Source organism: Myotis myotis, unplaced genomic scaffold (assembly GCF_014108235.1).
Source record: "Myotis myotis isolate mMyoMyo1 unplaced genomic scaffold, mMyoMyo1.p scaffold_m19_p_9, whole genome shotgun sequence".
NCBI lineage: Eukaryota > Metazoa > Chordata > Mammalia > Chiroptera > Vespertilionidae > Myotis > Myotis myotis.
In genome coordinates, this window is record NW_023416401.1 from 52,697,241 (window position 1) to 53,218,674 (window position 521,434).

The 521,434-nt window shown below is 43.8% G+C and overlaps 2 protein-coding genes and 1 long non-coding RNA gene across 25 annotated transcripts; 1 reads left to right on the forward strand and 2 right to left on the reverse strand.

Moving 5' to 3' along the window:
- Window positions 1-20,623: 20,623 nt before the first annotated feature.
- On the forward strand, window positions 20,624-122,942 carry ALPK2 (alpha kinase 2). The gene is made up of 13 exons (XM_036322817.1): window positions 20,624-21,185; window positions 39,214-39,341; window positions 42,655-42,772; window positions 63,119-64,577; window positions 94,108-97,474; window positions 100,277-100,424; window positions 101,622-101,749; window positions 101,853-101,888; window positions 103,873-104,147; window positions 105,567-105,655; window positions 108,546-108,763; window positions 113,031-113,079; window positions 121,106-122,942. Exons 2-13 carry the CDS (start codon window positions 39,233-39,235, stop codon window positions 121,320-121,322), a joined length of 6,213 nt encoding a protein of 2,070 aa, XP_036178710.1. The 5' UTR covers window positions 20,624-21,185; window positions 39,214-39,232; the 3' UTR covers window positions 121,323-122,942.
- A 13,008-nt stretch (window positions 122,943-135,950) lies between these two features.
- LOC118663581 lies at window positions 135,951-142,261 on the reverse strand. The gene is made up of 3 exons (XR_004970089.1): window positions 142,125-142,261; window positions 138,268-138,337; window positions 135,951-136,249 (listed from the first exon to the last, which is right to left on the reverse strand). It is a non-coding gene; the product is annotated as an uncharacterized LOC118663581 (long non-coding RNA).
- Window positions 142,262-162,173: 19,912 nt separating this feature from the next.
- Window positions 162,174-459,300, reverse strand: NEDD4L (NEDD4 like E3 ubiquitin protein ligase). Of its 23 annotated transcripts, none has more exons than XM_036322034.1 (33): window positions 458,951-459,300; window positions 362,179-362,252; window positions 288,776-288,857; window positions 286,295-286,333; window positions 282,927-282,980; window positions 231,095-231,145; window positions 228,708-228,769; window positions 228,446-228,548; window positions 226,318-226,481; window positions 219,975-220,107; window positions 218,760-218,939; window positions 216,431-216,505; window positions 214,593-214,652; window positions 209,553-209,684; window positions 208,920-209,039; window positions 207,640-207,837; window positions 201,594-201,671; window positions 200,091-200,145; window positions 199,936-199,989; window positions 195,871-195,929; window positions 191,725-191,727; window positions 188,181-188,246; window positions 186,273-186,502; window positions 184,645-184,766; window positions 182,108-182,178; window positions 180,302-180,397; window positions 177,316-177,389; window positions 176,111-176,171; window positions 173,330-173,389; window positions 171,522-171,629; window positions 170,159-170,255; window positions 169,601-169,673; window positions 162,174-167,096 (listed from the first exon to the last, which is right to left on the reverse strand). In XM_036322034.1, the coding sequence occupies exons 1-33, from the start codon at window positions 458,996-458,998 to the stop codon at window positions 166,994-166,996; spliced, it is 2,985 nt and encodes a 994-aa protein (XP_036177927.1). In that variant the 5' UTR covers window positions 458,999-459,300; the 3' UTR covers window positions 162,174-166,993. The 23 variants fall into 23 exon arrangements, 21 of the variants coding, with proteins under 21 accessions (XP_036177927.1, XP_036177930.1, XP_036177932.1 ...); XM_036322037.1 differs by lacking the exons at window positions 362,179-362,252; window positions 458,951-459,300 and adding exons at window positions 306,790-306,875; window positions 310,159-310,433; XM_036322039.1 differs by lacking the exons at window positions 362,179-362,252; window positions 458,951-459,300 and adding an exon at window positions 310,159-310,218.
- Window positions 459,301-521,434: the final 62,134 nt, after the last annotated feature.

Consider the following 521,434-nt stretch of genomic DNA (forward strand, 5'->3'; position numbering starts at 1 on the left):
AAATTCTCAGTACCTGTTGGCGAGGTAGTTGCTTCATGTACAGTCTCCACCACATTTTAGCACAAGCAGTCGCTATACTTTTTCATCACTGTAAGTTCAAAGTTCAGATGCAGTATAATGGCCAAGTGCACGACCTTTGGATCCAGAAACATCTGCTTGATTCTAGTTTTAAGACCCGGAATAAGTTAGTTAATCCTTTGCCTCATCTGTTAAAATGAGACTGGACATATGGTATATATAGAGTTGTAACCATAATTAAAGAAGTTGCTGTATGTAAAACACTAACCTCTGCTTGGAATAAAGTAGATAATAAACGATAGCTATTATCCTTGCAAATGCAAAAGCTTGTTTCATACTCATTTTGCCTTGGTCTGGGAAAAGTAATTCAGCGTGTATTATTAATACTCTGAAAATGCTATGTTAATTTTGGGAACAACATAATAAAGAACAATTCAGCTTCCTCTTCTATGTACCAATCATTATCTATAGGAATAATAGAGGAATATGCAAATTGTCCAGGACGCCATCACATAAAGACCAATCAGGATGGGGGGCAGGGCCATGGCGGAGAGCTCTCAACATGCCTGCACCCGGTGGAAGGGCTGGAGAGGAAGGGAGAGCAGATAGGCAGTTAGGGGAATCAGGCCAGGAGGGGAGTGCAAATAGGCAGTTAGGGAGATCAGGCCAGGAGGGGAGTGCAGATAGGCAGTTAGGGCATTCAGGCCAGGAGGGGAGGGCATCAGGCAGGCAGGCAGGTGAGCAGTTAGGGGCCAGTGGTTCCGGATTGTGAGAGGGATCCCAATTGAAGAGGGTGCAGGCCAGGCTGAATTTCATGCACCGGGCCTCTAGTATTTATATAAAGATAGGAGAAAAACAGACTGACTATCTGGCTTTTAAATGCCCCTTAAAAGTCCATGCATGTCTCTAGATAATATACTTGGAAGTCCTCCCTCATTAGTTGAAAGTGACAAATCTTTGGGAATCCAGACAATTGGCAGGAAGCTTGTGGTTTCATTCTATGGAAATCCATTGATGTAACCTTCAAAACACTCACAAAACTGGAAGCTGACTCATAGGTGTTTTTCCTTTATACAATTTGCCTGTAGGTAGCACTCTAATAAAAATGCCAAAACAACATATCAACTCATATCTGGATAGGTGTTCAACAGCCCAGCTTGGGAGAAAACCTGCAGGTCTTGGGCTCCATCTACAACAGAGGGGAAGGAAACGGGAGTCTTGTGACTTGAATGGCATTCTTTACCTCTCACCCTTATTCCATGCTCTGCACCCTTCGTGACCTCTGACTCAGCCTCTGTGTGGAGGCCACTGAGTCACCTCTCAGTATAAGGGTCTCCACATCCCTTACTGCCCCTCTTGCTGGAATCTAAAGGATTAGGGGCATTTTCCCATTTTGATTTCAACTTTGGAAGAGTACCTAAGCTTTGCACTAGTATTTCACACTCTTCCTTCACAATAAATCATGCATGGCAAGGACTACATTTACTTATCTACATTCATTCCTTCATTGTGCCAGGCTCTGTGCCAAAATGTTAAACTACGGTTTTAATTTTTTTTTTGCTTTTATTAAGGCTTTTCTTTTTCAGAGAAGTTTTAGGTTCACAGCAAAATTGAGGGGTAGGTATAGAGATTTCCATTATACCCTCTACCCTCACATGTACACAGCCTCCTCCATTATCAACATCCCCCATTAGAGTGGTATGGTACATTTGTTACAACTAATGAACCTACACGGATACTTCATTATACCCTAAGTCCATATTTACATTAGGGTTCACTTATGGCGCTGTACATTCTCATCTCATGGCACACATAAACTAATTACTAAACTTCTGTGTCACACCAAAATATACATTATATTTTTTTGCCCATCTGACAGAAAAAAAATAGGTATAATTTTGATGCAATCACACTGGACAGCTGTTGTTGTGTTGGCTGCTGTCATTTTTTCTTTTGACAGTCTAAGGGAAAAGAGGTTAGTAACCTTAACTAAATACTCAAGTAGCACATTTTTTAAAAATTTCTGCAGCACACCAGTTGAAAATTGTTGATTGAGACAAATGAATAATGACATGTACCCAACATTACAATATTATGCTGAGTATCTTCACTGCTCTAAAAATTCTCAGTGCCCTGTCTAATTCATACCTCCTCCCTCCCAATTCTTCGCAACTACTGATCTTTTTACTGTCTCCATGTTTTTGCATTTTTCAGAATGTCATATCTTTGGAATCATACAGCCTTTGCTGATTGGCTTCTCTCGCTTAGTAACATGCATTTAAGTTTCTTCCAGGTCTTTTTATGATTTGACAGCTCATTTCTTTTTAGCACTGAAGAATATTCCATTGTCTGGACGTACCACAATTTATCCATTCACCCACTGAAGGACATCTTGATTACTTCCAAGATTTGGCAATTGTGAATAAAGCTGCTGTAAATAGCGTCGTGCATGTTTTTGTGTGGGCATACCGTTTTCACCTCCTTTGGATAAATACTAAGGAGTGCAATGGCTAGATTGTATGGTAAGAGTATCTTTAGTTTAGTAAGAAACTGACAAGCTGTTTTTCAAAGGGGCTGTACCATTTTGCATCCCACCAGCAATGAATGAGAGTCCTGTTGCTCTACAACTAGGCCAGCATTTAGTATTGTCAGTGTTTCAGATTTTGGATAGGATAGTGTTTTGTTTTGTTTTAAAGGAAAGTTAAAAATCATGACTCTCAACAAATGTGTCAAAGATTTTATTTAACACAGTAGTGAACAAGAGACCCAGAAGGGTGTTACAACCACTTCAAAGGAGAACCTAAAGACAAAGTAAATATGTAAGCCCAGGAGGATGCTGAAATGAATTAGCTTAATAGATGCAAAACTGGCTTCTTCCACACTGGGAGAGGGATATTAATTGAACCTCTACTGAAAGAATTTCCTACTTGTAATTAAGTATTATTTGCATTACTATCAGTTTTCTACACTTTCTATTTCTCAGAGTTTCATAGTAGCCAGGTCAAAGGCAATGTAAGGCATAAGTTAACCCAGATAGATGAGCTAGTTAAGATACCCAACTACATTTCAGTCTTGGTCAGTTTTCCTTACAATGCTTACAAATACAAGGTGGACTAAATCAACTCTCTGCCTCTGGCAAGGAAAAAGAATGGCAAGTAATCTGTTGACAGCAGAAAGGAAGGGTGAAAATACTGAGGAGAAAGTATTTCTGTGGAGCAGCAAGAGAAAAATAATTCCTCACATACAAAGGAACTCCTGCGGGCCATCAGTGGGCAGTTTAGCAATGCTTTCTAAGAGGGAAGACATTCATATGTGCACCACACTCTCTTTCCTATTCAAGAAGACATAGCTGAGCACTAGTGTTATGATAAAATAATATGAGGTATCATGACAGATGTGGGAATAGTCCTGAACCAGGTCTAATTTATTAACAACAAAGCAAATCATTCGGTAACTCGGATACTTAAGTGATCAGTACTAATAAATCACTGGGGACACATTTCAACAGAAGGGAGGAGCTCAGTTGGGGAGATATTGCTCATGGCCATGAGACACTTTGTGGAGGTTTTCAAAGAAACCACATTAATCCACCCAATGGTCTTTTGACTTTGTGACAATAACAACTGCATTGGGCTATAATGCAAATGATGAAGAAAGTCGTTCAATAATAACTAACAACTAAAAATAATAATAATCATACCTAACAACTACCAGACAGTACTCTCTTTGGATGTGAGAGGGATGCTGGCTACACCAGTGTTCCTCATCTTTGGTGACACATAAAAATCACATGAGTGTATGACAGTTCCTCAAAAAGTTAAACATAGAATGACCATGTGATCCAGCAATCCCATTTAAGGGTATGTACCCAAAAGAATTAAAAGCAGAGACTCAAACAGATCCTTGTATACCAAAGCAGCATTATTCCTAAGAGCTAAAAGTGGAAATAGTCCAAACGTCCATTAACAGATAAATGGATAAGCAAAAGGTGGTGTATACATACAATGGCATATTATTCAGCCTTAAAAAGGAAGGAAATTCTGACACGTGCTAAAATATGGATAAACCTAGAAATCATTATGGTAAAGAAATAAGCCAGTCACAAAAGGACAAATACTATATGATTCCACTTATGAGTATTACTTAAAAGAAGCAGATTTATAGAGACAGAAAGTGGAACAGAAATTACCAGGGGCTGGTAGAAGAGAGGAATGGCAGTTAGTGCTTAATGCATATAAAGTTTCTGTTTGGAGCGATAGAAAAGGTCTGGAAATGACCTCTTTCCCCTTAGTAATTAGTTTATGTGTGCCGTGAGGAAAAAGGGTTGAAAGTCACTGCTCTAGGGAGAGCTTAGGATCTCTGCCTCCCCCTGCCCCTTTTTTTAACAGCAAGTGCTTTAAAAAATACTTTTATTGATTTCAAAGAGAAAAGGAGAGGGAGAGAGAGATAGAAACATCAATGATGAGAAAGAATCATTGATTGGCTGTTTCCTGCATGCCCCCTACTGGGGATAGAGCCCGCAACCCGGCCATGTGCCTTTGACCAGATTCAAACCTGGGAGCCTTCAGTCCACAGGCCGACACTCTATCCATTGAGCCAAACCAGCTAGGGCAGATCCCTGCCTTTCATTCCACCTTTGGAGAACAAGAACTTCTGTATGTCCATGATGAAACCAGAGCGTAGAGGAAAAGGACAGTCTGATGATAGTCAAAGGCCAAATTTTTATTCCCTTCACAGAGTCAGAATGTTAACAGTGGGAGACATAAATAAGACCAGTAGAGGGCCCAGGAGAAAGGGGTGAAGGTCCATTTCTTAGGCTCACTCTTAAGGGAGAAAGGCTCTTAATTCTTCTAGGCATTCAGCTCCTACCAGCTTTCTAACATGGGCACTGCTCTTCACTCCATTCCTAATCCCCACTTGAATTCCTCTCCCTCCCCAGGAAGCGCTCAGAAATGACTTGGTTAGCCAGGATTCCAAAGAGCCAGGGCTGTTAAGAGGGACCATAGAACTGGTGCATGAAAAACTAGCCAATTTACCTTTACAAAATCATCGAGAAGGTGGCCATACGCCATCCTCCGATTGCTCCCGACTTAACTTCAGCCAGTATTTTGGCACTTTTATCTTCCTTGGTATTCATATGTCTATTCTTCTGTAAAAGCACTGGCTCAGTCTGCTTATTAGGTCCTGCTGCATCCTGCTGTCCTATTTGGGGCACCAGTTCTAGGTACTTGGGACCAAGGCCAACTAGACCAGGGCTGGGGTGGGGATTTAGACATGCAGCTGAAAGCCAATGTGGGTCAGGCGGCACCTGAAAGACAGGAAGTATGGGAGAGCAGATGAGGCCACCTCTGCTCTAGGCCTTGAGGTACAGTGGTGGTTCCTACTAGTCTATGCCATTTCATCAAGGCAGAATTCTCCCATAAGGATTTTGACTGATGACTTCCTCAGTGGTAAAGAGAGTGTGTGCGTCTATATTGTCCTCTATATAACACGTCCCTCTTCCATAGATACATCCCTAGGAACCAAGCACACACTGGCAGGAGACTCAGGATTCCAGGTCCTGGCCATCCCTTCAGACTTCTACTTCATGCCTTCAAGGATGACCTATTCTCGGTTGCCTGGGGTTTCTGATGGAGGGATCTTAGCAGACTCTTCACAAAGTGTTATGTGCCAAGAATTGATTCAAAAGTCATGATCCCTGGCTGTCCATTCAGAGTCCGGGAATTCCTTGGCATAGTCCCCTGAGGTCACATTTGGTAGGTCAGATTGGGGATGTGGACTAGGTGGTTTCTAAGTCTTCTTCAATCCTGAGGTTCTGAGTGGAAGGGCATTAGGTCCCAGAGGAGAACACATGATCAAGGACAGCCAGGAAGGATGGTTGCTGCTCCAGGATTGTGGAGTGCTTCAAATTAAGCACATTGACATGTCAATAAGGTTTATTTGTGTGGGCAGAAGGGCAATATTTAAACGACCTACAGTTCAAATGGTAACATAGTAGTTATATGCTAAAATTAGATGTCAAGAACAAGCATAGTTATTTCAGGAGGATGGGCACATTATTCTGTCAAAATGCAAGTAACATGTATTTGTTGGGGGAAAGGAAAGAGGAAGGTGCATGTGTAGTTGACCCAACAGTTTAAAGTATACTTAAGCCCAGCTGGCGTGTCTCAGTGGTTGAGCGTCGACCTATGAGGTCACGGTTCAATTCCTAGTCATTGCATATGCCCAGGTGTGGGCCCTGCAGGAGGCAGCCAATCAATGATTCTCTCTCATCATTGAAGTTTCCATCTCTCTCCCCTTCTCCCTCCCTCTTTGAAATCAATAAAAGAAAAAGAAGTATACATTAGTTATTGCTAATCCTTATGTGCTAATTATTAATTAAATTTGTTTGTAAAGCAACCTCAATGAAAACTTCCTTTTGAAACATTTTTGTAGAAGGCTAGTTGAAATTATGAGCAAAAGGACATTTATTTAAAATATTCTATAATTTAAGTTTTTCACTAAGTGACCTTAATGAGTCTTATTTAAAGTATATAAATCAGAATTCTGATGCTATTGGGAGTTTTTTATGGTGTCTTACTAAAGTAAGCAATTGATAAGTATTTAATAATAACAAGAATAGCTCAACACAAGTACATATGTAGTCACCTGTTTAACACTATCATCATGGTATGTCAGCCCAAAGAGCTCCTTAGCCGACTTAGCCCAACACCTACAACTTCAGATGAGAGCCCTGTGGCCTAGAGAGGTTTTCTGTCTCTTCTTTTAAAAAATCTTTTAAATATATTTTTACTGATTTCAGAGAGGAAGGGAGAGAGAGAGATAGAAACATCAATGATGAGAGAGAATAATTGATCAGCTGCCTCCTGCATGCCCCACACTGGGGATTGAGCCCATAACCTAGGCATGTGCCCTGACTAGGAATTGAACCGTGACCTCCTGATTCATAGTTCGATGCTCAACCACTGAGCCATACTCGCTGGACTTCTGTCTCTTCTTGAACCTCTACCATAGTAGCTCTCAAAGTGTGGACCCTGGACCAACAGCATCCGTTTTTTATTGAAATTCAGATTCTCAGGCCCCATCACAACCTTCTGAGCCAGAAGCTCTGGAGATGGGCCCAACAATATGGGCAGAACAAGCCCTCTAGGTGATTCTGATCCATGCTAATGTGTGAGACCTGCTCCCCCACACTTCAGCTTTCAAATATCTTGGGGCACTAACTTCTCTTAGATCACTCACAGCCACATAGAGAATTACTTCCTGTTTTATGTCTAAATTTATCTCCCTAAAGCTTTGAAGGGCGTGGCACACAGACTTCAAGTGTAGAGACACTTCTCTCACCTCCTTTATGGGTAACAGTGCCGGTTGGGTCTCAGCAGAAGGGAAACCAGCCTGAGGGGGGAGGTGAAGACACAGCTGGCAAGGGCTGATCTTTGCCGGCTCCTCACTACTATTATTTGATAATTTGATAATCCAAGGTCCACTTTAAAGAGGACTAGGGCACAATTTAGTTTGAGGTCTGTGTGTTTTTTATTTTTTGTTTTATCCTCATGATTTTTAGAGAGAGTGAGAGGGAGGGAGGGAGGCAGGAGAGAGAGAGAGAGAGAGAGAGAAACATTGATGTAAGAGACACATTGATTGGTTGCCTCCTGCATGCATCCGAACAAGCAATCCAAGTACCCACCCTTGACCGGAAATCGAACCTGTGACCCTTTGGTGCATAGACTGACACTCTACCACTGAAAACACCAGTCAGGGTTGAGGTATAGTTGTTTAAGACACATCACATTGAAGCACAGAGTGGGGAGAGAACCTTAGCCACTATGTAGTAAGACTACAGGAATCTCGAATACTGGCCAATGTTGTTCCAGAAATTGTCTGAATACAGCAACATTGAATAAAGAAGGGTCTAGCCCTCTGGGAGGTGAGCACCGACAGGCTAAAAAAAGGCTCCAGATAACTGGCTATGTTTCAGGGCAGGATTCTACTGCTGCTCACCCACTCCTGTCAACCCAGTGTTAGCAGAGAAATCCGGGGATGCAGGACATCTGAGAGATGAGGATGCATGATGCCAAGGGAGCCATGTAGGGGACCTGACTGTGTTTCTGAGGCCTTCACTATGCTGTTTAGGAGGACTGTGCAGTGCATGGGTGCCATTCTGTCTGCCTAGAGTGCCTAGCCCTCTTTTTAGAAATACTGCTTCAACTGCAACCTAGTGATTGGAGGTAGGCATGTTCCCCAAGCTTGGCCAGTCCTGGGGGTTTCTGACCTTCAACCAGATAAAGAGGATCTCAGGCGATCTCAGGTGGCAAATCTATGAGGTCTGAGTCTGAGCTGTTTGGTGGCCAGATCTCTACTGGCTGTGTGGAAGAAGCAGTCTGTGGTGGGAGAAAATGATTGGTGCACTGAGAGAAGCAAAAATGAGAGATGGAGAAAGAAAGGGTTGGGGTATTCCAGTCCCCAGCTGTGGTCATCCATGAGGATCACATCCATCTTTCTTATAGTTCAGTTGGCTGAGACAACAAATTCTCCTTTTTTTTTTTTTTTTTTAAAGTATATTTTATTGATTTTTTTACAGAGAAGAGGGAGAGGGATAGAAAGTTAGAAACATTGATCAGCTGCCTCCTGCACACCCCCTACTGGGAATGTGCCCACAATCAAGGTACATGCCCTTGACTTGAATCGAACCTGGGTCCCTTCAGTCCACAGGCCGACGCTCTATCGGCTGAGCCAAACCAGTTAGGGCTCTCCTTTTTGCTGTAGAAACTTTTCCTCTACCCTTCTAGGTTCAGCACCTGGGGCCTTCCAATTACACTGACTAAGGCAAAGAAAGCTTAAATGTCCCAATTGTTGTAAGTGTGCAGAATATGACTACACACTTACACTGTGTTTATCTGGTATGGAATGAAATAACATGGATTCTAATTTTGACTATAAACTTTTGGTTTCACCCTGTTATGTTTCCTCCCTTTGTGGTTAGCTACTTGGGAGGGGATTTCCGGAGATGCAGGTTATATAGTTTGTTTCCCAAAATATTTTGCATTGTTTTGGGTAAGAGTGTATTGTCTACTCTGTAATACCTAGGTCTCAGAGAGCTAATACACTTATAACCATAATCACATGATCATAATTGGTCTTAGTGGTGAGGCAGGTGCTTCTGTCATGACACATTCTTTTGTAAGAAAACTTTTAAAAATATACTTTTTAAATTTGGTAAAATAGACATAACATAAAATTTGCCTTTTTAAACTATTTTATGTGTACAGTCCAGTGGCTTTAAGTTCTCATTGTTGTGTGCAATCACCACCACTATCTATTCCCAGAACTTTTTCATCACCCCAAACAGAAACTATCCTATCTAATAAAAGAGAAACATGGTAATTAGCGTACGACCGCTACCCTTCCCATTGGCTAATCAGGGTGATATGCAAATTAACTGCCAGCCAAGATGGCGGCCGGCAGCCAGGCAGCTTAAACTGAACATGAGGCTTGCTTGCTTCAGTGACGGAGGACTCCAATGTTCCCCGCCTGCCTTGCCGGCCTCTGAGCTTGCAGTTTAAGAAACATTGTAACAAATATAGGAGCTAAACAAAATCCCAGAAACCTGCTTTCAGTCGGCTGGGATCTCAGAGCTGGAGTTGATACAGAGTTTTGATTATAGAACCTAAACAAACCAGATACCAGCTTTCAGCAGCTGAGGCCTCAGAGCTGGAGCCTCAGAGCTAAAGCTGGCCCAGAATAAAAAAAAAGAAAAAAAGGAGCAGTTGGGAGCTTCAGCCCTCAGCCCCTCACCCAGACTGGCCAGGCACCCCAGTGGGGACCCCCACCCTGAAGGGTGTGTGACCAGCTGCAAACAGCCATCATCCCCTCATCCAGGCTGGCCAGGCACCCCAGTGGGGACCCCCACCCTGATCCAGGACACCCTTCAGGGCAAACCAGCCAGCCCCCACCCATGCACCAGGCCTCTATTCTATATAGTAAAAGGGTAATATGCCTCCCAGCACCAGGATCAGCGGAGCTGCGAGGCCTTCCGGCACTGGGATCAGCATGACAGGGGGCAGTGCCCAAACCCCCTGATCGCCCTGCGGCTCTGTGTGTGACAGGGTGCGTCGCCCAACCCCCTGATCGGCCCTGCTCTGTGTGTGACAGGGTGCGGCGCCCCAATCCCCCCACCCCACGGGCCCTGCTCTGTGTGTGACAGGGTAGAGCCATAACCCCCCCATCAGCCCTGCCCTGAGTGTGAGAGTGGCGGCGCCCCAACCCCCCTGATGGGCCCTGCTCTGTGCGTGACAGGGGGCAGCGCCCCAAACCCCCTGATTTGCCCTGCTCTGTGCGTGACAGGGGGTGGCGCTGCAACCTCCCCATCGACCCTGCCTTGAGTGTGACAGGGGGCGGTCCCCAACCCCCCAATCGGCCCTGCTCTGAGCCCGACCAGGGGCTGCACCTAGGGATTAGGCCTGCCCTCTGCCACCCGGGAGCAGGCCTAAGCCAGCAGGTCGTTATCTCCCGAGGGGTCCCAGACTGCGAGAGGGCACAGGCCGGGCTGAGGGACCCCACCCCTCCCCCCCGAGTGCACAAATTTTTGTGCACTGGGCCTCTAGTATAATTAATAAATAATAATTCCCCATTTCTCTCTACCCCAGCTACTGGTTATTGCTATTCTACTTTCTGTTTCTATGGATTTGCCTATTCTACCTTATATAAGTGGAGTCATAGAGTATTTGTCCTTTTGTGACTGGCTTATATCACTTAGTATAATGCTTTCTAGGTTCAACCATGTTGTAGCGCGTGCCAGAATTTCCTTCTGTTTTTTGTTTTGTTTTATTTTTTCTTAATCCCTTTACCCATTTCACCCAGCCCCACAACCCCTTACCCCATGACAACTGTCAATCTGTTCTCTATCTATGAATCTGTTTCTATTTTGTTTGTTAACTTATTTTGTTCATTAGATTCCACATTTGAGTGAAATCATATGGTACTTGTCTTTTTTTCTCTGACTGGTTTATTTCATTTAGTATAATCTTCTCCAGGTCCATCCATGCTGTTGCAAAGGGTAAGATTTCCTTTTTTAAAGGCTGAGTAATATTCCACTGTATGCACAAAGCATATTTTGTTTATCCATTCACCTGATGATGAACATTTGGATTGCTTCCACCTTTAGGCTATTGTGAACAATGCTGCTATGAACATTGGTATGCAAGAATCTCTTTGAATTCCCACTTTCAATTCTTTTGGTACTTCTTATGGTAAATCTTATGGTATTTCTGTTTGAGGAGCTTTTTGAGGAACTGAAGAAAGAAAAACTGGAGTGTCATAGTTTTTCTTCATTAACCACAAGTTGGCTCTACAGGCCCCAAATGTGATGTGATAGAATTTAGAACCATGACGTTTGAGGTCATGGGTGCATCCCCACAGCCTATGAAGTGCTTTAGAAGTTGGTTTTGTCTTCCTGGTATAGGGCATAGGGGTGGTGGTAATTCACTTTGGGGGATCTTGTCTGAACCCATGGTATCTCTTTACAGAAGAGCTCCAATCTCTTCCCAAGAGGAACCTGATTTTTTAGGGCAACTCCCAAAGTAACTCTGCATCCTTGGATTGATCCAGATTGGAGCCTTTACAGAACTGAACCAAATCCAAGGGTTGCTCCAGGCAAGACTAGAAAACCACCATCTCTTTTGAAACTGACAAATCACGTTTATCACCAAGTCCTGCAATTTTTATTTCTCCATACCACTTGATCCTATTTCCTTTCCATTTCTACTGCCACCATCCTAGTCCAAGTTACCCGCATCTCTTTTATGAACTCCTGGAATAGCATTTCTCATTGGTCTTCCCTCATGCACGCTTATTCTTCACATAGTAGTTCAAATGATCTTTCTCAAATCCAGATCTGATCATGTCACCAATTGAAATTTGCTGGAGAGGAACCAGAAAAGATGATTATAAAGTTCAGCTGGGAAAGAAACCAGAAAACAACCAAGACGGTATGAAAAACAAGAGTGATGAGAAGAGACCAGCCCTATAAAAATAACATTTAAAAGCCATTACTACTAAAATGGTTTTACATCAACACATGGATAGGCATATCAGTGGAAAAGAATACAGAACTATAAAAGAACCCAAAATAGAAGAGAATTTAGACTTATAACGAAGGTGGCATTTTGAATAAATGAGGAAATATTTATTTTGAATAATTGGTTATTGAGACAAATGGGGAAAATTTGTTTCCTTAACTTGTGCATCACATCAAAACAATTTCCAAGTGTATCAAAGGTTTAGATAATATTTTTAAAAATGAAACTGTAAAAATACAAGAAGAGAATTAGGTGAATGTCTTCATATTCAGAGTAGTGAGGGCTTCCTGAAAATGAAAAAATTTCAGAAGACTTAAAAGAAAATGTTGGTAAATTTATCTACATACAAATTAAGATTTTCCTCATGGAAAAAATATCACATGTAAAATAAAAATGCAAGTGACAAACTGGTAACTGTAGTAAAGGCAAAGGGTCTTATTCTTAAATATAAAGTACTCTTATAAGTCAATAAAAAACTATCAATAAAAAGATGAGTAAAAAACATGAACAGGCAGTTCACAGACAAAAATCATTCAAATGCTTTGAATATATGAAAAGGTACTTGACCTATTTTTAAATAACAGAAATGCAGTTAAGTAATAGTGATTTCACCTATTTAATTGGCAAATAAAAAAATTCTATTTCAACAATCTTATGAGGTAGTTAGTAAGTGAAGGAGCTTAATTAAAAAAAAGGCCAAATGACCTTCAATAGTTACAACAACCTATAAGAGATATTATTGGTAAAGGTAGGCATTCTTTAGAAATTGTGCAAAGACAAGAGGGGAAGGAGAGTGTTAAGTGCCAGAGACACATTTAATTGATTTTATAATTTGCCTGTGGCTTGTCCAATCTTCAAAAAAGAAAAATCAATAAAGAACATAGGGAAATATGTTTTAATAAGAAATATGTGTTTAATTTGCAATGTGTGGTACAGTAACAGGGTAAATGTCTACTATATACCAGTACATAAAGCTCTTTCAAATCAATAAGAATTAGAAATCAATAGAAAAATGGTAAAGTTCAAGAATAGCCAACTTAGAAAGGAACACATATAGCCTGAAAGGTCATGGTTTTATTATAAAAACCTGAACTACTTATATAAATAAACAAAAACAAGTTTTAAGATAAAAGTAGAATCATGGTTAAGAGGATGAGCTCTGGAGTCAGACAAGCCCAGATGACAGGTGATCTTACACACATTCCTTAAACTTCTTAACCTTGGTTTCCTCACCTATAAAACAGTGATAATAGCAGTGCCTACATTAGTGGGTTTTTGTGAAGATTAAATTAAATAACTGATGTAACTTACCAGGTGTATTTAGCAATCAATCAAGTAATTACAGAGTTCCTACTCCTAAGTTACAAGGTAGTACAAGGTATTTGAGGGAGGGCATGAAGCTTGGACAGGACTTCAGAATTCGAGAGAAGGAAAGAGGGTAGCTGGGAATCGACTGTGCTCCAGAAAGCTGTGAGTTAGTTTTGCTCCAGCAAGGAGCTTACACTTTTCCTGATAATTTACCAAGTAGGCAGAATTGATTGGTCTCTTAATTGACCAAGGAACTATAAAAGTAAGTGGTAAGAACAAGAAACATGTAATTTGCCAAAAATCCTGATTTAATATCAGGTAATCTTAACTATGCTTTTAAAATGAATGCTATTAATGTAGAATCTTGGGCAATGAAGTCTTCAAGGCTGCCTGACCAGCAGGCAACACATGGTAAAGGAGTTCAGGAGCTCCGTCTCCTGACCTTTGCTGAGCTCCTGGGCCACCTTTACATTTGCCGGAGGATGGGCTCATATGCTGTCTGTTATATAAGGGAGCAGCATAATAACACTGTCAAAGGAGCAAGTGTCACACGAGGTGGCTAGTGATAATTCTGTCTTAGACTTTTGGCTCTCTGGGCATCTGTCACGAGGAATATCATGTTCAGGAGGATTTATTTACTAGGCCACAAGGGAATTGAAATTCGAAGTAATCATTCAAAGTCACAGGTTTACAAGTAGGTCTTATTCTTTTTAACGTGACTCAAGATAAAGGTCAGATAAAAGGCACCCAAATATCAAAGGAAGAAGTAAAATTGCCTCTGTTTGAAGATGACATGATCTTATATGTAGAAAACCCTAAATACTACACACACACACACACACACACACACACACACTTAGAACTAATAAATAAATTTAGTAAAGTTGCAGGATATGAAATCAACATACAAAGTTGAGTTTCCATAGACCAAAAATGAACTACCCAAAAAGGAATTTCAGAAAACAATACTATTTACACTAGCACCAAAGAGAATAAAATACTTAGGAATAAACTTAACCAAGGAGGTGAAAGACTTGTACACTTTCTATGAAACACTGGTGAAAATATTAAAGCAGACACAAATATTGGAAAGTCATCCTGTGTTCATGGGTTAGAATTAATACTTTTAAAATGTCCATCCCACCCAAAGCAATCTAAAAATTCAATGTATTCCCCACCAAAATGACAAAGACTTTTTTTTTCAGAAACAGAAAAGCAATCCTAAAATTCATATGGAACCTCAAAAGACTCCAAATAGCCAAAGTAATCTTCAGAAAGAAGAACAAGGCTGGAGGCATAACACTTCCTAATTTTAAACTATATTACAAAGCTATAGTAATAAAAACAAGATGGTATTGGCATAAAAACCAACACATGGAAGAGATTAGAGAGTCCAATGGAACAGACTAAAGAGTCTGGAAAGAAACCCATGCATATATGGTCAATTAATCTTTGACAAGTTTGCCAAGAACATGCAATGGAGACAGGATAGTCTCTTCAATAAATTTTTTGGAAAAAACTGGATATCCACATGCAAAAGAATGAAATCCACTTGCCTAACAAACCCTTATCTTTCACCACATACAAAAAGTAACTAAAAATGGGTTAAATTCTAACATAAGATTTGAAAACAAACATAAAGCTCTTAGAAGAAAAAATGGGGGAAAACCTTCTTGACATTGATCTTGGCAATGATTTCTTAGATCTGACACCAAAAGCACAGGCAACAAAAACAAAAATTCACAAGTGAGACAACATGAAACTAAAAAGCTTCTGCACAGCCAAGGAAACAACAGAGTGAAAAGGCAGCCTGTGGAATAGGAGGGAATATTTGCAAACCATATATCTGCCAAGAGGTTAATTAAAAAATATATAAAGAACCTCTAAAACTCAATAGCAAAAAAAAGTGATAAAATATAGGCAAAGGGCTTGAACAGACATTGCTCCAAAGAAGATAAACAAGTGGCCAACAGGTACTTGAAAAGATGCTCAACATTGCTAGTCATCGGGGAAGGCAAATAAAAACCACAGTGAGATATCATTTCACACCTCTTAGGCTTGCTCTCATCAGTAAAACAAAAGATAACAAGTGTTGGAAAACTTGTAAAGAAATTGGAATCCTTGTACACTGTTGGAAATGTAAAATGGTGCAGCCACTATGAAAAACAGTATGAAGGTTCTCCAATAAGTTAAAAATAGAACTACTGTATGATCTAAGCAATCCCACATCTGGATATATATCCAAAATAACTTTAAAAATCATATTTTTTCCTGTGTTTTCTTCTAGAAGTGATTCATTATAGTATTTATAGTTAGGTCTCTCATCAATTTTGAGTTGATTTTGAGTATGAGGCATAGGTCAGGGTGTTTTTTGCAAATGGATATCCAATTGCCCCCCAAATAAAATGTCAATTTATTGAAAAGACAATCCTTTCCTTTGTTGAATTATCTTGGTACCTTTGCTAAAAATTAATTGATATATCTCAATACAAAATGACATAAATGTAAGGGTGTAGTTCTGGATTCTCAATTCTGATACATTTAGATAGACTATGCCAGCATATGACAGTGTGCCAATATCTCACTGTTTTATTATTGTGGCTTTTTATTAAGTTTAAAAATCAGGTAGTATAAGTCTTTCAACAATTTTGTCCTTTTTCAAAATTGTTTTGACTATTCTAAATCCGTTGCATTTTCATATGAATTATAGGATCAGCTTGTTAATTTTTACAAAAACTCCGTTGGGATTTTGATAGGGATTCTGTTGCATATATAGATCAATTTGGGGATAATTGCCACTTGACAATCCTGAGTCTTCCAACCCCAAAACATGAATGTCTCTCTATTTATTTAAATTTCTTTAATTTTTAAACTGTAGTAAAATTAACACAAAATTACCATGTTAACTATTCTTAAGTGTACAGTCCAGTAATGTTAAGTATGTACACATCGTTGTGAACAGATCTCCAAAACTTTTTCATCTTGTAAAACTGAAACTCTGTACCCAAGAAACAACAACTTCCCCTTCTCCCCTCGAGAGTTTTTATTAAATAAAAATTCATAAATTACTATATTTCAAAACTTCACAAATAAAAGGGCAAACCACAAACTGAAAGATAGAGCCTATTTGCAGCCAATTATATATGAAATGCTTTCACATGTGCAAAAGAAAGTCACTCAAATAGCAAAATGGACCCCCAAAATTGAAAAGATGATTCATAAAAGCAAAAGGGCCAATCAACTTATAAAATATTTAGCCTCATTAGTAATCAAAGAAATGTGCATTAAAATGCCAATTTTGCTTCTCAAGGTGGCAAAAGCATTTTAGGTGATAGTGCTCAGTGCCAAGTTACTCCCAGTGAGGTGGGCGGGCTCACACCTGCTGGTGGACACACAACGCAGTACAGCCGCTAGAGTTTTGTTTGGCAATTACTTCAAAACCTTAAAATATTCATAACCTTTTACCCACTAATGCCACTTTAACATCCTGTCCTTAGACGAGAGCAACGTGCCCAAATACTTATTTACAAGACTGTTTTGCACATCATTATTTATAAAAACAAAACATATAAGCAACCCAAATATCTGACGGAACACTGGTCACATAAAGTATAACGCAGTCAAATGACAGGCCAGTATGGAGACCTTCTAAGAAAAGTGTATGTATCAGCATGCACAAAGGGAAAATAGAAAGAAATATACCCAAATGGTGGCTAGCTATGCATGGTGGGAGATTTAAAAAATTTTAAATCAAAATATTAAACATTTTCAGTAACAAGTATGTAATATTCAGTAATAAGTGTGCATTGCTTTTTTTGCATTCAGTTTCCTACTGTGATCCTTGATCATTCTTTTTTAAAAAATTTGTATTGTTGAAAGTATTGCAGATGTCTCCGATTTTCTCCCTTTTTGCCTCCCTCCACCCCACCCCAGGCCTCCCCATACTTCAATCAGAAGAAAAGCCTTAAAAAGGAGACTTTTATAAAAAGACTTAACATATAGAATATATACAGATCTTAAAAAAATTTAAATATCCATACACTGTTCAACTAGTTAATTTGACTTAGTATCTGTGAACCCTTAGTATCTACTTAAGGTTCAACATATATAGTTGTGAAAATAGGAATTTTGCTTCTATTCTGAAAGTTGTAATGGTGTGTGTGTGTGTGTGTGTGTGTGTGTGTGTGTGTGTGTTAATGAAACTGAATAAACTGGCAGAATTTTATCATGGATGTTTAGATTTTTCTCCCCAGGTATGTAGCCTGTCCTATGTAGTTAAGTTGGATTTTAACCTGGTTTTGACACTTGTAGTTGTAGGGAGCTGAAATACGGCACCTCCGGAACATGTGGGATTAAATACTTCTATACAGTGTGCTCTGAACCTAAATACCATTTACAGTTGTGATACCATGGAGGGAAATCCAAATTCCAAACAACATTCCTATGTTTGGAAAAATTCCTCTGACAAAATTAAAATTTTAATTGTTATTTTGAAAATATTTAAAAACTTCATGATCTCATGAAAAACTTTATAGAAATCTGTTACCTGGAATGAAAAGCACCATGAAAGAACATTAATTTACACTAATTTAGCTATGCATGGTGGGAGGTTTAAAAAAATTTTAAATCAAAATATTAAACACTTTCAGTAATGAGTATGTAATGTTCTTATTTAATAATCTTATTTACATTAATATATATTTTTTTGCCACTGTACTTGAGGCCAAAATGTGCCTGTTGAGTCGACCTACCTGAGTGTCTGGGAGCCCTTTATAGTACAGGGAACTGAATGAAGGTTGCAGATGCCTAAGTCAGATCATGTCCAGTGAGCCAGGTACCACACATAGTGCAAAAAATATGAGAACCCCAGGACCCTGGGTGGGGATGAATTGTTGAGAGAGGGAGAGGGAGTCGATGCTGGGAGACCCTCCCGAAACGTTGACTGCTCCCCGAAGCAGGAGAGACTTGCCCAGTTCCAGCTTGGCCCAGGGATCCTGGCAGAAAATCTGATCTGACCTGACATGTGATTGGTACTCATTCTCAGCCAAGAATGTGCTCTACTGGGAAGGGCATTTATCACTCGTACCATTAATCGCGAATGTTCGAGGACCTTCTCTGCCAAGAGGAATAAAATGAGCAGATAAACTCCTCATGTACCAAACCAAACCGAAGTTTTGGAAGCAAAGAGCAGCTGAAGAACCTAATGAATCTGCTTTGAATATTCAGATTAACTGGAAACTGATGAAGATGCCAGTTCTTTGCATGCTAGAGTGGCCTGTGGATGGAGCGGCACCCATTCATTCGAGAGGCCAAGAAAATAAAGCCCAAATGCCTCTCTAGAGAAGCAATTAAAAAACATCTGATACATACATTTCCAACTCTGCACAAATGAAGGTTTTTTTCTTTCTTCTATAGCTTCAGAAAAGGAGATTGCTTAAACATGTATTTCATACTACTTACTGGGAATGATGCTAAACATTTTTAGGTCATTACTTTTAATCACAAACTTGTGGTTTTTTGGTTTTTTAGTGCTACTAGAGGGACACAAATATATGTCTCCTTTCTCTCTTCATTGTCTCCCCTTCTATCTCCTTCTATCCTCTCCTTCCAATCGTCACAGAAAATTCAGAACAGCATCGTGGCCTAACTGAGTTTAATCCTAAGGTCTCTGTTTCTGCTCCTCTTCCATTCCTGCTCCCCTAAACCTAAAATTAAAACAAAAATTCTATGACTGCAGACTAGTGACATGAATAATAAAACAAATACAGGCAAATCCATTTTGTGTATATAAAAATTCCCCTCTCCTTAGCTTTATTTTACAAGGAGATGTATGCTAGGAGTGGAGGGAGTTTTGTTTTTCAAATTGTTTGAGAACAAAATGAAGTTTCATATTGAGTGTCCACTTTTCTATGTAGGCACTCCCAGGTAGGGCGTCACTCCAGAGCACCTCACGTTCGTCACTGCGGTGGATGTCGGTTCCCTTGTGTCTGTATCCTATCCTGCTGCTGTGCCATATATTTTTATGTTTTATCATCTCACCTTCCTTCCCTCTTCACTCTCAACGTAAAGTTATCTCCTCTTATCTGGAAAGATCTCTGGCCCTAGCTGGTTTGGCTCAGTGGATAGAGCGTCAGCCTGTGGATTGAAGGATCCCGGGTTCGATTCCAAGGGCACATGCCCAGGTTGCAGGTTCGATCCCCAGTGAGGGGGCATGCAGGAGGCAGCCAATCAATGATTCTCTCTCATCATTGATGTTTCTATTTCTCTCTCTCCCTATCCCTTCCTCTCTGAAATCAATAAAACTACATGTAAAAAAAAAAAAATCTCTGAAGAGGCTCCAACTTTATGTTTTTTTTTGTTTTTTTTTTTAAGAGGCTCCAACTTTAAATAAAACCAACTGTTCGCCGTAGTCCCCAAGGTCCAGTCATTTCTGCATTCTGTTGCATCTCAGAGATGTGTCCCCAAAGAGGCAGTCGTTATTTTAGTCTCTCAGCTTTCCATACCTTTCTTCTCATGTGAAGATAAAATTGAAAAACAGATCATACGAACCATACCCTTGCTGCTATTCAGTTTTTGATGCTTTTTTGTTTCGTGAAACATTTTATTCCATCAAGTGTCAGCGATGCATGCACTGTGCTGTGGAAAAATAATGTGCTTTTGAGGATTGTAGTGCACAGTTACAGCTGTGTCCCTTTCAAGGTCACCCACTCAGAGCTGCTAATTTTAGCCCTCGCCCCGAGTTCCATAAGAGGTTTCTTTCTAAGCTGTCAGTTTCCAGGTGCCGTAGGCTGAAACACATTTGTAGAGAGGCAAAGTAGTGACAGAATACTACTTCTGGATTTTCTGTGTTCTTTCTTGGATTTGGACAAAATTGAGTAACAGAAATGCCCACGTTACAAAATCTACTTTGCCAACAGGAACACTTCCTGACAATTTCAAGGAACAGGGCTCATGGTATTTCTTCTATGGATTTCTGCTCTTGCTCTATTCTCTTCTTACTACTGTAGTTATAATAGGAAGAGAGAGAATGTGTGTGGAGGGGGGGAGGACCGCTGGGGGAGGAGGGGGGAGGAGGGTGGATCCTGCCTTGCTGTGGCTTCTGCTTTTTTCAGAGAACTTCAGAGAACGAAGGTAATACCAGTTCTAAATGAACAACATATGACTCTTGTTTGCGCCTCCCTCCCCACCCCCCCTCGGATTTCCTATGCGCACTTCAGATGCCTGATACCCTTGATAGGACTGCTGGTGTTACTCCGGCCTTAATCACTTTATCAGGCAGCGAGATTCTGCTTTTCTGAGAGGCCAGCCACTAACCCTGAGGTCCCGCATGGCCCTGCAGAGCACTGCTTGGTCTCCCGAGACATCAGTGACAGCTCATCTGCGTTTCATCAGCTCGCTGGGCCCCGGTGCCAGGGCCTCCCCGGCGTCAACAACAAGTGTCGCACCTACTGCAGGAACAGCCCTCAAGTTTCATCACAGTGATGCTAAAAAACATTCTCCAGCTTCAGCAATGACCTAGTTCATTCGAGGGCAGGGAAAAATGCTCTCCTTCCAGAACTTCCCTGGGCACAGAATTCTCCCTCTTAGGAAGAGAGGAGCTTTTCTGGAAACAGACCCAACTGTGCTTTGACCCGATCGTGGACAAGACCCTGAGCCCCGTAGCTCCTCTGAATCCCCAGGCCCAGGAACAGGGACGCCCAATCAATGCCTCCCACGCAGCCCGGGGAGCCCACTGCCGAGCCAGCTCTCCTATCACGTCTCTGGGACAAAAAGTATTGAAAAGTAAGTATCTAGACTTTGGCTTTTATATAAGGAACAGCAGTGCTTTCAATATGCAGTCGTTTACATTTTCTACAACAGGGAACAGAGCAGACTGTGTCCTTGTGAAATAGAGCAAAGTGAAGTAAGGGCTGGGTGGCATGTGTGGGTCTCTAGGGTTTTTAAGTAGCCAAAGGTTCACTTTCGGTTTAGGTTCCTCTCGGGAAATTATGACTTTTTAATGTCTGCTTATTTTGGCTTGACAATAGTTTTAAAAGATTCTTTCACATCATGGCTATCAAGACATTTAGGAAAAAGTCCACCAAAACTTAGCAAAACAAACATAGAGGAAGACTCAAAGGGGCAATTTTAAAGGCTTTGCACAGGCACATGAACTCAGGCCCCAGATACCTCTGCCTGGAATATTTGGGTGTTTTAGTCAAAGGTGATCATGATGATTGGAAACGCCGTGTTCTGAGTGGACACAGAGGAGTCACGTTACTGAGAAGCTATCGGGCATTTCAAAATGGCTGCTGTCAACATCCATCCAGGCGTTAAAATAGCTCTTTTTATTTTCTTTTTCTTTTTAAATTATAGTGAGAGCACTTAACATGAGGTCTTTGCTCTGAATACAGTGTTAAGTGTACAGTGCAGTATTGTTAACTAGAGGCATGACGTGGGACTCGAGTTGTTACATTGATCTTTAAAAAAAAATTTAAGACAAAAAGTCAACCCAAAAAAGCCACCGGTAAAATAGCACCACGGTCACGTTACACGTTGATGAACACATCCAAGCTTTAAAACCACTGATTAAGGGTGTCAGTTACAGATGTCGAGCAATCATTTAAAAATAGATAAAAGCAAGACCAGCATGTAGAGCTGTTTCTGCTCTAATTATTTTCTTTCCACACCTTTTCCTTGAGTAAAGGTTGGCTTCAGTTTTTAAGATGAATTAACCAGGAATGGGAAGAGATGTTCTATAACAGCCCCCCAGCAAAGGGAAACCTGAATGCATGTCTTTGCTATGAGGCTCTTGGGCTGAAACCCAGGGCCTTGTAGGCCACCGTCTGAAACGACAGATTGACAGGTCCTGCATTAAAAGCCATCCGTGGTTAGTAAACACATTCAGATCTTGGAAATCCGGATTGAAAACAAATAAATGTATTTGAAAGGTTTTTAATTTTTAAATCCTTATGTGAGGATATGTTTAGAGAGAGGAAGGAAGAGAGAAAGAGAAACATTGATGTGAGAGAGAAACATCCATTGGTTGCCTCCGTGCAAGCCCTGACCAGGGATTTAACCTGAAACTTAGATATGTGCCCTGACTGGGAATCAAACCCACCACTTTTTGGTGTGCAGGATGACGCTCCAACCAACTGAGCTACCTGCCCAGGACCAAACTAAATGCATTTTAGCTTCCAAATTACATTGCCCTTTTGAAGTTTTTGCAAAACATCCGATCACAGTTTGGGGAAGATTTTTAGGTACAGTGGCATTCCTATTTTCATCATCTGTAAAGATCACCCCTCCCCCACTTATAATTCCTTTTTAACTGCCTCATGCACACTTACCTGTAGGTATCATTCTATGCAAGGAGGATGTCATGAGCATCCTAATCTGGGTGGAGAGGGAGAGAAGCTGGTGGTGTGGAGGAATAAATCCCAGGCTCTGGGGTCACAGTTGGAAGCAAACTCCGACTCTAGACTAATTTCTCAGCCTGTCTGAACTCCAGTGTTCTCCTCTGTAAAAGGAAGATAACAATATCTGCGTTCACAGGGGGTGATGGGGTATAAGCTGAGTAAACACCTCTACAGTATCTGTCACATTGTAGTTTTTCCAAAGGCTAGTTCTTTTTTAAAAAATTTATCTTTATTGTTGAAAGTATTACAAATGTCTCCTTTTTCTCCCTTTGATCCCCTCCACCCTGATCCCTTCCCCTCCCCAGGCCTTTCCCATACTATTATCTGTCCATGGGCTATGCATATGTGCAAATAAGTTCATTGGTTAATCCCTTCCTGCTCCCTCACCCCCTTTCCTCTGAGATTCAGCAGTCTGTTGCATGCTTCTATGTCTCTGGATCTTTTGGTTCGTCAGTTTATTTTGTTCACTAGATTCCACATGTGATAAATGAGATCATGTGATACTTGTCTGTCTCTGACTGGCTCATTTCGCTTAGCATAATACTCTCCAGGTCCTCCCCATGTTGTCTCAAAGGGTAAGAGATCTTTCTTTTTTATAGCTGCATGGTATTCCACTGTGTAAATGTACCATAGCCTTTTAAATCCATTTATAATCCATCTACTGATGGGTACTTGGGCTGTTTCCAGAATTTAGCTATTGTAAATAATGCTGCTCTGAACATAAGGGTGCATATATTCTTTCTGATTGGTGTTTCTGGCTTCTTAGGATATATTCCTAGAAGTGGGACCATTGGATCAAATGACAGTTCCCTTTTTTATTTTTTGAGGAAACTCCACACTGTTTTCCATAGTGGCTGCACCAGTCTGCAGTCCCACCAGCAGTGTACTAGGGTTCCTTTTTCTCCACATCCTCACCAGCATCTGTTGTTTGTTTATTTATTGATGATAGCCATTCTGGTAGGTGTGAGGTGGTAGGTACCTCATTATCATTTTAAATTGCATCTCTCTGATGACTAGTGACACTGAGCATTTTTTCATATGTCTCTTGGCCACTTATATGTCCTCTTTGGAGAAATGTCTATTCAGATCTTCTGCCCATTTTTTAATTGGGTTGTTTGTCTTCCAAAGGCTAGTTCTTCCTCTCAGCTAATTAAAACTCTTCTCTCTCTCTCTCTCTCTCTCTCTCTCTCTCTCTCTCTCTCCCCACCCCCTAAAATTTCAGAATGCTTTCATAATTCAAATTATAAAGTAATAGAAACTACACATTTTTGACATTAGTGCAATGGTTAAACAAAAATAATATAGAAGATTAAATTGTTTTGAAGGAAATCCTGTACTTGAAAACAGTGTTTGAGAGCAAAAATTTTAAAAAGATTATATTTTAGAATGCATCTACAATAAATAAGAAAAACTATTTTTGTCTGAAAATGGTTGATGATGTATTCATTATCTAAAAAGAGAGGTAGAGACTTATCAACACCACCTGGAAATGCTTTTTAGTACATATCAGTACCATATTTAAATAAGAGTTTTCATGAATCCACAGGAATGGAAGGCAAAAGCAAATCTCTGTCATTATTATGAAAACTAAGGCATAAGCCCGGCCTTTCCCAAAGGTTAGAGTGGAGCCCTGCATTGATTCCCTTTCTGCTGAGACACAGGCACTGCAGGGTGAGTGGGGTGAGAATGCTCTGAAATGGACCAGCCATTGGGTGGCTGAGCAGAGACAGTAGCTGAGTGAGCCATCTCAGGAGTCATGGCGGAATTTGGAGGTCCGTGATGAAGGTTCATAATGAATAGGATACACCCTTGTTCTGGGTGAGGGCGAGTCAGGCACAGAGGGATGTAGCAGACAAGAATCACAAGCAGGGCTCACAGGATAGCTCTGAAGAATTTTACCAACATCTTTGTTATCTCCCTTATGGTCTTTATCAAGATGCCCCATAGCTTTCCCCCAGGCACATCAGGGTATCTTGATAAGTTCTTTGCTTGAGTTACCGACAGGTTCACAAGGACCCTGTTATTCTGGGGTTCATTTTGCCAAGAGAGGAAGTCTGAAAATTCACAAATGTAAAAAAGCTTGCGAGGAGAATATATCTATTATGATCTAGGGAGAAAGTGATCATGTCGTCTCAGGGATGGCAAAAATAAAAGTAAATGCCCGACTTTACATGACTGAAAAGAACATTTTAAATTGAGATTTTTGCCAATGCACACCTGCCTGGGACAGCCCCAAAGGACCGGGAGACTTTGGACAGTAGGTCAAAAGGATGGACACAGGTTAAAGAGACAACAGTTCTGAATCGCTCCCTTCTGCGCACATGGCACTCTACGCCTCCCAGGGCAAGCCCTTCTGTGGCTGCTGCCGCATGTCCAGGGTCACAGAACTCACCTGGTCTTCACTTGGTCTTCAGTCCTGCTGTGACATAGCCAGGCTCATTCGCTCCTCAGTCAGTCGTTTAACAGCATCCTGTAGCCCAGTGGTTCTCAAACTTTAAAGTGCAACAGAATCTAGAGAGCTTGTGAAACACAGGTGACTGGGTCCCACCCACAGAGTTTCTGGTTCTGAAGGTCCCAAGAATTTGCATATCTGACAATTTCCTGGTTAATGCTGATGGTGTGATCCAGGGACCACTCTCTTGAGAACCACGGCTTGAACCATTTCTTAGGCCTATAATTCCTGAAGAAAACCTATTCACCCTTGTCCTTTTCAATGACTAAACTTGCCAACTTCTCAGAGATGCAGCCACTATATGCTAGAGCTGTGGAGAAGATGAACCCATCAGTGTCCTGTGGGCAAGCAGCTGACAGAGGAGTGTGTCTGTGGGGAATAGAGCGAGGGGAGGACACACAGAGGTGAGCGGTCAGTCATTTGGGAGGGGGCTGTTTTTTTTTTTTCCAGCTGAAGCCATCAGGGTAGGTTTCAAGGGCAAGGTAGCATGTGAGCTGGGGTTTGAAAACTTGTGGGATTTGAACATATCGAGATGGAAAGTGGTCTTTCTGTAAAAAGGAAAAAACAAAGGAAAACACAAAAGGCAGAAAGAGATAAGGTGTGAATAGAACTCAGAAATTCGTTTGGTTAGGCTAGGCTTTCTACAGTTGTCCCCAGAACTTCCTTGGGGAATTCTTTGATTAAGCCATCTAACCTTAACTCCTTTACTTCCATCTATATTCTATAACTTGGTGAGGGCATGTCCAGGGTAGAGCTCTGGAATGGAGGTAGGGATTTCAGGCACCACAGGACAGGAGAAGGTATGGATGCATTAGTATGCTTCCTAGAAGTAACAATCGAAAGTCAGCTCGAACTAGCCTAAAGGGAAATGGGGATTTATTGCTCACACTAAACTGAACAGTCCAGGAGTTTGGTGAGGCCCCAGCTCTGGCTCCCTGTGGTTCCGGAGACTGCTCTTCTCTGTGCTTTGGTTTCACCCTCAGGCCGGCTTTCTCAGTCTCAAATGGTTATCCCCTCCCCTGGGTTCTGCATGCTTTCTTTTTCTGCCTAACCGACCCAGTGAAAGACCTAAGCTTTGCACTGATTGGATCACCTCTGAATTACTTTCTGGAGAGATCCATGTGCTGATTGGTTCAGACTTATTAATAAACCAATCACAGAGCAAGAGCACTTGATCAGTTTAGACCAATCAGCACGCACAAAGCAGGAAGGGCAAGGACCAGCCCACCCATCACCAGGCTTGACCGATGGGAGAGGCAGGGGATGGAGTTAGCTGGACAAGCAAAATGGCCCCTGTAGGCGCTTTGGGGCATTTTAGAGAAAGGCCAAACCATCTCTTTCCTTAATCATCAGGTTAGCCCTGGGCAGCTTCTTACTGTGAAGATTAACAGCCCAGGCATGTTAAGACAGGCCTGCCTTTGGAAGGAAGGGAGCCTTGAATGCAGTATCCCCCTCCTCTCCAGGTGCTTACCATTGGGTGTGGTGTGCTAATCTCGAAGGCACACTTTACTAAAGAAAATTAGATAAAGAAAGGTAAAAAAAAAAAAAAGTTCAGAAAACAGGGAAAGTGGAGGCAAAAATAAAAAGTTTTCTCCTAACCCGCTGACTGGGTTGAAGATGATGGTAGAAGGTGAGACTGACATTCTCCGCAAAGTCCCCAAAGCTGACTTCCTCTAAGCCAGTGGTTCTCAACCTTCCTATTGCCGTGACCCTTTAATACAGTTCCTCATGTTGTGGTGCCCCCCAACCATAAAATTATCTTCGTTGCTACTTCATAACTGTAATTTTGCTACTGTTATGAATCATCATGTAAATATCTGATATGCAGGATGTATTTTCATTGTTACAAATTGAACATAATTAAAGCATAGTGATTAATCACAAAAACAATATGTAATTATATATGTGTTTTCCGATGGTCTTAGGCGACCCCTGTGAAAGGGTCGTTCGGCCCCCAAAGGGGTCGCGACCCACAGGTTGAGAACCGATGCTCTAAGCAGACTCACTGAGAGGTGGCATGTTCAGCATAATAAATCCAGACTCAGTTCTCACACCAGGGACAGGCTTAGTATTATTGCCCACTACAGGGCAGGGAGTGGGACAGGAGAACAGGACCTTTCCCAGGCTCCCTATACTGGCCAAGCCTGAAATTCCACAGGGAGATTCTCCACTTCTTGGTCCCATTTAAAGTTACCATTCTCCAAATGAGTTGCTCCTGGTTTTGTTGTGGATGGTGAGGAGGGAGCATGCGGATACAGGGAGCCTGGGAGGATGGTGGTGGGACTGGGGGGACCGAGAAGAGGAGGAGGAACCAGAGAGAGGGTTGGTGAATACCCTGATGGCACAGGCCTACATTGGTCACAACTCTTAGCCCACTACATTCAACCCCAAACCACAGTGATTTTTACCAATTAATTCACAGAAGTTGGTCTCATTAACAACATTGTCATGCGCTGTATTTGTATAGTATCTTGGTCTTGTCTCTGTTGCCTGTCTTTACCCTGAGAGAGGACAAGGTTAAAATAGACAGAGGAATATATCCCATCAACATAATAAATTGAAAATCAGAGTCAAGAATCATGGACTCTGCTGCCAACAAGCTGTGTGTCCTTGGGAAACATCGCTTAACCGGTGTTTCCCAATTGTAAAATCAGGGGAGATACTAAACCAGTGGTTCTCAGCCTTCTGGCCCTTTAAATACAGTTCCTCATGTTGTGACCCAACCATAAAATTATTTTCGTTGCTACTTCATAACTGTCATGTTGCTACTGTTATGAATCGTAATGTAAATATCTGATATGCAGGATGGTCTTAGGCGACCCCTGTGAAAGGGTCGTTCGACCGCCAAAGGGGTCGCGACCCACAGGTTGAGAACCGCTGTACTAAACCCTCTCACAGGTTTCATTTAACCCTGAGCGATTTTTTAAAAGCTCTCTGTAAAGAACTGGAAACTGCCACAGATTTTAAGTAGCAGAGCACAGGAGTATCAATGGGAAGACTTTCTTTTTCATCTTTAAACAAAAAGTTCAAAACGAATCCTGGGCGCAGAGCAGCAGCTACATGTGTGTTCACAGTCCCCTGTATCTGTGTGCCAGGCACACTGTGGGCACATGGAGTTGCTCACTATTCATATTTAAAAGTCAAATTGTACCTGTGTATTGGGTAACATTTATACATTAAAAAGCATCCAAAAGGACATGCAGAGAAAATCGCTGTCCTCAACTGGCATCCCTCCCTTCCTCAGTTAGTTGGCCTGGGGCAACCAGCTTCCCAGTTCCCTGTGTATTTCTAGAATCATTATGTGTATACACAAGCATATTGGAATATTCTTTTTTTTTCTTATACAAGTGTTAGCATACTCTACACTTTCTTTTTTACTTTGTTTATTTCATTTAATAATATATCTTGGAGATTATTCCATATCAGTGCATACAGAACTGCCTTATTTTGTAATAATGTGTTTTTATTTATTTTAGAGAGAGAGTGGAAAAGAGAAAGAGAGAGAGAGAGAGATCAGTTGGCTGCCTCCTGCAGGCCCCTTACTGGCGATTGAGCCCACAACCCAGGCATGTGCCTGTGCCCTGACTGAGAATCGAACCAGTGACCTCTTGGTGCATGGGATGATGCTCAACCAACTGAGCCACACTGGCCAGAGAGAACCGCTCTATTTTTTAGTGCCTATTGCTATTAAAAATTTCATTGTATAGATACACTATAACTAGATTTTTATTATTTTATTTTATTTTATTTAGATTCTGATTGATGGGTATTTATGTGACTTCCAGTCTTTTGCTATCACAAGCAATGCTGCAAGGAATATAATAGGTGCTTACTAAATGTCTGTCTTCTTCATTCTCTATTTTAAAAAGTAACTTTATTGAGGTATATTTTACACAGTGTGTAAGTGTTCAATGATGTTTTTAGTAATTTTATCAAGGTGCACAATCATCACCATAGATCAGTTTTAGAACATTTTCATCACCCCAAAAATGTCCCTCATATTTATTGATTGCTAATTAATGTTCTGTCCACTGCTGCCACCTACAGCAACCACTAATCTACTTTGTGGCTCTATAGCTTTTTTGGACATCCTATATAATAAAAGCCTAATATGTTAAGTGTCCATTCAACTGTTCGACCAGTTGCTATGACATGCACTAACCACCAGGGGGCAGACACTCTGACCAGTAGGTTAGCTTTCTGCTGGGGTCCGGCCAATCGGGACTGGGCAAGATGGGCTGGACACGCCCTGGAACCCTCCTGTGATCCCTCCTGGCCCCCATCGTGCACCGGTGGGGTGTGGTCCCTCAGCCTGGCCTGTGCCCTCTCACAATCCGGGACCCCTCAGGGGATGTCAGAGAGCCAGTTTTGGCCCGATCCCCAAAGGCCAGGCCAAGGGATCCCACCGGGGCCTCTAGTTTTATATAAATGGAGTCATATAACATGTGGCATCTTGTGTCTGACTTCTTTCACTGACCATAGTAATGACAATGTTTTTGAGGTTTGTCCATGTTGGACCATGCATCCTAGTTTGTTTTCTTTTATTATTCCATGGCATTCCATTGTAGGGCTATACCATATTTTGTCTATTCACTAGTTAGGCATTCAGATGGTTTCCAATGGACCTTTAGGTTATTTCCAATTTTTGGTAATTATGAATAATCCTGCTAAGAACATTTGCATGAAAGTCTTTGTGTGGTTAAATGGTTTCATTTCTCTTGGGTGGATGCCTAGGAATGGAATTTCTGGGTCTTTTGGTAAATTTATATTTAACATTTTAAGAATCTGCCAAACTGTTTTCCAAAGTGTCTGTGCCATTTTACATTCCCACCAGCCACGTTTGAGGGTCGTTTTATCCATGTCCTCACCCGTTTGGCTGTTTGGCTGTCTATGTTATTATAGTCATGCTGAATGCTCTCTCCTTGTGGTTTAATTTGCTTTTCCATAATGACTAGTGATGGTGAGCATTGTTTGCTTGCCTCTGTTTCTCATATGCAACCCTAAAATCATACCCAAGATGAGCACAACGCTTGAGCTGCAATAGCTGACTCTTCGCCCAGCCCTGGAACTTGCAGGCAGTGAGGAATTAGATTTGTTACATCAACCTACTGAAGTTCCCTTACGCTTCCAAGTCACTGTCTGTGAAATGGGAAAGAACACCCAGCTGTTCATTTAGTAGTAGCTGTAAGGACTAAATGCCATGTTTCCCAAGTGCCTAGCCTGGGGGCTGACACATAGAAGACACCCCAAAAACCTTAGTTGTCTCTCCCCACCTGGTCTGCCTCCCTCCACCTCACCCCCTAACATTTCCAGAACCCATCTCAAGAGGGTACTTTCCCCTAACTAATATGGGACTGGTATTAAGTGGCCGTGGGTGTGGCACCCCAATCTATGGTAACTCAGATGGCAAAATCAGGAACCCAGATGCCATTGGATTAGGCTGGGTAATCAGACCTAATCCCTCCTGTCCCCAGTGAGATCACTTGACAGCTGGCTTTCCTGTCCCTCCAGGAGGGCTGGTTAGGTTATCTGTGTGGCCGAGGGCTCTTCCCTGGCTCCTTCAGTTGACAGCAGCCACGCTATCTGCGTGGAGCAGATTAGCCAAAATAAAACCTGGCTTCAGTGGAGAGTTTTAAAAATTCAAAGACTTCTCCCATAACCTCTTACCTGTTCTCCCCCAGTTTGAGGCGAGGATATTTTTGTAATTTTGCTCATGTTAAACCCTAATCCCCTGATAGCTAATGCATTTAGTGCTTACTATGCTATTTGGAAGAGCTTTATACTCACCTGATTTTCCTAACAGCCAAATGAAGTCATTACTGCCACTATCTTAGTTTTGTAGATGAAGAAACTGAGGCAGAGAGGAGATAAGCTAGTAAGGGGCAGAGCTGAACCTGGGAATTTGGGTGCTTGGTCACCACAGCCTTCTGCTATTCTGTGAAGGGCCCCGCCCATGTTGGAGTATCTATCCAAATGTAATATGTGAATGCTACCCATGAGTAATTGCTATCCAGCAATTCCATTTCCTGGCATTTAGACCAGAGAACCACTTCTGTGCCCAAGATTGCATGGACCACAGTGTTCTTTGAGACACAGTTGTCAGTCTACAAAACTCCAGCCAAGATACACGTCATCAACACAAGAACAGACAGGTTATGCGTGGTATTGCCGTGCCACGCAGCACTGAGATCATCGAGCAGTTTTTACAAAATGATGCAACCTTTCTGGGTTGGCTTGACCTTGTAAGACTTCCAGAAAATACTATTAAGTAAGATAAGCCGACTGCATGGCAAGAATATGCAGGTTAATGCCATACATACAACAACATTATAAATATATACACTGAGTGGCCAGATTATTATGACCGGCCAGATTATTATGACCACCCCATCAGTACAATGAAGTGAATTAGTTATGCAAATACTAAAACCTTGAGAGTATTTGCTTAGGAAGTTTTCAGTATTCAGTATTTTTGGAAGTGTCAATGAAGTACTGATGGGGTGGTCATAATAATCTGGCCACTCAGTGTATTTAAAGGACTAGATATGTCCGTGGAGAGAAAGATGCCCGAAAGGACAGCCAGCACCTCCTCTTGGGAAAGTCCTGCGATGAGGGTTAATGCTTATGGGAGGCTTTACCTTTTATGTATTTTAAAGAATAGGAATGTACGCATTTAGGCTTTGTAAGATTCAAGATAAAACATTTTTAAAAGAAAGCAAACAGCTCAAAAACGCAAATCTTGTCTTCTTTGCGGTTAACGTGTTCTTTCGCCAAGGTTGTCTGTGAACCCCACCGCGGCCCCTTCTCTGAATGTCAGTAATCCTATACTGTTATCCAGCTCTAGCACAGAATGATAAATCTGTCTTCAAGGGTTCTCGCCTTCAGAGGAGCCACGAAACATGAAACACGCCTGACTTAACTGTTCTTTCCTTCATAGTCAGTGCCCCGCGCCTGTGGTGACTGAACCAACTATGTGAGTCAACCGGTGTGTTCGTCAGTGTGGTCACCTGTGGGACATCGCTGTCAGGAAGCAGTCACCTGGGGAGGAGTCATAGATGCCGCATGAGGTCCTCGGTGTCACCTCAACTCTGGGCTGCCTGATTTGCCCTTTCTTCCCTCCATCCTTAGCGGTGGACCCTGAGAATGGGGATATGAGGAGTCATGTCTTGTAAATTATGATGACAGATGGCTGGTATACCAGGAGAGATTTTTAGACATTAATTGGTATATCACTTAAAAAAAAAATCACTGTGGTAACCCACAGCCGAAAAGGCTGAAACAAATGAAGTCTTTCCTTGCAGCCTAATGATTGCCATCTTGAAAACCTATTATATGACAGGTTTTTCCTAGGCCACTGACCTACATTATTCTAAGTCTTAGAACAGTATCATTATCTCTTTCTACAGATGAGGACACAGGCTCGGTACCTGGGCTAGGTAAGTGGCAGAGCTGCAGGTAGATTTGGCCACAGCAAGTGACAAAGCCTGGGTGTGGTCCTATGCTGCTTGCCGGTCAGGAGAGTTTTCCAGCCAGGAGAGCCCCTTCTCTGCCTCACCACCCACCTTGTCTGGGTAAGACTCCTAGAAGTGTGGAGAGCAGGGGGTCATCCCTTTGCCACAATGGCTATTTCTAAGGAAGCTGCAGATCAGCCACAGAAGGACTGAAGTACTGGCACCTGCTACATCACAGATGAACCTTGACAAGATGCTCAAGGACAGAAGCCAGCCACACAGGATCACATTTTATATGATTCTGTTAGTATAAAATGTCCAGGATAGGTGGGTCCATAGAGACATAAAGTAGATCAGTGGTTGCCCAGGGCTGGATGTGTGTTCCAGGGGAGGACGAGAAGATGAAGAGGGGAAAACTAAGGGGTGTAGGATTCCTTTTGAAGTGCTAAGAATGTTCTAAAATTGATTGTGGTGGTGGTTGCACAACTCTGAATACACTGAAAGCCATTGAATTGTACACTTCCAAGTGGGTGAATTGTATGTGAATTACATCTCTTTAAAGTTGTTAAAAAAGACATTTTACAGAGATATCAGCATCACTGCCCGTCAACAAGTCAGATGAACTGGTGCCCAACTTGAAGCTGCACTTTAAAAAAGATGAGTGCTAACATTTACTGAGCCTGTGTTTTTGTGCCAGGCACTGTACTAAGTGCTTTATAGGCGACAACTCATTTAATTTTCATAGCAACCTATGAAGCATCTACAACTAGCACGCCTCCGTTTTACAGTGGAGGAGCCTGAGGCACAGAGAGGTTGCGACATGTCTATTGAGCTAAGTCAGGAGAAGAATCTGAACCGAGGGAGGCTGGCTCCGGACCGTTCACCAATTGTGCTAAGTCACCATTCAAACTGATAAATGGAAGTGTTTGAGGATGACAACTTCTGACTCCTGGTCCACTGCCCTTCTTGGATAATGAAGCCTGACTATGTGCCTTGTCCAAATCAATATACTAACTTGTGGATTCAAAATATATAAATTGCATATCCCTCATCTTTGGGAAATTTACTAGACTGGCAATAAATGCACAAAGTATCTTTATTTAGGGGATGATTCTAAATCTAACCCTCTCTGTCTCTTTATATTCTCTCTCTCTCTCTCTCTCTCTCTCTCTCTCTCTCTCTCTCTCTCTCTCTCTCTCTCTCTCATTCTCTCTCTCCAGATTCCCCAACCCTTGTTCATATTTTATAGTGATTCAAGGACAGTAGATGAGATCGTGAATACAAATTGCCTTCTAGTTGTGAAATACCATAAAAAATTTGAAATTGGATTTAGATTCCCTTCTTCCTCTCTTATGCTTATATTGAGCCCTGGAAGTTATTTGTTCAATAATCCGGAGAAATATCAACTTTTATCTCAAATCACACCCAGAGCTCCAGCTCAGACCTCAGAATGGGCTGAGTAAATGCATGGTGGTAACAGGCGGCTTCCCTCTGCACGTGCTGTGCAGGGATGGACCCAGTTTCCTCAGCAGCGGGAGGACAGCATGTCACCACCCATTTTCCTGGTTCTCTCTGCACTTAGACCCACACCTGCTCTGGCTTATTCCTTGATTCAACAATAACTCAATAACACTCACCAAGTTTAAACATTTTCATTCTTGTGCAAGATGGCTAGCACGAACATTGCCCTTTTGAATTGTCTTTAGATACTTCTTTCAACCTTGTTAAGAACAACTTTCCCATTAGATATCCCTATGACTTTTAACTAAATACAAATACATGTCAACTGTGACCTGTTCATACTCAGTAGAACCTTCCAATCCTCAACCATCAAGCATACCTGTCACTTAATCTGGGATGGAGGGGTCTACTTGCCACCCTGCAGATGGATTTCTTCCTCCTCTGTGCAACCAATTTATCGTCTACACCGAGAGGGGCCTATGATGCTTTTAAATATAACACATGTTAGCCAGGGACCCCCCCTGTGGTCCAATCTCAGCATGGTTGCATTTAAAATGTCCTATAACAACAAATAACTGGAAATGCAATTCACGTCTTTATTAAAGAATGTCAAAAGGATCCAATTCATCACCACAGACCAAAATGTCTCAAAATTCTCCCTTTAATCTCACTGGCTCCATCTTCCCCACATATCCCTGCAGCCCTCAAACTTCCCTTGCAGCCCACGGGTCCCACACCCAAGTGGTTTTTTCCTTTTTGATGCTAATATACAACTTCTTCAACTTACAGGTTTTCTACCCTTTTCATGGGTTGGTTAAACCTCAGCTCCTGCACACCCTCTTCCTGAGAAAGGGAAGTGTATTCTCCTAAATTAAAAATTTTAACCCTGATGTTCAGAGGCCTTTCGGGTTTCACATAGGGAACGCTTTTTTGTTTTCAAAGTCTGAAAACAGAACATCTAAACAGAACATCTTGAGATTAAGTAAATGCTATGGGGACACCAGAAGCAGCAGGTGTGGCCTTAGGGGGCAGGACTAGCAGGCGTTTGTGAGCAGAATGTTCCACGGGAGGCTCTACCAGGCAGGGCTGGCCTCCTGGGCCCACAGTCCATGCCTTCACACAGGGCCCTGTGCCCAGAAGGTTCCCAGTGCTCAGTTTAATGGGTTGCTATTGCCCTCTTAAATATCTTAATCATGTTTGAACAAGAAATCCCTCATTTGCATCTTGCACCAGGCCTGCAAATGACACAGCCAGTCCTGAGCAGAGGCCAAGGCCCTCGGACATGTTTACCTCCCACCCCAAGTCCCTCTCTGACTACTCACTTCCCGCTCATCTGGCGGTGTTCAGGTGCTGGTGAAACCTTGACCTGTTGTCAGGGGATGTGTCTTTGGCAAGCCGTCTCTTGGGGTATCTGGAACAACCTGGAAAAGTGACAGGAAAGAGGGAGGATTGGTTCTGAATGTTAAAGGGGCGGTTACACCCATATGGAGAGGGGTTTCTCTTCCACGATACAGCTGTGGTGTTTAGTTCCAGCCTCTTCCACCCAGAACTCAGCTCAGGCTTGTTTTAGGACCCTCAGCATCCCTGGAGTCACCATTTGCAGCGTTTGAGTGCCCCTCTCCTGCTCTTTTTCATTTTTATTTTTTTTATTTTTAGATTCTTAATTAAATCTTTATTGTTCAGATTATTACATTTGTTCCTCTTTTTCCCCCCCATAACTCCCCTCCTCCCAGTTCCCGCCCCACCATCCGCCCTCACTCCCCACCCACTGTCCTCATCCATAGGTGCACGATTTTTGTCCAGTCTCTTCCCGCATCTCCCACACCCCTTTCCCCCCCAAGAATAGTCAGTCCATTCCCTTTCTATGTCCCTGATTCTATTATGATCACCAGATTATTTATTCACTTGATTCTTAGATTCACTTGTTGATAGATGCATGTTTGTTGTTCCTAATTTGTATCTTTACCTTTTTCTTCTTCTTCCTCTTCTTAAAGGATACCTTTCAGCATTTCATATAATCCTGGTTTGGTGGTGATGAACTCCTTTAGCTTTTCCTTATCTGTGAAGCTCTTTATCTGACCTTCAGTTCTGAATGATAGCTTTGCTGGATAAAGTAATCTTGGTTGTAGGTTCTTGGCATTCATCACTTTGAATATTTCTTGCCACTCTCTTCTGGCCTGCAAAGTTTCTGTTGAGAAATCAGCTGACAGTCGTATGGGTACTCCCTTGTAGGTAACTGAGTTTCTTTCTCTTGCTGTTTTTAAGATTCTCTCTTTGTCTTTTGCTCTTGGCATTTTGATTATGATGTGTCTTGGTGTGGTCCTCTTTGGATTCCTTTTGTTTGGGGTTCTCCGTGCTTCCTGGACTTGTAAGTCTATTTCTTTCACCAGGTAGGGGAAGTTTTCTGTCATTATTTCTTCAAATAGGTTTTCAATATCTTGCTCTCTCTCATCTTCTGGCACCCCTATAATTCTGATGTTGGTACGCTTGAAGCTGTCCCAGAGGCTCCTTATACTATCTCCGTATTTTCAGATTCTTTTTTCATTTTGCTTTTCCAGTTGGGTGTTTTTAGCTTCTTCGCATTTCAAATCTTTGCCTTGATTGATTCTTGCGGTCCTCTGGTCTGCTGTTGGGAGTCTGTATAATATTCGTTATTTCAGTCCATGTATGTTTAATTTCTAGTTGGTTCTTTATCATAACATCGAGGGTCTCATTAGATTTGTTGAGGATCTCATTAAGTTTATCAGCAGCTTCTAGACAGTTCTTGAGAGACCTTAAAAGTGTGGTTCTGAACTGAATATCCTCCATTGACAGTTTTGTCCTGTTTCTTTGTCTCCGCATTTTTTATGCTTTCTTGGTGCACCCCCTAGTGGTCTTTGTGCGCAGTCTTGTTGTAGTTAAGCCTTGATTGTTGTAGTTAATACTAGGGGGATTTGACCTCCAGGCCAGCTGGCTGTGAGAATCAGCTGTGTCTGCAGTGGGAAAACTTCTGTCCTCTAGGGAGGTGCTAATCTAGCCTTTGCCTGAGGCTATCTGGCAAATGGCTCTGCGCAGGGCTTGGGCGGGGCGGGTGGGTCGCTCGGGCTCTGGATCAACAGGGTGGGCCGGAGAGAGCAGTTATGGCGGCTCTCAGTTCCATCCCTAGGGGCTCTGCCTCACAGAGTCCCAGCAACCGCTGCAAACCTCAGAGAGAAAGCTGCCTTCGAGTTCCGACTGAAGCCAGACAGTCCCGCTTCTCCCGTTTGAGTCTGGGTCCCTAGAGACTCGCCCGGATCTGGAGCTCAGAATCTGAGACTCCCTCCCCATTGAAAGCACCAACCACGCTCTCCGCCACCAGCCCGCTCCGCGCGCACTCCGTACCTGAGTATTTCACTTCAGCACTGCGTCTCCTCTGAGTCTGAGTATGATATTCTCTTTCCTCCTAGTTGTAGAATTTCCACTCAGCCAGCCTTCCTGTGGTTCTGGATGATGTCCGTTCCGTCTTTTAGGTGTGTTTTGATTTGGTTGTTCAAGGCAGCAATCTTCCTCTCCTGCTCTTGCTAAATGCATCTACTGTGCAGTGGGCGTTCCTTTTCCTGAGCTCCATGGTGTGTGAGGACCCAACTCTGGACAGAGCAAAATTTCTCCAAGCTCAGGGCACCACAAAGGCTAGATTGGGCAGAGTGGTGCTAGCACTGTGCCCGGAGGATGGGGTGCCAAGGGTCCCCTGGGTTCAGACAGAACTGGTTCTCAGGGCTGCCCCAGATCTGTGTGAGTTGTGCACAGCACAGCCATGAAGGGCAGCCTAGGGCAGCAGTCACTTGAGCTTCATGATGGTGAACAAGGGTTGAACCTCTCGAAGCCTCACTGTCCTCATCTGTAAGATGCAGAAGGGGCTGAAACCACTAGGTAGTTTAAAGAGATGGAATGAATAACACACCTGGCGACCAATCAGATGTTAAGGTCGACTTGTAGCAATGAAAGCATGTTTGTGGGAAAACACTGTCATCACCCTCCGGGGATACCTGTCTAATGCTCTTGCGGGCAGTACTTTCCCAATTTCAGAACACCTCCCACCTGGAGATTCCTTTGCATTTAATCAGCTCTTCTTTTTGGAGGCAAATATGCACTTTTTGAGTCTAATATGGAGAGACTTGGAGGAGAGAAAGAGAAATGAGAGGAGGTGGCCCCAGCTGTGGCTCATGAGTGTCTTTCCTGTCCATCTGGGCTCTGGCTGTCCTGCCATCCTCTAGGACTGGGGGTTCTCAACCAGGGCTGCCCTTCCCCAGGGACATTGACAATGTCTGCGGACATTTTTGATTGTCACCACTTCGGGGAGGGTTGCAACTGGCATCCAGTGGGTTGAAGCCAGGGATTTGGCTATATATCCTACAACGCACAGGACAGACCCCACAACAAAGTGCCGGGCCCACATGCCAACAGTGCTGTGGTGAGAAAGCCTGTCTGAGTGTCACCAGTGAAGGGGGCTCTTGCCCCCTCCCCGCAAGATAGCAATCAAGAGAGGAGGCGAAACAGATTTAAAAATAGAGGTTTACTGCCCAGCCGGCGTGGCTCAGTGGTTGACCTATGAACCAGGAGGTCGCGGTTGGATTCCTGGTCAGGGCACATGCCTGGGTTGTGGGCTTGATCCCCAGTATAGGGCATGCAGGAGGCAGCCGATCAATAATTCTCATTGTTGATGTTTCTCTCTCTCTCACTCTCTCTTCCTCTCTGAAATCAATAAAAATATATTTAAAAAAATAAGAGGTTTACTGAAAACAAGGTGGGAGGACAGGAGGAAGGGAGGAGCTTGATGAATCAAGAGAGCGCACTCTAACGAAAGCCTGGCTTCCAGAACTGGGCCTGTACTGGCTTGTATAGGGCTGGCTTCACACAGGCGCAGAGGGCGCTCTTTGCTTTCCAGGTTCCACTGGTGTGAGCGCCAATCCCAGCCTTGGATAAGCCCGGGAGCAGCACCACACTCCTTCTCCTTCTCCATTTCTCTAACTCCTGGGAAAGTCAGACGAGTCCCCAAACAAATGGTGATGCTGGGCACCTTTATTTTTCAGATCCACGTGGCATGAGAGGATGACGGACACAGGAGGGCCTCAGAGGCGCACACTGTGTTTCTTATCCATGCTGCTCTCCCAGAAGGTTCCTGAGAAGTCAGACACCGTGCTTCGCTGCATAATATCTGGTAACAATCACTAGCCGATCGCCCCCTGACATCTATCTCCCTGCCGATCAGGTTCTTTGGCCCACAAAGGCATGACTAAAACATTACCTGGGAAAATTACCTGGGAAGTTTATTCCAAGTAGCCAGTTGAGCAATTAAACCTATGATTTTTTTTCCCCCTAAAAGATTTCACTTCCTGGACACATTTACTGATCATCACTTCATGTTGTGGTTCTTGGTTAGGCAACTTCCACACTGGTTGTTTTTCCAGATAATCCTCCCTTAATTTCCTGTGGCCCATGGGAGTGTGTGAATAACCTCACCTCAGACCATTTATTGACCCCTTCTTCCATTGTCCTTTTATTGCTATCCCCAAACTGGCTAAATTCATGTCCCCACTGCTTACCTTCTTCGGGTGTGCTAGTCAGCAGTGAAAAGGTTAACACCAGGCAGAGGTGCCCAGTGGAGGAAAAGGAGGGGCCTGGAATTCCTCCTGGGCCAGAGAATAAATCGCCCAGAGCTGACTCAGAATTTGTACAACCCGCGCCCCCCCCCCCCCGGCCCCCCAACCGCCCCCCCCCCCCACACACACATGTGGAAAGGATTGATGAAAAGAAAGTAGAAGAATAATTGGGTAGGAAAGTGGAATCTTGTACCTGGTGCACTGTTTTCTTTCTTTCTTGGATTATGGCTCTACCCTCAAAAACACGGAGGCCCCAGTGGTGTTTTGTGAGGACAGACAGAAAACTCTTCTCTCCCTGATCCCTTCTTCTAAGTCTGGAGAGTGGGGCCAGCCTCTGAAATGGTGGCACTTCCTTAGCCAGAGTCCTAGCAGAGTCTGGTCTGTCTGGACGCTGGAGTGTAGGATGTGCCCTCAGCCTCTCCAAGCCCAGAGCTAGACCCCTTTCTTTCTTGGGGTATGTCCATAGCCATTCAGATAGAGGGACAGGCACAGCTCCACTCCTGAGCTTCAGAACGGGGCCCTGTTATCTCCCCAGAAAGCCCCAGTGTTTGGACATACCCTATATTCCCGCCCCCGCCCCCTAACCACCACCCCCCTCCACCCTTCGCCGCCACACACACATATTAGCTAAGTTCTTGTGAAAAGTTGGAGGTGGGTCTCAATCTGTGGCCTGCAGGTAGGTTTTAAAAACAAAGGTAGGATTTTGGGGAGGTTTCCAGCAAACAGAGGGAGAAAAGAGAACCACCCACAAGGTACAATTCACTGTGCAAGTCTCATTTCTGGCTGATTGCTCAGATCTGTATCGCACAAAGGGAAACAAACCGTCAGCCACGGAGCAGCTGGAGGATCACTGAGCTCTGGTCAGGCTGAATGGAACACCGGAGCCCCAGGGAGCACAACGAGGGCCCCGGAACCAGCTCATGCATACTTTGCTTACTTTCTTCGAAAAAGTCACGCACACACACAAAAAGAGCAATTCAATGCTCCCTAAAAAGGAATAGAATAAAACAGACTCAAAGGGAGATGCAGACTGATGGGAACAGGTGGAAATGAATTATGGCCAGCAACCTCTTTGATGGCTTCTCAGGGAAGCTCATTTTTGGTGGTTTAGTCATTTGTCTGAAAGAGATTCAGCCACACACTGCGGATGAAGGACGAGTCCTTGCATGCAGGTCTGTCTGCTCCTGGCTCCAGAGACTGATTATTCAGGCGCCTGCCTGGAGGGGGAGGCAAAGAGAAACACCCGCAGTTGCCACTCAGCACATTCATGGTGTTGGCACAGAGGTAGTCCTGCCGGGAGACCCCAAGTTAGATGAGACATGGACAGGGAGAGAGGGTGGGCTCTGAGCAGTCCCAGGTATCTCCAAGGTTCGGATCTCAGAAGAACATAGAGTCCTTCTCTTAGTGGTGTCTGGAGTTGCTTGCCAAAAATCATGAGATAAATAAGACAGAAAATGTAAGACTGTTCCTAGGATGGACTGAGAAAGGTGTATTTTTCCGAATACCAGACTTTCCTCCTGTGCCTATAGCACATTCCAATTCATTTTCTTCTTTTTTTAATTTAAAGTGTTTATTCTTTAAAGTATTACATGAGTCTCCTTTTCCCTCATTGACCTCTTCTTCTCTGCTCCCAGCCCCCAGCACATGCCTCCCCCCCTACTGTCTGTGTCCATTGCTTATGCTCATATGCATGCATACAAGTCCTTCAGTTGATCTCTTACATCTATGTTCATAGCAGCACAATTTACAATAGCTAGGATTTGGAAACAGCCTTAGTGCTGCCCATCAGCAGATGAGTGGATTAAGAACGTGGTACAGTTACACAATGGAATACTACGCTGCTGTAAAAAAGAAGGAATTCTTACCATTTCCAACTCCTTTTCAATGACATGGAGGCTACTGAGAAAGCTCTTTGGGACACACTAGAACTTCCTGCCCCATCACAAGGGGGCGGGGGGGAAATCCCAAGGTGTGAATGGAATACCTGGGGCTTTACCAGATTAACCTACTCACATGACCTCCAGTTAATGATCACCAGTAAGATGAAAGTCTTCTGAGGGAGAAAGCGTAGGTCACTTTCTGTGGTGACGTCAGTCACACATGCACAGTACTGGCCTGGGACACCTACATTCCAGACTCCTTCACCCTCAGAAAGACACGGCACTTGCTAATCCACTTCATTCTTCTCTCTTCTGTACCATAACTTACAATCAGCTCTAAGTACTGTTAATGTATAACTTTGAGAAAGATAAAGTAACTCCTAAGCAAATATGAAATTAACATTTCAAAGATTTTTTTAAACTCTTTAAATAAAAAGGGAACCAGAAAGTATTGGGGCCTGATCAGAGAACATTTGAAGAATTAGGTATTAGTAGACAATTTAATAAAGGAACATTAGGCTAGGATTGCTGGGTTAGGTAAAACAGTGGCTAACGTCCTATCGGGGCAATAAGCCATAACTTAGGGAGTTAACTTTTCTGCCAGACACAGAGACTATTTGCAGGTCTATTGGACAAAAATCCACAAGTTTACATGTAAATTCACTAAAGGGGGAATTTTAATCAATAGTGATCATTGAGTGGAACTAAGTACATTTCCCTAGATAATTCTTTGATGGACCTCTGCTCCCATATGACATTGAAAGAAGATATTATCCATGGTTTGCCTTATTTCTAAGTTTTAGATAATTTTTCATAATAGTTTCTTGAGATTAGAGACAGCATTTTCCATTCTGTATGCCCCATCCCCACCTCAGCACAGCCCCAGGGTAGGCAGATAACATGCTTATTACCCATTCTTGTTCATAGCTTTATGAGGATTTTTTTTTTTGTAAAATTACTTAATAAGAATGTTCTTTTTCTGTATCATCAGGTCAGCCCAAGCCAGAGGTAACTTGGTATAAAAATGGTCAAACCATAGAAGAGGGCGACATTATTTCCAGTTATGAATTCTTCGAGAATCAGTATATCCATGTGTTACATCTCTATGGGTAAGTGGATGAGCCTCTGTGGACTGTCTACTAAGATCCCGGTATCCTGTCATGTGCTGGTTACGAAAAGACTGGCTCCTGTTTGCTCTTTGAGTCTCAGTTAGATGCTATTGGCAGGCATCAGCCTAGGCATCTGGCAACGAGTCAATGAGGATCCACCTGGTAATTGATCATATCCCCCTATTTGCTGCCATTGATGGAATCACAACTTCATCTAGAATTTTATTCAAGGTGGTCCAGCCATTTTCATTCATTAAATGAGCTTTTCATTTAATCTTCTCTCTGGACAGTTAAGAAGCACAATAGGATTTCAGCATTGTCATCCAGTCTTTCTTGTGTAAGAACGGAAGGAAGAAGTGACTGACCAGGATCCCACAGAATTATTCTAGGAAGTAGCATGGTCCAGCACAGTGGTTCCTAATTCTTTTTTGTTCCCCCTAGTAAAAGTTGGATGAAATCAGGAAGGCCCACATGTGAAGTAGAGAAAATGAGAACTTCTCTGCTTGAAGCTGGGTGGGTGTCTGTGTTCTCGGTCCCCATTGCTACCGAATTGGTCTCGATGTCCCCTATGGGGGCTGAGGAGCCTGAGGTTCTGCAGAGCATGCTACGACAATGACTGGCAGGCACGGTCACATGCCAGTAGCCTCCGATCTGAGAATAACAAAGTAAGGCTTGGGTCTGAATTCTGGCTCCACCATTTTCTGGCTGTGTGATGTTGGCTGGGCTGAGCCAGCTCAGCCAAGGGTTCGCAAGCCTGAGGGAGGGTGGTGAAGGATGAAGAAATGACAAAGAGAATAATCTGGGTGGATCTTCCTGTGCCTGGCTGCGGCCACAGAGAGAGATCCAGAGGCAAGCTGAGCCTTTATTTTATAGCCAGAGGTAAACAAGGTAGTGGTCACCATAGTTACAATGTTCTTGTGAGTTTCACTTGTTTTGGCAGCCCTTGCTACACCTCCCACAGCCCCTTAGCTACCTAGGAAGGATCTAAGGAGCGTCATAAGGTCAAGCCTAATTATGCTAAGAGGACTGTGCCCTCTAAGCTGGGACTTGTTTGTGGCTTTGCCAACAGGTCAGTCTGAGGCTTAACCCTATAACCACGCTCTACAGTTGGCCAGTTATTTACCCTCTCCAAGTCTCAATTTCTCCAAATAAAAGGGTGGCTAAGAAAATGAAATGATTTAATGCTCATAAAAGGCTTGTTACATAGTAGTAGTTCAATCAACACTAGCTTTCTTATCTCCCTATCCACTCTTTTGTTTCAAAGTAAGATCAGAGGTCATGGTTGAAATGCTTGACTCAACTGGCTTACAGTGTATCTGACCTTATATCCAATACATCCATTTATTCATCTAATATTTAATTTTAATAATATTCATAAAGCAGTTACTCTATGGCAGGCATGTTGCTTAATTTTAGGGGTAGAGATGAACAACAACAACATTGTCCACACTCTCATACAACTTCAAGTTCAGCATGGAAGACAAGTGGTGAACAAATCACGCCACCTTCTCCTCTCACTTCAATATACCAGGAGGCAGCCAACTGCCATGAGCTGCCCTTTCATCCATAGATTGGATTTTCCTGCTTCTTTCCAATTTTGCCAAGGCCTTCCCCTCCCTCTTCACCCCCCTCAACTTGGAGTCCACCTCCATGGTTCACAGGCAATTTTAGTCACCCACGGATCTGTCCAGCCTCAAGCATCTCCTCTCCTTTCCACAGGCCTCCTTTTGGGTGCTTATTTGTTGTCAGGAATGATGGACAGTTCAGTAGACTGTGGGCCTCTTAGGGGCAGGAATCCTCTCTGTTTCACACTAATGCACAGTGCTCGTAAAAGGCTTGTTGTGTAGAAGTAGTTCAATAAACACTAGCTTTTTCATCTCTTAAAGTTAGTCTTTGGGTCATTAAATGTGTTCCTAGATACTTCAAAGCTGTGTCTGTATTCCTCAAGGGCTTTTTTCTGGTTTAACAATTAATCTGCAGTCCTGCTCAGAGGCCAAGAACCCGTTGCCTTATTTTTGGACCTGCTGATCCTCACTCCTCATACCACTCCCATCTTGTGAAACTGTGTACTTGAGCCAATGAACGGCTTGGAGATGGATCAGTGCTGTTGGGACCTCTGCGTTTCCACAGGTCAGGTGTGCTGCGCAGGCAAGAGGAATGGAAAGCCAAGAAAACATTCCAAGGGAGGGAAACATCAATAACAGCGTGTTTTGCCCTGTAGAGTGAAAAAATTTTTTTTCCGAAAGTTGTGGGTGTTGGGAGGAAGGGAGGAAAATGCAAATAGATGTTTTCTACCTCATAGTGAAAGCAGGCTGTGAGACGCACATACAAATGGGGAACTGTGTTCTTGATGAACACAATTTAAAGAAAGGCAGCAGAGTGACAGATAAAAATCTGTCCAGGAACCCACACCTAGAGAGAGAGACTCCTCTCCGCAGCCTCTTCTGACAGTCACAATCGAGTCCCGCTGTGCTGAGAGGAGCACAGATTACCAGTGGTGCCGCAGGGAGGGTGAAGCAGCCCCTGGCTCTCCTTCAGCTCGGCCCTGGTGGGGACGAAGGCCAGGAGCAATGCCTGGTCCTGCAGGACAGTCAGTCCCTGGCTGGGTACAGGGAGGGCTCCTGGGGGCTGAGCAGCCTGAAGGAGAGAGAGGAGATGGAGGGCAGGTGGGGCTGGGCCCCGAGGGCCCCATGTGCCACAGTTAAGGACCCTGTTCCTTTCTCCTGAAAACATGCCGAGCCTGTGGAGGGGTTTGGGAGCAGCAGTGAGTCATGGATGGGAAGGTTTGCCTTTTTAGACCATTCCTCTGATGGTAGTTTGAGGTCAGATTGAAGGGTGATCCTGAACAAAGGCAGCAGGAGGAGGGGTCGAGGTCAAGCACAAGAGACGTTAGGCGGTAGAAGACCTTCCCTTCTCCAGCATTTCCCACAATTCCAAATTCCTCTCCCTTCCCTCCTGCTCACGTGGTGTGTGGTGGTCAGATGGAGCAGCTGACCACTCTCACCAGCATCAGGCCCAGTCCTGCGTGCCCATTCCGATTCCTTCGCCTGAAACATGCCCCCTCTCCCACTCCATTCTCCAACCCTCCTGAGCACAGGCACACAGATCCCAGGGCTTCGTGGACCAATCCCTGGCCCCTGAAAATGTTACTTACTGTCTCACTACTATTACCGCCTCAGAGGAATAGTCCCAAAGCATCTTCTATGAAATACTTCAGCATTTATCTCATATAATTTTTCTTTATAATTCTTTTTTGTTTGTTTGTTTCTGTCTGTGTTCCCAATAAACTGAAAGCTCCCTGAGGCCACTGTCTCCCCAGTACCTAGAGCAACTGGCACATAGCATGTGTTCAATAAACATTGGTTGCATTAAGTTAGTGACTTCTGTTTCGTTTATGTCCTCTCTTTGTTAGAATGTCAACTTGTGGGGGCAGGGACGGGGATTTCTATTATTTTGTATCCCCACAGCCTCATGTGTTTGGAAATAATAAAATTCCTCAAAGGCCACACTCTTCATGTCTTCCACTTATTAGCTGAGTGGTTGTAAGCAACTCAATTAACTTCTCTATGCTTCAGTTTCTTCCTCAGTAAAATAAGTTTTTGTGATTTAAATGAGATTATTCATGCATAATGGTTGGCAAAGTGTGCATGTTAGCCTGTGACAAATATTGTTATTGGTTAGTAGTTAATATCATTAAAAATATATTTTTATTGAGAGGAAGGGAGAGGGAAAAGGAGGGAGAGAAACATCAATGATGAGAGAGAATCATCAATTAGATGCCTCCTGCATGCACCCCACTGGGGATCAAGCCTGCAACCGGGGCATGTGCCCTGACCAGGAATCGAACTGTGACCTCCTGGTTCATAGGTTGATGCTCAACCACTGAGCCACACCAGCCGGCGGTAGTTAATATCATTTTACTGCCCACTCCCTGAAAGCATTTTGTTCCCAGAATTACTCAGAAAGAATTACTGTGTCCCAGTGTATAATACCAGCTGTATTTAGAGCCAGAATGTTTTTATGTGGCTAGTGTTGAAAAGTGTCAGTATCAGTGGAGAACTTTCAAAGGCAAGAAGGAAATGGATATTCAATAGGACAGCTGTAACCCAGACACAAGTATGGAAGCTGTTCAGTCACATGCCTTTGTACCTGAAACCCTGTTTGGATGGCTTTTGGAAGGTGGAACCCGTGACTTTAGTGAAGTCTTGGCCTTCTCAGTTATTCCTCACATCTGGGTGGATAGACCCCAGGAGTCTGTCTTACATACCCGAGGCCACTCTGGTTTGTGGTGGGCAAAGAGTGCCTAAGTGCCTATTGTCTGAGCCAAAGACCTTGGCCCCTGGGCCATCATCCTCTTTCTATACCCGATCACCCAGGTATCTAAAAAACATGAGTAGTTGGTGGTGAGTGAGGCTGGGCAAATGAGTGTAGATGAATCAGTTAAAAATACCTCTAATTCTTGCTAAAGGTAGAACTGTCACCATCAAGTTCACTTAAAGGACAGGAGATTATTTCTGCCAGTGAGAGCGAGGATCTGAAGCCAAGTTGTCTGGATTTAAATCCCTAATTTACCTCTTATGTGCTGTATCATCTTGGTGATAGATCATTCTCTCTCATCATTAATGTTTCTATCTCTCCTTTTCCCTCTCCCTTCCTCTCTGAAATCAATAAAAAATATATTTTTTAAAATGATATTAACTACTAACCAATAACAAGTCACTTAACCTCTCTGTGTCTCAGTTTCCTCATCTGCAAAATGGGGATAATGATAGGATCCACTTTATAGGGATGGTGTGGGGATTAAGCTAACACAGGCAAAGGATTTAGAATACTCTATTAATAATATTGTTTTGCACTTAACTGATTAGAAATAGGACTATTTGGAGGTAAGAAAGGTAGTTTAGTTTGGCAACATTCTCCTTCTTTGCTATTTCCCTCTTGGAAGATAAAATATAATTAACATGTTGGATCAAGGAATCATTGGGTAGAAATAAAGATGACTGAATCTTGCTGTGTGTTGGCATTTCATCCAAGGCTGGAAAGCATTTTGTGAACTCGGTGTTCCTGTGAGCTTAAGTAGGTGTAATGAGCCTTAAGGATGAGTGGTAGAGCTTCCCAGCACAGAGCCTAGGAGGCATCATTTTTCCTGAATGGACTCCACAGGCTGCTCCTGGCCGCTCCTCAGACCAGCTCATAGCGTTTCTTGAATGGTCCTGGAGGGTCTGACAGGAGATTGCCATTTCTTTCTTGGGGCAACAAGTCCCTGCCAGAATCCACCATCTGTCATCACATTCCTGTTCTAACTTTGGTAGTAAGTATCCCAGAGGAGTGACTGGTTCCCGAGACGCCGTGGGATGATCAGCTTTTCCTCCCTCAGCCTTTTCTAGCGATGGGACTGAGGGGGTTACTCCCACTGGTTGCTAACACTCAGGGCAAATCAATGTGAGTTTGGGGGCAGGTGACAGGTTGATCTGGGAGCCCCTCCCAAGGCTGTGGGAAAGGTGAATGGACCATTGAAAAAACTGGACATGCACTGAATGTCACTGAAAATGCCACTCCATCGACACCCTCTGAGGACTCAGGGCAGACCGGTTTTGGGGCCAACTGGGGTTCAGTCTTTGGAATCACGGCACCATGGGCCGACATTTCTGAGGACTGACAGATGGGGGTCTCGCTGACGCAGTCATCTCAGCGTTGACATTAGTGATCATTTGGCCTCCTCCCTCGTAAAGGTGAATATCATAAAGAGGTTACTTGACAAAGGCAGATACTAGGTAAGGGGCAGAGCTGGAACCAAATCAGGCCTGTGAGTCCGGGAAGGGCTTTGCTCTAACTCGGAGGAGAGGGGGCAGGGGACGCAGGACCAAGAACAAGGTTTGGTTTGGGAACATGTGTCTTTGTCCTGGCCAGCCAGCCCTATTTTCTGCATGTCGTGTACTTAGCTGAGGGCCTCGCATGAAATTTTCTTCCATCTTTGCCCCATCGCCCGCAGGCCCTCCTGCCCCTGCCTCTCCTCTCCATCCTCCCATTGCTCTATAGCAGAGTTCTCTGCGAATTGCTGTTTGTCTTGGACCCCGTGCCTCCTCTCCACCTGCCTCCAGACTCTATCCCTTCTGATTGCCTGGCTTACCCTCTCCAAAATGCAGGTACAGTTGCCTTTTTCAGAAAACTACAAGGTTGAGCCAGTCTTAGCACCTTCAACCCCCCAGCTCCTGAGACATCAATCCCATACATGGGTGGGGACGGCCAATGCTGTGGATCCAGCCCAGACCTCCTGCGGACCACACCTGAGCCCCAGATGAACCCAAGAATGGGCTCAACCCCTGACCTAGACCCTGCCTGTATTAGTCAGATCACAAATACCACAGACTTGAGGGCTTAAAGAACAGACCTCTATTTTTCATAGTTCTCGAGGCTGGAAGTCGGAGATCAGGGTACCAGCATGGTGGGGTTCTGGAAAGAGCCCTCTTTCAGGCTTGCAGACAACTGTCTTCTTGCTGTATCCTCACATGACAGAGAGAGAGGGAGGAAGGGAAGGAGGGAGGGAGACAGGGTGAGACCGAGCCAGCCAGTTCTGGTATCTCTTTTTATAAAAGGCCACTAATCCCATTATGAGGACCCCACCCTCATGACTTCACCTAAACCAGTGGTTGGCAAACTGCCGCTCTCGAGCCACATGTGGCTCTTTGGCCCCTTGAGTGTGGCCACGAAGTTTCAATTGCACTGTACGTGCACGCCCGCACGTGGTATTTTGTGGAAGAGCCACACTCAAGGGGCTGCAGTTTGCCAACCACTGACCTAAACCCAATTCTTCTCAAAGTCCCCATTTCCAGATACCATCACATTGGGGGTTATGGCTTCAACATACAAATTTTAGGTGAACACAATTCAGTCCATAGGATTGCCTCAACTATGGAAGGTGTTCAGAGAGCCCCATTGGTTAAGAATCAGAGATGTTGCAGCTCTCTGTGGGGTTATATGTGGATAGTTAAGAGGGCTGGCTTTAGAGTCATACTGCCTGGGTTCAAGTCTTGGCCCTACTTCTTATTCAGGCATGTTTTTTATCCTCTATCAGCCTCTGTTCTATATCTATAAACTTGGAATAATAATAGTATCTACTTGGCAGGTTTGGGCGAAGATTAAATACACAGAAGGTTTTTGAACAGAGCCTAGCAAATGCTAAGTAAATGTCAACTCTTTTTACAGAGGTCTTCTGTGTTTTGTTAGATACAGTCACTCTTGGTCATAAGAGTTTGAAAGTGGAATCAGGCTGCCTGCCCATTTCAGAGAAGATAGGGACAAATAGATCTTCAAATTCTTGAATGAGAATCTTTGTGTGGATTCCAGAGCTGAGTTAGTGTGACTGCTCCTTTTATAAGTGCTGAGAAGCCAGGCTCAGGCCAAAGACCTGGACTCTACCTGGTAGTCAGGACAGATGCAAGACTGTACCTGAAGCTTGGGGCAATTATTTAGAACAGATCTTGAATCATTAGCTCAGCTCTGAGCCATTACAGAGCTCAAAGGTCTTACTAGTAATCAGGCCTAGAAGTGTGCTGCCACAGGGCCTTTGCCCATGCCCTTCCTGCTACCTGGAATGTTCTTTCTCTAGATCAGCGGTTGTCAACTGGTGGTCCGCGGACCACTGATGGTCTGTGAGGTCCGAAAGGTTGGCAATCACTGCTCCAGATAGTCCATAGCTCGTTCTCTTACTTCCTTCAGGTTTCTGCTCAAAATCACCTGATAACTGAACCCTTTTTGACCAGCCATCTAAAATAGCCCCACCTGCCCCCAGCATGTCCTTCCCTCTTTATCTTGCTATATTTTTTACATAGCACATGACATAGTGTGTATGTGTGTATATATGCACATATTTAACAGCTTCATGTAGGAATAAATGACATGCAATGAACTGTACACATTTAAAGTGCTCAGTTTGGTTAAGCTTTGACACATGGGCACGCCCATGAAGCCATCACCACTGTCAAGATAGAGAACATAAATATTACCCTCAATGCCCCTTTGCAATTTGCTTTCCTACCCCTGTCTCCCCACCATCCTCACACAATAGCCACTTTGCTTTTGGTCCCTGGAGACTAATTTCTAGATTTTTCTAGTCTTTTCTAGACTTTTATATAAATGCAACCAAAGAGAATGTGCTGCTTTGTAGCTGGCTTCTTTCACACCACTCAATTATCTCAAGAATCATGCGTGTTGTTTGTTGTAGTAGTGTTGTTGAGCAGTGTTTCAGTGTTTCATCGTTTGGACCTGCCAACAATTTGTTACTCCATTCATCTGTTGATGGACACTTGGGTTGTTCCCAGTCATGATGTGTATTTATTGTTGCTTATTGTGAATCTCCCCCAACTGGAATGTAAGTTCCATTGAAGCAGAGACTTGTCTGATCTGTTCCCTGTTGTGCGTCCAGCGCCCAGCTCAGGGCCTGTCTCTCAGCAGGCATTCACTAGAGATTTGTGGGAAGAATTAATTATACAGCGTTCAGTGCTTTCATTACATTCTTCACTGAGTCCTGCCCTGCGGGGAGGGGAAAGGCTGGTAGGGTTCAGGCATATTAAATACCATTGGTTGAAGATTCTTTAAAAAATCGCCGAAGCAGGCAGCTCACTCTGCCCTCCCCACCTTGGCCTTTCTTCCCTGAAACAGGCCATGAATCTCCCAGGGAGGGAAGACATTATTTTCACCAGAGACGAGGAATTTGGGACAATAAATCCATACACACAAACTTTGTTAAACCAATCCTTTTCTTCCTAGTTATGTCTTCACCATTTACTTCCTCCAACCCAAACCCTATTGTCAGTTCTCTACACATTGATTGTTTCTTTGTCTAAAAGGTATAAAAATAAAAGCTACCTGCTCTTGCCACTTCTTTGTGTCTTCGTTCTCTTGTGAAGGCTCCCATGGACATGGACAAAGTCAATAAAGTGTGTCAGCTTTTCTCCTGTTAATCTGTCCTTGTCAGTTTACTTTTCAGACCCAGCAGGGACCCTAAGAGGGCCACAGACAACTTTCTCCTGCAGAGTCGTTCCATGGGCAGCCCTCTGAGCCTGGGGACATGATCTGAATGACAGTGGTCAGCTAGTGGCACTTCAGAGGCTACCCCATTGGAGGGGCTTGTGAAGTCAGGAAATGTTAAATAGCCCCTCACAGGAGCTATGGGAGAAGGCCACAGGGTCACCCACTGAGCTCCAGGGAGTGTGAGCTTCTAGTCACTATGCCCCCCCCCCCCCTTTCTGTCCTTGTCATTCCCACTCTCTGGGCGGCTGCTCCAGCACAGGGGACTCTTCCTCCTTGCCAGCCCTGAGCAGCTTCCCCCCAACGTGGGGCTGCTCCTCCCAGTCACTGGGCTGGCTCCCTGCTTTCCAGTCACATTGCTAGTGACTGTGCCCACTCACCCAGGGGGCACCAGGAGATGGGAGCTGGGCGGAGGCAGAATGAGGTGGCCCGGTGAAGATGACACAGAGGGACACAGCCAGCACAAGGCTCTGAGGACAGAGCAGCAGGCAGAGAGAAGCATTCAATTGTGACAGGCTCTTCCTGGACCTATCTCCCAGATGACTTTGGAGAGAGAAAACCTTGGGTCTGGTTTTGTGCATTTTCCCTGCCTGGTCCAGGCATTCGTGTTTTTTTTTTAAAAAAGCAAAGCCAACTCAAGTACCTGCAGAGCTGCATGCGGGGTGAGTGTGTCAGGCATGGACTGGGAACTCAGCTCAGAATGAGCAGCAAGTCAAGTGACAGCTGATGTTTTTCTGAGAATTTAACAACGGGTCTTTCCCTCTTCGGAGACCCTTGGAGTCGAAGATCTGGAAGCAACGCTGTCTCACCATTGGAAGTTGATGTAGACCAGCAGCAGCCCTTCCCCGCAGGGCACTTATTAGAATGCCAGACTCCCCACCCCCGGTCTGACCTAGCCAATCAGATTCTCAGTTTTAACGAGATCCCAAGTGATTCTTGAGCACATTAATGCATGAGAAGCTCTGCTCCTAGGATTTTTTGAGAGAAGAAACAGGTTTAAATAGGAAAATTTGGTTTGGTTTGATTTGGTTTGGGGCATGCTGGGTGTTTGATGAATTAGCAATATCAGTCCTTCAGAATTCTAAGCAAACTTGCTTTCACAAGAGAGCACTGGGTCCTCTGGGACAGTGTCTATTGGTACATTGTTCTCTGTCCCACTTTCCAGATGCCATGTCTGTCACAGATACTTTACAATTTAATCCAGGAGCTTTTCCACTGTTACAATGTCCCTGGACGTTCTGGGACACTCTGCTAGCTTGGTGGCCTATTGGGAGGAGGGTGCAGGTGACGACTGTTTCCAGCTACCCTTGAGTTTTCTTTTGATAAGAGGGGTCAGTTGTCTGTCTGTTGAACTAAGCCTGATGGTAGTAATGCCAAAGAATTTTTTTCCTTTCTGAAGTCAATTTGCTCATTTCTTGTTTAAAAAAATGTCTGGTCAGCCTGCATTGCGCCCAGAGGCTCAAAAAGCTGTCAAAAGCTCCGTGCTTTTGTACCAAAATAGAATCAGGAAACCACTTCCCATATATGCCCAGGCAAAGATCTCTCCTCTAGCATCATGTCCCCAGTGCCTACCTCCTTCCCTGCACACAGGAGCTGACATTCATTTAGCTCAGAGCTTCAAGCTCTGGCTGGCCATTAGAAAATACCCCTGGCGAAGCCCTTCACCCCAACATGCTGCTTAATTGCTTTTTTGGGGGGGTTGGGCCCTAGCACTGGTATTTTCCCCTTTTTAAAATAGACCTTATTTTTTAGAAGTTTTAGGTTCTCAACAAAATTGAGCAGAAAGTACAGAGTTTCCGTACAACCCCTATCTTCCCCCCAACACCCACAGACTCTCCCACTATCAACATCCCCCACCAGACTGGGACATGGTTACACGGGTGAACCTCCATTGACACATCAGGATCACCCAAAGTCAATGGTTTACACCAAGTTCACTCTTGGTGGTGTCCATCTATGGGTTTGGACCAATGTATCATGATATGGATCCACCATGTAGTCCCACACAAAGCAGTTCCACTGCCCTGAAAACCCTCCGGCAATTTTTAAAAGCACACCAGTGAGTCTAATGCTCAGACAGGGCTGAGAACTACTGATTTTGTGCCAGGCCCTGCTTTAAGCACTTTATAGGAATTGACTCCCCTAATCCTCATGTCACCTCTGGTGTAGGTACAGTCCTTGTCCCGAGCCGTTTAGTAGGTTGCCCCGTGTCACATAGTGGATAGGCAGCAAGTGAACCCAGGTTAGCTTGCTGCTACCTCTGTTCCTTAACCATTAGATAACACTGGCTTTGAAATCTGCCTCTCCGAGCTTCTCAGAATTGCACTTGGGTCAAGAAGAAAAGTAGACTGTCTCCTGTCGTTGGCTCACTTGCCAAGCTCCTGAGCAGAACTCTGTGCCTTGCAGCCCAAGAGCGCCCGTCCTCCAGGGCCCTCACCTACCAGCTCTACCTTCTGTGATTCCATATGCCAGCTCATTTCTTGACTGTTCCTCACACATGACCTGCTGGTTCCAGCTCTGGTACATCAGCCCTGGACGGCCTCCCCTTCTCCCCACCCGGCCAGAGTTTAATCCTTCCCTGCTGGGCTCAAGTTCCAAGCGCCTGGCTTCATTCCCGGAAGGTCCAGGCCACCTTAACCTCCCCTGCTTGCCAGAGAAGCGCTCACTGCCTCAAATGTGCCTTTTGGAATCCAATGGCCAAATCAGCAGTCCCCCTAGGGAAAGAACCAGATCTTACACCACCAATTTCTTGTCTCCCTTCCCAAGCCCCACACAGTGTGCTGTAGGTCCCATAGGATGTGTGGGAGAATGGGGTATTCCTGCTCCACCAGTGGCTACAGGCCATGTCAGCTGTCCCGTACACTGTGCACATGTGGCCGGCATCTCACAGAAGGATTTCTATTCCTCCCTCCATGGCTGCTCTGACCTGCTTCCCAGTGGCCTGAGGTCCAACCCCCCAACTCTGGGGTGGAAAATTTTCCACCATCTGAGCCCTGCCCACCTCCTGGTGGGTGACCAGCCTCAGTTTTCCTGGCGTGGCCACAGTTTTGGCCTGTGGTCTTGGTGTAAGAATTAATTACATCTCTTCTCACTCTCTAGTGTCTGGTGTAGACAGTAAATCATAAAGTTGGCCTATCTTTCAGCTCACCACTCCCCCAGGTCCCAAAAAATAGTGGTCTATCATTTCTTGTGAGGGCCTAGCTATTGCTTCTGCTGGGAATGAGCAGCCCCATCTCCAACCCAGGCACATGCCATCTTTCCTGCCCAAATCCCACTGCGGATTTCCTAGGCCGGCTTCAGCTTCTCCGGTCCCAGGAAACCTTCCCTCACGCCTGGCATTCCATCCTCTGAATCTCCGATACGGGTCTGACTTTACCAGCACTGAGCACATACTGCCCTGTATTGAAGCTGTTTGTACACTGATACGTTTCCCTTATTGGGTGGGGATTTTCTGAGGAAGGGCCCTGAAATTTCACATCTTTCTCCTCTACACAGTGGCTAACACAGCGCCTTCCTTGTGGTAGACCTTTCTTGTAATATTTTTTAGCCATATAACAAGACGGTCATATCTTCTTGGGGCCTCAGTTCCAACCTCTGTAAAATAAATCCTCTCCCTATCAGTCAGGGTTTCACCAGGAAGACAAAAGCCCCTTTCAAGCATTGAACGCAGGGTTAGACAGGTGACTGAACCAAACGGGTGGGGGGCAGTGAGATCTCCCCGAGATTAGCATCAGTAGGGATACCACCTCCTGGGCTGCAGGGATCAAGGGCACAGCAAGACCACTAGTTCTGGGTCACGGGTCATGGGGCAGAAGCTAGAACCCTGGAGGGCCTGTCCTGTGGAACCTCAAGCTACTGTAGAGGCGGAGCCTATTAGAAATGCCACCTGAGGCTGGTTTCCCCTTCTTCCACCCTCCCATGCCTGCATCTCTTTGATCAAATGCAGCAGGAAGCCAGTGGTCCTGGGAGCCACGGAGACGTGGCATGAAGGAGCCAGCCCCCTGATACAGAGCAGAACAGGGAAGGGTCCAGGGAAGGGCACAGAGAGGGTGAGAGGCAGACAGGCCCAGGAGTGGCACAGCTCAGGGACCTTCTCAGCTCTTCAGATGTGCGGGTCAATAAATCTGTTTTATTGATTAACCAATTGAATACATTGATAAATGTACGAGGAATCTTCTTACCAGTTTTGAAATGTATCTAGCTGTTTATAGACAATGTGATCAAGAAATTCTGTGTTTCTAGTATTAGAAATCTTCCATCTTTGTACCCAACAAAGCGTTGGGGCCTGAAAAACCTAAGTCTTTCTTATTCTTTTAGTTATTCTCAACAATTCAATTAATAAAGTTGATAGCAGTTGGGCAAATAATAAAATACAGACACTTAGTGTAAGAAGAGATTGACCTTCACTTGGTGCTATGGCTGCGGCAAGGACATGGATGTCATCACATAAGCATTTATTGAGCCAAGCCCTCTCCCCTCTCCCTGCTGCCAGGCTCAGAAAATTCACAGCCACATGGGGGTGGGGAGGACTGGGGGGGACTCCAGAGTCCTCCTCATCCCTGCATTCCTGGCTGCATGGATGAAGACTGCAGACATTCCCTACCCAGATATTGCTTTCCCCACTGGGAAGTGGAATACATAATAAAATCGAATACTATCTGAAATCCAGAGATGATTCCAAGTCTTACCTCTAGCCAATAGTTTCAACTTCCTCTCCTATGAACTCCATTTTCAGGGAACCTGGTCACATTGCAGGTTGAGTTTCAGCAATTTTAATATTGTTGGAAGAGTTTTCTGAGGGTAGAGAAATGGCCTTCAGGAGACAAAAGGAAGAACAGAAACATGAGCTGGGGAATCCACCTTTCAATTCACGTAGGAGTAACTGATTTTATTTTACTCATGCCAGTGGAATTGTGAATAAGTAGATAGATGAAATAATGCATCTGAAAACATAACACTGTTAGTGTACTATAATGATGATGATAATGATCCTATATAATAAAGAGTTAATATGCTAATTAGACTGAACAGCAGAATGACCCTCTGGACGACCTTCCGGACAAAACCAGGGCTGCGAGGGCTGAGCCCCTTGCACAAATTTTGTGTACCAGGCCTCTAGTAATTGAAATAAATAAATGGATGAAATAACGCATGTGACAACACAATACTGTAGGGTACTATAATGACGATGATGATGACGATGATGATGATGATGACTGAATTGTAGAGATTTAGAAGTCTATCCATTTTCATAGGTCTATTGCTCTGGTAGCTAGAGGCAATAAATGATTCCTTACCTTCTTTTTGTACTTGTTACATTCTGTTCCCCAACCCCTTGTCTTCTTATTCCTATTCTATAGGGTTATTAGTCCTGTGGATATTTCCCCTGTGTTCTTCATTCTCACCCACATTTGTAACCCTTGTTCCCACGGCACAAAAGCATCCTAAGTTGGCAGGATCCTGAGGGACTTCTAGGATCAGTGCTCCCCTCCCCGCCTTCACCCTCAGCATTGATGAAACCAGCCTCCTCCTGCCCACAGTTAAGTCACATAAGCTCATATATTGAGCATCAAATCAGAATCTCTGGAGGGTGGAACCCAGATATAGGTCTTTTTATTTCTAAATCCTGAAATTAAAGCCCAGAGAGATTAAGTCATCTGCCTAAGAGAGCACATAAATGTCTGAGCAAAATACTCAGCCCTCCCTGCTAGTGCCCATCTTCCACAGTCCAGTTTGGGGATGTAGTGTACAGCATGGTGACTGTTTTTACAATACTCTATTGAATATCTAAAAGTTGCTAAGAGGGTGATGGGGCTTTGGAATTGCTCCAACCCTATTCTGCCCCTTCTTGAATAAATGCTCTTCAGATTACCTGTGGTTAATTTTCAGAGCTTTTTGAAAATATATGTTTTTATTGATTCCAGAGAGGAAGAGAGAGAGATAGAAACATCAATGATGAGAGAGAATCATTGATTGGCTGCCTCTTGCATGCCCCACACTGGGGACTGAGCCTGCAACCTGGGCATGTACCCTGACCAGGAATTGAACCGCAACCTCCTGGTTCACAGGTCAATGCTCAAACACTGAGCCATGCCAGCAGGGCAATTTTCAGAGTTTTGAAAAAGTTGACTCAGACAGTGTTCTTGTTGCCTTTATGGAGGAGAATAATTCCAGAAGTCCTTACTCTGCCATTTTGCTGATGTCCTCACCCTTCTGCTTCTACCATGCAACTTAACACAGAATTGACTGCATCATTGTGATAAATTAATATTTGCATTATTCACCTAACTAGACATTTGGAATATTTGCATCCTCCATCAGAAGTACGTGTCCTTGATCAGAATCAAACCTGAGACCCTTCAGTCTGCAGGCTGATGCTCTATCCAAACCAGCCAAGGCCTAATTTTGTTATTTTTAAGTGAATAAATAAATGTTTTCAATTTTTCTCAGTTTTAATATGGGAAATATTGATAGATATAACGCCTATAAACAAATATTCTGTGGAGTCCTCAATGATTTTTGAAAGTATAATGGGTCCTTCTGCCAAAATGTTTGAGAACCTGTGGTTTAGACCAATCCAGGAGGTTCAAGTTCAGAAGCCCCACCCACTTAAGGTCGCAGGGGGCTCTTTTCCTTTAATATGGAAGTGATTACTTTGGAAAGAACCTAGAGCAGTGGTTCTCAACCTTCTGGCCCTTTAAATACACTTCCTCATGTTGTGACCCAACCATAAAATTATTTTCTTTACTACTTCATAACTGTAATTTTGCTACTGTTATGAATCGTAATGTAAATAGCTGATATGCAGGATGGTCTTAGGCGACCCCTGTGAAAGGGTCGTTCAACACCAAAGGGGTCACGACCACTGACCTAGAGAATTCAAGCCAGACTTTCACTGCAAGCTGGAGGAATGCTGCTGCTTCCTTCAGCCAAAAGGAAAGACACTAAGGAGGGAGCTCGTTTAATTGTTCAGGGAATTTCTTCCTGGATGGTTCTGCATTCCTGTCAAATCACTGTGGGTCACGCAGGTCACTTTGCCAGCTTCGTGCAAAGATTCTAAACCCCAGCCCTATTCACACCATTTCAGCTGCTACCTCTGAAGTCTCTTCTTTGGACTCCCTGGCTCTTTCAGTTTATATCACTCAGCTTAGCACAGGACCGACCTGCAAGGTTCTCTAAGAAATCCATTGTGGCGAGCCGGCATGGCCATGGCATACTCAGCCCCAGGGCACCTTGTGTGCCGCGCCAGCTCAGCCTGGTTCAGTGACCCTGAGAGGGGATGTTGAAGGATTGAGAAAAGACAGACAAGAGAATGAGCTGAGGCTGGGTGGGATGCTGCCCTCTCTGATGGAGAGACAGTGCCACAGACTACAATCCGTGTTTTTAATTTATAGCCAGATTCCATGAGGCAAAGAAAGGGCTTGGTCAAGATGTTTACAACATTCTCGTGAGTTTCAATCCTATTCAACTACATGCACCTGAACTCTATCAAGCCCACATCACTCAGACACGTGGGGCCACGTGTTCAGACCATAGGTTCACGCTTACAACTACAGCTGTTTGTTATAATTGTGCCGGGAAGGCCCTGCCCTCCAAGCTGGGACTTGCATGTGGCAATGAGAGGACTGTGCCCTCTCATTAGTCCAAGGCTTGAACCTGTCCAAACACTGTAGCCGCTCTCCACAATCCATATTATCTCCCCCAGCGGAGTCGTAGTGTTTTAGGGCTGGACCTGATGCCTCACGCATCTCCTTGACTCTTCCCCGGCTCTTAACATATCAGGCACCAGGACATAGTTTGACACAAGTTTGTCAGTTGACCAATCAAGATAAAAACTTAGGACAGGAACACTATATTTGCAAAAACAATCTCTCTACACTGTCATTTCCCCTCTCTGATGTTAGTTTTCTAACAGGACACACAGCGCCACGCTCCAGGGTCGGAAGGCTCCAGTTTCCTATGCTGGCGCCACCGCTTACTAGCTTTGTCCATTTGGGGGAATTACTCAGCTCCCTGAGCCTGCATTTTGCAGCCAGGGAGCATCCAGAACACTGCAGAACAGAGAGGAGGCTTCCAAGGAATGCTGGTTCCCCGCCCGATTTCCTCCCCCTCCTCTTTAAGGTACTTAGAGATCATTATCCAGGACACGTCAACCACAAACCATAACTCTTAGGAAGGCATTCATTAACCAGTGAGAAGTTAATTACACTTAATCCAGTTCCCTTTCCTCTTTACCGTACTTAGGATGACTTGTAAGTCTTATATCAGCTAAACACATGTTCCATAAAATCATTCATTACTAAATCATAACATTCTTCCATCCATTTAGTCATTCAGAAGTTAAATATAGTTAACCAAATTATTTCTCTAAAATTCCTTTTATTTTCCCTTCTTAATTCTTGAGAGCCATCTCTGTTCCCTTCCTTTACTGATTTCTTACTTGGCCCATTGTGCCTCTTGGCCTTATTTTCTTCTCTTCTGTCTCTTTTTTTCCACGCAAGTCATGGTAGTACCTTCAGGGAAGATGGTTTTTCTGGCAGAGGGATCATGGCCTGGATAAATCAGGAAATCAGAATTACTTGGGATTTTCCAGAAGCCCATGGTGCTGTTTTGTGCTCCTTATGAGCTCTTAACTGAGGCCAAATCTCCAAGAACTCACTGAAAAGAGACATGAAGGGAATGGTGTGGGCAATGTGAAACAAGTAGAAGTCACTTTCTCTCCATTCCTCCTTCAGCTTTAATTGAGGAGACCTACACCTAATTAATGATGATGAGGATAAGGCTATCTCTGAGGGTGGGCCAAGGAGATTTGTAGAAGAATGTTTTGAGATCTTTTTAAAAATTTTTTTTTAGAGATCTTTTTTTTCAAACTGTATTTTTACTGATTTTGAGAGAGAGAGGAAGGGAGAAGGATAGAGATGGAAACATCCATGAGAGAGAAACATCATCTCCTGAAGGTCCCCTCCTGGGGATTGAGCCCATAACACAGGCATGTGCCCTGACCAGGAATTGAATCGGTGACCTCTTGGTTTCTGGATCAACGCTCAACCACTGAGCTACACCAGCTGGGCTGTGTAAAGTTCTTTAAAAGCAGATTCGCAGGTCTTTTAACCACAGATTCTGATTCAAGAATTTTAAATAAAGTCCCTGATGATTATTTCGTAAACTTCTTGAGAATCAGAAGTAGCCTTGTCTTAGCACTTACCCATCCTTTTCTTTTTTTTATTGAGTTATATTTGACATACAACATTGTGTAAGTTTAAGGTTTACAACATATTGATTTGATATATTTATACTAGAGGCCCAGTGCACGAATTCATGCACATTGAAGGGAAATTAATTAGAAGAGATATTTTAGAGGCTGGGGAGGGACCATGGCAGGTTGGTTGGCCAGGGAGAGACCTCGGGAGGGCTCCAGGGCATGTCCAGCTCCTCTCATCCAGTCCCGATTGGCCAGACCCCAGCAGCAAGCTAACCTATTGGTCAGAGCGTCTTCCCCCTGGTGGTCAGTGTGTGTCATAGAGACTGGTGGAGCAGTCGACTGAATGGTCCACTGATTGGGTGGACACTTAGCATATTAGGCATATATATATATATATATTGCAATATGATTACCATAGTTGGGTTAGCTAATAACTCTATCCACATCCTTATAGAATACATTTTGCATAAAGTTTCTGCTATGCAAAGCCCCTTCGCATTGATTTTCTCTCTCTTTTTGGTTAATTGTTACCTGAGGATATTTTTTTCCATCAATTTTTAGAGAGTGGAAGGTCAGGGGAGAGAGAGAGAGGGAAACACCAATGTGAGAGAGACATATTGATTGGTTCCTGCATGTGCTCTGACCAGGGCTGGGGGATAGAACCTGAAACCCAAGTATGTGCCCTTGACTGGAATCGAACCTGTGACCTTTTGGTGCATGGGTGGTGCTCTCACCACTGAACAACATGGGCCAGGGCTGATTTTCTCTTTTGAACCTCAGAATAATCTTATAAAATAGACAGAAGCAGGTACTGTTTTCCCCAGAAAGTTGCCCTAAATTTCAGTCTCCCCGAGCAAAGTCAGATATTAGCTATGGGTCAGGGGTGGCCAATTCCAGCCACCCCTGAGTGGCTTCTACTTGGGAACCAGCTTATCAACAAAACAACCTGTGAACAAGAGTGGAATTAGTCTGTGATTTCCAAAAATGAGGACTTTGTGAGCTGGCACCCAACATTTGAGGGCTTATGAGCACATGTGAGCTCAGGGAGACAAAGGGGCCCCTCCAACGAGGAAGAAGGATAAGAAAGACGATGGGCCATAGCTGTGCATGTCTAACACTGACCTTCCGGGTTAGACGTTTGTGCACATTTTACACAGATCAGTCAGTAAAGGTCTAAGCACCACCTCTAAGGCCCAGCCAGGCTCCCAGCTCCTGCCTTCTGAATGTGGTTGACTTCTTAGCTGGATAATACACAGAGTGAGATCAGCAATGTTACAATTACCCTAATGTCAAACAAGATCAATGAGAATGCAAATTATAGAGCAAGTGAAACAAGTTTTTATTGGGACTGCAGAGCCTGGAGGAGGATTCTAGCGGAAAAGGTCAGCAAAGCATGTCAGACTCTAGGCTCCACGTGACTCCAGTCAATAAAGGGGAGCAAGCTTGGCACAATCCAGGACTCAGTCCCTTCCCTGCTGGGCCAAAGCAGAACACTGGGCTTGGATTATGTAAGTTAAGTGGCATATGGACGGGGGTTTCCACCCAGAGAGTCTCCCTGGCTGTGGTTTGGATCTAATAATCAGGTTAATTAAAGAGAAATAGCACTATTCCTCATGCACACGATCCTACTATGGTGTTATCTTTATAGTCTCCTGGTAAGAAGCAGGCCTTCTTAGCATGGTCTTAAAGAGTCATTGCTTACATGGATCAACTGTATGAGGTAGAAGACTTCAGTTACTTATATATAATGTCTCACTCCAGAAAGTATTGCTTTTACAAAGTCCCATAGCATAAGCATGGCTTAAAATAAAAGGAGAAGAGACTAGAATATACAGCATCTCCCCATTCATCTAAGTAATTCTCAGCCTTTTCAATTTGGGGTAAGGCTGTGGGAAGTCTTCAGGCAAAACGCTGAGCTTTGCAGGGTTCTTAGCAGAACTGGGGCAGATGGAGCTCAGAAGCCAGCTGCCTCTGACCACAAACCCTTTTCCAGGGAGACCACAGACGTCCCTGAGTGTGCAGTAAAAATCATGTCTATATCCTGTGTGCCACAACGGGAGAAATGCTGGCATGCACGTGCACCCGTGGTAACTGACCTGTCCTCTTCATTCTAGCTGCACCCAAAATGACGCTGCTACTTACCAGATTTCTGCTAAAAACAGTTATGGAATGATCTGCTGTTCTGCTTCCATTGAAGTTGAGTGTGCATCAAAGAACACACAACTCACCCCTAACCCACAAGATGATGGGGATACGGCTTGGAAACGTGAGACACAAACACATGAGCAGAAAAGCACAAGTCGAATTGATGAGGATGTCTACCGTCGTGGGACAGTGCAGTCCAAATTATCAAAGTTAACGGATGGCGCCTTAAACCATGATGAAGACCTACACTCTAGCCATCAAAATCCCAAGGCACAGAAGTACATTAGCGCCAGCCTATCGCTGTCAGAGGCAGCCACATCCATCTACTCAGGTGACAGGGCCACTGTTGATGAGCAGGTCAGCCCACAGGTTTCCAGCACAGACTCTGACAGCGACTATGAACTTTGCCCAGAGATAACCCTAACCTACACCGAGGAGTTTTCAGATGATGACCTGGAGTATCTGGAATGTTCCGACGTTATGACGGATTACTCTAATGCAGTTTGGCAAAGGCACCTGGAGGGGACTGAGTGCATTTTTTTATTAGAAAGCGATGACGAAGAGGTGGAATTCAGCAAGTATTGCCTGGGGGAGTGTGAGCCTTTCTTCAGTGAAATGGGTTGTGGGCCGCCGGTGTCAGATAACACTGGGCAGATGTTGGCCTCCGCAGGCTTCTGTGGTGATCACTCCCGATCCCAAGGAGTGAGGGTAAGGCGTCTCGGAGCCTCCACCCCCAGCCCCCCAGCCCCACACACAGGGATGACTCTGACTCTGGGATCTCACGAGGATGAGACGTCTACGGTGACAGAGCAGGGGAGATATAAGCGACCCACCACTTCTGCCGAAAATGATTATCCAGGAATTCAAGGCGAAACCAGAGACAGCCACCAAGCAGGAGCGGAACCCGCCGGCGACAATCTGCTAACCATGGATAAAGCAGTGACACCGGGAGAGGTGCAGCGCTTGTCTGGAGAGTTAGAAAAGCCAGGGATGAACCAGAGTTTGGAGACTGTGCCCGAGGACAAAGTAGGGGAAAAGGATTTACAGAGCAAGAGGAGCTCAGAGAAACCTGCCCGGGCACGGCGACCAGGCCTGAAGGGAAAACCCAAGAAGCGGAGTCCCAGCCTGAAAGACAGCGCAGCAGAAGGCGCCCTCAATCACCTCCCTCCCCAGGAGTCTGCTAAGCACCCCCGAACCCAGAGCGATAAAAAGGAGAGTTCGCATGCCACAGGGGAAGCTCCGGATCTGAAGTCTCAGGTCCATGCAGAAGGGGCTCTTCTACCCCAAGCAGAGCAAGATGCAAAAAGGCTGCAAACCCCCCCAGGCGCTCCCCCCCAGGAAGGGAGCCCGCACTTGGAGGGCGAAGGGGTGCAGGTTAATGACTTCTGTGAAACAAGCTGGGCTCCAGACCAGAGCGATCACCCTCAGGTAAGGTTCCTCTTTTTAAAAAATCACAAGATAAAGATGTGTGTGTGTGTATGTGTGTGTCCCTTCACTTCCATTCCCGATTGCTGTGCAAGTACCGGCAGGGCACTTGTGAATGACAGCTGCTGCTGCTGCTAGGAAGGAAATCTGGTTTTGAAAAAAGGCCCAGATAAACCCTAAGCCATCCTAATTATAGCAAAAGAAGAGAGAAGTCAGAGGCACTAATGGGATTCTGGACAGCTGGACAAAGAAACCTGATAGTTCGTCTAGCTGCATGTGTTTTATCAGCAATATCACTATTCAGAAAGTTTTTCAAACACATGTTTTGGGTGTAGCCTTTAAAGAAAAAAAAAACATTCTTTTTAGTCATTTGGGAGGGGGCACTTTGAAAATGGTAAATGCTGGCTTTCATCAGAATTCATAGTATAAATGAAAGATTTCGGTGTGTCTGAAGGACTTGAAGAATTCACTCGGGGATGCTGGGCAGAGTAGACAATGCAGATTTTTGCTGTGCTGGTGGGATGTTTGGATCGGATGTGTGTTTTACTTTGTTTTGCTTAGACCACTAAGTATAAAAGAGTCTAAGAAAATACTGCCAGGAAGTATATTTATTTCCCCCTGCTACTGATTTGGGGGTATATTTTAAAGAGATGGAATTAAATTCATGGGGATAATTAATGCACAGATGATGTTGTACTTGATATATGAATTTATTATATCTTTAATTTTAAAGGCTTCCAATGGGCTTTGAGTCAATGCTATACTGTTACCAAGATTTCATTTAGTAAATAAGTACCTAAGAAGAGTTATCAATTGTTTTTACTATATCTTGCATTCTCCCTTCCCCCAACTTTATATAGGAGCCTAGTCTTGTTTTTATAGAAGACTTGACATACTCCAAAAAATAAAATAAAATATTCTCAAATGCATTCCAAATTATTAAACTGACTGTGAAAAAGTAAAAGTTTAATACATTGATTTCTAACAGTCTAGTCATAAGATAGGCAATCTAAAAACCTCCATCTCTGAGGCAGCTTTTTTACTGAGCAAATTGTTCTGTTCCACTGGGCAAACTGACATACAAAAGCCCCATTTCTACTTTACTTTTTGCACGAGAGCCGATTTATCCTATTTGGTTGTTTAATACCCACCACTTTGCTGGACACGTGCCCATGACCACAGATTCATGCCCAAGATAAGTTTATGGAAGTGGTTGGGCCAAATATCAATGCAAAATTTAGTTATATTAATTTTTGCATGTCAATAAATATAGCATTTCCTTTTCTATTCGTAAAATGCTCTTCGTGGCTCAGCGAAGTGCTTTTATACAGTTGTTTACCCACATTGAGTCTTTCTTTGGACAAATTAATTATTACAGTTTTCGGGGGGAGATGTGAAATAGCCAGGAAGTGGACAGGAGGGAGCTATTGACACTGTTAGTTTTAGACCCTCACTGTGGGGGGCAATTTCTAGCTCTTCAATTGCCCAAAATTGAGAGGAGCTAAGGGAAGGAGCCCCCCTGGTCATCCTCAGCTTGTGCCTGAACTGAATTCTGAGATCTAGACTCGTGTTGACCAGCCTGCTCACTTGTTTACTGGCAGTGCAGCTAACACAATGGGCCATCTTTGGGGCCAGGGTTGTCTGTCTTGTGCACATTCTTGTCTCTATCAAAGTTCTTTTTTTAAAAACAAAATTATTTTATTATTTTTTGACTTTGAGAGAGAGAGAGAGAAACATCAATTTGTTACTCCACCCATTTATGCTTCATTGGTTGACTCTTGTATGTGCCTGGACCAGGGGTCGAACCTGCAACCTTGGCATGTCAAGATGATGCTCTAACCAACTGAGCTACCCGGCCAGAGTCTATTGAAGTTGTTATGGGCCTTTTGCTTACACATTCACACGTACATACTCACACATTCATGATGCACACCCAGCTCACCAGCTATATGCCCAACGTCCCCCTGTGTTTTGTGGCATGACTATTATCTCAGAACCAGGAACGTGACTTCTGAGAAAGCTTGCCCTTTCTCACTACGCTGTGCCCAGTAGCAGAGCTGGGCTCTCACTCAAGGGACAACCAGAAATGTGAATGAAAGCTGTATATTCAAGAGCAGTTCTGTGCAACTTGGAATTCGAAATAGGATTTCTTTATCTCTGGCAAGTATTTCGCCTTGACAAAAGCAAGAACATTTTGCCACAGGAAAAGTGGCATAGTGAGTACAGATTCTTTTACCCATGCAAAAAGTTACTGAAGAATTACAGGAAATGTCTGTGTTTCTAACACACATATGCAGTAGAGCCAGGTTTATAGCAAATGACTAAATATTCTTTTAAATGTGACACAAAAGCATGGGAGGGGGTCAATGGGAATGAAATCAAACTTTAAAATACTGTCCCCCCAAAAGATTAATGAATCTTTTCATAATGAAGTCAAAGGACATTTTAAATATGTATTCTCAGACCTTTGAGGCTTGTGGGAAACTAAAAATTTGCAATGATCAAAGATCCCTGGTTGGGAGTAACATTTAGTAAATTTGCCCACTCTTGGCTCTTGCCTTATTCACTTACCTTAGGTGTCTTTTGTAGAGACAGTGACCAGCAGCTTATCTTTCAGTATTTTCTCTTCATCTGAATGTTGCTCTTAGCATTCTGGGAAAAATTCCATATCTCTAATTCTACGTTATAAACACAAGCCTATTTTGTAGACTAAAATACTATCTCCTGCCCACACTTAGGTCTCCAGGTATACTTACTTCCTATCTTCTTTCCTGCTTTTACAATGCAAGGCCATCTTGTTCTGCTTTGTCTTGAAATAATACTTCCCCAGGCTAGGATTGGAAAGCCCCCAGTTTCTCTACTTTTATGGAAGATGCCAAAGTTAATCCCAGTTTGGGAGTGGAAAACAGAGAGGGTACCCCAGGTTAACTTGAATCATCTTCAAGGGTACACCGCCAATCCTTCACCTTGGGTTTGATCTCACTTTTCTGATCCAACTCAGAGGCAAGACCTGACAAGCTGCCCATCTTAAGTTTCCCTGTAGCCACACTGGGGGTAAGATCATCCTCACTCCTAAATCCGAAGTGCTGTGCCTGTCCTTTGGCGGAGCTGCACAGCCTCACCCCAGAGGGTCTTGCATTTCTCTCTGGGGTCATGGGGTCTCAAGTGTACAGTATGGAAATGTCTTCTTAGGTTCTGATAAGAGTCTTTCCGATCAGAAATAAGCACTAAGCCTAGAAGGTGAGCTCTCTGGTGGCAGGGAGTTTGGTCACTACCTTTTGTTTACTGATATACCCTAAGCCCTTAGACTAGTGCTAACCGCAAAATAGGCACTCAGAAATTAGTAAGTAGCTACATGATACTAGGTTAAATTTCAGGTATAGTCAAGTATGATTCTATGATGATCAGTCTCAACCACTTCATGGCTTTCATTGTCATAAGTATAGTCTGTGGCTCCCTTCACATACCAACTTTCCAAGAGGAAATTGCTTCCCATTGTTTGGTCCTGGGAATGGATTGGTTTGTGCTAGAGCTTCTATATATTGTACTTGGGTTCCCTTGTGAATTTTGGTGATTCACATACAACCATGGCCTTATCAGGAAGATCTTATCATATTGCCTTAGCATTCAAGACCTTCCAGAATACTGCTTCCATCTACTTCTGAGAGGCAAAACAGGCATACCCATTGGTTTCCTCATCATTAAAATGAAGCATTTTCTCAAATGGTGTGTTTTCCATCTTCTTGTCTGAAATGCCCTAGCATGGCTTGTTGCTAGCTTGGCTCTTCTGGTCCTTCAAGGCCAAGATCCTGCAGGGTCCTTCAAGTTGCACCTCCCCTGAAATGCTTTCCTCATTCCTACCTATGATTTCTCCCTCCAGAGAAACAAAGTTTCCTGGCCCCATGTTTTGTATAGTGTAGCAGGCTTCAGACCTGAGTTTGGTTCCTACCCAGCTGCTTTTTGACTCTGTGACCCTGGGAAAAAATACTTAAGCTCTCTCAGTTCCTGTTTCCTCATCAAAACCAGAAATAACACTAATACTAATATTAATACCAATACTAATTCTAATACTACTAATAATACCTCATAGTGTTGTGAGGATTGAAGCCTTGCATAGAAAATGCTCAGCACAGTCCCTATTAGTAAGTATTATTCTCATTATTTTGTTTATTTACCTTCTTTTTTGTTATTGTTGTTGTTAATCCTCATCTGAGGATGTTTTTCCATTGATTTTTAGAGAAAGTGAAAGGGAAGGGGAGAGACAGAGAGAAAAATCAATGTGAGAGAGACACATCAATTGAATGCTTCCCGAATATGCCCGGACCAGGGCCGGGGATTGAGCCTGCAACCGCAGTACGTGCCCTTGACTGGAATTGAACCTGGGACCCTTCAATCTTCTGGCTGACACTCTATCCACTCAGCCAAACCGGCTAGGGCTATTTACCTTCTTAATACATATGTTCTTTCTCCACATATTGAAGACATATTGACGGCTGGCTACCAGTAGCTTTATACCTCTTTTTGGTTGAAATTTTTATGAAATAATTGTCCATGCTCATGCAGCTGTAAGAAATAATATGGAGCACTCACTGTACACTTTGCCCAGGTTCCCCCGATTAGTAGCATTGTGCAAAGCTCTAGTATAATATCACAACCAATAAGATCAGTAGATGCTCTGACAATTACAGTTTCTACTGATCTTATTCAGATTTCCCCAGTTTTACTTGTATTGATGCACATGTGTATTAAATCTATGCAAACATATCACCTGTGTAGGTTCATGTGATAACTGTGGTAGGAAACTTCAGTTTAATCAAAGTTCAGCCTAGTAGCTAGGCAGACAGAGCAAGACCAGGGCATCCAGCAACTTGAAAATTTGCATGGACAGGTAGCTAGTGACAGGCAGGGTGCATAGGTCTCCAGCAAAAATCTTTTAAGCCTAGAAGATATAAGCAGACAATCCAACCTTCTTACAATATAGTCTTTATATCTGGGCCAGCACAATCTGAAATTTTTGATTCATTTGCATAATAAAATGTGTCCCCACCAAAATAACAACTGTTAAAACTGTCTCCAGGGGGCCGATAAGCCAGCTCTCTACTGATGATGGGAAGGGCAGAAGTTTATAAGTGCTTATCTCTCAGCACCTGGCAGTCGCGTCTCCTGTCAGCACCGCTCATGGCTGACCCAGGGAGTAGGCCAACCATTTGTTTGTTTTTAATCACAAAGCCTGATGCACCACTCCTGCCAATACCGTCATTGCCCTGGACCTGCGAGATGATTGGATGTCCTGGTTCACTGCAGTAACAGTACTCAGTTCATGTTAAATAATCAAGGGAACATCATTAGTTCACAGCCTTGCTATTCAGTGTGGTCTGCAGACAGTTTGTCAAAATGCAGAATCTCAGGCCCTGCCTCAGTCCCACTGACCCAGAATCTGCATTTTAACCCGATTCCTAGGAGACACGTATGCACACTGATGTTCCAGTCGCCCTGGTCTAGAGGTAAGATCTTTCCCAGATTAGAAAAGTCCCAAACAGTGGCCTCAACCCAGGCTACATGTGGGACCACCTGGGACCTTAAAACATTCTGTTTTTTAAAAATATATTTTATTGATTTTTTTACAGAGAGGAAGGGAGAGAGATAGAGAGTTAGAAACATCAATGAGAGAGAAACATTGATCAGCTGCCTCCTGCACATCTCCCACTGGGGATGTGCCTGTAACTCAGGTACACGCCCTTGACCGGAATCGAACCTGGGACCTTTCAGTCTGCAGGCCGACGCTCTATCCACTGAGCCAAACCGGTTTCGGCCCTTAAAACATTCTGATGCCCAAGTTCCGCTCCCAGACATTCTGCTCACATTCTGTCCGTGGTGCGGCTTGGGCATTGGGGGTTTTAAATGCTCCCAGGTGATTCTCTGTACCTCCAATGTGGAGAATCCTCGTTGTGCTTTAAAATCACCTGTGGTCTTTCTACCTCCAGAAGCCAGAAGTCTTGATTTAGGTGGTTCTAGGGTGGGCCGGGAATGCAGGGGTCGCCCTGGGGGGCTCCAGGTCCCCCACCCCACCCCCCCACCCCCCGCCGCAAGGGCTGCAGAGAGCTTAAAGTTGTTACCATGTGAAAGCATTCTCAGGCATTTTGGGACCCCTTCCCCCTGGTTTCCCCCAGTCTTAGCCAAGGAACAAAGCACAGCAATGGGTATCCTCCACACACACGGGTTCCTGCTTCAGTGCAGTATATGCATTTCTGAAACACCTCACATTCTGCAAAATCACACACTTAAAATATCAGGACTCCTGGGAAACAGCATTCTCACAGGCCACTTCATGAACAGGCCCTTTTAATACCAGAGACAAAAGCAAAAAGGTTCCCAGGAAGCTCTCTTGGACCAGTGAGGGCGGTGGCTCGGGTGGGCCAGTGGTTAAAAATACACAAGATAATTGAGTGGAAATGCTAAATACCTTTAGACAGAGCAAGCTGGCGGGTGCTGAGGCAGAGTGGATCTCCAGCAGCCAGCGGGGCTGCTGTGAAGGTGGGCCTGGGAGATGTCACCTGCCCTCAATCACACAGGCCTGGAGTGTGCTTCTTAGGAGAGAGGACCGCTGGGCCAGGATGTGGTTTCCAATTGTATTAAAATTGACTTGAAAGGGTCCCTGCTGCTAGTGCAAAAGCTGAGTTATAGGCTATTTCATTTCCTGCTCAAGATTCTGTCATTTACTCCAGGGATTCAGAGCCCCTTAGCCTAGGAAAATCTCATATAAACCAGTGCAGCATCTGCATTATATTGACATCGTTCCCCTATTAACTCATCTCATAAGGCCATTCCCCTATTCATCCATCTCATAGGGCAGTGGTTCTCAACCTTCCTAATGCCGAGACCCTTTAATACAGTTCCTCATGTTGTGGTGATCCCCAACCATAAAATTATTTTTGTTGCTACTTCGTAACTGTAATTTCGCTACTGTAAACAATATGTAATTATATATGTGTTTTCCGATGGTCTTAGGCGACCCCTGTGAAAGGGTCGTTTGACCCCCCAAAGGGGTTGCGACCCACAGGTTGAGAACCACTGTCATAGGGCCATTCCCCTATTGACCCATCTCATAGGGCCACCCCCCTATTCACCCATCTCATAGGGCTAAGTCATTACAGCACATGTGTTGTAGCACAGAGATCTCACGGAGCACAAAGGTCTCCTCCTGCTCAGGTGCTCTGAGTCCTCAGGGCAACGCATCAAAAGTGAGGGCCTGGATTTATTTGCATTGTATCACCTACTAAGGTGCATGTTTAAAAATACAGATCTCTAAAATTTCCCTCAGATGTGTTGAATCTGCACTTTTAATAAGGTCTCTAGGTGATTCTCATGGGCAGTAGAATTTAAATCATTAGCTTAATAAGACTGAGACCTAGAGAGAAAACTACAATTTGAGGCATTCCTGTAAAGGATCACAGGGTTTAGGAAACAACAGGAAGTTTAGGGCTTGGCTAGTATAACCACTTCGCCCAAAGAGGGAAAAAACCTCATGATTTGGATTTTTCTCTGCTTCCTAGTGGCTTATTCTTCACCTGCCCGGCAACTGAAATAAATACAGATCCTGATTTATTGTAACTAATCCAAAACAGGTGTGTCATGTCCAGCTGAGTTTTATTTTGAGGAGCAGTTCAGTGACAGGAATTTGGGTGGCAGCAGTCGAGGCTGGAGAGGAGGGTCACTTGGCTGCTAGGGTGGGTGGTAGTCCCTGTAGCAAATGTCTCATCCCTGCCTCGGGTGGGAGCTGAGTGCCATAGACATACCTTAGTGGTCCTTTTGCCATGATTAAAAATGAACTTTCTTTGCTGAAATGGGATAGAATAAACGTGGGACTGGCTAACTAACCATCTATCAGTACAAATGACAAAGCTATGGTCATGAAAACAGTATGGCAGTAGCCCCAAATAGAGAAGCAGATAAACCAAACTGAGAGTACAGAATCAGACCCAAGAATATATTGGAAATTGGCTTATGATAGAACTAGCCTCTCAAGTTTTAGAGAAGAAACAAAATTTTCAATGGTGACACAGTCAACCATATGAGAAAAAACAACAAGACCAGTACCTGACACTGGATCCCAAATAAACTCCAGAGGGGTCTCTGAGTTAAATATTAAAAAACAAAACAAAATTATAGGCTACTGGAGAAAGTATTGGAAACTATTTTTATGACCTTGAAAGCCATAAGTTCTTCTTAGGACCCAAAGAACAACAATAACAACAACAAAATAAAGCAAAGAATAAAATGGATAATTTTGATTACATAAAATTAAAAGTATCTATATAACAAAAAATATATACATTATTAAAATGTAAATGAAATTGACACACCAGGAGAAATTGGTAGAATATATAATAGAGAAAGATTAATTTCCAAAGTATATAAAAAAACAAATAGATAAGAAAAACACTCCTAACAACTGAATTTTAAAAAAGGTAAAATTAGCCTGGCCAGTTTGGCTCAGTGGATGGAGTGTCTGCCTGCGGACTGAAGGGTCCCAGGTTCGATTCCAGTCAAGGGCACCTGCCCAGGTGGGGGGCGTGCAGGAGGCAGCCAATCAATGATTCTCTCTCATCATTGATGTTTCTATCTCTCCCTCTTCCTTCCTCTCTGAAGTCAAAAAAATATATTTTAAAAAGGTAAAATTAAATAAATGTGAAGTTCATAGAAGAGGGAATACAAATGGTTAAAAAAAACATAGGAAGATGTATAACAAGGATGACTAATATCAAGTTGTTGAGATGATGAAGAAATGGGTACATTGATTGCCAGCAAGAGTACGATGCTATCTCTTAAAATTAAAAACAGCATTACCCATTATGTAGTAGTTTTATTTTTCAGTATCTACTCTTGGGGAATCTTGTTTACAGGCCTAAGGAGACTTGTACCATAATATGTGCTGCAGAATTATTTGTCTAAGGAAACATTTATGTGGAAATGGCTAAATAAAATGTAGCCTGTTTAAATGATAGCCATTGAGAAACATTATGTATAGTGTGAATAAGGTATATTACAGAATGATACTCTATGGTACTCTATGATATCATTCATGCCCCAAATCCATCCCATAATAGTTTATGTTATTTGTGTATACACCCCCCCACACACACATATAGTTGTTTTTTTTAAGTCTGGAAGAATCCACACCAAAATGATAATGGCGACTAACTTTGGGGAGGGAAATAAGAATCTTGCACTCAGAGGGGTGTTTAGTGATATCATGTTTTTATTTATTTATTTATTTATTTATTTAAATATATTTTATTGATTTTTTACAGAGAGGAAGGGAGAGAGATAGAGAGTTAGAAACATCGATGAGAGAGAAACATCGATCAGCTGCCTCCTGCACATCTCCTACTGGGGATATGCCCGCAACCCAGGTACATGCCCTTGACCGGAATCGAACCTGGGACCTTTCAGTCCGCAGGCCGACGCTCTATCCACTGAGCCAAACCGGTTTCGGCGATATCATGTTTTTAATGCAAACTATTGGATTATTACCGGTATTATTAAAAACTAATTTTTTTAAAAAAGGAAAAACAAACTGGGGCCAAGAATCCTTGATTTAGTCCCAGTTCTGCCATTAAACAGCGGTATGTCTTAAGTAATTTCTCCTCCTCTTTGGGCTTCTTTGCTTAGTGCAAGCTGAAGGGGTGAAACATGAAGATCTCTGTTTTCTAGGCACTAAAGTCCCTTGAACCCCTAATTTCACATCAGCTAACAAAATATATATCAAATAAAGTGGGAGAAAATGTGGATCTTAAGGGGAGGAAAGCCTTTTTAAACATAAAGGGGGGAAAATGGATAAATCAGATAATGTAAGAATCTTGCACATAAAAGACACCACAATAGAATTTAAAGACAAATAAAAACTTAGAAAGACACTTGTAATGAGTAGGTAAAGAAAAAAGTGTACAAAAAGATGAACAGCTTAATCAAAAATAGGCAAAGGAATCAAATAGGCAATTCATTAAAAATGTATAATTACACCATAAACTTAGCAACTCACTTCCTCCCTTTCTCCTTCCTTCCTTCCTTCCTTCCTTCCTTCCTTCCTTCCTTCCTTCCTTCCTTCCTTCCTTCCTTCCTTCCTTTCCAATTTTCAGAGAATATTCTGGCAACCAAAAATATCTCCAGACATTGCCAAATGTCCCCTGAGGGGAGGGGGCAGCAAAAATCACCCTATATTGATTAGCTGTGGCTAAATTCTATACCAAATCAGCTCTGTCCAATAGGAATTTTATGCAAACCACATATGTAATTTTGTATATATTCACAAGTTATGCAACCATCACCACTATTTAAATCCAGAATATTTTTATCATCCCCCAGAGAAACTCATTAATAGTGACTTTCTATTTTGCTATTTTCCTATCTTTTTGCAAACCCTAATTTTTGTCTCTGTAGATATGCCTATTCTGGATATCTATATATATAAAAGCCTAAGTGACTGAATGACCGGTCGACCAGTCACTATGTCGCTCACTGACCACCAGGGGGCTGATGCTCAATGCAGGAGCTTCCCCCTGGTGGTCAGTGCAATCCCACAGCAGGAGTGCTGCTCAGCTGGTGCTGATGCTGGGCTCACAGCTGGCAAGCGCAGCTGCGGTGGTGTGAGCCTCTCCCGCCTCCACAGCAGCGCTACCTAGCAGCAGTGGCGGCAGGCACAGTGGGGCCAGGATGAGTGGAGTGGTGCGGCGCCCGGCTAGGGCTTGGGCTCCTCCCTGGCCGCCTGCCGCTTCGCGCACTACTACATCCCTTGAGGGATGTCGGACTGCCGGTTAATTGGGGATTGGGCAGAAACAGGCAGTCTGACATCCCCCTGAGGGGTTCCAGGTTGCGAGAGGGTACAGTCCAGGCTGAGGGACCCCACCAGTGCACAAATCCATGCACTGGGCCTCTAGTTTCATATAAAAGGAATCATACAATAAGTGGCTTTTGTCTTTCTGCTTTTGTTCACTTAACATAATATTTTCAAGGGTCATCCATGTTGGAGCATCTATCAGTTCTTCATTCCTTTTATGGCTGGGTAATATTACACTGTATGGAGATATCACATTTATTTTTATCCATTCATCAGTTGATGGGCATTTGGGCTCTTTCCATTTGGTAGCTACTATGGATAATGCCTGTATAAACATTCATGTACAAGTTTTTGTGTGGACACATGTTTTCAGTTCTCTTGGGTAGATACCCAGGAGTGGAATTGCTGGGTACTCTATATGTAACCTTTTGAGGAAGTACCAGTCTGCACCATTTTACATTCTAACCAGCAGTATATAAGAGTAAGCTAGATATGTAATTTTAATGTTTTGGAAGCCACATTAAAAAAAGTTTAAAAATACAAGCAAAGTAAACTTAAACATCTTATTAATATATTCAACATAACCAAAATATTATTTCAATGTGTAATCTATATTAATGAGATATTTTACTTTTTTTTTTGGCTGCCAGCATATCTCAGTTTGGGTGCTAACTTTGCATTGGAAATGCTTGATCTGTATTGCGATTTTATGAAATTAACAGTTGAAAGAGTAGATTCACATGCCCAAATTGTTCCAAATCTACTTAAAATAGTCTCTCACTGAATCACACATGTCCATTTTTCATTTACATGTAAATTAATTAAAATTCAATAAAATTTAAATTTCAATTCCTTAGTTGCACCAGATAGTCACTAGCCTCATATGGCTAATGGCTACTGGGTTGGACAGCCCAGCTTAGTAATTTCTGTTGCAATTGTGATTTTTAAAAAACATACTGCCGTAAGGCCTCAACCTTGTTTTTCCCCTCTTCTACAGCTGATCCAGTGAAAAAAATGTAATTTTCTCTCTCTCTCATTCTCTCTCTCTTTTATTTTTTTTTAAATAGACTTTCTGTTCTAGTGCAGTTTTAGGTTCACAGAAAAATTGAGTGGAACATACACAGATTTTTTATATGACAACTACCCCCACTTACAAAGCACATCCCCTACCAGAGTGGTCCATTTCTTATAATCAATGAACCTACACTGACACATCATCATTACTCAGAGTCCATAATCTACAGTCGTGTTTCACTTTTGGTGGTGTACGTTCTATGGGTCTTGACAAATATATAATGATATGCATTCACCATTAGAGTATGTAATTCTATTTTAGAAGAAAGGGCTCCTTCCTGTATGCCATACATTCCTCACCCAGGTCTACTGGTTTGGAACAAGTGGCAAACAGCAGTAATGGTCACCGTAGGGCCCCCTTTGCCTCCAAGCCCTCACCCATGCAACGCTTATTTCTAACGACAAGCTCTAACTAAGCCCCCCACTTCCAGGGCCTGAGTGTCCCAGTTGGCATCCCGGCAGCCCTGCTGCTTGTTGGGCAGGCTCCACTGTGTCTCTTGTATCACTTTAAAAACAACATGCCACCCTGCCCCCAAGCCATCTATCGGGTTACTGTCAAGCTACAGGACAAAACAGGACACATTCCAGTGGTCTTGGAGGTCATAGGTTACTGGGCTGGGGAAATCAGATGTAAGTTGACATCTGGGGAGTGAGTGGGGGATGGCTTTTCCCTTCAAAGTGTTTTTGTCATGGGTTTTCATCTGAGATGTCTAAGGGCTCAAGAACAGCATGGCCATCTTCCCAGAAGCCAGGAGTCGATGCCTGGGCTCCTACAGAATTGTGCTCCTCAAACTCCTCCTTGCCTGCAGATCACTGGGGAGCTCAGCAGATCATCTGGTTCAGCGTGTCTGGGGTGGGGCCTAGGAACCTGTATTTCTAACAAACTCCCAGGGATTTCCAGGGACCACACTGTAACAAAGGCATAGGGTTTTTCCCTGGGAGTATTCAACTCGCCCCACCCCACCCTCCTACTCTCCTGCACCACTCCCAATTGCCCAATAGCTAATAATAGCTTCTGGTTATTGAGTAGAGATGTGTGCCAGGGACTGTGCTATGACTTCAGTGCGTGAGCTTAATTATCTCAACAACCCAGCGAGATAAGTCCTGCTGCTGTCCGGGCTCTGGTCAGGCAGTGGTGCGGCCTGGCTTTGAACAGCCTGCCTGACTTCAGGCCCTAGAGCCCCAACCATGACATTACCTAACTTCTAATTCCATTTTAGGTCTGAGTTCCTTGACCCTCTTTAGAACGAAAATAAACTCTGATAACTGTGGCTGCCTCTGGTGAAAGGGACAGAGAGGGTGGCTGGGGTTGGAGGGACACTTGTCATTCTATTGCCTTTCACTGTGTACCTTGTGAATTTTGTACTGTGTGTGTGTGTGTATGTGTGTGTGTGTGTTATTTGTGTGTGTATTATCTACTCAAATAAACGAAGGTTTTGTGTGGGTTTTTTTTTTTTTAAATAAGTAGTTAAAAAATATGTCCATGACCTTGCTAGTTAGAACCATAAACCAACAGCTGGACCAGTATCAGACCAGTTCTCAGGGCAAGGGGATCAGATAACTTCCTCCAAAATGGGCATTCAGCATCGCTGCTGAGACTGCGAAGGTCCCTAAGGCTCCAGCCATCTCCTTCCCATGCTCTGGGACTCTACCTAACAAGGCTGGTCTACAGCTTCCCACCAGAGGATAAAAGATATTCTTACCCCCTGGTTGGTGAGGGCTTTTCCAGAACTGGTGGCTTCTGTAGTAATAATTTGATGAGTACACAATCTTGGTAAAAATGGGGCTTTTCAAAGTCCTATGTAAGAATTCTTTCCCTTTGGACAACTTGACATGGTCTGAATTCCACGGGTGCTTATTTTTGCTCTTTTGTGACATCACACACGAACAGAGAGGAGGAAACGATGACGGTAACCAAAAACTGGGTGGACTCAGCATGTGGATCCCAGATGTGATTCGCATTTTAGTGCTATCTTGCTAACTTAAACTAATTGCCGCGATCATGAAAATATGAACTTTAACATGCATTTTAAAGGAATGTAGGTTAATCACTTCCAAATCCACACTGTGAGTCAATCTAATTGCTAAGAAGAGTTTACCAGAAGAGGCTCCGACCTAACCCATTTTTACTGAACATATAAACTTCTGATGTAATTAGCCATCATTAAGTGGCCACATTGGAGCATTAATTGACTCAGGGGACATATTAAGAGAAACCAAAGTCCAGTTTGGGTGGAACCAGGTGAGTATAGATGATGATATTAGGGAGGTTTGGGCCAGAGCCTGCGGGGCATTATGACTCGAAGTTGAGGGAAGAAACTCAGCCAAGGGCCAGGCAAGCAACAGAATGTTCCTGCTATGCTCAAAATACCTTTGGACATCTCCACCTGTCCCTCCAAAAAAAACCTGTCCCTCCTAAATTCATTAGCTTCACACACATGTACAGTAATGACATGGCCCTCGCACTGCCCCTCTGACTGCTCTTCCTATCACTAACAGAAGGGACATAGGCTCATGCACAACAAATCCCGGCTCTTCACAGACAGAGACACTGGGACAAAGCCAGTCCAACACTTGGGCGCAGGAAACATGGCAAGAACTCACCGTTTTGAGCAACATTTGCAGACTGCAGGAAACATTCACCTGAGTCTTCATAGGTCCTCACGTGCAGTCCTGGTGCTGTAGGTCACAGAGGTCACCACTGAGAGGTGGCCATTACCCTGGCCCAGATGGCCTCAGGTCCAGTGGTTCCTGCTCTGTGTCCCCCAGGAGCCTGATGACCCATCTTGCAGGTGCCACACAGCCATGTCCCCCAGGCTCTTGCTGACTCCCTGGCATCAGCATTGTCCTGGAAGCTGGGAGCAGAGACACTCCAGGTCCTCTGTCCTGCCTTCATTCTTAGGCCAGAAAATCCCTCTCCCCAGGGCAGGTCAGTCTCTGATCAAAATACTCTTTCCATGTCCATGTTCTTCATTCATCCAACAAATATTCACTGAACACCGCCATGTGTCAGACCCATTTCTGTGTGCCAGGGACATCACAGCGAGCAAAGCACAGTCCTGCCCTCAGGTGACTCACCTTGCCGTGGGGGACAGGCAGTGAACAGACCTACCTGGGACATCTGCAGTGGTAAGTGCTATAAAAGGGGGTGCTGCTCCAGGAAGGGTGCCAGGCTTCGGAACCTTCTAACTTCTGAAAATCCTCTAAACTCCCAGGATTTTAGGCCTTTGATGCCAGTGAGCTGAGAGTCGAATGCAGCCCCTTGAGGCAGTGAAGAACCACCTCCCCATCTCCTTGACTACAGAGCGAACGGGAAGGAAATCCCAGGAGAGGCACTGGGGTGGGGGGCGGGTAACAGTCCTTCAACAACAAGGTGAGGGAACAGGAGTGTCTCATTTAGGATCCCTCCACGTCCCCATCTCCAGTTTCTGAATGGCAGTTCTACCCCCCAGAGCACTCCTGGGGTTGGAGTGGGCAGAACTAAGATGGAAGGAGGTGGGAAGTTGGAGCCACTGGACATGCTAATTCATGTCCAGACCTGGCCTCACGACCACTGTGACCATGCTACACTTTTCAGAGGACCCGGAAACTCTGAGGATTGGCCTGAAAAGACACTGATGGATATGAACTTGGAGAAAGCCAACCATACAAAACAGGAGTGGCCCCATCAGCTGCTCCCTTTCACCCCAGTTTCTCTTCTGAGTTACCTTCATGGAGAGGGACAAGGATAGGAAGAAGCAGAGGGAAGGCAACAGCCAGCTTCTCCTGGACTCCTCTGGAGTCACCTTCCTTCCTAGATTTTGACTATCTTCTCTGCAAAAGGCCCAGATCAGCTCAGGTCTCCAGCTTCCTGTGTGCTCCAAAGTCCCTGTCCCCTTGGTAAGGCCCATGCTCAGGCCACACCCTGCAGGCCTGCACTGTGCATGTTGACCTGGTGATGTTCCGTCCACCAATGGGGGTGGTCCAGGCTAGTTAACCCCTGGCCAGACCCCTGGAGTCTCCACACTGCCAGGAAAGGGAGGGCGGAGAAGCCTCTTAGCCTGTGATTGATTTTAAGGATCCTCTGAGGATCCTCAAGAGAAGTGGAGGTGGGGGCACTTGGCAGGCTGCTGGGGAGGAAGAGGGTCCCACATCACGTCCTCCAAGCTGGTGCACTCAGTGATGTTGCTGTTTGTCTTATAATTGGGGCTGAGGACAGAGTTCAGGATGTGGCCTGTGGTGACAGAGAGAGATGAACCTCGGCACCCACCGCACTGCACTCCATCATGATGTCTAGCGTTCCTCCCAGGTGCCTGCAATCAGACACAGGAACGGCAGACGTGTACTGCCACGATTCTGAACCCACTCTGGCCCTCCTGGCAGCCCTGGCATACAGCCTTCACCTTTCCCCCAGGTCCCCCCAGAACTCTGACACAAATAGCTAAGTTTACAGTGGCTCTGTTACAGCCCAAAGACAACAGCTGAGCCAGCATGTGTTTATTAAGCATCTACTGAGTGTACCAAGTATTACAGCAAGCAGGTGTCTCAACCTCTCAAGGAGCTTGTAGTGGAATTCCCCGAGCTGGAAACCTGAGAGTGGTCCTTATGTCCTCTTGTCCCCAGTCCCCAAACCCTGTCAATTCTTCCTCCACGGTGTCTCCTGAGTCAGGAGCGTCCTCTCTCTATTGCAGTGATGGCGAATCTATGACACACATGTCAGAGGTGACTCACAAACTCATTTTTTTGGTTGATTTTTCTTTGTTAAATGGCATTTAAATATATAAAATAAATATCAAAAGTATAAGTCTTTGTTTTAATATGGTTGCAAATATCAAAAAATTTCTATATGTGACACGGCACCAGAGTTAAGTTAGGGTTTTTCAAAATGCTGACACGCCAAGCTCAAAAGGTTCACCATCACTGCTCTATTGGTTCTGAAGGCTGGCATAACGAATTGTCTCATTGGGTAGCTTAAAACAACAGCGATGGATTCTCCCACAGCTCTGAAGGGCAGAAATCTGAAATAAAGGTGTCGGCAGGGCTGGTTGTCTGGAGGCACAGAGGAAAAAGCCGTTCCATGCCTCTCTCCCATAGCTTCTGTGGTTGCCAGCCATCCTGGTAGCCTCATATCTCCAACTTCTGCCTCTCTGGTCACATGGTGTTTTCCCTGAGTGTCCCTGCATTCAGATTTCCCTCTTCTTATAAAGACACCAGCCACCTAATCCAGGGTGGACTTGATTAGGTCACACACACAGGTGCCACAGGTTAGGATTTGAACATATCTTTTTGAGGGACATGAGTCATCTGTCAACACTCTACATCCCTTCAGCCACCACTATCATCCAGGCTTCATCATTTTATCTGGACCATTGCAATACATTGCTTTCCATTGGCTTCTTCTAAGACGCTGTCCAAAGGCTACTGAGACAGTCTTCCTGAAGCCTACATCTGGGAATGTCATTCCCTTGTTTAAAACAACACCTTCCCAGCCCCTGTCAAACTGTGGTGGACCTTCTCACTGCAGGAATCAATCTGAATGCTCTGTGCCAGGCATTAGGCGTAGCCCCTTTCCACACCATCTCCCTGCTCCCACCCTTCCCCTTCCAGGCTCCCCACATCCTAGTCATTCTGGATAACTGAGCACTTGCCTGCCCCAGTGCCTTTGTGCGTGCTGTTTCCTCTACCTTCTCTTGAGCATCTGCTGACCTCTTTGACCTTGTCTACCTCCTTACACACAGAATATGTTTCAAGAAGACAGAATCTTTCACTGGGAGGGTCTTCCTCTCCCTGAAAGAGAATGAATTTCTCCTCTAGCGTTTCATTCCTCTCTGCTGGCATTCACTGTCTGTGATAGCTGTTGGTCTGCCCAGCTGGGCTGTTACTCCAGGAGCTTTGTGGGGATAGAGCTGGCTTTGATTCATGTGTGAACACCCAGATCCACTGCCTGTCATTATTATTTGTTAAACTGAATTAAATACAGCTAAATAGGCAAGACAGAAACAGGAACAACCGTGTTCTCCCACCCCCTCCAATTCATGGCCGCCACGAATTTGCAGAGCTGAGGTGGGGGTGGGGCTGGGGCAGGAGGTAAGATGGCAAATTCTGCAAGTTCCCCTTTCTGCTGATGCTCAAAAAATTATCTTTCTGAGTCAGCACAGGTATTTTGATACTGCCTTGAGATTTTTGGGCATTTTTTTTTCAAGTGATGTTTTAAAAACAAGTGCTTTCACATTTACTATCAAACTGATGGTGTTGGGTGGAAATTAACCATTACGAGAACCGTTTACCCCTTTGTCGTTAAAATTTCTAGTTCGGGGTCGAAATCTGGCAACAAACACAAGGAACTCCCCAGTCACTGCCTTTCCTTCAGCAGGCGGGGGGGGGGGGGGGGGGGGGGCATTAGCTCCAGCCTGGGCAGGTCCCTTAAGAACATTCTGAAGTGGTCCACGCTGCTTCAGGTCTGGAGGCTGGGCTCCAGGATGCTGCTTCATAAGAGCAGGGTGGTGACACGGAACAGCCCCCAGGGGGTACCGAATTCCACTCTCCCGACAGACTGCTTAGCACAGAAGCAAACATCAGTCCCAGAAGAGCACCAGCATCCCTAGAACTGCAGCTGGAATCCCATTCTAACCCCCTCTCTTCTTCTGAAGCCCATGCCACCCAGCGACGCGGAGCGGGGCCAGCTGGGGAAGAATGGGCTGCTATAGAGGGTTGAATCATATCCCCCCTTCCCCCCGCCCCCCAACAATTTATGTCCATCTGGAACCTCATGCGGAACTAGGGTCCTTGCAGCTGTAATTGGTTAAGATGAGGTCATTAGTTAAGATGAGGTGAACAAGACAAAGAAGGATTGCTTCTTCCCTGGGGCTCTCAGAGGGAGCCCGCCCTGGGACCTTGGTCTCAGACTCTCGGCCTTTAGAGCTGAGAGAGTAAATGTGTGCTGTTAGAGTTTGTGGTAATTTGTTTCCTTGACCCTAGGAAAAGAACGCAGTTGCCAGTGGTGTGTGCAGGGAGGGATCAGAAAAAAATGTTTGTTTTTCCGTTTCTGCCTCCAGGGTTTTCTTCCAAAGCCGCTGGGGAGTGGGGTGGCCTGGGGTGAGGTGCAGATGGTTGGTAGGTTGTGCTGAGGGAGTCAAACAGATGAAAAGAAACCGGCATGTTTTTTTTTTTTTTTTTTTTTTTTTTTTTTTTTAAGCAGGACAATGCGTTTTAAAGTCTGGCTTTATTGAGAGAGGAGGTTTCTAAATTCCTCTCTTATTAGAATTTTATCTGCGCAGTCAGAAAGCGGGAGCGTGCGAGGGTGTAGACAAGGGTACCCAACCCTTGAAGACACTGGGACAAAAATGATCACAGAGATAGAGTCAGGGCCAGGGGGGCAACCATCCTGACCTCATCCTGACTTTAGGATTGTGTTAGAAGAAGCCAAAGAAACCGTGAGGACAGGAGATCTTTCTCTGCCTCCCTCTTGGGACACGGGGACAAGTCCCCACCCATCTCCCAGGGTAGGCAGCTCAGACACCAGTTTCTGAGGAGCAGGGTCAGGGTGCGCAGAACTAAGGGCCTGAACACTCCCTGAAGGACTGTTTGAGTTATTGGACCCGAGGCTCAGTCCGAGAGAAGACTTATTCTCCAAGTCCCTACCTGTGATTGGGAGCTCATGAGAAAGACAAGCTCAGTTCCAGAGAGAGAACAGAGAGATTGTGTTAACTCACGCATACCAGCAGTACTGTATGTGAATTTTCAAATCATAAGTGCGTATGTCAGCTCAGCATTTCTATTTGTTTTTTGCTTTCCTACCTCAAATCACTGCATTGACTCTCAGATACTTTCTTTTTTTCCTCGGTTCTCAAAGCATTTCCCCAACAACTTCAGCTTCCCAGAAGCTTCTTTGTGAATCATTCTTTTTCCTTCCGTCTATAAGGGGAAAGTTGATTTTGAGGGCTCCATCAAAAGAGGTCCCTGAATTTCCAGTCTCCTCTGCACATGCTCCTCCCCACTTCCTGCCTTTGATCCCGCATCTTTCAAGTATAGGTGTCTGAAACTTAACCCTTCAGCTGCACTTTGTGATTGCACAACTCTGGGCCCATGGTCAATGGGACATCGCCACTGTCAGTGCCTGGTGTCCACGGGTACAGCTATGCTGATGTCTTAGCATGTATTAAAGGGTAGTATATATTGAAAACCTCAATTGTTCATGATGGAAACAAGAGCTGCTTCTCTCTCTGCTCAAAAGAAAACAGATGGCTTCCGTTTAGATCTAAAGAAGACCAAGGCCAACCAAGCATCAAATTATTAGTGATGTAGAAGAGTTAAAGTTTACTAGAAAATTCTTATTAACCAAAGCACAGGACAGTCGGGCAATTGTTTCAGGTAGGAGGTCAATGTCTCAGCAGACAAACTGACAGAGAATCAGATGAGAACCAGACTTGGAAGGGGCAAAGCCTTCCTGTCTATGCTGACACTGGACCAAGAACAGACTGGATGAATATTCACTCATTTGACCTATTTTTTGAGCAGGTACTATGTGCCTTGCTCCAGGTTAAACAAGACTAACCCAGTCCTTCCTGCATGGATCTCACTATTCCAGGAACTTTTGTTTCTTCTGCTGAATGAAGCCTTCTCTGATTCTCATCGAGTCACTGTTACTGCCGGCTGGTAACTGTACCCGCTTAGACCTGTACGCATTGAGGGGAGAGTTCTGCTTAAGCAGAAGCCAAACCCCAGGACATATAACTGCCCTCCTCTGTACTAGAAGAGACATATGGCATGTCAGGGGCTCTTCAAGCCCCAAGTCTGCACTTTCTCATTTTTGGTAATGACCATCTGAGACAGGTGACCTGCCTATATTTATATTCAGGTTTTCCAAGTGCTGATTGCCATCATTACTGTACACTTTGAAGTCATGCTGAATAAGCGAAGCTGTAGTGTAGTAACTGTGACAAGTACTTCCTGTTTCTAAAGTTTACAAGAACTTTCTGCGTACAAGGTATTATTGTCAATGCAGTACGGTAATTGCTACTGCTTTGGTTTTGATTTTGCTCACAAATTCTAAAAACAGGTGAAGAGATATATTGATTTGAAAACACTGTCCGAGAACCTGACTAAGATTTCAGTTTCCCTCCTGTTGTCCAGTCTGAAATCTGCAGAGGAGTTTTGAGCTGTGGGAACTGAACAATACCATGCCACTGCCCCCAAACCCCACCCCTGCTCACGACCGACAGCAGGGATTCATACTTGTGGGCCTGGGGCCCTGAAATGGGGATTGGTGGGCTCAAGGGGGTCTGGAGACCCCTGAAATTATGCATAAAATTGTGTGGGTAAAACAAGATTTCCTGGGAAAAAGAAGTCGTAACATTCGTCAACCCCCAAATGGTTAGCAAAGTTGGGGGCCAATGGCCACTGGTCATCTGTTCTGTGGCTGGGATGATTTTATTGACTTGGACTAGGTCTGTGAGGTTCCAGAACTCCATGGGATCAGCTTGAGGGCCCACAGTGCAGTCTACTTACTGCAGAGAGGAGAGAGAAGCAGAGATGAGAGAGGCAGGACAAGAGACAACTCCAGGGAGTGCCGTGCCCCATGGTGACCTGCTCTCCAGAACTCAGTCTCTTCCCCGGCCCTCTCTGGGGCCCCGCTGCCTCATTCTGGATCGGTCTACCTATGGTGACATGCTGTATCCCTTCCCCTAACAACTCCCCTAGTTACAGAGTTAGACCTAGAAGCCTTAGGAGTCAAAGGAAAACCTAGTTCCAAATGGAAGGTGAGGTTTAAGCCCAGTTCAGTGTTTGTGCTGTTTACATGGCAGCAGGTCATAGAGCACCAAACTCTCCACCCTCTCACGTTACTGTGCAAGAAGCAACCCCAGAGAGATCCGATGACTTATCCAAAGCTACTTTCCACGTCACAGCGCATCCAGGACCAAACCCGGATTTTCCGAGGCCCAACCCTCTTTCCACTCCCGCTCCCCTTTCTTTGCACTCCTCATCCAAGTCCAGACTCTTTGAGACACAGCAAAAAACCAAAGACTGATCAGAAAAGCCTGGTGGGATTCAATAAACGTCCCTGGCCTTCCCAACTTCATTTTTCTTATGTTTGCATATCTCCCATATGAAAATCAAGGCTCCTCTCCTCTCCCAAATGCAGGAAAATAAAGACACCTGCGGGAAAGGAAGACAGCTGCTTTCCTGACCATGTACTTGGGGGCTTATCACCAAGTGATAAGCCCTCTTGTGTGTGGGAGTAGCTGGTATATTGCTTCCTAACATGACACAACCCGAAGTCCCAAAGGCATCCATTTCTATGCCATTTTACAGAGATTAACTGCATTGATGTATGTGAGGCACAGAACAGCGCCTGCCATGTGTTAAAACTTCTGTGGGGCTTAATGATTGTTACTGTTGGGGACAGTTCTGCTACTTGCCCACATCACCTGAGATAGGCAATGGCCACATAAAGCTCATGGTCCAGTGCTCTTTCTCTCACAGCCTGTCACCAGGCAGGTTCCACTGAATGCCCTGAGCCCTGAGCTCTGGGAAAGGAAACCCTGTCCACTCCCAGTAAGAGATCAAACTGGTCTTTTTACAAACTCCATGTCTTTCCCAAGAAATCAGGAAAGGATTGTAACAGCAACTGGTTAGAGATTTCTTGTCTCCCAAGAGGAAATGGAATGAAGATGAGCTGGTCAAATGAGCTGACAGGGGTTCAGGATCCGGTTTCAGGATTGGGGACCTTAGATGAGTGTCCTTTACTTTATTATGTGTTATTTCAACATTCAAAGTCTTTAAAGCAAAGGTCCTTTCTGGGCAACCTGGCAACTCCTAAAAATAAACTCAAGTTCCTGAAATATTTTGGGTTGCCTTGAAGCTTTCTTTGGCTGGGGACCGAGCTGTTTTCATTTCTGCAGGCCCAGGTGGTATGGATTCAATCTATCAAATGACGAATGACATGGGCCCATAGTGAGAGCTCAGCAGAAATTTAGGAAAGGTTAGCCGTGCTCGAAGCTACAGCAGCCCAGGAGGTAAGGGAGTGGGGAAGTTCCCAGATCAAGATTCCTGGAACCACAGAGGGAAATTAATGATGTGTAGACAACTGTTGACGGACATGATGCAATTTGTATCTAGTCCAGATAAGGAGGAAAGAAGTTTTAAAAAGTACCAGGATTTAGAAAAGTTGTCCCATAGGAGGACATGTGGAGGTGCTGCTGGCCAGCAGAAGTGAGTGAGGAGCTAAGCGCTTGACCCTCCTGGCCCTGGGGGGCTGTGCTTGCCTTTAGAACCATGGCCTCGGCTTTGATGATCCAATTTCTCACATTTCCCCATTCTCCCTCCCCCACTGGACTCCAAGTTCATCTTGCCTCAGGCCCTTTGATCCCTTGGAATACTGACCAGCCCTTTGCCCTTAGTGATACTGTCCTTCAAATTAATCCCTACTCCCATTCACCCAGCACCTCCAGAAGGGCTCCCGGGTGAACCTCACATGCCTTTTCCCTCATCTTCAGCAATATACTGTCCTCTGGTGTTAATTAGGACTGCTGTTAGCTGCAGTCAACAAAATAACCAACTGATTGTGGCCTCAAATATAAGCACCTTTGGTGTTCACGTCACAAGAAGTCTGGAGGGTCTCAGTATTATTCCAGTGGCTCAAAGACGCCTGCAGGCTCCCATGTTCTTTCTCTCTTTCTGCCCCACAGCCATGGTGTGTTAGCTCTTCAGTCTCCTGCTAGTTGCCTTCTGACTGGGAGCTGACAGCTGCAGCATCAGGCATTGCATCCTCATTGCAGGAAGAAGACAGAGGGTAGACAAGGTGTTCCCCATATCTGTGCCCTACAGAAGCAAAGCAAAGTTTCCCCAGAAGCCCCTCCTTAGAATTCCCCATACATTCACTGGCCAGAACTGACCCCTTGGCTCCATCTTGCTATGCAGGGGGCGTTGAGAGTACGGTTTTCCAGTTACTTTAGTTGGAGCCAGCAAGGGCAGGGGGCTTGGAGATGTTGTTGAGTTAGTCAACCAACAGCACCTACCACATCTACTGCCCATTCTACTCAGTTGAGAAGTTCCCTGAGACTGCACTTGTCAAGAATTGTGATTGATTTATCTTTTCCATGTGCACCTTCTCTCTTCAGCTGGATTATAAGCTATTTGAGAAGGCAGATCTCATCTCATACCACCTTCTATTGTTAGTGACTCAAATTAGTGGCATGCACTTTTGTTGGCATCCAGGACACTCTCATTAATGAAGCGGCGTGTAACCCTGACTGTCACAGAGTGGACAACAGGGCAACACACCTGTCCGTGGGATCCATGGCAGACACACTTAGGAGGCAGAATCTTTGGAAAGGCCAACAAATGAACACAATGTGTTTGTAGAATGGGAGGCATGTTGAATAGAGGTGGTGTTGCAAAATGCTGTGTGAGTAGAGTGTAAGTTTTCAAGCTTAATGCTGCTTTCAAAACTAGGTTGGGAAGTGTTACTAAATTTGCTTCCCCCTGCTTGTGTTCATTCATATGCTTATTCATTCAGCAAAAATAACCCAGCTCCTACTATGCTCATGGTTTTGGAAATTCAGAAATGAGTAGCATAGTGTTCCTGCCCTTAGAGGCCAACAAATAAACATGTTGTCACCTTGCATGTAATAAGGATTATACTCTTACTAGTGGCCCGGTGCACGAAATTCATGCATGATGGGGGGGGGGGGCGTTCCTCAGGCCGGCCTGCACCCTCTCCAATCTGGGAATCCCTCTCACAATCCAGGACCACTGGCTCCTAACCACTCACCTGCCTGCCTGCCTGATCGCCCCTAATCACTCTGCCTGCTGGACTGCTCGCCCCTAACTGCCCCCCTGCCAGCCTTCTTGCCCCCAGCTGTCCCCCCTTGCCAGCCTGATCATCCCCAACTGCCCTCCCCTCCTGGCCTGATTGCCCCTAACTGTCTCCTGCCTCGGCCCCGCCACCCTGGCTTTGTCTGGAAGGATGTCCGGAAGGGCTCCCGGAAGGTCTCCTGGTTTAATTAGCATATTCCCTTTTGTTAGTATAGATACCCCGTGTCTCTGACCCTCAGAAGTTCTGAGTTTAAATGAGGGGAGTTTCTGGACCATTGGTGGAGTTTTTCTTAACTTCTTGTGTTAGAAAAGCTGGGTTTGTAAAGGGCTTTATGGCCAACAGACTTGGCTGTAAATCCTGGTTCTGCCATTGACTGTGGGACCCTGGGCAGTTTCCAACCCTGGTCATCAGTGACCTCATGTTTCCAATTTACTGCTTCTCAGCCCTAAATGCACCCATCAGCAATGCTCAGTGATGGAATTCTGTTACCCAAGCCACTTAAAATAAGCTCGATGTGAAGCATGCTCAGCAGAGGGTGCTGGTCGGACACTGCAGGAGGAAGGTCATTCCTGTCATTTTCAGCATTGCTGGGAATCAGTGGTATGGGTTTGTGGCCATCCCATAGGTCTGTCCCAGCCACAGAGCCCAGAACATGGTCCACCTGTGACCTTGTTACCTTGGCCTTGTGGTGACCTTCCTGTAGCCCTCTACTCAGAATCGAGAGCTCGGCATGGCCTGCCCACTCTGAAGGCCTCCTGCCAATACCAACATCCAAATTCTCTCTGGAGGCCCCTGCAGGACCGAGACACAGTCCCCCATGGCGCCAAACACCCAGGACTGTTGCTCCCTCTCTCTACCCCACCGCATGTAGCCCACTCACTCTGAAGGCCTTGGCCTCTCCCCTGCCAGTGACCTGGAGACTGCCTGCTCCCCGCCTGCCCAAGGAAGGGTGGTCTAGTGTTCACCCAGCAATTCCAGACCCGCTGTGGCCTGGAGCTTCTCTGCTATCCGGTGGCCTGCTTGGACCTTCTCCAACTAGGGTTGAGCCCCTTACACATTGCTCCTCCTTGGTGCTGTCCCTCACCAAGGAAATCCCATAGGGGTTCCCTATGTCTTACAGTTATTCTTTCATTGAAGTTAACTACCCTTTATATTCAACTGCCCTTATTTAACCAGTGTGTGGTTTCTGTTTTTTGATTGGACCCTGGCTATGCACCTAAAGAAGAGATGAAAGCATCAGTATTTCAGATTTATGCTACCAATTAAACGAAAAAGCCCTTGCAAAGCCCAAAGCACACTCCCCTGCTTGTCAGGGTCACACAGTTTTCTTTTTGCCTTAATTTTCACAGAGAACAAGGGAAACTACTGTCAGTAAATGCCAGGACCTTGACAGGATGGTGCTGATGTGCATGTGGTTAGCCCTAGAAGAGGAGACAAGAGGGTCAGAGAGGCCAAAGAGATTGCTTGGGGTCATGCATACAGTATTGGACAGAACTGAACCCAGGTGGCCAGTCCTCCAAGTCCACACTCTACCCATCACACTAGGCTTCCTGCCAGAGCCCCAAACCTTCCTTCTTTTCACCAGAATGAGAACAATTTTCCTGCATAACAAAACCTCCTGATGAGAACAGCTGAGCAGCAGGAGAAGCATTTGGAGTCCTTTCAGAGGGACTTAACTAAGAGGTCTCCTCCTAAAGAAAGGTTTGAATTGCTTGAAAGGTGCAGGTCAGTGGTTTCTCTTTCTCTATGAGTCAGCCTCTGCGTGAGCCCCAAGGAGCTTGTGCTTGGAACTGAAGCTGTGAGCCTTGACAGGTATATACTGGGCTGTTAAAGCTCCACTTTTGAGAAAACCCCATTGGTTGGTTCAAATTAAATTTATGGAATATCCCATTATCAGTGAACCAATGATATGGTTTGTGGCTTGAACATATCTTCCAAAGGCTAGAAGTCTTTGTTATGTTTTCCCTGATGCTTCCCCGGTACTAAGAACAGAGCTTGGTATCCAGTAGGTGCTCAGTAAGTGTTTGCCAAGTGAATGAATTTACACAGTCAAGGATTCCCCATATTTTTTTCTTTTTACCTGTGGGACTTCACCAGGCTATTTGGAAATAGGATTTTATTTTAAAAGCAAGAAAGGAGGAGCAAGTATACCTTAACAGGAGGTCACTGAGTGACTATTTTGTAAATCCAGGCACAATACCATGGCTAAGATGATATATATCAATGACCAAACTCACCCTAATCAAAGCCTACTTGTCCAGTGTTTTACCCTTTCTAGGTGTCCCTCTCTTCCCCACATCAGGCAGTAACTTTGTTCATATGGCAGCAGGCAATAATGAGTGGGTAAGATCCCAGCAAGTGACATACTGGCTTTTAACTTGAGCCCTTTGGAAGAATTTGTCCAGGGCCTGGCAGAGAATTCATACATAGCAGCTACTCCATAAATGTCTATTGGCACTGTTGATATAGTAATGATGGCAAGATCTTAAAATAAAGGGCTGACATAGGTAGTGGAGATTCAGGCAGGAGAGGAAGGCTAGAGAGAGCGCCATGGTGGTTTAGATTAGACTGTGTCCTTGCACGTCTCAAATCACAACCAGGAAGACACCCACACTTTCTGTGCTTAATAGTTCAGTATAGTTGTGTCATAGTTCATATAAGAAATCTGAACCAAAATAGCAAACGAAAAGAACATCCTACACGTGTGTTGCAGATATAGAGATGAGACCATGTACACCTTTAACTCCTTCGTACTCTTTAAAAACTTTGCTTCTTATTTCCCAGAGATTATCTTTCTTGTTTTCCCTTTTAATATGATGAGAAAGAAAAAAAAGGATCTAGAAAAAGAGCAATCCATTTTTCTTTTTAGCAACATGAGGATGTGGACGAGTACCTGCCCCTGCATACAGTTGAGTCTCCTTTAAAATAGAGTTGTCCCAAATTGGGAATGGATGAGTCCAAACCTTCCAAATGTTGAGTTTTAATGGGTAAAGTTGGGCAAAGCTATCTCACCTGGTACAGGGCTCGTTCCCTTCCTCCTTCTTTCAACAAGCACTTATAGAGCACCTGCTCAGTGCTAATCGTGTCACCTCTGCTCAGTGCTAGCATGTGACACTTGCTCAGTGCTAACATGTCACATCTGCTTCATGCTAACCCTGTGACAGGCCTTGAATACAACACAGAATGGGAACATCCTGCAGATGGGCATTTTGCCCATGTTGTACCCTCATCACCTGGGATGCTCCCTAGTACACTGGAGCATTAAATAAACACTTGCTGAATCGATGCACACTCATGGAGTTAATAGTCCAAGAAATTATACTAAATTTCTTCAGTTAGCACTTTCATGCCAATAAAATCTGAGTTAGATGAACATCAGGGCAGCTTTAAGGAGGAAATGAGAGGTGAATCCCTGCTGGCAACAGCAGCACTAGGGCAGTATGGAAGGAGGTGTGTCACATTGCTAGCCTGTATCCCACTGGCTGTGGGTCTCACCTGTGTTGATGGACATACGCCTCAGGACTCTAGAGCCACATGTGCACGGGAACATTGCAGCTCCACTTTGTCCAGCGCCGGGGAGACTTCTCCTTCCCTCTTTGAGCCCAGCCATCGGTTCCTACTTATTTGAACGGGGCTGCTGCAGAGCAGGAGTCCTAGGGCAAAGGAGGGACACTTGCTGAAAATTAGTAGCAATTCCATTCTTCTTAGCTGGGCGTAATTTTCATATGCATTGAAATACTCAATGAGCTAAACGTTTCAAGAGACAAGAGTTTAGTCAAAGAATTTGTTGCTTCCTTGAACAATAGCCAATATCACAGAACATTCAAATAGTACCATGATGGGCCTGGTTGGCGTGGCTCAGTGGTTGAGTGTCACTTATGAACCAAGAGGTTATAGTTGGATTCGGGCACATGCCTGGGTTGTGGGCTCAATTCCCAGTGTGGGGCATGCAGGAGGCAGCTGATCAATGATTCTCCTTCATCATTGATGTTTCTATCTCTCACTCCCTCTCCCTTCTTCTCTGAAATCAATAAAAAATGTTTTGTAAAAAATAGTACCATAATGGGTTCCCTCCTCATAATGTGAGATAGGTTCACTGATTCATTCCTTTTTCTCTCCTGCCTCCCTCCCTCTTTCCCTTCCTCTCTGACTCTCTCTCTGTCTCTCTTTCTCTTCACAAAAACCTAAGCAGTCCTGGGCACCCTATTTCTTGTGAATTTGGTTTGTGGCATAAAGTGAGGGAGACTTTCCAAGATTTTACAACCTGCCTGGGCAGAAATGATTGGCAGTGCTGATGGCCAATCACAATCCTTTTACTTCATTAGAGGTGGGCTCAAAGGATGGGCTCTCTGTTCTTTATTAACATCATTAACCCTCATATCTGGGGACGAAGATTGCTCATTGCTACTTTACAAACACTGCATTTTTCATTTGTTATGCTCATGTGAAATTTATCTTTCTGGAAAGGTACACACAAGCTCTTAGGACTTACTTGAACACACTAGTTAACATTCAATTTATTTTCATCTTCTTTTTTCTGAGAGAGAAAAAAATCATTAACTAATGATTGTCAGGAAGTTTTCTGCCTATGATAGGCATTTGACCACGGGTCCCCTGGAACATACAGTTGTTTAAATTTGCATTTCTCCAGGAAGGATCTAATAGCTAGAGAGTTTGGGGATTAACATTCAGATTTCTGTCACTCCTCCTGCTCCTCGTGTCCATGATCACAGTCCTCAAGGACTAACACTCTTGTGACTGTGGTTATACCCTAACGTGGGCTCTCCCAGGAGCAATTCCATTAATATCACTTTTCATCTTCCTAGGTGCAAACTCAGGAACCAGTCAGGGAGAGACTCTCTCTCAGCCCGATGCCAGCTTTCTCAGAGCCTGCTGGGGAGGAGTCTGCATTTACTGGGACCACAACAGATGCTTTCCCCAACTTAGGAGGGGCTGATGAGGACAATACATCATTGACCCAATACCTGGAGATAGAAAGCTGTACTCAAGGCCCACAGCGTGAAGAAAACCAAGACAGAGAAGACAACACACCTGGACGTTCCTGGGAAGACCCAGGACATGAGCTGAATCTCCCAGAAGCCAATCATGCAGCTATGTCCCCCTGTGAGCTGTCAGTGCATCTCCCTCGGGAGGGCAGTGATGGCCCCAGGGAGCCCCAGGCTCTCTCTGTTGCTTCCCCTGCACCTGCAGATACTGCCCCCACCCTGGAAGCTGTGTGCCGTGGGCCAGGGGGCAGAGAAGCAGAGTGTTTGATGGAGCGTCTTGAAGCAGGCGACCAAGGAACAGGTGACACGATGGATGCTCCTGCCAGAGCCCCAGTTCATAAATATTCACCCCAAGAAATTTGCTCCATGGACTTAGAGCTGGCAGAGGGTCAAAGCCAAATACCTGATTTATGTGTTCCTGATGACCAGACACTGGATGTTGTTCTTCAAACACAAGGTTCTGAGCCTCCACACTCCACAGATAAAAGCAACAAGGCTGAAGACTCAGTCGTGTTTCCTGCACCTAGTGATGCCCTCGCCTGGGACATTTCACAGAGAGCCAGTGAAGGATCCACAGGGCAACATCTGGCCACGGTGGAGCATTCCGCCTCCACGCCGGCCTCCACAGGGCAGGAGAGGCCGAGCCCCAGCATCTCGGGAGGGCTTGAGGAGAGACAGCCTGTATCTCCTGAGAAGTCTTTGGTGTGGTGCAAAGAAGGTGATGAGAGCTCCAGCACCAGTGCCTCGGACACCGCAGACACACCAGCCAGTCCCAGCTCAATTGTGACCTTTCCTCAGGAGAAGCCCACAACATTAACTGCTACTCCTGAGCGCCTTCAGGTGACCAGGGAGAATGGGAACACACCAGCTGGTACCATTGCCACCAAAGTCCACTCAGCCAAATACCTCCCTGTATCCATTGCTGAGAACAGCCATGTAGATGGCCCTGAGGAGAGCTCAGCTCAGGTACCAGAAGGAAATATTTTTCAACTTCCTTCCAGTGTACAGCAGGGTCATGTTTTAAATGGCTCCACCACCAAATCTCCCAAAGAACTTGGCATGGCTCCCAGTGGACCAGGGGTCCATGTCTGTGCTCCCCCGCCCCCCGAGGGAGATTCCTGCAGCACTTCCCCTCTTCAGATTGGGAACCAGGCTGGAGATAAGAGCCAGACCGTGGACAGAGCAGACCATAGGAGCCTTGGAGAGCATTTCCAAGAAAAGGGAAGTGAAACACAGAGGACTCAGCTGGAGAGCCTGACCCACCAGGGTTCCCTTTCTGAAGATAATTTCCAAGAAAGTTGGCCTATGACATCTGCTGCACAAGGGGAGACAGACCTGTTGCCCATGGACCAGTCATTAGCAAACTCCATGGAGAAAAGAAGTCAGAGCTCAGGCCTGGGGACTAGTGGGTCTGTGGTGGCCAAAGCAGCCGTGGAAGATGACAGTCAGGCTGTGAGTAGTGCTCCGCCTCTCTCTCAGAGCCCCCTGGAGGGGTCTAAAGAGAGTGGACCAGCACATTGGGAAGCAGGCAATAAGCCCAAGACTATGACTGTAGAGGCCCCTGTCTCCGAGGTCTGGCCACCAAGTCAACTGACAGCTTCTGAGTGCGAGGAGTCAGAAGCTGGTGCCAAGACAACTGTCAGGGTCTGGGCTGTGGCTGCCTCGCTAAAGGAAGGTGCTGCTGGGCCTGAACTGGACCCCTCTGAACCCGTAGCATTGGCTGCCAGTCCCCAGGCTGAGGCGGGCTCAGCCCTTGCTAAGGACGGAGAGATCTACGAAGGCAGAAAACCAGCCAGGCGTGCACAATGGAGCTACCTTTCTTCCCGGTACTTGAGCCAACCCCGGTTCCTGGGGTCGTCTGTGGACCCTGTAGATGAAGGTGTCAGAGATGGGCCATCAGAGGCTTCCAAAACGGGACAGCAGGAAAATGTTAGCAACGTGAGTCAAAGCCAAGAGGAAAACCAACCCGGCGTGGACCCCCCTGCCTTCTTTAAACAGTTTCTGCCCCGCCCTGAAATCCTCGAGTCCTCAGTAGATCCCATTGATGAGATGAGTGTGGTGGAGTGGGCCAGGGTGGAAACCCAGGAGCCATCTGACTCCACTCTGGGAGTTGTCAGAAAGGAGAGTCAATTGGATGCTGGAAGCTTGGGCCAGAGAGTGGAAGTCCAACCCATCATCTCTCCAGGTCCTTGCCCCCAGCAAAGTGGGGAAACCATTCCGAGCGAAAATAGCACCAACAGAAGCCAAGACGCCAGTGAGAGAGGGGAGGCTGAACACAGTCAGCATGACAAAGCCAAAGGCGAAGTCCAGCCTGCCGTTTTGCAAGCCCCGTGTCTTGATGAAGGTGGGGTGACAGTTCCAGGGGGATGCAGCGGAAGCCAGGCACAAGAAGGCCTTGAGAGGACCCTGGGGGAGGCCGAGCAAAGTAAAAAGGACGTGGCAGGTGTTGTTTCCCCCACTTTACCTCTTTCCAGTGCTCCTGCAGTCCTGGCGCAGGCTTCTGTTGGAGTTGACACAGACAACACCGCAGGTCAAATTCATGCTGCCCCTGAGAACCATTTAGTGGAGCCCAGAAACCATCAACATGCATTTTCTGACTCAGAGAAGGGAGAGAGAGAAAGTGAGTGTGGGAAACATTTGCCCTCTCCCAGTGGTCTTACTCAGCTGCCTTTTACTTCATCCCCTGAAGGAAACATAACAGACTTTTCAATAAGCCACAAAATTGAGGAACCTGAAATAGAGGCGCCCCAAAGTGGGGAAACCAAACCCACAAGGGCATCCAGCTCGCCAGCAGTGACTTTGGCATTGGTTTCGGGAGAACGTGCGTCAAAGACAGCTCCTAACACGCTGCAGGACCCATGGCACCTGGGTCCCACCCCGGGCCGTGGGAGAAAGCCAGGGGAGGGGAGGCCCCGTGGCATGGCAGCCCAGACGGGAAGGTCCCCAGTACCTGCTTGGGAGGAAGTCAAGAAGAAGCAAGAAATGACAGGAAGTGCACATTTAACTGAGGGAGTGAAGAGGAAGATTCTGTCCAAGGTGGCTGCCCTGAGGCTGAGATTGGAAGAAAGGGAAAACACCAGAAAGAACGGGAGCTTTCCTAAAAAGATTCCTAAACTCGAAACATCGGTGTCACGCACGGATGAGAACAAAGACCCCCAAAAGCCACCTTGCAAAAGGGAAGGGAAAGGTGAGGCTCCGTTGCTCTCTATCCCTGTTAAAGTTTGGGTTTGTTGGCCCCAAGTCAGATTCCTGGGTCCTCCTGAGTCCTTGGTAGTTCAGGTGAGTTTCGACCAGGGGGCAGGGACCCCGTGGCTGTGACCAAATGGCTCAGCATATAGACCCCGGTTCTCAAACTTGAGTGGCTGCAGAATGACCTGCAGGGCTCCACCCCAGGGTTTCCGATTCCACGCATGGGCCCGAGAAATCGCATTTCTAACAGGTTCCCGGGGGACCTGTGGGGAGAGCCTCGCCTATAGGTGCCTGTACGTATGTTTAGTGGAGGGAGTGTGATGAGGATACCCTTTTGTATAATTACCCGTTAAAACATATGTGTAAAAGATAAGCTGACGCATGAATCAGTATAGCTAATTAGTATAATTAAATAAACCACATGCTGAGCAGGATTTCCAGAAATAAACATTTAGGTACAATTTGGGAGTCTTCTTTCATCATTGATTTTCATTTAAAATGGCTTCATTGAACATTGGGTTTCCTTCCAAATTTGAGTCTAAAAATTTCTTTCCAACTCACTCTTCACTTTCTGAGTCTAAAGGCCCCAAGGGTATGTGTTCCAGGTTCCAGACCCCTGGAGGCTCAGAGCCCCTGTAACTCCTGTGACTTCTGCTTGGCCCGGGGAATCACTTTAACCCCACATTTCATCCTATAAGCCGACTTTTAGCCTCTTTTACATCAGAACTCTTCTTTCCTTTGCCGTGCAACCTGGCAGAAGTCAGAAGAGGAGATATTGCAGCAGGCAAGGTCCTCTGTGGACTGAAGCAGAGCCCTATGGCCCCCTCAGCTCAGGGGAGGGGTTCCCCTCTTTCCCTGCCGAGTCCTCAGACTTCTAGGCGGTGCTTGTCGTTCTCCATCCAGATTCATGGGCCCTTGGCCCTGTTTCAGAGAGAATTAAATATAAAACTACCTTCTGATGAGTTTGGAGGGATCCATCCAGGTTGCTAGTATATGTGTTTTTATTAAGCACATTTTAAGAGAATGAAGTGATATTTTCAAAGATCTCTAAAGTGGGTTTACCCCAGAGGGAAACAATCTATTTGGAATGCTTGTCCAGGTTATTTAAGTTACCCACAGGGAAAAGGACATTCCAGTAACCACATGCTGTTGGGGACTTTGATCTCTCTCAGCTGCCACAAGCCTCCCCGAGCTCAAAGGGCGGCAAAGATGAGGTACAGCATTTGGGGAGGGGTGGTGCTCTCCCTCCCTGACCTGGTGAGGTAGACTTGGGGGTGGGGATAACTCAGATGATTCTGAAAGAAATTAAACAAACTGAGTAACCTTTTTACTTTGGACAACTACTCTCCCAGGGCTCCTCTTAGCTGCTTCCACACAGACAGGGCTCCTTTCCAAGCCCTGAGGCCTCTTGTCCAAGCCAGCTTTGCATCTCTCCAAGATCCTCCTGTAATCCCACTGCTCATTTTATGCCCTTTCTTCTGTCCCCCAATTTTCTCTGCGTTCAGAATTTACAACAGGTGGTGGAGGGGTTGGCAACTTAGGAACCTTTCGGTCTCCACAGATCACCTGTGAAAACTGCCATGATGTTGGAAGGGCCCTTAGGAAATGTGTCCCAGATGAGGTGGGCTTGGTCAGGACTCTGGACCAAGAATTTGAGACTGTGTGCCTGAACACCCAGCACAGTCTGTAAATATGAAACAGCCTGCAGCTATGCCCCCCGTGTCTGTTATCCAAGTGTCTGTTGGCATCAAGGAGAGATGGGAAGCAACCTTAATGCATCGAGTATTACACAGCAGTAGAATTTGTGGGAACAGAGCAAACAGCAACAGTATTGATGACTTTCATCTTGGCTGTGGATTATGTATTTTACATCACAAAGCTGCGGAGTTGTGGAACTTGGTCTCCAACCAACAGACACCACATTTCCAGCAACCCTACTGCTTACCAAAGGATTGCCACCACCTGGCTGGGTCAGCTATACTTGTCTTCTTTAATCTAATGGTTATGCTGCCCCCCAGTGGCTGCCATGAATAATTACACATCTGCCCCACTTGAGATCTCATTCCTGATGTTAAAAGATGATATTCAAAGGTCTCAACTCTGGGAATCATTTCCTTATTGCTCCTATTTCGTTCACATCAGACATAACAGAAATCTTCAGCAAAGACAACGGTAATTAGAGGAAAGATGAATGTGTTACTTTCCAGCAAATCGCTATGAGTTGCCGTCTGAGGGCTTAACCACAATTATTGGGATGATCCAGATTTTATTTTACTCCCTAATCCCCAGCTCTGATTTTAATGTGGACCATCCATCCAGTAAGCATCTTTATTTGAACCAGGTCCTATAGACTAGGTATCCGAAATCCTCCTCTCCCTACTCCTCCCCCCGCCCCGGAAGGAGGCTTTCTGCTTATGCTGGGCACTTTGACCAAGGGTCCCCTGGAACACACCGTTGTTTAAATTTGCATGTCTCCAGGAAGGCTCTAATAGCTAGAGAGAATTTGAAAAAAATGCCTCTCAAGTTATATTTCACATCTGTGCATTACAGACCTGACTCAAGGACCATTAAGTAGTGAAAAGTAATTAGGTTGACTTATTCATTTTCTTAGTGTTTAGGCAAGCCACATCTCCTCCCAGACACTGTTTTCTCATCCACAAATTGAGGGTCCTACCTATTAACCTTGTCTCTGGATATTGTTGTAAGAATTAAGTGAGATGAGATGAGAAAGTCTTTTGCTCACTGTAGAGCTCTTTGCAACTGTTATAAGAATGTTGACCTGCCGATCTCTCACTTCTAGCTCCAGTATTACTGAGAAAGATCCAAGCCGAGATGTTTCCTGACCACTCTGGAGATGTAAGATTAAGCTGCCAGTTTGCAGAAATTCATGAAGATTCTACCATCTGGTGGACAAAAGATTCAAAGTCAATTGCCCAAGTGCAGAGAAGGTGCGGTATTTGCTCTTGGATACTTTTCATAGTTGCTGCTTATATCACAACATAGTTCTAAAATACAATAATAATATGATGAAATAATACATTATAGGAAGTAAAAAGGGAAATTGGAGTAAAAATTCCACACTCAAAGTATCCAAGAAATGTAAGTAATGGAAGACAGGTGTCTGGACAGGGAAAATGGTGGTGGGTTCTTCCCCTGGCTCTTCTACCATTGAGTTCCATGGCCTTAGGAAATCATGAAACCTTTCATTATGTTTAAAAGTGTAATTTAAAATTTTTTAATTAAAATTTTAAATTCTAGTTTTTAGAATCATTACATTTAGGGAACTACGTCAAATTATCTCCTAGTCTAAGGCTCTGTGATCTGAAGATTTATGAGCTGTCTTCTGTTTGTCTGTGAATTTTGCTGTTTTCTGTTTCACAAATTCCCATTAACCTGACAAAGGTCAAACAAAGTGAAGAAGGTGAAGCAAACGGAAAAGACAATCAATGCAGTTGCAGAAAAGTAGCTGCGCTTGAGGGGTCTTTGCTGTTTATAAGTGACTCATGGCTGAGAGCTCTTTCAAATAGCGTACTTCCCTAGTGAATACCTTCCTTCCATCCTTCCATCCAGCCATCCAGCCATCCATCCAACTGCCCATCTACCAGCCAACATTAGACTGTTCTGAAGATGACATGAAATAGACCGTTAAGTGATTAGCACAATACCTGGTACATACCAAGTGCTCAATACACATTAGCTATTATCTTCCTCCTCACCATCTTCATGAGTTTTTCTTCTCCCTTATTGTATCGGGGTTTATATTTGGGTTTAAAGTTTTCAGGTTTCCTTCGAGCACAAGTCATATGGATTAGTAACATAACTGAGGTGAATTCTAATCTGAAGTTCTGATGAGCTCCCAGAATTCAGAATTCTAGTTCTTTGCTTTATTAATAATAGCCCACCCCCCATATGTTTCTGTGCATTAATATTGCATATGGGAGTGAGAGTGTTAAACCAAAGTTGTACTGATCATCCCCTACAGGTGAATAAATGATTTAAATGGCATATCACAATCTTGTCCTTCAGCCAGCTCATAGGCTGAAATCATTAGGCCTGAGAAACATTAGTTTCTATTGCATTAAGTGTATCAGAAAATGCAACCTCAGAGTGATGACAGGTGCCAATGTTAATGTGCCCCACTTCAGTGCAGGAGACAACTCCATTGTGTCCTTGACCATCGTCCAAGCCAGTCAGAAGGACCAGGGCCTCTATTACTGCTGCATCAAGAACAGTTATGGAAAAGTGACAGCTGAATTTAACCTCACCACTGAAGGTAAACCCCAGCTTTTCGGGTTCAAATAAATGAGAACCGCTAGCATCTACCAGTTAAGAGTGTTCATTTGTACTGAAGGCATTCTGTTCTTATCTTCTTCCAGTTCTCAAACAACTTTCCAGTCACCAGGACATTACAGGTAAGCTGATCTGAGTGGGATGTCAGGGTAGCGGGCCCACCAGAAAGCAAGAAGTAGCTCCTGGAGTCAATGGTAGAGGCATATTCCTATGGACCCTTCTAACCACGCAAGAGAGAACTCAGGAATGACAGAAAATGAATGAAAATTCATGAGCCATTTCAACCTGGCTGTAAGGCCAATGATAAGTTCTCTGGGTTACGAATATCCAGAAGTGTATCAGTTATGACAAGAGATCAGATTGTAGGGGGTGGTTGCTGGGAACATGTGGAGGGGGAGTTTGGGTTAGACTTTTCCCTTTAAGCATCAGACTAGCTGGTCAGCCATCTGCATGGGGTTGTTCAGCCTCTGGCACTATGTGACACGTTTTGTTGCTTTAATTTACTTTTCACTTTGACTAGCTGAGCAGATTCCCAAAGGGAGCCAGGTGTCTAGGAGAAAACTCCATTCATTTGCATCATAATGAGAATGAAAGATGGTGGTCAGCTCTCCTTTGGCACGTGTGCTCACCTGGTGTAGCCACAGCCCAGCAGCTCTCCTGAACACTCACACTGCCCCTGGGCTACCCACTGAGTACAGTTTGGTGGAGCCCATGCTTGTTGTAATTTTCCCTAATTCCTTTTAGGGAAAATTGCCCATTCCCACACACGTGCCCACCCCCACCCAGTAGTGTGCTGGTAAATTGTTAATGACATGCCTTGTCGGGAGCGGGGGCAGGGGAACCTAAAATACATAGTTTTCCAATTTCTGTGGTGTAAATACTCTCACCATGGCCAATTTTAAACTGACAGTGTGATATCACGAGAACGTGGAGCCCATAGTCAGCTCTCGGGGAGCAGGTTGAGCACACCTCTCAGTCCCCCTCACCCTATGTTACACGGCTCTTGGCACAATGTAAGACCCTTGGTCACACTTAGGAGAAATAGGAATGAAACTCTGATCATTAAATTGATTTTACATCTTAAAGATTTGCCTCATGTGCTGATTTGTAAAGCAAATACCTGAAATCTTTGTGAAAACAAGACAGTAAAGACAATCAAGATACAGTGATATTCAGTACGTAAAAGGCAAGGAGCTGGGATCTCGACTTCAAAATGCTCTAGAAAATATTGTGATATTTATCCAAGATAGCAAACTTCGATACAAACTCTTCGAAAACCCACTCAAATGCTAACTACCCATCTTTACTATGTGCTGTACTTGTGGTGTAATTTTAAATTCTGCTTCAGCTCCTATCTCTCCAAGAGTCAAAATTCACAAGAGAATGCCCTTCCTTCTGATCGGTCGGAAAACAGAATGACCTTTAGAAGAAAGCTGTTTCATCAGCTTCTCAACATTGGTTGGCTCTTACACACTAGATAATTGCTATGATCTCAATATTTAAGGTTTGCAGAAACTCATTTCTCAAGGTCTGCACCAGCCAGGGATGGACCCCAGTGGGGATGAGCTGCTGGCCACCTGGTGGAAATAGCGCACCTGTTGTAGCCCTTTGATTCCAACCACAGGTTTTGGTCCAGACCCCAATGACATCACCTTCACCAGCTTCTCCCTGAGACTGTCGGTTCCAGTTTCAGTGACTCATCGGGCTGTGAGCCATACTTGTCCTCTCCCTCTCCTTGCACTTTCTGATGAAGACACTTCAAATGACTGTCACATTATTTTTATTTGGAGGGATATCTCTCAATAAACATTTCACTAATTTAATTCTCTAGAGAAAGAACAAATAACATTTTACAAGTTTATTAATTAGAGTAATAAACTAATTAATAAACTAGTAAAGCTAAGCTGGGATGTCCTGGCCTATGTAGCTCAATTGGAAGGAGCGTCGTCTTGTACACCACAGAGGGACAATGACAAGTGTGACCAATAGAACCTAGAAGGGGAACCACACTTAACTCCCAACAGAGGCATAGCTCAAAGCTGAGATGATGGGGAGATGGGCATTGAGGAGGATGTTGTGGATGACTAAATTTGAGCTACGTTTTAGGATGCGAAGAGATTGAATTCAGCCAACTTATCTTCAGAGAAGACTTCCTCCAGGACAGCTACTTTGGGGACCGCCTGCGAGGTCAGATCGCCACAGAGGAGCTGCACTTCGGAGAAGGTGTCCACCGAAAAGCCTTCCGCAGCAAAGTGATGCAGGGCCTCATGCCCGTCTTCCAGCCCGGCCACGCCTGCGTGCTCAAGGTGCACAATGCCGTTGCCTATGGGACCAGAAACAACGATGAGCTCGTCCAGAGGAACTACAACCTCGCTGCCCAGGTAGGTCCGCCTGCCCTAATGATGTCACTTAGGTGTGAGAGGGACCCCTAATAATCAGACTCAGAATTGATGGGAGTCTCCAAGAGGGTGTTTTGCTCCCTTGGGGTATGGTGTAAGGGAACTGCTGGATTAAGGCTGCCTGCTGGGAATCATGTCTCAGTTCCCAGGAGTATTTCTTGGCCTCGTGCTAGATGGGACTCAGCCTATGTTTGGAGGCACCTCCCCAGTTCTGACCTGGGCTGAGGTCATTTCCTGGGAAGCTCCATGAGTTCCCTAAGGACTTGAATCTACTTGGACACAAGATGATATGGAAATGGGGGTCCTATGCTGTACTGGACACAAGGATCCCAAAAAAAAGCTAAAATTAGAAGTTGCTCCTGAGGGCTTTGTTTTAGATGGAGGTGGGATATATTTAGAAGGATAGGGCAGAATCGGTTGTCCTGTTTCCTGCCTTCCTAAGTTTGGTTTAATGTCAGCCCATAAGCTATGAAGGGAGAGCGACCCGAGTCTCTAGCTAAGTCTCCTCCTCTCTGTGCTTGAGAGTCACAGAGCTCCTGTTGGTTTCTCTCCTTGCCTCCCCCTCCCACTTTGGTCCATGTATTTCACTCTTGGCACCAACTGGCCAAGCCTCTGGTAGTGCTGGGTCTAGCACTTCTACAAACTAGGTGCCCTTTAAAAAGTTTGACCTTCAAAAGGATTAGATTAGACTTAGATCAATGTTTTGGGTGCTGTCAAGCACTAACCATCCATGATTCTCTCAGATGTGGCTCTGTCATGTGGACTTGGTGCTCACGAAGGGCAGCCCCTCTTCTGTGGAGATAGGACTTTGTTAATAGTATTTAATTCTCCAAACCCACCCTTCTTTCTTCTTTTCTTTCACTGAGCATTCCTTCCAACTTAGCGATCATCTCACCCCGTCATGGAAAATGCCCCAGAACCCAGACTCCCACTCAGAAATGCCATACGGAGTGGAAAGCAGAACCCAATATGCTTTTCCTATGCCAACAATCTTGTCAAGGTTTTCACTTTTTACAACTCCAATTATACCTTTGAAGAAGAACCTCAGATGGGGGAGCTTATGGGAAATCAACCAGCAAGCCCCAAGGTTTATCTGACATCCTTCCAAGGGGCCAGTCCTCTTAGTTCAAGGATGGACTTCAGCCTTGCAGTTTATAAATTTTATAACTCAGGGACATCTGGCTCCAGAGACCACGTGACCTTCACCTGGATCATTCCTTCAGGTCTCAGAGCTCCTCTGCCAGCTCTAAGTTGCAATCATTGTTGCTTCTGTGCCCCTAACCAGGGGGTGGGTTTGGGAATCATTGGCCTGACTACATTAGGAAATCTGATTAGCTTTACCAAGCAACTGTCTGAATTTCCTCTAATCGCTTGGATTTCCCATGTGTTTGGGTGATATAGGAATGCTATGTCCAAAATACTGCCAGACACTATGCCAAGATCTACGCTGCGGAAGCACAGCCTCTGGAAGGCTTTGGAGAAGTGCCAGAGTAAGTGTTTCCTCTCTTGAATTTCCACCCCTGGCTTGTTGGGGACTTGGGGGGAACCTGAGGGGACAAGAGGATGAGAAAGACCAGGAGGACAAGCATTTCAATTGGTCACTATCTGTAAGCTGTGAGGGCACCTATGGTTGCGATCCTGTTCTTCACTGGGTCACCAGAAGCTTCCAGAAAGATACTTGATATTCTTTAAATAAATGTATGTGTGGATGGATGGATGGATGGAGAGATGAATGAATGCAATACATGTATCTATCATGTTAAGTAGAAAAGAAAGGATATGTACTCTCATGAATATTACATTGCCTAAACAATAAACAAATATAAGAGACCATATGAATATTACAAAATGACTAGTCCTATGAAGAAAATAAAATATGGTGCTGTGTCCAGAAAGAGTGAATTGGGTGATCAGGATTATAGGAACATAGTACCCACTTCCTGGAATTCTACAGAGATAAATTAAGCTGATTGCTTTTATCCACTCACCGACTATTTGTTCACCCAAGCAAATTTTGGTATCCACTGCTCTGAAGATGGATTGGGATATTTCAATATCCAAGCCCCCTATCCTTCCTTACCATGGGAGAATTTGTGAACATGTGAATGGTGATAGTATATGGAGGGCAAAGTCCCTACAAAGGAAAGTGTTGATGGTTGTTTAGGATGGGGAAACAAAAACATGTTCTTGGCTTTGGGGCAGAGGGAGTAAATCAAGAGTAAGAGGATAGTAACTAATAAACAGAAGATAAAACTTGAGACCAGGGATTGGCAAACTTTTCCTGTAAAGGGGCAGATAGGCTATTATATAGATACTTATGTAACAAATCCTTGTTGATGAATTTTAAAATATAATAACAATTAAATATAATTTTTGATATATAGGTTTACTATTGAGAAGAATTAAATTATTTTTTTAAGTAAAATTTTGCTTAATTGGGGTTCAGGCTTAGTGTTTCCTATGACCAAATTGATGGGGAATGTTCATCTGTAAAACTCATTCTTAGCTTGTGGACTGGATTGGGCCCATAGGCAACGGCTTGTCAACCCCACTGTCCACATAGAGAGAAGAGTTATGTTGGGGCATGCTGGAATTTCAGGGTTAGGAAGAAACGAGGAACCAGCAAAGGAGACAGACAAGAAGTAGCTGGGGAAGCAGGAGGAAACCAAGAGGAAGTGAGTTTCTGGAAGGCATGGGAAGGTGTTTCAAAAAGAAGTGAGTCAAGTGCCACTGAGAGCAAATAAGATGAGGGCAAGTAAGTGACCATTAGACTCAGCAACATGGTGCTCCTGGGGCCCGTGACTGAAGCTTCTTCAGTGGGAAAGCCTCTTAGAGTGGGTTCAAGAGACATGGAAGGGAAGGGACTGGAGACAGTGCATCCAAAATGGATTTGAGCTTTGATGTAAGCTCTGAGTCAGTAGTTGTAGACCGTGGGGCCTACATGCTCTGTAGAGATTCTGCAGCATGTTGCTATGCCATTGAGAGTGATGCTGTCAAACAATATCTTTGAGCATTTGAGAGAGGTTGGGATCTAGGCACCAGAGGGGGAGATGCTTCATGCAGGAGCAAGAGGGCTCATGTCTAAGAGGGGCGGGGCAGCAGAGGATATGGGCGCAGACCTTGGGAAATGGGAATACGTGGGGTGGCAACTTCAGATGTTCTGTTCTTATTGATTGAGGTTTCACAATGGAATGGAAGTAAGGCCATCAGCTGAGAGTGAGATTGGGGGGTGGGGGGAGTTGTAGGCGGTTAGAGGTGAGAGGAGCTGGTATGAAATAATCATCCAGGATGGAGTGACAGTAGAAGGACTAGTGCTGGAAGATGCATTCAGGATCTGATCTCTCTCCAATCCCAGCTGTCATCACTCCTGCACAGCCTCTTCTCTGGTCTCCCTGTTTCTGCCCTTGTCCTTACACAGTCCATTTCACACAGAGTGGCAGAGTGATCCCTGTAACATAGGCTCATGTCACTCCTCTGCCCAAAACTCTTCAATGGTACAAAGAGCAGAGTTTTTCAAATGGCCAACCAGACCCCCCAAAGGGTCCTCCCTCATCTACCACAGCCTCCCTCCCTGTTCACTGCACTGCAGCCACGCTGGCTCCTCACTATTCTTTGAACACATCAGGAATGCTCCCACCCCAGAGCCTTTTCCATTTGTTGTTCCTTCTACCTGGAAGGTTCTTTCCATGGATATCCGCATGCCCCTCCACCCCCACTTCCTGCAGATCTCTGCTCACATGTCCTTTATTAGCAAGGCCTTCTCTGACCTCCCCAAATAAAATAGCAGCTCCTTCCCCACCCCTGGATCTCCTAGCTCACCTCCACTGCTTCGTTTTTTCTCCTAGCACATAGCAACATGCATTTACTTACTGTCTCCTCCATTTAAATGTAAGATCCATGAGAGCAGAGCCTGTTTTCTTTGCCGCTGTTTTCTGGAAGAGAGTCTGGGAGTGTCTGACACCTAGAAGCCACTGAATGAGTATTTGTTGATTTGTGGATTGGAAGGATGGATGGAAGGAAGGAAGGAAGGAAGGAAGGAAGGAAGGAAGGAAGGAAGGGAGGGAGACAGGGAGGAAGGGAGGGAGGGAGGAAGGAAGGTCAGAGGAAGGATGGAAGACTGGATATACGATGGATGGATAGATGGATTCTAATCATATGATCAATGGGGCCGTTGAGATATGGCTATAGTGAGACATTCATTTCTACCTGAGCAATTAAACTCAATCCCAGGAGGAGTTTCTGACCAACTCTAGGGACAAATGACAAACAGAAACTCACCCTTTTACTCATTGAATAATCATTGGGGGCGGGGGGTAGTTAATCTAAATCTAGTGGAACCCAGGCATTTATTTTGTGTGCCCATGTTCTCATCCTTTCCAGAATCATTCCTATTTTTCTCATCCACCGGCCTGAGAACAACATCCCATATGCAACAGTGGAGGAGGAGCTGATTGGAGAATTTGTGAAGTATTCCATCAGGGATGGGAAGGAAATCAACTTCTTGAGGAGAGACTCAGAGGCGGGTCAGAAGTGCTGCACCTTCCAGCACTGGGTGTACCAGAAAACAGGTGGCTGCCTCCTGGTCACTGACATGCAGGGTGAGGAAGCAGCATGATCCGGGCCCAGGGGTGTGGTGGGCCTGGGTGCTGCTGGGGATGGGGAGGAAAGGAGAAGGACAGGTGTGCTGGGTGCCTTTTAGCCTCTCCAGCAGCAGAAGGTGTTACTAACATCTCCTCAGAAACAAGGTGGGACAAAGGAGCCTGAGGTGACCAGCCAAATGGAGTCAGACAGCGCATTTTAATAATTCATGCCGATAATGCCTCCCCATTACAACAGGCAGCCAACGATTGGCAGCAGCTCCCAGCTGTCCTATCCTGGTGGAGCCATGTGCCGGTGCTCGCTTCTCCAGCCTTTATTGTTCTATCCTCCACAGGCACAGGTTCAGAAGTATATGTGCAAATCCAGATGTGCCAAAAGTTAAATTCAGATGTAATCATTCATTCTTACTAGGTGAAAGGGTCTCTCATAGTTACTTTAGGTTTTAAGCTCCCCCGATGAAGCTACAGCATGTCTTCCATTTCTACACACATTTTTGGGAATGCATTTATGGTATGAAGTGGGGATGTCACACTTCGTCTTCCCACAGAAGCAGCCCCGAGACAAGTGGCAGTTTGGGGGTCCGCGAGACCATCGTCAGATTCATTAATTTGCTGGAAGGACCCACAGAACTCAGAAAAGCCGTTATACTCATGGTTACGGTATATTACAGCCAGAGGACACAGACTCGGATCAGCAAAGGGAAGAGGTGCATGGGCAGAGCCCAGGGCCAGCAGGCAGCAGCTCCCAGCTGTCCTATCCTGGCGGAGCCATGTGCCGGAGCTCACTTCTCCAGCCATGGTGCCAACCAGGGATGTTCACATGAGCCTTGGTGCTCAGAGGTTTTATTGGGGGTCCATCGAGTAGGCATGGCTGACTGCCCATGAAATTGACCTTAGTCGCTAGCCTCTCCGGAGGTCAAGTGATACCACACGACCCAAGGTACCAGGCAGGACATGCCAAGGGCTTAGAATTTACCCCATAGGAGTTGGATGAGGATTGAACCTTTAGTGCAATTATCCAGGAGCAGATCCCGGTATACACGGGTAGGAAAGTGAAGTGTGACAGGGAAAGGGAAGGCAAGCAGTTACCATGGTGATCACCTGAAATTCACGTCTCCCAGGGGGAACTCTGGGAGCCTGTGCAGAACACACATGTCAGAATCATCGCCCCCAGGCAGTGACCCCTGTAGTTACCAGCGAAGGCTGCACCCACACATGGGCAAGCCACGCTGAGCAGAGCAGGGTCCTGTGATCAGAGGAAGTTCTCAGGCAAAGCAATGCTGGTGGTGGCACCGGAGGTGGGGCCAGTGCGTGGAAGCGGTTAGTGTGAGGGCAGTGGGTGGGCACCGAGCCCTGCCACAGGGGTTTCCTATTTCTTCTTTGCTTTCCCAATAATCGTGCTAAGAAAAATCCCAACTATAATTGCATGCCCACTCAATGTCAGACATGGTTCTGTACAGGATCCTGAGGTCTAGCACCAGCCTGGTGGTGGAAAGCAAGGCTGCCCCTGGGTCCTGCCCCTCTCCTCCACTTGCTGGCTGTCAGCCTTGGGCAAACTGCTCACCCCTCTGTGCCTCAGTCCTTTCACATGGAGCTGCCGTGAAGATTAAATGAGAGCAAAACATTTAGTGAAGCAAGTGTTTCCTTCTTTTTAAAAATTTTTTTGGGGAATAACCATAGACACAAGAAATTGCAAAAATGTCCAGAGAGGTCCCATGTACCCTTCATCCAGCTTTGCCCAGGGCGAACATCGTACATGACTGTGGTGCAGATCGAAACCAGGAGATTGACATTGAAACAACCTGAGTAACAGACTACAGACCTTCCTTGGATGTCACTAGTTTTTGTATGCACTCATTCTCTCCTATTATTTTTGTTTAATCTTTGAAATAACTCTGCAAAGAAGATCGTGTAATCCCCATTTTACAGATGAGAAAACAGAGGCCCAGAGGCAGTGATTTAATTGCCTGCTGTCACTCAGCTAATAACCAGAGAGGTCCAAGACTTGAACTCATAATTTCTGACTCCAGACCCCAAGTTCTTTGCACTTGGGGTTAGTACTCACAAATTTGCAAATTGGCAAGAGATTTCTAAGTGTCAAAGGCTCCCCTGAGGGACACTGGGAAGTACAACCTTACAGTCTTGCAGATGGGGCTGATCTGCAGATTGAAGGCAGCCATCCCCGCTGCCTTTCAGAGACTTCCTGGCCACACACTCACAGATGCGGTCTCAGCAGTCAGCCATCGATCCTAATTAGACACTGCTGTGCCATCATTGATGCCCCCCTCCTCTTCTCCTTCAGAGTTCATTTCGCAGTAGATACAGTTCTTCTACTGAAGAGCAACACCCCAGAGCTTCATGCACAGCTTGTTTCGTTTCCAGGCGCCAGTAGACAGCTCTAGTGGATATTACCTCTCCCGGTAAATGAGGTGTGCGGTTTAATGTGGTGTTTCTACGGCGTTTATTTACCCTCTGCTGCTGCTAGGAACAGTTTTTATTTTTTTATTGCTATCATCTTTATGGCACAAGATAGCCCATTCTCTAAACAATATCCATATTTTATAAATGTAGTGAGGCACTGGAATTAGCACAAAATAAACAAACAAACCCGAACTCAACCATTACCTTCTGAGACTCTTAAAAGCTAACCCCTCCCAGTTTGCCTTTGCTTGTTGATGGGATTGAGGCGGGTCCTGCAGGTTTGAGGCATGAATGTGGAGTCTGGGATCTGGCCCCAGGATATGCACAGTGGGAGGCCCCTAGAGCCCCTACGAAGCTGCCACTCCCAAGGCCCAAGAACTCAACTTCTGGAGGACGAACTTGCATTGCTGCTGACTCCTTTCCTTCCGTCAGAGACAAACTGCAGATGACGATTATCCCCAGCACAGTTTAAGAGCTGCATGCTAGAATTTAAATTATCCTGCAGAGGCCTCCATAACTTTGATCGAATTGCTGGCAAAATATTAAAATGATAGAGAGAGAGAGATTTCCAAAATCATATTATATTTTTCTAAACTGTAAGTGACAGTAACTGTGAGAAGCAAGAAAAGGCAATTCTTAAGTTCAAGGACCTTCTGCCAAATGACTTTAAAAATTTTATTTATTGAATTTTAGAGAGAGAGAGGGAGAGAGAGAGAGAAACGTTAATTTGTCATTCCACTTCTTTATGCACTCACTGGTTCTTTCTTGTATGTGCCCTGATGGGGGATCGAACCTGCAACCTTGGCCTATCACAGTGATGGTGAACCTTTTGAGCTCGGCGTGACAGCATTTTGAAAAACCCTAACTTAACTCTGGTGCCATGTCACATATAGAAATTTTTTGATATTTGCAACCATAGTAAAACAAAGATTTATATTTTTGATATTTATTTTATATATTTAAATGCCATTTAACACAGAAAAATCAACCAAAAAAATGAGTTCATGTGTCACCTCTGACACGCATGACATAGGTTCGCCATCACTGGCCTATCAGGACAACGCTGCAATCAACTGAGCTACCTGGCCAGGGCCACATGGCTTTTAAAATTGGACTCTGTGCAACTCAGAGCTGTGATTTTTCACTACAACGTTCCGCACAAAAAAGTGTCTGAAAAGGGCTTTTGCAGTTTGGTGTCTTTTTTTTTTAAAGAATAGATCCTGTAATAAAAGCTATGTGAAGTATTTATACATACGTTCTAGTTGTTAGCAGCTTTCAAAGAACAAGATGGATTCATTGTCAACTGTGAAAGGGGCTTTTAAAACACTCACTGACTCACCCCAAGTGCCCTGTCGAAGTCAGCTCACCGGTGCCCTGCAGAAAGGCAGGGCTGACAAGTTTGCCATCAGCTCGAACCTCAGGGTTGGCTTTGGCAGGATGCAGGTTCCTTTGTCCACAGCCCAGACCGGCATCTGTGCTGCCAGCCTCCTCTGTGAGCAGTCGCCTGCTGGTGGTGGAGGAGACACCATCCCAGCCTGGCTCACACAGAACCAGGCTCGGGCAGAGGCTCATCGCTAGGCTGCAGTGGTGAGATTGAAGCAGAGGTCCACTGAGCTGGAACAGGTGCCCCTAGCCACCGCCCTAGAGAGCCAGGCTCCCCGAAACTGCTGCGTCAGAGGCCTGCCTTCTGGTCTCGGTCCCATGCAGCTGGATGCATGTCTGAGTGGCCCCTGCTGATGGGACCGGGGCGGTGTGTGTTTATGCAGGAAAGGGCTGTCACTACCTCCCTGTCCTTTCAGAGCAGCCCGGGTAATACCAATTCTGTCTTTGCTCACCCTTCCTGTAGGTGTAGGAATGAAGTTAACCGACGTTGGCATAGCAACATTGGCTAAAGGGTGAGTAGAAAAAAAAAAATCGAGTGCATCTTATCCATCCCAAACTCTGGGCTTCCAAACACCTCCTGCGCAGACAGAGAAGGCAGATTCTTTGTGGTTCTTGGTGAAAAAAGAGTTCTGGGTTGGAGCTGCTATTGCCTGGGCCACTGCTGATGTTCCCAGGAACTAAGACCCTTTGTAAGGAGGAGGAAATAGAGGGCAAACGACTTTCAGAAGGGATGGCTTCTGTTTTAAAATGTAAGTGTTATTACTGTTCAGGTATGATCAGGAGATGATTGCCATTGAAAAGGCAGTTATTACTCACAGCTCCATTACTCATAGGTCCCCAGAGAAGGGGGCAGGCCATGCCACAGGGCGGGGGGGGGGGGGGGGGGGGGGGGGGGGTGGAGGTACAGAGGCGAAGCACCAGCCTCAGTCAAGGGGCAGGAGTCAGGGGAAAATGTGGGCAAGACCTCTTATTGTGGTTTCTGTGGGAAGGAGTCGAGGAGCGGGCTTACAGTTGTCTAGTTTGAACATTCTCAGTGAGCTCTGGGGTGTGGGGCTGTCCCTAGTTGTCTGCTACCTGCCCTGTGGAGACAGTGGCCCTGCCTGTGAAACCCCAATAGAGGAGGAGGTGGGCTTGGAATGGTTAGTTTGCATATGAAAGGCATTCTAGAAGGCCAGTCATTTATTCTCTCTAGGAATTGGCCAGCCCCAGGGAGGGGCAGTCTCTCCAGGGCCAGTGAGGCTCCAGATGTCCAAGCATCAGAAACAGACAATAATACCCTATGGTGAATAGAGCTTTCTCTCCCAAGCTGGTAACGACTTCTCCGCTTGAGCTCCCTGGCATTTCAGCTCCTGGGCATCAGCAATGCTTTCGCAGATAAACTAATTTCCAACCTTAATGAAGGATGAAGAAAAGTAGAGGGGTTTGGGGGGAAAGTGGACAGGGGACCACTCTTTCTTTTAACCTCCAGATCAGTAAGTCTGAGCCATAGGTTCTCACTGACCACACAGAGGGTCTGATTTGCTTTTATTTTTTTTTTAATTTTTATTTTTAAATATATTTTTATTGATTTCAGAGTGGAAGGGAGAGGGAGAGAGATAAAAACAGCAATGGTGATACCTCAACATAATAAAAGCCTTATATGACATATCTACAGCCAACATCATACTCAATGGGCAAAAACTAAAACCATTTCCCTAAGAACAGGAACAAGACAGGAATGCCCACTTTTACCACTTCTGTTTGACATAGTACTAGAAGTGGTAGCCATAGCAATTAGACAAGAAGAAGAAATAAAAGGCATCCATATTGGAAAAGAAGACATAAAACTGTCATTATTCGCAGATGACATGATATTGTACATAGAAAACCCTAAAGCCTCCATCAAAAAACTACTAGACTTAATAAATGAATTCAGCAATGTAGCAGGATACAAAATTAACACCCAGAAATCTATGGCTTTTTTTATACACCGATAATGAACTCACAGAAAGAGAAACTAAAACAAACAATCCCATTTATCATTGCAACAACAAAAAAATTAGATACCTAGGAATAAACAACTAAGGAAGTAAAAGACATGTACTCAGAAAACTATAGGACACTGAAAAAAGAGACAGAGGAATTCATAAACAAATGGAAGAATATATTGTGTTCATGGATTGGTAGAATCAACATCATTAAAATGTCCATATACCCAAAGCAATCTATAGATTCAATGCAATCCCCATTAAAATACCAATGGCATATTTCAAAGACCTAGAACAAACTCTCCAAAAATTCATATGGAAAAAGAAAGACCCCAAACAGCTGGAGCAATCCTGAGAAAGAAGAACAAAGTTGGAGGGATCACAATACCAGATATCAAGCTGTATTACAAAGCCGCTGTTCTCAGAACTACTTGGTACTGGCACAAGAACAGACATATAGACCAATGGAACAAAACAGAGAACCCAGAAATCAACACAAGACATTATGCTCAATTAATATTTGACAAAGGAGACAAGAGCATACAATGGAGTCAAGACAGTCTCTTCAGTAAATGGTGTTGGGAAAATTAGACCAATGCATGCAAAAAAAGAAACTAGACCACCAACTTACACCATACACAAAAATAAACTCAAAATGGATAAAGGACTTAAACGTAAAATGGGAAACCATAAGAATCTTAGAAGAATCCATAGGCAGCAAAATATCAGACACGTTGTAGCAATATCTTTACTGATACAGCTCCTAGGACAATGGAAACTAAGGAGAAAATAAACAAATGGGACTACATCAAAATAAAAAGCTTCTGCACAGCAAAAGAAACCATCAACAAAACAACAAGAAAGCCCACTGCATGGGAGAGCATATTTGCCAATGTTATCTTCGATAAGGGTTTAATCTCCAAAATTTACAGTGAACTCATATAACTTAACAAAAGGAAGATAAACAACCCAATCAGAAAATGGGCAAAGCACTTAAATGGACACTTTTCAAAAGAGGACATACAGAAGGCCAAGAAACATATGAAAACATGCTCAAAGTCACTAATCATCCAAAAGATACAAATCAAAACGACAATGAGGTACCATCTCACACCTGTCAGAATGACTATCATCAAACCAACAAACAAGTGCTGGCAAGGAGAAAAAGGAACCCTCATGCACTGCTGATGGGAATGCAGACTGGTACAGCCACTGTAGAAAAAAGTTTGGAGTTTCCTCAAAAAATTAAAAGTGAAACTGCCATTTGACCCAGTGATCCCACTTCTCGAAATACATCCCAAGAAAACAGAAATGCCGATTAGAAAGGACATATGCACCCCTATGTTCATAGCAGCACAATTTATAATAATTAAGATTTGGAAACAGCCTAAATGCCCATCAGCAGATGAGTGGATTAAAAGCTGTGGTACATCCACACAAAGGAATACTATGCCACTGTAAAAAAGAAGGAACTCTTACCATTTGCAACAGCATGGATGTGGGCACGTGACTTGCAGTCTTGCAGCCACCGATCTACAGAACCATGACCCAGGGGGCTGCCTCGAGGATTCCCCCCGTGATCCACATCTTGTCCCCGACGCTCAGTGCGTACTTGATCAGCATCGGTTTCCATTCCCTGCCATGCCTCCCCGCCAATGACATCAGAGTAGTTGAACTTCATACTATTATTTAGAACAACTCTCTACCAAAACAAAGCAGAAACTTGCCCAAGAAGCTTCAAAAAAACAGCTGAAGAGCATGATTAAGACATCTTTTAAAAGCATCTCAATAGCTTCTGGGAACCCTAGTCATCTTTTTCTCCTAATTTAAAAAGAAATCCAATCCCTTGGTTTTGTTCTCAGCTATAATGTGACTTGTCCGGACTGGGACAGCTGCCCAAGACCCATTAGATTAAGAACTGATGGCTGGAGCCCCGTGCAAAATGCTGTCTGTAAAGTGTTACCGCCTTCCCTCCCAAGGCGTGGGCAGGGGCAGGAGCGGGAGGGAAGGGCATTCTGAAGAGTCTGAGAGCTTTATTGTTTCCTTTAACTTTTCCTTTTAAGTCACAGTTTCCCCCCAAAGAAACATACCTTAGAAGCCCAGTTTAAAACACGGATAGAAGGGGAACTCCAATGGTAGTGAAAGGGGTGGCTGGGAGATCTCCTTGGAAGCCCCTGGGAAGCCCTCTGCTCTGGGATGAAACCAACCACCATGTCCAACCTTCTTACTTCCCACATGAGGAGCAGGGGGTGCCGGAGAAGGGGGCAGCCTGCCCGCAGGCAGGCCCTGCAGGAGGTCAGGTGCCTAAGGAAAAGGGCCGATCCTCCATGTTCAAGGCAAGATTCAATTGAAGAAACTCTCCAGAGGAAGCCACAGCTGCCAAGTGGAGCTCAAACAATGAGCGGAGACTTGGGGAAGGCTCAGCTTCAAAGGCAGCTTACAGACAGGCAGACAGAGAGAGAGAGAGAGAGAGAGAGAGAGAGAGAGAGAGAGAGAGAGAGAGGGGTCTGGGGGGACGCAATGGAGATGGGGGGAGAGAGCAGGAGAGAAGACGGATGACGTGGCATCGATGAAGCACATTCTCTTAATTCTTAGTAAACACCCTCCCGTGCTCTGCGCACCCGCACCAGAAGGGAGAGTTGCCTGGGGGATGGGTGCAGTCCTGAGAAGCACTGCTCCTTGGAGGCGGCAGGACATAGGTCTTTTAACTGCATTAGGAAGATCACGAGGCATGGGCGGGAGAAGCAATCAGGAGGCAAATCTGACTTACTTTAATGATAGTAGTAATAATAGTAATAATAATAATAATAATAAATATTCTGAGTTATTTAAAAATAAAAATATGCTCTTAAATGTAGGGCCTGCCCTCTTTTGGCCAGCAGCAGTCAGGACCTTTTTGCAGGAAGTAGAGCCATTGGGTCATTTAAAGAAAACATCCCCTGTGCCTCAATCCCCATGGCTGCTGACACCCCCATCAATGCCACCCATCTTGTTCTCTGACGTTAGAGGGTGTGTACTATTTTGAAGGTAAACAGTTACTTATCTCATAAAATAAAATAGGGAACTGTTATGACATTCATTTTAATGCACCTTTACCTGGTAGCTTGACCCTTAAACAGAAGTATGTCATATTTCTCCTGGGAGCCAGCAGTATGAATATGTCTGCATACGCATCGCCGGTACCTCAGTACCCATAATCTTTCGGCAATGTTGAGTACAACACGTCAAGTTGCAAAGTTTGACAAATAGGATTGTTTCGCCATCTAAGAATCCATTTTCTAGGCAGACCCAACAAGATACTGTTGAACAGATTTCTGGTTTGAAATTGCTCAGCTATTTAAAGCTCGCTGAAGGGGAGAAGGGAAAATGCCTAATTGTGTCACTGAGGATTTGGAATTTTAACCGAGCCAAACCCAAACCAGCGCAAACCGACTCCTGCAGGGAGCGACCTGCACCAGTCACAGTGGGTCCTGCCAGCACACGCCCCTCCCCAGCCAGCAGCTGTTTCTGGAGAGAGTGCGAGACTGCGATTCAACCACCAGAGGGCAGCAGAGCCAACACTTTTCTCTCTTTAGGCTCCAAACGGCCATTTCATGCTGCTGATGGAAGTAAAACAAAGAGATGTGCCCTTCTTCCCAGTCAGTAGGCACTGGACGAAAACAGGACGGGTCTGAAGAGCCACAAAGGACGCCCTGCAGTGTGGCCCCAGCCAGCATCGCGCCTGTCTACCTTTGGAAGAGAGGACTATGAGGTGATGAGGCGGAAGGATGCGTGGAAACCAAATTCGGAGAACCCTGACGGCCCACAAATGGCTTGTTCCCCACGGAGGGCCAAACATGAGGTGATAAAGACCAAATACCAAGGCAGACGCATGCTGAGGACAGTGGCCTCGAGAAGGCAGGCTCTACTGGCATCAATGTGGCCAGCTCTAGTCCTGCAAGCCATGCAGAGGAGGAAAGATTAAAATAAACTTCCACGTTCAGTCAAGCCCAGGCTTTATCTTACACACACCTCACATGCGTGCACACGCATGCAGATGCACACACACGCACACTGCACGAGGGGTTTATTTAAATTCCATGTCCTTGTAGCCATTCCCTGTAAATTAAAAATTTCTTTAGAAAGGATATCAAATGAAAACGTGGGTGATCGATAGCTTCTGGCTTGCGTCTCAAAGGGTTATGCAAATGTGGGAATGCTCTAGGTTTTCCTGGCATCACCTAGTTTTCTTTAAACGAGCCCTTTATGAAGCCAGACAAGAACTTTGATTTCTGGAGCACAACCAGAGCTGGAAGTTCCTGCAGCTTTTCTCCGTCCCTCCCCGCCCACCGCCCCCTCAGGGTGTGTTTAGAAACTGAATTGCAGGTGATAAGCCAAGAGAGAAGCCAGCCATGCTGTCAACTGGCGATTTTTGTCCGAATCTGAAAGGCTCATCCATTATCAAGACGAGAGGAAAGAAAGAGGGGGTGGTTTTTAAGCAAGAAATCGGCCTCGCACAGTTTCAGCCCGTGGGAAGTCCAGGCTTACCTCGGCGATGCTGTGGGCCTGGAGCCAGACCACCGCCATCCAGCCAGTCACCACCTTTCTGCTGGTGGAAGGTCTTGCCTTAATTTGCAAAAAACGCAGCACCTGTGAAGCGCAGTAAAGCGAGGCGTGCCTGTATTGAAGAAGTCTGTGTCGAGCGAGGGCAGGGGGAGGGGACTGTGGAAATTGCTTTCTAGCTCCCCCCAAGTGAACGTTACAGTGCGATTTTACGATGTTGTGTAACACACATTGCAAGAAGAAAAGGCATACCTCTGCCCCAATTTCAGTATAAAGATGTTCCCAGTTCAGATGGGGATGGTCTGAGGTCATTCACACTGTGGTCTGCTTCCTTCTGCTCCCAGTGGCATCAGACCCCCTTAAGCAGGCAGAAGCTCAGACCCTGCCCCAGACCTGCCCAATGCAAACCCGCCTTTAACAAGAGCCCCTCCCCCGTCCAACAGAACAGCTATTTAAGAAAAGATTCCACTGGGTGATGCTCAGTGGAATAGATTTATTGTTCCACCTCCAGAGTGAGGATGTGTAGATTAACATCAAGTGAGGGGCTAGAAAATTATGCTGAATTGAGGTTAAGGACAAAGAGATCCAGTTAGTCAGATCCCACAGAGTGAATGTTTCTTAAAAATGGGAATGTGTGAAAAAGTTCTCAAGTGCAAGGTTGCTTGTTCCATTGCATTAGATTCTTAGGGCTGCCCTAACAAATGCCCACAAGCTGGGGGCTTACAACAACGGAAATGTATCACCTGACCGCTCTGGGGGTCAGAAGTCCAGAATCGAGGCGTCGGTTACGTGTGAGCAGGGCTGGCTCCTTCTGGAGGTTGTGAGGGAGACTGTGCTACAAGCCTTTTCCCGGCTTCCGGACGTTGCTGCCACTCCCGGTGTCCTTGGCTTGTGGACGCATCGCTCCAATCGCTGCCTCCTTCGTCAGGAGGCCTTCTGCCCGCATCTCTCTCTCTCCTCCTCCTCTTACGTAGCCACCAGCAGTGTGGGATTAAGGACCCACTCTTCTCTAGTATGACCTCATCTTAATTACACTTGCAATGTCTATTTCCAAATAAGACCACATTCTGAGGTTCTGGGAATGACAGCCTTTTGGAGGGAACACTATTCAAGCCGTTATGTCCATCCAACAGAACAAATGGCGAGTGTCCCCAGGGGGGATCATGCTGGAGAGCTGTCATGATACCTCACACCTGTGGTCTCCTCCGATCCTGAGGGTGACAGGTGGGCCACAGGCAGGAACGTGTATATCCCCCTGCTCAGTGTTACACCAGAGCTTGGCGTAAGGGAGCTCCAGGTTACTTGATCTAGAAACACAAAGGACGCTGCCCTGTTTTCTTCTTAGGCCATGACAATGGCAGTGAGTGTGAGTGTGAGAGGACAAAGGTCAAAACAGAAGCCAGGCTGAGACGGGGACCCAACTGAGAAAGGAAAAAGACTCTTAATTCTGTAGACACTGACAAACACACACCTGAGATGGGGAGGGGAGGGAAGTCCAATATTGCATGCAATGCCAGGTTGAAAGTCCAACATTAGACCAAGAAAAAGAAGTTGAGAAATGTGGCTGGAGACCCCTGGGCCAAAGGGCGGTAGCTCTGAGGCTGGGGCTGGTATTCATGCGTTTGTTCCCTAGGCCTTTATTGGAAAACCTTCCCTGGACAGGCATTTGGGGCATGAAGTAGTGCCGGGGAGAGAGCACAGTGTGTGCAGGGAAGGTGAGAAGTGCACGCAGGGAAGGGGCTGGAGAGCCATGTTGGCGTGGAGGTCAGGAGGGCCCCACGGACACGCACGTGAGCTTAAGAAGACAACTCGCATTTATCACAGGCCTCGACCAACGGCGCGTTGCCTTTACTTAATTCCACGGGACTTGTTTTCTCCAACAATACTTGTGTCAACCATTTGGCCATTCTTGCCTAAAGTAGGAGTAAATATATCTCCATGCACCATTAGTTTCTCCTTTAAAGACTCTTTTAAAACTGGTGAAGTGTCCGTTTTCAAAAATTATGTTTCCTCCCACCCAAACTCACAGGTACAAAGGATTTAAAGGCAATTGTTCCATGGCCTTCATCGATCAGTTCAAAGCGCTGCACCAGTGTAACAAGTATTGTAAAATGCTGGGGCTGAAATCGCTTCAGAACAGCAACCAGAAACAGAAGAAGCCAAGCGCCACGAAGGGCAAAAGTCAGTCGAACTCCACCACGGCGAAGAAGACGGCGTCCGGGGCCCCGGCAGACAAGAAGACCTAGCATCGCGTCGGGACTAAAGCCGCGCCTGGGCGCCGGGGGGACCTGGAAGCACCCAGGAGAGAGCACGGAGCCTGCAGAGGGGCCGTGACCACCCTTGTTCCCAGCTGCTTCTGAAGCCGGCACCTGCTGTCTTCTTTGACATGATTTTGGAGCCGGGTTTGTGACCAGACTTACAGAAACGGTCCACCTTTGTATGTACCTGTAGCATTTTTACCAACCTCGAGTTCATGTCGATTTGTGTATTGTCCGGGACTTGGTGCTGAGCAGGGTCTGTCCACAGCCCAAATCCTCCCCACTCCCATTCCTGACCTCGAGATTTCTAGACACTCCCAGCTGCTATTTAAACAGAAAGCGTGAATGCCTTTATAAGGCCAAGTGGTCGCACTCGTGTCGCATATGCTGTTCTGGCTGGAGGTGGCTTTTCGAAACATGAGGCCATTTCCCAGCATTAGTCACACATCCAGTTATATTGTTCTGTTTCATTAAACGCATACTTAAACGAGAAGTGTGAGATGCATATATGAGCGCAGAAACTCCATCCAGAGAATCAGCGCCCAATTCCACATTCCCCCAGGATTAGGAACTTAGTAGTTTGCTAAGAAGTTTACTGGGGCACAGAGCATTTGCATCTGTGTCTTTTGATGAATCGAAGTCCATAGCTTACATTAGGGGTCGCTGTGCTGCACGCTGAGTTTTGACACATACAATGACATATGTTGACTGTAACAGTATCATACAGAATGTTTTCACTGCCCTAAAAATCATTCCCTAGGCTCCTCCGATTCATCCCTCCCCCTAAAGCCAGACTGTTATGTAGTTGGAATCCCAGAGTATGTAGCCTTTGCAGATAGTCGGCTGTTTTTTAAGATGGTTTCAACGACTCCCTGATCATATCGGGAAGAATGACGAGGCCGCTCTGAGCAGCGAGATCGATGCTTGTCAGGTTGGAAGTGCCTGCGAGTCACCTGTGACCTTGGGACAGTGCAGGTTCTGGCCTGGCAGGGCTGGTGGAGGCCTGAGATGCTGTTTCCAGCACGCCCCATGCTGGCCATGGACCCCACCTAGAGACTGCGGGGAGGAGGGGCCTGGGATGCTGTGGGGAGTGGTCAGGCCTAGCTTCAGATGAGGGGCTGCTGGAGGATGCAACCAGCTATGTCCCGACTCTGATCTGTGACACCGGCCCGGCCCGGTGAGAGAGCCGGCCTTCCCGGGGCGTGGGCTTTGCAGAGGACTCCTGACTTCTGCTCTGAAACACTTTTCTCCGCAGGCATGGGGTTTTGATAAAGTGAGAACATACATGGGATTTTTGTTGGTTTGTTTTGAAAGGAGATTCGAAGGAGGAAACACTTTACTAGTCACAGCTCACATGCTCAGGAAATCTGCCACCGCCAGCCTTTCTTTTGAAGTGATTTCCCCCGGCTATGAATTGCAAAATGCTCATTTTTCTATGAGGCAGCCTGCAGCCTGCTTTCCCCATACCAAAGGTCCTACAGATGTATGTAGCAGTGGAATTCTAGAAAGTTCACACTAGCGAAAAGGTGCAGGGCACATTTTGATTAGAATTAGTATATATATATATATGTAGTTGTTCAAATGGAAAATAAAACAATAATTAATAAATAATAACATAAGAATAAACTGTGTTTTGTGTATTCACAACTGCAAGCCTACTGTTGCCCCACCCTATAAATACACATACATATATAATATGCATTTTATTCATATACTAGAGGCCCGGTGGATGAAATTTGTGCCCCGGGGGCGGGGGGGAGCTCCCTCAGCCTGGCCTGGGCCCTCTCACAGTCCAGGAGCCCTTGGGGGATGTCTGACTGCTGGCTTAGGCCTGCTCCCCACGGAGGTGGGAGAGGCTTTCACCACCACTGCTGCGCTCACCAGCTGTGAGCCCAGCTTCTGCCTGAGCGGCACTCCCCTGTGGGAGCGCACTGACCACCAGGGGACAGCTCCTGCATTGAGCATCTGCCCCCTGGTGGTCAGTACGCGTCATAGCGAGCAGTTGAGCGGCCTTAGCATATCATTAGCATATTATGCTTTGATTGGTTGAATGGCCACTTAGCATATTAGCACAGGCACTTCACATATTAGGCTTTTATTATATAGGATATTTGACCAGAGCCCTCTCAACAGACCACGGTATTTTCCTTAGTAATAATTTGCAGCTATAAAAAAAATATTGACACAAGTGATTAGAAATTAGAAAATTATAGAAGGGTACAGAATGAAGAGTCAAAGCCATCCTATGACTCTCCCCATCTAACTCTCATTTGTCCTGAGAGACAGTTGAAGGGGAGGAGTTTGACTCTGATCTTGTGATTTGTGGTTAGCTCATGGGCAGCCCTCTTGGATGGAGCTGTCCCTCCCTCCTTTCACAGATGCTTAGATTTTTTCCCTAAATGCCCTTATTGTTTGTTGTAATCTGATTTTATCTGTTTAAAAACATTCGGAGGACCAGACACAGAGGGCCACTGGCAGTGGGATGTGGCCCAGCCATGGCTCCCCGGGTTGGCCTTTGTAGGCTTGTGTGGCCATCTGTCCGGCCACCTGAACCTTGACCTTCTATTCTGAGATGAATTGCTGTTTTTCTTGCAGCAAATTAACAATGAGTGTGTGGTGAGTTCTCTTACCACAGAGGTGGTCTGCTGGGGTCTCAGGAATGCCCACACTCATCGCCATTGGTTGAGCTCACGTCCGCTTTCTATTGCTTTTCCTGCTGGTCTGGTGAGTCTGCAGTGTCTGGAGTTTATAAACACAATGCCTGCTCCACCCAGGCTCCCAGTGAGGATGGCCTGGGAGGGTCCAGCTGGAGATTTTCTACCTGATGCCTGCAGAGTGGTCATATGCTAGTACATGTGTGTCTCCATTTCCTAAAGGGCTCAACAGCGGAGCTCTATGATGGGCAGGTGGTAACAATAAATGAACGGCTCATTAAAAAGAGCCTGTGCTTTCAACAGCAGCTTTATCACTAATGAGAATGGCAGCGGCCTGGTGATTTATTGCCAGTGGGCATCGAGCTCTGGTGAGATCTAGTTCTGGATGCAGGGATGGCTGGCTTATGCTAACATTTCCCGTGACCTTATTGTACCAGTGCCTCCCCGGCCCTGCTTCTGATAAGCTTCACAGTAGCTAAGGGTGGCAATAGATTCTTAATCAAAAGAATGTCCAAAGAAGTAACAATTACTTCTAATTATGAAGTGTTCTATTTTCTAAGTATATATACAGTTTTGTTGGGGTGGGGGCGGGGGGCATGTGTTCAACTGGCTGCAGAGGGGAGGAGCTTGTCACACCCGGTTCTGGCTGGTGTCCTGTGTGTGTGTGTTTTGTGCTGCTGGACCACCTGTGCGGAGGCAAACAGCCTGGCATTTCTCCCCCGTTTTGATCTTCAGATGCCACTTTGGCTTAAATAGTTAAATTTAAAATCAAAGAGACACATGTGCCTCTGGCACAGGGTGCTCCAGCAGCTCCGAGGCCCTCTGAGAGCTGGCTTGTTCTAAAACATGCTTAAAGGTTGAAAGGCAAGATGATGCCAGTTTCCTGTGTAGTCACATGAGCACAGGTTTCAACTTTATGATGCGACAAACAAATATTTACAGGTTCTAATTACCATGTGATATAATATACATTTTACTCTTTAAATTTGTCCCATCCACATCAGAAAAATCACTCCCTGAAGGCAGCATTTTTTGGTATATGCACGGCTTTATCCAATACCTAGAAGATGCCTGCACATAGAAGACCTTGTGATAAGCATTCGTTCATGGAATGACTCTCTGACCCACCCTGACAAAGAGGAAAGGCATCCTTACTTCTGTCAATTTGGTATGCCTGAAGTCTCTAGCGTCCCTCAATACCTAGGCGTGAGATTATTGGTATTTAATCTGCAGGAAGTCAGCATGGTGAGCAGGAAGGCATCTAGTCTCTGGGTCAAACAAACTGGGGCTCCTGTCTTCATTCTAACATTCACCAGCTGTGTGAGCTTGGGGAGTAACTTCATCTCTCAGAACCTCAATGTTCTCATCTGATAAATGGGTATATTGATACCTGTCTTGAAAGGTGAAAATTATGTACAAAAAAATAACTGACCTAGAGTGGCTTTTAATAACTATAAATTGTTATTATAACTACTAAACTTCTATATATTTTTTAGCTTGCAGAAGCTATTTACCTATAAATATCTGTATCTCATTCAAAACAGAGGAGTGAGTTTCATAAATCATTTTACTATTCACTAGGGAAAGTAGTAGGATAAAATATCATTGAAAATTACCTACAGCTATAAATGAACTATATTTTCTCCTATTATTGACATTAAAAAGAGAAAATCGTGTCATACCATAGATTTACAGAATACATTTTTTTTTTTCAGAATTCAGGTTCCAAAAGTCATTTCACACCGTTTTATGGGTTCCTTGCTAAATAGCTTCTCTATTACCACCACTCCCTCCACTCCCTTAAGGGGGCTAGCCTATCAAAGTTTTAATAATCTTGCCACACATCTCTTAAAAACTCTCTTTCAAGCATCAAGGAGCCCTCCCTGATGAAAACGAACCCCATATTGCTGACAAGCCTGTCTTCATTTTGGTTTTAGCTCACTGTAGCTTTGATCAGTCGCCCTCCCAGCTTCCAGTTTCTCTTTCACCTCCCATCTTTCTGAAAGGAGTGGATTTTGAGAAGGACATAAAGGAGGTGACGGGTCAGCAGAGAGAAGAAAGAAAGGCAGCCCCCATGGGGAGAATCTCAAGACTGGGGGGTCAGAGCGGGCAGAAGACCATCCTTGGGCGCCAAGCAAACTCGCCCGGAAGCGCGGGAGGTGTATTGAATTAAGAGAAAGCAGGGGCAGGCGGGAGCATGGCTGAGGCAGGGTCTTTGCTGGTTGGTCAGAGACTGGGCTTGCTTTTGTGGCTTCTGACTGTGCTGGAGGCTTAGCCCTGGAGAAAGCCTGAGCAGCTAGAACCGGGGTACAGTGCTTGTCCGGGAAGGAGGCAGGATGGAGGAGCAGAGAGCAGGGCACCTTCGCACATGAGACATCTCTGGGCCAGCAAGCAGGAGAGGCCCCGGGAGACCAGAAAGACACCAAGGCCAAGGGCTCGGAAGCCAGTCCTGGGAAGCCTGGAGTGGCCCACAGTGGAAAGCAGAAGCGAGAGCAAGGCAGACACCTTGCTAGGTCCTTCCCTTCCTCTCCGGGCAGCTTCCCCAGAGCTCAGGGGGGCAGGGCCCACCCTGCACACAGGCCACCCCAGCCCGGGGGGCAGCAGGAATGGCTGAGGGGGGACATCCCGCCGTCACTGGCAGCAGTGGAGTCGCTGCTCCTTTGCCCTGGATCACTGAGGCCCTTGGTACCGCTGGGGCTTCCAGGAGGTCGTCTGCTTTGTCATCATTTATGTCTGTATGTAGGACCACATCTGGAAGGTCGATATGGTCTTTACTATTGTTTTCACGTCTGTGTCACAGGAAACCAATAAATCAAACAACCCCCTCACTCCCCAGCCTGAGGGTTTAAATGAGATGTGGTCCTGCACCCATGAATCATCTTCCCCCTCTCCCTCCCAGTGACGGCTGGAGACAAGGGAGGAAAACCACTCCCGCTCCTCTAAAAGGCAAAGAAGGCATTTTCTCTGAATTATTGGAATAATCCCCTCAGTTTTTACTTTTCATAGTGTATTTTTCCAGAAACTCCTTTTCTTGGCTCTCTCCGTCTTATCTTTCAGGTCTCTACTCAAGTCACTGAGACCCTCCCGAACCTACCCACCCACTGGCTCCTGACCTTGGCCGAAGGTCAAGGAGCTGCAGAGAATGCCATGCAGGGTCCCGCCCCTTCCCCAGGCTCCGTCAGCCACCTGACCCTCCTCTTTCATCCTCCCTGGATGGGAAAACTATGCCCTGCTTCGCCTTTGATTCTGAAAAGCCCTTCTTTTCTGGGGAGAAAGAATAAAAACCTGTACTTTGTTTTGTGCTCTTTTCCCCATTCTTACTACAACACCATAGCTCTGCCTCCCACTACCAGAACAGTCCATTTGAGGAGAGGAAAAAGATGCTCTATCCATCTCCCTCCCCAGTATCCACTCGCCTTCTTCCTTAGAAACAGCCCAGCTTCGTTCACGAAGGGATTCTTAAAGCTCGAGGGTGATTCCAATGTGCAGCTGAGGCTGGGAGTGGGAAGGTGCCCAGTTGAAAGGCTGCATTTGCCAGGCTCCCTTGCAGCCCAGGGTAGTTCTATGTGGCAGTGCTGACCAATGAGATCGAAGCTGAACCTCCAGGTGGAGCTTACGGTGTGTTCTTTAAAGGGGATGGCGCGAGAGGTCAACTACCCTAAATTGCTGACAACCCAGTCCTTGGCTCTTTACCATTCAATTTTTTAAAATTTTATTAAAGGAGAGAAAAATAAAACTTTATTTTGTCTCAAACACCTGTAACTTGATATATTATTTTATGTAAGTTGTTCCTTAAAAACAACGCTCTCAAAGGCGTTCATAATCGAGCATCTTGCAGATGCTAGTGCCTTCGTTTACTGCACGGCGCTCAGTTTTGGCTGCACATGCGAGTGGCCTACTGTGCTTTTAAAAAGTCAATGCCCAGGTCCCCCTCTGAGAGTCTATGCAATTGGCCTGGGGCACGGCCTGGGTGGAGGGGTTTTTAAAGCTCTCAGATGGTGCTAATGTGCAGCTGAGGCTGTGAGTCTCTGGTTGATCGATTCTCTCAGTGGCTCTCTCATCAAACACTAATGAGCAGCACAGTGGGCCAGGCCTGTAGCCCAATGGCTCATCAGCAGCACCCTGAGGGCTTGTTAAAGCACAGGGTGTCCCCACCCCCAGTGGAAGCTTTAATGGGTCTGGAGTGGGCAGAGGATTTGCAGGTCTAACAAGCTCCCAGCTGGTGATGCTCAGGGGGCATGTTTTCTTTTGCCTCCGGCCTCTTCCTCTTGGGCCCTTTCCTTCGCAGAGAAACGCATTTCCAGCCCTTCTGCCACCACCGGCCGGGCTCTTCCCAGAGCGTTTCTCTGGCCCCAGCATCACTTGCCTTGCGGGAGGCTCAGCCCAGATCTTTTCACCGCCTGCAAGAAAAAAGCCCCTTTGGGGCAGCCACTGGGGAGCCCACGAAGAGACTGGTGGTGTGTTTACAATCTCAGAACGTGGCAGAGGGAAGGAACCTTCCAGAGAGGCCCAGAGAGCATCCCAGTGGTACCAGCTGAATCCCAGGAACTCGAGTCCCTATGAAAACACACTGGAGAGCAGAGGGCACCCCGTGGGAGGGCCTGTCATCTCACCAGAGAGTTTGGCACGTGTTTAGGCAATTGGACTGTTGCTTAACATCAGAGCTGCTCAGCCTTCTTGAGTATTGGATGACAGCTCTGGGCCCTCCCCCTAGAAAAACGCATCTAAGTATGAAATGTCATGGTTGGTTTTAGGGGGTGGAAGAATTGCCCCGATTCCACCCCTGGGCGTGCGAGTAATGCATCCATCCTTAGGACAAGAGACGTGGCAGCATTTCAGGCTCACATCTGGCACAAATATCCACAGCACTTTTTTCTTGCAGGCGGTCAGATGATTAAAGACAAGGTGTTTGGTAGGAAAAGCGGCCAGCGGATGACAGGGACTGTCGGCTACATAATTGTCACAGGACAGATATTGGATAAAATGAAATATTGATGAGCAGTAATAGGGCCCAGTGAGTGGAGACTTACCCCAGAGACACACATAAAATTCTTGACTTTACCAACCATTTACTTACCCAACAAGTATTTATCGCAAACCCACCATGTGATCAGGACTGTTTGGTGAGCTGGGGACATAGCAAGGCCCCTGTTCTTGCATGTCTGGTCTTGTAGTGTGGACACAGAAATAAACAAATGAATAAGTGGTGTCAGGAGGCAAAGAGTGCTGCAATGCGGGGAAGGCTTCCGTTAAAAGACAACTTCAAAGGAACAAGAATGAGGTGAAGGAGCAAGGTGTGCATACATCTGGGGAGAAGGGTCTGGCTAGATGGAACAGTAAGTGCAAAGGTCCTGAGGCAGGTTGCACTTGACATGCTTGAGGAGGAGTGAGAGAGTGGGTGTGGTGTGGAGTGAGCAAGGGGAAGAACAGGAAAAATATGAGGTTTGTCCGAGGGGGATGTAGGGAATCCTTGAATTTTAGGCTCAGTGGGAGACATGACCTAATTTAAGTTTTAAACATAAATCAGCTTCCAGTGAAGAAAATAAATAGGCTTGCCCAAGACTCTCATGATAGTAGCGATCAGTTATATCCTTTTGCCTTATCAGATTAATTATCTACTCTCCCTTGGTCTTAATCAGGGGTCAGCACGCTTTTCCTATAAATATGCGAGGCAGTACATAGTTTGGGTTTTGCGGGCCATATGGCCGCTGCCATAAGCACTCTGCCATCGGAGCGTGAAGGCAGCCGCAGACAACGTGTAAAGAAATGAGCCTGGCTGCGTCCCAGGTGGCCAGCCTTCCCAATTCGCCCAGGACTGAGGGGGGCTTCCAGGATCTAAGATGTTCCATGCTAACCTGGGCTAGTCTGGGCGAATGAGGCCCATTGGTAAATTGCAATTAAACTTCATGTGTGGACACTGAGATGTGAATTCCATAGGTATTTCCCACGGCGTGAAACAGTATTCATCTTCTGATTTTTTTTTCAACAACTGGAAAATAGAAAAACCTTGCTCAGTTCATGAAAAACCAGCCTGGATTTGGCCCACAGGCTCTAGGTTGTCACCTCTTGGTTTTACTGACCCTTCAGGAAAGTGCATGACCATGAACTAGCAGTGCCATTAGGCCTGCCCTCCTTGCTGCTCCTCCTCCATCCTGCTCCCAGGGATGCCAGCCCCGCCCGCCTCTCTAGCCTCATCACCGGCGAGTGCATGATGTTCCTGCATCACCAGTTGGCTTCGAGTTCTTTGGCTGTTCCAAACCCCATCCCACTTGAAGATTTTACACAGCTGCCCCCTGGGAATTCTTTCCCTACCGCTCCATTCGGAGAATAAACAGCTCCTGCTCTGAGTAAGTTCACATAGTCTGCTATTCCTGCATCAGACTTCCTTATACACAGATGCCCTCTTTGTTTACCCTCCCCAGGGTTGACCAGCAGCCTGTGACGCAGCCTGGACGGAAAGCTCTGCTCCAATGGGAACACACAGCTTAAGGGAGACAATCCGTTCTCTGGCGTAGGGATCCAAGCCGGAGATGCAGGGAGCGAGGAAGTCCCTTGGGAGCGACGAAGTCCCTTGGGAGCGACGTGAAGAATCGGAAAGACACCCAAAGGAGGCAGCAAGCAGAGGCCACTAAGCAGCAGGGGCCACGAGACCCCAGACTTGGCAGAAGATTGGAGAAAGCAGTGGTTATACTTGAGCAGAAATTGTGGGTAAGTGTGGTGACAAGACAGCTGAAAGAGCAGAAAAGGGAGCAAATGATCTATGGAGCGCTCACGAATCCTGGCTACCTACCGCTTTCCACGAGGCCTTACCTCACGACGGTTTGGGAACTCTTACGTGATTCCCATCCCTGCACTGCGTGCGGCCTCTTCTAAAAAGCTGTCCCCAGCTCAGTGTTTTGCATAGAGTAGATGCTTAATAAAGATTGCTGCAAAAATGATTACTCGAGATAATCTAGGAAAAAAATGCTTTTTGCCATCAAAATTTCCTACCACACCGCCTACATTTGGGGGGGGGGGGAGGGGGTCAGCCACTTCTTGGACCCCCTGGGGGCCCTTTCCTTACTTTATTCAATTAATGCATCACTAATTGCTGAGCAAAGGATTTGAGATGACCTGAGACCATGCAGACACGGGAGCCAGAGCAGTCTTGGGCACCGCTGTTACGCTCAGTGAGAGGGGCTGTAAACACAGCAGCCGGCACATCCAAATCGCAGGAGATAATCTCTGATCTCTTCGTATCCAGCTGCAACTGGACACCACGCAGAAAAGCAAGACAGGATGTGCTGCGCGGAAGACAGGCAGCCTTAAAAATGAGATGGGCTTGAACGAGCTCTTTATTGGGCTAAAGGAGCCAGAAAGGTGAAAAGGAAGGGACTTGCTCTCTAGATAGAACAAGATTAGTTCTTGTCTGGTGTATTGACTGGGTCAACTGACATTCAATAGAACGACCTCTCTCACTCCTCCCCCTCTGCCTCTCAAGCCTTTGAAAACTTACCTTATCCAAAAAGCCGATTCTGCTGCCGGGGAAGTTCTCAATGCCATCAGTTTGGAACACCGAGGCAGCAAAGGTGAAATCCTTTGGAACCACTGAGGTATGACATGCAGGGACATAGCCTACCACTTGGGGGCAGTATGATACATAGAGCGTGCGGGCTGGGATTACCAGGATGTTCATTTCAGCCTAAATTGGAAATCACAGGCCTGGCTTTTCCCTGGTTAAAAAAAAAAAAAAAAAGTGTCTCAGTTGAATGAGAATTTAAAGGCATGTTACCCAGCTCCTTTGAGAAATTAATATTCTTTACATGTGCACTACAGACACACAGACACAGAGGCCACTGCGCTAGTCACCTGCCAAAAGTGCAATGTGCTTCTTTTATTTAAAAGGCGATGTTTTCTGTGGATGTTTGAGAGGAAAATCCCTACCAAGTAAACTCCAGGCTCAGTTCAGTTGCTCCAGGGAGGAAATCGTGGGGAGATGCTTTGGGAACTTGAGGCGAACTTGAGCTCTGTCAAGGTGGACACTTCTATGCTTCACTTGCCGGGTCACGGATTTCTCTTTAACTGGGTGGCTGCCTGCAGCACCAGAGTGCGTCCTCCCTGGAGTGCTTGTCCCTTATACCTCTCATGCCTTTCTCCCACACCACAGATGGCGTTTCCTTCCTTTCAGCCCACCATCCCCCGTACCTGCTTTAAAAATCTGTGACTAAACACTGCTGTGACGCACTTTGCCTGTGTCCTCATTAGACTGTCAGCCCTATATTCTGGAAAGGGCATCTTTTTTGTTTAATTCTCAGTGACTAGCACAATGCCTGACACATAGTAGGAACACATGTTTGGATCTTGGTTGAATGAGTGAATGAATTATTCATCTTTGCATCCTATGCACAGTGTTCAAATATTCTAGGTACACAATAGACTTGCATCACATAACTCTTATTGCAGAGCATATAGGTGACCCAGCTTTCTAAGTTAGGCCCTTTGAAGTCACTTACAGTGTCTTACCTTTGCATGTGTTTGAAACCCTTCCTTTCCTTTTAGAAAACTTAGAAGGGAACTTGGATAGTAAAGAGTAGAAAGTGGATGCCCCATTCCTTTAACTCCCCACAGGCCCTAGGGCTCCTGCGGTGGGTTTGTCTCCAACAGCCTCCCTGAGCCTGTCCCCAGGCAGGGGGAGCTGAGTGGCAGTGAGACATGCAACTGGTGGCTGTGGCGTAGGGCTTCTGTGATTGGGGAGGAGGCCACAGTGGAAGAGCTGGGCTCATGACCTGGCATGGGGAGCGGAAACCAGCCTGCATCATAAAGGCAGCCAGCTCACTCCTTACCCAGCTCCTGCGAGACAAAAATTCCTCCCACACAGCCTGACATGTTCTAATCCATTCTGTGCCCCCTACCAAGTCCCCCTCTGCAGATCCTGTCTGCTTATGATGCAGGAACTGGCGAAGTAAGAGCAGCAAGACCATCACTTCCCGCACTGACACCCAGTACGACCACGGTCTTTTGCCTATAACCTCTTGGCAATGGAATCATCCACATAAACAAGAGCAATTATTTCCCCACAGTAACAAAGCAGAGGGTAAAATCTGACTCAGTGCTTCTTCATCTGGGAAGAAGTCAAGGCCATAATTCAAGTCCCTGGGCACCTGTCAGGGCTCTGTGATGGCATCTCGTCCTTGGAAGTCTTAATGTCTTTGTGTGGGCAACTATCTAACTCCCAGGTTGAGAGCAGCTCAGAGAAGGGGCCAGGCCTCCTTCTTCTTTGTGTCCCCGAACCCAGGACAATAGGAGGCGCATGTCTGTCCTCTGCGGCCAGCTGGGCCACAGACTAACTGAGCTACCCGGGGCACGTGCCTCAGCCGCTCTGGGCTTTGGCTTTCTCATCAGAACAGAGGAAACTGGTGGAAAGCAAAGGTTTAAGAAGAGTCCAGAAAAAAGTATAGATGAGCCATCTATCTGTGACAACTGCTGCACTATCTCCCAGCCCCAGAGGGCTGGCTGGTGCATTGGACAGGCCTCAAGTGGCAATTGTCACGTTTGGGGCACACATCGTCCTACGATGAAAGGACCATAGGGCCTCACTGGTGTGATTCTCAGAGCGAAGTAAGGCCAGCTCCGGGGGAAGAAACCCTCACCGTGTGGCTGCCTGGTTCTCTGCTGCCTCCCACCTCCGCTATGACTTTAACTGCACTTCCAAGTGGACCCGTTCATCTTGCTAACTACCTTGGAAGTCAGCGTGTCCCCGGGGCGCTTCATGGGAGAGGACCGGCAACAATCATCGAGGGGATGGTGGAAACGATGAAGCTGGGCCGGGAAGGAGCAGCAGGACTGTACCAGTCATGGCTTCAAAGTGGAGGGCGGAAGCGCTGCCTTCCACGTGCGTCCCTTAGCATTCTACACAAAGAACAAGGCCCATCTTGGATGTAGAACTGACGCAGGCAGGAATCATAAGAAGCTGCGAGATGAGCCAACCCAGTAGAAATGACACAGAATGCCCTTCCTTTGTTCCCTGTTTAATTCCACCGGAGCAAAGCCTCATGGAAAGAGGAGGCGTGTATGAGGCCGCTTCGCTTGGTCCCCACTCGCATGGTCCCCACTCGCATGGTCGTGGGGACTTTTGGGACCTGAAGGCTCTGGGTCAGGCACTGTCACATCAGTCGGCTGGTCCCTAAGTTGGCTGATCCATGTCTTGGTCACCCCCTTCCTAACTCCTAAACTACCATTGAGATGTTCTTCCCTTCTCCTCCCCTTCTCTTCATGATTACAGCTCACAGCACTTGGCCTTCTCTGCATGGTGAACACTCATAAGGAAAGCTTGTCATGTGACGCATCTCTCTCTCATTCTACAGGCTTCCCCACAGGATTTCTTCGCAAAGCAGACAGCGTTGTTGGGGGGCTGAGGATATTGATCCAGTCCTGCTGTGATTAACCCAGCTCCTACATGGCCCCAGCTGTGGAACAGGAAGTTGTGTGGAATAATCAGGCCGAGGAGGGTGACACGCAGAGGACATTAGATTCAGGACACCCATGTTGAGCTGTAGTTGCACGACCAGACGATTCCATAACCATTCTGTCTCAGGTCACTGCCTGGGGAAAGAGCCCCAAACCTGTCACCTTTGCCATGTGTTGTGTGGATCAAGTGAAATCGTGTGGTTGGGAGTGAGGGGAATGACAGCAGAAACCTCTCCCAATGCTTGTTCAGTCAGTGCTTTCTCAAATTAAACACAAAAATTAATGATTTCAGGGGCATCCGGTTCTCCTGTTGATATTGGCTGAGGTGGGAGGGGATGCGGGGCAGTCGGGAGTGGACCTCTTTGATGGGAGCTTCTCTAACCTTGACAGTGAGTGCCTCGTAGATGTGTGCACTGCACTCCAGTGGTGCTTTCCAGCACGGGACTTGGGATAATTTTACAAAATTTTGCTCATTTGCTAATAAACATGACCAATCAGAATGATCCCAAACTGAATGTGAGCCAGTGAGCGCCATGTCTGGAAATGATGTCAGACACATATAATTCATCCCTCATGCCTAGGTCAGTGCCAGACACATGGGAGCCACTCAGGGCATATTTATTTGATAAATGAAGAGCTGATGAGTGACTGAATGGTTTCTGGTGGTTGCTCCAATCCTTTCAATTTGATTAAACATATCCTGGTTCATTTTAGCAAGTCACGAGAGAAGCTTTAGCCACACACCAACAGAACTCACTCCTTACTTTAAATGCCTTTCAGAGAAAGGAGGTGCTTCACACTAGACCACCCAGCTGGTCCAATTGTGCCAGAAGCTGCTTGGGTTTAAAGTGTTCAGATTTGCTAAGGAAACTCACACACAGCTCATATATAATTTCCTGATCGTAACTGATTGAAACATAAGGAAGATGAACCTAGGATTCAAATTCAGTAATCAGCCTGGAAATTGATTAAAATCAGTAGAAATAAAACCAATCAATGTTTCTCTCTTATCATTGATGTTTCTATCTCTTTTATTATTCACCCAGTTTCTTTATTCTTTTATTATTCTTTATTCCCCATTGGCTCCTCCACTCCCTCACCCCCCACCCCAGGCCTTCACTGCACTATTGTCTGTGTCCATGGGTTATGCATATATGCAGGCCCATTCTTTTATTATTCTAGAATTTCTGATAGGTCAGTTATTAGAAAAGTTACGTTTTTTAATGATGAAAAGTAAAATACCTTAATATTGTACTGATAAACCTGTGGTTTGCATAACTTACTAGTAGGTCTAACCTGGTTTTAGTTTTCTGTGTCTAACACTTGCTTAACTATTCATTTCAACTCAATAAGTGTGGGTTGAACAATTACCATGTGCCTAGCCTCAGGCTGGGTGCTTTGGGGGGGTGGGAGGCGGGCACTGTGATCCTTTTATTGGCTCAGGAAAACAAGAACATTCATCATCAACTCAAGTATTTAACAGCATGCGAGAGGCACAGTTCAGATGACATATTGGTTATGAGCATAAAGGGACCGGAATTTATTCAGTAACCACACATAACTGGCAACACTGCTCTAAGCGGAACCTTCTTGCTCATTCCAAACAGATGCCAAAGCATTTATTGAGCGGAAGGATTGCCTAACAGTAGCTATTTAGTGTGATAATGGCGTTTGATAGTTTGGACACAAACACCATTGTCACACTCCACAGCTCTGCTAAGGAACGTCTGTGGCTGTGACGGTGTTAACTTCACCCGCACATCCGTCCACCCTGGCCACCAATCGCCAGGCACCTCGCCAGCTTCGCGCAGTAACCTGAGCGGAGAAAAGAGGGATCAAGGATGGGGAGCATCTCGAACACCGGGAAGAGATGAAGACTCACGGATGTCAGGCTTATGTGTTCAAGTTGATAAAGGGATCCACATCCTTTTGTTCTATTACCACCCCCAGAGCCTCCCGCCAACAGGAAGAAAGACTCCCCATGGAAATGGGTGAGAAACCTGTGTGCATCAGTTTCCTAAAAGGGCTAAGAGAGAAAGAATCCCCAGAGGGCATCGATTTTAGCAAATGAATACTTAGTGGGTCGCCATTATAATCCGTAATCATATGACGGAGTCCTCCCCAACCCTCACCTCACCACGTATCTCAACCCGTCATCAGTAAATGTGGTACATTCTGCAGTCTAAGAAGATTAACATTATTTTGCCTGGGGATATGTCTTTTAGAGGGGCTGTTGCCTACTCTCGCTAGTGTCTATTGGATGCAGAGACATCCTGATTTTAAATCTTATTCACCACAGTTGTTCTCCACCATCGTAGTGGGTGAGGGATGAGGGAAGGGAATGAGGAAAATGGAGAGAGAGGGGGGAACTATTCAATTTTTCATGAAAAATAGTCATTTTCTTGCAAATGGGAGCCTCCAATGAATAAATCCCTCTGGTTTCCTGGGTTTCCTGTTAAAAATGGTTTCTAACTGATATATGCACTCCTGCCCACAATGGAGAATGAGAGGCAATAAAGCATTTCACCTAATATTTTATTTTCTCCCGAATGCTGGAAAAGGAGGGAGAAGGGGGCCAGTTTATTTTTATCCCAGGAGAACCGAGTGTTAACATTTGATCGGAGCCTCGCTTGGGCCCAAAACTGGCCCATTCTCTTTTTCTTTTTTAAATTTATCTTTATTGTTGGGAATATCACAGATGTCCCCCTTTGTTCCCCATTGGCCCCTCCACTCCCTCACCCCCACCCCAGGCCTTCACTGCACTATTGTCTGTGTCCGTGGGTTATGCATATATGCAGGCCCATTCTTTTATTATTATTATTATTATTATTATTATTATTTCAGAGAGGAAAGGAGAGGGAGAGAGATAAGAGAGAAGCATTGATTGGCTGCCTTCTGTATGCCCCTTACTGGGGATTGAGCCTGCAATCCTGACATATGCCCTTCAGAATCAGACCCAGGACCCTTCAGTCTGCAGGCCAACGCTCTATCCACTGAGCAAAACCAGCTAGGGCTGCAGGCTCATTCCTAACAATGGAAAGTGAACCCTCTGCGTTTTTCAGTAAAAATGGTTATTCACACGCAGACCATAAATCACCCTTTTCAACCCAGACTAAGCACTGATAGCACACTACGCAAGTCACTCAGCTCCCAGGACTGGAGGATTGGAGCCTTTATTTATTTATTATTTATTTTTTGCTTTTCAGTTTTATGGTGATATCATTGATATAAAATATTATATTTGTTTCAGAGGTAGCACCCAGCCTCTTTTCTTTCCTTTCTGACAGTGTCGATTTGCTTTTCTTCCTATTACGTGGCTGACTTCCTTTGGCTTCTGTCTGTGCCCTGACTTGCCTTTACGGGGTGCAGCCATTGGCTGGGCCGCGGGATAGTGCCGCCTGGCCCACCGTTAGACCTTCTCTCTGTAGGTGGAATGCTTCACCTGGCACTTTGGTCACGACTGACACCAAATAGAACTCTAGAGTTCCAGCTGGCCCCCAACACCACCAACGACCCTTAGATGGCCCCTGGGGTGCAGTCATGGTGGACATACTTGTGTGGTTAACTGTCTCTGGTTCTTGCCTTCCTTACTGTTCCTTCTAACAAGTTAGCCAAGCTCATCCGCTTTGTCTTTGACTGAGGGCCCTAGAACAGAAACCCCCAATTCCTGGCCACTCAAGGGACATTGTTGACCATGACCATAGGCTTCAGAAATCTCTTTGTTCATTTGGGAAAAGTCCATGGGAGGTGGACAATTTGCTAGTTGAAATGGTCCTGGTAGGACACGCTTGGAGAGCCCTGTAAGGGGTAAGGGCTTGGGCCATTTCACTTACAGTGTCCCATAGCAGCATCCGGCCCCTCCACTTCCCCCGGTGAGCTCTGTGTGCTCTGGCTTTCAATAATCTGCAAAAGACAGAAACCGGGAGGAAGAGTAAACAGGGAAGAAGAGAGGAAGTTAATGTGTTACAGGTAGAACTTACCAACTCCTCCCCAAATAAACCTCTATTTCTTTGGTCTAAGAAAAATATCTCAAGGAAAAAGTCCTTGAATTTGGAGAAAAATTATTTTTTCCTACAAATTTATAGAAAGGTTTATCTATAAGGTTGTCCACGGAGGCATTGTTTATAATAGTAAAAATTGCAAACAACCTACATGTCCAGTGATAGAAGGTTAATGTATTTATGATACACTCTAGTCATTTAAGTTGATGTTAAAAAAAAAAAGGTTGTTGACTTGGAAAGAGATTCAAGATATGTTATTGAATGAAGAGGTACTTTACAACATAATATACACAGCATGAGCTCCTTTTCATGAAAAATGCATACATGCCAGGGGCCAAAACATCAAATAATAACTATGGTTATATCTGAATGGTAGAATTAGGGTTTCCTTTTCCCCTTCCTTTTGTTTCTTGGCATTTATTAATTTTTACAAGTCATGTAGTACTTTTGGACTGAGATAAGTAATTAGAATTTAAACAATTTGTAAGCAGGGTGTGTGTGTGTGTGTGTGTGTGTGTGTGCATTCCTAATAAAAATTCCTTCTTGCACAGGCTCTTCTGAAATTGGGTGGGTAGAGCTTACCTATGTCTGTGCTGCTTGTCAACAAGCTTGACAAGTTAGTGCTGTGCTGAGAGATGGGCCTCAGGCTAATTTCCTAGCAAATTATTAGTGAAATACTTTATTATGCAGTACAATAATTTTATGGTATGATTGATGCATAAACACATTTATTGCATGCCTGTTATGTTCTCAGCCTTGTGCACAAATTTCAAACATAGCTCTAATGGCCATCATATTTTATTACTTTTTTGATTGTTTCTGCAGGCTAAACTCAGCCAACCTGCAATGCGGTTGAAACAGCAAGCAGAATGTTTTTGCTTTTTCCAAATGCCATCCAATAATATGTCACTAACAAGAAAATGAGAAGTGGTTAATGCCAGGATCTACTTGGGGATATATATATATATATATATATATATATATATATATATATAGTGATTTCTCATTCTGCAGATATAAAAAATAGTTTGATCTAGTATTTTCAAATGTAACAACTTAAATAGTACTAGTTCATAAAAACTAGAAAGTTGATAAGGTGGTTGAGACATAATTATACCTGTTATTTCCTAAAAAAAAAAAAAAAAAGGAATGCTTAAGGCAAAGATGTTGGACATTAATCAAGGTGATGGTCCCAATGCCAGCACATTTTTCTGCAGCTTAGAAAAGGCCTTGAGGGGTCCTGCTAGGTCTCTCCTCTGATCTCAGCCACATCCCGCTCTCCCCATCTCTCCTTGTGCCTTGTTTCCTGGGATTTCCTGAGAGAGGTCAGTGCTAGGCAATCCTAAACGGCTATTACCACATTTCTGTGCGGTGTTTCGGTGTAACCTTCCCTCCCCTTCCCAACCTGGACCGAATCTCTAGACACTTCTAGCTGTGCTCAATTCCGAATGCAGTTTTCCCATTGAGCCCATGGGTATGAGAAACAGGCAAGACCGAGCTTGCCCCTTTTTATATGTCATGGGCTTTTTTTTTCCATTAATGGGGAGAGGGGGGTTCATCACAGAGGAAGCCTTTAAAAGCCTAGCCCTCTAGCAATTACTTCCATCTGTAACTATTTTGTGTGCATCACAGCTTTGTGCAAGGTGCCTTTGATTCACAAGTACCAGGAATGTCACAAAACTCCTTATTCTCTCTTAAGTCAGATCCGGGCATGAGCAGCTCGCCTTTGCCTGCACAGTTTGTTTCCCAGGGGCAGAGGACATTCTGGGGCCAACCCCCGAGAACTGAGAAAAGAGTGCTTTGGGGATCATGAAGTGTTGCTACCTTGCAGAAAACCTGATCCGTCAGGACCAAAAAATAAATATAGTTTTCTTTAAAAGCAAAAGCTAAATGGGGATGCTTTTTCTTAATTCCAAACCCACATTCACTAATCAGTTCAAATAGATGTGTGAAATGCATCCATTTGATTCTTTTGGGCTTTGTTAGAGTTTAGAGTTTAGATGAAGTCAAAGAGAGTCCCTATCACAAGTCTGAGTCCTGTCACTTGGAAAGTTCATGGACATTTTAAAAAAAAAGCCTCCTTGTCATTCGGGAGCAACGCAGCATTTCTTTTCTCCTTGAAGTTGTCCTGAGGGAAGACCGGATGCTCCTGACCATGCTTATCGCCACCCAGGGGTGAGGAGGGGGTCACTGGGCAACTTCTCAGCTGAGTCGGCGTCTCAACAGCCTCTTTGTAAGAGAATTGCTGAGGCTGGGGGGCTCCTGGGCACCATTTCCCTGCAGGTGCCCAGCTACTTCCAGCGCTGTGGATGGACCAGCCCGAGGCGGACGCATGAACAGCTCTGACGCTGGCATTTTAGAAGCTGAAGAACAAAACCGTGAGCTTTGCCATGTGCTTGCCCAGAAGCTTGGGCAGAGGAGGGATTCCTGGTCGGATAAACCTCCTAGTTCCAGTCAGACTCCTGGTGGGACCTTCAAGGCCTTGGTGCCATCGTTAAATCAGACCACCATCGAGCAGGGTGCAGCTTCATGACCGCCACGCCAAGGGCAGAAAAAAGCCCACGCCGCCTCTGAGCCCTCAGCTCCTCCCCAGCCTCCTCCTTTCCCTCTGCGGGGCGAGAAGAACACCTAGAAAAACCTCGAGGCTTTCTGAAGAAGCAATAAACATGGCAGACACATTCAAGAATGCCGTGTTCCCCCTATGTTCATAGCAGCACAATTCACCATAGCTAAGATTTGGAAACAGCCTAAGTGCCCATCAGCAGATGAGTGGACTAGAAAACTGTGGTACATCTACACAATGGAATACTATGCTGCGGTAAAAAAAAAAAAAAGAACTCTTGCCTTTTGCAACAGCATGGATGGAACTGGAGAGCATTATGCTAAGTGAAATAAGCCAGTCTGAGAAAGATAAATACCACATGATCTCACTCATTTGTGGATTATAGAGAACAACATAGACTGATGAAAAGGGACAGATCCAAAGACAGAAACAGCGATCAGGCTATCAATCCCCAGAAGGAAAGTAGGGGAGGGCGGGGGTAAGGGGAAGAGATCAACCGAAGGACTTGTATACATGTATATAAGCCAAACCAATGGACATGGACAACAGGGGGATGGGAGCATGAGTGTGCGGGGCGGGGTGGGGGGGGTGGGGGTGGGGGTTAATGGGGGGGATGAGGACACATTTGTAATACCTTAACTAATAAAAAAAATAAATAAATAAAAAATAAAAATAAAAAAAAGAAGTCAGATACCTCTAGGATATCCTCCCTCCTCCGCCCCTGCAGACAAAGAGCCAAGGAACTTGGAGTCTCAGGCAACTGGTGAAGCCCTAAATGGCATGCACGACTTCGGTGCACGTAAGGGTGCTTCTGTGAGAGGAGTCTACTTCCCTCAGCGTCTCAGAGAATTACTTCACCTCACAGAGGTTGCGAGTCCTGAGCCTGTCTAAAATCTGTTATATAAATAAATGAAAATTAATAAACGAATAAAATGGTATTCTGTCTGGCAAAAAAAAAAAAAAAAAGAATGCCGTGTTTGCCGCTGCACCTTGCTCAGGTGTCGTGTGGGGTCTTTTTAAACACCTGGTCACAGCTCACCCCCACTTTTGAAAATCGGTGAGCCTCCAGAAGAACAGCCTAACTCACACAGGGAGTTGGAGGGCTCATGGGAAGAGCGGACCTTACCTTTCAGTTGCTCAAGTCCTCAGCCCAGGGCCCCTTCTCTGGTCCAGGCTCCCTGTTCTGCTTGGGGGCGGCCGTGGGCGCGAGCCCCGGGCTTCTGTGGGTTTTAGGCCCTGTCCCTCTCCCTTTATGGGATCCAGGCTTTTAAAGTAAACAGTTCTTTCCCTTTCTGATAAGTCACATTAAATTATCGATTCAGAAGGGGGGAGGGCACGACCTTAGATCATGAAGTCACCTTTGGTCAAGCACACTAAGCAAGACCGGAAAGCCCAGCATCCCCCCTCTGCGGTGTGGGGGGTGGTGCGGGCAGAGATGGAGGCGACAGCCCCACAGGCAGGTGCACTGGTGAGCATACCACCCCCGCAGGCTCCCAGGCTTAGCCGTGTTTAACTCTTTCCTTTCAGGAAGACTGCAGACGGCGACCTTGTCACCTCCCCAGAATTCTAGACCCAGAAAGTGCCCTGGTCCGATGAGAGCATAGTCCTTAAAGATCCTTGGCTCGTCCCACTTAAAGCTCTTGACCAATATTTGGAAGCCAATGTCATTCTCCTCTTGCACTCATCACTTCTGACGCGGTTGCAATCCACTTATTTGTTCTTGCCAACAATTATTAAGCTCCTCCTTATCGGCTAAGCTCTGGGGATGCAGCTGAGCCAGGCGAGCGGAGAGTAAGCTTGGTAGGAAAGGCGGATGCGGACAAAACCCGTAACAAACAACCCCGGAAGTCTGCCCTGGCCCTAAATGGAGTCTGTTAGCTGCCATTGTTTTTGAGGTCTCTGGTCATTAATTTTCCTCCTCGGGCCACTTTGTGATTTTGCTTTCTGAAGCTTTGAAAGGAATCTGTCTGCTATATGACCATCTAAAGCGAGGGCTGGTTACCCTGGGCAAAGCTCACGATGGTCTGAGGAGGTGGGCAGCCTTCACCAGCAGGTATTGTTTGTCGTTGTGCCCTACGCTGGCTTAGTTATATTTCTTTTCAGTTGAAAGTGGAAAGCAAAATATGCCGGCTTTTTCTGTTTCCTTCCTGAGACCTGCTGGCTGGTCTTAAGCAATGAGCCCACACGGTTGCTGCTGCTATGCGGTCTCTCAATGCCTGTGGGAGACCCCTTTGCGGGTCGCCTCCGACCTCCGGGGGTCATCCTGACAACTGGTTTCTAGAAGAGAGCAGGGGACGCTCGGGCTCAGCGGTTGAGCATCGACTTATGAACCAGGAGGTCACAGTTTGATTCCCAGTCAGGGCACATGTCCGGGTTGCAGGCTCGATCCCCCATGTGGGGGACCTGCAGGAGGCAGCTGATCAATGATTCTCTCTCATTAATGGTGTTTCTATGTCGCTCTCCCTCTCCCTTCCTCTCTGAAATTTAAAAAAAAAAAAGGAAGAAAGAAAAGAGCAGGGGCTTCCGTGAGGGCTGAGGGATTAGCTGTGGCCTCCCAAAGATGGGACAGTCACATGGCAACAGCCCAGATGTTCATGGTGAAATGGGAAAAACATACTGAGAAACCACCACGTCCTGCTCACTCCAGCTTTGTTCAAAGAATATGGTGCCAACGTGATTTTGTTAAAGGTCATGTTACTGGCACTGCCTGGAGTGCCTTCCTGTGTACTTCTTAAGTTGCTTCTTGGTGACTTCAGAGTTACTTTTGGTTTTTCTCCTTTAAAGTGAAGTAGATTCCTGAGACACCCCCAACCTCCCTGCTACCATGTAGCTAGTTTTTCCAAGGGCAGGACAAGCACTTCCCTCCACCCCGACCCAGGCCCCGCCACTTGGACATCCGGGTCGCTCTCATCACCTCTCTCAGTCTGTGACAGTTTATACATTTTTGAAGAGACAGTTTTCCGTTTTGGAAAACCACAATGAAGACAAATGTTCAACTTTTAGATGATTTCCTTTAAATTCCCAGCCATGGTACTTGCCAGGATTCTGGATTTCAGAGAAAGGCTCCATCTTGTCCTATTTATAATCCTTAACAAACTTTCTCCTGCCAACCCTCACTTTAGCTGTCTTTAAAATGATTTTTCTTGTATTTTTTTATTTTTAATCATAAGGGGTGCATTCTTTTAAGAAAAGATAGATTTGAATCCTGCAAGGCTGAAGTTCAGTTTGGAACAGGTCAGTCCCTAATGTTTGTACTCAGAGACAGGCTGCAAAACTGGGCTTTGAAACAGTGAAAAACAAAATCAGGTAACTTTCCACCCGGTGCAGCTGGAAGCAGGCCCCACCCCCTGGGAGGTGGGTGCCTGACTGTGGTTTTCTCATCTTCCTGCCTGGCTGCAAGCTTTCTGAAATGGAAAAAAAGTGGTCAGTTCCAATGAAAAATGCCCAACTTCTGCCAGGAGGGAGGCGGAAGTTGGGAACTGGGAATCCTGGGTCTCCTTTGAATTCTTTTCCATTCGGATTTTTGCCTTTGGACACACGCTTTATATTTGAGTCTTTTTTTTTTTTTTTTTTTTTGTTAATCTCCAACTGAGGATATTCCCATTGACTTTTTATTTTATTTATCTATTTATTTTTAAAATATATTTTTATTAATTTCAGAGAGAAACATCAATGATGAGAGAGAATCATTGATTGGCTGCCTCCTGCACGCCCCCTAATGGGGATTGAGCCTGCAACCTGGGCATGTGCCCTTGACTGGAATCAAATACACAATTGAACCCCCTTCAGTCCGAGGGACAACTTTCTAACCACTGAGTCAAACAGACTAGGGCTGTATTTCTGAGTCTTTGGGTTCCTCTCTCTGTGCAGCAAAGCTGAGATTGCTTGCTTGCCATTTCCTATGAAACTTCAGGTGAAACAGAGGATGAATTTGTTCTCATTAATGAATAGAGAAAATCAATGATGCACATAGAAACATTACAAAGGTCACGAGTTGCATGGACTAATTGGTTCTTTATTGGACTGGTAAAGGAAGAGACCAAACGATTCAAATTTAGCACATGAGGGAGGAGCCAAGCACAGGGGGCTGGAGGGATGCGGAACCGCCCCAGCTTTGATCTGCTATCAAGGGAATAAAAGTCACTTTCAAACCAATGTCCCAATCCAGGACCAAGTGAAAACAGAATGTTGACCTCGAGTCCTGGTTTCATCAGAGTCACACATGAATCACCTTCTTCCAGTGAAGGTCCTGGCTCTTATCGGTGGAAAACAGGCTCGGAACACCGCCGCATGGGGGCAATGGCCTGCCTGCCGGGGACAAAGCTGGGTCATTGCATGAATGAGTGGGCACCCTCTCCATTGAGGCAGTTGAAACAAGTCGAAGACATTATGATACTTCTTCCCTGAAAGCTTCAGTGCGTATCACCGAAGAGTGAGAGTATAGTCACTTAACCTGAGTACCAGTATCAGAGCTAAGTTAACAGCAATTCCCCCAAAGCATCTAATGTTTAGCTCATTTTCAAATTTCGCAGCTATCTCCAAAATCTCTTTTAGAGTTGTTTTTCTTTCATTCTCTTTTTGAAACTATGACCAGTCAAGATTAATGCCTTGCATTTGGTTCTTCCTTTCTCCTTTTTAAAATGGCATTAATCTACATACTTTCCCAGCACTCGGTTGGAACGTTATGTTTCCATCATGGTTTTCCCAGGGACTGGCCACTCCTCAGGCCTCTCATGAGAGAGGCCCAGAAGTCAGGCCCCTTAAACCTTCTGCCTGGCTTCCTACTCCCTTCTGAAGATGAGCAAAAACTATCTGAGTAAACATTTTTAAAATATCAAACAAAAATCTCTAATGAATCCTCATTCATTCATTTATTCATTCAAGAAATATTTCTTGAAGGCCACAATGTCCTCAGCGATATTCTATATAGTGTGTATATGATAATAAAACTCAGCCAACCAACCAACCCACCCACCCTTCCACCCACCCAAACCAGGGCAAAACATCTTCCCTCATGAAGCTTACATCCAGAAGGAGGCAAGCAATAAACAAAATAAAGGAAGGCAGAGAAAGGGGTAGTGAGTTTGGGGGAAGGACTCAAGTTAAAATAGTGTGATAGGCAGGGCCCCACTACGGCGGGCTTTGAGCAGAGAGAGAAGGAGGTTAAAGAGTGAACCACAAGGATACCAGGAGGAAGAGCACTTAATGACCCCACTGTCTCTCTGGGCCCAGGGTTAGGCTGAGAAGTTCAGGTGCAAATCCTGATGCATGCTCCTCGTATGCAGTGGGCTTTTGTGCCCATCCTTGAGCGCATTTGTCATAGACCCCACTTAGATGGAGAGTTCTCTAAGGAATCCCCCCTCTTTAAATGAGTTATCTTCAGTTGCTTTACTTGGCCTGTGATAGGCAGTCCCAGCTTTATACTGCTGTGGTCTCCCCAATAGTCACCTGTGCACTGCCCCACAGCCCCCTCCCGCACACATACAAAGCTACTCTGCAGGCTGTCAGAAAAATCCCAACTACTCCTTGGATGGTTCAAACGGAGGTGCTGCACAGAGAAGACCAAAGCCAACCGGGGAAGTTCTTTCTCCAAATGTAGGCACAGCATTCACATAGATTCTTCTGTGTTAAGAGCAGGGTTTTAATTAGACCCAAGTTTATGGGATGTCTTCTTCAATCCAGGTTGTGCAAAGGGCATTCAAAAGTAAGCAATAGCCCACACAAGAGTTTGGAACCAGGGAAAAAATCAATTGAGTTAACCTCAAGACTATTATTGGCTATTTTGGCTGCATTTGTGAGTATCGGGATATCCCAGCCAGGATGGTCAAAAGGAAGGTCAGCCTTCAGCATTTTGTTAAGGCTCCCATATCTCAAGGGGACTGAGGAGAGACGGGCACCAGGGGAATCTTTAAAAAGACAGCCCATGGCCATAACCGGTTTGGCTCAGTGGATAGAGCGTCAGCCTGCGGACTGAAGGGTCCCAGGTTCGATTCCGGTCAAGGGCATGTACCTTGGTTATGGGCACATCCCCAGTGGGAGGTGTGCAGGAGGCAGCTGATCAATGTTTCTCTCTCGTCGATGTTTCTAACTCTCTATCTCTCTCTCCCTTCCTCTCTGTAAAAAATCAATAAAATATATTAAAAAAAAAAAAGACAGCCCATGGCCATGTCTAGCTCTTTGTAACTGATAAAAATTTACTTAATTTTGGGGCAGGGAATGCATTCTTCAGCAGCACACAAAGCCTAAGATCAAGAATTTTTAACATCACATGATTCAAATAATAAAGTCAAATGACAAAAAATAGAAATGGAAAAATATTAGCAATACAGTCACATTTCTTTATCTCAAAAATGATTCATGTAAGTCAAGATGAGGAACTCAGGAAAGGAAAGGGTGTAAACATGATTGTACAGAAAACTGAACACATGGCAACATGGTTAACTTCACTCATGATTATAGAAATACAGATGAGATGTCAATTCTCCGTGAGCAGATAAATGGGAATGAAAAAGCTGGTCAATATCCATGCTGTGAGCAACCTGCCACTCCCAAACCTGTTTCTGGACGTGTCAATGGTCTGCTTTTTTGAGGATAATCTGAAAATATCTGTTAAAATTGGAAGCACATCCCTCTTGGTCCAATAATTTTATTACTGGGAACTTACTGTATAGATATACTCACAAAAGTACACTAGACATGAATAAAAAACTATTCATTTCAGCATTGTTCGTGACAACAAAAAACTAACAAAGACAAAATATCTGTATGGCAGATTGGTTGAGTAAATAATACAGCCATACAGTGTAATAATGTAATAATATAGCCATTCAACATAGTACTGTAATAATATAGCCATACAACATAATACTGTAATAATATAGCCATACAACATAATACTGTAATAATACAGCCACACAATGTAGTATTATGCAGACATTTAAACAGAGAAATCAAAAGACCAGGAATTGGGGTAATAAAGATGATTAATCCCATGATTCCTAAATCCAAAATATATAGGAATACTCTTGGTATAAATAAAAGGGAAATGAATAAATTCACTTATGTGCATTTGTGTAGGTATTTCTTTGGTGGTAATAGCATACTTTTCCTTTTCTTCCTTGAAGGCTACAAACAATATAATTGATGGTGGTCCCTTGGGAAGTGACTTAGCGGTTGGGGGTGGTGGCTTTATGTTTAGGCTTTTACCTGGTTGGTCTTTAAGTGCTTGGAAGCATGATCACAAGCAGAGCTCCAAGGCCCTGATCCTGGCAGCAGATGCAGGAAGACATGGTCTCTCATCCAAAAGCTGAGAACAGGTGCAGTGAGACATCAAAGGACAGACAAAGCCAGGCTGGGTTGACATTGGAGGTCACGGTGAAGCTGCAAGACCAACAGAAGTGACCTCCAATCGGAAGCACAGGGTTCAGACACTCGTCTGCCCAGGGGCCAGTCAGGTTAGAGTTAGGGGAGCTTTACCGGATCCTAGAAGGGAGGCAGACTGCTCAGAGTGCTTGCTCACAGGTGTCTGGGTGTGAGGTGGCTATATGAGGGCCCTGACCTGGTAGTGGAGTCATGGTTTCCTGGTTTCCTCCAGGAATCCAAGTCTGGCCCGAGTTCTGAAGGAGGGAACAAAATTGGGGAGGCAAAGGGATGGGGCTAGAAAGACATTAGGTAAAGGGAACATCATGTATGATGGTCTGAGACGGGGACTGGTTGGAGCAGATACAGAGGAGGTAGCCACAATGTAGGCAGAGCGCTCTCCTGTGGGACTTGGGGGTAATGGGCTGGGTTTCCTTTTTATCCCAAGAGCGCTGAGAAACTATTGAAGGGTGTTAATATCTAGATAGGATTTCTTAGTTGGCAGTGAGAGGAGGGGGATGAAGAAGTTAAGAGAGGAAGTTGAAAGGCTTTGGTGAAGTTCATGTGAGGGATGGTGACAGTGGGGAGAACAGAGCTGGTGTTAACGTGGAATAGAAGTTTGTGGGTGCATTTTGTGATCTCTGCTTCAAAAGGCCCACACCAGTTAGCACAACTTCCATTCTGAGCTGCCTAGCAATGAGGTGGTGGGCATGGGGACCAAAAGTGGGGAAAAATGAAAAAGATCTGAACACCAGTCATGGCAGCTCCAGACTCCATGAGACATTGTCTGCAGCCCACATTTCCACCCAGGAGTGGGGTACACAGATGTCCATTATTTCCATGCATCAGCATCAGACCTTATTATTGGCCAGCTACTACGTAAGACCTGCTGTGTCCTGGGGGAATTCATCGACTTTCTAGATATTGACTCCGTAGTGATGCCCCCTTCTTCAGCATCATTCTTACTCTTCACTCATCGTTAGGGACAGGACCATCTCTTAGCAAAGTTGTGAATTAGGAGGTGCCGAGGCCCAGGCCTTTTCAAGGTTCTTTCCTGTCTTAAGTACTTCATCTCCTGTAGGCTTCATACATGGACAAGAGGCACCTCAGACAGGCCATAAAAGGCTGAAAATCTGCATGGGCAGCAAGCCTTTGAATATACGTGGGTACAATTGTGATTGATGAAATAGAAAGTTTCTTCCATGCTCTACTGAATTCAATATAATTTTTGGTCATTATGCATTTTCTTAATAGATCTTAAAAGTTTAACCAGCTATTGTGGGTGGGGAGGGGGAGGGGAAGTGTGTGGATTTTTTTAAAAAGGGGGTCATTTTACTTGAGAACTACTAGTCTAGGGCAGAAGATCTGGCATAGTAGGCTGATGTGTTATTAATTCAATAAATAGTTTTTGCATGCCTACTACGTGCAAGGCACCATTCCAAGGCCTGGAGATACTCATGAATGAATAGACACAGTTCCTGGCCCCCAAAAGGTATGGTCTGTGGGGAGATAGACACCAGTAAACAGGTAGTTAGTGACCGGACCATGGGAGAAAAGCCGATCTTAGGTAAAGATAAGCAGTTTGGTTGGAGATAACTCGAGTGTTAGGACTTAGGATCATGATGTGCCTCCTTTCTCAGGGCCTTGCCCAGGAGTGGGTAAACTTTTTGACTCGAGGGCCACAATGGGTTCTTAAACTGGACCGGAGGGCCGGAACAAAAGCATGGATGGAGTGTTTGTGTGAACTAATATAAATTAAAAGTAAACATCATTACATAAAAGGGTACGGTCTTTTTTTTTTTTTTTTTTTTTTTTTTTTTTAGTTTTATTCATTTCAAACGGGCCGGATCCGGCCTGAGGGCCGTAGTTTGCCCACGGCTGGCCTTGCCTTTTGAAAGAGGAGCCTCTGGAGGGGTAAACACTAATACCACAGACTGAATTTCTACTGGTGGGTTTTCAGGAAATATTTGGGCAGAAAGCCATTTAAATAGCTGGATTGGAAGACAAATTATAACCTCTTCTAAAATAATAAAACACGTATGCATGTTAAAAACCAATAGCATCAGTATGTTAACCCCTTGAAGTCTGACATCGATTTACAGGCTGTGTCTGTGATAATTCTAATACCCTCAGGATGTCAGAATAATATATATTGAGTCTGCAAAGGTGCTGCTGCTTGCTGGCCATTAGCACCAGTTGTTGGGATTCGGGCCTGTGCACAGTGGAGAAAGCCAATGAGAATGTTGCCGAGAATAGAAATAGAAACCCACACATAACAAAATGAAATATTTGGGACCCGGCTGGCTGGCAAGAGGTGGCACGTGGAGATGAACCCTCGCCCAGAGGTGGAGGGGTAACAGGCCGATGGGCTCAGCAGACAGGCTGGCTTACAGAAGCACACACCCTGGCTGGAAAGGAAGGGGGAAATGGAAGAGAGGCCAGCATAGTTGGCACCAAAGGATCATCCTTACTTTCCTAGACTATCAAGATCCTTTCGAAAATATTGAGATCAGTCTGATCTCAAGGCACGTGTTTCTGAGGGCAGGTCCTCTGGGTGTCGCCAAGTTTGGTTTGGTTGGGAAATGAGGAAAGCTTCCAGATCTTCCACGAACCTTCTGTGCCTGTACTCATGCGTTGGGTCGGGGTCATAGCAAACGTTAAGGTGAAAGAGATGGTTCAGCCATTCATTGTGAGGCCAAAAGATCAATTTCCATGACATTCCTACGACCTCCTAAAGAGGCGTCCGACCTCAGAGGGGTTTGGCTCTGGATGATGGTGACTTTGCTCTGTGATGAGCTCCCCCACGTGCTTGGTGCCCGTTTGGGTAAAACTGAGAGTGGTTGACATAACCCCCTGAACTTCTGACTCTGGGGTTTTCTGACTCAGTTTCTCCTTAGCAAGCATATTTGGTTTCCTGCCTTCTGCTTCCTGGCCTCCTTTTCTCCTCTTCTCCCCCCCGAATGTCAGCCACTTGGCCGTGGGTTCCAGCTCAGTCCGTGGGGAGCACTTATCCAGAGAAGACCAAGAGGCACCAGGATCCCACGACAGACACTTTGGTCATGTCCTGCAGGGAAGACAGAGTGTGTCACCTCCTGTCCCTAGGAGAGACCAACAGCATAATGCAGGGAAGGGGGACACCTTCCCTGACACCTCGCACAGGTCTCTAAGCCCCAAAGAAGTGCGGTGAACTTCGGTCAAAGATTGCCTGATACTGGGCAAGGGTGGCCGCCAGCCTTGTCCCCAGAAAGCTAAGGGGGGAGGAGGGGAGCTGTCTTCTGCTGGTCATTTATATGTGAGTGTGAGTGTGAGTGTGAGACAAACCCGTGCCCATAGTTCTGGACACAGTCGTTCCTCCAGCGCCTCACTTTCCAGGGTCCTTGTTCTTTTCCTCCCCTGGTTTTAAAGACAGCAAGTCACTGGCACCTCCTACTATAAGCTGCCTGTCCTTCTCGTTAGAAGCCGGTGACGCATGACTAGCAAGTTCATTTGCATGGAAGTAACATGTGCTTTCCCTTTGCTGGTGCCAACGCCCCTTTCTCTTTGGCATGCACCCACGTGTTGGTGATGGCCCCCTCTTCACTACTTTGTTCCTTGCTTTTGCTAAATGGATGGAAGCTGTGTCCTCACCTGTAACGTGGGCAAGGACACAGCTCGCCATGCCTTCCGGCAGCCTGTGAACACAGAGGCTGGGTGGCCCTGGCGCCGGCGCAGCAGAGCTGGGGGCCTGTGGGGTGTGGGCACTATGCCTGGGAAGAAGAGGACAGTCCCACCATCCCAGCTGCCCGGGCCTCCGCGGGGACCAAGAAGTCTCAGCGAGCTTTCCCTGACCCGCATGGTAAGGCACAGAACAGGTGAAGGTGCGGGGCCGAGGAGTGCCCAGAGGGAGGCTGGGGGCTTGGACCTACCAGCTTGGACCACCAGGAGATGAGGCGCCCTCCTCTGGCAGGGCCCCCAGGACAGAGGACCTGGGGTGAAGCTGAACGCCACTCCCATGACAGTGTCATGCTTCACCCCCCAGGGACCTCCAGGGTCTCCCTCGTGGGGGTGGAGGCCAAGGACCCCTTCCTGCTGATGAGCCACCAGCAAATGAGGGGACTCGCTGCCTGGCTTCTCCTCCTGCCCCCACAGAGGGAGGGAGAGGAGAGATCTCAGAACTGGGCCACACTGGTGGGGCGTGGGAATCGTTAAAGGGGTCGGGGCAGGCTAAGGGCAGGCTCCCAACCAGGCACTCGGCCCTCCATTGCCAAGTGACTTGACTTGGTGAGGCTCAGCGAGCCCACCGGAGCCTCCCTGGGCCTGTGTGCGTCCGGAAGCCCGAAATACCCAGCCGCAGAGGCAGCTCGTGGCGGTGACCTTTAGAACACCCCGTTTCCAGGCGCGTGTGACCAAGTGACTAAGAGCTGGAGACGTCATGCTGAATATTTTTAGCCTCCCTCCCTTATCACAGGTGCGTGCGTGTGTCATGGGAATGACAGACTGCGCTCAGGAGAGGGCAAGATCTTTCCAGAACCTCCTTCTTCTTGGCTCCTGGGAAGCCTCTCCGTGCTGGTGCAGGAAGCGCCCTTTCTGAGAGCGCGTCACCAGGGACCGGGCCGCTCCTGCCTCGGGTCCCTGAAGGAAAAGCAGTTTCCATTCACCTGGCACAGCCGTCTCTGCCCCGCAAGTGTTTTAAATTCCAGCCACTTTCCCAGCCCGTTTGTTTGTTTTCCTTTAGAGTTGCTTGTGGTGGGAAGTCGTCCTTTTGATTTCAGTGGCCTCAGAGCCCGGAGGCTTTGGCGGGGAGGCTGCCTGGGCCTCCTGCACAGGTGACAGGTGAGGTGGTGTGACAGTGTGACAGTGCTGACACCTCCACGCTTCCCTCTGCGGCCAGGAGACACGCTCAGAGGAGCCACGTCGGGTAGAATCGGGGCCCATGACTCCCCGAAAGCTGTGCTCTTGAGCATGCTTCTCAGTTTTGGCTGCATAATTGGATTCCCGTGGGGAGAGCTTAAAACTATGAATGTCTGGACCGCAGTCCCAGAGACTCTGGGTTTTTTTGTTTGTTTGTTTTTAATATTTTTTTTTTTATTGATTTTAGAGAGGGAGAGGGAGAGAGAGATAGAAACATCAATGATGAGAGAGAATCATTGATCAGCTGCCTCCTGCATGCCTTACACTGGGGATCAAGCCAGAAACCCAGGCATGTGCCCTGACTGGGAATGGAACCATGACCTCCTGGTTCCTAGGTCAACGCTCACCCACTGTGCCATGCCGGCTGGGCCCAGAGGCTCTGTTAATTGGCTGGGGGTGAAGGAACACTCAGAACCACTTCTGAAGGGAAGAGGGAGCAAAGAGGGCGACACCATCAGGGATTCTTATGGGAGCCCCTTGAAGGAAGGAACAGGCCTTGTCACTGGTTTGTCCCAGGTTCTGTCCATCCCTGGGCTTATAGAAGATGCTCCCGGAAGAATAAATAAAAGGCAGGATGGATAATTGAGACATTGAACTGGAAAGTTTTGAAGACAAATGATAGGAGGCCAAATAGGAGGGTAGGAGAATCCAGCCCCCTGGGTGGTGGTGGGGGCGGGGCGTGAGCGGGCTGGTATAGCCCCACCGTGTGCTAATGGGGTCATTTGGGCAAGAAGCCTCCCTTCTCTGAGCCTTAGATCCTCATCTGTAAAGCAAGGGGCTTGGAGCAAACATTTTGCTAATGTTCCCTCGCTGTTTTTAAAATCCGCCTGGGAGATGGTTGCTATGCCTACCCCTGGCATTTGGCCACTTTTCTAGCCTCGTATGTGAGTCCGGTGCTTTGGAAATTGGCTTCAGCTGGAGAGCACTTGTCCTCGAGCAAGAACACTGGGCCACCAAGAAAGGGTTGCTTAGTGACAGTTTGCGCAGCAATGACAGACACCCAGTGTGAGGGGAGGAGGCAGAATGTTCCACAACATTCTCTTGCGCCCACGATAATTCTGTGGTGGTAGATGAGGTGGGGAGGGGGTCAATTTCTTTTTGATGAGGGCTGTGGGAGTGCTGATAGAAGCATGGAAACCGAAGCCAGCTGCTGAGACTTACAAATCAAAGTTGACTTTCCCCCTGACCCCCTCGTCCCAGGATTGCCCAACTCTCTCCAAACACTGCGGACGGCAGTTCGTGTAGAGATGAAGACAGCCTCTCTGTTGACTTTATTTCCAAACCCTGCCTTTTGGAATTGACACAGAACAGGGCAAGCCGCTGGACAGGCTTGACCATCCGGTCAGCCAACTCCAACCCCGTTCCTGCTCCATCTGCTCAAACAGAAGCTACTGAAGAGATCTCAATAACACAGATAAAAAGTAGAGCAACATGGGCTTTGGACCCCAAGGCCAACAGGCTTATCTCGAACCGGTCAACTTTTCTCTGTGGCTTCCAGTCCCCGGGAGGCAGGGGGGCAGGGAGAGACCAAAGCTCCCCTCGTCCCATAAGACCTGCTCTGCACAGGTCCCTGTGGGTGGGGGCAGAGGCTGTGATGGGCACCTTCCTTAGCACTCCAGGTACCCAAAGCCCCAGGTCTGCTGTGGCTGCAGGTGGAGGGAGGCTCTGGTTTGGGAGGGAAGCCTAGGGCCAATGTAAAGGCAGCATTTGGGTTCAAGCACAAACTCTGAAAGCAGAACACCTGGTCTACCTCTTACACGCTCTGTGACTTTGGATGACTTTTAAAAATCCTCTCAGTACCTTGATCTCCCCATCTGCAAAATGGGAACACGAATGCACCTGCCTAGCTCATTAGATTTAGGGCACTAAATCAGTGGTTCTCAAACATCTGCCTGAGTAGAGTCTCCTGCAGAACTTATGTAAATGAAGTTTCTGGGGCTTCATTTCCTGAGAGGCGCTAGGTGAGGGCCTGGGCTTCTTGGTTTTCATCACGTGTCTTCAGGTGGATCTGACGCAGGTGGTCAGCACTGCCTGGACCCTGCGTGTGCCGCCTGGGCAGCAGGACTGGCTTCCCCTGGGACTGGCCCTGGTTGCCGCCTGGGCAGCAGGACTGGCTTCCCCTGGGACTGGCCCTGGTTGCCCCCTGGGGTGCGGGAATCTTTGCGGATGGCTTGTCTCCCTCTTCCTGACCCGTCGATCTTACAAGTTTCAGCTCCAGCGACAGCTCCTCCAGGAGAAATTCTTTACGGGACTTTTTGATGGACTTGGACCTCGGGGCAGGACGTATGCCCTACCTGCCATTCCAAAACCCACTTTTTATAGACGCGAGGCAATCTCATTCGGGGCAACAGCTCATCTGATGGCAAAAACCTCACCTGAGCTGACATGTTATTTATAACCTTTCTTTATTCCACTAAGTGTGAACGTTAATATGCTTTGCTGTAGAGATATGAATGGGTTCCATGATAGTGTGCTGGCCCAGACTCTACTGGCAGTGTGACATAGGTTTGGGATACGTAACATGGCATTTTTCTAAAATGAAAACAAAAATCTGCATTCCAAAATGCCCACCTTGGGCCAGGAGTCTGGGACTGTGGATCTGTAGCCCATTTTGCGCTGATGATCGGTTTTCTTGTCTTTTCACTCAATGAGAATCCTGGGGTCCAAGACCCTGGTTTTCATGTGGCATCCTCAGCATCCAGCACAATGCCCAGTGCAAAAACCATCAACCAGTGTTTCGTGAATGAATGAATGGATGCTTTCTCGTGGAGGAAACTACCTGTCTTTCTCACTGTCTGGGACATCCCCTGCCACTCCCTGATATTTGCGGTAGGGTTTGTAGAATTACTAGTAATTTCCTATGGCTCTTTGGTGTCTCTTCCTTGAGACCAGGCTGTCCCTAAATTGGGGTGGGGAGGGGCTATGAAGGTTATGCTTGAAAAGCTAGACTCTTCCACTCTTTTCATTTGAGCAGGGCTTTGAAAAAGAGGGCGCATTTCTGGGGCATTAGAATGTCTTTATAAAAGAGATTTCCAAAATTTGGGGGATGGGTTGAAGCCTTCACCCCCAAGATCCTCTTTCCCCGAGATAAAGCTCTACCCACGCAATACCAACGGGGGGCGGGGGGGATGCAATTCCCTCCTCTCCCAGGCTTGAAACAGCAAGGACTCCAGGGCAGGAGGCAGGGAAAGACACAGCTTCCAATCCAGCTGAGGAGGGGATGACAAGACACACAGAAACAGAATTATGAGAGATTGGGCTCCCAATATACATGATTAATAGCCTCCAGGCTCTTGGAGTGTATCGTGACAACGATATTAGACAATGCAAGTCAAATATTACACTAATCCAAGTTGCCTGTTACCACGTGTAGAGGTTGCAAACTCAAATGCCTACATGGTCTGGGCAGATAAATGAGTGACGTGGGCCCAGTGTGACGGAGGGAGTGGAGGGGAGTGTGGCAAACTGGAAGGTTTGTGCCTCATCTAAAGAAGGCAGCCCCTATTCAGCTCCCGCTGATGGAAGCCAGGTCTTCTAAATTTTCAAGAGAAATTGCAAATCTTGATTTTAGGTAAAATTGTCTTATTAAAAAGTTCTAGGCAGGCCAAATAAAGTTCATGGGCCGTCAAGTTATGGTCCACTGACCACTATCTTGCAACTTTTGTTTCCACATATCCTAGGTGATGCCCCCTTTTAAAAACTTAGGGAAGTTAATTTGAAAGTGCCTGAAAGTTTCCCATCATTGTGAGCTGGGACCATCCCAAGTGGAGGTGACGGTCATTTGCAACTTCTCACCCCCACATCAAAAGGCAGGGCAGGCTCACCTCCTCTGGGACCATCTCCTGTTCCAAACACAGAGGCCTCTTCCCCTCGCCCCTGGTCGGCACCCACCGAGATCACCAAGCAGCAACCAGAAATCTTGTGCCAAGTGCCTCTTCTTAGGCAGCCAGGCAGCCTCGAGCACCAGGCATGAGTGCAGAGGGCAGTCAGGGGGTGGGGGTTGCTAGTAGCAGAGTGACCTGAGCAGAGGTTGGCTGGAGTTGTCCAGACCAAGGGAGTTCTGGAAGCTAACTTTAGGGCTGGTGGCTTCAGTGTTCAACTTGCAGAGCAAGAAGGTGACTGGCCCAAGGTCACAGGGTCCTCGGGGTTCTTGGACCCTCAAGATAGGTATGACCATTGCTCCTTTTATGTCACCAGCAATAGGTGTTTCCCAATGCTGTGTCTCTCCAGCCCTCACAGCTAATATTTGTCTCCTGTCGATCCAGTCTCCAGCCGGTTACTTTTTAACTGGAATCAGGGTTCAAAGGCCTGAGTTTTGTTTAAACACTCATTACATCGGGGAGGGCATGTCCCCCTGATAATCTCAACTGATGAATAAGCAAGGATCCTCTAAGTAAATACAGACTGTAGAGAAGGTATGGCGGGGGTGGGGGTGGGGGGGAGGAAGGGCGGACGAGGGGGTAGTGACAGGAAGTGGGAAGACTCCACTGCCAAAAGAGGTCTTAGACTTTGTAAGGAAGGTAAATCAAAAAACAAACCCCAAATCTAAACTTTCTGCCCACAAATAATATTAAATATAATATCTAGGACCCTTTATAACAGCAGTTCTCAACCTGTGGGTTGCAACCCCTTTGGGGGTTGAACAACCCTTTCACAGGGGTTGCCTAAGACCATCGGAAAACACATATATAATTACATATTGTTTTTTTGATTAATAACTATGCTTTAATTATGTTCAATTTGTAACAATGAAAATACATCCTGCATATCAGATATTTACATGATGATTCATAACAGTAGCAAAATTATAGTTATGAAGTAGCAACAAAAATAATTTTATGGTTGGGGGTCACGGCATTAGGAAGGTTGAGAACCACTGCTTTATAAGAATACAACAATGTCCATCAGTTAGTTCCTGGGGGTAGAGAACCCACCCCTCAGCCTGGTCCTTACTGCCCTTTAACTCTACTAGACAAAGACAGGTTTGTACTGCGCTGGAGGCACCTGGAGAAAAGGAGGCCCTGGCTTGCAAGGTGGAGAGTCTGCCCCGCAGCAGAGGTGGGGTGGCCCCTGGGAGGCCCTGGGCTGGGGCTGTCCCTGAGAAAAGCTGTCTCTTCAGGCGGGCATCCCTTATGCACAATGGATTTTGTTGTCTGAAGCAAAAACCCTTCCTTCCATGGTTTGCTGGTACCTAAATACCCCCCTTTATCCCTTTTGGCTCAAGCCAAGCTTCACCTTTGGAGTTTGCTAAAATAAAAATACTTCCGGAAGGAGGCATATGTTTAGTGTAATCAGGCATTACATCTTAGTGTGAACGACTGTATTGGGTCTTTCCACTGAGAGAGGCTTTGGTGGAGTGGGTGGGGGGTGCGCAGGAAAGTGCAATGTCTGAAGGGAATGGTGGCTGAGCCAGAAAACCTGGGCTCAAGTCTCCACTCTGCAAGGGATCGCCACCCACAGGCTCATCTCGGTTCCCAGAATCCCATAGTGTACCGTTGAGACAAGCAAGCACTGCCAAGCACAGCATGGACTGTGATGGGGAGCCCCGATACCCAGGAATTGCTTCCTCATGCCAGCGTTTTGGGGCCCTTACTCTGGCTCAGGGGCTTCTCCTGGACTTTGAGGAAGACAAGGGGAAAGGCAGAGGAGTGGCGGGCTCTGGCCCGACCAGGAAGAGACAGAATTTCCTGCAGGTGGTTGCCAAGGCTGATCCCCCTAGGAGGATGTGTTTCTTGAGGTCAATGTGAACTCTTTAAATTGTCCTGCTGTCATCTCCGCGGAGATCTCCAAGATGCTGAGCAGCTGCCAGCACCCCTGTGCTCAGGCTCCACCCCCTGCCCCCCACCACTCCAGGGCCCACCTGCGTGCTGCCCCACCCTGAGGCTGAGGGGGCCAGGCTGCCTCCCTCCATGAGATGATTTAGGGAATGAGACCAGCTTGCAGGGTTTTCGGCCAGAATTGGAGGCAGAAAAGTCTGGCCTTACCGGCCCTGCCCCCATCCCTGGCTCCGCCAGTGGCGGCAGAGAAGCCATCTGTCGCTGTCCCAAGCTGGGCTGCCAGTGCCCCTCCTTTCTCTCCTGGCTCAGTGACAAGCAGCCCCTCTCCCTCAGACCTGCCACTGGAGAGAGAAGGTAGGGTGCCCAGAGTCCCACAGGGGCAGAGTGAGAAGCCGACCACCCCTCCCTGCGGGCCTCCCAGTTCCCAGGAACGAGACACACCCATGGTCATTGCCATTCCGGTCACTGCAGGGGAGGGAGGGTTGCCCTGGGAGTCACCGAAGGAAGGTGGCAGGTGAGGACAACAGCGCTGGGCACATGCAGAGTGATCCAGGGCAAGCACCCAGCCTCTCATGGCTGAGGCCCTATGTTGTCAAACGTACTCAATTGTGTGATTCGAGCCTGAGGAGCCCTGAGCACACACAAGGCGGAATCTTCACTGTCAACTTGTCCCGCCATTCAGCCCGGACAGGGCCAGGCAGGACTGAAAACTGTTCACTTCCTCGTTCTGGGAACTGCAGGCAGAACTCCCGCAGCAGGATATTAGAAGCTGCCCAAATGTGTAATTTTCCTTTAATAACAGTCACCTATGGGGCGCGGCTACAGGGTTTTGGCCAGGTCCAAGCCTCGGACTAATGAAAGGACAGGGTCCTCTCATTGCCACGTGCAAGTCCCAGCTGGAAGGCAGGGCCCTCCCAGCACAATTATAGCCAACGGCTTTGGTTGTAAACTTGAACCTATAACCTGAACACGTGGCCCCACGTGCCTTGTTGTAGAGTTCAGGTGCATGTAGTTGAGGTTGGAACTCACGAGAATGCTGTAAACAACGTGATCACGCCCCTACTTTGCCTCGTGGCATCTGCTATAAAGACACGGCTTGTGGGCGCTGGCGCTGTCTCCTCATCAGGGAGCAGTGTCCCACCGAGACCCAGCTTTCATTCTCTTATTTGTCTTTCCTTAATCCTTTCCCCCCGCCACCCCACTCAGTTTACCTTTGGCTGCAACAGTCACCTTCAGCGGCCAGCCTGTCCCTTTGGGTGGGGTGTGCACGGCCCTTCCAAGCTAACGTGTCCGTAAGTTAGCCCTCCCTCAGGGAAGAATAAGGCTTTCCCAAGCACTGGGGTGCGGGGAGGTGAGCAGAAAGCTTTGGGAGAAAACCTGTGCCCTCCCCTCCCGCCCTCTGGGCCCTGTCAACAGCGAGCCATGCATGCGAGCTGCAGACCTGCCAGTGATGTGTCCCCTGGATGCGCTGAAAGGCACCCTTGAAGTGGCAAGTTTGCGGAGCACCTGCCTACAATGGGTTAAGTTAGAACAGCCAGTTCAGACTTTAAGACGAAGTCCTTTAGGTGGACACAGAGGAGCTGTGTCCCACTCTGGGCTCTGCCGTCGAGGGGCCTGGGCAAGGCTGAGACTCAAGGGCCGTCTCTGACCTCCCCCCCTGACGCCCTGGGCGCTGGGGAGGCCTTTTCCGAGAAGGCCCAGCCGGGGTGAGGTGGCACTCCACCTCCAGGCAAGGGGAGGAGCTCCCCACGCATCCTGCCAGCAGTTTATCCTCTGTCACCTGGGACTTGTAGCCCAGTGGGGAACATGGCCAGGACCAACGTGGGGGAGAGGACAGGGCACTGCAGAGGGGCTGGGTTGGGAGGGACAGAGAGACTGGGGCTGACTTACCTTTCCCCCAGTCTAGTCTGAGGTCAGCCTTACAAAGGAAGGGGGGGGGTCTTCGGTCTCACCCCCGAGTCCCCACCAGTGGGCAGCCCCCAGACTGTGACAGGGTCTGCAATGCATGTTTGAAGGAGTCTGTGTTGGGTCTGAAGTCAATTCCCGATTCATGTGTTTTCCTGTCCAACTCAAGTCCTACAAATACTTGCTTCGAGATCCCACAGCCCGAGCTCTCTGGAAATGCATGCTTTTGAGAAGGTTCTCTGGCAGGCGAGAGGGCACCAAAGGGCCAGCAAGTGGCTTTTGCACCCATAGGTTCAGGACCCCTATGAATGGGTCCCAGGGCCAACCATGGGAGCTAGAATTCCTGGAGACCCAACACTCACTTTTATAAGGGGCTTTAAAATTTCCAAAGTGCCTACATCACTCTTGGACTCCAGAAAAGGCCAAGAGCTGGTGGACCTAGCAATGTGTTCTGAGGTATAATCTATTCCTCTACTCTTTTTACTTCACGTTATGTTTTTCTCTAAGGAGGAGCATAAAAAAGTTCAGAGCAGTTCTGTCCATTGGCCAGTCCCTTGTGTTTGTGTGAGGCTGGATGAGGCAGCAAGGGCTCAGAATCTGACACCTTTCCAGTGAGATACCATGCCCGCTAACACGCTAACTGAGAAACACGTCACAAGAAACCAAGGATGGAGTTATGTCCTGCTTGGATGCTCCCTCCTGGCAGTCTCTGCGGGGATTAGGTTAGGGCCATCATAAGGATGCTTAGTCCTAAAGAAAAAAGGAAACATTTTGAGGAATCTGCGAATTTTAACCAAGGATAGAGAAGAGATCTGGGTTCTGATAGCCTCTTTCTTCCGAGACCCACTTTGGGTTTTGTGACTGAGTCTTGTTAAGTCACATAAATTGAGCACTGGTTGGACAAAGACCAGAACTGTCTTTGCAGGGATGGACTGGCATGGATTATAGAGTGTTAGATAGTCATCAATTCTCAAGTTTAATAAAATGACAGATGGATAAGATCAGATGTGCATCTCATTAAGCTGAAGCCAGGAGTTTTGGGCAGACTTTAGTGATGTTTCTAAAGAAAGGACAGCTAGCACAGTAGGTAGGTGATCGAGAATTGTTTCTAAAGGTGTGGAATCTTAGGGAGATTAAGGAAATGAACTTGCTCTGAATCTGCAGGCATTTAACCTGCGGCAGCCCGACGATACATTCACGAAGAAGCTTTAAACAGATAAGCCATAATACTGGATGTAGAAATGTTCCAGCTTCCATAATTCTTTATTAAATATTTGACAAGTTGCATCACTTCTTTACAATGACTTCACTTTGTCACATGACTGTTTTTCTGTCAGGAAAACAATCTACAAGTTCTCATTCGATTGCTCGAGTAAAATGAAAAGCCCGAAGGACTCTGCTCTTAAACAAAAGTTTTCCTGTGTGTATCAAATGCAACCATATCTGAGAGCTACTTTGATTGTGAAAATGAGCACTGTCTGTAAGTTGTCTTAAAAAATGTCAAAGTAGTTTGGTATTTAATCACTGTATCAAATAGTACTTGGCTTTTTCAGGTGGTGGGTTTATCAGACAAAGTTATGAAACACTGAGAATTCATTTGGAATGCTTGAAACTCTTTTCACCTTCAATGTCACTGTGTTTTTTTCATGTTTCATTTGATAATCGATCCTGAATAAATGACAGCATATTAACATCATCTTCGGGGGCGGGGGGGTTCTCTCTGGTTCCGAGGGTCAGAATTCTCAGGGTACAGCTTGGAGAAAACCAGAAGGAACTAAGCTCTCACTCCCTTTCAAAGCCAGGCTGCTCAAGAAAGGTGTAAAAATGCTATACAAATATATACATATATATTTGGACAGCATATGTACGCATATTTGTATATAAATATTTTACATACATAGTAGAGAAAGAACAAAGTTACGCAGAACTATTACATGAAGGAAACCGTGACAAGCTAGGTGAAATCGGTCTCAGTAGGAGCTGCAAACTGGCTTCTATGGGAACACAGATGTCTGCAGACACAGGGTCACGGTCACGAGAAAGGCTGGCGATGCACAGGTACAAGGCTGAGAATGCAATTCACAGAGGTCGGTGGCCAATGTCGTTGGGGAGTCCTATTGTGACTCCTTACAAACAGACTAACCAACAGAAAGACATGCATTTTAAACATGCATTGCCGCACGTTACACCTTTAAAGATGGAGAGATGTCTGATGAGAGGTTTTCTTGGAAAAGTTCACACAGAAAGCTCTCCTTTTCTATAAAACATTATACAGCTCACGTCCTAATGCTACGGCATTTTCTGACACACTGAAAACTCTCGTGTGTGTGTGTGTGTAGACATATGCAAGGGTATATACACTGTTCATTAAGGCTTAGATAAATTAAAAAAAAAAAGTGGTCCAAAGTATATCACATTTTCTTCCCAGTTTTAAAATCTAAAGTACAAAGTGAAGTTTGTAAGGATTTTTAAAAACACTTCTCAGACCTGAAATTGGCAGTTTTGACTTATCAGGATGTATCCCAAAGCCTGGATGCCAGAGAGGTAGTGATCTCCTGGGGTCAGGAAGGGAGCAGACCAGGCAGTTACCCTGCGCAGTAGCACCCCCTATTGGCAAGGCGGAAAATGACACCGGACTGCACGTCCCTCCCCTCCCTGTCAGTACAGGGGTGCAGACTCTGGGTGAGGAGGAAAGAGGCAAAGAAAGGACAGCTAGCACAGTAGGCAGGAGATCGAGAATTGTTTAACCCAGGCTCATTTTATAGGTTTTAAAATTTCAGAGCTGAGAGATAAGACTTAGGAAAATGCTAGTCAAGTGTTCAGCAATTAGCAACTGTTAGAACAATTAGTAATTTGTTGCATATGAACTTGGCTTTTAAGGGAGCCAATTTGGACCTGGCAAGATCAAACAGCAATAGTACATGCTGTCTATTTTTATCTTAACAATGTGAGATGGAGAAAGTGTTTCAAATGTTTTGCAAACCACTTTTCAGAAGGCGGGAGGAATAATCCGTGTCAGGTCTCTTGATAGCATTGGTCACCTGACCCTTAGGGAATAACTGATGTTAGCTACAACATCTCTGCAACAAACAGTCAAAGAAGCATCTCACACTGTGACCTGGCAGAGGCCTGGCTGCAGGAAGGTAAATAATGGAAATGTTTGGGGAGCTAGAGAGGAGTGCTGACTGGGAACACAACTTCCAAACAGACAAAGGCTCGTTGTTTCCTTTTCTCCAGGCAGCACAGCCCCTGAAGCTAATCCCACCGACAGGACCTTCCTAATTGATCTCCAGGTCAACAAGAGGCAGGAAGAGAAATAGCCAGAACAGACGGTTGTGATAACTGATGTTCAAAGACCTTCAACATGTAGTATGTAAACGCGGGAACTTACCTCCTAAACTCAAGGCAAGCCGGCCCATGATAACCATGCCTTCTTCTAGGAACTAAAACACACACACGTGGATTCAAGTGATTTCTAAGGAAACAGAGGCTCCCTGGACTCCGGAGCAGGGTCACTGCTGGGGACACCTAGAAAGGGTGACGCAGGCTGCTGACCAAAGCGGTGGAGGCCCATGGAATGACCCATCCTTCTGCTCCTCACCTGACATGCTTTCTTTACTGCCTGCTGTCATTACGTCCCGAAGATGACGCAGAGTGGTCAAGATTTAGAGGAAACAAGAGATATGACTACTTTCAACAAAGAGTGAAACATGGAGAATTGTTGAGAACTAGGAAACCTTATTTGGATTACAAACAAGCAAAAATGAATCTCAAACCCAGCACTATTGAGCTGTTATTGAAATTAGATATTAAGGAATAGATGAACTGAACTGTCATTCACAATCACTGCTATTGAAATATTTATAGGGGCAATATGTGGATAATTCTCATCTGTTCCTGGTATACGGATTATCTTAGAGTGATTTTTTCTTTCATATTTTTAAGACTTTGTCTAATTTGCATTTAACAAATACTCTGATTTTGAATATATAATTTAAAAGTGATAGAAGACCCCCAGTCTTTATGCCAGAATTGCTGGATTTCTTCCCCTCCAGTCACATGATCATTCTCAGAACCCACCCAGCACGCTGCTCACCCAGGCTCTGGCACAAGTCTGACAAAGAAAGCTGACCCTGGAACAAGGAGGGACTGTACTAACGGGTTTTGCCACTGAGACATTTGTTGGGGGCGGGGGGAGATTCCACCAACAGATAAAAATACTGAGCAACACTGTGGTTTTTTCTCCCTAATTACTCAGGATCTACTTTTTCTGGTCACTATTAGGTACTTTAAAGTCAATATGCAAAGGGAGCCAGTCCTCAGCTTGGCAGAAACCCACCTTCTTTAGACACCGTGGACTTTAGCTCATTTACAACCACAAACACACAGCTTCTCACAAGCCACAAAACAGAATTTCTTCCACCAAAAGGTCCTTCTTGCATAACAAACAGAGGCCCTAAAGCCACCATTTTTGTCTTATTTATGACTGGCGAGAGATAGATCTCTAGTGTTCCCTGGTAACCACCGCAGGGTCTAGGACAACACAGAGTAAGAAGCCCGCAGGGCTGAACTCCCACACTGCCTCGGGTGATCTCTCAAAACAGAATTCTGCACCAGGAGTTACAGCAGCAAAGGATCACACTGTGCACACATCCTCCCCCTGCCCCCCAACCAGCTCGACAGCCTGGCCGCAGAGGGGCAAGTCCCCCTGCTCCCTTTTCATCTGGCACATGACAGACACAGGCAGCCCAGAGCACGGAAGCAGCATGCAACACGTCACAGGGAACAAAGCTGGTTCAACCGCGTGCGTATTAAACTCATCTCTGAGCAGAAATCAAAAAATGATCGGCGAGGACAGGTCTGTCAGCTGAGCTTCACAGCCAGGTTCTATACACCAGCAGCCAGATTCACTGTTGACAGGTATGGCACCAGAAAGATGTGTGCAGGGAGAGAAATAATCATCAGATTTAATGTCCACAAGAAACAAAACACAAACCAAACCAGGTATGACCTCCACGTAGTACATAAAGTGCCTTCGGAATTGGTGCAGTTAGAACAACTGTGATCTAGCAATTATCAGCAAACACGTACAACAGGAGACTAGACAGATCTGGTTTCCAGTTTCAGATCAGGCAGTGCCGAGTTTCATTCAAATAAATGTCTCTACCCCGAACAGCAAAGAGGGAAATATAATAAAAGATAAAGTACAGCATCAGAAAGGGTTAAGTAATTTCTCCTATAAGAAATGACCGCCCAACCCCGTCTCAAATGTGTTAGAACACGTGTGAGTACTTTAGGGAATAATGGTGTGATTCCTTCCAGTCAACACAAAATTTGTCATGCTATGGTACAATTCTCCCAGCCTGTAGCGATTATGCTAAATTTGTACAAAAAAAATCTAATATCCACTTTGTTTTCATTTTGAGTATGGAAAAAATTATCATTATGCCTAATGTTATACTTTAAATGCTCTCGAAGTACTTGTCTGTAAGAACGATTTGGACATAAACCAGTCTTCCAGTTCTAATAAAGTCGAGTGCAGGGGTGTCAAAGTACTTCAAAAGCAAAAATGTCACAGACATTAAACCTGGCATCAAAGTCAAATACAAAAAAAAATATATGCTCACTTTTCCAAGTACATGAGACATCTTTAATTGTAATGAAATGAAATCGGAAAATCGGTCTAAATCATTTTCAAAAAGTAAACATGAGTTGTAATACTATACCTGTAGAGTGATTAATTCCATTCATTGTCATTATAAAGTATGCAAAATATTTATTAAGGGCTTTGCCTATAGAGGCACAACATAAATAGAATTAAGTCCTCCTGAAATGTAATTAGTGTACACATCAACCAGTTGATAATTCACGGTGGAAAATGCAGAAACGGGACCTGGGACTGGGTTCCCACGTCTGGACTTGGGCAAGTCACGGGCGAAGGCTCTGCTCCAGGAGCCTGCTGTGCAATGCTCCCTGCCATCCATCGTCTCTGCAAAGTCCGTTAGGCAAACGCAAAAGTGCAAGCAGGACTTGCTGGACGAACCACCACCCGAGGCAGGGGCGCTTAATCCACTCCCTCAAATCCTTGAGCGTTTTCCACAGCCATGAGAAGTTTCTCTCGTAAATCTTCAAAGGTTTCGTATGGAGGTAAGTCAAGGCGGTTAAAGCTGCAACAGCAACAAAAGTGTAGGTGACAAGCCATCCTCAGTATCCTTCAGTTGTAGCAGCATTTCCTAGATTTGGCTAAGGGGCATTTGGTGTTGGAGCAAGAGTATGCAAATGTCTTAAGTGAAGTCTGATGATCAGAATATAAATGCTAGCGAGGAGACTGTCCACACCCAATAGGCTATATAACCTGCCGAGGAGAGAAAAGACTTTTCTAATAGTCCATGAAACCTCTCTACTCCAGTTCCATAGGAGACACTGACATACACTCTAAGATTTCAAAACCCTATAAACACAGAAGGTTTTATGCATTAGGTGTTCTGGATGCATGGAGCCGTGTCATTCCCGAATGCTCTCACTTTGACATCAGGCCCTGAGCCAACCGCTTGGTTTCACAGGCCATGGTTTTCATCACAGGGTAGTGATTTCTCTGTTCTGCAGATGAGGGTCCTGCCTCACAGAGAGGTCACATCACTGTGTCCGAGCTCTCGCCCCTGGCAGTGCGGCAGACTCAAGACCAGCACCAGGCTGCCTGGGCTCCAGAACCAGAGCTAAGCTGCCTCCACCAATTAACGTCAGGCAAGCAATAGACATGTGAAGTGAAAAGCTGTATTTATAAAAAGCCCTGATTTACCCTGACGTTTCGTTTGGGGTGTACAAATCCCCCCGCTGGTAGCAAGGCACACTTGTCTAAGAGACCAAGTTCAAAGTCTGGCTCAGCCACTTGCCAGATGTGTGACCTGGGCGGGCCACCATCCTCTCTGAGTCTGTCTGCTCTTTGGCAAAATGGAGAAAATGCTTGCAGGGTGCTGGAAGGGTCAAAACCGAGCATATATAAGTGTCCTGGCACACAGCAAGTGCCCAGAGATGGTGAGCATTGTGATCATTCGCTCACCATTCACTGAGTGCCCACATGGGACATGAGGAGTGAGAGCTCAGTCACAGGATTCATGCCTTGGGGGTTGGACTGCTGACGTGTACCTGTCATGAAAATGGCCACCCACCCGTGCCACAGATAATGATGGTTTACTCTGTGAAGTCAGCACTGCTAAGTACTTTTCATTTATGACTTCAGTGAATCCTAGTAATTACCCTATAAGGTAGGTCTTGCTTCATCCCTAGTTGAGGCACAGAGAGGTTAGGTAACTTACTCAAGGTCACACAGTAAGCATTAGAGCTGGGATTCATACCTATGTTGGCTCCAAAGCCCAGTTCTAACCACTGTTTGTGCTGTCTCAGTGTATAAGATTGCTCCCTCCTGGCAATGACATATGATTCCAAGTTTGAGAAGCTAATGATTATCAGCAGCGGTAAAAAACACACATCCACAGTAGTTCCTTTACCAACCCCTGAAGTGTTTAATAAGACACACTAAGCTCTCGAATTTTTTAACAGTCCCTAAAGATTGTAAGACATAGCAGAGAATACCACTGCTTCTCAGAGTGGAGTTCTCAGAAACCCAGGAACCCTAAAACAGTAAGTCTAAAAGAAGTTTTTAATTTTGGTTTTCATTCTGATGACAACCTCGAGTATTATTTTACGTTATAAAGACAGAACTCCATGCCTGCAGACCCCACTTAAAGGAGCTGATCACAGAAGGTAGCTTTAGTATTAATTTAAGTTGGTATTTCCATTGAGGGCCTGCGTTCCTTAGGGATCTGGAGATGCATTCTTGAAGGTCTGTGACCACTGTTTCCCCTCTAATATGACCCACTTCTTAGCATTGCAGTGACGATACCGGTGGGTACACACGGAGCGCCGAGGACAGTGCCAGGAACACACTAAGTGCTTAATGGGTGCAGTTACCACTACCACCGAGGTCAGGGGGCCGGGGCAGTCTAACTAACCGTGGACGTCCCTATCCTCGTGGGCTTCAGTGTCCTCGTGGGTAAGATGGTGGGCCGAAGGGGATTGTTTTTAGAGCTGACAACAAAGAGCAGGTATTCTTAGTAAAGTGTAATGTGTGACCTTGGACAGGGCAATGAAATGAAGCCCTTTAAATATCGGACACCCAATAATTACATCTGAGAGAGTGATGGAAAGTGCCAGAAAGAACCAGACCTACCAGCCCTTGCTCTCCTGGTAAATCAGGTTTGCATTTTGAAGCTTAATTGTGTGTTTTATAGGAAACATGGAAGACATTAAACACACACATGGCTAAATCGGACTGTATAAGGAACTCTTGCTGTGAGGCAGCCAGCAAAGCTGGTTTCCTGCGTGACAGTCAGGTCCAGGCGAGCTTGCGAGACAGCCACACCCACAGAGAACAGAGTCCCGCCCTGCCAGCCAGTGTGGCTGCACTTAGCACTCCCCTGGGCCAGGCTCAGTTGTTCTGGGGAGAAGACCATCATTAGGAAGCCAGTCAAGGCATGTACCTGGGTTGCAGGTTTGACCTCCTCCCGCCTCCCCCGCTCCCTTCATGCTCTCTAAATATCAATGAAAAAAAAATCCTTACCCCTTGGGTGAGAATATGGCTTGTTGACATGGGTACATTTTTGTCACTTACCATGTGTGAGCTCTGGGCAGTTTGTCAGGACTCCCCCATTGCTCTATTGTAAACAGTTGAGGACCATTGGAACCTAGACAAAAAGAGAAAAGGACAGTGAATGCTAGCAGTGCTCTAGGGAAGTATGTGACTAAGAAAGAGAGGGTGAGCCCAGACACTCTCTAGGACTGCAGCGTAATGTTTACTATTTAGCTGCAGGAAGCAAGAGGTTTGCACAACCTCACAGCACATGCTCTGTGTCACCTTCAGATGGAACTGAGCTGAAGAGACATCGCAACAATGAAAGTGTGGGATGCTACTGCCTTTCAGCAGAGGCTTGGGAGTTTAAATTTAAAACTACATTTTGGGGAAAAAGGAAACATAACCTTTAATACGCAGAGCAGAAAGTGTTACTTTTTTAATCTATAGTAAGCACTGTGGAATCCTGCTCCCTGGAGGTGAGGTGTCCTGTCAACATTCAGTTTACAGCCATGTGGATGATTCTGCAGAATCTAGTTTTTAAAGATAGACCAAAAACCAAAATAAACAAACAAAAAATACAAATAGTCTCCTGCTCACCATAAAGTTCAGCAAATCCATTCATAGGTACTCGGGACGTCCCCGTGACAAACTGCAGCAACCGGATACGCTTCTCAGCGTCCATCAGCAGCACAGCCTGGAAACAGAGGCAGAAAGTCACTATATCCCCACATGACAGTTGGCACACCTTACTTCTACGGCAATGTAAGACCTAGGTGGCTGACTCTGAAAACGGTCCTTTTATTCTTAATGGCCATCGCAACGCTGGCCTCTCTACTTTAGAGAGCAAGAGATCACAGTGTCTCTTCTGCAATGAGTCAAAATAAGAGATATAAAAAGCAAAGTCTTTTTGATGGCACCAAGCTCAGTTTCTGTTGTGTGAGACCTGCCAGTTCCCTGAAAGCCAATGATAATATACAGAATTTGAGACGTGTCGACACTGGGGGAACCTAGTTTATGAGGTGGGATTTCAGACTGTAGACAGATTCTTGAAAGATGACACTTAAAAAAGAAAAACAGCAAGGATAGGCCTCTGAAATAATCTGTGTATCTTACATAATTGGGTTATTACAAGAATTGAGTTGGTAATGTTACTTGAACTGCTGTAAAAAACCAAACAAACAAAAAATCCAAAAATCAAAACTAAACGAGACTTGGACTAGGGTAGGGTTTGAAGAATCTACTTTTTTCTTTTTATCTCTATTTCTGCTGGCACCTGAAATATTAAAATTAGCCATTTAGATATTAAAACAAGTGATGTGATTTCTTATCTTTGTAAAGCAAAAAATCATTTTTTTTTCTGTAACTGGTTTTTTAAAGTCACTTGACCATCTCTCCCTTAGACCCACTCATTCCCACTTCACTTCTCTCCTAAGCTAAACAGAATGCAAACATTAGCCCTAAGATACTAAATAAAATTTCATTTGTAGCCTGAAAGATATAAAAGATCAAAATGTGTGTTGGAAATAACAAAACAAAAAAATTGGGAAAATTATTTTTTAACCGAAAATAGTATCTTGGAAAAGCCAGCTTCCAAAGCAGGTTTTTGCCCAGAGGCCTCCCATTCTTATTCACACATTGGAGGACTCCTGCAACTCTTGAATCCAATTACCTCCTTTTCAGAATCATCTACTCAATGGGTTCCTCAAACAGAAGCCACTTGAATCTGGGGGTTAAGGAAGGGCAGTGTGCTACGGTAAGGATCAAGGACAGCTGTCCCTGGAGTTACACAAGGGCTGCTTCTAGCTCAGGTTTGCCTCTTCTCTCCGCCAGGAGCCCACGTACTGACAGATCCCCAACTTGCGCAGCTAAACTAAAGCAAGACCGTGGGGAGGGCAGCAGAGCCCTCAGGCCTGACCCAGGTGGAGGAGCTGAGTGTGGGCCCAGGAGGCCCTGGCCTTACCTTCCAGAACCACTGAATGACAGGGTGGTTTGGGCAGTAGCCGTTCTTGTAGATAGTATGTTGTCTCCAGTCATTCACGTCCACATCGCCGAGGCCACACATCAGCAACTAGGAAAGAGAGAGAGCAGAATTGTAAATGGGGCACAACGTGAATCCCAAAGAAATCACACTCGGAGAGGTGGCCTTCCTCAGGGCCAGCATGCTGACCTGAGTTCACAGAAACAAATGCAGGGAATGTGTTCCACATTTTACCTGCCACTGCAGACCAGAGACAGTGTTGGTAACAAGGGGCCCAAGTCTAATGCCTGTACAGACCACACTTCCTGATGGAAATGGAAACTCCAGATTGATCATCTTTCCTCCCTCCCTCTCTAATCTGAGCACAGTGCTCATAGATTTTCTTATGCTCCATTTGTATCTCATTACCCTAGCTGTTTCCCCTTCTGAGAGGTTATTTGTCTCAATATTTGACACTACCTCTCCACCCACAAAAGAATTTGTGTGTTATGACAGCAAGACCTCATCTTGCCCCAATCAATCTATCCCGGGGAAGGGCAAATTACCCATCTGCCCAGTGACCCCAAAGCATGTTCTATGGAGGCAGACCTATTCTAATGTGGTGACCGGCTCACTGACTTAGCAGCTAGCCTTAAGTCTGCTTTTTTTATCATCTAACCCTCCAGTAGGGACGGTTTCCTGTGGGCAAATGAACATGACATTCCTGCAGAGGCACTAAATGAAAAAGAAAGAGAACTGAGCCAGATGCCTGAGAACGGGATGCCCAGGCCTAACTGTGCCAAAACCTTGTTGGGTAAACCTGTGAGGTCACTGACTTCTCCCTGCCTTAGTTTCCCCCACTCCCCGCCCACCTCCCCCTTCCCCAGGCAAATGAAGGGCTTACACTATATGATGTCTATGACATCATCTATTTGAAGTTTCCATTTTAAGATAAAAGCACAAAAAGCCAGTCTACAAGACATGCTTCTCTGGATGTGGTTTGGACAAATGACTAATTGAATCCCATCAACAGCTTCTGAGCACACACAACCTTTCTCTCAACATCAAAAGAGAGAGTCGTTTGCCTTTTTAAAAAAAACATATTTATATTGATTTCTGAGAGGAAGAGAGAGGGAGGGAGAGAGAGAAACATCAATGATGAGAATCATTGATTGGCTGCCTCCTGCACACCCCCACTGGGAATCTAGCCTGCAACCTGGGCATGTGCCCTGACCAGGTACTAAACCGTGACATCCTGGTTCATAGGTGGACATTCAACCACTGAGCCACACTGGCTGGGCTCCTTTGCTTTATAAATTGATAGTTCTCATCTACCTCAACACAAAGAAGCTGAGACAATTGAATATCAAACTACCTGTTGTTGACTTCTGACGTTTCTCCTCCCTTAACACAGACCACTTCAAGTTCACTGACAGGGTGGGTGGGTGGAGGGGGTGCAGCTGGGCCTTGGGAGAAGGGTGCTGCTACCCCAACTGGTGCTGCAACCCTGGCTCTACTAGAAGCAGTTTTCCTCACCTGGGGCAGTGGGCCATGCACCGAACCAGCTCAGGGGGCCTCTGCTTGTCTCGCCTGTCCCAGAACTGCCCTCTCCTGGACAAGGAATCTGCAGGTGACGACTCCTGCTGTTTCCTTACTCCCTGACTGGCAAACAAGCCCCTTACGAGACCTGTAGTAGATTCACTTGCGCTGACGCCCCAGGACATTATGGATCAGAGAACGTTAAGATATCATTTATGAAGTTATAAGAAACTTAAAAAATCTACTTTACACAAAATGTTTACAATACAAACCTCCAGCTCATTTTCATCAAAAATTTTAATCAAATCGATAGGAAGCAGTTCTGTGAATCCCTGAAAGAAAAAAAAAAATCACCCTAAACACCTTTTTCCATAAAAGAGGCAAATTTTTCAGAAAAAAACAAACTTTCTTGATTATCCAGGAAAAAACACATTCTTTACTAATGATTTATAGATCAGCAATAGCATCCATAGTTTCAATTCTAATAAAAACAGCCTAGTCATGATATAAAAATTTTGAAAAAGAATAGAATCTAGAACAGTGATGGCGAACCTATGACATGCATGTCAGAGGTGACACGCAAACTCATTTTTTGGGTTGATTTTTCTTTGTTCAATGGCATTTAAATATATAAAATATCAAAAATATAAATCTTTGTTTTACTATGGTTGCAAATATCAAAAAATTTCTTTATGTGACACAGCACCTAAAGTTAAGTTAGGGTTTTTCAAAATGCTGACACACCGAGCTCAAAAGGTTTGCCATCACTGATCTAGAAGGTTCAGATACTTGAGTAGTTTTTGAAGCCCTCTGAAATACCGGCAGATTCCAGAAGTCACTTATGAGGCAGCCTGTGAGCCAGCGTGTCCTAAAATACACGTGCTATAGACACGCAAGAGGACACAGTTAAGAATCAGGTCCTGACGGCACTAGAATTCAGTGATGGCAAACCTATGACACGCATGTCAGAGGTGACATGCGAACTCATTTTTTTGGTTGATTTTTCTTTGTTAAATGGCATTTAAATATATAAAATATATAAAATAAATATAAGTCTTTGTTTTACTAGGGTTTCAAATATCAAAAAATTTCTATATGTGACACGGCACCAGAGTTAAGTTAGGGTTTTCAAAATGCTGTCATGCCGAGCTCAAAAGGTTCGCCATCACTGCACTAGATGAAACACACAAGGAGGCAGTGGGCTCGGTACAGGAGAGACCGGGGTGCCCAGCATCCACAGAAAGCCTGCTCTAGCTCACAGATAATGTCACTGCCAAGTGGAGGTGCCATGCCTTGGGCCTTGGTAGGGGCTGGGTTTTTTTTAGAGAGAGATTTGTTGTTCCACGTATTGGTTGGTTCTTATATGTGCCCTGACCAGAGATCTAACCCCATTGGCATATTGGGACGATGCTCTAACCAACTGAGCTACCTGGCCAGGGCGGGGCCAGATTTTTAAAAGTATAGAGCAGTGGTTCTCAATCTTCTGGCCCTTTAAATACAGTTCCTCATGTTGTGACCCAACTATAAAATTATTTTCATTGCTACTTCATAACTGTAATGTTGCTACTGTTATGAATCATAATGTAAATATCTGATATGCAGGATGGTCTTAGGCGACCCCTGTGAAAGGGTCGTTCGACCACCAAAGAGGTCGCGACCCACAGGTTGAGAACCGCTGGTATAGAGGGATCAGGTGGAGTGGGGCCCAGGAATGTGCTTCTGGGTTTCTTATATAAAGTAAGAAACCTGTTGTTCTCAAGTGTATCTAACTCATACTTATGCCCCCAAGTCCCTGAAGTCTGGGGTTGGGGATTCTTAATCACCAGGAGCTGGGGTAAATTTCGCATCAGTTCACTGGGAATTTATAATGTACTAGAGGCTGGGTGCATGAAAATTCATGCACTGGGGAGTGGGGGGTCCCCTCAGCCCAGCCTGCCCCCTCTCACAGCCTGGGAGTCCTCACGGGATGTCCTACTGATGGCTTAGGCCTGCTCCCTGCAATCTGGCCTCCCTCTGCAGGAGGTGACCGGGCTAATCAGGGGAAGGTGCCGCCCCTATCGCCGCAGTGGCTGCAAGGCCTGAGCCCTGGGCCTCACAGCTGCCAGGGCTCACTGCTGCCTGAGCTCATGGCTGCCTGAGCCCTGGGCCTCGCAGACCCCAGGGCTAATGGCTGCCATGAGCCCTGGGCCTCGCAGCCGCTGTGGCTTTGTCCGGATGGATGTCCAGAAGACATCTGCCCTAATTAGCATATTACCCTTTTATTAGTATAGATAGTTGGGGCTTGTTTCTAGGTTTGCTTTGAGTAACTAATACCCATTATCAAGATTTAAGAAAGCATTTCACTTTGGGTCAAAGCGAAGCATTTTTAAAAACGATGAATCCATCCCTCCCCTCCAGGCCTCTCACAAGGGATCCGGGGGCACCACTGACATCAAATCCTTGGATCTGAGAGGTGCCTGCGCCCCATGTCATCCAGTGGAAGTTGGCACAAGGTGGTTGGCACTTTGCTCTAAGATAAAATTCAGCCTAAGAAAATACGTTTCCACGTGCTGCACAGGAGCAAAGTCTGTGAGGAGCCATGAAGACAGCATGAAGGGAACGGCTTTGCTACTGAGGAGGTTTGGTATGTTCAGTCCGAGTTCTCAGGCTTCGGACCCATCAAGCACTGCCAAAGACAGAGATGCATCTCCCAGCCTTCCCTTGGGCACCACCCAGAAATGTAGGCCAGTGGGTCTGGCTTCCGTGGGGGCCTACCTCTGGTTCAAGTTTGTAAAAAGTTATCTTTAAAAACAGTTAGGGAACATTAAGACATAAGAAGCAAAGACGAGAGCACTAAACTAACAATATGAAAGGGTGGCCACGTGATGGCTGACACTCCTGCCCTGGGGACTGGTCCATGGTGCAGGCTGTGTGGCCCTGACCTTTGGGCCGTGTGTCCCCAGCCTGTGCCCATTATGTGGTGGGTGATCGTGCCCACCACACCGCCCTCAGGATTGCCCTCTCTCCAGCTCTGACTACAGACACAGGTGGACAATCCCGGCCGCGCAGCTTACCTCCAAGAAGGCGTTCATTTGCTTCTGGACCCTGTTCACAAACCTCCACTGGATGACTAAGCTGCGGGAGAAAACGGAACAGTGTTTAAGCACCTTTGTCATCACAGCGCTCACGTCTTTCTTCACAGCTTCAATCGAGGTTCATCAGACAAAGGAGAGAAACCCCTACATCGGCAAAGGAAATCGGGGCTCCAGGGCTGTGGCATGCACTGTTTATTCATTAATTCTTTTGAGAGTAACTAGAACACATGTGAAAAACCTAAAATTCCACTCAGGAGTTCAAAGGAACAGTTGATTTCTTTTTCTCCAGATTAAGGCTTAGTTTATATAAATTGCTTTATAAATGTGACTAAAGGTCATGGAATGTGAATACATATGCATATGTGAAGAACATGCATACACATATAAACTCATGTATGTACACGCCCACTTATGTATACATATGTACTTACATTTTTAAAGGGAGTACCAGCACAACATATTTTATCAAATGATATTTCACTCTAATAGACATTGTACCGATTTTCAACAATGACCTACAGTTTATAAGCAAAATGATGTACACTAATACTTTAATACTACAATATAGAGGATTAACGATAAGACCTCTTTATGTAACAAATCCACTGAAACCATCTCCCCCGTGACAATGTCTAGTGACAGCAGAGTTTACTGCTGGGTGAATCAACTTCGGATACCTTCTAAGGTGTTTCGTTGTGAAACAGCACAAGGACCTTGTCATCACTGCTCTCACCTTTGAGGGGGCACATGGCAACGGCCCTCGAGGACCAGCCCCCCTCACAGCCACTGCTCAGCCCCACCAGTCTTTTCTGTGCTGAGCTGCGGCCAGCAGCCCAAAGGCCTTCCTGCACCAGAGGCTTGCAGGTGTCAGGGAGCAAGTGGAGATTTCTATCATCCTTTTCTCAGCTAAGATAGCTGCGACTCTGCCTAACCCCACACCCACCAAATCTGAAACCTCAAGGAATCCACTGCAAGGAATGATGCACAACACATGTCACAATGTCTGAATCCCCAGACTTTCCACCCTAGTCACCTGGGTGGAGTGTTCTAAAAAAAGTCTGAACTTTCTGAATGAAGACAGCCTTGCTGGCCAGGGTGCTATCTGCTTGCTGAGATGGTCCAAGTTCAGGCCACCTGACATACTGTTCAATGTAATAAAAAATTGTAAATGTGCATATACGTACTCAATATATTCCCTTTTGTTTTCATTTGTAACCATTATTTCAGACCCATTGGGCTTCAGATCCACTTGATATGTCTGTAATTACAAAGACAAAATAATGGTCACCATTATGAAGTTATTCTGTGGATTATTACTGGGTAATAATGTCTCACTATAAGAGGAAGATAAGCAAAATTGATTCAGAAATATTTTCCAGGAAATAGGCATTGTGTACAAGAGGATGCTTAACAAGGTTTTTATGATGTTAAAACACAGTTAAAGATGTTACCATTAAAGGCAAACTATTTTATGGTTGTGAGTTTTCATTATTCTTCAGACATTAGCAACAATGGAGAAGGAATTAATTGTTTACAGAAAAGACAGGGTATGTCCACTGAAACTACAGACCCAAGTCCTAATGTATCTTATTTGTTTTGGAAAATTAAATTTTATAGTCATAAAAAAGATGTGTGGGATTATTTTTAAACAGGCAAAACTCAGGAACTTAAAGAAAGAAGCTTAAGACATGAGGCTGCAGAGAGGGATCTACCTGATCATAAAGAGCAAAGCAATTGAGGTTGAGCCATGGCCCTTTCCTGCGCGTGGGGCCAGCTAATACCAATGTGTACTGAGCAGTGGCCAGCAGGAGGGGAAGGAGGGCGAAGCCGACTGTTTTACAAACAATATGTGTCTTCTCATAGAAACTTTGGGGGAGCACATGGGTGTACAGTTTATTCTGTCTGGCATACAATGGCTGTGCAAACACACTGAAATTTGTTCATTTGAAACACTCCTAGTCGGTCCCAGAAACCAGCACTCCAGATTCTCATCAATCAGGATGAAAACAAATCAAAAAATAATGACAGCAGCTGCAGTTTCATTACAGGAAGCAATGGCTCCCACCACTTCATGGTCTGATTTTTTCTAATTGTAGAAAAACCCAAAACACCGAGGAGGACCAAGGACACGGACACTTCACACCGTGGTAGCTGCACTCCACTGAAGAAATGACCTGGTGTTGTGGCACGAGGGACACTTGGGCTTCCTCTTGGGTCAGAATAAACTGCACTGTCCAGTCACCAGCTCTGCTGAGGCTGAAAGCAGTGAGAGGCTTGCACAGGTGTCTCTCTGATGCCCACAGTGTGGGTTCAATGACTCTATTTTGAGTGCCTACCTAATACCAGGCGGTATGCCAAGTAGTATGGGCACAAAGGTAAGCGAAAAGCAGAACCCGTGCTGCCATCACCAAGGCTGAGCCTGGTGCGAGAGGCAGATGCTAAACGCATAGTCATACAAATACATGCCACATCACCCACGGTACACGCCCCAGGGAGACATGGGAGATATGTCCTGAAGCATATGGCCTGGGTCTGATCTGAAGATGGGAGGCAGTGTGTTCCCAACAGAAGGAACAGCATGAGCGAAGATCCCAAGGCTCTGAGAAGGAACCTGGGACCAGACCCAGAATGCATGCGGGACAGCTGTACCTTCCCCAGAGATGGGCAGGCGGGGCCACGCCATGCAGGACACCATGGGGCAAGTTAATCTCAAGGTCAGTGGGCAGCCTAACTGTTTCTGGCAGAGGAATGACATGACACTTCGACATTCTGAAAAGACCACTATGGGAGGCCAAAGTGATATAAAGAGATCAGTTAGGAGCTCTGAGACAAGACGGTACACCTTAGACTTGGGTGTTGGTGGTGAACAGTCAGGGAAAAAACACAGATCTGAGAAAGACATGGAAGCTAAAAATGAACAGGCTTGGTGATGGATTGGATATGGAAGATGCGATCAGTACGTGGGTGCTTAATTCACTCTACATTTCTTCCCAGAATGAAGAATAGATACATTTGTACCCTGTTAATCAGGTTAGCTCTCTAAAAAAGCAAGGCAGTAATTTAACAAGTAGGGTACCTGATCATTAGCTTACTCATCTTGTGTGTCTGTTCTGATTACTGCGTTACTCTACCTTGTTCAGCTCAAAAGTCAGAAGAATCTACAGTATTAAACCAAGAGATCTGAGAACTGTCTTTAATGAATAATTAACATGAACTATAATAATAATCAAAATCTTTATTAGAAGCTACTTAATAATCCAAATATCTTGTGTTTGGTTTTATTAGGTGGAAATAGTGACATTTCACTGTAACTAAAGTTTTTCCAGATCACCCGCTCATGCCTTTGGCATTGCTAATGTCTGCTGAACTGTGAGCAAACTTTAATAATCTCTGAAGCAGTAAGGAATCAATCTATTTCATTTCCCATATGGCAATCTTTAAAATCGGCTCCATGATCTCATTCATTTCAAGGCCCTGAGACCTGGTCTGGGAGATGAGCTCTCTCTCTGTGCTTCTGTGGAAGGATGGGTACCAGGGTTGGACATCCCTGAAAAGACCTCCCAAGATGCACTGTTATCAAAGGTTATCACAAATGAATCAGAGGTCCCAGGTTTAAGACAAACACATCCTACAGAACGTTCAGGTGGTGATGAAAATTCCTAGCAGGTGACTTTTTCTTTGACATTAACCTTTCTGATTAATCTAGCTTTAATGACAGTATGGGCACAAAGCAAGAAGGGATGGGAGAGAAACCTGAGCCTGCTGGGCCCCAGAAGACAAATGACAACAGAACCATTAAGGAGAGAAAAAAAGCCCAAGTTCCCCAAAACATCACCTACTCCCGATCATGTAATTATATCACTGAGAACACACTATTTTTCGAAGTACCTAAATTCTAAAACCAAGGCACAAACGTTTACGTTTTGCACTTTGCTTTAGATTAGAAGTAGGTACCCGTTCAGTCCCAGGGGCCTCAGAATTTCTGTCACTTTGCTGGAATTGGGGCTTTGCTTTCTGGCTTAACAATACAATGCTGATACAATGATGATGACTAACAGCTAATGCTCCTGGTGGTGGTTTTTAACTGTCCAGAAAAGTTGTGTTACAACCTGTGCAAAAGCAAGACTTTCTAAAAGTTGGAGAGGAGCTCCTGGGGCTCCCCGGACATACCTGCCCAAAGTTTTCTTCATCGATACAGAACATGAGGTCCAGTTCAGTGGGATCATTCTCTAGGATCCATTTCAAAGAGTTGTAGTATTCACTATCCTAGAGAAGTGACACAGACACTAAAATTAAGCTTCTTTTTCCCCCCCAAAATACAAACTTATTTGACTCTAAATAACTCAGTCCTTCTAATGTAATTCCTCACACATTGCTCAAGAATTATATTAGTCTCTAATATGTTTTCTGCTCTACTTCAAACCTACTTAAAATACAAACTAAAAATGTGTTTTAGTAGCAGCAGGGTTTGTAGTTGAATCCTGTCCTCGGTGAAGTGGAGAGGAAGCAATCTGCTCTGGATCGCGGTCATCAAATTATACAATTGAACATGGAAGATGCATATACTTCCTGTCTCTGAAGAGTGAAAATATCAAAGGACAATAGGAAGGATGAGAACATTCTAAGTAAATATCAATGGTTTAACCCTTTGAGTGCCAACCAATATCCTAGGAACTATGCTAAAATTGCCAAGGCATTTTTGTTCATTTTACAGCAGTTTAGGAAAAAAAATTATGAATCGCAAGTAAATGAAGTTATATATTCAAAAACTTAAGGAAACCTTTACTACATTGACATATTTAGCAATATCGCCATCACTAATAAAAGCAGACTTAGAACTGGACACCATTTGGAAGCTTTGATAGTGCTCCCGGCACTTTTGGCAAAAGACAGGAGGGGTGCGATTGCGCTCCCCGGCACTCTAGGGGTTAAGTCCCACCTCTTTCTGTGCTTGCACTGCTCTCTGCAAGTCAGTGTAAGTGGGACCCAGATCACAAGCCACAAGGGCCTGGCCTCCCCTCTCTCAGGGATTCCAGTGCTGGGATTGGAGCCAGGTTCAAACCTGCAACTCTGATCTGTGCCCTTGATTGGAAATCCAACCCTTGAAACTTAGGTGTGGGGGCCAATGCTCTAACCACTGAGCTGGGCCCAAATCGCTTTTCAGAAAACTTCTCAAAGCACTCATTTCCTAATTTGTTTATTACTCCCCTAGTCACTCCCCTACTCTCCTAGTCACTCACCCTCTCCACGTCTAGAACGACTGTATGTATTCTTCCCTTTATCTACTGCTTTGGCCTGTGCCCTTGCCATTTTCTGACTTCAGAAAACAGGAATAGCAGATGAGTCTCTAAACATTCAGTATTAGCAGTTTCCGATGGAAAATAAGAGCTGCCATGAGGTCTCCAGGTGACCCTGGGATTTAACCCCTTGAGTGCCGGGGAGCGCAATCACGCTCCTCCTGTCTTTTGCCAAAAGTGCCGGGAGCGCTATCAAAGCTTCCAAATGGTGTCCAGTTCTAAGTCTGCTTTTATTAGTGATGATGATATTGCTAAATATGTCAATGTAGTAAAGGTTTCCTTAAGTTTTTGAATATGTAACTTCATTTACTTGCGATTCATAATTTTTTTTCCTAAACTGCTGTAAAATGAGCAAAAATGCCTTGGCAATTTTAGCATAGTTCCTAGGATATTGGTTGGCACTCAAAGGGTTAAGCTGGTCACACCAGTCCCAGGTAAGCAGAGGTAACTGAGGTTTGCCTTATCCAACTCAAGAACCATGCTTCTAGTTAATGGGAACCATGATTTGCTTATTAGAAAAATTAGGGAGATCAATTAAACTCTTGAACAATTAAATGGTCCCTATTATTGACACTGAATGGAGAAACCCATAGAAAGCGCTGTGACAATATGTCACCGCTGCCTTCCACAGGACACAGGTGGCCCACGACCCCCAGTGGGAGGATCTGCCTTCACTCACCACAGATTCCATGTCATTCAGAGTTATCTGCTTTCCCAGCATCATTTTGTAAAACGGTCTAATGAAGAAACCTAAAACAGGATGAAAACTGGATTAGTTTCAAGTTGTTGATATTACTGTGCAACAGAAATGAAATACAAGCTGAACCTGCCTTCAATTTGAATGAGAGGCCAGGACAGGACAATCAAAGACCTTCTGTAGTATCTGTGACCCACTAGACCAGGGCTTGGTGGTTGTTGTGTTCTTTTTTTGTTTGTTTATTTGTTTGTTTTTTTGAGGGATGGTGGGTAGTAAGGAGGATAGTTATACTTGTAGAGGTCAGCAGAAAGGGGTCAAAAAGGCTCCTGGGGGTGACAAACAAGCCTCAAGGCCTGGCTAGAATTTTCAGTGTAAACAAGGCACATGAATAGGGGACAGAAGGCACTCTAAGTGAGGGACAAGATCGGGACTTGTGAGTGGTCTGTCAGGGAGGAAGCACAAGGTGTCCTGGGGAGGACAGGCTAGAGAAGGGACTGGGGAGTGGGCAGCTTGCGTGGGGTCTGGGACGTTTGGGCTGCTGCCTGAATGAGGGCCCCGGGCAGCCCCTGGAAGGCCAGGTGATTTCATCTGCATATCAGGACCAGTCCTGGGGCAGGCATGGGGAAAAAGCAGGAAGGGGACAAGAGGACATGAGGGAGACCACTTAGGAGGCTTTGCAATCTTCCAGGGCAGGGATGATGAAGGCCTGAGTGAGGCAATGGCAGTGAGGACACCATCACCCAGGTGTTCCGCAAGGCCCCCCAATCCACCTGTCCACAGGCAGGTCAGCATCACATGCCTCCTCATTGGGGTGTTGGAACCTCAGCCCCCACCCCATCTAATCAGTCACCAACCCTCTGCGGCGTATTCCTATTCACACTGGCTCAGGTGGCCCTAGGCTGCAGACTCAAACACCTTCGGTGTCTTGGGAGGCAGAGGATGAAGCCGATACAAGGGAGTGTGGGCTGGCTGTGGCATATGTGTGCTCTGCCTACAGGGGCATTCGCATTTTTAAGGGCATTCTGGTCCTCAATTCTGCAATTCCTGACATACCTGGCATCACCTTTGGCAGTAGTGTCCTAGATTCCCCCACTTGTTCCTGCTGCTTTCCATTACTCCCTCCATGAGCCTTGACTCAGCCAATCCTTGCTCTTCTGAAATGGTTCCAGCTTCTAATGTTCAACTCCCCCCCGCCCCCCCCAACCCCTCGAAAGCTGGGCCTAATCCTGTTGAAGTGCTCTGGGCCCTCCAGGCAAATCAGGGTTTCCTCATCTCCTCGTTAGATCCCCTATGGCCCTTCCGATTGGACTCTGTCACTGTGAGTCTTGTGATTTTTGTTTGCCCACTAGGTTTTAAGTTCACTGAGTCAGGATCATATCTGACACTTCTATTTCCCCACAGCCACTAAGGATGTGTTCTCACTTGGCAGAAGGTGTGCAGACTGACCTTCTAAGAAAAGGATGAAGTGAATTTGAACAGCTGAAATAATCTATGGCACGACGCCAGTGTAGCAAATTAAAATATATTCACACAGCGTACATATACAGAAAGAGTGCAGTTTCTTTCCCATGAAAAAAATTGCTTATTTCCCCCAAGTAAAAATAACGCATTGAAATCAGAGGATCAAAATCAGCCAGCAAGTCCCAGTAAAAATATACTAAAGGATGAAGTACAGAGGGTACATCAATTATTTACTGAATAGCTAAGGTTCCACAGACACAATTAACATTACTTCCCTGCACCTCTCTCTATAGTAGCTGTATTGCCAACCTCAAATCTTATTCTCTCTTCTATCCTCAACAATTTTATCCCCAAATCTTTCAAAAATATTTTTAATTCCCCTTCAATGATTTAAATAGTGTCCTTTCTCAAGGGCAATACTTTGGAAATGACCAAATCCAGAAGAACTCTCTATTACAAGCCTAATAGAGATGGCTAGGGGAAGGGTCTGACTTCTAACTTCCAAGGGACCCCGAGATTCTTCCATGGCTTACATGTTTTAAATAAGAACGAGATTACTTTGTGCCATTTGTGGGTCAAGGTCTTAGCTCTGCATAACATTACTGACAGTCTCTTACCATTCAAATAAAAATAATAAATATTTACAGTCTCTTCACATTCAAATAAAATAACAATTTGAAACAACAGCAGAATAACGATGAATCTGATCATTTATATTGTTTTCAATTAGCTTTTCCATCTGTCACCAAATCTAGCTCTCCCTAAAAATATGAGAAGTTGTTCTTAAAAGCAAAAAAACAATCACAGAATGTTCTGTGCTTCTCACTTGTTTTGTAAAAAATGTTTAAACTGTGTAGACACTATACTGTTGGTGCTCAAATTAAGATGACTCCAGTGAAAAACACCTCCATTACAGGCAAAACATAAAAATAATTGAATTACACAGAACCAGTGGAGCTTTTGCTTAACATCTATGATGGGAAAGATGAGTCACCTAATAAGGAACCATAAATAACACTGTCCTATTTTGATGACTTCAAAACTTTTTAATAACTTACCATCTAAAAGTTTCCCATGAAATACTGCCAGACCAGCCACTCTTCCAATAAAAGTGAAATAGGACAAATGGTCTTCATTACAGAGGCCTGAATTGGGGTTGATCTGAAGTGTGTAGTTGTCCCTTGGGGGAGGAAGAGAGAGAAAAAGCCCAATCGTATTTTTAAAGAAGAAACACAAAAATTTGCATCTTTCTTTGCTGCCTGTCATTAGCTTTTATGGTGCTAATGTTTTTTTTTGCAGATACTCTGTTCCTGATGGGGAAAGGCATGAGCTAGAGAATGGGACTTACCATTTAGTTAGCCTCTTTCTGTCACCAACGACTGAGGTCCCATGGAGCACATGCCCTTTGTAAGTTAAACCGTAAGAGAGTGTTGATATTTGACTATTTTTGATTTACAAAAATGTCAGTTGCATATGGTTCAGCCAAGAATCTTGGGAAGGTGCGAATCACCACATAATAAAGGGACTGTGCACGGACTGCAATGATGTGAGTACTTACTTCAGGTTTTCTGAGGAGAAAGGAGGATTTGTTCCTTTGAGAGGCATTTGGTTTGGAGATGAACATGTTTCCTCCGGGCCCAATGTTTGGGCTGATCACTGCTGGGCCCTGACAGCCCCAAGGGCATTGGTAACAGCATATGGCTGTCTTAACACCATAAACTACAAAAATGTTTACATGTCCGTCTCTGGTCTCAAAATCATGAGGATCACTAGTTTTCCAATTGGGCTCCATAGACAGATTCTTTTAGGGGATCTGAGAGGTGAGGATCCTGCCCCCTTCTCCCTTCTTGCCCTGACTGCCACTTCAATGGTTGTGATCAATTTTACATAGTGATCTTTCTCATGAGACAATAAACAAGCTGGGTGATTCTTGGCTAGAACAACTGGGCAGGATCCTGAGTCTGCCTTCCAACAGAGCCCCAGGAGAGAGTGGGAGATGTGGAAGAGTGGAAGAGTCCCTTAGACTCTAGCAAGGCTGCCTTTTGGCAAGGCCCACAACTCCTCTACAGGCACTTGGGTTCACAGCCTGCAGGAGGAGCGGTGGCCTGGTAAGCAGGCCATGTTGGAGTCCTGAGAAAGCAGCTGCGTCTGTTTTAGTTTCCATGCCGGGCAATGATGAAGTCCTAATGCCCAGGGAACCTGGTTCTTCTCTTACAGGACCAGGGCGCCGTCCTTTGGAGCCTGAAGAATAGGTCCTCCTCAAAGTCATCATAATTTGCCTTTAACTAGTGTTCCTTCAGAAACTATTTTTGTCCATGAGATGACAATGACTATCTGAATTCTGACATTGACAAATTCTCCTGAATTAACATAACATTACGAATGAAAATTGCCTCTTGTTCCTTACCATAAGTACTCAGCACACTTTTAATTTCAATTAAGTGAACCCAACAGACAAGAGAAAAATCGTTTTTTGGCGTTCAGAGTACATTATCTCATCAGGTAGAGTCAGAACCTGTTCTAGACTTATGGGGTGTGTGGGCTGGTGGTGAAGGGGAGTGGGGACTGAAAACAGCAGTGTTAATTCATTTCAAATGAGTGAGCCACTTACTCTTTCACAAGCTGAAACTATCAAGAATAAAACTGTTTCAGTGGGACACATTCTGAATTTGCTCCATCTACTTACGTTGCGGAGTATTCGAAGAGACCATAGTAGGGGTTGAACATCTCTTTGGACAGTAAGAAGAACCATTCTCTGGCCACACCCCCATAGTCGAGACCTTTCTCTGATTCAAATTCAATCCACAGTCTAGCTTTTAGGACATCTGGTCTTTTCACAGACATGATCCTCCGATAGGACTCTTCAAAAATGTTATTTCTGTGAAGTTTCATTTCAAACCTATTTGGAATATCAGCCTACACAAAAGAAAAAAAAAAGCACATAATCATACACTAAATATGCACTTTACTTCACAGGAGAGAAACGATGGCAGTCTTCAAATAAACCAGCAGGGAAGGATGGTTCCAACTGAGCGTCCCTCCCTTATGGAGGTTTCCTTGCACAGTCAGAAAGCCTGAGACACGCAGCGGCCACCAGCAGCCATCAGCCTGAGCCGGCAGCATGTGCTGCAGAAGAAAGTGTGCTGAGCAGTCATCCTCCCCGTTTATGAACAACTGTGGGGTGCTTATCCGCCCAGCAGCAACTGAAACATGGTTAACTGTATATACTGTTTCTGTCAAAGGAAGTGACTTCAGTCCAAGCAATCAAAACCCACAGCAGTCCCCACCTGGCCAGGATGGGAGCATGCTAAACTCCAGCTGGTAGGCACGGTCCACACGCTGATTCTGCTACCATGGGGAGTGGGACGCTGATGATTGTGCCAAATTGTGGGAAAGCATCTAACAGTCCATAGTTAATAAATATGAAAACAAAAAAGCACTTGACAGGTTGTAACTGCTTCTTGGAAAAATGAGGGATACGGCAGCTTTGCCATAAAACGGATTTGCAGAGTCAGTGAAAGTGCCACCCTGAGTGACACAGAGTCAAGTCCCTAAAGTCACCCCTTATGACTAGGGGAATGCAGGTGGCTCACTGAGAAACTGGGGATTTTATGTGTTTAAATTTGAGTCATTTCAAAAGCAGTCACCAAGAGCTAGTTGCATGAGGATGTTGGAAGGGAGGACAGAACTCCTAAGCGGGAGCTCCCGAGGCAGAGGCTGTCTCTCTTGCATCTCTATCCCCAGTGCCGCACCCAGAGCAGATGCCTCAAAAGTGAGGCTCCGACCGAGGATTGGAGCAGGAGAGACAGTAATGGAGCACAGGCAAACTGGGGAGACCTGAGTGAGGGTCTTTTCCCAGTGGGAAGAAGCCGAGAAATGGTGACACCAAACAACACAAAACATCCTAGACCCCAAACAGTGAATGCACAAACGGAGAAGAAAACTGGTAAAACCTGTATCACAGAAGTGAAATAAAGTAAAACGGAAAACCTATATTGAAATATTTGGGATGATGTGTCAGTAGAAAATACTGTGATTTAAATCACCGCCTGTAAAAACCTTACTGGGTTTCTCAGTTTTGTAGAAATTGTATAGGGTTTCCCATTGAGAATTTTCATTTGAAAATTACACTTGGTCTTAATATACCAAATATAATCAAATATTATAAATTGTACTGTAGTAAGTATAATTAAAATTATACTTCTGAATTTAAAGGGACAGGCTTGAACATTTTTCTAACTAGGATCTAGGTTTTATTAAATAGGATAACCATAACAACTGCATAGACTTCTCCAAATTTTTTGACTAGATCCTAAATTATTCTATTTCCCATAAAATCATTTCTATCTTTTTACATATTACATAAGAAATTACCCTTCAGGTGATTTGATATGTAATACCAGCCAATCTTCACTTACCATTTCTGTTAAAAAGAAAATTCAGGTGGAAGATCCAGGCGGATCAAAGTGCAGTAAAAAAGGAAGTTTATATTCTTAGTACACACAGAAAAATAACAAACAAGTCGCTTGCACTGAAGTAACTCTGGTAACTTACAAAGGACTGAAATAGCATTTTTGGAAGACATGTTACTCACAGGTTTCTTTAATTTCTTCCTAAAGTAGTCATATTTCTGCTTAAATTCTCTGGAGTAAGGAACCGCCTAGAAGATAAATTTATAAATGTAAATGAGGGGAAATAACACTTGCAACTTTATGTAAACTGAGCCAACATTCAGAGAACTTCATTAATCATACACCTTAAAATTCTCATTCTCCATATTATCATTGAAATTAATATGTCTATGTACATAGCACATGGGAAAGTTCTAGAAATGATTAAGGCAAATCAGCATTGAGTAGGGCGGCTTTCACCCCTGAAAACAACTATGTTGATATTCAATAAGTCATTTAGGGATATGCTACATAAAATACACTTTCCAATGTGACTTTTGTCTGGATATGAGTCAGGTATAATCTTTATTTTTCTCCTGTCATTGAGATAAGAGTTGGCTATGACATTTTAACATACAACCCCAATGACCAATGACTAATCCTGCTTTTAAAAATCTTTGGGAGGAAATATAATGAGCAGAAAAGCAACTAGACTGGCATTCTGATCAAGGACTGTAAGACCAGGTAGAGAGCACTCAGGAAAAGTCTCCCATTTGGGGGTCAGAAGGTTTGCCTCTAACTATCTAGTAAGTAGTCTTGGGTGAGGGTTTCTCTACATCTTAATGCCTTATCTGTGAAGCAGAGTTATGGTATCACAGGAGTGGGCTCGGTAACTGAGCTATCATTACTCAAAAATTCTGGAATCTCTTTAGGCAAATAACATTTTAATATAGTCATTTAAATAGTCTCTATTTGCTATGTTATAAAGTAGCTTACAATAGCCAGAGTCCTGACTTCAGGCTATTGAAAAGGCTTACTTTTTTTTTTTTTTTTTTTTTTAATGAAGCAGAGAGGACTGGCTTTTGCATATACATGGACATAACTATGGCAGCCTCAAACTCAGAATGACTCATTGCTTTTTTGGCAAATAGTGTGCATTCGGGCAAGCATATTTCTGTGGATATAATTTGGGGCTAAGTTAATAAAATATACTGATCCTTAGAAAAGTGTCTCCAGACTCCAAACCTTCTACCTTCACCTTCTTATTCTTGTCCAGAAAGAGGAGAAATGAAAAACATAAGCCTCCCTCCTTTCTACTGTTTTTAAGACGATCACACAAATAACTCAGCCAAAACAAAAACATATAACCAGTCATAGCAAACACTGATCATGCCAGTGTTTTGCTTTGTAATTCAAGAGCAACAGACATCATATTGATATATCTTAAGACAATTTATACTACGAATGGTTTTAGTTTTCAACCCACTCTTTATTTGCTTTTCCACTGAACACTGGATTTGACCACATATCATATTTATTCTGGACAGTGTTTAGTCTGATGAAACCGTGTGTGAATTTTTATTCTAGGAAAGGTAGAGACTTTGTCACTATCTGGACAACTAACTACTGGTATAAGAAAAAGGAGACAATATTGTGAAATAAGCCAATAAAGACATTATGATGTTGTTTGCTCTACCAATACTATATCGCATAACAAAAGCTTTTCTATCCAGTTTATTTATTCATTCTTTGGTGGTTCATTTGCTAATTCATTCAACAGGTATTTCTTGAGTACTTAGTCTGTGCCAGGCATTTTAGGTGCTAGAAATAATGGTACATCAACCAAAGAATTCTTGCCCTATTCTCTCCTGGAGATTACAAGCAATTGGGAGCAATAGGTAATAAGAAATAAGTGAGTAAGTAGTGATAAACACTATAAGAAAAAAATGATAGAGTTCCTGGGAGGCTATTTTATATGAGGTGGTTAGGAAAGGCAGTTCTGAGAAAGGGATACCTGAGCAGAAACAAGTGACCAGAGGGAACAAATTTTGACAGGGACAGTGGGTGCAAAGCCTTGAGAAGGCAAAGTGTTTGGCTGATGTTCTATGATTAACTGTAATAGAGGGGAAATAACCTAAAAATGGATTTCCTGTCATTATCCCTTGCCAGCTTTAGAAAACCTGACTTCTAGGACAGACTCCTGCCAGCTAGCTCCATGACAACCTCTCTTTGATGGCACTACTTCCCAGTTACGCAGAAGGATTTGAAGAGATGAACTTCAAGGTCCTTCCATTTCTACAAATCTACGATTCCCAGCAATTATTCTTTGTTTTGGTTCCCCCCTTGAAAATGTTAAAAAAAAAAAGGCTTAAACATTCATCCTTATAAAGTTCAATAGTCTTAAAGGACAAATTTCCCATGAAATTTACTGCAAACTGCCCCCAGCCCGTGATATCTGACTTATCATTCCCTTGTCTGACTTATAACGTGGTAGGTGCTGACTACATGTGGGTGGAAGTGAGATACTGGGATATTTCTGGCCTTTCTTCTTAAGTGGAATGATGCATGAAGGTTGAAAAATCATTATCCTCCTCCATCTAGAGGTAGTTCTGATAATGGAATAAGGAGAGGAGGTTTTTAACTCCTCCTCCTGAAAAGACCCAAATAATGTCACAGGACAAAGATGTCCCTATGTGCAGCCTCTGAACACAATTATGTATGTCATGTATTTCTTGTTTTGGCCAAATTATTTATTCTCTTTTGAAAATATGACACCTTATTTTTTTACATATACAGTGGGGCCTTGACATATGACTGTCCCGACTAACGAGTTTTTTGAGATACCAGCTGTCCCTCGGCGGATTTTTTGCATTGAGTTGATAGAGTAATTTGAGTTAATGAGCTCCTTAACGAGCTTGGTCTCGGAACGAATTAAACTCGTAATTCAAGGCCCCACTGTAATTTAATTTGTAAGATAAGCCTATTTAAAAATAATCACAGCCCCTTTTGTTCAGCATCACATATTCTTTCTCTCTTGAGCAAAATGAGAACCTGACTTAGTGTGTAAGACAGTTCTACATGTTTTCATGTCATTACTGTCCAGTTGGTTCTGGAGTCTTCTGTAGAGAAAGGCTCATGTCTGGCCTGGGGACAATGGTGAGGTTAGCACAACTGGGGCTCTAGTCCCAAGTCTGACATTTGCTGTAAGTTTTGGCAACACAATTCGCTTTCTGATCTTTTGACAAACTGGGAATAACAACATCTTCCCTATCATTCCGAGAGGATGGTTGAGAGTGTCAAAGCAGCTGATTATAAAGTTCTCAGAAAAGTACAAAGTGTCACACAAGCACAAGATAGTACTCATAAGAGCAGCAAGCATGGGGAGCACTTTACAAATGCTTTCAATGGTGATGTTTGCTATACAGACAGCGTATTGACGTACAATAATGTGTGCTGGGCGGACACAGAAAGGGTCCCCTCCCCCATAATATATATTTTTAAAATTTGGGAAAAAGAGAAACTCTAGGTACCAGATAAACAGAAAGACTCAAAATAGAGAACTAAGTGGGCACTGGACCTAGACACAGGTGCTGGGGCTTGGGTTTTAACCCTCATGGGGGCACAGAACTTGGCCAACAGTCTGCATGGCTAGGCAGTCAGAACAGAGTTCCCTGCTAAAAACTTACACCTGAAAAGGGGACAAGAAAACTCTACCCACTGGCCCAGGAAAGTTGCAAGGAAGCTTACCTTCTGTCCAGGACCATAAATGGAAGAAAAAGAAAAAGAAACAGACCTGTAATAAATTCATACTCCAAGGCTACACCAAAGTGGGTATGAAATCCATAGTTATGGTAATTGGGGGTGAATGAACCCAAGGTAAGTAGTTAACAGAAAATACAGGTCAGAACTTATAAAAGCCCCATGTGGAAAAAAAAAAATGAAGATGAGCATACACACAAATTCTAAATGGAAGTAGGTAATAAACTACCATTGAGGAGAGTCTACAGATATAACATCTGGGCATAGTTTATATTCCTGGGACCAGAGTTAGTAGGATAATTTGAAAAAGGCTATAAAGAGGCTATTTTAAGAATGCTTAAAGAGTTGGAAGTATCAATAAAAATAAAAAAATAAAGAACAGGACAGAAAAATAGCTAAAAAGACTAAGCAAATTTAAAAAGAGCAAATAGAACTTTGAGCAATTAAACAGTCACTGAAATAAGAGAGAAAATGAACTGATAAAGAGATTATATAAAGAGCTTAAGAAAGACTTAACTGGAAGAGCTGAGCCCATTATATACAGCAATAAAGAGAGGCAGACATGTGAAAGCTAAGAGATGATAGTTGTGAAAGTGAATCAATTACCCAAAGTTACTAATACAGATAGTTTGAAAGAATGTGAAAGATGCAACAAGTAAAGACATAACCACTGAGAATTTTCCAGAATGAAGAAAAGACATGGTCCCCATACTGAAGAATTACAATGAGTTCAAGGCAGAATAAATTTTTAAAAGCCCACACTTACAATACAGTAAACTTGCAGAACATCAAAGACACAGATAAAAATTCAAAATCATCAAAGAGAGTTACCTATACAAAAAGATAATTGATTGGCAACTTCTCATAATTAGTTAAAAAGATCAGAAGATATTAAAAAATATCTCCGAAGATCTGAAGAAAAGTAACTGTTAACCAAGAATTTTATAAGGAATGAGCTAAACTATCATTTCACAGAGAGGTCAAGTAAGTCTTCTCAGACTAAGCGAGTTGACCACTCAGGCTCCCACTGAATTTGCTGTTAGAGCAGAGGTTCTCAAACTTGGGTGAACATCAAAATCCCTGGGAGGGTTTGTTAAAAGACAGATTGCTGGACCTACTCCCAAAGTTGCTAGTTTTCAGTAGGTCTGGGATGGGGCCCCAAATCTGCATCTCTAACAAGTTTCTGGATGATAGTGATCTGTAGACCACACTTTGAGAATTATGAGCTAGAGGTTATATGTCATTAAGAACAAAACTTAACCTAGAAAAAAGGGGATGTAAAGATTAGTGGTGGGCAAAGAAATCTGTTTACATCTAAGTAAAATTAAGTAAGTATTGACTGCTAAAAAAAAAGAAAATATAAAATACTAATGAGAATTTGGAAAGTTTAAAGACAAGATAGTTGTTTTTTAAATCCTGGATTTTTAGAGGGAGTAAGGGAAGGAGGCAGGGGGAGAGGGAGAGAAGAGCGAGGGGAGAGAGAGGAGCCAGGGAGAGGGAGAGGAGAGGGGCAGAGGTGGAGGGAGAGGGAGAAGGAGAGAAACATCGATTGGTTGCCTACCGTAGGCGCCCTGACTGGAGATTGAACTGGCAATCTTTTGGTGTACAGGATGACATTCCAACCAACTGAGCCATCCAGCCAGGACTAAACACAAGGTAGTTTTAAAACTCCACTGAACAATGAGAAATAGGAGTGGGAAGAATGGCACTAACGTTCCCTCAAGTCCTATATTATCCAGGAGGAGAGTAGAGACTGATTAATTTCAACACGAAGTCAATTATGTCAGATAAAAATTTTAATGTGAGCACTAAGAGCACTGAAATAGAAAATACAACTTCTGAGCAAGTATTAAAAAATGAAAGAAAATAAAGTGTACTCTATCAATCTAATAGAAGGTAAGAAGAGAAAAAACACAGCAAGAGACAGAAAATATGTCCTAGACAAATACTAAAGAGAGAAAATGAATGTAATGATTGATGAAGCCAGTCACCGTGGGAGTTTGACACAGCTATCTTGGTTAGATAAAACAGCCAGGAAAACAGTAGAAATCGAAATGGATAATTTGAACACGACAGGCTTGATCTAATGGTATACATATAAAGAACTGTTCTATACCCAAGAAAGACAGAACACACATTCTTTTCAAACTCAAAGGAACATTTACAAAAACTGGCCAAGCCTCCAAAGACGTTTTGCATATCTGATAATCAATATTCCATAGTCAATATTCTCTGACCATATGCAATACAATTAGAAAGCAGTAAGAAACAGGCAAAAATTCTCCCATAGTCTTAAAACTAAAAAGCACATTCTAAATAACTTAAAAGCCAAGGAGAAAAATCATATGGAAATGACCAAATATTTAGAATTAAATGATGACGAAAGCCAAATGTCTACACTAAGTTGATAATTACCTAAATAAACATACTCTTCTTATTGAAAGAAATGACACTAATAATGATAAGAGTAAACCAACCTCTTTAAGTCAAGATCACTTTTGGGGCCAAATCTATCTGGATTTATGCTAGATAATTTTCAACAGTAGACTACGTGCTTGACTGAATGTAGATGATCAATAAACCATAAAAAAGATTTGAAAAAGACTGAGAAATATCATGTCAAAAGTCCTCTGCTAATTGAAAACAGCTCTGTTTACTGAATTTACCTGTTGCTCATGATGGAGAAGAGAAAATGCTATTCTAACAACTTATTGTGATTACGAATAAATAAAAATGAAAGCCATGGTAGAATGGCAGGCATTTATTAAGCTCCATGGAAAAAAAGTAATTGACTGTTTTAACCCAGGCATTACTAGGCATGTTGTAAAATGCAGAAAGCAGCAGAGTAAACAAAATGAATAGATCCAACAGGTAATTAAAAGATGACAGGGATCAAGTGCACTTGCATTCTAATATCATTTAAATTTTCAAATGGACTTACCTTTATAATCAAAACATAATTTGAACTGAATCAGATCAAAGCCATGACATTAGTATTTTAAAAATACCCATTGGCCTCTTAGCTCAGTGCTCAAAATACAATAAATGTAATTTCCTCCAGTTTTTAAAAGAACCCCACATTTGCCATCTTCTGTGATTCCAGTATCTTTCCTGAAATTCCAAATCATCTCCTTGCACTCTTGTAACCACCGACCCGAGGTGCTAGTACATTCCCCGCCGATGAGATGAGCGTGGCCCCCACTCTACAAACTCCACCCAGGAGCTGGATACCAAGTGTCCATTACTGCCGAGTGACCAGGGGTTCTCACTCTTCCTTACGAACAGTGTGTGGCAGCATTTCAAGGGGGCAGCACCATACCTAAGGCAGAACTCGTTCTTTTCCCACCTGGTACACACGAAGGGGCTATGAGAAAGTTAGTGGGTCAGCGGAGATAAAGATTCTTATCTTATCTGCCAGCTCCAGAGGTTAGCGACAACCTCCCCCAAACCTTTACAGAGTTTCAGCGCTGGAAGAGATTCAGAATACAGCTTAGATTTGGTTAGCATGCATGAACTGCCCTTGGCCTAGAGAAATGACAAAACTCTGCAAACATAGGGCTGGCTTTGCCTCATAGAGAAAGGAAGAGAGGACAATTTGATTGTTTCACTTATATTTTATTATTTTTAAAATACTTATTATTTATTTATTTGTAATCCTCACCTGAGGATATGTTTTACTGATTTTTAGAGAGAGGGGAAGGGAGAGAGAGAGAAATAGAAACAGAGAGACAGACAGAGAGAGACATGGATGAGAGAAACAGCAAGTAGGTGTCTTTCCGTACACGCCCCACCGGGGATCGAACCCACAACCTTTCAGTGTACAGGATGATGCTCCAACCAACTGAGCCACACCGGCCAGGGTTGATTGTTACACTTATAATCCATCCTTTTATAATGGAGAAAAGAAAATGTTTAGTTTAGCTACCACGATCACATCATTTTCTTTTCCTTTATAATGAAAGCCACATGAAAAGGCAAATGTAGTTGTACCTCACCAGGAAATTCCCATCAGGAGGAGATGGGAGTAATGTTACATTACTCAATTACACCAAGGTGAGCAGAAATATACAAGAAATGTGTGTTTTGATACAACCAAAATATTACACTGAAGATTCAGAACTTGAGAATACTGACCGGGCCAGTAATAGCTGGATTCTGCAGTCTTGGGTCTTCCCACTGAGTTATTTTGCTATCTGAAAATTAATATTAAAAAAATCAGCATATTAGTTGAAATCTATTCTATGTAAAAAATGTTTTAGAAATAATTATTCCTGGTTTTTCAAAAGCTGTCTAGTCCCCCAACCTGGCCCCCGAAGATAATATCTTAGTATTTCAGGGTTAGAAGAGAACGATACTCTGTATGGCAGACCTCCTATGTAATGTTTAGTTAAAAACACTCAATCAAAAATGCACAGCTAAAGTAAAACCATCTATTTACACTGTTTTTGGCAAGCAATCTGCTGAAAGTTCAATTATAAACCCCTGTTCTTTCAAGGATTTATAACTTGATCTTGATATTCATTTAATTGAAAAAAGGCACAAAAAGTCTTAGTCCGCCAAAAGTTAACACACACACATTACTTTTTCTCATTTCAAATACTTTTGCTTATGCTTATGGTCTTGAAAAACTGCTTTCAATTAAGAGTCCTATACTGAACAAATGAATAATCCATTGCATGTGTCACTCATATGCACACAACAATGGAAGCAGCCAATAAGTAAGGCAGTCCAAAAAAGGAGAATTACATACTGCAGAGGAAGATTCTAGAGAAAGGCTTCCCTTTTGGCCATGTTGGCGAGAAGCGGTTTTCTTTCTTCCAAAAGAGTCAATGTTAACAAAATTGTTCAAAGCCACCTACACCACTACTTCAGTGGTGCAGGTGATAATGAACAAGAGCTGCCCTGCATCACTTGGGATTTGTGACTCTGCATAATCAAAAAGACTTTATGGATTACTGTGTGTGTGTGTGTGTGTGTGTGTGTGTGTGTGTGTGTGTGTATGTGTGTGTGTTGGGGAGGCGGGCAGAGATGAACGCACATGAAAGATAATGTGGTGGAGGATAGACTGGGGAAGAATGAGTTCTTTCTGGAGTTTTAGGAAATCTAAGTTGATTTAAAAAAATGGGAAATTATTTGAGAAAAATACTGATTCTAATTATTTCCTGTAAACTCAAGAATAACTAATACATTTGGTTTAAATGACCATACCAGGGATTTTTCAGAGTCTGGTATTACAATTATTTCAATAGAAGCAGAGTAAAGTCTTAAAATAAAGTTACCAAAGCACATGATGATTCTAGATTTGTGTATGCTGGAAGACAATTTACATGAAGTGCTTCAACTGTTCTAGAGAACCTTGATGGGTCCCTTACCTTGAAAATGGAAGATTTGGAAAGTAAAAGTTGCTACTGTGATGGAGAACAATAGAAAAGAAAACCAAATAATGGAAACATAAAGAGCTGAGCAATAACTGCCTTGGACTATCACTGTAAGGACTGGGTATTGTCATTAAAGCAGAAAATAAGTTAATAACTACCTGTACACAACTCCCAAATCTTCAGTCCAAACCTCAATTTCAAGCGCCACCCTTGACATCTGCATCTAGATTCCCCATAGGTACCTTCAACCCAACTCTTTAAAAATTGAACCTATAATCTTCCAACACCAAAACCGTTTATGGAATCCTGTATTCTCGATTAACAATATCACAATCCATTGTGACAGAATCTTGACACATTGCAGAGAATCTTGACACATCCCTTTTCTTCCCTCGCCATTTACCTCTGATGGTGACCAAACTGTCCCTACTTCTTTCTGGGTGCTCATCTTTTCCCTGGATCATTCTCTAGGTTTCCCTGGTCTCAGTCTTATCCCTGTTCGAAACTCTCTATATAGCTCTGCCAAAAGGATCTTTCTAAAGAACAAATCTGACCACTGTCACCTCCTCTGGAAAACCCCTCAGGAGCTCCCTCTTGCCTATAGAAGGGACCGAGTTCCCACACGTGGCAGACTGCCTTTAACTTGATGGGTGTGCCACCCCCGCTTTCTCTGCACACTGGCCACGGGCAACCTTGCCGCACTTCTCTGCATAGCCTCGTACACCTGCACGCCTTCTCCCTGCGGGAACCACTTTTCACTGCGTGTGCGTGACTAGTCTTATTCATCATTTGGAATATGTCTGAAGAGTGATCCATTCCATAAGGCCTTCCTGCAGTCTCCCCCATCCCTGGTGCCCTGTGCCACTTGGCAAGCAGGTACACTCTTTGCTTTCACATTAACAAGGGGTTCTTTCCTCTAATACAGCATTTAATACTCCCTGGTACTCCCTGCTAGAATCTAAGTCCCTCGATGACGGGGTGTATGTTATTCCCCTCTGCAGCTTCCTCTCCACCACTTACCACATTTCCTAGCCTAATATGTAACAGGAGTCCAATATGTTATTATTTTTAATGACCAAATGGAGCTGATGGTGATAACAAAGTTCCTTTACGGTTGGCTAAGCTCTCAGTAATATACAAGTTTCTGCGTGGTTACCATAAAGATCAATTTTGCAAGTATTGTCAATTTTTGAATATATGGTGGCCAGTTATCCATTTTTTCCCTCTGGAATTTTAAAAATTTAAACTTGCTTTGTCTTCAAGACATTTTTTCAAATAAAGGGAGAAGAATGAAGTAGAAGAATGAGAAACTCAGTCAATTTAGCTACTGTTTACTGGTTTGGTAAAGGCTATGAGCAGAATAGACTCAAATAGGATTTTACAGCATCGCTAGAATTTAATTTTCTCTTCTAGTTTAGTATATAAGATATCTGTGGTCAATTCCTCAGCTGCTGGGCATGTCCGGTCTTTAAGAAGAATCACACAATTCCTAAGAGAGGCAGAGATTCAGTTCAAGATCTTCCCTTAACCTTTTGCACCAGGCTTGAGACATAGGAGCCATTTGATAAATGTCAACCAAATAAATCAAGGCGTCTAAAGAGAAGATTAGTACTGAGCATTATCTCTTCTGAGATTAAATCTTTAAGGTTGTTGAAATTATAAATCTTAAAAATGTCTAATGTCTTAAGAATTTATGAAGCAGAAAATAAATAGAGTAATTATTTAAAAGAGAAGGGCATTGTTGTCCCTGTCATTCAGAGTGCAGCCACCTGTCCCAGTGATGCTGGCAGACAGGGTGGCTGAGTAACTCGCAAGGTGATCACTTTCACAGTAAATGGCACATATAAGGATGACCTGGTTTCTATCCCAAGACAGCAAAATGAGATGCTGAATTTTGGCAGAAATCAGATGTGGGAAAACTATTTAGAAAAAGAGGTTCATTTGGAAGGTAAGGAAATTCCTCAATGTCACCACCAGGTAACTAGACCCATTTTGGAGTGTACCTATTAGGCTGATAAAGCCTCTTAAAAAGATAAGAATTCTGCATTTTTTATAAACTGGATTTTGGGGAAAAGGCAGATGAATTAAACTCTGTTTCACAAAAGCCTAAAAGATGGTGATAAGCCCCGCCCTCATGGCCAGAGTCCCCAGCAATTGGCTTATCTAATCAGTGTGATGAGTTAAGACAATGTGAGGCTGGGGAAACCTGGTTCAGACTTACTGTTTATGAATCAAATTACAACAAGGAGCAAAATACTACCACACTGCATGTGTGATTTGAACTTTAAATCTATTTAAAGACTTCTTTTTCCTATACATTTTCAGACGTTGTAAGGGATGTGCAAATATGGAGAACGTGTTACTTCAAGAAAGAAAAAAACTGGCTAAAAGCAAACCTTTATTAGTTTTAGTTGAAATGAGAAATCACACAGTTTTCATAGGTGCTGGAGCAAATGTCTACAGCAAATATATCACAATTTCAAGAAAAGAACTGCATATATATTAGTGTGTTGGGTGCAAGGAAACATGCTATGAATAGAAAATAAGTCAGAATGGGCAGCTGGCCCTGAGACCGTGAAGGTGGTGTTTAAAACACACGTGTGCTGCATCAAGCACCGCACACACCCAGATTTTGGACTCAATCATCACTTCTAATCTTATTTTCTATTACCAGAGTGTATTTATTGAAAGCGCAAAAGTCAAGGGGTCATCAACCAAAAAATAGTTCTTAAATAAAAAAAAAGTTAATAGGTCACAAGATCAAATTGGGTGAAAGCTTGCTGGGCTACTTTATAGCAAACGTGGGGGGAATGCACAGTACCGTACGAGGGCACTGATTCTCTGGTACCATTCTCTCCACATAACACCTGGCTGCCTAGACAAAGAGTAAAATGACAAAGCTTTCACTTTAATATTTGAAATACCCTTCCCCTCCCTTTACCTGCAATCCCTGTGTCCATAACAGTGCCTACTTACTATGATCGATATAAAATGTTCGGCCATCCAAGTGGATTCTTTCTTCCCACCCGGGCTAGTATAGAGAGAGAGAGAGAGAGAGAGAGAGAGAGAGAGAGAGAGAGAGAGAGAGAGAGAGAGGACAAAAATTAGCTAGCTGTTCCAAAATCAAAGGCAAAATTATGACACCTTACTCTTCCCTCCTAGGGTACAGTTTTACATTAAGAATAAACCACAAACATTTCAAGTTAACCCTCAACAACATCTAGGAACACACTTGAAGCACACGTCCACAGTCTTGGATGCGTTCACCACTTGAGCAGGAAACAGGGATCGCTATTTCAAAAGCTTCAAATGGGAACTTTGGCATCCCATGGAACAGTTGAGTTTGGGGATGAACAGCTCATTTAATTAAACAAATATGTACTAAGTACTAAAAGCAGGAGGAGGAGGGATAATACAAAAATGTTGGAGACAGATGCTTTACTCATGTCATCACTGGTTGAAGAATCGAATACTTGCACTTCACTGTTGTGAACTCTCACTGTTCAAACTCGGGAACCAAAAAGACTTGGATAATCTTTTCAAGGGAGGGCTGGTATGCTCTCATTGACTGAACTGCACCTACTTGCTACTTGAAACTCAGGAACCTAACAGGTCCAGACCACAGGCAATGATTTCCTTTTGAAACTCACTCTCTAGACACAGTTTGGGCTCTCTCATCTAAACCCAGAACCAGTCAGATTTGCAGAGGGATATTTGTATAACCTAATGAATAAAGATGGAATCACAACCTCCCTAGCTTCAAATTTTGCCATAATATACCACACACCAGGCAACAGAAAAGGTTATTATGTTTGGAAAAAAGCAATAAAAAAATTCCCAGTGCTCTTCATTTAAAAATAGTATTAGAATCTTCCCTCCCCTTCCTGCCCCTGTAAGGTTATTTATTTTTAATTGGGGGTGGGTCGAGGAGGATGCATGGCGAAATTTTCATTCAAAATCTAGGTTTGTAGTAAATTGCTCAATCCCATTCAGGCTCCCAAAAAGAACTGATAAAAAATTAGCTTTATAAACAGCCATCAACCAGGGAAGAAAGCTTAAAATATCTGCAGACTAAATGACTTACAAAACTTTCTGTGATTACCTATGTCTTTCTCTCCCACCATTTTTAATATTTTTGTTCCTATTCATTAAATCAGATTATGGGTTGAACTTATGGTTGCTATGTTACAAAATAAATGTGTGCTGTTTAAATTGCCATCAGTAAAGAATGCCTCCTACATCCTAGTTACAAGGTCTACCTTCCACTGACAGTTACCAATTCAGAAACCTCTTTCATATGTACTAGCTGGTTGTATGTATGATTAGAATTCAGCCATACACCTGATTCTATTAAGAAATTATAGACCAATGGGCCAAAAGTCTGGAGAAAGAGGTCACAGGGCCTCTCCATCAACACTGGGCAGATAAATGAATAAACATATTCAGACTTGTCCATGTGTCTCCAGTACGTATACTCACAGGCAGAGGGCCAAGGTCATTGGGGTTTAAAGGTGCCTTCGATCGCAAATGTACTGGAAATTTCAGGCGTGGATCTTCCTGCAAAAAAAATGTAAAAGGCAGAACGTGTTAAGAGTGACGTCTGTGTGCTGTTACTGGCTCCTCCCCTTCTGGAGCTGTATGTTCCAAGGCAACCAGGAGGCATGTGCATGAGCCACACTCCTGCCTCACGGCGGAAGGAGGGTCCCATCTTTGAACAGGAAGCCTGGCTGACCATCTCTCAGAAGAGACTCCATTCTTCCTCCTTGTCCTTGGTGAAAGAAGGAGAGTTAGGACATTTAAATAAAAGGTTAACATTTTCCCAAGATCTTGAGCAGGTGAAGAGAAGAAGGACCCAGCAGTGATGTTGCTATGGAAACCAGAATAAAGGGTGCCAGCGAAGAGGAGGCTCTCCTCCACAGAAGAGGGAGCGAAAGCCTGGTCTGTAAATCTCCCTATGGATCCAGGGCTGCGGGTGCGGGTGGCGAGCCTCACACACTGGAACAGCCTCTCCATGAGCACTGGAGTCCCCTGCTTCCCTCTCCCGCCCCTCCCTGAACCAGAGCAGGGAATCGGAAGCGGGTCTGCCTGGCAGGTCAGGAGCGATCCCAGAGAGCGCTGGCTGGCTTCGTCATACAGTCACATCCCTATTAGACAACTGGACTGAGGCTCTCCAGTTCTACAGATTAGGTTCTCATGTATGTCTTAATATTTACAAGTTTGCAAAATATTTTTCTTAAGGAATGTGCTTAAGATACCACCGAAAATCAACAAAAGAGAAATACATAGTTGGCCATTTTGGTTCATGATTTATAATTGACAAAGTAATCAGACATACGATCTTGCAACCACGTTCTTAGGAGGTGGGGTACATGATCTCTGTTTCTTTAGATGGGGAAACTGAGTTTCAGAAAGAACGAGACCTTGTCCAGAGGTTCTGACCCTGAATCTGGGAGCTGCCTCTTATATAGGCTCTGTGAAAATGCAAGGCATTTTCATATTTTAAACTCAAAAGGTTAGAAAACAAATGATAAAACTCAGAATAATAAAATGTTAATAAGATAAGCCTAAGATTTTAAAAAATCCTGTAATAAAACTTATTTTGTGACTATTAGTGGGAATGGGGTATCCTTTGGGAGTGACAAAAAATGTTCTAAAATTGATTATGGTGATGGCTGCACATCTTTGTCCAATGTTTGTCCAAAACCCATTCAATTGTACAATTTAAATGGGTGAATTGCTTGGTATGTGAATCATATCTCAATAAAGCCATTAAGTTTTTTCCCGGTCAACAGTCTTAAAGCACTAGAATTACTGGATTATAACAAAGTGACAGAATTTTGGAATTGGCAAGAATAAAAAAATAAAACCAAGCTTTGCTTTCTGTTAGCTATAGCAAACTTTTAATTGAAAAAAATAATCATGTTAGTGGTTTATGATGGATATTGACCCTGAACCTCACTAATATGCTTTTAAAAAGGATGAGTAAAAACATAAAATAGGCCCAGTATTCTGTAGATTACTGGAACACATACAGTGCGTAGATACATTACACAGATTTGGGATTTATAAAGTCTGAACAGCTGATAATCTGGGAAACATTTGTGATAGGTTCATTGTGACCAAGGAGAAACTTACAGAGCACAGAACGCCACAAAAGCTACCCACTCACGGCTAACTGTGAGCTGGCCCAGCTAATGGCACAACCACGGGGACCCTTGGGAACACATCCCTGACCACACAGGTTTAGAGAAAGCCCAAGGCCACTATGATATGAAAAAGGACAGGGCTTCCGCTGCTACATGCCAAGCTAGCCACACCTTCGAATCCCACACACAGGCTACTGAGAAAGACAACATGTTAAAAGGTGGTGATTTAAAGGGGGGGGGATGAAGCTGAAATTAAAGTGCCAGTGGGGCTGGGGGCAGGGAAGTATAAAGTATAAAATAAATCCGATTTCACAGGTCTGCTATAATGGCCTCTCATGGAAACTTAGAATTCATAGAATGTGAGGACTAGAAGGCCTTAAGGGTCATATTTGATTATATCACCAAAAATAAAAATGACAGCAGCTGTACACTCTTTAGCTCTGAAGGCTAAGTTTAGGGGCAACACTGAACCCCCTTTCTCCACTGACTCCCCTGAACAACCAAGGAGGGGACACCCCAAGCCGATGGCGCAGGTGGAGGGCAGCCAGGGCTCCACATGAGTTATGACAACTTCAGGGATGCCAATAGTTGGGACACTAATGAGATCTCAAATGATATAAATACAAATGAATGAAACCATGAAGAGGGACACTGAATTGTTTCTCCCTTTCCTCAGCACAGTGAGAATGCTCACTATTTCCCAGTTATTTCAGTATTCCCCATTTGCTTCCCTCAATATAGCACAAAGGGGTTTTAAAAAGAATGGAAAGATCAACACCTCTTTAAAAACCAAAATCATTTACAAATATATTTATAGTACATAAAACAAGGGAATGCTCCTGGTTCAAAAAACAACAGCTTGCCCTAACCGGTTTGGCTCAGTGGCTAGAGTGTCAGCCTGCGGACTGAAAGGTCCCAGGTTCGATTCTGGCCAAGGGCATGTACCTTGGTTACGGGCACATCCCCAGTAGGAGGTGTACAGGAGGCAGCTGATCGATGTTTCTCTCTCATTGATGTTTCTAACTCTCTGTCCCTCTCCTTTCCTCTCTGTGAAAAATCAATAAAATATATTTTAAAAAAACCCCAAAAAACAAAACAACAGCTTTTCCCCCCATCCTGGAAGAGATAAACAACCAGGCCTCGGCTACAATGAGTTTTCTTAGTTTGGACCCAGTAGAAAACAAACCTGAAACTTCATTAAGGCATACCCTGTCTTGCTACAAAAACAAGGCAATGCTTTGTTCTGTAAGAGACATAAACATACTCTTACATACATGCTTCGAGCTGCTTCCTTAACAGAAGGAAGGAACAGACAAACCGAAGGCCTCTTGTAACCTTTCCTCTGTCACCTGGTGGCCCCCAGCAGGCATCCATGGCCCACCCCAGGTAGGGACAAGTGAACCCATGGCTGGAAGTCTGGTCACAGGAATCCTCACATGGCCAGGGCTTAGTGCCTCTTCTAGGTGTTACTAAGGATAAGAGCATGGTGGACAGACCTTCGCTTTCAGGCTGAGGCCTCAGACGTTATTCCAGATGGACGGCGGGCACATTACTTTAATATGAGATCATGCTTTGTAAGCAGACTTCAACAGGAACTTTTCTCCGTGCGTGTACACAGGGGAAATGTTGGCCTGATCTTTTCATGCTCTGGTTTAGTGCAAGAATCAAGAGCGCACAGGCTGAGGGGGGCAGGAGTACTGTTTTCATTATTCTCCACCTGTTCTACCAGCTTTTCACCATAGGGCTCAAATCTAAGAAGAGCTATGCTGGCCTCTCATTTGTTCTCTCTTTTAAAAAACGAAGCAAGCCTAGCCACTGAGGCTCAGTGGTTGAGTGTCAACCCATGAATCAGAAGATCACAGTTTGATTCCCAGTCAGGGCACATGCCCAGGTTGCAGGCTTGACCCCCGTAGGGGGTGTGTAGAAGGCAACCAATAGATGAGTTTTATCACTGATGTTTCTAACTTTCTCTCCCTCTCCCTTCCTATCTCTGCAATCAATAAAAAATTTTTTTTAAAAACAACAACAACAAAAAACCACACGAAGCAAACCCCAAACCAACTCAAGATAAATTTTAAGCTGAAAATGATCTTTACAGTTCCCTCTATTCCTCCATTTTTGGTCCAAATCAACAGGAAATTTAGAGCAATCCTTCGACAGTCAGCGTTCTGTACAGGCCTTTGTTTAGAAGGAGAGACAGCAGCTGGGCCAGTCTGTCTGAGTTTAGAGAAGAAGGGGAGTAACCGGAGGGGGCGGGGGGGATGTCCAGTTGTTACTTTAAGGATTTTCAACAATGGCAGCAGCAACAAAATGTTGTTTTAACAAATTAAAATTTTAAACCAGTAAATCAGTCAATAACAAGCATGTGGGTAGAAAGGGGCAACTGGAAATTCAAACTGGGTTTCATTCAGCAAGGATGCAGGCAGTAAACAAAGCTGGGGCTGTTTAAAATCAAACCTGCCCAGCTGCAATTACTCTGCAGTTGTGGCGTGAAAGGCTGTGAGAAGGTTAGGGGATTTGATTACTAAGCTAGTTCAGATTTCTAAAACCATAGCTTATGTTGGCAGGCCACCGTGGCTCCATACGCTAATCCATCTCCTTTTATACTATTTACCCCCTATTTCTGGAGTGCCATTCCTGGCTGAGGATTTTGTAGAATCGCGTACGCTTAGCAGGACAGCCATGTTCTATGTCAACGAGGAAAAAAAAAGACTTAAAAACCAATCTCCCTTAGCTGGTTTTCCCCAAAGCTGCCTATCTCTTACTCTCGTCTTGGCCACAAACCTATAATATGATATGAGACTCAAAGGTGAGTCAAACAAAGCTACATGTTATTATATGCCTTTGAGGTAGTTATGAGTTTAATGAATGTCACCAGGATCTAAATGATAAATTCCCCTGGAAGGCTAATTCCTTTACTTTAAAATAGAACTTTTAGAGTGGTTCTCACTAAGGGGTTCTTGCAAGCATGTGGTAACATTTTTGGTCATCACTGTGGTGGGGGAGGGAGAGGAATGGTGGTTATTCAGTGACAGGAACCAAGGATATTAAGCATCCTACAACAATAGGCACAGTCACAGTCCTGCCCCAAATACCGAGAACGTCCTCATGGAGATGTGCTTACCACCATCCATCCACAGGACTTGAGAGAAAGAGAGAGGGAGAGGGAGAGAGGGAGAGAGAGAGAGAGAGCGATATCTAGGCCCTCTAGTCCAGTCTCAAGGGACTGATTTAACATTAGGCCACGGGCAAAGTATAAATGACAGTCCAGGACATTTTGGTCCAGGCCCCTTCATTAACACAGTACTGCTGTTCTAACAATGGACACACTCGTGTCTTCACTGAAAATGGGGATTTAAAGGACGTGTTCACCTCTGACCCAAGACCAGAGAGCTAGGGCCACTGACAATCCCCAAACTCAGACAGCTTTCCAGTCACATTGATTCTAAGCAAGCAGCAGAGAAGCCAGAAGGACTGAGTCAAACTCTGAACCCAGGCCATTAGTTGGGGACATAGGGACAGGAAGGAAAACAAACCTTCTGCAGCTTTGGAAACAGTCAGAAACAACAGAACTAATTTCAGTTCAGTCATAGGTCTACAGGTATTAATAGAAAAATACCCCTGACTCTTTAAAAGACAATGTGCTACATTAAAGAAGCCCACCACTGATTCAGCTAAAACCCGAACAGAGGAGTATAAAGATATGCACATTCACTTGTAATTAATCTCATATTGTATAAATTCATACAACACACGGATTCTTTCTCAGGCACGACTCCTGAGTCAAATTTGACAAAATGTTCACAAAAAAGAACTATCACATTTACAACCAAAATCCTCAATACATTTCCTATTCCACAGTTAAAGGTGTGAAATGGAGCACAGAAACGTAAAACACTAAAATAAAATACTAAACTGAGGTGGATGGTGCAAACGAAAGGGATAAATCAAACAAGGATGGGTGATGTTAATAAAAATGTAGAAAGAAACTGACAAGGAAAAATTATTTTCAGAAAGATCAGAATTCCTATTACACCATCTTGAGAGGTGAAGCAGTATCATCAACATCCTAGCAATATAGAGCACCGCTTTTTCCCCAAATACGGCCAACTGTCAAAACTATAGCTGTCCAGGAATGTTCTGGAGAAAAGGCATCCAACCTGGCACCAGCAGCTGGCCCTGACCCTGCACCCATCCATCACCCCTCCCAAAAGCCCCTGCGTGCCAGATCTTGAAGCAGGCTGAGAAGACCCTCTAGGGACAAGCTGCGGTGTCAGTGAAATTTCTCTACAAGAATCATGAGTACGGAGTGAGGAAATGAGGGAATGAATGTCAGACCTCATGATGGAAATGGAGCCAAATAAAAGCAGCGACCTTACCCACGTTGTAGTCTTTGTGTTATGGTCAATGAAGAAGGGCCGGCCGTTCGGCGCGATCCTCATTTCCCAGCCCGGTGGCAGGAAGCTCTGTGTGACTTTGTGTTGTGGTTTGGGGGAGTTGTAAGGTGATGGCTGTGGGGACTGTGGATTGGAAAGGGTATCTTTCACAGCCCGACGTATGGGTGAATCCTTGGCACCCTAAGGAATAATAATGAGCATTAGAACTCTTACAGGTGCTAGTCCAGTGTGTCAAAATGTACCTGGGTATCACGAATGTTCCATTTGGAAAGGGACAAGGGGAAGCTTCTAAGAAATCTGTTTCTGTCATTTGTTTACTTTTAAATCAATTGAATTTTAAAGTTTTTCTATTGATTAAACACACATTAATTACTTAAAATCACCATCCTTTGATAGCTATTGGTTATATGCCAAAAATATTATGCTCCCCTGAGAATTATGGATGGAGACTTTACAGAGGGTGGAGAAAGACGTGCCCCTGCTCTTAATGAGCTCACAGTCTAATGAAGAATGGATTGGCAATTGCAGAGCATAAGAAGCCCCTATATCATCAAAGACAACCACCTGGACTCGTATGGTTACCAGGACATTTGTATCACAGTTTGGAAGAGAGCTATCATTCATTCCCACTCATTAGCATTTAAGCCTAGGGCACAGAGAGTACCACAGCTACCTCTAGGCCATCGTCAAGTTTAGAACTTGAACGTTTGTGCTCTGGCTTCTCCAACTCTCTGACGCGGTGATGCTAAGGCATGGTATTCAGACCACACAAACAGGAGAGCAACGCAGATGCACAGCAATGACTTAGGGATGCAGATATGCATCAGAAACATGTATGCCCATACAATGACAGACCCTACAGTCCAACGGAAAAGAAATGGTCAAAGCCACAGCTATCGTTTAAAACTTAATATAAGCACTGCTATCTGAAAGAGTTATTATGCATGTCTAATGAGGTAACAGGCAAGAAGGGGCAAAACAACAAGAATGGAGAAAGTTGTGAAGAGAGGAACCCACATGTACAGCACAAGTCACTATGGCCTCAGCCCCATGAGAATGAGAATCAGGTGAGAGTTCAAGGATGTGATTGAGCGCAACAGAGAAGCATATACTGAGGCTGTACAAGAACACCCTTCACCATGAACACACACAATGATCAGATAGGAAGGTGGCTGCGAAACTGAAGTCCAAGTTAAGAGAAAAGAGAGAATGAGAAGTCACAGGACAGACGTGACCCCAATAACACTGAGTAGCCTTCTCACCTCCAGTGGGGCAGATAAAGTTACTGTTGGCGAACTGAGGCTACGAGGCCGGCGGATCTGAGGCTCGATTAGATGGTTGTTACTGTTTGTGGCAGATCCAGATGCACCATCTTCTGCAAGCTATGTTGGAGCAAAAACAAGTTAGCTTTATGTGAGGATCTCCCTTTGTGTGTGGTTGGGAGTGTGGACCCAAACAACAACACAGCCAGCAGTAATGAGAGGTCTGGCCTATTTAAAGCATGGAGGAATGATTAAACATAATAATGGGGGAGGGGAAGGTTGGGGAAACACATTCAAGGGAAATAAAAATGAATCACTAGCCAGGCATGAAAACGAGCCTCAGGAAAAAAGGGGGTGGGAGTTGGGAGAGACACTACACACTGCTATAGGCTCTTACTTTGAAAATATCTTTCACATTACATTTAAAAAATATATATCTGGGGATAGAGTGATTTGGGGACCAAATTCTTCCATAGGCATATAGTATACTTAAAATAACACATGTTCTTTGTGGAAAAAATTTTTTCTAAAACATGGGTTCTCAGGACAATACATAAACAATAGCAGCGTGGAGCTCTTGTACATTTCGGCTTCACCTGCCTGCAATTTTCAGTTGTGTGGCGATCTGCATACCTGCATGATAGGCCGAGTCCAAGTGGTGGTTCGATTGTTATGATTGACATAGTATGTGCGTCCCTTAGCATCCTTCCTTTCTTCCCAGCCTGAAGGTAGGCCCGGCGTGGTGTGCACGTAGGCCACTGATGGCTGTTTGTGTAAGAAATCATCATTATTTAGTGCAGTTGTTTTCTGATCACTTTAATAAAGTAATGTACACTTAGAGAATTATTTTTTTCTAGACAAAGTAAGTTAACTCTATTTGTACCCAAAACACTAGTGTCCAGAAAACAGAAGTAGATTTCCAGTAGCTTCAAGTTTACTGCGAAATGAATCTCTGTGGAGTCCAAAATCTTACAGAACGCGTTCTTAAATGTCCAAAGTCTTAAATGCAATGGCTGCTGCTAATGTGCTAAGAGAAAAAAACAGCAACCTGTTTCAGATACTAAATTTTACCAAATTATGTAGAACTTAAAGGTATTTCAAATTGTCAAATGTCACTGTCTATGAGAGGAATGTCTGAATAGTTTCCTCTCGATATAGTTGCCACAGGGATACTCTCCTAGCTTATTCCTAAATTCTTCATCAGCTTAGGGCCCTTACATTGTATCTTTTAGGGGGAAAAGTACACAGAGGGCCTTCTCCAGGAGGTCTGCATTCACACCAATGGCATATAACCAAGAGGACCGACTAGGACACCCCAACTGCCCCAGCTTAGGAAGCCTCCTGGCGAGCTGAGGCTGTATTATCCTGTCTGCCCATGCAGAGCTTGTCTCTTTAAAGGGTGAAGGAAGCACAGGCAGTTTCTGGGTTTAGAAACATGTCCAGTATAGAGTGACTATATTTAGATAGTCCAGATTAGATCGAAAAGGATTCCTGAGACACTTCTGCTGGTAAGCAGCAGCCTGAGAAATGTAGCCGGGTGGAGAACTCTGGAATAGCAAGGATGTTTCAGTGACTCAAGGAGGCACCGAGATGGACATCTGAGGTCAGTGCTGTCTCAGGAGGAAGTCCTGGATGTATGGTGGCTGCATATCAGATCTGTCACTGGGAAAGGGGTGTTACTCTAAGGAGTGGGGGCGGATCAGATACAAGAAGCCAACCATGGCTATCCAGGCTCCCAGGAGAACGTAAAAGAAACAAGAGGCTAAACATTATTTGGGATATAAAAGGAAGCCACGTCTTTCTGGGTACCATCTCCCCTAATTAGGATCTTCTCACCCTCCAGATGTTTTACCAGTTGTCATTTTCTTGATATTAGGCTGAAAATGTAAATCTCTTGGCCCAGCTTCTCCCTGTGCTCATCCCATCTTTCGTGTCTCCTACCAACAATATGCTGTGGAAGAGAGGGTCACATCAGAGGATCCCCAGTCCACTGCATGACCCTGAGTTAGCATGATCAAGGATGCTACCACGTCATTGGGGACTTTAGTTAATGAGGCTCCATATTCTACTTCCTGAGCTCAACTGCACATTCCAGAGAAAAACTAACTGAGGCCATGGAACAGCTGCCTCAATGGTTATTTCTAAAACATGTTGAACAGGCAAGGCAACATTACTGGCAACGAAACTTTCTTCTAAAATTATAGCAATTACTCCCTTGACATTTTCCCAGATAAAAACTGAAATACCTCATCATGGTTAATTCCAAGACTCTGATCTTAGAGCATCCTGGGCCTACGTGTGTGGATTCAACAAGCGTGGAAGAAACACCAACAGGTAGACTTGATCCATCCATGGGTACTTAAGTCAGATGAATTTATACAGCCTGAAGCTCTTTCCGCCTTCCTCCTCTAGCACCAACAGAAAAGAACTTTTGCCGGTCTATTTTTTATCTATAAAAGACCGACTCTGCCAAACCAAGTTAGAACCCAAGTTGTATCCTAAGTTAGTGGTCAATTGGACTGTGTGGCAAAGTTCGTGCTATCAACAAGCTTTGACCTACTACTGCTCACATGAGGACCAAAAATGCTTGGGCTAAATGAAGTACTGAATGGAATTTGTTGCTTTTCTTGCTCCCTGTTATTTTTGGGGAGAGGCAATGAGATAGGCCCTGAGAAAACTCCGTTCTGGAAACCTTAAGGATAGTTTTGCAGTTATAACATCCCTGGAAAGGATATTTGTGAGGGGTCTGATAACTAGTATAGCTTGGCTGTGTCCTGGATAATCTCAGGATTACTTCTAAGACTGTATGACTTCCAGCACAGTATTCCAGCAATGAGGTTATTTTCGTAGATCTACAGTGAACAGGACTTATCAGATAACGGGAAATTAGGAGTGTAGTAGAGAACACTGAATTTGATTAAAATGTTCATTGTCCCTTCTACTGAGAACTGAACTGGTAATCCTTAATTTAGTTCCATTAAAAAGAGATGGTGCCATAAAAATATTCTCCTTATAGATTTCTTGACCATGGAGAACAGCCTGTGATGGTGATTCCACTTGTGACTCAAAACCTCTCACTCAGAGCTAGGGAGGGGCAGGACACAGTTTCCATGGACAGACCACAGAAGGGGCTAGCCCTGAGCCAAAATCAGACTTCCACTGTCGTGGAAGAAACAGTTAATTAGTCAAGAGACACGTTAAAACTGCTAGTAAGCTTAATTTAACATTTCACAGCTTTTCATCTGAATATACTATTGTGTTTCATAACGCCAAACAGCCGTTGTGCTACAGCTGCATAGAAGCTCCAATTATTTCATTAAAAGGAGAATCGATCATGTTTAAACCATCAAAGTTCAAATAGGCTTTTCCAGATGATAAATGTTTGGCACTATCACCGATGCCCCAAGATTCCCTCAAACCCTGCCATTCCCGTCATTTGTTTATTTTAGGGTCTACACAGCAAAGAGCAAAAAGACTGTGCTGTCCCTCTTGCTTCATCTCAGAGAGGGCTCCTGCTTAGCTCCCTGGAAAGTGTACTTATTTGTGGTAAATGAAAGGACTGTAGTTCTGCAGGTGAGAATCAGGATCTGTTTTTATACTACAGAAATAAAAGCTCTGCCAAGGAAAGACCAGGATGATTCAAGCAACATGGTGTGCAGGACGAATACGGGTGGGGCAAGGGGCTGAATGCTCACCAATGTGGGAAGATTATATAAACTGGTGCATTTGCATGACTGAAAATTATGTAATCATTAACATGTCCCAGAAGAATGACCGTAAGTGAAAAATACCAAGTTGCTAGGTGAAATGTACATGAGATCCTATTTGCGCACACACATGTATTTGTGAGAGCGGAACACAGCTCCAGTGTAAGCATGTACACTTCCGTGTGGGGCTGACAGGGAGAGGGTTGGGAGAAGGTGTAAGAGGGAATGAAACATGCTAGGAGATGGAACTGGAAAAGAGAAAGTAAAGGGCACTGGTGACAAGGGATAATGATGATGGAAAAGAAACAAATGTGACACTGTCAAACCTACTGAAACTTCGAATGTGGCCATAAAATTAGCTGGCTTATTGCAACAAAAAGATGACCAGGTACATAGAAAGCATGAGAGTAGGTAAAACATTTAGGAACTACTTCTATGGCCCAATTCTTCCAAATAAAAAACAAACTTTTATTTTTTACTCATTGGTGGGGGAAGGGAGAGTACTGGCAAGAAGAGGGCCGTGGTAATGGCCACAGGAACCACTCTGACCACGGAGCCCAGCGCTCTCACAACTAGTCTATCCTACCATTTAATATCACAGTGACCACACACTCCAATACGAACAGCAGTTTTTAAGACCGATAAAATGCAAATGTGGATGGAAGAGGATACTCATTAGCACTAAATTCTACTAAAATTATTTCATGAAATGTTCTCATCCCCCTTGCAGCTCTACTGCCATAGAAATTTCCAGTACACAGTAGGCAATGTGCCACTTCATTTGAAGGTTCATGTCTTCTACTGGAAGCTGAGCCTGGCCTACCCAACACATGACTTTCACAACACTTGACTTTTTGCAGCTCAATAGGTTAAATGAGGCTGATTTTTTGCTGATTGCAAATTTGATTTTCCTGTGTACAATGCTGAGCATTAAATTCTAACAACATAACTAAATTGTTCATTAAAAATCATCAACATTCTTCAGAAAACCTGCAATTGTATATGTATTTAAAGGTGTTCTCAAGTAATAAGCAGTTATAACAAACATAAGAAAGGTGAAACAATAAGGAAAATCCTTTAAATAGCCATAGCAGCTCTAGACATATACTATAAGCTAGCCTGTCTTCAGGGATCAAATAGAAAACAGACAATTAAAGTACATAGTCAAATCCATTATTTAAAATAACGAATAATAACAACAGATACTTGGCTTAGAGAAACACCATTATTTCTAAATCTTTCAAATTTATTAAACATGCCCCCCTCCCTCCTATCCCCCAAGTAGTATATAAACATCTGTTTATTCCTGTGAGGAGAGTCACTGGTTCAAGCTCATGATACGGAAAATCTAACTCAGTGTTTAAAATGTGGGGCAGAAAACACACAGGAGATAGCTACTGTGCCCAACTGAAAATCCACTTGTGCAACTGCTCCTCAGGCTTGAATCACACAACTGAGTATGTTTATTGATTTCAGAGAGGAAGGGAGAGGGAGAGATAGAAACATCAATGATGAGAGAGGGGCCAAAAATATATTCTTAATGGTCAAATTAAATGCACTTAAAGCTTGACAGTCTTCCTGATAAAACTATATGAGACTAGCTGGACTGGTGTTGTTCAGTGGTTGGGTATCGATCCAGGAACTAGGACGTCAGAGTTCGATTCCTGGTCAGGGCACATGCCAGGGTTACAGGCTTGATCCCCATTAGGGGGTGTGCAGGAGACAGCCGATCAATGATTCTCTTTCATCACTGATGTTTCTCTCTCTCTCTCCCTCTCCTTTCCTCTCTGAAATCAATAAAAATATATTAAAAATAAAAGAACCATGTGCATCTCTGCAACACAAAAAAGTCAATATCCGCCCCCTCCAAAAAAAAAGAAGAAAAAAGGAGCATATTCACCATTATACAAAATATTAAAACGAACCCACAGTTTTGCTGTTAAAGTCTGATCAAGGGTATCATTACCGTTGGCTCCTCACCACCTGTGACAGTTGACGAACGCGCTCTCCTAGTTGGGGCACTGGGCTGTTAAATGATAATTTATATCAGTGAAAGGCACTTAGGGAGACCACCCGTTGTTTACTGAATCAGGAATCACTGCTGTGGCAGCCAGTGAGGCAGGTGACATGAATCAGAATCCTTGAAACCCTTTCTGTCCAAGTAAAGCTGAGCGGTCACTGATGACCAGAGGAGCAAGGACCCAGTCAACCTCCCATCCACAGAAGCCTCAGGCTGCAGACTCGATTTGGCCGAACAATGAATTGACAACCTCAATAACAATGATGAGATGTCTTGTTCGGAAAAGAAATTGAACACCACTGTAGTTTTGCCCCCACTGTTAAATAATGAGCAGGTTCTTAAATCTGCCACTCAAAATCAAGAGGCCACTGGTGATCAGTGAGTTTTCAGCTTTGGAGAGTGTAAGGGAGGAGTCATCTGTTTCCAGGAAAAGAGACTCTTTGGCAAATAAAATTAACATTGATTGTGAAAAGGAGAGGAAGTGCCATTAATTCATCAAGGAAAATCACAGAATCATTAGGCGGAGGATCCCATCACAGCTGATTGTTGTTTTGGGGGAGATCTGAACTGAAACCATCCCAGAAAGGACGCTCTTGTCAAGCTTATCAACCAGCACATTGGATACAAGGCACAAATGAATCCCTTATTTTGACCACTCAGTTGACTAGTGTACTCATTCATTCATTTTGCAGCATAAAAGATAAAAGCTAGGCAAAAAAAAAATCCTTCTGACTTGTGCAAAGGTGTACACAATAGGGAAGACACTGAGCTTTCAAAATCTGTAAGTGCACTTTCCCCCCACCACACATAATAAAGTATTAGTGCTAAAAATGATTGAGGATTCGTGGTCATAAAAAAACTGGTTATGGTCAAACATCACATTGGACATGCTAAAATAAAAGCACATAGTTTCTCCCCCCAAAAGAAGAAACAAAGTCGCATCACGTTTCTTTCGTTGACATGTACACCAAACATCTCCCTAGGCAGTTCTGGTCGGCCTTCCAATTGGAATATTCATTTTCATTTATGTCCTATATTATTAAACATTGCCACTCTTCCCTATTTGCTGCTAACTATAGAAACTGTGGGAGAGTAGGAGCTAGTTCAGCCGTGGGCAAACTTCGGCCCGCGTTTGAAATGAATAAAACTATTGAAAAAAAAGACCATACCCTTTTATGTAATGATGTTTACTTTGAATTTATATTAGTTCACACAAACACTCCATCCATGCTTTTGTTCCGGCCCTCCGGTCCAGTTTAAGAACCCATTGTGGCCCTCAAGTCAAAAAGTTTGCCCACCCCTGATACTAGTTGTAGCTAATTCTTTAGCCAGTAGAGCTGCCTTTAAGGAGAAGGTACAGACGCTGTGTGGGGTTAATTAGGTCGTCATGGAAGCCTACTTCGCTCACACCTGGAAGAGTTCTTCCTGTTTAAAAGGATTCAGTATGTTCTTAAATACAATCACCAGAGCACAGCTTGAGGGACTAAATTCAATCTTTTTAAAAATTACTTAACGTATGCTTTTAGTTAAGTGAGCACATCAGAGTTGGTATTAATTTGGGTGAAAAACTAAGCAATGGAGTTTTTACCATTTTAGAGACTTTGGTGGCAAAAACAACTCTTTGTATTGGAAATCCATTCTCTTTGGGCAATTTGCTAGGAAATTTGAGTGTCTCATTTATATTGTAAATGGATTTGCACAGGAAAAACTCTTCCTCAGTGCCCCAATGATTTTAAATAAAAGCTGAAAGAGCCAGCTGGGGAAGGGAAATGCGCGTGGGTTACCGGTGGTAGGTGAGCCTGCTCCGCGACCGCATCGGTGACACTGCACGACCTCAACCTCGAGGAGGGCTCCCTCTGCTGAGGGGAGGAAAGGACACGGAGCGTCAAGAAAACATTCTTAGAAAAAGTTCCATTGGCTCACAAAATATACCATTGGTGCTATTCACAGCCCTATGATAATGGAAGGCAATTAAATGAAACATCTTTTCAGGGTAATGAGAGTAGTCCTTTCAGGAGTCAAGTTGTCTGCAGTTGTTTTCATTCTCAGTGAATTAAGCAGACTGGGTTTTGATCAGTCCTTAGAAATAACAGCAAAAAATAAGGGAACAAGGTCAAAGCATGAAAGGGGACTTAACAGGCCACCATAACACTCTAGGGTTGCTTGAAAAATAGAAATTGGAAGCTGGAAGTCTTATCATTTGTTTTGGGATGCATCCTATAGAAAGGAATATTGAGATATGATTATGAAACATTTATTGACTATTATTATCATTGATAAAGAACCAATTGGATTCTATATCCAAGGAAACTCAAATATAACTTCGTGCTACTTCTGAAGGGTCAGGTATTTACAATTTTGGCTTCTCAATGGAGTTAAAGTCACACAGATAAGGAATGAAGGGAAATAGTGAGGCTAACCTAGTAAATCAAATGTGTAATGTATAACGTTCCTCTCACTTGTTTGCTTCACCTATGTAGTTTTAAAAAGAGCCTAACAAATCCAATCAGAGAACACAGCAGGTGACGCATACAAAATCCAGGGTCTAATCAGCAACAGGTTCATCCAGGGGACACGTTTGATATTTTGCAATAACTAAAATGCGATAAGGACAAAGAAAGACTTTGGGGCAGGGAAGAGAGTGGGGGACTATCCACGTCTTTCTACAGTAGCTGCTGTTATTGTTCTGGATACAGTGACCCTGAGAAGAACTGGAGAAGAGTCCCATGTTCTTCTCTTTCTTAGGCACCTTTATTTAATACTTGAACCAGACTCAACAATCTTAAAATAATTCTGACATGTGCACTTGGATGTTAAAGGTATTTTATATAGCTTTAATAAGTAAATGCAGGAGCTCCTTATACAAATAATTAGAGATGTTAACGTAATATTAATGCTGAAGAATATTATGATTTTTCACTTGGTAGACCAAAGGTATTTAATTGCTATAATTATTGCAATACTTCCTTTAATATGTTTTAAATATATGGCTTCATTGCTTATATTGTTTCCATAGCAACAGTTTTACCAATTCAAATGTCCTATATATGTAAACTCTTTTTTCCCCTGCCCCCTTAGTACTAAATTTTCATCTCATTGATATTTCTTTGTGAAAACCATTAACAGACTTTTAATATAAAACCACATTAAATAATCACTGCATCTCACACAAATTGGTCAATGGTGTCTGTTAAAATAAAAACACCGTAACTGAATAAGGAGCAATTTTGTGAGTATTTGCTTTTACATATCATGCAGTCCTACCCATTTACATTTTATATGATCCCAATAATGCCTATTTTTTTTTTTTAGGTGCCATTTTCAGTGACATCACTCCCATCTTTACTACAGAACAGCTTTAAGTTCAATTTCCCCATCTTTACTACAGAACAGCTTTAAGTTCAAGTTCTCACTTTAAGAAAGTGAGACTGCATTTATTCTCAGTTTAAAGCTCAAGCAGGAATTTTCTATGGGCTTTTTTTGCAGTTTTATACTGTCAAACACAGAGTTCTTCATGGCTGATTCTGCTGCTTACCAGGGCTCAGCTGAAGCTTCTAGAAAGAGTGTCCTTAATTGTTGAGAACACCAATTCAAATGTTACTACCCTGACGTCAGTATCCCAATTCCACAACCCTTCTTAAGGACTGGTTTTCTGGGACGTAAATGTTTTCTATCTCCTATTCGAACTTTGTCTTGGATGGGTCCCTTAAAGACTATGCTTACATCTCTGAAATGAGTATGATTTAAGAGGACTGATTGGGAGGCCCAATATCTCCTCCATGTCCCCAGTGCAAAAAGCCACCTTTGTGGTGAGAGCACTATGAGCCTTCGGCTGGGAGGAGAAATTCTACATGGTTAAAGCTGAGAATTATAGAAGTCATGAACTCTTATTTTCTTGCATTCTTTTTAAATCAAGAAAGATTCTCACCTGCGTGGCCAATTTTGGTATAGTCCTGCTTCTCCTAGGTTAGGAGGAACTTAGGAAAATGTCAGAATTATCTGGGAGCTAGAAGACCCTTGGTCATTATTTGCATACAAGACTCTCTTAAAGCAACAATAAAAAAATGATAAAATATTTGTTTAACTTCTCATTCAAACAGGACGATTACTCACAATCAAAGAACCAAACTGCTCCCCATTGGAGTCCGTAGTGAACTGAAGCCTTCTGCTTAGTTCTTCAGACAGCTCTTGAGGGCTGGTCCGAGAGGATGGGGAGGAAGGTGGTGGGGGCAGCGGCAGACTGAGGGAGGAGTCTCCAGTGATAGCTGCTTCTTCTGAAATGGTCTCCCAAGGCTACCAATGGATGAGATGCAGAGGTAAATGCTGGGAAGGAGGAATCCCCAACAATAACCATTATCATAACTATAATTAACATTTACTAAGCATGTAGGAGGCAAATAATCTTCTCAAGGACCACGAGAAAGATATGACTACAACCCTAATTAGCAGGTGAGGAAACTGAGGCATAGAGGGGGACTTGCCCAAGGTAATAGAGCTATGAAGTGGCAGGACCAGGTCTTGAACCAAGGAGGCCAGATTCCATGGGCTGTGCTCTTAACCACTTTATAATACCACCTCTCTGAGCTGTGACTGACCTCTAGCTCTCATTACTAAATGCATGGGTTAAAAAATAATCTCAGGAATTCATTGATAACTTCCATGGAGTTCCTTTCACTCTAACTTCTCAGGATTCAGAATGAAAACAGCATAGATGCTATAATCTGTAATTAAACAATGTTGTAAAGTACCTTTCAGTAAATTTTTTATGGAATCAATTTGGCTTTTCAATTTTTGATCACTGGAGCATTTTGTAAATGATCTTCCTGAGGTAATACCTTTAATGGATTTCTAGTAAGTAAACAGAGCTATTAAGGCAGCATGGAAGTTATGATAATTGTTCATTTGTTCTTCAATTCATAACTTCCCCCACCCCAGTAATTTACCATAAATATTTCAGGGGCAAATTATAAACAGTGCCATTCACCCAAATTTGTATTTCCTTGGTAATACATCTCTTTTGTGATGTCAAAAGTACTAGTATTCAGTAATAGCTTGTACTTGGTACCCAAACAAGTTATAGGGCTCACTCAATTGCAATTATGGAGTAAAAAAATCTTAAGATCCCCAAAACGCCATTCTTTTGTAATAATATAGATACATGCATTCATCAAACATGATTTTTATGAGCACTTTCTAAATATCTCGATGGTTGTCAATTAGCTATGAGACCATTAGATAGCTTTTATGGAGAAAGGAAATCACAGAATAGAATCAAGCTGGGAACACAGAGAGGAGGGGGTGCAGAGTCTGGGGCAGCGGACGCAGTACCTCGGGGCCCTCTCCGCCCTCGGAGGGCTCGGGCTCCAGGTCCTCGCTGATGTGCCGGCGGGAGCGGAAGCGCCGGTGGGCTGCCTCCTGGTTGATCTGCCGGATGTTGCTGTCCGCCTCGGAGGACACATCCCTGAGGGCAGGGGGTGGAGACAGCAGACCCCATATTGATAAGTGGCCCCTCAACAAGAGTCCAACACTCACCAAGGGCCTGGCACCTACTAAAATGACAGTGCACTTATGTTCAACAAGCTGACAATGAGAATTCTTCCACCATATTTTGGGGGCGTTTAGAGTAGAAGTTAAAACGTCAAAATGTTTCTCAGAGAAAACTCACACAGACTCCTTTGATAAGACACCATATTCAGTTGACAAAAATGATGTCACAAGTTAATATTTCAAAATATTTGAAAACATTATTTAAACTAATTGAAATATAGTATTAATCCAGGGCCCTTGTTACAGATTTTCCTAAAACATAGGTTTTAAACATTCAAACAAACAAATACTGCATTCCAATAAAGAGCCTGTGGGGCTCCTGAATAGTAAAGAGCTTGCAACTAACAGTCTTGTATGCAAATAAATAGGTAACTCTTGAAATGGTTTAAGTCCTTCAAATAGACATCTTTACACAATTAGTTTTACTGGTAAAGGGGGTAAGATGAAGGTTAGCTTTCATTTAATCCATATTAAAATGATAATTTATTATGAAAATCTGAATTAAGTTTTACTGTATCTGCACATCCAATATACAAACTTTTGAACTCTAACAGAAATATATCCTGCATATTTTATAGTAATACTAGAGGCCTGCTGCATGATATTCGTGCTCTGGGGGGGGGGGGGGGGTTCCTTCAGCCTGGCCTGCGCCCTCTCGCAGTCTGGGACCCCTCGCTTCTTACCATCTGCCTGCTCACTGCTCCTTGCCACTCGGCTTACTGCTCCTTAGTGCTGCCCCGGGGGCAGGAAAGGCTCCTGCCACCGCCCGCTGCTCTTGCCAGCCTTGAGCGCGGCTTCTGGCTGAGCAATGCTCCCCCTGTGGGAGAGCACTGACCACCAGGGGGCAGCTCCTGCATTGAGCGTCTGCCCCCTGGTGGTAAGTGCGCATCATAGTGACTGGTCATTTTGGTCGTTCCGCTGCAATGGTCGCTCAGGCTTTTATTATATAGATTAAAGAATAACTAAACTAAAAACAGGACACTAAATGGAGATACCTTCTGAAAAACGGACAATTATGGCCATAAATAAAATAATTACAATCAAGGGATACCCAAGTATTCTAATAACATTTCTGAAACCACCAAAACAGAATGATAAAAATAACACTATGGGATATATTAGAAAATGTAATATTGCTTTTTGTGATTTCATATTGCTACAGTCATTTTTATACGGCATTCATTTCTTAAGCAAACAATGCTTATCGAAAGTAATTATAAGGCATTACAAAGCTCACAAAAAGTAGGTCAGAATGATCAAAATACCTTAATAAAATGTGTAAAATATTTCAGTAGTGTCTAAGAAAGCAAAGGAAATTTTACATTGTCCTCTTTCACTTTTTATTGAAGATGAAAGCAATATCACTGTATAATGACTGGATTTCCTTAAAAATATTTTACAAATAAGAGTTTCATTAAAATTTGAAATCTTCACTTGAAATATCAGTCATCATTTATTCAGTCAACAGAGAGACTAATGTTTGCATGCTACATGTGCCAGACCCTAACACATACCTGAATTGTTACAGGAACTTCTGAGAGGTTGAAAAGAATAAGGTTTTCATTACTCTCTCTGCATTTTGTATCTCTCAGAAGTATATACAAAAGTCCATTATTTGGAAAAACTGGTGTGTTGTTTTTTTTTTTAAAAGGGCATTTAAAATCAATTATGCCAATCTTCCTTACCCAACATGCTCAAATAATTAGTAATCTGTGTGAACCAGAAACAACTAAATAGCATAAAGAAGCCAGATACCTCTGATTTTGAAATTCCAAACACGGGCTTTTATGGTCTTTTAGTGCCAAAATGAAAATGTTCACACCATGGTATTTAATTAACTGAATGAGAGGGTTTGGAACAGAAGTTGTTGAAACTGACTGTAAGTATAAATGGTCACTAATGGCCAGATAAACATGTAAAATATTCCTAATCTGACAAACTAAAACAGAAAAATGGTTTTACCTGGGGCCAGAAAAAATTTAAGGAATGGCTATTTCAATTTTCATCAGTCATTAATTTCACATATGCATTGTTCAATTAACTTTCATGGAAAATGTACAAATGAATAAAGACAAGTTCAGTGCCAATTAGGATCAGTGTGCCAGATCATTTACATTCACATACATTAGTGACTATATGACTGCACTACTGCTAAGACAGGGAAAGATGTACAAAGTATTTTAGAGAGCTAAAATAAGTGCAAATTAGGTGAGTTTAACAAGTTCATCTTCATTTATCATCTTCATGTAATTCCCCACCTTTTTTAAAAAACTGTAGTTTTTACAGTAAAAAGTCTATAGTTTATGCTAAAATAGGAAAAGGACAAATTTAAAATTAGGGGTGTTTTAAAAGCCACCATCAAACTTGAGGGGGCTGGGATGTCTTCTCTGGTCACCTTCTGTTCTAAAGTATGCATCCAGATCTAAACCTGTCCTAGACAGTGCAGGAAACCATGTGTATGATCACTTTCAGAAGTGACTCATCTGTAGTCAGTCATTCAGTTAAAGGCACTGGCTGAGCGCCGACTTTGTGCCAGGTGCAAAGGATAGATTTGCTCCAACAGGGAATTAGAATATTCTATGCTCCGAGCCAGGACTGCGAAAGCCCAAGGTTTTTGCAGGGACGCCTGCCTAAGGGGGTCTGGCTCCCCAGAGGAAGGTGCATTAGGCTGGCGGTAGCCGGGGAAGGGCATGTTCTAGTTTCTCCCCGTCTTTTTGGAGGGTAGGGGAGGGAAGCAGCACAGCCATGGAGCCAAAAAGAAGATGAAGTAATGAGGAAGCAGCTTGCATGATTGGGCCACTTGGGTGCCTGCATGTTTATGATTGCGGTGGCGAGTCTGAAGGAGACAGGATGGAAACCGACCTTGTAAAAACAGTCTGAGGGCACCGATATTTTTTCAGGGTGAACAATTTTTAGAGGGTTTGAAGTTTGAGGCACAAGGTAAGAAATGAGAATCACCAGGAGTGTCACAATTCTCGATTAGCACATGGTAATCGGTAATCACTATGTGATTTTCTCAGATACAGCTGATTAATACAGACTTCTCATTATCAATTTTCCTGCAAAGAGTACTGACTTCTGAAAACAATTATTTCTGAATTAAAACAATCCCTTAATTCTGGAAGGCCTGAGGGTTTCAGGCCAAGCCAAATAAAGTTAAGGAGAAAGAACCCCGGGTTCTCAAACAGCACAGATGGGATCAAGAGGTCACTATGGAAACCCACTCTCCTTATCTAACTCTTCTTGGCTTTCTAGACGTCAACCGGAAAGGAGCCGTTCCACGAGCTCCACCCCGAGTCCTGCTGTGTCCTTCCTGGCTCCGCCTCTCATTGGAGCTCAGCTGCCTCAGGGATGGATGGGGATGGTCATGTCACTGACTTCTCCCTAAACTACATGCGGACCTGTACTTGGATGAAGAACTGCATCTTCCCATGTTGCTTCTGGGCTCCTGCTTTGCCAGCATTATACAAGCTACATCATCTGTTTTGGTTTAATTCTTTGGTACATTGACACCAAAGATGGTATGTTTAGAAAACCACATAAAGTGTTTTCTCAGTGATTCCCTCATTAGTTTCACAACTCTGGGAGGAAGCTAAAGTTGCAATTATCACCATTTATCCTCCAAATATAGATTTCAGTTTACCAGTACATGGTAATTATTAATAAAGGTGAAAAATTTCCATAGATGTATTGGCCATAAGTATTTCTTCCTTTGTGAGTTGCTAGTGGTCACTTTCCTACAGAGGTCACATGACATACTGGTCCCAACAGAGTGCTATGTTTTAAGGTACTTTCTTACAATGTTTAGCAAAGGTAGGTTATGGTGTTTTGCTTAGGGTTATCACTACCAAGATTCTTCTGATCACTACATATTACCAAGTCCAAGGTGAGTCCGTTTTTGAAAAAAACTACAAATAGCTAGCGTAATCAAATGACTTACAACAGTTTTAACAGCTATGGCCATTAACCAGAGGAAAATAGTAAAATATTTAATTTAATATAAAAGATCACCAAATCATTTCCATGGGAAAAAAATTACAATAAAAAAGAGTTTAGCATCACCCCAATGTTCTGATATTTCTGTTGTCCTGGGGGCAATGAGCTGATGTCCATGCTAGGCAGTCCAAAGCTGACCAAGGACAGCTGATATTCACAAGAACCCATCTGGAGGCGTAGGAAGGCCTGGCTATTTGTTGCTGAAGATTCTGCAAACTCTAGTTCTAAATCAACAAAACCCAGACCAAACTTCTTGGCTACCTTCCCCACCCAGGATATCTTTGAAATTTCTAAAGAGAAGAGTTATCAACAACACCATCCATCCATCATACTGCTAATACCCCTTGTTTCAAAATATCATTAGCAAATTTCCTTCAGAGTCTGGGTTAAGGAGAAAATTATCTCACCTGATATACTTGGCCTTTGGCACCTGTTGCAATTATATAACTCATTGATAATTACCTCCTTATCTTGGCTGCTAGTGAACTCATGATTGCTAGAATAATTTTTTCTTTTCCTTCTTTTAATACTTTTTTTTAACCGTTTATTGCATATTAACAGTTTTAGATCTTGAGGTATACTGTGATTTAAAAACAAGCTAAGTGAAATAAGTCAGTCAGAGAAAGACAAGTATCACATGATCTCACTCATATGTGGAATCTAAAGAACAAAATAAACCCAGAGACATAGAAGCATAAAACAGACTGATGTATTTCAGAGAGAAGGTGGGGGTGAGTGGGAAGGGATTAACCAAAGAACTTACATGCATACCCCATGGACACAGACAATAGTGTGGTGAAGGCCTGGGGTTGCGGGGGAGGGAGGTGTGGGGTAGAAAGGGTCAATGGGAGGGAAAAAAGGGACATCTGTAATACTCTCAACAATAAAAATAAATTAAGAAATAGGTAAATAGAAACAAGCTACTTCGAATCCTTTTTTATAGTAGCTGAGGTTTAACTAGTATTTATTTGGTATCATCAAACCAAAAATTGCCAAGTAAACAAAAACAGTAATCAGTGCAATGCCTCCATGAGGTTGGGGAGAGATCAGAATTAGCAGTAATTACTAATTCTGAGTTCGCAACAATCCCATGTGTTCCTAATTATTTATATCAAAGGGGTGATATAGAAATTTCTCAAAAAAGGGAAAACAAAAAATTTTAAGAGGGTTTCTAAATCAAGTAATTAAAGGGAATAAAAATCCCAAATCTTAAGGGGGAAAAGAACACTGCAAGGCCAATTTGCTTGTTGTTTTCCATCCTGGGTTAGTGAGAAGAGGAAGCTGAAGAAGAGGGAAATGATATCACCAAAGAAAAGACAAATCTAAGAAATGTAACCTCTGCTTTGTATTTCACAAATCTATATAAAGAAGACAGACAGCCCTGGCCCGGTAGCTCAGTTGGTTAAAGCACTGTCCCAATACACCAAGGTTGTGGGTTTGATCCCTGGTCAGGGCACATACAAAAATCAACTAATGAATGCATAAATAAGTGGAGCCAACAAATCAGTATTGCTCTCTCTCCCCCTTCCTCTCTCTAAAAATCAATAAATATTTTTTTTAAAAAAGACAAAATCAATCCTATATTAATGCAAATCGACCAAATGGCAGAACAACCTTTCACTATAATACACACTGACCACCAGGGGGCAGATGCTTAACACAGGAGCTGTTTCTTGGTGGTTAGTGCGCTCAGCCAGAAGCCAGGCTCACAGCTGGTGAGCGCAGTGGCGGTGGCGGGAGCCTCTCCTGCTCTGTGGCAGTGTTAAGGATGTCCGACTGCGGCTTAGGCCCGCTCCACGGACATCCTCCTGGACTGCAAGAGGGCACAAGCTGGGCTGAGGGAGCCCCCCCCCCCCCCCCCGGGCCAGTGCAGAAATTTCATGCACTGGGCCTCTAGTTAGTTCATAAAATAGCAGAATGCGATCAAAGGCAAGGGCTTCCTCATCATATGCAAATTCTGACAGGCTGCCATGCTCTTGAACTCAATGAAGGGGAACCCTGACGTACCATACCACCACATGCTTTTACAGACATGAGATATATTTCCCAGGCCCGGCTCAAAGAGCTGCCACGTTTGGCCCTACCTGCAGACGATGACGTGTGTTCCTAACCATCCTACAGTACTCACATCAGTGTCGGTCGGTGCCACTGAGTGGATCGGTTGTTGTGGTTGACGTAGTAGGTCCGACCTAAATTGTCCACTTTCTCTTCCCAGCCAGGGGGCAGAGGAGGAGGAAGCTCCTCCTGGTGCTGAGAAGCTGAGTCATTTGAGTCCACGACTTCCCACCCGTGCTGTGGAGTAAGATCACAGGGAAGGTCATGAGGCTGGATCTTCAGGCGAGGAAAAGACACTCACAGTGCCCACTGTGTCCTTGCTCCGCTGCTCTCTGGCTCCTGCAGTGGCTTCATGTGCCATATCTGAAGAAATTCCCCCAAAGAGGCAAAAAACCCCAAATTCCAGGAGAGTAGTATGAAAATATTTTGAGCAATAGTCAACTAAGTGTGGCCATTTTGCCTTAAGATGACTACTAGGAGGAGCCACAGAGAGTTGGTAATGTATTGTCTGCTGTGTTCCTAAGTCACATTCTACTCCTTCCACATTGAATATTCATTATTTTGACCCAAAGGCCTCCAAGGCTGTACAAAGCCAGGGCACCAACGCGGGTCCTGTTACACCTGCCATCTTTTCAACACCTCCCAAAGGCAAAGGGGAGCTGGGAGATAAGCTGCACTGCGTGTGTTCTAACAAAAATTGCAGCACCAGTGACCAGGAGGGAGGGTGGCCCTGAAGCTGGCTTTGGGGGTGAAACTCACACTCCCCATCCAGTACAATCCCGGGAGCCAGAGATGTCTGAATGCTGTGGCATTCTACTTACACCCCCTACTCGCTGGGACCACATAAACAGGTTTCATGGTACCAGTTACATTTTTGCAACACATATTTTAGGCATTAAGTATTCCTTCCTAACATCCCCTAGTAAAGTCACTGGAAAATGAAGTAATTCACGGGTTACTACGGTTGGGAGGTTAGAAGAGTATAAAAAAAATTCCTTGGATTTGAGATAAGAATCTGTTGATGTGCTTGTGAAATCTTAACATTCATGACTGTCTACCTCCCACTTCACTCCTCCTCACAGATGAAAGCTCACAGATGAAATACTGCCTGGAAATCTGACCTCTGGGTCTGAGGGAGGCTCAGTTGACTTGCCCACATAGTCACATATCACATATATGCAACAGCTGCAAACAGATGTGTAAAACAAGCCATAGAGAGGCCTTGTTTAGTGGACATTTTCAGGACAAGATGAGACTCTAACAAAACAGCACTATCTGAAGGACGTGCTGAGAAGGTACAATAGGACCCACGGATTAGGCATGTGACTAGCAAGTTAACACATTTCGTACGCTCAGGAGTTTTCTTGTGTTTCGCGCGCCATCTGTTAAGGACCACTCATGAGTGTTCTCGTTTTTCACGCCCATGGAAAAAGGAGCGAATCTAGATACTTATGTAAATTTTGTTTGGTCCCTTTTCATAGAGGAAAATGTTTTACGCAGTACCATACGTTAAAAAAGTACTAGGAACTTTAACTGTTTAATTGTTTTTGTAAATAAAAATGTTATAATTATTGAAAAACAACACCTAAAGTGCATTATGATGATTTAAATAACGTGCAGTTTGCCCAAAAACGTGCGGTCCCTGGCGTATGTCTTAGAGATTTCTATGTGGTACACAATGTGTTAAAAGGCAGCGAGGCCAGGAGGGAAAGAAAGAAAATTCCCCTGACAGCTCATTCCAAAATGGTATTTCTAGAGGAAAGCTTGCCTGATTCACACTGTCACCTGTGGGCCAAACGAGTGAGAGACCTGGCAAAGATTTTCTAAATCACTTGATCCACTTTGAAGCAATTCCACTTGCTAAAGGAATTTACAAAGAGCTGAGAGTCCAAAGTAATAACAGAATTAAATATATGAGGAGAATTCACATAGGGGTGGGGCTATTAATAAAATATGAGTTTAGCATTTTATAAAGAGAAATCTTTTCAATTATTAGTGTTGTAATGTAAGATGAAAAGTTAATCTTTTTTACTAAAAACAAACATACTGGTAGATGATCAAAGACAGATTCCCGGGCACTTTTAAGTTTTTTCGTATTTAAAAGCTTTATAAACTTTTATTTCTTTAAATAATAAAATCTTACAATGAAATAGTCGTATGATCTTAGGCAAGGAAGAGAAACCAAGGCCTGACGCTCTTACCTCCATGTCTTCCCTCTGCTCACTGTTTTCTTCATCTTGGCCTCCGTTTTTTGGCATATAGGCCATTTTCAATCGCAAGAATCCCTTAACTCGAGATTTATGACTGTATGATAGAAGAACATTGGTTACAAAGGATATGGCTTGGTTATATCTTTCATATTTATGATGACTTTTAAAAAAGGTAAAACAGGAAAAGTTGCTAAATCTTCCTCAGAGAAACCAATAACCAAGGCATAATGGACCCCTGCCCCTAAGGCCTCACCTTCTTGGTCTGAGGAGAAAGTCCTTAAACGTGTAGGGTCGCTCCATGGTTGGGTCTTCTGTCTGCAGGAAGAAAAAGTAAGTTTCAATACCCCTGAGATATTGTATTGTTAGGTACACCAGACTGGATTACAGAGAGTACATTTTCATTTTAGAATGTGGGAACAGCAAAGACAGAGTCGGTTCCTCAATCAGTTACTTGGACAATTATTTAACATTTTATAGGTCCCAGACTTTAGTCACTCCAGATCCACTAGATGTCACTATCAACATCTGTTTTTAGGAGCCAACCCGGCCTTAGACAAATGACAAAATGATAGTGGTCAATGCCAAGCATAATTCCTAACTGCAGGGTGGAGGCCTCAATCTCACATACAGGTTAACGTAGAGAACCAGTGGTCATCCAAGAAACCTAAAGATGGAGTTAACAGGAAAGTATGCAAGATCTAATCTGTGAAGGGAATAATTTTACTTTAACATTGTCATCAGCCTAGACAAATGAAAGGTTATCTCCTCCACAGAGATCGTCCTAGGTGGCACCATCAATCTACCTTTTGCTGCTGCTTATTTCATGAAGCTATGAATGCAATTGTAACATTTATCCATTTTTCAAAGAAATCAAAAGATCGTGCTTAATCAAAGCAAGTAGGAAATTAGAAAAATAAATGTTACTATTTCATTAATTAAATAGTAAAATCTCAAAAACCTAGGCTCTTTAATGAAACATAATTTAGAATATTTACTTCTGTAACAAGAGAGACCACAATACCATGATTTTTTTTTTTTTGAATGAGAGGGGTGTGTGTATATGCATTTATATTTGAAATTAGTGACCTGGTGCACAGATTTGTGCACATTGAAAGGAAATTAATTAGAAGGTGGCCAGTGGGGCAGATCTGGGCGGGGCGGGACTGGGCAAGAGGGGCAAGACATGCCCTGGAGCCAACCGCCCGCAGGTCCCTCCGCACTGTGGCTCGAAGGGTGTCTGCACAGTGAGCCGGGTCCCTCTGGCAGGTGGGGTCCCTTGGCCTAGCCTGTGGGGATTGGGCCCAAACCAGCTCTCTGACATCCCCCGAGGCGTCCTGGAGTGCGAGAGGGCACTCTGCAAGGTTGCTGTTGTACAGGGTGTGGAACTCAAATGCAAGTGTGCAATAAACCAGATTCAGGGCCAACAGTGCCCCAGCAACAACATAACCCAAGGCTGAAGGTGGAATCACATGGCCCTGTGAGGAATTGGGCTCCCTCTTCTCTAGTTTCGGGGTGCGTCGTCACCCGAGAACCGCTGCTGCCAAGTCACTGTAGCTCGGCAGCTCCTGCATTTAGCATCCACCCCCTGGTGGTCAGTGTGCGTCATAGCTACTGGTTGGATGGACACTTAGCATATTGGCTATATATATATATGTTATCTATTTGTCATTCCCTGCTTTAAGCTGCCGATGGTTTCTTCCTTTGCTTATAATAAACTGAAAATTATTTCTATGCCTTTATATGTTATCTATTTGTCATCCCTGCTTTAAGCTGCCGATGGTTTCTTCCTTTGCTTATAATAAACTGAAAATTATTTCTATGCCTTCAAGGTCAAATAGGGTCTGGCTGGTAATTACCTGTAATCTCACTGCGAACCATTTGACTTACCCTCTCTTGGCTGCTATTTCAATCACTTTGTGTTGCCCAAGAGCCAGAGAATGGTGGAACAATATGGAAAAGCAAAGCTGGAATATGAGGTGATCTATTGCTCACCAAGGCCTCCAGGTCTTGTCCCCACAGTCTGTCTATATTTCCTCAGGGGCATCTCTAACCTCGGTTATTTGTCAATAGATCTAAGTGTTTTGCTGCTCATCTGAGCAGAGGGAAATGGTAGCTACACCACACATGCTAACTCCTATTTCTAAAGCTGAGTGACAAGTTCACTCAGAAGCAGCAGCATCTTTTGTCTGTGCTGACTGAGAAAGCCATATAGCAAATTCTGGGCACCACCAGCTTGTACAGATGTAGGCCAGAGAAATAGCATGTGCAGTTCTAGACAAAGGGAAAACATGTTTCATTAGATACAGAGGATGAATTTGAAAGCAAAAACACCCCAGTGACTAGGAGGGGTCTGACAGAGGAAGGGAGCTGTTTTGCATGAATTGACAAAGGAAGACCAAAGAGAAGAGCAAAATGCAGGTGACATTGACTGGCATACTTGGAGATTCAGATACACTTGATTCTTTCCTATCCCCATGAAAAGACCACTTTTGGGGGGGGGGGCGGGGGCGGGGACTAGGGCTCTTTATTTCAGCCTTCTCCACTGTGTTGAGAAAATATTACTCTGAAAATATATCCAGCTGCAAACAATGAGAAGTCACTGCTCACAACAGGCAATAGAAAGCAGATAACCATCCTCACCGGGAGATGATTAAGGGGCACGTCCACCTGTCCCAGGAAGTCGTCTCGTGTCTGTTGAGAAGAGAGCAGAGAGTTAATGTTCTCATTGATTTCAGAGTGTCAGCATTCTTAAAACATTTCTTTACAGACAGAGACAAAGGTCCAGGGCCTGACACTACGGTGCCACGGGAATGGGTCAAGGCAGATGGCCCAGATAGCTGTCATCTGGGAGACAGGTGAGCCCAGGCCCATAGACCTGACCTTTAGATGCCTGAGGCTTTATGGGATGTCCACTACCCAAGTCTCAGCAAACTGTGCTCTCAACCTTGACTGTGGAGAGCTACCATCCCAGTATCTTACTGGTGGACTGCCTTGCTTTCCCTGCCTGGTACTGAGATATGGGACCGAAGATTACTAGGTTAAGAGCCTGGACTCAAACCGGCCTACCTAGATAGGAGCCTGGAGCAGGTCACAGGTCTTCCTGGTCACCAGGCTCCCCACTAATGAAGTAGGCCTATTAATACTAGTAGTGCCTATATTCTCTGGTTGCTGTGAGGACAAGGTGTGGTCTTGGCAGGGCCTGCTTCGCTGTTGTGGCCCAACATGGCAGGTGCCTCTTCTGGTGTCTGAACAAAGCTGAGACATTTGATTAGTTTAGAACAGGTGATAGGTCATCTATTGGACCTGAGGACAATATGATTGTCAAGAAAGTGTCATTCAGGTTGATCGAGACTTGGGGGTCATAGCTGGACCAATTTAAAGAGAAGATAGTAAAGACATGTTGGGAACATTTTAACAAATACAGGTGTGGCAAAAGGAGGTTGACAGTTGTTCATCTGGAATATTACAAAATAGTTAATAAATAATAATGCAAGCATAAACTGTGTCTCACATACTTACAACTATAAGCCTACCCGGAATTTATTGATCAACTGCTATAAACTAAAGAGCTCCCTGAGAGCTGAGAGTCTAGGGAAAGAGTGCACAGTCTAGCTATTAATAAGTCGTATACATTACTTATAAAAAATGGCCTCATTTCAATCTAGTAAGTACATTGCTTCAGAATCCAAGTTCATGGATTAGTTACTGGTTAAATTGTAGACCCACCATGCTTCTTCCCCTCTCCATCTACTACACAGCACAGATCTTTCTGACTTAAAATAGACTTAGATGAAATTCACTCAGAGAAATTCTCACAGGTGCTTCTTCAGGCTCTGGGAGGCACATGGGAAGGTGTAACTCAGTTCAGGGGTCATGACCTGGCCCATGGGGTGTCTGACAAGTTGTTTGCACTATGTCCTGCTGTTAGAGTGCATGCGTCATAGCCACTGCCCTGGCCCTAGGCACAAACCAGACACAAGGACTTCTATAACCCTCTTATAAAAACAGGCAGTGGCACCTACCACATTCAGAAATGCCTAAAACCTGGCAAGCCCTGTCCCACAGCCACCTTGAGGCCAGACCTCTCACTCTGAATCTGGGCTCTTATTTACACTCTTTACTAGTCTGCCGTGGACTTTTATCATTTATGGAAACCACTTCTCAAATGTACTTGGAAAACGTCTCTTCTTGCATTTAAAAAGCAGCAGCAGGTAAATATAAATGAGAGTTAGTGACATGATTTGCTCCAGGCTTAGGATTTCCTTTTAGGTAATTTAAAAAATGTAATTAACTAGAAAGCTATCTGTCTCCTCTAAACGATGCATGAAGGATAATGGAAAATCAAAGTTACTGCTGGTGTGCAGGAAGCATGAGATAAGCCCAATCCTTATGACGAGATTCTCATTTGTTTTCTTAGCTACATTTGCTATAACCCACCATGGATATACCTCATCTAGCACAAGGCTAGGAGGTGCCAATAAATGCTGTATATATTTTTTAAAATATATTTTTATTGATTTTAGAGAGGACGGGAGAGGGAGAGAGATGAAAAAAACATCAATGATGAGAGAGAATCACTGATTACCTGACTCCTGCACGCCCCCTTCAGGGGATTGAGCCCGAAACCTGGGTATGTGCCCTAACGGGGGATCAAAACATGACCTCCTGGTTCAAAGGTTGACGCTCAACCACTAAACCACAATGGCCGGGCAATGCTATAGATCTTAACAAAAGCAGCAGCCTGCAGAAGGCTCAGAAAAGGAAGGCAGCTTTGCTGTCCAAAGAGTTAGGGAGCATTCCAGCCCCAATCTGGACAGTTTATTTATAATTACAAAACCAGTGTAATTATCAGTTAACTCTACAATAAAAAATTAAAGCAAGAAGTGTGTTGATTACTGACCATAAATTGCCTGTCTACCTAATTGCTACTTGTCCCCTCTCCTCCTGCTACTGGTGCTGATGCTGGGAAAGAAATGGAGATGGGATGCAAATGCCAGAAGGAGATCACCTCACTCAGAGCTCCGGTCATAACCTGATATCATTAAACGGCCATTCACCCATCGTTAACCTCAGTGCACTGCAACAAAAATCCACCTAACAGCTGCACGCCCATGCTGTTTTTCTGGGGAGACGTTCAGAATTCTGAACTGATCAAATGTCTCAGTTTTGTCCAGACACCAGAAGAGGCACCGGCCACGTCGGGCCACAACAGCGAAGGAGAATCTTACTGAGATGGTGGCTCTCCACAGTCGAGGCTGAGAACACAGTTTGCCGAGACTCGGGTGGGGAGTTCTGTGAAAATGCTATTTGCTATGTTATCGTTAACACCACGTCCGGTTTGGACTCTACTTCTTCCCTCCAATGCAATAGTTTTGCTGAATCCCCGAGGCCTGAGGCAGCCTCACTTGTACCTTAACGAGTCTTCCCATTGCATTGAAAAACAATTTCTAAAACCGCCAAAGATGGAGCAACCTCAGGGTTAAAGTACACACAAGGCCCTTATGTCTGGTGGACATCAAGGATGACTAAAATCAAAGAATTTTTAAAATAAAATAGGGATCAAGTCTAGAACAGCACATGGTCCAAAGGAATGGGCTTAACCGAGGGTTTCATCCATCAGTGGAACGTGTTGGTGAGACCTGCTTTCAAAACATCCCACTGCTGCCCAAACCGAAGAAATTGTAGGGAATGTAAAGCACTTAGGTTAATGGCACTATACCAATTTTAAAACATGTCTTCAATACCGCAGAAGAGCTTAGTAGGGGTTCAGAGGGCCGACTAGTGACCTTTGTGCGAGATGAGAAGCAGGCGTGTCTCAAGGACACCTGGGTGTGACAGTAACAAGACAGAAACAGGGTGCCAGGAGGAGGGATCCCCACCTGCAGGCCCTGTAGAGACATTTGAGGCTATCACCATATCCTCAGGTCATCATGCCACAGAATGACATCTTATACCAATATTATAAAAACATGCTATAGCCAATTAATTTTTAATAATTTCCACTACAAAGTTATTTTCATCAAGCTTCATGTTAACTAGAAGTGATTACAAAACCCCAATTAGTTTAACTCATACAGTGACTACTGGCATTTATTGAACTTATTTTTAAGTGGTAAAAACTATCAATTTCAACCTCAATTACCTGTCATACTATTCTAGAGGCTGAAAATGTACAGGTTAGTACCAATTTTAAATGTTCCCTTCTGACAAGCCATCAAATATTTTTCCAATGTCATAACTCAAAACAGAGCCCCTGAAACCTGTCATAGAAGGTAAAAGTGAAATTAATACCAACACTTTCTTTTAGCGCTTGCTCTCTAAACGACGATTAACTGTATTCAGGACCACCCCTCCTGCATTTTATTTATTTATTTATTTATTTATTTATTTATTTATTTATTTATTTATTTAGAAAGCAAGCAAGAGTTTATTGACAACAGCAAAAACAGTGAAATAGGAAGGGCATAGAAGAAGCAACAGGGGAGCCTAGGCTGGGCTGCTTTGGCTCACTGGGAAGTCAGAGAAAAGGGGCCTCGGAGACAGGTTCAGGGGGTTAGCCTGGGATGAGCTGCTGCCGCCCCTTGGTCCCCTGGTTGCAAGTCTCATGGGGTCCCTTAGAGGATACGTGTGGAGGTGCGGACAGGAGGAGGTGGGGAGGGAATGGCACAGTTGTGCTCCCTGAAGGGAAAGTGTGCCTCTCCCTGCTTTTAAATAACTATTCCCTTTCAAATAAGAAGGGTTTTGGTGTCAATGCCACTGGAACCCAATGCTGGGACTGTTCTGGCAGTGCCAGTGAACCCCATTATGGCGCTGGAGCATTTCCCCAGGCTTCCTGCGCGTACGCTGGGCCAGAGCTGCCGGCACCGAGTGCCCACCAGGCTCAGTTGTCTTCACAAATGAATGAGACACAATTGCACAAAGAACACATGAAAAAAACAGCAAAGTCTTTCTTTAGGTCAGAACTGCACTTGAAGGACATGATCTGAATCTCACTGCACACTAATGACCACGGAGGTCATGGGTAAATGAGGCGAGGGCCGTGCATTTCCCAAGGAGGCCGAGAAAGAGCGCGCAGGACCACATGGGAAGAAAGGCACTGGAAGCAGGGAGGATGCTCGCAGGGCAAGCAGGGGCCAGAAAGGCTCATTAGGAAGGTGCATCAGAGAGCTGGCACTTCCTGCAAGGTACAATGACTGCACGGAATAGTGCAGCTTTACATTAAGGTAGTTTCAACTGTGAGTAGTTCACAAGAAGCTTTTTTAAAAAATTAAAAATAATGGAAGAGAAAATATTAGTGTCTCACATGAATTATTGAGCAAGTACTGTTTTGAGAAACTTATTTCAGTTACGTACATATATGAGTGTGTGTGCTAAGTTTTGACCTAAAATTAATTTTTCTTTGTGTAACATCATCAAAAGTTTAAAAGCCACTGAACTTATAGCAAATGAAAACCGGCCAGTACTACCAATGGCTGGGGTTTATCCTAGCAATCATTAAGTAGTGATTTTTAAGAAAATTATATTGAGAATTTCTCAAGACAAATGGGACAGAAGTCTGGAGAAATTAGAACATAAGCTACAGAAAAGGAATTAAAGAGTAAAGCTATAGTATGATTTGATGTTTGTATTTTACAAACCGAAGGAAAATGACCACCATGAAATGCACCTCTCCTGTGTGCTGCTGCCTTCCAAGGCGGGTGCCTCTTCTCCCCTCTGAGGCATAAGGACCGCCTAGAGGAGGCCATGGGGCTCTATCTTTAGGGTGATCAGCAACATGCTCTTGGAATTACCTAAATAATGAATAGCTGAGAAACTTTTACAGAAGCTGTCAGACAAAATGCTACGAACACAGGGACTCCCACAGCTGTTGTCTGGAGAGACACCTGGAGGCCAAGATGCACTTTCAGGCGCTGCCTCAGTCCTCTCTAAAGGGTGACGTCAGCTTTGTCGTCACACTCCTCCACTTGTCATCCACATTAGCCCCTGTCGTGTGGACGGCTGAACTGCGGAGGCTCAGGAACAGAGTGAGTCCGGCCTGCAAGGCCAACCTGCCGCTGCACAAGCCAGCGCTGCCCCACCTGGTGCCTCTGGCATTCGAGGGAAACTGTTTCAAAACAGTACGTCCTTGATGTTACCATAATCAAGTAGTCAAGCGGCATTCTACTAAAAGTAAAACAAAAAGGTGCAAGGATGAAATCCTCCAAATGCACATGCTCTTCCCCAAACTCACCAGGAAAGCACCAGAACACACGTTAGAAATGTCCCCTGACAGCTGGGGGGAGAAGTGATTGGCGGGGAGATTCTGGAGGAGAAAGAGTGCTCAGGGGGGCAGTAAGTTGTTCGGATGAGGCTCTGGACCACATGGGGAGTGAAAGGCACAGTGTCCGTTTCAGAAGGGTTCTGCTCCCAGATTCCTTGCCAGCAGCGAGTTTGTTCACCATGTGGTGAGGGAATAAGATTACATATTAGAAGCCCTTAACACAGTCCCCATCAGAAATACTCAGGAGCTGTTAATAAAGCAGCAACAACGACACCAATGTCACTGAGTTGATAGTGACATAAAGCAGACTCTGGAGATGGTGGAGGAAAGGCTACAAAAAGGGAAGGAGCAACGGGTGCTGCTGTCCCATCCAGGACACACTGTCCTGTCCGCGCAGTGGGGCCACCTGCGGGGCAGAGTATCATTAGCCCCACTCTGTGCCACCCAATGTCCATCTCCTTTATTCTCCTGATGGTAAAGAGAAGTCTTCCTCTGTATCCCAGACATGCTTGGTGACCCAGACCTAGGAGAACTGACTGGAACCCACATTGTGTGTCTTTCAGCGGCCATACTCTGGCTGACACCATATCTCTGGCCAGTGGACTCCATCAAAGTTTGCTGGGGGAAAAGCTCTAGCTGCACCCTGGTGAGAAAGAATAATAAGCTGATGTGTAGCTCACCTGTCTTGTGTTGGAAACTGTTACTAGCAGGTTAAAAAAAATTGCTCAAAGTCACTAAGCTAGAAAGTAGTAGCCAGGTTGTGAATCCGGGCAGTCTGGCTCCAGAGTGCACGCTCTCACCACCAAGCTAGAGAGCCTGTAACTCATATACCAGGGACTTAAGGAAAAGCATTAACAGGCTCCCCAATGCTCTTCAGAAAACTAGGTGTGCTATGCCACAGCGGTTACATTTGCCAGATAATGTACAGTTCTTGCAATCTTTAAATATGCAAGGAAGATGATCTTGGCATTATTTGTCTGTGTATGTTATTATACATGTCCTTCTCTTTCTTTATATTTTAATACAAAAATGAAATGAGTCAAGTTGGAGAAAGAAATGGGGCTGAATAATTTTTATTCTTTTACTACCTGCCTCCCCCTCCAATAGCTTCCTAAGCAGAGCTCTTTCCAGTGAAGGATGAGTACCCCTGGGGATACAAAAAGACTCTCCAGGGTGCTGGGCACGGGCAGTTGTAAATAAATCATTTTCTAGATCTTTCCCTAACCCTGAGCTGCCTGAGAACCATGTCTGCCTTCTATGGCATCTCCTTTCCTAAATCATGACCCTCTTTCCCTGTTTTCCCAAAAAATATATGCTTCTCACCTTGCCTGAATCTTACTGTGTGCAGTTTGCTGCTTATAAAAACCTCAGGAGCCCAAAAGGAAGGATGGTTTGAAAAGGCCCAGCTCCTGAGAGAGCAAAGAGAGCAAGAAGAATGTGGAAAATCCACTGTCTCCTTCACCTACAAGAGGCCCCTGGAATGACGACATCTTGCGTATTTACAATCCATCCAACTCATTTTCACATTCATTTGATTTAAAAAATGAAGTCAGAATTTTTAGTGACAGGAAATGAGCTTGACATGGCTGACTATTTTTAACAATAAGGACAGTTTTGCTAGTTCAATTTCATGGGCAATATTTTTTATTAAAATGAACCATATCAACAATTCCAAGTCCGGCCAGTGTGGCTCAGTGGTTGAGCATCAACCTGTAACCAGGAGGTCAGGGTGCGATTCCTGGTCAGGGCATATGCCTGGGTTGTGGACTCAATCCCCAGTAGGGAGCATGGAGGAGTCAGCCGATCGATGATTTTCTCTCATGATTGATTTCTCTCTCTCTCTCTCTCTCTCTCTCTCTCTCTCTCTCTCCATTCCTCTCTCTGAGATCAATGAAAACATATTAAAAAACAGCAATAGAAGAAAAAATCCAAAGTATTGGGTAAGATATGAAATATACTTAAAACACACACGTAATACTCAATACACTAGATATTGCATCTTTTACAACTACTGAACTAATAACTTATTGTGTTACTGAAATTTATGCAAGAAAGAGTTCTTTAGACCTCTTCCAGTAAATAGAAACATTTGGAGACTACAGTTTAGAACACCCAATCTATCATAAACTCAGGCCATTAATTAGGTTGTTATTAAAAAGTTTCCCTTAAAACTCATTAAGTATTTAGAACTTCCTCCCCAGGGAGGAGGAAAAACTCTTCCTCGTTCCATACAATGTTGGTAAGAAAAAGTCTGGAGAGGAAAACTTGAAAGCTTTGTGAAAAATTAAGCCAATGATTACATGTATCTTAAAAATTTTAAAGGATGAGGAGAGACTTAATATTAAGATTCTAGCAGATGGGAATTTAAGACCAGAGTGTGGGCCTCTTCTCCCTCAAAGTCTACCGAGGACAGGTTAAGAAATGAGGCCCAACTCCTCCCCTTCTAGTCTCTTTTGTGACAGAACAATGTCAACAGGTACCTAAGTCCTTCTGAGCAGAAAGAGCAGGACTGAAGTGGGGAGGTAACCAGGGCTCTCAGGCCTGGTGAACATGAGAATCTCCTGGGAAATTCTGAGAATACTGGTACCCAGGCCTCACCTGAGATGATTAAGTTCAGGTGGAAGGGCGGAGACAGTTTCTCCTTGTTCACAAAAGAGAAACTGTGATTCCCTGTTAAACTGATGAGTAAACATTCCATTAAAATCTCTTAAAAGTATAAAGTCCTCAAATGTAGACTATACTCAGGCTTGACCCTCCCCACCCCCACTCTACTCCTGTCCCCAGGGCTGGGGCCATCTGGACAGCAGATCAGGGGTTCACTAGTTAGAGGTCCTCTGGTACAGGGTTTTGCTCCTTCTGCATTTGTCATATGTTTTCTCATTTCAGCTCCATTTTACCTAGGGATGGGCAGAGGGGTGGGGATAGTTCACCTCCTTTAGTAGTCTGCAGGAAAGCAGTGTGAGGAAGAAAAGAATAAAGTACTTTGTTGCCAGCTCCCCTCATATGTGCCTCTACTTACTCCCAAGGGAGGACTACCTGGGCCCATCTACATGCTGGTAAAAATAACCGCCTGTGAATATGGATGAGATGGGGGAGGGGGTGCATTTTTGGCTGCCCCTGTTTGGAACCCTAGCCCTCTGGCTTGATAGGGCTGAGATATTAATAGGAATAATGCTCACAGGTGCACAAAGCACAGGCATTTCACAGGCCATGGCCAAGGGCTATCTGCCAGCCATGCTAATACTGGGGCTAAAAAAATCCCAATTCAAAATAGAATCAGAGAATGTGATCCTTAGGAGGGACCTCAAAAGTCATTCAGTGCAACTGAGACTCTATCTCTATCCATCCCTCTCAAATGGTTGGCTTGCCCTGCCTGGTTCCGAATGTCATAGTGAAAGGGGTTTTGGGTGAATCTATGCCTAGTTTAAAATCCCAGGTCTTATCTAGAAATAGATGAATAACCAAAGGCAAGTTTCTTAATCATCACCAAAGGTCAATCTTTTCATTTGTAAAATGTGGATAAAACAACTTTATCTTGCGAAGTCACTGGATATTAAATGGGACAATTAGATTCAATAGGTGTTATTCCTAACACAGGGTTTCTCCACCTCAGCACCAGAGGCAATTTAGGCTAGAAAAGTTTGTTGTAACGGCCTGTCTAGTTTATACTCTGTAGGGTTTTCAGAAGCACCTCTGGCTTTTACTCATGGCAAGCAATAGCAACTTCTGTCCCCCAGCTGTGACAGCCAAAAATGTCTCCAAATATTGCCAAATGCCCTAGGGGGTGGGAAGAGGGAGATGGGCATGGATGGGACAAAATTGCTGTCCAACTCCACTGCCCTGCCCTCACCTTGTAAGGTGCTCTGGGTAGTTCTGTGAGAGTACTCATTTTCCTTTATCTCAACCCCTGAAGTATCAGGGAAAGAAGAATAACTTTGTTTTTATAATTGGAAAGTGGCAAGGCTGGGATTTGAACCAGGGTCTCACTCCAACACTTACATTTGTTTCTGTAACACTATGCTATTTCTTAGGGGTTCATCTCTTTATATTGGGATGGGGCAGCTTAATCACTTATTTGAAGAAGGATATCCGTATATACTTATCCTCCAGCTGGCTTCTTTAAATGGGTACACTTACGAAGTAAACTTTTCTGTCATATCAGTTTCTCTTGCCCTTAGTGTCAATTTTAGACAAAGCAGTAATTTGAAATTTTCTGTAATGACCTGTAAGTCAAGCAATAGGCACCGACTTTCAATTTAGAGACTAAAAGAAAACTTAACAAAGTAGACAGACCTACAGACAGTGCAAACCTTGCCCACCCGATCACACACTCAATCATCACGGAGCTCCTTGCATTCAGTCTTACTCACTATGCTGAATGGAGGAGAGACTGTTTTGACTACTGTATCCAAAAAGAAACTACAAGCAAGACTTCTACAGACTGAATCCCTTTCTTTTCTTTCCTGGATGCTCTGAGGACCAAACACCTGTGAAAAGCAGCAATGAGAGGGTGGTTCTGTCGCCTCACTTGAACTCTATTCCTTTTGAAATGGTGACTTGATAAAGTTAATCTGTCTGAGCCTCAGTGTCCTCATCTGCAGTGAGGATAATAACAGCACTGAGATGTGGTGGGGAGGATGAGCACTTTTAGATGGGAAGAACCTGGAGAGGATCACCAGGTGCCTTAAGTTCATGAGATAATAAACCTGAAGACATTTCTTAAGGGTACAAAGTGCAGTAAAAAACGTGTACGTAAGCTGGAGGTAGTAACCTTCCCAGATGTTTGCATGACACAATTCACTTTAAGCTGCAAATCAACAACAATTAGTATGTATGGGGCACTCCCTCTGTTCCCAGCACATTCTAAGTGCTTCTTCTAACTGATCTCCCTAATTCTCCTAAAAACCATGCTGCAGGCAAGCAGACTAAAGCACAGACAGGCTAAGTAACTTGTCCAAAGTCACAGTCAGTAAAGAGCACAGCCAAGATCTGAACTCTTACCCAACATGTGCTGTCTGAACAGTCACGTCGGCCTGGCTGCCTATATTCAAACTATAACCCCATTTCTTATCTTTTCTTGTTGCTGGATAAAAATCCTACCCAGACACTAGCACATTAGTGCCTGTTCCTTCAGGACCTAGTTTGTGGGACATACAGCAGATCATAAATGGACTATTTAATCACATTTCAAGAATACAAATTATAAGTTTGAGATTTAGTTTGGATGCCATCTTGAGAAAAACCGAGAAAAGTTAACTATGAGACTCTTAAAATCTTGTAACACCTGAATCCTTCCCAACCTCTCTGTTACCCTAATCCCAATTCATCCCTAAGGGGAGCCACTACAGGGGAAGAGATTGCTTATTTATTTATGAAATATACTGATATCTGTAAAAGCTCTCAAAAGAGTCTACCCACCCACAGAAAATATTTTAGGGCATTTTAAAGCCACAGTAGCTTCAGAGTTACATTTTCAAAAGGGAACCAAAATACATTCAATTTATACAAAGATAGAGAAAAAATTTTTTTAAAATGTATTTTTATTGATTTCAGAGAGGAAGGGAGAGGGAGAGAGAGACAGAATCATAAATGATGAAAGAGAATCATGGATCGGCTACCTCCCACATCTTCCCTCCCCCAACCCACCACTGGGGATCGAGCCCGCAACCCAGGCAATGTGCCCTTGACCAGAATCAAACTTGGGAACCTTCAGTCCACAGGCCGACACTACCCACTGTGCCAAACCAGTCAGGGCCAGAAAAATGTTTTTGATTCATTAGTACATACTATATTTTTCTTTTTAGGCATCAGTCTGTCAAAAAAAGGAAAGCTAGTGTCTAGCAGCCAAGAAATCTATCAGTGTTATTGATTTTCGACAACAAGCTGATCTATCTCTCTCTCCCTGCAAAGGGATTGAGACACAGGCACCTTCTCCTGTTCCTTATGCAGAAGTACACGGTATGCGGACAATTAGCAGCCTTGTGTGGGAGAGCTCTTCTTTTTACTCTTAAGATTCAAGTAAGAACGGAAATAAAAAAGAATCATAAACTCCAGAACAGTTATTATTTGAACCAGACCAAACCGTTCAACAATGTGCTTTCTTCAACCTTATCGCGTATAGATGTGTGTATGCACATATGCACTCATGCACACTATAGTTTAGAAGCAAAAGTATTTGCAAACATTCACCTGATTTGATTAAAGATAATATTTAGAAGCAAACCACCATCATTAAATGTAACCGATACATAATCCTCAGTCACGGTACAAATCGTTATTCGTTACAGTCTGCAACTTAACCCTTTATTTATTTCATTTGAGTGTTGCTGGAAGAAACCTGCCACCCTGCAATATGCAATTCAAGTCCAGGGACAAAAATACGTGGAGACACTGTCACATAAAAAAGTAACTTAGAAGCCTGGTCTCCATCCAAGGTGAAACGGTATCCCAAGGTGCTGAATGTGCCATCGTGTGCTTGTCCAAGGGGACCAGACAGGGCAGTGTTTGCCTCCTTAGGGCTGTGCGCTGACCAGAGCCCGGCGACTCGCCCAGCCCACAGACAGTGTTTTTTATTTTATTTTATATTTTTAAGGAAGACAAGGGGAAAGAAAAGGAAAAGACAAATTTTAAGGCAATGTTCTAAACACTTTACATGTATTATCTTACTTAATTATCCCAATAACTCTGAGGTCGGTACCATTATTAGCCCTATTTTGAAGATGAGAAAAGTGTGGTTTAGAAAACTTAAGTGACCTGCTCAAGTCATTCAGTAAGCAGGACCAGGGCCCAGGTAGTTACAGACCCAGGATTCCAACTCAGGCTTGTTTCATTTTCCTATGTGGTCACTGCAGACTTAGTTAGGATAATCAGGGTCCCAGAGATCAACTAAACATCAGGCACCCTGGATTCTTGTCAATACCATGCACTACAACTCAGAAAAATTCAGGTTCCCTTAAAATGAACCAAAGAACTTATATACTTATATGCATAGCCCATGCACACGGACAATATAGTGAAGACCTAGGGGGTAGGTAGGTGCTGGGAAGAGGGGGAAATGGGAGATATCTGTAATACTATCAACAATAAAAAATACATTTAAAAAATATTTTCCTTATTTAAAGGGATATTTCTGTAGTTTACACTAAGACATGACATTCACGTAAACAGATTGAGCTAGGATAAATTCAAATTACCCAAAATGATAGAACACGATATTGTAATAGATTGATTCTTCTGTAAATTTAAGTTGTTTCCTTGATTTTATTTCTTACCCTCAATCACTGATTTACAGAAATGATTCTCTTGTTAGCACAAGGGCATTATCTTTGAATTGTTTCCCTTCAGGAGTCTGAACTGCTATTTCATTGGAGAAGAGAAACTGACCAATAGACAGTGGCACCATCAACATAAGAGGAAAGGGTAATACACACAGGAAGGCGCACTTGCAGGAAGCAGCTCTTGGGAAAAGACCCAGAGACAGTGAAGAACAATGGAATGGGAAATAGTCAAGCTGTGGGCTGGACATGATCAGCTCCTAAATCTCTTGTGGGTCCAATGTCCCAGCAGGCCGAGCCACGGAGGCCAAGTGCACAGGCTCAGGGGCTGGGACCATCACTGCGGGTACCACTTTCTGGCTCTTGGGATCTAACACGACCTTTTTCTCTTGACTCATTTTACACGTACATGTGTTCTCTTCCAGCAAAAGCACAAGTAACCTCGGGCAGGCACAGTTTTATGTATCTTTGTATCCCCCGCAGTGCCTAGCAACAGCACGACACACAGTATGTTCGCAATGGTTCCTCGATTTAACATCAGAGTCAAACAACCCCTGTAGGATGGAATATGAATTCGTTGCCTATTTCTGAAGGCGGTCCCAAGTGTTGAAAATGGGTGTAATAGGCTAAATCATCGCCCACCAGTTCCTAATCCCTGAAAACTGTAAATGTCACCTTACATGGGAAAAGGTTGCAGATGTGACTAAATTAAGGATCCTGAGATGGGGAGGTTCTTCTGGATTATCCAAGTAGGTCCTACATAAAACCACAAGAGTACTTAGAGAAATGCAGAGGACGATTTAACACAGGGAGAAGAGGAAGGGGCAATGTGGCCATAGAGGCAGTGATTGGAGTGATGTGGCCACAAGTAAAGGAATACTGGCAGCCATGAGAGACTGGAGGACACAGGGACAGAGCCTCCCGAGGGAGTGCGGCACTGCTGACATCCTGATTTAGTGCAGTGATAATTGATTTTGAACTTCTGGCCTCCAGAATTGTGAGAAAATAAAGCAAAGACGAGGTTATATTAAAACTGTAAATGACATCGTAAATAAAAAGTAGTTTATTACATGACCATAGCACATGGCTGATGTATTCTTAAGGAGAAAGTGCTTTACTGTACACAACCTGGGTTATTAAAATTACTGTGCTTTTTAATGACATGGAAGCACATGATATTTACCCCATATGCAACAGTTGACACCTTCTTGCTATTCCAAAGGGGGATTTATTACTATTTAAAAAGGCAATTCGTTATTTAAATAAAAACCCAGGTAGGCTGGTGCATTAACTACACTAGCACCAATTTTGCCAAGAATAAGACATTCCTCATCTTAGCTTCATAAAATAATTTTAAGAAACATGACCCAGTGGTTAATGAAGAATTCAAAGATGCAATTGTCCCCCAACTGGAAAGCAGATCCATGCACGGCATGTACCACGTAATCACAGACCAATTCTGCTCTGGTCAAGTATAATTTCTCTTGTCTTGTTGGACAAGTTTCTCTGAACCCCTGGTCTGAAATTCCTGGACACCACCCAGTTGGATGTGATAAAACTGAGTGAAAGGATTCGAGAGAAAAATATTACTTCAGGTAGATCCTACCCCAAAGACATATTAGTATACTTTGGGCTCCCAATAAGTTAAATGTGTAAAAGAGTACAAAATTACATGGGTGTCAATTCCTGTGTTTTTAAGAAAACGATTCCATGGATCAAAAGATCTCACTTTCCAGACTACAATACTATTTTACAGGCATTTATTTACTAAGTACATTGTATGTAATCTAAGCATCCAATGAATATTAATATACATTCCATATACTTATTTGTACTAAAGAATAATGTATAATAAGTTCATTAATTCAATACTTGATGAGTATTTAATAGCATATAATGCTTTATACTAGATAATAAGAGTATGAGAAAATTCATCAAACAATCCTTGATCTCATAAGAGCTTAGAGAAAAAGATGTAAAAGGAGACATATATAGAAATATCTATAAATACAAGATAGAGGAATATGAGCCACAGGCAAAGCAAAATTAAAGTACAATGAGAGAGTAGAGACAGTGTGACTTGGGTAGGTTTGGTCATACAGGGAGCTGAGGGAATCCATCCAATAGGAAGAGGAGTCCAGCTCTATGGGATGAGGAGGATGGGTGAGACACGAGGAGAGGGAGGCCCCCTCCCAGGCATGGCCTGAGGAGATCGCTGCTGAAAGGCAAAAAGCTGGAAAGCCTGGGTAACCTGACCAAGGAAGGCCTAGAGCTCCTGGAGGCATGTGGATACCAGCGGCAGGAACATGGGAAACCACAGAGGCAGCAGCCAGAATGGATGCCGAGGTTTTGGAAAACAACTCAAGGTCAGTTCATCTAAGTCCTGCCACCACTTGGAACTCAGAAGGACTATACTGTTTAATTTTTTGTGTGCTTTTGCAGTTCAAGTTCACAGGTACCAACTGGTCCTTCTTGTGAGAACTGGAAGGTGCCAGTAACTATAAGGTCAACTCCCCCCTCTCTTATAGAGATGAGAACTGAGTACCTCTTGGGGACCCCAGAGCTGTGCTCTTTCATGTAACTTTTTGCACTTGGGGGTTTGAGATAACTATGGCCAGATAGCTTATTCAATCTAGCTTCTTAAATTGATTAAATTCCAGGTAAGAGAAGATAACTTGGGTTATTTCTTTCTAAATAAGCAGGGATGTGTAGGGAGGTGTGGGGGTGTGGGTGTTGTGGTTTGAAGGACAGGAGGGAAGGGTTAAAATTACATGTTCTCTCAGCCACTATCAGCTGCTGGCAAATGTTCACTGCATTCAAGGGGGCTTGGGGGGCGGGGGAAGAGGCAGTCCTGAATATTCCTGTTTCACTTAACAATTATTAGTGGTGAATTTCTGGTCCTGACTTAGTTTCACCCAACTATGCTTCAGTTTTAAAAATTGGTATTTCAGATTAGCTTATGGGAAAAGATCAAACATAAAAATTAGTGCTGTCTTTCTTAGGCCAAGACTGTACCATGGGCCCAAATCCATGCATTGTATGCCAGTCACTTGGTACAGTGGAAAATAACCAGACACAGTTATTCACAGGGCTAAGAAAATAGCAATTGACATGAAATCAGACAAATTAGTCCATTTAAACTGAACCTATGGTGTTGGATGTATTATATACTCTCACTGATTTTAATATAAAAATATTACTCACCAATTGCAAAAAACTGCTCACTGCTTTCCAATTCTCTTGCCTTCCTAGACACAGAGAAGACAACACTTCCCTGCCCTCTGGCAGTCAGGCACGGCCATATTACTTGTTTGGGCCAATGCATTCTGACAAGAGGTGATGAGAGGTGACAGTGACATCACCTCCGAGTTGAGGCTGTGCAAAGCTCCTGTACAACCCTAGGTCAGTCTTGGTCTCTGCATGACCACGTGGATCAGAATGCCTGCCCACTTATGTTGACAGGTAATAAGAGTGAGAAATAACCCTTTGGGGGTTAAGCCACAAAGATTTGGGGCATCCCCACATACCTCTCTTTTCAATAACCATCACCAGCAGGCTTCTCAATGGACAGGGTGCTATTTTGTGGGGAAAGGCCAAGTCTATGAGACAGAATGCCATATGTCTACATAAATAAACAGTTTCTTTTCATCAGAGAGAAACTGGTTACAATTCTGGTCCACATTCCAGCAGCACTAATCCTGGGCTTCAAAGTCACATTCATATATGTTCTCACTCTAAATTGTAAAAGGCATGCAGGCATTCTTTCCTCACACATCATTTCTAATAACGTTGCTTCATATAAACACTATTTTCATACGCAACAAGATAAGGGATTACCTATCTATTTTTAGATGCTCTAGCAGCTCTAAGCCTGGCCAATGCTGTTTATATACATTCGGAACAACCTCGGAGCTTTCACACTGGTTATTGTTTCACGTTTGCCAAGAGTGAGATTTCGGCAGTAGCAATGCATCGTGCAGATGACAGGAAGTGTATCTATTTCATCCTGCATTTATGAAGTCCACAACACTGGGTTTGGATCTATTTTAGACTGCCCAGTCAAACAATGAATGTGAATCTATGTTTACAAGAAATACTTTGTGCTAATAAGATTAGCAAAAGAAATCTGGTCACTGTACATTCCTATTGAACGTCCTGATTATTAAACTGCATGATAAATGGTTGGTCTGCTAGTCATTTCTTTGTTTCTTCATTTATTCAAGAAATATTTATTTAGTGCCTGTTTTATGCCAAGCATGTAGTAGGCTCTAAGCATCCAGAATCTAATGTCAATCTGTGGGTTTATAATATTAACTTATCAAAATATCTGTCAGATCACTAGATAGTTGGCAGTTATGTGGATTTTGTTTTAATAGTGCAAATGAATGAATATTAAATACGTCACTTTTAATTGCGGAATTTGATAGATAAGGAATGAAGTTCTTGAAAGTCAATTCAATTAATTTTACGAAGGAAATAATGACTATTAATGGTATATAATGCCGGGGTTAAGACCTCAGGTTCATGAGAATCTGAAAACTTGTAAAGAGCAGTACAGAGACTCACAGCACACAGGGATTTTATGAACTGGGTAGGCCTAGGTATACAGACAGCATCGGCAGAAGACATTCTCCAGCCTTAGACTAAAAGCCCTGAGGAAATACTTGGTGGTGAGGAGACGCTTCCTTCCCTCAGTACTGGCAGTAGCTCTTGCTTCGGTTGCCATCACCACCAGCAGCTATCGGAGCTGGAGGAGTGGCCTCTGTGTGGGTGGCTGACTCAGCTCACACCTCCAGAGGCAAGCTCTGTGCATGCTGCGTGCAAAACACATTTCGGCTCAGAACCTTACTTTAAAAAACCACCTTAAAAGCAAATTCTAGACATCAAATTAGTAAGAATTCAATAAATGCAATGCTTTGGCTCATTGGGTCACAACTTCTTCCCTATCCAGACCTGACATTCCCATGGGGCCCCAGGAGCACCCAGGATTAGAGCACCCAGAAAAAGCTGCTTGTTCTCCTCACTCTCAATCAGCAGCGCCTTTGGAGATGCAACTGAGAGTTAAGTCATCAGAGCAAACACCTTGAACCTAAACTAATTTAGACACAAAGTAATCATCTGTAAACATTAGCAATTTGTTATCAATTTGACTTGAGAAAACAGTCACAGCTGATCTCACACTCTTGTCACTACAGCCACTTATGTCATTCACTCATTTTTTTAAGACAACCAATCTAGATAGGTATGCAGAGTAACTTAGTGGTACTGCAGTACAAAGGTTTAAATTATCAGAATGACCTAGCAAACACTTTAAATTATAACTATACGTAAGCCCAGGATATGGTGCCTAGTTTCAGGCCTTTGTCTTGTCTGGACACTCACGGTCGTACCTCTGGACCAGTGGCATCTACACTACAAACTTGAACTAAGAACACCCCATTCATCACATGCTTCCTTTTGGTTTTTTGGTGGCAAGTTGGTAATATTAATCTAGACCACAGAGGAAGTTATACAGCAAGTAGGTTTACAACACATTTTCACTAGGACCTCACTATTTTTTAAGAAACAACCCTCAGTGGTGCTGTTGGTCAGTATCTATCATAGGCTTTTGGAAATAAAGTCAATATTTAATCAAAAATTCTCTTCTTTTGCAAACAGCAAACCGTCTCAGTAGATAGCACAATTATAAAATACTAGTTAAACCACTCACTTTTCCTTTATTTCTCTACAGAAGGAAATTTGGTCATAAAACTATTACTAACTCGCATGGAAGCCCACCTCACAGCCATACATAAACTGTGATGCTTAAATTTCTCCAGTTTAAATTTCATTGTGCATTTTATGGTAAGTTTTCTTAAACTAGGAGACTACTCACAATTGTTCACGTTTTGATTTGATGCATTTAAAAAATCCTACAATTAAAATTAAGAAAGAACAGAATCCAGTCTTTCAACAGATGTTTTCTCTCTCTTGAGGGTTTGGCAGACAGATTTGTGTCCGTTTCACTTGTTTATGATACCTTAAGGTATAAACACTTTTTTTTTGTTTCACAATGAACCTTGAAATAAGGAGTAACATGAGCCTTCTCCACAGCCTACCATTAAATTTTTCTCAAAGTCAGGAGAAGAACAGCAAGATTTCAGTGAGAACTTCTGGGTGGGCAAATTAGTCAGGCATGAATTAGCAAAGTTCTACTGTAATTTGATTTTAAAGCTTATTTCCTTGTAATACTGAAGATCATACTCAGCTGTAAATGAATCTGGAGCATGAACTAGGCACACGATTATAATTTTTGCCTTTCTCTCTCTTTTTTAATGGTTGTAAGAGAATTTTCCCCACCATCTGTGTTAGAAAGAGCAAATGAGCACTCTGCCATTAGCTCGCTGATTGTTATTCCTAGCAAAACACAGGCATGAGCGCCATGTGCGCACACACAAAATTTATAAGAGGAGACGCATCAGAATGAACACCCAACACAATGACTCAATTGTCTATCAAGTTTGATGTTGCATAAGGAAGCAAATGGAAATATGCATTATAAGACTCTTTTAGATCTCACTGTGCAAAAATATTTATACAACAGATTTAAGGACAGTCTGAGAACAGGAAAGACCATGTAAACAGGGGTTTGGTTCTGCTTTATCAAATCAGAACTTAATTTGTTCATAAATTACTAATAGATCAGAAGTGAACTCTTGATCATGGGGACAAATGTCACCTTGGAGGCTGACGTCTCCTCTAGGAGGCCTACCATGATTTCACTCTGGGGCCTCCATGGGCAGGAAGCACGGGCTAGAACAGATGATAGACTCCGCTTTCTTCTCGTGAATGTATTTTACATAAACGTCTTTTGGCTCCACATTTTAAACACAATTACGGACCATAGCTTGGTCCTCTGTGTCTGTAAGCCAAGGATGCAGTTGTCTCAATTATTTGGCAGAGGGTAAACAGAAATGAATGAGACTGGAATTTCATGCTGGGTGAAGAGCTGCCTTTTTGATCATATAAACCTTTCTGTTAAGCTCAGAGCATTAAGTACAAGATAAAGTTAAATGAGGACAAAGTTAAATGTCCAGTAAAAAAGTTAAAGAAAGCAGCATTTTAAAATAGCTCTCAAGTTCTTCAATTATACATCACCACACAGAATCTGGGGTTTACAAGCAGGAGGAAGGGGACAACTTCATTGCGGTAAAGGATAGCTTGGTAACCATTTAGCACCCAGCACCCCCTTCTCTAGCACTGAGCAATTAAGAAATCCTTTATTTAAAGCAACTAAACTCAACATTTAAAACATAATGTAGATCTTGACCCTGAAATATATTAGCATGTGTGCAAGGGACAGAGTGTGTATGTATGTGATGGGAGTGTAGAGGGGACAGAAAGCACAAGAATGCCCATGACAATGCACACATGGAAAAGCAGCAGGTCACTAGCACCTAGAAGTAACAGCCAGGACGCTGGCCATGTAGCAGTACCAATCAGGTTACACATAACCTGTAGGTTCAATGAAAGGATGCCTGATAGTGTCCCCAGCATCATTCTCCATGGCAACAGTAAGGAAGTATTTACAATGAAACAAAATAGCCAGACATATGGTTTAGCAAAATAGTTTGATTGGTAAGCATCAATGATATAAATGCTTTCCAAAACAATAAAATTAAGTATTTGACAAACCATCTTTACAGAGAATAACAAGATGATGCAAAATCAGTCTGCCCAAAAGACCAGATGTTGCCATAACAATGGAGATAATCAGTGATGGAAGCTACCAGCACTTCTGCCTATAGACAATCTCCCTTCCCCCATCACTGACAAAAGCTACTCCTGTCCCCAAAGCTTTTCATCCCACAAAACGTTTTTCTATCTTGATAACCACTTGCAATAGTATAATAAAGAGAGATTACTCATATTGCTAGAATTGTCACTAAATTATTCTTCTTGCATATACTGACTTCCCACTAATACATTTTACTCTTCGCTTCCAAGGCTACAACAGGAGAAACATTTGTCAAAACTACTTTCAAGGGGGAATCAAGGAGATTACTTAAACAATGTCTCTGCAAACACCTCAGGTAGCATCTTGGCTAGGATTTGTCAAACTTTCCTAAGGTGGGCCTTATTTTGTTTTTTAATCCTCACCTGAGGACATGCTTGGAGGGGGAGAGAAGGAAAGAGAGAAGAGAGGAGAGAGAGAGAGGGAGGAGGAGGGGGAGGGGGAGGGAGAGGGGAAGGGAGGGGGGAGGGAGAGGGGGAGGGAGGAGGAGGGAGAGGGGGAGGGAGAGGGGGAGGGAGGGAGAGGGAGAGGGAGAGGGAGAGGGAGAGGAGAGGGAGAGGGAGAGGGAGAGGGAGAGGGAGAGGGAGAGGGAGAGGGAGAGGGGGAGGGAGAACATCCATCCATTACCTTCTGTATGTGCCCCAACCAGTGACTGAACCCGCAAGCAAGGCATGTGCCCTGACTGGAAATCAAACAGTCAACCTTTCAGTGCACAACCAACTGAGCCATTTTGGTCAGGTAGGTGACCTTGTTTTGATTTTCCCCAGTAGGTCTGCTTGCCATGTCCCCGAAAAATTATAAAAAGTATATGGTTAGTGGATTACTTTGCTAAGGTTGCCATAATGAAGTACCACAAACTGGGTGGATTAAACAACGAAATGTACTAGTATTGTCTCACAGTCCTGGAGGCTAGAAGTCCACGATCAAGGTGTCAGAGGGTTGGTCCTTTCTGAAAGCTGTGGGAAGAAATCTGTTCATGCCCCTCTCTCCTAGCTTCTGGGGGTCTTCTGGCCATCTTTGGAGTTCGTGGGCTTCTACTGCATCCCCTGACCTCTGCCTTCATCTTTACATGGCATTCTCCGTGTGTGTGTGTGTGTGTGTGTGTGTGTGTGTGTGCGCGCACGCGTGCATGTTTGTGTGTGTGTGTGTGTGTGTTCAAATTTCCTTTTTTAAATAAAGACACCAGGCATACTGACTTAGGGCCCACCTGATCAAATGACCTGATCATAAACCAAATATGTCTGCAAAGACCCTATACCCAAATAAAGTAACATTTCTATGTTCTGGAGATTAGGACTTCAACATATCTTTTGGGGGGACACAACTCAATCCATAACAGTTAATAACAGTGAAGTGGCCAGTGAGCTACCTCTCAAAAGAGATTTCTTAAGAGTCAAGTGTACGATGTACCACTGGCTGGTACCAGGCTGCTGGGTCCTTTGTGAGAGGAAGGATTGTTCGTTGTCCCAAAGACTCAGGACCATTAAAGTAGATAAACATCAAAAAGGCTGTTCTCAAATATTCCATTTCTCCTTCTGGGCAACAGTAGACATGCATTCCTCCAATCCAAAGTTAGGCATGGGCACAGGGTTTGTTTTGGCCAATGAAGTGTGCACAGCAGTGTTTTCAGGTGGAAGCCTTCAAGAGCAACCTGCAATTGCCATGCTCATTTCCCTACGGCAGTGATGGCGGAAGTGATGGTAGAGGTGATGGGATTAGCTGTCATCAGCCTGGGGACTCTTGGTCACCACACACAGCACAGCTTCCCTGCTACCAAAGTGGAACATATTATGAGTGAGAAAATAAATCTCTGTGGTGTGATCCACTGACAACACGACTTAGCCTGATACCGAAAGGAATTCCTTACTTTGAATTCACCTCTCTGTAGTCCCTTGGGCTTCTCTTTTGTATACTAGTAGGTATCCAGGAAAGGGAAGTCTATTTCATGAGCTCACCTAAAGTAATAGGCTGAACCACAGAACGTTCCACCAGCCTGAGCTGCTTTGCCCTATCCAGTGAGAGCATTCAAACTCAACTTGAGGCATCAACGCCTGCCAGGGAGTGCAACAGATAAGCCCTAGTCAGGTCTGCCCAGTGAGGTAAGCCCCAAAGCAAAGGTGATTTGCTCATTCACTCAACCATTCAGTGGGTATGGCATTTTTATTTAAATCAACTGGACTGATCTAGAATGTACTTACTTATCTTTTATTTCATTTCAGTCATTGCAAATAATGTTTTGCAAACCTTTTTTTGCAATTAATTACTACATTCGTTTAAATTTCTTGGGAGTATAAATTTCAGTGGCATTTAAAAATCAGATAGATGAATAAATGGAAGGCATAAGATCATGAGAAGTAGTTCAATCCTTCTTTTTAGAAAGAGTTCCCTTCTCTCCTTCAAGGTGGCAGAACTGGATTTACCAGCTAAGGGCCGGCATTTTCACCAGATTAGAAAACATTCCTTGTTGTCAGAAATGCAATGAACAGATGAAAAAGTAAGCAAGCAGAAACTATGTACTGTTCACTGCATATTTTGCTAGACTTGTAAAATAGAGATTTCCACCAACTTTACCTTTTGATTAAACATTGTTTCTTTGCAAAAAAAAAAAAATTTTTTTTACTGAATTGGGGTGACATAGGTTAATAAAATTATAAAGGTTTCAGGTGTACAGTTCTATAATACATCACCTGTATATTGTATCGTGTGTTCACCACCAAAGTCAAGGTTCCTTCTGTCACCATTCATCCCTCCCTTACCCTCATCTACCTCTCCCTATCCCTCCTTCCCTCTGGTAATCACCATGCTGTTTTGTCAGTGCCTATGAGTTGTTGGGTTGTTGTTTTTTTGCTTAATTCTTTCACCTTTTCACCCAGTTCCCAAATCCCCCTCCTAACAGCTGTATGTTTTCGTGTATCTACTGAGTCTGTTTTATTTTGTTCCTTAGGTTCCACATATAAGTGAAACCACATGGTATCTGTCTTTCTCTGACATATTTCACTAAGCATAATACTCTCACGTCCACTCATGCTGTTGCAAAAGGTAAGATTCCCTTCTTTTTTATGGCTGAGTAGTAGTCCATTGTGTAACTGTACCACACACAGGTTTTTTTATCCTTTCATTTACTGATGGGCACTTGGGCTGCTACCAAATCTTGGCTGTTGTAAATAATGTTGCAATGAACATAGGGTGCACATAATCTTTCAAATCAGTGTTTTGGATTTCTTCTAATATATCCCCAGAGGTGGAAAATTGCTGGGTCATAAGGCAGGGTATTTCTTGAACTTCTTAATTTTAAAATTGCTTGAATAGGTAGGTTGTAGTATAGTAAGGGGGGAAAAGGCCTCCCCCCAACACACACACACACACACACACACACACACACACATACACATTTCCAAGGGTTAGGGGACATTTTTATTGCTTTGTTTATGAGACACTGCTTATTTGAACACTGTTTACAGGCATGGAGAGCTAGGAGGAGGAACAATTACCTAATGATTAAAAGAGATCTTATAATATAAAGAAGGGAACCATGTAGCAGAAGTTGAAAGGAAAACAAGGTGAAAAGTATGCCAACTGAGTGGGCAGAGTCTTAGAACAAGAAGCAAAAGACACTGCGAAAGCCCTCACATCCTGCGCCTCACAGCAGTGCTAAGGCCTCCCCTGGAAGTCTCACACCATTTCCATCGGCTACTCCTTCCAGATTAAAAAAAAGAAAAAGTACTGAAATTATAACAGAGTTCGGGAGTGTCACATAAGTGGAAAGAGTAGTTACTTACAAAAGGCCTTTTGCAGGTTCCTGTTCTCTTTTAAGAGCCTCTCAAGTAGGGGGCAGAAAATGAACAGCGATTATTTCTGGATGATGAGACTGCATGATTGTTTTCTGACTTTTGAACTTTTCTAAAATGAATGTATACTAATTGTGGTAGAATACAGAAAAAATAATGTATTGAAATAATGTCAAAGGACGATTTCTCAGATTTAGCCCTATTTTCCAATTCCCTCTGCTCCCTCTGCCTCCACCCGTGCTGTACTGTCGTTGCTGCACACCCGCAGCTTTCCGGGGGCCTCCCATGACTCAGCCTGCCCAAATGATAAGTCCACACAACTAGCAACCCCCACAGACCGCGCTTATTTATGCCTCCTACATCCTGTTCTATATGGTCCCCTCATCCGTCCTGCCCGTGCAATGCCCACCAGCTTTTCTTCGTTTATTCAAATCAAAAGACTACCCCTGGAGACCTTCCTCTGTTCTCTCAAAGGTACCCTCTTCCTCACAACCCTGCCAAGAGAGCTTTCCTGGACGGGCAGCCCCACTGGTCCTCTCCTCACCACACATGAGAACAGGCGAACACTACATGTAAACACAGAGGCACACTGCCTTACAAAACGCCCACGGCCCCTCCCAGCACACTGCGGATTCTAAGTTGGAGCAGGAGTCCTGCTCGCAGAGCACACTCGGGGGTGGAGGGGGCGGAATCCTGCCAAGAACACTTAGCCCGGCTGAGAGCAGAGACCAAGCAATGCAGAGGCTTTCCCTCCATTCGGAATCTGACTAACAGTGCATCACGCAGTCTGTTCTAAACAGATTCTAGAGACCTAAGATATTTACTCTCTAGAGGCCTAACACATCTACTATCTTGTCCTTCACAGGAAAGGTCTGCCGACTCTTGGTTTTAGAGCATAAAACAAATTCTTGTCCAATCAAGCAGAGGCAGCAATGCAAAACCCCAGCCCTCAGGTGGCACAGATGTTTCCCCAGCCCCTGCCCCAACTGAAACATCCTACTGACATCCTAGGGCATTGCCACATACACACCTGCTTCAACCTCCTTCTCCAGTCATACGTCGTCTCTATGCAACATCACCTAATTTCGCCTGGTGTAGGATATTCTCCCATTTGCACCTCCTTCCTTTCAGCCTTCCAGTTTCCTCACTGGTGAGAATCCACAGCTTTCATTTGTCTTCCTCTTGGTGGACAGTTCTCCACCAAGATCAGTACACACTGTCTGGCAGTATCTTTTCTGTACCCGCTTCTCCCTAGATTGTGAGCTCTCTGAGGGCAGGGGTCCTGTCACCTTGGACTCCCTTCGTCTTGATGAATAAAAACTTTTCAAGAGAAGTCAAATATAGAATCACTGTGTGAACAGTTTTTTCCCTCTGATAATTTGTCTTCAAACTTAAAATGTTCAACCTAAATTGCCAGAAGACAGACCTACAAACATACATAGATGGAGGTGGAAGTGGGGACAGTGAGGACTAAGCAGGGACCTTAGCAAGGAGTTGACAGAAAAGGTGGGGGACACCCTAAACAGAGGGGCCGTGGGCAATAAAGGTGAGGAGAAGTGCACTGTATCTGGGGATGTTTGTGGGGTGGAGCCCACAGCCCTATCAGGCCAAACGTGCAACAGATTTATCTCAGTGGTAAGAGACAACCCCGGTGGAGTTTGGGCAGAATAGGAATTGGTCAGACAGATCTGCAGTTCAGAAGATCACACTTTTGTGTGCCAGTGTGCAGGACAGACAAGAGGAGTCAGTCTGGAGGTGGTTAGGAGTCTTACCAGTTAGGACACTCCGCCCTGGATAAGGGGTTGGCCACAGCAGTGGTGCAGGGGTGGGGGTGGAATGGCGGGGGGGAGCTCTGCAAGAGGCAGAATAGGCAGGGCTTGGCAAAAGTGTAAAGTGCCTCCAAAGTTGATCTTCAAATGGCTTTGGCCATTCTGAGACGTCAGACCCTGAACTCTAGAACAAACTGCATTAGACACCGTTAGTTATGAAATATTTAGGTCCCCAATGGAGAGAGAGCCACTCTGAATTTCATAGGCCCATCTGACGTCCAATGCTATTAAAGACCTGGATGAGTAATGAACACTCTTCAACATTCTTTTTGTCATTAAAAAAGAAGGCATCTTTGATATTTCTCAAACAGTGACACTGCAGCTGAAAATAACTATGCTAGGGAGAAAGTATTTCTAGGGCTGTCAGTTTTTATAAGGCATTGTCCAACATCTCTTAGACTACAGTTTCTCAAAGTGGACCATGGACTACCTGCACTGGGATCACATGAGGTGTTTATAGAAACTGAAGGTTTTGACCATAAACTACCTAGTCAATCCAACCAGTTAAGAGCAGTTAAAGATAAGCTATAGTGTATTTCAAACACTATATATAGACTCTCAAAATGTAAAATATATTCACTCATATTTTATCATTATACATTTTAAGTTCAAATTTATGATATCTATCTTCATGGTCGTTAAAGTTTAAAAATAAAAAACACAAAATTCAGGTGAATGTTTGCAGAGCCTTAGAAACAGACTTGGGAACAAAATGTGAAAACCACAGGTTTTAATTACTTCATTTATACCCACCGAGAAGCCAAAACTGCAAATGCAACCAGGGACCAGCCAGCAATTAATGTCCAGCAACTGCCTAATGGGGAGGGACTGTCACATTACAGGTCAATATCTACTGCATTAGAAGATGCCTGGTCAACAGCCTTTCTTTTCACGGCTACCAGGCTCCCCCTAACAAACCTGACAAGTCTGCCACTTCCTGGAATATACACCCAACACCCCCCTCTACCCGTAGGAACTGAGCTCCTAACTGACGTTCACGCTGCAGCTTGCCTTTCTCTGCTGCCTCAGGGATGGCTCTGGAATTAATATCCTGTTTTACTTGTTGCTTATATCTTCACCAAAACATTTTTTTTCTTTCCTGTTCTTAATGCTCCTCTTCCCCCATCCCATCCCAGGAGGGACCCACATGATAACAGTACCGAGACCTGCCATAAATGCCCCTCCAACCTGGCTGCACGTCTGGCAAGGGGAAGCCCGGGCAGCACAGCCAGCCTGGAGCCTGGCACGGAGAAACAAATACTCTCCAGGGAAAAAACAAAGTCTCTACAGAAATGTTTGAGCAGCAGCAGCAGCACTCAGTCTACTTGACCGATACCTTAGCACCATTGTACTAAAGTTCATAACCATGGACACCAACACATTCCAACAATGATAAACCCAGACCCAGCCATACCTACAATTCAAATCAGAGACTTTGCTCATTTCGCCAGGTGGTTTCCTTAATTGCTTAAGCCTTAAATCTTTCTCAAGTCATCTCAGGAGGGAAGAAAGGACTATGCATTAACTTTTTCTGGTAAGCATTTTATTAATAATAATGTAATCAAATACATTTGTGAAGCATATTAGCATTCATATAACTCTTGCGGTTATTTCACTTATTCCTTACAGAAACACTAACACAAATGCTATCATTTACAAATAAGGAAATGGATCAGAAAAGTTAAATGGCCAAGGGTCACAGAACCTGTCAGTAGCAGAAAAAGGACCTTAAATCAAGCGTTCTGTGTAATACATTCCAGCAGGCTATTCTTAAAACTATAAACAAAACCTAAACAAAAGCTGGTATTACTATTTTCTTGCTATTGACTAAGAATCTTGAACAAAACATATTAAAAAGTGTCAACAGAGGCCAAAGATTTCAACCGACCAGTTGTTCCTGCTGGCGCACAGCCATGCTACACGGGAGATGACAGACAAGTGGAGGCTCTGTCCCTGTTGACATCAGCTGCCCATAGGGCATTCAGTATGCAGCCAGGGTGGTGATCCCTGCGTTTTAACTTTTCCTGCCCTCATCCCTTCCAACTTTCTCCTGGGGTCAGGTAAGCGGTGAGGGTGTGGCTCCAAGGTTGTGGAGGCTGCAGTTACACAGAAAGGCTGGTAACAGCAGCAGCCCCCGCAACGTGGAGGTAGGTGAGTAAGACCACGGCAAGGAGAGGGACCATCACAGCTGCCAGACTGTGATTCCCTCCAAATGAACACAGGGCACTGAACTGCCAAGGACTTCACACTCCTTTGTGCTTAGGACGTATCACTTGAGCTGTGTATCTCTGGAAATTACTCAAGAAATAGGAAGTTCTTCGCTGTCGAACAAAATTGTTTTTGGTCTGAGCTTTGTGCGTGCGTGTGTGTGTGTGTGTGTTTAAGTTAATCCCAGGGAAGTATGTAGATATGATTTGTGACTGATGCTGATGCATATGTAACATGAATCAAATTACTATGCAAACTAAACTTGACCCCACTTATTGAGTACCTATTATGTAAAAAGCACTTTACCAATGCTATGGCTTTAAAGGCATACAGGCTGCAGGAAATGACATTTTCATGGACACTGAAATTTATGAGCACTCCAAGAGAAGAAAACAGAGGCTATCACATGTATTAAAGCTTTTCTTCATTATTTGGGAGAAGTCTTTCACGGCCCTCCTATTAAAAGAAAGACTTGGATCTCAGTGCAGGCCTAACCTAAAAATGCTTCTTTCTGCAACTTCTAAGAATATGATAACTTTCCTTAAAAAGCCTGTCTTTTTCCTTAAAATTGAATAATCCATTCCTGATCGCAAAACACCCACTCTTTCTACTCCTTTGGGCCACTGCAGTTGTTTCTCAGCTGTCTAAGCCAAGTGTCTCCTTGAACGATTATTTTGTCTGCCCATCCTGTGTGCAGCTACCCTCCTCCAGCTTCCGGGAAAACAGCTGTCCATGCACTCACTCCACCATCCCACACTCTGCCACCAGGCTTACCTACAGGAGGCAGCTCGGGACAACCAGCAAAGTTTAAATTCCCCAGGACTGAATATAAAGGACACGGTCTCCTAGGGGCTTAAAACAGTAACAGCCGTGTACTGCCTCTCAGGAGTCTGTACATTGACTGGGCAGCCTGTGGCCTTAGTGCTGTGGTCAGATGGTGTCGGGCTGAAATGTCCAAGGCTTCATTTGCCTGTCTGGCACTTTGGAGGGGGTGGCTAGAAAGCTGGATCTGCTCTCTATGAGGCTAACTTGAAATTCTTTACATGGCAGGTGGATCCTAAAAACACATGCTCCAAAAGGCAGAAAGCGGAAGCTGGAGTCCTTAAAGGCTAAATATAGAACTAGCCCCGCATCAGTGCTGAGGCATTCGCAGGCCAGCCCAGACTCAAGGGGAGGGAAAATACAATCTCTCTCTTGATGGGGAGGGAGAGAAACCTCTGCCACCTTCACTCGGCCAGTCTTCCCATGTTTACTCTAAGAAGGATATGCCGGCATGAACGCTATGGTCTTAGGGCCAGACCTGAAAGCTGCACTGCAGACATGCAGCCTCTGCTTTGGACTAAAGTGAAGCACCTTGCAAGTTGGAGCACTCTGAATGGATAAGGCTTTGTCCAACTTGTTATGCGATCACAAAGCCTTATCTACAACACCCAGATGTCAACAACCATACAGCGTGTGCATCCTGGACACAATTAGTCATGCCCAGAAAATGAACAAGAACCCAATAAAAACAGCTTCAACTTCTCTGCCAACTGTTTTGAAAGTAAAGATGAAGTCTAAAGACATGTCTAGAAATCTCTGTGACTCGCTCATGTTCCCGCCTGAGCTGAGGCAAAATACAAGGACAAGAATACAAAATATAAGAATTTTGAGACAAAAACAAAAAGTGGCTTTCAATTATTTTTGAGAGGAAGGTGCCCTTTTGAAATCTCAAAGGTGATATTAGATACTCATTTTTGTTGTTTTTTTTTTCATAGAAATTGAGATGATTTATACTTTTTAAGATAACTACTTTATTTTCCCAGGTTCCAAAGACAATGAGTTAATTCAAGTTGTTTACCCCCTCCATGTCAGTTACAATTCGACACGGGGACGTACTCTATGATGTGAATGATCTAGGAAACGCTGAACATTTTTTAAGTCATCATGGACACTAACCCCTTCACTCACTATGCTCTAGTCTAGTCCAATGGTTCTCAACCTTCTGGCCCTTTAAATACAGTTCCTCATGTTGTGACCCAACCATAAAATTATTTTCGTTGCTACTTCATAACTGTAATGTTGCTACTGTTATGAATCGTAATGTAAATATCTGATGTGCAGGATGGTCTTAGGCGACCCCTGTGAAAGGGTCGTTCTACCGCCAAAGGGGTCGCGACCCACAGGTTGAGAACCGCTGCCTAGCCCCATTGTTTTAGCTCCTCCAACATACCTAACCCTCTTCTTCACAATGCAGACCTCTGTGGGTGCAGTTCCTTCTGCCTAAACTGCCTTCCACCCACACTGCTCCCACAGTTCCCTGCTCATGCATTAGGCCTCCACTGACAGCTCTTACAAGGGGCTCGTCTTGATTATGCTTCTTCAAGCAGTCCTCCCTATTACTTTCGTTGTCTCAGCTTCCTGTTTACTTCCTTTGACATACTAATGAAAATATGTGTGCATTAGTATCTTAAAATATTATTTTTTTACTATTCACAATAAATACAAAAGCTGGAACACTGCCTTTTAAGAGCAGTAATATGTATATGTATGTGTTAGTATCTTAAAATAGTATCTTTTTACTATTCATAACTGCAAAGCTGGAACATAAGCCTCCTAAGAGCAATGACCATGTCTCTCTTATTTAATACTTGCATCTCTAGAACAGAACCTGGAATGTAAAAGGAATCAGAAAGGTCACTTGTCCTTTACTGACTTCATGCTTATAAAGGTGGCAACAACATAACCTCTCTGGATTTAATTTATTCTTTTTCATTAAATGAGGGGAGGCTGAATTAAATGATATTAATTTCTGGCCAGTTTTACCACTGAACTGAAGTTTATTTCACAGCTCTTACCTACTGACTGGGGCTTAGGAATAAATATTTCTTTCTATCTACTAAATAACCAGTAAAGAGTTTTTTTCTAGTCTCTAATCACTAATGAATTTAATGTTGTAAAATCATCATGCAAATAAAACTAAGTCTGGAAAGAAAAACTATCTATGATCTATATAATAAAAACCTAATATGCCAAGTATCCGGTCGTCCAACCAATCCAAGTGTAATAAGCTAATGATATGCTAAGGCCGCTCAACCGCTCGCTGTGAAGTGTACTGACCACAGGGGGCAGACACTCTGACCGGTAGGTTAGCTTGCTGCTGGGGTCTGGCAGATTGGGACTGAGCTAGACGGGCATACAGGCCCTGGAGCCCTCTTGCGGTCCCTCCCTAGCTGGCCAACATCCTGTGTCCCTCCCCGACACCGATCGTGTACCAGTGGGGCCCCTCGACCTGGCCTGCACCCTCTCACAATCCGGGACACCCTGGGGATGTTGGAGAGCCCGTTTCGGCCAGATCCCGCAGGCCAGGCCGAGGGACCCCACTGGACCTTTAATCTTATATAATGTTTTAAGTATCTTAAAAGTGTATAAGAAAAGTCCAATATGTAAAAAATATCAGAAGTAATGAACTTTTTATATTTTCACGAGTTTGGAATCTATCTCCTAAACCAAAGGGTGATGTCCAATCCACAACAAACTGTAGTCTAGGTTTGAAGCTGTAATTTGCTGACAATCTCATTTCAAGCACATCTAAAATTAGCAACTAATTCTTTACACACACTTTATTAATAGACGCCTGAAATTCAGAGATTAGGGAGAAGCACATTCAGTGAAGGGAGAAAATACACAGAGAAAAACAGAGAGGCATCATTTCAATATAATTATTATCAAACAAACATGATCATCAATGAGGGAAACTACTCGCTCAAGTCCTGCATTTTCATATCCACTCAATAAGCAAAATACAGGATTCGTATGTGCAATCACATCACTGTTGATAAAAAGATTGACCTATAATCAACCGTACATCTTGGTTTATAATTTGGTTTTCATAATTTACAGGGAACTAACAGGTAACTTTTAAATTATGAAACTCTGTTTGAGTTTAATGAAAATTAGAAAGAAATTCATTCAGGGAAAGAAAGAAAAGATAATTCAAAAAGTCACCTTGATTTGGCATTTAATGAGGAGAACAAACCACCAAAGCCTATACAATCTTTTTAACTTAAAGTCCTAAAAATAGAAGTTGCAGACACCTGGTAGCCTAGTGAATCATAGAATCTTTTTTAAGAATACTTTTTATTGATTCACAACCCCCTCTCCCTCCCCCTCCCCATGGTTCTTCCATGCAGTACAGTAGAAAATTCATTAACCCTAAAAGAATAAGGACAAAACCCAGAGAGCAATAAAGAATTAAGATGGACTGAAAATGTGTTTGATGATATAAATTCAGCTGATAGGTTGGCTGTGTATCCAACTCCTAAACATCTGTGAAGAATTTACATCTTCTCCTTCAGAGGGAACAATAATAAAAACAGCTAGCATTTATTAAACACTAATGTGTGCCAGGAACTATGCTAAACAGCTGGAGTATATTATCCCATTAATTCTTTAACTTGAACCTTATAATAATCTATCTGATTCCAGACATGCTTCCAGAGGACAAAGAATATATAAGAAACAAAGGAATATGGGGGAGAAAGACAAAAGACAGACCATAAGTACTTTATTCAAAAAGACCCAAACCCTCACTCTCAGCCCATTTATTCTCACTTTATAAACAATTCTCACAAGTTTATAGAAACACCTTCTAAATCCTTGTTAGATCAGAAGTAGCTGATTAGAAGCGGGTGGTGGGCTACTATACTGAGAACCACAGTAGGTGGTCATTGATTAGCAAGAGAAAAGAGAAATAAAAAATAAGCAGCTAATGCCTCAAAGATCATGGGCGTCCTGAGAACTTTAATGATGAAGAAAAATCTATTATATAACTTATTCGTCCCTGACAGGATCATTAATAAGTACTTTCTTACACAAAGTACTTATACAACGACCCATGGCTCTGAAGGTTAACAGTGAGCCAAAAAAATACTGTTGGGATATGCTTTTAGAAAGGCATGAAAGAGCCATAGAGGAGTGTGAACTACCCTTGGGTAGTCTGCAAGACTCCAGATGGCTATACTAGGCATACCACAGAGGGCGGGTTTGGTTCCAGACCATCACAATAAAGTGAGTTGTCATGATTTTACTCCTGGAGGGTCTTGCCTTCCATTCATTAAAAACAAACAAAAAACCACAACACCTGTGAGGCATAAGCACAGTGAAGCACAACAAAAGAAGGGAGGCCCGTAGTTTACTACTCCCCTGGGCTAGGTTAACAGAAACAGGGGTTTGGGCATCAGGCCACCTGATATCCAAGTTCTGTACCCCTTACTGTGTGCCCTTGAACAAGCCACTGTGTCTCCAGTTTCAAAAATGAGACACTGGCTCGGGGAACCTTTCCAGTCCTCTGCATTTTTAATATTTTGCTTTTAATACTCTAAGAAAGAAACCAACTATTACCAAGTCATGAAAAATCTGACAACTGGTCAATATTTTCAAGCAGAAGAGTTTTCAAAAGCCACAAAAATGCACTCAGTTAATATTTCCAGGAGGAAGATGCCTTAGTTAGCTGGAGAAAAAATGGTATTTGCACATAAGATATAACAGGATAGACCGGTCTTGCCAGTCAAGAATTGAAATCCCACTTTCACATACTACTTGCAGCAGGAAAAGGAGGAGAAAATTATTTCTTTCATTTCTAAGCTATTTTGGGAGATAAGCTTTTTTCCATACACATTGCAAATATTCAACTGGAACACTGTATCGCTCTTAATGCATAGGTATTGTGCAGACTTACTGACATGGTAACCTATTCTGTGGACTATTGGGCCTCAAAAGGATCCCCAACTTTCAGCAAAAGCCATGGCATAAACAAACAAAATGTATATTTTTGGGTGATAAAGAAAGAACGTGGAGAATAAGTGTACTAAATCAGTATTTATAGCAAAGTTTATTAACCAAATCAAGATTTAGGTTGTCATTTGCATTAACTTCTTAAACTAGCTGTCAAGCAGAATCCCCTGGGTACCACCTGGGTACCATGTTTTCCCTACCCTCACAATCAATACATGCATTCCTGGCCATGGGTTCCTTTACTGAGCTGGAAAATCAGAATCAGTGAAATTTTTTTATCCAAGCTGAGCTATCCTGGGCAGATTCTATTCCATTAAAAGTTAACCTAGTAATAGGCAAAAATAGCAATAAATTAAAATAAAGTAAAAAAAATCTGATGACCAGTGGCGTGCACTGGGCAGGAGGTTATTACTACTTAATTCTTTTTGCTGTACTGAACCATTTAAACCCCATTCTGAATGCAGGATGAAAAATAAAAGAGGCATTCAATGGGCTTGGAAACACCTTCATGAGCCTGGGACGATTTTCTTCAAGTTGTAAAGCAATGACTTATGAATAAACCTTAGACCTCCTTCCTATAGATAATTACTGTTTAACCCCATCCAGATCTTCAACACAACCTACCCTCCTGGTTCCCTGCCCTCTTTTGCCTCTCTATCTCTTCCCCAACTTCAGCCAACTCTTCCTGCATCTGTTTTGCTTGGCCACGCACCCCAGCATTCCAACACATGCCACCTGGCCACTGAGGGAAGATTGCAACATATTAGGCAAAAGAAGAAACCTGCTCAAAAGGAAAAGCCATCTGCAGTGAGGTTCACATGAGCGGTGATCACTGAGACTGCAGGCCTGGACTCCGTAAGGGAGGTGGCTCTGAACCACTTTGTGCCCTACCCTGTCAAGTGACCCTTTCATGGTTAAGATTTCCATTCCCAGGAGCGCTCCCTCGAATGGAAATTTCGCTCCCCCAAACCCAGACCCTCTGCACAAGCCTTAGTTGGTCAGTTCAAAGAAACGAGGATGAACTGGCTGTGGCCATGTTACAATGCCTACAGGACATCAGTGCAAAAGCAGGACTAGAATTTAACCCAACAATATAAGGGACATTTTCAGGAGCTGAGACAAAGGAGCACCTATTTCCTTAGCAGAGACCTAAAAAATTCTCTCACCATCTCAGGTCTTCTCCATGAACGGAGACTGCCCATCAAAGAAACATGATGAACCAGGGGGGAAAACATGGCCTCAGAAACTGGGAAAATCAGATGCAGAAACCCCTGCTCCCGACAACTCTTTTGAAGGGCCTGCCTCTCTCTAGGGGTGAGGCTTGCAGGATAAATGAGCTATTTTAAAAGCTGTGTATCTGCTTTGTAGCCCACACATTATTCATCAATGGACAATATGCCCTATAATAAATGCAATCTGCAAATCAGAAGCAGACTCCCCGGTGCAAAAACGGCAAAAATAAATCCACCCACGTCCTGGCATGACACAGGCAGCAGAAAGCATCTGAAAGAACACTCGCTTAAGGAGAAAAAAGCTTCTCATTTTCTAGGTACTGCAATGTGAAAATAACAGTCTAAGCACTAAGGTTAGACTAACTCCTGAGAAAAGTCGATGACTGTCCCTCGTATTTGGAAGAATAATTATGTGGAGGAGGTCAGCAGCACAGACCTGAGTCCAGGCTCTGCCACCTCTAAGGTGGCGTGCACTACTCCAATGGCCTCCCCACCCCTGCCTTGCAGTCCCAGTACAGGAGCCAGTAAAGTCCATGAAGTTGCAAATGGAATCACATCACTTGTCTGCACACACCCCTCGTGTGGCCCTCCAAGATCTGCCCATCCTCACGACTGTTCTATCTTCCAAATCTACGCATCTCATCCCTGGGCACCTATCTCAGTCACATTCACCTCCATGCTGTTCTTCCCATGCTCCAGGCACACTTGAACCTCAGGGCCTTTGCACTGGCTCTTCCTTCTATCCGGAACCATCTGCTCCCAGCTGACTGCATGGCATGGCTTGTTCATTACAACCATCTCAGGGAGACCTTTCTTGGCTTCTCCATGTACAGCCTCAACTGGCAACACTCCTACCCACCTTTCCTGCTATTCTCCATGGCTCTCATTGTCATCTAACACTGCATTTTCACTTATTTATTTTGATCCTCTGTCTCCCCGCTACCAGAATGTAAGCTGCATCAGGACAGAGGCGTGTTTTTTTTTGTGGGTTTTTTTTATATATATTTTATTGATTTTCCACAGAGAAGAAGGGAGAGGGATAGAGAGTTAGAAACATCGATGAGAGAGAAACATCGACCAGCTGCCTCCTGCACACCCCCCAGTGGGGATGTGCCCACAACCAAGGCACATGCCCTTGACCGGAATTGAACCTGGGACCTTTCAGTCCACAGGCCGACGCTCCATCCACTGAGCCAAACCGGTTCGGCAAGACAGAGATTTTTTGTTTTTGCTTACTGCTATATTCCCAGAACTAAGAATGGTGTCTAGCAAGCAATAAGTACTTAATGAATTCAGTTAATAAATGTTTATCATCTCATCCACTAGCAACATCACAAATGATTTTAATCAGTCTCCAGGAAGCCCAACTGGGAATTCCACCCATTTGTTCCAGCAGCAAAAGAGTTCCAGTTATGAAAACTAGGGAGGTTTTAGCAAAGTATAAATAAATTATGAGTCAGAGACACATAACCATCTCCTTCACTCCATTATCAGTTTTCTACAAAATACCCCAAAGGCCCTGGAATGGAGGTTACTCACACCTGGGCACCTCAACATTCTTGGGTTAGATCAGAAGCTCGCTGAGAGCAGTAAACCATTAAACCCTCATCTGACATCAATATCTGTCTTTCATTTGTGTGCGATGCCCCTTTTCTCAATAAAAAGGATCAGCTCCATGGGAATAGATAGTTCCTATATCCCCCAAACTCCAGGCATCAGTCACAAGTTCCACATCTGTGTGTAAGGTAAAATATCTCTACCAAGAAATAGTATACCACTTGTTCAGGGCACCCCTTGCCCCAGACTGAAGTCTCAGTTCTTTGGGAACTGTCTCAGTTCTACTTTAACTCTTAAGGTACCTCTTAAAGTGACATTACCTCTTAAGATAACAGGTCTTTATTTAAAGTGCAATAAGATTTTAGGCTACTTGATTTTAAGAAATAAGGACAATTTCCTATAAATTATAAATGAAGTTCCAAGTCAAATGGAAATCTAAACTCATGGGATTAACACCTAACAATTAGAATAAAAACATTTTAAAGTGCTTAACTATGTGAGGCTAGAGTTTTCATAAGCAAGAAAATAATGATATTCAAAACTCAATTCATCTATGTATTGGCTGAAAAGAAAATGTCAAGTTCTAAATTCTGGGTGACAAATGCTGAAGGAAAGATTAAGGGAGCATTTCTTGTCCAAAAGATCTAATGGCTTACATGTGGATATAACTGCACATTGCCAAATTATTTTAACAGTAGCCAGTAATCTTAAAGGAACTTCTTTCCATCTACCTGCTCTTTGTAATGGTATGGAGAGTAAACCTACCTGAAAAGCAGAAAATAAAAAACTGTTTCTAAAGGTTTCTGCTTAGAAGTATAACTTCTTCTGGGTTAACTCTAATATTTCAAAACAAGAATTTTAGTAGCTATAATTTATTGTTTTTAAATTATTAAATGGATGAAAATCTAAGTCACACCTATGGATACTACCACCAGCAATTGGAATATACTATTTTCAACCACAACTTCTCCCAACTTTATGCATGTATAGTCCTAAACCATTTTCATAATGTAAAAGGTACAAAGTGGTGCAACTTGTCTTTATTGTTAATCCCTTTTTGTGATTCACCTCCGTACATCTACTTCCCAGTGCAGAGGTCCAAGAATCAGGAGATTGGGGAACCTCAGCATTTTCTTGTGTTTATGCAAACTTTTGTAACATAGACACGAATCTGTTAGTAAAAATATGTGAGTAGACTTAAAGACACTGAAAAAATATACTGATGAGAAAAATCATATTAATCACTGAGGAAAACATTTGTTGTTTCCTTGAGTTAATTTTTCTCATGGTTCATAAATTTAATATGTTTACATAGCTAAATCTGTCCATCTTTTTTTGTTTTTCTTTTTGTCATTCCAGGGTCAGGAATATATCATCCTTCACAGAACTGATACTCATTTTTTATTGTTGTTGTTTCTACTGCTTCGTTTACTGAAACATTTTCTATGAAATTATTTAAATAGTCTATATTTAGACAGATTTGATAAATCTTGAACTTACTTTAATGCTTGGTTTAGGTTTTAGATCCAACCAATACTATGCGTTTTATTTAAATACTGTATCCACATAAACGTGAATATGCTTAATTTGAATGGTTGGAATGTGGGTTATTTTCCTTATTTGATTTGTTGTTAAATGCAAAAGTGTAGATAAGTGTATATGACTAATATAAAATTTCCCATATCAGAATGCAGAGCAAGGATTTTCTGATGTAATGCCATTTCAAATAGAAAGACATGCAAAGAAATGCTTAGCTATTTATTTCTTTAGCTCTTGTTCAGGATAAAGCCTCCACTGCATATATAAACACCTAACAGAGCCAAACCCTGTAAAGCAAGCTTACTCGTCTGTGTTTGACTTATGGCCCTCCAGAATGATATTACAATGAAGGTGACAGGCATCTGTTTAATTCCCGCCACCACCACTCAATGGCAGGAATTTTCCTGGTATCTCTTTGTCCTTGGTCTGGCATGGGCAGGTGTTCACAGACCAGCTCTGTAGAAGGCAAGTAAGGAAGAAATTCATTCAACTCCCCATGTGATGGAAAGAGAGGAATTATTCATGCCAATAACCACATCCCAAAACTCTTCAACAACATTTCACATTAACAAAAATTTGTTGAAACTTACTAATCATAATCAAGGAAATTCCTGGGCAAATATAGCAACCACATCACTGGCAGTCACTACTCCCTTCAGTCTTCCAAACAAGGCCCCTCCCACTGACCCACTGAGACAAATCCTGGCCATCTTTCCAGATGCGGTTCCAATCTTTCCCTCCATGACATCACTCCTGTCCACCATGACCCACAGTGCCCCATCCCATGTGTAAGCACTCTGTCACCCGCTGCCTGGGTTGTGTATCAGCACTTTCATAATGCCCGCTATCATGAGTTAATGCTTCCACTGGGCATGCCTCATCTCAGCTGTCCTGTCTGCTGAACCAGTTCTCCAGATAAGACTTTCCAACCTTTGATGTTTCAAATGTCAAGAAGTATAGTGCTTTACACGCAGTATTATTCAAAAATATTATTTCACACGTGTGAGAGAAAACGAATATTCTCTGTAATTGCAAAAATAATGCTCAGTTTCCTGACCTTTAAACGGAAAGGAATTGGCCTATATTAACTGCAATTGAAACTCAAAGCTCTACACACTTATAAATATAAAGTTAAACATGACTCCTGCATACATTAGCTGGAGAAGAAGACCAGCCTGTAGAAGGGGCATCTCTTGCTAATACAATTTCAGCCAAAGGTGCAGGCAGGCCTGTGGGCACACTATGCTTTGTTCTTTGCCATACCATCTGGCCACCCTAATGACTCATGCTAATGAGTACATTATAGCATCAGGATTTTTTTTAAAAGCACGGTTTCTCCTACAATAAGAGGTTAAATCAACTTAAATATTAAAACTACATTAAGATGTTTAAATTCTATTACAACTTAGTATCTCTTTTTTTATTCAAGTGGAAAAGCACGATCAATAAGTACATATGGGACAGATACTGAGCTGAAGGCAACGATAACACAAAAGCACCCCAGAGTCAAACTGTTAGCATGCACATTCAACTCAGGCTAACTTTTTCAGGAAATTAACCGGGAGTGGTTAGCTCTTACCTCCTGCCCTGAAACACTCCTTGCTTTGAAAAGGTACTATGTGTTTTGGTTGGGGCTTAATCACACATTTCAATACTTCTGTTCCAGCTCAACTTTTCTTGTTCAACTCAATTTTTAAAATCTGGACCAAAGCAGCTTTTTTCCCTCCTTTGAGAGTTAACTATCTAGTCATATATTTTAAAAGAATGTAAAAAAAAAAAAAAAAAGATTCTCAAGAAGTATGGTTAATTATTAAGCTATAAAAAGTCTCCCAAGAAAATGAAGAGTTATGACATATGTGGGCCACAGGAAAAGAAACTGTAAATCTATCCAACTATTTGTATCATCAAATACTTAATATGCCTAGTAAGGTCCCTACCCCATCTCAGTCCCCCACTCCCAAAAGAGGTAAACAGCATAATGAGAGATTATAGGTTGAACGTTACTGGGGAGCTAAAAGCCTCTTGAGTCTCCCTGAACTATAAAAACTAAGTCACAAAGGAAGGCTGTGTGAATTCCGAGGACCTGTGAGAGGCCAATTTCCTAGGGGTAACTCTAATCTCTCCCTCCCTGGAGGAACTTCCTCACTTTCTGCTTACTCAGTAGTATATGGCACAACACTTAATATACACAGGATGGTTTCAAAGAATAGGCAGTCAGGGCAGGCACTTAAAGGAACTGACAAAGTATTTGATCACTAAGTGTAGCAACAACAGTCAAACTAGAGAAAAGAGGGCCCTTTCCAACTCAATTTATGATCATTTCATGACCTTTCCCTTCACTTGAAGCACTTTATTCAAAAGTGTAAGAACGGTCCATGGTTCTAAAATGACCAGGGTATAATAAGCAGGCTTCTTGAAATTCAATCTATGCCATCCTCCATCCTGAAAGCTCAGCTTCCTGTGAAAACGTGGTGATGCCTGGAGACCACCAACGTGTCTCTTCAGGACAGCACGAATCAGGAGCGCCATCCAAGATTTACTGAGGCCCACTCATGTCAGAGCACCTGTCTCACTTATTATTTTTTTATATTCCTTTGTATCCTGGATCACCCAAGTAAGCCACAGTGGAATGATAAACAAGAGATTAAAGAGGAAACTCCACTGAGGTCATTATACATCCTTATGCTTACTGAGTCAGGATTATTTCTAAAAGGCCCAGGAAAAATAATCACAGACCTCTTACAATACGAAATATCTTAGCAAATATTTTCAACACTCTATCCCTTTAGGCCTTTTAAATCTTTAAACTGGAGCTGGATGTACACTGCAGGTGGACTGCCTAGTGGGTCTCTCTAATACAGGACATGGAATATTATGCTGCCTGGTGTGAATGAAGAGGCCTGAATGATCGCAGACTAAACCTCTGAAGAATCGCTAGCCAATTCTAGATTGGTTTCCCAAGCTTCTTCTGGCATTTACAGTGGAAACTTCAATATTGTATTTGTGCATTAGGATCCAGTTTCAACACCATCCATGAATTTCCTGATTTTCCCTCATTATTACAAATGTCTTGGAAGTATCATTAAGAGTTTTAAAAAGTTCAATGTATTTAGGACAGTAATCTATCTCAGCAGTAATAATATGCAGCTAATTATTTTTAGTTTAAAAATCTGCTTGGTTATTTCAAGTTACACAAATAGATTACCACTTAGATTAGCCTCAATTAGTTTTAAACCATGAACTCTACAAAGAAACCCAATATTTATTAAATTCTAACATGGACTAAACTTCTGGTTTTGTGAACTTTCATGTACAGATAACAATTTTCATATTAACATGTGTTACAAAATTATAGATTTATTTCAATGCTTAGGAACTCTGCCTCTGGGCTTAGTCAAGTGAAGTGGCTGCGGCATTTATGAAAATCCTCTAAAAGGCAGTATCTAATAAGGGCTCTTCCCAAATTCTGCCCTCATTTGTAAGTCACTCAGGGAGGGAATTTTAAACAGGTGACATTAGACTGATGAAGCCTTAGCCTATAAGAAGTAAAAGTAAACTTAATCACTGGAACCATTATAGCAAATTACATGGTAAAATTATAGCATGTCAGATATACCACCGGAAGTAAACGTTTCAGTTTCAAACTCAATACAGCAAATACAAGTGAAGATCCTTTGCTACAACGCATAGCTCATGAATTAATTCAAGTTTTTGGGGGGAGGCTGCATCATCACAGAGCAGTGTTAGGGCTCTGTGGTGCTGATTATCCAACAGACAAATACTCAGTACCAATGAGACGACATTAGATATCAAGGCTAGTTATTCAAGCAAACATTTCCAGATAGGCCTCAAATTCATGTTGCCCTGTGTCTAATGCCATGCTGATCAAAAATTGGTTGTTCACAATTAACCTCATTATCTTCCTCGGAGAAAGATTTATATATTACAGATATTTGGTTAAGAAGGAAAAAACCAACATGAACACCAATCAGGTATGTCCACATACACTACACATTTAAATCTCACTGTAAACCTATGAGATGGACACTTCTATGCTCATTTTTCAGTTATGAGGCAGTATACTCAGAGAGGGCACCTAACTACCCCAGGACACGTCAGTCAACTGCCAAACCGGCTCTGCGGATCTCCAAAGATGCTTCCTTCTCTCCATTAGGCTGCAAGGCACCAGGTGGAGTTACCACTTCCAAAATTTTCAACAAAAATGTCCCATTTCAGGAAGCATTAAACTACATTTTGGGGGGGAGGGGGAATTACACGAGTTTTTTAATTGTGCAAAGATATAGTGTTAAAATTCCCATTATACATAAAGTGATATGACAGTATCTTATGTAATAATAGATAAACATGTAAATTAACCGCTCCTCCGCTATGTTCACCAGACATTCCGGAGAGTATGCAAATTAACCCAACAAATATGACGGTTAATTTGCATACATAGGGGCAAGCTGTGGAGCGAAGACTATAGGCTCGGTCCGGAGCCGCCGCAAAGACTGAAGGCTCCGTCTGGAGCGAAGGCCTGGGTCCCGGGTGTCGAAGGAAATCCGGTGCCAGCAACCAGGGGAAGGAAAGGCCTATTGCACAAATCTCTTTGTGCAACCGGCCTCTAGTATTAGTTATAACTAATGACAATATCACATACCTTCACCTGGAACAGGAAAGGGGCTATTTTACAAGGTTGTTGGGAAGGCTGAGTGAGAGGATGCTTCTGCAATGGATAATTATATAGACTAATGAAGTAAATGAAGGCACTTTTCAAATGTTGACTGCTACAGAAACCTGAGCTCTCACTACAAGTCCTGTGTCTGGATGTGAAAACACACATCAGTGTTAACACTGTGCACTGCCTACATGTTTCAGTACATCCCTGAAAACAGTTATAAAATTTTGTTACATAATATTGGGGCATTCTCATATATGACCACAGCAAGATAAAGTACTATTATATGGAAGGGAGTAAAACTTTACAGAATCCAATCAGAAACTGACTCAGTAAAAGGAATACTAGCTTTTTTCTTATCCATTACAATGTGGTGTTTTTTAGTAAAAGGTGGTTTAGATGTATATTCATACAATTATTTTTTTAGGGTAAAAGAGAGATACCAATACCGTCAAAATTCTTCTGCATAGTAAAATCACCCTTTTCTAAGAGAGTCAAACTAAAATTCCTCCCAAATAAAAACAGTTTGGCATAGTCCTTTGTGTTCAGGAAAATGAATTTTTAATTACAAAAGATACTACATTACTTCTATGAAGTGTATGTGCATTGAGGGGGCACAGGGAAAAGCACAGAGGAAGTAAAGAAGGAACACTCCCTTCCCCTATTAATAGACGTGGTGGATGTTAGAATGCGTCTTTGCCTTCCATGGGCTCTCCTCCCTCTGTTTACATTACGAACTCTGTGTCAGCAAGAAACTGAGAGTCTGTGAAACTTTCCAAGTACCTAGTGTAAAGTTCATACACAGTGGGCCTTAAACACTTATTACAATAATGAGATTCATACTGGCTCCCGAAGCTCGTAAAATGCAGAGCTTCACAAGTTATTACGCATGAAACTGTGTTGAAGGGGGCATAAATGCTGGTAAACAGTGATTCAACTTCCTTGGAATAACTCTAATGTAGTCAAGAAGCTCATAATGAGACCAAATAACTCAAAAACCTCTTTCAGAAAATAACTGACTATTAATAATGTCACAAATTGAATGAAAGTTTGCAGGCTTCTTCAATACTGTAAGCGATGACTGTAAGAACCAATTCTATTTTACTGGGAGTGTCGGACCGAGTGGAAAATCTGTCGGCAACAGGGGTTTGTTCCCATGTATTTTTTTCTAGGAATCTAGCTGGTTAACATTTTTTGGAGTCATGTTGCATTTTAGATTTTTTCATGACAGAATGTTTGGAGGCACAAACTGAGAAAAGCACTCAAAAAGTTAACCTTGGAAAAAGGTCTAAGGCATAGATTATGAAATACGAGTACTTTCGTCAAAAAAGTCCTGAGTGATTTTCCCAAACAAGATTTCTGACATCATTCAAAAACCAGACTGCAATAGAGTTTAGTTAATTTTTCATGTAAACTAATCATGGAATGCCCTTCTGGCCAAAGCAGCAGATATTTGAAACATCAAAAAAGCTTGCTGGCAGCCAGACCATAGACGCCCCAGTGAATGTTTTCCCTCAAGATAAATAAGGCCATGGCAGCTGCTGCCTCCACTTCACACCCCTGCCCGTATGAAAAACGTACAAAGTGTTGAATGGAGCAGGCAGTTTCATTATGGGAGGAGGTTTGTTTTTGCTTCTTAAAGGAAAATGTTTTGGCTTAAAAGAAAACCAGCTTTGTACCAACCATTTACAAAGGTATGTATGTGTACAAAAATACACCTTGAAAATGAAAACTACCATATGCTGGACAGAATGTATTCTCCAGAAAGAGCTCTTGATTCTAGAACTTAAATTCCCAAATGCAAAGAAATTCATTTTCCACTAATTTAAATTTTTCCTCCCAAGCAAGTTGCGACAGCCCTTATATGTAAGGTATACATAATTTTTACTATTTTCTATTTATGTTGTAATTACATTAGAAACTTCAAGGCAAATGAGACTTTAATTATATAACTCCATTTCTCCTTGATATCTAACTGCAAAAATAATTTTAAGACTTTGGTAATATAATTGAACAGTTATCAAAACTTTAGAAAATGCATTTTGTCAATTTTCCTGTGTTTGGAACTGTGCTGCCCAACAAAGCCTCTCCCTGCCATGATGGGTGAAGGTTAAAGGCTATTCTAATATCAAAATTCTATTGACATCTGAACCACTGTATAAAAATGGTATCGGTCCAGACCAAGAAAAAGCACTTCAACATTGCCTAATAATGGGGTTAGAGATAATAAAAGGGCTATATGGAAGAGATAAGAAGAAACAGTTACATAATACCAAGAAAAAGATAATATTTGTATTTAGTATCTGATAACCTTTTCAAAGTGGTGAATACCAATGATAGAGCAGTGATAAAGTTCACTTGAATGGCCAAAAATATTTCTCAACTTAAAGCATAAAAGATGATTCCATTCTACAGTAATACTCAGCCATCCACTTTGAAAAGTCACAATTCACTGTGGAAACTCACTCAGAAAGTCCTCCAGAAATTTCATAATCATATCTTCAAACCAGTAATCACATGAAATTCAAGGGGAAAATTCCAATTCAAAATATAAGGAGTTTGTTCTCCTAAAAAAACACGTAACAGCTAAACTAATGATTACTAGTAAAAGAAAGCTCACCGATAAAACTTTTCATCCTGTTATAAACTATGAAAGCTGCAGAGTCATCATTTGCCTAGTGGGGTTAGCAGCTGTTTTTCTGTACTCCATTTCACTGAAAAGGAGCAAGCAAGAACATATGAGCAATAAAGGCCAAAATCTGTTCTAGAGCATCTGTTTCCACAGCTGGAGAGAGAACACTTACTATTCTATGTACAGCATCCCAGCTTAGACACTGGAGTGGGCAGTGTTAAGTTGCAGGCCACGCAATCTGACCATTAACCAGCCCCCAGTCAGTTTCACCCAGCTGAGACCCAACAGCCCATCTGGTTCAAAAATGCATTTCTTACTGTCCCCCTCTTGTTCAGTATTCATGGGACCCAAATAAAGAGGATAAATGCTAATAACTAGTGCCAACCCTCTACAGCAAAAATGCCATCTGGAAGAATTGCTCACATTTTACATACACTTTAGTTTTGGGTGATATTCTCTTGCCTGTATTAGAACTACTGTAAAAGAGAAGTGCTGCCAGGCTATATTTGCAGGCAGCTTTTAAATGCACTTCCAACATCAACGTGTTCGGGCCTGGCAGATTAAAGTAATACATTTTTAAATGCTTTTATGCATAAGGGGAAATGGGGGGGGGGGGTTGGATTTTCAAAACTGAGTTGTTGGAGGTTGAGGACATAAAGAAAAGGTATTTTTTGAAATGCTAACAAGTTTCATGGACCTCTACCAAACACCGGAGCACAAATCAGCTTCCACAAGTCGGCCCAACTTGTTACACTGCCCCAAGCTGGGAAACTCCCGGAGGGAATAGGATGAAGTTTATTTTAACTGCGCTGCGAAGTAAGCTTTCTGGGCTTGAATTAGTCCTTTAGGTCCCTCACATGGAAACACAAGCTAACTTACCGGGGCTCCAGCCAAGGTGGAGCCAGAGCTGGTGTCTGTACTCTCCTTGGGATCCTCATGAGATTCCTCGGGTCCGCGAGTCACAAGAATTCTGAAATGCTGCTGCCCTGCATTTTGGTCTTGCCTGATCTTAAACGTGCAGCCCTGACCCTGTGGCGTCCTTTCCACGGAATTCGTCCTGTGGATTTCGGGAGCCACCCTGCGGCCCCGAGGCGGCGTCTCCGGGTGTCCCAAGTGGCCCCGATCTTCCATGGGGCTGTTGTGCTCTGCTCGGGGCTGTGTGGGGTACGAGGTGCTCCTCTCAAGCCGGATACGGGGGTACCGCACCAACCTGTCCCCCTTCGTGCCCGTGAACCCAAAGTTGAAGTCACCACCCATACCCGGCGCGCCTGGTGGCGGCTGCTGCAGCTGGAAGACAAAGCACCGCTTCCCAGAACTTCCAGAAGCATCTGGTACGTGCTGCAGGGACCAGCGCCTGGGCTCCGGAGTTGAAGAGCTGCACAGTCCATCGGCCCCGAAGGGCTGCGTCAGCCTCACCTGGCGCATGTCGGCGCTGGAGGCTCGGTGCTGGATCCGGAGCCCGCCACCCTTGGGTCCCCGAGGCTCAGGCTCCTCACGGCCATCCGCAGGGACAGGACTCCGTGCTAGGTGGCCACACATGCCGTTCACGTGGGGGCCTACACCCCTGGTGGCCCTGGGTGGAGAGTTCTCCGGGGTCTGGGACTTGGGGGGCTCCGTACAGCGGCCCAGAGACACTGACCCTGCGTCGCAGTCTAGACCCTCGGGTGGCCCGCACGTGTCCGGGGCCCCGTCGGCCGCTTTGCGCTGCAGCGAGATCTGCATGGACGAGCTGCGCGTGGGCCGCGCGTCCATGGGACTCAGGAGCTGCGGGATGAACATGGACGTGCTGCGCTTGAGCGCGCCCACCGCTTCCTGCAGGCCTCCGTCCTCAGCGCGGTGGGCGCAGGGGTGAGGGCCGCTCCTGCGCGGCAGGGTGTGGAATGCCATGAAAAAGTCGTCTTCTCTCTCCTGGTCGAGGATCTCTGATTCAGGGGCCGTGTTGCTGCGACTGGAGCCAAAATGAAACCGAAGCCGATGGGCCATGGTGCCCAGGGGGGCAGGGAGGGAGAGGACGAGCGGCCACAACACGCCCGGCACTGCCAGAAGTCAAAAACTGAAGACACAAACTCCAAGAAAAGGCGTCCCATCTGCCAAACCTTTAGCACTGCGGCACCGAGAGCGACAGATAGCAGAAATAACCCAAGTGGCAAGCAGCATTCCAGGCATGATTGGATAAGAGCAAAAAGCTCTCATCCACACTGTGACAGAGGGTAGGATGGCCAGAACCACATGACCGCCGTCTCCCCCTCCAATGCCAGCCTGTGGACTTAGTGGAGTTTTCTCCCTCTCGCTCTCTCTCTCTCTCTTTTTTTTAAACAGCAAGAGCCTGAAACACCACCTTCCCAGCTGCTGCTTTTTTCCATCAGACAGGAGTGGCCCCAGCAGGGAGCTCTCACAGCTGACTGGGGCAGCAGACACACTCCGAGCCACGCGGCTATAAATCTACCCGCATCACACTCACAGGACAGTTCTTTCCGAACACAGCAGGCACTGGGCGCTCTAACCACGCGAGACCTGGCACTAAAAACACCAACGCACACGGCACTTCCCCACCTCCCCGCAGGACCGAATTACGACCAGCAAAAATGCCTTGGCTCTAGGAAAACCCTTTCACAAGCCTCGGAGGTTACGTTCCTGTTATTTATGATATCACCACACTACCCGCATGGAATGCAAACTAATAAAAGGTACTATAAATACAGTTACACACCCCACAGAATTAGTGTCCCTTTAATGCTAAATAATTAGACCGTGATCTACAAGTCACAAAATAGCTAAGGGCAAGGGGCACAAATATTCACACCGCCAGTTAGTGGTCCGCCTCCTGTTACTATAACCCTTTTCAGTTAGAAGGGAGGGTGTGTGTGTGTGTGTGTGTGTGTGTGTGTGTGTGTGTGTGTAACTCTCACACGAGATGCTGTCAGAGAGGGAAGTACCAGAGAAAAGGGACCCAGCTGGAGAAAACATTTCTCTCATATGCCAGATAAGGGGAAAAAACAATTACCCGCCCCCCTCAACAAAAGGAAGGAAAATTGAAGAAGGGAGAACATGTGCTTTTCGTAGTAAGTTAACTTAAATACCATACAGAAAAAAAGCTGCCCAGAGCCAACTTTTCTAGTGAGAAGTCAGCAATATTAACATGGTTGGGATACTAGCATAGAATCTTGCTATTTCTGCAAAGGGCCAAAAAGGAGCTAAAAAAGAAAACTAAAGATCCACATTAAAAAAACTGTCATCAGATTTGTAAACTTGGATATATTCTGGGTGTTTTAAATGAACTATTTTCCATGATCCAGAAACATTGGTTATTTAACAAAGAGGTTTATTTAGGAAGGAGTATAAAAAAAATAGGAGGGGAAAATACTAAGCTGCAAAAAGTGAAAAAAAGTTTACTTTAAAATCCGCAAAGCATGACTTTGTCAACAGCTCTGGAGATGAGGGTATGAGGGATTAAACCTGTGTTTACATACATGCAAACCTGTTTTCTAAAGGCATGTGTTTTAAACGCTAGAAATGATCTCTATGAGAGAAATGGAAGCTAGTTTGTTTAGTGCTAAAACTGCCAAGTTCTGCCCTAGCTGGTTTGGCTCAGTGGCTAGAGCGTCAGCCTGTGGACTGAAGGGTCCTGGGTTCGATTCCGGTCAAGGGCACATGGTTGTGGGCTTGATTCCCCAGTGTGGGGCATGCAGGAGGCAGCCGGTCGATGATTCTCACTCATCACTGATGTTTCTCTCTCTCCCTCTCCCTTCCTCTCTGAAATCAATAAAAATCTAAAACAAACAAACAATCATAAAAAAAACTGCCAAGTACCACCATAGTCATGTATTATTATTCTCTTAGCTGGATTAATGGCCAAAGAGAAAAACACCAGCAGTGACAACAACACTACAGATGGCCTGGGGCAAAATTAGGTATTAAAATAATCAAATAGTTTTTCAGATAAAGTTTGTATTCACACAGGATTTCTTAGAGCTCTGCATTCAAAGCCCTTAAGGGTTTGGAAGTATATTTGGGCCCCATGGCATGGTCATCTCAACAAGTCATTGTGTTAGATAATGGGAATGAGAAACAAATTTGTTAAATTTCTCTTAATAAAGAAAATTAAGTCCTGAATTAAACACATCTGACAGGCAATTTTTCCTCAAATTTGACCCTGCCTTCACCTTAAAGAAGTGTTACTATACTCAATAAATGAGTATGCATCTGTGACTCCAGGGACAACTGTCATTTTGCTGAGCACTGCCTAACTCACAGTCTTTGCTGGATGAGAGAGGGGGTTCTACGACCTCCACCCTCAGCAGACTCTCCCATTCAATTTAAAAAGAAAATAACTTCAGACACACAGCAAAACTGATTTAGTTATGTAGTACAACTAATTATCACCCAAGGTAAAAAAAGGGCTGAGTTCCATGCAAAGCCACCTAAATACATTTTTAATAGAAAAGATATCAGGAGGGTAGGCCAGAATATGTTGGTTCTCTAATTTGGAAAATAATAGCAAGCATAGATTAGACACACAACCAAATTCTATAATCAGGGTGAAGAGCCTGGTTATTTGCCACCACTGGCCTGAGACAAGGGGAACAGCAGTTTCCACCAGGGCACTGCCGACTGCAGTGTCTAAATCATGCCCGGGCTCTAGACCTCACCTCTCTCAACGGCAAGGTCAGGGAGGTAAGCCAGTTGTGTTATAAGGCTTCTCCAGACCAAATATTCTAATCTCAAGCTATTTAAAAATTGATTCAGTTGAATCCTACATCAGGAACACTTCATAAGAACATTCATTTTAACAAGCCCCCAACGAAACAAAACAAAATAAAACAAAAAACAAAAGTTTCAGGGAAAGTAAATTTAAGTGACAACTGACTACACTGAATTATATAATACCTCTTCTGAGAGTACCTTAAAAGTTGGCACATAGCCGGGCCGGTGTGGCTCAATGGTTGAGCGTTGGCCCATGAACCAGGAGGTTGCGGTTCGATTCCCAGTCAGGGCACATGCCTGGGTTGTGTGCTCGATCCCCAGCAAGGGGTATGCAGGAGGCAGCTGATCAATGATTCTCTCTCATCATTGATGTTTCTATATCTCTCTCCCTCTCCATCTCTGAAATCAGTAAAAAAAATATTTTTTAAAGCGCTGGCACATAACTGAAAGTTCATTTTCATAGTTGGAACAGTTGACTCACAGGTACTTGATGTTTACATTCTAATTAGGTAACTGGCAAAATGTTTCAAGCCAGATTTGCTTCTGAAATTCCATTTCTAAAATGAAATCTTAATTTTATCAGACACACACGTTTATAGATATATACTATAACTGTATCTTACCTATCTATCATTCTCTACATAAAATGTTAGTTTGTTATCAGTCTCATGCCTCAGGCATATCTTTAGTTCTTTAAAGGTACTTTCTACTAATTTCCCTTGAGAAAATACTACTTTTAAAATACAGCTTAATTTTACCTGCTAAATATAGATTCACTTTTTGCTTTCTACTGTTAATTAGATTTGGGTTTCCCCAAGGAGGGTCACAATAGATTCACGATCGGATAGGTGACAGTAGTGCAGTCTGGCTCATATTTAAAATCCCTGAAAGGTTTATTTATATGAGCGATGGCCTCTTTACAGATTTGCCCATCATTCTGTATTCCCAACAGAGTGTAAGTAAGCATGTGGTGACTTTCATCAGTGTGACTTTCACTAATATTAAGTATGATAAAAACATTTACACATACAAATAAAATTTGTCCTAGCCATACGAAAATATTTGTTAGAATCATGAATTTGTAATGGAACAAAAATAAAGCCATGGGTTAGGGGCATATATACTGTCAGAAGTACAACATAAACACAGTTTTTAAAGCAGCTGCTTTAAAATTAAATTTTTTAAAAAAATGAAGCAAAAATAAAAACTGAGACCCACTTACCAATCTGTTCTCATCAAATACTTCAAAGAGGAGTCTGTGATTAGATGGATTTACCTATAGAGACATAAATGGTACTTCAGAATGGGCAGAAACAATTGAAAGGATGAAATAAGAGATAAAGAATGGAATGCTTATAATGTACCCAAATCAAATGTGTAATCTGAACAAGTGTCTTCTGAAAATCCTATATCTACTAAAACAAGTCATCTGTTTATTTCTATATTGTTCTGTGCCCAATACTGAGGTATATTAGGAGAAAATGCTTTTAGCTGCTTTTCTAACATTAGAAAGGATAATTCTGAATAGTTTTAAAGCGTTTTTCAAACTCCTCTACTAAAGGTACGCTCATGCTTCTGGACCAGCAATTTTCAACCTTTTCATCTCATGGCACACATAAACTACTAAAATTCTTTGGCACACCAAAAAAATATACTTTTTGCTGATGTGACCAAAAAAAGATATAATTTTGATTCATTCACTCCAGACGGCTACTGTGCTGGCTGCTGTCATTTTTTTATTTGACAATCTAAGGGAAAAGAAGTCAGTGCTTCTGACTAAATAGGTATTGCAGGTTTTAAAAATTCTTGCGGCACACTGGTTGAAAATTGCTGCTTTAGACCAAGGCTACATCTTCACAAGGTCTATGCCTGAGGGTAGCTCTTAGGCCTAATCAAAACAACAACAATAATATAATAGCAATAATTAAAATAATGACAAAATAGTAAAAAAAAAAAAAGCCATTCACTACATAGTGCTTATTTTCCAGGCAGGATCCTCTCATTAAATATCAAAAACACATGATCTCCTTTAATACTGACCAAAAACCTATGATGTGTTAACTGTCACCACAATCTTACAAATGAGGTGCTGAGACCATGAGGGTGTAGTAACTTGCCTAAGGGCCCACAGCTACTATGCAAGGCAACCAGAGCCCCCACCAGGTCTGGCCTGCTTGTCTCCAGAGCCCAGGCTTTAAACCATTAGAGAGACAAAGAGAAAAAAGATATGCTCCCCTTCCAACAAACCCTGGGTCAATGTCAAAGCTACTAGGCTTTCAATGTCTTTTTGCTTCTTTCTGTCTCTCTACCAAAATCTCCCCCAAATGGCAGGAAAAATCATCACTCAGACTCCAGTATCATTTCGTGAGTACCAGCCACATGTGAGACATGGTGGTAGGTGTTCTCATTTATACTATCACATGTAAATTCTGGAAACAGCCCCCTCGAGTGAGGACTTTCTCTCCTATGTAAGCGACAAGGAACCTACAGAGGAGGTGAGTCTTCAGGTAGCTTTTCCAGGGTCATAAAGGCTGCATGTTGTAGAGCCCGAGATGAGACTGTGTCTACTATCACAAGTCTCGGCTACTTCGTGATGGAGAATGGAATGGAATAACATCTGATATATAGAGCAGAGAGCACGACTTGTACTTGTGGCCCCCTGGCCTGCCCTCAGAGGCCTAGTGAGGGAACAAGCAGACAGACGGAGGGTTTAGTGTCTAAGCTCTATGAAGGCCTGAGCTGCTGGTCAGGGCACCCACAGGCCATGGCAGGAGCCAACACACAGTAGGCAGGCAATACGATTTGTGAGATGAATAAAACAAAGGTCTTTTTGTAAAAATCCAAGAAAAATAAGAGTTTACATATGTAGCCAAGATTAGTTGAAAAAAAATTTGGAAGTACTAACATTTACATAAATGTGGCCAGGGTGTTAAACTGAAAGGGGTCTAAGAAATTTGGAGTTTTACAAGTGGAAAGCTTACTAAAGGCCAATAACATCAATGTGCCCCCATTAGCTTTTCAGTTCTTCATGAAGTAATTTTAAATACATCTGGTCAAGGCTACATATAGGATCTCATCAAGTATTAGGATATCAATGCCATGCCTGGCTGGTGTGGCTCAGTGGTTGAACATTGACCTATGAACCATTAGATCAATTCTTGGTCAAGAAACATGCCTGGGTTGTGGGCCCCGGGGCGTGCAGGAGACAGCCGGGCAATGATTCTCTCTCATCATTGATGTTTCTATCTCTCTCTCCTTCTCCCTTCCTCTCTAAAAGCAATAAAAAAAAAATATTTTTTAAAAAAATCAATGCCATATTTCAGCTCTGAATATAATAGAACACATGTATCTAGTGATCTAAGTTTGGAGCCCATAAAATACTATTGTGATTGAAAGAAGAAATTAGGACCAATTACAATGTGTCTACTGATTATATTGTTGTTTGGGAACCTACACTAATCAAAATGTCTCATCTAGAACAATTCTGAAGGTAAAGAGTAGTTTTTAATACCACAGCTATACAGACAATGAAAATATATTCATTTTGAAGAGAAAAAAATACACCTTTTCTTTCTATTGCATAGCTGAGCGGTTTAATATTTTCAAAATTTCAGTATAAAAAAACCAGCAACCACCACAAATAGTATTCTCTGTTAATTCACAGAATCCAGCCATTTCTACATATAGCTCTTCTGGGTATCTATAATAATAAAAGCGTAATATACAAATTGATCAAAGAGCAGAACGACCATCCGGATGACCTTCCGTACAACCATGCTATGACAGGCACTGGTGCCAAATCAGCCAAGGCGGGTGCGATGTAATTGGTCAGGGGGCCCCGCCATTGCCGCACGATCACCCTGCAGAGGGAGGCCCAGGCCACTGGCCAGTGGGGCGATCTATCAGGGGGGTAGGGGGTCACGGAGGGGGGCCTCCGAAGAACCAGAGAACTGGGGGGAGGGGGGTGTGGTGGCAGACGTGGACAGTGCCAGGCGAAGGTCGGTGCGCTGGCAGGGGAGGAAGGCCTACCCTTGCACGAATTTCGTGCATCAGGCCTCTAGTTAAATATAAAAGGTTAAGGAAATTTTACCTAATTCAGTGATACTTAAATTCCAGAGGTAGTTTTATACTACACATATACACTCACACTAAATATTTGAATTACAAAATTTTCCTTCATTACTGGAACATACTTGATAAAATTTAGGCTTCTTTTTAATCATGTTGCCTCTATTGTTTTATCCTACCTCTAAAATAATTCATAACCTATATCTCTAGAAGTAAACTAGTCTTTTTATGATATTTTGCCTTATTTTTAAAGAAAATTTTTAATAGAAAGGCTAAAATATATTTGGATAGCTTTCTTTTTATTTCCCTAAAACATTTCCAAATAAAACAAGTCAGATTTCATTACCACTCGTCACAGTCTTTGAAAATTTGGGGCACATTAGGAGGCTACCCAACCGATTTTTATACTGAAAGGAATTTCACAATAAAAATTTAACAGCTTTCATTCAATATGAATCTATTAGGATAATATATCAATCTAGTTATCAATAACAAGTGTTACCAAAAAAATGAAAAACTTACTCTAAAATAAAATTCTTCATTCCATTTTGGGTTCAGCGTCTGGAAGAGAAAGTATCTTGTAATACCTTTTACAGTCTTTGAAACTTCACTAGTTACTAGTACAACACAGTCCACATATTTGCTTAACCATTTTTCTGATTTAAAAAAGAGCTGAGAAAGTCTCAAAGTGGCAAAAAAGAAGCATTTAGTCAATTATTTGAGAATATTCTATAAACCAAACTAGGAGGGGCACAGATAATTTATAGACCAAAAAAAACATAAATTGCAAGCTATCAATCAGAAGGAGTAACATTGGGGACCTGTAAAAAGCCATCATCATGAAGATAGAAATATATCTTTTAAGAAATTAAAATTGATATAGTTACCCTATCCAGAAAGAGATAAATTTTGTTCCCTTCCCTCAACCTGTGTGCTACAAAAATCCGTTTTGGAGAGAAGTGAAGCAGGTGGTAGGAAGGTGAAAGTGCTCACTACTTATATAAATACTCGAATCTGAAGAACATTCTTTAGGAAAAATATTGATGATCATATCATATAACAAGAAAAAATATCTGCCAGTTATAAACATAAAGTAAATTATTTTTCCCCAAAATAACAGGTTTAAAAATATTCTTCTCCCTATTCTTCCATCTTTCTCTCCATCCACCTCCCTATCAATCCACTTAAATATATACCACACAAAACATGGAAAGGATATTTTGTCCTAAGCACAGGAGATATATATATATAATTTGTACATTTTGGACATGCATAACACTCTTAAATAAATACATGTCTTAAAAATTATGTGTAAAAATTTGAGACTGAGAAATCACAACCTCACCCATGGCTACAGATACTCTGCAGTCAGAATATTTTCTTTTATGAACCGATTTCCTTTAACATACTAGTGCAGGAAGAAGCAAATAACAACAACAACACCACCACCAACACAATGCACCATAAAAAATAAAAAACACAATTTGTATAACACTGAACTGGCATTTTTAAAAATCAGCACTTTCCCCAATCACAACTCAACAGTAAATCCAACCCTAAATAGTGGATTTCATATTTTTAGCTAAGAATGGAGCGGGGATGGTTATGGGAGACAGGATGGTGATGGAAGAGAGGAGGAGGGAGGGGAGATGGGTGCCAGGCAGCCAGGGAGAGGCAGGACAGGCCCAGGCGTGCCATGGGCTGCAGCAGCCCTGGGGACCAGCTTCATAGAAATGTAGAGGGGAGGAAGCAAAGGACAGGTAAGGGAAGAAAACAACAACGTGAGACCACAAAACAGCATGAAAGCCGGCAGAGAGGAGAATGAAAGCAGTTCTCAAACCCCAGCCCAGCGAACACAGCGCAGTAATACTAACCAGGAGGCGGGCTGCCAAGCAGGCAGAGCAGCCCCAGCCATGCAGCTGCACCTCTACCGTGGAGCGGAGGGAGGAGGAGGGCCTCCCTTCCCAAGAAAACACATTTCAATCTCGCAGATCACCGCCTCGGTGGCTCTGGTTCTCTGCTCCCTCTGCCTTCGGCTTGCCTTCCCTGCAAGGCGGGCCTCTCTCTCCACCGATAACCAAACCAGTGACAGCGCCTAGCACAGCAAACAATGGCCTCCGTCCTTCGCAGGCATCCTCCCCACTAATCAAAACATTTTTAATGCCAGGCCGAATGCCAGGTGGAGGGCACGCTACAGCTGCTGTTCCTTACACAAAATGACCCGGTCATGGAGCCCAGGCGTCTGCACTATAGCAGGAGAGTTACCATTTTTTAAAAAGCCATCCAACTCTCCAGGAAATGCTTATCACAGTGTTATCTGACTACCCAAAGGTGGCAAGGAAAAAATAATAGTAATGTGTAAATAACACCAAAGCATGAAGAATAACAGCATTTTGGATTTTAAAAAAGCATCTTCAACAAATGTCCTAAATATGGAGCAAATATTTCACATTATATTCCATGGAGATAGATGAATTAAAATACAATTAGGAAAACATCTTTAATGAAACCATATGTGCGAAATTTAGAAAAGTAAAACATATGCACATAAACATAGTTTTATTATTAATGTTTTTTATTTGTTTTCATGTAGCTAAGCAAGTATTTTGCTTCTTTGGAAATTCTTGTTTCAAGATAGACCATCCCCTTTGTGCCTACCAATTCCCCACACAACTCTATTTCATTAAATGTATTTTAAATTTCTTTATGAAAAATAATAAGCCAACAAGAACAAATCTTGTTTTGCTATATTCTTTTCCTGAGAAAAAATTGCTACTTGTAATAATACTTATTTTAAGAATACTGTTTTGTACAGTCATTTAACGAAAAGCCAGAAACATATTTTGGATTAACACTGAATTTATAGGTTTAATACTGGAAAATGCTTAAAATAAAAATATTTCCATTTTAATCTTAAAATATAAACTACTACAGACCCAAAATACATAATCTTATTGGGTTAAATTATGGCTTAAATGAAATTTAATTAGGATGGACACCTACCTTTTTAATTGTTTTTGTCTGCACCAAAGCAAGTTCTCTATTCTCATCTGCTACATACAATGAAAGTTTCACGTATGGATCACTGTAAGAAAATATTTAAGTTTTAATCAGATTATACTTTTCATTTAAAAATATTAAAAAAACTAAATTAGCCAAAACCTAAATGAAAATGCAAATATCAGTTAATAACCCAGCTTATGTAAATTCCACAAACTAAGCAATAACATTTTCAACATACCACGTAAGTAAATATACAAAGAAGTTTCTAGCCACGAGAGTCGATGTCTATTTAGAAGCAAAACTATCACAAAACTCAGATTCTAACTTTAAAGATAATCTTCCCTATTAACTCAAAATATTTAAACTGCCATCATTTTTTTCCTAAACAGATTTCAAGAAAAAATATTAAAAAGCATACAAAATGTGTTCAGATTAGCACAATCTAGCTAGAAAATTTAGTTCATGTCTTATTTACTAGTATATTCTGATTTCCACTATTTATGTACTAATTATTTTTCTTTTAGTGAAGGAAAAGAAATTGTTTATCTAAACCAGGGATAGGGAACCTGACGTCTGGCCCGAGGGCTGTATAAGCCCCTTGAAATCATTTTGTTTGGCTCTGCCAGGGCATTAGGGCTGAGTTAATTAAGTGTTTGACCAAATATAGCAGGCTAACTTTTAAGTTGATAATTTTGTATGGCCCACGAATTATGTTATAAATATCCAAATGGCCCTTGGCAGAAAAAAGGTTCCCAACCCTGATCTAAACCAACAACTATCATCTTACAATTAAAACAGAAACAAAAACTCAAAAACAAAGAACTAAGGCCCAGAAAGTCAGGGAGATTTGCCTAAATTTACAGATTTCAGTAGAGTCTAGATTAAATTTCAGATTTCCTGACTACAAATCCCAGAGTTTTTATTACTTCCTTAGGAAATTGAAAACTTTTATTGAGAAGTGTACTGAAAGGACTGCTTACTGTGAACTATCTATCTACTAAGGGTGTGATAAATCCACTCACATTTTCTAATTTTGGTAACCTGGGATAACTCAAAACTAGTCAAACTATTACTTTATAAGAATTTGTGATCCAGGGTCTCATTTCACACACGAGACCCTGAAAATCATAGAAAGGGCTCCCATGGTCACTCATCTAATTATCTATAGCTGATAAATTATTTCTACCCTATTTGAGAATTATCCTTTAGCGGCTATAAACACTTATTTTGCAACTTCCAGGACATTTCCAAAGATTATAGAGTATTGTTAAATGCTTAAGACTATATAGATTTTTATTTGATACTTCAACAAATATGCCATGAAATCCTTTAAGGAAAGAGAAAGGTGTGATAAAATGTAAAGTTTGGAAGTAACAGGACTATGCTCAATATCCCAAAAACAAAAATCAAAAGTTGGTGGAGGAAAAAATATACATAGCCTTGATTATGGTGTTTATTATACATACAATACGTCTTAATGTAAGCTACAACACATCTTTAAAAAAAAAAAGCAACAGAATTTGCTCAGTATTCTAAAGGTTCTGGTTTAGAGGAAGGCTTGATTCAAGAACATCACTTCTTTAATACAGACATCGACTTTTTCTTTTGTGTACGCCTATAGCCTTAAATAAAGATGAATCGGGAAATAGATCTAATCCAGGTTTAAAGACCCTAGGAGCACTTTCCTAATCAGTCTTGGGGTGATGATTTAGGAGTCAGTGGCTATGTGGTCCTTAGACTTGGGCAGATCAGAACTGCCTGGGAGAGGGGGTAGTTAAAATATAGATTGCTGAGCTTCAACCCCAAAGACACTTAAAGATCTAGTAGATTTGTGGTGGGACCCTAGAATTTGTATTTCTGACAAATTCCCAGTGATTCCAATGCTCTTGGATCCAGGAACCACACTGAGAACCAGTGTTCTAGAAGGTTTTTAAAGAGTATCTTTTTAGCTATAGAAACTAATACTCTATTTCCAGCCACCAAGCTATTGCTATTAAAAAAAAAAAAAAAAAAGGAACCAGGCCTGATATCTCTTTCTCAAGAACAAGTTCCCAGAATGCCTTGGAGGTACATTCATAGGCAAGTGCATGCGCGCGCACACACACACAACAACACACACAAGCCCACATGACAGAGAACTCTATAAACTCTGCTGACTGTGTTTTCATGTCCCTCGGCTATCATGATTGCTGCCTATTATATAACTGCAATAAAGAGCTAAGCATTCCCTTTAATAGAACATCCACATTCTTCTACTAATCATTGACCTCATTTTGTGTCCTCTGAACAGTTTACAGCAAGTGCCACATGCACCTGGGGGTGAGAGTGGGGTCTCTACGTCTGGGGCAGTGGGCCTCAGCTGTAACAAGGACAGCATGCCTGGGCGTGTCCTGACATGCTCATCCAGGTACAAGTAGGGACTGGAGTGTCTACATGGAAGATCAACCAAGAAACTCCTGGAAGAGAGAACCAAAGACCAAGGTGTGGGAGCAGGATACAAGTTCAAGGGGTGGGAACACAGGGCCTCGGATGGGCTGGTTAAAGGGCAGGAAGACCCAAGTTGAAGGGTGGTGCTGGTGGGAGCTGCCCAGACTGGTCTCAGGTGATGGTACAACAGTACCATTCACATTGACAAATATTTACCGAGTATTGACTACATTCCAAGGACTTTGCTAGGAGCACACACAAGTGCTAGTGAGCTGGGGGAAGGGGGGGGGGGGGGGAAAAAAGGGTGAACTCAACAAAGCTCATAAATGGACATCAATGCATAGCCCTACTTAGCCCAGCTGAGTGAAAATGACTGCACCTTCCCGTTTCAGCAAGGTGAAAGCTGGAGCACAAAGCTGAGATGTGGGTCAGGACATCAGGAATTAGAACATGAGCAGGAAGATGTCAGAGCAGCCTGAACAGGAATCAGCTCTACTGCAACTATCAGCACAACTGGCACCAGCACCACCATGACCACAAGCCCAGCACCCAGTCACCACAAAGGATCCAGTCCTCGCCTGGCATACGCGAGGTACTTGTGTATCTTATTTGATCCTTACTGCAAGATTATGAAGTTGACGCAATTTTCAGATGAGAAAATGAGACAGACATCAAGCAGGTTAATCAGTAAGTAGGGGAGATGGGAAGGGAGGGATACAGCATGCTTGCTTCAGAATCCGGCTCCCTGAGTGCATGACCACAGCCTTGCCTCACACACTACCTCCGACTACCAAGAGGGCTGGCTGGAAGGAATGTCTAGAGGCAGAAGCTTCTAGTATTCTGCCATGTTGGAAGGTATTTTGGATGAGACTGCTATTATGATACATTCTTTATCTTATCTGTAGTAGGAGAAGGAACCAGACGCCTGAGTTAAGTGTCTACCTTTGGGAAAGGCCACACAGTCAGATATCATCTTGTCAACACTCCAAATAACTAGCTGTATAACCTTGGACATGTCACTTTAGCGCTGTGAACCTTCATTTCCATATCTCCAAATAAGGGGGTTGGACTAAATCATGGTTTTCAAACTACAGAGCCTCAGTTCTACATAACTATCTCAGGATAACTACCATTCTACCATAATCTGTTTCATATTTTTGGCTTCCATTTCAGAAATTTTTTTGGACAGAGTTTTAGAACTTAATATAAAAAAGTTTTAAAACCAATAGAAATGGATGGTCCCTTTTAGATAGAATATACTGAATCTTGCCCTAGCTGGTTTGGCTCAATGGATAGAGAGTTGGCCTGTAGACTGAAGAGTCCCGGGTTCAATTCTGGTCGAGGGCACATGCCCGGGTTGCGAGCTCAATCCCCATTAGGAGGTGTGCAGGAGGCAGCCAATCAATGATTCTCTCTCATCATTGATGTTTCTCTCTCTCTCTCCCTCTCCCTTCCTCTCTGAAATCGATAAAAATAAAAGAAAAGAATATACTGAATCTCAGAACAATTCGAACTTGTTTCTCATCATTCATAAGAACTAGAGCCCACTCCATCCTGGGTAAACAAAGAACTTTCTAGAGATATAGGAGCAAGAAGGAATAAGACCCTACCCTCTACCAAGAGGTTTTCTCCATCAGGACATAGAGCCACAGTTTTGAGTATGACAGACTACTCTTGACCATCACTGGGCTGATATTTCCCTACAGATGTTATCAGTGTCTCATCAGCTTACCTATTAGGTATGAAAACCATATCACCTAAGCAACAAGCAAAAACAAAATGATGTGTTTTTGTGTCTGGGGCAAGTCTAAGGGTCAGTGAACCTCACCACCACCAGCTTCTTCTCAAATGCGTGCATGCTGTTTTAAGACCTGATGGCCTTTGTTTCTGAACACGATACTCTGCAGGGGTGGTAAAAGGGAGAATTCAGTTCCCAGGGACTTTCCACACCAGTCCACATGAGCCCTCTGATAAACACCCGAGTTCTGGAAGAACCCTCTGCCCCTGAAGCTATACCTCACAGATCCTCAACAGATCCCCTACCTTGGCTGCAAAAGGTCAGCCAAGTCCTGAGGTCAACGGTTAGCTATGTTGGTGATGACTTCCCCCTGCTAAAGCTTCAGAATGTTTAGGGAGACACACAAGAAGCTCATCTGCAACTACTATTATTATAGATACAGGACATAGGTAGGCATAGAGAGCTCTGGTTTTCATGTGACTCCCTTTTGCACTGTTGTAAGATTGTTGTTGTTAATCTTTAATACATAATACTTGTATAACAAAACAAAACAGGCAGGCAATGGGAAGCAGGCAGGAAGAAGACCCTGACCATTTCCACTGGAGTCTCAACTCTCAGCGTCACCAACCTCTGAGTGACCTTCAGACAGTCACTTTATCACTCTTAACTTCAGAATGCTTTGAATGAAATGGGAATGACACCTCCTAACTCAGAGAGTTATTGTAAGGATCAGAGAAAATCATGTATTAATTTAGCACCCAGCTCAGCACCAAACACAGAGTACATGTGCCCTATTGATGACACCCATGCTAACTGGGGTTCTAGTCTTTTTTCTCGTGTAAGACATTTGAACATCTCTGTTACTCCTTCTGACCACTCACTTCTGCTGTGATTGCTGATTTGATCTGCCACCGATCACCTCGTAGTACAGACTAGGTGCCGCCAATCCCAGCAAACTAAGTTTTCCCTGCTTTCTCATTACTCACACTGTGTGGAAGCCTCCTGGGGATCTGAGTGGAGATGCTCAAACTAGTCATCTTATTTACAACAAAGTTCACCTGAATTCACTCTTGGCAACTAGCTGCACTGTCCCCGTGGCTGGTATCCAGTACAATTCAGTGCAAACAGTAACATTACTCTCAAAGAAGCTCAATGCTTTGTGAATTAGAAGAGAAATTCTATTTTGCAAACCTTTTGTTTTTCTCTGCATAGTACCTACTTAGACATCACATTCTTTCTTTTCAGCCTTTAAAAGAAAACAACAAACTGATATTAGGATTCAAACAATAGTCTTTTTACTGAGTGCCTACCATATTCCAGACAAGGGGACAAGCATGGAAAATAAAAGACAGTCCTGCCTCCATGTGAATTGGGCACACAGAAGTATAGCAATGACTGTGGCAGTGAGCCAAGAATGTACCCTGGAACACAACACTGCTGCGCTCCTGACCTTGCACACGCCTGAGTCACCTGTCATCAGGTACCTGATTCCACCCCAGGCCTGCTAGATCACAATCTTTGGGTTGAGACCTGGAAAACTTCATTTACCAAGAGTTCTAGGTGATTCGTATGCACTGGGCCCTCCGGCCCCCACCCCTGCCAGAGGAGTTTCTGAAGCCAAGACAGGAGGGCCAAGAGCAGGGTGAGCGTTTCCATAGGGAAGAGTATAGGCAAAGGCCCAGTAGCAGGCTGCAGGACTTGGGGAGAAAAGGTAGCTGGAGAGGGAGCCCCAGCTCAAATCACAAGGAGCTTATATGCAATTAAAGAGCAGGCCATCGTCCTTGGGCTCAACCTGGCTCCCCCTGCGTATGGCTGTATGCTTCTGGGAAACTTATAAAGTCCCTGTGGGCCTAACTTTCACCATCTACATAATGGGGATATTAGCAGGACATCCTTTATAAGGAGGCTGGTAGGAAGATTAAAATTATAATACTGTCTGACATGTAGTGAGCACTCAATAAATGTTAGCCACAGTTGCCACCACCATCATCACCATCATGCGGTTGTTGAAATAGGAAAACTCATGATCATCCTGGTTACTGGGAAACGAAGCAGTGGGCAGGGAGACCAGTGGGAAGACTTTTGCACCAAAGAGTGAGAAAGATTTCAACAGAGGCAGTGAGGATCAAGAAGAAAGAATTGGGAGCACACCCAAAGGTGTACTCAAAAGAAGTGGGTAGGCAAATAAGCATGGTGAGTAGGTTAGGAGGAGAGGTTGGAGCCACACCAACCTCCAGCTCTTAGGCCTGGGTAACTATGTGCAGTCTCAAGCTATGAAGTGGTACTGGTGCTTCAATCTCTTATTACACAGGCAACATCACCCATAGAAGAGCAGGGTGCACCACAGACAAAGCAGCCCTTACCATTCCGGCAGACTGAATTCCAAGGCATTGCTTACAGCCTCGCTTTTATAACTGAAGTCCTTTTACAGAGCTCTCTAGATAAATTAGGCCTTCATATAAGGGGCTCTGGGATCTCTTGTTCCATGTCTGTGGTGATGTGTTTGTATGTAAGTCTGCAAGGGCCTAACACTAATGCTCTGGCATCACAAAATCTTAATGATTTAGTGTTATTTAAACTCTAAGTCTCAAAGTTAGAATTGGCCTCCAAATCTCGATGTCTAGGTTGGGAGTGAGAAAAACACAAACCAAGTCCTGAAGGATCTTAGGTTCCTGCGTAGTTTTCACTAAGTATATAAAGTCCAGAGGAAAAGATACCTAGGAAATTCAAGCTGCCCACTCACAAACAAGAAACCTCATCTGTACACAAAAGATTACTTCTGAGATGGAAAAAATAGAATGGTGACATCACCTTATCTTGGACACATGAGCCATTCCAGAACCTGCATGAACTCAATGGCTAGAAGACAAGTCCTGTTACCTGGAATGAAATCTTAAAAAGTCTAACGGATGCCAAGATGCTCAACAAAAATGCCACAAGTACCTGCTCTCATATGAGAAGTCACCAAAAGACCTTGGTCAAAAGCCCATCCTGATTTTGCAAAAAGAGAACTGTAATTATTCTCAACACAGAATTCTGCTTCCCCTCTCTGAGACCCTCTGGTTATCTCTAATAGAGATTGAAGGACTACAGGCTTACACTGATTTCCAAATAGGTTTATTTCATTTTTTATTAAATTTATTGGGGTGACACTTGTCAACATGAACATGCAGGTTTCAGGTGTCGGTTTCTATGTTACAAGAGCTGTATATTACACCGTGTGCCCACCACCCAACGTCAGATCTTCTGTAACCAAGTCTCAAAGTTCATGCTCAACTAGGTTTAAAGAATTCAGAGAGGGTTCTCATTCCACCTCCATCACCATTAAGCAACATTTTCCGGATCTGCTCACTGCTCACTCTCCTGGGACACACCAAACAAAGACAGTCCGTCTTGATGCATCGTTAATGGTGTGATACTTGACCCTCTCCATCTGACTCACAGAAGTGTTCCATGACAAACCAGAATGTGTCAAGGCTAGTCCTTTTGCAATGATTATTCACTCATTGTTATCAGACTAAATAGTCTTTGCTGAGATCCACATATTTTAAAGAAGGCAGGACAGTGAGGAGGAGGAGGAGAGAAGGGGGAGAAAGGCAGAAGTTGCCTCCTCTGGGCAAAGCATTCAAGGTGGATTATGTTCAGATTGCAGCCAAGTTGGAAGGACACTGCCTTGACCATAAGCTCTAAAGATGTCCTTCCAAGATACTTGGATATCACAAGAATAATAATATAGGGCTTCATTTTTCAACCGTTTATTTTCCTTTTAAGGAAACAACTCAACCATAAACTGAAAGAAGCAATAATTCCTTCCTGTAAATGCAGTTGCTCAATAGGGACAGCCGGTACAAGGACTGAGTCTTTACTCATTACTACATGGGTAATGTAGAATGTTACATAGCACCGGAGATCAAATTTATTTTGACTACCTGATGTATTTGACACACTGAGACTTCCCTAACCCAGAAAATTTCATTGAAAAACCTGTTTTGTAGGTTTCCTCATTCTTTTCCACTTTTACTATTATAGCCAGTGTTACACAAATTACTGATAAAGAAATAACGCAAAACACAAAATAAGAAAAAAACTACCTAGATAGTATGAGAGAAGAAATAAAACATATGTATATATGCAATCATATTGAAACTGAAATTTTAAAAAAAATATATTTTATTGATTTTTCACAGAGAGGAAGAGAGAGGGATAGAAAGTTAGAAACATCGATGAGAGAGAAACATCGATCAGCTGCCTCTTGCACACCTACTACTGGGGATGTGCCTGCAACCAAGGTACATGCCCCTGGCCAGAATCGAACCTGGGACCTTTCAGTCCGTAGGCCGAAGCTCTATCCACTGAGCCAAACCAGTCAGGGCGAAACTGAAATTTCATCTAACATTATCAAAGACACAACAAAGTTATCACTTTCTAAAGAGAGGCAGATATTTTAATACTCTACTACTTGAAATAAATTATTATATGTTTTCTGGAAAGTCAGATGGCAGGATGTATATAAAACATTCATAGTGTTGTTGCCTTTGATCAACAAATCTAGGCCAGGGGTGGGTAACCTTTTTTCTGCCAAGGGCCATTTGGATATTTATAAAATCACTTATGGGCCATACAAAATTATCAACTTAAAAATTATGTTGCTATGGAAAAAGTTCCTAGATTTATTAATTTTGAGTCCCACCTGTGGTTGTCTTGGCAGGGCCAGACCAAATGATACAGCCTTCAGGCCAGACATTCCCCAACCCTGCTCTAGACCAATAGAGAAGTGATTACATAAATCATACTATAATCATGGACTAGAATATCATAAAACATTAAAATCATGTTTTCAACAAATATTTTTAAGTGGGAAAAATAATCATGGTATAATATTCAGGAATAAGCAGGATCTAAAAAATGTGACTAACTGTATATGAAAGCAACTGAGAAAAACATAGCTAAAGTTAATAGTTGTTCTTTCTAGATAAGTTTATGAATTATGTTTATTTTCTTCTTTGTGGTTATTTTTTTCTCTAAATTTTCTACTGTTGAGCAAGGTTTAAAACACAGATTACTTAGCCCCAACCCCAGAGTTTCCCATTCAGATCTGAGATAGGAGCCGCTAATCTGCATTTGTAACAATTTGTTCATCTGGACACCTCACTTTGGGAACCACTAGGATTCCATCTTTTCCTCTTTCTCCAGGGTCCAGTACAATGAGCTCATTCATTCAGCACTTCTGCCCCACTTAGCCTATCACTCCTGAGAGGGTAGAAGGAGGGTATAGCTTCAAGTCTGCTGGAGGCCAGGGGCTTTGCCTTGCCTGGTGGGTTCACTCTGGCTGCTTGACATTGCCCATGCTTACTGGGGTCATAGGAAGGGCAACCTATAAGCCTACCTATAACTATAACTTACCTGTAAGCACCACTTTCTGTTTATTTTGATGCGGGTGAAGGGAAGGAAGAGAGTTAAGGCAAGCCAGTTCTTGCCTACTTAAAACAACACTATTGTCTAGTGAGAGTAACGTTACAAGGACCCTGTAATAATAAGAGCCTGTTAGGAATTCAGTTTTAAAGGAAACAGGGTAAGGGGGAAATTCTGAGGCAGCTGGTCGGCTGGTTTGTTCTGACCTGACTCTGGTGGATACCGACACCTGCTCACCTATCCACTCCCCTCACACTTCAAAAGTCAACCTAGCATGAACTGCACAAAACAAAAACTCAAAGATGCATTCTTAATCGCCTAACTACATTTCATTGTTTATAAATTAGCTCCCTCCACCCCCAATTTATAAAGTCAATTGTCTTAAAAAACAGGCACACAGACAGAATGACACCAAAATTCCCATGCGGGAACGGACTTCCAAAGTCATCACTCTCCTATAACCCTGAAGTCCATTCCTTGGCTAATCCCACCCATGCCCTATGACAGAAAGAAATACTGCTTGCCAAGCAGAGGGACTTTGAACTTGACACCACGGTGGAACTGACACCGACCTGTGCTGAACTAGGAAAGAGGGCAAATTCTAAGGTAGGGAACTACTCAGGGAACTCAGCCTTTATTAACTAAACAGGGAGGCACAGATGTTTAACTCAGGAAGAGCCGTCGGTTCCTGGAGCACAGCACACATGTCATCTCAGCCTCACTGCTCACTCTGGGATGCGAGGACTGAAGACGGCTCACGGAGGTAGACAGTGCCCCAGTATCGCAGAGATGGATCCTGTTGAGGCCTGTGGGTGCTCAGGAACAAAGGTCTAGCAGAGGGCGACACCATGAAGGATACTAAACAACAACTGTGCTGAGTGCAGACCTCATGGGGCCAATTTTCAGGGCAAATGGGAGAGTGGTGGAGAGAAGAGGGTACCGTCAGACATTTCCTCTGCACATAAAAAATATCACCCTGTCTACCCAATAGCATTTATTATGTGTCAAGAACCCACTAAGCACTTTCTATACAATCCTCCGTTTAACATATGTTGGAACATTCTAGACTTCTCAGGGGTGGGAATGGCAGTGGTGCCAGAGGGACCTCAGGAGCTAACCCCCAGTCCAGTTCTCAGGGCAAGAATCTGTCTTCTTACAGGTGAGATTCTCTGAGGGAAAAGGACTCCTCCCTCCCATGGGATTAATGTGACATGTGACAGCTCCATAGAGTGAAGAGTGAGACCCATTCAATGATGCAGCCACCAGGGCACCAGGGAAGCACTGAGGGTGCAGGCCTCAGAAGTGGCCCTGCCCTGAACAAACACACAAACAAAAAAAACACAGAAGAGCTCATATGGGACCATTCCCTGTGATATGGGCTAAATCATTCCCTCATAAAAAAAATATACTGAAGTTATAGGCCCCAGTATCTTAGAATGTAAACTACAAGGAAATGGTGTCTTTATAGGGGTCATCAAATTAAAATGAGGTCATTAGGGTTGAGCCCTAACCCAATGTGGCTGTATCCTTATAAGAGGAGAGATTTGGGTGCAGAAATACATATGCACACGGGAAGATGATGTGAAGACAGAGCGAGAAAGGGCCATGTGACTGGGCAGATGCGCCCACAAGCCGAAGGGAAGGATGCTAAGAATCGTAGCAAGCACCAGAAAAGGAAGAGGCAATACAGGAGTTTTCCCCAGAGCCCTGAGAGAAAGCATGGCCTTGCTGACACCTTGATTTCAGACATCCAGCCTCCAGAACTATGAGACAACCCAGTTAGTGGTACTTTATCAGGGCAGCCCTCAGAAACTAGCACTCTGTTAAAACCAGTCCTTATCAGAAGCCCTCCAGCCAAATGTGTTACAGAACTCTTGACTTTTTTCTCATTGTAGAAAGATGGTTCTGATTATTCCAATGATTATGTAACATTCCCAGGAGAGGCGTGGGGTGGGACCCATACTCAAATGTTAACATGTGCGCTACAACGTGTATGTACATTAAGTATTTTACCTAAAACCAGGAATTCTGTCAAGTCCATTCAGATCAGGTGTTGCTATGAAGTTTTCTACAAACCTACAAAAATGTTTTCAGTTCTCAAGGTTTCTGATTTTTCCAAATGCAGTTAAGGGATTGTGGACTCGTCCTAAGTTGCACAATAGCCCTTATTCCTCATGCTACCCTGCTGGTCACATTCAGACTGCTCTCAAAAACACAAACAGCCGCCGGTGAAATCCTAGAATTCCTCAGGGAAACCAAGTATCCTCTTAACTCTCAGAAAATAATTTGCGAAATAATTTTTTTCAAGTTTTATCTTCAAGGCTTTTAAACGTGCAAACAAACCACCGGACACTTGACCTTCCCATTATGCTGAATTCTGTTCTGTAGCACCACAAGACTTTTAAAAAACTGAATTTTAAAAGAGGAAAAAAACAGTTATGTTTCATTGGATTATCACAGGGAAAAAAACTAGAATCAATATAAGGAGGGCCAGATTATGATAATGCCCCCCCCCCCCAATGCTATTGAGAGGAGTGTCGTAGGGCATGCGTTTTCCCTCAATCATGCAGACACTCACACTGGATTTCCTGGACTCATATACTGTCGAGAAGAAAGGAAGCCTTGAGCAGTGTTAAAAATCTTGGTTGAGCCCTAGCCAGTTTGACTCTGTGGACAGAGTGTCAGCCCTCAGACTAAAGGGTCCCAGGTTCGATTTCAGTCAAGGGTATGTACCTCAGTTGCAGGTTCTATCCCTGGCCCCAGTCGGGGTGTGTTCAAGAGGTAACCAATTGCATCAATGTTTATCTCTCTGTCTCTCCCCCTCCCTTCCACTCTCTCTCTCTCTCAAAAAAAAAAAATTCAATGGGAAAAATATCCTCAAATGAGGAGGTGAGGATTAATCCCACACCCCACAAAACAATCTTGGTTGACCTGCTCTGAAATCAACCAAGTACAAACACTGTAGCTCCCTATCATGTCCCCAAAACTGGATGCACACTGGAGATTTTTAACTTGTGTTCAGATTTTTTAAAATCCACCTTTAAGTTACCATGTTAGATGAGACTGACTATCTAAGGCAGAGGTTTTCAACCTTCTGGCCCTTTAAATACAGTTCCTCATGTTGTTACCCAACCATAAAATTATTTTCGTTGCTACTTCATAACTGTAATGTTGCTACTGTTATGAATCATAATGTAAATATCTGATATGCAGGATGCTTAGGCGACCCCTGTGAAGGGCCGTTCCACTGCCAAAGGGGTCGCGACTCACAGGTTGAGAACCGTTGATCTAAGGGCTTCTCAAGACAGCCTAAGGTAGGTTCTATTTATCAGAAGGCATTGTTCCTGCCCACCTCCTAAAGGCATGTGTCAGAGCATTAATGTTATGCAACTGTTTAGATAATTCTGTTTTATGAATATACTAGAGGCCCGGTGCATGAAAATTTGTGCAGGGGCGGGGGGGTGTCTCTCAGCCCAGCCTGCATGCTCTCACAATTCGGGACCCCTTTGTAGTGTTATTGATTTTTTCCCAACCTTGGAAAGGCTTCCTTTCAAAATAAAGGTGCATAAGCCTCAATATGGATGTGCATTTTCACACACCTAACAAACTCTTCAACAGTCCTTCATATGAGCAGATGATTGAGAAAACATTAGTTGCAATTAACCTCGATTTTTTGTGCAGCTGACATGGATTGAGATACTATTAACAAGTGATCGTAATTATGTGCCACAAATATATGCCACTTGTGGATGTAGCAGGTGGTACCACAAAGTGAGACATGATCTCTCTCTTCACTGGGTCATTAGGGGAGTAAATGGTTTAGACTATCCCAAGCAAGGTGAACATGCAAGTGCATGTCCCCATTCTGCAGGTGTAATATTCAGTTACTACACTGAAAAAGCAGTCTGAGACCTTAACAATTAACGTTCAGATAGCATGCCTGCCTGCAGCATGCCTCCTTATAACTGAACAACCTGACTCAGACATACATGATCTGAATGCAAGAAATGGCTTGTGTGGGGCAACAATGTGTTCCAGCCAAAACCACTTATTAACTGCCAACTAGATTTATACTCCATGTATTGTATGGTCTATACTTTTGAGGTCCTCAGGCTTGAGCACCAGGCAGGCAAATTAGGGAACCTCTGGCCACCCTGACCTTGATGATTAAGCACCTCATAGATAAATTTTGCCACAAGCTCCAGCCTCCTCTAATCCACATCTTGTTAATGCTGCCAAATATTAACCCAATCACCCAAACCAACCACGTGGGAATCACCCACTCTGAGTTGGTTCTTGTAACCTCAAAGATAAAGTCCAGGCTATTGTGACATACACAGTCTGCCTGGCTCTGGCCCCTACCTGCCCCTACAATGTCACCTTCCATGTGCCATACACATCAAACCAAAGGGGACTTTTACTTCTCTGAGCACACCATGTTTTTTCCTCTGCTGAAAATGCCCTGCACCCACCTTTCCTGCACATAACCTTTGCGACGAACTCCACTGTCTCTGACAAGACTTCCTAACCCCCAAACCCCACTCCTGTTGGCAGAAGTCTATCTGTACAGTGATTGTTTACTTCTCTGTGTATTTCTGCTACCAATCTGGAAGCTTCTTGCAAACACAGCCATGTCTTGGTTACTTGTGTATATGACATTCCAGTCACACAGTAGGTCTGCACCAAGTAATTGCTTTACAGGGTATTGTGACAGCCTGAGGGCAGGCCAGGTACATGGGGTCTGGGGAAGAGGTGGCTAGGGCCAATCTCAAGCTCTACAGTGGAATGATACTGGGAAATGTCATTGTCCATATCATGGAACATACATTCTGAGCAATGGCCACCTCTCATCTTCTCAACTACAGCCCTGCTAAGATAGGAATATATTGGCTAGAAATAAAAGAGCTTCACTTGTGATTTCTTGGTTATTTTTCTCACATCCAAACTGAAACAAAGAAAGCCAATAGGATTGGAGCAGAAGCTGAAAGTGAAGGATAATCTGCTCTGTGGGCGTTTGAACAAAAGGCAATTAATCAAGGATTAAGGCTAAGTCAATCCATAGAGAGCATGTAATGGCAGCATGCTGAATGCTGAAAACTAGCATGGCAATTAGGTAGGAAAAGCCCACAGTGGGTAATACATTTGCCGGGTCGATGAATATCTTGCAGGGAGTCTCACAGAGCCCTTTCCCTGTGGACAAACAGAAACCAGGGGCTTAACTCCAACTCAGAAAAGCATGGAAGAAAGTCGAGCAATTTGACTTTCATCTCAATGTGGTGAGAGCCACCCAGCCAATCCCATCCTACGAAGGCATAAAGATGGGACCAGGCGACCTATAGACAACTCGCTGAAAAGGAATAAGAACTCAGAAGCAACCTCAGCCTCCACCTGAGCAAGTCAGGATCAGGAAGACCACACGGAGGCTCCCCTTCATAGACCCTCCAAAGCTCGGATGCCTGGCTTGCTCTCCCATTGCTTCATTCAACTAATATTCACTGAGCACCTACTATATGTCTCAGGCACTGGTCTAGGCACCTGAAATACAACAGGGAAAAATCATTGAAAACTCCCTACCCTTGTGGAATTGACACTCTAACAAAGGGAGACAGGTGGCAAACAACACAGAATAAATTAGTATAAGTGTGTTAGAACATGACAAATACTACAGAGAGAAAAATACTGCTGGCAAAGAGACTGATGTTGGGAGGTGGACAAAGATTCTAACAGAGGATGGTCCAGGGACCTCTCTGAAACAGTGATTTTGAACAACTTGAAGGAAATGGGAAATCATCAATTGGAGGGGAAGAGCCTTCACAAGAATGTAACAGTTGCACATTTGACAAAGATAGGATTTTTTTCTTCTTTTATGTTGGCCTTGATTTACTCAATTAAGGGTGGGATAGCAACATAATTGAGGGCATGCACGTTGCATGCAGTAAGACATACACAGGTGTGTTTTGTGGTTCTGCCACCCACACCTGGAAATTATCAGATGTCATGATCTCCATCAGCTAACTTCATCCAATGGTGAGGAGGCGCACCCTATACTTGAGCAGCTGGTGAGCTGCTGTTGTCCCTGGTAGTGGATATTAGACCACATCCCAAGGCTGTCCCCTGCCCCTAGGAACTGTGGGCCCTGCGACCTGAGAAACTAGGACACAATAGCTGGTTCTCAGGGATGCTGGTTTAAGAGTTCAGGACGTGCATATGGACTACATCTCATAAACGCCCTGTTTTGCATGTGTTCCCATTCACCCCTGCCACTCATTATTTATCTTACAGTCTCAAAACAGTAACAACTTATAAGCTTTTGATTCCATAGCTGCTATAATAAATCTCGACTTGGGAAAAAAAGACAAATGAGAGTTCAAATATTGGAGGTCACAGAACCTAACATAATTCCATTTGGCAAATGGCAAAACTTGTGTTATGTCAGTGGTACAACTCAACCATTTCCCTCTCTATTCTCAGCCACCACACCACATCTATATATATAAAAGCCAAGTAACCAGAATGATGGAACGACTGGTTGCTATGATACACACTGCGGCGGCCAACCAGCCCGTTTGGGCCCCCCAACCTCCTCCTCCAACTTCCTGAGGCCCCTCCCCTTGGCCAGCCCTGCCCCCAATTGGCCCCTGTTGGGGCAGGCTGGCTGGACCCCACCCATGCACGAATTCGTGCACTGGGATATATACATATACGTGTGTGTGTGTGTGTGTGTGTGTGTGTGTGTATATATTTATTTTTTTTCCTCCTTCATTTCAGAGAGGAAGGGGGAGAGAGAGAGATAGAAACATCAATGATGACAGAAAATCACTGATTGGCTGCCTCCTGCATGCCCCCTACTGGGGATCAAGCCTGCAACTGGGGCGTGTGCCCTGATTGGGAATTGAACCCGATTGCCTGATTCAACACTCAACCACTGAGCCACACTGGCTGGGCCACCACGCCTCTTACAGGGCAGAATAATTCATGTGTGCTGAGGCTACTGCACCAATGCTGGTGTCCCTAGTTTTCTAGACATGATACTTAGACATGTTTAATGAGTTAAAATATTCTTTTCCAGGATATATGTTTTCATTTTGCTCTAAGATCCATGACCATTTACCCTTCCAGGTATAATAATTTATAATTTTCTATGAGGAGGATATTAAAAGGATTTTTTTAATTGAATACTATTTTATTTTATTTTATTTTTTATTGCTTAAGGATTTCCAACCACAATCCTAGTGTTGGCTACAACTTCCACACTAACAAAAAAATGTCAGGGGCTGCCATGCAGAAGAAAAGTGTGTCCACCATGTAACTGTTATTCCTGTCTCCTGATTTTTGTTACTTTAAAGTCCCTCACACTACCTCCAATGACAGTATCTGTTCTCTTGGTTATTGTCAGTCTTCTCCACTGGCTGAAGCTCCCTGCAGGTACAGAGGCAGGTGGCCTCAGACGGCTGTGCAACCCACCAGCCGGACACTGATGGGCACTTGGCCTCTTCTGTTTATACTAGCCTTCCTAGCCCCTATAGCCCGAGAGTGGCCCTGAGGTGTTCAGTGCATATCTGTTGAGTAAATTAGTTTCCCCTCAAGGTTGGGAGGTCACTTTGACTCTAACTGGTGCACTCTCAATTTGGGAGCTTGCAAATTGCTTTTTATTTTGTTCTCTGCCCACACTTCTCCCCTCCTCTAATAAAAACAAACAAATAAAAAAAGCAGAGCCAAATGTAGTTGTCACTAACACAACACAAGGGCAATTTAATGATGATTAGGGTAACACCTAGGATGAGCCTGCAGGATTAGCCTGCATGCAGGTGAAGATGTTGGGGCAGAGGTTGTACCACACACAACTGCTGAATCTCGCTGCTTAGTTTGTGGGTCTGACCCCTAACCAGTTATTGCTAAACTAAGATACTGGCTTTGTCATCAAAGCTTTCTGTCCCATGTTGTGGTCCAAATCAAATTTTAATGGCAATATCCCTGCAGTAGGATGATACCTGGTCTCTTGGGATCTGCAGTTCTATACAGGTGGCGTGATGAGGGCCATTTCATCTTCCATTCTCTCTCTCTCTTGCTCCCTGACATGAATACCTTTCAGCTTATAATCCTCTGTTAAATTCTTTATTTTCTTCAAAAACAGAGTTCCACTGGTGCACATGCACACAAGGAAAACCACTCAACCTTGATGTGTGGCCTCCCATTAAAAAATAAAGAGTTGAAGAGAAGATTAATTTTTTAAAACCAGCTAATAAAAGGGGCAAATTCTTACAAATCAATTCTTAATTGTCTTTGATTGCCATCCTCACTCAGCCCAATGCTTCAGAGCTGTTAAAGTGTATACTGAAAATTAAATCAACCAACCCTGGCAAGGAGGCTCAGTTGGTTGGAACATTGTTCCCTGCACCAAAAAGTTGTGGGTTCAATTCCCGGTCAGGGCACATACCTACGTTGCAAGTTTGATACCTAGTCGGGGTGCATACAAGAGGCAATGGATCAAAGTTTCTCCTCTTTCTCTCTTCTTCTCTCTTTCTAAAGATCAATGAAAAAGACAAGATCTCAGGTAAGGACTTTTTAAAAAAAAATTAAACTAATCAAGTAAAAACAAGAATAAGAGAAGGAACAAGTCAAACTTAAAAGAATTTTAGCTCAATGAAAAGTGTCAAGCGTAAGGGAAAAAGAGGTACTCCTGAGTGTCTAGCACAAATATATTTAATAACTATTCGGTAACTAATGGATTAAAAGGATAGTGAGAAGACAAATTATTTTAAAGTAATGAACAAGCCTTGTCAATGAATTAAACTAAATAATCACATGAATGTAATACCAGAGAGTGTCCAAGAACAAATCTCTTTCAGAGATCACTCACTGATAAGCCTACATAAAATGACGCCTCTGAAGACCTCATCACAACAGGGTACAGTACGAAAGAAAAGTAGAATATACTCCAATGCCTTCAAGCCCGCTGCACCATTTCCTTTAATGAAACTAGAGACTTCCTTGAGGCTCAAGCGCATCTACTTAGCATGGCAGATCTTGGCCAAAATAAACTCACTGACCATGTGAACAGGGCTGAAGGTTTGCACACCTGTGTGGGCTAATGTTCCTGAAGATCGCAGCCCCAGGACTCCACATGACCTCTGCTCAGAACACATGACCAAACGCCCTCAATGGCGGGGTTTCCAGTCACTGACCTGAGTCAGAGGTGGCTTATAATTCCATGGAATCCTCTCGCCCAGGGCTGATGAGTAATAGTGAAGTGAGCACAGCTGCTTACATCACTGAAGCGGTGCTCTTTATGTATTTCTGTTCAACTCCAGTGACCCCACTGAATCTATGGTCTCTGTGTTTCCACTTAGTCTGAAGTGACACTGTTAACTACCCCTGGGAGTTGATGATATGTCACACGTATCATGTGCTGTTCCAAAAATTTCCACAGAAAATTCCTTTCTCTAAGAGAAGAAAGCAATCCTTTGTTTTCAGCTATGATGTCAATCAGGAGCTGGTATTTTAACCTTTCTACAAGTAACTACTTCTAAGATGAAAAAATAGCTCACATATGTCTCAGCTGAGCGAGTACAGCTCATGGTTCAAGATCTCGTGATTATTTTGGCTGATCCAGTTTTGGTGACAACAACAGGGCAGGAGGGATTTTCTATAAGATCTAGACCTGGGGCCTTTAGATGAGTCAGAAACAAAGCCCCTTTGATTTCAGGAGGGTAGCTGGCCGTCTCACCCAGGTTCGACCCACGAGTCCTGGCCAGTGGGCAAGATCACACGGGAAGCTGCCTACCTACATACGCTCCTGCCAACCTGGGTACCAAGAAAACCAGGCCAAGCATGGAGAGAGCACAAATATTTACTGTAAGTGAAGGTGTGCCAGGTGACCCTCTGTGGAATTCTGAGCCACTGAGAGCATAGCTGAGACAGATTCTGTAAACACCTGAGAGCACGTGCTTCTGCCATCACCCTGCAGGTGAATGACCTCAAAAGCCTCTGGGATCCAAGCTAAGAGATTAGCAGGCTTGCTTCAAGCCAACCTGGAGAATGGGAAAGCCTCTACATTGCTAGCACATTAAATCATCATTAACTCAAATTGCAAAGGAGGGAACCCACAAGAAGGAACAGACTTCTGCCAAGGTGAAAGAAATGATATACATGACTTCACCTGAAAATTGATTTGGAAAAGCCATAAGAAATACTGACTGATGAAATAAACATCATCTGGAATGAGATTAAAAAAGAAATCAAAACCCTCCCACTCCAACACAATGGTCATAACCACAAAAACCTCAGTTTTATTAACAGCCTCTATGATGTTGTCAATAAGTATATAGGGCTCCCCACCATCACCAGACCCACCAAACAACCCACTTTAGAATAATTTTTTTATGCTCCTCAACTAGCAAATGTCTATCATTCTGTTCCTGCCTTCATCTTGTCTCTTTCTGTTATAGTCTGCAGTGACAAGAAAATGTCCTAAGCATGTTGTTTTAAATACCATTTAGTTGCAATACAAGACCCCGCAAAAAACAAAACAAATCTTTTTAAGAAAAATGTCTGTGAGAATCATGTCCTTCCTTTTCTCCTGCCTAATTAAATATTTCTGTTTTCTCTCTTCTCAATTTCACCATCATCTTACTCAAATTCTCATGGGAATTAAAATTCACCTTGTCCTCAGAGACATTTAAAAAAAAGCAATACCACATGTTCTTTAAATTCCCTCTTATAGTTTAGTTACTTGTTTCCTTTTCTTTGTTTGATTGGCATACCCTAACTCACATGCATGTAAACAATATACGCATCAAATCTGAGTTATTCTTTAATAAGATATTTAACTTTAGAAATACTTTTTTGAAAGTACCTGGCTCATTAACATAAAGGTGTGGCCTGCACTCCAGGTTATTTCAGGCTTTGGCAATATACAGACATACACTAACTGGTGAAACTAACAGTTTATGAGTCACCGTCAAATGAGACAGTAAAGAAACAGAAAAAAATCACGTGTTAATCATATAGGGTATTCGTATGTATGAGTAGTAAGGGTGGGAAATGACAGCAAAAACCCAAAGGAAAATTTCAGTTGACAGTGTCCTGGGCTTTAAGTTTTGTTCTCTCTAATTGATAATAACAATAACAAATAGATTTAGAATAAGACATGTAAGCCAAATACTAAGGGGAAGAAAGATTTCTATCACTGCCAAGCAAAAATTCAGATATAAACCATAAATCATTGTTCAAGCAAACATTTCACAACCCTCAGATGTTATTTCATTTCAGGCCAAGTTCAGCTGGTGTCTCCCTCTTTTCCAGTGAGATTTCTAAGTCAGAAACACTCAGAAAAGAGAGACCCAACACAAACAGGAAGAAAAACACAATTGTTTCCTCCTTAACCGGTGACTTCTAAATCAGAGAAAAATTCCCAGAAATTAAGTGGTCTACATTTTCTATGATTTCAAAAGAAAACAAAAGTATCCATGTGCTTTCCTTTTATAAATAAAAAGCGTATATGTTTCTAAATAGCCCAGCCAAAGATGAGACGCAAAGAGTAAAGAAATCAGGAGAGTTCATATGACAATGTTTCTCAATCTCATTCTTTGCTCCTGTCCCGTCTATACACACAAGGAGAGCAAAACTGATCAACTACAGCTAACCCTGAACACCAAAGAGAAGTAACTTTATAAAGAAAAATCTTGGTATGGGCTAGAAGAATGCTACAGATATAAAAACAGCACTACACCAAACTCCAACTCGAAGCCAATAGTAGATACTATGCATTCATATAATAAATATACAGTGGTGTCTTTGTGCTTACCTATAATTGTCCTCAAGGCTCACGGAAAACAAGCCACCTCTCCTGCCAGAAGGCGTCAGATTGGGCTAGTGCTCCGGTAGCACAGCTGGAAATTCACCTCGAGGACCCTCGGATCCTCGGGCTCTGGTCTGTCTTCTCCTTCCCTGTGTTGAAATGCTGCCAGCACACACCTCTGCTGGTTCTCGGAGACCCCCAGCAAGTTTTAACACAACTGAGGAGGAATGCTCCGAGCTGGCTACTTATCCTGATGATTCACTTCAATGACAGCTAGAAAGAAATGCTCCTTGGTGGAAAAGGAGTTGAGTCAAGCTCCACCCCTACCGTAAGCCTAAGTAACCCCGCCCAGCTCGGCATTCAGCTGACACAGCCACACCTGCCAGAACGCTGTTACCTGCAGCATTGCTTCTTCAAATGGCAGTTCTCGATCATAGAAAGATGAATGGAGGACATGCCTGACAGGACAGGCAATACCCATAAAGCACATGGTTTTCTAAGTAATATAACCTGGGATTGGGCTGTTTAAAATGGTGCCCGAGGTTTCAAATAGAACTATGATACAAACTACACCACCAAACAGAAAAGATGGGGGGATTTAGTATCACAAGAGAAACAGCACCGCCCTATGAATGCAACATCTGTGGTGTGTAAACCATTTTCAGATGCCAGGCATAGATCAAGGGCTCCGAGTCCCATTTGAGGGGTACAGTTTACAGAACTGACCACCCTTTATTCTGCTCAAATCCCAGGGCCAAGTAAAATGTGTCCTCTTTCTCAGGCTTGTGACTGGCACTAAAGGACTCCTTTTTGCTCTTGCTTGAAGCAGGTCAAACTCCACTCCACAACGACACAGGTGTGGCTGACACAGGAAATGTTCTTACTTATAGCAAAAGGCTAACTTTCCATGTGAACTCCAATTTTGTGGCATGCTCACTCATTAAGTGTTCCTGGCATGTCAAATGAGAAACTCTAAACTAGACTTTCGAGTTCCCACAGGTGCTCAAAGGCTAGGTTTCCCGGAGGTGCTGGAATGACAAAACAGATCACCAGGGCAGCCAGCGACCTCTGGTGGCTGGGAGGATCACTGACGTCTTGGTGGAGAAAGTGGGCACTGGGCTACTACTACCAGAAACCCTGTCCTCAAAAATATACACTCATAGATAGTTCCTCACAGGTTGACAGTTCCAACCATTTTCAGGAGAATTCTTGAAATAAGAAAAATACCTCAAGGTTTAAGCAGAAAATGAGGACACATAAGTGCTAAACAATTTCAATTTAAGAGCAGAAACTCCAAGTATTAATATAAAAAGTGAAGACAGAATTCACATTTCTGATTAATAATCATTTTCCCACAGCCAAACATTTCATTTTATTATGCTTCCTCTCTCTCTGTCCACAGTTCTGCCTTGGAAAGAGGCATTGAAAAATCTTATTCTGGGAGAAGGAAAAAGCCCACACTTAATTTTTCCAACTACAATTTTGCTACCACCATTAACAATCAAACTTACTGACCACATGGTGTGCATCCACTTTCAGGTTAACTACATCTTTCTCCCAACTCATGAAGATCAGCCTTGGCCCAATCTCCACTAAAATGCAACTAAACCTGGTCAACAACAATCTTAACACTGAATTAGGAAATGGTAGCAATGGCGGGAGCATTAGAAACCTTAGTTCAAGTCTCTCCATCCAGAGGAAAGTGAGACCCAACCAACCAGGGAAGCACCACGATCTAGGAACAGACGCTAAAGTAGATTCAACACAAATAATGGGTCTCAATGCTGAGTTACTATCCCTGCTCCCATTACACTACTATCTGAGGGTATCCTGAAACTTCTCAAATCTAATATTCTGAAAAGAAAAACAAACAAACAAACAACAACAAATGATGTTCCACAAAGCAGCTATGGTGAAAAGAGACAGGAATGCAGACACTGGACAAGCAATGGAGCATGGCTTAGGTCTAAGACTAATCTACAGCAGGCTTTCTTAACCTGGGCTCTACGGACGTTGGGGGCCAGCTAATTCTTGATGTGAAAGGGGGTCTGTTCTATGCATTGTAGGATATTTAGCAGCATCTCTGGCCTCTACCCCCTAGATAGCAGCTCTCCTCGGGTGTGACAACCAAAAACTATCTCCAGACATTGCTAAATGTTCCCTAGGAGGCAAAGATGCCCCCAGTTGAGAACCACTGGTTTAAAAGGACAGGACTTTGTGCAGAGTGAAGTGGTTGGTGCCCTTGGAGAAGGGGTGGAAGCTGATTCTGAGGTGATATATATGAACAAAGGACAATTGCTGCTGTAAATAGGAACTAGGTAGAGGGAAGGGCAGTTTATAGTACTGCTCCAACTGAGGGCTGCTGCTGCAGAGAAGTAGAAGACAAGGTCATGGGCTGAGAGTGGGAGAGGGATTAGAGACTGAGCCCAGAATATCAAAGTCTGGAACAACTGGGGAGCAAAAGGAAGCAGAGGTGGGCTGAGTCAAAGAAGTTGAGCAGCACAGAAGTCTGATGGCAGATAGCATCATAAACTCAGAGGCCCGAATGTGTGACACTGCAGGTTCCCCCCACAAATCAGAGGGCTCAGGAAGAAGGTATGAGGGGTGGATGGATGAACGTGACTGGAGTTCTTAAACAGATATGGACACAGGGGTGTCACAGATGTGCTGTAGTTTCCAAGGTCATTGAGGTTATCAGTGGGGCAGAGCAACCTTGAGTCCACTGAAACTGAAAACAAGGAAACGTGCTAGCAATGTGTTGCAATAGAATAAATAAAGATGAAGAAAGTCTAAAAAGGGGTATCACTGAGAAGGTAATAAAGAGTCTATAGAAATAAATCAGGAATTATAGGCGAGTCATACAGACCAAGAGGCTCCTTATAAAACATAACTGAGAAACTGTAAGCACTCTTGATGATCAACCAGAGAGAAAATAAAGTACAGATATCTATATGTTCATGTCCTCAAGGAATATTTTAAAACATGGGAAAACTTTCACAATATACTGTTGAGAATCGTGAACTATAAAACTATAAATAACATAGCCCAATTTAAAATTTTACATATTTTATGTATCCATTTTTATAGCGTCTGAGTCATAATCTCTATCAAAGCAATAGCAGACACAATGCGATTTCCGAGATTTAAAATAAAGCCTAAGAAAATGGGATTCGAATCTTGGAGAAGGCGGCACAAGAGAAAGCTGGTTGGAGAGAAAAGGAGGGGAACATGGAGCCAAAAGAGTCAAGAGTCAAGGGCTACATAAGGTTGAAGAGGAGTTTTCCAAGCAAATACAGGCTCTGTGTTAATAATCAAATGATTATTAACACAGAGCCTGTATGAGCAAGAAGGGACTGGTGTCCTGAGGCAGAAACTTCAGCTTCCCGATGTGGGCAGGATGCATTTAGCAAAGGGAGCTCTAGGGATAGTAGCCTTTCCTGGAATTCCCCACTGTTATTACTGGCAAGGAAGGTCACAGGAGGCACACCTGTGAATGACCAGGGCTGGGTCTACCGGAAGGATTACCAAAAGGAAAGGCTGCTTCTAGTCTCACACCCCTTGGGGATTTTTTATTTTTTTTCAAAATAATGTTAAAAAATACATGGCAATTCTGTAATTCTATATTACTTACATTAAATGCACACCTTTTTATGGCTCTTAGCACTTCTGACATATTACCAAAAGAATGTGCTCTATATTGTTTACTACACTTAGAAAATTAGGATGGCTTATAAAGTGGAATTTTATGAAATACCACAAAGGGTCACATTGGACCAGTATGTTCCAATGGAAAGCAGTGAAGTGTGTGAAAGGTAATTACATTTTAAGTTAACATAACCAAAGAGAGTAAGAAAAGTGTGAAAGCTGACTTCAAATCAAGATCTTTTAAAACCACAAAATTCAAACTTCAGAGTAGTATCTCAAAGACTTTTCAGTGTTTGTATTCTATTTGCTTGGAGTTTTAGTCTTAAGAAGATTTGTCAATTACTGAGATCATCTTGAGATTTTTTGTTGTTGTTGTTGTTAAAAGCCAGCATGAATTTACCCATACTCTGCAGTTTCAAAAATCATGTTTCTGGAAATATTTTAAGTTATCATAAGATATGCACCATATAATACTGGTTAAAAGTTCTTAACAGGATTATAGCATTATTCCAAATATATAAACTATTTCCATATACATATATAAATATAGGCAAAGGACCAGAAGGAATTAAAACAAAATAGTAAATGCTCATTCTCTCTCTGGCTATTCAAATTACAGGTGGATCACTGTTTTATACTTTATCTTTTCCAATGTCTAATTCCTTTATAGTCAGGGAGAAAAGAAAACAAACATGTGATTTGAAAATTGCTAAGGTCCCGGTCAAGTGACCTTAGCAACTGGTTGGAGTGTCATCCCATACACCAAAAAGGTGGCAGGTTCAATTCCCCATCAGGGCATGTGCCTAGGTTTTGGGTTCAATCCCTGGTCGAGCGTACAGGAGGCAAACTATTCATGTTTATTTCTCACATCAATGTGGGGTTTTTTCCCTCTCTCTCTTGCCCTTCCTCTCTCTCTAAAATCAAGAAACATATCCTTCAGTGAGGATTTTAAAAAATTGCTAAGGATGTATTATCACCTATTTGAAAAACAACAACTGAGTAACCAAAAAAAAAAAAAAGTTTCCCTGTTTTGTTCAAAACTAACTACAGTAGAAGAGAAACTAGGACACTTGGAGGGGGAGGAATAAATCGAGCAAAACAAGGATGACATGACACAGGCAAAAATCTTTCCATAACACAGGCAAGGTTTGGTGATTATAGCACAAAGTCTTGAGTTTTCTTACAAGGTCTTAAATGAAATCTTCCTAATGTGGATTAGCCTTTTCTTCCAGGCTTTACAAAAAGGGGACAATGTGTAGTTTTTATGTCTTGCAGGTTAACACAATCAAGTGACTTTATCAAAACAACTGAACAGAAAATGTCTCATTAAGATGGGGAAAGGTCTCTTGAATCTTTAAACATCATTTGGTAAACATAGTATCATGTACCTACTCCGCTCCAGATACTAGCCAAGACCCAGTGATGTGTAGCCTCAACCATTTAAGAGTAACAGTTTACAAACAGTTCTCTAACCTTCATTATTTTAGGGCAGTTACTCAGAGTCCTGAACACATTTTCACATGAAAGAAACACCTCAAACTTGTGACCCTGCCCAGTCCCTTTGGCTATATTGACCATCTAAAAGCAAATGACTCCCCAAGGCCTACCCAAGCCTGGCCTTTCCCTCGTGCTCCATCCTCATTCGCCATATCTCCATCACATGACCGTTTGGAGATCCAAGAGCCCTAACATCAATTTCTGGTTCTGCTTCTGCACCTGTTCCCCAGCTAACCCCTTGCACCTCAGTGGCCACCAACCAGCCAGCTGTTCAAGCTGGAATTTCCTCATTTCAGTTCCTCTCTTTATCCCTCACACATCCAGTCTATCAATGGGCCCTAAATAATTAATCACCACACACACCAAAAAAATCCCCAACCATCCAGATGTTCAAACCATCCTCTCTCACACAAGCCATGGCCACAGCCTCTGGGGCAAACATTCTTACCTGCAACAATAGTCACAGCTAGCCACTACTGTCTGGCAACTCTCCCTGCTGACTTTCCACAACTTTAAGCATAAGATGCAAATTCCTCATGGTGGCCCTCGCAGCCCTCAAGAGCCTGCTTTGGTCCTCTCCATCCTCCCTGTATTGCTCCCTTCCACCCACCCCACTGGCCTCTGGCTCTTCTTTAAACCTCTGAAGCTCACTGCCACCTGAACGCTGGGCATCATACCGGCTGTGCTCCTTTCTGAAGCTCCGCTCCCAGAACTTCTCCAGCTGGCTCTCGTCTTCTGAGGGAGGTGCAGTAAGAGTCTTTATGCTGATGGGAACATCAACCGGTAGCACACTTCAGGAAAGCAAACTGGTAATATGTACCCAAAGTATTTAAATCCCAATATTGTTGGATTTAGTAATCCCATTTCCAAAGAGGTACTCATATCATAAGAACATAATCTAGCTTTAAAAAATTTCACAGCAATAGGAAACATTGAAGAGAAATGATTAAATAAGGTATTATATCCTGAGAAAGTGGAATGTGGCATAGCACATATTAGACTGTTAACTGACCAAAAATAGGCTACAGACATTATGATGCAAATTATGTAAAAAATACACATTCCCTACTAGATGACAACTAAAATGAAAATGCCAAATATTAGGAGTGATGCTCTTTCTGTTGCTGGTAGCTTTTTCCTTCTAACTTTTTTTTTCCAGGTTCAGAATAATGTGTATGTAATAACTTGTGCAATAAAAGGGGAAAACCTCCTTTTTTTGTAACATAAATATATGCTATATAAATAGTTGTTAGCTTTTCAAGATACCACAGGAAAAACATGTAAAAGCCCAATGTTAGATTTAAAGCTTCCATACAAAAGACAGTAAATCAAGTGAGAAGAACACTATTTACAAAACTATCTTACAAATCAATGAAAATCTCAAAACTCAAAGGAAGAATGGACAAAGAATGAGAATCAGCACTTCATAGAAGAGAAAATACAAATATATGAAGAGATACTCAGCCTCACTGACTAATGGCATACAATTTTTACCTTCCATAATGGCAAAGATTAAAAGGTTGAAAAAATTGAGTAATGTAGAACATGGGAAAAACCACTTTCAACTACTGGAGCTAGCGGAATCCTGTGTAATACTTGGGAGGGCAATCCCTGATATCGATGAACATTGTATATGTTGATGTCCTTTCATCCAAGAATTAGGCTGTAGGAATTTATCTACAGAAATACCCACACGTAGATACATCAATAAATACCACAGAGCTTTCAAAACATCGTGGCAGAAGACAGGGTAGATATATTAATCTAGTATGTCTACCACGGTCCATTTTCTGAAAGCAGCAGCGGCTAACTTTGATGGAATTCTTAGTACAGGGATGTCTTGTTGTATTGCACTTTGCTTTACTGCGCTTCACCAATGTTGAGGTTTTTACAAGTTGAAGGCAAGACTCTCTACCAGTGCAAAGATGACAACTCGCTTTATTGTGGTGGTCTGGAGCTAAACCTGCAATATCTGCAGGGTCTGCCTGTAAATGGCAGGCACTGTTCTAAGCCCTTTGAGAGCATCACGTACTTTAACCTGCACAATAACCACGTAAGACAGGCACTGTTGCTATCCCTGCTCTACAGATGAGAAAACCAAGGCTTAGAGAAATTTATATTCCATGGCCCTCCGAGTGTACATTTCTTCCATGCCTCTTCCACCTAGAATTCAAGCATGTTTAAAGAGGCAGATGGCCTGAATTGAAATACCACACCCACAAAAGTCCGGGGAAGTAGGAAAGACTATCACCAGTGAACAGAAACGGGATGGGTATGAGGGACAGAAAAACAAAACCAGAGCCCCCGTGTGTGTGGCAGAGAGCCACTGCATGGGTAGAAGTATTCTCTAGGTTCCAGAAATTCAAGTCAAGTGGTACAAGAGGCTGGGGAGACCTGGAGGCAACAATCAGGGTGATTAATCAGGAAATGTCACTTCCTCCAGCTTTTTCTGTTGCTACCTTCATTGTGCAGGTGAAAGCTGAAGTGTGATCCTAAGACTGGAAGTACAGGCAGGAACCTAAAGATGGGCAGGAGGGACACGCAGGAGCTACATAATAGGCCACTGCTGGCCCATCCCACCCACGCTCTACACATGGCCTCAACCTGACAGATACAGTGAGAAAGGGGCAAACAGGAGTCAGTAATACAAAGACCAGACACAACCAAGAGTCACTAAATGTGAAACAACCAGGGCTGTGAACAAGGAGCGGGAGTTTGTAAGGGGAGTGTGCAAACAGAGTTGGAAACAGAAGAATTTTAAATATGCATAATTAATATCCTCATAAAAGCTGAGACAGTATCAGGGCATCAAAACAAGCACAGGCTGGTATGAGGAAGTAAAAGGGAATGAGAGTTCCAGGAGAAGGAACCAGGATTTTGAACCTCAAACCACAGAGCTGTGCAGCTGCCTCCACAAGAAAGATATGGAATGTGGTTAACACCTTGTGGGGTTTTACATTTGTCCTTCTTAATTTAGAGAAGAAGCGCTTTCATCTTTTTCTCCATGCACACAGATTCACACACATGGGCAAATACAGGGAGATTGGGTCTGTTTCACAATGGATACTGTACTGTTCTGCATCTGACTTCTCATGTAGCAGTTTCTCATAGGAACCCCTCCCAAGCCAACTCTAACACAGCCCTAACTCTTTCTGTTCAATGGCTATATAAAGAGACACAGTACAAATATTCCATAAATTAGCCATTTTTCAACTGATGCACACTTGAATTTTCAGTATCTTGCCACTGTAATGGTACAATAAACATCCTTATACATATGACCTTGCGTACAGACACTTTTATTTCTAGAAGACAGACAGCTGGGAGAAAGGCTGCTTAGTGGAAAGGTATATTAATGTTTAATTTTAATATGCATCACCAGTCTGCTTTCCAAATAAAGCATGATAATTCATGTTTCCCTCAGTATTATTAGAATACTGTTTCTACTACATCTTTGCTAGCAAGACGTGTTATTTTCTATTTTTACCAGTCTGATGGGTTTAATGTCTCCTCGTTGTTTTAATCTGTATTCTCCTAGCAACTGTGAATTATTTCTCATAGGTTTGCTGGCTGTCTGCATTTGCTCTCAGTTGAGTTGCATGTTATTTGTCCATTTTCCCTGAGTTGTGTTTTTTTGTGGGTTTATTTTTTTGCCAATTCATAAGTTATTAATATGATAGATAGTAACCCTTTGTCTATTATACATTTTTTATAAATACCCTCCCCAGTGTGTCCTTCTCCCTCACCCCCAAGATTATACAAGTAGTTGCTTGCATTTTTCTTGCAAATTTGAATTGCTTATCATCATAGAAGATTTTGGGACTTATTTCTGATTATAATGTAAGAATGAGGTCAATCCCCCTCCCCACCCCTCTGAAAAGTTGATTAGGCCAATATCATCCAACAAATACTGTAATGTCTTCTCAACAGTACTGAACTGTTCATCTTACTACACATTAACTTCTCTTACTTAATGAAACACAGTCCTGGATTCTCTATTCTGTTCTATTGAACCACTTATGCAATCTGTGATCAATAACACATTGATCTGGTCACAAAGACTTTCTTTTCATGTTGTGATCACCTGCAAGTCAACTTTTTCCTCACTGGTTTTCTTTTTCATATTTATCTGGGCTCTTCTCAAGCATTATGCATTTACTCTTGTATATAAACTTCCGAATTATTCTATTCAGTTCAAAAAAGAGAAAAAGAAAACCCCACTATTTTGGGAACTCAAAATGGAATTGCAATAAATGTATTACTTTTGGAATAACATATTTATGCTATTTCTTTTTAATTCCCTATCTTCACTAAAAAGGACACAGGTGCCACACTTGTTCAATTTTCTCCTAGGGCATTTGCTACTGTTGAGAAAAGGAATACTTAACTTCCATTTCCAGGTGCTCATTTTCAAAACAGAGAAAAGATGACAATTTGTATGAACTTCTTTTTTATCAGCTATCTTGATAAATTTTCCTATTAATTTAGTGTTTGGTGTGTGGTTGTTTGTGGGGTTTTTTTGAGAGAGAGCATCTTGGATTTTCTAGACATAAACACATTTCACAATCTTACTGCATTTTCTAGAACCTTTAAGACAATCCTATATAATAAAGATGTAATATGCAAATGGTCGTACGTAACGACCAACCACATAATGACCAACCACATAACGACCAACCACATAACGACCAACCACATAACGACCGGATCACGGATCAGCAGGAGGGTGGGGCAACGAGCTACAACAGGCAGCGGAGAGCTACAGGAGGGGACAGGGCAGCAAGCTATGAGGGGGGGTGAGCGAGGGGAGCTACAGGAGGGCAGCAGTGAGCTACTGGTGCACGAATTCATGCTCAGGGCTACTAGTGTTAAATAATTATAAAAGCATACATCATTTTATAATTCCTAATTATAACTGAAATAATTTTAGTGTTTTGTCTTTCAGGAAGTAAGGGTTATTGGGTGATTTTTTTTTGTTACTATGTAGCCTTTTTTGTGTGTACTTTATTTTTATTCCTATATTGCTTTTGTAGATTGTAATCCTACATAATAAAAGAGAAACATGCAAATTAACCATCCCTCTGCTACGCTCAAGCCATGCCACCAGCCAATGAGGAGTGGGTATGCAAATTAACCAGACAAAGATGGCGGGTAATTTGCATACACAGAGCAAAGTGGGAGAGCCGGCAGTTTGGGGGGACATGGCTCCCTTGGTCACCGGATGGAGAGCACAGCAGGAGAGCCAGAGGCACTGGGGGACCCAGAGTGTGAGGAGCACCAGGAATGCTGGGAATCGTAGTTCTGATGGCAGCCCCAGGACCGGAAGTGGAAGCCCAGAGTGCAGGGAGCACCAAGAATGCTGGGAATCATAGTTCTGGTGGCAGAAGGATCTCTTAGACACTAGAGCAATAGTTCTCAACTTTCTGGCCCTTTAAATACAGTTCCTCATGTTGTGACCCAACCATAAAATTATTTTCGTCGCTACTTCATAACTGTAATGTTGCTGTTATGAATCATAATGTAAATATCTGATATGCAGGATGGTCTTAGGCGACCCCTGTGAAAGGGTTGTTCGACCACCTAAGGCAGCCGTGGGCAAACTACGGCCCACGGGCCGGATCCGGCCTGTTCGGCTATTTTATCCGGCCCGCGGAGCCGAAAGAGCAGAGGGTTCTCTTGCTCTCCCCTCCGCTCCTTCACCAGCAGCAGTGTTAACATGTATTAGTTCACACAAACACTCCATCCATGCTTTTGTTCCGGCCCTCCGTCCAGTTTAAGAACCCATTGTGGCCCTCGAGTCAAAAAGTTTGCCCACCCCTGGCCTAAGGGGTTGCAACACACAGGTTGAGAACCGCTGCACTAGAGCAAAGTGAGCCTGGAGCAAGTTACTGTTACGGTTGGGGGTGGAGGGAGAGCAAAGGTGAGAGACATAAGTAAAACCAGAGTGTCTAGGAAAAATTAAAGGGAAGATATCCTAAAACTTCCAGGAAATCTCCACCAATGGAGCAAAGAAGAAAAAATGCCTCTATTATTCTGTGAGCAACAAACCAAACTGGGTTGGGGGGGGTCTCAGACAATTCGCTCATATGATTGCAAAGACAGACAGAAACTCCCAGATTGGAGAGGGTGCAGGTTGGGCTGAGGGACCCCTCCCTTCACCCCCGACCCCACTCCCAGTGCACGAATCTTCGTGCACCGAGCCCCTAGTACTAATATATTAGGATTGGCTGCCTAACTTTATCAAATGTCTGGCCAGCCTCTATTGCATGTTGAAAACTTTTCACCTTTAATATGTTGGGGGAGAATATGGGTGATGGTGATAAAAGTTCTGAATACCTAATCATCCTAGTATTACTAAAACAAGTATTAATTATAGTACTTTGGCTTTTGATGCACTCAAGAGTGTATTTGTTAGTGAAATATTTTAAATTTTTGCATTTATTTTCATAAATAAAATTGGTCTATTCTTTGCTTTAAAATTTATCAGACATTAAAATTATGCTCGTTTTATAAAATTAAGTAGGAACCTTTTCATACTTCAGTATGTCCTAGAACAATATAAATAAGACTCTTTCTTAAAGGTTAAATTTTCTGCTTTTTTAAAGGTTAGATAAAAGTTTCTGTTTTCTAAAGGTTAGATAAAATTTTCTGTTTTTTTAAAGGTTAGCTAAAACTCAACTGGAACTCCATGGGGTCCTGATGACTTTTTCAGTGGTGACTTTTAATCACGTTTCCTACCTCTTCTACCATAACTGGCCTTTTCAAGTTTTCCATGCTCCCTGAATCAATTTTGGTAATTTGTATTTTACTAAAACATCATCTCTAAGTTTTCAAATTTGTTGTCATAGGGCTTCTTATAGCATTTTCCTATAAAGTTGGTTAACCTCCCTGTGTCTCCTTTCGTATTCCTATTATTTGTTTTTGCTCTTTTTTCCTGTTAGAATGGGAGTTTTATTTTATTGATTCTTCCAAATACTTAGCCAATGGAGTCAATTATGCTTTAAATTCTATTTTGTTTTATTAATTTTAACTTTTATCTTTGTTGCCTATTAATTCCTCCTTCCTCACTTTTTACTTTTTGTCTATTTAGTTGTTCTTTTTCTAATGTCTTATGATGCATACATTAATTCCTTGATTTTTCATCTTCTTTAATAAGGAAGATAGCTTTCCCTTTCTAGGTGGTATGTTCTACAATGTTCAGAATTTTTATAAACAAGAAAGAAAAGTACCTAAGATAACAATTCTAAGATTCACCATTCGAGTAAGCAATGGAACTAGCTGGCAGGGAGTGGGAAGCCAGCAGCAGGAAGAGGAAGAGCCATCCCCATTTCCCTAGTACAGGCCAAGTTTAAACAAATTCTATTCACTCACAGGTTTAGAAAAAATTTACCATCGGAATAAATGCTGCAGCCAGTGCATCTTTGGCCTATTAAAACGTCTGTTATCAGAACAATCTAGTTTACTCTTCCAAACCTAGGGCGCCACAGATCCTAAGTCAACAAAGACTCTGTCCCGTATCCCGACAGTGAACTTACTGATGTAAAAATGCCGCCTAACACATTTGAGGCTCAACTTCAGGACAGGTTTGTACAGAACTCCCAGGTAATCAGAAGAAATCACTCAGAACCCACGACTTCCGGGTTCAACAATGAGTCAGAACCCACGATTTCTGGGTTCAACAATGAGCCAGACCCACAACTTCCGGGTTCAACAATGAGTCAGAACCCACGACTTCCGGGTTCAACAATGAGTCAGACCCACGACTTCCGGGTTCAACAATGAGTCAGACCCACGACTTCCGGGTTCAACAATGAGTCAGAACCCACGATTTCCGGGTTCAACAATGAGCCAGACCCACAACTTCCGGGTTCAACAATGAGTCAGACCCACAACTTCCGGGTTCAACAATGAGTCAGAACCCACGATTTCCAGGTTCAACAATGAGCCAGACCCACGACTTCTGGGTTCAACAATGAGCCAGACCCACGACTTCCGGGTTCAACAATGAGTCAGACCCACGACTTCCGGGTTCAACAATGAGTCAGAACCCACGATTTCCGGGTTCAACAATGAGCCAGACCCACGACTTCTGGGTTCAACAATGAGTCAGACCCACGACTTCCGGGTTCAACAATCACTCAGAGCCGACGGCTTCCGGTACTCCCGAAGAAGTGCCCTTGTCAACGTGATTACTTCAAATAGAAACTCTTAGAAGTTGAGGCCGAAGGGACAGAAAGAGGGTCTGCATATCGCAGGGCGAGCAGCTCTGGTCCAGTCAGAAAAGCGTGAGGCCCGAAGCAGAGCTGCTGTTCCTCAGTCCTCACTAGAGGGCATTTCGGATTTATAAGGTCCCTACGGGCCTGGGAAACTTGAAGGTGTTGCGCAGCTGGAATCACATTTATTTATGCTCTGCTCAAGCGGAATTACCTTGATGGTCGGGAAAGAGCTTGGGCTCGCGTTTCCATTTTTAGACCCTCTGGCAACAGGCAGAGAAAGAGGTTCAACCTACTTCTGACAAATTTTAGTTCTGACTCATGTAAACAACCAAACGACTAAGCAAATACTTCCATTTGGGTTGCTACCCTCAGTCCTTGTAAGAACTGAAACCAAAAAGAAATTTTGAACATGTTCTATAGTTAATATTTTTCACTTTGTTCCTGAATATTTTCTCCAGTGAATCTCAGTACATAAATTACTACTATTGAATCCCCATCACAACAGGGACTCTTTGGTGGTGGAAACCATTTAATGAAACGAGTGAGGAACTAACGCTGCTGTCCGGCTACAAGCACTCCTTCTTGGGGAAGGAGCACAGTCCCACCTCACATGAACGTCCTGTTTCACAACCCGCAGATCCCGACAGCAGCCAGATGTCAGACACTGGTTCACGTGTGTGACTGTGCCCCAAGAACATTCCTGGGGGTGGACTTGGTTCCTGCTGCCCCTAAATTACAGAGATATTACAAAGGTGGCATGGAATCCAGGAGCCCTAACCTCGAGAGTCTCTTAGAACCCACCGGCTGGCTCTGCACAAGATTGGCAACCCTACAGCTGACCCTTGAACAACACAGGTTTGAACTGTGTAGGCGCATTTATGTGAGGATTTTTCCCATAAATACTGTAAATGTATTTTTCTCTTCCTTATGATTATTTTAATAACATTTATCTTACTTTACTGTAAGGGCACAGCATAAAACACATCTATATATATATAAAAAGCTAGCAACCGGAATGCAGGAATGACTGGAATGACCGGTCGCTATGACGCCCACTGTGGCCAGCAAACCAGCTGATCGGGAGGGGGTCGGCTGGCCAACCTCCAGAGGCCCCTCCCCCTGGCTGGCCCCGCCCCTTATCAGCCTCTCTCACCCTGATCGAGGGCGAGGCAGTCAGCTAACCCTCCTGTGGCCCTTCCCCCCGGCCAGCTCCACCCTCCATGGGCCCACACCACACCTAATTGCTCCCCCACCCCGAGCGGGGCTGGCCGGCCAACCTCCTGCAGCCCTTCCCCCCAGCCAGCCCAGCCCTGATCAGGCTCCGATCAGGGAGGGCTGGCTGGCAACCTCCCACTGTCTCCTCCTCCCAATAGGCCTGGCCGGATCCACCCCGATTGGGGCTGGGCCAGCCAGACCCCACCCATGCACGAATTGGTGCACTGAGCCTCTAGTACAGCAGTTCTCAACCTGTGGGTCGCGACCCCTTTGGGGGTCAAACGACCCTTTCACAAGGGTCGCCTAAGACCATCGGAAAACACATATATAATTACATATTGTTTTTGTGATTAATTGCTATGCTTTAATTATGTTCAATCTGTAACAATGAAATTGGGGGTCACCACAACATGAGGAACTGTATTAAAGGTTCGCAGCATTAGGAAGGTTGAGAACCACTGCTCTAGTATACCATATAAAACGTGTTAATTAACTGTTTATGTTATGGGTAAGGCTTCAGGTCAACAGTACGCTATTAGTAGTTAAGGGGGGAAGTCAGAAGTTATAAGCAATTTTTCAACTGTGTGGGGGTCATGCCTCTAATCTCAGAGTTGTTCAAAGGGCAACTTGAACAACTTAATTGTACCTTAATATATTCCTATTGCACCAGAGCAAACAATCATGGGCACAATGACCCCTACCCCTAGTCTACATGGACATTACCCTAACTTACTTAACCCATTCTTTGGAGCAGAGGGAATACTGTTCCAGAACTATAAGTTATAGTGCATGTTCAAGGCCCAGCACTGCCTATAAAAACAAGTAATGCCGAAGCCGGTTTGGCTCAGTGGATAGAGCGTCGGCCTGCGGAATGAAGGGTTCCAGGTTCAATTCCGGTCGGGGGCATGTACCTGGGTTGCGGGCATATCCCCAGTGGGAGATGTGCAGGAGGCAGCTGATCGATGTTTCTCTCTCGTCGATGTTTCTAACTCTCTATCTCTCTCCCTTCCTCTCTGTAAAAAATCAATAAAATATATTAAAAAAAAAAAAAAAAAAGCAAGTAATGTTTCCAATTCCCCAGGAAAATCTTTCAAATGGGTTATTTAGTGGGCTGTTTTGTGTGCAGGTTTTTCTACATGGCACTCTGGTTTTCATCTGTCAACATTCAATGGGATGATATCTGTTTTCCAAGTTCAATGGCCATCAACTATTTGGTATCGTTAAGAAATAAACTGGTTGGGACAGTTAAAATTTCCAGATATTCTCATATTATATTTTGAAGGACTTAAATTTCACTTTCTGATGGAATATTTCTAACTATTTCTATTCTTTGTAAACAAGTGCAAGCTAAAGCTTAAAGAGAAGGGAGTAGATGGCAGATCTATAGTGCTTTACAGTGCAGAGAACAAGGAGAACAGAGGCACCTGAAGAGGCTTTTCTTGTGCAGGGAGGAGTGGGGGGGACCATATCTGAGGGCCAGCCACACTCCCCTCACAAGGCAGTACTGTGCCATATGATGCCTATGCAGATGCACAAGTGGGGATGCAATTGCTTCCTGCAGCCTTGGTGGTGCTGTTCATATGCCTAATGCCATCAGGGAGAGGCAATCACCAGGCCTCTGCCCAAATACACACATGTAGTGCCTCCAATCACTGTCACTTCAGTGTTGTAGCCTGTCCCTTGTCTCTTCTTCTCACCTGGCCTCCCTCCGCTGGTTTGTATTATTTTTCCCACACATCTTAAGCCTAAATGCTTTATTATCTACAACTAAGTTACTGCGACAGGCAAAGATGGATCTGTCTGCTGCCTAGGTGTGCGTGTCCCCCAGGACTGGCATCTGAGGACAGGAGGTGGCGTCCCAGTGTGAACAGCTCCACAAACACCGTAAGCTGGTTTCATCTGACTGGAAAACTTGGTGTCATCTTTAAACTGACTTTACTGAGCTCTACCAAGCCACACCTCACCTGTAAGTTTCAACCTGCACTCAATGCATCAGGGAGGCATCTTTAATTCCTCTGAGAATCACAAGGAATGAAAGGAATTAAGGAAGCCTTCATACAGAAGCTGGTGTCCAAACTTGATCTCACCAAGTAAGGGGGGCGTGGTGGTGGTGGTGGGGGGGGGGGGAGGGAGAGAGAGAGAGAGAGAGAGAGAGAGAGAGAGAGAGAGAGAGAGAGAGAGAGAGAGAGAGAGAGAGAAGAACCTGAGGCATAGCATAAAGAATTGCATGGGGATGGGGGGTTTGGAGGATCAAAATCAAAACACACACAGGGAACTCAAGCAGTGCAGCTTGAGGAGAACACAAGTCAAGTGGTTGGTAAAACAGGAAGTGAGAGGGAATTGACCAGAACTGGACCAGAACTACACTCTATCTGAATACCAGGAAAAGGGTATGGAAACATTTTTCACAGTAATTTTCTTTCTTTTCTTAATTCCTGGTGGTTTCCACCATTTCTCTATAAGTCTCACCAAATAACTAAGGGAAAGCCTGAAATTTCAAGATTCTATATCCTTCGTGTTTTCTATTCTTATTCTATACTGATGAACTCAATCGTCTCATTTCCCTCCCCCAACTGGCAAACTCCACAGTCCCTATCAGCTGCCCAGCCTCTCACATGCACCCCTCCCTCAGTCAGAATAACCCAAGCTACTTATGATTATAAAACAAACTATCAAATATTTTTACCAAAAACATTTCTTCTAAATATAACTTCCATGATAATGAGAAAGGCCAAATATTTTTGCCAGGTGACTATATTTATCCTTCTTTCACTGTTATTCCTTTGGCCATTTGTGAACACAACAGATTAGGAGGTGTGCTGATTCAGTGCTCTACTGCTCACACACTTACTGACATGGGACTGTTTAAGGAGTGGCTAGCTTGGTGACCATAAAACCACTCAGTTCTTTAGCAGCTAATTAAGAGGACTAATGATCTAAAAAGCAGGGAACACACATGGGTCATAATAAAGGAGGATACATACCTACAATTGATTGTATGTTACTGCATTTGGCATATCTTCTTAGAGTATCTTATTCATAAAATAATATTCAATTAGTCTAACTCTCAACCCAATTTCTCTTGGGGAGGTGCTCACAACCTATTGGCTATCTGCATCTAATACATATTCTATGTGATAGATTTTGAGTTCCTGTCGTTCCTACTTTCTAATTTTAATCTAGTCTTTCCTTTTCTTTTTTCATCCTACTCAGTAGATTTCAGAGTTGGAGAGTTTCATTTCATCTTACAAAATATTTGATCTTTCTTTTGGTGCTTTTTTTTTTTTTAGCACCTTCTTCCTTCTTTTTTAAACTTTCAGAAAAATGTATAACACCATGAAACTCTTTATGGAATGAATGTTTAATGGTACAAACATGACGGAAATTCTTAACCTGATTTTAAAAGACTAACTAAAGCTCAAAAACATGCAATTCCTATACATCATACCTGCTGTCAGTTAACATAATGTCAAGTATCTGTGAAGTTATGAGTAATTTTCATCTATTTGGTGCCTACTCATTCATTTGGCTGCAGTGATCCCACGAACAAAATGAAACCCTTCCCCATGGAAAATTCAAGCTATTAGACCATATGCATCCTGAAGTCAAGGGGCTCAATCCTCCTTGTATTCCAGATAAGCACCTGTTGTATATACACCAAAGCAAAAGAAATGTTTTTTCTCAGCAGCTGGCTTGAACTAGATTCACTTAAGCCAGGCTAAGATTTACTAGTACACATTTTTAAATCTGAAAAAAAATTCTTTACTTAATTATGCCCTATAAATTGCAGTACATAGCTGTTATGTCTCAAATGCTATACGTTTTTAGGGTCTGATTCACTAGTTATTAGGGTCTGATTCTCAGAGGGTTTGGCAAGACTTAATTTATCTGAGAGATCAAGTACCAAATGGAGAATTTCATTTAATTTTAAGCAAAAAGAATTTGAAAAATGTTTTTACCAGTCATCGTTATTTTAGAATTTACTAATTTGGGTGCAGCTAACATAGTTTAGGAAGATCATCTGTTTCTTAGTATAATAAGCTACCTTTAAAAAAAAAAACCCTCATATTCTTATACATTAAACAACACTACATATGATCATAACTAAAATCTTTACTCCAGTGTACTACACCTCAGCACTGTATCTTGATAAATTATTATTTCCAGTTTCCTAAAAAACTGACTTTCCGAAACTGAAATGTACAAGAGACAGGAAATACTGAATCCGGTAGTAAGGATTTAATTACAACGATTTCATCACTTGTAGTTACTTTAGCTTGCCAACTCAGTTTTTGGATAATTTGAGTAATTTCCAATTAAATATGCATTCAGGCCTAATATTATCAGTTACACATACACACACACACACACACACACACACACACACACACAGAGCAATGCAAAGAACTGGAGCTAATAACAACAATAATGAAAACTCTTACATGGTGGTATACACACGAGCAAGCATTTTAAGCACCCCCCCCACATCAATGATGACAGAATGTGCAATGAAGTGAATAAATACACAGATGAGTGTGAACAGAGTCATGAAATAAAAGCTAGAGCACAGAGATAAATCCAGAGGATGAAGGCTGTGAATGAGGGGGGATGAAGGCAGCATTAACCAGGAAAGACAACACCCCTGAAGATCCATGCGGAGCCCCTCACAGATGGAGGCTGGTGTGAATCAGGGACAGGCGACCAGAGGGGTGTATTATGTGAGGCAGGGACAGGCCGCCCAGAGTGGTGCATCCGGAGGTGGGGGGGAGGGGGGTATCCACCTGTTGGAAAGGACCTGCACGAGCCCTGTTGATAAACCATGGCTGCATTCCCTCCTGAAGGAGGCCATCAGACCACCACACTCAAATTCGACTGTGCATGACGCACTGAGAGTCCAATTGAAAGCAGACTCTGACTCAGTACCTCTAGGGCTGGGCCCAAGATTCTGCATCTCTAACAAGCTCCCAGGTGCTGCTGCTGGTCTGGTCGCTGAGTAACATTGCCCTGGGGGTCAGCCTGGCCAACGGTGAGCAGAGGGAAGGAGAGGTAACAGGAAGACCATTGCCTGCCGGTCTCCAGTCCATACCCACCATGAGAAAGGTGAGCCCATGTCTAAGGTCTCTTTCTGGCTTTAAAAACCTGGAGCAGGAAGGGAGTTTGTAGCCTGAAGAGCTATAACCCTAAACCAGGTATGAAAGAGAAGGCCAGAACTTGAGGGAATTAAAGGCTATTAAAGAGCTAAACATCTTATATTATCTCATCCCGTTTTTACAACAAAATTTCAGGATGACTAGTATGCCTATTTACGGCTCAGGTAATTCACTCAAACAGATTCAAAATCAAGTTCTTCTATTGCCAAGTTCAGTGCCTTTCATACTGCCTCCTGGTAGGACCCATGCCAACAGGGGAGGGGGGCTGCGACCACGGCCTGAGGGTACTGCCAGCAATTTCAAATAGAACTTTAGAAATGCTTGGTAATTTCTTCATTTCTCCCACAATACACCCATGGTTGTTTAAACACAAAAATAACAATTTTAGTGACTTATCAAATACAATGCACCCACATGTGTACTTTGTAGCTTTATGAACACAGAAACCGCAATTCCTTATTCCAGTTTGAGAGGCATTGAATTACACCAGGCCTCACAGACACTGACATCTGTCACCCGGATGCCTTTGGAGGCCTATCAAAAACGGGACACATCCTTTTGTCTAACTAGCACATTGCTGGTGGCACTCCCAGCCGGTAGTGTTTCAACTGGCACCTCCAAATACACTTCCTGTTGATATAACTTTTTAACCTGAAAGTTCGGTGTAGTCTTTTAACTGTACCCCTAGACATGAGTCAGTGCGATGGCAGGCCATAAAATCACATAATAGGGTTTGTAATGGCTCAAACAATTTAGGCACATTTTGAAAAGGGGCACTTTGTGGCTATGCTGAGCAGAAAGCTGAGAGGTGAACGAGTAATTCAACTTTATGGTGGCCTATTTCAAAGGAAAAAAAAACAATAAAATTCACTACTATATTCTTTTAACAAAATGGCAACACTTTTCTTTTTCTTTTAAAAATAAACGTTTTATTTTAGAACAGTTGTGCAATTATTGCAAAACAGTACAGAGTTCCCATGTACCGCATATCAGGTTTCCCTGTTAACATTTTACATGAGTGTGATACATGTGTCACAATTAATGGAACAAGGTTGCTATATAATCATTAACTAGTCCATACTTTATGCAGATTTCCTGTCTTTCCCTAATGTCTTTTCCCTGTTCCAGGATGCGATTTTGGCTCTCTTAGAATTTACAATTCACCAAAAGGAAGTTATTTTAGCAAATACAAGCATAAAGAACTAAACTGATGTTTCTCGAGGCATCCTAAGCCCAAGAAAAATGCAAATATTAGATGAAACACCATTAAGAGTCTGTTTTTCATCAGATCAGCCTTGATCTACAGCTCTAGTAACCACCACCTTAGAGAACTCACACTTATCAATGGCATAACGAGCTGTGGTGGGAAGAACAACAATCTGGAAGCTAGTTTTGGATGTTAAGACTGATTCAGCTAAGCTAAGCTAAGCTTGTATTTCAATTAAATCAGATCAACAGAGAGCTTCCTGGGGATCTGAAACCTACAACATACTTCTGTGGGTACATCTGTGGGGACCAAGGGATCCAAAGGTGCAAACTCCACTGCCCCCTTCCCAAAGTCAGTTTAACGGAATTAAGGGGTCTAGAAGTGCATTAAAAGTTAACCTTGACAGTTTCAAAGTGCAAGGCAAGATGACAACAAAAGGTGTCGAAAGTGTGCACTTGATCAACTGGAAAGTGAATTCACTGAGCAGGCAAAAATTGCCCTAAGAACTAAAACAAGGAAGAAAACCACATCAGAATGATCAGGAAAGGAAAGTTAACCTTTCCGGGCTACAGTTTATCTCAACAGAGAAGGTACCAGACTGAACTGACTGAGATTGCCTTCTGGGTCTAAAATCCACAAGTCCTGCATCTGAGTCTTGGAAAACACAGTGAGGTCAGCAGCAGGGACATCCCTATCCTGTCCTAGGCCACAGCCAGGTCTCACCAGCAACTACCACAGTGATTCCCACCACAAATGGAGAGCTTTTCCTGTTTCGCCAGGAAAACAAACCCTCCATTCAGGCCAATGATACCAGAAGATTTATCAAATACTTTTCCACTAAGTAAATTATGATCAAACTAGAGGGCCAGTGCACAAAATTTGTGCACAGGTAGGGTCTCTAGGCCTGGCTGGTGATCAGGGCCGATCAGGGCCTTCCGGCTGCCGGCCGGGGCCTTCTTTCCAGATGCCAGCCAGGGCCTCCCTTCCCCAGCTGCTGGCTGCCGGCTGGGGCCTTCCTTTGTTCCGCACCACCCCCTGGTGGTCAGCACACATCATAGGGCACGATCGAACTCCAGGTCTCCGGGTCAAACTCCTGAGGGGACGCTTTGCATATTAGCCTTTTATATATATAGATAAGACATTCTGCCAATTTTCTTACCTTGAAAGAAATATAATTTACTACCTTAATACTATGTTACACTGCATGATCCACTAATTTATTAATTAGGCCCCATGGAGCACTTTTAGAAAACAAAACAAAAGCAACTTTTACTCCTGATGGATCAGCTACCCAGCAAGTTCTGACTTTCCATGACATTTGTAATTTTGTGCATTCCCTAAGGCAAGGCCTCTCAACCTTGGAAGTGCTGACACCGGTGGAGGGTGGCCTGTGCACTTGACAAGGCTGAGCAGTTTGCCTGTCTGTCCCCACTGAAGGACAGTAAAAAATGCCTGCAGACATTGCCAACGGCCCCCAGGAGAGAGGAGGCAAAATTGGGAGAGGAGGCAATCCATGACACATATAAATAAATGTGATTTCAATAGCAATGTAAGGTTTCCATATGGATTAAATGATTTGTTTAAAAATCTTTTATTAGACCATATAAACAGGTATTTATTTCAGAAAATAATATCACTATGGGTGACCAAAGAAGCCAAATTATATCCGCCCCCCCCCCCAACTATTATGAGTTAGTTAGTACTCTATAAGGCAATAGATAAAGATATGTACAGACTTGATAATCTCCTAGAAACAAGGAATTTGGGTTAGAAATCATTCTTAATCTTTCCCATCCCAGGATGCTAAAGTAAACAGATTCTACAACCTGCAGCCAAACCAACCAAGCATGTAAAGCAGACCCTGGTCTGGGAAAGTGGCCAAGGTGGACACCTTGTGACCCCTGGGTGCCACCCAACCCACCCACAGTCCACCTCCCACGACCACAGGCAAGCTGCCCAAGGATCACTTTGCCATCAGTGATGAAAACAGACCCCATTCCAGGAAGAACAAGGAGGCCAGGGAGAAAGGAAAGGTGTGATGGAAGTCTGTGCCTTAGAAATGCGTTAGGCAAATGTCCTTGGGGTTCTTTGGGGTCACTCTGCTTAATGTGGGGGTGGGCAGAGAAGAAGACTCAGTGGCCACCAGTTAAACAAGAGGAGTAATTCTCCAGGATTTTTACAAACTGGTTGTAAAAATTGTTTCTTAAACTCATAGAAAAGGGCATTTTTCATTTTTGTGGCGATGAAAGCTATTTTGTATCTTTTTTTTAGGTGTTAGTGTGAATGCGTGGAAGTCACCACCACTATATATTTAAGCCAGAAGCAAATGGCTACCTCCACCCACCCTAAGAGCTGGGAGACCATCTGTACACCCTCTTTCTTTCATGGAGGAAGACCAACAGATGTCCTACCAAAAAGGTGAGAACACAGATGGCTGCCAAGGCGACCTAGAGACCCAGGCAGCTGGCCCCTGCCATGGGGCCACGATGACCACCGAGCATAGAACTCCCATCAGCAGCCCTCCCGAAAGCAGGCTCAGCGGAAAAGGCCATCTCTGGATTTGAGAGCCACCCACCCGGGAGCCCTCCACGTGCAGGACGCTCTGCAGCTGCTCAGTCTGCTCAGTATCTTTGATTCCACCTCATCTGGCTGGCACCACCCACCCCCTTTCCCGGTAAAGAGCACACACAAAGAGAACTGGCCGTGCCCGGTTCCTACAGGTGGGCGGATGGTTGGCAAAGAACAAACCACAGGGAGGACCACGGAGTCCAACCTGCCTGGGACCAGCCAAGCTAAATGTTAACCAGGGCACAGAATCATTTTCATTAAAGATCATTAACCAGGGCCCAGGCCCCTTGGCAAGGGATGGGAGTTCACAGGCTTAAAAAAAAAAATGCATTTAGATAAAACAGCAGCCTCTTGTTGCCAAACACACAGTCTGGGGCCTTTTGGGAGAAGGGCACCACAATGGCACAGAGGGAGCAGAGCCAAACGGGCGTCTTCAGGGGTCAGGGCAGGGGGTGGGGTCTCCTATTCTTCCCCAGCTGCAGCTAACTCTCCAGGGTTTACTTTCTAGGCTTCCTTAGCGCTGGGGAGGTGTAACTGTCACCTCCCATGTGAGTGAGTTTACAGGCAAGGAATTCTAAACAGGTAAGGTTGGCAGAGTTTGTATCTCAGATTTTCCATGGGTCAGCGGAATCCCCCCCTTGAAGGTGGTGGTGTAGACTCCAGTTTCAAGTCACACGCATGGGGATGGCCTTTCCCTACTCATGAAGCTGCTCCACTGTTTCTCCCACAACCAGGGGCCCAAGACCACGCGACACTAAAGCAAAACAAGAAGTCACCATCACGCAAACCGAGTCAGAAGTTCGATTTCACAGATGACAAACACTATGGTTTTGAAGACCTCTGACAAGTGTTCTTTATGACATGACTTCAAGTTGCTGCCCACGTGGGGCTCCTCCTCCAGGACTGGAGTCCACAGGTGCTCCTCAGCCCCTCGTCCTAGGCTGTGGACAGACGCCCCCCAGAAAGAGCAGGCATGGCCCTGGCTTTCCATTCCAGTAGTGCATCATTCAACTTTCCTCCAATTACAGATTTGCCTGAAAGCATCACGTGTGTTGGAAGTAAAAATTAAATGAATAAATAAAGGTAGAACCATACTAATTTCTGTCACTGAGATTAACTTTAAATAGATGATAGACTCCTGGAGGTTAATTTCTACACGTATTTTAATTGTTTTTTTAAATATATTTTATTGATTTTTTTACAGAGAGGAAGAGAGAGGGATAGAGAATTAGAAACCTGGATGAGAACCATCAATCAGCTGCTTCCTACATACCTCCTACTGGGGATGTGCCCGCAACCAAGGTACATGCCCTTGACCGGAATCGAGCCTGGGACCTTTCAGTCCGCAGGCCGACGCTCTATCCACTGAGCCAAACCAGTTAAGGTTAGACGTATTTTAAAGATGTTTATCATGAGTATTCTTTAACTCAGAGTCAAGAAAATATTAAGTGCCAGTTTTATTTTCCCTTAAACGGAATACAACTTCATATGTGTGGAGGCTGAGGAATATGGGGGGAACGCCAATGAATAGTAATCTAATTATCAGGACCCTCATTTGTAATTTTTAAATTGTAAATTTTGAATATCCATATACGAGCAAGCCAGTTAATCTGTGTGAACACAAGTGAAAGCTAAAGTTAGGAGTCATGTGACCCATCCTCAAACATTTCTGTAAAGGTTATAAAACAAACAAGGAAGGTATTTGTATTCCAGGAGGCAAATCTAAAACAATGAAGAGGCACACCTGTCCTGTGATAACCTGGCTGCATTAGCCATGCTTTAAATTAAGCTTAACACACCATGAAGTCTAAGAAGTCAAAAATAAAGAAATTAAAGATCGTCCCTCATTTCACCTGGGGGTGAAATTTCTGAACTCTGCATGACTGATCTCTTCCCTGTGTCTATTTCTAACATTTCAGGAACACAGTGATGACAAATGCAGTCACTGATTCACAAAAGGGAAGGGGGGGGCGGGGGCACCAGAGAGCACTGTCTGCTTTATCATTTGTTAGTGCCCTGGAAAAAATAGGTTTCAAACCAGATGCCAGAGGCTTAATACATAATTAAAATTTTTCACTATATACATTTTTATTTTTGAAGCATGCAAAAAATGTTTCATGGATATGAATAAGAAAAAGAAAGGGAAGGAGGGAAGGAGGGAGGGAAGGAGGAAGGAAGGGAGGGAGAAAGGGAGGGAGGGAGGGAGGGAGGGAGGGGGAAAGGGATGGATCCCCAAATTCTGGCACATTTAAAGCTAATGAATCCATCACAAGAGAACATTCTCCTGATGTTAACCAAGGAAAATAAGCACAGTCCTCTGTGGCACTTACCAGATTCCAGGCAGAAGACTGTCTAGAGGGAGAGAGAAAGGCGAGAGGCTGGTCTAGATGCAGATGGTTGTCTGTTTCCCTAACAACAGCAGTGAGGAGAAATCCTAGTCTCAGCCAGCCAGTTCCCCCTGTTGACAGGTGATCCACAGCCTGGAGGGGGAGGTGCCCAGCTCCCAGGAAGGCTCAGGGGGGAGGGCTCTCAGTAGCTACCGCCCAGGTAGGGCGTGCAGAGAGCCAGACACCCTTCAGGCTGCACCAGTGGTGCTGAGCGGAAGCCTGCCTGGGCTGGAAGCTGCTGCTGCTGCTGCCTGCCTGCCTTGCTCAAATCAGGAGCAAAGTCAAACGCGGGGAAGAGTGAAGGAAGCAGCTTCTCAAAGGCAGCAGAACCAATGACTCCAGGGGGAACTTTATGGATTCAAGAGACATAAAAAGAATTCAAATCATGACCCTATAACACTGCCTCCATAGCAACACATATGAGGAAGGTATTTGTAGTCAAGAGAGCTAGCAGCCATCTTAGTAAGAAGTGTGCATACCTGGCTGAGGTGACCCGAGGCATACAGAGGGTCCCTTTCAGAATATTAGCAGCATTTTTCGTAAATGTTCATGCTAATGTTGAGAGGAAGGGCATTCAAGGAAATGAAGCAACACCCCTGGATACTACTGTTTAAATGACGGCTCAGTTGTCCTCATGTATATGGAATGAGCATCAGACAAGGGTAGCTTTGGATTCCATCTCCACCACCTTACTAGCTGGAGGACACTGGGCATGTTTCCTGACCTACCTCACCTCCTTATCTGTAGAAATGGAGGCTTGAAACCTCCTCCGTGGGCTGTTGTAAAGGAATCACTGAGATCCCAGGGGGAGACTCTGTCCCTTCTTCACTCACTCACTGCCCCCCTCCCCCGCGGGAGTGTGTGCTCTGAAAGTACTTTCCTAAATCAACCACAGGCACCCTTTTCACCTTCCCTCAATTTAGAAACTGATCCTATGCATATCCAACAGCAAAAGATGCTTCTTCTACTCTCTATTTTCACCAATATCTCCAAATGGAGGCTGATTTTAAAGGTCATTTGAACATACACCGAACGGTCAAAGCCAGATCATATGACCCTTCAGCCAAAAGCCTGCCAGGGACACCAAGTTGCAGTCCAAGTTAGAGGAGGGTTTTTTTGCCCCAAATCCCTGTAACTTCCCACTTCAAGGCCAAGATCATGCCCAGTTTTAAGAAAGTATCAAAGAAAAGAACAGGCTCTTAAATGAGCCAGATCTTTTTGTTTAATGCTGTCTTTTAAAAGGCAATTATTTCTTAGAATGGAATCCACAGGTAACTTATAAGACCAGTCTGATAGGAATGACAATGGCATGAGTATCTGGTCAAGCAGATGCTTCTAGAGACCTTCATAGACAGGGGAGTCCCGAGGGCCAAGAAGCCGCCATCGCCATCTGGTGGTAGCTCAAGCACATTGCAGACATGAACCCCACACCATCTTCAATCCATTCTCCAAGAGGCAGCCCCTTTCTGAATTCCTGCTACATTACTAGCACATTAACTTCCCAACAGCTAGTTTGGCTGCTCAAGGTCAACCTTCAGGCTTCCCCACCAGACCTTCTTTCCAACCTCCCTTCTTTCCCACAGATTTTTGATCAAGCCACTAAATACAAGAGGGAAGATAAAAGTCCTGTTTTTTGGCATCAGCTTAGACCCCCATCCAACATCTGGTGGTTTGGTTACAAAAAATAAAATTTCCAAGACAAGTAGAGAAAAGAGAAGCAGAGAGCCTGTGTGTTTCCAGACTCTAAAAGCCAAGAGCCAGTTCTAATTGGGAAGAATGAGGTAGGCATCTCTGCCAAGAAAAGAGAACAGGTGAAGACCCAGAACACATCAGAGAGCCTCTGAGCTGGGCCCTGGCCTATGGGCAAGACTTGTTGGGCTCAGGAGAGCTGTTCAGTGCAGCAGGAGTACAGAGGCAGGTCACACACACACAGCTACCAATTGGGTGATGTTGAAGAAATGCTCCTCCCCTCTTTACTTCCCAGAAGACTTCATCATTCCCTGGTGAATATATGTAGGTCCAGGAGGCTCTCAAAAGCAAGCAGCAACCTTAGGAAAAATCTGCCAGAGGAAGTGAGGGCCACGAGAAGGAAAACACTGAAAAATTCATATTTTGGTGGTGTCATTAGGATACTCTCTAAAATGAGACTAGTGATGAACACAATATGTATGGGTTTATAGGCAGCTGTAACAAGGCCTGGGTGACCAGCTGTGCCAGAGCTGGCACATCTTCCTCCATGCAGCATCTACTGGGAGCATAAAAAATGCCTCTTTCAGTTACACAAAGAGAGAGGAATTTTCAGGACTGTATGCTGTGTAAAATGTCCTGCCTTTATAGCCACACGACCCCAATATATTACTTGAAACAACTATAAATTTAAGTACTCGATTGATACTTAGTTCAATTTTACACAAGGTTCATTTAAGAGGTAAATTTTAGTACATGCTGTCTTCCTATCAAAAGTGCACTCTTATAATATGAAATAATAAATAGCTCCTACATAAAATAGCTTGTATCAAGAAATACATTCCACACATGGCGCTACACACACACACACACACACACACACACACACACACACACACACTGGCCTTGTTCTCTTCTTAGCCACTTTACTTTAAAAACATCTGCAACCATCACAAGCCCTCCCCGCCCCCCAAAGCCACACAGGCGAGTGTACTGTATTGAAGCATGACATATCCAACTTGGATACCAATTCTGTACAACAATCAGAAATTAAGTAAGCAGGCAGAGAGACAACGCTATACATTAAAGGGTCCTTTGTCTTTTTCTTTTTTTTAACATCTGGAAATCTATAACTCGTGTTCAAGGGCCAAGCTGCGCTCAAATTGGCAACTGATGGTAAACTCCAGGAGGCCAAAAATCCTGTTCTCCAGCTCCCAGCATCTCTCAGCATAACTAGATGGTTGCTGAGCTCCACAGAAAGACAGACACAAGTACCTGCGGGCTGCATCCCGACATCAACCCAGCAGAAAGCTCTGCTGAAGGTGCTTCCATAGGAAACAAAAGGACCGCCAAGACCACCTTGTAAAAACACTAAAGTAAGCAGTAAACTGACAGAGGGCTAAGGAATCACTAAACTGGGTAAGCCGGGTGGCAGGAGACCTACTAATGCCATTAGCTACCTTCTTTGCTTCCTATTAAGGCAACTTAACATCTTAACCTTCCTGAAATCAGCAAGCTTCTCATAAGAGAGCCCGACACTCTCTCCTCTTGTTATTAAATACACGCAATCGATAGTGTTGAGAATCAGCAACCATTTGTGACCCTGAACCACTCATTTGATCTCCCAGTCCCCGAAAGCTCACATGTAAGCTCAGCTTCTTCTGCATTTTCACAATCCAGGCTCCTGTATGTAGGAACCCAAGCTGGACAAGCCAACTCAGAAGCTTTCTCACTCATCAAGTACTTATCAAACTCCTACCATGTGCCAAGTACCATGATGGCACTGGGGTTTCTGATATGGGCAGGCTTGCCCACCATGTGAGTCTTATTGATCTGAAGTCTTCAATGCTTGTCATCTCTGCATACAACTTAAGACTCTGGTTATACACAAGTTCCAGCTTAATGTAATTGTCTATAATGAGCCTATCTCATCAATGAAATTTTAAGCTGTGACAGAGTAAGGCCATTGTCTTCCCTAGTAATTTACCAATTACCTTGGAGTCGGGCTTCTGATAGCCTCAACACAGGGAATTTGGCTGCAAAACTCAGATAAACACAGAAACAGCTTCTAAATGCTGAAATACAGTCACTATCACCAGGCCCTCGGGCTCTGCAGAGCTCCATTGACTGTAACACCATTTAGAACCAGCTTCAATATTTAGCTTCCCATGACAAAGATTGAGCTTCTAATCATCAATAAAGTGTAGCACTGTCATCTGCTGTAAAAACCCAAACACACTGGAAAAGAAAAAAAGAATACTATTCACTGATAAAAATGGCAATTAAAGATCTCAGCCATTAAAAGTATCAACATTCCATTCGGCGGCAATCAGTTTGTCATGTTAAGCTCTTTTTATCATTATCATTGCTTTAATTCTCTAAAACGCATAAGAAAGCGGATTTTAAAAATGGGGTTAAGAGGTTGACTGCAGTTTAAATCACAGGTTCTCACTCAAAGAGGCAATTACTTTCTAAAACTGAAATACATTTTTCCAATTTCTACAAGAGTAATATAGATTCTTTACAGGGAATTATACATACACACACACAGGCAAAGGAAGGAAATAAGTACCCATGAATCCCCCCTCTTTGAGATAACAACACTATTAATACATTAACGTATTAATACCCTTCCAGATCTTCTTCAGTATTTCTGTCTAGGTATGTGTTTCTTATAAAAAGATGGGATCAAATGATACAAAGAAATGTATGGCTTACCTTTCATTCAGTTATAAAAATGTTTTTATATTATTAAACATATATCTACAACTCATTTTTGATGGCTTCATACCATTCATTTTAGAGATATACCACAATGAAACAAATTTAGGTTGTTCTAAATCTTTCATTATAATAAACAACTAGAGGCCCGGTGCACGAAATTCATGCACGGGGGGTGGGGGTGTGTGTGTGGGGGGGGGTCCCTCAGCCCAGCCTGCAACGATGCCAGTGTCCCTCGCCCCGGCCTCTGGCCAGAAGCCCCTCTCCTCCTTCCGCGTGGCCAGGGTGTGGACGCTGGGCTTGTGTTGCTGAGGCAATGCTGCCAGTGTCCCGCCCTGGCCACTATGGGGGCCACCATCTTTGTTGTGGAGTGATGGTTAATTTGCATATTACTCTCTTATTAAATAGGATTATTCATCTGTATAACTAATTCTTTGGGTATATAAGGATATACTAATATATTCTTCACTATTTCCCTAGGATGGATTCCTTTGAAGTACATTTGCTAGATCATCAGGCACCCACATTTTTCTTTCTATAGATTTGATAACATTAAACAATATACTCATTGAAGAAAATTCAGAAACTACAAAAAGCAAAAATAACTGATAATCTTGCATGCTGATATGGAGTTAATATTTTATTGTGCACCCTTTGCAATCTTTTCTATGTGTGCATATCTCTCCCATCACCCCCATAAGTTTGTCTTTTATTTTTTTTTTTCATTTTGACTAAAGAAATACTTGGTTTGGTTTTACTGGAGTTTCAATCTTTTTTTAAGAGGAGTTCCTAGAAAATATTCAACTTACCTGCTTTAAATTTAATAAATGAACCCCCAAATTTTTATTCAATAAGAAATACAAATTTCTAGGAATATATCCAAAGAAATCAGAATAGATATATGCACCCTATGTTCATAGCAGCACAATTTACAATAGCTAAGATTTGGAAACAGCCTAAGTGCCCATCAGCAGATGAGTGGATTAAAAAACTGTGGTACATCTATATAATGGAATACTAGGCTGCTATAAAAAAGAAGGAACTCTTACCATTTGCAACAGCATGGATGGATCTGGAGAGCATCATGCTAAGCAAAATAAGCCAGTCAGAGAAAGATAAATATCACATGATCGCACTCATTTTGTGGAATAAAATGAACAACATAAACTGATGAACAAAAATAGAGCCAGAGGGGAAAAAATAATATTTTAGAATATAATAGAAGTAATCCTATTATTTGCAGATTTTTTTTATATTTCTTGATATCATACTATGTTAGTACAGTTTTGGTAATATTATAGTTAAAATCCTTTTTTTCTTGAAATATGTTTATTGCATGTAATATTATATTGACATTTAAGATCATTTTCTTGAATAATTGGTGTTTACTGCATGTAACATTATATTTAAAGTCATTTTTCTTGAGATATTGTTTATTGCATGTATTATATTTAAGATCGTTTTTCTTAAAATATTAATGTTTATTGCATGTAACATTATATTTAAAATCATTTTTCTTGAAATAAAAAAGTTCCCATTTGGAAAATGAATAAATAAATAAATTTACCAATTAAAAATAAAAAAGAAATACAAAATAAAAGTTACTTGCATTCTCTTGTGTGGCAAGGACAGGAAGAATGTGGGAAATGGAGGAAAAGAAGAAGCAAAGAGATAGAAAACTGCCTTTGGGTCTTGGGACTCACCCTGGATTATCACTGCCTTGAAAGTCACACAATTGCCATTCGTTATAAAATTTATGGATTATTCATGTGAAGAAAAAAAGCCAAAACCTCTAGCTAAAGAGGGGCCAGACTGGAAAGTGGTCAAGGCCCCAGTTCAAAGCCTTAACTCTGTTTTCTATAATTTTTTATTGCGCATGATGGCTCCTAACTCCTTTAGCAAGGAACCATCAGATGGACTTGCCCTGGACTTGGATAGGCCCTGGAGAGCCCGAAGCGTAAACCAGTCTAGGTGAACAGGTAGGCCCAGCGCAGGTCAACAGTTCTAGGACACACTAATTCATTTTCGTTTTAACTCAAGGTTCACTGTTGTGAAGTCAGCTTCTTCCCCCAATCACATTAGTTCAACTCCTCTGGTGTAAAGGTCATTACCTGTGGTTCTGGTCAGAATGAGGGCAGACATACCCCAGAGCATTCCAGAGCTCAGAGGTTGGAGCCAGTGGGTGCTGACCTTTTAAAGACAAAAAATCCCAGTTGCCTTCCAAACAGCAGGCTAAGTGGATAGAGAAAGTGACAGCAAAAATCTAACGTGGGCTTTATAAAGTCTAAAAATAGGCACCCAAAGCAGAATGGTTTCTTTCCAGAACAATTTTAAAGTTTCCTGGGAGGCATCAGGTGTTGTGTAAATAGCAGAGGATAATGGCTTTCTGAGCCATTGGGGACAGCAAAGAGCTGGGAGGGCTGCCTGTGCTTGGGCGCCCTGGACAGGTGAGAGAAAGGCTTTTGTTCACAGCCCTGCTGCTGCGTGACAAAGCAGCCTGAAGAAGGTCAGGGCTTGTTTCTGGTGCAAGAGAGCAGTACTGAGAAATAGCTCCCTGCTCTTATCTTGCCACACAAACCAACTGGAAGAATAGTAGTCTGTGCACCAATTTTCATTAGAAAGATAGAAAGACAATGAATGAATTAACCCGCTTGCAAGACTAATCAATGCAGATTACTTCTGAAAAGAGACAGTCTTTCCCTAGGTACAGTCCTAAGTCTGTATTTACTTAACTCCCATGATTCAAAAGTAGATGCTGGAGGCCAGTAGGCTTGTGCGGGGTCCTGCCCAGAAGAGTGACATCATTTGGAAGGTCAAGAGCAGAGACTATGGGAGCTGAGTAACATGGTGGGGGTTAGACTCAGTGTGTCCCTTGGTCACTGAAATGCAGACTCGTCCACAGTCAGGAGGCCCAAGCCCTCTTCCTGCCTCCACCTGCAACTCCCAGCCAAATAATGACTCTCTGGAGTGAGTCCCGGTGAAACTAAGGGTCCTTGTGACTTTGCTTAAACTTAGTTTTAAATCCTATAGCTCTAGAAATCATCTCTCTCCCTCCATCTCTCAGAGGCCTAGCTTCCTTCCTCCCCCGATAGTCAGCAACCCCCAAGGCAGCAGACCTGATGGATGGTCACACAGCCCACACCAGCAGGCTAACAATAACATCTTGTTTCAGCTCTTGAACCCTAAGATGGAACGACTCCTTGACTACATTCCCATGAAACAGACAGAGGGACGCTGGAAAGGACCTCAGGGCTGTCCTCAGGACCTGAAGAAATGATTTATCACCCTTACCTAACCTCCAACCGATCAGCTCCCAATGGGGCCCCAAACTCCTTAACCCACGGTGCCTTGCGACTTTGCCCTATGTCATCTGTAACCTACATGCCATCAGGGAGTTCGGGCCTTGAGCATTAGCTTCCCGTTGTCCTGGGTGGCACCATTCATAACAAAACAGCCAATATTTCTCCACGGCAATTCTCGGTGTCGAGTGCTGGGCTCTGGCGGCGCCGGGTGGGCCCACTGTCTGTTCGGTAACACTGGTACCAACGTACAAGCTCCCCGTGATTCCGATGCACAGCGGGCTCAAGAATCACTGGCTCTTGGGCCTGAGAGCTCTAAAGCTCCATGAGTACATTTATTTAACTCTGTTTTCCCCAGCAGGTTGGTGAAGACCTGCCCGATGACAGGAGAAAAGAACCTGTATGCCCTGGGTTAGCCTGAACACCACACGCAGGCTCTTGGACTCTCGGGCCCTCGCCTCAGCTGGACGCACACATTCTGAACACTGTTTCTTTTACTCATGTCCAAACTCCCTTTTTTTAAAAAATATATTTTATTGATTTTTTTACAGAGAGGAAGGAAGAAGGATAGAGAGTTAGAAACATCGATGAGAGAGAAACATCAGCTGTCTCCTGCACACCCCCTACTGGGGATGTGCCCAAAACCAAGGTACATGCCCTTGACCGGAATTGAACCTGGGACCTTTCAGTCTGCAGGCTGCCGCTCTATCCACTGAGCCAAACCGGTTAGGGCCAAACTCCCTTTTTTATCCCTCAAAATATATCTTAAATCCCTACAATGAAGCTCTCTCTGGTTTAAATGGAACCTAAGCAGCAAAAACACACATGAGAGCTAAAACAGGCCTCACACACGTACCCAATTCTTTAGAAAGAAGCAACCGGACTGCCCTGAGGGAGCAGCCCATTCACCTTCTCTCTGCCCAGGAACTCTAACCAATGACAAATGAAACACCTTCGGGGGGAGGGGAGGTCTCACTTTTAATGTCATTTTCATATTTGCTTCTTTTTCGTGAGAAAAGAAGATGGCGAATGTCATCATCTCTGAATGTGACAGATATTTCCATCTCATGTGTTGGGTAATTTGATTTTCATAATTAATATTCAAATGTACTCAAGAGAACACAAAACTCTCAGTAATTATGTGAAAAGGAAAACAAAAGTAGTCCTACTTTTTTTCATGTCTAGTCCAAAAAAAATATTAAGCATTTATATGCAATGAAGTTTATTGAACTTAAACACCAATCATGTCTTTTTTTAGTATCATTTTATTTAAATTCCCTCTTTATGTTTCTTCTGATTTATAAGGACTCTAAAAAAAGACGTATTTTTCCTTCCTAATCCTCCTTCCCCTGCCCCCACTGCTGACATATCTATCTGCTGATTTTCTGCTGGTCTCTCCTAGGTTCCTAGGACAGATTTTCTGCTGTCCCCCATCCACCCCGACCCCCAATCTGGTTAGGCAACTTTTCCAGGAATGAGCACAGAAGAGAACAAACATCCAGAGTTCCCGTGGTTCCCCAGGCCCCCTTAGAGCCACCGCATTTGAAGCTGACGTCAGCCACAAAGACAAGGAATCAAATTCTTTCTAGAACCCTCCAGGCAGTAGGGTCCTGCCCACTGCCTGCTGCTGAAATTCTTTCCAAGCACCTATCGCTTATTTCAGAGACGCGCTTCCCGCGCAGACAGGCCTGGCCATTTGGATGAGAACCCTCGGCCCCAGAAGAGCACCAGGGGGCTGGGCCCAGGGCCTTGTGCAGATCAGCGGTGACCTTCAGCACTGGTGGTGTGCCCAGCGGGTCCCAGTTCCAGATGTAAACACTACACTCAGACCGGCCGTGGGGATGGGGGCAGAGTGCCTACAAACACACTTGGCTTCAGACTCCAGCTCCGCCATTTATAGCTGTGACTTTAGGCAAAACTTGCAAAACTTTTACAGTAACTTCTACCTCCTGAGATTGAGGTGATGACTGTGATTTAATTATAATGCATACGACTACAATGTCTCAAAATATAGGAGGTCTCAGACTCTGCTGCTTGGTCTATAAATCATGTAACAAGGGACAGAGGTGTCCTGGTGGGAACATGAAGACAGGGGGGGCGTGCGAGTCAGAGGCTAGATATTATATATATATATATAATATCTAGTGATTACTCCACTATAGGTCAATTTATAGAACATTCCACTCCCCTGCTGCCAGGTCAGGGGTGACTCAATAAAAGCCACGTCCTAAAGTTTGCCGGAGCCACCCTCTGTGCTATGAAGGTGAGGTCAGAGCCACCCTCAACAGAGAAAACCTGGCTGAGAACAAAACCATCAGGAAAAGCAGCAGAGGAGGAGGGTGGGTGGGAGAGAACTGGTACTGACACGAAGCAGGCGGCAGCTGGTTTTAATGTACACTCTGTTACTTCCACTCTCTTCTGATTGTATCCACCAGGGAACGTGTACCCTTCACGTCAGGCCTGCGTGTGTATCCTGTGGATACACTGAGAGAATTGGGAGTGCTGGTTCTAAGTGTGTAGGCCTTTGCCATTTTGAACATATTTCCAAATTGCTAGAGGCTGTACCTACTGACACAGCCTCCAACCTCAGGTTCTTCCCACTCCTGTCAATACACGGTGCTATTAAAATCTTTTGGCAACAGGATCTTTGAAAATGGTATTTCATTAGGGTTTTGATTGCTACGTATTTTATTGTAAGTGAGGCTAACTATCTCAATGTTTAATTTACACTGGTATTTCCTGCTCCCTGAACTGTCTATTTTTAGCCTTTCAATTAGGCTACTGGCCTTTTTATTGATTTGTAGGAGGAAATTAGCTTTCTCTGTGTTAGAAACTGGCCGTATTTCCCCCGGTTTGCCCTTTTCTTAACTTTATGGTGTATTTTTGCCATGCATACCTTTTTTTGTTGCTGCTGTTAATCCTCACCTGAGGATATTTTTGAAATAATTTTTTTACATTATAAAGTGCTTTTGCAGACTTAGAGTATACCACGTAGATCTTGGGTACAGCCAGGTTGATGAAGCAATCTTAAATGGTACCCACAAGGGCAAGGAACAGCCAGCGGTAGAGAGCAGGCCCCCGGGTGCAGTACAGAGATTCAAAGTGAACTCTATCACCCAAATGAGATACTGCGGGAAGAGCTCTCTGCCAGGAGGGTGAGAAGCTGTGGCTCAGGGTGCAGGTCATGGTGTTCACCCTCTGTTAGAAGGTGAGGCTAGAGCTGCTGTCAACAGAGAAAACCCAGCTGAGAACGGAACCGGCAAAAATAGCAGCTGAGGGGAGAGGGTGGGTGGGCAGGCGGGAGAGCACACTGAAGGATGACAGCCTGTGGCATCCGGCTAAGGATGCTCTAAGGCCCAACTAAGTCCATGTCGCTGGGCTAATGCTGGCACCAAGGAAGGCCAGCTCCGTACAGGCAACCTGCATCTGAAGTAGTATTATAACCAGCGGCAACACAGGTAACAGGCGTAAGCATTCTCCAGCCAGGTCTCCGATGGAACGGGTCCGAGGGTGGGGGTGGGGGCATGGCTTCCTCTGCAGTTGCCCAAAGACTCAGAGATGAAGGGTGTGCAGAATTTAAGCTCTGAGCAGGCACAGACCCTAACTTCCTCTCCCTGCCCAGTGCCTTCCCTAGTACATGGAACACTGTAGGGCAGTAGTTCTCAACCTTCTGGCCCTTTAAATACAGTTCCTCATGTTGTGACCCAACCATAAAATTATTTTCGTTGCTACTTCATAACTGTAATGTTGCTACTGTTATGAATTGTAATGTAAATATCTGATATGCAGGATGGTCTTAGGCGACCCCTGTGAAAGGGTCGTCCGACCGCCAAAGGGGTCGCGACCCACAGGTTGAGAACTGCTGTTGTAGGGGCTCAAAAAATAACCTGAAAAATCAAGTGTCCTGTTGCAGCAACAGTAAGGGCCACTGCAGTCACTTCCAGACAAACTATGAGATTATTTTCAGGTCAAGTTCTGGCTGCTCTAGACCTGAAGGGATGATGAGCTGCCCTTCAATACAGTGGTTTCTGAGCATTCTTATTCTCAAACTCTATCTGACAACAGGAAAGGCTAAGCTAGAGATACATATGGCGACCTGGAAACATTTCCACAGCGTATTGTGGAGTTATAAACAAGCTAATAAGAGGATACCATGTAATTCTTATGTTGCCCTCCAAACACACACACACAAGGTCTGGGGCTATGCTCAGAGCAACTATCTCAGGGTGGAAGGCCGACAGGGGACTTTTCTTTCTGCCTCATACATGTCTACTGAGATCTCCACAATAAACTTGCACCATTTTCTACATCGCTTAAATACGTACATTTAAACGTAAACCAAAACACTCCCCATGTCTGCCTTTCTGCTTAGCATGCTGAAAAACTATTTCTGACGTGCTGCCCATTGGCACTGCTGCGCTTCTTTTGAGGGAAAGAAGGAACAAAATTCATCTCTCTCCCTCTCTTCAACGGACTCTCCAACTGTTTTCTTTAATACGTCTGTTATTATTTCACCCTGATTTTAGGCTCTGCTTTCAGTATTTATAACTTCATCAAGCACTGCAATATCATTCTACCATCCTCACTGTTATTAGGGATACTCTAGCACACTCTGCAAATCAAGCCTCGGATTCACCCCAAATGCCCAAGGAGATACAATGAAGCAAGAGGAAGGCAAAGAGCAGGGAGAGGAAGGCTCCTGCGATCCCACAGTTAACACCCTGTGCACTGCCCACCTGTGGGGCTCACGTTCTCCACCCATAAGGAGGTAAAGGACCACTCATTCCACTCACATAGCATGTGCTGCTCAGCTAAGATGGTTTTAGGACTTGTTTGTTGATTCATCTGTTTGCTCTGGAGGCTGGCTTTTTTTCAGGGAGAGTTGTCTAGAGAAAATACATAGGTCCTGTATTTTGTAGTGTTTTAGCATTATCAGGGGCTGTCACAAGGACACATTATCTCATAAGAACAGGCCTGAGAATAAGTCCTAATGTTTTACACAGAAAAAAGAAAAAAAAAAACACCTCAAGCTGACAAATACTTTAATGCCTCCCCAATTTTTCTGCCTCACTGAAAGCATCCGTGGCTTTCCTCCTTTCTGGGTTTTGTCAGTATTTGCAGACATTCAGAAATGACAGCGAGAGAGAGAAGGACATTATTGCAAAATGAGTTGGTAAGGGACCCATGCCATTTGCTCCGAGGGCGTTTGAATCTTCCCCTCCTCTGTTTAAATAAGTCCTTTGATACAATATACCCACCAAGGCAGACTACCCACAAAGACTCGTGGCTCCTCCCCCTGTCCCCAGTGGAATTTTGTCCAAAAAACCTCAAGCACACCTGAGAGAAAAGTAGCCAATAATGCCTTAAAAATATTTTTAATAAAATCTAAAATAAAAAAATTTGAATTGTGGCTGCTATTGTACTTCAAGGGTCTCTATCATCAATCTAAAAAGTTATGCTGTCTGCATGCATCATTACAAATTTAGCTACAGGGAAAAGATGACAGGAAAAAAATTCAAGACTCTCATCTTTTCTGAGTCTGTTTTTCATGTCAAGACTGCTTCATTTACTTCTCTTGCAGTACTCAGAATTCCCACAACCTCAGAGAGAACCATATGTAAAGTGTTTTTTTTTTAAACTCCAAAGCCAAATACAAATATGTTTGAGACAATCCACACCTGTCTCCCATCATTTGCATGGATATAGGCAACTGTTTATAATATTTGTTTTTCTATATGAGGAATATCAGTCTGGAAACTTAAAGAGTGTTAAAGTTCTGATCCACAAAAATGTGAAACTAGCCCAGCCAGGTGTGGCCCAGTGGTTGAGCTTCGACCCAGGAACCAAGAGGTCACCAGTTTGATTCCGGGTCAGGGCCCATGCCCGCGTTGTGGGCTCGGTCCCCAGTGTGAGGCATGCAGGAGGCAGCCAATCAATGATTCTCTCTCATCATTGCTGTTTCTCTCTCTCTCTCCTTCTCCCTTCCTCTCTGAGATATATGTATATATGTATGTAATATATATATTAAAAAATGTGAAACCTCCCCAGTGGATTTGGCTCAATGGTTGAGCACTGACCTATGAACCAAGAGGTCACTGGTTTGATTCCCAGTCAGGGCACATGCCTGGGTTTCGGGCTCGATCCCCAGTGTAGGGAGTGCAGGAGGCAGCTAATCAATGATTCTCTCTCATCATTGATGTTTCTATCTCTCTCTCCCTGACCCTTCTTCTCTCTGAAATCAATAAAAATATATTTTTTAAAAATGTGAAACTAAAAGTGTACTACTGTTCATTTTGTCTGTGGGACCACACTGGAAATAAAGAATTCCATTTATTCCCAACATCAGTTAATGATTCCTTTGTAGTCCATGGCATTTTATTTTGATGACTCTACAAGTTTAGAAAATTATTGGGCAAAGAAATGGAACTGAAAGGGGGAAATACATGTATGCTATGTATTATCTACTTTATTTTTATTCATTATTTATTTTACTTTTTAATTAAGTTTATTGGGGTGACATTGGTTAATAATACTATGTAGGTTTCAGATATACATTCCTTTGAAATATGATCTGTATATTGCATGGTGTGCCCACCACCCGAAGTGAAATCATTTTTCATCACCATGTATTTGGTCCCCTTTACCTTTGACTACCCACCCCCCACCCTCCTTCCCTCTGGTAACCACCATACTGTTGTCTGTGTCTCTGAGTTTCAGTTTTATATCCCACATATGAGTGAAATCATATGGTTCTTAGTTTTTCCTGACTTATTTCACTTAATATTCTCAAGATCCATCCATGTTGTCACAAGTGGTAGTATTTCATCTTTTCTCATTGCTGAGTAGTACTGCATTGTATATAGGTACCACATCTTCTTTATCCAATCATCTGTCAAAGGACAGTTGGGTTGTTTCCCTGTATTGGCCATTGTGAATAATGCTGCAATGAACATAGGGATGCATATATCTTTGCAAATAAATGTTTTCAGATTTTTCGGGTAGATACCCAGAATTGCTGAGTCATATGGTAACTTTATTCTTAATTTTTTGAAGAACCTCCACGCTGTTTTCCATAGTGGCTGTACCAGTTTAGATTCCCTCCAGTAGTGAATGAGGGTTCCTTTTTCTCTACAACCCCCCCCCCCAACACTTTTTACTTGTCTTGTTAGTAAAAGCCATTCTAACAGGTGTGAGGTGGTATTTCCTTGTAGTATTTTTTTTAATGTTTTTATTTATTTTTTTAAGGAGAAAGGAAGGGAGAGAGAGAGATGGAAACACTGATGAGAAACATCAACCGGCTGCTTCCTGCACACCTCTTACTGGGCATCAAGCCTATAAACCGGGCAAGTGCCTAACCAGGAATCAAACCCAGGAACCTCTTGGTTCATGGGTTGACGCTCAACCACTGAACCACACAGGCCAGGCTCATTGTAGTTTTTATATGCATTTCCCTAATGAAAGAAAAAAATAGACCCTGTATTTATACAGTGTTTTGGCATTATCAGAGGGTGTCACAAGGAAACATTATCTCATAAGAACAGTCCTAACAGCCCTGAGAATAAGTCCTAATGTCTCAAACAGGAAGAAAAAAAAAATACCAAGTGAAGTTGAGCATCTTTTCGTATGTCTTTTGGCCATTTGTACATCTTCTTGGGAGAAATGCCTGTTCAAATCATCTGCCCAGTTTTTAGTTGGGTTGTTTGTTTGGTGTTGAGTTGTTTGTGTTCTTTAGTACAGTCTACTTTAAAACCAACTCTGCAAAAAGTAGGAACTGCTTAAAATAAAAGCGTTCTTTCCTCTGCATAACTGTCACTATTTGGGAAGGATTTAAGCATCTGCCAAAACAAACATAATGTAAATTTTTTTAAAATTTAATTTATTTTTTAAAAAGAACTTAAAGGATTATTAGATCTGGATATTATTTTTACAATCCAGAACAAAAACGCATCTGATGATCTGACCACCAGAGGGAGCTATAACTCCCCCGAATACACCTCAGTGGAGCCACTCCTGGAGCCTTCTTGTTAGGATGCCTTGGAATTCCTCCCCTCCAGTGAACTTACATGGACAGAGGGGTTAAGGGTGAGGCATCCCCTGAAGTTAAAGATGTTGTGGTAAGTTGGAAGTTGGAAGGAGCTAGAAATAATGTGGTATGTGCTAGTAGAGAATTTTTATATTATTAAAATTTATAACCTACATATTGTAAAAAATGAGGGTCATAAAGATACATACAGAACAATAAAATAAACAAGAATAAAATGCGAGGGTAAGAAAATATGGGCATTCATAAATCACTGATAGAGTACAAAAGCAGGGAAAATAAATTCAGCCAAGTGGCAGGGAGGGTGCCAAGAGCCATGGGATTGTGCATTTAAAAGGGGTGGGCAGGGTAAAAGCAGTCACAGATTGGGTGGCCCTGGGCCAATGTGGGATGACAGTGGGGCACAAGGCTGAAGATCTAGCAGAGGAAAATCCCAACACCATACTATGCATGAGCGACCTCAGACAGATGCACAGGGTGAGCGAACAAAGCCAGTCCCCCACACCTGGACAAGGTGGGTGCAGAGGCAGGGAACCCTGCCTCGGGAGATCTCACAAATGAAAACAACTCAGTTGTGCAGAAGGGGAGCTGGTGGTCGTTCTGGGGGCCAGCAAAGGCCCAGAGGAGGAAGAGCGTAACCTCTGCGGGTGTACAGGGCTGAGCATGGAGGATGCCACGCCCAGAAGATGCACGGGTGGGCACTCGTGTTAAGGAGCCAGGACCTTGACCTGAGGCAGTGAGTGATGGCTGAACGGTCGCAGAATACAGTCTATGTTTGAGAGAGAGAATTCTGTATGTACATATGCGGAGGGCCCGGGAGGAGAGGGCAGATGTGAACAGCATTTGGGAAGTCCTCTATAGAGACACTGAGACCAGGTGTGGGCGGAGGTATGAGAGAAACAAGGATAACTCTTGGGTTCCTAGCTGGGACGCCTGGATAGACAGTGGAGCCACCAGCTGAGACAGATAATTCCAGAGAAAGAACAGTTTCAAATACTTGGACATCCAGGCTAAGAAACTGAAAGGGCCAACGAAGATCCTGAGTTGTGTGGTCTTACTAGTCATTCAAACCTCATTTCCAGGCCACAGTGGTTTGACAATTTTTTTAATAACACGGAGAAAATGAAATCACACTACAGGGAGCCAGTAACCCACTCTGGAAGAAAGGAATTTAAACATTTCTCTTTCACTGTCCAGGCTGTCTAGATAACATCTAAAATCACTTGGACAAAATTAAAGGCAATGGTGGCAATGAACTCCCAAGTCAGGACGCGAGAGAGAGAGAGAGAGAGAGAGAGAGAGCGAGCGAGCAATATACAACCAATAGTATTTTCTTGCTAGCAAAAAGGAAAGAAACTAAAGTTATAAGATTCATCCATTTTTATTTTTCAACAAGTTACCCCCAAACTTGAACTATATCTTTCAAATGCATCTCTTCTTTCCCACCATGAATGCCCAATTTCAAGCATCTAAACATAACAGTGACTCAAAACAGTAATCAGTTCTTCAATGAGGGAAGCAAACAATGGACCTACAACAATGAAGGACAGAAATGCCAACAGCCCTTGAAGCATGTCTGCCACCCGTTCCTCTCCGTGCCAGAAGGAAGGGGAGCACACTCATGTTGAGGCGGGCATGTTTTATATCCCTTGTGTTAGTATAATCCAGTAGGAATGCCAGTCCTCTTTTTTTTTTTCATCCTTATCCGAGGACATTTTCATTGATATTTAGAGAGAGGGAAAGGGGAGAAAGGGAGGGAGAGAGAAACATCCATGTGTGAGAGAGAGACAAACATTGGTGGGCCTCCTCCAGAAGGCGCTATGACTGGGGCTGGGGATTGAACCAGCAACCCAGGTAGCGCCCTGACTTGAAATCAAACCCACAACCCTTTGGTGCATAGAATAATGTTCCCACCAACTGAGCCACACCAGCCAGGGCGCCATTCCTTTGAGTAGTTCACTGAGAAAGTTACACATTGCAGATTCCTTATTAAACATGGCTTGCACTAAGGTCATAGGCTAAGAAATAGTCAGTAGAGAAAACAGGCAATATTTTCATTGTAATGCACCAATTTAAAGTACTGTCTGCATCTGCTTGTATGCCTACAAATTCAATCTTATTGATTCATGTGTACCTATGTAAAGCAGTGAGAATCATTTTCTCTAAGACGAAACATTTACAGTTTATTTATTTGTAGACTTTACAATACACAGTGCATCTGTAAAAAAAGTGTCATAAGCTATGGTATATTGTAAGCATGCTGCCCTTGAAGAGAAAAGAAAAACATTAAAAGCTATTGTAATATCTAGGAACCCACTCCTCCCTCCCCTAAAAAGTCAGTACTGGCTGAATCCCTGTCTGTCACTGACCAACCAGCAGCTCAATGAAATAGTTTAATCTGGAAATCCTGACCAAATGATACTGGCACTCCCAGATCCAAATATGTATGTTGCAAAGAATCAGTAGCTCACACCCTTGAGGGTGGCACACGATGCCCATGGGCCACTGGCAAACAGCCACACTCTGTTTATATACCGTCCTGGCTGCTCTTGCACTATCTCAGAGCCCGTAAGTCCTGCAAAGCCTCAGCTGTTTACTCTCTGGCCCTTTATAGAGCAAGTTTGCTGGCCCCGATTTAGATGAATCCCCGCAGCACTTGAGAAAGGTTGTATTTACCGTTTCAAACCTGCCAGCTCAGTTAGTCCTAACAGCAGTCTTAAAGACCTTATTTTCCAGGTACCTCCCCCAAATATAAACATGAAGTAGAAATAATTTTAGGGAATCTTTGACAGTGTTTCTTATAACATGAAATAACATCACATAGGAGCTATGTGTCTGAGAAATAGAATATTTGGGGCTTCCGGACACAGGAGCCCAAACTGGATTCTGGGCTGTGTACTTTCCAAAGCATTATTCCCAGGGAGGAGAGTATTTTCACCTTCAGTAAGGGCATTTTTATTGATGCAGATGCAGAGTGAGCCCGGAGAGCATCCTTCTCAAGGCCTCCCGGAGGCCCAACCGCTGAGAACGGTTGGCGAGCTACCCTTGCCCTAAACCTCGGGGAACCATTAGCAGAGAGAGAGAAGCGTCTCCCTCACTCCTCTGGTGATGAAACAACAGCAGTCCTCCGCCATCAGAACGCCAGACCGCCTGGTAGTACCTACCAGCTTCATCTCTGAAGGCTTGGTTTTTAGCTCAATTTTTGTAAAACAGAGATTTTCTTCATTATCTTATACATTCAGAGATGTTTTCATTTCTGGCTCATCTCACATTGGCAACATTCCCTTCTTTAGACTCTTTCCTATCTCCCCCAAAAAGGAAAACAGTGGGACAAATATAGACTGCTTGCAGATAAAGCCAGAGTAAAGATATTGGGTGAGGGGTGGAGGGCGGATACAGAGACCTGCAGCTAAGGAATGAAGGACAGGAAGGAGCAAGGAGCAGCAGGCAGCAGGGGAAGACAGAGGAAAGGGCTGGGGGCCCAGGACACACCAATGCCAGGCAGGAGACCCAAAGTTCACCAATCCCCAGAGGTGTCTTGGGATTTCTGCCACCACTGGCAACTGGAAGTACCCACAGCTCTTCTGCTGCTTTCTAATTTTTCCATTTTCCCAGGCTCCACTCTGACCAGATGAATAAAACTTATCAAGCATCCACCATGTGTAGAGCCATCCTCATCTTCCTGGCACATCAGATTCTCGGTCCTACAGACACAGTGACCAGAGCATCCACGTAGATGGATAAGAATGAGGGCAGGAAGGCCTACAATGCTCCTCCGCTCTCTGTCAAACCTCTGGCAGAACCAAGGCTCCGTGGTGACACCTACGTATCCATGCATCAGAGTCGAGGCAAAGGAGCGGATTCTGAATGAGGGATTCTGGTTCGTGCGACATCAGGGAATGAACGGTATGGTAATGCGGCCTGTCTACTTCACCCCTTCATTTACCAAAACTGCAAAGACCAATTTATATGGGAATATTTGGAAACTGGCCAGATATTCCCTGCATTCTCAATTAGCCTTTTTTGTTGGTTCACAATCATTTTCTAAATATCCATCAGTACGGCACTGGCTATGCTCAGCAGGCCGTGGGGCCTGATGCACACACGCTGGCCCTCGGCACTAACCCACTGCCCTCTGGGAAACCTGGTGGCCCAAATGGTGTGCCCTCTAGGACTGACATTTTAACAGGATGTTGCATGCATCCAAACATTCAAAAACCAGGAGGTAAACACAAATATGTAAGATGTGTGTGGTTGTTACAGAAGTAGGAGAGGTTTTCATTTGGGAGGAGAGGGTTAATATTCTTTAACATCATTTCAGGGTTTTGGGGAGGGCAGGAGTACAATCAGAATAGTCTGAGAGTTAAGTTCTCTGGGGCTCTCTCTCAGGAGTAATTGCATGAGCTCCTCGGTGCAGGGATTGGAAGGCAAGTACTTCTGGGCTCCCAGGCCATTAGTGTAGATGTGATTCTTACAACACCCTGGGTAGCAAGGGCTGCTCAATTAAGCCTCCATAGATTTGCAAGGAGCCTGCAGAGCATGAACACTGTCCCAGCAGAGGGGAAGGTGCTCGGCCCAACCTAAGTGGGAGAGGGTGCTGTGGGGAAGGCGGGCAGAGAGCAGCTCTGCAAGCCAAAGGCCACCCAGTTCAGGGGTCAAAACCAAATTCCCGCCCCTCCCCCTCAGGGCCATGTCAGTTGGGGAGGCAGCCACATGGACCCAGGAGGTGTGGGGTCTCCAGCTCCATAGAAAAGACATATCCAGCAGACACCTCCAGCCACGTGACCTTGCAAGGATGCAGGCCCAGTGTGTCTACATTGCTGAGATTTTCCAGAAACCTGGGAATCTGGATATTTCATAGGAAATCTCCTACATGTTGGCTCATGATTTCTCTCTGTTTTAGTGCTCCATGGGCTAAATAAACACCTGTTGGCTCAGTCTAGTTCCTGGGGACCCACAGTTTTCCAACTCTGGCTTCAGAGTGTCTTAGAAGTGCTCCCAAATTAGTGAGGGGACTCTCAAGTCTCAAGGGTTCTCTATTAGTTAAAGGAGACTTATTCTGTGCAATGTTTTCAAAAAGAGTGAGGAAAGAAGCCACAATTTCTAATCCTTTGGGAGAAAAAGTACATTAATATTTAAAATTTCCATGTGTATAGTGGATAGCCAAAACATCACCTCACCCACTTCTTGCTTGGGGCAGGGGGGAGATATAACTTAACAGTGAAGGGAACAGATGGACCCCACATTACCCCAGGGATCAAGTTCAGCACCACTGATTAAGGGGCGACCAGACACTGTGTCCCTCTCCTGAGCAGAAAGCATCCCCATTCCTGTCCCCAGTGTTTAAACTGAATTTGGTCAAGGCTTCAGATCCAACTTGTAATATACAGGAACCCCAGGAGAAACAAGAGCACATTCCATGAAACCACAGGAAACAAATCGGATGTAATGAGTGAGACAACCTACTGACAGTTCAACATCATGTAAAAGGGGGAGACAACTGCTCTAGATTTACAGGGTCTTAAGAGACCTACCAACTAAATGCAATACAAGATTCTCAAGGGAATTCACATGTAAACAGGCCAATTGTAAAAGGCATTATTTTAGGGGCAGTTGGGGAAACTCAGATAATGGGCTGGGTAATAGAGTCCATTACGCCATTACTGACCATTTAGTGAAAATTGTATTGTGGTTACATAGGAATACGTTCTTGTTTTTTCAGAGATGCAGGCTGAGTATTTAGGGGCTAAATGTCATAATGTCTGTAATTCATTTTTGAATACTTCAGCAAGAAAAACAAGATGAAGCAAATGCAGAAAAATGTTAACAACTGAAATCTAGACAACAGGATGGAGGCGAGCTGGTGCCACGGAGCCGAGCTGGTGCCACGGAGCCATCGCCACGCGGCGTGCAGCCTCCATCAGCCTCCATCGCTCACTACAGAGGGACTTCTTGCCTCGTCCCTCCAATGTCCTTGAGGCTGTGTGTGTTTTAAATTTCAAATCACCAGCTGCCAAAAGAAAAAATGATAGCAACCCAACCAGGTATAATTTGATGCTGAAAACCCAACATACAAAATAAAGAAGCAACTGTGAAGTGAGCGCCCTGGAACCTTCTGCATGAAATTCTAGAGTTGGTGAGTCGTAGCCAGCCTTGCTCAATGTGAAAAAGCAGCTTAACTGTCGCAAATGCATTCATTCTAAGTCACCTAAATGAAGGCTGCTCATAATTAAGGAAAATGGGGGGGCGAGGGGGGAGGGGCCAAGAACTTGTATTAAAATGACCCTATTCAGTTAACTGTTTAGGCACAAGGTTAAATGTCTTGAGATACAAGCATAACTGAAAAAGAATAAAGCTTGAAACTCAAAACAGATATTCTAAGCTTTTTTTAAAAAAAATTTTAATCTTATTTAGCAAAGTACATCTATTCTAAATCTAATGCCTAATGATACAATTCTAAGAACTTGGTCAGCTGCCATCAAATACACTGGCCAGTTCTTTAAATCTACTTTAAAAAAGTAAAACAGTCATCAAATCTCAGGTTTTAGAAGGACCCGCACAGTCACCTAGACCAGCAGTCACCAACCGGTGGTCCGTGGACCACTGGTGGTCCGTGAAGTCCTAAAGGTTGGCGACCGCTGATCTAGACCAACAGCCCATCCACGGCTGGACTTTTGTCATTCAAGAACAGTATTAACCTAGCACTGGAAAGAACACTGATAAATCTGGATCCTTCGGTTCCAGCACTCACTATAGAGCTGTTTCTTCCTGGGCTGATGACAATCCTTCTGAACCTCAATATTGTCACCTAGAAAAGGGAGGTGAGACCTTCCTCACAGAGCTTGGGCGGTATCAGTGACACTGTCACATTCCCCACTGTGCCAGCTATCCCGGAAGCACTCCAAACAGCCTGAAAATAACTTGTACTGATACCTCGCTCAATTCACAGCTCTATAACTTACTAGAGGTATAGCCTTTACAACTTAGCTAATCTTTTATATCCCGGTTTCCTTATGGGCAAAGTGGGGACAACAACAGTACCTGCTGCATAAAACAGTTGGGAGAATCAAATGAGCTCCTGTGTAAATAGCTCAAACCGTGCCAGGCACATCGAGGCATTCAATAAACATGAGCCCCTCCTTCCTCCCACCCCATTTTAAGAAAGCATACTCTAAGGAAAATAGATAGAAGATCCTCAAAACATTAAAAATATTACCGCCCTAACCAGCTTGGCTCAGTGGATAGAGCGTCGGCCTGCGGACTCAAGGGTCCCAGGTTCGATTCCGGTCAAGGGCATGTACCTTGGTTGCAGGCACATCCCCAGTAGGGAGTGTGCAGGAGGCAGCTGATCGATGTTTCTCTCTCATCGATGTTTCTAACTCTCTATCCCTCTTCCTTCCTCTCTGTGAAAACTCAATAAAATATATATTTTTTAAAAAAATAGAATTACCTTACGTCCCAGCAATTCCACTTCTGGGTATTTATCTGAAAAATCCAAAACACTACAGTGGGGCCTTGACTTACGAGTTTAATTCGTTCCGAGACCGAGCTCATTAAGGAGCTCGTTAACTCAAATTACTCTATCAACTCAATGCAAAAAATCGGCGGAGAGACAGCTGGTATCTCAAAAAGCTCATTAGTCAGGACACTCGTAAGTCAAGGCCCCACTGTAATTTGAAAAGATATATAGAATGTCCCCCAAAATGTTTTCACATATTTTGAATAAAGGCAGTGTTTATTAAAATACATTTCATTTTCAAAACTAAGCTATCAGCTATTAAAGTGTGTATACATTTTTGAGACACCCTGTATGCACCTCTATGTTCATTACAGCATTATTTACGATAGCCAACATATGGAAGCAACCTAAGTTATTTATCGTTAGATGAATGGATAAAAAAGATATGGTACATATACACAATGGAATATTATTCAGCCATCACAAAGGAATGAAATCTTGCCATCTGCAACAACATGGATGAACCTAGAGTATTATGCTAAGTCACACAGAGAAAGACAAATACCATATGATTTCACTTATATGTAGAATCTAAAAAAAAAATAACTCATAGATACAGAAAAACTAATGGTTACCAGATGGGAGGTGGGTTGGAGAGCTGGGTGAAAAAGGTATTAAACATACATACAAATTGGTAGTCACAACATAGTCACAGGGGTGTAAAGGAGAGTGCAGGGAATATAGTCAATAATACTGTAATAATTACGTATGGTGTCAGATGGACACTAGACTTACTGGAGTGAACACTTCCTAAGTTACATAAGTGTCTAATCACAATGTTGTACATCTGAAACTAATATAATATTGTATGTCAACTATAATTTAAAAATTTTAAGAAGAAAGAAAGCATGATTTACTTATCCCAAACTGTACACCTCTTTGTGGCCAAACACCAGGACTCATCCCCGCCACAACAGAACGTGTCTAAAAGGTTCCCCTATAAATCCAGATGTCCTGCTGACCCTGACTATAACTGCTGGTGAGGTTCCTGACCAAGGCCTCACTTCTCCTGTGTGCAATGATAGCTGGGCTGACAAGGGGTCTTGACCTTCCATTGCAGCCACAGCCAGGCCTCAGGCAGCCCATGGAGAAGTTTCTGATTGAACCATCACAAGAGAGCGTGTTCCTTCTGTGGGGTTTGACATCGTAATTTTGCACAGACATCAGCATCCACTGGAGATCACGCGCACCTGCCATTCTCCTGACTCCCTGAATCCTTTTCTGACACCAGCCTTTGCTCTTGCCATCACCTCCCTTTCCTGCGCTCACCCTTTATGTCCTAGGCAGACCTCCTTCCCTTTGCAGGGAGCCTTTGTGAGAATTAAAGGGAGCCCAGGATGGGTGAGGGAGATGCCTGATAAGCTAATGGCACCTCCGTGAGAATTAGGAAGAGTGGCCTTTCCTTGGCTGGCAACCCTGTGCCACAGCCTCCCCTAATAGGATTCTGCTTATTGAATTCAAGTCCATTTATAGGGAAACTGCCAGGTGCCAAGATCTCTGGGCTTACTGACAGGAATAAGAAGGGCTGTAGCCTCTGAGCCAACCAACTCTGCTAAGGTGGGGCTGGAGGGAGGAGGAGGAAGCTCACGGAGCCACCACAGCCCAAGGTCTAGAGCTGTTTTGTCCTCTCAGGCTGGATTTGATGGAGGCAGGCGGTGGGGAGCTCAGGAGGGGTGCTGCCTGCCACCTGCACTGGCCCAGGAGTGAGTCGTGCCAGAAAGGATGTGAGGAGACTCCATGCCAAGCGGAAAACATAAGCAAAGGCGACATGGCAGATTTAGAGAACGGTGAGCTTCCAGTGCAGGGGCAGGAAAAGGAGGGAGGGCCTTCTGTGTCAGGCTAAGGCCCCCAAACCAGAGGGTCACTACAGGGGACAGTGCAGGGGACTCACAGATGATCCATTGCTGTAATGAGGGGACTGCAGAGCAGCCACCCTGCGCTCCTGGTGAAACTCCACAGGGTACGCCAGGGCAGGGGCAAGTCACTGTTCTAGCACTGCCAGCTTATGTGCCCCGGGCAAGCAGCAACCTCTCTGGACTTAACCAGTTAACTGCCAGGCATCCAAAATGGAAACCATCCCCACACACCACGATATTTTAAATTTAATTTAAAAAATCCGCCACTTGCGTCTACAGATGCTTATGGCATACAAAGGGTTAAGCTTTGTCAACCATAGGACAGGAAAGCTGGACTGGGACGTCTAATGTCTCCTCTGTGTCTGAAGTTCAAAAGGTCTTTGTTCTCCAAAATCTAGTTCCAATCCTGTCCCCAGTGGCTCTAACCTCACTCTGCTACCAGTTTAACATGTAACGCAGCACACTGCAGAGGGCCAGCAGGAACAAAAAGATCCCACATGAATACCGGGTGCAAAACTCTAAATAAAAAAAGCGGAGACACCAGAAAGATCGGCTGTTTCCCTGCTAGAAGTCACCAAATGCCTCCGAATTACAAAATCTCTTCATTCAGACTGTCTATGCCAAGGAATTATGCAGGTTTCTTAGGAACAAAATGACACTTGCATTCTTCCCTAAACTAGGAATATTTTTTTTAAAAGTAATATATTAAGATAAGCACAGACTTATTCCCAAACTGTATTTTTCCACTGCAAAAAACCAGAAACATCAGAATCAATTTCCTCATGAAGTCAACCCATATGAAGGACTAGCCTGCTGACCACTGTTGTGATACAAGGCCTAGGCCCTGGTGCAAACTGTGGTCCCTGGGCCAGTGCTCCAGCATCGCCAACTCGATCAGAATTTGCAGGGGGACCCAGCAATCTCTGTTTGATGAAGGCCTCCAGACAATCCTGCTGCTGAACCAAAACAGTGCTTAAGGTTAGCAAGCCAAAAAAGACTACAAAATAGAGTCAACATACCTGGCTCCAAAGATGTCTTTTTTGGCGAGATCAATTCCAGAAACAACTTTCACTCTCAGAACACGCGATTCTCCCTGTTGGAGGGGGGGAAAAAACATTAAAATAATGGACTTCAATGGATCGCACTCTCACCCCATGTGCAAAGTCAATGATTCCTCTTCAGGCCAGAACTGAAATACAGAGCGAACCAATCCAAGCATAGGCCACTGCTCCCTACAAGGAAGTTCAAAAAGCTACATTCCAGTTCAAAATTCTAATGACCCTAGAAATTCAGAGCATCCAGATGAAGTGAGCACAAGTTTGATTCAAACTAGGTCATGCAGATCAATTATTTTTGCACTGATAGGAAGAATTTCCCAGCTGTGCCAAGAATACAACCACACACATGAAATGACCTAGATAAATGCCCAAATGCAACAAGGTAGCATAAATTTAGTAAATAATTCTTCCTTTGGGGTGTATGTATTTGTATGAGTGGCCTGAGATAGAAAGGAATTTCATGTGGTAAGATGGTTCTTCAACATTATGATTTCAAAATGTCAGTGCTGGCAAGCAAACATAATTCCTCAGTTCCAGTAAAAAGACCATCCTAAATGGAAATCTTCCCAAATCATCTCAGAAATCATTCATTCATTCATCTGCTTATTCATGCATTCATTCCAACATTTTCCAAGCAGCTCCTATGCATCTGGCATTGAGCTAGAGCTTGAATACAGGCATGAACATACTTGTGGTCTGCTCAGTGATGAGACCAACGGCACAGGACCCGGTGATGGCACCTGCCAAAGGGCATGGGTTGGAGAAGTAGTTAAGGCTAAGACATTCAGAAAAGATGAGCAGGCTCAGAAGGAGGTGGCAGGCAGAAGTCCAGGATAACTCTCAGGTTTCTAGTTTGGGTCACTAAGTGTTAACATAAATTAAAAGAGAGGGTTAACTTGAATTCAAGGAGCTTATGAAACAACCAGTTGTAAAAAAAAAAAATGACTAAATTCATAAATGGGAGAGATGTCTAGTATGGGATAGACCTGGGCGTTATTCATGTACAGTTGGTAGTTACAACTAGAAGTCAGTGGAAAGTTATCAAAAAAGAGTGTGTGTGTGTGTGTGTGTGTGTGTGTGTGTGTGTGTGTGTGTGTGTGTGGCGGGGTATGGCCAGAGATGAAGCCCTTCAGGACACAAGCACTAAGCAAGAAGAGATAAGTACTATGAAATTCATCTACCCCATGTTTAGTAAACACCTAGGCAGGAAAAGAAAACCTAAATGATTGTGTAGATCATGTCATGTGAAAGGGGACAAAAGCAAGGGGAAATAAAACATGAAGAGACCAGGAGGCTGAAGCTTTGTCAATCTTAGCCAGTGGATCTAACAGGCATACGCGCCATCAGACCCAGCGCAGTATCATTTACGTTCCAGGATTCTTCCTGCCATTCAACCACTCTCCCACCATCCAGCCTGACACAAGGCTGCTCACACACAGACACAGCAGGGCACCAGTGTGGTTCAGAGAAGCTTCTCAACCTGTGTGTGCTTACGATCACTTGCGAACGAGGCCTGCACTCCCAGGATGGAATGTGCTTGGCAGCCTTCACGAAAGGATTAAGACAAGTTAGGAATAACTACTACACACCAGAGTGTCCCCAAGTGTTTACCAAAGCCCCGGGTCCTGTGCTCCTCCCTTTGTTCCTGTAACTGCCGGACTGACTGCCCTCGCCTTTCTCTTACACACTCACCTCATGGGCCCTTGTCAAGGATTCCTTCTCAGCACAGATGTTATTCAGGGTAATATCTGGCACTGTTCTGTGTCTCACAGCAGGCATCTCCCATGGTCAACTCAGTTACGGAACGTCACCGTGAAAGTATTTTTTTACACAAAGATCCCAATTTGGCAACACATGCGTGTAGAGTTCATAGCACACCTGGGAAACGTTTACGGCCCATTAGTGCTCATAGCATATAAACTGAGAACCATGGGTTGAAACGGAATCCTTGTCTGCCAGCTAAGGGGTTAAAGACTTTGCTTGAGATGCAGTGAGGAATCATTCAGAAGAAGAAATGGAGGACAGGGAATGGTTGTCTCTGTCTCCCTGCTAAGCAGTAACTCCTGATAACCGACTCAGGCTGAGCAGCAGGGCAGTTTCCACACCTAGCCTTGCACTTGGAACTAATTTGGGGGAGACAAAGAAGGGACTGGGTTTAGGATGGAAACCAAGATATAGTCACCAGTGACAGCAGAAAACAAGAATTCTGGTAAGAAACCATCTCTTTGTCGCGTACCCCTTGGAATTCTCAGAAATCCTGGGCAGTGCCCTATACTTTACACAAAACTGGGTAGGGGCTTGACTGAACCTTGTCTGGGTTTGAAGGAATAGGATAAGCCCAGTTAATACCTGGTTGCCTTAGGTTCGCATTAACATTGGGTGAATGTTCTTACATTGGGTGGATGGAGCTACTTTCCAAAGCATATATTTTAAAGTCAGCAAAGATTAATAAATGAATAAAAAATAAATGTAAGTAAAGGAATAACTAACATTTTATGGAAACTGGTTTACTCATTTAGTAAGCATGAGCACCAGTTCTAAGATGTAGGGATACAGTAACATGGAGAAAACACCCCACCCTACCCGTCCCACATCCTAGTGTTACTGAGAGTGCATTATATAAGAGCTCTCAACTGTATCAGCAAACAAGTCAGAAGAATCTGCAGGGCACATGGAAATACAGAATGGTAATAATTTTAAGTGCTTTATTGAGCACTTAAACATTTTGTACACACACCCTTTCATTAAACAAATCCTCACTTAGGAATCAATCCTAAGAAATAAGCACAGATACATAAGAAACACAAACCAAAAAAAAACTAGCTAAAAGGACAGTCCCCACAGCATTTTTTTGTAAGTGAAAGAAATCTAAAAATCCCTCAAATTGGACAGCTAATTGTTTATAGCAATTCAGTGCAATGGGCTATAGTATAATCATTAGAAATATGTGTGAATCTGCAACAACCTTCATTCATTCCACAAGTATTTACTAAGTTCCCACCATCGTGTGCCAGACTCATGACCTGGGGGGTACGGATATGAGCAAGATGGAGTTCCAGCCTCAAGGAACCCACAATCTAGAAGACAGACAAACAGAATATAAATACACAATGCAAACAAACAAGCAGGGTAATTTCTGAAGCTGGTAAGTGCTTTGATGACACGATGACAGTTAAATATAAGCAACTAAGTAGAGGGAAAGGGGGAGGCTATTTTTTTTTAATATATTTTATTGATTTTTTACAGAGAGGAAAGGAGAGGGATAGAGAGTTAAAAACATAGATGAGAGAGAAACATCAATCAGCTGCCTCCTGCACACCCGCTACTGTGGATGTACCCTCAACCAAGGTACATGCCCTTGACCAGAATCGAACCTAGGACCCTTGAGTCCGCACGCCGACGCTCTATACACTGAGCCAAACCGGTTAGGGCAGGGGGAGGGTATTTATAACTGGTGGTCAGGAAAGGCCTCTTTGGAGAGGAGACAGTTGAGCTGAAACCTAAAGGAGGTAGAAGGTGCTCATGAGGGAGGGCAGGTCATGCAGGAGTGCCAGCAAGTCCCAAGGCCTACGGGTGGGGGGCGGGGGGAAATCTGGCCCTACAGGGGGAGGCCAGCATGGCACAGTGGGGCCAGAGATGCGAGGCCAGCCTCACTTGATAGAGGGTGGGCATTATTCCAACACACCCTCTCTCCCTAATGCCCCCTTGGAAAGTTTCAAGCAGGGGACTGACAAAATTTGACTTAAGTTTTTTTTTTTTTAATTAAATCTTTATTGTTCAAATTATTCCAGTTGTTCCTCTTTTTTCCCCCCATAGCTCCCCTCCACCCGGTCCCCATTCCACCCTCTGCCCTTACCCCGCCCCGCCCACTGTCCTCATCCATAGGTGTACAATTTTTGTCCAGTCTCTTCCCGCACCCCCACATCCCTTTCCCCCAAAAAATAGTCAGTCCACTCCATTTCCATGCCCCTGATTCTATTATATTCACCAGTGTATTCTGTTCATCAGATTATTTATTCACTTGATTTTTAGATTCACTTGTTGATAGATGTGTATTTGTTGTTCATAATTTGTATCTTTACCTTTTTCTTCTTCTCCCTCTTCTTAAAGCAGGGGTCCTCAAACTTTTTAAACAGGGGGCCAGTTCACTGTCCCTCAGACCATTGGAGGGCTGGACTATAGTTTAAAAAAACACTATGAACAAATTTAAAACACTGCACATATCTTATTTTGAAGTAAAAAAAACAAAGTGGGAACAAATACAATATCTGTATTTGCATGTGGCCCATGGGCCATAGTTTGAGGACCCCTGTCTTAAAGGATACCTTTCAGCATTTCATATAATACTGGTTTGGTGGTGATGAACTCCTTTAGCTTTTTCTTAACTGTGAAGCTCTTTATTTGACCTTCAATTCTTAATGATAGCTTTGCTGGGCAAAGTAATCTTGGTTGTAGGTTCTTGGTATTCATCACTTTGAATATTTCTTGCCACTCCCTTCTGGCCTGCATAGTTTCTGTTGAGAAATCAGCTGACAGTCGTATGGGTACTCCCTTGTAGGTAACTGACTGTTTTTCTCTTGCTGCTTTTAAGATTCTCTCTTTGTCTTTTGCTCTTGGCATTTTAATTATGATGTGTCTTGGTGTGGTCCTCTTTGGATTCCTTTTGTTTGGGGTTCTCTGCGTTTCCTGGACTTGTAAGTCTATTTCTTTCAACAGGTAGGGGAAGTTTTCTGTCATTATTTCTTCAAATAGGTTTTCAATATCTTGCTCTCTCTCTTCTTCTGGCATCCCCATAATTCAGATGTTGGTACGCTTGAAGTTGTCCCAGAGGTTCCTTACACTATCTTCATATTTTTGGATTCTTTTTTCTTTTTGTTTTTCCGGTTAGGTGTCTTTTGCTTCTTCGTATTTCAAACCTTTGACTTGATTCTTGTGATCCTCTAGTCTGCTGTTGGAACTCTGTATAATATTCTTTATTTCAGTCGGTGTATGCTTTATTTCTAGTTGGTCCTTTTTCATAACCTCAAGGGTCTCACTAGATTTCTTGAGGGTCTCATTAAATTTATCGGCGGTTTCTAGAAAATTCTTGAAAAACCTTATAAGTGTAGTTTTGAACTCTATATCCAGTAGTTTGCTTTCCTCCATTTCTGTCATTTGTGACTTGTTTCTTTGTCTCCACATTTTTTATGCTTCCCTGTGTTGATAGAGTGGCTTTCTGTGCTAGGTGTCCTATAGGGCCCAGTGGCTCAGCCTCCCCAATTACCTGAGGTGGACACTCTTGGTGCACCCCTTTGTGGGCTTTGTGCACAGTCTTGTTGTAGTTAAGCCTTGACTGTTATAGGTATCACTGGGAGGAATTGACCTCCAGGCCAATTGGCTGTGAGAATCAGCTGTGTCTACAGTGGGAGAACTTCTGTGCTGGAGACACCCTTATGGGGTAAGACTTGCTTCAGTGGGGCTTTGGTGCTCACTGAGTCTGCCCCCTGAGTGTGTCCCTTATGGATCTGAGGCGTTGTAATCTGGATGGTCCCACTCTGACCACTGGGTACACTGGCACTTGGATCTCTAAGGAGTTGCTAATTTAGCCTCTGCCTGAGGCTACCCAGCAGGAGGTACGGAGAGATCTGCAGATTCCTCTTCTTTGTTTGGGATTTGGAGGTACCTAGATGAGGCCCAGCTGTGAAGCAATGCAAGCTTCTGTGGGGCCTTGGGCCTTCTTTTGGTTGTTCTGGGTCTCTCTGACCCAGCTGCAGTTTGTTAGGTAATTTCAGATTGCAAAGGGCCAGGCCATTCATATGCAAAAGCCTCTGAGCACAGCTTGGGTGGGGCCGGGTCTCAGGGAATCAATAGGGCGAAGCAAACAGCTATGGCTGATCCTCAGCCCTGCCCTAAGAGGGCCCGGGTCTCACAGTCCCGGTAATCGCCGCAAGCACCTCTGAGAGAAAGCCGCCCTCAAGTTCCAATCAATGCCAGACAGTCCAGTTTCTCTCCGTATGAGTCTGGGTCCCTAGAGACTCGCCCGGAACTGGAGTTCAGAGCAGTCGGGAGCTTGTGTCTCCCTCACGATTGAAAAAAACAACCGCGTCCTCAGTTGCCAGCCCTTTCCACGTGCACCTCCATACCTCTGCACTTTACTTCCTCTCCTCCTCTGAGTCTCAGTGTGCTTTTCTCTTTCCTTTAGTTGTAGAATTTCCACTCAGTCAGCCTTCCTGTGGTTCTGGACAATGTCCGTTTTGTCTTTTAGTTGTAGTTCTGAAGTGGTTGTGCGAGGCAGCAATTTCTGGTGTTTACCTATGCCGCCATCTTGGTTTCTCTCTGACTTAAGTTTTTGAAAGACCACTTTGGTTTTTTGGGAGAATGGACTCTTAAGGAATAAAAACAAAAGAGGATGACCAATTAAAAGGAGATCTGGCAAGAGATGGTTAGCTTTGCACAGGATAGAGATATGATTAGATTTAGCATACAAAAAAATGTTTGAAATAAACTATATGGTTAAGTTTCCTAAGCTTTCTATAAATGAGTTTAGAGACCAGCAAGTTGTTCAACAAGATGTCTCCCTTTTCCATTTAAACCCACAACTAGACTACATTTCCCAGCATTCCTTACAGTCATGTGGCTAGGTTCTGGCCAATAGGACATGGACAGAAATGATCTGCGCATTTTCCAGACCAGGCCAATAGACCCTCCCACTCATCATCTTTCATTCTCTCCCCATCCTCTAGCTCAATTAAGAAGATCCTGGAGGCCAAGGAGGGAAAATTCCAGGAAAGGTGTGAGTGGAACAGAGCATCCCCCCACCCCACCTGCTACCTCCACAATTACCTACTGACCTTGCCCAGACAGTGAGCTGAAAATAGACCTGTACTGCTTATTCCCACTGAAAACTGTTAACTTATCATAGTCAACATAATCTCATTTTGAAATAAATATCCATTATATGCACAGAAAAAGACCCAGAAAGGATGAAGTCAATAGCGATTACCTCTGGGTAATGGATAACTTCTTTTCGCTTACCTGCTTTTTTCCTTCGGAAACATTATTTTTGTTTGGAAAATAAGTTTTTGTAGAAACTTCAGAAAATTCAGACAAAAAAAGAACAAATTAAAATCACAGGTTTAGAAAAAGAGGCTTTTGTATTTTTAAAATGAATAAACCTTGCCATGAGAAAAACAAACCTACAAGTTATATTTTAGCCAACTCACAAAGGTATAGAGCTATATATTCGGAAGACGTGAACAGGGTTCTCTTATGTAACTGTAGGCAATAGCTTGGAGATGAAAGGGAGAGAGGGGGCGCTTTATTGAGCACTTACTATTTACAAGCACCTGTTGCAGGAAATTTACTTCTCTCTGAAGTTAAGGGCAGGGAGCAGGAAAGAGAATGTTACTCTATAAAAATAGTTTTTATAAACAGGGTTCAGACATACAGCAAAAACGTCTTATCTTCGTTTCCTCCAAATAACAAGCTTTCATACAGATAAGCAGCCATCGTCATTCTGTAGGGAAACACGTGACCAGGTGTGTGACTAATTGCCCCAAGCCGAGCAACTGTATTTTCTGAAGCATTTTATTACTTTCATAAAACCTACGGATGACATTTTGGTCCCTAGTTATGAGTCCAGGAGAATTAAATATTTAACTAAGGTGGCTTATGACATTGGAAATATTATTCGGAGATAGAATGTACAACACAGAGAAAGCACAAGCACAGAAGAGGTGAGGCTGAATGACCACAGGCATCCTCATGATTTCAGTATCTTTTCCTGTTATTATGACTCTGTTTTGCATTGTCGCTGAGTAACAGGGATGATTCTATGCACCTGACATGTGCTTTTCTTTTCCACTGAGTTTTCTAATTCTTCATCAAGTCATAAAACAAGGTGCCCAAGCCATAAATGAATGGCATGGAGGAAGTCCCACCTCGGTGGTATTCTGAAGGCTCATTTGTAAGACAGCCTGTTCAGATAGACTGTGTATAAAAGGTTACCAGATTCCCATGCCCATCCACAAAGCCTATTGCACAATCTATCCAACTGTTCCTATGGCAAAATAAATTTCAAATTCCACCTCAAAACCAGACATTCGAATTTACCTTTTCTCCTATGGATGTGCCTTGAGAAGGTAACTTTTTATGTTTGATCCCTTATTCTGCACAATGGCAGCTGATCTCTCCCCATGCCCTCCCCCCCCCCAAAAAAAAAGTGATATCTGGCCTGGGAAACAGTGTTCTTTCCACACGGGGATCCACTGTGACCCCAGGTGTCGCAGATACCAGATGTCCACATGGACAAGGAAGTCCTAAGTCAGGGACTTGAACATCTTGATCCTTCTCCCCTAAATCAATTTATCGTATTTACCTTCCACAGTCTATCTTATATTTATACTTCTAGCTATTATCCATAACACTTGCAGGCTCACATTAAACACTCCCTGGGTTTAAGGAGGTGATCATTATTTTTTATACATATGTCCACATTGTGCCTGCTACACAGTAGATATTGTTAATCTTCCCAGTCCTCCCTGCTCTTGCCCCAACTATGAAACAAAATGCTGTTCTATGCTTCTTTTTTAACTCAAATTCTTTTTTAATCTTTTAAAAATATATTTTATTGATTTTTTTTTTTACAGAGAGGGAGAGGGATAGAGAGTTAGAAACATCGATGAGAGAGAAACATGGATCAGCTGCCCCCCGCACACCCCCTACTGGGGATGTGCCCGCAACCAAGGTACATGCCCCTGACCGGAATCGAACCTGGGACCTTTCAGTCCGCAGGCCGATGCTCTATCCACTGAGCAAAACCAGCCAGGGCGAAAATTCTTTTTTAAAAATATGTTTTTATTTACGTTTAGATAGAGAGAAAGGGAAAGGGAAAGGGAGAGGGAGAAGGAGGGAGAGAGGGAGAGAGGGAGAGAGGGAGAGAGGGAGAGAGGGAGAGAGGGAGAGAGAGAGAGAGAGAGAGAGAGAGAGAGAGAGAGAGAGAGACATACCAATTGGCTGTCTGCTACACACACCCTACTGGGGATCAAGCCTGCAACCCAGGCATGTGTCTTAACCAGAAATTGAATCAGAGACCTCTTGGTGCATGGGTGATGCTCAACCGCTGAGCCACTCAGGCTGGGCACTGTTCCACACATTTTTAAGATATCCTGCACTATCCTATCCCCCAACCTCACCCTACATTCTCATCATCGCCCACTCTTGCTATATCCTGTCCTTTCCATTCCAATTCCCGACTCTACACCTTGCCCCTCTTCACTCTCTTGATGGGTTCCCCGACTTTACATGGCGGACCCCTCTCCTCGCTTTTATCACTCAGTTCTCTACTTTGGCCTTCTACTGACACATTCAACAAAAATGTGCTGAATGACTATGAGATTCAAGCCTTGTGCAGGCAGAAAGGAGGGTCCCAAAACTGAAGAAGGCGTATTCTTCTCTGCCCAAGGGGCTTACAATCAACTGGGAGGTTAGATATATACACATACCTAAAATATACCTAAAACACAGGGGTGGAATAGACATGTGTGGTGAGAACAAACATGCAGGACGGAAAACACGTCCAGCTCAAGCTCAGCTGATACCAATGGCAGCAAACAGCCCAGCCCACAGAACCATCCACTGTCGCTGTCCACCACTGTCAGACCAACACTGTTATTCTAAACAAGCAAGTCCCAAGAACATTAATTCCAGAAAAAGAATTGCAGAAACATAGGATTCAACCTTTACTGGATTGTGGCTATTAATATACCCAGCGGAAAAGTTAACAAAGAGGAAGAAGTAAAAGATGACCTTCTAGAGCAGATCTTCATTTTAATGGTCAAGGTGACTAAGTTTCAGAAATTATGCTGTGTGGTTTTAAAATGTCTACAAATTGATAATCTTCTTTCAAGAGGTGGGGCTTAATATTCCTCCCTCACCTGGGATTTAGGGACTTCTTTCTAATAAACAAAAGCCTGGCCAGTGTTGCTCAGTGGTTGAGCATCCACCTTTGAACCAGGAGGTCACGGTTCAATTCCTGGTCAGGGCACATATCTGGGTTGCAGTTTCGATCCCTTATAAGGGGCATGCAGGAGGCAGCTGATCAAGGATTCGCTCTCATCATTAATGTTTCTCTCTCTCTCTCTCTCTCTCTCTCTCTCTCTCCCTCTCCCTCTCCCTCTCCCTCTCCCTCTCTCCTTCCCTCTGAAATCAATAAAATCATTAAAAAAAAAAAAAAACCAAAACAGAATATGGAGGAGGTGAGAGTGCATGACTTTGAAGAATAGGCCATAGAGGCATTGTGGCTTGTTCTCTCTTTCTTTCTCTCTCAAATCAATCAATAAAATTTTTGAAGTGTCATCCTGTACACCAAAAATGGTTGCAGGTTCAATTCTCAATCAGGGCACATACCCAGGTTGGGGGTTTGGTCCCTGGTCAGAGTGCATATGGGAGGCAACCAATCCATGTTTCTCTCTCTCCTAAAATCAATAAAAACATATCCTTGGGTCAGGATTAAAAAATAAAAAGCATGGCATTTTAAAGGCAGAATTAACAGAACACGGTGACATGCTCAATATAAGTGCAGTGTTTGTATTATTTTTAAGAAGTCTGGCATCTGATGCCTTGTAAGTACAGTAACATTTGAAACTGAAGCAACTCTAGAAATTTTAGGCTACACGACCTTAGTATAATTTTTTTTTAATTCTAGAAACAATGATGATAATATTAGAGACAGACTGATTTGTTGTTCCACTTATTTTTGCATTTATTGGTTTATTCTTGTATGCACCCTGATCAGAGATCAAACCCACAGGCTGGTGTAACAGAACAGTGCTCTAACCAGCTGAGCGACCCAGCCAGGATCAACCTTTCTAAAATGTCTCTTCTCCACTGCACCAGTGGGACCTCCCCGGGGACCAACGGATCAGACTGAAACTCCTCGACCTGGCACTGACAACTCACCACAACCTGCTCTATTCCCAAAGCACCTGTGCTCTACATGGTGACACAATTCCCTTCTTCCCTGTGCTTTCCCATACAGCAACCATTCTCCCCAGTGGTCAGCGCAGGTCCATGCAGTCCTTCCACCACAAGTGCCTCGTCTGAGGCGGAGGCAGTATGAGAAATAAGGAGTCAATATGACAGAGTCCAAGCCCACAGGAATGTGCGTGCTGTGTTATCAGAGCATACACGCACACAAGTCATTACAAGATGACACAGTGAGTTTAATAACAGCAATGGGTGGATTCTGGGAACTCAGAGGAGGAAGAAATTAATGTACCTGTGAGGGGGGGTGTGGAGAGGGAAATGGAGCAGAACGCTGAGGAAAGCCCCAGATGAGCAGGCATTTGAGCCAGGCCTTGAGGAATGAGGAAAAAAGGAGGAACAATCTTTGAGACAAATGGGCACCTGGACATGGGGATGGTCAGAGTGCTGGAGGAAGGGGAGGGGAATAGCTGTCCAGGCCTAGACACGTCCTCTGTGCTGTGAAGGGCACACACAGCTAAGCAGGTGAGTAGTGGGCTCACTGATGACATGAGCAAAGAGCAGAGGGAAGGGAGTAAATCCAGAGAGAGGAGGGCGGGGACACGCGGTCGGCTCACTGTCTGGCAGATGGAGGACCCGGGACTGGTTCCAAAGCTATTCCTGGGGGAGCAGATCGGCTCGGGACAGACAGGCTCTGCTCTGCAAGGCAAAGGAGAAGACAGCAGCTAACGTCTCCAATTTCGGTGTGAGTGGGGGCTGGTGATCTTAGATGATAGAAAATAAAGCAAGAAGAGTGGGTCTGAGGCTACGGGAAAGAAAAGAAGTTGGGTTTCTTGATCGGAGGTCATCTTCCCCATGTGCAGGTAGCGATGTCCAAAGGGCAGTTAGAAGTCAGAAACCAGAGCTCGGTCCAGAGGTCAGAAATGGACACCCACAGGGCGCCCAGTAGACCGGTGCCTTCCAGAGCCTTCCTTCCGACCAGCCATTTACTTGGGCACTTACTAAGTAATAAATCACAGTAGTCTCTTTTCCTTGCAGGGAAGTCTTATCTTCTCAACTGAACTCTACAGTAAGCCTGCACTGTAGAGTTGGTAGCCACTAGCTACATTAGGCTAAATTTAATTTAATTTAAATATGTCATTAAAATTAAAATTCACTTCCTTGGTAACTTGTCACATTTCCAGTGCCCAATAACCACACATGTCTAGTGACTGCTGCACTGGACAGTGCAGCTAGAGGACATTTCTATAGTCACAGAAGGATCCAGTGGATGGTGCGGCTCCAGGGCACTACCTCAGGCAGGAATGCGGTGGATCTGAATAACCTCGGAGGCAGGTTGTACTGTAATCAGGTTCCAGGGTCAAGGTTTGCTCTGAAATATTAAAGACGGGCAAGCATGCAAATTGAGTGTCTATAAATCAATATCTGTACAATCTAAGCAAATACAGTAGAGTGTGGTACTGTCTTCCTGCAACAAGACAGTTTAAAACTCACTATACAAATAAAAGACTAGTGGTGATGGTGGCTTAATAGAGTATGACAAAGATCTGGGAATTTTAGCCTAGCCCAGTAGAGGACAACCTCATAACAAGGTTGCTTTTTTCTGTGACTCTCACACAGTATTCACAGAAAAAGTATTCTTGGCCCTTTTGAGAGAATTATAGACATACTGGAAAATACCAGGAGGGACAGGGCTGGTAGGAATGGGAACTAAACTCAGATAACAGAGAAGAGTTGAGAAATGGGAGTGACCAACCATCTAGAAAACTACCTACAGCAAGCCCCGTGGAGTGAAGACAAACCAGACCTAAACGACGAACTAAAGCCAATGGGAAGGTTTCCTGAGCAGACCAGCCACAACCACCTGAACCCGCTCCAGAAAGGCAAGGGTGCTGTAAATAAATAAATGCCAATAGAATCATATTCAAGCTTCCATAAGATTTCTGTCGGTTCTAATGATAGCAGGTCCTCAAGTAACACTTTCATTCGATGATGCCGTTTCATTTTAATGTTGATGAGATGCCGTAGGAACTTAACTCCTGTTTCTATCAGCTAGTCTATGGTAAATTGGCTGTTATGCTTCGTTTTGTGGCAGTTCCAAGAACCTATAGATGGCTTAAATGAGGGCTTGCTGTGCCCATTCCGCACGGCTGGCACTGAATCATGCAAGTTTCTCTCAAACCCTCCGCTTTACCCCTACAACCAAATACTGTTTTGACCCAGGCCTTAAAGTGCTAGTCTCACATTTCTTTCTTTCAGTGACAACCATTAGGTGTCTTTGTTGCTGACTTTGGCATAAAGCAGAGCCATGGCATTCCAGGTAGTCATCCTGAGTTCTTTGCGGGTATCACCATTCCACATCATTTCACCTGGAAAATATGCCCCTGAAGAAGAAACGGGGGTACGTGTGGGCTTCGGGGTTGGTGGTCGGTTGAGGAGTTAGCAGTAAGTGGTGGCTATGATCAGTCACATATAAGTGACATGTGGACCCTCAAGGGCCTCACATGTAACATGCCAGAATGCATATTTTTAGAGTGGCTCTCAATTAAAAGTGTTAAATGTTCGAATGCCAAGAATCCATAGTAATTCAGTGATTACGGAGAGAGGAGAAAAAGGTGCCATTGAGCGATGTCCATGAAATGAATGGGCTGGCAAGAGTCCCAGCTCAAAGGACATAATCACTCTCTTCCATTAATTAAAAATTCTCTTTTTACCAGAAGAATTGGTAAAACTCCATGTAAAAGGTTTTCAAAGAATCCATTTATCAATGGTTCTTTTGTTTCAAACCTTTAATCATGAGACAGGAAACATTTTTAAATTCCTCTAAGATCACTAAGACAAGAATTATCCTGTATTCTTAGTTCTAAAAATGATCATAATAAACAATGGCACTTTGTTGAAAGCCACGAATCATAGTTCAAGGTCTAAAATTTTCCATTTTTCATGGCCCTCCTAACTCTGACCTCTTGCAATAAAGTCAAGTCTGGGTTTCTGGGTCAAATGTGTAGCTTGACTAGAAGGAACGGGAAGAGAGCTGAGCTTCAGGATGCAGCAGGGGTTGCCAGGAAGATGTTCCCGGGGCGAACTCTGTGATCCTGGATCTGAATCTCATCAAGTGGGATCAGAAGTGTGACTTCTGTCAGTGTGCCAAGGGCTCCCAGAATCTTAGAGAAGACACAGGTGAACAAAGCCGATAACTCATTCCAGCGTCGAGCGTTAGATTTCACAATGAGAAAATGCCCCGTACGTGGCTGAGGCTCAGGACCAATAACTGGCACCTTTCCTCTGTGGGCAAGTTGAACAGATGCAAATTATAATCAATGGGACAGGAAACACTAAGCACGGGGGCTTAGTTGTGCTCATCTCCACAACAGGATGACTCCTCCCACTGCTTCCCAAGTTCATAGAACAGGGGCAAACAGAAGCCTGTCTAGGTTTCCATTTCCTGCACTCCAGACCCCCGACCCCCAGGCTTTGACCTAACTGGTTTCCTTTCACAGACTGCAACCAAACTCCAACCCTGCTTCCTGGAGATCACACCCAAGTCACCAGCATTGGGACTGGGGATGTTCCCAAACTCTTCAGCCACACAGTTGCAGATAATTTCTTGGTTTGCTCCCACAAATACCATTATTTGCTACTAGCTTAATCCTCAGAAGGTAACCGTTTCTAATTCCTGTATAGGTCTCAAGATCTTGTAAAATAACTATCCACACACACTTGGGCTGTGGCTCAAAGCCTTCCAGCACTACTGACCACATTAGAGTACCTAAGTCTCTTGGAAAAAGACAATTAGGAGGACCAAGCTCCGAAACACAGGGATGGGGATGGTGCCAGGAACATCCAGGCTCTACAACTCATTCGACCACATCACATCCCACAGTGGCTCAGAGAACCTGACAGGTAACTCAGGAATTCAAGACATCACAGATGGGCAAATGTCCCAACTTTGAAAGAAAAAAAAGCTATGAACCATGATGTTAATTATATAGACTGGGCTTACAGCAATTTTTCCCTCTACCAAAACCAATCTGCTATAATATTTTTGCTCCGATCTCCTTCTTGTCCTTTAGGAGTCAGCTTAAACATCAAGTTTTCTGAAAATGTCTTTCCAGGGCTCCTGGACTAGTTACATCCTCCTGCAAGAAGCTCCCACAGTACCCACGTATTTCTCCTTTTGCCATTTATTGTTGTAGCTTTTCAGATTAGCTCCCACGCACAAAGACGAAGCTCTCCGAGGGTAGGGACCAGAGACAAGATTAATGGACCCAGTGCAACTGCTCATGGTGGAGAACCACAAAGTAATCTGTTAGCTTGCTCAGCACTGTTTTCCTAGACCAGCAAACAGCAGGGCACTCCTGAGTCATGAGTGCCCTGCTGTTTGCAGGGCACTCATGACTCAGGAGTAAATGTCCAAGTGCAAAAATGACATCAAACCAGGGCCAAGTTTTAGAATGAGTTACTAAGTATTTTGTGAGCATTTAGAAAAGAAAAACAATCCGTAGCTAAGGTTTGCGAAGCAAGACATGCAAACTTATTTCCTTTCCTGACAAGATTAATGGTCCCAGAGCATCTGCATATTGGTGTAGACAGACTTTGGCCAAACCACATTTTATTCTTTTAAACCAGCAATTTTCAGCATTTTTCATCTCATGGCACACATAAACTGATTACTAAAATTCTGCAACACACCAAAAAATATATATTTTTTGCTGCTTTAACAAAAGGTGTACTTTTGATTGATTATAAAACAATAATAATAGTAATTACCTACCTTTTTTGCTTCAAAGTGACTTTTTAAAAATCAGGCACCTATACTTGTATATAAGGATTTCTTGTACCAAGAATTAACCAATCAGACACAACCTTATTATGGGATGTGACCAATAAGATGTAACTCTATTATATGACCTACATATTTACGGTTCAAGACGGGGCATTCACACCAGGTGGCAATTGTGGTGTTGGCTGCTGTCATTTATTTATTTGACAATCTAAGGGAAAAGAGGTCAGTGCCCCTAACTCAACAGTCAGGTACTGCCTGTTTTAAAAACTTTTGCAGCACACCAGTTGAAAATCACTACTGCAGACAAGGTGAAGACGTAAAGGTGACCTGATACTAAAGTTAAGCAGGATTCAGTTGTGCCCACTTGCCAACTCCTACCCAAAGTACAGTCATTAGAAAACTCCAGGGAGGTCTCACGGGGCTTTATGGTTAGCTCCCTCCAGGGCAACACTGAGCCAGGAAAATGTGGGTGGGGATATTGATGGCAGACTAATCCAATTGGTAGTTAACATACACAACTGGATAAAATGTCAGATGACTGGATCAGAATCCAAAAAGATGTCGCCATAATGGGTGATTGGCCAAATCCCACAGGACAGAGTTTTCTAGGGCTGTGAGCACTTGGTGCCCGAGTCCACAAGGCAGGATGGAAGGTACAAGATGAGAAAGCGTCAAAAGGAGAGGGGGCAGGGCCTTTGGGGTTGTATTTTATCTTGAGCTCAATATGACTCAACTTTCAGACAGTGTAAACCACTTGCATTATTCAAAGTCCAGGGCAGGAACTGTCATCAGACCGTGCCCTGGACCAGCATTATGTTCAGATCCAAGTGGCAAGGCTTCGGAAGGAGGTGGTTATTTTGCTTTGTTTTTTTAAGCCAATAGGGCAAAATCCAAACAACAGAACACTGAGCAACCACCAGAAAAACATAAGGATGTTCTCTACGTACAGGCCTGAAAATCCAAGACACAAGGTTCTGTGAAAAGGCTAGGTGGAGGGCACTTCGTAGGGTATGCCCTCCTTCATAGGAAAAGGACAGAAAGGAGAGGTGTGTAGGTGTATGCATGCACATATCTGTCTGCATGTGTGTAAAGGAAACTCTGTAAGGACCCAAGAAACTTCCATCACTGGCTGACTGAGGACAGGAACTAGTTGGTAGGGTCAGAGGTGTGTGAGACACAGACACACACACACACACACACACACACTCTCACACACACTCACACACACACACACTCACACACACACACACTCACACACACTCACACACACTCACACACACTCACACACACACACACACACACACACACACACACACACACACACACACTCACACACTGAGATGTTTCACTGCACAGCCTTCCTTGTTGTTTATTTTTCATTTATCTTTATTGTTTAAAGTATCAGAGATGTCCCCCTTTTTCCCCATTGACCCCCCTCTCCTCCCCACTCCCATCCTCTTCCCAAAATTGTCTATGTCCATGGGTTATGCATATGAGTTCATCGGTTGATCTCTTCCCTCTCCTCCTCCCCACTTCCCTCTGAGAATCCTGTCTGTTGCATTCTTTGGGTTTTTAATTTAAAACCATTTAAATGTATTAACTCAATACATTTGTTTTTAAGTAACAGCGTAGTTAATAAACAAACAGACATCACATGAAGACTTAGACATGTTTGACCTAATTTGTGCTTAAAAAAAATATTCTTTCTGTGGGAAGGGAGGTGGGGTGGCCAAAGGAAAGTCATTTTATGGTAGGAGGTTGCAGAGGGCAAACCTCAATCCAAGGAGTGAAAGCCGAGGGAGGCAGCTGGGCCTTATTGAGAGGAAGAAACTTCCAGTCATTAACTCTGGTCAAACACAAAGCAGGTGGCCTCCTGAGGCAGAGAGCAGGCCAGTTAGAACCGGAGCGAGAGCAAGGGCCTGCCACCTGCCAGAAATATCACGAGGGGCAGGAAAATGAACCAGATGGTCTCCAATGTCCCTTCCCGACTCTGAGAGGTTGTGCTTTTAGAAGACCTGCACCTGAGAAGCCAAGAACTCAGGCTAAGATGATTCATGCAAGATCACACACTTTCACTAGGTATATTATGTAACTTCATTAAGACAAAACCCAGGAATAATCACTACAATCCCCATCTACCTCACTGTGAAACACAAGCGTATTCAGAAATCAGAGTGCTTCCTTATTTGCCACCACTTTCAAAACATCATGAATGAAATAACCAATAGAAATGAAGTAAGAGCATGTGTTCACAGTATTCTGGAGGGGAGAGGGGAAGGTCTGGTTGTTGTTATTCTTATTCTACATCTTATTCCTAAAAGGATTTATGGTGACTAACTGGCCCCATATGAGAGGTTTAAAATTCCTCTTATGGAGAACAGCAACACTTCCTCTGCGATGAGCTGCTCATTGGAACCAGTCTAAGAAATAACACAAGGGCAGGATTATCCAAGAAAGTGCAAGTGGTCACTGGTTCAAGGAGTGGCTGAAGTTAGCTCGAGTGCTGCACAGAAACTAAACTCAATCAACACAGAAAAGCAAAATCACCAGCTAGAACCAGAACATCAAGACAAACCTACTCAAGGGAAAAACTGCGAGAATTGAGCCGCCCCGTTAGAAACTTCCAGAAGCCACAACGCCCAGTGCCACAAACCTAAGAGAGCTGCTGACATCAACCACTGGATAGAAGATCCTGGGGTGGTAAGAATAATGAGACTTGTGCAACCGCTCATGGCCAGAGGCCCACAAAGCAACCCCTTACTTTGAATCTCTTCCCAATTCCCCCCTCCCCTCCTATCATCTCTGGCAGAAAGCCAGCGGCAAAGCATGAGTGATGTTCACTTCTAACTTATCTACCAGGTGTCAGGATGGATCATGTCCATGGTCAATGGCTCCACATATAAAAGGAGACAAGTGTGCCAGATGTATTGATCCTGGACAGAATCGCTGCTCCTGTAACTTCTTTCTTAAAATGTGCAAATGTGCCTTATCAGATGTAACATATCAGCAGAGCCTCGTTATCCAGCAATGACGTTTTATTACAAAGCCATAACTCATCAACAACTCGTTAACGAGATAGCAACTGAAAAAATTTATTTCCTAGCTTACTGGAATTTTGCCTTGTGTTCTGAATCATGAATTTTTTAAGAAGCAAAATAGACGGCGTGGCTCAGCAGTTAAGCGTCAACTTATGAACCAGGAATTCCTGGTTCCATTTCCGGTTTGATTCCCAATTAGGGCACATGCCCGGGTTGCAGGATCGATCCCCAGTGTGGGGCGTGCAGGAGGCAGCCAATCAATGATTTGCTCTCATCCTTGATGTTTCTATCTCTCTGCCCCTCTCCCTTCCTCTCTGAAGTAAAAAAATATATATTTAAAAAACCCTCACAAAAACAAACTGATGTTTAAAAAAAAAGAAGCAAAATAGAAAGTGGTTATTAAATGTTTGTGTGTTTTTCAGTTTCCATAGAAATACATACAACTAAATGATTTCATCATAGTACTTTGATTTTTTTTAATTTAAAACGATCAAAGTCAAGTTTTCTAATTTTTCAAACTTCAAAACAATGTCCATTACCATGTGGGTGTGCTGCTGCTTCAAAAGCCATTTATAACTAAGCAGTACCAGAAGTGAAGTTACAAATGTCATTACTTCTAACAGAACACTTTGGGAGGGAAAAAGAAAACAACAAATGAAAATGTTAAGATTTTTTGTTTGTTTTAATCCTCACCTGAGGATATAGTTTTCATTTATTCTAGAGAGAGAGGAAGGGTGAGGGAGGGAGAGCAAGAGAGAAAACATCAATGTACGAGAAACATCTATCGGTTGCCTCCCATATGCACCCAGATGGGGATAGAACTCACAACCTAGGTATGTGCCCTGATGGGGAACCAAACCTGCAACCTTTGATGTATGGGACAACGCTCCAACCCACAGAGCAACCTGGCCAGGGCTTAAGGTTATTTTTTATAGAGTATTTTCTTTGTTTTTCTTTCATTGATCAACCTCTATTGAACGCTATTTCTTTCTATAACTTAAAATTATGTTTGACTTTAATGCCAAGCACTTTGTACTTGGTTTTGACAGCTGATGTATAACCAAGTTTAGCAACGTGCTTTTCCTTTGAACCTGCTAACACAGCGGTTGCCAACCTTTTGGACCTCACGGACCAACAGTGGTCTGCGGACCACCGGCTGGTGACCACTGTTCTAACATGAACCATAGAAGACACAAATGTTGACCTCGTCCCATTTCCAATTTAAATCTCGTCACATACAGGCCCTGGGACACATTCTGTACCTTTCATAAAACTGTTATTCTTTGGTTCAGTCTGTAAAGAGCCTGGTACATTTATGAGGGTAATTTTAAAAAATTATTAACAAATGAGAATTTAGAGAAAAATGGGAACCAATGATGTATCCACAGGATGATAAAGCTCATGATATCACCATCCCACCCAAAGGGGCATTGGACCAGACCGTTCCTCAGCCTGGACCTGCTCATTTCATCTCTCCTACCCCCTAAATCCTGAGGAGGCAGGAAGGGCATCAGCCACCCTTCAAGTGGCTGTTCACAGTCATGGAACATTGACACCTGTCCTGAAATTGGTCCATTTCCCACACTGGACAGGTGCTAGCTCCCTGTAAGATTCCATGCAGGAAGGTGTGCTAAGAAGCCACAGGACGGGCATGGAGCATCTTCTTGAAGTACCAATGTCTCTGAAAGTCTTGAAGGGTGTGGAGAGCGACTATAGCGTTAGTACAGGTTCAAGCCTCGGACTAATGAGAGGGCACGGTCCTCTTGTGGCAAAGCCACATGCAGGTCCCAGCTTAGAGGGCAAAGCCCTCCCAGCACAATTATAGCCAAAGGCTAAGGTTGTAAGCTTGACCTTATGGTCTGAACCTGTGGTCCCAGGTGGCTGAGTGATGTAGGCTTCGGGAGGTGCAGCAAGTGCTGCCAAAACAAAGAGTTCTCAAGTGCATGTAATTAAGTAGATTTGAAACTCGAGAGAACATTGTAAACATCTTGACCACGCCCTTGCTTTGCCTCATGGGATCTGACTATAAAATAAAGACTCGGCTTACAGGCTGTGGCACTGTCTCTCCATCCGAAAACAGTGTCCCACTTGGCCCCAGCTATATTCTCTGGTCTGTTTTCTTTAATCCTTCACCGCCCCGCCTCAGGTTCACCACTGGCTGTGCTGGACGCAGTTCAGAAGGGCAAGACGGTGGCTCTCAAAGTGTGGACCCCTGACCACCAGGACTGGCATCATCTGGCCACTTGGCAGAATGCTCGTTCTCGGGCCCCGCCCAGACCTTGAGAAGCAGAATCTCTGGGATGTGTTTACAATAAGGTCCCCGGTGATTCTGAAGCACCATAAAGTCTAAGAAACAATGTTATATTAAAACAAAAAGGGAGTATCATGGAGTAACAGGCAATTTGTACCAGTTTTTAAGATCTCCCAATTATAACTGGGCTGCACTGGGCTCCTCTGCAGGGACAAGCTCAGTCCCCTCTCCCCAGGGGATGCTGGGATGGAAATGTGCAAGGAGCCAGCAACCCTACCCACTTCCTCTCAGCACCCGAGCCCGGAATCATATAATCATCTCCCCCCCCCCCCCCTCTCTCCTGGGAAGAGTGGCTGGGATGTGCACCAGAAACTGCACAGGTGCTGTACTCATCTCCACCCCTCTCTTCCAAAGCCCGCAGTTTCCCAGTAACTCTTAGCAAGAATCACTCTGTGGGGAAAAACATGCACAAGTGGAGTAGGGAATATTTTCACTCTGAATATAATTTCCTACCGTGTCTGGGTTGCTGCTTTATTTTATATTTTTCCAAAGAGCATTTATTATACTTTCATAATTATTTTTATGAAAAAGTAGAACCACTTTATGCAACATCAGATTCTTTATATGACTTCCAATATTCACCGAATCTCACTGATTTTGTCAATCCAGAGCACAGATCATCTGGTAACTCAATTTCATTAAATATACATGAACTAGAGGCCTGGTGCATGACATTAGTGCACTGGGCATGGGGGGGAGGGGGAGGGGGGCACGTTCCTCAGCCCGGCCTGCATGCACCCTCTCACAGTCCAGGAGCCCTCAGGGGATAGCCCACTGACGGCTCACTCCCCATGGGGAGCGGGCCTAAGCCGCAGTGGGATACCTTTAGCGTTGCCGCAGAGGCAGGACATGCTCCTGCCACCACCACTGCGCTTGTCAGCCGTCAGCCCAGCTTGTGGCTGAGCAGCGCTCCCCCTGTGTGAGCGCACTGACCACTAGGGGGCAGCTCCTGTGTTGAGCGTCTGCCCGCTGGTGGCCAGTGCGCATCATAGCAACCAGTCGTTCTGCCATTTGGTCAATTTGCATATTACCCTTTTATTATATAGGATAATATATTTTAATCCTCCTCCTCCCTCCCCCCACCTACTGCAGAAATCTCATTCTCTTCCTGTGCCAACCCAGGAACTCTCAGGCAGTCCTGCTCACCCCATCCTAACAAAGGCTGTCCCCCCTCCATCCTCACACAGCCTCCTCTTTGCTCTCTAGTATCACTGATTAAATCACTTGACACTTGACCTTACGTGTCTGCACTCCTTAAAATACCAGAAAGCTCTGTCCGGGCTGCCCCCCACCTATGCGCACACACTCGTGAGTCCCACCACCAGCCCACAGCAGGGCTTTCACACCATCCATGATTTGGGGATTTTCACACTGGGTCTGGACCCTCATATTTAGCAACCATTGTCTGAGCACTGACTATGCACCAGAAATTCGATTGCTGAATTACCACCACTCATCCCTGACCTCTAGAAACAAATCATGATGCAGGAAACATCAAATTATAGGGAGGAAAAGTTGGAATGCCTGGACAACCTCTGAGGAGAAACAGGAAAACAGAAGGTGGTTGAGGCAGACCTGAGACCTGGGGAGCAATCCCCAGGTTCCTCCCCTGCGTGTTTCTCCAGAAGCATTGGTTTCCTTCCCTTGGCCCCCAGCGGTTCCAGTGGTCTGCACATTTAGGCATAATTTTCAGAACCATTTTAGGAGAGCATGCGTGGAATGCACATTTGGTATTCCTCACGTTATCTCCTAAAATAACCTTTAAAAGGAAGGACTACAGAAAGGTCAAGGCTGTTAGTCACCAGACAAGGACACTCAGGAAAGTTATGAAACCCCCTGTAGAGGTTTCTAAAAAGTAGATTAGATTCCAATCTCTCTGCCTGGTGGAGGTGGGGCCTGAATTCTCTAACGGAGTCCAAGTTCAAAGCTCTTTACCTGGGGCTGGGAGGGGAGTGAAGTAAGATCACAGCAGGCAGGGTAACTCGGACCACCACCCCACTGGACCAAGGCCCCCATATGGAAAACAGTGCCCTGGCCTCGGTGCCTGCCAGCCCAGCCACCACACAATGACGGCCAACCTGCTCACAAAGGGGCCGTGTACCCCTCTCAGAAAAAGAACTGTCCATGCCCTGCTCCTCTTCTCCTCAGTAAATATTCAAAGCAATCTAACGTCTAAAATACATCTTGTTGGCTCAAATAATTGGTGCTTTTAATTTTCTCCCTTTAAGCACTAGAAATGAAGGTTTCAAACCAGTTGTTAAAACATCAAAAAAGTCCGACCACTGTGGCTCAGGGGTTGAGCATCAAACCATGCACCAAGAGTTGCTGGATGATTCCCCATCAGGGCACACACATGCCAGGGTTTCCTGCTGGATCCCCAGCAGGGGGCTTATAGGAGTCAGGCAATAGATGCTGATGCTTCCCTCACGTGGATGTTTCCATTTCCCCTTCTCCTCTCTCTCTCTCTCTAAAATAAATTAAAACACATATTTTAAAAAATGTGTATATATATACATTTCTCAAAAACACACAGGTCCATGTCATGGGCCAGCAGGGTAAATACTAGGTAAATGGATGTACTGATTCCAGAACTAAAAGGTAATACCCCTCCACAAAGAATGCTGTGTTATTCAGCTATTTACATTTAAATCTAACAGGCAAATAATGAAATATAATGAAACCTAAAAGAAAATCCACCTTTCTTTCAAAAAATACACTAGCAATTCTATTCACTATTACTTAGAAAAGTCTTACTCAAACTGCATAGAAATAAGTTAATTCTCCAGTAAAGCTTCCTTTCTTACTACACAATTTAAGAGAAACACTCCCAGATGCTACTCACTTCTTCTTCCTTCGAGGAAACAAATTCACAACTTTCATACATTTTTACCATTCATTTTCTTCCCCCACCCCGCAAAGCAACACTTCCATTTAAGAACAACAATCGGGCCCATTTAGACTTGCTCCTAAATACAAGTTCACAGCCCTGAGGTTTGAGCCTAATCCTTCCAGAAAGAAGGCCTACGACGTTAGCGAGGAATTACCAGCTCAGGAATCCCCAGGTCATGTAAAATGGCTTCGGATGAATTAGCAGAGTTTTTAAATGCCCCAGGAAAGTAGAACCTCCTCCCACACCAAGGAAAGTCTTACCGAGTGGCATTAATTCCTTGACTCATTTAGGAGCACACACTGAACACCAAAGAGGAGATAAAGCTGGAAACCTCAAGGGCAGTTCATGCGGAAGTCTTGGCCGCCACCAGCGGTAACTTTCCACTGGCTGGTGACCAGGGGAAAGGTGAGCGATTTTACCTGGACTCCCAGGACAGCACTACTTGGGTGTGCTCTGGGCGCACTTCACATCACAGGTGCTAAGGAACTTGCCTCCTGGACCAGGCCGCTCAGCCCCTCCCAGCAGGTACTTCCTCAGGAGACTCCGCCTGAGTAACAGCCCCTGGCAGTGTCCCTCCACCTTCGGTCAATGTTTGGAGGTGCAGTCTGTGTTCAAGCAGCCCTCTTAACAGCTCACCTCTCCCCTGAGCAAATGCTTCCTCTTCCGCCCCTTTCTGCAATTCCTCGGCTGGCTGGAAGGTTTCTAGAATGAATCTGCATTGTTTCACTCAACCAAAACAAACACATCAGACTGCTTGGATGTGAGAGGCCATTAGCAGTGTACCATTTAGTCAGGGGACATTTAAATTCTCAACAACTGCTTAAAGCAATTCAATAATGAAAATTTTTTTATTTTTTCAATTACACTTTACATTCAATATTATTCTGTATTAGTTTCGGGTGTAAAGCATATCGATTAGACAATCACATACTTTATATAGTGTGTCTCCCTCCCCCACCCCTCCCCCACCCCTGTATTTCCAGTACCCACCTGGCATCCTCCATAGTTATTACAATATTAATGACTATATTCCTTATGCTGTACTTCACATCCCTGTGATTATCCTGTAACTACCAATTTGTACTTCTTAATAACCTTCACCTTTTCCACCTAGTCCCCCAACATTCCCCTCCCCTCTGACAACCATCTTAAAATACCAAAAATATGGATTCACCTTTCTTTCAAGAAAGATCCAACTCCACTGCACATCCGTGTATTCTTTATAAAAAGCATAAAATTAAGGCGGTATTATGGGCTAAACTGTTTGCCAACCCCCCTCCCCTCCATGCATATGACCCCCTGCGCCTCAGAAGGTGAGTATATTTGGAGAAAAGGTCATCAAAGAGGTGATTAAGTTAAAAGGAAACTGTTAGGATGGGCCTAATCCAATCTGATTTGTGTCTTGATAATCAAAAAACACCTGAGATTAAGGGTGTTCTTAAATAGAGATAAAATAATTAGAAAAATAATGAAAGGTGAGGTTTGTAATTTTCAAGCTTCTTTGCTGCGCAGGAGGCCTGAAATTAAACCCTCATTTCAAGAGTCTTTATTATCTGGGCCTCAACGTTCCTTAAATATCTGGCATTAAAATGGTAAGTGGAAAAATCTTTTCCTGGACACAGACTTGGTTAAGCCAGTAATGAGAAATATATTAAATGCAGTTGTTTCTACAAAATGGAGTACAAGGTACAATTCCCAAATCTCCTTTAAGAGAGCTTGAGTTTTAAACTCCACCACTCAGAAATCACCTCAGGTTTGCAACATGTGTGAGCCCATTTGCCAGGCTATAACCTGTCAGACAGAGAAATCTGTCAACACCAGCTCCCTAAGCATAGGAAGACAAGAGATATTCCTTCTGAAAAGGTAACAAAATTCAAGACATTAAGCTAGAATCAGAATTTAAAAGCAGGTGGTTCAAATTCAATTAGAAATTTTGTGGAAGGCAAAGAAGACAAAAGAGCCTCCTGCTAGCATGACATTTACCTGAAATTTGCCTGGACCATAACCTCATATTTGCTCTCACAAAACAGGGCAGTTGTTTTCACAGCCCACCTGAGTCTGCCAGACAGCAGCCTGGAATGCAAGAGCTGAGCCAGGCTTACTACCACAGGCATGGCTTCTAAGATTATTTCGTCGTTTTCTTGAGAAGTTGTGGACAGGTGAGGGAAATTTTCCCCGTATTCATATTAGCCACACTCAATCTAAATGATATGAATATATGTACAAACACACATATATTCATTAACACAGATCACATGACACATATTTATAACACTGGTCTAGATAGGGAAATAGAACTTCTTCATATGAATTGCCATTATTTGTACGCACAATCAGGAAACCAGAGTAAACCAGCACCAAATGAAGTGATCCAGCACTTACAGATTAAAATAAAATAAAAAAAAAACCGTAACTCAACTCTTTCAAATAAAGTGGCAATACTTTGCCTCATTTCCATCCCACCCATGATGCATTAGAGAAATTTTATTTTATTTTTATCCTGTAACTCAAGATTACTTATTTCAGACCATCCTAGCAAACCATACTTGCCTGTGATATACTGTATAAGAGTTCTCTAATCTGAATAACGTATGTTGTTCTCTCCCATAGCCTCATGGTAGAGAGACAACGAAAGGTGCTTGTGAAACACACTGCCATGTCCAGGTCCCTTGTAAGCAACAACTCTGATCTGCGGATGCCCCTCCTTATGCTAATGAACACTAACCAAAGCATCAGGCATTGGTTGGATGCCCACGATGTGACAGGCCCGGCCAAGACCATCTCCCCAACCAGCCTATCAGGGAAGTCTTATTGTCCTCCTCCTCCCAGAAGGGAACCTAGGCTCAAAGGAGAGAAACAAGCCTAAGGACAGCTCATGGGGCTAATGGGGGAAGGCGAGCACTGAGCCTGAACCCCCCTCTTTCTGCCCACAAAACCCAAGCTCTTCCCCCATGGTGCTCCCATCAGAATCATGTAATCGCCAATTTGATAGTCATCAGTAGCATGATGAAGTCTTCAACACTTCCTCTAAGGCCTCCCTTAATCTCAGAAAAATAAACGAGATACTCAGAGCAAAGGCAACTCCACCTGCCTTATCTCCAATGGAGATGTGCAGGAGGCAGAGGGCTGCACAAAGGGTTCATTCATGGGCAGAACTTTGCTGCAAAAAGGGAAGTGGATGGATTACACAGGAAGGCAATTCTCTAAAAAAAAAAAAAAAAATTAAAATACACCACTAAAAATGGAAAGGAATCCTTTGCTTAGAAATGGACAAAAGAATCCACTGATTACTATGCAAATAAACCAATCTGATTGGAATTTTTACAGCACAAAACAAGCACCAATCCACATTTTTGTAATATGACGAGTGAACATACTGTGTATTTCCTCATGCTGGTGGCCCTTTGTGGGGCAAACAGTGGGCTTTTACTCGCTTTGGGAATTATGATTTTAATCAAGTAAAAAAAAAATCACCGACAGAAACTTAGACATTCCTTGATCTGTGCAACCGAATCTCCGTTACACATTCTCTTTCCACACAGTTCGTCGGCATGGTGCTGCTGGACCATATGCTCGGTCCTTCCCTAGACGAAAGCCTTCTGAGATCAGGTTAGGCACCTAATCACTGCATCCACTTTCTGGATGCTCCAATATTAGTCCAGGCCACCAACATCTCTCACCTGAATGACCTGGACAGCTGCTCACCTGTGTTCAGCCTCTCTCAATACAACGAAGACTGAACCAGGGCAATGGAACCAAAATAAAAATCAGACGTCAACACCCTCTGGGAAACTCCAGTTCCAGGGGCCCTAACAATCTACAAGCCCAACCTCCACCTGTACAACTCACCAACCTCAGCCCTCTCTCCCTTCCTTCCACCCCACAGGATGGAAAGGATTCTGCAACTGCTTCATAGGCTTTCCTTCCGGAGGTTACCAGGGAAGCATGTGAGCGAACACAGCTGTTCTGACTCTGAGCTCCTTAGACACAGCTGCCTCGACTCAGCTAGATCTACATAGTGCAGCGGTTCTCAACCTTGGCTGCACATTAAAATCACCTGGAAATCTTTTTAAAATCCTGATTTCTGGGCCTCATTCTCCGGAAATTCTGTTTCTTTGTTATGGGGTGGGGCCACAACATTAGTAACAAAGAAACAATTTCCGGAGGATGAGGCCCAGAAATCAGGATTTTAAAAAGATTCCCAGGTGATTCTAATGTGCAGCCAAGGCTGAGAACCACTGACATAGTGCTAAAGGATGTAGAGTGACTTCATTTATTACCAAGTAATGTATTCAAATGACATCCTTGACCCTTAATCTGCTCCTAAACACCACCAGATTTAGGGGTGCTTCACTTTCTACTCTGTTTTTTTTATTTGTTTTTTAAAAAAACAAATATGCATTAAAAATAAAAAATATAACCCACAAACCACATGAGATGCATTTCTATCAACAGGATAACCCCAGAGCCCAGCCTGAACCCTTGAAGGAGCCTCGTCACCCTTCAGGGCGTAACTTTCATGGGAGTCTCTGTGCTTTTCCAAATACACTGAATGTTGTCAGATCACACTTAAAATAACTATGATTTTGCCAGAGCAGATATAATATGACCCTTGAATTTAATGTAAACATACAATAGTGGATATCAAACATTTCAGAAAAGCATACAGGAGAAATTCTTTAATTTTTAAAATCTCATTTCTTGATTTGTTTTCCTCTCTGTGAATAAAGAAAATCAGGCTCTGGTTCTATTTTACTGGCCAAACCTGTCGGCCGGTGCACAAGGAACTGGCTGGATTACTTGGGGAGTAACATGTTCAGTTTTGGGCTGGAAATTTTGAGGGAGTCAATGAAACATAGAAATGGGTCCAAAGGAAAATACTAGAATGGTGCTGGGTCTGGAACAGCCTCTCCTCCCAACGCCAATATATCAGTGCCTTATTTCCTTGTCTTCTCTGGGTCCTTCTAGAATGTTCTTGATCCTTCATGCTCCACCTGCCTTAAACCTGAAGTTTACTTAAGCCCTTTTATTCCATAAACCTTTCCCTTACCTCTTGAAAACATACTAACAATCTCCCTTTTGTGAATGTCCATTGTAGTCATAGTCAGGTTCCCACCCATTCCCTCTCCTGCAAACATTAAGTAGCCTGAAGACATCCTTGCCTCACCCCAAAATTATCGTAACTTTGGGCGAGAGGGTACCAGTCCCTCAGCAAGCAAACAATCTGTTGTTAAAACCACTTTATCAGTGCTGCACACAGCCATTCACAGGAGTGGACATTTCTTTTTATTTTTAATTAACTAATTTTTAAACTATACATATTTATTATTATAGTATTACAGATGTCTCCCGCCCCAGGTATGGCTGGGCTTCGCCTTCTCCCACCTATTTGTAACTAATGTAAATTCTTTCAGAAAACTTACGTCTTTCTTCCCCACCTCCCCGCTTCTTGATGTATAAAAAACGCTTGCAAACTCCCAGATATGGGCATGCTGTCTTTCCTACCCGGCCATGCTGCTGGTGGTTTAGATTCCGTGCCCCAAGACTGGTCTTTCTTCCTGTTTGCTAGCAGTGGCCTAACAAACCCTTTTTTAAAGGACTTTCAGCTGTGGAAGTTAAAATATTTTGTTTAACAACATGGGGTAAGCTTCTTACTTGAAACCCCACTTTCTCTGCTCAGGTAGGACAATCATCCCTGAAGTACTTTCTTTGCCAACTGATTAAACATAGGAAACTGCTTTCCCCCCGGAGCCAAAATTGTCACTAATGCTACAGTAAACACCCTCCTCAGCAGGCAAGCTATTTGCTTCACTGTTTACCTACTTTACCTGGAAGACACAAAAAGTTTCAAACTGAGTTTACATTTACAATCCCTCTTTGATTAGTTCCCCAGTAGATGCCTAAGTGGCCACTGGATTTGCTAGTCCAACTACCTGTATTTAGTCACAGGAGGGAACAAGCAGGTAGGTTCCTGGCCAACCAGTTTAGGAGTATTTACATCAATGAGGAAAATGAAAATTTCAAGGCTTCTTCAGGAAACTTGGGCAGCAACTCTGAATAACATGGGACCTCTCTACAGGAGTCAGGCTTCCGTCCTTCCCACACTCGGTCCGCCTTCTCTCTCATTGAGACCCAAAGACTAACAAAACAAATCCACACATCAAGGGGCTAAGGACATTCAAGTCCACGCACCAGGAATACCAATGAAGAAAACTTTGTAAATGTGCTAATTCCACAAGAAAAGCCAAGAGCCAGTGGGGAATTTACTAGAAAGAGGCTTGCTGCAGCCAAGTATGCCAAAGGTTAGCTTTGCAGAATGCCTGAGACCACAGCTTGGAATTTCACAGTCCACACTAACATAGCTTCAGGAAAAGAAGAACATGATTTTTATCTCTCATGGCAAGGTCAGGTGGCCTCGGTCTCAATGTTAATTGACAATCAGATGGAAGGGCAAACAAAAAAGAAGGCACAATTGACCCTGCCTCTCAGAAGACACACAACGTTTACAATACAATGCAGTTTTTTAATGTTAATTTTAGAGAGAGGAAAAGGGAGGGGTGGGGGAGAGAAAGAGAGAGACAGAGACAGAGACAGACATTGATCGGTTGCCTCCTACACATGCCTTGACCAGGGATCAAACCCCAGTTTTTGGTGTGCAGACAAGGCTCGAACCAACTGAGCCATCCGGTCAGGGCAACACACTGTAGTTTTAAAAGCACATTCCTGAAATAAGAGAGAATGTCATTAAACCACAATATGAGGCCCAATTCACTGCAGGTCTCAAGATGTTGGATCTGTCCCATCCATCATCCCTTCCCTCCTCCTTCTGGAAAGCTCAACATTGACTTCTCCCCTCATTTGCTCCTTCACTCATTTCACAACATTCGTTCACTGCATATTGTTTGAGGCCTTACCCTGTGCAGGGGTCAGAGACAGGGCTAGTATTAGACAAACTAGAGGTGCATGAAATTAGTGCACGGGTAAGATCCCTAGGCCTGGCTGGTGATCAGGGCTGATCGGGGCCTTCCTTTCCCTGTTGCTGGCTGCCGGCCAGGGCCTTCCTTCATTCCATGCCACCCCCTTGTGGTCAGCATATGTCATAGCGAGTGGTCAAACTCCCAGTTGGTTGAACTCCCAAGGGGACAATTTGCATATCAGCCTTTTATTATATAGGACTAGAGGCCCAGTGCACGAAATTTGTGCACGGGCAAGGTCCCTCACAGCTGCCAGCTGCTGGCTGGGGCCACCCTTCCCCAGCTGCCAGCTGCCAGCCGGGGCCTTCCTTCATTCCGCAACGGCCCCTGGTGGTCAGTGCACGTCTCATGGTCTCCCGGTCGAACTCCCGAGGGGACACTTTGCATATTAGGCTTTATATATATACTAGAGGCCCAGTGCACAAAATTTGCACCCTCTCCAATCTGGGACCCCTTGGGGGATGTCCGACTGCAGGATTAGGCCTAAACCAGCAGTCGGACATCCCTCTCGCAATCCGGGACTACTGGCTCCTAACCAGTCTGCCTGCCTGTCTGATCGCCCCTAACCACCTCTGCCTGCCTGCCTGATCACCCCTAACTGCTCTGCACGCCTGCCTGATTGCCCCTAACCACCTCTGCCTTGGCCCTGCCACCGTGGCTTTGTCCGCAAGGATGTCCAGAAGATGTCCAGTCTATCTGGTCTAATTTGCATATTACCCTTTTATTAGTATAGACAGATAAGGCCATTCGTTGCCTTCAAGGAGATGGAAATACAGTAAAATGTGAAACCCTGGATTTGAGAATACAGTCCCATCATAGCAACCCTAGATCCAAAAGAAAGAGTAGTTCTGAAATGTCACTTAGGAAATGAAATTGCTTTGGTTAATTTGGGTGACACTTGACAAAAAAATTAAGAATATGAAGCTTGATTCTCTATACTTCATAACCTCATTCCCCAAACTGGGATATAATGAATACCCATCTCCTACACTTGTTAACGAGGATCAAATGAGCTCATGCTCTGCTTGTAAAATGTACAGAACATGGAAGAGCATAGAGTGAGAGCTTAGTGCACCAGCTTTTAAGTATCACCATAAAATATGAAAATAAGGCAGAGTAGTGTGCTTGAAAGGGAAATGATACTTTTGCTTCATATAAGTATTAATGTATTAAGAAAAAATCAACTTGCAATTGAGGAGTTTAACTTCTCGTTTAAATATATTCACTTTTTTTCCATGTAGCATGTACACATATGTACATACACACACACATTTGAGTTCAAGTCCTGACCCAGCCACTTAACCGGCACATCAGCTGTGAACAAGCTTTTTTCTATTCCTCTGAGCCCTGACCTCCTCTAGAAAGGGGAAGTGACATCTTCCTCCCACGGGCAATATTCAAGGAGGGGCTATAGAAAATCCTTTGTAAGCCCAGGAGCTGTGCAAACACAGAGAAGTGAAAACAATGGGCACAGAAACTTAGAACCTCCTTCTCCTAATTATCCCTTACCCTGAAGTCTCAAAATGTTAACAGTAACATTGAAGCATATAAAATCTAAGAATTCCATTAGGGTCAAAAGCACTGGCTTTCCCAAATAAATCAGAAAAGACACCCAGCTCTCAGCTGTTACTCATATTCTGCACCAAACACTTATGAGGAGGCAGCCACACACCACCACAAAAAAACTGAAGTTTGCATGCAGAGGAAAGAGCCCTCCATCTGGTTTTGGAATACACGCTACAGTTTTTAAAGCCGATATTAACCATCTAAATATGAGTTAACTAACATTTGCTATTTGAGTGTAAGATTTTCTAGTTTATTTGTCTCATCTCTTGATACAGAGGATCACAACCTTCTAGCTACCACATCCGTTAAAATCACTTTTCATAGACTGACTTTTAACTCAGACTTTTTCACAAAAGTTTTTGTTTTTATGAGTTCAAATCCCAGACACTCTCATCACCTTCAAGAAACAAATCCTATCAAAACAAAATGAAAACAACAACAACAAAACCGAGTAAGGCTGACTGCTCAGTCCATGGTCTTTAAAGCTCAGAACGGCACCTGGGATCAGCTTGAGCACCTGCTGTTTGCAAGCACCATGCAATTCTTTACATTTAATGTTTTAGATTTCATGACAACTCTAAGTCATATTATGTTGCCATTTTATGGAAAAGGAAACCGGGGGACATGGTAGGTTAGTTAATCAGATTTGTTGAGAAACTAGATCAAATTCTAATTGCTCTTCCCACAATTTCCCAAGCATACATCAACACCAGAGCCCAAGAAGCATCTGCTGGTAAAATAACCCAAAACAAAGGTCCACACAGCATGACTGGCGAAGGCACAGTTCTGCTCACAGCCAACCCAAGTACAATAAAGCTGCAGGCACACAAAATGAATCCTAAAGTACTGGGGTTGCAAGATCCCTGTTTGAGTCTGTTAGTGATAGCTCTTTTAAGAGTTATATTAACATACACAAACACAGTTTTTAATGAAATCATTTGTTGATCCCCTCTCCCGCCAGCAGCAAGTAGACACTAAGTTGAGTGCTCTATTTTAGTGGAGAGTTTCCAGATCAGAGGGGAAGAAGATGACCAAGCAAAAGGATGAGCTAGATGACCCCACTTTGTCTCCATTCCTTATCAAATCCCAGGACATGATGATGCAAAGAGCTGCCCTCAAATTTCAGACAAGCACACATACGGAAGCCAAATGAAGATGACTTTGTTACCCCTTCTGAGTCAACTGTTGTTTCACTCGTACTGTTGATAACTGAGAAATGACAAAACCTAAGAAGGTGGAGGAGCCAAGGCTGGTGACAAATTCCTCGGTTGGACTTTGTGTCACGAAGCACAAGCAACTGGCCAGGTGACTTTCTCAGACATTCTCTATCAGCAATCTGGGCCGAGCCAACGACCTGCATGCGTGTTCAAGAAAGTGATAAAGCACGAGGCTATTTTCTTTTTTGTTTCTCACATGTATAATCTACTTTTTTTTTTTTTTTACTATTTTGGAAATAAAAGCTAGAAAACATAACCCCCTGCCAAACTCCTCTTTAGTAAGAGAAATCTTGTACATGCATGACGGGCGCTCCATAGCTTGGAACTAACCACACGGTGTTGGACGTGCGCAGCAGGGCGGGTTACTGTAGGTAGGAAATCATTAACTGAGTACAGTGAAATCACTCTCAGTAACCTAGAGGCCAAGCTCAGCCGGGAGAAACAGACCATCACTGCCCTCAACATCCCAGAGAAACAGCATAATGGGTCAACTTTAAACATTAAAAACTGACTGCAGCTGTTGCTTACTTTTTACTGGGACTACTAGAAAAGTTAGAGTACATGTGCAGCTGGCTTTCGTGGCTCACATTACCTTTTATTGGCACAACTAGGGCAGAGCACAGGGGAGGGTGAAGAGGCTGGGCTGTGGCCTCAGAGCCATGGCAGGGCCTGGGCTTTTGGCCCACATGTGATAGGCCAATGGGGTGTGACGTGATCTCATTTCTCTTATGGGGAAATCACTCTGGCTGCTCCATGGAGAAGGACGAGAGGCGGAGAAGATGGGGAGGGCAGGCTAGAGATGATGGCTCAGCCAGGTGCTTTTCCTGCTGGTGGGGAGGAGAGTGTTATTAAGAATCCAGACTTAGCCAAAACTGGTTTGGCTCAGTGGATAGAGCGTCGGCCTGTGGACTGAAAGGTCCCGGGTTCGATTCCGGTCAAGGGCATGTACCTGGGTTGCGGGCATATCCCCAGTGGGAGATGTGCAGGAAGCAGCTGATCGATGTTTCTCTCTCATCGATGTTTCTAACTCTCTATCTCTCTCCCTTCCTCTCTGTAAAAAATCAATAAAATATATATATATAAAAAAAAAGAGAATCCAGACTTAGAATCGCATTGCTTACATTTGCATCTTAGTTCTAACACTAAGAATATTTGTGACTGTAAACAAATACTTAACCTCTCTGGGCCTGAGCTTTCTCATCACTAAAAAAGGATACTAACAGCCTTCCTCTACGGTTTAATACTTTTTCAAATGCTTATCATAAATAGTGCCTTGCACATAATAAGCACTCAATAAATGTTTTATGATTATAACTGGATGAGGAATATAATGATATACCAGATTTTTTACTGAAACACTGGGTCACTGGGTAAGGGATGGTGCCATTTAATGTTGGTGAGGAAGACTTGAGAGTGCGGGGGTGGGGGGGGTATTTGGCAAGGAAAAGAAGTGGCCCTACTTTGGCCATGATAAATTTGAGAGTGCTTAAAGCTTTGGGCTGGATGATCTCATTTCTCTTATGGGTCAGACCAGCTGTGAGTCCCCAGCAGGCTTGCCCAGGAGGGTGCTGTGGGCACTGATGTCTGGCAGCCCATCAGGATAACATCCTCTGGCACTTTCTGAAGTCACAACAGGTCACCCTGGTCATCGGAGCAGGAAGAGACTTGATCACAAGCTTGAAAAGAGGAAGACAGTGGAGAGGGTGGAATCTATTCTCTAAAGATTACATTCTATGAAGAGAAGCACAAAAGGGGAGGGAGGACTGAAGGAGGACACAGAATTTTTAAGAAAATTTAAAAGGAAAAATGTCATAAGACCTGTTTTTATGCCACTTGGAATGATCCAGGAGAAAGGAAGAAATGTATAATCCAGGAGAAAAAAAGAACTAACTGCAGGAAAGTTATCCTTGAGAAGATGAGAGAAGAGCCTTGGAAGGAGAGGTGTGGCCTTGCACGAGAACAGCAGGTGCTTCAGCTGTTGCAGGTGACAGGCAGAGGTAAGAAGGTAGAAGTGGTGGTAAGAAGAGGCAATGAGGCTGAATGGCGTTTTCCCCCTCAATGAAACCAGAGGCAAAGCCATCAGCTAAGAAAAGGAGAGGGAGGTGTGGGAGAATGGATGAGAGGTCAGAGGATGTGAAACAGCTTTATTGCAACTGGAAAAATTACTCAAACCCTATCTAATAAAGAAGGAATATGATAATTGACCCTCATGCCCTCGTAAAGATGGCGGTACCCACAGCCAATAAGGAGGGAATATGCTAATTTGACTGCCCCGCCCTCAAAGATGGCGTTGCCCACAGCCACAAGATGGTGGTGCCCAGTCCCCTCAGCCCTACTGGAGCGGCAGCCACCCAGGGCCGGCCCAAGGCTCAGGTGTGATGGGGTGTCGCCTTCCCCTGATCGCCGGGTTGCCTCCCGCCCCTGAGGGCTCCCAGACTGTGAGAGGGGGCAGGCTGGGCTGAGGGATGCCCCCTCCCTCCAGTGCATGAATTTTCATGCACCGGGCCTCTAATAGTGTAATAAGATGTCTGAGAGATGCCCACCTGAGGTAGGTGGTCACAAATGAGATGTGAGTCCCAGTGGGCACAAGTTTGGAATAGCCTGAGAGACGAGTTTAACAGAGTGGAGAGTCTAATGGGGGTTGACTGGGGTCTCATTAGGGAGGCTCATCAGAGGAAGCAAGGGGTTTGGTTCTTCACCAGAAGGAACCAAGAAGTCTAGGCTGCAGGGAGTCATCTCAGAGCACAAGGAGGGTGGCTGGTGGTGAAAAGGTGGTGGGGTCCATGGATTTGAAAACTCTGAGTTTTTAAGAGAGTTTCAAATAGGAAGGATGGGAATGAAGATCATAGGGTGAGATGCTTTCCTGATGATTCTGGAGATTAATCAGGACAATATCTAAAGAGGACAGTTAAGATGAAGTGGAGACAGGCTGTTGGAGCCAAGGAGGTCGAGAACTGCAGGTCCAGGCTGCTGGCTGTGTAGATCACCAATGTGCACATTGAGGTTTCCACCAATGGTGAGCGGAGACGGTGAGGCAGGGGAGGAAATCATCTGTGGCTGAGGGTCGGTGACCAGGAGACAATGACAGAACAAGCAGGGTAAAGGGGTGCTACCGTTGATGGCATACGTTTCAACTAAGTTGAGCTTTAAAAAGGAAGAGAGCCAAGTTAGTAAATGGATATAGGGAAAAGGTAATCTTTGAGGAAACTGTACGGAAGTCAGTGTCCCCTGGGGACAGCCTGCCCGGTTTCATTAGAGCAGAGAGGCGATGGGACATTCAGGAGGTAGAGGACAGGGGACTCTGCTGGTGACAGACAGAGGACCCAAAGGAAACGAGAAAGCCTGGTACAGCCCATGCAAACAGTCACTGTAATGGGTAGGCACCCCTTTAAAGTTGGGCTAAATCATTCAGATATAGCCTAATTCCTCATTTCAAAAGTTACCACAAATTTTAAGTCTCTAACAAAAGGCAAGCTGGAGGTATAAAGGCGATAGAAATTCCAGAGTCACTCAAATATGTTTCAGACACTCAGCAACTGAATACAGCCAACCTCATCAATCAACTTGTTGGCAAGTAACCATCACTTCCACTCCAGCCCTACAGCAGGACCGCAGCATTAAACCAAAGCCAGCCACCACTAGAGGGCGACACAGCCAAGACTTCAGCAACTGCCAGGCACTACTTCTAATAAAACAAAGCTCTAAGCAGGAGCAGAGACACAGGCTGAAATTTCTCTCAAATTCAAAATTCACTGAGTTCATTTTTGAAGATAGAATACTATAAAATTACAGAAAATCCATGTGTATGAATCTGACATAAAAAAGTTCTGGTTAACACAGGCTCAACTCTGGCAAAAGTTAAGGTGAGAGGGCAGTGGGGCAACACACAAAAAGGCTCACTTTCCCTTTTTAGTCTACATGCTGCTATTTGAGCATTCTTCAAGGATGCATACACATATTGTTTGTATAACATTAAAATGCATTAAAAACAAGAAGCTACAGTATATAGATAGAAAATTTGTCACAGTAAATAAAACTTTAGGAAGGGACAAACCAAGAGAAGACACTGTTCACTAGAGAGAGACCCTAAACAGACCTGTTCAGATGGGATCTAAAATCCATCGAGTTCTATACTTTGTCTTGGGAGAAAATAAGGCCACACAAGATGGAATAATTTGCTCAAATAGCAGGGGCAAAATTAAAATAACACCTGACTCTCACCCGGGATTCCAACCCATGGCATCCTTTCTTGTTCCGTCCTCTATTAAAACATGAACATTCAGTGTTCAGGTGTCAATTCTCCACTTCTCAGTATCAACCTCACCTCTCTTCTCTCCATTCCCCACCCCCAAAAAGAGGGGAAACACCTGAGAGATTGTGTACCTGAAAGAGCATGTCTTCTGGAGATTAAATCTGATTTTAAGAAATACTGGTTCATATGTTCATCTCTTGAGGGAAAATATCATAGCCACTCAATCAGATAATATAAACATAAAAACCTACCTGGTCCTCTTCAAATTACCTGCAGTTTATTAAAATAGCACAGGTGGAGGGTGGTAATAACCACCCAAGAACAATGGGTTCAACAAAGAGCAGAATATTATATCTGTTGGACTAAGGAAAATTTCCTGAATGTGTACATAGGAAAAGTGCTTTTTTAAGGGGTGAATGTTTGCTGAGCATGCACTGTGGGCTGGGTATTGTGCTGATAGTAGTTTATGCTGTTACTCCATGCCACCCTCACAAAATCTGATGCAGTAACGAATGAACTTCCTTACAGAACGGAAAGCCCAGCTGGCCTGGGAGTAGCAGAGCAGTGGTCTGCCTAACCCACACCTTGGCAAGCAGATCAGGTAAGACTTTACTGCATTGGCGAAGCACCTCGTTCCACTGGCAGCCCCTCTCTGCCCTTGCTGTCGGGCTTTCATCAGATTCTGACACTTTTATTTGGGTTGTCCAATTTGGACAACATCAATGCAGGCAGAAAGATGGTTCAATGGCCCAGGTGCTGAAGACAGCAGGTGAGGGAGGGATCCAGAGATGGGGGGGTCGCACCTTGGCAAGAAGAGTATCTCTTTCCTCAAACGATTAGCAGGTAGATGGTTAAGGAGTGCCAGATGCCCCGTCTGATGATGCAATAGCTGACACTGAGGTGGAAGACTACCAGGGGAGCACAGACCTTGATTCTCAAATCTGGCTGCTTACAATAATCTGTGTAGCTTTGAAACACTCCCACCAATACCCAGGCCTGTCTGCCTGCCCCAGACCAATGAAATTGGGACCACTGGACCTGAGCCCAGTTCCTGGGCATCAGTAAAGTTCCAAACCTCCCATTGGAACTTACTGTTGGGCCAGAATTGAGAACCACTGGGCAAACCAACAGCTGGGAGGACTGAAATCAGGCAGTAACAAAAGATGGGGGCAGGGCTGCAAACTCTCGGCAGTTAGTAGGCCAAAGTTAGCAGTGTGCACTTGTTCTAAAGCCACACAGCTCAGCTTGGTGACATTGAGCAGTAATTTTCGGCAGCCAGGAGCAGAGAGAACAACACAGCAGGGCCATCCAGGACAGAAGGTCAGTGGGTCAGAGGTAGAAGAGTGTGGAGTGGGCACAAAGGCACAGTGGCAGCAGCCAACAAAGGAGTCGGGCTGAATATGGAGGAGAGTGAGGTCAGAATGCAACTGTTTGATGGAGGAGCCAGGCTGGGGGCCAGCCAGGAGTGTCAGAATGGCCTGCTTGCCTTTTCAGCATATGGATGTATGTAAGCAACAACTGTGCCTCTACAACCCCATTATTCTGGTTCTTGGGAAGGCCTCCCAGGTGTTTCTGGCACGCCTGTCCCACTGAGACCATTGGCGGAGAAGGTGTGGATGAGAGAAAGGTGAGGCACAGAGATAAGTCCACAGATTGCAGAGGTTGGATGTAAAGCAAAACATTTTCAATGGATTGGATTAAAGAAAATACTATTGGATTTATTTCCATGAAAAATGATGCCCATCCACAGGCCCATCAAAGGCCTTTCAATGGCACAGGAGCATGGCTAAGGATGAAACCAGAGAGAAGGGTACAGAGATGTGGCTCTGGGAGGGTGGTGGCAGGTGAGGTAAGCCGAGGTCAGGATCTTCAAAAGAAACCCCAGCTCAGTTTGGGGGCCAAAAGTGATCTACAGTCAGTGCCGGAAAGCACAAGACTCATGGTCCTGAGAGTGGGAAGAGGAGCCTTCATTGAAGAAAGGGAGAAAGCAATGTCCTGGGGTGACTGTCACATAGGTGGACAAGGCAGTGGCTTCCTCGTCTGGAAAATGAGGGAATCAGACAGGCTCCCTCCAGCCCTCATTGTCTAAGGGGCTTCGGGACACGCTGAAGGATTGGGTACAAAAGATTATTTGGCCCAGAAATAAGGAAAACAAAACGAAACAGAGGAAGGACAAGTTCTTAAAATGGTAAACAAGCCGGGAAAGGACAGGGCAGTTTTAAGGACTGTTCTTGTTTTTGTTTTGTTTTTGCTTTATTCAAAGGGAGAGAAGACTTAAAATGAATGTCATAACAAGAAAAAAACACTTTCTAGCTATAAACAAACTGTTTTAGCACAATCATTCACAAAGAAGAATTTCTAATTATACCAATAAATGAGATGAAAAAAGCAAGAAAGCCACATGGTTGCTTCTTCCCCCATTCATTTTTCAGTTATTCCTAAATTCTTATATGGCAAATACTGTGTCAACAGCCTACACACACCATGGGCACCCGAGAAGCCCCGGAAACCTGCACGCAGTGTTCAGTGCATCACGCAGGGCACAAAAGAGGAGGTGAATAGTGACAACAGGATGCTCACAAACACGTTTATGCTCACTAACACAGCAGACACGAATCATGAGTCAGATCAGGATTTAGGTTTATGGGAACTTTTGTAATCCTGAGGCATATTTCATAAGTGAGCAGGGAAGTGGCTGCTGAATGATGCTGGAGGAAACAATGGGGTGCGGGCTGTGCAACCTTGAGCACCACGGACACGCTTCCTGCTGGACTGTCATTCATAGTAACGGAGTTTGCAGCAACTGTTCTAAAAAAAAAATGAGAGAAACACCTGAATGAAGAAGAGGCAGCCATTATCCCCAAGTTGAGAGAGAGAAGCCTGCCATGAGCAGTAATGAAAAAGAAAGGGAACATTCTGTACATGTCACAGGCAAGGGTGTTGGGGCAACCTGGAACCACTTCGCATCGTTTCAGACACATTCAATGGTGACTCTAAACGAATGAGAATAATTTTCCATGCTTACAGATCCAGTCTCGTTAGCTTTTAATTTTAGCATCTCCACTTCGATATGGCTCCCTGATAAAGAAGGGAAAACGGCTGAGAGCTTCCCGTAAATAAAGACTAACGTGGCTGACATCCAAACTCCAAACTGTACTTAAATCAAATCTGAACCTGATAAAAAGTAAACTGACTGCACATTATCTTGAACATAATTTATTCTAGATGGTAATAAAGCAGGCTGTTTTTCCTGCTCGAGAGCTAGCCGGGCCTGGATATATTCCTACATCCTTAATAATATATGTGCTGATTTAAACTGGCATCTGGAACCATGACCTTTAATGTATCGGGGGGAAAAACACGGCACTTGGGAAAGGAAGAGGCAGTTCTGCAAACATCTTGGACTAAGAAAAATCTAAGTATTTTAATTCCTCGTTCACTCCTCACGTGTTTACTGAGCTCTGACCTCTCCTAGGCGTTGGGGGCTGGACAACATGTCTTCCCCACTCCCAGAACTTCCTTCTAGACCAGTGGTTCTCAACCTTGGCTGCACATTAGAATCACCTGGGAATCTTTCTAAAATCCTGATTTCTGGGCCTCATCCTCCGGAACTTCTGTTTCTTTATTACTAATGTTGTGGCCCCTCCCCATAACAAAGAGACAGAAGTTCCGGAGGATGAGGCCCAGAAATCAGGATTTTAACAAGATTCCCAGGTGATTCTCATGTGCAGCCAAGGCTGAGAACCCCTGCTCTAGATGAAGGGCACTTGGCTAGCGTACTCCTCACTCACTCCGCCCAAGGAAAGAAGCGCCAGGCGTGGTTTGGAAAAGGAACTGGCTGTGCTAGGCCAAGCCCCTTCCTCTAGTCCCATCCCACCTGCCATATAGAGATCTGTCAAAAGATGGACCCTCTACGTGGGGAGGCAGCCAGGGCCCGTGCTGGCGCTGACCAGGGTGGGTATGAAGGATGTCAAGTCTGCCTCACTCCACATCATCAAGTCCATGGGACTGGCCATATAGCTACATTCTCCTGGGTCAAGCTTTGGACTAATAAAGACAATGCTTTGGTCTTCCCCTGCAAACTCTTCTGTTATTTCTGATGGACCCCCTTGAGCCCCGCACTGTGCTATATGATAGAGACGGAAGAGTTTAGAGGTCAGGAGGTGCCTCCAAATTTTCAAATGCAAATTCCTGAGACCTGGACCCGGAAAATGCGATGAGGCAGGCCTGGGGAAGGGCTCAGAAATCTGTACCTTGAACAATCGCAGCTAAACCACAGCCATATTTTGAGAAAGCTGGTGGAAAGTTCATTGCTCTCTCTACCTCTGAGCTTAAAAAACAACAACACAACAGTATGTTCATACTAATCTGATTTTCCATGTCTGTAACATGCAATGATTTAATGGCTGATTTGGGGACCCACAGGATATGCTCATGGGACAAAAAGACTGCAACTGAGAAATGCAATTGTGAGGGTGCTACAATCAGGGGATGTTCAGTCAGATGCCAGCCTAAGTCACCCGCCATCCAAGGGGGCGCTCTGTGGAGGGTGCCTGGTCCTCGCACAGGCACAGGGACCACGGAGAGGGACACAGATTTGGCAAAAATATGGCAGTACTGGATACCATCAAGTTTCCTGAAACTCATTAGATATGAACACATTCCACTTGCAGCAACCCCAATCTCCAACCCACATCTGATGGTAACAAACACAGAGTGTTATGGGGGCCTGCCAAACAGACACACTGCATTGGCCCTTCTAACCTATAAGCAGAGGAAAGGGAATCCTATTCCAAGGTCTATAAGATCAAGATTGCACATAAGGTGAAGTTAAAACAAAACTTACTCACTTTCTCACTTTGTATTAGTAATAGTCATGAATATGGCTCCCACTTACCAACGTTTGTCTCGTGTCCCCACTGCAGTGCGGTGCACCACGTCCAGGACACACAGTCTCTCCACTTAGGGAGCTGTTAAACAGAATCAACAATGAAAGTGCCCATCGTTCTTTCAAAGATCTTGAAATTCCAATGTCTTTCTCCCTCCCAGACACAAACACTGAAGATCAGAATCTGATTATTTCTCAAGAACTTCTATAGTTATGACAAGCCTTTAGTGGTTTGAATTTGGATAAGGAACTGGCTGTGCCTCTCATGGTTCCAGATGCTAATTTAAATCAGCACATATATAAAATACTACCCCTGTAGTATTTTAATGTCCTGCATTAATGAGAAAAAAAAAACACAAGGTAAGCCTTTCTATAGGGTGTCCCCAAAAATGTGCACACACCCTTTGAGTAATTATAAAGGCAGTGTTTATTAAAATACATTTCACTTTCAGAATTGAGCTATCAGCTGTTAACGTGTGCATACATTTTGGGGGAACGCCCTGTATTTGCTAAACAAACTAGTCTTCATGAAAAACCTGAACCTAAGCAGGTCATTAATTCCAACTCCCAAAGACTGCTTAAAAAACTTCTATCATTTCAACTACAAATAAGTTCCAGTGGGGGCGAATACACACTCCCAGAAGGTAATTCCACTCATGATTTTAAAGCACCTACTGTGTGTCCAGAACAGGAAAAAGAAAAAAACACCTAAGGTCAATAACACTAGGAAAGAGTCCATGAGCCAATTTCCTAATGTCAGACAGTGAAGATTAAGTCTACCACTGTGGTAAGCAGAATAATGGCCCCCAAGATGTCCGAGTCTTAACCCCTGGAACCTGGAACTATTTTAAGTTAAATGGAAAAGGGAAATTAAGGAGATACTTTCCCTGCAAAGCAAGCAAGCAGGGGACCTGCTGTTGGCCTGAGAGTGTGACTATCCTCATGGAGAAGGAAGACTAAAGCAAGGGCGCTGGAGCCCCAGATCCCTCCAGCTGGGTTCCTCCCAGTCACAGAATCCAGTCTTGCCCCACTACCTCCCCCTCCCCACAACTGCAATCCATTTCACAAACTGCAACCAAAGTCATCCCTTTTTTAATTGAATGATGCCACTCCCTTGCTTACCTATTGGCCTTAAACCATGGAGAATCTCCTGCCTTATTCAGATGAGCCCAACATAATCACAAGGGCGCTTAAACTTGGAGCAGGGAGGCAGACCAGAGTGAGAGGAGGTAGAACCATGAAGGAACAGCACAGAGATGCCACTCTGATGGCTTTGGAAATGGGGGAAACCATGAGCCAAGGGATGTGGGTTACCCCCAGAAGCTGGAAAGGCCCAGGTCCCTGCCCCTAGAGCCTCCAGATTTAACATAGACCTGCCAATAACACCTTGATTTTAGCCCAGTGAGAACCTCATGGGGCTTTTAACCTGCAGAAATGTATGATAATAAATGTGTGTTGTTTTAAGCCACTAAGTTCATGGTGGTTTTCCACAACAGCCATAGGAAACCTATCTTTGTTGTTACAGAATGTCTGTGGCTCCTTCCTCCAAGTGCCAGAATGACTTGTGATTATGTTAAGTGCTACACAAACAAACATACTGGATTTTCAAAAGCGGGAAAGACAAAGACAAAGACTTTCAAAATAATCTCCTGATTCCGAAGGGGGAAAAAACAAACAAACAAACAAAACAAAAAAAACACCACACCTTTACCCTAAAAATACTGCCCAAGAGCAAAACTGTCACTAGAAGTCACACTTCATCACCCCACGAAAATAAACAACAAATTTGCTCAAGCGTTAGAAACCTGTGAAAACACATTTTCTGATTTAGCTGCTGAATTCTAATTATGGAAGGGTCACTCAAATACTTGAAGAGAAAGCAGGACCTGCCCTGGCTGGGTAGCTCAGTTGATGAGAGTGTTGTCCAGATTAGCCATGGTTTCGGGTTTGGTCCCGGTCAGGGCACAAAAAAGAATCAACCAATGGTCCAGCTGGCGTAGCTCAATGGTTGAGTGTCAACGTATGAACCAAGGTCACGATTTTGATTCCTGGTCAGGACACATGCCCAGACTACGGGCTTGATCCCCAGCGGGAGGTGTGCAGGAGGCAACCAATCAATGATTCTCTCTTATCTTGATGTTTCTCTCTCTCTCTCTCTCTCTCTCTCTCTCTCTCTCTCTCTCTCTCTCCCTCCCTCCCTCCCTCCCTCCTCTCTCTTCTCTCTCTCTAAAATCAATGAATTAATTTATTTAAAAGAAGGCAGGGCCCGAAAAGCTCCAGGATGGTTTGTGCCTTGTCTGTGTCAGTGGTTTTACAATTGCAGCAGCTACCAGAGAACCTTTCCCCGCAAGGCAAGCAAGCAGGGGGCCTGCTATTGGCATGAGAGTGTGACTATCTTCATGGAGAAGGAAGAATAAAGCAAGGGCACTAGAGTCCCAGATTCCAGTCTCAGCACAGATCCCTACAGCTGGGTTCCTCCCAGTCAGGGTTTAAAACGTGCCTTCCTGTATCCATTCTTGTCACCACTACCCACCCCCCTTCCCAATGCAATGCATTTCACAAACAGCAACCAAAGTCACCCTTTTTTATTGCATGATGCCACTCCCTCGCTTAAAACCCTTCAATGATATTTCACAGCATCCTTTTTTATGATTAATTTGGATTTTTTACTGAGATGTAATTGACGTATATTAGTGCCGGGTGCACACATAATGATTTGATACATGTATATACTGTGAAATAATCACCAGAAAACAATACATCTAGTTAACATCCATCACCTCATCCATACAATCTCTCACTTTATCTCGAATAACATTCAAATTGCTAACACATTCACAAGCCCTGCCCAGTCTAGCCTCTACCCTGGGCCTCCTGGCCTCCCAGAGTCCCCACACTCCAACCACACTGACTTTATTTCAGTTCCTTTAACCTGCCAGAGCTTCCTTCCCTCAAAAGCCCCTCCTGCTGCCACGGTGTCCCTCCATCTCTCCAGCAAGCCCTTCCCCTTCCTTCGGGTCTCAGCTCAAGTGGCACTTTCTCACAGAGGTTTCCTGACACATCCCCCCACAAAAAGAAAGTAAAACCTGGGCACCCCTGTCCTTCTCCAGGAAGGAACCTGTAACTTTCACAGCACTGTTACAACCTGTAACCCCATATGCCTTTGTTCCTTTAAGGTCTGTCCCCCGACAAGACAGGATAATCCATAAAGGCAGGGACCCTGCTCAGCACCAATCACAGACTGTTCACTCCCAAAGGCATGTTGACCGACCAACTACATAAACTCCAGAGGGTGCCCATCTTCAGAAATCACGTCCATGTTTAGAAGCCGTGTGGCTTTACAACATGAATATTCAAACCTATACACTGAAAACACATTTGACTTTAACCACCACCAACTGAAGCAGGCCGAAGAATAAAGACAAACAGGAACCGCCACCCAAGTTCCTCAATTAAGTGAAGTGATAGGGTGTGATTTTTGTGCTAAAACATGATTAATTCTCATTTCAGTTTAAGCTCCAAAGTTTTTCAAATAAAAGCCATTGGATTTGCCAGTTGGTTAAGCTGAAGAAGCTAAAGCTGAACAAAGTATCACATTTTAAACTGAGAATGTGGATCTGGTCATGGAAGGTAAGCATTCCTTTACAAAATGCACATGTTGACATAGACCAGCGGTTCTCAGCCTGTGGGTCGCGACCCCTTTGGCGGTCGAATGACCCTTTCACAGGGGTCGCCTAAGACCATCCTGCATATCAGATATTTACATGACGATTCATAACAGTAGCAACATATTACAGTTATGAAGTAGCAACGAAAATAATTTTATGGTTGGGTCACAACATGAGGAACTATATTTAAGGGGCCAGAAGGTTGAGAACCACTGACATAGACCATTCCTTGTGAGCAACCACACACTGGTAAGTCTACACCAAGTAATGAAAGCAGGAGATCAAGTGAAACAAAGCTCATGTGCAAAGGAAGGAAAGCAGAACTATGATATCTAAGTTTCGTGTTAAATGACGTGAAGCAACATGTGTCACCCACCAGCATGGCTATAATCAAAGACAGACAACAATAAGGCGAGGACATGGAGAAATCGGAACCCTCACACACTGCTGGTGGGAGTGGGAAACGGTGCGGCTACAGTTCTTCAGTTAGATGTGGAGTTAGCATATGACCCAGCAATTCCACTCTTGGGTATAAAGATAAATGAATCATGTTCACAGAATAACTTGAACAACTGCTTCCATCTTTAGAAATCGTGCGGTCTTACTTTAGAAACCATATGGAATACATGCGTTCCATACAATGGAATATCAAAAACAAATGAGGTACTGACACGTGCTACAATATAACTGACCTAAAGAAGAAAGGTCCAAACGTTTGTGAACAATCTTAACAACCATCCTAGAACCCAATCTCTAGTTTTATGATCCTCAGGACCAAGCCTCTAGAGCAGCGGTTCTCAACCTGTGGGTCGCGACCCCTTTGGGGGTCGAACGACCCTTTCACAGGGGTCGCCTAAGACCATCGGAAAACACATATATAATTACATATTGTTTTTGTGATTAATCACTATGCTTTAATTATGTTCAATTTGTAACAATGAAATTGGGGGTCACTACAACATGAGGAACTGTATTAAAGGGTTGTGACATTAGGAAGGTTGAGAACCACTGCTCTAGAGAAAGACACTTGCATTCACTGTCCTTTCAAAGAGACATGTACTGTCCCCAGGCATCTCCAACTCAACCAATCTAAGCTCACAGCATCTGCTTGTCTCTCCCCTTCCCCCAGCCTCTATATGAATGGTTCCATTATCCACTGACACTCAAGCTAGAAGCTCAGAGTCATCCCCACCCCAGCCACATCCATCCTGAGACAAACCATTATCAACAATTCTGCAATCAGTCCTCTTCTCCAGGCTCCTGCAGCTCACATTCAGGGCCTAGATCTCAACTGGATCATCCCAAAATCTTTCTAAAATTCCTCCCTGTCTCCACTCTGCCTCTCTCCAAATCCCTCCATGCCACTGTTGGTCTAGTCTTCCTAAACTGTAAATATCATCATGTCACTTCCCAACTTAAAATCTCTCAGTGGCTCCCCTTTCATGTCTAGTTCTCCACTTGACATGCCCCCACGTCATAATGATCCCCAAACTATTTTCCACCTATGACCTGCACCCTGTCCCACACCGTTAGACTTCTGCACCTGCCGTCACCACTGTCTGAAATAACTTTTCCACTCTTCTCTGGGTGATGAATCACTCCCAGGGATTCAGATTTTAATGCCAGTGTTTGCTCCCCTGCAAAACTCTTCCTGTAAAAAGCCCCTCTCCTGGCAACGTGAGCAAACCTGGTTGCCAGCACTTATCATACCTTCCTGGTCTTCCCCACGTGGCCTGAGAGCCTGATGAGGGCAGGGGTCTTGTCTTCCATCTCTAGCAATCTACCACGGGCTGGTTCTGACCCTCTTTCATTGTTGTTCAATAAAGGAATAATCCAAAATTCTTTGCTATTTCTTTTCCTTTATTTAGAAAAATCTTTTTAAAAGGCCCCTAACTTACCTAACTATGTCATCCTTCAACATTCCACCTTCTTGGGTGTCATGAGTGCCCACCCTTCACATGCATTACTGATGCGCAGTCTCCACCAACCCAATGAGATGTGTAATTATCCCCTTTCTGGGGCTGAGGACATCAAAGCTCTGCTAATTTATGTCATATGATAAATCTGACAAGGCTAATAAGTGACAGAGCCAGGATTTAAACCCAGATAGTATTACCTCTAAATTTGATGTCTACTTCTCCACAATTTGCTGATTAACATAATAACATTGGTTAATAACAAAATTAAAGCAGACTTGAGGAATGTAATTTTATGAGATTTACATAATCTATTTCTCTACAACCACAGCCTAAACCAATTCTGGAATCAGAAGTTACTTTCAAGGATCATACACGAGACCCAAATTCTCTCTCCCTGACCAGAACTGTACCATGATCAGAGCAGAGTATGTTAGGTACTCCATAAATATTTGCTCAATAAATTACTCCAATGCCTATCAAAACAAAATATGGATTTCGAAGACTAACACTTATCACCCAGTAACTCAAGAGCTCTTATAATTCACCTAAACTCTACCCAAATAAATCTGCTAATCCCAGACTGTGGTGTTCTGGGATGCTATTCTCACCACACAACAGTCCTTTTCTCTTTTTCCATTACCGGCTCCTTTGAAAATCACATCTGAAATTGAAAATCACCTAGACCAGCAGTCTGCCTCCATCAGTTCCACTGCTTCCTGATTCTGCCTTCACTCTGATTCTTACTGTCCTGTTATGGGCTGAAATGTATCTCCCAGAAATTGCTATGGTGAAGTCCTGACCCCCAGCACCTCAGAATGTGACTGTATTTGGAAACAGGCTCTTTAAATAGGTGATTAATTGAAATGAAGTCATTAGAGTGGGTCCTAATCCAGCAGGACTGGTGTCCCTGTAAGAGGAAATTTGGACACAGAGATGCACAGAGGAAAGACCAGGTGAAGACACAGAGCAAAAATGGCCATCGACAGACCAAGGGGATGGGCCTCAGAAGAAATCCACCTGGATGACACCTTGACCTTGGATTTGCAGCCTCAGAACTGTGAGAAAATAAAGGTCTATTTATAAGCCACCATAGCACCATAGTCTGTGGTACTTGGTTATGGTGGCCCTAGCAAACTAAAACATTCCCTAACCACTGTCCTGCCGTATGAGTCAAAAAGCAGAGTAAAGGATTTGGGGGACAAGTTCCGATCCTGCCTCAGCCCCTCTGTAGCATTGAGACCTGGTGAGTGGTTGAGATTCTCCATGCAAAACAGACATGACACCACCCACTCTGCATGACTGCTTTGAAAATTAAATGCGACTTGGTTTTATTTATTTATTTTTTTTAATATACTTTATTGATTTTTTACAGAGAGGAAGGGAGAGGGATAGAGAGTTAGAAACATCGATGAGAGAGAAACATCGATCAGCTGCCTCCTGCACACCTCCTACTGAGGATATGCCTGCAACCAAGGTACATGCCCTTGACCGGAATCGAACCCGGGACCCCTCAGTCCTCAGGCCGACACTCTATCCAGTGAGCCAAACCGGTTAGGGCTCGACTTGGTTTTAATGTACTTTATTCCTATAATAATAATTCTGTTAAAAAAAAACACAAAAAAAACCTTACCATCTACCAGTGCTCTCATCACTTTACATTAAATTACTTAATCCTCATTACAACCCTATGAGGTGGGTCCTTCATAAGCCACTTACAGATGAGGAAACAGAAGGAACAAGAAGTTAAGCAGATTGCTCAAAGCCACATCTGAGAAGGACAAGGACTGGCCCTGGTAACTGAAATTCCTTCATTATGAGAACTATGCAGAGTGAGGGCTCCCTATGTATGTGGACACAAAGCAATACAAACACATATGCATATGCACCTCTACATATAATACAGCTATTACATACATTATTATACAGAGTAAACAGAAGATAAGCAACATTGCAACAAGTGTTGCCACCAGAGCTACATGCAGAAATAAATTCCATTCAGCGCGTCTGGACGCAGAACCACTGGGCATCACCCACCGCGTCCACCGCAGGACAAGCCAGCACAGCCCACCCTCACCAAGAGCACCTTCAGCCTGTCTCATTCGCCGTGACCCTAGACGCCAGAAGGAGAGCTGCTCTAAATATGCGCACAAAGGCGGTGCAGCCTGGAACAGCCAAGGCCATTAGATCAAACTTTCAATATTATAGTTGCATGTGACAAATTCTATTCTACATGACATATTTTTAGAAGGAATTTGACAAAATGATGTCAAATTGGTCCTAAGAGAGGACCCTGAGTGAGAATTTTCTAAAAGAAACGTGCATAATATTAACTGCACAGAATTTCTGTCATACTATTTGTACTTTCAAGGTCCAATTTACTTTCTGGTTCTGATCGTGTCTTCAATATGTGGGTTACAAAATGGAAAGGTTCAGGTAGGTGAGCTGTGACCGTAGCTGGATTTTTTTTTTCTTTAATTCAGACATTCTCAGACCTTTGCCTCTGCAGACACGTGAGCCAGGGATCTCCAAGCGCTCGAGGCCCTTGGTGTCAATCCCTCAGTTCACACCCTGGGAATGGAGTGTAAGTAAGGTGGTGGCAGTAAGAGGGGGAAGAAGAGAAGAGAAAGGGGCTTTTATCCAACCTTATTTCAAAGTGAATTATTGGAATCTTGAAAGAAAAGAGAGAGAGAGAGAGAGAGAGAGAGAGAGAGAGAGAGAGAGAGAGAAGAATAAAATTAAGCTTGAAGTTAAGCTATGCACTTCGCATAGGCTGTGACTAGTTCCAAAACTTCCAGAAGCCAGGTCAACATTAGCAGCTTAATAAATGGGCCCTGAACGATTTGCTTCCAGACTAATTAAAATAATACCCCCATTTATTGCATCATGAATAATTCACCCACCTTCCAAAAAGCACACAACATGATATAATTAAACAAAGCACAAGTCTTCCACACTCCTCCTGCCTTTCTCCAGGTTTACCACTGACTGCTGTAAAGTAATTGACAAGGGCAGAACTAGGCACTGAAGTTTAGAAAAGCATTTGTCCTAGAATTAAAATGCATGCAACCCAGGGGCAGAATCTCCGTTTGTGAACAGTTCCCTCCTTCGTATCATTCTATAATCTGCGGATTTGGGGCCATGCAGAAACCTAATGTGCAAAGGGAAGCTCTTAGGACCTCAGTGAGATGAGCAACACAGTCACTTGTTATTCAAATGACACTTGACACTGGGTAAACCGAGAAACACTGATTTGAAACCCCAGCTCTCATCACCCAAAACAAAGCATTGGCTCTTTCCATGACCAGGCACTCCAGACACCAAATGCAAATTAAACCAACAGAACAGAAACCGTATTCAGAAGGCGCAGATTGCAAAAGCCTTGTTCTAAGCTCGGCCATTCACAGCCCCAAAGGAGGACATCGCCCGGGGAGAAACACAGCTGGGCCGCTCAACAAGCTCCTTTCACAACCAGAAATGTTCAATCCCGCTTACCCAAGTCCTTCTCCTTAATGGTTTCCCTTCCCCTGGTCAGCTCTGTCACATCAAAAACTGAAATTTCACCTCCAAGAATTAATCTATGCATTCCCTGCTGGCATTCTGTGAAGCTATGGCTAAACTTCCTAGATCTAAAATCAAACTGTTCCTTTTTTGCAACCAAAAAGAGCTTCATACTTCAACATCCATTCTATAAAATCCTCTATCAGCAACATGGAGGAGGAAGGTATTTCCTTCCGGTTTTCATGAGAAAAGCAGCCAAAACAACAACAATAAAACAAAAAAAGGTTTTATTTTAGGCCTTTCCCATCATCAGGGAGAGTCTAGTTTCCAAGATTCACAATCTCACCCCCAGTAAAGAGATGGGGAATACTTGAGCCTCGGCAGGGACTCAGAAGCAAAGTACTTACTGGAAAATGTCCTTATTGTGGGAAGGGCCAATCCCACCCATAAAACCTGAGTTTAAGATAATGGGCTGCAGTGGAAAGAGCAGGAACTGTCCCCCTCGGATCTGCTCAGTAGAGCAGCAATATCACCCTGGGAAAGTCCCTTCACCACCAGTTCTCCCACAAGCAGGTGCTGGGTCATTTTCATTACACTGAGTCATTACTCTGGCTCCAGGAGAACGGGCTTCAGGAAGCAACCGTCTAGCATTGCAATCCTCAGCTTTCCAAGAAAAATTCCAGAATCCACCAGCATGCTCGCGGGGCCTTAATGGCACTGCTAGCCAAGGATGTGCCCCTCTCCATCCTAGCCCAGCCAGATGCTCTACCCAGGCTACTAACACCCTCCATGGTCTACCCCCAGAAACCCACTGCTACTAAAGCACTCCAGGGTATACTCCCAGAACCCCGGGGGGTGGGGGGCGAGGGGAGTCCTTCCTTCAGCTGGCTTAGAATTTATCACCCCAGTAAGCTGCTCTCTTTGTCCCAGCTGCCAGGAGACTCAAAGTTACCTGAAATCCATTTTTTATTCCTTCCTTCCTGATTCTGTCAATCATTCTCATTTTATTGGGCCTGCACATTTACAATAAACTGTCTCTGATTATTTTCTAGAGCAGGCAGCCTATCAAGCGACAGAAATGGAATATTACCTTTCTCACTTGGGGCAACCCTTTTATGTGGGTGCTAAGGCAGCCCCTCAAACCATTCCTAAGTCTCACACCTCTAAAGGGCCACCTCACACCTCACACCTCTACTTCAAATGCCCAACCCTTTCAAGTAACCAATTAAGCAGGCCTCCTGATCAAGATGTGGATGGCACCCTGGCGTTGTGCAATGTGGTGGCCTTGTTTAATGTGAAAATGAAAATTTCCTTGAACGTATGCTTGTCCCGAATGGGCACACAGGCACCTGAACCATCCATTTCCACTCTGACAGAGGACAACACCACAAGAAGAAAGCTGTGCTGGGTGAAAGCAGACATCCAACAAATGTCCATTATATACATGAGAAACCAAGCATGCATATTTTTTCATAAAAAATAGTTTAATATTTATTACCTAGTAATAACCAATACATTCAAAAACATTTGCCCAGTGCCTATTAGAAGTGATGGACTGTGTTAGGAGCTCCCAGAGAAATAAGATGAAAAAGACAACACAGGCGCTGGCCTTGAGGAAGCCTTCTTACAAACTACTGGAGTATAATGAAGTCAAAATACCATTAAAATAGGGCCAGCTATTCAAAAACAGTCCCAATTTCAGTATCTGTAAATAAGTTCACCTGACTCACCTGTAAATAAGTTCACAGAACAGAGGTGGGACAAGGTTCAGAAGGGCCTTATCACCCCAGGAGTCTAAGCCTCATCCGGTAATCAGGTAACATGAGACCTAGAGGGACTAGCCACAGTGTGTCTGCTGTCCTTCAGTCCTTCCCAAACCTGCAGGATGGAGTGGCCCCGTCCAACCCCTAGGGCTGTCCTTTGCTGCTGGCCATTCCACTAAGCACCGTTCCCACACCACTCTGGCCTTGAGAAAGTTCTCCTTTAGTTCTCACAACCCCTCAGCTGGGCCCCCACCTCACACACGAATGCACTCCCCCACTTCCCCTGGCTCTGCATCCTACCATATGCCAGTTTGCTCTCGGTTTGCAAATTGTCTTTTTTGTGTGTGCACGATAAATGGTCATTATTCTATGACCATTTTCTGGAAGGACTAAGGGGGAAAGCTACTCTCTGCTACTGTTGTTTTTTAATACCTCGAAATGCTTCCAGCAGGCAACTACCCCAGGTGAGGGTCTGAGACTACTCATCTCTTCCTGTTACCGTCCCCAGGTCTGACTTCAGGGCGTGTCTATTCAGAAGTTCAGGCCCCACTAACTTTTAAACTTTAGACAACACATCACATGTTCCAGATGAAGAACTAAGAATTCTTGTGATTTAGAGGTGTGAGACTTAGGAATGGTTTGAGGGGCTGCCTTAGCACCCACATAAAAGGGTTGCCTCCAGCGAGAAAGGTAATATTCCATTTCTGTTGCAACTGGGGAGGAACCAGAGGGCTGTCTGACTTTTTGCTTCTGATGCCCTTCACCAATTAAAAGAGAGCACAAGGCCTCAGGCTGCACTAGTTCAACAAATCGTGTTTGCTTTGGATTGACTGTATACTTACTGTGGGGATGGAATGCTTCTCCCACTTGCAATGGGCCCTGTGAACAACAGCCTGTTTGCAGACTGCAAGCTGCGGGCTGGACCAGGAGCCAGCAGCTTGCTCAACAGCACTTAGCGCAGGGCTGACACCAAAATATTATTTCTGACAGTAAGTTACAACGGTCTCATTTCCTTCCCATCAGAATAAAATGCCACAGAGGTGTCCTAAGTTCTGGGAACAAATAAGTCAGCATGCATTTGCTTTCTTTTTCATTTTTTTTTTCTTTTTTTGTAATTTAAGGAAGAATTCTAAGTGGTTTGCTTCTTGAGATGCCATGGTTTGATCTGCAATCTTATGAAGCACTAGCCTTAATAATCTGAAGACAATAATGGTTAATGTGAAATCTGTATGAGAAAAATCCCCAACTTCTAGCTGCCACCTACAATTCTTCCCATGTCAACTCACCACATTATTGAAGATTTTGCAAAGCTAGAAAGAAGTCACCTTCTGACAGTGCATCTGGCCCTTCAGGACAGGTCCACTGTATGTTTTCATGATGAAGGAAAAACCCATTACAGCAAGTCATAGCCCGGAGCTGTGTTATTTATTTTGCTTTGTTTTTTTATTTTTAAATTTTTATTGACTGTTTTTTTACAGTGAGAGAGGAAGGGGGAGAGGAGAGAGAGAGAAACATAGATTTGTTGTTCCACTTATTTATGCTCTCACTGGTTGCTTCTTGTATGTGCCCTGGCTGGGATTGAACCCACAACTTTGGCATATGGGGACAACGCTCTAGCCAACTGAGCTACCCACCCAGGGCCCCGAAGGTGGTTTTTGAACTTACCAATGTTCCTTGTTTTAAACAAAATTATCATGATGTGAAATCTATATTCACACTAACACCAGTGGGAGTGAGTTTTAGATGAGGAAAACCACAGGATAACTTTTATCAGCAAACCACCTCTGAAAAGGTGCGTCAGTGTTCAAAAATAATTCCCCCACGTTTTCAGAAACACACCCACTGACTATGGAATCCCCCTCCAGATGAATACCATAGAAATAAAAAGAGCCAATCACTAGCATGAGGTTGCACCAAGGAGTTCCCATGGGGAAGAGGCAAGTTCGTCCCAATAGAACACCCAAAACACAAACACTTGGCATTCCCCAAACCTAAGGCCTAAAACTCTAGATCATACAAGTCAAAGCTTTCTGGCGGAACTCAAAGTGCACGGGCACACCTTGTTTTCTGCTTCTGCAAATTAAAAACAAATGAAGGTTCCCTGAGCAGATAAAACCAATTCAGCCATCAATTAATTATCAATGGCTGTAAGCTGTTTTGTAACGATACAGCTCCGAGCCTCATGCCATGTTTTGGTTTGCGTGCTCCCAGTTTGCAAACTGTCTTTTTGATGTGTGCGAGGTAAATTTTAACCAAGTACTACTTCAGTGATCCAGTGATTTTTACTTTGGCTATTTCTGAACCTTTGACATTTCATGGGACCCAAAGAAGACAAACCCCTGCAACGCCCAGGTGGGTGAGCAAACCAGGTGCCACCTGGAGCCCGTTGAGCTCACTGTGATCTCACCCACCCAGGAGTTCTCAGGTAAGTCTCTCCTTGCTCTGAGCTCTCCGACTTATCGTGCACGTGCACCCTTGCTTTCTGTTTCTGTTTTGCTTTCTGGTATCTGTTTGTTGCAGCTTCTTGTTAAATCGCCATCCTGTTCAAGAAGGGAAAACACATGATCCCCAGTGTTTGGGAACAAGCTGTAGGAAAACAGGGCCCCTGGCAGTTAGGCCGTTTTAGGGAACCCAAAGGCAAGCTTGGTTCCACTGGGAATTTGCACCAGGATCTTGTGCCTTTCTGGAAAAATGAGTGAATTTTTGGATAATTTGAGATTGTAATGACCATTCTAGGGAAACTCTGTTTTAGGTAAGTCCACCTTAAGGGATACCCTTGAAAAGAGAGGATCTCAAATGTCTCGGAGACTCTGGTATGCAGAAGCTTCTTAAAGAAAAAACGGACTCCAAAAAATAGCTCTAAAAAGGATCCTTACAGCACGAGACTTGGGCCATTTAAACAGGTAACCTTAACTTAGTCTATCTGCCAGAAACACAATTTGGACTCAACTACTGAGTTTTGTCCTTGAGACATGGCTAAAACATTTTAAAGTTCTCTGTACAGAGAGGGGGAGATATTTGGTCATACCACATTAAACATTTACTAAGAGGAAAAATTACTTGTAAATCTTTTGAAGTGAGTTTATAAGTTTGCTAATCTTCGACAGGATGCTAACATACAATAGGCAGATCAATTGCCTGCTTCCTAGTTTTTACTGGAAAGCAAAGACTGCAAGTAACTTTAAAAGTTGGAAGAAGAGCTGAGATTAGAGAAGGATGTGAGGCTGTCCACTACTCTGCTCGATTGGAGGCTGGCAGGGTGGGAGAACAGGAAAATTTCAAGACCTTAGCATGTCACTTGGCAAAGCTTGGGAGGCACAGGTGCCTCGAATTAACATCTGGGGCGTTTATGATAAAAGCCTATTAGGGCACTAAGAGGCAGAGTCTCTGGGAAAGCAGTGAAGATGGAAAGGAGGGTATTGTGGTGGTGGATGAGGAAACCAAAGGAAGGCCCCATGTCTCTGACCTCCAATCCAAAGGAAATTTTAAAAAGCAATGACCCAAAAATACCCAGGAGAAAATGTATATGCTTTCTCTGTTCCTTGAAGTTATAAACCTTATCATGTTTTTGAAATATGAATACCCAGAAGATAACCAACACATTGCCCAAAGAAACAAAAAGGGGGGTTTTTTCCTAAACCGTAAACCAGAAATAATAAGGATGAAAGAAAATGACTATATATACATGAAAAGTATGATGTATGTTTTCAGTAAAAGAAGGTATGAAGAATGGAGATACATTCTTTTGTAAAATAAAATAATTTTGTCCTAAAGTAAAATGATTGTTACTTTCTGGTTAATCTGCCTGGAAAACAAAGATTTCACAGATTTGGTGTCTTGTCAAGATACTTTCCTGTGTTTAGATCAGGTTCTGATTATTTGAGGTGGCTGAGTCTTCTCTATTAAAAGAGCAGATTTTTATGGGGGGAGAGGGGGTTCAACTATGTAACTTTCTGTATTTTCCTAGGAAGTCTTTGCCACTTCGGTTAAATGGATTACTAAGTATTGTTTCACAGTGCTCTATGATCCTAGTTGATATTTTTGACAAACTTCCCCAAATCAAATTCTCAATGAAATCCTTACTGGATATGCTGGAAATCACTGTCAACCAGGAAATATTATGCCTTCTTTATCTTGTGCCTGTGTAGGTATACAAGTATTCTAGAAATTATGTAAAATTTATAGAAATACAAGTACAGTTATAACTGAACTGGGTAAGAATTTCCAGAACAAATGGAAAAACTGGATTCAAGTAGAACAAGAATAACATGAGAGTCAATGAACTGATGAGGATGATTATCGTTTTTATGACGTCCGTTTAAAATATTGCTGGTTCTTTCATCTTTATGTTCCACAGATAAGGGAATCTTGCCTCTTAGACAAACTGGGGCTTACAGCAATCTGGTAAATGATAACTTTGTATGCAAAATTGAAAATCATTACTTTTTCTCCCTATTTTATCCCTCCAGAATTTGTAAACTTAAAGTGAATATTCCTTATGGCAATATAGTTATTTGCATAAATTCAATAATCTGTTCTTCCTGTAACAGGAACACAATTGGAAACAGTGGTTATATTGTTACCAGCAAAGGGATCAGGCCCAGAGCAAACCTGCCTGGGGCCTGGCCTGTAATGTGTGGGTTCTTGACTTCGTGCTAGAAAGATTTCACCACAAGTCCAGGTGACTTTGAGGAGATGTGAATTAAAGCTGGGGACAAGGAAACAAGGAAGGACTTTGAGTAGAAGAAGCAACAGGAGAGAGCCTGGGTGGGGCTGCTTTGGCTCACAAGAAACATTTTGGGAAAGAAGTGAGCCACTGAGAACTGCTATCAGCTCACTGGAGTCAGAGAAATGGGGGTCTTGGGGACAAGTTCAGGGGTTTAGCCTGGGATGAGAGGACACTGCTCATTGCTCCCCTCATTGTTGCAAGTCTCAGGGGGACCCTTAGAGTTTAAGAGATGCACATCTGTGGGGAAGAGAGGGAAGAAAAAGAAGTGGGTGTGTTCCCAGGAGAGAGAATGCATGCTGAGTCTTCAGTCTTGAGGGTTTTACAGGCTGGGAGTTTGAAGGCGGTCTTAGGGGAGAATCTCAATAGAATATTCATCATCTTTTCCAGGTGTGCTCTTTCAGGGTCGTGGTCTCCACTGATTATTGGTCAGTGCCAAAGCAAGGGTCATTAGTCATTGCAGCTGGTCCTGGCGTCACCTGCCTAGTTTTCCTGCTTTTGTTGGACTGGATCTGAAATACAGCTGAGGCCTGAATACTGTCTCTAGGGAGGAAAGATCAGACGGTCTAAACTGCATGACCAGTGATATACCAGGAGAGGGAAGGCCACCATGGAGGTGAGGTCTGGTGCCAGTTATGCCTGTTGCTGGCACCAGGGGCTTTCCTTCCTGGTGACCTTCTGTTGCTGGCTATAAATTGCTCAGTCAGTTTGTTCCACTATCTGTCTCAGTTTCCCCATTCCACTTGCCATTCTTTGACTGGAATGTCATATTTGAGAGATATGTACATAGACTCAGATATGATCAGACAGCGCTATGGAACAAAGGGTGACTTCATGAAGCCAATAAAGCCCCTTGGAAGTATCGACCTGGTACTTTGCTTACAGGGTTCCCAGTAGCCTTACCAGGTGAGAAAGGAAGGCCATTTCCTGGCAGGCTCAGGAATCACAGAGTATTTCAGGGACCTCAAAAAAAGGCAGGCATTCACCCAAATCTAGGGGTGTTGCAGGCAAAGTCTGATGGCAAGTCGTTGGCTTGGCTTTCTGACCACAAGAGGTTTTTAAAAGCTCAATCTGAGTTCCTTATGAAAAGTTCCAAATTTAAAGAGCCCGTATGGTCAATCACTATTCTTGCTGCACTTATGTAAAAAAACAGGCAAAGTTATTGGGACTAGACTTATTCAGCAAAATTGAGTCTTAATTTGGCTATCTTTGGTAGAAATGAGGATGATTATAGAAAAATTATGTTTCAGTAACACAACTTTGCAGATATTAGATTCCCCCACTAACCCCCCACCCCACCCACCCACCATTTCACCTTTCAGTCACACAAAGCAAATCCTGGAGGCTTCCACTTAGCTGAAAACCCCAGCTCCTTTTACTAGCTGCTCGAGCATGGGCAAGTTACATAACCTTTTTGAGGCTCAAGTGCCTCTTTCAAAGCAAAACGGGGATAAAGCTAACGCTTGCACTCTTGGCCCGAGTGAAGATTAAGTCGGTAACTTCATGTCAAGCCCTGAGCAACAGTGACTGGTCCAGGTAAACAATCAATGAAAGGAGCAGGTATTAGGGTTTACCAGTCTCCTCTGGGCACCAGCCGCATACCTGTCCCTATCAGGTATAACTGACACATGCTATATCATTTCACTTCACCTGCATTGATAAATGAGGAAGTGGAGGTCCAAGAAGCCTCAATAATTTGCCCAAGGACAACGACGTGCAAATGAACTCAAAGTCGGAGGGACTCTAAAGCCGGAGCTCTGTCCATTGTGCTGCACTGGGAGGCTCTGGAACCTGCCCTCACTGTGCCCAAATCAATCATTTCTACTAGTTACATTTTCTCCTTTCTTATTTTTTTTTCTGAACAAACTAAAGAATTATGAAATAACACATGAATAGACAAGAAGGCAATATAGATGAATCAGGCTTTCTCTGAGGCCAAATCTTTCACATCCTGGAGCAGGGGTAAATGCATTTCCTAGGCCTGGTCTCCCAGCTGTCTCATCTGTTTGCACACCTCTGTATCCACGGAACCTGGTACAGAAGCCAGCAAACAAGGAGTTCAATAAATATTTGTTGAACTCAAGAATCCCTGGCTTTTATCCCCACAAAAAAGATGGAGCATTTCATAGCAAATACGAAGTAATAACAGAAATAAGGCAGTCAGCAGCTCCACATAATTGCCGTACTTGAACAAATTTCACTTTTAGCTCCCTCATAGCCAGGGCAACAATGGAAGTCAAGCTTTTGCTTACACTTTCCAGGGGGGAAAAGACTTCTCTAAGAAATTATGAAATGAACACTGAGTAACAACACTAGTAAACAATGTTCCTATTGTATTTATACAAAAATGCGACAATGAACTTCACATGGTTCTTTCTTTCATGTGGAAAACATTCATAAAAGGGAGAGACTAGATGTATCATTAAACTTCTACCTAATGAGGCCTGCCTGTTCTAGGGGGGACTCTGCAAACAAGGATCAAATAGTAACAAAACAGCAATCCAATTAACATAGAAATTAGACAACCTGTCTTTAAGGCAAGCCATTCTCATGGGCATGCCACAATCGGCTGAGGCAGATAACTGAATTTCACAGGAACTGTGTTAGCCAGCCTCGATGATAGCCCCATCATGGGGCCTCCTGAATTTACACCCTTGTATAGTCTCCTCCCACAACAAGGAACACTAATCTATAACCAACAGGATATCATGAAAATGACAGAGTGTAACTTGCTAAATGAAGTCATAAAAAACTTTCCAGTTTTCACCTGGCTCTCCTGAATCACACACTGTGAGGAGGGCTATAGCTGTCCTGCCAGTGAAGTCATCCAAGCAGTCCCGTGGAGAGGTGCATGTGACAAGACACGGTGGCTTCCTGCCAATGAGTGCTAAGTTGCCAGGTCTGTGAGCAAGGCAACTTGGAAGCAGGCAGTCCAGCCCCATTCAAGCTTTCAGATAACTCTAGTAGCCCTGGCTAATGTATTGACTACAATCTGCATTGACTACAACCCCAGGAGAGATCTGAGCTAGTATCAGCCAGTGGAGCCCTGTCAGATTCCTTGACCTGCAGAAACTATGTTCATTGTATTCAGCCTCTAATTTGTAATGCAGCAATAAATGAACTAATACACATTTTGGTAACTGGAACTGGTGTGCTGCTGTAAAAAAACAAAAGAAGAAGAAGAAAAACCTAAAATGCGTGCGTGGCTTTGGAACCTGGCATTGGGGAGAAGCTGGGAGGACTAAAAAGTGTTAGCAAAAGCCTGGAGAGTTCAGAGGAAGCTTAGCAGAGACCCGGTGGTCTCTCCGGAGGCCGTGAGTGATGACGGCGTTAAGTGAGGGAAATGTTACTAGAAGCTAGAGTAAAGAAAATACTTGTTATATAGTGACAGAAAGTTTAGCAACACTACTGCCTGCTGTAAAGTAGAAGATAATAGATATCATCAATAATAATAAAAGCATAATATGCGAATTAGACCGGATGACCTTCCGGACGAAGCCAGGGCTGCGAGGGAAGTCCAGGTCCCGGGTGCCAGAGGGAAGCCAGTGCCAGCAGCCAGGGGAAGGAAGGCCTACTCTTGCACGAATTTCATGCATCGGGCCTCTAGTATGTGTGTATACACACACACACACACACACACACACACACACACACACACACACAAACGGTGGTCTAGCTAAGGAGATGTCCAGGCAGAGAGTTGAAGGTGCCATGTATAAAGTCTTTGCTAAGAATTTAGAAAATCTCCAAGGCAGTTCCTCAGAGAACCATTCTGCAAACAAAGAGGCTTGTAAGTAAGAGTGTAGTTTCTCACCAGTCTCAGCAGAAGCCCAATGTAGAAAACAGCTTAATGAGGAGATCTGTGGGTGTGGCTTTTGTCTAATTATGCAAACCCTAATAAGATTCATAGGACAACCACATGTTTCTAAAAGAATGATACTAGCAGAAACACCATCAGTAGTTGCTGGAGCTCTAACCCAATACCCCAGAAAGTGACTGTATGTGGAGAGAGAGCCTTTAAAGAGGTAAAAGTTCAAATGAAGCTACTAGGGTGTGCCCTAATCCAATGGGACCAGTGTCCTTATTTAAGAAAAGGAAATTTGGACACACAAAGGACAACAGAAATGCACACACACAAAGGAAAGCCCACGTGGGGACACAGTGAGAGCACAGCCATTTGCAAGCCAAGGAGAAAGACTGCAGGAGAAACCAACACCTTGATCTTAGACCTCTGGCCTCCAGAACTGTAAAACGATAAATTCCTGTCGTTTAACGCCCCCTCCCGCCCAACACAACCACTCCCACCTTCCTTCTACAATGCTAAAGCTCACCCAATTTTTAGATAGCTTTATTGAGATACATTTCACATACAATTTACCCATTTACTAGTAAATGGTTTTTAGTATATTCAGTTATACAACCATCATAACTACCTAATTTTAGAACATTTCATCACCTTAAAAAAAAAAAAGAAAAGAAAACCTACCATTTCCCCTTCTCCTAATCCTAAGCAACCATTAATCTACTTTCTGTCTCTTTAGATGCAATATCAATACATTAATAGAATTATACAATATGTGGCCAATTTGTGACAGGCTCCTTTCACCTAGCATAATGTTTTCAAGGTCCACCCACGCTGTAACAAGTATAGTACTTCACTCCTTTTTATGGCTGAATAATATTCTGTTTCTTTAAGTCCATCTAATCGCAAAGACTTACTTCCTCCCCAGAGTGTGAGCACCAGAAGTGAACTCCCTTCATTCCTCAAATCCCAGGAGACAACATGTAAATCCCTTAGATCAAAATTCAGTGGCCAACTGTTACACAATACCCATTAGCTATGATCTGAACCATTCAGAACCACTAACTGAACCCTTCTTTATGACTATATCCAGCACATGCTAGATCTACATATTTAGTTAACAAAACAGAAGCCTTCTCTACCCTTATAAATAAACCTACTGGGTGCTACTTACTTTCTACTTAGAATTTAAGTCCTCCTAAAAATTACAGATGCTCTTTGGCTCTTTAAGAGAAACCGATAGTAAAGGACATTCAAAAGGAAAGATCATGATGAATGAAAATGCTTCCCGTAGCCCATCTGTAATATGGAAAATATCAGAAACAACCAGAGTGCAAAAATATGTAACAGACAAGTAAATAAGAGAACATTCATGTAATGGAATGTTTTACAATGGTTTACTCAAACGTGTTTTAAAAGGAAATGCTGATGTTATCCATTAAAGAGGCAGTGCTAAAAATGCATCAACAGTACCAATCAACGTGCAAAAGAATATTCACCAGAAAACAACCAGAAGCATTAAAATTTTTAACATTTGTTGGCTCTGGATGGGTTATGATTTTTTTTTCTTTTTCCCTCACATTTCCAGTTATGAGCACATATCCCTTGACAACAGACTGTTTAAGAATTAGAGTTTTTATTAAAATCTGAAAGCTTAGAGCAATGATGGCGAACCTTTTGAGCTCGGCGTGTCAGCATTTTGAAAAACTCCTAACTTAACTCTGGTGCCGTGTCGCATATAGAAATTTTTTGATATTTGCAACCATAGTAAAACAAAGATTATATTTTTGATATTTATTTCATATATTTAAATGCCATTTAACAAAGAAAAATCAACCAAAAAAATGAGTTCGTGTGTCACCTCTGACGCATGTGTCATAGGTTCGCCATCACTGGCTTAGGGGGAGAGGAGTCAATGGACACCAGGGGTCTCCGCGCCACACCGAGTGGGTATTTTTTGTGCGCACTTTCTGTGCATTGTATTTCACACTGAAAAGGTCCCAACGGGTGTAAGGTATGCTCCTTGAAGTCAGGAGCCACCACAGCTCAAGTCATGCATTTCCCACGTCCTTTGCACGTTCTACTACTAAATAATTATTATATACACTCACTATGTACACTTAATAAACGCATTATTGACCACTTCTTTTTCTTTTTAAGAATATGTTTTTATTGATTTTAGTGAGAAAGAAAGGGAGGAGAAACACAGATGGCAGAATATCGATTGGCTACCTCCTGCACGCCCCCTACTGGGGATAGAGCCCGCAACCTGGGCATGTGCCCTGACTGGAATTCGAACTGTGACCTCCTGGTTCATAGGCTGATGCTCAACCACTGCGCCATGCAGGCTGGGCTTGACCAATTCTTAAACTTGAAAAAGTATCCCAATTCCTCTTCTGTGACAAATAACTATCGCTGTTTTTGCTGCGATGTTAAGGGCATGTAGACAAGGGCCAAAATTTCAGGTTCTACAAGAATCCCACGTGGTAATTTCACAAAATGTCTCTCACCTCTTCAATTTAAAGCTCACCTTACATTATCAACTCCTGGGAAAGTACCAACTACCAGAAGAAAATGACCAAAAAAGTAAAAAAGACAATGTCTAGGAATAAGAACGAACAATGGCATGTGTGATACCAAGATAAGGAAGGAAATCAATAAATTATGAACACAGTAGACTTCCCCTGTGAAAGCTAAAACCATTCTTCAAAAATCCAGATAAACAAACAGCTGAGATTTCAAGTTGCATATTTAGTCCTGGGTTGCACCATTTTCTGAACCATGCCTTTCTAAAATGAAAGAAGTGTATTATTTTACTCTAAAGTATCAATAGCCTGTCAAACACTGGGACTGTTCAGTAAATTAGGTAGTTGCTGTAGTGTAAACTATAAGGAAGGTGTCACTGGAAAAACAATTTGAATTCAATGCAACACACATTTGCTAGAGAGAAACTGAAGGAAGTTCTGCACAACGTCTGCCAACTCTTAATAGTTTCTTTAATAATTAAGGTAAGTACTCTGAGGCAGCTACTGGGTTCAACCTGCACCACACAGGTGCAGTAGTAAGAGTGGGAAAACAATAATAAACGAAGCGTGTGGTTCACATCACGGTTTCCACAAGTGTTCAAACATCCTTTTGTATAAATAATCATAAGTCCCCTGCTTCAAAATATGGGTTGTGTTCCCAAATTTCATTTGTGAGTTATCCGAAACTTGGAATCCATTTCCTCAAATACACACGGGTTTCCAAGGCTGGTCCCAGCCGTCCACTGACCTCGCAGTGTAGCTGAAAGACCACAGCTTCTTGATCACGGCGAGAAGCAGAGAACAAGGCTGTGTATTAATTACCACGCAGCAGCTGCAAGGCCCAGGCTACTTTTTATTCCTGGGGTTCTGGCACTTAGGAGTTTGGCCGCTCACGTTTCTCTGACAAGGGCTCCCCACTCCCCACTCCCAAGGAAGCTTTTATATTTCCTTTCAAAGCTTGCGAGGCTGCGCTGTGGACCTCTTCCTGGCAGAGTGGGGCTAAGATAGTGGCCTCTGGTCTCCACCACAGGGCCAGCCAGCCACTAGCAGCCCTTCCTGTCACCCCCCACGCAGGTTAGCTAGCCCACGCAGCCCAAGCAGCCCACGCTTCAATGCCCCCTCGATCAGGTAGCAAATCTCTGTCTTACTTTCCCACTTTATACTTGGTGTTTAAAAACACGAACAAACAGTTTTTTAATCCTATTTATAGCAACCAAGTGTGGCTCCTCCCATCAACCTGTGGGGACGATTTCCAAATAGGCAGCAGCTGCCGGAGTGAAGACAGCCTCTCGGTCTCCCTCGCTCTCTAGAGTGACAGATGTTCACCCCACAACAGTTTTTCTCCCACAAATTACGCACGAGGTGGCTTACACTAATGCATACATAGCTTCTCACCTTTCCACACCAAAATGTCTTTAGGAGAACAGAGATTTCTAACAGAAGTACCCCAGTGTACTCTCCATATCAAACCCATAAGTTTCAGTTCATCCAACACAGTGAGAAGCAGAAAATCTCAAAGGTTACGTGTCAAAACTACAGCTTTTACCAGAACGCTGAGACATGAGTGAAATAATCATCTGAAAAACAGTGTACCCCCTGGATCCCAGGGTCCAGTGGACTCCCCTCTAATGGATCCCAGCCCCCCAGCCCCAAAAACCACCTCGTCACCACCTCTCCCTCTCCACAGACACATTCTCTCAGTATTTGGATTCTCACACCTCAGCCGGTTTAAAACAGAAAAAAAATATTAACTTCCATAACCCCAACCATAGCAGAATGGCTCCTCAAATTCTACACAGATGCACAAATGCACACATCCCATCCACCCTCATCCCAGAAGCTCCCAGGGGTCCCCCACTCCACCACCATGGGGCCCAATGCGCCTTCTCGGGGACCTCAGGCAGGGCAGGCGGCCAGGTGATGAGGATCCCAGAGGCGTCTTATCAAGGTCTGCCACTGCCTCACTGGGACTGGTAGCACAGCACAAACCCGCAGAGCCTCGGTCTCCTAATGTATACAGTGGGAGAACAGTCTAGCATCTATAACATAGGGTGTTGTAAAAATTAAAAATGATTAAAGTCCTGAGGACAGGACAGGGCATGGAACACAGTAAGGGCTCCGTGTTTGTTAAATCAATGAGAAAGTGTGGGCACACTGCCACCTACTGCCACGCTTGTCATTATTACTGCCATTCCATTCCCACAGCCTTTCCATTCCTTCCAGAAAGCTCCACACCAGAGAATGCTAATGGATGGCCCTGGGATCATCCAAGTACTTTCCTTTCAGATATGGAGAAATGAAGGAAATGCAGACGACAAACATTAAGTAACTTGCCCAAGGATACATTATAATTAAACCCCAGAGTTGAGCCAAGACTCCCATAGAGATTATTGCATCAGCATTCCCTGCAGCATAACCGGCAGGTTATTCTTCCCACCATATGCAGATACAGCTAATACACACCCTGCAGTTACGGGAGTCTTACTTAGCACACTGCCATGCCCAGCACCAACTACTTCTTCCACCAGAAGTAACAAGGGCACCTTCCAGCAATGTTGGTAAACTTACCAACATTTTCCCAGCCATGGTCTCATTAATCTTGCAACAGTCATATAAGGTATTATTCTTCCCATCAGTAGATATGAACTGGTGAAATGACCCACCTAGAGACCAAGTCCAGTTTCACCCAATCCAATCCAGCCATCTTTTATTCCCACCATATGGTCTCCCGTCCCTGAAAGCAACCCAGCAAGAACTGATCTGACCCAATCTCGCTTTTCCCCTTCATCTTCCTCCAGTTTGCAGGGCCAGTGCAAGTCCTGTCCCTCACCAGCTCCCGCTGTTCTCACCTCATTAAAAGATCCCCCTGCTTTCTTTTAGCTCTCTTTCTGTTCCACTGTACATTTTGTTTTCTTTTTGTTTGGTTGCTTTTTGTTAGTACTCACCCAAGGATATTTTTTCCACTGATTTTTTAGAGAGAGGGAGGGAGGGAGGGAGGGAGGGAGGGAGGGAGGGAGGGAGGGAGGGAGGGAGGGAGGGAAATAAAACAGAAAGAGAGAGACATCAATGTGAGAGAGACACATCAATTTGTTGCCTCCTGCATGAGCCCTAGCCAGGGTATGTACAACCCAGGTACGTGCCCTTGACCAGAATCAAAAGCCAGGAAAACCATTCATTGTGGAGTCAAATTAGATTTTGTGAAGAACAGCAACCCCAACAATCTCTAAAGCACTGGAGTGACTACTGAGACCCCTCCACCCCAGTCTTCCTTCCCCCTCCCTGGCCTCCCTTGACCCCCTCCTCACATCCCTGTCTACCTGCAGACAGGACTGGGACACAGAATAGTTTTGCTTTACATTACTTACTTCAATCCCAAAGTATTGTCTTCTATTTTTCTCTGTTATAAAATACCTTTAGCTACATTAAAAGAAAGTAAAAGAACACAGGCAACTCTACTTTTTTCAAATTCACTCAAAGTTTCCGATAACTGACCTTTTAACAAGCTTTTGAAAATCAGATTATTTTAAATTAGGAACTTTCTGAAGCATAAACCTGTATTTAGCAGAGATCAGGTAGATATCGATACATAATGCTATAATCTCTAACGGTCCCACCCAACTCTTAAAATTCCATTTAATGATTTAATTTCTTTTTAGGCAAAAAAGAAGTTTCTCAATCTCAGCAATCCAGACATTTCGATCCCTATAAATCCTTAATGTAGGGAGCTGCTGTGTAGCAGCCTCCCTGGCCTCTGCCCATAAGTAGCCCCTCCTCCTCGGGTACGGCAACCAAAACCTCCCCAGTTGAGAACCACTATTTTAAACTAACATCTGAGCTCTGCGGTCTGGACAAGAGCAATAACCCAGCATCACGCTTCAGGTGAGGTTTAGCCAGGACATGAGCCTGAAGCACTCCCTGCAGCGGAGGACCCCAAGCCTGGTTTACCACCAGAAGCCCCTGGGGACTTGGCCAAGTGCCAATTCCTGGGCTGGCCCCCACCCTTCTAAATCAGAAGCTCTACAATGGCGCCCGGGAATTTAATCTTCAAACGAGTTCCTGGAAGCAATCCGTGAGCAAATATTGAACTGAACTTAATGACATGCACATTGGGTGTGTAGGACTGAAGTGCACTGATGCCTATCACACACTCTGAAATACATCCAAACGTAAGATGGATAGATGAGGGGATCAAGAGGCAATGCCGCAAGAACAGTACAACGTTAATTGTGGAATCCAGAGCGAGGGTGCACAGGAGCTCGCTGTGCAGTCTCCCAGCTCTCCTGCAGATGTGAGATTTTCCATAATAAAATGCTGGAGGGAGAACTGGAGCACTTCTGATGATGGGCAGGATTTGAAAAACCACTGAGACAGAATGGATCCAACTCCTCTCTTGGCTGAGGGACACGGACTCTCAGCTCTCACGTTACCCATGATGCAGTAAGCCAGCGTAACTCAAGAAAGTCAAGAGAACAAATCCAAACCTCAAACAGGATTGAAAGAAAGTCCACTGGCCCTCTTCCGTCTGTGGCCTTGCCACCTGTTGCCCTCAATCCTCAGATTCCATTAAAATAAAACAAAATCTACCACCTGGCCTAATTTCATTTTAGTTTTCTTGTTCATTGTCCTAAGACTGAGGCAGTATTTTTCACAGGAAACGGAAGTTGTTTTATCCTTTACTGTGTCTAATTTTAGAAAGGAGCGTGTCCCATTATATATTAAGAATAAAAGTTAAGGGTTTGTTCTTCACGAGACACTAGCCACCAAGTCTGCCTCCCCACACTGCAGTTTATACAACTCCAATTACTAACACCCTGCCCATCTGGCTTCATCCCAAAACACACCTTCAGCTCGCATATTTGTGGGCTTCTCAACTTATTAACAAATCCTGACCACAAAAAATGGACAGGTAACGTTTCCGCTGAACCACAGTTTAAGCAATCAGGGGAAACACTGTGTAGTAACCGAAGGCACTGTGTTTACCAAATGGCATGGTCGTGTGTGTCTCTCGATGTCAGCAATGGTGATTTTCCATGGCGCTTTGTGCCAACCGAATGATTACTCTGTGCGGCTAGCTAGACCGAGGAAAGTCAGTGACAAAATACATGATCTCCAGCTACCTCTGAAAAATAAAAATAAAAAGTTCTTAACACTACCTCCTGGAATCTCATACCTTTCACATGTCCCTTTTGCTTTCTAGTATAGGACATTCCTGATACTATGCTGCTCTGTGGTCCTAAAACTGCACCACAAATTGGCTCTCTGCAAGGCATACTCCCTCCTAAGAGAAGGATGGGGTAAAATGAGTGCACCATAGAGAGCATTTGAAATGTAAACAGGTTTATTATTTTGTCTTAATAACTGCATGTCAGTCCAACTGTTCGCCTAGGGAGAAGGCTCCCTCTCTCTCTGCCCCCTCCCCTTTTCCCCAGCATCCTCTTGCTCTGAGCCAATCATCTGTTACATATTGAAGTGTTTACAGGCAACACTGGCTAGCTGTCTCAGTATCCTCTCTTCTGTTTCCTTGTCACTGGCTCCATCACCTTGTTTTAACATGCAGCCCCATTCCTTCTGTCAAGTTCACTAGCAGAGAACAAGAATTTTTTTTATTCTTTAAAACAAATTATCCTTGCCTACTTTGTAATCACTTGCTCAACGTTGGCGTCTCACACCATAGTCCATCAAACAGATGGGTTTTGATAGCCTCAACTTGCCCAAGATCATTTCTATGGCTTTTTTCTTCATGGTACTACTTAAATTTTTTTTTCTTAGCATGGTTTTGGAAGTATAAGAGCAAAATGACAAGCAGTGAGAATGGAGAGAAATATTTTTAGGTCCCACAGTGAAGAAAGCTTAGGCTCCTGTGTTAGGTGGAAGGGTGCCTGTGGCCCTGTGGCCCTCACCACCCTCTAAACTGAGAAAGGAGGAACACTGCTATATGCTTCCTTGATCCAGCAATATCGAAGCAGACCTGCCAGTAGCAGTAGGGTGGATAAAGAAAAAGAAATGCAGATTTAAGAAGTCTACACAAAGAACAAAAGTTTGTACAAGCCAGATACTGAAGCTTAAAGCACTGTTACCCTAACACCTTAGCTGCATCTGGATTGCCCTTATCTACATATGAGAGATTTAATTCATACATATGATAAAATCCATCCTTTTAAGGAATATAATTCATTGACTTTTGATATAGTCACTAAACTGTACCTCTATCACTATTAGATAATCCCAGAAAGACTCTGTCACCTGAAAAGAAACTCTATACCCACAGTCACCAGCCTTCGCAAGCACTAAGCTACCTTGTATGTCTAAGAATTTGCCTATTCTGGACATTTCAAATAAATGTGTGGCCTTTTGTGCTTGGCTTCTTTCACCTACTATAGTGTTTTCCATGTTCATCCATGTTGTACCATTTTTCTGACCTTTATTCTTTATTGGCTGAATAATATTCCGTAGTATGGATATACCACATTTTGTTTATACATTCATATCCTTGCACCCTTACTGAAAAAAAAAATTGATCATAAATGTAAGGGTTTATTTTTGGAATCTCAATTCTATTCCATTGATCGATATGGTCATCCTGTTGCTTTGCAGTAAGTTTATAAACTGAAAATTCTAAGTCCTCCAATTATGTTCTTCTTTTCCAAAACCACTTTAGATATTCTAAGGCCCTTGAATTTCCAAGTGAATCTTAGGGAGGAAAAAAAAAACAGATGAGATTTTATAGGTATTGCACTGAATATATAGATCAAATTGGGGGGTACTGTGATTTTAACAATATATCTTCCAATCCATGAACATGGGATGTGTTTCCATTCTGAAACCTTGCTGAACTTATTTGTTCAAGTTGTTTTGTGTTCTTTTTGGAGATGCTTTACGGTCTCCTATATGCAAAATCATGTTATCTATTATCAGAGATAGTTTTACTTCTTCTTTTCCAATCTCAATGTTTTATTTTTTATTTTTTGACTAATTGTCCTGGCTAGAAATCTCTAATACAATGTTGCATAGAAAGATGAGAATGGCCATCTTTGTCTTGCTCATGATCTTAGCAGACACCTTCTAGTTTTTTTTACCATTAAGTACAATATTTGATGAAGGTTTTTCATAGATAGCATTTAGCAAACAATGGAAGCTTCCTTCTATTCCTAGTTTGTTGATTGTTCTTATCATGAAAGGGTATTGAACTCTGTCAAATGGTTTTTCTCCATCTATTGAGATGACTGTGTGGCTTTTATCTTTTATTAACATAGTATAATACATTTTTATATGGTAAACTAAGTTTTTCATTCCTGAGAAAAATTACATTTGGTCATGGTGTACAATCCCTTTTTATATGTGTTGGGGCATGGCTTCGATGATCTGCCAGACGGTTTATAACTCTACCTTAGTCTTCACTGTGAACAGAAAGCCTCAAAGTCAGCCAGAGGTGAGAATTCAGGGCCTTCTCGGGTCTTTCCTGGGCATGTGCAGAGCCTTGTACATTCCCAGGAATGTGTGGGATCGAATACCCCGTCATGACCACCACCCAAAAGAAAAGTCTGTACAAAATTAATCCAAAAATCAATAAAAATAAACAAGGCTCTGATGGATATTTCATCCCCAGGTTTTTGTTTTAGTATATTTTGGCTCCAATTAGCAAGACCATCTCAGGCAGCTGAGGTTAAACAATTGCAACTGATTGTTTTCAACAAATGCTCAGTTGCAAAGTGAGCCCTTGATGCAAAGTGAGCTCTGAGTCAGGTCAAATGAAAACAGCCTTATGAATGGAGCTTTTAAGCAAGCTGCCAGATAGGTCAAATAGTAATGTTTCTTTGGAGCGGGCCTTTTGGGAAGCTCCAATTCTGTTCTGCCCTGTCCAGTGGCTACTACACTGCTGAATTTCCCAGCTGCCATATTTGCTTGGCTGTTGGCTTTCAAGGCCACAGTGGAGTTGGGGCAAAGGGAGAGGGGACCAGCACAAGTTACAACGCCACACAGGTTCACTGCTATAGAGATCGCATTGCTTCTTGAACAAATATTCCTCAGACTGTTGCAAATCTGTAGCAAACTTCCAGGGTTCTGAAAAAGTTGATATCGATAGATGTGGCCAGTGTTCTCAATTCTTTTATGTAGTAAACCTTCAAAGGGCCTCACTCCGCCATTCTGGGAGTCTAGGGCCCTTATCTTATTTTTACATGAAATTTTAGTGGGGTGTTTACCTATATTTTAACTCAGCATTACAACATTAACATTTCCTATCATGTTCTGGGAAACTTGTTTTGTTCACAGCATGCACAAGAAAGATCTGGAAAATTCACAGTCACTACCCTCTGTGCAGCCAAACTTTGTTCCAGGGGAATCCCTAGGACTGCCTCCTAAAACTGAGCTTACAAACGAGAAAAACGATTAGCATCTGGGGTACTTTTAGTAATAAGTTTCCCACATTACTAAATTTACACTGACTTCAATATCTGAAAGTTGGTTCCTGGTGAGATGGCTCCAATTTCAATTCTAACATCGCTGGCACTCAGCTACTTGAAAAGTCATGGAAATAAAAGCTTAACGATTGTGCTCATCATGCTGTTAACACTTGCTGAGGAAGGGCACTGGGAGACAGTCATATTTTCTAATAATCCATTCTAGAGAAAAGTTTCTAACAAGGAGCCATGGGGGGGTGGGGGGAGACACCCTTTTCATTATTGCTTTTTTTTAATCCTCATCCAAGGATATGTTTGTTGATTTTAGAGAAAGAAAAAGCAAGAGGGAGGGAGAAACATGGATGTGAAAAATATCGGTTGCCTCCTGAACACACCCCAACCGAGGATCGAACCCGCAACCTAGATAACCACATCCTTTTCAAAAGGAGAATTAAAGAGCCCAGTGGTCTCAGGCCCTGCTCTGTGTCCAACAATGACAGTGTGTTCCCATCTCCTCAAGGCCAGGCCAGGTCCCTGGCCATCTACCTCACTGACATCGCTTAAGCTTCCACCTTTCTTCGACGAGTAATGGGAAAAGAGAAGAAGAAATAGAAAAATGGGGAGCTTTGGCATTTCCCCCTTGTAGGTCTCCTTAAAGAATGATTCTAAGGCAATACATAAGACCTAGCACAAGAGCCTAATTAAGAGAATTTGCTCACTTTTATCTTTTACCACTTATCAGAATTACATCCTCTCTTTCCTCACTTTGCAAATAACAGCCATTTTTCTATCTGCCGAGACTAATAAATGAGGACTGAGAATGGTGGCAGAGATGTTTCTGTTCTTTGTGCTTAAGAATTCTGCAGCCCTATCACCAAACAGTGCAGCCCCATTTTGCCTTCAGGAAGTCCTCCCTCCCTGCCCCACCCCACCCCACCTCAAGCTCAATTTCCCACCTTGACCCAGACCACCTGCATTCCTCTGCTGCCCCACCGCTGCCATCTGGGATCCCTGCATTCCCAGGCTGGCTGAGAAGTGCCAACTTCCTGGATTACCCCACCTCATCTCATCTCCAATCTGCATATCACGGTAAGACATGTCTTTCTCCAGCTTCCACTACTCAACAGCTCTACTGAGACACGAACTATACGTTAGGAAGGACAATATATGTGGGCAGCCACAAAAGCACCACCGAGCCACTCCCTTACCTCCCAGCTTAGACTTTCATTTCTTAGCTAAGAGACCCTATTCCATGGGAACTACAGGTGCGCCAGGTAAGCCAGGTGTGCCCTCACAGGCCTCCCTAGCCAGGTGTGCTAGGTGTACCAGGGAAGCCAGATGTACCAGGGATGCCAAGCATACCAGGGAAGCCAGGCATACCCTTGCAGGCCCCCTAGTCAGGTGTGCTAGGTGTGCCAGGGAAGCCAGCTATGCCCCACAGGCCCTGGCAGTGGTTCACCCCACCTCCTGCTAGCCATTCCTTTAACCAGAAAATGTCATGTTGGATCGTTTCTGATAACCCCTGAAATGAGACTAGCAAAAGGGTATCAGAGAGCTAAGCAGTGGTATTAAGATACTATATCACTTCCTTTTATTGTCACTCTTCAAAGCTGGAGGTCACCAAGGCATTAGATGCATAGATACATTCTCAAAATTGCGTTCAAACCCTTGCCAGTATGATACGTGAATTTGGACTTTTATCCAGGCTTGTTTTAAACAAGGACTACACATTTCTTGAAAACCATAAACTAGCAACATAATTCTTCATGTCAATTTGCTTCTGTGCAGCTAATTTTGTTAGGCCAAATTCTCACTTGCTCTCCTGTTGTTCTTTCTTGGCAAAAGCCAAAATGCATGTAAGTTCAATGTAAAAGAATGAGCTTTAAAATGTTTAAATTGATAAGATTATTAAAAAACATCTAAATATGACAAATTCTAAAATATACTCTGGGTATATTGGGAGGGGGGTAGATCTAAGTCTATAAACCTCACAACAGTAAACCCAATCCCCAAACAAGCTACAGCATTCAGTGAGCAAAATCTCTCTGAGACAGCTATTTAATTCCCTAGTGCCCAGAAATCAACGTCAAAAGTAAAAACCAGAACCACATAACTCTATGAAAATGAGGGCTTCAAAAAAGAACTTACAAAAGGCTCCAAAAAATATGATATGTAACAGGAAATAGACAAGCAACTGAAGAGAAATAAATAAATATGTATATATCTGTCTAAAAATCTACCAGTAATTTCTGCCCTTTTACTTTTGTTAGAATAAAATTTACTAAGTTTCTCTCTTGATACTAACTCTACAAAGTGTGAATGTTAAAGGATGCAACTGATTCTCTTGTAATATAACACTAAGAACTCTAGCATGCCATTCCACCCACCTTGTGACTGACCCTAAACACTTATTTCAATAGTAAGTCATCATTCAACACCTTCTTAAGACCTTCTCCACTGAAGGAGTTGCCACTGAAGCCCATATACCACCACATCCAACACCCCGGTGGTGGGCAAGTGTACTTTCCCAAGGGATAAATTTAACTTCTAGAAACAGCTTCAAAGCTAACCATGGTGATTAAGATGAGTGTTCCATACAGTTAAGACCACTGTAATGAGATGTTGTTGTGAGGTAATGAGGCTAATATGGACAGTACCCTGGTGAAGAAGGCAGTTTTGCCAGAGGAAAGGAAGATTACCAAGAAATTCACTGACCCAGGGTTACTCATTAACAGTAAATGCAAGGCTTCCCTAGAAACCACTGTGACAGGCACTGCTCATTAGGTTGGGCGACATCCAGCACATCTGCTAAAATATATATATATTTTACTGTCATCCCTAGCTAAGAGAAGCAAAAGGAGAAAGGAACTTTTTTAAAGGCAAGATACCAAAGCTACACCAAAAACTAGTGCAAAAAGTGAGTGTTGCTAAGGTGCCAGCTCAACTCTGAGCTGGACCTTGCCAGGGATGTCAGAGCCAATAAGAAATGATTTTTGTTTGCCTTGAGAAAAATATAACAAAAGCATTTACTACTTTGAAAATCAGCAAGGTCATCTGAAGATGACGACAATGAAAAGGGGTTGCTAAGGAATGGAAAGATGAGAAATGAAATTGTGTTATTTTATTAGGGAAATGTGCATACCAAACTGCCTTTAAAAGCAAGGACAAAATCTGTGCAGAATCAAATAGCAACAAATGCACATGATGTGTGAGGGCTAACTGACCATCTCAACGTAGCTACCCTTCTGGGGCCAGGTGAGAGCCACCCACATGCTGAGCATCACAGCTGTGTAATGAATGGCAGCTGAAAGGCAAAATACATCAGCTTTCCAAGAGGCTCCCCCACCCATCATAGGAATTCCCTCCCTGCTGGGTAGGACTTGAGAGCATGAACCACATCTGGCACGGGAAGCCTCAAGCTATGACGATCTTAAGATATTGACAGAAGCACCGGCCCATTTGAAATGAATAAAACTAAAAAAAAAAAAAGACCGTACCCTTTTATGTAATGACGTTTGCTTTGAATTTATATTAGTTCACACAAACACTCCATCCATGCTTTTGTTCCGGCCCTCCAGTCCAGTTTAAGAACCCATTGTGGCCCTCGAGTCAAAAAGTTTGCCCACCCCTGTCCTAGATCATCTATGTGGCCACCTATATCACTATGTACTCCACATGATTCTGGAGCTCCCACCAGCCCTTGTATTCATGATCAAAATGGCAACAGTAGCTCTACTGTGTCCCCGGCTACCATGACTTCAGGTCAATGATGTCTTCATGCTCCAGTACCAAGCACAACAGAAGTCTGAGTGACGAAAATAAAGGGAAACAGTATTTTTTCCGGGCGCATGGTAGGTCAGGAAAGAACTGTCCTAGCAGTCAGTACTTCCTGATCTCGGATGATGAATGTGGTTTTAACATTAAAATCATACAGTTATTCTGAATTAGATTATGCTGGGAATTAGATTTGCAATCAATTTGCATGTTGGTTATAGTGTAATTAAGGTGATATATGCACTATGAACGTGTTTATTCCTTTCACATTTGGATATATTTTAAGAGACATTATAATAAAAATTATTTAAGGCAACATGTGGAGTCCTCACTGATGTTCTCTCTCTACTTTATTCAAGCTTAAAAAAACATTAGTGTATTATGTTGCCTGCTATCTCCCCACTGCAGAAAAGAAAACACATGAGGACTTGTTCTTTCCAAGGCAAGCAATTTTAGAGTCAGGTATTCCTCACTGGGAAATCTTGGAGCAGAAAAGAAAAAAACCTGAGCCAAATCAGTTAAGCACTGAGTAATATTAGCCCCAATACAGTGAATAAAACGCTTGTCAGTGTATGGTGTTTCTTCAATATTGGACTAAATTTAGAGGTGTTCCTTTAAATGACATCACCCCTTCAATTTCTCTGTCAAAATTTCCTATTACTGCTTTCGGGTTTTACATGTGAATCTAAACAAGAAATTTGAAAAGAAGTCATATTGAGCTCACTGTTGTGTGTTGCATAATCCAGACTAGGAACCAATTACGATTAGATGGCAGCAGCAAACAGTAGTGTTAAGTCCTCCTTTCTCCCCATTTTTCCTCAGATTTTGTATTGACCTGGGCCATAGGAAAGCATCAGTCCTCCCAACAGAAAGGCCTGCTGTTTGCTTACCAAACTCCATGATGGGAACCCCCTAGGTCAGTGGTCAGCAAACTCATTAGTCAACAGAGCCAAATATCAACAGTACTTCTTCAAAACAGACTCGCCCAAGCCGAAAACCGACTTCTGCGCGTGGGCCACGAAGTTTCAATCACACTGTACGTGCGCGCCCGCACATGGTATGTTGTGGAAGAGCCACACTCAAGGGGCCAAAGAGCCGCATGTGGCTCGCGAGCCGCAGTTTGCCGACCACTGCCCTAGGTGCCCTCCCTAAACTTCTAAACTTCTACTTTCTAGCAGAACTGTCATCAGATTGGAAGGTGCAGCCAACACATGTCCCCCCCCATAGAGGCCCTGCCTGAATTCAGGAGTCCCCACACCTCTCAGGACAACAGACCTGGTGGGGAAAGTACAGAAGCCCAAGCACCAGCCCAAGCCTTGTGTGGCCAGCAAACAAATAAGACTTGGGGCCAACACAAAGCCTTTTTAACACAGAGATGTCATGCCCACAAAAGCACCCCTCTCAACCTCAGTGGGCAGCCTCATTCAGACCAGCATCAGGAAACTGTATCTCAAACTGTGTTGATAAGTGCAGTGGGCACTTTTCTCTCCATTTTTCAGGTGGGAAAAGGGAGGCAAACTGTACCTCAAATACCTTGAAAATACTGATAATATGATAAGATGATGGGTTCAACTGTAAGAACTCTGTCCCTATGACTCCCATGTCATGGGCCACCCAGGAAGGCTGCTACATATACATCCAAATCTGCCCAGGGACTGGAGAGTAACCATGAAAAGTGGACAATAGCTGACCAAATTATAAACCTCATGCTTTTTCCTGAGTTAGCAAAAGCCCTCTAATCATTCTAGACCAGCGGTTCTCAACCTGTGGGTCGCGACCCCTTTGGGGGTCGAACGACCCTTTCACAGGGGTTGCCTAAGACCATCGGAAAACACATATATAATTACATGTTGTTTTTGTGATTAATCACTATGCTTTAATTATGTTCAATTTGTAACAATGAAGTTAGGAGTCACCACAACATGAGGAACTGTATTAAAGGGTCGCGGCATTAGGAAGGTTGAGAACCACTGTTCTAGACCAACTAAAACAGATTCTCAAAAGAGCTTCTCATGTCTAGCAAATCAAGGTGTTTTGGTTTTTTTTGTTTGTTTGTTTTTTAAACTCAAATCAAGGTGTTTTTAATAGAATAGTTCATCTGCCTCTAACTCCAGAGTGGTCCTATATGGTCCTCCAAATTCCCCTTTTGTCTTGTCCCTCCCAAAAGGGATATGTCAGAATGAAATTACTGTGAGAATCCTGCAAGAGTTCATATGCACAGGGAATAGTGTTTTGAATTCTATGTTTTGCCTTTTATCTTAACAGTAGTATTTTTAAAGGAAAAGGTGGTATGTGTTCCCATATTTATATTTGCAGGGGAAAAGCCAACATCTAAATGTTGATCATTTCTGTGAACTCCCTGCAAGCCCTTCAGGATTGGAAAATTCGATCCTATGCAGAGCTGATTATAAATAACCACCCTCCTTCCTGCCTCCTCCAGTCTGGAGCCAGCACCACAGAAAAAGAACCCACAGTACAGCATGCCTCCTTTTTTGCAGAACTGTGAGGAATACAATAAATGGAAAAGGCCACGTCTGGATTTTGATATTCGAAGATCTGGGTTCAAATCCCAACTCTGGCACTTACTAGCTCTGTGACTTTAGCCAAGCAATGGGTCCTCTCTAAGCCTTGCCTTACTCATCTGAAAAACATGCAAAATAGCACCTACAATCTCACAAGACTGGTTCATGGATTAAACTAAATAACCATGTGGAACTGATATGTCCTGGAGCAGGATTTCTCAGCCTCGTCAGCACTGGTATTGGGGGCTGCACAGTTCTTTGTCACAGGGGCTTATCCTGGGCACTGCAGGACCTTTAGCAGCAGCATCTCTGGCCCCGATCCCCTAGATGCCAAGAGCACCTCCCCAGTTGTGACAACCAAAAACATCTCCAGGCTTTGGCAAATGGGGGGGAGGGAGTGTCTACCAGTTTAGAACCAATGCACCTGGCATTTAATAAATACACGTTTTCTCCCACCCGTGTAGTCCTCTGAAACAAGAAACACGGGGGATTATTCTAGACTCCTCCCTTTTCCTCTCCTAATCAATCAGTAGCCAAATCCAATGCCATCCACCTCCTAAATACCCCCTGCATTTATCCCCTTTGCTTGTTCCCACTGCCCTCCACCACCGACTCTTAGGAGCTATGCCTGGCCAGCTGTGGGGCCTCCGTGGGGCCTCCACCTGAAATCCGTTCTCCTGCTGAAGCACAGACTGAAAGAGGTTTCTCAAAATGCCTCGGAGGAAAAAGCCCCTGTTCCATGGAAAGGCTGTTCTCATATAGCTGCTTCCTCCTTTGACCTCCATGGTCATCCCCTCACTACCCCCTCCCCCGACTCTTCAGCAAGCACTCCCCTGAGATACCCACTGGGTGCTTCCACCCATGGGGTCTGGAGCCAGTCTGCCTTGGTTCAAGTCCTGGCTCTGCTACTTACTAGCTCTGTGACCCCCAAGCACATTATTTAATCTTTGTGCCTCACTTTTCCCACCTGAAAAATGGAGAGAAAAGTGCCCACTGCAAAGGCTGCTGTGGAGATTATATAAGTTAGTTTTTGTAAGACACTGAGCACATGGAAAATGCTCAAGTTTTAGCTGTTAGCTTATTTTTTTATCTAAACACTCAGCTCAGGGGTCACTGTTGGAAGCTGGACACCCTGCCATTACATCCATCTTCACACCACACGCTCAACAGCACCATCCTGCAGAGCTACTGCTACCACTTCACTGGCCACAAAAAGTCACGTCGTTTATGTGCCCGTCTTCACCAGTTCAGACCGTCCACAGAGCAAGGACCGCATGCCAGGCTGTCTCAGCCCCTAGCACAGTGTCAGGCCCCATGAGTGGTCCCTCTGTGGTCTCATCAAATCAGTTGGTCAAAAGGATTATTTTTAAATCCTAATTTGTTCATGAAATAGATGACCCTTCCTTTTTCCTAGTCTACACCAACAGACTTTTACTCTTAACTCTCCTCCTTCCCTAAAACTCTAAGTGAAAAGACCTCCTGCCTCTCCAAGCCCCAAGAGGCAAATCCGTAAAATAGAGGAAAGGGCATAGCCTACTTTGATGGTTTTACACTGGGTTTCTGCGCCCCCCCCCCACCACCACCCCGCCCCCCCCCCCCCCGCAATTCCACCCCACAGATTCTTAAAATGGCAAGAAACTGCCCCTGCCCAGACCAGACCATCTGCCACAAGACTGGCAAACTGAGAGGCCACTCCCCCCAGAGCAGCAGGAACATTATGAAATTTGGGACTTGCCAACCTACCCCCATCCCATCCATAAACTTGCACATGATCAGGCATTCCTGTCCCTCCCTGCAATTATGAATCTTCTTTCTTTCTGCAGATTAAGACCAGCCTCACTCTACAAAGACTGAAGTTGCTGAAAAGAATCTGTGAAACATAAGACTATAAAAGGGTTTCAGTGAGGGCAAAGAGGGAAGTAAGGTCAGATGGCACCACACAGTGGGCTATGGTTACCAACTTCTAATTAGAACAGTACTTCTCAAGCTTGACATTCAGCTCAAAGGGGGAAAAATTCTGTCAAATGCCCTCTCTGCGCCGACTTAAATGTTTTGGTTATTTCACTCATAGAAGCATAAAACTAGGTCCATGTCCTATGGCGCTCGCTGCCACCCGCTGGTTTCCTGGGTTCAACACAGCTACACCACAGTCATGTTCTGGTGTCGGCTCAGTTCTCCCCGTCTTTTTCACTGGAGAGAGAAACTCGTGGTTATTTGGTCTTCACTGGGCGGAGGATGCCGTTGCCATATTAAGTCCATTTTGTCTCATCTTCTTAGCATGAGACCACTGGAGGATCACTTAGGCCAGTGGTCAGCAAACTGCGGCTCGCGAGCCACATGCAGCTCTTTGGCCCCTTGAGTGTGGCCATGAAGTTTCAATCGCACTGTACGTGCGCGCCCACACGTGGTATTTTGTGGAAGAGCCACACTCAAGGGACCGCAGTTTGCCAACCACTGACTTAGGCCAACACAATCAAAGATGATTTCAAATCACTTAAGAGCTAGTCACCGAGCATTGGCACCAACCTCACTGCATGAGCAGATCCACTCTGAGCATCCATTTCTCCCTCTCTGCCACACACACACACTCAGGTATCTCCCAGCTTGAGAAAAACTTCCTCCGGGACCCATGTCCTTGCTTAGCTGCAGCCACATTTCTCTGCTCCTTTTCCCAGCAAAACCCCTTTGAAGAGTCGCCCCTAGACCTCACATTTCTTTCCTCTCCTCCACAAGACACCCATTCCCACTCTCCGGGCACACTTTCGCCCAGATCACCAAGGGCATCCACTCTGCCAAACCCACACACACTTACTGTCCTCCTAGCACCTGCCCTCCACAACTCTGGCTGCGTCCAAGAAGCCCCCCATGTCCTTGCCACTTTTATTGAGACCACATTCATTAGAGGTCAGAGGACAGCCTACCTCAGCAGCCAATCCTCCAAGGAGGGCAGGCCAAGGTCCTGCCCTTGCCCTCTCTCTAGTCCTCATCATCTTCGTGAGTCTCAAGGCCTCACATGCCAATCATATGCTAAGGACACTAATGTCCCATCTCTGGCTCTGACAGCTCCACTGGGTTCCAGACACTTGGATCTCTGCCTGCTGCCACCCCGTGGATGCTTAGTAGGTACAGTACTCTTAACCTAACAGACTTTTTTATTTCCCCCAATCTTGTCCCTCCCACAGTCTCCCCCTGACAACCCACTTAAATGTTCATGCCAAAATCTTAGGGGACATCTCCTATCTGTTCTATCAAATGCCAGGCAATTCCTCCAAATATATGCCAAATTCACTCCACTGCACCCATCCTTGAATCCCAGCCTGTCATCCATCGCCTCCTAACCAATTACAACTAGGGTTTCTTGAGTGGTCTCCTTCCTTTCACTCTTGTCCTTCCCCAACAATCCTTTCTCCACTGAGTCACTTCAAGTCACACATCAGATCCTGTCACTCCTGTGCTGAAAATCCTCCAAGGGCTTCCTAATGCACTCAGAAAGCCCCAGCGTCTCCCACTTTGTCCTGTTGTTTTTTGGTTTTTTTTCCCTCTGCCCTTGCTGCCTGCTGGTCCCCGTCTCCACCCAACACACTCTAGCCAAGCTGATTTTCTCTGCTCCTCAATCTTGTCCCTATCTCGGGGCCTTTGAGTTTGCTATTCCTGTCTGGAATATTCTATCCCCAACGCTGGAGTCACTGGCAACACCTCAGCTGAACTGCTGTATGCCATTACACTGTGGGTTCCTGGAGAGCACCTGCACCTCTACAGGGCCTGGGGTGCACTATGCCCCCTGAACCAGGACACGAAATTTGCAAACACGTGTCATAGTCTCTCCCTAATGCAGGGATGGCAAATGCTCAAAACACACATCACCCAGACTCACCACTACACCCACTCATTCCACATTTATGTTGGGCCTGATTCATGCTTAGAGGAGTTTTCTTTTGGGGAGAGATATGCTGTGCTGCCCAGCTTCAGAAACCACGTCCTATGTTTGGGGATTCCCCATAGTGAGCGTTTTGATAGGAGGCTGAGCCCACCCTCCCACTACAGAAACCAAAAGTTTAAACAGAGAGAAAACAAGCCCCTCACACCCTTCCCCCAGCAGCAAGGGCTGTGAGCACAAGATTGTGGTTGGCCCATTTGAAGTTCCTTCCCACCAGGGACTGAAAGAGGAAGAGTGCAAAAAAGAATCTGCAAGTATTTGCATAGCAGGCCAGGGACTGCTATCCTTAGAAAGGCCTGCATGGGAGGCTGGCTCTTGGCTAGCTTCTGAAAACTTAAACAGCTCCCTCCCCTAAATGGCACACATGCCTAGACTGCGTGCAAGCCATGGATTCATTTATGCTGAACACCTGCTTTCCTTCTAGGAGTCTGGAATTTTAGAACATGCCAGGCAGAGGGTGCTTCTGTGACCATCTATATCGGTGATGGCGAACCTATGACACGCGTGTCAGAGGTGACACGTGAACTCATTTTTTTGGTTGATTTTTCTTTGTTAAACGGCATTTAAATATATAAAATAAATATCAAAAATATAAATCTTTGTTTTACTATGGTTGCATATATCAAAAAATTTCTATATGTGACACGGCACCAGAGTTAAGTTAGGGTTTTTCAAAATGCTGACACACCAGCTCAAAAGGTTCGCCATCACTGGTCTATATATATAAAAACCTAAGCGACCGGATGACCTGACTGGACAACCGGCCAGTAGCTATGACGTGCACTGACCACCAGGGGGAAGACACTCAACGCAGGAGCTGCCCCTAGTGGTCAATGCGCTCCCACAGCGGGAGCCCAGCTCAGCTGAGAGATGGGAGCCAGATGCCAGGGTGACAGCTGGCGAGCACTGCTGCGGCAGCACCAGCACGTGCCTCTCCTGCGGACACTCCCCCTGCACACCCTAGTGGCAGTGGCAGGGAGCAGTGGCGGCAGGGAGCGGCAGGTGGAGCGGGCCAGGATGAATGGGCACAGCACCCAGCCCAGGCTCGGGCTCCTCCCTGGCTGCTGGCCACTTTGCGCACTACTTCATGCACTGTGTGGGATCTAAGCGGACGGTGGGTTGGAGTCCGATGAGCTGGCAGGTAAGGCCTGGCTGTGGCGGCGCAGAGGTCCACTGATCCCCTGGTCTATATATATAAAAGGCTAATATGCAAAGTGTCCCTCATGAGTTCGACCGGGAGACCGGGAGTTCAATAGCTCACTATAATGTGTGCAGGATGAAGGCAGGCCCTGGCCGGCAGCTGGCAGCCAGGGAAGGAAGGCCCCGGCCAGTAGCCAGAAGGCCCCGATTGGCCCTGATCGCTGGCCAGGCCTAGGGACCCTACCCATGCACGAATGTCATGCACCAGGCCTCTAGTCTCCAATAAAAGCCTTGAGGACTGAGTCTCTCATGAGAATCCCCATGGACAACATTTCATCCAGGTCTTTGCAACTACTGCTAGGAGTGCAGTGCATCGTGTGATGCCTCTGGGAGAAGCTCGAGCCTGGTTGTCTCCAAATTCATATTCCCTTTGCTGACTTACTTTGTTTTCCTTTCACTATAATAAAACGAAACTGTGCATACAGCAATGTCTTAGTCTATGAGTCCTTCTATTGAGTCACTGTGCCCTGAGAAGGGCTGAGGGCCCCCATCAGGTAGGAGAGGAGAGTTGATACTGCTGCAGCATCCAGATGGGGACCATGTCAGAGGGGGTTGGTGTCTGGAAGTCCCGAAGGCCCTCATCACATAATTCCTGTGGGTTCTCTGCTGTGATTCTAGGTGCCCAGCCTGCCTCGTCTGCCACCCAGGCCTGGCTCTCCAGCTTTCCAGGTCCTTCTGTGCTGCGTAAAACGCCTTTGATAAATCCCACTCTACTTCAATTTGGCAAAATCAGCCATAGTTGCTTGCAATCAAGAGTCCTAACCATCACCAATTTTGTACAAAAAGAAGTGCTACAAGTAAAATTGCAATGGCTGAGTTGGGGAAAGGGGTGGGGGTGTAAGGGTCCTATAAGACCCACAATCCCAGTCTGGGGAAGCTGGTCATTCTGAAAAGGCAGAGCCAAGGGAGCATGGGTTCAAGTGTCCCTGTTGTCTCTTAGACCCACATTGTGTGCCTCTTCATTCCAGGCTATTTTAAAATTGCCTCAAGGCAGCAGCAATGGGGATAAGCAGGGTATGGAGCCTGTGGTTAAGACAGAAATTCCCATTCCCAGAGATTTCATCTAGATAAGATCACTGGCTGCCATTACCAGCCCATGGAATTGACTGGAAGCAAACAAACCCGGATTCTGTTTTGATAGGCACAGTACTGCCAAATACTTAACTCCAGCCTATGGCTGTTTACCCCCAGAAGAACACCTGAAGCCCCAAGCAGGAGCCCAGGAGGCACTCTGCCAGTGCCTGTCCCACCACATGCAGCTGTAGAGGACAAGGACCAAGGGAGAGCCTCACACTGGACACAAACCAGCAGAGCCGGATGCCGCCAGACTGGCTGACCAATGCAAGGATTCCCGGCTATTCCTGTTGTGCCAGCTATCACACTGAGTTTTCTTTTTTTACCCCCTCTCCATATGGGAAGCTTATTGCAATATCCTGTTCCTTCTTCACCACTGTAGGTTGGATTTTATTTTTTTTATTTTTTTTTTTTTTTGGGGGGGGGGGGGAGAACATAACCATTTAGCCACAAGTCTCCATACCATTTTAAAAAACTCCTTTCAGATATAAGAGAAGGGACAACATATCACCCAGAGATCCTTGCACTGCTTAGATGAATATTCATTCGGTTGCCCACCTCGGGAATGGAAGCATGTGGTTTCACAAAGCCATGGGCATTTCTGAAAGTGTATAGATCTGAAAGCGGTTGAATTATCCAGAGAGTGGACTGTAGGGTCATCATGGACTTCACCCCAACTCAACGGGTGAACCATTAAGGCAATAAAAGCAATTCTACCTCCTCCTTCTCACTGGCTGGTTAAGGGATGAGCAGATCTAAGCCTCTGTGGGCCAAAGAGACACAAGATTTCCTCCGTGATTGCGGGAATGAGATTTCCTTCATCTTAGGAGAAAGCCACAGGAAGCCATTATCTTTCCTCCGCAAGGAGAATTTTTAAAAGAACATAGCTCTGACTGTCACTGGCACCACCCTCAGACAATGAGGCCCCTGAAAAGGGCCAGACTGTTGCTAGTAAAGAAAGAACTTGATTCCTTGATTATATCAGTGCGCTGGCACATGTCCTTATTATCCAGGTGGGCACTTAAGAGACACGTCATAACTGAACAAAACAGATAAGATTATAGTCTCCATGACAGCTATCAATGATCTACCACAATATATGGGCCACCATAATATATAAATTGATATTGGCCAATTCAAATGCAACAATTCTAAGATCCCAATCAACTGTAAACTAACTTTGGGGGGCTGGGGGAACTAGGGGAGAATGGTATGGGTGTAAGGAACCCACGACCACATTAAACATACATATCAATTGCAAGGTGCATCCTTATTTCAGGCAGTAACAAGACCTCTAACACAAAAAACAAGAAAACAAAAAGAGAAACAGGTCTACGTTTGATCACAGGCCATAATTTTCAGCATACACACAAGAAAATTTCAGAACACTACTGAAGATTTAAATTACTTTTATGCAACTGTAGAGCAGAGAAGGATGAAAATACAAATCTTAAGTGTCCATAGTGAAGAAAATGAAACATCTATTTTGCAAGCTGCAAGTGAAAAAAAAAAACAACAATCTACTTTAGCAGCTACTTTTTCTGAAAAATAGTGCTTTACCTGTCCCTCCACTTCCCACCTTGATGGTGAGCTCCTAAAAGGCAAGAGTGGCCATGCAATGACCTTGACATCCTTAGCCACAGAGCACAAAGCAGGCCCGCTGAGAAACATGCATTCAACTAAACAAACTCTATTAATATTTGTACTCCACAATTGCTCCAATTTTTACCCAAAGCTTGAAATATATGCAATTGGGAGGTTTCTTTCTACCTCACTTTTAAACTTTTATTTTAAGGGGAGGGGGGGAGTTCATGGTAGAAATATAGAAAATGTAAGCAAAAAAGATAATAAAAATACTTGTAATCCCTTTTCTCAAAGAATTTAACTACCAAGAACATCCTGGGATATAGTCCTAGTCATTTTTAACACTTTTAACCACAAAAGGATTCTACTGTTTTATAGAAACAGTGCACCCACTGTTTTGTAACTTACATTTCCCTCTGCATATGATATTACTGACATCTCCATGTTATTAAATATTCTTCAGTATCTCCCCACCCAAACCGCCATCCCCAGGGCTGCACAATACTCTTCACTACCTCACTTCCCCAAAGAGAGAAGGAAGCTCCTACCCCCAGCTTCAAGTGTTCTCTTTCACTAATAACAGTCCCTGAAAATTAACACAGCTATTCCAAAGACAGGCAGCAAGGCCCATACCAATTTCTCAATAATCAGCACACACACACTCAGAACTTAAAATCAACACACACAATTTCATTCCCTTTAGATACAACTTAATTCAAGTGCTACACACACTTATCCTCTGACATTAAGAAGCAGGGAGGAAATGTAGCCAGTTCAAAGTTCAAAAACCAACTTACTAATGGTTTTATGGTTGTGTCCAATTATCACTGACAGTACATGAAGCACAAAAGGAACGGAAAAGGGTAAAGGGAAGCAAATTTATTCTGTTTTGCTTTTTCTATAAACCTTACACTCCTTCCCCTTTCCAAACCAAACTGCCAAAGATGAAGTTAGCCCTATGATGACACCCAACGATAAATCACTTATTGAGAGAGAAAAAGTGAAGACTAGGAAAGGAAAGCACAAGTCAGAGGGATGTAAAATACAGCAGAGGAAATAGTCAATAATACTGCACTATGTATGGGGCCAAGTGGGTCCTAGACTTATGAGGGGGATCACTCTATAAATTATTTACATGTCTAACCTTTATGCTGTTCACCTGAAAGTAATAGGAAATGATACTGAATGTCAACTAAATTAACCATATTTTAAAGAAAAAATTAAAAACAAAATAATAGAAAAGAAAGCACAAGATTTTCAACAGATTCTCATCTTTGGATTCTAAAGGTAGATGAGAGATCAATAAGTATGGGGAACTTTTAACTTAGTGGACACACATACACACTTTTTTTCATTAATACTTAAAACTGAGTGCTTACTAAGTAACATAATTCTCTGCATAGCTGAGGTTTGCTTCCATTTTCTGAAAAAACAGACCAAAGTGATTTCCAGCATAAAAACAAAACAAAACTTACAAGGTAAAGAAAACCCACAAACACCTTCAGTTAAACAGGAAAAATTAGTAGAGTATCTTCACTTTCTACACTACCTAAGGCCCAAGGCTGTCTTCACTAGAGTCCTCATATTGGTGATATCTAACACAGTTGCCAAAATGTACATAGAAAACTTTACATCATATACATCACTAAAAATAACTCTCACTTTACATTTTCAAACATTAAAACAGATATTCAGCTGGGGCCACACAGTGTAGCCTCCCAGTAGGTGTGAATGTGCTGTCCCTCTTCCCAACTGTGGTTCTCTCTCTACTATAGGACCTCAACCTTGTGCTCCCCAAAATGAAAGACCAGCTTCGAAAACTCTTCTAGAGACACATCACAAAATGTGATCCAGAACTGTATCCAAAGAGATCAAGAAGAGCCAGACCTTGAATGCAGCTGAAAATGAGAAATATAATGAAAACTGTGCTAAAAGCAAGACCAAGACTTGGAGGTGCAATACAGACCCTTGTCTATGCACCAGTGTCCGCTCCCTCATCTGGAGTTGCCCAATCACACACAGAGGTAAACGGAGTAGTCTCCACCTGATAGACAGGTGATCCATCAAAACTTCACTTCAGCCTGGCCTAGGTGGCTCAATGGTTGAGCACAGACCCATACACCAGGAGGTCGCCAGTTCAATTCCCAATCAGGGCACATGCCTGGGTTTTGGGCTCAATTCCCAATAGGGGATGTGCAGGGGGCAGCCAATCGATGTTGATGTTTATCTCATCAATGTTGCTATCTCTCTCACCCTGTCCCTTCCTCTCTAAAATCAAGTTTTAAAAAACATATTTAAAAGAAACTTCACTTCAGGTGCCTGGGAAGCCATGGGGGATGGGATACCAACCTAACCAGCAATGGGTCAATTCCTGGACTTGTTCATCTCCTTCATGGACCACCATCCCTACAAGCTCTTCCAAGTCCCACCTTCACCGGTGGCTCTCACATCACAGCCACAGCATTTCACACACACACACACACACACAAAACCTTCTGAATGGCTCTTTTTTTCTTGGTTAGTAGGAAGTAAAAAAAGAATACTAGTACAAAAATCTCTCAGAGGACGCTGGCCTGCCAAGGAGTCACCAAACACTGAGGATGATGACAGCGAGGAAATCTGATATCCTCACCATTAAACGTGCCAGTTCTAAATCAATACAGGACTCTGCAGTCAGGGACAAAAAGTGGACTAAAGTGTCAATTTAAGCTGGTTACCCCAGACACATTTATGTAATATGGCTTTTGCCACCTAAAGCATTACAGTAATAGTCAGCATTCAGGCCACTTGGGTCCAGAACAAAACATTACAACTATAAGAAGATCCTAGGTATTCATGAAATAAGGTCACTACCCCCACTTCTCTCTGCTAGAACCTGAGCCATGTTCTGTCTAGCCTGAGGAATCACGAATGCCTCCAGCAATCAAATACCCAAGAGTGGTGATAATTATTACTTCCTTCTCCAAGTCGGTGACAGTAATTATGGAACGGTATGTACAGCAGAACTAGAATCATTTAGAAGTCCCTATACACCCAAGAAGAAAGGAATGGCAGAGTTCCAAAGGACTTTCTCTGTGTGTTTGTATGTTGCGGGGGCTTTTTACCCCAAATCCAAATGCCTCTCCCTCTCCCAAATTTTAAGAAGCCCTTGGTAAGGGGAACCTTGAAAAACTTGGAAAACAGATGATTCCTGATGTTACCCACAGTGAGAAATACTACTTTAGGTAGTTTTATTAAATAAATGATTTTTTTTAGTTTGTAGGAAAATATTTTCTAAATCTAGTTTCTTTATCCTCATCTCTAAATTATATTCTCATCTCCATATTCCACCAGCAAGCAACTCCCAAGCCGTAACATCAGTAAACAGTAAACAGTACAAACATTGCCACCTATGGTCAGAAAAGGAAATATTTGTCTATATGTGATCTGGAAAAGAAACAACATAAAAACAGAAAGTAAAATTTGGTCACACTTCTCGCACCCTTCATTAATCCTACCACCCTCATACTTATCAACATAGTTACTTGTATATTATTTTAATCCTCCTTAATCCTGATTGTCAAGAGATCAATATGTAATTTGCTTTATTACCAATTAATAAATCAATAATACAAAAACACTTATTCAACGACCTACCGCATCAAAAAAAAACTTAAAAACTCTTAAATTAGGAGTTTTACTGTTGCTTTTTACTGAAGCTACTTATCTAGGACCCAAAATCCAAAGGCAGCATAAAATCTTTTTAAACAGAACTTTTAACTCAAAATAAAAATTTTAATATGGTCTCAGTCTATCAAAGAGAAATTAGTTTCTTCCACCAGTCACTTACTACCATGTTTTTATGATGTTATTTAAATACCTGAACATTACAGAAAGGTTATTAAGTTCGCAATAAGCATCAGGTTTCTTCTCTCAGTGAATGCAAAAAGCAAGTTAGCAGGAACTCCACAGTATTGCTGTGATGATGTCACATTCGAAAAGCATTTCTTCCTTGAGATTCTGCATTATCTATCTGATTATATATCAAGCATATAGAGGCTTCCAGAATCCAAAAACAACTTTCTAAGAAGCTTCCTGGTGATGTGGGCACTCGGGGCCTTGATGAGATGCCGAGTGCCAGTGGCTTCCCTTTAAATTATGTTCTGCATAGTCAAGAAATGGCAGTCATCTGAGGATTCCCATTTTGCCACTGTCCTCACCCCTTTGAACAAAATTATGTTTGTTCCTTAATTCAAAGGAACTACTTTTCAGCAACAAAATAATTCAAATAAACATTCTAATAAAACTGAACAGGATATAAATTAAAATGCCAATTTCTAACAATTCCACAGAATCCTTTAATAAAAATCTGCTCAGCCAATGTGGCTCAATGTTTGAGCATCAACCTATGAACCAAGAGGTCACGGTTTGATCCCTGGTCAGGGCACATGCCCAGGGGGGGCATGCAGGAGGCAGCCAATCAATGATTTCTCTCATGATGTATGTTTCTTTCTTTCTCTCTCTCTCTCTCTCTCTCTCTCTCTCTCTCTCTCTCTCTCTCTCTCTCTCTCTCCCCCTCTCCCTCTCCCTCTCCCTTTCTCCCCCTCCCTGCCTCTTTCCCTCTCTTCCTTTCTGAAATCAATAAAAATACATTTTTTGAAAGAACATAAAAATCTAAAGAGAGTAGAATTTAAAACAATACATATTTGCCAATTTTAAAACCTGCTTTGAAGTGTCACAATAAAACCTAGGCCCTTATAAGGTTTGTTTCTCAGATACAAGTAAGTGATCACGACTTGGATTATAACTAGGTGGAGAGTACACCGACCAGCAGAGCTAGGTCTGACTCAGGCATCTGGAATTGGAATGAATGGGCAAGTCTTACCGCATCAAAAAAAAAACCTTAAAAACTAGAAAACTGCCTTTCAGCATCCACCTTTAGATCCAAATGATACCTAAACTGGAATTTCTGAAAGCAATCTTGCAACGATTTTTTTGTACAGCTGCAAGGATGGCGTGCAGGGTTTCCCAAGTTATCTGTTGAAAACACACACACGGCCACTTTTTGTAAGTTAACGACTCACCCAGGCTCCCTGTTTCTTCTCTGCTGTGCCCAATTAAGAGCACTGCCCTTCTTCTAGCCATTTTCTCAGACAGCAAAGCTGAAGTCTGACTAGCAGGTGACTGAAAAGTGTTGACTGATTGGGGGTATTGAAACTGAAGGCCCAGGGTTAGCCCACATTTCTAGTTAGAGTAATTCATGAATCCTAAAACATCCTTGTTTTCATATTTTAACATCTCTGAAATAAAGATGCTTCAGACAATCAACAGTATATCACAGTTTGACAGCAAATTTTTTCAGAATGGTCCATAAGATAATGGTGCACTTTAAAATTGACAGCATCTTAGAGGAAATATGATTATCTATGTCAAAGGTCAACCTTAAATGTTTGTTATAAAGTGTTTGTAATAAGCACATGAGCAAAGAGGACCCCAACACAACAGGGAGCAGTGGACTCGGTGGCAACTACACAGCGCCGCTGCCACATCTCACAGGCCACAGTTCAGACCCACTAATTGTTGCCAAGTGAGAACGAAGCCCCAGTGAAGTCAGATTTTTACCATGTTCCATGAAAATTCCCAAGCTTTAAAACACTATGGAGACCATACTAAGCCGGGCTCCTGATTAAGTCTGGTCTAGAAGCCTTCAGTTTATAACCCTTGACATTTACCTCTGCCTTATGTTATCTTGACTAATCTAGCCATGATGACCTTTCAAGATACTTGGAAGAGAGGGAGCATGTTAAAAACTAGGGCTGTGGACTCAACAGAGCTAGGCTCAAATCCTGGCTCCATGATTTACTTGCTGTGTCCTTATATGCATCACCTAACCTCTTTGAGTCTCCAGTCTTCATCTGTAAATAAGAGCATACCTCACAGGGTTCTTATGAGAATTAAATGAGGTAGCATATGCATAAAGGCTTAATACAGTGCTGGTGCAGAGAAAGCATATGAAACAGTAGCCCGCTATCCTTATTTGTATAAAATGAGGAGAAGAGTGTGGCAAAGAACCATCCCAGGTCAGCCTGGCCTTCATTTCTATGCCATTTGCCTTGTTCTAACCACCAAAAAACTTTTAAATACCACATCTAATGAGAAAGCTGTCATTCAAACTTTCACCCCCTAGAAAAATCTTTTTAATAAAGGATACCTAAAATGTTGTAATAAAAGATTTCAGAAGATTAACAGTAACGGTCGTGATTCAACTGTGCCAAAATGTGCTTCAGACTGCCAAAAAAATAAATAAAAACAAAAATCCAAACAAAACACCACCAAGGAGCCAAGCCAGATGCAGAAACTAGTCCAAACTGTTCTGATTTCAACCCAAATCTGACCCTGGGACCTGAATAAGAAGTATTGTTAACTTGCTAATCTCTCCAACACCAAAAATACTTCATCTGATGGCAATTTCAAATTTGGTTACCTAAAATAATTCGATTTAAATCAGGGTGAATATGAACTCTACCTCACCAGAGGAACGTCAGGCAGAAAGGCACAACAAAAAATAAACAGCTCTCACACAAGCAGAACCCACATTTAATCCCTTTCATTCTACCCGCTGGGCAGACCTAGAAACAATGCCCTCTGTCTTGGCATCCCTTGTTTTCTGGGTTAATGCGATGCCTCACCAGCAGCAGCACTCAGAGCCAGAATCTTCCTGAGACGGGATCTAACTAAGTGCTCTCCAAATATACAATGCTTTTCATCAACTTCCAATGAAAATACCTGTTAGTATGGATGCCTCCTTTGCTAAGAGGTTTACAAGGTGGCTCTTTTCTATAGCAATCAAAGTATCTCCATGTGTGATGTTCCGCAGCACACTGAGTGTGTGAACTGAAGTGCATCCGTACTTCACACGCCTTAGGAATCAACCCTGCCATTGGTTATCTGGCATTCTACTTTAAGAGCCTGTTAAAATCTCCCACTTGTTTCCTTACATGGGTTAATTCAGGGAGATGAAACAAGCTATGCAAATTCAACAATTCGTTGTTAACATTCTCTGAAGGCATTCCCTGATTTTCTGGAAGAAAAACCGGACAGCCTGACACCTCCCACAAAAAGCAAACACCACAGGGGGGCTGGGGGGCCATGGGGGGATAAGGACACATATGTAATACCTTAATCAATAAAGAAAAAAATTTTAATTTAAAAAAAATTTTAAAAAGCAAACACCACAGAAATATGAAATCATCAAAACAGCCCTGCCTTATTTTTCACTGGTAGAAGCTGAAAAAGAAATACAGGTGTGACTTGTCTTTTGTAAAATAATGTGTGAGGAACTAAACAGTACCAGCAACATGGCCATCACTCAATCAATAAAATGTCTTCATCACCCCCTTGTTGTTCCCCATACAGCCCAATACCCCTCCAGCAACATACAGGAGTGAACCCAGTCATATACATTACATGCGCGCGCACACACACACACACACACACACACACACACAGATCCTCTTTATATTCCATCCTTCACTTTCCCCCTAGACACCAGTTAAGATCCCCAGTCTTTATGAACTCATTCAGACAAAAGTGGCAAGATGCACTCTAGGTAGGTTCAATGTAAACAAAGGCCAAACAACAGTGACATGCATGTGATTCATTTAACCAGTTGCATTTCCCAAAAACACTTGTAATTTTTTTTCAGGGAGCTGTTAAAAATAATCATGTGATTTTTTAAAAGACCTAAGATGCAACTCCGCTGTCTCCATCGTCCACAACACCTCAAGCTCTTTGTTTAGGAATGTCTGCATCTCAGCACCTTTCTAAAAGCTCCCTGCCTGCCCTCTGCTGCCCCTAATTAAATGAAGAAGTACAGAATGAAAGAGAAAGCTATTCAAAGGGGAAAGAAGCCAGAGAGAGAAGCCCCTGGGCGAATGAAACAATATTACTTATTACCCATCCCCAGGTACCTGCACACACACACACACACACACACACACACACACACACAAAGCGGGGAAATTACACGAGCACAGCACGACAAAATAATCAAAATGTAAATCACACATTATTTGCATTGTGATCATTCTTTGATAAAATACCACAGCATGCTTTCCCTTGGACCGTTAAGGGAAAAAAAGTCACACCCCCAAACACCCTCCCCACCCTAAATTACCTATTCCATTACACACTTACATAGCACGCATACACACACACCGTACCAGAGTTCAAAAGCTGGTGAGAGAGAAGCCATACGTGGCTATGTGTCAGATAATACCCTCTTCATTAACCCCGCCCCCATCACCAGAGAAAGAGGGGACCTCAGAAAAGAAAGGAGAGGAAGAAAGAGAAATCCTTGAATTTCCAGGCATCAACTTTTCATGAAATGCACAACCAGGATAGGAAATACCTCCCTGCTGAGTAATGCTTCATGGGTTGTACATTCACCTCTCGAAAGGGGCGCCAGACCTGGGCGCCTACCGGCCAAAAGGCAAACCCCTCCTACCTGCTCCATCCAGCCTGCCTGTCAAGCCGCGCCAGCGACAAGCCTCCCACCCCCCTTTTTGGCAGAGCCACACACCAATGAGAGCGGAGCGTGGCTGGGCGAGAGGGGGTTAAGCAGGGATTCGGTGGGATCCTTTCAAAAAGAGGAGTGGGAAACCGCGAGGAGAGGGTGAGGGTAAAAACAAAGCCCTGTCCAGTGAAACCGACAGCCTTAGGGGCGTGGCTTATTTAATTTGCTTTATTAATAAAAGAGATCGATGGAGCTTCCGATTCTCCACCGGTCCCGGAGGTGCGAGGTTCTGATCCTTGGGAGGAAAAAAAAATGGCAGGGCTGCAAGCTTCCTCCAAGTTTCCAGGAGCACCTGCCACCGTCCTAGACCTCCTCCCCCCACCAAAAAGACCCCGAAATCCACACTCCAGGCTTTAGACCCTGCAAGACAGGACACACACACACAGCTCCACGCGTTCACCCACTCCCACCCAGCCGCGCACACACGCAGCAGACCACTTGCTGACACAAAGTTCCAGGGAGGGACAATTCAGGTTCCTCCGGGCCCGGGGTCTCCAGCCCCACCTCCCCCCAGACGTGACACACGTCATGGACTCCCAGGCTGCAGGGGAGAGAGGCGGAAAGTTGCCCAACAGCCCGGGGAGACGCGGCTGGGAGAGGAGGGGGAACTCGTGGGCAGAGGCGCACGAGCCTCCTCCCACCCAACGGCGGAACGCGCCAGTGAACCCGGCTCCAAGGGCGTCGCGCCGCTTTATTTACAAACAATGAGCTGGGCTGGGGGGAGGGGGCGCCGGCGTCGGGCGGAAGGGCCGAGCAAACCCCCCGGGACCCCACTCCGGGGCGCTCCAGTGTTGGGGGCAGCCCTGCAGACGCGGGCAACGCGCACCCCCGGGGTCCCCATCCCCTGCCGGCGCGGGGCAGGAATTCCCCGGGGAGTCCCGGGAGGGAAGAGAGAGCCGCTCACCTCGTCTTCGGAAAGTCCGTAGACCGGCTCCCCGAGCCCGGTCGCCATGGAGCCGGCGCCCCGCGCGGGTCGGAGACGCTCCCGGGCGGCTGGGCTGCGGCGCGAGCGGCCGAGTCTGCACTCCTCCTCCGGATCTCGCCGGCCCTGCACGCGCCCCGCCGCAGGTGAGGAAGTCCGAGCGAGAGCCGGGGCTGCGGCCGGCGCCGCTTCCTCCCGGAAGGCTGCGGGTGCGACTGGCGGTCCCAGGAGCGCGGTGCAGCGGCCGGCAGCCCCGGCGCCTGTCCCTGCGCGCGGCGGCGGCGCGGAGCCCGCCGGGCTTTCCTTCCCCGCGGCCCGCGCCTCGCGCCTCCCTCCCGGCTCGCCCGCCCCCTCGCTCGCTCGCTCTCTCCCGGCCCCCGCTCTTTCCGCCCCCTCCTCCACCCCCTCCCACCCGACGCCCAGCGGGGACCCCCCTCCTCGCCGGGGCGGGCACTCGCGCCCCCAAGCCAATCACAGGCCGGCTGGGCGGCAGGCCGCGGGCTGCGGGGGCGGCGGAGCTCTGCCCCCACGCCCACCGCACCCCACCCGCCGGCCTCCCAGTCGCTCCGCGGGGCTCACGCGGCGCTCCGGGCCGCGGGGCTGGGGAGGGTCCGAGCGGACCTGCCCTTCGGAGCCTACCCACCCCTCTCCGGCTGTCCCTCTGCTTTGGGGAGGGGGCGGACTGGCATTTGGGGACGCTGAAGGCATAGCTACAAGAAACACGCAACACTCAGCCCATTCATCTTCCCGTGGCCTTTTTACCAGGAGCCTTGAGCTTGCCGTAATTGTTAAAGGGGGGAAGGTGGGTGTTTCTAGACCCCTTTAAATTACGGGCAACCCCCCAAGCCGGACTGGGCTGCATTGTCAGCTCCCCTGAGCCGGTCCGCCTGGCCCGGCCGCCAGCCGGGAAGAGGCTGCCCCGGTGTGGCCGCGAGTCGCCACTGCCTGTGTCAACCTTACAGGGAACAAAACCAACACAGCACCCTTCTGAGTGCACACCCACCCACTCGAACACAGACAGCGTAGTTCTTTGAATAAAAGGCAGCGTATCTGTGAGCCGCACGTGAAATAACACACTCAAGTTTAAGGTGATTCTCTGCATATGCAAACCATTATTAAGATGTCTTATTTGCCACTGTAAGATTCTCTCCCCATCCCAGCTACTGTTTCTCTAGCGAGCATTTCATTCAGTCCCTCAGCTTTATAGGAATGCCAGAGACAACTTTAAATAAGTGGAAGAAATTCATCACTCGACTTTTTCAGGAAGAACTTTGTTAAATTTAGAGGTGAAATGCAGTTGTGAGTATAAACATAAATAAGCCGAACATGCTATTTGACTTTGAAAAGAACATCAAAGTGTCTACTTGGATATTAAATGAGTGCGTTTAGGATTTTCACTCAGGTACGTTTCTTGAGAACACACGGGATCCAAAGAATCCTCTTGGCCAATCCCAGCAAGTTTACACAGTGTCTGCTGGATGACCCTCCTAGATTGTTTGCAAAAGAAAGGGCCACACCCGTCCTAATTTAAGCTCTCCTTGGCTTCCCTAGGACATTACTGTGGTTTAAAACATGTGCCATATAATGGGTTTCTTTTGGAGACTCAGCCCCATGCAGTCAACACCCTTCTCAGAAACCTTCTACAAATTGTGAGCCATTAAATAAACAGTACTTAAGTAAGAAGCCCAACTGTGGAAAAGAAAAAAAAAGATCGTCTTTATCAGGATGCACTTTAAAAAGACTGGTCTCTGTTCATTTTTCCTGGCCAAATAGAAGTCACTGCTCCTATACCCTCCCTAGCCAGGCCTTTGTCAAGCTTTGTACAATTTATATGATGCTAGGGGAGCAATAGATCTTTAAATTTTTCTACAGAAAATTACAGTTTCTAATTACGCAGGACACCACTCCTACACCTGGAAATACAGTTCCAGGCTTTACCTTAGGGTGAGGCCATATGACCTGGGAACTATAGAGGGTGGGTCATGCTTCCTCTCTCCTTCCTCTCTGCTTCCTTACTGCTCTCCTCCCCTTGCTCCCCCTACAACAGTCTGCATCTGCCTGCACTCTGGGGGCATGTCGTGGCTTTCCCTGAGGAGTGATTATGAGAAACTACAATATGTAACTTGCCATCTGTCTTTATAAACTTTGGTTTATAAACTTTGTGATCCATAACATCATTCAAAGGCCCCTATAAGAAGAGTCAAATGACATATATCACAGGCCTGTGGGAAAAAAGCTTTCTTTCTTCCAAGGAACGGATAAGCTTTTGTATTATGGATAACAAGAATTATTCAACTGATTGTGTTTTTCTATTTACTTTGGCCACCAGGAAACTTGGGACTAACTTTATGGCCTGAAGTCTTAAAAGAACCCATAAAAAAAAATCAATCCCCTGTGTAATTACGTGCCAGCTTCCTCCCAGTACAATGCTCTCTGTCCTGGTTGCACATTGTTATCATCTGGGGAGCTTTAAAATGACCAAGGGTCTGGCTACCAGCAGGAGAGACTATGATTTCATTGGTTCAGGGTAGGGACATGAGCATCAGTAATTTCGGTATCTTCCCAGGTAGTGCTAACATGCATGCGAGGCTGAGAATGGCAGCCTTGGCCAGTGGTTCCCAAAATTTGCTGCATGTAGGAACACCTGGGGATCTTTAAAACTACTTCTCTCTGCCTCCCACCCCCATACACTCCGATTTAATTGGTGTGGGTTGCCACAGGGGCATCAGGAGTTTTTACATGCTCGCCAGCAAAATTGAGGGGCCTCTGGCCTACACTTCGATTCCTATTCTTTACCTATTTTCCATGATCCTGGGGTTTTTTTTAATGTTTTTTAATTTAGAGGAAATTGCATATTATAACCATCCTCGAATCCTTTGTGAAATAAGGTAGGATGTTAACAAATATACTTAATATGTCTAGCATCATGGATCAGTTTTACCCACCCCCCTATCACTCTGAAGTCTCAGATTAGGAATCTAGTTTATTTGGGGAGGGCAGTGAGGACAACCCTTAAGAGAAACTACTCTGCAGTCTTATCCAAAACAAAACTGTTGTTCCAGCCTCCAATCAATTTAGACTCTCCCAGCAATTACATAGAGCCTAACTTGTAGGTTGTTCTCTAGAATGTGTTCTGTTTGTTCCCTCAGGAGGGCTGCTTTCAACATCTTATAAGGATTTGATACTGTGGGTGTTTGGTAAATGTTCTTCACTTGGATCATCAGAACTAAAAAATTAGCAAGAACCATTTTAAAGTACAAAGGTAATCACAAATGGGGAACGTTTCAGTGCTAAGCCTCTTTGCAAATCATTGAGTTGGCCTAGCAAACTATATCTGAATCAAGTCTGAGAAGTACCCAAAGCTGAATAATACATAGTGTCACATATTTGCCTGTTTCATATAAATGACACTAGATTTTTCTCTTCCATTTTTGGTGATTTTCCTTTAAAAAAGAAAATTCATGAAGCAGACATTATGAAGATGGCCATGCACCTGTAAACACCGGTGTCATCTTGTCACTTAGAAGCATTCGCTGACACATAGAGAAATCTCACAAATTTAAGGTGTTTAGGATTACATAAGGAAATAAGCCAGGCTACAGACATTTGACAAGAATAGAAGTGGGTAGCAAAGAATGACTTGTAAATAGCTAATCTTTTTTGTACTTAAATAGCTGAGCTTTTAAAGAAACACATTTGGAACACCTATGTGCTATTCATTCTAGCACTCAGAAAAGAATATTGTCTGAGATACAGATGGATGATTCCTATTTTAACCAATCTGACAAAATACCTGCCTTTTACCTGGCTTCACTGGCTATTTCCTTTTTTAAAATTCATTAATATTTCTGGATTTGCTTCCACATTTTTACTGTATGTTTTTTTTCTTACATTTTAATGTGTCTTTTAATTGAGTTGTGCTGTTGTTATTGTTTGTTCTCTTATTACTGTGTACACTCCCCTCTCCTGGTTGGGATGTTAATCACTGCATTTCTATTCTTTTACTGTTTATCTTTCATATTTTACATGCATGCCTAACTTAACAGATCAAAAGTTAATATCTTAATCCCCCATCTGACCAGTACAGGTTTAAAACTCTGTTTTGAGCAACTCTTGCCATGGCATTACTTCCATGGTATTCTAGGTTCATTCTGTCCTTTTTTAAACCAACAAATTAGGTATTCTTTTTATATTATACATTTTTTTTAGCTTTACCACTGTGTTTTGTGGTTTTGTTTCTAAGGAGTTCTTGTTGCTTCTTACACATTCCTTTGGGATCACTTTCCTTTTTCCTGAAGGACACCCTCTTTAATTCCTTTAATAAAGGTCCATTGGTGATAAACTCTCAGTTTTTGTTTATCTGAAAATATCTACCCTCATCCATGAAAGATGGGGAAAATTACATATTAGAAGCAGACTCTAAGCCAGCCGTAGGCAAACTACGGCCCGCGGGCCGGATCCGGCATGTTCGGCTGTTCTATCCGGCCTGTGGAGCCGAAAGAGCGGAGGGTTCTCTTGCTCTCCCCTCCGCTCCTTCACCAGCAGCAGTGTTAACATGGCAACATCGGGAAACATGGCCGCAGCTCCTTCTTCTGAGTCCAGTTTAAGAACCCATTGTGGCCCTCGAGTCAAAAAGTTTGCCCACCCCTGCTCTAAGCTGTTGTGGAATGTGGAAAGTTGTGAATAAATGTTCTTAATGTGACTAGAGTGTTTGGTTTTTACCCACCCTTACCATCTGAAGTCTTAGGTTTGTAAAATCAGTTTATTTTGGGGTTTCTGGGGGACAGGACAACCCTTAGGAAAAACTATTCAATAGTGTTATCCTATATAATAAAGAGGTAGTATGCAAATTGACCATCACTCCAACACACAAGACGGACATCCCCATGTGGACACAAGATGGCTAGCAGGGGACAGCAGTTGGGGGGGACCAGGCCTGCAGGGGAGGGCAGTTAGAGGCAATCGGGCCAGCAGGGGAGGGCAGTTAGGGGCAACCAGGCTGGCAAGGGAGGGAAAAAACGTTTAGGGTGACCAAGCCAGCAGGGAAGGGCAGTTGGTAGGGACCAGGCCTGCAAGGGAGGGCAGTTGGGGGGAACCTGGCTGGCAGGGTAGGGCAGTTAGGGGCAATCAGACCAGCAGGGGAGGGCAGTTAGGGGCGACCAGGCTGGCAGAGGAAGGAAGTTAAGGGTGACCAGGCTGGCAGGGGAAGGCAGTTAGGGGCAATCAGGCTGGCAGGGGAGCAGTTAGGCGTTGATCACGCTGGCAGGGGAGTGGTTAGGGAGTGATCAGGCTGGCAGGCAGAAGCGGTTAGGGGCGATCAGGCAGGCAGGCAGGCGAGAGGTTGGGAGCCAGCAGTCCTGGATTGTGAGAGGGATCCCAGATTGGAGAGGGATCCCAGATTTCAGGCTGGGCTCACACACACACACACACACACACACACACACACACACACACACCTGTGCACAAATTTTGTGCACCAGGCCTCTAGTCTCAGATAAAATGGTTGTCTCATCCCCGGCACTTTGAAGGTGCTACTCTGATTTCTGGCTTCTATTATTGATAATGAATGGGCAGCTCTTAGTCTAGTTACTGTTCTTTTGGAGGTCGTTGCCTTCTCCTTAGTTGCTTTTTGTTCTTGGTATGCTAAACTTTCTATAATTTGTCTATATGTGGATTTCTTTTTAGTTATCCTAACATACTTTGTACTACAAGTGTTTCAAAGAGAGTCTACATGTGGATTTTTATCTTTCATTATTTCTGGTAAATGCTCAGCTCTCATCTCTTAAAATACTGCCCTTTCTCCATTCTGTCCTGGGATTCTATTAATCACGTGCAGGCCTTTTCATTCTAAGTATCTTTCAACCTCTTTAACATATTCCACCTCCTTGTCTGTCTGTGCTGCATTCTGAGTGATTTCTTTAGATCTCTTTGCTAAGTAACTGTTTCGATGAATCTAATTATCTTTTGAATCCATTGATTGAGTTTTTATTCAACAATACTTTTATATATAAAAGTTCCATTTAACTTTTTCAAATTAGCCTCATCATGTTTTTCAAATACAGTTGACATTCAGTACTATTTTATAATAATTTCAGGTGTGCAGCATCATGGTTAGACATTCATAGAATTTATGAAGTGATTCCCACCCCCCATAAATCTAGTACCCACGTGGCCAATAATTATTACAGTATTATTGACCATATTCCCTATGCTGTACTTTATATCCGCATGAATATTTTGTAGCTACCGATTTATACATCTTAATCCCTCTTTCACCCAGCCTCTCCAACCCCTCCCATCTGGTAATTCAGTTTGTTCTCTGTATTTAGCCTCATCATTCTTGCTAATTTCTTAGTTTGCATTTCCAACTTTTATTTATTTAAACATCTCATAACTATTTTATATTTTGCTAATTATATCTAAAAGTTTAGAATGTGTCTTCCATTGGGACTTCATTCCATGTGTGTTTGTTATAAATTCATTTGGTTGTGATGTAATTTGGTTACTCTTAGTCTACAAAAATCCCAAATGGATTTGTGTTTGCTCCTGGGACCACGTAGCCCCATTTGAGAGTCTAGGTTTTATTGACTTGACTAAGAGTCTGGTGGCTTTGGCTAGAAATAAGTCAAAGATTTATTCAAGGGTCTTAGGGTTTGCAAACTGAGAACACAACTACACAAAAACCCAAAAGTGTTTCAAAGAAGAAAGAAAAGTTAAGAGTTCTTATAGTACAAAGTACATTTTTAAGAAGTATTGCTCCTGCATCCTTATCCCTAAGATTGGTCCAGTACAGTTGTCAGTCAAATGTCAGTGGTCTGGATGGTGAATGGCGGGTGGCCTGGATACATGAGTCCTTCATGGAGGGTTATCTGGAGGGCCAGTCTATGTCCAGATGTATATCCAGGCAATGACATGAAACTGCAAAGTTCAAAAAAGTTTGTTTCTAGGCTAGTTAGAACAAGAATAGAGTCTTTTCTCATGCCTCAACCTTCATAACGCTAATGACTTTAGCAGCTTGGTTAAAATGTCTCCATTTTATATATTCCCTCTCTTCAGTCTTTCCTCAGTTTGATACAGAAGTCTCAAGTTCAGCACTAGCCAAAAGATTAGTCTCCCCTCAACTTTAGTGCTCATGTAGCATTTACTTGCTGCTTACTGCATTGTTCTTGGTGTCAACTTTCTCAGGGTGGAGGGGTATGGTACACTGTCTTACTATTCAGCCAATATTCACTTCCTCACCTCCAGGAAGAATAAATGTTCCTGCCCCGTGATATTGCACTTGACCATGTAACTTACATTGTTCAGTGGCATATGAGCAGAAGTAGCAGTGTGGCCAGTTCAAAACAGAGATCATAAGATTGGCTTTGCAAGTTCTTGCCACCTCTTTGTGCTCTTGCTTTCTGCTAAGAGCACATTATATCCCCGGTCCCATAATGACACACAGGAAACAGCCCTGAACTTGACCTGCAGCCTGGAGCAGGGTCACCTAACTCACAGCTGCCAGCATGCAGTGTGAATGACAGAGCAATATTTATTGTTGTAACCACGGAGGTTTTGAGATTGTTTTGCTGTATTTCACAGCCACAGCTGACTAATACATGGACCCTCTCGAGATTAATTTCCATTACTTATTGCAGGCCTAACAATACATTTTAAAAGTCAAGATAGTTTTTAATAGGGAGACCCTTCTGAGTAGCTGGACCACCACCAATTGTTAGCTGAGGAGGCTCTGTTGACGTTATTTGCGAAGGAAGCACCTGAAACCTAACACAGTTGTTTTTCTGCCCTAAAAGAGACAGTCAGTTGTGTTCTTTTAAAAACGCCTTTACATTCTTATTAATTCCCATTAATTCATTTAGTAAACTTAAAATCTTACACCAAATTCTTATTTCCTTAAAAGTGAAAAGTGTATTAATGAGTTTCCTATAGCGACTGTAACAAATTACCACACACTTGCCAGAGCCACAGAAATGTGTTCCCTTATAGTTGTGGAGGCTGAATTGGGCTGAAACCAAGGTGTCCACCCAGCAGGTGTCCTGCTCTCCAGGCTCCAGGGGAAAATCTGATTCCTGGCCTTTCCAAGCATCTAGAGCTGCATTCCTTGCATTCCTCCACTCAGGGCTTCTCCCTCCATCTTCAAAAGTGCTCCTCTCCGTCAGCCAATGTGGCTCAGGGGTTGAGCATTGACCTATGCACCAGGAGGTCATGGTTTTATCCCGGTCAGAGCACATGCCCAGGTTGTAGGCTCAATCCCCAGCAGGGGGCATGGAGAAGGTAGCCAGTTGATGCTGATGTTTCTCTCTCATCCATGTTTCTATCTCTCCCTCTTTCTTCCCCTCTCTCTCAAATCAATGAAAACATATTTTTAAAAATGTTAAATAATTGTCTAAGACAGTTACTGAAAAAATCTCTACTTAATTTAAAAAATTAAATATGTCTTTTCATTGTAGAACTCTACTCCACTAATAAAATGTTTAAAGTATGCTTCTAAAATGACTTTTTCTGCATTTACTGTTGGTATTAAACACAGGAAGATGAGGCAACGTCATTAAACAACTCAACTAACAGTTCCAAAGATTTCAGTAACAATGTGGAAATAGCTTTTACCTGTGCGCTCCAGGGGATGACGTGGAGGAGGGGGCATTGGGATTATTTCCTTCCCAAAAGATCTATTTAGTTTTCAAAAGGTTAGAAAAGAGAAAGATGATTTCACATACTGGAAATCCTCTTTAATTACCAGTGGCTTCACATTTTATGGGTTAAGCAAACCAAGCCTACTCACATAGCCATAGTAAAGAACAGACATCCTATGTTTTTCTCTTCACTTTTTTAGATCTCTCACCTTCAAATGGAACCCCCACTGCGATCACTGCTACAACTTCCCCCACCTCCACGCCTACTTCTTTCCAATGTTATGAGCTATTCTTTCAGTCTCACTGGTTATGTCATTATTTGATCCCAAACGCAGGTGGCGCCTCTACCTACTATAGGTTATGCTCGCCAACACCTCTAGACCATAAATAATCCCAGTGTAGGTTCCACAGTCTGGTCAAGTTGATGCTATGGATATGGGTGAGCAGATGCTTTGCTTTCCAAGGAGGGGGAAACCTCAGGGAAGGGGTCTCAAATACAGGAGAGAAAAAAGCCCAAGGTTTGACAACATGCTCTGTTGACAAGATTGTGGAGAAGTAAGACTTTCACACCTTGCTGGGGAGAGTGCAAAATGATGAATTTGTCCATGTCTAGCAAAAATTTCACTGGTATAGCAATCTAGTAATTCCGCTTGTAAGACTGGCAGCATTGGCAAATATGAAGTGATGTGTATTTGAAATATCAAAAGATTGGAAATAACCCCAGCTATCCATCAATAGTGAAGTGGTTGAATCAATTATTAATAAATCCACACAATGAAGTAGTAGGTAAGTGTAAAAATAACTGAGGACACTCTATGTGGCATCATCTCAAGGATGTGTTGTTTAATTAAAATAATAAAAACTGCAGAGCCATGGTTATCCGTGGCTACCATTATATGCAAATACAAAAGCATACTAGAGTCCAGAAGGACAGATGATATCATCAGGGCTCTGTCTCTTGGCTCTGCTTATCTGTGCTTGGCTTCATTCCGTAGTCTGGTTCTTTTGAGGCAGGATAGTAAGACGTTAGGAAAACTCCTTGACAAGTGGAATGGGGAAACTGAGACAAATAGCTGAACAAGGCAGAACAATTTACAGCCAGCTAATAAATTGCAGGGCCTTATCTTCCCTAACCAATGACATTTAGGAGCAAATAATTTACACATTCCAGACCATGAGGGGAAAGACCTGCCCTGATCCTGATAACTCTCTGGTGATATTCTTTGAAGGTAAAGTTGACCAGGGAATGAACCTGACCCTATATGCTCATTTTGATGAATCAGCGTATTAAAGAACACACCTGGAAAGCTGATGAATATTCTATTGAGATCCTTTCGAGACTTCCCCTAAAATGTCTGCCTTTAGAAAATAGATGACCCAGGGTGCATTCTCCCTGGAGCATGCACAGCTTTCCCACCCCTTCTTTCCTCGGGCGTGTTCTTTGCTTTCTTTCTCCTCTAAAGATTCTCAGGAGACTTGCAACCAGGGGAGCAGTGGGCAGCAGCAGCTCGTCTGGGGCTAACCCCAGGAACCTGTCTCCGAGATCCCTCTCTTTACCTCTATAACTTGCTTCCTGAGCCCACACAGCCCAGCTGGCTCACTTCTGCCTCTGTGACTTTCTTCCTAAAGGGCCAAGGCAGCCTTGCCTAGGCTCGACTTCCTCACATTTCCAAAGGGCCAAGGCAGCTCCGCCTAGGTATACTCTTGTTGCTATGATCTTGCCTCTCCTATCTGAAGCCCTTCCTTTGTTTCACTGTCCCCAGCTTTAATAAATGTCCTCTCAAAATCGCCTGGACTCTTATTGTGAATTCTTTCCTGCACAAAGTCAAGAAGCCACAAATCTGCCTCAGTCCCAGTCCCTTTCCAGGGACACTTTCCATGCAATAGTTGAGACAACTGCTTGCAGTCCATGCTATTTTATCAAACCAAGGAAGGCCTAGCTTGTGTTATAGTCCCATCCTATGCAAAGGGGAGGAGAGGACAGAGTGGAGTAGTTGACAGCCCCACCAGGTCCCCAAATGAAATGGTGCCACTGAACACATAAGGACAAAGATGCCCATGACAGGCTGAGACCTTTAAGAATGAGATGATGAGAAGAGATGATCTCAAAGTTTGTCCAGATTTCAAAATTCCATTAAATACCTAAGATAGTAAACATTGTGAACCGCCTTTTCTGGGGTATCACATGGAAGCAGCTGTAAGCATTTCTTAAAACTTCATATCCAAGAACTCTTAGCAATTTTTTGAATTATTCTTGGAATTGCATCATAATTTCCTTCTGGTTTGTCCATTTCACTACTAGGTTTTTCAAGGAATCTGCAGCCTATCACCTGGATACGAAGCAGGAGTTTAGAAAGTGAATTTTGAACTGTAACAGTGGAATGAAAACACCAGGACCTGTGCCTGTACTAGAACAACAGTTTTTGGTGTTATGTTTCACACCCGAGAGCTCTTCCTTTATTTCCAGGAGTCGGTATGGATGCTCTGGAATTCTCTGGGGCCGGACTTACTGGAGATCTGAGGGGGAAGGGTGTGTGTTACTTATTGGAAGAAGGCTAATGATCTCAGAAGTACTTTGGGACAAACAGAGAGCTTCCAGCAAGCCATGTACACGTACACGCAGGCTGCCTGCCCAGTCTTAGCATTTGCAAAGACAGGCAAAGCATCCACATGAAAGCAAAATTTCTGGGCATCCAAAGGCTGTGATGACTAAGAAGCTCAGATTATCTGAGTCTCCCCAGATAGTCTATTTCATCAGGAAGACTTCAAAGACTATTCTTACTAACTACTCATGGATTTTTTAAAAAATAATTTCTCCTCTCTCTTTTGTTCTCCTAAAACCAAACTTCTTTGCACTCTGGCTCAAGAAATCTTCTGCTTCCCATGGTTGAAACTGAGCCTGGGGAAATGGCCTTGTTACCTTTTAATAGATAATTCCAGCAAGCCCTGTGAGCTAATGGCCATTCACTCTGCATGGTCTCCAGGATGTGCTCAGTGAAGCCTCCACTACAATTAATATAAAACAAACAACACTCCTATGCTTTTATAATGACATAAGTTTCTCAAAACCATGTAAACTCAAGGTCTTTATTAAAAATCAGAAATCTTTTATAATATTGTCCACCCTATGTTAATATTATAGCATGCTAAAAATAGATTCCATTCCATTTTTCTAGTATTCATTGAAGTTTAAGTTTAAGACTGTAAAGCACCTCTTTGAGGCTTGTGTCATTGCTCCACTTTTCTTCTTGTTGCTGCTATCCACAGCTTCTCCTCCCCTCCACACACCTATACAGAGTGGAGACTTTGGTGCCTAATACCACTATTCTGCCAACATCAACTCCTGGGCCATAACCCACCTGGGCTATAATGGGACAGCAAACATGTCCCATCCAACCTCCTGGGTTCTGTGGTCCTCGACCTTCTCATTTCTAACGGCTTACTCCTCTTCTCTACATCCTAGACCAGTGATGGTGAATCTTTTGAGCTCGGCGTGTCAGCATTTTGAAAAACCCTAACTTAACTCTGGTGCCGTGTCACATATAGAAATTTTTTGATATTTGCAACCATAGTAAAACAAAGACATATTTTTATATTTATTTTATATATTTAAATGCCATTTAACAAAGAAAAATCAACCAAAAAAATGAGTTCGTGTGTCATCTCTGACACGCGTGTCATAGGTTCGCCATCACTGTCCTAGACCTTGTCAATGCTCCAACTGATCCACCTCAAAAATCAGTATTTAAACACCAACTCTCTGATCAAAGTCCTCACATCCCAACGTAGAGTCTCACATGTTCTTTGACATCATCAAGACCATTATCCCCTCCACTGTCTTCTAATTCTGAGACCTCTTGGTCTTAACTTCACCAACCTCCAGGTTTCGCTTAAATTCCAGTCTCTCATTTCAGTCCCTCTATTGCAATTACTCTCAAATTATGTTTCCTTCTATCCTCTGCTGTTTCTGCTTTATCCTAGCCTGAATCCAGGTAACTGAGAATCTTCAAAGAAACGTTTCCAGTCCCTGTGAATTCTGGAAATCCCTTCTGCTCCCCCACTCTCAGTGGACAGCTTTGTATCCTGGTTCTAGGAGAAAACGGAAACCATCAAACACTTCCCACCACCACTTAGAAATATCTCATCCACATCCATGTCCTGATTCACCTTCCTTGTCCATTTTCCTGTTACTGATCAATTGTCAAAAGGGGGCCTGGCCCCATTCCCTCCCAGTAATCCCATCTTTTTCCCACTGGGTCTTTTCTATCAGCATTTAAATTCTCTTTCAACCTAAAAAAATAAAAATAAGAGAAAGAACAAGTCTTCTTTGGACTTTACATCCCCTTCCAATTATCTCCTTATCTTGATCCTTCCCTTCACAATTAAATGTCTACACTTGCTCACACTGTTCATTTCCTCACTCCTCTAGTCTAGTTCTCACCCTCAACACACCCACTGAAATGTCTTTCATCAACTTCAACAAAGTACTTGCCACTTAAGCCAGTGGATACTTTTTAGACTTGATTTGTTCTCTTGATTCTTGATGGTATCCACCACAGAGGTCTCTTCCTTTCTCTGAAAACTTTCTGTTGTGTTTCCTAGGCTCACTGACACCACACTCACCTGGCTTCCCTTCCATCTGTCTGACTTCTCCTATTGTTTCTATCATGAGCTTTCTCTTCTAACCAATGAGCTCCCAAGGGCCTCATTGCTGGCTTCCTTCCTTCCTTCCTTCCTTCCTTCCTTCCTTCCTTCCTTCCTTCCTTCCTTCCTCCCTCCCTCCCTCCCTCCCTCCCTCCCTCCCTCCTTCCCTCCCTCCCTCCCTCTTTCCCTCCCTCCCTTCCTTCCTTCCCCTCCCTCCCTCCCCCTTCCCCTCCCTCCCCCTTCCCTCCCTCCTTTCCTTTCTTTTTTCCCCCAAATTTACCTAAACGCTTTATTAACAGTGGAACATCTTCCCCATGGCCAGGTGGTCCACCCAGACAGCCAGGACCCAGACACAAATTCAGTGCAGCCTCCAAGCCTCTTGCTCTGACTCCAATAGAGTGAGCACGTCGCCCTCGCGTACGGGTCCTTTCACGCTGCACATGATGGAGTGGCTGGTATCATCCATGAATTCCATGCACACCTGCGTGCACTGTCCTGGGAACCGGTCCTGCCCAGCACCTTGGTGACCTCAGCTAGCTTGATAGGTTGCACACGACTCATACCCGTGATGGCGGCAACTGTCGGGCGGATGCTGTGTTTTTTCTTTTACCTTTTATTATGTCTTGTTTTCTCCTCTGCTTTGAATTACTATCTCTTCACCAAAGAGCCTGAAATACACATCTGTGTCCCAGGTCTCTTGTCTGAACTCCAAATCTGAGAGTATGTGTGTACCCAACTGACCACATACCCATGCCTGGGTGTCTCAAATTCGGTTTGTCCTAAGTTGAACCTATCATCTCCCTCCCACATACCCATTCCCAATATAAATTCCAGACAGAACAAGTAGTTGATCAGAGCCATGGAACTCTGAGAAAGCTAGGTGTAGGAGCTGTACATGAGTCTGTAGACAAGTTAGGAAACAGAAAAGAAAGTGAAGTAAAAGACTTGAAGCAACTGCTTACATATAAGCCTACCCTTTCCTGCCTCCTGGTATTTCTGAAGGCTGAACTGTATCTATAAATTCTGAATACTCAGTAGGCTTGAGGATGTAACTATTCAATACATGTCCAACCCTATTCTTCCAAATGTGATAACCACATTGTGGAAAAGCTTGACATAGATGTGTTTCCACATGAGACTAACCCTTGAAAATGGTGTCTCCGGCCTGGAAAAAATGGAGGACCAGGTTAAAATGAGGAAAACCTATAAAATCATGGACAAACATGGGAGACAGGCTCAGTCTGTTCATAAAATTCCAGAACATCCAAGTTATGGAACACTCTCTGAAGCTTGAAAGAGGTCATTTTAGACCTTATACCATGGACAGTGAGCTTATGAAACTTAAGCCCAGAAGGGATACAGCCTCGGCATGAAAATAAACTCAAGGAAAGATTTAAGTCTGTGGCCCACAGATTTAGAAGGGGTTCTATCATGCATCGTCACAGCAAACACTCACTGGGTGCCCCAACCTATTGGGGATCTCACTAGATCCTTTCAGCTCTTGACACCATGAGACAATGACAATGTCCCACCACATGCCCCCCACATACCACTGTTAGAATACTGGCATGGTTCCCCATGTCCATGCCAGCCATCTGACCTAGTGTGATGATGATCTATTTGTTGTTGTCTTTCAGCTCCAATATTATAAAGGACATTGAATGAATGATCTTCCATGTTAGTTATGAATGCTGCAACTTCAGACAAATCATCTCTGTCCTTCTCTTAAAGGATAAACAGGATCCTTTTCATATTTTGCTCCAGGCCCTCTAAACTGACTATGTGTACACACACATACACATGTGCTTGCAGGTACATGAATCTTTTCTTCCCATACCTTGTCTTCCCACACAAGTACTAAGTAGCAGCCTGATTATATCCTAGATTCATGGTCTCAAAAGCTAACTTTGCTGACCCCACTAAACAGCATCCAGCTCTATGGTGGTGGCGAGAATCTCAAAACAAAATTCATTTCTTGTTTTCTCTAGTTCTGCACAAAGATTCATGGCGAATAGAGCTCAGGAGCTGGGAGGAACACCCCGTCTGGATGAAACAGAACAACATGCTTCTGAATCTTGGATCCAGGCACGAATTCAGAGAGCATCTACCACTTCCCTCGTCTTCATGCTGGATATAAGACATTCCTGCTCTAAGTTGAATCTTATCATCATTCTTGTACTAATGTGTTTAAGCGAATTCGTGGAACATGATGCATAGCTCCTGTTGTGAATATAAAATCATACATCAGTAGGTCCCCCAGCCAGAATGAAATGAATGACTGCATCAGTTAATGAAATCATTTGATTAAAAAGCAAACGACTGCCCAAACTGTCTGGAAAACAGCATCAATTCCCCAGTGTTGGGGGGACGGAGTCTCTGAGGCACGCCATGGCATTGCCAGTAAACAGAGCTTCATTTTTATTAGCCAAGTAAAAAAAAATACGACTTCTGCATGGGAAACAGTAATGGGTTTAATGGATTTGGGTTAGGAGCAGGGAGCAGTCTAAGCCAGTGAGGATAAGAAGCCAAGGTTATAGAACACAGCTGAGCCAGGAAGAGTTCTTTTATCTTCTCCTTATCCTGGGACATGGACTCTGGGAAGCCTTGTAACGTAGCCTGTTACAAACCTTACTGCCACCATAAAAGACTCTGCTGGACCTCTGCCTGTTTATGACCTGTTCAGCCACAGGCAATTGGAGGACATGGGGAACTGAACTATTTCCATGACAACCGTTTTTTATTAAGAGAAGAAAATGTTAGAATTCTTTTTCATGACCAGACTGTTCTGAAATAAAAAATTGATCAGAAAGGTTATTCAAGAGTATTTTTACCCAAATAATGTTCCAATGACTAGTTATAATTGAAGACTAATATCCAAGACTCCTGGCTCCTAATTAAATATATCATTTAATCATTCTATCTTCCATTTTCCCAGCAGGAAATAGAGATTATAGCAGTAATGGCATGTGGGGGTAGGTTTCAAATTAATTAGCTCGTGATTGAAAAGTGTGTTTTGAGGTAGTAAAATAAAAACTATTATAAAATTTTATAATGTCATTATCAGTTTTATAAAAAATAAATAAAAATCTAATGTACTTTGCCCCATGGTGCCCGCAATTAATTTATGGGTGTTAGCTCTTATTTCTAAATTTTTTTTATTTTGGTAGTTACAAGGTCATTTTGAAGTGATTTTATTAGTATCTCCTGAATCCTACTTTAAGAAACACAGAGACACACACACCCAGACACACACTCTGTCAGCCACAAAGACACAGCACCCAGGTTTCCTGAGCCTTCTGTGGAGACAGCCAGAACCCCTGCTCTGATTCCATTTCTTGCTTTGACTCCATTGCTCACTGATTTAGAACATGGGACCACATTTGCAACTGTGAGATCTTCAGCACATTCCAAAATTTGACTTTCAGGTTAGTTAAATATTCAAATAAGTAGAAAGACATCAGATAACACACTTGCATTATTAATTTACTAAAAATGAGAATTCAGTAGGAACATAACACTTTATCAACTGTACTAAATACAGCATACCCCTTTATAATACCAACTAGTGGTCTGGTGCACAAAATTCATGCATGGGGCGGGGGGTGTCCCTCAGCCTGGTCTGCAACCTCTCCAATCTGGGACTCCTCGGTGGATGTCCGACTGCTGGTTTAGGCCTGATCCCACAGGGGGCCGGTTTAGGCCTAAGCCAGCAGTTAGACATCCCTTTCACAATCCGGGACCACTGGCTCCTAACCGCTCACCTGCCTGCCTGCTTGCTTGCCTGATTGCCCCTAATTGCTTCTGCCTGCCAGCCTGATCACCCCGTAATCACTCCCCTGCCGGACTGATTGATGCCTAACTGCTCCCCTGCCTGCCTGATTGCTCCCAACTGCCCTCCCCTGCTGGTCTGATCACCCCCAAGGCTTTTATTAGTATAGATATGACCCTTCACAGAAAATTTTACTAACCCTGCTTTATAATAAGGGCTTGACGATTGAATCATTGGGGCCAGACACCAAGATTCCTTTCTTTAAATAGTGGAGGGAATAATTATCTTGTCTTTAAGTTGCCCTGAACATCAAATGAGATAATGACTTAGAAAAGTATAAAAGCACCACATAAAGACAACTGTCTTTTTCATGTACTGAAAAGACAATAAAGTGGTAAAATGAAAAACACTATCTTTATTCTCCTCATTTCTTCCTTTACAACCTTTATTTAAACTTTGAAATTTAGAAAAATTTCACTCCTATTTTCATTTCTTTACATTCATTATTATTTTGTAATAGAGGCCGGGTGAACGAAATTCATGCACTGGGGGGGGGGGGGGGGGTTCCCTCAGCCCAGCCTGAACTCTCTCCAATCTTTAACCCTTCAAGGGATGTCCTATTGCCCATTTAGGCCCGATCCCTGCCTGCCAGCCTGATCACCCCCTAACCACTCCCCTGCCAACCTGATCGATGCCTAACTGTTCCCCTGCCAGCCCAGTCACCCTAACTGCCCTCCCCTGCAGGCCCACTCACCCTTAACTGCCCTCCCCTGCAGGCCTGGTTGCCTCCAATTGCCCTCCCCTGCAGCCTGGTCCCTCCCAACTGCCCTCCCCTGCTGGCCTGATCACCCACAACTGCCCTCCCCTGCAGGCCATCTTGTGGTGGCCATCTTGTGGCCACATGGGGGTGGCCATCTTTGACCACATAAGGGCTGCCATCTTGTGTGTTGGAGTGATGGTCAATTTGCATACTGGTCATGGCTAATTAGCATATCTGGGCTAATTAGCATATCCCTCTCTTATTACATAGGATTAGTTTCAGGTTTTATATTAGTTACAGAATAGTGGTTAGACAATCATATACTTTACAAAGTGTTCCTCGATATTTCCAGTACCCACCTGGCATCATACCATCATTACAACACTATTGACTATATTCCCTATTTAAGTGACAATAGGTTTACAGGTTCCTTCCAATCTTTCTTTTGTGTTGCTCGCCCTTCCTTTTCTTTCTCACTTCTTCCCTCATTTTCTTTATATAGTATCTCAATTAGCCCTCAAAGCTCAGCGAAGGCACTGGAACATGATTAATCCATTTTACAGACCAGGAAACTGAGGCCAATTCCAGTTGGCTGTGGAAGTGGACTCAGCGTGCAGGGAGCCCTCACAGCCAGCTCTCCGCCTTTCCTAAGGGGCAGCCGCTGGGGCAAACAGAACAAACCTTCCCATCAGGCTTCCAAGCCTCATTCTCAAGCATCTCTTCATCACTGACGCTCCACATTCTTTCCTCTCCCCCGCCCCCCGCCCTCATTCTCTACTGCCCCCCCTTCTCTGGAGCAGGTGGTAGGCTTCGCACTCACCGCTCAGGTGTGTGCTGCCCTGGGGCAGGGCGAGCACGGGCTTGCTTTGGGGCCAAGGCGGGAGAAGGAGTCGCCGCCTGTGAAGCTTTGACCTCTACCCAGTCCCAGTGTATCACAGTCACAATGCCCTTCCTCAAACTCAGCCTCCCCAGAGATGAACTAGGTGGACCGCGAGGTGGGAGCCCAGCAGAGTATGAATGAGAGAGTGCTGCCCACAGACAGGGCAGGGAGAAATAAGTAACGTGCAGAAAGTTGGAGAGAAGCATCATAATGCCTGTGCCTGAGAAAATCCCTGAGGTGTTGTCTGCCATGGCTCTTTGTAACCGGGCAGGGACGGAGCTGGTGTGAATGAGGAAACAATTCCTGCACAAAGATAAGGCCACTCACGGACTTGCTTTTCCTACACTTCCAAAAAGTAACATTACAGAAGCTGATGGGGAACCACAGGGGAAGAGAATCTGGACCCCAACTTAGTAACAAATATTTCTGTTCTGTAAATACTACTACATTTTAAAAATAAAAACATCATTACATGCTTGAAAATAAAATAAGTGTGCTTTGGGAAGAATGAGAGAAAACATGTAAAACTTTGACTCATCATCACAATGCAGGAGATGTGGTCCCCAGACTCTAGGGATGTGCAACCTCCAAATGGGGAGCAGGTAGGTGTAGCTAGAGGCCAGGTGTGGGGCTGTGTGACCTTAGTCACTTCCTTTCTCTTAATTTATCAAATGTTTATTTAGTGCATGGTATCAGGGAGTGCAGGGAACATAGAGATGCATGAGATAAGCTTCTTCTTTTCTCTGATTTCCAGTTTCCTCATTTCAAATGAAGTCCTTCCCTCATCTAAAAATTTATGATTCAAGGGTCCTTTAACGCCAAGAAAAAGTTAAGGAGGTGTGTTCTCCTCAGAGGCATTTATTGCCTTCTGAAACTTGAGCAATGGTTAAACTAAATCTCGAATAAACCTTTAAATAAGGTTTATTTGGACTTTGGTTTTCCCCCTCTGTAAATTGGGGATGATAACATCTCTCCTACCATCAGCTGGGGAAATTTAGCTTGGCAGGTGTAAATGCTTTTAGGATTTCTGCACGGTCACAGGAGACTCGCTCAACAGTTCTCAGCCTTGGCAGCTTCTTACAATAACCTGGGGAGACTTAAGAAGTACCAACCTCAGGACACGACCTCCTGAGTTTGGAATTAATTTGATCATCAGTGGGGCCTGGGCATTGGAATGTTTAAAAATGCCCTGGGTGCCCAGCCAGTGTGGCTCAGTGGTTGAGTGTTGACCTGTGAACCAGGAGGTCACAGTTTGATTCCCAGTCAGGACACATGCCTGGATTGCGAGCTGGATCCCCAGTAGGGGACATGCAGGAGGCAGCCAATCAATGATTCTCTCTCATCATTGATGTTTCTCTCTCTCTCTCTCTCTCTCTCTCTCTCTCTCTCTCTCTCTCTCTTTCTCTCTCTCTCTCCCTCCTTCTCCCTTCCTCTCAGAAATCAATAAAAAAATATTTTAGACCCACTGATGTGGCTTAGGGGTAGAGCATCAACCCATGAACCAGAAGGTCACAGTTTGATTCCCAGTCAGTGATGTTTCTCTCCCTCTCTCTCTCTCTCTCTCTCAAACATCTATACTAATAAAAGAGAAACATGGTAATTGGCGTACGACCGCTACCCTTTTCATTGGCTAATCAGCGAGATATGCAAATTAACTGTCAGCCAGGATGGCGGCCGGCAGCCAGGCAGCTTGAAACTAACATGAGGCTTGGCTGCCTCAGTGACGGAGGAAACCAACATTCCCCGCCTGCCACTGCAGGCCTCTGAGCGGGCAGTTTAAGAAACTCTGTAACAAATACCACCGGGCTTCAGCCAGCAGATTTGCAACATTGTAAGCAAAGGCCAGAAACCTACTTTCAGCCACAGAGGCCTAAGAGCTGGAGCCAAGCCTCAAAGCTAAAGCTGGCCCAGAATAAAAAAATAGAAAAGAAAAAAAGGAGCAGTTGGGAGCTTCAGTCACCCCCAGCCTGAAAACAGCCCTCAGCCCCTCACCCAGACTGGCCAGGCACCCCAGTGGGGACCCCCACCCTGATCCAGGACACCCTTCAGGGCAAACCAGCCGGCCCCACCCATGCACCAGGCCTCTACCCTATTTAGTAAAAGGGTAATATGCCTCCCAGCACCAGGATCAGCAGAGCCATGAGGCCTCCCGGCACCGGGATAAGCGTGACGGGGGCAGTGCCCAAACCCCCTGATTGCCCTGCGGCTCTGTGTGTGACAGGGGGCGGGGCCACAACCTCCCTATCCACCCTGCTCTGTTCATGATAGGGGAAGGCGCCCCAACCCCCTGATCAGCCCTGCTCTGTGCCTGATAGGGGGAGCTCCCCAAACCCCCCCCCCCCACCCACCCACGGGCCCTGCTCTGTGTGTGACGGGGTAGAGCCATAACCTCCCCATCGGCCCTGCCCTGAGTGTGAGAGTGGCGGCGCCCCAACCCCCTGATCGGCCCTGCTCTGTGGATGACAGGGTACAGAACCCCAACCCCCCTGATAGGCCCTGCTCAGTGCGTGACAGGGTACAGAACCCCAACCCCCTTGATGGGCCCTGCTCTGTGCGTGACAGGGTACAGAACCCCAACCTCCCTGATGGGCCCTGCTCTGTGCGTGACAGGGTACAGAACCCCAACCCCCCTGATAGGCCCTGCTCAGTGCGTGACAGGGTACAGAACCCCAACCCCCCTGATGGGCCCTGCTCTGTGCGTGACAGGGTACAGAACCCCAACCTCCCTGATGGGCCCTGCTCTGTGCGTGACCGAGGGTGGCGCCGCAACCTCCCCATCGACCCTGCCTTGAGTGTGACGGGGACGGTGCCCCAACCCCCCAATTGGCCCTACCCTGAGCGTGACTGAGGGTGGCATCGCAACCTCCCAATCTCCCTGCTCTGTGCATGACAGGGGGCGGTGCCCCAACTCCCCAATAGGCCCTGCTCTGAGCCCGACCAGGGGCTGCACCTAGGGATTGGGCCTGCCCTCTGCCACCCAGGAGCAGGCCTAAGCCAGCAGGTCATTATCTCCTGAGGGGTCCCAGACTGCGAGAGGGCACAGGCCAGGCTGAGGGACCCCCCCCTCCCCCCTGAGTGCACAAATTTTTGTGCACCGGGCCTCTAGTATATATATAAAATAAAAATGCCCTGGGTGATTCTAATGTGCAGCTAAGGGGAGAAGCATCGTTGTCAGTTAATTTTAGGGACAGTTCCTTCTCATTCAGTTTGAATATGACGATACCTCCATTTAAATTGGCATTTTTTAGAAGTTATGCAAATAACCACAAGTGTGCTGCTCCTTCCCTTGGCGTGAGTGACAGCTGTTGGCGGTGCGGATTGCTGCCTCACTGGCTGACACAGTGTGAAGGGGCATGATTCCAGGAGGAACAAACATGCTTTCATTAATTTTTTTTTTTACTTTGTTACAGCTTATTTCAACTCAAATAACCACCACACTGCAGCCTCAATCTAGGAGAATATTACTCATTTTATGACATTATTTCTTCAGTTTTCTTTAGACCATGAGATAAGAAAAGCTGGCGTGAAGTACACCTAAGGACCAAACTCACTTCTATAACAGCCCCAACCAGACACTGTGCTATGTGAACCTCAGTGGGAGGCGGTGATGTATAGGGATGGCAACATTTGAAATGGTGATGAAAACGGTTTGCACAAATCAAAATCAGCAAACACCTAGACCTGCGAGTTTATGAGGCTGTCTGAAGGCTGATTCACAAACAATCACGGTTTGCAGCTTGCACTTAGAGGGGCTTGTGTCTTATTTCCCCACAGGCCCCGGAGGCGCATGCTCCTAACCTAAGAGGTGGATTCGCTCCCTGCTGTTCCTCAGGACACTCCATTACTTTGCTCTGGTGATTTTTATAAATGTTTATAATCCATTTCACGAAATGTAAACCAATTGCTGAAAGCTGATGGAGTTCGCGGAGCCCCAAGCTCTTTCTGTAACTACGTGTGCATTTTCTCTAGTTAAGTGCTAAAGTCACACCCACAGCGTGAAAAGAACAACAGCACAGGCAGAGTGAGAAGCCCTTTTCTGCTTTTCATCAAAACACGGTGTCACACATGTTCAGGAAGAAGAAAAGCTAAAAACATTGCTATATACTGCCTTTCCCTATCTTTCCAGATGATCCTGGGCCCCGATTTTTACAGCCTAGGCTTTCTGAAAGTGAACTCTTTTCATGAGTGAAAAAAAAGGATGGCAAAAATCACTGCAGCCAGCATTTTTTGAGTTCTTACCACGTGCTGGGCACCTACTAAGTGCTATTGTTGTTCCCATTTCACAGAAAAGGAAACTGAGATACAAAAGGTTAGTATCTCTGGTTAAGCACATTCTAGAGCAGTGATGGCGAACCTATGACATGCGTGTCAGAGGTGACACGCGAACTCATTTTTTTGGTTGATTTTTCTTTGTTAAATGGCATTTAAATATATAAAATAAATATCAAAAATATAAATCTTTGTTTTACTATGGTTGCAAATATCAAAAAATTTCTATATGTGACACGGCACCAGAGTTAAGTTAGGGTTTTTCAAAATGCTGACACACCGAGCTCAAAAGGTTTGCCATCACTGTTCTAGAGCTATGTGCTTAACCAGAGGTAGGAATTATCCATTAAGCCCTCTGTCCACACTTTGTGCTCTCTTAAAAATGTAGAAATACATACCCAGTCAGTCAACAAATGTTTGGTGAGTGCCCAGTACATCCCGTGTCATATATGTACCAGAAACTAGGATGATGGAGTTGAGGGGGACAGACATGGCCCTGGCTTCCTCAAGATCAGTCTAACTGGGGAGACAGACTTTACATAATAGATACAGAAATCATTAAGTTCAAGTGTAACAAAAAGCCAAGAAGGGAAGTAGAGAGAGAAGTAAGAAAAGCTGACAATGGGAGTGCTTCTCATTAAAGGTTGGGAGAGGGGGGTCAACACACATTGAGTACTCACCATGTGCCAGGCATTGTTCTAAGCACTACATGCATGCTTGCTATCTTATGTATATTTCACTGCAGTTCTTTGAGCTAGGTACTGTTATTTGTCTTCATTTTTTCAGAGGAGCAAACTGAGCACAGAAAGGTTAAGTAACCTGCTCAAGGTCACACACAGAGGTCAGACTTCCATTGCCAGTGCTAAGGCTAATGAGAGGTTCTACCTGGCTCCCCTATAGAAAATACCTAAATAGAGCCTGAATAAATATATATGTTAAAAACTTCTTGAAAGCCTTTAACAGTTGATGTGATAATAAAGAACTAATAGGCTAAAAGGCAGAAACCCAGATAAATAAGCAGAACACTGAGGATGCTTCTTCATTAAGGGTGTTTTCTAAGCTTGAACTTCCATTGTCAAGGCCTCTTGGGTGAAGATCCACAAAAGACAAAGCCCCAGAGTCTAGCAGAAGATCTTCCACGCATAACCTTGGGATCCACAAGGGCCGTACCTTTAATGTCTAATGATGAACCACCCTCATCCCCAAAATAATTCTTCTTGGCCCAGGGCATATCAAGAGGAATTAAACTCCTGGCCCAGAGAAACTATAATAGAAAACAAGCCTTCTCGTGGATTTGTGGCCCAAATTCTCATCACCTGGCTAGCCCAGGAAACCTCAAGCTATGACTTTATCTTAACATTGTCCCAGACTGTTGATGTCTTCCGGAACCTGACAGGAGCAAATGTAAATCTCAGAGAACCATACTTTCATCCTAGGCACCAAGCAACTCCTTTAAATAAATTCCTCAGGAAAATGCATAACTCACAGTAATAAATGAATGAATGAATATACATTGGAGTAAACTAGGTACCATGAGTGAGAACCATGAAGAGAAAAGAGGAGAGAACAGGCCTATAAAATTTCATGTTAAAATTATCAGCCTTAGGCAGAGTTCTGCAGTTGTTTCTTCCATAACCATTTGCTTTCTCTTCTCATCCCACCCGTACACGTTTTGGAGAGGAAAAGGGAATTTCATCCTCCTTTTCATCTTGGTGGAAGTCGTCTGTAAGGCAATATGGACCTCGCTTTGCATTCTGAGGCATGTAAACTATTTTCTTTAACTACCATATCCAAAAAATCGTCGCTGCTCATGACCCTGTGTGTAATCTGAAACCTCTGATCAAAAGAGCCATTTGATATTTCATCAGCTCATGGATCATATTACAGTGTTTTGGTGAATGAGAGATGGTGGTTAATAGCTCGACGTAAAATACTATGAAAGAGGGACTATTGGGTTTGAGATAGTTTATGACCCTCAGAATAGGAATCAGTGGTAGAAAATAAAGATGTTAATCCCAGCCAGCGTGGCTCAGTGGTTGAGCATCAAACTATGAACCAGGAGTTCATGGTTCGATTCTGGTCAGAGCACATGCCCGTGTTGTGGGCTCAACCCCCAGTGGGGGGCATGCAGGAGGCAGCCGATCAATGATTCTCTCTCATCATCGACGTTTCTATCTCTCTCTCTCCCTCTCTGAAATTAAAAAAAAATTTTTTAAAGAAAAGAATGAGGTTAATGTGCTATCACACTGACGGAAAGTAAAGCAGGAAGTTGGAGCTCGCTCTGCAATTAGGAGAGAGAAGCTGAGAAATGGGTGAGGAGTGGGTCCCTCGGTAGTTGAACTGTAATTTAGCAGGAACGGTGTTAATTCTGCACAGGCCTGGGTCTTGGGGAAGGGGTTTGAGAAACATCTCCTGAGTTAGGTCAAGGAGAAGAAACCAGTGTTACCCCAAACATCCAAATCCTCTGGGCCTCCCTCCTGGTAAAAACCCAGGGGCCATCTGATCACAAGATCAGAAAGACAGCAAGCATCGCGTGTCAGGAAAGGAAAACATCTTGTTTGCAGCAAATCAGGAGAAATTTACAGCATCTTGTGGGAACTGCAGGGGAGAGAAATGTTTCTGCTGAAGAAGGGACCGTAAATTGAATTAATTACATAGAATCCATTAGTACTAATTAAAAATGAGTAATGCATGCAGCATTGGTATTTTCTTATTTAGAATGTCTCAGCTGCTTGTTTTCTTTCTGTGAACACAGAAAATATATTTTTTAAACCTCACCGAAGGATATGTTTACTGATTTGAGAGAGAGAGAGAGAGAGAGAGAGAGAGAGAGAGAGAAGAGAAGAGAAACATTGATTGAAAGAAACACCAGCTGAGCTACTTGGCCAAGGCAACAGAAAATATTAAGGGCTTTCATAGAATCACTTTAAACTTTGGAATCCACTTCTCCTCTTACCATAGAGCTGAGAGTGCTTAACTTCCTAATTTTCCATTTAAGGGGAAAGGGGAAATTCTGATTCTTATTATTTCATTTGAGGTCTAATTGAATTTACATTTTTAAAGAAAAGCTTGTTAAATCCATCACTAGAATATTTGTAAGCCGGGTTACCTGTTCTCACCTGCCACCCCACTTCCCCAGAAACAATAGGATGAGCTGAACCTATAACCCTTGGGTTCTTTACCGAGTGATGAGGAAACAATGATGAGAAGACACAGACTCTTTCTTTAAAAAGATATAGCTCTGGCCCTGGCTGGTGTGCTCAGTGGTTAGAGAGTAGGCCTGCACACCAAAGGGTCATGGTTTGATTCTTGGTCTAGGGCACAAATCTGGGTTGCAGGTTTGATCCTGGCCCCTCTTCGCAAGGTGCGTGCGAGAGGCAACCAATTGAGTGTCTCTCTCATATCAATGCTTCTCTCTCTTTCTCCTTCCTCCACCCCCCAACTGCATCTCTCCCTTCTACTCTCTCTAAAAATCAATGGAAAAAATATCCGCAAGTGAGAATTCACAAAAAACAAAAAAAAAGATTCAGCTCTGAAATGGAAAAAGTCATAAATAAATCACATAATTCAATATGGTAAACTTCAAATAGGTGATTGTATAAAGTATGGCTGAAGCGCATTGGAAAGAGTAATTCATTCAATTTTAAAGTATTTATTTGCACACAGATATTTATAGCAACTTTATTCATAGTGCCAAAACTTGGAAGTAACCAAGATGTCCCTTCAGTAGGTAAATGGATAAAATGGATAAAATGTGCTACACTCAATGGAATATTATTCAGCACTAAAAAGAAATGAGCTATTAAGCTATGAAAAGACCTGGAGAAATCTTAAATGCATGTTACTAAGTGCAAGCCAATCTGAAAAGGCTACATACTGTATGATTCTAACTATATGACATTCTGAAAAAGGCAAAAGAGACAGGGCAAAGATTCATGCTTGCCAGGGGTTTGGGGAGCGGGGGGTGGGGTGGGGTGGGTGAATAGACAGAGCACAGAGGATGTTTAGGGCAGTGAAACTACTCTGATGATAATATAAAAGTGGATACATGTCATTACAAATTTGTCCAAACCCATAGAATGTACACCACCAAGAGCGAACCTAATGTAAATCATGGACTTTGGGTGACAATGATGTATCAATGTAGGTTCTATAACAAATGTACCACTTTTATGGGGCACGTTGATAAAAGCAGGAGTCTGTTCATTTGTCGGGGCAAGAGGTATATGGAGAATCTCTGTACCTTCCTCTCAATTTTGCTGTGAACCTAAACTGCTTTAAACAGTTTTTTAAATTATTATTTTTGTTTATTAAGTAGGCACTGAGTACAAAACACTATTTTAGGCATTAAAGGGGATGAAGGAATGAAAATAATTCTTGTACCCTTTCTTTGTGTGGAGGTGGGAGCAAGCTTGAGAAGAAAAAACATTTGAGGCTCTTGGGAAGAGTTAACGAGAGTAACTGTCACTATGTAAAATCTCCTACTAGAGTATCTTGGACCCAGTGGTAGAGGACAAGAGACTGAGGAAGGTGTGACCTCTGCCAGCACTTCCAGCCCAGAGAAATCTCTGGCTCCAAGTGCTAGGATGTGTTGGGTCAGCCAGTTCTTTTCCTCCTGACGCCCCGGATCACTGCACGAACCACATGGCCAAATTAGCTTCCCTTTCATCAGAGGTCACTAGCAGGGTTTTCAGCAAATGTTTAACCAACAGGTTGCATTTTACCAGCAGCACAGTTGCCATAACCTCACCGTGCTGTCAGATTTGCTGATCAGAGCTCAATAGTAGATGGAGAACAGTTATTGATTGATGAAGTCAAATATTCCTTGGTCCTTGCCAAACATAGATTCCATTCTTCATCCAGAATAGCTGGTCTGGTGTAGTTACTACCTGGAGACAGGAATTCTCCTAAGCCTCATTGTATAATAGAACTGTTAACAACATGTGTATGTTGCTGACATCTGATTTCATTCAACACCCAGATTAATTGCTTTTCAAAGAATATGTTGACTTTGCTGCCACCTTAGTCAGTATTTACTTTGGGATCAATAATGCGTCCAAACTTTCAAGGTGGAGCTGAAAGCCCTCGGATTAAAGAAGCTTCAGACAGGGAGGGACTGAAGCAATGTAATGAGGAAGCAGTCAAGTCACATGTTGACTTTTAACCGCAACACTGCTGCTTTGGCAACCTGAGTCAGGATTCCTGGTGAAGCCCATACTGGCCTGACTCTTGGAATTTTTTTCAGGAAAATGAAACTGAAGCTGCTCAATTCAATGAATTGCACAATGGTTACAGTTTCTTCCCTAGGAAGGGAAGTAGGTGGGAGTAAAATTGGTGATTCATGTTTTCATTAATAGAATTCATTGGGCGCATGAAATGTGTGATATGCATGTCACTCAATTCTCATCACACAAACTGTCCTACCAATTTAGACTGAAAAAAGCTTTTTGCCAGAAGCTCATTACAACCAAAGCCTTAGTTTATACTAGAGGAAGCTGATCCTTGGAGAAGTTAGGTTATTTGCAAGAGCTACACATGGAACAGTAGAACTCTGAGTTGCAAGACTTCCCAGCTATTTCACCGTATGGCTCTTACTGCTGCCCACTGCTTTGTTCCTTAATAGAGCACTGCAGACCAGTGCTTCTCAAACTACGCCTGCATGTGCATCCCCTGGGGATCTTGTGAAACTGGAGATTTGATTCAGCAAGTCTGGGGTAAACCTGAGATTTGCATTTCTAGCAAACTCCCTGGTGGGGCCAAGCTGTTGTGCTTGACCACACTGAGTAACCAGGCTGTAGATGATGGTGTGGTCTGCACACATTGTCCTCTTCAGCTCATTTTCGTCATCAGAAGAGGTGCCTTTTCCTCTCTCATTGTGTATGGATTTTATCCAGTTGTAATATTATATCAAGTATTGGATCGGTTGCAGGCTTGTGCTCTGAGATAATCCTTAAGAAATTCATTTCTAGAGTATCCTGTTAGGGAGATTTTTAAAGTAACTTTAGGCCATTTCCCCTTTAATATCATCCCTGCCCACTGTTGAAACACATCTGCCGGGAGCCGGTCCATCCTTGCTGTTTCAAGGGACCTGGCATATATGGCATACTGTTCTTAATATGTTTGCTCACCTTCTTGGCACTATGTGTTTTAACCAAGGTCTCCTCTCTGAGAAAGGTTGTTTCCCCAGGTAGGGATTTTCCCCTGAAGTTAAGGAGGGAATAAAACCCCTTAACTAAGTGCCAGGCGGGTAATTAATCACTTTAACTATGAACAATCATGCTTAAGCTACATAATCTTTACTCCCTGGAATGGAGATAAGAAACACCCTAACCTTTGGAATAGAGATTGATAGGATTGGAATCAACTGGTATAAATACAGATGTAACAAGACAACAGGACAGAACCTAGACACAGAACCTAGCGAGAGAACCTGGCTGAAGAACCTAGAGACAGAACCTGGCTACAGAACCTGGATAGAACATGGCAAGAGAACCTGACTAGAACCTGGTGACTGAACCTGGCTGGAGAACCTGGACAGAACCTGGCTGGAGAACCTAGCAAGAGAACATGGACACAGAACCTGGCTGGAGATCCTAACCAGAACTTGGCTGGAGATCCTGGCTAAAGATCCTGGACAGAAACTGGACACAGAACCTAGAGACAGAACCTAGAGACAGAACATGGCAAAAGATCCTGGACAGAAACTGGCAACAGAACCTAGAGACAGAACCTAGCGAGAGTACCTGGCTGAAGAAACTAGAGACAGAACCTACAGAACCTGGCAATAGAACCAGGCAAGTGAACCCAACCATGCTGATCAACTGAACGCTGCCTCTGTGTCATTCCTTCTTCGCCGACTCCATCTACACCTTTGGGAACCCCTGGACCTGCTGGGGTTGGACCCCAGCACACATCACCATGTACCAGGACTAAGGACCAAAATATGTCAACACTGTCCTGGTGTAAACACACAAAGTTTAGAAAAATAAAGCGTTAAACATGTTCTGGGTCAATGCTGAGATGAAATTTTCAGAGATGCATCAGAGCAGATGTGAACTTGAACTCAGGATTCATGTGTCCCTCTGCCTCTCCCCTGTAGCCAGGTTTCTAAAGGGAGTGGTTGATTGGGAAGGTCTCTTAAATTCTAAAGTTCTATGGTTGGTGATGAGTAACATTTTCTTTCTAGATTGCCTAACAAAAAATATGATGGAAATTTTTACCAAAGAAATAGCCAAGCTTCTATTTGCATAACCAGGAAGATTTTAATATGAAGGACTGGCAAGTATTGTCTTCTCTCAGCTTGCTTGTTGCTATAGCAGAAAGAGTGGATTAGGAGACAATAGACAGGCTGTGTGATGTTGGGCAAGTTACTTCATCTCCCTGAGTCTCCATTTCATCATCTGCCGAATGATAGGATCAACACTCTAAGTCCATTTTGACCCTAATGATCCATATAATTAATGGAAACCGTTACAAAATTCCATCTTTACTTGTGATGAAAGAAGTGGATCCCTGATCACACCCTCTATCCCTATGGATGGAGCAAATACAAACTGCTGAAAAACAAAGACCTATCTTTTATTCCACCTTTTCCCTCCACTGTCCTTTGAATAGTTGGTGCAATGAATGAATGAATGATTGTTACCACAGAACAATAGAAAATAATCAGACACTGAAGTCAGTGCTGTCAAAGGGATTCTCCAGGTGCTATAAGGCAGGTCTTCAGTGGATGGTGCAGAAGCTGTTGACCAGAGGGCTAGTAAAAGACAGTTTCAGTCCCGGAACTTTTAAGATGCTCAGATTCCTCTGGAATCGAGATGAGTCAGTAATGCTACAATAATACTAAGGACCCCAAGAGGGAAGGAAAATGAGCAGATTTGGGATCCTCTTTAGTTTTTATTAAAATCCCTAATGCTAATTTTAATTTGAATTGTGAATTGGATTTAATCAGAAGTGTTTCCACAGGGAACAGAACCTGTGAAAGGAGAACACGTGTGGCTGCCCAGCTTGGTTTCAAGAGAAAAATCCAATCTGGAAGGGAGGCTATGAACATTTGGAAACCGTGGGCAGATATAATAAATAGAATCGTAGATATCAGAGCAAGAAAGATTCTTATCAGTTGGCCCTACCCACTGCTTGCTTTTCTTCTTGAATGCAAGTTTAGGATGTAAAAAAGGAGGAGGAAATTTGCACCAGGAGCATGGAAAGCTGTTGCTGGGGTCCCTAAGGCACTTGTTCTCATTCAGGGGCCTGGGTAGGCCCTGGGATCTGCGACTTTACAAAGCTGCTTAGGTGATTCTTAGACACTGTCAAGTTTGAGGATCTAGCTTTGAGCAATTATCAGTTGTTCACATATTCATGCGAGTAGATTTCTATTTATTTCCTTACCATCATTTGTATTAATTTCAGAAGAAGAAGTAGAGCCTATGGTCAAAATATAGGAGGGTATTTTGTAATGGTTCTGGTGCAAGATAAATGTAGGGGGGAAAAATAGCACAAATGGGGAGGTAGAATGCATTGGGGAAAACCTTTTTTTTAAAAAAAATATATATTTTATTGATTTTTTACAGAGAGGAAGGGAGAGAGATAGAGAGTTAGAAACATCGATGAGAGAGAAACATCGATCAGCTGCCTCCTGCACATCTCCCACCGGGGATATGCCCACAACCCAGGTACATTCCCCTGACCGGAATCGAACCGGGGACCCTTCAGTCCACAGGCCGACGCTCTATCCACTGAGCCAAACCGGTTTCGGCGGGAAAACCTTTTTATCAAAGCTTCGTTCAGGATTAGCTTTGACTTAACATTTAAAAAAAAAATAGCTAAGATTCAAAACATCCTTTTAGAGGTGTTTCCAAACAAGGAAGAAATGAAACTGTTCTTTAAGCCACCTCACCAGTTCAACTCCTCAAACTAGAAGTTGCTTCCACAGCGGGCGGGTGGGGTGGGTGGAAGACATTTTACAGACCAGTCCACAGAGCTAGCCACGCATCTGTGAGCACAGCCAACTGCCTCAGCATGCTTCTCTTTCCTTTTTCCTCCCACTCCCGTGGAGACATTCCTAAAAGGAAGCAATTTATAGGACATCTTATCACCTTCGCAAAATCACAGTGTTTCCTGATGCAAAGGGCTGTTACGAATGTGGGGTTGATAAATAGACACCTTTTCAGGTTAGACTTTTTTAGAATTGGCAGTAATTTATACACGGGGACCTCAGGAGAATTGAGGAATTCATGTATTTAGAAAGAATGAGCCAAGTCCCTCTCTTGGGATGAGCACTACTCAAGGAATATAGAAGACATAAAACTCAATGTCTCTGTTCCCTTAACAGTTTATAGTCGTGTCAGCGAGATAAACCAGACACACAGAAAACTAAAGGGAATATCATTCATTTAACAAGCTCCTATACAGCACTAGCCAAGTCCCATTTCCAAATTCAGCTCAGATGAAAACCCCCATTTGAAATTTTTCCCCCAGATTATGTTCATTTATTTCCCCCCACTTGGCTCTGAACATGCAGCAGCTCTCTCCCATGCCATATCTTGGTAAGCAAATCAAAGACGGGGTTGGGAGGAGGAGGAGGAGATAAGTGTATTTTGCATGTGGGAGGCATGAGAATTGTTGTGGCTAGAGGGCAAGCAGCAGCAGACTGTATCTTCTGAGGATGGCGACCCAATAGCTGTGCATCCTCACATACTTTTCTCATCATGTGACCAACACTCCTTCCCCTGAGGTAGGGTCTATGTTCTTCCCCGGGGGTCTGGGCAGGGGCTGATGTTGGCCTCCAGCTCACAACAAGCCATGGGCCAGGCCTTTCCGTCTTCTAGCACAAGGAAATGAATTCTGCCAAATGCTTGAATGAGCTTTCAAGCTTATTTCCCCCCAGCTGAGAGTGAGTGCAACCCAGCCAACACCTTAATTGCAGCCTTATGAGATCCTGAGTGGAGGACCCAGGGCAGCCATGTCCAGACTCCTGACCACCAGAAATCCTGCGATAAATGAATGCTGCTTAAGTCGCTAAGTGTGAGGTAATCTGCAGTGAAGCAATAGAAAGCCAATGCACCTGGGTGCGTTGAAGTCACCATGCTGGAGAGACCACACGCAAACGCCACAGAGAGATAAAGAGACAGCCCAAGGAGCCTAGCTATTCCTGCTTCCTAGCATCAACCACCAGATATGTACTAGTAAATGGACCTTCAGGTGGTTCCAGCTCCCAGACTTTGAGTCCCCTTACATGATGCCAAGTAGAACACAGACAAGCTGTCCCTATTAAGCCATTTGCAAATTGTAGATTCATGAACAAAATTTAAGGTTGTTGTTTAAAACCACTTAATTTGGGGGTCATTTTTTATGCAGCCAAAATAACCAGAACAGGTATAGGTAATTTTCCAGAGTGACTCCCCACTTATTTTGACCTGCCTTTTCTGGTATGTTTCCCTGACTTTCTATACCTTTTGATGATGGCTTTTAGCCTCTTGGAAATGAGCACCCATTGCATTCTTGCTTTCTAGCTTCCGGACCTCGGTAACCAGTCTGGCAGACTTCCCTGTGGATACCGCATCTTGTACGTTATTCCCACTTTGATCCAATAGAACCATTCTTAGAGCACACAGGTAAGATTCAGACAGCCCCTACAACATGCAGCCTTACCTCTTTTATGTATATATCAGAACGTATATACCTGTTTCCATATCTAGTTGCCCCATCAGACCATGAGCTCCTCCAAATAAGTGTCTTTGTAATTCTGGACCTAACTCAGTATATAATGCTCAATCTGTTGAATGAATGAATCTGTTATTTTGCTGTATGGAAATCAAAGACCTGTGTGATAAGATCTTTGCCCTTAAAAAACTTATCCAGTGCTAAAATATATAGCCCAAATTACAAATGCTGTGAATGGAAAGAGAATAATATTGGCTTGGAAGGCTTCATAGAAGAGGAGAAGCTTGAATTTGATATCAAGAAGGCATTTGCTGCCCTAACCGGTTTGGCTCAGTGGATAGAGCGTCAGCCTGTGGGCTGAAGGGTCCCAGGTTCAATTTCGGTCGAGGGCATGTACCTTGGTTGCGGGCACATCCCCAGTAGGGGGTGTGCAGGAGGCAGCGGATCAATGTTTCTCTCTCATCGATGTTTCTAGCTCTCTATCCCTCTCCCTTCCTCTCTGTAAAAAATCAATAAAATATATTTTTTTAAAAAAGAAGGCATTTGCTGGATTTGGGTGAGAGGAGAGGAGAGGAGATAGGAAAGCATTTCAAACTAGGAGGACAGCATAACAAAGTTATATAGGGGTGGGAAGGAGGAGAAGTCTGGCATTTTAAGGACTTTAAGAGATTCTCCAGACACAGAACTTTTTCTCCGGGGAGAATTAGTAGTACAGTATTGGCCTGTTGCTTCTATTATATGTTTTTTTCTTCTGTCTTTTCATTGCTACTGGATTGCACAAACACTTGCTTACCTACTTTGCTCAATTATATAATCTAGACATAGTACACATTGAGTACCCAGATTTTTCAGTAGCAAAAAAAACCTGTTAACTATTATGTGAATTATTTATTAATCTACATTGTTATGTTATTATGAATTCATTCCATATCAATTCATTCTGGGTGGAACTCCAATGAAACTCCTATTCATCACCAAATAGATTAATTTGACGTGTGAAGTAAGGTCTACAAATTGTAAAGCCAGAACACTTAGATATTTTAAGTATTGAGCTTTGTGGATAAAGTTGGATACCATGACTAAAGCCTTCCCACACCTCTTGGGATTTAAAATGTATGTAATCCTAGGTATTATAATGTTAATAATTCTGACCCCACCAGAGCTGGTTGAGGTATAATGAGAATAGCAAGTGTGTGCGTTAACTTGGAAAATCTGAGTTGCATGGTTGTTATGGCAACGCATATTAAACAACTTATGTCAGAGGTTTGCCATTGCATAAAAAGGGAAACAAGTCCATCATCATGGAATCTAGATATGTTTAGCTCAGTAACAAAGCAAAACTCTTAATATAGCAAGTGTGATCAGGCCTCTTGGTGTGGGGACAGAAAAACATTCACTTGGGTAGGAACCTGGTAACCGAGTAGAAAGACATAAATCATGTTACATGAGACAGGAAGGTAAGTACTTATATTAAACTGACAACTAACCAGTCTGGGTAATCAATTAGTCAACAAATTACTCAAAATTAATTTTAAAATCCCAACAGAGATCATTCTCCTATCTGGAACCTGACAAGCCAATCCTAAAATTTACTTGAAAGAACAAAGGGGTCAAAAAAAATGAGATGAATTTAGAAGAACAAGGTGGAGAAATTTGTTCTAACAGATAATCAAGGCTTATTTAAAAGCCTTAGCAGTAAATAGAGAGATGGCAGACACAGGCAAATAGACCAATGGGACAGAATCAAAAGCATAAAGACTGACTCAAAAGTGACAGAGGTAATGCATCACAGCAATGGGAAAATATTTTTAAATTAATAAATGGTGCCATAGCTGGTTTGGCTCAGTGGATAGAGTGTCAACCTGTGGACTAGAGGATCCTGGATTCAAATCTGGTCAAAGGCACGAATCTTGGTTGCAGGCTCCTCCCTGGCCTGGGCCCTGGTAGGGGCTCGTGCAGGAGGCAACCAATCAATGTATTTCTCTCACATCAATGTTTCTCTCTGTCTTTCCCTCTCTTCCACTCTCCAGAAAAATCAATAGAAAAATATCCTCAGGTGAGGATTAACAACAAAAAAATTGTTTTTAATTTAAAAAATAAAATAAACAAATGGTGCTGAGATTACTGGTTTATTCATATGGAAGGAAATAAAATCAGGTCCCTACCTCTGTACCCTACATAAAATTCAATCCCAGAAAAATTATTTCAAAATTAGGAGACCATCTTAATGACCTCAAAGCAGAGAAGGGTTTCTTCAATATGCTATACAAAATATAGACCTAAAGGAAAATACTGATAAAAATCAATTACATGAAAAGATAAAACTGTGCAACAATGAACACCATTAGATGAAAACCCCCTAAGACTTAACATGAGAAATAATACTTGAAATGAATACAATATGGAGGATAAATATCTTGGCTACATATAGCACTCCTACAAATCAATAAGAAAAAGATACACAACTTAATGGGAAAAAATGAGCAAAGGACACAAAGAAGAGACCATGTGAGGACACAGCAATAAGTGGCCAGCCAAGGAAAGAGGCCTCAGAAGAAACAAAACCTGCCAACACCTTGATCTTGGACTTCTAGCTTCCAGAACTATGAGAAAATAAATTTCTGTTGTTTAAGCCACCCAGTCTTTGGTATTTTGTTATGGCAGCCTGAGCAAACTAATACAGGCTGCTCCAAGAAAACTGTTTATATCACTTGATGGTAAGCTGAATATATAGCATTTTTCTTCAAATTAAATATCAGTCAAATGTCCTTATCAAAGCATGGGGGATGGAGTGGCTGGTGACGGATACAGAGGTACTAAGCCTCCTCCCTCAGGCCATCCCTTGGCCTACCAATAACCATCCTTGCCATTTTATTCCTTTCAGTTTCCTCTCTTTAGCTCTGAATCATCTACTACATTGTTCTCGGCTCAGTTTGCACTTGATCATGCACCGTGCTGCCCTATTACTCACCCATTCTTTCTAAAACCAGTGGGAGAGGTGCTGTGTCAAAGACTCAGGGAACTCTTGCCTGGTGGCCTGCCTCAAAGGCCTCCACTTGGTGACACATGCTGCTCCTTCCTGGGCTTGCCTTTCACTCGTCTGCTTTCTCCATGGGTACTTTTCTCTGGCTCTGCCTGGCTCGCTCCCAAACAAACTAGAGCTTTTCTCTTTAAATCTCCTGAATTCTGGAGAAACAATATTTTGTAAACTAGTGTTCAAAACACTCGCTCTTTCATTTTCAACTTCCTGCAGGACAAATTCCATTTCAGGCAACTCTACTGCCCCTTAGTGTGGCTGTTTTCAAGCCTCAAAACTACCCCACAGGCAAAATTTTGCTCCATAGCTTCTGATTTTAATCCCGGTATTGTTTGTTGCCCCATGGCTCTCCTATGCCCCTGTTTTTCCCTGTAGTGAAGGCAAAACTTGACCTTTCCCCTCTTAGGGTCTCTAATTGGGCCTGAGAATGAAATGGACACAAGAATAGAGTTAACAGGAGAAAAATGTACAGATTCTTACATATACATGGGACCTCCCATATGACAATAAAGACCCCCAAAAGTAAATAGGCCTGAGTGCTTATATATTAGGTTAAACAAAGAGTAGTGATTATGGACAAGTAACCAAAATATATGAGGAGGATAAGGAAAGGTAAGAATTATTTCAACAAGGTCTGTTTGGTATGAATTTCTTCCAATTTTAACTTCCTACCTCTAGTGATAAGAATGTTTCTTTCTTCCTGGTACAGGGAGGGCATCTTTCTTTTAAAAAAGAATATATATATATATATATATATATATATATATATATATATATATATATATATATATATATATTTCAGAGATGAAGGGAGAGAAAGAGAGATAGAAATATCAGTGATGAGAAAGAATCATTGATTGGCTGCCTCCTGCATGTACTTGTGATCAAGCCCACAACCCAGGCATATCCCCTGACCAGGAATCAAACTGTGATCTCTGGTTCATCAAACCATGACCTCTAGGTTCATAGACCTGTGACCTCCTGGCTCATGGGTCAATGCTCAACCACTGAGCCACACTGTCCAGGCAGGGAGGTCATCTTTCATCTGGGAGGGGGAAGTCAGAGTACCTTTCTTACACCTCCTGTTTTTCAAGGGTCTTTAGCTCAAAATAATCCTTAGGCCAAAAGTGATAATATTGGGGTAGCAAAGTCAGCCGTGCTTTCCCTGCATATTCTCAATTTTGTATTGAACCTAATATCCTTCCTTTTTCCATCCCTCCATTCTTTCTCTTTTCTCTCTTTCTTTCTTCCCTTCCTTCTGTAAGCATTGGTTTTCAGCTCTGTTTGAGATACATATTTCTGGACAGTCACTATTAAACACTCTCATTAATCAGGTGGTACAACAAAACACTGGTCCCTCCATTTTCCTCATGGAGTAACTGGAGCACAGGATACTATCCCAGTGAGTCCCTGAGCCACGTATCCTCCTGCCTTACTGCTGTTGTTGACTCTTCATCCATCTATCATTAGGGTGTTTTATTGGAAGTTTGGCAATTGTATTTTTTCTTTTTAAATCTTTATTGCAAATGGACACAATGCAAAGGTTTATAAATTGGTAAATGGTTAAACACAAAGTGATATATCCCTACAATGGAATACTATTCACCAATAAAAAGGAATAAAATATTGATATAACATAGATGAATCTCAAAAACATTTCTGTCTGGCTACATAAAATAAGCCAGACACAAAAGACTAAATAATGGGTGATTGCTGACACTAAGCATGAGTTAATCATTTTTGAAGCTGGGTGGTGAATATCTGAAATTAACTATTCTCTATAATTTTGTATATACTTGAAATTTTCCTTTATAAAAAAAAAATTTAAATCTCTTTGTCACGATTTTGGGATGATGTTAAAAAAAAAAAAAAAAAAAAACCACAAAAAAAAAAAAAAAAAAAAAACCACAGCACTGAATCCACAGTAATGGTAGTAGATGTTAATGGAGCAATGCCTTCAAAGTTCTAAATCTAGAACCTAGAATTAAGTACCTAGCCAAACTATCAATCAGATATAAGATTGAAATAATGATGTTTCAGACATTCAAGAGCCAGGAAAGTTTATGAGATATGTATCCCTTTGGGGTAGAAGGGGAGATTTGTGAGTGTAATAAAAGAAAATTAATTTTCTCTTGATGCTTAAAATAGTACCCTACCAGTGGCACAGGCTTAAGGACATAGAATTATTGTTACTTCTCTATAGATGGAATCCCACTACTTTTCTCATGAACATAATTGAACACAGTTGATAATATTTATATTATTTACATATATATTATAATTATTTACACATATTATTTACATATATTATAATAAATTAAAATATTATTTACATATATATTATACTAGTACTAGAGGGCCGATGCATGAATTCATTCACAGGTGGGGTCCAGCCTGCGTGCCCCAATGGGGGCTGATTGGGGCTGGGCTGGTGGGGGAGAGGGGATGCAGGAGGTTGGCTAGCCCTGCCCCTGATCAGGGTAGGGGGGCTGATAGGGTGCAGGGTTGGCCAGCCGGGGGGAGGGGCTGCAGGCAGTTGGCCAGCTGGCCCTGCCCCTGATCAGGGTGGAGGGGCTGATCAAGGACCGGACTAGCGGGGGGAAGAGGCCAAAGGAGGTTGGGGTACCCCAATTGGGCTGGTTGGCCGCCGCAGTGTGAGTCATAGTGACCAGTCATTCTGGTCATTCCAGGTGTTCTATCTTTCCAATTGCTTGGCTTTCATATATATATATATATATATATATATAATTATAAATGCAGCTTACTGGCTCCTTATTTTCAAATTTTCCTATAGACACATCATGGAATATTTATACTTACCTAAATGGCTAGTAATATTATAAATCTTAAATTCATAAAAAGAATATTATAGCTGGCAGAAATTGGGAGGTGAAGGGGAAGAGATTAGGAGATGATGGGAGGATCTACAAAATGGGGTTTACTGTTTACAGTTCAAATATCAAGAAATAGAAGTTTAATTCCATTATTGAAAGTAACTATAGTGTGAGAGACTGCGCATACAAATGACAATGGCCAAACCATATTAAAAAAATAGAAATTTGAAGCACAACCAACAGCAACCTGTCCAGGAAACCAACCTCTTATCTAAAATAAACAACCCAGGAAGCCGTATTCTCTCTAATAACAATCCGGGATGCTAAACAACAAATTCTGTGACCGTCAGCCCCAAGTGGCCGGACTTGATTGATAACTGACAGCTTTCCTAACTAACTTCTGTCCCTACTTCCAACTTAAGATAAACCAAAATAAGCCAAATGCTTACCCAATCCATAATACTCCTTAGCCAGTCACATAGGATGCCCTGCTTCTAGTTGGCCTGCCTTCAGCTTTCCAGGCCAGCAGAACCCAATCAGAGAACATCAAAGCCTTCTCTTTTCACCACTATAAAGCTTTCCCATTCTTCTGTTTGCCTTTGAGTTTCTGCCAAAACGCAAGTGATTGTGCCGACTCCCTTTCTACAGCAAGCTCAGAATAAATAGCCTTTGCTTTTCTCATTTGGTTGGTCTTCATATATTTCCACAGTGACTCAGAGAAGGATGAAAAGATAAAAATATAATAAAAATTTGGTGACGATGGGACAGTGTTCAAGAAAACAAAGTAAATTCTTTATTTTCATGATGAGACATCAAAAATTCCTATTTAAAGAGATAAGTCAAGAAATAGGGGCATATATCATCTGGAGTTATGGAATTATAACTCATGATTTACAAGAGCAAATGGTCAAAAAAGCAGCCCTTCTGTGGAGTGGGTGAGGTGGAATGGGAAAAAGAGAGGAGGATGTTTTCTTTTCACTCCAGAGCCTTTTTCAATATTTTAACTTTTGTTTTCATATTGATAAATTACTTTTATAACAAACTAGAGCCTGGTGCACAAATTCATGCACAGGTGGGATCCGGCCAGGGGCAGGGGCCGCGGGAGGTTGGCCAGATGGCCCCGCCCCTGATCGGGGCGAGGGGGGCCAATTGGGGGCTGGGCCAGTCATGGGGAGGGGCTGCGGGAGGTTGGCCAGCTGGCTCTGCCCCCATCGGGCCAGTTGGCCAGCCACAGTGCACATCATAGTGACTGCTTGTTCTGGTCATTCAGGTTGTTCCAGTCGTTCCAGTTGCATGGCTTTTATATATATATAGATGTATATATGGATTGTTGCCTTTTATTCCTCTGGATAAGAATCCTACTTTTAAAAGGTAGATGCACCTAAGGAAGTCAAAATCCTTGGCACTGGCCTTGGCCAGGAAGACCCAGGCAATGGGAATGACAGGAAGAGAGAGAGGACAGTCTCAACGGCTGACCAGGAGGGAGCAGGGACGAGGTGGGGTGCTGCAGAAGGGTGGGTGTTGGGCTGCCATAGTAGACATGGTGGTTATGGTCATGGTTGAGGGATATCAACACATTTAAACTTTCCTACCCCACACTTTCCCTGGGACATTTGTTCTCTAGTATATTAAACAGACACATAGGATCAGACCCATGGCAATGACTGATTGGAGAAGAAGAGGTGAATCTGCAGAGACAAAGTTTAAAAAGCAGAATTTGATACCAGGAGGCAAAGCAGGAAGTGATCTGAAATTCTCAGATAAATGTTTTCTAAGAAAAACATTGATCCACCCTCACTTACAATCTAAAATAAAACTGTTCTACTTTATATTTCTTTAAATTGCAATTATTTAAGTGTCTGATTACTTTCCTTTTATATCATTTGTGGGGGCGAGTGGATGATGAATACTTGAGTAACATCTGAAATGTTCCTTGTAGCTCTAAGTTAATAATTGAGTTGGCATCAAGAGCTGACTGAGAAGGGGGAGATCACAAAAGGCTGTTGTATTATTTAAGAAGCCATACAGCTTGCTCTTATCCATTAACACTAAAGAAAGGGCCGAGTGTGGGTACATTGTTATCTTTAAACACCCACTAAGCGGATGCTTGGTAGGGCCCCGCTGAGAGTGGTGCTGAAAACATGATGTTAATATTCACACTGACGGAAGGCCCCTGCATACCAATGCAGCAAACGGTTGGCACCACCTCAAAACTAAGACTTTATGTTTAGCATTGGGTATAGAGCTGTGAAGGACCAATGCTTCTGGCCTCTAAGGTTCTTCAACCAAGATTTGTACAATTATTCTTTCATCCCTGGTGCCATTGCTCATCAGGATTCAGGAATGCCCATGCTATGAACAACTCACTGCCCCTTTCTACGTCCTGTGGCTCTGTTCATGCTTTGGTGTCCATTTCCCCATCTGACTGCACAGAATCCTGGCAAGCTTGCATGAGGTTTGCCCTAGCTCTGGGGGTGCCTGTTATGGCCATTCTCAACTCCTACATAGAACTTTATTGAAAACACAGCTCTTTTACAATGTGCACGGTAGAAAGAGAATTGATTTGGTTACCAACTCACTGGGATCTTCCACAAACTGGGATCTCCCTTTGCCTCGCTGGTAGAACTCTACCAAGACTTTCTACTCTGTCCTCACCCCACTGCCCACAGACACTTCTCTGGTGCACTTTATGATTTACTGGTACATCATAGATGTCATAGAAGCATAGAATCCTAGTGGTGGAGAGAAACAGAATCAAAATTATACAAATAAAAGTTAAGGCTGAATGCTATATGGAAGCTTAGGTTCCTGCCTCTTTGGTGAGATTTTGGGGATTCACTGAACATTTGTTGACATAGCTGCCCAGCAAGAATTCTTCCTTTGGATGATTTCGTCTTTCTGTGTTATTTCCCATTATCCTCCCAATGACTAGAATCTGTGCTGAATTTTATAGAATTTATAAAGATATGAGTGAAACGCAATACAAAGCTTTCTTTGAAAAGGCAGGAGAGAAAGTCATGATTAACAGGTTAAGTGGGCTGGGGGTCAATTCCTAAAGGTTGTTGGCAACCTTAAGAGAGCAGTTTCATTAAATTTGTTCTCTTTTCCCCCCATGATAAATATGTGTGGAATATACACTGTATAGATCTGATTCATGGAATTGCTGTCAAAGTATAAAAACCAAGATCCACTCCAGGAAAATGCCTTGCTTTGGCTTTTTGCCATTTAGCTCAGTCTCGAATCAGAATCTCACATGATTACATTTGATTGGTAGGATCTAAGTTGATCATGGCAACCCAGCTTTGAATGTCAGCTCTGCCATTTCAGAAAACATGCTGGTTGAGGGTTGGAAGAGCCTTAAGCAAGGCAGCCCACAGTCTCTTCCACGTCCTCTCCGGGCTAGAAACCCAGAGATGAGTATGACATTAACCTGCCACGGAGGAGCTCCCAGTCCAGCTCGATGACTGTCCTATAAATATGTATTTCTGTGTGAGATGTACTATCCACATGCCAGATGCTATGGAAATGCACTGGAGAGAATGACTCACTGTCATGGGGAGTCATAGGAAGCTTGACACACAAGGAGGTGATGTCAGCCATCTGAGTCGTGAATATGAGGTGAAGGTGTAGAAATAGCACCAAGGATGGGAGACATGCAGGGACTTCAGCAACCACTGCTGTGGGATGAGGAAGGCAGCTGGGAGATGCAACTGGGGGAGGGGGTGGCGCCTGGCTGGATACTGACTGAGCCTGAGGGCCAAACATCAGAAGACATTACAACCAACATGGCAATCCCTGACCTTGTGTTACCCAGGTGCAGGGTAAGTGAGTGGAAGTGTGTTGTGATTAAGAGCTAAGGGCTCAAAGCCCAGCTCTGCCACTTACTATTTGGGGCCAAGTTATTCAAACTCTGTAAGCTTCACTTTTTCCTTTTGGAAAATGTTCATATAATGGGTACATACCTCCCAAGGTAACTGTGAAGATTAAAGTGATAATAATGCAAAGCATTTGGTGCAGTGCCTGGTGCCCATGTTAGCTACAATGTGGTCCTTATTATCATGACTAGGAGCCCAGCTTGCGATTCCAAATCATGCGGCGCCGCCCACCCTCCAGTCTGGCCCTGCCTCCCTCTCTGGCCCTTGAAGCAGCTGCAGCAGCTGCTGATCAGGCCCTCCCCCAGCGCAGGTGCCAGAGGCCCCTGACGCCCCACCCCTGACCCTGCACACCCAACCTCCTGTCCAGTTGACCGGTTACGGTGTCCCAGTTAATTAGTATATTTCTCTATTATATATATACTAGGGGCCCAGTGCACGAAATTTGTGCACAGGGGAGGGGGTGTTCCTCAGCCCGGCCTGCACCCTCTCCAATCTGGAACCCCTCGAAGGATGTCCTACTGCTGGTTTACAGGGATTGGGCCTAAACCAGCTGTCAGACATCCCTCTCGCAATCCGGGACTGCTGGCTCCTAACCACTCACCTGCCTGCCTTCCTGCCTGATTGCCCCTAACCACTCTGCCTGCCGGCCTGCTCACCCCCAACTGCCCCCTGCCACTGGCCTGCTTGCCCCCAAATGCCCCCCCACCAGCCTAATCACCCCCAACTGCCCCCCCTGCTGGTCTGCTTACCCCAACTGCCCCCCTGCTGGCCTGCTCACTCCAAACTGCCCCCGCCCCGCTGTCCTGATCACCTCCAACTGACCCCCACTGATGGCCTGCTTGTCCCCAACTGGACCCCCTGCTTGTCTGCTTACCTCCAACGGCCCCACCCCCCACCAGCCTGGTCACCCACAACTGCCCTCCCCTCTTGGCCTCTAACCACCTCTACCTTGGCCCCACCACCATGGCTTTGCCCAGAAGAACGTCCAGAAGGTCTCCAGGAAGGTCTCCCAGTCTAATTAGCATATTACCCTTTCATTTGTATAGATAGAGGACTGGTGCACAGGTGGGGGCCAGCTGGTTTGCCCTGAAGGGTGTTTACAGGGATCAGGGTGGGGGTTCCCTTGGGGCATGGGGTGGCCTGGTTGAAGGGCCTGTGGTGGTTTTCAGGCCAGCCACACCCCTATGGGTGAGGGTCCCCACTGGGGGGGCATGGCCAGCCTGGGTAAGGGGCTGAGGGCTGTTTGCCAGCTGGCCACAGTCCCAGGAAACCCAGGCTCCCAGACCGTCCTTGAGTGGAGGCCACAGCAGTTGGAAGCAGGTATCTGGGATTTGTCTTCTATAATTGAAACTTTGTAGCCTTGAGCAGAGCCCACAGCTGGCCAGGGCAGGCAGGAAGCTTGGCTTCCTCCATCGCCAGGGGCAACCTAAGCTTCCTATTTGCTCCAGCTCTGTGGCTGCTGCCCTCTTGGTTGGGTTTATTTGCATACTCACTCCTGATTGGCTATTGGGCATGGCTTGTGGGCGTGGCTTGTGAGTGTAGTGGAGTTATGGTCAATTTGCATGCTTCTCTTTTATTAGATAAGATAGGTAAGGGTCAGCAATCATATCAATTGAGGATGAAGGGACAGTGGGAGGGATCTAGGCAAGGTGGTGGCATGTGAGGTGGACAGTCAGTCTATTCATGGGAGGCTAAGGTATGAGTTGAAGAACTCAGCTTCCTAGAAGAGACAGTTGGCAGGAGCAGGGTGTCCAGGGCCCCAGTGCCCACAGCCTTTCCTTCCTCAGTTACAGAGATAAAGCTGGTACTTACACAAGGGCAACAATTGAAGCCAAGTTCACAGAAAATAGACAGTAGCTACCCTTTATCCACAGTTTTGCTTTCCACAATTTCTTACCTACAATCAATCAAGGTCCAAAAATACTAATTGGAAAATTTGAGAACTAAACAATTCATAAGTTTTAAATTGTGTGCCATTCTGAGTAGCCAGTGATGAAATCTTGAGGGATCTGCAATGTGATTCATCCATTCATCTCTTTGTGGTGTCTCCACGCTGTACACCAAGCATGTCAAACTCAAAGGCTAACACGGGCCAAATAAACAAGGTTTAAGTTTATGTGAGCCACAAAACAACAAAAGCTTCACTTTTCATAGAAACGAAGGTTTATTTTGATAGAGACATGCTGAATACAAAGGGCTGAAATAAATGAGTTACCACTAACATAAAATAATAGAACATTTTAATAAAAATTAATATTTTTTTCTTGAACATTAACTTACCAGACACTGAATAACTGCACAAATTAATAAGCATAACGCAAATAAACCTATTTTTCTTGTTCTCTGAAAGTGAAATATTTCCTGTTGTGCACACCCAACAAGTCAGTCTAAGACTAATGACATGGCAATCGGCTGCTAAAATACTGGTATTCGCTGCTTGTATTAGTGGAGAGAAATGGTGCGCCTGCATGTAAGGCGCGTAAGGGAAATGAATGCAACATGATTATAGTAATCAGGCACTAGCGAATGTTGTAGTTCATAATTAACAATCATGTATATTGTAAAACTTGAGTAATGAAATTTTTATTAAAACGTTTCTTACATACCTTTATATTGGCCAAGCCACAAAAATAGTCTTTGTGGGCCGCATGCTTGCTGTACATACGCCTGAGGGTTAGTCACGTGGTAAGTGTCTCAGTGATCTGATAGGCTGTAGCAGTATCGCAGTGCTCGTGTTGAATTAACTCTTATTTTACTTCATCTTGGCTCCGAAGCACAAGGATAGTGATGCTAGCAATTTGGATACGCCACAGAGAAGCCGTAAAGCAGTGGTTCTCAACCTTCTGGCCCTTTAAATACAGTTCCTCATGTTGTGATCCAACCATAAAATTATCTTCGTTGCTACTTCATAACTGTAATGTTGCTACTGTTATGAATCGTAATGTAAATATCTGATATGCAAGATGGTCTTAGGCGACCCCTGTGAAAGGGTTGTTCGACCACCAAAGGGGTCGCGACCCACAGGTTGAGAACCGCTGCTGTAAAGTGTTGGTTAGGGATCGTCAGAAGGATAATAGCAGCCTGACCTTATGTCAATGTCATTCATCTCGCTTCATCTCGTCACGTAGGCATTTTGTCATCTGACGTCATCACAAGAAGGGTGAGTACAGTACAATAAGGTATTTTGAGAAGGAACCCACATTCATATAACGTTTATTATAGTATGTTCTACTTTACTATTCGTTACTGTTGTTAATCTCCTACTATGCCTAATTTATAAATTAAACTTAATTAGAGGTATGCATGTTTAGGAAAAACAATAATACTGTACAAAGGGTTTGCTACTATCCACGGTTTCAGGCATCTGCCAGTGATCTTGGAACATATCCCCCCGTGGACAAGGGGTAACTACTGGACATGTCAGATCACAGTGGCTAATGTTGCTCTGAGATGTTCAGATAAAATGTAAGGTCTATCTAAGAGCCCTGCTCACTGGGTAACAAAAAAATTAATGAACTTTCCATTTAATCTGGTTATCTAAGTATGATGCAATAATGTTCACAGCTTATTGACGTAAAAATGGCAAGCATCTGAGAAATACTCCTCTCCTCCCCCACCTTTCTCAGATGGCACCTCTGGGTTTGGTGTGTAAACTGGGGAAAAGAGGGTCCATCTGCGTGTGGTCCTCTGACTCCTCTGGTCTCCGCAGTGATGTTCCTGTCCCCCTGGCTGCTGCTTCCTCTGCTGGCCATCAGGGCGCTGGTAACTGACCATCTTGGTCTGATTGACCCTTACACTCCAGCCCAGCCTAACTTCTGCTGTTCCGTTTACCATGGAGCTGGCTGAGTTTCTGCTCTTCTTCGTTGGATCCCTTCTTGCCCAGCTGGCCTGCTTCCTCTCTCCAACCCAGTGATTCTCAATCTTCCTAATGCCACAACCCTTTAATACAGTTCCTCATGTTGTGGTGACCCCCAACCATAAAATTATTTTCATTGCTACTTCATAACTGTAATTTTGCTACTGTTATGAATCGTAATGTAAATACAGTAGGGCCTTGACTTACGAGTTTAATTCGTTCCGAGACCGAGCGCGTTAAGGAGCTCGTTAAGGAGCTCATTAACTCAAATTACTCTATCAACTCAATGCAAAAAATCGGCCGAGAGACAGCTGGTATCTCAAAAAACTCGTTAGTCGGGACACTTGTAAGTCAAGGCCCCACTGTATCTGATATGCAGGATGTATTTTCATTGTTACAAATTGAACATAATTAAAGCATAGTGATTAATCACAAAAACAATGTGTAATTATATATGTTTTCCGATGGTCTTAGGCGACCCCTGTGAAAGGGTCATTCGAACCCCAAAGGTTCATTCGACCCACAGGTTGAGAACCGCTGTTCTTACCTCATCCACACTATTGTCTGATCTTTGCTGCCCCGTCTCAAGTTTCCTGATAATTTGCCCTCTGGGAGTTCTTTTTTTTTTAAGACATTTTAAACATTTCGAACAAGTATTGAATGTGATATAATGAATGCCCATGTATTCATCACCAGCTTCAACAATGATTAGCTCTTGGCCAATCTTATTTCATCTGTATTCCCATCTTCTTTCATTGTCCCCCTTCACCTCTCAGATTGTTTTTAACTTGCCATCTCACCTAAAATGCGTGAGCCCCTCACTCAGCACCTAGACTAGTTGTACATAGCTCAGACTTTGTAACTCTAATTCCATTCACATGTCATATCTCTGTAGGAATTCTGCATAAATCTTTAGTAATTAGAGTAGTAATCCCATAATTTATCTGCTTTAATGAACAAAAAAAGAAATCAGTGCGCCAATGACTTTAAAAGAACTAGATGCTTCTAAAGCGCTTGAAAGTGGTTAAAGTTTGCTTCTATTTAGTAGTTAAAATCCCTGCCCTCCTCTTTCCACTTATTTCCCCCATGGCTTACCTAATCAACTTGCTTAGCAAAACCTGCCTGTATAGGTAAGTCAATTAATTTCTACCAAGTTCCAGTCTGAGTGAATGAGGTTATATATTTTTGGTAAGGTGTTTTTTTGTTGCTGTTGTTTTAAATCGAGAGAAAGTACGTATGACTCAAGCCAGTTTTTTAGCTTTAATCTATTGGGAAGACTAGGAGTGCAGGAAAAATCAGAGAATACAGCCTCATTTTGCAGATGGACTTGAACCTGCTCCTACACAGGGACAAATTTTACTTAGATAAAATGATACTCTCTTTCTAAATGGCTTCTCCAACAGAGATTGTAACATGAGAGTCAGTAATAAAAGCCTGGACTCTCATTTCCCGTAATGGTAGAAGTGGCTAAAGCTTCCGCCTCACTCAGAAGTTCGTTTAGCACAAGAACTCCAGAGGCTTGCATTTTGCTGAAACACGCCAATGTTCCTAGGATGATGAGCCTACTAGCTTTGTAGTAACAGAGCTCAGAATATGCACCTGGGCATACTAAGTATTTTAAGCTGAAGGAATTTGAGACCCGGCAGGTGCAGGAAGGACTCTCTGACCTTCTCCTGAAGCAGGTCCTAACTCCCTCAGGTGAGAGTGCCCTCCCTATACCCAGAGGAAAGGAGCATCCCCGTCTCCAAGAAGGCAGGACCCCAGGAGAAATCCAAGTTAAACAGGGGAGTATTCCCAGCAGAGCTGAGGTTTCCAGCAGAATTTCTTCTACATAAAAGCTTATTATCTAAATTTCTTTTTCGCAATGGGTTTTTGCTGTTTTTTTTTTTTCAAAAAACTGCTTTTTAGAACTGTAAAAGCAGACACCCACATATACCCCAATGAGACAGATACAAATTTAAACATAAGTGGCGATTGCCAATAGGTGAAGTATGCCAAAAGACTCTTTATTAAAATGCTTGTATGTGTAAATAATGCACCAAAGATAAAAATGAAACCAAGTTTATCCCTAATATGACAAACAAAATTGTAGATAAGAAAGGGGCCACATACTAAACCCGACAAGCTCAGGGGAGTCGTGCATGGCCTTACAAACTCAAAGACCTAAAGTAACTACATATGATGGTCTGAAATTAAAAGTTCCTAATTAAAAGCAAGTCATGGCAGGTAGTCATGTAGTAGGCAGGTATCTTCCTTGACAAAAGTCAATCTGTACCTTAACCTAGTCTATTGTCTTTTTGCATCTACCATAATATACCTTTGGAATTTAAGGGTAGTTTCTCCCCCACCCCCCGCGCCCCCAAGTCTCACTGCACCAGAGCAGACTATAAAACCTGCCATTGTTATTGTTACCGTGTTCATTGTTAACTGCTAACTATCAATTGTATCCTGAGATTACAAGACAAGCTGTTAAATTATTACCATTTGCAAAAACTTAATTGGACTTTTTTTTTTATACTAAACAACATAAAAGCCGGAAATAAATAGTATACTCATTCAATTAGTATTCATTGTTTTTTAAAAAATATATTTTTATTGATTTCAGAGAGGAAGGGAGAGGGAGAGGGAGATAAAAACATCAATGATGAGAGAAAATCATGGGTCTGCTGCCTCCTGCATGCCCCCACAACCCAGGCATCAAACCATGAGCTCCTGATTCATAGGTCGATGTCAACCACTAAGCCACACCAGCTGGGCAGTATTCATTGTTTTAAGAAACAAAGTTAATGCTGGCTATTTTATACAAAAAGAAAAAATATTTATTGCAAAAATACTGGGGCTCAGAAAACCAAGAGACAGATAATGAAACCTCTTGGGAAATGGTAAAAAAAAACTAAGGGGATTCAGGAGGTGAAGCAACAGGAGCCCCAGCAGAAATTCCACTGTACCCCATCGCCACTAGGTGACCTCCGACTATCTATTTCCTGTGATACTTGCTCAAGATTTAAATTCCCAGAGAAAAGCATCTGACAGGCTGAGGCTAAGTCCTGCGGCTCTGTTGGAGTAAGGAGCATCTTGCTCCTTTCGTTCCCATAATGATAAAGTAACTACCTTCCACCAACTATACACAAAAGAGACACCCCGTGGAAGACGAGTTACTCATAGACGGAAGAGAAGCTTGAATGCTGGACTGTCCAAAATGACAATGGTCCACTACATATGGGTGAGTCTGATAAAAGACCAAAACTGTTAACCATAACTCCCCAGTTCAAAGTTGTGCATTTTTGAGCTTACCTAACTAGACCTAGATCTTGGTCTCTGATACCATGAAACTGTCTCTATGGAGAAAAACTGATTCCAGGGCTAGAGCAGGGTAGATACAATATGGGCAAGGAACAGGATTGCTCCTAAGTATGTGAGACAGCAGGCAAATTGTTTCTGTAGGCTCTCGGTCTGTATAACATTTTTTTTTAGTAGAAAGTCATGAGACCATGTAAGGTATTTGACTTATCAACAAATATTCAGACTAACTGTTAGAGAAGAGGTTGTTATGTATGTGTTATTTGTTCAAACAATACACATAAAGGTTCTTCTGTGTGTCCAGGTACCATCCCTTCCTGTTCTGTATTGTCAAAAGCACTATCCTTGGTTAAACCTATATCTCTCACCATGAGAAAAAAGGTAGCTACACTGTAATGACTCACAATGCCATGGCGCTTCAGAACCTGTTCTTATTGAAACACTATAGATCAGTGGTTCTTAACCTTCTAGCCCTTTAAATACAGTTCCTCATGTTGTGACCCAACCATAAAATTATTTTCGTTGCTACTTCATAACTATAATGTTGCTACTGTTATGAATCGTAATGTAAATATCTGATAAGCAGGATGGCCTTAGGCGACCCCTGTGAAAGGGTCGTTCGACCGCCAAAGGGGTCACGACCCACAGGTTGAGAGTCGCTGCTATAGATATTCTTGCCTTTGTAGATCTCTAATACCATTTAATCATGATGCTGCATCATCCACTGAGCAGCCCATGAATGCTGTCTTCCAATGACTCAATCGATGATATTCACAGTGCCTAAAGTATGCAGGAAAATATAAACATGTTTTCTGGACACGTTAAAAACTTCCTGTTCTGAATTTCATAGCCTAAATGTAGAATAACATGTGCTCCGACTATGTCATCTCTTGACCTCCTTCGATCCTTCATCACTGCATTCCTGGAACTTGCTGTCTTTCAACGTTGACCACACCCTTGTCTTCCACACACACCACCAACAGAAGGGAGGATAGTTGAGGGCCTTATAGGTGGAGTCAGAGGGTAGTACCATTTATGCAAGAAATGTCTGTGTCCCCTTCTAGCACAGCTTAAGACTCAGCTGGAAGGCAAGAAGTGACATAGAAAGGAAAGGCTCATTGGCATTGCAGAGTGTGTAGTGAAGAAATAACTTAAGCAAATAGAGGTCTGACCTTTACTCTCAGCTACTGGGAGGTGATCTCTCAACCTCTGGAATGTCCTGCCTGATAGGAGTGTCTTTGTTTGCCTGTGAGCCTTGGCCTCCAGTCTAACAATGTAATCTATGATGGGAACATTGGGGCATGCCATATCACTTCTGACCTGAACTAGAGAGGAAAGGTATTAGCCCAACCTCCGGGAAGGACTGGAGACTAAAGGCCACTCATGTGGGCCACTCATGTGGGTCACTCATGTGGGCAGTATATGGTTGTGTTCCAATGGAAACTCTGGGCACCAAAGGCTCAGGTGTGCTTCCCTGGTTGGCAATTTCCATACACAGTGTCCATATGCTGGCTGGATGAAGGTCCTGCTGTCCATGACTCTGCAGGGAAAGCACGACCAGAGCTCTGCAGTTGGACCCTCCTGGGCCCTGTCCTACATGCTCTTCCCTTTACTCACTTTAATTTGGTTCTTTTCCCTATTAAAAAAAACTGTAACCATGAATATAATAGTTTTCAGTGAATTCTGTGAGCACTTCTGGTGAAGCATCAAACCTGAGGGGAACTCCTTGCACTTGCAGTTGGTGTTTGAGGGCCATCTTCTGGGGACTGTTCCCTCAGACCTTGCAGTTTAGCTGACTCTGGTTGCAGAGCTAGGATCTCAACAACACTCAGCAGGGAGAGGCAAGACCCATGTGCTATAGATTAGAACATGGATGGGAGAAACTGACACGCAGGCCCACATGGGGCTCAAGTCCAAGGGCCTGCAGTCAACCCGACCTCTAGGCACACTTTGTGTCCAAATGAGTGAGAGACACCCCAATTCAGCATGTCAGCACCATGCTGGTTGGCCCAACCTTGAGTGAGCCCATGAAGGAAATGAGGGGAAGGGAGATTGAGATCAGGAAAGTGCATCAAAGGGGAGAAATGAGACACTGTGCCCCACCCAGGTGACACTGCTGGCCCTGGCAGGTCCTGGGAGCCAGAGGAGAACTTAGAAAAGTTCAAGGAGGGCAGTCTTTAAGCAGATGGCCTCCTGAGGCACTAGCCCAGGGCTTGCCGGGGTCTGAGGGTGGTACTGCCCTGGAACATTTCTTTATGTCAGAAAATTAGGAAGTGCTCCAAACAACAATGGGCACAGCATAGGGACACTGGAGCCAGCTCGAAGGGGCTGCCACTAGCCAAATCCAGCACAATCTGAGCACCAAAGTGATTATACATAATAATGATTATAAACCATTGAAAAAATAGGAATTCATGAATCCATGCAGCTAGTAGATAGGTAGATAGATAGATAGATAGATAGATAGATAGATAGATAGATAGATAGATATAGACAGACATAAAGAAAAAAAGGAGGGAGGGCTCTCCTTTGTTTACCAGGGCTAAGGACAACTGATAAATGTGGCATGCTGGAGTTGACATGTTTTCCCAAAAAAATCATCATTTTGTAAGCATCTTAGGTAAAGTCTGGGACAGGCAAGAATTATGAATGAATGGTAAATCTAGGGGGACATTTTGATGAGGAGCAGAGTATTTGTATCCTCTTAAAGTGTCTCCCCAGAGAAAGTGTCTCAGTTGTAGGGAGGAAATAGGAAGTTATTATGCAGTGGAAACATCAGGCAACACCTAGACGGAGCGATCGAAATTAACTGATCACTGATGAGGAACAGATGGGCTTCATGTAGCTCCAAACATGATGCTCTGAGGACACACGTCATCTGTGCAGTGTTCCGGCCAAGCATACCTGACCTCATTCCAATTTCAAAGAAGCATCAGGGAAACTCAAACTGAGGAATGCCTTATTTTCAAAAGGAGGGGGTGGAGGGGGCTACACTTTATAAAAATGTTACTGGTGTAACAGGCGAAGAAAATGCAAGTGCCCTAGGCTAAAGGAGGCTGAAGGGGCATTAAAAACTAAGTGGAGTAGCTGACTCCAGGCTGGCTCCTGTAGCCGAAGGGGAAATGCCATAAAGAACAATTTGGACAAAATTGCGCAAGGATGGTAGAGAACTGAATCAATCGAATCAATGTAAATTTATCCAGTTGGTAATTGTACTATGATTATTTAATAGACTATCCCTATCCTTAAGAATATCCACTAAAGTATTTATGGATAAAGGGTCATGACCTATGTAATTTGTCCTCCAATCCTTCAGAAAAAAAGTGACTCGGCCAGTGTGGCTCAGTTGTTGAGTGTCAACCAATGAACTTGGAGGTCACAGTTTGATTCCTAGTTAGGGCACATGCCGAGGTTGCAGGCTCTATCTCCAGTGTGTGTGTGTGTGTGTGTGTGTGTGTGTGTGTGTGTGTGTGTGTGTGTTGTGGGGAGAGGGCAGGGGATATGCAGGAGACAGCAGATCAATGATTCTCTCTCAGCAATGTTTCTGTCTCTCTCTCTCTTTCTCTTCCTCTCTGAAATCAATAAACATTTTTTTAAGTGTAGGGTGTATATAGAAAGAGGGAGAGAGCAAATGATAAAGTGAATAGGGTAAAATATTTATAATAGGTGAATAATAGTATTCTCTATGATATTTTTATTTTTGCAATTTTTTTTGTTTTACATTACATCCAAATAAAAAGTTTAAAGTGTTTTGTCTTCATCAAACCACCCTTAATCTTCTTATTGAGTGCCTTTGTTACAAATAAAAATGATTAACTAAAAATTTAAAAAAATTACTAACTCATAATTAAGTTAACATCTGTTTTATGCAATTTTTGCAAGATTTTGTTAATCTTCTGTGGAACATAAAAAGTTGGCAGCCGGTGATGTAAAGGCATATAACTGGGGAAAATATGTTGAGATTCTATTACAGGTGGTTGTTGATGCTAAACTAAAAGAGCATTCACGCACATCCAGACCCACGCATACAAACACATGCACATGCATGCACTCCTACATACTCCTGTCATGGAGAGAAACACAGAGGGCAGAAGAAAGTGCATGTGTGGCATGCTTAGATCAAAGACTTGGAAAAATATGTGAAAGATTATTTGGTCAATTCTCTTGCCCTAAATATAAATATCTTAAACTATCCCATATAAAGTTCCTTATAAAAGAAGGTCCCTAATAAAACCCATTCCAACATTTAACTATCCCAACTGTCCAAGTTCTTTCATGTATTCCCCCACATAATTCTGTGCATCACTCAAGTCCTAATCTTCTTGCTCTGTCCTCAGAAGAGAGACAGAAAGAACATTTTCATTTTAACAATTTAAATAACCTCCTAAAAGGACATGCACTTTGTCAACGCTATACATTACACATATGTTCTCAGAGTTTGGTCTCCTTGTATCAAAAATAGACAAACCACATTGACTTGCCCTTCAGGAGTGTAATGTGGATTAACTAATGAGCATGATGTATTAGAAAACAGAGACTGGGGCTACAGTGAAAAAGAAACCACATTTAGTACAAGATGGGTTTTGGGGGATGGGATGGGGGTGGGGGTGCAATATTGACTTGGAGCAGTGGTTCCCAACCTTGGCTGCTCATTGGCTCACTGGGGGTATTTTAACATCTCAGATGCCCAGTCTGCACCCCAGACCAGTTAGGTCAGATGCAGGCTCCAAGTATGTTTTATGGCTTCGCAGTGATTCCAAAATGCAGCTAGGGTTAATTTGAGCACCTCTGCCTTAGAGGGGTGTTTCCTGGTGCTGGTCTCTACTCTGTAGAGCTTCCATCTTCTGTTGCCTCACCACAAAAAGACTGCTGGCAAGACCACTATGTCTGCTTTTTGTGTGTGTGTTTTTCCCTCAATAGGATTAGGAACCCATTCTTACTTTTTCATATGGATAACTGATTATTCCAGGGCTGTTTATTGAATGGGACATCCATTCTCCAAAAATCTGTAATTCCACCTCTGCTGCAAACCAAGTTTCATATATGAGTTGATTCATTTCTCTATTTTCTTCCATTAGTTCTATATTTCTAACTCTTCCCCCCGCTTCTGAATTTTAAGATCATCTCAGTGAAGACCCTGTGGTGATTATTGAAACTCAATTTAAAGTATAAATTACTTCTGAAAGGATTTCCATCTTTGTTTCCATCTCACATGTGAGCATCGTGTATCTATACTTAGGAAGATTTGGGGAGTAACCTGCCTGGCTGATGCCCTGAAGAGCTAGTTTTAAGGGGGGGAAACTGAACAAAGGAAAATTATTTGTAGGAAATCCTTTTAAAACTGTGAATAGGGGGGGAAAGTGATTTATAGCCTTGCTTTCGGTGACCCATTCTTTTGAGAAGCTGTAGAAAGATCTTTACCCTGGAAAAGGCTAAATGCAGAGTCACTTCAAATTTTGTATAATTTCAAATAGTCCATGGAATCCTTGAAACCAATCTATAAATTCTTAGTCCTATGAATTCTTAGGACTCCATGAGTTTCTGGTTAGGAGCTCCTGACTGGGCATTAATGAGAACCAAAAGTATGGAGTTTATATTTTGGGCAGGATAAACTTTTCAAGAGCAAAGTTTAACCAAACAAGCGCAAAGGAATAAGCAGAGACTGCTAAGAGCTGACAGGAAAAAGCAGCTAACCCAGGGAGTCATGGAGATGCTTCAGGAGTATCTCCCAATTTTTAGATTTAAATGTATATTTAAATTGCAAAGCTTTTGCTCCTTTTTAATTAAGAACGACCCTATGCTTTGAAAACAGTTACAGGTTCCAGAACTTAGGATGACCCTGGTTGGGGAAAGGAAACAATGAGAGGTTAAGTCCAACTATTGTAGGAAAATCCCAACAGTTCCATTTACTGTGGTTTTAGTGAAGAGAAGAAAGCCCATTTAAAATAAATAGATGATTATATGTGATAATAGATCCTAAACTGATTCGGAACTCAATTAAGTAATGGAGTAATTACTCTTGCCTGGGAACTTGTGCTGGACTGGCTTAGAAAGATGACACAGAATTAAAGTGTGTTATCAGAAGAAAAGAATTCTGAAAATGTGCCCTTCAGGTTTCAAGTGTTTTGACGTGCTTGTTATCTTTTTAAAAAATCATTTTTTCATGAATATTGATAAAATATTCAATCCTCCTTCTTGGGAAAAATACTGAGGTGAGCTTTTGTATATATGTTCAATGTTCTCTAGCTTGAGAAACCAGCAAACTTTTAAAGTCTAAGGAAAACCCTATCTCTTGCACCTCTATTTCTGCATTTGTCACTTATAGAATCTCAGGTCTATAGACAACCTTGAAAAAGAACTCCTTCAATGATCCACTCAAATCCCAATCAATCCACTGAGATTCTGGGACTAGAGATAATTCGATATTAATACTGAGTGGGGGCCTTCAGAAGATGTGCCAGTGCCAGTAAGTTCTGCCAATGGGCATCACTCTGATCCGGCCACTGCCTCACCTGGCTGCTTGTCTTTTCTTTGTGACTCTAGACCAGCCGTGGGCAAACTACGGCCTGTTTGAAATGAATAAAACTAAAAAAAAAAAAAAAAAAAAAAAAGACCGTACCCTTTTATGTAATGATGTTTACTTTGAATTTATATTAGTTCACACAAACACTCCATCCATGCTTTTGTTCCGGCCCTCCGGTCCAGTTTAAGAACCCATTATGGCCCTCGAGTCAAAAAGTTTGCCCACCCCTGCTCTAGACGGAATGAAATTGGCCCTTGCATGTGGCTTCCTTGGGTACTAGCCTCTCTCCTTGTGTTATTCAGTGTCTTAACTAGGCCTTGACTCTGAATCTCTTTTTACCCATCAGTAACCCTAAGCCCTTACATTTCAGTGCCCACCAACCTGACTTCCAGTTGTCAGAGCTGTCTCTTCATCTAAGGACTTTCTCTAGCTCTCAGAGCCTTCTCTGCTCAAGCTGATAGCGTGTCAGAAGTGCCAAGGGGTTAGGAACCGCAGGAGCACTGCTGCAGTTGTTGATACTCCAGTACCCGACCTTGGGTGGGACCACTCTGCAGTGCATGCTCTGTACTGTTTTTCAGAGCTCCCCAGTGATATTCAGCTCCTGTTGTAATATACTGGTAACTTGCTTGATAAAGTACGCCCTATTGGCTGCCTTCTCTTCCCAACCTCACTTCCTACCTCCCTACTCATGCTTCCTTGGCTCATCTCCCAGGTAAATCATTACACTCAAACTCTTGTCTCAATTTGCTTCTGGAGAACCAAGACAAAGACAAACTTACCATGTCCGTGACAATTTTTTAAAAATATTTTTTTATTGATTTCAGAGAGGAAGGGAGAGGGAGAGAAAGATAGAAACATCAATGATGAGAGAGAACCATTGATTGGCTCCCTCCTGCATGCCCCACACTAGGGATCAAGCACACAGCCCAGGCATGTGCCCTGACCAGGAATCAAACCGTAACCTCCTGCTTCATAGGTTGCCACTCAACCACTGAGCTACACTGGCCAGGCTCCATGATAATTCTTAACTCTCCTGTGCCCCTCTATTTTCCATGCACATATATGATCAAGCTATTTCTGTCTTCCCCTGTCGAATGCTCCAAACATTTCCCTAGTTTGGTGGGCTACAAACCTAGGCATCATCTTGAGTTCTCTTTTTTCCCTCATACCCTATGTCCAACTGATCAGCAAGACCCCCACATAGGAGAGGGGAATAAGAACTATAGAAATTAACTAAAGTCAAACAAAGTTAAGTCAGGGACCTGCTCCGTGCTGCCTGGCATGGAACTTGGCTGACCAGAGATGCAAGCAGATCACAAAGAGCCTCTAGAACAAAGAAAATTCCTGCAAAAATTCATTAAAAGCTGCTCACCCATACTTTATTGTTTACCCATATCATAAAACACAAGGCCACAAAATATACATTGTAAAGGTTAAACTTAATCCCAACCTTTTCCCACTCTCTATTTCCCCATACCAGCAATTTCCTATAGAAACTACAAACAGATATAAGCTCAACCTCTAGAGATTGTTGGGGTCTCTCTTCCTTCTCTGGTAAGGAGAGTCTGCCACTCTGTCTGTGGAGTGGCTTTTCCTGCTTGTCTTATCTGCTCACTAAAACCTGCTTTTCACCCGGCCAGCATGGCTCAGTGGTTGAGCATTGATCTGTGAACCAGGAGGTCATGATTCAATTCCTGGTCAGGGCATATGCCCGGGTTGTGGGCTTGGTCCCCATTGTAGGGTGTGTAGGAGGGGAGGCAGCCGATCAGTGATTCTCTCTCATTATTTCTCTCTCTCTCTCTCTCTCTCTCCCCTTCCTCTCTGAAATCAATAAAAATATATATATTTTTAAAAATCTTCTTTTCCACTTTAACCTCTTATCTGGCTTACCTCTTGAATTCTTTCCTGAGCTAAGTCAAGAAACCTCTTGGCTTGGGACTTAAGTCCCAACTAGGGACTCGCCACTCTGGCACCAAATCCCATTGGCTCTATCCCCCAGATAAATCTCAAATTTGAATACTTCTCATCAGCTTCATTCCCATAACTGTAATCCAAGCCACTACCATCTCACCCCACTTGCTACAACCACTCTTTACTGTTCCCTGCTTCCACTCTTAGGCCCACAGCCCACTTACAAATCAGCCAGAGCGATCTTCAAAAGTACTCTCCTGCTTAAAGCACTCAGATGGCTCTCTATGCTACCAGAGTAAATACAAAACTCTTGGCCCATCAGCTGCCATGTGCCTCCCACTCCCTGTCTTCTACCACATTCTCTTTAATGTATTTATATTCCTCCTGCCCACTGCTTGCACACACCCAGCAAACTCTGCCGGGAGCCGGTCCATCCTTGCTGTTTCAAAGGACCTGGCATATGTGGCATACTGTTCTTAATATGTTTGCTCATCTTCTTGGCACTATGTGTTTTAACCAAGGTCTCTGAGAAAGGTTGTTTCCCCAGGTAGGGATTTTCCCCTGAAGTTAGGGAGGGAATAAAACCCCTCAACTAAGTGCCAGGCGGGTAATTAATCACTTTAACTACGAACAATCATGCTTAAGCTACATAATCTTTACTCCCTGGAATGGAGATAAGAAACGCCCTAACCTTTGTAATAGAGATTGATAGGATTGAATCAACTGGTATAAATACAGATGTAACAAGACAGCAAGAGTCAGAACTTAGAATACAGAGCTTAGAACACAGAACTTAGAAGACAGAACCTACACAGAACCTACAGACAGAAGAACTTCGCTGGAGAGAGCATGGCAAAAGATCCTGGATTGAACCTGACTACAGAAATTGGCAAGAGAACCTGACTAGAACCTGGTGACTGAACCTGGCTGGAGAACCTGGACAGAACCTGGCTGGAGAACCTAGCGAGGGAACATGGTTACAGAACCTGGCTGGAGAACCTGGAGAACCTAGCAAGAGAACATGGACACAGAACCTGGCTGGAGATACTAACCAGAACTTTGCTGGAGATCCAGAGCAGAACCTCTCTGGAGATCCAGACCAGAACTTGGCTGGAGATCCTGGCTGGAGATCCTGGCTAGGCTGCTGATCAACTGAACACTGTCTCCGTGTCCTTCCTTCTTCGCCGACTCCGTCTACACCTTTGGGGACCCCTGGACCTGCTGGGGTTGGACCCCGGCAAAACTCTTGTCTTAAGGCTGTTGTATTTGCTATTTCTTCTACCTGAATCTCTTCTTCCATATATTTGTATTCATTGCTGTGGATGTTGTATCACACCACTGAGATCCCTCTTCAGAAATGAAGGAGTGTCTCCCCTGCTGAGTAAAGTGTTGTCAGCAGGCAGCTGTCAGCTGTCAGCCCCATTTGGGAGTTGCCTCAGCCAAAGAGAGCTGCCTCTCTCAAGGTCATGTTTCATTTTTGGAGCAGCCCACATGAAATGACTGATTATTGCTGAGGCACCAATGCCTGCCTCCCTTGCCCCAACTCAGGGCAACTCTGAAAGGACATCTCAGCAATAGGGTCCCCTGTGGGGTTGACTAGGGCTCATTGAGGCCTTTGTTGGGACTGCACCTGACTCAGCTTCTCCGTCAGCCCAGTGCTACTTCCTTCCTCTCCATTCCATGGATGTTAATCCCAAGCACACTCCTTAATCAACACCGTGTGTGCTAATCTCCATCCTAGAATCAGTTTCTCTAGGAGCACAACTGGCAACATTCATCCTTGAGATGTCAGCCCAGTATCACCTTGTCACAGACCTGACCATCCAATCTAAGGTGTCTCCCACTACTGAATGAATGAGTGAAGACAAACACTCATGAAAACATTACAGAATAGTTTGCCACTGCAGTAAACATTGAGAGGGGATGCAAAGCAGTAAGAGACCAGAGAAGGGGGACTTCAGGGAGGAGGGATGGCTTAGGGAAGGGTTTGGACTTACCATGATCTTGGTGAATATACATATCAAGATTCTGGATTCTTCTTTCCTCTCTTCTGCCTATAAATTTGACTAGAGTGATTTAAATCTTGCCCTTCCATAGGGGTGATTGCACTGGTCCCTGAGTGATCCATTATGAGGCCGACATCACAGCTTTCACTTGCCTGTTAGGGGAACTGATAGAAAGAAATGTATGAGAATTTTTTGCATGTTGGAATCAAAGTGCTACCATCATGTGAGCAAAACAGATTTCTCCATGGGACACAAAACCAGCTGCCTCTGCCTTCCCCAAGAAAACGGTGTACAAATGCTAATCCCAAATTCAATTCCTTTTCTCCCAAGCACACTTCCTGGCTACTTCTCTGTAGCATTACTTGGTGCATACTGGGAAATGCAAGCTCATTTCAACACCAGCCCTGAGCAAAACACTGAAAAGAAAGGCACACCAACTGAGAGAGACCACCATTTCATACAGTCCAACTCTGCAGATGACTAGTAGGTGATTTTTTTCACCAACCACTGATTTGTATAATAATCAATTAAAAGTATTTATCAGATGTCTATGTGTCCAAAATTAGTAGATTATAGCATTGCGCTCCTCCATTACTACTGACAATTTAAGAGACATTGAGTAAAAATTGATGGTTGACAGATTACCCAATTAGTCTAAGTTAGACTGATCAGTGAGAGTCATGCTTCATGGGAATTTACTAAGCATTCTTGTCTTCCATATTAGAGGGTTCATTTTCATAACCTGGCACAGAATATGCCGAAAATGCACAGGAATCCACTTTAGATTTTTAATTGTGACTCCAGTGCCCCTCTTGACCCTATGGTCCTGACACCATGTGCCTGGAGCCATGGATATCACCTTAGATTAAGTGAGAACTGAGCTCAATCAGGTCTTACATTGAAAATGGAAATGTACTGTTGCACCAAGAAGGGCTCCCTGGGCATCTGAGCACATTCCCATATGGATTCACTGCGTCTGGGCTGCAGAATACACTGTTGTCAGCTAAAGCTGGAAATTTGCTTTAACCAGACAAAATGAGAAGCCTCCAGCCCAGCTGCTCTAGCAGCTGCAGCAGGAGGGCAGCCTCCTCCCAGCCGGCAGCAGCCCACGTGGCTCCCAGCTCAGAAGTGCTTCCAAATCATTGCTGGCAGAGCTGACCACCTGCATCCCAGGGCCAGGGAGTGCATTATCTCCCTTATGTGCTAAAGCAAATGAATTACTAATAATGTGGCTGGATTTGTGATCTCAAAGTGCTTTCTGCAGCTCTCTGAGCCCTGCCACAGTGTAAAAATATTGCAGAGCACTAAGAACCTTATTTCTCCAAATAACATCATTTCCTTTTCACAAATTAAAACTACTTAGCGTTTGTTTTGACAGAGCCTGTGCCCTGTCTGCCACTAAGGTACGTAATCATGGGTCCACTTGGAAGAGAGGGCGTGGGGCGCCCTGAGGTCTCTCTTCTCAAACTTGCCAGCAGCCTAGTCCAGAGCTTAAACCCAGAAGAGA

What these genes read in the sequence shown, in the direction of transcription:
- NEDD4L (XM_036322018.1), bottom strand. Translation starts at nt 278,983, where the DNA reads ATGGCCCATCGGCTTCGGTTTCATTTTGGCTCCAGTCGCAGCAACACG. An exon ending in AGCAGGCTCACCTACCACCG is followed by an intron (nt 214,653 to 216,430) that starts GTAACCCACGCG and finishes ATCATTTAACAG; the next exon opens with CCCAGTGCCCCAACTAGGAG. An exon ending in CAGGTGGTGAGGAGCCAACG is followed by an intron (nt 209,685 to 214,592) that starts GTAATGATACCC and finishes TTACACAAACAG; the next exon opens with CCATCAGTGGCCTACGTGCA.
- ALPK2 (XM_036322817.1), top strand. Translation starts at nt 39,233, where the DNA reads ATGACGGACACAGGAGGGCCTCAGAGGCGCACACTGTGTTTCTTATCC. An exon ending in TTGCAAAAGGGAAGGGAAAG is followed by an intron (nt 97,475 to 100,276) that starts GTGAGGCTCCGT and finishes TCTCACTTCTAG; the next exon opens with CTCCAGTATTACTGAGAAAG. An exon ending in CCTGGTCACTGACATGCAGG is followed by an intron (nt 108,764 to 113,030) that starts GTGAGGAAGCAG and finishes CCCTTCCTGTAG; the next exon opens with GTGTAGGAATGAAGTTAACC.